This window comes from Peromyscus eremicus, chromosome 17 (genome assembly GCF_949786415.1).
Source record: "Peromyscus eremicus chromosome 17, PerEre_H2_v1, whole genome shotgun sequence".
Lineage (NCBI taxonomy): Eukaryota > Metazoa > Chordata > Mammalia > Rodentia > Cricetidae > Peromyscus > Peromyscus eremicus.
The window spans coordinates 16,144,429-16,579,797 of NC_081433.1; the positions used below are offsets into that span (position 1 = coordinate 16,144,429).

The following is a 435,369-nucleotide window of genomic DNA, read 5'->3' on the forward strand; positions in this document are numbered from 1 at the left end:
AGGAGTGATTTAATACTTACAATTGACTCAAATTTTCTCATTGTTGGCAATGTGTCTGTTATTGTCCTGGGCATGAAGGTCAGGAAAATAAAATTATTTTCCCTAGAAGGGCTTTGGGATTATCTGGTTTTATACATTTCTTATCTTATAGAGTAAAATTGAGATAATAATTAAGGAGTTTAATCAAATTCAGGAGCAGTAAGCGGCAAGTGGAGTTTTAGGTCCAGATCTGTTTGACTGCAAATCCCAGTATTATGTTCCTTTTTCACAGGTGAAATAGAACAAGCAGAACACCCTCTCAATCCCCTTAGGTCGAGGAAGAATGGACCTGGGTCAGTCATAAAGAGCATATTGGGGGAGCTTTTGGATGCTCTATCACCACAGTGCACAGTGCACATTGTTGTAGCCATTGAATTACTTGTAGAGTTTCCTAAGAACACTGTTCAATAGGAGAATGGAAGATGGGATGACTCTCCTTGGAATCTTGTCCCCAGCGCTTGCTGCTCCACTGTAGATGGGGAAGACAGACGTTGGTGAAAGGAAACAATGCCAAATAGAGGAGACCATAAAAGAAAATTCCCCAAGACATATCATATTTAAAACACTAAACATACATAACAAAGAAAGTGTACTGGAAACTGCAAGAGAAAAAAATTGCAAGTTACATACAAAGGAAAACCCATCAGAATAACATCTGGTTTCCCAATGGAAACTTTGACAGCCAGGAGAGCCTGGAGCAGGGCAGTCTAAGTCCTAAAAGACGTGACAGCCAATGTGGAATAATATACCAGGCAGAGCTGTCTGCCATAATTGAAAGATAAAGAAAGAATTTCTGTAACATAAACAGCCTAAAAATATTGTATCCAACAATCTAAACCTAAAAAGCAAACACAAGGAACATTACTTTGGGCTGAAGGGGATGAGCAAAGCAGAGAGCCTGTGGGAAGAAAGAAGAAGCCATAGTTATGAAAATACAAAATGCCACTAAGGCTACAAACAACAACACAAAAAATCAATAACACAGTGACCACATTTCAATGATAACTTTAGTTATCAATGGCCTCAGTTCTCCAAAACACTCAGGCCAACTGATAGATCAAGAAACAAAATCCATCTATCTGTTGTCTACAAGAAACATATCTTAGTTTTAAAGATAGGCACTGTCTTAGACTAAAAGAACAGAGTAAAGTACCCCAAAGAAATGGGACCAGGAAACAGGGAGGCATTCCCATCCTAATATCTGACAAAATAGAATTCAAACTAAAACTAAAGAAGAGATAAATTTAATTTTAATTAAGGGAACAGTTAATTAAGAAGACAATACTACTATCTTAAACATGCATGTACCAAAGTCTAGGAAGCCCAATTACATAAAAAGTCTACTACTGGAATTGAAGACGCATATTAACATCAACTCTCTCATAGTAGGTGATTTCAGTACCCCACTTTCTTCAATAGACAGATCATCTGGACAAAAATTAAAGAAACATCAAGATTGACATAGTATATCAAATGGACTTACCAGATATCTACAGAATATTCCACACAAATACCAAAATATACACATTCTAGCCCAGATCAGATGTAAGCCTTTCCAAAATAGACCATATCATGGGACACACAACAAATCTTTACAAATTTAAAAAGATTTCAGTCACTCCTTGTGTCCTATTTGACAAGAATACAATAAAACTTAAAGTTGACAGCAAAAACATCTCTAGTAAATACACAAACTCATGGAGATAAAACAACTTCTTAGTAATTGATGAATGGGTCAAAGAAGAAATCAAGAAAAGAATAAATTTCCTGGATTTAAATGAAAATGAGAACATAAAACAAAACCAAAAAACAAATGTCTGGGATACATTGAAAGTAATCATATGAGGAAAATTTATAGCTCTAAATGCATACATTAAAACATCAAAAAGAGAACAACCAAATAGCTTAATAATGCAACTCAAAATTTTCTAAAAACAAGAACCAAATCTAAACCTTGCAGCTGGCAATAAATAATAAAAATCAGAGCAGAAATCAGCAAAGTAGAAACAAAGTATACACACACACACACACACACACACACACACACACACACACACAGTGACCACAGTCACCCTAGGTACTAGTTCTTTGAGAAGATAAACAAGAATGACAGACCCTTGGCTCAACTAACAAAAAGAGAGAGAACAGAATAAGAAGTGAACAGAGGAACATTACAACAGATACCAAAGAAATTCAGAATATTATAAGGGAATGTTTTTAAAGCCTGTACTCCATTACACTGAACAACCTACAAGAAGTGGATGAAATGATAGATTCGGCCAAACCACCAGGAAGAGATCAACAACCTAAATAGAGTTAAAACAAAGAGGAGATTGAAATAGTAATAAAAAGCTACCAGTTAAAAAGGAAGTCCAGGGTAAAATGGAGTCACAGCAGAATTCTGCCAGACATTCAAAGAAGATCTGCAGCCAGTCCTTCAACTATTCTAAAAAATAGAAACAGAAAGAACACTCCCAAACCCCTCCTATGAAGCCAATGTCACTCTAACACCCAAACCAGGTAAAGAAATAACAATAAAAGAAAACTGCAGGCCAGTATCTCTAACGCACACAAACCCAAAACCCTGAATAAAATACTTGCAAACAGAAAATATATATATATCAACAAGATTATCCACCATGACCAAGTTGACTTTAATCCCTGAAATTCAGGGATGGTTCAACATATATGAGGGAATAAATGTAATAAACCACATAAATGAATTTAGAGTCAGGTCATATGATCACCTCCAAAAAAGCTTTAGACAAACAATACGGCTTTATGACAATAGTCCCAGAGACTGGATGGTTAGAAGAAACATACCTTAACACCAAAAAGCCATGAGTTATATAAAGAAGTTATGTTATAAGAAACTGGCAGGCAACATCATCCTAAATGGAGAAAAACTTGATGTAATCTCACTAAAACAGGGCACAAAACAGGGATGCCCACTGTTCCCAGTCCTTGTCAATATTGTACTCAAAGAACTAGCTAGAGCAATAAGGCAAGAGAATGGAATTAGAGGGCTACAAATAGGAAAAGAAGAAGCCAAACTATCCCTATTTACAGATGATATGATAATATACATTACAGATCCCCAAAATTCCACCAGAGAACTTCTAGCAATGATAAACAAAGTCAGCATGTGGTAGCATGCAGAATCAAACTGCACAAATCAATGCCTATTCTATGCACCACCAATAGACATACAGAGAAAGCATCATGGATACACTCTCATTCACAACAGACTCAAGAAAAGATGAGCAAACCTAAGCAGAGAAGTGAAGGACCAGACAATGAAAACTCTGAAGAAAGAGAGGAAGACACTAGAATATGGAAACACATCCTTTGCTTATGGATTGATAGAATTAATATCATGAAAATAACCATTTTTCTGAAACTATAGATTCAGTGTAATCCTAATCAAAATCCCCTACTTATTCTTCAAAGAAATAGAAAACACTGCTCTAAAACTCATATGGAACCACAAAAGACTTCCGAGAGCCAAACAATCCTGAGCAAATGAACAGTGCTGGAGGGATCACCATTTCTGATCATAAGATCACATTACAGAGCCATCATAATAAAAACAACATGGTACTGGCAAAAAAAAGACATGTAGACCAACGGAACAAAATTAAAGACTCAAACAAGAGTAAATGTACCTCCAGCCATTTGATAAAGATACCAAACATATAGTGATGAAAAGAAAGTATCTTCAACAAATGGTGCTTGGAAAATGGGTTAATGTCCATATGCAGAAGACTGAATTAGACCTGTGTCTATCACCTTACACAAAAACTAACTCCAATGGATCAAAGACATAAATGTGAAACCTGAAACACTGAATCTACTAGAAGAAAACCTAGGCATTACCCTACATGATAGAGGTGTAGAAAAAGTCTTCTTGAATATTACTCTATTTGTTCAAGAATTAAGGTCCACAACTAACAAATGGGACTTCGTGAAACTAAAAAGCTTCTGCACAGCCAAAGAAACAAATCAACCAGTTGAAGACAAAGTTCACAGAATTGTTGATAGTCTTTGCCAGATATATATGCGTAGAGGATTAACAATCTAGCTTTATAAAAAACTCAAAAAAAACAAAGAGCCCAAAATACAATGATCAACCAACAAAAGGAAAAATGGGCCCTGGATCTCAAGAGAGAGTTGTCAAATGAAGAAAAAAATTGGCTAGGAAATATATCAAAAATGTTCATTGTCCCTAGCAATTAGGGAAATGCAGATCAAAACAATTTTGAGATTTTATCTTACCCCAGTCAGAATGGCAAAGATCAATATAACAACCAAATGCTGTAATATAACAACGTAAATGCTGTAGGGAGTGATGGGAGAGCGAACCCTCATCCACTACTGGTGGGATTGAAAACTGGTCCAGCTACTATGGAAATCACTGTGGTGAATTCTTAAAAAAGCTAAAAAGAAATCTATCATATGACCCAGCTATACCACTTCTTGGCATATGCCCAAAGACTTGACATCCTATTCCACAGACACTTGCTCGGCCATGTTCATTGCTGCTCTATTCACAATAGCTAGGAAATGGAAACAACATAAATGTCCTTCAATGGAAGAATTAATAAAGAAAATGTGGTAATATTTCAGATGTAAAGGAAAATGAAGTCATGAACTTTGCAGGTAAATGGATAGAACTAGAAAAGATCATATAGAGTGCTATAACCCAGACCTAGAAAGACAAATGTTGCATGTTCTCTCTCAGAGGCTCCTAGCTTCAAATCTTTAGATATGAGTTTACATCCTGGAGTAACTTCAGAAACCAGGAAAGAAAAAGGGACCATTTCTGGGGAAGGGGAGTAATAGAGAGGGAACAGCGGGGTTCAAGTGATCTGGTTGTAAAATGGGGAAATGGAGGGTCTTTGATGGGGGAGATATATATAAAGGAAGGGTAAAATAATAGTAAGGATGTCTGTAAAAATCATAAAGAACCATACTATTAACTATTTATCTGAAAATTAAATAATACACACATTTCTGTGTGTAAATATACATATATAGTTCAAGTGGACTTTTATTATCTGGGCTAACCATGCTCCTCCCTAGAGCCCCAAACCTAACAAAATCTCCAGTATCAAACACAAGAATCCTTTGGAGTTGTTGTCCAGGGCTGCCCAAGAGCCTTCCCAAACATACAGCCTAGTGCTATAGTCCTTGGTCTCTCCCCAGAGGTGGAAGTTAAGTCCCTATAGCTGAAGACACTGTGCATGTCAGACATGGGGCCCCAAATCTCCCGAATGCCTCTTCTTGAGGACTAGCTTTGATGTTATCAGAAGGCACCATGCACATTTCCAAAGGAGGGAAGCAACCAACTATCTCATACCTACGAACCACAATGATGCCCAGCATGGCATGATAACCCCAACACACAGTAGTGGCAAACATATCTTGGTGGTAACCAACAGCTGTCTAATTGAACTTATGAGGGAAACTACACCTGGTGTTGGAAGCCTAGCTAACTACTCATGGATCTTGAAGAAGAACCTACAGCCACCGCTTTACTAAACCATCTAATCCCTTACTACACTCTAGACATTTGTCCTTATATTTATAGATCAACTTAGTTGTCAGCCCTCACCAAGAAAATTTGCTTTTGCAACAGACAGAGACTATTACAGAAAACCACAACCAACCAAAACGCAGAGTTGTGGAGCCCAGTCCCATTGGACACATCTACAAAACACTCTCATACCTAAGGCTCGGGGATCACTGGAGAAGAGGGGCCAGGAAGACTGTAAGGGACAGAAGATCAGGGAGTTTGCTGTGAGACCACATCTCATGGTAATGTCAGACACTACATCAATAAAGTCTCACCAACATGACTGTCCTAACATGAGCTGAACCAGGACAATAGCAATAGACACGCTAAAGTGAATGGGGTGAGACCTCAACCCTATACAAAGTGCTACAGGCAGCAAAAGAAGGCTGAAAATGGGAGAAACAGTCCTCACCGGAGGGATGAGCACACCAACCCAATACTGAACAGTCAGCCCTGTAAACATACATTATAGCAAAGGAAGAACAAGTAAGAGTATACAGACTGAGCAGGTTATATTCAGGGATATATATAATCTATACATCTATACATATATGAATGTACCCAAAATTAATTTAAAACAGCAATGAATTTGTAAGAGAACATAGAGGGGTATATGGGAGGATTTAGAGAGAAGAAAGGGAAGAGAAAACTCGTGTAAATATATTATCATCTAAAAAAATAAAATAAAAATTTAGAAAGGGTAGAGGTTTATCAGGAGGAAATGTTCTTTGGGGCCATGACCTTGGGACATGAGGACCACCCCTCCCTGCTCCATCCAGTCTGCTGCTTTGAAGGGATTCATCTGGTCCACCAGCCTCCAGGGCTGTGGTGGCTCCCTGCTCTGTGTCCATCCCAAGGCACACAGGCAGTCGATAGCAGGCCACCTGGAAGCAGAGGTATCTTTCCATGTCTAAGCTAAACAGAGCTCAGGTATTTTGTCAGGAGAACAAAGCCAACTGCCTTTGGGGGGTCAGGGGAGCTGCTTGCAGTCACTGGATGACTGAAACTTTAGGGTCAGAGGTGAGAAGCTATGTCTGCTGCGTTGAGAGGAGAGCTGAGGAATGGTACCCAAGACAGAGGCTCTCCTGTTGGCAGTGTTGGGAAAGTAGGGTTCTGGGACCTGCCCATTACCCTTCTGCTTGGTTAAATGGGAAACTGGTGCTTTTCCAACAGGGAGGCTGTAAGGGTGACATGTGGTGGCCATTTGGTGGCAGAGCAGGAAGGCAGGGAGGCTTTGCGTCTCAGAGGGAGAATGGACAGGCGTTTCTCCAAAGCTTGTTAGCCACTCTGTGTGCTGGTACCCATCTGTAACCCAGGGCTACTGGAGACTGAGACACACCCAGAGCTTTCCTTGGGTAAACAAACCCCTACTGCAATCTTGTTAAAGCAAGAATTTAGCTTAGAGAATGGATCAGAGGAATTTGGGATTTTTTTTGGCTTGAAGATGGGGCAAGTGCTGGAAAGATCGTGGACTCTTTATTTTACCTACATAATTCTCACACATTCTTTTCATTCTGCCTTCTCAAGTCTGTTGAGCTCTCAGTGGTACCCCAGTGCTGTCTGTGATGAATGGGCTTTCTTGACTCTGGTCCACGAACAGGGAGATGCAGCCTACAGAAAAACCAGCGTAACGCTCACAAAGCATGGACAAAGGAGGTGGGCCAGGCTTAGTTCCTGTCCTGTGGTATGGCAAAGACTGGTCACCACAAAGGCAGAGTCCTGGGACTTCCAGAGACCATAGGTCCTGAGAAGAGAGATGACTTCTCTTGTATGGCAGGAACTTCTAAGTTGCAGCACTCCATGTTCATTCTGCCAACTGGTTTCTGAATACCCCAGTCCTCTTGATTCTGATATCTTTTCATGTAGATTTCTGCATGAAAACCCTGGTGTTATTATTTTCCACATAAATGTATTTGCAAATCAAAACAGGTCATTTGTTCAGTCTTTATTAAACAAATAGATTACTAACATATTAATGTATTTGTGCTGAACATCGTTTTAATCTCTGTTCTAGTCTGTATCTGAAGATAGTAATCTCTGTCCTGTGAGGGTTTAGGGTTATCCAGGTGGAAACAGGCAACATGGAGAAATAACAGGCAAATCCTGTAGCATGTCACAGGCTGGTAGGTCCAGAGGGAAGATAAAACCCCAGATGAGGGATTGGGAATGCTGGGGAGGGGGCTATAATTAGTGCATCGGATCCTGCATAAGGTGACATTTCAACTAGGTTCAAAGGCAGTATTTGAGAGAATTGTGTTGATACTTCAAGGAAGAGCCTTTCAGGAAGAGGAAAGAGAAAGTGCAAAGGTCCTGTGGCAGAGTACCTGGCAAGTTGGAGAAGGAAAGGCCAGGATGGCTAGAAGAGAAGATCCAGGGTAGACTATGAGGTAGAGAAGATGGAGGGAGTAGATCACGCAGGGCCCCGTAGCTTCTGTATAGACTCTGGCTTTTACTCGGAGAGAAATGAGGAGCATGGGCTCATATACATTTGTTAGGCTCACTTCATTCGAGACTGAGCTGAAGAAGAAGAAAGAGTACTTGGGGGCCCCAAAGTATCTCCATGATCGTGCCAGGAGAGGCAGCAGTGCCTTCTGATGGTGGTGGCTGCAGAGGGGCAAAAAACGAGGAGGTGATCTGAAGTTATGCTAGAAAAGAAGAGTTAGGCTCAGACTGTGGGGCCCCATGTTCTGGTCTAGCAGTCGCAAACTGTAATGGTGCACGCTGAGGGTGCTCTTGGGGTTTACAATCAGGTCTACGTGCAGACTAGGACAAAATGTAATGCTGTTTTCCCATCTGGGTACCGTTTGTATGTCTACCTCTATCATCTGTCTTATCCATCCATCATCTATTATCTCTCTCTCTCTCTCTCTCTCTCTCTCTCTCTCTCTCTCTCTCTCTCTCTGTCTGTCTCTGTCTGTCTGTCTGTCTATATCATCTCTCTCTCTCTCTCTCTCTCTCTCTCTCTCTCTCTCTCTCTCTCTCTCTCTCTCTCTCTCTCCATACATGTATATACACGTGCGAGTGTGTGCATGGGCACATGTGTGCACACAGGTTTTTCCTGTCGGGTATCCACAGCCACAGCCTCAAATCCATTAAACGGAGCTATTGTCTGAGGATTCCCCAGGTGCTTGCTGGCTATCTGAACACCCGAGAGAAGGAAAAAAAAGCCCCCTCTGCATTTCGGTTACACATCTTGCAGGTGTTGCCTCCTCTTAATTATTCATCAACTTCCTTTTCTAACCCCCTTCATTTTGGAACTTGTTTAAAAAAAAAAAAAAGAAGAAACAGGCAGATGTGAGCCCAGTCTCATCAGTAATCTATAAGACACGAAGCACACCCCACTCATCTCTCACGCTTTATGAAAAGTTAAAATTAAATCAGGGCGGCATGATTAAGCTAAGTGATTTTTGCTGGGTTCGGATGAATTCCTATGTGTGCCACATTGTTGGTTGGTAATGTGCCTGGGGTGCAGCGGGCTCAGAATGCACATTCACAAGCCATTAACAGAAATGGATCTGCTTACAGATGATCACTGGAGTTTCCAGTCTGGGACGCTGCACTGTCTGCAGAGATGCGAGACCATTGTCACTGGGCTATGGTGCCCACTAGTCCTTAAAGTCCAGGAAGACCAGGCAAAGGGCAGAAGCGCAGCCGGGGAAGAGGCATCCCACTAGGCAGACGCGTTGACTTGAACAGAGCTGGAGGGAATCACTTTTTTGGGGGGGAAGCCCTCAACAGCGGGGGTGGTATTTGGGGATGCTATGGAGTTGCTGAACTGTGCTTGCAGCCAGGAGGCATGGAGAGGCTGCAAGCCTGTCTGGAGCTTAGTGCGTCCATGGTGGTTTCTAGAGCTCAGCTTTTCTTCTTGCCAGTACTTGCTCCCTGGCTGCTGCTTTAGAACAGCTGGACAGTTAGGTGGTTTAGTGCTGTAAAATTTGCAGAGTTGCTGGGAAGATCTGATGTAGTTAGTGAATCGGGGAGAAGAAGGAAGGATGTGTCCCAGGGACAAGATGCTCTGTCGCCTGGTACCATGAAAAGCCACATTCAGTGCAGTACCAATGAGTTGGCATCCTGGCCTAAACCAAGAGTATAGGTGACAACGTTCTATTTATTTATTTTATTATCGCAGTTGTTTATTCTCTCTCTCTCTCTCTCTCTCTCTCTCTCTCTCTCTCTCTCTCTCTCTCTCTCTCTCTTGTTCTGTGTGTGTGTGGATAGGTCAGAGGACAATTTGAAGGATTCAGTTCTTCCACCGTGTGAGTCTTGTTGACCACACTCAGGTGTTCAGTCTCAGTGGTGGGCACCTTTATCTGCTGAGCCTCCTCACCAGCCTGTGACAGCATTCTGAGATCCATTTTCTTTCTGAGCCCCAGGAAGACATTAGAGGTATAGTCCCTGCAAGAGCTGCAGTTGGAGAGAATATAGCCATGCTTTCCAGTCATACATGTAGCATGGAAAGATGCCAGACCCATGTGCACTGTTTGTCCTGGGAGGGGACCTGGCAAGGGAGAGGCCTGGAATTCCTCACAGGGTTGCCCCCTAGAGGATAAAATTCATGACACCTCCAGACTCATGACTTCCCTTTGTCATTGACTTTGATTCTCAAAACACTATCAGGGTCAGCAGGGCAGAAAGTGGTATCTGCCGCTCTTGCTGGGAGTTTTTGAGAGCCTTTGATTTCAATAAAAGTCTGTGGGCTTCCCACTCTTTTTCTGTTTGTTTTTGTTTTTTTGGCAACCCTCCCTTACTTTTACTGAAAGACGAGATGTCCATACTCAAAAGATGTCTTTCAAGGAAATACCACATCAGAATTTTTCATTGTGTTTGAGTTTCACATTTGTGTCTGACCCTGCTCAGAATTCATTCAGCAAAACTTTGCATTTTCTGTTAATGTCACTCTTTTATTTAAAGAACTAACTTCCCAAATAGAGGGAGAATTTCCGTAAGCACTTCAATAAAAGTGTGCGGGATGTTACATTTTAGGAGCCCTATACCTCACAAATGCTGGAGCTTCCTCCCATACGAGTCAGTTTCGGTACATTTCAATTTTCATTATGTTGTGACATATAGTTCAGTTTTTAAGGAATGTAACTTGGCAGGCATTTCACAGCCGTCTCCTAAATGCTGTGGCTGTCTCTATATCTTTGCTCAAATTCGGCTTCTACCTCTGCAGTACAGTATCACTTCCTTGGATAAGTCGTGAGCCCTGCTGTAACCAGAGACAAGGAGTTCAAAATTGAGATGCCTCTTGACTAGCTGTCACGAGCTGGTTAAATGTGACATAGAAAACCTCCTTTCTTCCCGCTTGCAGGATGCCTGGGTCTGCAGAGCTGCTCCTGCCCACATATGTGCCCGCCCAGCTGTGCCAGCATGGCTGTCTTCCCATGGCCACCTCGCCTGACATACTGGCCTTAAATCTCCGTTTCCCTCAGTTTGTCCACAAGTTCTTCTGAAATGTAAACTTCCGTTTCTGTGGAGTTTGGTGACATATTAGCTCTGTAGGTGTGTGCCCAAAACCTGAGAGGGAAATAAGCCTAACATGGATTGTTTGTAGCTGTTTCCATTTTCATCTCTCTCTCTCTCTCTCTCTCTCTCTCTCTCTCTCTCTCTCTCTCTCCTTTTCTTTCTAATGTAGGATCCTCTGTTTGTTTATTTAGGTGTTTGTTTTTTTTTTTTTTTTGGTGGGGAAGGGGAAGACAGGGTTTCTCTATGTAGCCCTGGCTGTCCTGGAACTCATTTTATAGACCAGGCTGGCCTTGAACTCACAGAGCTCCTCCTGCCTCTGCCTCCTGAGTGCCACCACTTATGGCTTCATAGCACTTCTTGCTCCAGCAAAGGGACAGACCGATTTCCTGAGCTTAGGAAAACAGAACCCCGATTTCTGTCATCTGCAGGAAGACCCAACGGATCCATCAGTTGAGAAAGGAACCAAGAAACCTATTTAGTCAATAAATTCCAAGCACTACGCAAATACTGGTTAAGTGCCTTCTATATTTTAATTATACAAGACATATGTTAAAAAGATGGATAAGGTACAGACAGAAATATCCCTGTTTCTTTGGACTTTGATGATTGAGTTGCTTCCCAGTGAAAACAATGTAGTGATTATTTACCTAGGCAAGTCTTCCAATGCAAGTGTGAGTGTGGCTGTGTAATCATGACACAGATACTACTTTGGAGGGTTGTGATAACTTGCTCTGGTTTCAGAATTGACAACTTTTTATAAGACCTACCCTAAGTGGTATATAAAGTTTACTCTTAATTATTTGAGGAGGGGATTTTATGTACTTGGACATCAATAACTGTCTTACAGATTATACCGAAATCTACATTTTCAGTTCGAATCTTTGTCTAAGCTGTTTTTTCTGGAGTATGTAGTTGCCTCTCCTAGGTGTTGATAGTGGGGCATTGTATGGGGCCTCTACTCCCTCAACAGTCATGAGTCAAAGCCATCCTGTACATTTCCTCTGCAGTAAAAACTTCCCATTCTTCCATGGTGTCAAAGGCACCACCAGTAAAGACAAGCCACAGGCTGTGGGCCTTGACTCTTCCTTTTTCTGTAGTCACCTCCTTCAGAGCATGCCCAGAAGATGAAATTCCACTTTGTGCTGAGTTCCTTGGTACCTCCACTTCCTGCAAACTCTTGTCCAGTTCTAGAACATACTACCATAATCTTTTACATGGTTTTGTGATACATTCCTGGCCAGGTTTCTCCTTAATGGTTGTTTTCTTAGTCCTTCTTTGACAAATTTGTATGGATTGCACATATCCAGTGTGGTAATACATGTGTAGAGTATGCACCGATCAAGTCTAAATACCCTTTCTACTTTCTCCAACCCCCACAACCGTTCCAATCTCCAGTAACCATTATTGTACTTTCAATTAGACTTTTTAGCTTTTACATATAAGATAGATAGATAGATAGATAGATAGATGATAGATAGATAGATAGATAGATAGATAGACTAATAGATAGATAGATAGATAGATAGATAGATAGATGATAGATAGATAGATGATAGATAGATAGATAGATAGATAGATAGATAGACAGATAGATAGAGTGTGTTGAACTCATTCCTCTGTGCCTCTGTGTCTGGCTTATTTTACTTCACACGGCAGCTTCCAGTTCCACCCTTTTTCCTTCAGATGACAAGATTTCATTATTTTTATGGCTGAATAGTCCTTCGTTGTGGGTATATACCACATTTTCTTCATATAGTCACCCACTGGCTGACATCCAAGCTTGGCTATCGTGGACAGTGCCACCATAAACACTGGCATGCTGGTGTTGTTGGCATGCTGTTTTCATTTGCTTTGGCTAGATCCCCAGAAGTGCCATTTCCTGTCTGGATTCTACGTTTTCTACACCGTAGTGTGTGACAGAAGTCTGTTTCCTTCTTCCATCGTCATGCATGTCCTATAGAGAGCCATCTTGTCCTTGGCAGAACACCCACAGTCTTTTGTAGAGCTTACCCAGCACTGGCTGGCCCCTTTACTTTCTCGATCAGACTTAAGCTCTTGTACTGGTCGTCAACAAACCAGGTGATCTCCGGCTCACTATTTGTTGACCTCACCGTCTGCTTCTGATGCCCAGTCCCCCTTTTCCCAGGCTGTTCTTCCAATCTAGGAGGGTCTTCTTAGTCAGATTCATCCAACACATGTGTCAGAGCCTGTAGCATGTGCAGTCCTTGACTGAACACCAGCAGGAAAAAATGGACGTGTCCTTCCCATCACAGTCTTTGGAACTAGTCAAGGGGAAGCATTAACCACGACTGTATAAATGCTGTTGATAATAACTCAGGGAAAGAATAGGGCAAGAGAATGTCAGAGTGGCCTAGTTTATAAAGGCAGGAGTGGTCGAGGAGGGCTTGCTTCCTTGAGAAAGGGACGTTGAACCTGAGACTGCTCTGTTTGGGGATCTTTTCCACACAGCTGTCTCTAGGAGTCTACTCTTTGCATTCTTGACTGGACCACATGGCTTTTGCAGGGCTTTGCTGAGCATCAGGTACTTCTCTTACTGGAGTATTTATCTTGTTATATTGCAACTGCCCTCCATCACTCATCTTCAGAAGCCTGGCTGGAGGCTCGTCTTTTAAGCGCACAAGTAGTTGCACATAAGTATCTGTTGATAGTTTTGAGTAAAGTGAGAAGATCTTCCCAACAAAAGGAGAAACAATGTATCATGTGATCTGTACTCTCTGCCAAAATTCTCAGCGAACCAAACTGCAAAGGTATGCAAGCCATTGTCCTAAAGAACGGCGAGGCAACCCCAGAGCTCCAGTGTGGTCCCAGGCTCTAGATCTCCAGTGGTCCTGGAAGCAAGTTGTAAGAGTTGCCAACCCTGGGCAGTGTAAGAGTTTATGACTGCAGAGGGCTTGTGTGGCCTCTGAGAACCTAAAACCATACTGGATATTGCCACAAAGTAAAAATCTGTCTGTTCTAATTGATATATTAATTGCACAAAGAAATTCTTGGGGCATAATATGGCAATACCCAGGTAGCTGTCTCAGACCCAACCTCTGCCTGCCTAGTGGAGTCCCTTTCTATGTCAGTCAGACTACATTAACAGTTGGTTACTTCTATATAAATATTTTTTTGTTTTGTTTTTACTTTTAGGGGCAAGTCTCATTTATTCCAGGCTAGCTCTAAACTCCTGAGAATGACCTTGAACTTCTGAATTCTTTGCCTCTACCTCCCAAATGCTGGGGTTGAAAGTGTTTGCCACCTTCCAGTTTTGTGTGGAGCTGCAGATCAAACTTCTGGCTGTGTGCATCCTAGGCAAGCAATGGAAGAACTGGAGGCATAGCCCTGGCTCGCTCTTTGTCTTTTCTTTTCTTTTCTTTTTTTTTTTTTTATTTTTCGAGACAGGGTTTCTCCGTGTTGTTTTGGTGCCTTTCCTAGAACTCACTCTGTAGCCCAGGCTGGCCTCGAACTCACAGAGATCCGCCTGCCTCTGTCTCCCGAGTGCTGGGATTAAAGGCGTGCGCCACCGCCGCCGGGCTTCTTTGTCTTTTCTTATTGTTTTACTCTTGGCCGCTAGGAGTAGCTAAGGCTTTTGCACATTCTAGAGCAGGTGCTCTGCCACGTGAGCTACACACGCGGCCCATCTGCACTTTAAAGGGGTTTGAGTTACAGGATTGGAAAGTGGGTCTGCAAGGTGTTGCAGACACAGACACTGTGTTTGACCCTTCCTCCTGCTTTACTTACCCTGTGATTTGTACGGACCCTCTGATTTGGCTCATGCTTGTAAAGCGCTCTTCTAGATGCTTGCTTACATACACTCAGGGTAATTTATATTCCTTGCCCCGTTCAGTTGCAATGGGTACATCCCTCTTACACACGTGGCTTTTGCTTCATTTTATATGAATCGTGTGGACTGATAGCAGAAACTGAAATCCTTAAGGTGTGAACTTTTGCCTGTGTGCTTGTATACTGCTTGATCTGACTACTGCCCCTGGCAGATATGTTGAAGGACTAAGGATTTGGGTTTCTGTGCACATCAGGCATGTGATTTCATGGATATTTTGCATAAATCTAATTTGCCTGGGAAAAACAATCCTTTTGAAGTTGTTGAGGTCAGGATTGGCAAAGCAGCCACAGCCTAGCCGGAGAGGAACTGACATTTTACATAGATTCTTCCTCCAGGACTGTTACAAAGGCTTCCTGGGGGGACATTTGGTGTCTTCCCAGTTGAGTTAGGTGGAGTAAAAGAGCATATTGATGGGATGACCTTGTAGCCTCACAACTGGTTGATTGTAAGCCTGAATGTCCAGCGGACCTCCTTCACTTCCCAGGACAAGGAATGGCTGAGACCTGTGTATGGTGGATGTGGGTAGATTTCCCATGTCCAATCATCTTAACAAAGAAACCAAGGGCAGGAAGAGGAAGACAGTAGAGAAGGGCAGTGAGCAGGAAACGCCAACAGAAGGAGTATTAGTGTCTAATGACAAAGGTAAGTCTTCACCGTTGGCCCGCAAGGTGAGGGCTGTCGGACAGAAACCCTCCTCCTTCTACTGCCGGTGTTGCTGGCCTCCTGGTGAGCCTCAACTTCCAGCCTGGCTTCTCCCCAGCAAAGCTCTGAATCTAAGACCCACAGGAGGGAGGCCATGATTTTGGCTAAAGGCATCTCTGTCACATGCCCCCTTTCACTAATATTTTCCAAGACTTGCTTACTTAATCTGTCAATCTCAAGAGGCAGAAGGGAGAAGAGATAATGCCTTTGGCCTGGGGCCCAAGGCAGCATCCACTTACTGAGCTACTGCTCAGTAGATAGCCAAGGGACCCCAGGGGGTATCTAGTCCACTAGGAATCCCAAGACGAAATCAAGTGTTCTCAAATACGAAGACTCGGCTTTGCACGAGCTGAAAGGGAACACCCCACTGTTTATTCCCTGTGCTGTTAGTGATTGATTGACTTTCTGAATGCCCAGGCACACTCTCGAGTTACCTGGAGTTTTGGAGTTATCAAAACCCCTGAAATATAGTTTGAAAAATGCAGTGAAATACATGGGTCTGAAGTCCAGTGAGCTCTGCTGTATTTTCACTGGGTAACACCACTAGGCTGAAAGCGCATGCCCCCTGCACCACCTCCAGAATGCTTGCCTATGCTCCCTGATGTCCTTCATGCCTCTCCCCAACTTTCACATCTCCACCTTCATCAATGAACTGCATAGTATGCATCCTTTTATGGCTTCCTTTTCTTCCTTTAAATATTCTTTTAGACTACCCCTTGTCTTAGTGGCTTATTTTTTATTTTTATGCTTTTTGATTGAATGTGTTTTGTTTTATGTTTTGATTTATGCGTTTTGTGTGAATGTATCACAATGTCTCTGTCCATTTCCCTATTTATGAGCATATGCAATATTCCTAGATTTTTGTGCATATTACTACATATATTATTATGAGTTCTTTGGGGGGATATGCTTTTACATCACTTAGGTAAATATGTAGGTGTGAAATAACTGAGTCAAAAGGAATTGTACATTGACTACCAACAAATATCCCTAGTTTTCCAAAGTGGATGCTCTGTTCTCCCTCGCTCCCACAATGCCCTGGCGTTGAGGAACCCCTGCCTCCCCCTAACCATTGGCATTGCCAGCCTTTTGAACTGAAGCCCTGCTAGTGATGTGTGGTAGAATCTCATGTGGTTCCTCATATAAAATGAGACACCAAGTCCTAGGAAGTGGCTTTTCGTTCCACCCCATGCTACGTTTTATTGTTGTCTAGTCAGAATGCCGCTTTGTCCATGTGTCTGTGCCAGGCCATGGCCTGTGTACTCATCTGGCTCCCTCAGCCCTTTTCTCCTGGAAACCATCAACTAGCACAACATGAGGGTTTCTTCCAACTTTTGTCTGTGATTAAGCCCGCCTCACATTTGCTCTGTCTTGAGAGCAGAGCCTGACTGTTGAGGGAGTGTGGGAAGTCCTGAGTCCAGTCCCCCAGCTTGTCTTCACTTCCCAGTGTTAGCCTGAGGTAATTGTGAAACTCCCGGGGCTCCTCAGAACCTGTACTGGCGATCACTCAGCATCCCTTCCTGACCTGGCTTGTCTACATCTAGAACCTTAGCTCTCCAGTCTGTTTCCATTCCAGACGAGTGTTGGTGCTTTATTAGTCTGAACATAAAGTGCCCTTTCATAAAGGCCTCAATGCACGCTGGTCCCTGTCCTTTGCCCATTTCCTATATGGCTTCCCATAGGCTATCATAGGCAGTGTCTGCCTGTTTGAGGTGGTCAGGGTTGGCATTCCCCTGTTCTGTACATCTCCTTCCCAGTGTATCCCTCTGCCGGGATGGCGGTGGCAGTTATGTTGATTGGCTTATGTAGTGTCCAGCAGCTCCGTGTTCAGTTTCCTGTCATAGCCGCTTTCTTTACAGGGACTGAAGTCTCCACATGTTAGTGTGTCCTGTTGTGGGATGATAAAGCCTTTGTGCACGTCTTCACTCTCACTCAGAGGCTCCCCTTTGCCCTTCATCTTCTTTGCTCAGTCCTTCCTAACTTGCATTGGACCCTGGGTCTCACTTCCACCATGAAACTTTTTCTACCTTGAATTACATACGCTATGTCCATATTCCTTTGCCATTCAAGCCTTTCCTGAAGCCCATCATGAAGGAGCACACCATTCCATTAGAGTTAAAACAAATAAAAATGAAGAGGTTAGTAACATGATTTGGGCTCCATGTATGTCTCTTCTCCCGGACCGATCTAGCCTGTGCAGGCAATGATTCACCAGGACACATATGCATAAGGGTCTTGGGGAGGATACTAGCTGGGTAAATCCCATTTACAAAGCTTTGGCAAACAGTATGCCATTCTTGAATACTGCGGGCATGGCACTGCTTGTGTGTGTGGTGGGCAGGCCTGTCCTGCTGTCACTGAACTCGTCACTAGCCCCTTCTGTTGGGGAAATTGCATCAGCAGTCCTGAGAACTGGTTCTGATTTCTCCAAGGGTTATGCACTGGAGGTCACTGCCTCCCTCCAACTTGTAGATATTTTTGAGAAGGGCAGGTTTTACCTCTGTGAAAGTTAAGTTGAGCCCTCTGCTTGGAATCACGTGAGCATAGCAATAGAGCCTGAGGGGTTTTGTGTCATCTGGCACCAAGGCTAAAGCAGCCAGCAGAGAAAGCACATACCATCTCTGATGAGCTCCAGTGGGTGCCATTAGGATTCCGGGCATCCTGGCTCTGCTGGGTAAAACACAGCTTGTCAGAAAAATATTACAGGCTGTAATGGCTTCTGGTCCGGGCAAGCCATTTACAAAGAGCCTAAGTTAAGTGGGCAGGTAGCCAAGTTTTGAAGGCTAGTGTCATTTGAAATGCACACAAACAACGGGGGATGGCAGAAAACCGTGAATGTCAATGTGTTTCAAGGAGCTGTTGGGAGTTCCAGGCAGTACAGGTGCCACAGGACCCCTTACAAACTTCATTTCCCAAGTGTCCTGCCTGCCCTTGGACTGCATCTTTTCATGGAACTGACTTTATAAATTTGTAGTGTGTGTGTGTGTGTGTGTGTGTGTGTGTGTGTGTAATTAAAAAAATAAGCCCCTTTGAAAGGAAATTAGCCTTTTAAAATTAACCTTTTATGACTAACAGATCTTCAAAGAAATTAGTCCCTTAAAAGTAGTTACTTGCTAATAGCCTTTCAGAGTCCCCCACACTGTCCTCTTAGTTCTTTCTCTTGTCCACATGACCGCCATGGGTATGGGGCAGAGACTTCTGTCTGTCTCTTCGTTCTCCTTTAAGTTCCAGAAGCATTCTGACAGCTGGGGCAATACAGCAGCCTGGCAGCCCTGAGGGAGTGCTGAGATCCCTCCTCCCTGCCTACCAGCTCCACCTGCAGGCTTAAGGTGTAGGCTCTGGATGGAGCATCCTCTCCAGGAAGAAGCACCTTTGCTGGGCGAAACATCCAGATGCGTGGACCAACTCTGCCAAAGGTTGTGGCTTACAGAATCCTAGTCTTTCCAACTCACCTGGCTTGAGGCCTCATTCAGCATCCTCTTGCTACCTTGAGTTCCTGCTGTGGTACCGGACTGGCTGTCCTTGTAGGTGCCCTTACGTTACTCAGGCTGATTTATGTCTCCAATGTTTGCGTAGCTATTTTCATGAACTGTTAAGGAAGGGCCTTGGTCTCTGGTTTATGCTGTTCTGGCTTTACTACCTGTAGGAATTTAAAAACTGGGCTCACAGAATTGGTGCTGGGTCCATGTTTGCATTTTGAAGTATGTTACTGCAAGTAATTCTGAGTGGTCGTTCACGATCATTGGTCTGTAGACTACTGAGGTTTCCCAGCATCCTTTATTGCATCTATGAGGTCACAATTATTTTCATTATAATATTAAGATGTGTGTTCCTTCGATTGAAGAAACAACCAAACAACCAGACAAGGGATGGGTAAAATTGTTGGTGTCAGATCCAATCAAGTCAACATATTAGAATGTGTTGGTTTGAAATCAAAAGCTAACCTTCTCCAGAAGGTCACTTGCCAGTGTCACTGTAGAAGGGCTTGGCTGATGGAGAAATCACTGTTTTGGATGACAATCTTTGACATTTTTAATATTCTGAGTGTTAAAATGAGATGCATACCTTAAACACTTTTGTCTCCTATCAACATACAACATTTTTTTTAAAAGAAAAAGTTATTTGTGCATTTATGTTGTGAATGGAAATAGAATTTTTTCACGGACCATTTAATTTTACTTGAAAAAAAATGAGTGACAGACAAACTATTGCTATTCTGACTTAAATATTTATGGGAAATTTAGAAAAGTTGAATGAAAATGAGCCTCTCATTTAAAAGGGGGCACAAGTGACTATATTTTTTATTTTTCCAGTGATAAAATTCTAACATTTAAACAAAAATTAGAACCTTGGAAAATCTGTATCCATCATTATATGTTTGACAACTTCCCAAACCTTAAAGGCATTTCCGATGAGAAGGTTAATGTTATTGGTTTTTTTAAATCTTATAGAATAAAATGTGTCAACATTTAGAAGATTTGTATAACTCAGTGAATGTAATTTTAAATGACCAAAGCATAATAGCACAAAACTGTGGACAGGTAAAGAGGTGCACCATGGGCCAGCAGACACTAACCTGTATTAGTGGACACACAGTTGACTGGTGTGGCTACAGGCAGAGAATTGTAACTAACCTTGAGGATACTAACCCTTGGTATTGGAAAGATTGCTCAGGGGCTAAAAGTATATGCTGCTCTTGCCAAAGACTAAATTCAGTTCCTAGCACCCACATTGGGTGGCACATAACTGCCTGTAACTCCAGCTCCAGGGGATCTGGCCTATCTAGGCACCTGCACACACATGGCATATGCTCTCTCTCTCTGTCTCTCTGTCTTTGTCTCTCTCTGTCTCTGTGTCTGTCTGTCTGTCTGTCTGTCTCTCTCTCTCTCTCTCTCTCTCTTACACACACACACACACACAAGCAAAAATAAATATAAATCTTTTGTAAAAAAAAAAAAAAAAAAAAAAAAAAAAAGAAGCTCAGCCTGTCAAGCCTTTGTTTAGTAGCAAGGAAAAGTGCCAGATAATGCTGTTGAGTTCTTTACTTTGCAAACCATTTTTTCTCTGTGGAGCTGGGTTTTCTTTATTTATTTCAACTAAAATAGCATATCACAACAGATTGATGGAAGACATGGTTACGAAAACACAACCATTGTTTACTAAGCCACTCACAGAAGAGATAGGGAAGAATATGAAACACATTATTATTCTCATACTTTTCTTAAGGAGACAGTGTAAAATAAGCCTTTTGTTTTAAAATAAAATTTCATTTAGAGGAAAATTGCGAATGCAGGAGAGTGTCTATGAACCTCCTTAGTGTCCCCTAATGTTCATGCTTCATGTGTCATCCTCAAACTTCCCAAAGAGACTCCACTTTGCTCAGGTCTTCACCGAGGGGCTCCCCAGCCCCAGTTAAGCACATTCTGCCGAGTAGAACATTCTCATACAGTCCCACCTGCAGCCTTGGGAGCCTCACTGGTTTAGGACAAAACAAACTGTTTTAATCAACTGACCTGAAACACTTGAAACTTTTGCCCCTGCCTGCCCCTGGTGTGATGTAATTGTGGCTTTGGCTTTATAAAACCCTCCTCTACCTCTCTCCCTGGTCAAGAGTTCTTTGGGGCACGATCCTGCTCTTGACCACCAGCCAATAAAGGGCTTTTAATCTGATCTTCGTTGAGTGGCATTCTCCTGAGTCTCAAGTGGGTACAACAATCACGGTACAATTTTGAAAAGCACAAAATTAGCTTACATTACAACTGTTGAGAAAACTGAGGATATTACTCTTACTTATTTCACGTTGTACCTAGAATGTGCTTCATTTTGTATAAACGCACATGTTGTTAGCACATGGGGGTTTGTTATGTTCAATAATGGCTCTTTAAATTTTTGGTTTTAACTTAAGATAGTAAACACCAGTAGAGGTGACACACATGCGCGGAAGTTCATTGGACATCTCAACAATTTTAGGTATGTGAAGGAGGCCCTGAGTAGTCGGAGAACTACTGACCTAGAATGTTCTGTCAGAGGAAGGCATTAGTTTTTGGTGAACTGGGAAGCCGTAAGACGGCTAGAAGGTGGAGGTTTACATGATGACGCTGGAGAGTTTATCCTCTCTTCTCAGTCAGTGAGATCTATAAATATTCATGAGCATGCAAGACTAAATCCAGTGATGTTGGAGACACATTAGAATAAGCCAGTTAGTTTAGTCAGCCCACTGATGTTTACTGTGTGTCAGCTATGTACCTGTGGCAGTTGAGGCCCCAGACTATGTCTTCCACAGCATCTCTGGGTTTCTTCACTTAAAGACCTTAGGTTCTTCGGATGAGAAGTTAAGGGAGCAGACAAACACACATGATATCACTATATGTACTAGAAAGTGTTCTAAGGCAGAAGAAGTAGGCCAGAGAGCCAGGTGGGCAGTGCCTACGTGGGGCTCAGCCATGGAGCATTTCAGATATGGTCCCGGCAATTGGGAGGTGGTCATGGCTGGGCTAGTGCAAACGGGGAAGAGGAACATGAGGAGGTGTGTCAGGGCAGACATACTCAGAGAACCGGGCAGGGCAAGCTGGGATAGGGCTTCTGAGCCAGAGGGTTTCCGGTTGTATTTCTCATTGCCTGAGAAATCTTGCCAGGATTCCGGCTGAAGGCTGACAGGATCCCGTTTGACAGCTGAGATCATCCTGAGGAGATGAGGGTGGCAAGATGGAGGCGGGGCGCGAGGGGGGGGGGGGGCGCGGGGGGGCGGGGCTAGTCTGCAGCTCCTAGTCTCCTTGAGAAGTGATGGCAGCTTGTGATCCTGGCCTTCTGCTAAAGCTAGGGAGAGGATCTATATGAGAAGGAAATCATTTTTTTTTTCTTGCTAATAGATTAGTGGTGGGTGAGAAGAAAAGAACAGAGTGGGCCACAAGGAATCTCAGCAATTAAAAGGAATTCAAAGGAATCTTGAGCAAGTTAGTGAATGAGTAGATCCTGTATTGAGTGTGAAAGCCACAGGATAATGAACTTGTAGATAGACTGAGTGTTCCCATCTGGTGCCAAGTCAGATTTGAGCCCTGCTGAATGTCCAGGAATGTGAACTACACCTTAATTCATCAGATGTTGTTCAAGACCTGCTCTGTGGGAGACCCTGAGCTGGATGCTAACGGAGACTCTCAGAAATGTGACTCACACAAGACAAAGCTCTATTTATCTCTCTCCTGTGGTAGTACTGTAGGAGCATAGAATATACAGTGAGTAATTCCTCCTGGGTGAGTTACCTTCTTTTTCCACCCTTTGAGGGGCATATTGGGGACGATCAAGGTCCAAGAAAATACTTGATAATCAGTGAAATGTGTAAGGTTTTCAGGGCACAACATTGCATGATTCAGCAACAATTTTCTAAGATCCAGGAGCCCAAAAGATGTGAACATTGCTTTTTCATCTCTTTCTCTTGGGAGGCTAATAGCATTTTATCTTACTCCTCCTTCTTGTGTCTGTGGGAGAGAGGTGGGTGGAGAAATGTCATTACTTATAAATATATTACAAGTAAATAATGAAAGTGCTCAGAGAGGCAGAGGGATGAGCGTTCCTTGTGCAGTGCTGGCCCATGTCTGTATGCTTTTTGGTTTATGGATGATGAACATTGGGCTGGGAGTATAGCTCATTGGTGGAGCTCTTGTCTAGCATAATTGGGGTTCTGGGTCACATCTCTATTACTGAAAAACAAAGATAACGAAACCAGGGTAGCTGCTCATTGAGAGTGGCCCAGCGCCCCTGCAGATTGAGGAAGAAGTTGCCAGGCTGTGCTTTTTCCTCTCACATCGTCTTTTAGCTCCTCCCTGTATCTAGATTTGTGGGCTGGGATCCCTCCAGGCAGCTGTGCAGGCTGACCTTGTCATGTGCGATGCCAGCGTGGGGTGGGACTGTCAACCTGATGGCAGCTTGTCCTCCCGGCATGACTTGCCATCTGTCAAGAACAGAGCTCGGCGACCTGCAGAAGACCTCTGAGGTCTTCTTGGCACTGGAGTCTGGAGGTGTTTCTCAGGCAGGTTCTTTGGGAGCCTCAAGAGTGTTGTAGGTGTTGACTCCATGTTTACGGGATCAGGGACCAAAGCAAAGAGATTTTTCGAATGGAAGACAGAAGAGATGAGAATTATATAGCTGTAGCCATGGGCAATGACAAAGATAACTATATTTTATTTAGTCTTTACTGAGGGCAACTTTGTATTCTCATAACTATGTTTCCACCTGGCTTTCATGGACAGTTTTATAGGCAAGTTGATTGAGGTTCAGGGATCAAATGACTTCTTTAGAGCTATGTAATCCAGCACAGGTCAAAGTCAATATTCATACCTACTTGTGTGTCCCCAAAGACTCTCTCACGCTGGCTTACCACATTTTATTTTAAAGAAGATTCAAATAACACAAAGGAATCATTTTTGCTTGTGGTGGTGTTGGTAAGGCACAATGAACATTTTCTGGTCAGATTCAGGACATCTGACATGTGACATCATACTCAGGTGTAGACTGTGGGCCAGAGTGGGAAATATGTGAGAGTAGATGACATATTACTTTGAGGGACCCCCTCCCCCATCTTAGTTAGGGTTACTATTGCTGTGATGAAACACCATGACCAAAAGTAACTTGGGGAGGAAAGGGTTTATTTGGCTTAGACTTCAACATTGTAGTTCATCATTGAAGGAAGTCAGGGCAGGAACTCAAGCAGGGCAGGATCCTGGAGGCAGGAGCTGATGCAGAGACCATGGAGCGGTGCTGCTTACCGGCTTGCTCTCTGTAATTTCATCAGTCTGCTTTCTTATAAAACCCAGGACCACCAGCCTAGCGATGGCACTATCCACAATGGACTGCCCCCATCATTAATTAAGAAAATGACCTACACCTGGATCTTATGCAGGCATCTTATCAATTGAGGTTCCCTCCTTTCAGATGACTCTAGTTTGTGTCAAGTTGACATAAAACTAGTCAGGGCACTCCTTCCCCAACCTGCTCCTTTCCTGATCCGTGGCTGTGAACCCCAGGGACTTGGCCACATTAGCATAGTTCTGCATCATGGAGCTACACTCTCAGCCTCAGGATTGTGTTCTTGTGGTCCAGGGTGGCTTTGGGGCAGAATCATTTACTTTCAGGAGTTCCCTGTGTTACCTGAAACCTATCTTACTTGTTATTGTAGTCATAAAGATTTCATTTTCCTCTATTAGGGCAACATCATTTCCCTGGACAGTGAACGGCAGGAGGAAATAGAAAGGCTCACCGAATCGAGAGTTCACACGGAGTTCCTCTTGCCCTTTGAACATTTTTTTTCACTCTTATATTGTTGAAAAACAGTCCTTCGCTTAAAATTAGAGGTTACATCATTTGTGCTTCGGAAATGATCTCCCATGATCCACAGGTCGGTCAGCACTTTGGGGAGACCTAATAGGCTGACTTTCAGTTTTCTTGTCAGAACCCTGTAGACACTAACTGGATGGAAGCAGGTTCAGCCGCGCATCCTGGATGCAACTTAGGAGCCACCTGGACGTGATGCCAGGCAAAACTCCCAGGGCAGAGGTAACTTCTGCAGGTGTCTTCAATGTCTCACAACTGAATTCCAGGGAGGACGCAAGTTATTAGGGAAGGACACTCTGCCTGCATGGAGCTGAACTCCTTGGGAAAGCAGCCCTATATGCAAAGACCTATGGACTGACTGCCTGAGGCCCATAGGAGACCTTGTTTGGTTGGAGAAGGACTAGAAAGTTCCCTAGAACATCTTTGTCTTCCCATGTTTCCCCTTCCAGGCTTTCTTCAGTGCCCCTTGCTTTAAGTTCAGGGTCAAGTTGCTTTGGGAACAAGCTGACTTGCTCTATCTCTATCTCTGTCTCTGTCTCCATCTCCGTCGCCATCTCCATCTCCATCTCTATCTCCATCTCTATCTCTATCTCTATCTGTCATGGACAAATCGAGACTCTACGGCCATTGCAGATAGGAGAGCTTTTTCCTAGACATGAGGCTGTTTAATCCTCCTAACGCCTCAGTGTGATGAGTGGACCAAGTATGAGTCACTCTACCCATGTTACAGATGGAGATACTGAAACTTTGCAATGCTGTATTTTCTAGGGTGACTGGATTGTTTGCTCTTTAAGGGCAGAGAATAGCATGAACTTACACTTGTGGATTTCCTTGTAAAATCCCCTCTGGGCCTTCTGCCCCAAATAGTGAATGGGAAACTGCCAGAGCCCTGCATGGCGCTCATCCCCCAATGCTGCCCAGAGTCTGTGGGTGTGTCCCGCCTGCCTACTCTATCCTGTGTACAGTGCTGTCCCTACCGCCACCTTTCCACAGAGGAAGGCAGCTCAGGCACAGGATGCCACGGAACAGTGCAGTGGAAACTCACTGTGTCTGCTTGCTGTAGGGTTTCACCATTTATCAGAAGAAATGCAAAAACAAGCAGAGCAGGGGTTTTAATCACTCTGCACAGAGCAGGCTATCCAACACCCAGAGCGTTAATTACATATGCCACAGCCAGCACGGTCGGTCAGCAGTGCCACGGCCATTCCTGGTGTTCTCACCCTCAGGAAAGCCATCTCCGCTGGCCCCAGGCAGTCTCTCCAGGGCATCCACAGCAAAGTGTGGAGACAATGACACCAGTCTTCCTCCAAGCTGAGGGTGGATTGTGTGGAAAGCAGGGCACAGGGGTGGGACAGATGGGGTGGAAGGGAGACATTATAAAGATGGCGAAGGAAGAAAAACGAGCATTATTTGGGGAGCCCATTTAGAGCAAGGTTCACACGTAGTTGCTCTATGAGGTTGGCTGCTCTGCAGACTGTTTAGGGAAACATTGACAGATCTGGCTGCTCATTCTCCTCATGCCTCAGGACAGCTCTTGTGGAGTTGGCCTCTGTGAGTTTGCAAAAGGCTGGAGTCCAAATCCAGGAATTTCAGGGTTCTTCGGCAAAGAGACTTGCTTCCTGCTCAGAGCCCATCTGTCCACTGGCTGGTTCTTCTCTGGACATCTTGCCATCATTTGGGGCAGGTCCTAATTGATGCTTGGCATTGTCTGTTAAATACATTTACGCTCTCGCTGCCTCCTCCAACCTTCGTTAGTTTATTTTTAAACTAGCCAATGCACTTAGCTTGTGAGTTTGAGCCATTTCCTGACAGGCTTCTGTAGTTCCTGGGGACAGTGAATACAGGTTTTGCCATGTTCTCTCAGCTGTCTCTTGGGGATCTCACTATGTGGAAACTCAAGCAAGTATCTTGCCTCTGCTGAAATTATAAGATACTGCTATGTTTTCAGAAGGCTGCCACAATCTCCTGGCTCACGGACCATTTTAGCAATTGCACTGAAGGCTGCATTATCTTTCAGAAGCAGAAAAGCCATCAACTGGCCTGCAGCATCTGAAGAGACTGGGGACCTGAGGGAGACATTTTTTTTTCCTAATTGCCTAGAGATGCCCATTAATAATTTTAAACTTTTTGTCCTCTTCCTTGGGTAATCTACAGAGTGTCAAGTCTCAAAATGAGAGTGTTTTTTCTCTGGAGGCAACAAAGCTTTTGAAAATAATAATGAAGATGCTTAGAATTTCCTTTTTGGAGCCGTTTGGCCTCATTGATCTGACCGGAGGTATCCACACATTTCTCTTTGAGAGCTAAGTCACATGGAAGTGGAGGCGGGGTGAGCTAATTGGAAGGCGAGGCTGGATAGGCTTTGGAGTGGGAATTATTGCTGATTAGTATTTAGCACAGAGGCCCACTCAGCCCCTGCAGTCATATTCAGTGGGACCGAGCCTCCCAACAGTCAAAGAGCTCAGTCAGTGTCGTACCTTTAGGGTTGAAGGAGACCTTCCATCCTGGAGGAGCCTTGTCATTTCTACTCATACCATTGCATGGGTGCCTGAGCTCTTGCCTTGACTCTGCCTCAGACCACATGGCATTAGGGAAGTCGTTTCCCCTAGTGTTTGAGTTCGGACCCAGGCCTCATGCATGCTGTGGTTATTGCTGTTGCACTGCTGTGATAAAATGCCTCCTCCAACCTTTGCTAGTTTATTGGCCAAGGAAACTTACAGAAGAGTTTATTTTCAGCTCCCAGTTACAGAAAGATTTGAGTCTACCATGATCGTAGCAGGGAAGTGGGGCAATGGGCAGGCATGGTGGCAGGAACAACAGCAAGCAGGAAACAGAGAGGGTGAACTTGAAATGATGAAAGCCTTTGAACTCTCAAAGCTCTCCCCTGCGAGATACTTCCTCCAGTAAGGCTATACCCACTAAGCCTCCCAAACAACACAGCCAACTGGGGACCAAGTATACAAGTGGTGTTCGAGACTATTTGAGACATCTCAGTCAAACCACCATACACACTAAGCACACTCCCTACAGACGAGCTATATCCCTAGAAGTCACTTCGTTCTTTTTAGGCCTCAGCTTCTTCAGCTGCTTGACGTCAGAGAACAGAAAAAGCTTGTAAATCCCGGTCCCCACACACGCTCAATATAGGTACGTGCAGGCAAGTTCCCAGGGCAGGGAAAGATGAATGTCTCAGCTCAAGGATGGAAAGACCAACTTTGCAAATTGGTTCTGTCTTCAGCAGGTTGGATGAAGCCCGCCTCTGTGGGTTGATGAAGGCTGGTTTTACTCAGTCTACAAATGCAAATTCTAACTCCTTCTAGAACCATCTGGAATATTGTTTGACCAGCTTCCTTGGCATCCTTTATTGCAGTTAACACATAGCATTGGTCATCATGCATGGTGAGCTATTGTTTCATTTAGCTCTTTTCAGAGAGCACACGAAACAGTCTCCTGTCCTCCGGCTCTTGAGCTGCAGTGGAATATTTGAGCCTTTTAAAAAAGAGTTCCTGGACTGGGCTAATAAAAATGCCCAGAATCCTTTGCTGGGCTTTTCCTGAATGGCTGCATTTATGGTTATATGAGTTCAGATTTTTTTGGATGTTCTGTATGCTTACCTTGTAAAGCAGAGGTTACAAGATGTTATAAATAGTTCCTAAAAGTGTGTGTGTCCTCCAGTTGGCTTTATTTTTCCATCACCTTGCTGGCTTTATTTTTCCATGCTCCCAGCTGGTCCAACTAGCTAAAACTCAAAATTAACCCAACACTCATTCAACTACGCATGATTTCACCAATATCTCTTGAGGTGAGCCCCGTTTGAGCCATTCATATTGACAGAACACACTGATGACTTGAGGTACAAATTCTTCAGGTGGTGGAGAAGGCACAGTCTTAGTTGTGATGCTTGGGAACTTACATTCAGTGGTGTTTAATAAATAGTAGCCACCTACAGAATCACTACTGTGTGTGCAGAAGTTTGGGGGAGCACATGGAGATAAAAGGCTGAAATAGTTGGGACTTGGTGCTGCTGTTGGGGAAAAAACATCACAGGAGAGACTATTTCAACAGAGAGTGGAAGGACAATATTCTTCCTCCACTCTCTGGTCCTAGAGGAAACAAGATTTCATATGTCTTTTTCTCAGCTTCCTCCTCATTTCTTCTTATTCCCAGTATACAAATGATACTTTGTACTGCTGAACACAGGGAGCAGAGGCTGAGTCTCTGACCCACCTAGTGCTGAGTTGTGTGTCCGGGACCTTGGATATGGTGCTTGGTGCCACATGGTCACTCGCTTAGCTCTGCTTTGGAGCTTTGATCCAGGTCACAGCATTGGGTGGCACTGGGACACCATGCATAAGGGAGAAGAAGAAAATCCAAGTTGCTTCCTGGCCTTGCCTCTCTGCAAAGAACTTGAGATTCAGAAATACCATCATGAGGAGACTGTTTAAAAAGTGTTTTTATAATACCTTGAAGAAATGTGGTTGATTGAAGACCAGCCAAGGACCAGTCAGATCAGAGATCTGTAATTATTGCTTTCTTCTTGAAGAGATTTAAAGTGGAATTCAGTGATTAGAAAGGCCTAATTGCTTCTGGGCTCCCTTTATGACATTGGCAGGTAAAGGGGGTTCTTGAGAACTGCTTTTGTGGAAGCCCCAGAGCAGGTGTGGTAACCCAGGCAGGGTGTGGGACAGGCTGGTGGTTGCAGCTGCGGCTGGCTTTGCCTTTCCTGGCCCTTAGATTTGAATGCAGCCAGAGCTGCCAGTTTGTCTTCTGGTAAGTGGGAAGAAAGAAAGACAATTGGAAGATTTTAATAAGTGCTAGGAGAACCTCAAGACAAATGACCCCAATAACAATTCAGTATCAAAGGGGCAGAGAGATTTTGGATTTGAAGATAGGAGACATGGATGTGAATCCTTGAGTCATTTGTGATAATTCCGTGGGTTCACACTGAGCTCTCCTTGGACATGTTAGGTGGATTTTCCGGCCTCCGCAACCACCTTCCAGGACTGTAAGGAGGATGAAATACATTCGTTTTGTGGAATTAGAGAATGCAGCATCAAATGAATTTTCAGTATATTTTTTCCTAGAGTGGTTGTGATAAAAGTATCATGCAAAGAGTGGCTTAGGAGAAACATAAATTCATTCTCTGGAAGCTTATGAAGACCTGCAGTCTAAAACCAGGGTCTTAGGACGAGGGCCTTTCTGAGGGCGCTAGAGGAACATCCTTTTCATTTTTACTGGCGGTGGCAAACAATCCCTGGACTTTTTTAGCTTCTCAACACAACTTCCTGTCTGCCTCTGTTATCTCGACTCTCACATGGCTCCCACCCTCACATGCTAGTAGTGTCCAGGTATCTGTTTTCTCATAGTTATTGGATCAGGGCTCAGCCTGTTCCGGCAGGAGCTTGTCTTCCACATATCCCCAGGACTGTTGTCTTAGTTACTTTTCAATTGCTGTGATAAAACACTGTGAGCGACTCATAAAAGAAAGCGTTTAGCCGGGGTTACCGTTCCTGAGAGGCAGGAGTCCATCATGGTGGGAAGGCAGGGCAGAAGGCAGGCAGGCTTGCTGCTGGAGCAGCAGCTCAAAGCTCACATCCCGATCCACGAACAGGAAGCTGAGGGCATACTGGTTAGTGAGAGAAGTCTTTCGAAACCTCAGAGCCCACCCCAATGACACACCTCCTCCAATAAGGGCACACCGACCAATCCTTCTGAACAGTTTCACCAACGGGGAGTATTCCTACATCTGGGTCTATGGGGACCGTTCCCATATACTTCCAAAGCAGTTCTCAGTCACAAGTTCTGGGAGATAAAATCCATACCACTCAACCTCAGCTAGCCAGTAAATGATGACTGTGGAGAGATGAGCATTCAGGAACATCTTTTTTTATTTATATTTTTTAAACTTTTCTTATAGTATACGCAGACTACGGTTTCCTTTCCTTCCCCTCCTTCCAGTCCACCCTACCTCCCCTCTCCCCCAGATCTACTCCTCTTCTGTTTCCCTTGAGAAAAGAGCAGACCTCCCAGGGGTAGAAACCAGACACATCACAAGTTCCAATAAGGATAGGCGCACACCCTTTTGTCAAGGCTGGACCGGGCAACCCAGTAGGAGGAAAAGGGTCCCAAGAGCCGTCAAAAGAGCCAGAGCCAGCCCCACTCCCACTGTTAGGGGTCCCGCAAGAACACCAAGCTCCACAACCATAGCATACATGCAGAGGACCTAGTGCAGACACACACAGGCTCCCTGGTTGTCACTGCAGTCTCTGTGAGCTCCTGTGAGCCAAGGTTAGTTCATTCTGTGGGTTTCCTTCTGGCTCCTAAAATCCTTCCTTCCCCTCTTCTGTGGGATGTCCTGAGTTCCACCTGATGATTGGCTGTGGGTTTGCACTGGCATATTTTAAGCAAAGATGCTGCTGATCCAAGGCCATGAAGGGAGATGGGTCAGCAGAGGAACACTGGGAAGAGAGTGTTGGTGAGCCCATCCAGGTTGTTGCTACTTCCGTTCCATCAATAGCCAGATCCACTTCTTCCTTTGCTCTCACCTCTGTCTCCAAAGAGACCCAGGAGGCAGGAACGCTGCAGTAGCGGAGGGAAGACCTCGATAGCCAGATCTACTTCTTCCTTTGCTCTCACCCCTGTCTCCAAAGAGACCCAGGAGGGCAGGAACGCTGCAGTAGCAGAGGGAAGACCTCGTGTTGACCCCTCTCAGTCTTACACTCAGCTGCAGAGGCATCCTTTTCTAGTTACAGCCAGATCCTTCCTGTTGTCCCCGGAATGGGCATGGGCAGACAAGTTGGTGGGTGCTGCAGGCTGTTCCTGAAGCCTACTGCTGTGCTGACGTGCTCTCGAGTTGGTTTCTAGAAGATCACCCTTTGGGCTGTTAGCATTGATTTTCAAGGATGAGACTTTGTCAACAAACAGAAACAGAACGTTCTGTTCACGCAAGGCTGACTATACCAAGTGCATTTTCCTTTCATTATCTCATCACTACTGCCCTTAGTTTGATCATTTCCCAGCTGGTTACTGAGAACAAAGATGAACATCAGTTCCTACCTCTTCAGAGGCTCACCGTACTTGGGCAAGTCAACATACCCTTCCAAGAATGGATTGGGACTTTTGGACAGAAGTGTAGGGTGGTAGAGGCACCTGGGAAGGAGCCTTAACCCAGCATTGGGGAGATTAGGGAGAGCATCATGGGGAAGTGCTGCCTGGCCCCAGGATCTGCTGAGTGGTGAGAAGGACGTGTACCATTTACAAGCTCTGGAGGTGACTGAGGGCAAGAGCAGGTGCTGGCTGGAGATGATCTGAGCTCATTTCTACATCAGTAGCTAGCAGTTGCTCAGGCTTCAGGCTGCTTCTTAAAGAATCCTAGGAGCAGCCAGTGTCCTAGGGCAAAGCCAAACGGCAACCTGGAGCAGGCTCCTCTTTGGGTATATTTATTGCCCAAACACATCACGAACTGTACTGAGTTTGACCCTGCTGTGGTCATATGACACCTCAAGGGACAGAATAAACTGTAGGGCTGATACTCTTCTTGCCCTCTGGCACCCGCTTCCAGCAGGGTTCTGTTGTGTACAATTTTCTTTTGCATGGGACTCCTGGGTAAATTAGTCAAGGAACTCCCTTGGGTGCCAGGTGTCTTGAAATATCTCATTAGGAATAGCTGTGTGGGAAGAAAAAAATATTTTTAGCAGTGGGTAGGAAGTGTTACTGAAATATGACTTATTTGACATTATGGAACTCCGAGGCATCAGTCCAAGTCAGATGGCAGATAGTATCTGTAACTACATTACAGAACGAGATCAAAAGAATGGGAATTGGGACTCAGTGCTAGCATATTATTAAGCGGTATTGAACGCATTCCAGGATACAGCTTCACCAGAAACAGTTCATTGCCTCCAATTGCATGAATGTTACTTTGTGAATAGCTTTAGGAACTTCTGGAGTTCTTGGGCTCTGGGAACTGACCTAGTCTCTGGCTATAGGATTCAGTCCCTTGCCAGTCTCCAAAGAGGCAGAGAGCTCAGTGTGGCCCTACTGTGTGATGCCTGTGTCATGAAGGAGCAGCAGGAAGGCATGTCACAAGGGCTGGCTAGAAAGAGACTCTTAAGAGCTTGGTGCCCAGGGGACTCACTAGTGGTGCTCCTGTGGCGGGGGACCTATGTGGAGGGCACAGGCAGAGTGAGGTGAGGCAGGGAGAAGCTGGACTTTAGTGTAGGTACAGTGACCTCAGTTGGCTCTCCTAGGAGTTAGTAACTGGGGTGGCCTCTTGGTGTCACCCCTGCTGTGAGTTCCAGCAATGACTGGAATTCTTTGCTTTTGTGACCCCAGCTGGTGGCTGTGGCCCTAAGGGAGGAGCGACAGTGAGTAAATAATCATCTCTCAGCAGCAGAAGCCAGTGCTAAAGGACTGATTGCTGAGACTGCATGCCACCCACATTAAGGCCACTCCACGTAGTTAAAAGGGAGGTTTATTTTGTGGGGTAACTCACAAATGAAGGGATAGACGACAGGGTCTGGGAAAGACGTAGCACAGTCCGGCGGTGTTCTCTGGAGAACTCTGTTCAGTCTACCTCTAGCATCCAGAGTCCGGGACCCAAGAGCGCGCAGCCCATCTGGATCTCTCGGGTCTTCAGGGCCCTCTCCTGGCCCCACCTTGTAGGCGTGATAGTTACCGAAGCCTCAATGGGGGTTGGAACTTCCAGACCAAAGCTGGAATGGCTACCCACTACATAGTGATTGGGGCAAGATCTTCCTTAAGGTGGTACCTGGACTGTGCATCCCCATGTTCCCAGTCCTCCTTACACATCTGGTCCTGTCCACTCAGTTAGCAAGTCAGAGCCTGTTGACCTGGGGTCATGACATTCTATTTTTGGTCAGTGAGAAATAGGAATAACTGCAGCTAGTTATTTTGAATAATAGTAATAATAATAATAATAATAATAATAATAATAATAATAATTTTAAATGCAATCAGTCCTTAGATTAGCCTCATGATATTGCAGACATGGTCACGTGTCACAGATACCTGCACTTGACCTTTGGAAGTCACATGTTGCCCATGAACTGAGATGCCTGCTCCCTGCTTGCATCTGCTTGCCAGGAACCTTTGGATCTGGCCTGGAGGAGGGTTCTTGTTGGTTGCACCGGGGTCGTTGGCCGGTCACACAGGTTTTATTTTCCAGGAATTGAAAGTGGTGGGTGTGTTCCTTCTTGCCCAAATGGATCCTTAGAGAAGACATCTAAGAGTTGGAAATGAGTTGTAGGAAAAGAATGCTGTTTGCGGGGTGGGTGGGTGGGTAGTCTCTCCACTTTCCTTTTTATCTACAAGGGGGGACATGGGTCCATCCTACTACCTGCTTGGGTATCATTTTGTATTCTTTTTTTAATCTGAAGGGATTAGATGAGATGCTCTCCCAGGCCCTATGTAGTGACGTGATGTTTATAATTTGTCTACATCATGGGATGGCCTCATTCTATCTCCAATGTCACACTCCTCTTCTTTTGTCTCGGCAACTTTCCACTTGACCGTCACCTGCCAGCCACATCCTTTTCCTTCTCTTTGCTGGCTCTCTATCAGAGCAGGCCCATCCTCCTTTTCAAAAGTGGGAACTGGGCAAGAGGGAGCATAGAAGTGGCCTTAGCTTGAAGGTCAGTCTGTTGGTAGGTGGGCAGCCTGGGAGGAAGCACTGGCACTTCTCTGCCAGGCTTGAGGTCAGAGTGATGGTGAGTAAGCAGAGGCAGCAGAGGGCATTGCCAGCCCATATGGGCATGCTTGCTCTGTCCCAAATTCTGGGACAGAGCAACCCAGCCAGGTGATAAATATGCCCCAACTCAGTCTCCTTTCCAGGAAACTGCCTAGTCACCATTCATCTTGGCTGATAAGGAGAGAAGAATGAGTGGGGATGGAGTGGGGGGCAGGGTGGGGATGGATTAGAAAGTGTAAATAAATTAAGAACTGAGTGGAGAGATGTGTATTTCCTTCCCAACATCAGGGCTGTTGCCAGACAGGCAAGCTGTCATTTCTGGCAAGGTGACAGGACCCGGATACTCTGATGTGAGGCCCTTGGTCATTACCTGGCATCCCAGTGGTCATGACCATCTGCTCGGTTTGCCCCCTCATACGATATCAAAGTAGATTTCAGAAGACAGAAACATGGCTCTGCCAGAAGTAGTGAGACAGATTTGTTCAAAGGCAGACAGAAAGAGCAGCCTTGCTGAAGGGCCTCCAGGACCCGATCCGCATTTCTGGTCAGTGCACCAGTGACAGGCTTCTGGCCCTTAAACAATGCCTTGTGTTCCTATAAATTTATTTTAGACTCTAGAACTTAGTGGAGCGCATTGCTGCTGCTGCTGCTATGTGTGAATGAGCAGTCACACTGAGGTCAGGGCTGGCTAGTCCATTGCCCTGAGCACAGTGGCAAGTCTAACAGTCTCATTTCTGGAATGGAAACCCTCAATGGTCTCTATTTTTTTCCTTTCTAGCTCCTCACAAGGCATAAAAGATGCTAACTTAGGTAAAATGTGCATGTCTGTACTTTTTTGCTTTCAATCACTTGAAGCTACTCATTGAAATGGAGTTAGTTAAGGTAATGCTAGATAAATCCTGGAATTGGAGTAGCTGAGTACATCAAAAGTTTATTTCAGGGATTGGGGACCAGAGGTTCTACTCTCTTTGAGAAATGAGGTCTTCAGTGCTCCTGTGTTCTTGAACCCAGGCTTCCAGGTTGACCAAGGTGACAGTATCTAACTTGTAGAAGAGGAAGAGGCCAGATTGCAGCATGCACTGGGTCTTCAATTCCAGGCCTAGAAGTATGTACATCATTTACACAAGATTACCCATATGGTACACTGGATACAGGAGAGGCAGGAGACTCTAGTCTAGTCTGTCTTAACTGGACATGGTACCAAGGAAAAAAACTACCTGTGACACAGAATGTAGAAGATTTATTTCCAGACAGTTCTATCATCATTGGTATATACACAATGTCTACCTGTCATTTATCATCTATCTTCTCCTCTTTATGCTATCATCCATCCATCCATCCATCCATCCATCCATCCATCCATCCACCCACCCACCCACCCATCCACCCACCCATCAATCCATCCATCCATCTATCCATCCATCCATCCATCCATCCATCCATCTATCTGCATGTCTGTCTGTCATCTCTGTCATCAAATTATGACTGTCATTCTTTACCATCTGCAATAGCAGAATGAGCACCCATGCGACATCTTCTAAGGAAAGCTAAGATCTGGCAACATTCTCTCAGCAGCTCTATGGGTCTTCCTTGTCCTGCCCTTCTTTCTCTCCCACTTGAGGTACCATCATCTTGTATCCTATGCTTACTTATTTCCAAACATTTTTAGAGTTGTATCTTACCTGGACGCATGACTACAGTCTTAAAAGAGTCTCATGTGTACCCTCTTTGTATTTCCCTCTCATGTGAATATTAGGCATCCACAATTCACCCATAATCTCCTGTCTTGCTGTGTTTTATTCCTGCAGTGGTTCTGCCTCAGTTTACTTATCTGCTCTCCATGCACATGTGGGGGATACAAACTTTGCTATTTGAAAATGTACCATCATTATACTTTACTTGCCCTATATTGCACATAAGCAAGATTTTTTTCCTGTAAAGTGTGAGTAGGGCTATTGGGCTTGTAGGACAAGGCTTAGCTTTCAAGGCTTAGCTACCCTGTTAAAATTGTGTGAAAGATCCTGTGTCCACACCTTCCACAACACTTTAGATAGCCTGGAACTCCTGCTGTCGCCAATCTCCTTATTGACTATGCGTGAGCACAACAGGTACGCAGCAACCTTTCTATGTCCAACTCCCATGGTGGCTGAAGTCCCTAAGCCATCAGCGTCTTCACCACGTGCTTCACGCCAAAGCAGGATTTGTCACAAGATTTCAAAGCAGCTCTCAGATTTGAACAGATGTTCTAGTTAATGGATGTCATGGAAGGCGACAGGAAAGTAGCCCGTCCTTTCCTCTGCCACTGGAATATTTCAGCTACTAGATGGAATCGATTATTTTAATAATTAAAAATTAATGATTAATTAAATTTTAAATTCAAGAGGCCTCTTGGTGTTTCTAGATGTCCTACAGTTTGTTGACTTTAGAAAGGTGAAGAGAGAAAAGACGACCCGGCAGTTTGGGTTCCTTGAAGAAGTCAAGTTAAGTTAGCATGCAGTCATGAAGGACAGACAGAGCTGGATATGTCTGGCTGACTGGCTACCCATGCAGTAGCCATGCAGCTTGGCTTCAAAGACAAGGGACGGTCGGCCATGCCTGCCTTACTTCACGTTTGGGTGCAGGTGCTGCCCTCCACGTGACTGCTGCGTTGAAACTGCTCTCAGTCAGCCTGGTTCAGTAGGGGCATCCGTGTCTTCAGAAATCATGCAAATAAGTTACAATAACGGAGTGGTTGCTCATTTATAAACTGTAGGGTTGACGATTGGTAGGCAATGTTGAAAAGAAGTGCTGTGATTTTTTGTTGTTGTTGTTTTTAGCTAATTAAGGAAATGCGCTGTTCTTGAACATTCACCTGCTTCATTTAGAGTTTGAGGGCTCCACACTGAATTTCTGCCTTGTTTTAAGGTTTATTATTATTATTTTTTAATGTTAAAGCCTGTGTGTGAGTATGTGTCTCTGTGTGTGTGTGTGTACATGTGCATGTGCATGTGTGCACACACAGTCACATGAGTACAGGTGACCATGGACACCAGAAAAGTGTGACAGATCCTCTAGGACTGCAGTTATAGATAGTTGAGAGCTGACCAACGTGAGTGCTGGAAAACCAGCCCTGACCGTCTTCGGGAGCGGTGTGTGTGCTCTTCACCACTGAGTCTTCTCTCTAGCCCCAGCTCTCTTCTTTTGAATGGGGCTGGGTGGGGTCTGAGTTTCCAGGACGAGAGTGGCTTTGGTTTGATGGAATAAGTGACACGTAGGAGCATGCTTCACTCCCTCGCTTTTTCCTCTCCCTACCTTTGCTGTCAACCCGGGCTAATGAGGGGTTTTTATTGTTCTTGTTCTTGTTTTGTATTTTGCTGTTTTTGTCTGTCCTTACCCATGTGATGCTGGCTCTGGTTTTACTCTGATTTTAGTAAAGGAACTAAAAGTCCAAGTTCTCCACCTTCTCCTCACCCAACTGACGGAGCTGCAAAGGTGTTGGAGTTTACTGGGCAGTGTCTTGAAGAAGCGAACATCGTTTTCCCTGACAATGATTTTCCTCAGCTTATTAGGCTCCTTACCTGGTCATAGACAGGCTTGTTACTACTGGACCATCCATGCTGTCCCCAGAACTGATGTTAAGGATCTTCTGGAAGCCTAGGCAGAATGCTTTTTATTTTTTAATCTCCGCTAGACCTGCTTGCCTCTGGCACTGGCAGCCCAGTCTTACTGTTCGGTGGAGGAAGACTTCTAGTTTTGATATCTTTGCTGTTGCCTTTAGGGCAAGAAGAGCTCCTAGAATGGCAGAGATGGTGCTGTGAGTGCAGGAGGCTTTTTTGCCTTAGCTGGTATATGTATCTTTAATTTATGTGGAGAGATGATGGCCTGTCTGTTTGGGTAGCATGGTATATGTTTGATCCCACTACATGGATCTCCTCCATGAGATCAGAACCTTAGAGGTTCACCAGCTGCTACAAACCTCAGAATCCGAGCAGTGCCAGGCACATAGACAATGCCCAATAAAAGTTTGAGTCATGACCAGAGGGGCAATCTGAGTGAGGCTGTGATATGTCTGAGACTTTGGTAGATGACATTTGGTAAATGGCATGGGATTCCTGAGAGATTTACAAAGAACTTCATAGAAAGGCTGAAACTGTGGCCTCACTGCTCAGCACCAATCCCAGGGGTACCCTGTGGGATCTGTGGTTCAGACTCGTCCATTCAAAGGAAAAGGAACCAGAGAGAAGAAGTGGCTGGGAGCCAGGCACCTGCTGTGAGCACTGTGGCTTGCCACAGGGTTTGGCCAGAGTGCCATCCTGCAAGCTGGCACTATGATGCTGCCTTGCCTCCCAGATGCCACTGGGCCAGAAGAAAGAGGCTGACAGATGTGGTTCCATTGCTCGGGTCAAGTGTGTACCCAGCAGTGACACATGCCTGAGTCAGGAACCACAGAGCCTGGTCTTACAAGGGAAGAGAGTGCTGCCCTTAATCGGCAATTACTCAGTTGGTGTGAGTCAGTGTTGCCCCTCCTGCTGGCATGGAGCAAGGGAAGGGTATGTGTGTAGGGATAGGGGTGCTCTCAGCTCAGGGTAGGAAATAGCTTGTGGGTACATCTGGATGCTGTATAGTGAGGGGTGTGAACTACCAGATTCCTTTATTTGAAAAAAACGTTAGATCTTCTAGCTGGAAAGATGGCTGCAGTTCTGGGAAACACAGAATCCCAAAGTTTTGTCAAGATGGTCATGTCTTTGACCTTCACCCTGCACACAGACACTGTGGGAGATTTCCATGTTTGGTCACCCACATGCATGCTAAATTATAAGGAAATGTGGGCAGGAGGACGCCACCCAAAACAACCCCAGTACAGACACCCTTACCTGTTGTGCTCCATGCCATTGGACCAATCCCAGTGGTAAACCAGAGCAGAATATACGCCTGGAACTGCTTGGATTCTGAGGTTTGTAGCAGTTGGTGAACCTCTAAGGTTCTGATCTCATGGAGGAGATCCATGTAGTGGGACCAAACATATACCATGCTACCCAAACACACAGGCTACCATTGTCTGCTTGCTGCCCTGTTCTCTGGCTGCATTTCACAACCTGCTTTCATTTCTGGAGTAATTTTTTGGCTTTTTTTTTCTGCCTAGTCTGCTGCCACGGCAACCAGCCCTGCATCACCCACTTGGCTTGGATGGAGATGTGATGGAGACAGGACAGACCCATCGTCAGAGGCGTTTGGGTGCCTGTGGGGGTTACAGAGGAGCCCTGTTGACTTGTATTCTGCCTCCTTCCCAATTCTTTTTCTCTTTGCTGCTAGGCAGGCTAGTAAAGTAGGGTAGTGACGGAGACCTGAAAGGGGAAGGGGGTGAAAAGCAGGCCGTAGTCACAAAGCATTAGAGGTAGCATCAGGGTGTGGGGAACAGAAGCCTAAAAGGACCACATAGGAGCAAGCCGAGGCTTATTTGTTTTGAAGATGGGCCAGCTCTAATTTCTACACCCCCTTCCTCTTTCTAAGTATAGTTTTAATACTAATAAACCAGAGCAGAAAAAAAAAAAAACTTGTAAGTGCTTTTTGGGTATGAGTAACTGTTAAATGTGGAAGGAATGCTTTAATTGAGAACATTCTTAGTAGACCATTGCAGGAGATAAAAAGCTTAGGCAGCCTGTGTTGAATACAGGGGAGCAGGGGCCAGAGCTGCTGAGAGCTACTTAGCTATTTCATGGTGGGTAGGAAGGGCATGTGGCATAGAGAGGAAGGTTCCAGACTGGAGCAAAAGGCCCAGTTGTATTGGGCATGGAGTACAGTGGCTCCTCAAGGTGTCAGGCTAAACTGAACATAGTAGTGGGTACCTAATCTGAAGGCAGTCACGGTGCCCATGCCTGAAACTATCTGGATATAAACATGGACGCAAAATGTCTGCAAGATGGTAGTGAGCCATAGTTCTGTTCAGGCTAAGAAAGGGAAGTCTAGACACTGAGGTAAAAAAAAGGGGGGGGCCTCAGGCATCTATCTGGGCTTTGAAGCACTTTTCATGGTCCTAGACAGAGGGACTGTGGTGTAGGCTACATAGTATACGTACAATAGGGAAAGGCAGCCCAGCCAGGGCATGACCTGTGGACAGGGGATTCATCCCTGGCCTAGAAAACTGACTGCTATGCTGGAGACTCAGGGACCTTCAGGCAAAATAATCAGCCCCAAGTCTTAGTGTCTTCACAGAGAAAATGAGGCTTTTACAGAGCCGGTGTAGGGGGAAGCCTGAGGCAAAATCTTTACTCCCAGATTTGGAACTTTCCCAAGGGTCAGGTGCTGTTAGGACTATGCTTAGAGAGTCTGCAGTCCTGGATCTGGAGAGTTCACAGTGTCACACTGAGCAGCTCTCTGTGCTACCCACAGAGCTTAGATTGGGAATGCCACAAGTCTTAATTCCTGTCCATGACGGGCCACTGGAAAGGAGAGAGTGGGCGGAGGTGGACTATTAACCTCCTGGATGAGCTTTAGAATGATGTCCACCATAGCCAAAGGTGAAGTGATGACCACACAGTGCACAGCATCACGCTCAAGGCTTCTCCCCTCAAAGACCTGGGGTGGAATAGATGGTCCCTGAGGGGGCATGGTTGCTCAGACTCCTTGGAACAGCGAGCAGCTGTGGGCTAATGTTGCTGGTGTATGGCTCGATGCCAAACGTTAGATTATGAATGCTTCCTTCTATGGCCCCGGGGGAACAGGCCACAGGGAGGACAGCAGGAATGGGAGAGAGAGCGGAATAAATTCTCATCAAGCTTCCTCAGTGAAGGTTGGCACTTCCAATGATAAAAATAGATTGTAAGGATTTTTTGAAGTGTGGGGTCTTCATAGGCCCCAAGCCTGGCCATTGGCTGCATTTTATCACCCAAGGAAGGCGCAGGTAATAGAATGTCTAGATGAGCAATAAGAACTATGATCTCAGCACTCTGGGTCTGTCATCTTCCTGCTCACCCTCCAACGTGGTTCTGTTTACTTCTCTTCTTAAATATTTATGATATTGCTCCCCAAACACTACAGCAGAATTGGTAATATTGCTAACAATGGTCTGAATATTGGCTTCTTAAGTGTCTGCCATATGCCACTTTGTGTCTGCAGCTTTATCCATTTTATTTTTGGACCCTCACAACAGCTTGGTGAGATTCATCCTCTTCCCATTTCACAGATGTAGAGACCAGAACACAGACAGCGTATTGAACTGGCTGGGCACCCTGGCTGGTGAATAACCCAACCAGAATGGGGGCTAGTGACTTTCTCCTCTAGGAACCTCACAAGGCTTTCAAGGTCTCTGCGTCAACTTGATTTTCACACAGTCAGTCATGGAGAGGAGTGAACAGTACTTCTCCTTCTCATGGAGCCCATAGTGATTTTATCCTGTGTTTCTGCAGTCTGCTCTTAAGAAAGCCAGAGGAAAGCTCCTTCTGAGGACCCTGGAAAAGGCCTCTCTGTGCCCCATGAGGGACATTTAGGACTCGGTTGTTGTCGTCAGTTTCTCTTTCCACCTGGGTCTTGGGCTCCTCCATCCACTTCTGACCATGGTTTGCTTTCGCTTGACTTTGTGGTATTCACGGTTAGCCCTCTACTCCTACCCTCGTGCATATTCTTATCCTGTTGGTAATCAGAACTCTCTTGGTGCCAGAGGAGAGGACTGACTTAGAGTTTGACCTGTTTTCCTCTCTCCTTATCTTATCCATCCTCCCATCTGCAAGTCTAATACAACCTTCTCGGAGAGTTCCCTGATAATCTATCTTGTCATCTCAAGCTGGCTAGTCTAGCCCTTTCCAACAATGTGTATAGCAGTTTGTTCTTTGTCTTAGGGACTCTCTCTCTGGTGTTTTCTTGTTAATTGCCCTTGAGGACTTGGACCCAAGGACTATGCCTATTGTCATTGTTCTGCCCCGTACACAATCGTGTCCCAGTGACTATTATGTAGTGCTACCTGCCTTTAATTCCAGCACCTGGGAGGTAGAGTTAGGTCCATCTCTGTGCATTTAAGGACAGCCTGTTCTGGGCCAACCAGAGCTTCATAGTGAGATGCTGGGAGACAAAAAGAGCTCTCGCTTTTCAAATTTTCTATATTTTGCCCAGTTGTGCATCTGACTGATAATGCTATATACCCCACTCTCCTAGAATAGACACCGAGGACAGCAAAGTCATCTGACCAGATTCATACATGGCCTGCTCCTCTGCTCTGGGTCTCCTGGGGATGGCACCATCCCTGGTGAATGTTGAAGAACATCTAGGTCACTCAAGTCCCTGGTGATGGCTTTGTGATGTGCCTTTGAAGTGTGCTGCTGGCTGAGTAGCAAAGATGAAACATTTTTGCAGATAAAGTAAGGGGATTAGATGCCTCCATTCTACTACGCTTGTCTTTTACCCAGAATTCCCAGGGACCTTATGGCATTACACAGTGAGCAGTTTCCAGATGAGAGGTCCTCCCATGCTCTGTCTCTGATTAGTGAGGGTTTGTGGGTTCCAATGCTGTTCCGGCTTCTATAGGAGGCATGGGCTGGTTAGCACGGTGGGCAAGGCTAAGAAGGGAAGTACGCTCCACTGTCCTCTCTCTTTCCACCTTCCATGTTCTGAGGAACAATGAAACTGAAGGCTTTTCCAAGCAGCCGGAGGAGGAGAGCAGATGGCAGCTTTCTTCTTGAGAATTCCAGTCTTTGAGTCACACACAGGATCTTCTCCCCGTCTAAACCGACCTGCACAGAAAGAGTTCTCTGCACAAGCCAGACTGGCACTTGTCCACTAATTGCCTCCCACTAGCACGTAATGTATCCAGGCATTTCACTCATGTCCCAGACCCACAAGGGTCTTCGTTGACGGGTCCATTGCACTAAGACTTTCTCAAACCAATATTCTTACATAAGAGGATGGGAAAAGCCATGATATTTTTCCTCTTCTTTTGAATATTTTTTTTGTAGTATACACATTTTATAGTCTGCCTTTAAAGCTATTTCTGCTGCACAGCTGCTTGACTGAGGCAGACTCCCACGAGTTCTGCTCAGTCCAGCGAGTACCTGAATATCCCTTCATGGTGTTTGCTGCCTGCAGTTGGTCCTATGATGAGGGAGGAGTGTGCAGGGAGTTTGGAGGTTCTTATTAAGCAGGTCACCCATGAATCTATCTTCGTGCACTTCTTTATTAAAAATAGCAAAGAACATGATAATGCTTAAGCACAACCACTTATAGGAACTTGGCTTAAAGATGTACGTTTTCACTTACCGTTTGGCATTTCTAATGTTCTGCTGCGTTTTTTTTTTTTCTCCATACTCAAAAGTTATCTCCTCCATTTTCATTCTGGGATGTGAATAGAGATTACAACTGATGCTGTATTGTTGGTGGGGACTGCTTTGGTCCTCATGGGACCATGTCTGGTGACTCCTTGTGTCCCTGGCACTGGTCTTGAAGATGGACTACACTCAGACAGACACAGGCTATAGGGTAGGGCAGGACTCAGAAACAGTAAGAAGATTTTTCTTCAGAATTTCAAGTGTGGGTGTCTTGTGAAAAAGGAGTAATCTGTGTTGGACCTACGGCAGAATTAATGAATGAACACTGCAACAGGATGGACTTGTGTTTATCCCAAGAGAAATAGAGAAAAGCTTTCACCCTCCCTGGGACAGATTGCATTGTGTATGGTGGGGAGTAAGCCTTATGGAAGTGATGGACTTCACACCGCTTCACTAGGAATGACATTTCCAGAAAAAAACCAGGTCCACACCAGCTGTTAAGACTCAGTGGTCTACAGTATTTGGAATAATTATTGGTTGTTCCGGGTGTTTGAAAATATGATGAGAGTTTTATATTCAGTATTTTCAATATATTGTGTTCTTTGGTTCACTACAGTTTTTAACAAGTAACATCTAGTATAATCTTCTTAGCTATGAGATAAACTGAGACACAGAGAGTTGAGTGATTCACACAAACCGCGTGGCAGCATTAGCTCTGAGGTGGAGCTGGCGTGTTCGGAAAAGGGAATCATTTGGGCCGTGCCCCTGAACAGTAATGCAGTTTTGGGCCAGTCCAGTAGGTAAGATGAGAGCGTTAGAGTAGGATGGACCCATGGTGCAGTAGGATGGACCCATGGTGCAGTAGGATGGATCCGTGGTGCAGAAGGACGGACCCATGGTGCTGCTGGTGGAGATTCTCTTGCCTCTCTGTCCGGTGCAGTCTGGTACAGGCTTTATCTGTTGCCTATAGGTAGGAAGGACAATGAAGTGGAGTTTGTGTCTGTTTATAGGTGACAGGACCCCTATCAGCTAGAGTGTTCTCACGGGCGTGAGGATTTGGGCTGCATTCTGACAGCAGGTTGGATCTACAGGATGTATTTATTTACTGTTTATTCAGCTCTGGTGTGGGGTGGTAAAGATGATTTAATAGACTCTGAAATCCCTGAATATAGAAGGCAGTATACAGGGCAAGGTCTCCTTGTCTTCCAAGATGTGAGGTTAGAAGGGAGGTTGCATTCTGAATTTTTTCAGAAGTGTAGCCATTGAACTCAGATCGTATTTTATGCTGCATACAAAGCTCCTATGACAACTTGTTCCTTAAAAAAAAAAATAGGTTCATTGTAGAAACATTTCAAAACAAAATGATTATGAAACAGTGACCTATCATTTCTGAAAGTGCACTTTACATATTTAGACACAAGTTCCATGCACTACTGTGCATACATGCCTGTAAGCTTCTGAATGTGTGAGGATGTATCAGAACGCTTTTGACCTATTTCCTGTTGTTGCATGAATTGGGTACTTTGCAATTCTTTGTTAATATCTGTCACATGCGTAATTATTTTGTCACATTAATCCCCAGAAAAAAACAATAGCTCCAAATCTGGTTTGTTTTAGCAGAAAAAAAAAAAGCTAAAGATGGATTATTATCTTTTAAGGCTCTAGCACCCCTGTTAGATTTTTATAGGCAAATGATCAAGTATTCATTATTGTGGTTAGTTGGTATGGTAACACCGGGGTTTGGAGAGACCCACCCTGTTGCTACCATCAGCAGACTGGCTGCTTTTCACACACGTATGCTCAGTGTTCTGCATTATCATCAGAGTAACAGACTCCCCCCTCCCCCTTTTTTCCCTGTTGATTTTTCTCTAGCCTGATGAAGTCCTCCGATATCGATCAGGAGTTGTTTACAGACAGTTACTGCAAGGTGTGCAGCGCACAGCTGATATCCGAATCCCAGCGGGTGGCCCATTATGAGGTAAGGATAGCCCGGCTCACTCAGCCACGCCATGGCTCATGGGACTGGAGGATACTCACTTTTGGACTTGGGGAGTTTTCAGAAGTGTAAGTCGTGAGCCTGTATGGTGTGAGTCAGGTCATGATGTGTTTGTTGGGAACACAGAGTAAAAGTTGGGGACATTATTCTGAGGCCCTGGCTACTTCCCAGTTTATTTAATCTTGTTTACTAATATTTTAATGTATGCCTTGGCCCCTAGAAACTCACTGGGCTCCCTTTCTTTGCTCTTTCTGTGAGAGATACATGTCAGTCTTTTGCTCTCTCTTCAAGGCATACATGTCACTCTACACTCTCTCTGTGAGGGATACATGTCACTCTTCACTCTCTCTGTGAGGGATACATGTCGCTCTTCACTCTCTCTGTGAGGGATACATGTCAAATACACTAGTTCCGCTGCCTCCTTCCACCTAGGATGTGAAAATAGGCTCAAAGACCCTTGCTGGTCACCCAGGGAAACATGGGTCTCAGAGGGAGAAACCTTCCCTGTTGGTCAGCACCCTAAATGTTCACCAGAATGTTGAAGTCCCCTGCCATCACAACCAAGGTTTAGAGCTCCCATACTCTGGAAGGGCATGGTGATCTTTTGCATGGGAGGGCTGGTGGATGCTCTTTGATCCTGTATTAGATGCAGAGGTTGAGAAGAAGAGGGATTGTCTTTTATCCCAGGGAGGAATGAGGTGCCAGGAGTGGGAGGCAGGGAGCTGGGGATCCCAAGATGGTGAGCCCTGCATCATGTACTCCAGTTTCCAAAGAGCAGGCAGCCCTGGGAATAGGGGCTTTCAGGTGTAATGACTTGTAAGGAAGCTTGGATTACAGGGCTTAGCCAGCAACTTTTGCTTTTCATCTGATGAGTCTAATAAATGCCAGTTGTCGCTCTCGCTCACGGAGCTCCTTTGGGCCCCAGGAAATAATAATGTGCACCGTGGAAATAATAATGACAACACACTCATACACACCCAGAAACACAACACACTAACCCCGCCTTTCCCACAGGGTTTTGTGTTGGTGGAAATGATTTGGAAGCTAAGTGTGTCAAGCATGCGAAATTCTTTCCTTGCTGTTACCTCCTTCGCAGCGATGCTTTGATGATGGCAAACAAACACGCTCTTTGAAGCATCTGTGAAATTAACATCTGTGAAAAGAAGGCAGTAGGGTTGCCCACCCCGGCCATTCCACGGGTTTCTGCCATTCTAGAAACCCCAGCGGCGACTACTCAAGTCCTCCGCATGCAGTGGTGTGATATTTACAGAGAACCTATGCACGTCCTCTGGTGTCTTTCAAATAATCTCCAGATCACTTATGACACCTACCCAGTTCCCATACCCCACCTCATTTGCATAGATTCTGCATAGTATTTGCATTTGGCAAATTTAAACTTTGCTTTTTGTAACTTTCTGATTTATGTGGAAATCATGGACCTGGAGGCTGGCACGTTATTCTTCTGTCAAGAGGGAAGTGAGTGCTGGAAGCAGCTAAAAGTAAACATGTTTACAAGGAATAAATCCATTGTTTTAGGATTGATAAACTCTAATTTCTATCTATATTGTTTATGAGCATATATGTAACTATAAAATACCGTTAAAGAGCAGGGGAATTTTTCCTGCTCTGAAATTTTATGCTCTCTACAATAAGCCCATTTGCTTTAATTTTTAATCGTTGTTCTTAATATTTGAGGATAGAAACGCTTTTGTTTATTTGATTCCCAATTCCTGAACAGTAGCTGCACATTATAGGTCTTTTTAGCATTTGTGAGGGGGATGGGTCTCTTACCTGATACTGACCAGTACTGTCCTTTAGCTGAACCAGAAAGCTAATGCCAGAATGTTTTAAACAAAACTTTTAAATAAACAAATAACAACAAAACCCCACCTTAGCTGCTCAACTCAAAGTGTGCTTATTTTGATCTCAGGTTCTCTTATTGATGTCCTGGACTCTTGCTGTGGTATAATCTAATTGTTTACGGTACGTGTTAATTGAACGTAGCATTTGTGCGTTAGGAAAAATAAAGCAATCAATAGCTCCTCCATGAGCAGTGTCATACATCATTTAGGGACATTAAGTGCCTTCCTGCCGAATGTGGATGGATGCCGAGAGTGATGTCTTCTGCCTGTCTGTCCCTCACCCTTCTTCTATCAGAAATAGCCTGTGTATTCTCGCCGCAGAGATGTTGAGGCTGTGAAGTGACAAAGGCAGGGCCTAGGATCCCTTATGTGGGACTCTTGACCTCCGTTTCTTGTCTTCCTGTCTCTTTGTTTGGGACACTTATGCTGGAGCGTGGCTCAGATCACCCAGGACTATTTGAAAACGGGTATTCTATTGATCTGTTCTTGAACTCCACACACAACCTCTGCTGACATCACCTGTAGAGTGGGTTTCTCAATGAGCTAGATATTTCATTCAACTCATTGAGAACTCTGTTCCTGTGATGTTTCAGTTGCTTTGATGTTTCAATCTGACATACTTCTTCAGTTCCGGCTGACAATAGTCTCTGCTATCCCATGGGGACACACCAGTGAGCATCCACTGTGTATTCCTGTGTGACCAGCAGTACCAGCGTTAGATATTGGAGTAGAGTATGAACTGGTAAGAGAAATGGTCTTTGTGCCCAAGAAGCTCAGGAACTCCATGGAGAAGAAAGGCCATGGAGTCCCACATGACTCAGGCATCCACATTATTATTCATCATGAAGACCAACTGTGGTCAAAAACTTGCTGGAGAATGTCATGATTTATCCAGGCTTCAAGCATGGGTCAATTTTAGGAAGTAATAAATGATACTTGTCTCTGAAAAATATTGAAGAGGCTGGTCTTGTTGACTGGAGGATGCAGACTGGGTAGGGTACTGAGGACAGCACATAGTGGAAGGATTGGATTGGTGGTGGTGGTGGTGGTGGTGGTGGTGGTGGTGGTGTGTGTGTGTGCATGTGTGCACGTGTATGTATGTGTGTAAAGAGAACCTTGGATCCATCAGGCTCTTAAGCATCTGGGACTGTAGACTATAATTGAGCATCTCTAGATGACAGTGAGTTGGTATTGGGAAAAAGAAAAGCTTTTGTTATGATTTGTGCCCTGAAACTAGTATGTTAGTCTCTTGAAGTACAAAAGCAAACACACAAATGGGTTAATTGCTAATATCTGCATGGCCCCTTAGCAGATGAGCCTCACAGGAAGGGGGGTAAGAGCTTGGTATGTTTTTAATTGACCAGACTGTTCAGGGATATACGTTAACATTTTCCTCTTTGCATATGAAGTCCTGATGTAAACGGAAATGGAAGGACACACAGACATTTTTTTTTTTTTTACTTGCTAAGCAGTGGAGAATATAATTAGTTGTTGTCTCTGCCCATGGGTGAATAGCCAGAACCAAAACACCAAGTGCATGTGGAAGGGAACACTTTATAATGAGGTGCCTAATGTTACAAAGATCAGAAATCATGTCTTGCAGGGGGTGGGGCACTGGAATGATCTGCTGTAGTTTAAAGAGGATAAAGGATAATTTCTTGCAAAGGGAAGAGTTGCACGCCTGAGTGATGGGCGGCTCTCTGATGCACAAGAGGAAGGAAAATTGTCCCCAGTACATGATGAGAAGCGAAACCCAAAGCACAGAAAATCTTGCTTTCTCTTTCTCCATACATACACCGTATGTAGTATATATAATGTTCAGTATTGCTATATACAATAATTATTTTATAAATATGCAATATGTTTATTTATATTTTAGTAAATCCAAGGGAAGAAATAGTTCAGATCTAGAAAGAAAGTAAGAATCATTGGGCAGGCCTCATATAGCCAGTAATAAACATCAACCCAACTTGTTGCCTCTTTTTATAAACCTTTGGGTGCTGCTGTGGGATGGGTCTCAGCAATAACTTTGCAAAATCATTGGCTGTGTGTGATGGCTAATCTTGACTGCCTACTTGACTTCCATGATTGAACATGGAAGCACACTCCTTGCTGTGTCTATGAGGGTAATTTCAGAAAGGTTAGCTAAGGAAGATCCACCTGAATGTGGGTATAGCCTATGGGTCTGGACTGAACAAAAAGGAAAGGGCAATCAAGCTGGGACATCAGTGGCTCTTTGCTTTTTGACTGGGGATGCAGTGTGACCACATGTCTCTCCCACTACCATGCCATCCTTTTGTCTATGATGGGCTGTATTCCCTCACCCTGGGAGCTAACATAAACACATTCATCTCTTCTCTGCAAGATCAGCCTTGAATTCTTTCTGATTGGTAGCCAGGGCTCTAAGAGTGGATAAAACCACCAGAGGCATCTGCAATTCTTATCCTCTGGCCTGTGAATAAAACAGGTGTTAACACTACCCACTTCCCTCTAGGGTAGTGTGACAGTAATATTTCCCATCCAGGAAAAGGACAGAAGACGAAGGATAGTCAGTAGCTTAGGGCCACCAGAAGGCCAGGGACAGCTTCCTCCCTCTTAGGGGAACAAGGGAAACTCCTGCAACAGCATTTCACTTCTTCAGGAGGAACTTCATTCTTTTCGGTGGTACTCACCTCCTGAACTGTTCCCTGTTGAACATCCTCCTGGACTTGTCTCAGGTCCTGACCTCTCTTCGCTTCCTTCCCAAGGGTGCTTTCAGGCTTGCACAGTATTCTACAATTTTTTAAAAGTCAGAATCATAATTTCCTTAGTAATGTGATTCTCACAGCAATACAGAAGGCTTTCATTATACCTACTTTCAGAGAGCTATGTGTGTTAGTAACTACACAATTTCTTGTAGACAAAATCTCCAGGCTGTTCCTTTTATTTTTCTTCACCCACTTGCCTATTTCCCTTTGAGTTCAGTTGTGGAAAGTTTATTTAAAAGTTAGTAGGTGGAAATGCTTCGTTCTTAATCTCATTTTTGCCAAAAAAGTCTGGATCACAAGGCTGAGAAATCTTACTGGATCTGCAACAATCAAAGCTTTCTTCCTCTCATTCCCCTTCTCTCTCTTCTCCCTTAGCCCTCTCCTCCTCTTCCTCCTCCCACCCACGCTCACATCACTCTCTGCCTGCCAGGAATATCATACTGATCCATCAGACAGTTGGAAAGGATGAGGGCTGTGGATGACTTCGCAGGACCTTTTAGGAGCTAGCCCTTGTCATGCTACTGCCCAGAACTCAATCCCATGGTTCTCTCTAAAATGCTTTCAAACTTTTAATGGAAATATAATCACACCATTTCCTCCCTATCCTTCCTCCAGCCATTACCATCCTCTTCTGATTGGGTAGCTAGTTGGAGATACTTAACTTCATCCTTCTGCTTTCTGCTTTGCTTTAAAAAATGATTTCTTTTATTTCGATATTATAGTATAATTATATCATTACCCCTTCCCTTTCCTCCCTTCAAACCCTCCCATATAACCCCACTTGCTCTTTCAAACTCTTGCCCCTTTTTTCTTTAATTGTTTATATATATATATATATATATATATATATATATATATATATATATATATATATATATTCCAAAATGCAACCTGTGAAGTTTGTATAATGTTAATTGTACGTATATTTTCAAGACTGACTATTTGGCAGAAGACAAAAAAAAAAAAGGTTATGTTCTTCCCTGGGACACTATTTCATGAGCGGGCAGCATCTTTGCATTTTTGAGTGTCTATTTCTTTCTTCAGAAATGTAGAGTTTTCAGTGTAGAAACCCGTCATTTCCTACGTTAGTCTTTTTTTCTACGTAGTTTATTTTCTTTGAGGCTATTATGAATGGGAGTCTGTCCATTATCTTTCTCTGTGTGGTTTTCTTAGTGTATGGACTTATTTGAGTTCATTCTCTGTCCCATCATATTGCTGAATTTATTTATAGTTTCTAGAAGTTTTCTGGTAGAATTTTTGGTATCACTAATGTATAGTAATATCATTATATACTACACATAGACACAGGCACAGACATAGACACAGATACAGACACAGACACACACACACACACACACACACACACACACACACATACACAGAGGGTAGTTTGACTCCTTTGTTCCTGTATATCTCTTTAATTTGCTTTTCTTGCCTTATTGCTCCAGCTAGTACTTGAGCACAGTATTGAACAGGGGTAGGGACAGTTGACATCCCTATCTCATTCCTGACGCCAGTGGAATTGCTTCCAAGATTTTCTCTATTCCGGATGATGTTGGCTGAGAGTTTCTCATATTTAGCTTTTATTACGTTGAAGTATGTTTCTTCTAGCTCTGCATTTGCTAGGACTTTTTTTTTAAATTATAAACGTATGTTGGATTTTGTCAAAGATTTTTTTTTCATTTATTGTGATGATCATGTGATTTTTGTCTTTATGTCCATTTATATGGTTTATTATATTTATTTATTTGTGTGTTTGAATCATGCTTGCATTCCAGAGAAGAAACAACTTTGGTCATGGTAGATAATCTTTTTATTTATGTCTATGTTCTTTTTGCAAGTATTTTATTCATCACTTTTGAGTCTATGTTCATCAGAGATATTGGCTTGTATTTTTCTGTTTTTTGTTGTGTTTTTACCCCGTTTTGGTAGTTAGGGTGACACTGTTTTCATAGGAGTTTGGGAATACTCCTTCTCTCTCTATTTCTTTCTTTTTGAACAGTTCAGGAAGGTGTGGTTGTAGACATTTTTGAAAGTCTGGTAGAAATGCAGAGTCCATTTGATCCTGGACATTTAATCTGGAAGCTTATATTACTATTTCATCTCCTCATTTGTCATGAATCTGTTCAGGTTGTTGATTTCTTGGTTTAATCTTGGTGGTTTGGCTGAATATAGAAATTAACTCAGTTCCTTTAGGTTTTCCAGACTCATGGAGTACATTAAAAATTGTATTTCCTTGTAATATTCTGAATTCCCTTGGTGTCTGTTAAGTTTCTCATTTCATTTCTGACTCTGCTAATGTGGGTCTTCTCTTTCTTTCTGTTCCTTAGTTAGGCCAAGTACCTGTCAATCAGGTTTATCTTCTTAGAGAACCAACTCTTAAGAGTATTGATTCTTCTGTATTGTTTTCTGGGTTTCTAGTTCATTCATTTCTGCTGAGTTTTATTATTTCTTATTGTTAACTGGGTTTAGCATTGGTGTGTCCTTTCTTTTTCCCGCTTTCTGAGTTGTATCACTGAGAGTCATTTATTGGTTTCTTTCCGATCTTTTTAACGTAGGCATTTCAAGCTGTAAATTTCACTTGTAATACCCTTTTCCATGTGACCAGGATAAATTTGAGGAGTTGGGGAGAGTGCATGGGGGAAGGGGAGGATCATCAATCTCACGGGGCTGGCACTGGAGAAAGATGCAGTGTTGGCTAGTTTTACGTCAACTTGATGTGAGCTAGAGTCACCTGAGATGAGGAAACCTCGATTGCGAAAATGCCTCCGTGATATCAGGCTGTAGACAAGTCTGTAGAGCATTTTCTAAATTAGTGATTGGTGGGGAAATGCCCATCTCATTGTGGGTGGAGCCATCCCTGAGCAGGCGATCCTGGGTTCTATAAAAAAGCAGCCTGAGCAAGCTATGAGGAGCAAGCCAGTCAGCAGCTTCCCTCCATGACCTCTGCGTCAGCTCCTGCCTCCGGGTTCCTGTCCTGCTTGAGTTCCTGTCCTGGCTTCCTTTGATGATGAACAGTGATGTAAGTCAAATAAACTGTTTTCTCCCAAGTTGTGTTTGGTCATGGTGTTTCATCACAGCAATGATGACCCTGACTAAGACAGATGCATGTGATCTGTCCGGGCACAGAGACCGGATGCTTCTGGTTTGTTTCGGCACTAGATTTATGGTGACATGCAGAAACTGGAAAAGAATTTTCACTCTGAGCATATTGACTGTATTTGCTGTAGATGTGGACACTACTCTTTTTTTTCCCATATCTTGTTTTGTATATATATCACTCAATTATTTTTCCTTTTATATTAAAATCAGATACATTTTGATATAAGTACTTCAGAAAAATGATGAAATATAAATACAAAATATTCTTTTTTATATTAATGTTTTATTCATTTCTGAAGAAGCACTGAATTTCCATAATTCAAAAATCAGTAAATGAAGTAGTATATAATGTCAAAACTCTCCCACTTCTTTCTTAGTCACCCAGATGCACCCAGTTTTCTTTGAAACGTTTTACACATAAGAATACAGTTTAATTCTTACACACACACACACACACACACACACACACACACACACACACACACCAAATGGAAAAAAGGTCTACCCTTATTTATGTTGTGACATGAATGTCTTTTATATGTTTGTAGAGAATAGATGAATTCCAGAGTGAATTTGTATTATTTGACATGGGAATAAAAATATCAAGGACCCCAATGGCTCAGACCAATGGGAGTAGAAAAGCCTTCTCTGGATGAGGCTCAGAGATAGCCATACCTTCCTCTGGTCCAAGTACGAGTGTTTACAAATGATTGACAGTGTATAGAAATATATATCAACCATAGCTTCCTCCTCCTGGGTGAGAGCAGCCTGAGACTGCTTCCCCAAAGACACTTCCTATTAAGATTAGCTAACCTGCCTCCTTGTTCAGCTGTATACAATAAACTCATCTTCTTAATTCAGATGTATAAAATAGACACAATGTGATTCTGGGTACAGCTGATGGCCTCCATCAGAAAATACAGCCCACCTGATCCCAGTTTTTCTATATATGTGTCTGTGCATCTGTCCTTTCTTCGTCACCTTGTCCAAGTCTCCCAGACCAAGCCATGTGGGACACACTCGTGGTTATATCATAATTTATAGAGAAACATTCATTGAGTTGTCTTGTAACTCCTTGGTATCCTGGATGAAATTTGGTGGAGCTACTTAGCACTCAGAACCCTTTTAATGATCTGTATGTTTCTTGGTTCTCAGATCCCCACCTGTACAGGTTGGCAATGTTCTCTGATGACTTTTCTTCCAGACTTCCTTTCTTAGCATTTGCCGGAGGATATATCTGTTCCTGATCTCTTTGTAATAAGGCATCTGGGTTCTTTAATTCTTCTGTATGGTTAGCCAATGAGGCGATCCCAGAGGCTCTTGGCCTGAGCTATGGGCTTGAGTATTGATCTACAGTGTGTGATTAGCCTCCCTTTCTTCTCATGTGCTGAGGTGTTGAAAGCTGCTCATCCCCATTCTCTATGACTTGAGAATTTAATTAGCTTCCTTAGGCTTTTACTAAGATGATTTAATTTGGAGTAGAGTTTTTCTACATTTGATTGTATCAAGTATTAATTACTCTCCTCATGGCTGCAACTAAATAACCAACCAAAGCCACTGAAGGATGGGGAAAGTGCATTGTTGCTTGCAGTTTGAGGGAGGTGCATCATGGTGGAGAAGGCATTGCAGCGGGAGTGTGAGGTTTCTGGCCACATTGTATCCACAGTCAGGGAAAGAGAGCAATGGATACTAGCATTCAGCTTGCTTTATCCCTTTTATTTCCTCTTGGCCAGCAGTCCATGGAATGCCGCTGCCCACAGTTAAGATGGTTTACACCTAAAATGAACCTAGTCTAGACAACCCCTCTCCAGAGTGACCACAAACCAACCTGATATAGATAAATCTCTCACAGACATACCCAGAGGCTTGCTTCTTAGGTGACTCTAGATTACTTAAGTTGGTAGTCAATATTCACTATCACAATCATTTCCTCTGAGTAGCACATAAATGCACAAATGCCCTTGGACAGGAAATTCTTTGTAAGGCCCCCTCTGCTCCCCCTCCTCAGCTTGCTTTGGTCCCTACTAGGACAGTCTTGTTTTTAATCCTTATGCCAGCTGCTAAAAGCTCTTCTATCCTTTTGAAAGAGTTCAGATTTTACTAATAAAGAGAAAAATGGACCAGAACTCTCTTCTCTGCTATGAGCATTTGTATTGAGTAGTTTTATGTTAACACGACAGAAGCTAAAATCATCTGAGAGGAAGGAAACTCAAGAAAATGTCTTCATAAGATCAGGCTGTAAGCAAGCCTGTAGGGTATTTTCTTAATTAGTGATTGATGGGGGAGGGCCCAGCCCATTGTGGGTGGGGCCATCCCTGGGCCGGCAGTCCTGGGTTCTGTAATAAAGCAGGCTGAGCAAGCCATGATGAGCAAGCCAGTAAGCAGCACCCCTCCATGGCCTCTGCGTCAGCTCCTGCTTCCAGGTCCCTGCCCTGTTTGAGTTCTTGTCTTAATTTCCTTCATGATGAACGGTGCTGTGGATATGTAACCCAAACAAACACTTTCCTCCCCAAGTTGCCTTTGGTCATGGTGTTTCATCACAATTGTAACCCTGACTTGGACAAATTGGTACCACTCGTGAGATACTGCTGTGACAGAACTGACCATGTTGTTTTTGGGAGGATTGTGGATGGACTTTGGAACTTTGGGCTAGAAAAACTCTTGAGTGTTCAAAACTTGGTGAGCTGCTACTTGGTAGCTTGAGTGTGGAGAGCAATGCAGATGATGGGTCTGCCTTGTGAAGTTCCAGTGAGAGGTTTGAGAGTCACTTAAAGACTATCAGAGCACTGCATATTTTGATTTGAGAATCTGTTGTGTCTGGTCATCTAGGGCTGAATTAACTTTAATTAATTAGCCATGATTAACAAGAGACTAGAAACACTGACATAAAAGCTTTGCTTTGCTCGGACAATTGATGCTGGAGCTGGGAAATTAGTGGTGAGTAATAAGAGACCAGCATCGTTGAGGTGAAGTCTTCTGGGAAGTGTTTCCTCAGGGTCAGCACGCAGAAGCTGTGTTCCAGAGGTGTCCAAGGTTGTACCTCCTACTGCAGCTAGACTTGGTGGTATAAGAATTCCCAGGTGGTGCTGGTTTTGAAGGCATGAAGGGATCATAGAGAGCATCTTAGCTTGGCACTGTGTGGCAGGGCTAGAGTGCCCGAAGAGAGCTCAGGAGAGGCTATTGGTGAAAGTGCAGCCCAGTTTCAGTAGAAAACCTAGAATTTTGGAGATGTTAGTAACATGAGACAAATGCCAAGAACAGCAGTAGCCATGGAGTGGAACTGGCCTGAGCCTATGAGACAAGCTGTGTGTACTGCAGAGGTTGGAGTCAGAGAAGTGACCCAAGCTCTTTGGAGGAGCCCAGATGATTGTGACTGGATCCCAGACACTGGATATTCAGTTATTTACACTGTTGGTGTTTGGCTTTTACTTTGTTTGGATTGTAACTATGCCCTGGTTCTTCTCTTTGAAGTAAGAAAGGTACTTAATTTATTTTGGGTTTTTTTTTAGAAGCCCACAGTTGAGGGACTTTGGATTTTAAAAGAAACTTTGGATTGTTTTTTTTTTTTTTAAAGAGACTGAATTTTTAGTGTTTGAATGTTTAAGACTGGGGGTTTTTAAAGTTTTAAAATACTTTATATTGTGATGTTGATGTCAGTGTGTGATCCTGAGGATGAGGAAGAAATGCTGCCTTGTTTGTGTGTCAGGTCGAGAAGAGGTGAATTGTGCTGGATAGTTTTGTGTCAACTTGACACAAGCTAAAGCCACTTGAGACGAAGGAACCTCAATGAAGAAAATGCCTCCATAAAATGGGGCTCTAAGCAAGCCTATAGGGCATTTTCTTAGTGATTTATGGGGGAGGGCCCAGCCCATGGTGGGTGGTGCCACCCCTGGGCTGGTGGTCCTGGGTTCTATAAGAAAGCAGGCTGAGCAAGCCATGGGGAGCAAGCCCGTAAGCAGCACCCCTCCATGGTCTCTGCATCAGCTCGTGCCTCCAGGTTCCTGCCCTGTTTGGGTTCTTGTTCTGACTCCTTCAGAGATGAACAGTGCTTTTGGTTATGGTGTTTCATCACAGCAATAATAACCCTGACTAGGACAGTGTTCTTCCTTTGAGCCTCTGCAAGATCCCACTCTGTTTTGATAGCAAGACCTTTACTGGACTAGGCAAGTGTCCCCATGAGACATCCTAGTCATTCATGTTGCGTTTTATTGCCAGTAAGTCTTTGTAATTCCCCCTGAACAGCGCCTCTACCTTGTTCCCCTCCTCATCAGAGCCAATCCAGATGCTGTCACTTGTTCTCTTTTCTACTTCCGGGGAAGGTGAGCATTGCCCACATGGAGCTCACTTGGGAATTTTCCGTTTCTGCCCATTCCCTGGACTTACTGTTAGCTTTTCCTCAGATGTTCTCAGTTGGGAACTCCCTATCTCGAGTCAGAAGGCTGGACGTAGTACTAGCTCCGGGCCCTGACACTCTGATTGTGGTTTCTGTAACACAGGAGGCCAGGCACATCCTCTCCTTCAGTCTTTTCTTGTCCTGCCCGTGGCTTTCATGTGTCCCATCAGCTAATGGTTTTATCAGATTATCATTTTTTGTTTTCTTTTGACCAAGGCTTTATTATAACACATGTATCCTAAAACATTTAAGAATAGAAATTAGGCCTAGTTTCATTATTTTTTTTAAAAGTCACATATGAATCACTTCTTGGCCTTTTAGCTAAGATTGAGTGTAAATAGTCACATGTGAGTAAGTTCCCCCCTCCTATTGACTTAACTTCACCCCACGCCCTCAAAAAAACTAAATTAGGTTATTAGTGCTTTACTGAAGTGGTGGTTATATCTTTACGTGCTTGTTCTCAGTCAATAATAGAGTTTTTTTACTTGCCTATGAGACAGAGAGTTGTATCTGTTATGAGAATATCTGGGCCTTTTTTGGTTATGCAGCAGTAGTGACGTGTGGCTTTGTCTTACTGAGGGCTATAGGATTGTTCAGGGGCTTATTATTGGGTTAGGTACTGTAAGTGGCTCCTTTAAGAATTTTTTTTTCATTTATCTCTTCTCTCTCTGTGTATACACACATGGGCACATATGCACTCTGGGGGGAGGTCACAGGACAGCCTGAGAGAGTTAGTTCTCTTCACCATGTGGGATAAAACTCATTTCATTATGCTTGGTAGGAAGCCTTTGCTCACTGAGCCATCCCGTAGGCTTGGCTCATTTTTTTATATAGCCAAGTTGCATAATATCCTATTGGTCCATAGTGCCACATAAAATGCGCTCCATTGGAAAAAGTTTCAAAGGCAGAAACTTTAGGGCAAAATTGCACTGCATAGCATAGCCAGCCTTGTGACTATCTTCCCAGACAGCCTTATGGTAATGCTCACAGACATTTTTTGCATTTCCTAGTGTTGAAGTCATCCTACTGGATTTTAGTGTTTGAGCCTGAGATGGCTGAAAAGAGGGAGGACAACCAGATATTTTCTCCCAGTGTCGTGCAGCTGGGCACAGCTGTGGTTTCAGCCATGAGTTGTATTTATACTGACAATATGTTGCCTACATGCTTTTGTACTTTAGGCTGGTGCAAGCTACTATGACAGAGGAGAGGCAGGAGCAGAAACTGCAGGGGTAGCCAACATTGAGGTAGAAAGACTGGAAGTGTGCGTGTGTGCGTGTGTGCGTGTGTGCGTGTGTGCGTGTGTGCGTGTGTGAGAGAGAGAGAGAGTGAATGTGAGGATGTATGCATGTGTGTGTATGTGTAAATGTGAGGATGTATGCATGTGTGTGTGTGAGTGTATATGTGTGCTTGACTGTGAGTATGAGTGTGTATGTGTGTATGCATGTGTGTGAATATAGATGCCAAGGTGCGTGTGTATGTAGGGCAGAAAATAACCTCTGGTCTTGGTCCTCCCCTTCTACCATTTTTAAAAAATGTCTTTTGTTCCACGCTGCAAATGCAAGGCTAGCTGACCCGTGAGTTTCCAGGGATTTCACTGTCTCCACCTCCCATATCACCATAGGAACAAGATTACAACATGAGCTGCCACATCTGGTGTTTTATGTAGGTTCTAGCAATTTAAACTCAGGTCCTTATGCCCTTAGCCCAATCTTCCTTCCTCCCTTCCTCCCTTCCTCCCTTCCTCCCTTCCTCCCTTCCTCCCTTCCTCCCTTCCTCCCTTCCTCCCTTCTTCCCTCCCTTCTCCCTTCCTTTCTTTTGTATTAATGTAGCTCAGGTTGTTTTCAAACTTACCTTGAACTCCTGATCCCCCTTTGATTGTCCACCTCCCAAGAAAATGTGCTACTCCTCCACTCAGTTTATGTGGTGCTACCATTTGAACTACATCCCTAAAATCATTTTATTACATCCGATATGTCTTTTATTTATTTATGTTCTTTAAAACCTGTATAGCTCTGTGGGTGTGGACATTTTTACATAATTTTAAAAGTCTGGAATATCATTCCATTTAAGGAAAAGTTGCAAACTGATTCTGGAATATTTCTGTATGTATTTGACCCAGTTTCTCCCACTGTTAACATCTTCCCATACTGTAGTAAATTTGTCAGCCAGTGGAGCCGCACTGACGGATCGTGCTTATGTAACACACCAGCAAGTAGCCAGGCTGGACTGGATTCAGATCTTCCCCTTCTCCTTCATGTACTTTTCCTTCCCAGGAGCCCATGCAGCATCTCACCTTACATTTGAGCATCACATCTCCTAGGGCTCTTCATACTGTGACTCTTTTTCAGGCCTCCCTCATATTTGGAAACCTCGTCGGTTTAGAGGGTTACCAGCCAGGTGTGCTCAGTAGACTGACACTCAGGATGTGTTGGTGGTTCTCTCCTGCCAAGCCTCTGCTGTGGGTTGGTAGAGTGAAGAGCACAGAGACAAAGCGAGCCACGTGCCGGCACATTCATTCCTGCTGACGTTACTCTGGACCTCTTGCTGAGGGAGTGTCTGTCCAATTCTTCACTTCCGTGTTGCTCTCTTCCTCCATCTCCCTGGGTAGTCTCTGGCAGGGTAGCACCATGAGAGTGCAAGGACATGCTTTTACTGCGTGTAAATGGTTTTCTGACATGGAATCCATCCAGCTGTTTTGTTCAGCAGTGCTTTTACGTGTGCATATGACCTCTTGCTTCTGACTCTTTCCCAACATTCCACATGAGTATTGGTTAAATTTTAGTTTTCCTATTCTTTTAGGTTCAGATATCCATCTTGTTTCCAATATCCCACAAACACACGCCCTGCTTTGATGACTATCCCTAAAAGATTTCCTAGAAAGCCTCTCTGAGAATTGACCTTGACTGGATGGACAAGTCAATGTGGACTTTCTTCATCATACGGCATCTTGGTTGGCTGGATTATTTTGTCTTGAGATAGGATCTTAGTGGAGGCTGGCTTGAACTTGCTATGCAGTTGGAAATGACTTTGAACTTCTTATTTTCTTGTCTCTGTCTTCCCTGAGTACTGAGATTACAGGCATGTGCCACCATGTACGACCTATGCACTACTAGGGATTTGATTCCTTGCATGTTAGGCAGGCACTCTACCAATTGAGCTACGCCCCCGCCGGGGGCCATAACGTTCTCAATTCGACTGCGCCTTAGTTTCCTACCCACAGTACAATGAAGGTTCTCATATCACTGCATGCAATAACGCATGCCAATAATTTAGCATTCTCATTTCCCTTAGTCTATTTAGCGTTTTATATATTCTTGTCTCAAACTGTACTCTGTAATGATAAACTTCACAGTAACATTTTGATACTTCTCAGCCATTTAGTTTTCCTTTTTGTTTTTCTGATTTCTACTTATATCCTTGGTATATCTTTTTCATTGGTTTCCTTTATTTGTTTTCACATATTATTATTGGCTTTAGATACTGTAACTATCCCTGCCCGGTCTATTATGGGCACATTGTTGAGTTTTGATCATTTTGAACTTGTTAAGTTTTGTGGGGATTTTCCTAAGTTTTCTTCCCTAGAAGAAGTCTTCCTCAACAGATCATAATACTGAATTGCTCACTGTGTCTCCGTGCTGAGAAGGCTTTCCTAAATACCAGATGTTGCTGCTGTTTGACTGGACATCTCACTGGAGGTTATTATTTTGTGACCTCTTTTATTTCTGTCCCTTCCCATTCCTGTTCCTTCTCCTCTTTCATTGGTCCCTCTGCCACCTTGCCTTGCTCTTCCTGAAGGATGAGGCTGTGTCACACTAGTGCACACCCACCTCCGTTATTGACTGCAGCTAAGTATGGTTTTTGCTTTGCCGTTCCTCTGGCGATGAGCAATGTAACTGAAAACCTATCTGTGTCAATGAGTCAAGGTGAGTTTCTGGCTCTAGACAAATGGCACTTCCAACCATTGGAAATACGTTAACATTTCTCTTCAAGCTCTCTCTTAAATTATCTCGTACTAAAAAGTCAAAATATGTTCTCTTTTATTTTTCTGCTTCACCCATAAGCTGTGTTTTCATTAGCATATTTTACTGGCAAAGTGCAATCATGTTCAGTGTTCTGTTTGGAAACCTTTATTCTTTCAGGTGTTCCGATGTAGTCTCCTCTGTTCTAAGGGTAAAAAACGTTTTATTTTCTTACACGCATTATAGTGTAGGCTTTCATGTTGTTGATGACGCATCTACCTCCTGCCCTGCTGGCTATCATTGCCTCCTGTCTGCTCTTCATCTGGGTAATTGTGATGATCCAGAGATGCGATTTTACCTGCACAGATCCAGATCTGCATAACGGTATGCTGTCTCATTATGAGCCTTCCCTGCTTTAAGAGATGTTTGATTGTGTCCCTGTGTCACTGTGAACAAATTAAGTCAATTTTCTCTGATACAGTGTATAGTGGTAAGACCAATGCAAATAACTGTAAAAATCGAGTGCAGAATAAGCCAAAGACACTGAGGTGCCAGCAGTAGGCATTGGCCCTTTAAGAACCCAAATATCCTTGGACTGCCTAGCAGACCCAAGCGATACTGATAGTGTACTGTTATTTATGTACCAATCAATAGTCTGATTCTGCTAATCTGATGTCACTGAGGCACACGACATTTAGACTTTATCGTGAAATATTTTCTGAGACGAGGAGTCTGCAATCAGGTCATGGCACCAGCACTGGATAGACCACACAGGACAGAATTGGGATGAGTTTTCTTTTTGTTTCCTGTTTCCATCAGCCAAATAGTATCAAATCCTACGGGAAGAGTGACTTGCAACTGTGTATGGACATCTGAATCAGGAGCCTGGCAGTGAACACTGCTGATGTGTGCCTGCATTTACTCCCCCAATGCATTTATTAAAAACTTCTACACTGTGTAAAAGTACTACGATGGAACCCATTTTCCTATTTTATAGAAACTTCTAGAAGAAAAAGACAAGAATGATCCATTCATTTCAGGTCAAGAGTTAAGACTTCAGGGCTTTGAGAGGTGACTTAGTGATTAAGAATGTTTGCTACTCTTGTAGGACCGAGTTCAGGTCCTAGCACCCGCATAAGGTGACTCACAGTCGTGTGAGTCACCATCCCCAAGAGACCTGATGTCCCCTTCTGACCTCTGACAGCATCTGCATGCAGGTGTGTAATATATGTACTCATAAACACGCAGTCATACACATAAATTTTAAAAAGAAAGAAATAACGAAATAAGGAAGAACTCAAATTGTGCAAACAGGTAAGTTAGGACTTCAGTAGGGACTCCGCCTGCACACACGATGACAGGAATGCTTGTGGAGCAGGCAAGGCGTGGGTGTGTGAGCCATCACAGAGACTGGGTGGCCTGCTTACAAGGCAGATGAGATCGACTTGTTCTCCACTGACACAAATATGAAAATAAGGGGAAGAGTTGCCCTTGTCTTTTCATTAGCCCAAATTTGTATATATGATAGAGCTAGTAATGTAAAGACGGAAGGTACTTGTTCCTTATACAGAACAAAAGCAGCCTTGGGCAGTGTACATCTGAGTAGTAATGCTACGTAAGTTTAAGAAAGCTTGCTCTTTTGTGCTGAGATTTCTGTCATGTGTAGGATCATGAAGAACTCCTTGTCTGTCATCTATTGCACTGAGGGTAAATGAAACAAAGTGAACCTCTGATGATGAGGAGTGACGTCTGTCTCAACACAGGCTTAGACACTTAAACAGTAAGTGCCCGAGTGAGAGTTCCGAAAGTGGACAGTGGTGCATCCCTGACCTGGTTAGGAGGACATCTTGAGGATCTACAGGTTCTTGTAGACTTTCAAACATTTGTTTTTAATGACAATCCTTACTACATGTATTTTTACAAGATTTGCTGTGATATAAGTCAAAAAGTATTGTTTTTAGAAAAAAATGGAGATTAAACTATTTTGTCTTGACAAGAGTTATTTCATTCTTGAGAATTTTGTTCATATGAACACTTGAATTTCTTTTTTTCTAGTTTTAAGAAATATTGGTTCAAACTATATGTGTCATAAAATATTCATTTTTATTTTTATTTAAAATTTTATTTTATTTTTTATTATTTGAAATAATCATTAATTTTCCATGTCAATCATGTTCAGTATGATAGTTCTATACATACACACAGCACACACCCATCAGTACTTCCTTCCCATTCCCTGACTCCCATCTCAACCCAGTTTCTAATCATCACTAATCTACTTTAGGTGGACGTTTTATAGCTTTCATATAAGAGAATGGTCATAGCATGCTTGACACTCTGGCATATTTGTCCAACATGGTCTGTAGTTCCAATTATTTTGTTACAAACAAGAGGCTTTTGTTTTTAATTTTTTTAAAAATTGTATTTATTTATTTGTGTGTGTGTGTGTGTGTGTGTGTGTGTGTGTGTGTGTGCAATACACATGCTCATGCACACAAATGCATGCCACAGTGTGCTAGTAGAGCAGAGTTCACAGACTCACACTCAGGTTACCAGCATGGTGGCAAATGCCTTTCCCCACTAAGCTATCTTGCCAACTCCAAGGCTTTCCTTATGGTTGAGGAATAATTGTTCTTGGGTGAGATGCACATTCATAGGCACCTAAAGTGAGTCCATCCTTTAACCATTGCAGGTAACCTCAGTAACTATGGGTACACAGGTCTCTTTGGTATGCTGATTTGATTTTCTTGGACACATACCTAGAAATGAATGGGGAAAGTGAATCATACAAATCATAGGATAGCATTCTTTTTAGGGTTTTTTTTTTTTTTTGGAGGGGGGAACCTCTACACTTCATATTGACTGTACTAATATTCTTACTAATAATGTATAAATTACCATCTTTCTGCATCATCACTAGTATGTGGTGTGTGTGTGTATTTTTCTGTGTGTGTATGTATGCATTTGTGTGTACACACTTTTTATTTCTGTATTTTGAGACAGGGTGTCACTATGTAGCACAGGATGACCTTGAACTTGGGTAGAACCTCCTCTTTCAGCACATATACTGAGATTACAGGCTTGCAACACCATGCCTGTTTTTCTTTCTCATTTTAATAGTCATTCTAGCAGGAATGACATGATGTATTGTTATTGTTTAAATTTGCATTTTCTTGATGGTTAATGACATTAAGCCTTCTTATTTTTTCCTTTAAATTAATTAAGAGCATTCATTGTGGCACTATATATATATATATATATAGTGGCAGAATATATATATATATATATATATACATATATATGTATATATGTGTGTGTGTGTGTGTGTGTGTGTGTATTCTGAATACTTTGTTTTCATTTTCCCTCCCCACTGTCTTTTCCCATAACCCCCCTCTCCCCCTCTAACTAGTTCCCCTTCCTTCTCTCAAATAGTCTTTTACTTTTGTGTCACAGGTTTTTATAACTCTGTCTTGCTTCCTGCTTTCTTTAGACCCCATCCTCCCCTCTCATAGTCCTCTCTCTTTCTCCACACATGTGCATGCGTGCGCACACACACACACACACACACAAATCTGTGAGTTGCATGTTAGAGAAAATGTGGTATTTTTCTGAGTCTGGCTCATTTCACCTCATGTAACTATTTCCATTCCTTCCACTCTCTTTCAAATGTTATAATTTCATTCTTGACAGCCGAACACAATTCTATTGTGTATGTATAGCACAATTTTCTTTATCATTCCTATGCTAATGGATATCTAGGCTGGTTCCATTCTGGTTACTATTAATAGCACCGTAATAAACATGTTCCTGTAAGGGTTGCTGTGGTATGTTGATTTAGACTCTTTTTGTTATATATCCAGGAGTGACAGACTACAGCGTGCAGTAGTTCTGTTTTTAGTTTCTGATGGGCTGGTTTCCATAGCAGTCACACCAGGTACCCCTTTCTCGACATTCTCACCAGTAAACATTGTTTCCTCCATCAAAGTCATCCTGATGGGGTGAGGAATAAGCTGAAAGCAGTTTTGATTTCGGCTTTAAGGATGTTGAACATGTTTCACATCGTTGTTGGCCATCTGTCTTTCTGCCTTTGATAACTGTTAATTCAATTCATCGGTCTATTTATTGGTTGTGTAATTTGATTTGTTGCTGTTTAATTTTTAGAGTTCTTTATAGTTTCTAAATATTAATCCCCTCTCTGATGGCAAAATAGTCTCCATCCTATAGTCTGTGCTCTCGCTCTGCTGACAGTTTTTTTTTTTTCTGGGCAGAGACCTTTACATGCCATGCCACTCCATTTCTTAATTCTTGGGGTTGTTTCCTATGCTTTCCAAGTCCTTTGCAGAGTGTCCTTGCTTGTGCCTAGGCCTTGAAGTGTTTTTCTGGTTTTTCTCCAGTAGTTTCAGTGTTTCCTGTTTTACACTAAGGTCTTTGATCCATTTTGAACAGGCTTTTCTGCAGAGTGAGAGATATGGATACCACTTCATTCTCTTACACACAAATATCCGATGTCCTCATCACAGTTTGTTGAAGAGCTCTTGTTCTGTGAGTGTTTTGACACCTTTGATGGGAATTAAGTGACTTGGATTGTGTGGGTTTGCTTGTGGGTCCTCTGTTGTGTTCCTTTGGTTCCCATGTCCTGTCCTATGCAGCACCATTCCTCGTTTGTTGCTATGACTGTGTGGTGTGTAACCAGATCGGGCTTTGTGATGCCTCCAACATTGTGCCCCCTGCTTAAGCTGCTTGGACATTTTGGATCTCTTGTGCTTCCATCCTCACAGGAGCATGTTTTTGTTTTTGTTTTTTTAAATTTCTAATTCTGTGAAGAATGTTATTGGCATTTTGGAGGCATTGCACCCACTCTGTAGATAATTATTGGTGATGGAGCTATTTTCATAACATGAATTCTACTGATCTGTAAGCATGGGAGATCTGTCTTTCATGTAGTGACTTCTTGATTTTCATACAGGTTTTCCTTGTGGAGGTTGTTCACCACCTGCCTTAGGTTTGCTCTTAAGTGTTTCGTGTCTTGAAGCTATAATGACTAACACCCCCCCCCCATTTCTTTATCAGTAAGTTTGTTATTAGGATGTAGAAAAGCTAATGACTCTCATATACTGGTGTAGTCTGCTCATTTGCCAAAAGTGTTTAGCAGGTTGCAGAGGTTTTAGGCGGAGCCTGTAGAGTCATAGAAAGTGGAGACAATCTGACTTCTTCATTTCCTGTTGTAGCCCTTTTATTTCTTTGTCTCATTTATGGCTCTGGATAAGTCATTGAACACTGTATTGAAAAAGAACAGAGACCCAAGCCTGGTCCAGTTGTTAGCGGAAATGCTACCAGTTTCCTTCACTTGTATTATTGTCTACAGGTCTGTTACATTTGGGTTTTGTTATGTCGAGCTGTGTTTCTTTTCTGTTCCGAGTTTTCTTTATTATAAAGCGATGTTGAACCTCGTTGCCAGTCTTTCCTCTCTGTTAAAACAATCAGGTGATTGTTGTTGGGGAATCTTTTATGTCCTGTTCTATGGTCATTGAATTGTCTGTAGGGAATCATCCTTGCATCCCTGGAATGAAACCCAGTTTGGTTTGTAGCGTATGGTTTTCTTGTCTTCTTGAATCCAACTTGCAAGAATTTCATTGAGAATTTTTGTGTCTATGTTCACCAGAGTAAGTAGTATACAATTTTTGTTCTCTGCCATGTTCTGTTGGTTTTGTTAATGCTCTAACTCCCCTGCCATTGGGATACAGTGAGTTCCTCCCGAGCTTTCCTTTGTCATCTATTCTTAAGAACTGTATTCTTATTTGTGCTCTTGTGATTGTGACTTCTTTTCTTTTTTGAGTATAGCATTTCTTTAGCTCTTCTGCTGTGCTGGCTTGGTGGTCATCTGCCTTAGTTTGTGCTAGTCTTGATTTGTGGAACTCATTTTTCCACCAAGTTTAAAAGATAGCATTGCTGGGTATAATATTCTTGGTTAGCAGATATTTACTTTCAGAGCTTGATATGCATCATTCTCTGCCATCCTGGCTTTTAGGATTCCTTGTGTTACTTGTGTTATTCTAAGTGTTTGCCTTTATAGGTGAATTTGTATTTTTTGATATATTGATTATAGTATTTCAGTTATTTCCTGGCAATGTGTGTTTAGATTCTAACTTCCCCTTATGTTTAGATGCCTGTTTTTTTTTTTTTTTTGGTCTATAATTTGGCAATTTTCTGCTCCAGTTTCATTCAATAGATTCTTTACACATTTAGTTTTTAATCTAAGTATCTTCTATACTGTGATTGTGTAGGTTTGGTTTCTTGATCATATCTCAGGGTTCTAGGACATCATAGTCAGACTTATCTGTTTTTAATTTATTGATGTCTCTGTGTGTGTGTACATGCACCCATGTGTGGTTTGTGTGTAATGTGTATGGTTTGTGTGTAATGTAGTTTGTGTGTGTTGTATGTATGTTTGTATTTGTGTGCATGAGCATATACATTTATACATGTGTGTTTGCATGCATGTGGAGGCCAGAGGCAGGTGTTGGATGTCTTCCTCTTTGTGTCTACTTTGTTTTGAGTCAAGGTGTCTCACTGAACCTGGAGCTTACTGATCCTGCTGCCTCTGCCTTCCCAGTGATAGGATTACAGGCACCTGCTGCTGTGTCTTGCTTTGTGGTGGGTCCTAGAATCCTGCTCACAGTCACTTCACCAGCGGAGAATCTCTCTAGCCCTTTATTGGTATATGGATGTAGTGTTTCCTCAACCTTATTCTCCATCCATGTGGTATTTTGGCAAAGAACATGGATGCTCTGCCCTTGTCCTAAAAACTTAGGGTAAATTTTGAAGTAATGGGCTAATTTAGTGGAGATTTCAAGACAACCTAATATTGACTTTGTCACGTGGCTGTTCATAATCATTCTAATGAAGGTCTACAGTTAAATAGAGCAAGTGGTGCAGAAAGAAATAAAAAAAATGGTACAGTTTTAGAGATAACAGTGACACAAGCGAAGTTAGTGTTCTATCCAAGGCTTTTGCTGGAAAAAGTAGCTATTACCTTAAGGAGATTAACACCATTAAGGAGATTAACACCATTAAGGAGGAGCGGAATCTGAGCTGAAATAAAAAGGAAAGATGCCCTCATGCCCTGAGGGCAAGATCCCACACAGCTAAACTTCCAACTTGTGTAAGGAAAAATGCCTAGGGAATTCTGCTCTTAATGTAACAGCACACACAACCTGTTGCAAATGTGATTCAAGGGGCTGCATTCCAAGTGGGTAACCAAACTTGGCAGTATTGTCCAGTGCCTTTAGAGTCATGAAGGATACACTAGGAAAGGGGTTTCAGAACCTTCCTCTTGGGTTAACAAAAGCTGCTGAGGCCAGGGCATGTGTGGTAGAGCAGTCCTCGAGTACAGATCCTGAGAGGCATTGTACAAAGCTGTGGAAGTAAAACCTGAGTTGTGTTGGAAATGCTATGATGTCAGAGGTGTTAGGGCTGTGTCTACCAAGGAGAGTTGCACACAGGGAGTAAAACCAGCGTACAAGAGATGCATCTTCCAGGTGGCAAAGCCACGATGGCAGAGCCATCTAAGCCTCTTGACATCAGGCATGAAGTTACAGGCTTTGGAGTTTGCCTGCTGGGTTTCAGCTTTGCTTTGGTCCCGTATGTGGTAATATATTTTGTACCCCAATAAAGCTTGCCTGAGGAACAGAGGACAGAGCCAGCCACTAGATTAGACATAGAAGCCAGGCAGTGGTGGCACACACCTATAATCCTAACACTCAGGAGACAGAGATCCATCTAGATCTCTGTGAGTTCAAGGCCACCTTGGACTACATGAGATTGACTCAGTCTAGGAGAGAAAACAGAACCAGGCAGTGGTGTCACACACGTTTAATCCCAGTACTGGGAAGCACACTTTTCTTTAATCCCAGGAAGTGATGGCAGGGTAGAGAAAGGTATATAAGGCGTGAGGAGACAAGAACAAAAGGCTCTTTCTGGTAGAGGCCTTTCAGATGAGGACTCGGAGGCTTTCAGTCTGAGGATTTGTGGAAACAGGATCGGCTGAAGAGTTGGTGAGTTGAGGTTGGCTGTGGCTTGCTCTGCTTTTCTGGTCTTTCAGCTTTCACCCCAATATCTGGTACTGGGTTTTTTATTATAAGACCATTTAAGATTCGTATAACACCCATATTTCTTCACTGTGCTCCAACTCTTCCTTTGGAATGGTAATGTACATTCTGTGCCAGTTTATGTTGGAAATATATAATTTCTTTTTGATTTTACAGGGTGTTACAATTGAGAGATTGACTTGAGTCTCAGACAAGACTTTGGACTATGTTTAGACAGTGCTATGGCAGTGAAAGGCTATGGGAACTTTAGAAGTTGAGCTGAATGCATTTTATACTATGATATAGGCATGGGAATTACAGGGTCAGGGAACAGAATGTAGTGATTTGGGCATTTGAATACTCTGTCCCCCGGTTGGTGGCTGTTTGGGGAAGGATTAGGAGGTGTGATCTTGCTGTAGGGAGTATGTCACTGGGGGTGGGGTTTGAGGTTTCAAAATATTGGCACCCTTTTCAGTTTGTGAATAAAGGTGCAAACTCTCAGCTGTTGCTGCAACACCATGTCTGCCTGCCTCCTGCCCTGCTCCCTGCCATGGTGGCGATGGTCTCTTATCCCTCTGGGACCATAAAACCAACCTTCCGTAGGTTGCCTTGGTCATGGTACTTTATCGCAGCAATAGAAAAGTAACTAAGACAGACATTATCTGATCCAATTTTTATGTTTTGCTTATGATTTTCACATCTATATTAATGAGAAGTATTTGGCTAGAGTTTTCTCCTCATTTCTTTGTTGTGTTTTGGAATTGGGATATTGCTCTCCTCATAAAATGAATTCAGCATCTTTCAAAGATGTCTTAGAGAACTGATTAAATCCTTCTTAAATGTTGGGAAGAAATCGTCAGTGGATCCATGTGAGCTTTCTCTTTTGAGAGAGAGTTCAATAATCTCAAGCCCAGCCACTTCCCTGATAGATATAAGTAATCTTCTTCGTGATGCCCCCTTTTGTTGGATCCTGTCCTTCAGAATTTCTCTGTTCCAGCTAGCCCATCGAAGTTGACAGAACCGTGCACCCATCCTTTACTGTCCCTTTAGTGTCCATGGGCCCACACTGATACTTTCCTTTCTACTTCTGATATTAATGGTTCCTGTCATTCTTCTTTTGTTCTTTGCCTAGCTAGAGGCTTTATAATTTTATTGATCTTTTCAAAAGACAAGCTTTTGGTTTTGATGATTTTCTCTGTTAATTTTCTGTTTTTCATTTCATTGATTTTTTTATTTATGTATTTTTTTGCCCTGATTTTTACATTGCCCTGTTTGGATTTTATTCTCCCTACTTCCCTGGGGCTGAATCTTTGGGGATGGATTTGAGAGCCACCTTCCTCTTCTTTGGCCTCCTTCATCGTTCCCCTTCATCTTCCTCCTCCTCTCTCCTCTTTCCTCCCATCCTTTCCCTCCCTCCCTCCTTGTCTTCCCCATCCCTCCTTGAACTAAGGGCTTTTCACACACTGATCACTCTAGCAGTAACCCCTTCAGATATGATCTTGGTAGATAGCTCAGGTTGGTTTTGAACTCACAATCCATTGGCCTGTCTCCCAAGTGATGACATTACAGGCACACATTTCTTCATTTTTCAAAATGTATATTCAAAATCATATTTTTCTCTAAGAACTGTTTTTTTTTGCTGTATCTCACACATTTGACAAGTTTTCTTTTTGTTCAAAATGGCGTGCTTTTTATAATTTTTTATAAATTCTTTGATAATTTCATAAAATGTATTTTGGCCATATTCACCACCCTTTCAAATTCTGCCTGTTCCTTTCCTACATCTCCACCCATCTTAACTCCCTTCATTATCCGCCCTCCTCTCTCTCTCTCTCTCTCTCTCTCTCTCTCTCTCTCTCTCTCTCTCTCTCTCTTTCTCTCTCTTTCTCTCCCTCCCATGAAATCCAGTTTGTGTGTTCCCTGGGTGTGGATTGACTCTGTGCATTCATACCTGCAGTTCATCTCCAGACTGCAGGCTTGGACTCCATGCGGTTCCAGGTTGATGCAGTGTGTCAGGTGACTGACACATTGGCAGGTAGGGAGGGGAATGGCCCTGGGTGTCTCTAGCGAAGGTTTCAGGTTTGGGTCTATGCAGTCCCTGAGCCCCGTGGTGGTGGGTAAGGTGGCTGACAGTTGGTGGATGGGCCCCAAATGGCACTTCACTTTTATTTGAGATTTCTTTTTTGACCAGTATGTTATTTAGGCTTGCGTTCTCCAACCCCTTACAGTTTGGAGGGATTTAAAAACTATTTTTCCATTATGACATGCTAGTTTGGTTTTCACTGTGGTCTGAGAAGAGATATTTCTGGTTGTCAATTATGTAAAACCAGTTAAGGTATGTTTTATGGTCAAAATTCCTTGTGCTTTGGTGAATATACTCTGTGTCTTGGAGAAGAATGTGCTCTGTGCTGCTAGTGGCTGGAGTAGTCTATATATAGATGTCCACGATGTCCAAATGACTGATGCTTCTCTCTTCACCTCTGTCCCCACTGATCTTCTGACTGCTGGATTTGTCCATTTTTGGTAGAGGCATGTTGAAGTATTCAGCTACAATAGTGGATTTGCTGTTTCTTCTTCCAGTCTGTCTGTTTTAATACTCTTTCTAGATATCTGTTTGAACGCTCTTTCTAGATGCGCACACGTTCTCAGATGCTTAGCTTTTATTAGGTGTCTACATTCTGAGTGTTCCGAGAGATGATTCCCTGTGTTGCTGGCTATGTCTGGTATCTCCGGTAACTTTGCTTGCTCTCACGTCGGTTCTTTATGAATTAGTATCACTCCCTCTTTTCTAGTTTTAGCCTATTCTTTCTTTCTCCATAGTTTGTTTTTAGGTTATAGGTGTCTTTCTGTGTATGGTGGACTTCTTCAATAAAACATATAGCTCTTATCTCTTGATCTATTCCAACCATCTCCATCTTTCAGTTTGTTCATTTAGGCCACCGATGTACAAAGTTACTGATAAATAGATAGGTAACATATTTGCATCTGCACTTTGTGTTCTTGCACTATTTTTGGATCTTTGCTCTCATTTTCTTTCATTAATGCATTATTAATAAAATAATAAAAATACCACTTTTTTAACTTTGGAGTTAGAAATTTATACCAAGATCTAAGCCAGGTAATGTCCCTAGATACCATGAATACCTGATGACATGCGAATAATCTTCATGTCTCCCAGTTCTCCTGTGTGCCTTCTTGTCATTTGTTTTATTTATGTGAGCATGTCTAAAATTGAGCACACAGTTGCTATTACTAATTTTCATAAGCTGCTAACTGTTGGAATAATTAGAAACATTAAAGTTTTAAATTCATTTTCTTCAGTGTCTTTCCAGACTTCACATAGATCTGAGACTCTGGTCTTTATTACTTTTCTTTAATTTTTTTTAAACTGTTCATTGGTGATTATGTACGTGGCAGGAGGGGTGTGAATGGACATGTGTGTTTTCTTTAATTTTTTGTGTCTGTTGATTTACTATGTGTATAGCTGTGTGTGTGTGGACATGTGTGTGCCACAGAATTCTGGGGCAGTCAGATGGTAATCGATAATCTATTCTCCCCTCTTACCAAGTGGGTTCCAGGGATCAAGCTCAGGTTGTTAGTCTTTGTGGCAAGCAAGCACCTTTACCTTCTCAGCCGTTTTGCTGCTCTTTCTATTTTTTTTCTTAAATTATGAATGTTTGAGCAGTTGTTTCCACTTTTACATTTCAATTTAAAAACATTCCTGGATCCCTGAGAGCCCCCAGGAAGATGCTTCATTGGTGAAAGGGGAAATATGGTAAGTTGGGATTAGAAAAAAAATGCGTTTCTCTCCATCTCTCTCATGCCTGCTGACTCGGTCTCTCTGCCTAGATTAGAGGGTAGAGAGATAGAAGCATTGCATCTATATCTAAATAGCACTTGGTATTTAAATATCCTATCCATCTATCTATCTATCTATCTATCTATCTATCTATCTATCTATCATCTATCTATCTATCATCTATCTATCTATCACCTATCATCTATTTGTCTATTGTCCATCCATCCATCCATCCATCCATCCATCCATCCATCCATCCATCCATCAATCTATCTATCTATACACCCCATGTGTCTGTCCATCCATCTGTTTAATTATGGACGAATGAAAAGAGAACCTTAAGCTGAACGACAAAGGTAAGGCGAGCTGGGAACGTGTTCTATTCCCAGCCCATGGAGGAGGCTGACTTGAAAAGTCCTTTGAGCAGAAGCAGAGTGCAGAACCCTGGACTGAAGTCTGGTGGGGAGCAGGAAAGAGGATCTGTGTGCTGCTGAAAGCACCTAGAATTTGAGCTTTATTTCACTGACGATAAACCCCCTGTTGACATGTGTTGAAGCTAGAGAAATGAATACTGAGAAAAAGCCACAGTATTAGGAAAGGTAGAAGAAATTAATCTTGACTCAGTGCAGCTTTAGGAGGGCATGTAAGAATTACCTGCTTGTCGATGAAGATTTTGTCTAGCAGAGCCACCCTGAGTTGGAAGTGCTGGGGACCATCAGAAGCACAGGCTGGGGTGGCTGGAGCTCTAAAGCCAGTGGATTTATGTAGCATATGGAACAAGGCAACCCTTCAGGGTTGACTCAGTCAGTGGGGAGAGCTGTTTATTGGTTTCTAAGTGCTTTCTCTGCTCTTTGCTAGCGTCTTTCTTCATAAGGCTTGCAAGCAGGGCTTGAGAAATAAGATGCCCTGCTTACTGAGTCTTGTCGTACATTAACAGCCTAGCATTAGGGCTTTGGAGCAGAGCCATGCATATTGCAAGAATAGAGCCTCCATGGGGCTTGGAAGATCTTTGCCAGGGGAGGGGACATGAACATTGGGAAGTCCTTCCTGAGATGTGTCATTAAGTTGCAGATCATGTCTCTGAGCTGATCTGCATACATTCCAAGTTCTTGGAAATGCTCACAGACCAAGAGGAGGTGTAGGGTAAGGTGGTAAGCAACATGGCTGTCAGCCAGCAGCAGAGATCGTCTGTGGGCTATTGGGGCATATTGCTCCCTTTCTTCATCTGCTGCTAGGCTGGGCTGTGCCTCAGGAAGCAGGCAAGGCCCTACAGCTTGCCAAAAGCCTTGGGCATCTGACTCTTCCCCTTCGTCATCTGTCAGCACCCTTGGCACCTGGACCTGTGTTTTAGCTGCCCTTTGAATGCCTGGAACTCAGGGTCCTTCCCTGTGTCCAGTAGCCATGTGTTCTAGTGCAGGTACCAGCAATGCAGAACGTGTGAACATGGAGACACACAGAGGAGAGCAGTCACTATACAGGGCTTTCCCGCTGTATAGACTTCTCACCCAGCTCTTAGCGGTGGCAGCAATGCCATTGTAGAGCATGGGCACCATCGCCTCATTTTGTTAATTTGAAAAAAATAATTGTTTCTGGTGCTGATGGTGGAGCTTAGAGCCTCACTGATCTGGGCAAGTGCTTTGCCACTGAGCTGTTCTCTCAGCCAACATCTGTTTCCTTCCTTCCTTCCTTCCTTCCTTCCTTCCTTCCTTCCTTCCTTCCTTCTTTCTCTTTCTTTCTCTTTCTTTCTTTCTTTCTTTCTTTCTTTCTTTCTTTCTTTCTTTCTTTCTTTCTTTCTTTCTTTTTTCTTTCTTGATAGCCTTGAAAACAGGGAACTTCATAGTTTTACACCTTTCTTTGAGTAACTTGGAGTGCAGAGAAATTAAGCCATTTGCCCAGCTGTTGTACATGAGCTGCTTACTGGAGGACTCCTCGGACGTGCTCTCCCTGGTCCCTTCACTGGCTCTCCTCCCACTTTCTTTCTGAGGAGAAACGATAGGTGATGATACAGTTCAGTTCAGTTCAAGGAGTTCCCTAGTCACTGAACAGTGTTTTATTGTGCTTCCAGAATGCTCTAGCCATCGACCTAAGGTTCAGAACTACAGAGAGACTGATCCTATTGGATGACTGCTCCCTGGCTCCTCAAGGGCAGGTGCTGGTTGTAAATCACTGTACAAACCAGCATACATACCCACAGTGCTGGACCAGAGGTGCACTCGCTGCCTAGCTATGGTCTGGCACACCTTGTGGTGGAAGTGGTGGTGGTGGTGGCAGCGGTAATGAGATGTGTGGCTATCCTGGGAGAGGTGAGTAGGGTTCTACAGAGTGAATGGAGTTTCCACACCTGGGGGATGGCTGTGAGGCTTGGCAGTGACAGTCCAGACTGTAATTTGTAGCACAGATGCCACCGGCACCCACAGAGGGGAAAGACAATTTGGAAACCCAGCTGGACAAAGACGAGGACCTGAGGATCTTCGGGATGGAGACCAGGCCATGGGCTAACTCCAAGGCACAAAGCAGGGTTCTGTGGCTGCATTAAGCAGATCCTGTCTGGGGCTTGGTTAGTTTCCCAAGCATGGCTGAGATACAATACAGAGCCCCTGGTACCCGAAAGGAAAGGGGAAACACAATGCCCTATGCTGGGCATGGAAGGGATTCCAGACTGGATGTGATGAAGAAACACCAGGGAAGGCTGTGAGAAAAGCTGCAGCCTTGCAAATCCAGGTCCTTCGACCCCACCTGCCTGGGCAACAGCTGCACGTGGCAGGATGGGAGGGAAGGAGCCGCCTGGCTAATTAGTACTGTACAGTAGAACTTAGGTCTGCACTTCTGAAAGTTTTCCTTTGCTGCTGCTGCTGCTTCTTTAAATGCCGCTCAGACAATGATAAAAGGCTGGGTGGAATTCCACGGTCCGGGGGAACGGAGAGTCACTCGGAGAGATGCTGACTTAAGCACTTCCTCCCTCCCTCCTCAAGGGGTTCTCTCCTCCCGTGCTAAATAGTACCCAAATAAGCATCTCAAAATGGCATCTTCAAGCTCTTTGTTCATTTTTCATCATGGATTTGAGTAAATCCTACAGGGACCGTTTATCCAGAGGGGGTGGTAGCAGGTGAGGGTGAGGAGGGGATGAGCAGAAGTGGGGGTAGCATTTGTATGATGGACAGCAGAGGGGTCCAGCACCTATGATTTCCCTCATACATCTTAGAGCCTGCTGGGTTTTTTTTTTGTACATCTCATGTAGATGAGAGCAGTCTTCCTATGCATTGGCTTTTAGGGCAGGATCAATAACAGTGGGAGCTTCCAGATCTCTTTAACCACTGCTGCCCCTGATGGCCAGGCAAGGTGGGGGAAGCTGATCGTTGTGATGCAACAGAATCATAGTGTAAACTTCTTAGTCCCTCAGGCATCAATTCCTATTGAAGATGTAGAGTAAAGTGATGGGGTTAAAACATGAAGAAAATGCAAAACTCCAAAGTGTTATTTATGTTTTTAGTTGTGTCTTCTGGTTTTCAGATTCATTTTTTTTTTTTGTATTAAGAAGAGGCCCAAACCCACTCAGAATCTTGAGTGAGCCCTCCAATGCTTGGAATAGTGATTGGAATATAAACTCCCGTTTTGGGTGCTCAAGATGTTATTGGTTTTGCAATTTGCAGAACAGCAGGTGTTATTATAAAGTGTGGAGAAGTTTTATATGCAACATGAAAGCAGTGGATTGTATGGAATAAATCTGAGGAGAAAGTTCATATCCTGAGTCTCAGAACTTTAAATTCCTGCTGTATTCTACTGATGAGGACACTTTTCCAATTGCCAGGTCAGTGCGGCCAGCCAAAAAACACGTGACAAGCCCACAGGGAGGAAGCAGGTGAGACACTAAATTCTCATCTCAGTCTAGAGACAACCTAGGCTCCAACACGGAATTTCTGTAACTGTAAATTCGAGAGTTAACTATTTCAGCCAGAAATTTCTCTAACATGTAGTTCCATGGGTTAATGGCCATGGTACTTCGTAAGGACACCCTGTCGCTTTCAATATTTTTTACCTTTTGGGGTTCATAGTCATGCCTTCTGGAATTGGCTGGCCAAGGGCCTCTTTGTAGAAGTGTCTATAGATTTCAAATCATGGTCAGCGACTGCTCACAGAGACCTGTACCCAGGTCAACTGGAAGGATGGCTACATGGTCATAAATGTGGATCGGGGCTTTCAAGGCAAGTGTGGAGGAGAAAATGAGACTAGTCAAGGGACTAGGAAGTGATCCTTTTCACAGGACCACAGAATAAAAGCATGGGAGTCATAACTGAGTAGACAAGGAGCCCAGAGAGGAGTGCTGGGATCTCTGGAGTTTCTAACAGAGGCGGCATTTTTCTGCATCTGGTATACTCTCTCTCTGCTAGCTCCTGAGGACATCTGTTCTTCCGCTGTCACAAGAGTGGGGCTCCTTTTGCTACTGTCTGCCAGTGTCCCTACTTTATTGCTTGGTTCTTGTTCTTGCACTAGCTCAGCCAGTATCAGTGATGGAACTGATTGGACAGCCATCCGAATGCCAGTCCACATACAGACCTGTAGAGGAGAAATCTGCATTTAAGAGGAAAGTCATGCCTGAGTTGTGAGCCACTATGTCCATCAAGGAATTCAGAGTTGAAAGGACAAAGGTACTATTGCCTTTCAAAGGTACACTAGTAGGTGCCACAGAGTTGTCGTGCCATTGGTAGGTTGTCATAGAACAAAGGTACTATTGCCATATCATTGGTAGGTGTCACAGAGTTGAAAAAACAAAGGTACTATGTCACACCAAAGATATGTGTCATAACATTGGGAAAAGGCCTGTATCATTGTCACCACTTGATTTCTGTTCCAAAAAGCATCCTTGTGGGTGGGCTATGTACTTTTTAGTTGTCTTTCTCCCAATATTTTCAAGCTAATGCTGTAGGAAGAAGCCTGATACAGATGTTCAACTTTTGTCTTAGTTAGGTTTCCATAGCTGTGAAGAGACACCATAGCCACAGCAACTCTTAGGGAAAACATTTAATTGGGGCCGACTTACAATTTCATAGGTTTAGTCCATTATCGTCACGGCCAGACATGGTGCTGGAGAAGGAGCTGAGAGTCCTACATCTTGATTGGCAGTTAGCAGAAGGAGACTGAGCCATGCTGGGTGTAGCTTGAGCATATAAGATCTCAAAGCCCATCTCCATCATGTCATACCTCCTTCAACAAGGCCACACCTCCTAATATTGCCACTTCTTATGGAACAAGCTTTCCCACACATGAGTTTATGGGGGGCATTCCTATTCAAACCACCACAGCTACCAACCACCTGATGGTAGAACCTGGGATATTTTGATTAGAAAAACACTCCATAAATTGAAAATACAGTGTGTTTGCTCTTTCTAGGTACCCCACATTACAATTAGTAGATTCAATAGAGAAATGTGCTCTATAGTGTGTTGCTCTATAGGGCATTGAGTTTCATTTCTGAAACATTTTAGGCATGAATTGGGGCATATCCTAATACCCCTAATGCCAGAGGAGCCTCCAGCTGTCTCCATTCATGAGAATGTACCTGGTCTACAGATCACACTAGTGAGACTTTGGCCCACTGCTGAGCCAAATTACAGACCAGCTGCGATGGATCAATGGGTTTTATTAAATGATTTGAGTCTGAAATTTTCCATTAAAGGTTTTATTTATTTAAAGCATTTTGATTTCTGATAAGTTGGCTAGCAGTTTTCTAAGGAAAACTCTTCAATAGAAACAGACATTTTGCTTTAGTGAATAATAATAAGGCAAAGGGAGAAAGAAATGTATTTTGTTTTTCACGGATGGTCACTTAAAGTTGTCCTTGAGGAATGTATAAATCTGGGGCAGACAACACAAATACGTTTCTACCAAGACAGCAAAGGAGGGACCAGTTTGTCACACTTCTACAGAAGGTGACAAGAAGCAGCTGGGTGGATTGTAATTATAGATGTCAAGTCTTGGGAAGACCTTCTAACCTCGAGAAGCCTTGGGGCTAGAAAGGTGACAGATAAAGTACATGGCTCCCATCCTCACAGTCTGGTAGCTTTCGGCGTGCTGGGGACATTTTGTGTCCCGAGCAGCTCATTGCCTTTGGGAATATTTGCAAGTGTTGGGCTTCTCAGCCTGACTTGGAGAGGAGATGAATGGTTAGCAGAGCTTGAAGCACCTCAGATGGAAAATTCATAGTGCCTGAGAGGGAGAAGCGCACTCTTGGAAGCGTGTTAAGGCTGTTGTCACTCACACTGCTGGGGAGGAGGTCAGCTTTAGGCCATTGGAAAGGTGATGTAGCATGTCTGGGTCTCTGGGTCTCTTGGCTTCCTTGAGGTCCCTCCTGGTGGAAAACCAGAGACTGCAGCCCCTCCTGATTCATGCACTAGACTTGTGTTCTCTCTCCTATGTCTGGCCTATTCTTTTATCTGACACTGAAGGAGAAGCAAGGTTTGTGTCTTGCCTTTGTATTGTCAAGTTAATTGACTCGTTTTTTTTTTTTTTTTCAGAGCAGTTTTAGTTTTACAAAAGAACTGAATGGACAGCAGAGCTCCCGTAGGCACCTTTCACCTCATCCTTTTCTCTCTGGTGTTAGCATTTTGCATGATGAGGGAGGCACGTTTGCCATGACCAGATGTAGGAGGCCACATAAATCTCATTGCTGACACAAGAGCTCACTTTGTGTGAGGGCACATTCTGTGGGTGTTACAGCATCAGAAGAAGTGTCCCCACCCTAATTTCCCCTTAGGGTCTGTATACTCATTTCTCTCTCTGTCTTTCTCTCTCTCATCTTACGCCCTTGCAACCACTGGTCATTTTACCAGCTCCCTTGTTTTGTTTTTTCTAGAATGTTATACGGTTGGACTATTTAAGTTTATGGCTGTGCTTTCTCTTTGTACTTAGTAACATACCTTTGTCTTAGTTACTTTTCTGTTGCTGTGATGAAATACCATGAACAAGACAACTTATAGAACAAAGAGTTTATTTGGGGCTTACAATTCTAGATGGTCCATAATAGCAGAGGGAAGGTAGCAGGCTGCCTGCCCACTGGCTGAAAGCTCACATCTTTGACCACAAAGAGGAAGCAGAGAGAGCTAGCTTGAAATGGCTTTGAAACCTCAAACACAACCCCAGTGACATAGTTACTCTAGCAAGGCCACACCCTCCTAATCCTCCCCAAACAGACGTCATCTGGAGACTGAGTACTCAAACACATAAGGATTGTGGCCCATTCTCATTTAAACCACCACATTCTACCACCTGTCCCCTCTAGGCTCACAGCCATATCCTAATGCAAATACATTCAGTTGAATTCCCAAAGTCCCGATAGTCGATAGTCGTTTGATCTCAACACTTTCCTGAGTCCAAAGTCTCTCCTGAGACCCAAGACAATCTCTTAATTGTAACTCCTTGTAAAATCAAAAAGCAAATTATATACTTCAACGTACAGTGACATAGAATATATATTACTGTTCCAAAAGTGAGGAGTGAGAGCTTGAGTTGTCCTCAGCACTACTGTTACGACTTCCCACTAGGATGGCCCATTAAGCTCTGTTTGCAGTGTTCAATCACTTTTCTATCCAAAATCCTATGGGCTTCCACATTCCTCCCCTTTAGAAGGAAAGTTTGGTTGTTGGGCTACAAGCAGCTAGATTTGAATAGAGTAGTGAGGAAACACTGGACCAAGGCAAGACTAAAACTCAGCAGGGAAAACTCTAAGTCAAAAAACTTAGATGGATCTGCCATTCCAGCTTTGCTGCCTATAAGGCGCTCTCTCTCTCTCTCTCTCTCTCTCTCTCTCTCTCTCTCTCTCTCTCTCTCTCTCTCTCTCTCTCTCTCCCTCCCTATCCCTATCCCTCTCTCTCTCTCCTCTCTCCCCCTCCCTCCCTCCCTCTCTCCCCCTCTCTCCCTCTTCCCCTCCCTCTCTCTCCCTCTCTCATTCCATTTCCTGTGTACTACACTCCTTGGCAGGAACTCCATGTCATGGCCAACATCTTTGGCTCTCCAGCACAATCCATTTCCACAGCTTCACACAGTGGCCTCTCCGGGCTCCTTACCTCCTCAGGACCCTCATGCAGGGGCCGCCCTGTCACACATTTTTCTGGCCTCAGCTCTCCTTCACCACAGAGGAAGATTTCCCAACCCCTTTACCCATGGATTCTTCTGGGTTCCAAAGCCAGTGGGTGGTACTGCCAAGCCTGACTGCCTGCTTGGTACCCTCCTAAAGAGCATGTGCAGCAACTTTGGCTTATGTTGCTTTGGGAACAAAACTTCTTTAGGGCTTTTCTTTCACAAGTTGGAAGCTTAGCTGGTGGAGTCTTGCCCTTGAGGTCCCCCCTAGGTTCACCCCAGTGCTGTTCAGGGCTCTTGGCAATCTCCTCATCTCTTTGAGCACAAGCCTTGGCTCCAACATGAAATTTCCCTGTGCTCTTTTTTCTCCTCAACCTGTAAAGTTTTTCTTTCCTTGTGCCTCATTTGTTTTTTCTCGTTGTAGATCTGAATAAGAGTGAGTTCCAAAAACGACACGGCAGAATCAGTAGCAAGCTGTCTTGAAACCTCTTCCACCAAAGAAATTAGTTCATCGCTTTAAAATTTAGCCTCAGAGAAGTTCTTAAGGGGAAAAACAAAACAAAAATCTTCCTTCCTTACTTCCTTCCTCTTCCCGCCTCCTTCCTCCCCCCACCTCCCAAATATAATGGGAACAGTCTCTAACCCGGTTGCTAATATTGCTTCCCTTGAAGCCTCTTGAGCAGAGGCCACAGTCCTCCTTGTCCTCACACTACTGTCTCACAGGATCCCACTGGAGCCCTTTAAACTCTGCTTATGGGAACCTCTTTTCTGTAAGACCCCAGGGTCTTCTACATTCCTCCCACAAACCACGTGGTCAGCCGCCGCCTCAGAGCAACACCCCAGGATCCTGGTACCAACCTCTGTCTTGGTTATTTTTCTATTGTTTTGGTAAAATGCTGTGGCCGTGGCAACTTTTTTCAAAGGGGAGTTTGGTGGGTTTGCTTCTGTTTGTTTGGAATATGTTTCCTGATGGTGAGAGTCCATGGTGGCGGGTGGTGGTAGTGAGCGGCAGGCAGCTGGAGTAGCAGTTGACAGCTGACATCTTGGATCACAAACAGGAAGCAGGGAGAGTGAGCTCAAACATGGCATGACTCCTTTCAAACCTGGAAATCCAGCAAGGCCGCATACCCAAAGCTTTTCCCCAAAGTGCCACCAACTGGGGACTAAAGATTCAAATGTCTGAGAATGTATGGGTGGAATTCACTCAAATTATTACCACAATGTTTAAGGTTTCTTTTGTTTTTTTTCACAGCTTGGTAGCTCATTTCCATTTTTTTCCTGATTAATACTTTATACATCCATCTATTGTGGCTGCTAATAGCATGTTTTTAAATCTGTAGAATATATAAGACTTATAGAAACTGAGAAAGAAAAATGACTGATTCAGGAGTGATAAATGTTTACAATCTGCTTCCTTTTTAAAATAAAAATATCTGTCTTTCCTTTTTTTGTATTAAGAGATTTTCCTATTCATTTTACATATCAACCACAGACTCCCCTGTCTTCCCTCCTCCCACCCCCTAGCACTCCCTCCCCAACCCACCCCCCACTCCCACCCCCTCCAAGGCAAGGTCTCCCAGGGGTAGCCAGCAGAGCCTGGCACACCCAGTTGAGGCAGGTCCAAGCCCCTCCTAATCTTTAAAAATTTTTTGAAGATAAATTATTTTCATATTCTGATCTCCTCTTTCATCTCTTTTGAGATCACCCCACCACCACCACCTCCCTACCCATCTGAAAATGTATATTTTTCTCATTAGGACAGAAATATAAAGCTAGACTATTTGAAATGGCCACTGTTTAGTCACTTTTAACTTTCAGAATAACAGTTTCATATAGTTCAGCACAACTTAGGCTCCCAGCCTATAGCTAAAGTGCAGAAATATAGAAGGCTGAAAGGAAAGTATAAGATGCTTATTATTGGTAAAGTAATATAGCATTAATTTGAGATTATTTTATGTCCCAGGGTCCATCTAGACTTGTTGTCCCCATACCCAGTCCAATCCTATCTTTTATTCCCAAGGAGGTAAGGTCATGGTGCACCTTGAGTGTGTTCAGCGCTAGAGGTCCACCTTGACTCTAGGTGTGGCCACTGAGCTATTGAGGGACCTGTCCAAGGAAGCTCACCAGCAGAGTTTTCCAATCTGCAGGACATGGAGGAACCTTGGAGTTCTCAGGCTCAGACCAGAAGCTGTGGGATGTGCTACCCAGTGTGATGAAATACGCTGTTCTCTGCTGTGGGATGTTCTGTATGGCAAATGTGTTGCTGATTGGTCAATAAAACACTGATTGGCCGTTGGCCAGGCAGGAAGTATAGGCGGGACTAACAGAGAGGAGAATTGAGAGAACAGGAAGCTGGGTAGGAGAGACACTGCCAACCGCCACCATGACAAGCCGCATGTGAAGATCCCGGTAAGCCACGAGCCATGTGGCAAGGTATAGATGAATGGAAATGGATTAATTTAAGCTGTAAGAACAGTTAGCAAGAAGCCTGCCACGGCCATACAGTTTGTAACCAATATAAGTCTCTGTGTTTACTTGGTCGGGTCTGAGAGGCTGTGGGACTGGCGGGTGTCAGAGATTTGTCCTGACTGTGGGCCAGGAAGGAAAACTTTAGCTACAGTTCTCAGCATCAGGAATACTCAAATCTCCAGGCATTTGGTTTGGGTTCTGGAGGTCAGCAGTGAACAGGTCAGACTATTGTCTGTCTCCAAGGTGCTTACTCTGCACTGTTTGGTTTCATGTCTGTCTTCATTTCCTGCTGCCTCAGCCTGGGGATACAGCCAATGTTGCTCTGCGACTTCCCAGGTAGCTTCCCTGTTGACTTCTACTCTCTTGTGGTTTTGGACCCTGGCCAGTTCTGTGCTTTACCCTCCAAGGTCTTGGGGCTTATCCTTATCCATCAACCTGGGGTGGCCCTTCTTGGATCCTCACAGCAAGAGGCTAATTCCTCTCAGGAATGAGGAGGAACTCAAGGTGTCCTGGAACAACTGCCCCAGCTACGGAGGGTCACCTGGTAAGGCTGTGGCTTTTGACAGACACGTGAAGAAAGTCATTGGTAACCCATGAGCTGAAGGAGGAGTGAGGCCCCTGCATTGTCTCTCCATTCTACCTGGAAGAATCAGCTGTGTAGTGCTTAGGGCTTTGCCAAAAAATAAGGAATTGCAATACATTGACAGAAGAGTAGTAAATCAAGTGTAGGACTGAGCTGTGCTGTGTGACCATGCAGGGGCCGTCAACCCTGCTTCTAACTCCTATATGGCTCATGCTTTTTCTGTCTTATGCTCTTGTGCTGGACACATGGCTTCTGGACAACCCCAGCTGTCTCATTTTTGTCCCCTTCTCTTTAGTCACCTCTCCCGTTTTTCCAGTACAAAGCAACAACCCAAAGTGTATACCCAGTCATCTTCTTTGAGACTGTCATGGTGTGAGCTCAGTCTAGCTGTCCTAAGTACCCCAGAGTCATGTTCTAGATGGCCATGGACTGCTCCTGTGCCTTAGGGCCCACTGAAATTGATGCAGCTCGCCAAGTACTAACTCTGTCCATCCTGCTTAGCCCTTTCTCTCTTGTGGCAAAGTGAAGAAATGTTCTAGCCACAGACTGTCCTGCTCCTGTGGTGTGACTACCCCAGGTCCCTCCCTGTGTATGTGTGTGCTGCCTCTCAGACACCATGGTTATAAACGCTCTGTTTCTGGGGAGTTGGGAGTAATGAAGCATCTTTTCAGTGGTAATCATTCCCTGATACTGGACTTCCTATAATGAAATTTTCCGTGCATGCACCATGGAGCCAGGCCTGCCCCACATGATTCTCATGGATTGAATCCAACAAAACTCCAGAGGGCAAGAGATTTGATGGAGAAAGTTCATAAAGGCCACTAAATTGGAGATGAGAATTTGGGGATATGACAGTTGTGAAACCAGATTTTGTTGGATAAATTCATCATTTCCTACATCTTTCATAAGGTGTCAGAAATTGAGATTTGTTCCTTACAGGAGCTATATATTTTGCCATGCTATTTTTACTAGTAATCACACAACTCTAGTAAAGGTGTTTTACTTCTTGCCTGAAATGGGAATCATTTTTTCCTATGGCTTTATTTAAGTATATTGACATACAAGAATCTGCTTATTTAAAATGTTGACCTTGGTCAACTTTGGTTTGCTGTACATATGAAACCATGGCTATGGATAAGAAAGGAAGCTTGCCCATCTATGACCAATCTCACTTGTCCCCTCTATAGTCTCTGGTACCCAGCTCTCCCCTGTCTCCACTGCCTGAGCTACAGGTGACATGCCCTCTTACTATAGATTACATGCTATAGAGCCTATCATGGGCATAGTCAAAAAGTATGTTGCCTCTGTATACAGCTTCATTGACTTCAGAGTCCTATATGGTCAGCTGTTCATCACTATAATGAAATAAGGAGAGAATCAATTAATAAAGAGGAAAAGGTTTATTTGGACTATGGTTTTGTAGATTCCACTTCATAACTGAGTGGCATCATTGGCTTTGGGTCTGGAAAACATAACATATCATCATGAGAACATGCAGGGGACCTTCATGGCTAGGATGTAAAAATGAAGAGCTTGGGGTCTGTTATCTTTTTAATGAAACACATCTAGTAGCCTAAAAACTGATTCATGTCCCACCAAGTTTCATCATCTTCCAATGACACTAGCCTGGATACCATGCCTTTAACACATGCTCCTTTGGGGTATGTTATGGATCCAAACTATATTAATACTGTTGTGTATATCAGTAGTTCATTCCTTATAATTTCTCCTGTTTTTTTCCAAAGGTAATATTTTCTAGCTTTTATAGTTCTATGATTGTTCACTACAAATTATCTTTGCATCTTTGTCAAAAAATCAATTGATGATATATGTGAATCCATTTCCGGCCATTCTGTTGCACTTATCTATTTTTCTATATTGATATCATTCTTCAGTCTCTTGATTACTATAGCATCAACAGAGAATCTTTTAGTGGGTAGAATTAAGTCCTTGTTTTTTGCTTACAATAGTTTGGGCTTTTCTAAATACTTTTCATACTCATATTCATTTTAAAATCAGCTTTTCAATTGTTTGCAAATAGAAGATGACAGATTTTGATCAGAATTACACCAGATCTGTAAGTAATTCGTAGATGAATTGATATCTGAATAATATTGAGACTTATCATCTGTGCATATGGCATACCTTTCCGTTTACTTCGGTCTTCTTTAATTCCTTTTGGACACGTTTTGTCAGGTTACTCCTTCATTTTTCCTATTGCTGATGCTATCACGAATGACCTTGCTTTAAGTGAATTCCTTATTGTTGCCACATAATTGATTTTACAGCATCATTCTTGTATCCTGCAATATAACTAACTCACCAAGGTACAGAAGCTTTTCAAAGTATTCTATGGTAGTTTCTACTCACATAGCTTGTTGTTTGTGAGATGTTTTTTTCTTTTGAATTTATAAATTTGAAGATTACTAGTGAATAAGAACAAGCAAAACCTATTGATTTGGAGCTTCTACAGTGGGAGAGTTATCCACCATCATCTGCTAATGGCAGGCAGAGAAGTGAGGAGGTCTCCAGTGTGTGTGGGGGATGGGTTGGGGGGGAGAGAATGAGAAATTTAGGTGTGTCTGTTCAGGATTCTGTGGGTGTGGGGAGGTCTTGAGTGGCATTCCCTGGAAGTGAAGAAGTCTATGATTAGTTTTAGATTTTTTTCAGTTGATATTCAGTTGGAAATGGACATAAAGTTAGACAAGCTATCAATAATTAATCATATTCTGGCTGTTTGAAGCTGATTGCTACATTTTTGGCTTCTTTTTGCTACTGACAGTAGCTTGCCTTTCTGGACTGATTATTGTGAATCATAGGTTGGTTTCTAGGGCCACTTGCTGCAGGTCTGACATCTGCTTTCATATGTGGTCCAACCATGGTCTGTCTTGTGTATATTCTTTCAGTTTGCGGTCTGAATGTTTTTCTTTTTCTCAATTGCTAGCATAACATCACACACACAAGAAGTTACACCATCCGGGGGAACACTAAACCTTTAACCATAAAGTTTAATGTGAACTCAAGGCTTTTTGTAGTTGCATTTATTCAGATTGAGGAGATTTGCTTCTATTTCCACGTCTTAGTTTTGTTATTGTTGTAATTTCTCTGTGTATGTAGGATGATTGTGTGTTTCTAAGGATTCTCCTGACTCTCCCTCTCTTTTATCTTGCTGTGGGAGTGCTAGGGTTGTGCAGACATACACTACTATACCCATCTTTACATGCTTGGATTCTGGGGACCTGGACTCAGATTTTCATGTCTTTGCAGCTGTACTTACTCATTGGACCATCTCCAACCCCCTATTTCTACTTTGATCAAAGTGTCCCCGCCCCCGCCCTGCCCTCAGCCAGGAATTTATGCTGGATTTCCTTTTGACTCCATTGCAGTGTTTATGAGGACTTCCCATCTTTATTCTGTGTATGTGTATTTGGGATTCCAATGATTGATTTTTTTTTTTTTTTTTTTTGGTTTTTCGAGACAGGGTTTCTCTGTGTAGCTTTGCCCCTTTCCTGGAACTCACTTGGTAGCCCAGGCTGGCCTCGAACTCAGAGATCCGCCTGGCTCTGCCTCCTGAGTGCTGGGATTAAAGGTGTGCACCACCACCGCCCAGCCCAATGATTGATTTTTAAATGCTAATTCTACCCTGTGTTCTTGAGATCTCATGTGGCCATGATGTATTATCTTTTTCATACATTGTTAGAGTTGATTTGCTAAAACTCATTAAGAATTTTTCTCCATCTGTACTAATGAAGAAAGTCAGCTCTTTATTTTCTTCTGCTGTGATGTCTGTTTGGATATGAAAAACATGCTTACATCACAGTGAGTTAAAATGTATCCTTTTCTCATTTTTTTTTTTCTGGAGAATTTTTGTGCAATGGTTCTCTTCCTTAATCTTTTGTGGAATTTCCTGGTGAATCTAGAGAAACTGTGATTTTCCTTTGTAGAAAAGCTTTTTAACCACCGGTTAGACCTCTTCAATCCACTGCCCTCTGGCTTACTTGTTTATTCTTGAGTAAGCTTTGGTAGTTTATTTTTAAACAATTTGGTCATCTTATCCTACATCATGTCATTGATTGGCAGGAAGTTTTCCATGACAGTTTGATAAGTATAGACTCTTGAGGTGGTGTTTGCTCCTGAGACTGGTGTTGCTATGGAGATGGATGCCTTCCTATCTCTCATCAGTCAGTCCAGGGGTTTATCAGTTTCGCTGATCTGCTTTCATTGATTATCTTCTCTGTTTTTCTTTTCTACTTTGTTGGTTCCTGGTCTGATACTCACTTTTGTGTGCCCCCAACACACTTTTGAGATGTTTGAGGAAGAAGTTGAGGCCATTATTTTGAGTCTGTTCTTCTTTCTTACTATCAGTAGCTAGTACTATAGATTTGGATGTATTTTCAAAATCTCCATGTCATGAACATGCTAAAGTTGATTGAGATTTTCAAATTCTGGGTATTGTGATTGCGAAGTTATTATCATTGGGACGGGATGTTAGCGATGGTTATGTTCCACCTTTATAGTTAAGGAGCCAAATTAGCATCTTGAATTTAATTTATGTACATCCAATGATGCTTCACTAAACTGTTCTTATGAAATTAGTTTTGTGAGGCTATATATATTTATACTTAAAAAATAAACTATCTGTTACAGCTTTTGTAGCTGATTTTAGGAAAGTACTCTGCCTAGCTTTACTATTGGATCTAGAATAGCCTTCGATGCAAAGCAATCCAGTCTCCTTTTGCTTGAGCAGTCTGTTTGCACCTGTCTGAGTCCCAGATCCTTTCAGGGTCATGCTACTAGGCACACTGAAGCCTAAAGAGGCTAAGGCCAGTGACTGTGGGAGTTCTGGCTAGTAAGAGATGCACAAGGACTGAGTGAGAATGGCAAATGAATGGGCGCTTGTGAATGGGGATGCCGAGATTTCACATGAAAATAATGTGTGTGTGTGTGTGTGTGTGTGTGGTGGGGGAGCTGCTCTCTGACACTCTAGTAGCTCAACCTAAAGAGTTCACATTCCAGATGACTTATCCTGGCATTGTGGATCTACAAATGTTCATGAATGGTTTCGAGAACTAAAGCTGGGTATTTATTGGTTGGCTATACTTTAATCTAACCAAAGAAATGTAAAAATATTAATAGGCTTCAGTATTAATTAACTCCCTCCCTTCTTGGTGTATAACTTCACTCTTACCTGAGAGGAATAACATTACAAACACTAGGAGCTGGATGAATGTGGCTTGGAGTCAATATATATCCCTTGATGGAATCCAGAAGAAGGACTGGGTGGAGAATGGATGGTGGTGTTTGAGGCACTCATCTTTACTGGACCCTGAGTTCAGTAAAGAAGAAAGGCACCAGTGACCGTGGCCTCCCTTAGTTGCTGTGTTACTAATAAACAAGTGCAGTGGCCAGAGGAGGTGCTGAAGACAACCAAACCCTCTGTCTTTTTTGAAAAAAAAAAAAAAGTCATAATTTTGTAGCCTTACCTCACCACTCCTCAAAAGTTGAGTAATTTGTATGAAACAGTAAATCAGTGAGCAGGTGAAAAGAAGTGGGCAGCCCTCCCAGAATTCAGGTCCAGAGCAGGTAGTGAGAGAGGGGCTGCGTGGTGCTGTAGCATCATGTGACGCCCGGTGATGTTCGGATGAAGATGTTAGTATTTCCCTTGGAAGAGAAAAATATCTACCCTGCGTCCATGATAACACTGCTTGAACACTTCTCAGGAGTCTTGGTTAGCTTTAATGTATGCCCATTTATCTGGCTGTCTTTAGAGAAGAACTCTGAACGAAAATCAGATTGTCAAAAATGATGAGGGCAAAGGAGAAACCATAGAATACAGGCCATGTGCTTGAGAGAGACGGGCAAAACCGAGGTTGATGGACAGGTCTGTTTCCTTTTGCTCTAACGTCACTCTCGACAGCGAGACTTGTTCATGTCTCAGTTAAAAGCAAGCAGCCTTTTTGCTTATCTACAGTATATTCTGCTTTTTAGGTATAGATGATTCATCGGAACACCGCCTTTCACTAAAGGGGTTGCGGTGCAGAATTACATGATATAAGCTGGGGAGACAAGAAACTATAGCACTGCATTTGATAAACTAATCAAATGAAAACGATGAAAAGCAAAGACAGCATGACCTGCAATGTGTTAGAATGCGATGAGCTGCAGAAGGTCTGACTGAGGAGTGAGCCTTGGGTAGACCTGAGAAGTTGTGGTCAAGCATCATATCGGCTGTGTTGGCTCTTTTCATGTTTTTGATGATGTCCTTGAAGCACAGTTTTTGCAAACGTTTTAGCTAAGTCAAGCTGTCTACTTGTCAAACGTCCTTTAAGTGCCACATCTCTCATGTGATTGCCTCGTCCCAGGTCACAGATATTTACTCACATTTTTTTCCCCCAAGAGTTTCACAGTTTTAGCATATGCAAGGCTGAGCATACTCTTGAAGTCAAGTTTTCTGTATGGCCTGAGGTAAAAGGGAAGCTTTATTCTTTATATGTGACTATTTAGTTACCTCAATACCACTTCTGCTGAATTATCTTGGTGTTCATCAAAATCAATCAGCCCCAAATGTAAGGGTTTATTTATGGATTCTCAATTCTATTTCCCTGACCCATAGCTAGCCTTATACCACCCTGATACGGTTACTTTAACTTAATAGTTGAACTAGGAATCATCACCTCCTCAGCTTTGTTCTTTTTGGCATGGTTTGGGCTAATCTGAATTCCTCTCATTTCAGGATCTGTTTATATTTAAATGTCATTTTTGATGCTACAATAAATTAATTCCTTTTTATAATTAGCCTTCTGGATTGTTCACTATTAGTACTTAGCAAAATGGTTGGATTTTAGATATTAATCATGTATCTTGCAACTTGACTAAATTAGTTCTGAATTATTCATTCTAACACCTTTCCCCCCAATAGATGTATCAGGGTCTTGTCACCTACAAATAAATTACAGTTTTTAAGAATCTGATTTAATTAATTTACAAAGCAGCTGGTTTCCTTATGGGTTTTTCATCCATCTTTAGCTCTGGTTGGCCCTCCTGCTATCCCTTCTCCTACCCACCTCCCTGCCCCTCGCTCCTCCTTGCTCACCTTCCCACCCCATTATCCCTTCTTCCCATTGCACATCACGCATGCTGCTTTTTAATTTAATTTTATTTTTTTTTGTTTGTGAGTATGCATGTATGTGTGGGTACATACACCCTTGTGTGCACATGTGGAGGTCAGAGGTTGGCACTGAATATCTTCCTTTGTCAACTCACCTTATTTTTGAGAACCTGGAGCTTGCCATCTTGGTTAGACTAACTTGCCGGCAATTCCAAGAGCCCTATACCTCCACTTCCCTACAGCCACCATGCTCAGACTTTTACACGGGTACTGTGGGTCTAGACTCAATCTTCTTGCATGCACAGCAAGCGCTTTACATACATGGAACATCTTCCCCAGCCCCTCACACTGCCCGTGTTTTACTAAGATTGCAATGTTGCAATGTTGTTTACAAGACTCGTTAAAGGCCTGTCATCTGGAAATAGAAATAGATTTGCTTTTCTTTTTTCTAGTACAGATGATTTTTTTTAAAAAACCAATTGTGTTGTCTGAACCTCCTACACAGTGCAGAGTGGAAGTGGCGTGGGGACACCCTTGTCTGGCACTTCATCCTTGGAGTGCTTCTGTTCTCTCCCTGTCAATGATGCTGTCAGGGTTTTCTGAGATGGCCTTTGTGACTTGGACCCCTTCATTTCCCTTCCTAGTTGTTGAGCGTCAAGACATTTTTGACGCTATTGAGATGGACATGGGGTTTCTGCTTTCCCTTCTGTTAACACCACACATTGCATGAATGAATTCTCATCCATTAAAGTAATAAAGATTCCTTGTCTGCTTTTTTTTTTATATTTTATGAGGTCACAGTTTTGTTTCATACTGGTGCTATCATCACACTTGTTAGACATATTAATCTCCCTTAGTTAAGATGATTGGTTTGTCTCCTTGATGTTTTTGCTTCATCCTGTTTTGTGTCTGTTGCCTGTTGGTGTTCTGGATGAAGACAGAAATACTGCAAAGGGGGGTACAATTACGAGGGAGGATGGAGTTGGAGTGGGCTAGTGTCATAGCTAAGGGGGACTTCCTGAGGCCGCGAGGAAGAGCAGCTAGGTCTAAGGAGTCCAAACTGACAGTTGAGAAGTTAGAAAGCTCAGAGACATTCAAGTGATGCCCCTGCCAACAGGCTTCCTCCAAGCCCCGCCCTTCCCCGCCCGCCCCTCCTTGTAGGTCCTGGGAGCCGGCTGGAGCAGGATTCTCCATGCTGTCTCTTACTGAGGTGCCGTCTCTGGCTGAATCCAGAAGATAGCTCCCAGGTGTCGTTTTCCTGACAGTCTGGGCTGGGCCCCTGCGAAAGCAAGGGGATGGAAAGGTCAGGAAGGAGGGGAACCATGCTGTGGTTTGTCAAAATCCACATTCCTAGAGACCATCCAGAAGCTAGCGATAAGTTGAATTCCCAGCTCTATTGGTGAAATGATTAAGGCCACTCCATGTAGTTAAAAGATTTATTTAATGGCGTAACTTACAAATTAAGGGATAGGTAGGTCGCGGGGTCTGGGGAAGGTGTATCTCAGTCCAGCGGTGTTCTCTGGAGCTCTGCTTGGCCCATCTCCACCATCCAGGGTCCCGGAACCCAGAGAGTGCTCGCCAATCCAGATCTCCGGTCTCTAGGCGCCTCCCTTGGCCCCGCCTTGTAGGCGTGACAGTTGCCGAGGTCTCAATGGGGGTTGGAACTTCCAGATCAAAGCTGGAATGGCTACCCACTACACAGCTCTCCACCTACCATCATTTTCGTGATTGGGTCTGAAAGCCTTTTAATGACTTTATGAATCAGAGACTGTGTTCCAGGGACTAACAGCTTTTGAGAGAGAATGGAAAAGAAAGGGTGACTCTAGATGTGTTCTGTCTGCATAAAGGCAGGTGATGAAGTGGGACTCAGGAATCAGCGCCCAATTCAGCCCTCCTCAAGAGAGCAGGTTTGTTAACTGAAGGATGTAGTGGTTCTGGGCACATCTGGGGAGAAGGGCTTACATAAAACCACCGCTTACTGAACCACCTGTCTGGGGAAAAGGAATTGTTTCAGAAGTTCCCCATTTTCCTTTAATCATGGGATAATTCAAAGCCACCTGCAAACGGACCAAAGGCAAGGACTGGGGTAGGCAAATGGGGTAGGCAAATGGATACTTTGAAAAGCAGGTGGCCCTCGGCTGTCAGCTCTGGAGTTGCAGCTGGTAGCATATGTAGGTTCCCTCTGAAGGGTCTAAAAAGCAGTGTTAACCCAAACAAGGATTTCTGGAAAAATACAAGATGCTTCTGAATGCTTAACTCTGTTTGGGGACTCAGCAGCATGAGATTCAAAGGGGGGAAAATGCCTGTTTCCCCATTGTTAAGTGAAACAGTGCCAAGGAAACTAATTTTCTCTTAGTATCAGAGCTGGACTGTAGTGGGTAGTCATTTCCAGCTTTGGTCTGGAAGTTCCAACCCCCATTGAGGCTTCGGTATCTATCACGCCTACAAGGCGGGGCCAAGGGAGGGCCCTGAAGACCCAAGATCACACGTGCTACGCTCTCTGTTCCTGGACCCTGGACGGTGGAGGTTGACCGAGCAGAGCTCCAGAGAACACCGCTGGACTGCAATACACCTTCCCCAGACCCTGCGACCTACCTATCCCTTCATTTGTAAGTTGCGCCACTAATAAACTTTCCTTTTAACTACGTGGAGTGGCCTTAATAATTTCACCAATACGGGACCCTAGAACTTAAACACTGATGGCAGGCAGGCTCTCTGCCCTGAAACGCTTTGGTGAGGTCGTGTTTAGGTGTATAAGACTAGCTCAAATCCAACTGTATGTGGTAGTGGTGGGTACCAGGGAAAGAGGTGAGGAGGCCACATTATTCTTCTAACACACTGATAAGTGCCCTCCATAAAATTTGCCAGCTACTCTTTGTGCATTATAAATGTTATCTATATGTATAAATTGTTTTAATAATAACACGAATGTAATTTTCTTTATTGTTTTAATTTAAAATATAATTACATTCATCTTTGCTGTTTTCTTTCCTTCCTCCAACCCCTCCCAAACTCCCAAAATCATGGCTTCCTTTCCTTTAGATTTTTATTTTATCTTTTAGTTTATATATTTAGTGCCTAAAAACATAAAAACATTAACCTGCTGAGTCCATTTAGTTTTATTTATATGAACATGATATCAGGGCTGAACACTTGGTATTAGATAGCCAATTAAGGCGCTCATCCCCAGAGAGAACTGTTTCTCCCTCTCTGGGTAAAAAATTTAAATGTAGTTACATTTCAAGTGTAGCCAAATAACTTATCTGTTAGCATACAATTTTCTGAAGGATGAATACTCAGGCAAGCAGCTACTGTGTTTTAACAATTTACATATATATATATATATATATATATATATATATATTACACACACACACACACACACACATATATATATATAGAATTTTTTTTAACTGTTGAGAGTGGAATCTCATTAAGTTTTACCCTGTCATCTGATTCATCTGGTTACTTAAACTGATAGTGGGCGTTTGTAGAAAACTGGTCTGTGAAGAATATTTAAAAGTGCATTATGGGAACGGATCAGGACTATTCAAATGATGAGAGACCAAAGATTTAGTCCTAGGAACAGAGTTCAGTTTGGGAGTAATTATAATAGTAGATTGCAGAGTGCAAAATAATAGGGTAAAAGGAGACTCTGATGTGAAAATGTTACATGGAATAATGAAACCATCAGACAGGTTGAGCAGCGTGTGTGATCCCACTGCTTCTGGAGACTTCTTTGTGGGTATCGGGGTAACTGCTCTGCCTTATATCTCGCTGCTTTAGAGGGCAAATTCTCTGTTACAGAGAATTTTCCATAGACGGGACGTTGCTCAAACAAACAGGTCTTCTGCCTCTGGCCACGACAGGGCTTACGGGAGGAGGTGATATTTTTATGCAGTATTAAGTTTTCCCATCACTCAGCCATGAACTTTCTGAAGGAGACCAAGGGTGCCGGAAAGGTTGCAGCGCAGGCTTGGCTGGCACCAGAACTTTCAGATTTCAGATGATCTGGCAGCTTGTTCCTTCAAGCCAACTAGGCCTTTCTGACTTTAATCACGGATCACTCTAGCATTAACTGCTCTGCAGGGGGCTTAGCAGGGGATATAATTTTCATGTCTCCTCGCTACCCCCACATACACACACACAAAAAAAAAAAAAATAGCAAAAAAAAAAAAAAAAGATAGGCCTAGATGGGCCTGCTCTTCTGTTTCTCCTGTGACTACTCAAAATGCACAGACATCATAGAGACACATTTAGCTCCAGACATACAACAGAAAAAACTCTTTCTCCGTGTCTTAGTGTAATTTGATTTTTTAAATTGCAAGACTTTGATTTAAAATTGTTATGCACTGATGTAGTCATTTGTGCTTACAGACAGCAGTGTGGATTTTGTACAAATATGTTTATACAGTTATGGTACATCTCACCACACGCGACTCTCTCCAACCCAAATGTATGTGCCCTAATACATTACTTATTAAGGACAAGCAGTTCTTATTTCAAATGGTTTAAAAAACAGTATTTCAAAAACCAAAGTGACCTAATTCTAGGAATTTTGGTACCACTTTTAAAAGGATGGATTGATTTCTGAGTTTATAAAAAGAGACTAAGAGAACATGTAGTGTAGATAGACGACACATGCATTGCTCTGCTGGTCTCTCACAACCTAAGACAGACCAGAGGGCTGGGGAGACACATGTCCTTGCAACTCGGAAGCCAGAAGTTCACCGTCAAGGTCCCAGTGAGGTTGTTTTCTGTTCTGTTGAAGGGGCTGACTGGCCTGCAGACCAGAAGGGAATGAGATAGAGGAGGGGGTAGAGGGAAGAGGGAGATGGAGAAGGACAGGCCTACAGTGCACCTGATCCCAGAGACAGTGGTCACATGAACTCTGTCCTGTACGTGCTGTGGTGCCTGCAGTGGACGACTCTTTCCCTCTGCACCCTCCAGAGCAGTTCCCACTTTATCCAGAGCTCATGCTTCAAGCACAGTCTCCAATAAGGGCACCTCCCCAAACTTCCCGCTCCTGCATGCTATGGGTGTTGCTCTTTGAGCCACGCTGCAGTATTTGGCTTTGGAGGTAGCAATGGAGGGCTGGTCCTTCCTTAACTATGGGAATAATTTTTGTCTAAAAAATTTGGAAAAATCAAAGACATAAGAAAGTTCAAATCACTTGCAATTAGACCAGAGGTTCTCAACCTGTAGATTGAGGCCCCTTTGTGGGGGTGGGGGTGGGTGGGTCACATATCAGATATCCTGCATATCAGACTTACCTCATGATCCATAGCATAGCAAAATTACAGTTATGAAGTAGCAACAAAATAATTGTATGGTTGGGGGTCACCATAAAGTGAGGAACTGTATTAAAGGGTCGCAGCATTAGAAAGGTTGAGAACCACTGAAGTGGACAATATAAAGCCCTTACTGTGTTTTCCCTACACATACACACGTGTTCAAGTTTTTTTTTTTTGTTATGAATGTTATATCCTTCATGTTCTGGCTTAAAACTGCCATTTTCTTTATATTGCCATATATACATTTTTTTCATATCATTGACCAGTGTTCTGTCTGCTAATGACTGTGATGTCATCTGTCATGAAATGTTTTATAATATTTACCTTTCTTGTTTTAGGGTATTCACTAATTTTTGATAGTCACCTTCATAAATCAGAGACTGTATGTGTCTTTAATCGATCCTTGAAATAAATTCATAAAAGTAAGATTGTTAGCTGCATTAAGCCTTGCCTTTTTGATGTGTTTTGTCAAACTTCCATAGCAAGATTCTGTGGCATTGCTTACCTCCTAGCTGAACACAGAAATTAAAGTTTTACTGCAAAAATGGATTATGTGTAGTTGAGGAATCTGTACCACTTTGATGGGAGAAAAATAAACCTTAATTTAATTTAAATTTAATTAAATTTTAAAATTGTCAGGTTGCATTTGGATGAATTTCTTAAGTGCCTTTGGTTATTCTTGTTTCTAAAGTTTTATTTATTTCTTTTGTCTAGTTTCAATATTGCCTTTTCTGTATGAATTAGTGTGGTGGTGTTTTGTGTATGATCTCACAAATAAAGCTTTCCTGAGTATCAGAGGGCAAAGCCAGCCACTAGTTAACTGTGACACTAACAGTGGTGGCACACAACTTTAATCCCAGCACTTGGCATCTCATGCCTTTGCTCCCAGCACTTGGGAGGCACACACACCTTTAATTTCAGCACTAAGAAGATTGAAACAAGCAGTGATATGGCTGGGTGGAAAGGATTATAAGGTGGGAGGAGACAGGAGCTCAGTCCTTTCGGCTGAGGAGTTGGTGAGGTGAGAGGTGGCTATGGCTTGTTCCTTTGTCTCTCTGATCTTCCAGCATTTACCCTGATATCTGACTCTGGGTTTTTATTAAGGCCAATTAGGATTCCTGGTACAAATTACTGGTGTCATGTATTCTGTCAAAGGCCTGTTACAAATACTGCTGTACACTGGCTGCTTTTATGTCTACTTGACACAAGCTAGACTCATTTTGGAAGAGGGAACCTCAATTCAAAATCATGTCCCCACTTGACTGGCCTGTGACAAAGCGTGTAGGGTAGGAGAGCCCAGCTCACTATGGTCAGTGCCACCCCTTGGCAGGTGCCCTTAGGTGCTACAGGCAAATAGGCTGAACAAGCCATGGAGAGCAAGCAAGGAGCAGCATTCGCCCATGGCTGCTGTATGGGCTGTTGCCTCCCACTTCCTGCCTTGGGTCTCTGCCCTGACTTCCCTGGATGATGAACTACAAGCTGTAAGATGAAATAAACCCTTTCCTCCCCAAACTGTTGGGCCATGGTGTTCACTGCAGCCATAGAAACCCTGAATGAGGCCCCTGCTTTATCTTGGGCTTCTTGAGGGCACTTTTTTCACCCATGTCACTGTGTGTTTATTGCTCTTGATTTCTTTTGCTGATTAAAAATTTCCAGACTCAGGGTTAGGTATGTCCAGCTAGTTTCCTTAGATTTGAGGGCTTTTAATTTTACTTTGTTTGTTTATATTTCATATCAGTGTAGCCATAAAGATGTGTTCTGGTCTTGCGGGTATGAGTTCTTCAGTTTCAATCCTTCCCTTCCTCCTCACCTCTGCTTTTCAGACAGGGTCTCACTTCATTCCAGCACACCTTGTACTGACTTTGTAACTTCAAATTCACGATCCTCTTGTTACCTCCCGAGTGCTGGAATTACATGCGTGATGTCACATCTAGTCCCCCCTTTACTTCTTTATCCGATTTCTCTTCAGCACAATTTGTTTTATCTTAACTTCTGCAAAGATCTGCAGTGCAACTCCGTTCTTGAATGCTATAAAAGACTTTCAAATTATGTGGTGGCATTTTTAATTTCCTTCCTTTATTAACTCAGACGGTATCATCTCAATCAGTTGTCTGGTTTCATTTTTCAGGTTGTACCCTCGGTTCATTTTTTTTTCCTCCTCTCATTAAATGACACAGCATGTATGCCATCGACAACTTCTATTTGTCCTTGCACGTGCTTTGAAAATAATTGTTTGATCTTACCTCTGATGATCTGCTAAAAGCTGTCCTTGGGCTGTGGGTGGAGCTCAATCAAGTGATTGACTGCTTGGCGTGGGCAAACCCCTGATTTCCATCACCAACACCACCAGAAGTTTCCTCTACATCACATAGTGTTTTACGTGTGTTGCTCACCCCTGGCGCGCCAAGGGCTAGAAAGGTTTACTTACTACATCCTTCTGTGTGTGCATTGGCCGTGCATTGGCCAGGATACTGGGATCCTTTCAGCATCCTCCCATCCAATTCCAGCACTGGAAGTGTCTGCAAGCCCTCTTGGTAGCCCATCACCTGTGAAGGAGGCCTGGAACCTGGTGGGCTTGGGCAGTTCTGACCTTTTCTGTGGTAGTAAAACTTTCCTTTGGGGTTTTCCCTTCCTGCCTTTCTCTATGGCCCAACATGCACACTCACTCAGTGTGGGAAGATGCTGGACCCAGCTTACTTCTGCGGCAAGGACAGAAGATATGGAAATCTAGAAGGAGGCCATTCCATAAGCATCTGTAACTCATATGGTTTCCCTGCCTTTAACCAGCTTGACTGCTAGTGTGGGCCAGGACAGTCTTGCTAGTGCTCATGCCTAGGGTCCTCAGTCATGAACTCCTAAGTGGGGTCCTACCAGCTTTCCTTCCATGCCTTGAGAGGGAATCCCTATTTCCCACTGGACAGTTCTCGAAGCCCCAGTGAGTTAGTCTGGTGTTTGTTGTCTTGAAATACCTCAGAAATGGCTGCCTGTGAAAAATCACAGTTCTATAATTATCGGTCCGTTCTGGGCTCTCTCTGTCTCCTTGCTGCTCTTGGCTTTCTTTAGCTGGTTTCTGGAGGAGGTATAGTTAGATGGCTATGATGAAATGGGATGGTGAAAGGCTTATCTAGGAAATCAAGAACGAATCATGAGGATTATTTAAGATCACACCTCTCCTGCCAGCCTCACAACTGAGATCCGAGGACGAAATGGGATGATGAATGTGGAAATTCTCTGAAGACTGCTTGAAGAATTATGCAAATACAAACTTGCTTTGTTATTTCCATGTTTTGTATGAAGAGAAGCCTCATCGGAAGCAAACTCAAGTTAGACTTTTAAAAAAAGGAATGTGCAATCGTGGAAAATGGCTATTTTGGTGGAGCACAAATCAATTCCAGTTCCCGTGCTCTCCCCCCCACCCCCTTCTGCTCAGCAATCTAAAATAGAGTCTGGCAACACTTCCTGCTCGCAAAGTACTTCCGCTTTTACATAGTTTCTCGGAGGGTCAAGAGGTTGTTCCAGCGGCAGAAGAAACGGATCTTCAGACAGGTCTGACCCAGGTCAATGCCTAGGGTGGGGCAAAGGTTTTGGTTAAAGTGGAAGAGTTGGGAGTTCCCCAGGCCATCTGGGAAGCTCTAATGCCTGTGGTTTCTGTGAAGAAGGAAAAGGCTTTGGCTTCAAATGTGAATGCAAGACCCAGGATGACTCTTCCCGCTGGAATAGCCTGCTAGTTCCTGTTCACCTTTTCTCTCTTCAAGTAATTGTCCCTTCTCTCTCCCCTAGCTTCACTACACCCTGGAGTATTGTTTTCTACTGGAAGTTACTGTCACTTGGTAGTCTGTCCTTTTTTTTTTTTTTAATTTTTTTGCTTCTTTGTGGATTTCACATCATGTATCCTGATCTTAGATCCCATTCATCTCCCTGTCTCCCTTGCTTCCTCCCTCTGCCCTTGCAACCTCCCCAGCTAAACAAAATTTAAAAGTAAGTAAAAAAAAACAAAAACAAACAAACAAACAAAAAACTAAAAAAAAAAACCTCCCCAAAGCCAAACAAACACACAAACTCTCAGCATGGAAGCTGTCGTGTGGTCCAGTGAGTCACACAGTATGTATACCCTTTAGTCCGTACATCTTTGCTTGTAAGTGTGCGTTGCAGTGAGCTTATATTGGGTGCCTAGCTGGGGCTGGGGCAGTACTGGAGAGTTTGCTTGCGTGGTGACTATGAGAGAAAGGAGATGGGCTGACTAACCCAGCTACCACCCGGGCCCAGAACCAGGAGTACGAGGTAGACCACCCCAATATCTACCTCATCTGCAAACTGCTTAAGTATGTGATGAAGGGACTTGACCTGCAAATCCAAAAGATCTCCATGACACAAGACAGTGATAGGGTGTCCAAGAGGAGTCCCAGTGAGGGCCCAGTGTAGCATGAATTGTTAGAAGGTCTTATTAATAAAAACGAACCTAGGAGCCAGATATTGGGGTGAACACTGAAAGATCAGAGAGACAGAACAGGCCACAGCTACCTCCCCTTGCCAATTTCTCAGCCATTTTATTTCCTCAAACTGGAAGCCTCTGAGTCCTCATCTGGAATGGATCTCAGCTGAACTGCTGCTAAAAGCCTAAAAGCTTAACCAGGCTCTAGTTCCTGGTCCTCACACCTTACCTTCCTGCTTTCTGCCATCACTTTCTGGGATTAAAGGTGTGAGTCACCATGCCTGGCTATTTCCAGTGTGGCTTTGGACTCACAGAGATCCAGATGGATCTCTGCCTTTGAAATGCTAGGATTAAAAGTGTGTGTGCCACCATTTTCTGGCCTCTTTATCTAGTGGCTATTCTGTTCTCTGACCCCAGATAAGTTTAGTAGTGTGCAAAATGTATTGGGGAACACAATATCACCACAGCCCAGTATTGATAGTGTAGCAGAAGGCAGAGGCCTCGAACCAGACCAATGACTCTTTGCAATGAACACTTACTCTGTCCTTTTATAATTTTGAAAGACAGTACACACTGTCAGTAATGGCACATCTTGACAATGTGGTAAGAGTCTGTTGTCATTATTGTGTCTATGTCAAAGGACACAGTTTGGGTGATGTAGACACAATGACCACCCTCCTCAGTGCCTGTCAGCACACAGAAGCTGAAAATTTACGATACATTCGACCCACACATGCTTACTATTGCGTCCTATGTACCAAAACAAAGTTTAACATGTGAAGTAGGTTTTGTTGCTCTTGGCTTAAGAAGGCTCGGGGAAAATCAAGTATCCCAATGAAAAAAAAAAAACATGCATTTGGAGCGTTGATCAGGGCCAATTCTATCAGTCCACACTCCGAACACTTTAGATCAGTGGCAGCTTTTACTAGATGTAATCATGTGATAAAAAGTGAACTTAGTGCAGCATTGCCATGGTGTGAGTATTGCCACACTATTGCTACATATTGCAGGCAAGTTTGTTAAAGAGATAAAAATAAAAAAAAAAAACATCATCTTCCACTTTGCCTAACAAATGTTTTTCTTGTTGGCCTCTTCTTGATATACTTATGGCCATTGTGTAATCCAGCTTGGTGTTTGGCTTTCCTATTCTGTATTCCTCATACAGCCAATGTGCTCCCCGCTCCTCCCTTTTCCATAAGGCCAGTTCACTGCAGCTTTAACAAGCCTTCTGCTGTTGACCCAGCTGCTCTCTCCCATGTTGGTGTTCAAAGCAGGCAATGTTAAAGTGAACATCTTTGCTACAGTTTAATTTTAACTTTCTGTGGGAAGTTTGTTTGTTAGAATAAACGGAGTGGCATTCCTGTGCCAAATTTCAAGGAATTTCTGGAAGGTGCTGGGTTAGAGAAGTCAGTTGGAGGCACCCAGTGAAGTGGTTCAGAGTCTCCTGATGAGGATGTGGCGAGAGCCAGGACACATGGGGATGTCTGTTACAGCATGCTGAAGTCTTAGAAACAAACTTGGGGGACTCTTTCCTACCGTCAATTGGTCAATTCAAAATTCAGTATTCTAATGAAATGGACCCCTTCTATGGAGCAGGCTGGCTGCCACTTTCCTTCTGGGTCAGCTGTGGGTAGAAATGTAGGATCTGACTCTGGCGGTGGGAGAAAGTGATGGGGTGGAACCAAGAAGCCCAAGTAGAGGGTGTGGGGGCACTCACAACAGAGGAACCAAGGTAACTTCCCTTCTACCCCAGAGCCTGTAGTGGTTTCCAAGTCTTTAGCCATAGCCCCAGGCAAAACCATGCCTGCTCTGTGCAAATAGGGCCTGGGAAGCCGAAGGGAAATATCAAAAGTGCAGTCATCAAAATTACTGAAAAGCCTCAAATCCCAACCTCTCTCCTCACTAATGGATTCAGAGAAAGGCCCGTCATTTATTCGCCTTTTCCATTTCAGATAATGGGTTTTCACTAGTTTTGTCAAACTGCAATTAAATAACTTGGTGAACTTTGCCTTTGGCAGGGAGTCTTTTCTAGAGAAACAACAAACTTCAGGAAAGGGAGAGAAGAGTCTACAAGGAGGGCCACACCGGGAGAGGTCCCACTCTGCCATCACCCTGTGCCATCACCCTGCCCTCTCGGTGTGTCGGTAATGCAGGAACTGCCGAGTTGGGAATTGGTTTCAGTCCGTGTGAATGCGAACAGTTACCACTCTGTTTACCTTATTACCGTGTACATCTGCTTTGCCATCCATCCAGGCTCTGTGTCCTGAAGACTTTTAAGGATCCTTTTTAATTCTCCTGCCTGGGGCTGTATTTTGAATAATACAATTATCTTTTGTCTCCTCCCCATTGTAAAAACATGTATGTAGGTTTTTGTAATCAGCATTACACACACACACACACACACACACACACACACAGAAAGAGAGAGAGAGAGAGAGAGAGAGAGAGAGAGAGAGAGAGAGAATACTAATTTGTACCACATCATTCTTAAACATATTGTAGAAGTTGAGCAATGTTGTTGGGTCATGCCATATCCTCACAGGTCTCTAGTTCTCCATCCTATCATTTTTCCAGATGTCAAGAAAACACTCCAGCCAACCTTAATTAGAACTTGCTCTGGAACCTAGAGATGACCACAGTGTGTTTCCAGCCACACTGGAATTTGTAAAAAATTATATCCATTTGTAAAATTTCTCATGCTCTCTTACTGCTTTTAAACCCCCTTGAAGGCCTTGAATAGCGTCCAGGGACCATTTGGAAGTGTCATCTTCTTGTTCTAGGCAGAATAATGGAATTAAGAAGTGATGAATGAGGAAGGCAGGGAGAAAAGATTTATAGTGAACGCCGCAAACAAAATGCAACTCCCTGTGTTTGCCTCGGTGGCTAATCCATAAAAGTAAGCCATCATCCTGGAGGCTGGCGAGCACTCAGCTGGGAATGAAGACAGCGTGGAGAAGAAAGAGACCTCCAGAAGGAGGTAATCTCCAAGAAAGGGAAGAGAAAGGGGATTGAAATGAGAATGCAGTGGGTCCCAACCCACTGTTGTAGTCAATGGGAAGAAAAGTGGGGTTGTGGAAATCACAGTGTTTCATGTGAAATCGTCTCATTCAGCTCTCACAACAGCCATGATAGCATTGTGTTCATTGTGCATGTGGAGAAAAAAATTAGACCCATTTAGACTAAGGGTACATGCCAGTTGATGATGTCATGCAGCAAGCAGGTGGTAGAGCTGGGACCGGGACTCTGAAGTTCAGGGATGCTTTCTGATCTCTTCTTTCCTGCTTCAGGGAGAACATGAAAGTTAGAATTCCAGTAGTCTTCAGAGTGATGGAGGTGAGGCCCGGGGTCCTTTGTTCACAGGACTAGGAGAAATTGAACCAAGACGGGATGAATTTCGCCTTGCTGGTCTTGGCCCAGTCAATGGCCCACAGACCTTCGCCATTTACCTGAAGCTGTTTGCTTGTGTTGCTTCTAGGACACTTGAACTCTGACTAGTTGCCAGGCTTGCTGTCATGCCCCAAGTCTGAGCTCAGGGGAGACATGAGAGCAGACATCCAGGTGCTCTCTTCACCACAGTGGACCTGACCACAGTTTCCTCTGCTTACCTGTCTTTTGACGACAATTAAATACATGGCATAAAGTGAACCAATTCGTAACTCTCGGTTACTAGTTTTATTTATCCTGAAATGATACTGGCTTGGGAACTTAGATTAATTCAGTCTACCTCCAGCTGAATCCCGTGGAATCCGCAGGAGCACAAGCAAGTATTTTCTACTGAAAATACCTTGCATCTGCGGTCACTGTCTGCATTTCCAAGTCACTCCTCACAAGTGGCTACTATTTCACAGTAATCTCCTTTTGTTTTTTTCTCCCCAGAGTCGAAAACATGCAAGCAAAGTCCGACTATATTACATGCTTCACCCCAGGGATGGTGGGTGTCCTGCCAAGAGGCTCCGGGCAGAAAATGTGAGTATATGGTACCACATGATGCCCTGGGGGCTTTGCTATGAATTGTGCAGGTGTAAGAATTGTAGGTGTGTGCAGCTGAGTGCCAAAGCTAAAAGAATAGAGGTAATGCTCATTCATGGGCTGAAGGACAGAGGGGAAGTGATTCCTGTTGTTGACTTGCTTTTTCTTTTCTACCACACTTTGCTAAGACCCTCAAGCTTTTGGTGATGTTTCACTGGAGCCCTTCAGAGAAAGAAGGTGCTGGGACAGAGCCAGGGTGGGTGACAGGGAGACAGGGCCACCAAAGACCAAGTGTGGGAAGACAAGACCTAAAAGGCAAAACTGTCAGAAATACCAAATGCTTTGTTCTTTACATATTTGATTTCTCTGCTGTGCAGAATGGAATGCCAGCTTGTTAATTTATAATGGAGACTGTACATGCCTTCTGCAAAGAGACATACTCGGGCTTTTTGATCAGTGACCTCCTCTCCCTGAGGGAGAATTTACTTGGGAAGACAATGAAAATTGGGAAGTTGTTTGAGGTATATTATCAGAGCCCTGGGTTCCTTCCAGCCAGGCTTTTCTCTTGGCAGGGACTGCTATGTGGGACATCCTCGTCCTCTAGCTACAAAGGTCCTGCATGCTAACACTGAACATTAAACACATTAAAATTTGGGTTCTGAGAGACTGTGCTATAAAATTGGTACCACATGCCATCAGTGTGTAGGTCTTGATCCTTTTGTTAAAAAGTATGGGATCATTGAAGAAATATTGCATAGCATGGACTTGGAGGGTTTTCTGGGAAGAAAATAAAGGATCAAGAAACTGTGTGTGGCTGAAGGCGGAGAGTCCTTGGATGATCCCCTCACACCAATGTCATGTATGCCGCTTAGCAGTGCAGCACGATCTGATGGCAGGTAGACTGAGCTGGGCAGGGGACTTGTCATCACTGCCAGGAAAGGCAGCATTCAGAGCTTGTTGGAGGGAAAAAAAATGGCTTGGAAAATTTGCAAACTGTTGAGGCCCAGGACTCAGTCTGCTCTTCACTTTGGCATCTGACACAAGTAATTGATCTTGTGTCACCACTATGGAACATTAAATAATTATACTTTCCTCACTGGATCTTGTGACTGTTACATGAAATGGCAAATATGATGTACACAGGTGAAGTTGGCATAACAAAACAAGTAGGCAAGGCAGACATGTTGGCAAGAAAGCAGGAGAGCAGTGAGGGCTTAATGATGTATATGGATTAGCTTTGATAACACGATGCGTTTATTAACAGTGTTCAAAAAGAACCACAGAGGCACAACTTAGGGACATCCTGCAAAAAGGTCCCAGTCAGGGAAACTTGCTGCAGAAGGGCTAGCGTTTGTTGGGGTCTGGGATATGCGTGGAGTTTATCAGATGGAAGAGGGATGTGGGAGGGAGGGAAATGATGCTAATGTCTTAGCTGCGTGCCTGTCAAAACCACTTGCTAAGCCATAGATGAGTTAGCCTTACTCAGCTTTTGTGGGACCTCAGAATCCTGTTCCTACACTGAAATCATGCCTTCTGCCGATGAACAGGTTGAGCAGAACTGTTTTTATTTCCCAAAATAACACAGTAGTGGTACCTGGATCCTTCCTCGGGAGTTATGAGTGCTTTACGCTCACAGTCAGGAGATGGTGTGAATTTCAGGCCTACTGGATAAACAGCTATTTGGACATGTATTTATTGATTACTTATATATAATATGAATGTTGCATTTATTTGTGAGCTTCTTGGCCACTGAGGGCTGGGAACTGAAAAGGAATGGGCTTCAGACTGGTTTTGTATTTGTAGACTGTATTTGTGGATCTAGTGAGGACACAACTTCTGCCTCTTTGAGCAGATCTACAATTTGCTTCACTCAGGCGCTGTTCAGGCCAATGATCTTGGACGCACTTCATAGAAGGGGAGCTATTTGGATTTTAGAACAAGGAGAATTTTCAAGTCTTCTTTACTTAATACCCCTTTGAAAACTTCCCCTCTCATGTATCCTGGGTTTTGGAAAATTTTATCTACCAACAATTTATTATTTATAAAATCATTTCCCATAACTTATTAATCATACTATGAAAGTAAATCATAAACAGAAAAGCAACAATCTAATCCTGCTTTAGGTGAAGACACAGTTGGTGATTTTGTTACCCCATGTGTACAGTTCACAGGTAAACATGACATTTCCACTGGTGGGGAAATATTCCAGTCTGATGTGCTGGGTAGAGTTCAGAAACCATTTCAGCTCCAGCCTGGGGCTCTGAGGATATGTGCTGTATTTGGAGTAACTTGTCCTGTACAGACTCACACTGAGAAACCAAAAGAATGAATAGACAGTGTTCAATGCCAACCCAGATAGAAAAGGAGAAGGCTGACTCCCAACCTGTAGTATTTAGTCCAGCCAAGGAGAACAATCTGCTGTAAATCATACTCAGACAGTGGCAGATTGCTCTTTCTGAAAACAGTCCAAGAAGCCATGCATTAACTCTACAGCAGGAGGCACCCAGCTGGACTATTGATCAGTGACAGCATCCCTCAGCTTCATCCCTGGCTGCCAGTTTAGGACCAAGCAGAGAATGGCAGGCATGAACCCCTAACAGCAGCATGGGGTGCTTTGCTTCTAGCTGGCCCTCCCTCAGCTTCACCCACAGCAACCTACGGTCAGGGGACGCATGCCTGAAGGCTTCCTTGTTTTCTATGAGGAAGCTTCTTTCTCTTCCCGTCTTTGAGTCTCCCTTAAACCTGTGTGGTGGCGCTTGGCTCAGTGGTATATCAAGTTCCATATTACTAGCTTTTGCATATAGAGGGTCTCCACTCATTTTCACAGGGCTGTAAAACGAGTCTAAGAGCAGTGTCAAACTCACAGCTTCATCTGGGGTGTCACTCATGTTCCCTTAGCACCCTGTTTTCACATTTTGCAGCTGGCCATCTCTCTGCCAGCACCCTGGTTCCCCGGGGGATCCACAGCTCTTCTACTGACATCTGTGTTCCTTCTACTCTTGCCATTCTGGGTGCTGTGGTACATGCGTAACCAGAGTCCGGGACTGAGAAGCGCTTCCACATCTTTCCCTCAATTCCAGGGAAGGGGATGGCTTCTGAAGACAGAGACAACTTGTTCCTGGATTTCCCCAGGCTCCTTGTACTGCCCACTTACCCTACTCACAGCCCTAAGAAGATATGGGGCACCCCAACACATAGAACAGCCTGTGTTTAAAAACCCTCCATTCGTTTCTGTCTCGTTTTAGCATTTCTGGCTTCCCCAAACCCCCTTCATATACCTATCCTTAGGACTCTGCAGTTGGAGTTTCTATCCCCTGCCCCTTGCCTGACACTTTAGAGCAAGGCATTTCCCTTTGAGGCCAAAGAGTAAAATCAAATATGAAATAAATTTTTATAGTTGATTGTCTTAAAGACATTTTCAGTAATTCCCGACACGCTAGAGTCAAATGGACTTCAGAGATGCACTAACCCACAGCGACTCGGCCTTACACCACTGGCCACCTCATTATCTTCTCCCCATGGATCACATGCTTTGCAAACATCTATTTAGGAAACAGTACTTTAAGGAAAACTGGGATTTAGATTTTGTTGCTTTTGATTCTCAAAAAGCATAAGTAGCTGCCAATCCAAGTTGCCAATCACTGCTAAGTAAACAACACATTTTTATGTAGTTGCTGTATAATTTCCCGTAAAGGGTGAAGCTTGCATTTGGTTAGTGCAATGAGGATGCATGGATATACTTTCTTTGAGGTCTGAAACACTCAGCATGGCTTGAGGACCTCCAGATCCCAGCCATCTTGGAATCCAGGTGGGAGTTGAGGGTGGGATGTCAGTCTCATCTAGACTTTCCTTATTACTGAGGTGAAAATAAGGCTGAAGGTATATGAGCTATGATACACATGCCATGGCATGTCACAACCGAGCTTGCTACCCTACCTCCTTCACTCCTGTCCCCAATGTGTCTCAAAGCTGCCTCTGACCTTTGACATCAATGCTGAGTCCTGATCCAGAACAACGTTGCTGTGGGAACACGTATAATAGTGGCTGGCACTTCCCACATTCTCCCCACGTGTGCTCTAAGTAGGTGACACACTTTAGGAGCATTCACCCTCAACCTGTGTGTGAGGTAGAGACAGACATTATCCGCACTCGAAGAGACTGAATGACTTGACTCCAGTCAGACAGCTGGTAAATGACAGAGACGTGTCTGGGAAAACAGAAAACACAATCAAAGAAAGCTCCTTTTCTTCCGTGTGTTCTCTGGCTTTCCCATGCTACTTCATGAGACAGCTTGCGTGCATCCCTACGTGCCGGAAGGCACTAGACAGCCCCTCATTCTAAAACGGTAGGGAAGTTCTATTTGCAATCTGTGTGTCTTAACACAGTGTGCTCTGTGCTTCTAGAGAATGCCTGAGCACGGGGAAGGTGTTCCCATAGCCCCTGGTAGATTAGTTCAGGCTACGCTTTCTAAGCAGGGTGACACCTAGCTAATTCTTGAAAGAGGATGCTAGTGAACCAATGAGAAAAGTGGAGATGGCATCTGTAAGAATGGGAACGGTGTGAGCCATAGCTTTAGGGAGACAGAACAGAAGCCCAAGGCATTTCTACCATGGATAACACTCTGGGCAACGGCCAGTTTCAGCCCAGAGTTCCAGGAGAGAAGCTAAAATGACTTGAAGTCCTCCCTCTGATGATACATAGATAGATGATAGATAGATAGATAGATAGATAGATAGATAGATAGACAGACAGATAGACAGAATGATTATGAATGTCTGAACTGGTAGACACAGATAGCAATCTCTCACCTGTAGCCCTAACACATAGTGTACCTGCACTCTGCTTTCCTAGGTGGTATGAGCTGGGTTCATAGTAAATTTTTAAGGCAGGTGCATTTCCACTCCTGCTGAGTGTTTGGACTCCTAGACTTCAGAGCTAGAAGATGGGGTTCTGTTCCTGGCTCTGCTACATTTTAGTTTGATAACATTGTTTGGGCCATGGTCTGAAGACTAGGAGAGCCTGCTACTTGCCCCGCTCCCATCTGCGGTAGCTTCTGCAATCCCTGCTTCATAGCCTGGTACTTTCTCTGTCCTCTCATATTCTAGAAGGATCTCAGGAGAGGGCATGTAATAGTTCTGTACAGACTCCATTTCCAAGTAAGGTCTCATGTCTAAAAGGTCATGAATATGGAAGTGAGATTATTCATCAAATACACTGTTAGAAACAAGAGTCTGCATTAGAAACTGAATATGGTGGTGTGTGCCTTTGACCATAGCACTTGGAAGCCGGAGGCAGGAGGATTGGGAGGGAGTTCAGGCTTGTCCTTGATTACATAGGGAGATGGAAGACAATGAGAGAGGAGAGGGGAGAGAGGGGGGAGAGATAGATAGATGATAGATAATAGATGATAGATAGATAGGTAGATAGATAGATAATAGATGATAGATAGATGATAGATAGATGATAGATAGATGATAGATAGATAGATGATAGATAGATAGATGATAGACAGATAGATGATAGATAGATAGATGATAGATAGATAGATAGATAGATAGATAGATAGATAGATAGATAGAATGATTATGAATGTCTGAATGGTAGACACAGATAGCAATCTCTCACCTGTAGCTCTAACATGTATTGTGCCTGCACTCTGCTTTCCTAGGTGGTATGAGCTGGTTCATAGTAAATTTTTAAGGCAGATGCATTTCCACACCCACTGAGTGTTTGGACTCCTAGACTTCAGAGCTAGAAGATGGGGTTCTGTTCCTGGCTCTGCTACATTTTAGTTTGATAACATTGTTTGGGACTGCTAAACCTTAATTACTATGATTATAACTGGGGCTGTAATTACTACTCTGGCCTGTCTTTCAGAAGTGTGAAGGGGCTCAAATAAAATCTTCCCGTTTGTGAAAGAGCGTGATAGAGTCTGAAGGGTATGGGAAGTATTAATGCAGGGAGACTTTCTTTCTTTGTTTTTGGATTATTTCCCAATCTCTGGCGCCTCCCACAATTAATCTATCAGCCCATTTCTATGGAGCTTCTACTGTGTGTACATGCGGGATACATTGCAGAGGACACATGAATGTGGGGTTTGTTGCACACCTGGAGAGGAAAGGAATACATAAAGAAATGCAACAATTAAGTGCGCATTTGTGTCATCCTGCTGTTAGTGAAGCAGGTGACCAGAGAAGTTATTGCTTCCCTAGGACTTAGAAAGTTCTAGAGGACTGCATACGGTTGATATAAGTATGGGGCTTGTTCCAGGTGGGCCCTGTCCAAAGCCTTGTTCAAAATCTCAGAGGCAAGTAACATCTTGTGGAGGTCTAGTGAGGCAGACTTCCAAAGACCCTTCATACTGACTTAAAAGTAATGAATTGATTAATTTTATATGTATGGATTTTCTACATGTATGTCTCTGTACCATGTGCCTGTCTGTTACACATAGAGGCTGGAAAAGGGCGTTGGACTCCCTGAGCCTGGAGTTATAGATGGTAGTGAGCCACCAATCTGGATGCTGAGAATCAAACCTGAGTCCTCTGGAAGAGTAGCCAGTGGTCTCAATTCCTACGCCATCTCTCCAGCCCCACATTGACTTTTATTCAACATTTATTTAGAAAGATCCTTTGAAAAAATTTCCAATGAAATGTTTCTTCTATAGATAAGAAGGGGAAAGAGAGAGGGTTTAGGAGGAAGAAGAGAATTAGTGGGGATGGGAGGGGCAAATAATATCTAGATACATTACATATGTGTATGAAGATGTTATCGCTAAACACATTATATGTAATTAGATATGCTACTAAAACACTATTTTTTATATTCAAAGTAAAGAACAAAATCTATATACCAGGTATAACTTTCAAATTTGTTTGCAAACTTATAGCTTATGAATAGTTGAAGTTGCTCACCTTTGGTCATGATAGAATGGCTTCCATGAACACGCATAGGTTGTATTGTTTGAAGTATGTTTCTTGCTTCTCTATTTTTATTATGATAAACCACACCCCTCCTCTTTTGTATCTTCCTTTCTCCCTCCTCCTTCTTGCTTCACCTCCCCTTCATTCAGCTTTTTGTTATTGTTACTAATTTCTGAACACATAACTTTTTGGGAGCTGAGTGGAAGGTTTGTAAAGTAGGTGATGGCAAACTGTTGCGTTTTCTTTTGGTAAAGAAAATCATAAGCCAGAGTCTCACACATGCTAAACATATGCTCTACCACTGAGCTACACTGTCCACTCCTAGGTCTCCTACCTTTAGGAAATCACAGTTGTTATTGTATTCATGCTCATTGCTGGTTGAAATACCACATTGCGGGTTGGCCTGGCCCCGAGGTTGGGGCTAAATTCTGTAGGAAATTGGTGCAGTTTGCATGTTCAATATGTGAGGGGGATGAAGTGTGGGTGGATGTCTTGTCTTCTTGTGTAGAGAATTTCTTGGCTATATCAAGTTAGCTTTGCTCACAGCAATAATCAGGTAGATTTAGCCAATGGAAGTTTAGCTTAATGGGCACTTTTGTTTTATTTTGTCTTCTTTCTTCCAGTACAGGTTCTGTCCCCTTCCAGTTAAGTGACCCAAGCTAAACTCTTAGCACACTTCCTCCTCTGCCTGATCCTCATGAAGATCTGGGAAAGCTGGGCTGGAATGTTGGGTGCTGTTAGAGAGCCGGTTGGTCGGTAGGGTGAGGCATGTATTTGGAGGTGGACAAAAAAGTGTGTGTAGAAGCAAGGGCAAACCATTACGGACCTGGTAAAAGTATGTGCCAACTAAAAGCTTGGACCTGAGTGAGGAGGGCTTTGACATGGTAGTCTGCTGCAACTGCTAAATATAATCATCAGAATGAAGGCAGGTGCTTTCTTTTGCAGGTGGAAGCAGAACAAAGCTAGGAAGTCCTGGGCTTGTGGAGAAAAGGTGCTATGATGTGGACTCACTGGAATCATGCTTATTTGTAGTTAGTGCTCATTGGTAGTGGTACTGGAGGAAGAGTTCTGCATGTGTGCACATGCGCACATGCTCGTGTAAGGTCTCAGTGCTTGTTTAGCTTCAGATCAGGACACAGTTCAGGGAAAGGAGAACAAATTGGCAACCATTTAATCACTTAAGTAAGGTCACTGAACATTTTGCCATAGTGATCTGATTTGTGACCTGTTGACCTTAGCTAGTTTTATTGTGGGTACAAATAATCGTGCTAATTATTTATGAGACAGAGAACAGGAGCGTAGAGGGCTGTATCTGGCCTCATCATGGGTGAGCTAGGCAGTCATGCTCAGTCTTCACCCAAAGTCCATGTGAAAGCATAGATTTAGATTGAACTCTTTCCAGGATATGGCAGGAAGAGAGACTTGCTGTCTCCCATGAGTGTGGGGTACAGGTGGAGTTCCACCTTGTCATATGGGCAGAGCATGACCAGGGCTGAGGACCTTCCTCAGTGGGCTTCAACTGATGGAGAAAAATCACACTGCCTGAGGGCTTATGTAACAGAATTTTTTTTTTTTTTTTTTTTTTTTTTTTGTCAGAGACAGTTTGGTTTCCAGTGAGGGCTGCAGTCTCACATGGCTGGGGCTAGAGGTGAAGAAAGTGTAGAAAGTCAACACCACTGTATTTCTTCTAATTAGGACATTAATCTCTTTCATGTGGACTCCACCCTAATGACTGAATTACTTCACAGATTACTTCTCCAAATACCATCACGTTGGAGATCACAATTATGGCTTCAATATATGGTTTTTGAAGGGGCACAGACAATCTGTTGACAGCAACTTTGACTGTTGGCTAATTGAGAAATATTTTTATTTATTATTAGTGTGTATGTTCTCATGTTCATGCATAAGCATGGTGTGTGTGTGTGTGTGTGTGTGTGTGTGTGTGTGTGTGTGTATGGATATGTGTATATATTGCATGTGTGTGCAGATCAGAGGGCAGCTTATGGGGTTGATTCTCTCTGTCCACCGTTTTGTGGATTTGGTCATCAAGTGGTTGTGATTAATGGTTTATTGGTTGACTCACTTGGTTGCCCACACCATATGTCTCTCAAATGCCCAGATCCCACTTGTTACTAAACTCTGATTTCCTTTACTTTCTTTTAGAGGGTTTCATGGGTTTATTCTTTCATCTTCTCACTCCCGAGTATGTAAAATATGTATATATTTTAACCAGTATCCATCTTTTACTTTTACCCAAACCAAAAATAAGACATCATAGAGAATTTTAAAACTCCTTGTCAATTTCCTGAAAACTTACATTCATGAAAATAATTGAGGGAAGGCTGTATTGAAAATCTGGTCACCATCACACCTCAGTTACATACCTCTTCACAAATTCATTGTGTTTCATACATGTCACATGATGTGCATACCATTTTACTTTTGATTTTTTGATCTAGTGTTGTTATCTTATGAAGGTGATTCTATATGGTGTAAAGGTGTGTGTGTGTGTGTGTGTGTGTGTGTGTGTGTGTGTGTGTATGCTTTAGAACATTATTTGTGGATTCCCATTTTGCAGGCTTGTCCACTGTTATGATGTAGCTCTAAAATGATCCCCCAAAGCCATGTTCTAAAGGCCTGATTGCCAATTCAGATTCTTAAATTGATTTGACCTTTGACTCTAGCCTCATCAGTGAATTATCCCATTAATGAGGTCCAAATTTGATCTCTTTGGGAGGTGGTGGAGACTTCAGGAGGTGGGGCCTCTCTGGAGGAAGTTAGTCATATCCTAATGAGCCCGTTCCTCTCACTTGCATTTGCTTCCGGGTCTATGCAGTGAGCAGCTGCCTTCCTACATTCATTTCTGACATCATAGTGTTTTACCTTAGTTAGGCTCAAAGTAATGGTGCCTGCTAGCCTTGGTCTTGACCCTGGAAGCTAGGGAACATTTGAATCATCTCATGTGTGTGTTCCCAAGTGGGGTGATGCTCTCTTTATATCAGCCTATACCATAGATATCCTTTTCAAAGTCAACATAGTAACATCTTTTTCAATTTTTATGCATTTGGGTTGACTTTCTATTTGATTTTTTTTTGTGCATTTTAAATGGCCTCCGAGCACAGACTTGAAATACTGTCTGGTATGAGATGCCTTAGGGAGAAAACTCATGTCTTGACTAACCCACAATGTATACTAAATAATGTGTCTTTAGATCAGAAACATGTATAAAACAAATTACATATTGATCAGTGCATAAAAATGTAAGCAGAGCTTGTGGGAAATGAATATCCCTGGAGGAGTGATGATTCAGTGTTTGCTAATTCAGTGTCTGTAATGACTCAATCAACCATAACATTACAAATCATGAGAACCAGTCATGTGTGTTCACACATGTACCTACACATGTACAGTTGTGTAGCATTCCATGATGCGTGTGAATGCCCCATAATGTATGTGGTTATCTTCTGCTATTTAGGTTTTTAATCTTACATGCTATCACACAGAGTGTCCATATCCTGTTGATAGATATATATGCCCCTCTTGTACATATAAACTGCACACACACACACACACACACACACACACACACACAGAGACAGAGAGAGAGAGAGAGAGAGAGAGAGACAGAGAGACAGAGAGAGAGAGAGAGACAGACAGACAGACAGACAAACAGAGGGAGAGAGAATTTGCTAGATGTGGGTTTGCTCAATCAAAACATGTATTTGTAATTTTGAGAAGTATTGCTGAATTTCCAATGTCTTCATAGACACTGTATTCATTAGTCATACAGCCAGCACCCCTTAGCTCTCAGGGTGCCTCTGCTCATAGCCCAGTGGCAGAATGGTACATGGGTTTCTCTGTATTTTCTATGTGTATTCTAAGAAGAACACATGAACTTTATTTTTGAAGGAATGCTGTTTATACTAGGGACATTGCGGTGACATTAATTGCGCAGATGTGTTTTCACTTGTATCCTGATTTACCCTCTAGAGAGGAGCGAAATGGTGCTGTGCAAAGGTCCCAGTCAGAAGCTGTGACATGAGGAATGGCACCATTTCCTGGGTCTTTTCAGTGTTATTTGCAACTTCTATGGTTCTATTAGGGATGGGCCTGCTGCTCTTCTCTGGAAGATCTGAAGAGCAATTAGGAAATCAATGGGCATGAAAGAGCAGTTATTTCTGCACCATATTAAATCAGGAGTTAGAAATCAACTCCTGGCCAAGTTCAGGCACTTCCTGTTTATGCAAAATCTGCAAGCTAAGAATGGTTTTTACGTTTTCAAATGTTAGAATAAAGTTAAAGGAAGGATAACAATGGTGGTGTATAAAATTAGATTAAGTTCAAATTTTAATGTCCACGAATAACGTGTTTTGGGAACAGAGCCACTTTTATATAATGAAACTGACTGCTCACATGCTCTGGACACAAAATCTCGAAGCTGGGACAGTGAGCATATGCCCCAGAAAACTAAAATATGCACTCTTTGGTCCGTCACAGAATGTGTTAGCCTGCCCCCATGTGAAGAAGAGGATTTTTAGGATTGGTCTGTGGGGTGTGTGTGTGTGGGGGCAGCGGAGGGTTGACACTCCTTCAGGCTTGTGTCTCCTCACTCAGAGCAAAGCTCTCTGCAGGTGATGCAGGGGACAGTACCAGTCACTCCCCAATCAGAGAGTTTTAGTTTATTGTCCAGTAAGCTGAAGGTTTTGCCCCTTTGGAAGACCTTGTGTGGAGGTTTGGATCAGAAATGTTTCCCAAAGTTTCCTGTGTTTGAGGGCTTGGACCTCAGGGCAGCAGGCTTTGGAGACGAAGTCATCAGAGATGTCTGGGTCATGAAGGACCGAAGGACCTGATCTCACCAAGGAAATAATCCACTGAATTCATAACCGAGTGGGCCAGTAGGAATTCAGGCCTACCTGGAGAAAACATATCACTGTGTGTCTTTGCAGGGACGATCTTGTCTGTTCTCCCACTCTTCCGTGATGTCACAAATGCCGATTTCCCTTTCGGATCACTAGTGTCCTGATATTTCCCTGGCTGTTGCCCCTGGCCCCACCTTGCAACGGTACCTTTTTCCTCTCTTGTGTTCTGCAGTCACTCTAGAATCAGTACTCAACATCTGAAGATTTGGAGCCAGGAAACCTCAGAAAAGAGAGAGCATGTGACATCTGTCTTTCTGAAACTGGATTACCTCCCTCGATATGCTCTGTTCTCATTCTATCCATTTACCTGAACAATGTCATTATATCATTTGTACTTTTAAAGCTAAGGAGTGTTCCATCATGTATATATACTGAGCTTGCATCATCCATTCATCAGTTGAAGGACATTTAGTGTGTTCCTATTTCCTAGCTCTTGTGAATAAGAAGAGGAGCATGGTTGTGGAATAGAATGTCACGTCCTTTAGGCATGTGACAAGCAGTGGTACGGCTGGGTCATGTGGCAGATTTGTTCCACTGTGGCTGCAGCAGTTTACAGTCCCACCAAGGGTGAGTGAGGGTGCCCTGCTCCTCACATCCCCTTCAGCATTTGTCCTTAGTTGTCTTGTTCAGCTTGGCCATTCTGACTAGGCTAAAGGGAATCCAAAAGCTGTTTTGATCTGAGTTCCCCTAATTGCTAAGGATGATGGATATTTTTGAGATATTTCTTGCCCCTTTTCTCCCTTTACTTGAAAACTCTCTATTTAGATCCCTGGCCCAGTTTTTGAATGGGATGTTTGCTGTTGATTTTATTTTTTGTTTTACTCTGTTTTTTTTCTTTTCCTTTAAGTTCCTTACATATTCTGGATATTAATCATTCTCATCAGATGTATAGCTGGCAAAAGATTCTCCCACCTCTTTTGGACTGCTTCTTCACCTGGTGGATTGTTTCGCTAGCTGTGCAGAAGCATTTTAGTTCTATGAAGTCCCATTTATCAACCGTTGGTCTGAATTCTTGAGTAAACTGAGTCCTATCCAGAAAGTCCTTTCTTACACATATAGCATGTAGACTACTACTTATTGTAGCAGGAATCTTAAAAGTTCTTATTAATAAAATCAAACCTGAGGCCAGTTATTGGGGTGAAAGCTGGAAGATTAGAGAAGCAGAACAAGCCACAGCCACCTCACCTTGCCAATTCCTCAGCTGATTCTGTTTCCTCAGACTGGAAGCCTCTGTGTCCTCATCTGAATGGATCTCAGCTGAACTGCTGCTCTAAAAACTTAACCAGCCAAATGCTTAACCACCCAAACGCTTCTAGTTTCTGGTCTCCACGCCTTATATATCTTTCTGTTTTTGCCATCACTTCCTTGGATTAAAGGCTCACTTCTTGGGATTAAAGGCGTGTGTCACCATGCCTGGCTGTTTCCAGTGTGGCCTTGAACTCACAGAGATCCAGAGGGATTTCTTCCTCTGGAATGCTAGGATTAAAGGTGTGAGTGCCACCATTTTCTAGCCTTTGTATCTAGTGGCTGTTCTGTCTCTGACCTCAGATAACTTTATTAGGGTGCACAATATTTTGGGGAACACAATACCACCACAACTTATGTTCTAGAAGTTTTAGGTTTCACATTTAGGTATTTGATCCATTTGGAATTAGCAATGTGATTGACACAAGTCTAATTCTGTTCTTCTGCATGTGGACATGCAGTTTTCCTAGCACCATTTGTTCAAGATACTTTCTTTTCTTCAATATGTTTTGTTATGTTTATTAAATATCAAATGGCTGAAGTTACACTTACTCATGCTTGGGTCTTCATTTTTGTCCCATTGAGCTACATGTCTGTGTTTGTCCAATATCAGATATCTGTAATGGTAATCTTTCCAGCATTGTTCTTTTTGCTCAAAACTGTTTCTACTGTCTGGTGTCTTTTTCTGGCTCCATACGATAGTTCTGTTTTTGTGAAGAATGAGATGGGGATTTTGATTCTTATTGCATTGAATTTTTAAATAGCTTTTAATGATAAAATGGTCATTTTACTACTAGTAAATGGCCATTTTCACAATATTAATTCTATCAACCCATGAGCATGGAATGTGTTTCCATTTTCTAGTGCCTTTCTCTATCTCTTTCTTCAGAGGTTGAAAGTTTTCATTGTAGAGGTCCTCCGCTTCCTTGGTTAGGTTTATTCCTAGACGTTTTATTTTCTATGGGGCTATTGTAAAGGGAGTGTGACAGTGACCTCTTTCTCTGTGTATCTGTTGGTGGTGTGTAGACATGCTATTGATTTTTGCAAGTTGTTTCCGTATCCTGTCACAGAGTCTTTACCATTTCTAGAAGGTTTCTTTTTGTAGATTTTTGGGGACCTCTAATGTATAATATATCATCTAAAAATGGGGACAGTCTAACTTCTTCTTTCTCTATTTGTACCCTTTTAATTTTCTGCTCTTGCCTTATTGTTCTGGAGAGTTCTTTGAGCACAATATTGAAAAGAAGTAGGGATAGTGATGTCCCTGTCTTGTTCTGATTTCAGTGGAGTTGCTTCAAGTTTTTCTTCTATTTAAGATGACGTTGGGTGTGGATTTCTCATAAATAATTTACTCAGTACACACACACACACACACACACACACACACACACACACACACACACATACTTCAGTATCTTTCCTCTTTTTATCATGAAGTCATATTGGATTTTGTTAAAGTCTTTTCCTGTATCTATTGAGAAGAAAATCACACAGAACACCAAATAGACAAGACCAGAAATGAAAATCCCCATGGTATATCATAGATGAAACACTAAGTATACAGAACAAAGAAAGTGTATTGAAAGTTGCAAGCAAAAAACCACATGTCATATATAAGGGAGAATCCATCAGAATAACAGCCGATTTCTCACTGAAAACAAGGAGAGCCTGGAACAATGTATCCCGAGTCCTAAAAGACCGTGAAGGCCAACCTAGACTAATGATGCAGCAAAACTATCCACCATAGTTGAAGGAAAAAGAAAAAAAAATTCCATGATATAAACAGCCTAAAAAATTCTAACAAACAAAACCTAAAGAAAATACAAGAAAGAGTATTTTGGGCCAAAGAGAGGAATGAAGAGATGAGCCAGGAGACTATAGAAAGAAATGTCAAGCCCAAATTGCTAAAACACAAAGTACCACTGAGAATAGAACAACCACAACACAATGACTGTGATCAACACACACATTTAAATAATAATCTTAGACATCGGTAGCCTCAATTCTTCAATCATAAGACACAGGCTGGATATATGTACAAAGTGATTTAATCCATCTGCTGTCTCCAAGAAACACATCCTAGCTTTAAAGATAGGGACTGCCTTAGAGAAGATAATGGACTCCAAAAGAGACCAGAGAGTAAGCAGGCATTTATATTCTAACATATGACAAAATAGACTTCATAATAAAGCTATTCTGAAGAGATAAAGAAACTTCATTCCCATAAAAGGAACAGTGAACTAAGCAGACATTACTATTGTAATATGATATGGGGCACCTAATTTCATAGAAATATCTGCTACTGGATTAAAAGACATAGATTAACATCAACTCATTAATAGGACGTGACTTCAATATCCTACTTTCTCCAATAGACAGGCCATCTGGACAAAGAAATAAAATAAACAGGAACATCAAAATTAAATGACACCATACATCAAATGTACTTAAAAGATACCTACAGATTATTCCACTCAATCTCTGAAGAACAAGCGTTCTACTCATCAGATCAGCAAAACTTCTCTAAAAAAAAGACCACATCCTGGGACATAAAATGAATCTCTAAAAATTCAGAAAGATTGAAATGAATCCATGTATCCCATCTGCCCATAATGCAATAAAACTTAGACTTGACAGAAAACAAATCTCCAGTAAATACATACAAAATTATGGAGATTAAACAAGTCATTACTGCATGTTGAATGGGCCAGAAGAAAAAAAAATCAAGAAAGTAATAAAACATTTCCTAGAACTAAATGAAAATAAAAACAAAACACAACAAAACTTCTGGTACACATTGAGAGTGCTTCCTACAAGGAGAATTTATAGTTCTAAGTGCCTACCTTAAAAAATCAGAAAACTGGGCAGTGATGGTACACACCCTTAATCCCAACACTCAGGGAAGCAGAGGCAGAGGGATCTCTGGTCTACAGAGCAAGTTGCAGGATAGCCAGAGCTACACAGAAAAACCATCTTGCAAAAAACAGAAAAACAAACAAACAAAAACTCGAAAAATCAGAAAGAGCACACAGCTAAATGACTTAATGAAGCAACTCAAAAATTTGGAAAAACCAGAACCAACCAAATATAAACGTAGTGGATGACAGGAACGAATAACCAGAACAGAGATTAATGACATAGGAACAAAGAAAACAATATGAAGAATGGAAGAATCAAAGAACAGGTTCTTTGAGAAGATAAAGAAGGTTGCCTTCCTTTGAAAAGATACAAAGAGTGAAACAAAATTATCCTAAGTCATTGCCTTCTAAACAGTACAGCTGAGATTCGAAATTAATATAGCTTGGCTTTAGAACTGAAGGCCAACAAAGTTATGAATCATTTACACACTTATCCTTTCATTTAGGAAATGTCAATTGATTATAAACCAAGTCAGATACCTTGCTGACTTGGTAAACTCTTTATTGAATTTACTGGCCTAGTGCAGAAATTGGCATTTTTTAAAGGATTCTTGTAACTGTATAAATGTAGGAAAATCCGTGAGATCTTAGGGATCAGGGAAGGCTTTTCTCAAGAGATGATTACTTGAACTGAGTTTAGAAGGTGACTAATAAATAAGTGAAGAATTGAGGGGGCCACGTGACAGAGTGCTCTTTGCTGATGAGAGAGGTGGCCGATGGTTGCAGTGGGAAACATGGAAGAAACAGACTGGGGTATAATTAAGTACGTAGAAATTATTGGATTGGATGCCTATGAAGGAGGAGGTTTCTGAATGACTTCCATAGGTTTACACAACAAAGAGGGTGGACTGATATCCCACAGCATGGTGGCTCTGATATTCACAGTTATTGCTGCAAAGGACAGAGAGAACCAAGGAGTTGGCAGATGGCAAAGGCACCTTTCTCTGGCCTGTTCCAGGTTGATGCAGACTGAGGAGGAGATACTTGTGTAAAGGTTCAGTTTGTTTCTAGCCAGAGGGACAGAAAATGGGTGATATTTTGTCCTCAGAGACATGTCTTCACAGTGTCTGCTTTTCTCATGGTGGAGGAGCCCTTATGCCAAGCCCAGTCAACCAGAAGAACGGGGCAAAGGTACCCTATAGATGCACTGAGAACTTAGTGCCTGCCACAGATTCACTTTCATTGCTGTGATAAAACATCCTGACACAAAGCAACTAAGCAGAGAGAGGGCTTAGTTTAGTGCACAGTCTCTGTTTATATAGTATGTCATTGTGTGACAGTCACAGTGGTTAGCGCCTGAAGCAGCTCATCAATTCCAAGTCTACAGACAAGAGCAGAGAGGATGCATGAATGCTCACTTGCTTGTGCTGACCCTTATTTCTACACACTCATTCAGGTCAGGATCCCCTTTTGAGGGAATGGTGCCTCCCATGGTGGCCCAAGTCTCCTCCGATCAACTAAAGCAATCAAGACAATATCTTGCAGACATGTTCACCGGCCGACCTGATGTAGACCATCCCTCATTGATGCCCTCTTCCAGGTGATTCCAGGTTGTGTCAAGTTGTCAATTCACACCATGCCTCATAATGTCAAAGCTGTTGTCTCACATTAGGCCAGTAGAAGTGGTCTGGAGTTTTCCTGAGAAGGATACAGGTATTGACATAATTTTGGCATGAGCCTCCACCAGAACTAGGGGTATTTAAAGGTCCAGCTCAGGTGTGGCCATGGAAATTCAGCAGTGATGGGACCTGGAGAGCTCAGTGTTAGACCCCATGAAGTGGGGACTAGTCTTGTTCATCTTTGAATGCTGAGCCCTTCCCATAGAGGGCTTCCTTGTGTGATTGTTCATATTGCTTTTCCTTGAAAACAATTACAATTAAACGCAGTAATTTAAATTGGACATTTGTCATTTGTACAGAAAGTATTAGCAATACTTTTATTAAGTATCTTTGGATTCAGATTTGAGTTATAAACCATCAAACTACCTTTGTTAAAATGAGTATTTTGTGAATTGGATTTGTTTGGGAAAGCTTGTTTGCTGAGGACACTGTATATGTAAGAATTTGCCATGTTCTTGGTATGTCTTAGGATTACTATTGCTGTGATGAACTACCATGTCCCAAAACAACTTGGGAGAAAAAGTTTATTTCACTCACAGTTCCATATTAATAGTTCATCACCAAAAGCAGTGAGGGCAGGAACTCAAACAGGGCAGGAACCTGGAGGCAGGAGCTGATGCAGAGGCCGTGGAGGGGTGTTGCCGACTGGCTTTTTCCTCTTGCCTTTCTCATCCTGTTTTCTTATAGAACCCAGGACCACCAACCCAGGGGATAGCACCACCCACAATGGGGTCCATCCTTTCCCATCAATCACTAAGAAAATGACCTATAGGCTTGCCTGAAGCCACATCTTACGGAGGCATTTTCTCAGTTGAGGCTCTGTTTTCCTCTGATGACTCTAGCTTATATTAAATTGACATAAAACTAGCACATGGTCCCTTTAATAACTTGACCACAAAATGCACTCTGGGAACTCAGATGTCTCTTGAGTAATTGTTTGGGGTCTAAGAATGCCTATAATGCCTCATCAGCCCCTTGTGGGTTTGCTGGCTATCTCTAGGACTCAGAACTGTTCTCTTCTGCCCTGCTTTTCCTCTACAAACCAGGGCCCTTCACAGGAAGTGTGACTATCAGAGATAGTCAGAGAGCTATCCATCTTTCCAGACCCACACCATGCCATTCCAGAAGTATTCTGCAGAAGTTTATGATCCTGCCTGGTGGGGGTGGGGAGATCTCCGTGCCTGATGGTCTTACATCATGCAGGCCACAGTTCCTACCATGTGTCTGCCTTTGTGTGTGAGTGTACCCTTGAAAATGAATCGAAGTATATATTTGTTCGGGGCTTTTTGAATAAAAGAATTCTGGTGACAACAAATTGAGAAATCGCTTTTGTTATGTGGTAATTATTCTCTCACTTCTCTTCAGAAATGTTAGTTTTATTTGCTCGCTTTGCTTTGGAGGCGCGGCTCGCTGTCATATGCAGGATTTTGGATCCGTAGCTACAACCTGATGAGTCCCTTGCCCGTGTGCCTGGCCTCTTCAGCTTGCCTCTCCTTGCTGCCCTCCTTCCCAGATGAACTGTTTCCTGAGAGATTTCTTGGGTTCCTAAATAGTGAGTCTGTTTTCTTTTCAGTAGCATTTGATTCTATGTTGGCTTTTTGTCATGATGCTTTTGTATGTGTCTAGGTCTGTCTGTCTTTTATTGGAGTACAGGGAGGAGTCCAAGTGGGCACTGTTTGCTTCTCTTTCTTTGCCCTACATAGCACAAGGAGTCTTTGCTCCCACGAAAACATGTCATTAATCAGGCTTGCTGTCTTCCCATTAGGTGACCCAATGTGACCATTTCACTTCTCCTTAGTAACCTCTGGGCATTCCTTGTGTTCTGAATTGTTATTCTTGCAGAAGGAAGAAGTCTTTACTCTATTTTAGCTTGTGGCTGTTCAGCTTTTTTTAGGATCACACACACACACACACACACACACACACACACACACACCACTAACACATGCACACATATACAGAAAAACATGCACATACACACACAGAAACACACATGCACATGTGTACACATACATACCCTTACACGTACACACAGAGAGAAAAACATGCATGCACACACAAATACCCTGAAACACACATGTATGTGTGCACACACACGCACACATACACACATACTCACAAATACAAACACACAGGCACACACCCCTTACATCTTCCCCTTGACTTAAAGCCAGTCAAGGATTGTGACATTAGAATACAAGATACATTTATAACGCATGTGGTTTGGGTTTGGTGCAGGGAATGCTGAGGCAATGGTGGATGCCTCCTGACATCCAAAACAACGGGAAGGGTGATGTATTGAGTTCTACTGATTTGCAGTGCAGAGTCTTTTTGGACTTGGATCCAGCAAACGTTTCCTGTGCACCTGCCCTCAATCACAGACGGCCCTGAGAACGGTGCATATGGAGTCTTATGTAAGCCTTAGAAGAATGTCATGTGAGCCTTATTGCATCAGCTCCACAGACGAGGCAAGAAGTTCAGGGGGCGGTGGAAGCTGAGATTGGACCAAAACTGAGGTCAGGAATACGGAGAAAGCTCAGCGGAGAAAAATGCTTGTGTATATAAGCCTGGTGACCTGAGTTCTGTCTCCGGGACTCGTGTAAAGGTGGAAGGGGAGAGCCAACCCTATAGAACTGTCTCTCATCTCCACGTAATAATAATTCAATAAACAGTAACACTGAGGCCACCAGTCTAGCACTTTTGTGTCTTGCCACTTCCTGTGGCTGCCTCTGATGCTCAGTTCCTTTATTTTAAAGTGGACCCTTTTTCTCCTTCCTGGCACAGCCCCTTTATCTAGAGGTGCCGTGAACATGCATACAGCTCACACCCATATGAGGCTAGTGTACTTGGCAAGGGGTTGTCCCTGTGCTTCCCTGGATGTCTGGTAAGAGCTGACAGCTTTGCAGACCTGTTAGACTATGAGTGTCCCAGTCCATCAGCTCAGTGTCACAGAGGGAAGCGACAGACTTGGGGAACTACCTTGGGATCAAATCTTCTAATGCCTGCTAGATGAATGACTTTAATCAAATTCCTCCATTTTTCTTAGAATAGATTTCCTCTTCTGAAATTATAGCAATAAATCCAATCGTGAAAACACATAGTAGGAAATATATTCATGTAGGCAAGAAAGATGCTTGGCATTTGTCACCTGTCCACTTTTCCCATGGGCCCAGTGGTGCGTGACCTCTTTCCGATGACTTCTATACTTGACAGAGCAGAAAGTCCACTTAGTGTGGGATAGGTTACAGGTACAAGACTAAATGTTTCTGAGATACACTTTGGTTGTGTTCTGTCTCTTTATTTCTTAGTAGAAGCCTTAAGTAATTGGCAAGAAAAGCCGAGAGGAAACATTACAGTACTCAATACCATCACCTTTTGAAGAACCTAACTAATTCAGAGTGAAGAATATAGTGTTGGCAATTGTACAGCCAAGCTTTGCTTAGAGGCACAAGTACACCTTGTCAGTACTTAACGGATACCCAGTCCAAATTCTTCAGCCTGGCCAGAAGAGAGGGGAGACTTCTAGAACAGCTCCAGATGATGGTGTACGGCTCTCAGCTGTGTGTGCCCAGCCCTTGGTTGTGTTCCTGTCTTTTCTGCTCCCAGGCAGCGCTGTTCAGCCTTGGCACAGTGACTTTAATAGATATTAAACATGTGACTGTTTAAGCGTGTCGTTCTTGAAGCCCTGCTGATGCTCGGCGGAAGCATATGTGAGCGAGCATTGTGTAGGGCTATTACCTGCTCACAACAGGAGCCATTCCTTTTGATCTGTGGTGCTGTAGAGCAAAATGGGCTTGTGATCATGTGTAATTCGTCTATTAGCTTTGTCTTGGTGCCAAGCACACTTAAAAGAAAAGTCACATGGAGCAGGAGATTATTTTTATTGTGAATTCATGGTGGAAGATGCATTTTCCTTCGAACTTGTTATTTGGTTTTACAGCTGACCTTTAAAGGCATGTCTATGACTTCAGCTACATAAGACCTTGGCAAATATTACCCTCTATATAATTTGAACAGCCATTAGAATTTTGGTGATAAGCATTAACTATGTATCATAAGACATAGGGTTGGTTTGTAGATTTTTTTTTCTACTTAACTGTAAAAGAAAAAAATTGTCACATTTTGTTGGTGCATTGAGTGATAGTTAACCTTTCCTTATTAAATTTCCTCTTCACATTTCAGCAGTGTGTAATCCTAGAAGGTCACTGGTTGACATTAGCAACCTCAGAAATAAATGGTCACGATGTCACATCCTAGAATTGACAAATTAGTTTGTTTGATGTTTCATTATCTCTTATATTCTTTCTTGTAACAGAAGACGGAAAAATTCAAGAAGAGCTAATGCCCTGAAATGCCTTGGGCTCCTAGTAGCCATTCATATGTCTTTCTCTCCACCCTCTTGCCACACAATTTGGTGTCATTTTATGGTGTGTGTGTGTGTGTGTGTGTGTGTGTGTGTGTGTGTGTGTGTTTTCATTCCTTTCCTGGGTGTGAATTCTCTATACCCAGTGAGGCAGAGGGAAAGAAGAGAAGAGAAGGAGGGGTGTAAGTGTAGGCTTCTATACAGGGAGAAGTGAAGTTACATTTTTTATCAGAGAATCCCTGCACCTGAGGGATGTGTAGGTTTCTTGCTGGAGTCTTGTCATCCAGAAGGAAAATGAAGCCTGTAGTCTGACTGCACTTCCTGTGGACTTTCAAAAATGACAAGAGGTCTGTGGCAAATCACTGAGCCTAGATTGTTGCCTTCTCTGGTCTGTGTTATCACCTGTTCCTTTCTATTTCAGTAACATGTAATTTAAATGTTCTCTGGAAACTGATACTGTGATTCTAAGTAAAGGGTATTTACAGATTGTTTATAGTCTTAAGTATTTATTTTCATTTCTGTTTTTCTTTCTTTCTTTCTTCTTTCTTTCCTTCCTTCCTTCCTCTTCTTTTTTGTTTTCTTTTTTTCTTTTCCTATTTGCAGTTCTGAGGATTGAACCTTGAGCCTGGGACATTTTAGGCACGCTCCCTATCTCTGAGCTACATCCTCAGCCATATTTTCTGTTATAATGATTTTCCATACACATGATCCATGAATCCATCCAGACATAGGGTTAAACGTACTCAAGCCTAGCAGGGTCCCTGTCTTTGTTGGAGGTAACAACTCTGATAAGCACTATGGACTCAATGAGCTCATGAGAAGAGGCACTTGGTCTGAGAATTGTGAGTGATTTCCCTGGGCAGTGATTCCTACAGCATTTTAAGGGTTCTTAGGCATTAACTAGAAAAAAAGAGCTGAGAGAATGGCATCCCAGGCAATGCAATAGTGTAATGGAAGTTCAATAAGGGATAGACTGAAGAGACGCATGGTTGACCCATCAGGGCACACAGGTACAAGAGCCTAGGAAGGAGGAGTCACACCACATGAGGACTTCAGAGGAAGGATGGTGTTACAATTTACCTCTGGACTCTATTGTGAAAAAGCATCATTGACTGTAGTAACAAAACTATAGTAGTAGGTGACTTGATATACATGATTTTAGGCCCTGTTAACAGTTCATTTTAAGGTAATTTTATCTTTAAGGGCAATGAAAAGTCATGGGGAAAGTTTAATTAGTGGGCCAAATTCCAATTTAGATTTTTAATAGCACTCTATCACAGTGTGCAGACAAGATTGGGGAAGTCCTAAAGGAAGAGTTAATGAGTCTGTTCTAGCACTCTGGCCAGACGCAACTATTGTGTGGAGTAGAACAGAAGAGGTGAAGGTTATAAGAAGGGAATGTGTGGACAGAACTCAGAGCTGACAGCTTTGGTGATGGACATTCCATTTTTCTGATGGCCTTTATTTGTTTCTGCTTTCTTTTTACAATGAGATGGATTTATTTTTTATCTTACATGTATGAATGCTTGCCTGTATGTATGTAGTGCTATGTATGTATGTAGTATGTATGTACTGTCTTTCCTCTAAAAATCCTCAAATGGCCTCATTCCTACTTACTAGTCTCTTCATGCTGGTCAGGGGTTTACGTCTGCTTTGCTGGTTTGCTGGTAGGGTTTGTCAGCTTGATGCAAGTATATATACAATTGAGGAATTACTCCCATTATTTCAGCCTGCAGGCAAGTTTTCAGGGGTGTTTTCAATGTAATAATGATGGATGTAGAGGGTCCAGCCCACTTTGTGTGGTGGGGCCACTCCTGGACTGGGGTATTGAGTTTTAGAAGAAATCAGGCTGAGCAGGTCAGAGAGCAAGCCAGTAAGAAGCGCTCCTTCATGGCTTCCACATCAGCCCCTGTTTCCAAGGCCTCACTTGAGCTTCTGTGTGGATTTCTCAAAGATGGACTGTGACCTGAGTGTTATAGGATAAAAATAAACCTCTTTTTCCTCTTCAAGTTGCCTTTGGTCATGATGTTTATCTCCACAATAGAAACCAAAGTAAGATAATAGTCTACCATTATGCCTTGATATTTTAGCCATATTTACCTTCTTTCTATCCCTTACCAAACTTCTGTAATGTTGCTGTCTTTGTCTAGAATGTCATCTTTTCCCAGTTAACATCTGTGGACCCTTCAAATGGTATGTGTATTCCAGGTGTCTGTGGAATCCAGAAGAGAGCATTGGATCTCCCTGAAACTTGGGTTATAGATGATTATGAGCCACCACGTGGCTGCTGGGAACCAAACCCAGGTCTTCTGCAAGGACAGCAGATGCCATTAACCCCCAAGCCATCTCTCCATCACTAGTTTCTGCTTTTCTATGTTCAGATCCCATGGTATTGTCCTTCTATCCTCACTCACATCATAGCCACGTGAGGTGTTTCACCAGTGGGATACTGGATTGCAGAACACAGCAGAGATGTGAAAGAGGTATACATTGTCTTTGCTCTTGAACTACAACCATCCTGAGTCAGTCTACTGGAAGATGAGAGAACATGGGAAGAAGCCCAGGTACCCCATGTAGTAGCCACTATAGACCCCCAAATGATCTATTAACCAACCAGCTAGTCAAGTGCAGACCCAGACCATCTACATTAGTCAACTCTTATGGTAGCTTTGGCAATAGGCCGTGTAAGGGACGAAGGGTTTACTTTGTAGTTCAAGGGGATATAGCCCAGCATTGGTAGTGGATGTGGCAGAGGAGACTGGTCATATTGTGTCTAAAATCAGGAAGCAGAGAAAGCACTGGAAGTAGGCCAGGACATCAAACTTCAAGGCCAGCCCCCTTGAATCATGTCCTGTAGCCGAGATCCACCTCGTAAAGGCTCCAAGGCCTTCTAAAACAGCCCTATTGGCAGGGGACCAAGTAGCCCAACATAAGAGCCTATGGGAGATATTTCACATTCTATGATAGCAACTGAGCTTTCTTCAGACCTGTAAGACCACCTCACTGAGCTCTGGATGAACTGCCTATTTATTGAATGAATACCTCTGCTTGGGATGATGGGGAGAAGGCAGTTGGGACATGGAATGAGAGACAGAGGGTCGAAGGGCATAGAAATGTTTCATGTGAGGACTGCTAAGGGAATGTTAGCTGATTCAAATCAAATTAATGGTAGAGGATAAAGCAGACATTTTTACTGTATATTCAATAAAGTGTAGATTGAGCGGTCCACGCTAATTTACCCATGAGGCACATTGAGTCATGAGCAGTGTGAAATGCCTAGTGTTTCTTTGTTTTAATTTCTAGCATTGGACTTGGTGACCACAGAGACTAGTATGGGATGAATGTGTCCCTTGCTGGGAAATGGGGAGCTTGGCAGCTCTGCCTCTGGGCCAGAGGGGATGTGTTGCAGTCTGCCCAGAGCCACTGTGTTTGACTGACAAGGCCTCGTCATTTTAGCTGTCAGATCTCAGAGTCATTCGGGATGAGATGCACATGACTAATGAGCCGAAATCTTTTGCTTTGTGTAAAAAACAAAGAAATCTCTTCTAGTCTGTGAAGTGTAATTCTGAGTGTGGGTTTTTGTTTTGTTTTGTTTCTGTTTTAGACACAGTCTTACCAGCTCTCTCAGGCTGTCCTTGAAATCATCATTTCCCTACCTCTGCTTTCCAAGCACTGGAATTACAGGCATACGCCAATGGGACTAGTGCTTTATATTAAAAAATAATTGTTATTTATTTTAGTTATTTATGCCTATATTTTTGTGAGTGCATGGGATGTGGATGTGGGTATGCCCATGTTGTGGTCTGGGTATGGAGGTCAGAGGATAACTCCATGGAGTTGAGTTTTCTTTTCTACTTAAGTAAGTCTGGGAATGCAACTCCAGAATTATGTGGCAAATGCCTTTACCCATCAAGCGATCTTACTAGCCTGGAAATGAAGTTTTCTTTAACTATAGTCAGAGGAGAACCTGATGGCCACAGAATCACAGAGTTTTGGTGTTCTCTGTCTAGAAAATCTGTCTCTCAGTGTACTTTTTCTCCTCCCAAACCTGCTTTTCTTTGTTTCCTTTTTGACTTGATTAATAACTTCTTCCATTCCCCATGGCGAAAACGATTGAATTGCATTTGACCTCCTCAGCTGCCGTGGACCCAGATCCTGTGTGTGATTCCAGCCCATCTGACCCTGCTCACCTCCCTTGTGCCCCTTCCCTGCGGCCTCCCAGTGAGGTCAAGCCTTGGCTAACTCCAACCTGGCAGGAAGCCTCTGCCTCTTGACCTTCATTTTGAAGTTTGGGTTTTCTTCTAACCTGCCAAAAAAAATTTGCTGCCAGAATTGCCTTTCTTATGTAAGGGTTGATCTTGGCCTCATCATTAGTAGACATTTCTGTAGTTTAAGTCTTGAATGTCCTCAGAGGTCAGTGCTTGGTACCTGGGCTGGCTTTAGTGGGTGATGGTGAAACCTTTAAAATATAGAGAATAACAGGAAAGCCTGAGAAAACTGATGTCCTAGAAGGGGGCCAAGGGGTCCCAGGTCATTTCTTTTTTGTTGCTTCCTAACTGATGGAGTGAAATGGCTTTCTTCTCCAGTGACCTTGCTAAGGCCATGAGGGCACCTCATGGGTCCACAGCACGGGGTTAACATTTGTGGACCAGAACCTCCAAAGCCGTGAAGCTTCCCAGTCTCTTTTCTTTATAAATGTATTATCTCATGAATTTCTGCATGGTAACATAAAACCAGTGGATACTTATGCCTTGAATGGTGTGTTTTCTTGTGAGGTGAAATTTCAGTTTCTTGATGGGGCTGCCGCAGTCCCTACTTGAAGATTATTATTTTTGTAGACATTAGATGGAAATTTCAGGATTACAAAAGGCAGAGATTTGCTCAAGGTTTTCATTTTCTGTTCCTTCCCAGGAAAATGTAGTAATAACAGTACCATGGCCACTGTGATGATGGGAACCTGAATCTGGAGTGGGGAAGGACATTATTTCATCATTCTTGAGTTAGAGCTGAGTGTGGCTTGGGGACCATATGAAGGACAGTGGAGGATCTGACTCTGTGTCCTATATTTATTAGGTCAAATATGGTGGGCCATGGGGCATATCACATTTCTCCTGCTCCGTTTAGGATGTTGAAGGTCAGGGTAGTATTTATAGAATCATGAGAAAAAGTGGGCTTGACAATACACTGCCTGGGATCTGCAGATGGTTCATGTCTTAGGTCCCTCTCCATCTCTCACCTACATCCTCAGCCTTAAGCTGGATGTCTTCTCTGGCTGTGGACAGATCCCTTGGAAGAGTCTGGATAAAACCCCAAGACAGTAGTAGCCTGTTGGTGAATCAGTCTGTTGTGCTTCCAGGATAAGGGAGCCTCTTCCTCAGTTAGAAAATCTCAGATCCCACCTGGGGATATCTCTCCGCGGCATCTCTTGCCAGCCATAGCAACCTCGGCTCACTCCATCCTATACCAAGCTCCCAGAATTCATTCTGGTGATGCAAAATCTGCCAAACCAGACAGTCCTCCCTCTTGGACATGCTTAATGTGAGCTTTCTTATTATCTTTAAAATGTTCACTTTTATAGAAAGGAAAGCCTGCTTGACATTTAGTTTAATTAATACATTATTTTCCAGAAAATAACCTTATTTATGTGTGGCCCAGCTCTGCCAGAGCCTGCCCCAGGAAACTGCTGTGATCTGCAGCCTCATAGCTAGAAATGGGTGGTCCTTCCCTGGGTCCCTCTCGGTAGTGCTGAGGTTCTGGAGGTTGGGATCGAATTAGCCAGATGTGGGCATGCTACTGCACTCACAATTGAAGCCTGGTAGTGTTGGTGTCTGACAGATAACGAATGAACAAGTGAGAGGCTGACCCTGGGGTCTGAGCCAGACCCATCAGTGTGCATCATCAGACAGCCTGCGTGGCCTTTGGAGATGCTCAGTGTGTACCCATAGAGCCAGGACAGCTTCAAAGCAGCTCTGGCTCTCTCCCTGACATTGCACAACCATTAGGCCACAATCAGGCCGGACGCTCTGTGTTTAGCTGTCGTCCCAGATTACGGTTTTCAGGTGTAAACTCAAAAGACCTAATTAAGTGTGTTTTGAAGCCCTAGATTCTTACTAAGGAGAAAACCTCAATTATTTAAAAATTTCCCCCAAAGAAGTTGGCCTTTGACTGAAACAGAAAGCAAGTCACTATTATTCTAATATAAATATCTTTAGTTCCTTTTCTAACTTTTCTGTATTGTTTTATTTATGATATCTAAATCTCAAAATCCAATCTGTGTGAGATTGTTAGCAGTATGGTAGGTTGATGAGGAAATTTCTGTCTATGTAAGCAGTAAATAGTTCTGCTATATGAGTTTATACAGAGTGTATATATAAAATCACATGTTGTCTTATTCAGTAGACACAGGATGACACTGTCAATTATGTTCACATAAAGAAGAGGCAGGCTGGAGAAATGACTCAGCAGCTAAGGACACTTACTGTTACATTCTTTCCAACTTGTCTTTTGTGATGTTTCCAGAGGCCTGGGAGGATTGAGCCGGATGACTTTTATTCTACTTTTTAAGAAAAATTCACTAAAGTAGTTTGGTGAAATTCCTATTTCAGCACTTGTTGAACGTCTGTTCCATGTTTTTCTTTACTTGTGTACTTGTACAGAGAGATGTTGGTGTGTTAGAGTGGCATGCATACTTGGTGGACTTTGGTCTTTTATCTATCATCAATCTCTGTCTACCCACTTATCTATCTATCATGTATGTTCTATCTTCTATTCTCTATCATCTATCTATTATCTATCATGTATATTCTATCTTCTATTCTCTATCATCTATCTATTATCTATCATGTATATTCTATCTTCTATTCTCTATTATCTATCATGTATATTCTCTTCTATCATCTACTCTCCATCTATCATCTATATGTCTATTTTTCTATCATTTATATATCTATGTATCTATCTACCATCTATTACCATGTTGCTATCCAGGAAGGCAATATTGATTCATATTCCCACGAAGAATGAATAAAAGCCTATATTTTACCTCATGCACACAAAAATTTAATGTAATTAATCTTTTTACTTAATGCCAGTTTGATGGGCAGAAGTGTGATTTCCTTATTTAGTTAGCATAGATTTGGTGAGAAGCAAAAATTAACATTGTTTCCTGTGTCTCTTTCTATGTTTTCTAAGTCTTCATGGCCTTTTCCAGAATTGTGTCATATATCTCTACTGATTTTTATATTTTGCTCTTTGTGGTTCATCCTCAGTCCATGAAACTGTCTTGACTTTGGAATCATGTTTTATGTTTGTGTGTGCATGTAACTTTGTATTTACCAAAGATTAGTGTTCTTCAAATGAAGTTCTGCTAAAAGGGATAAAGGTAAACTGAAATTGTCCTAGATGTGTGTGATGATTGTATTAGAGAGAAAGAATAAGAATTACGGGGTTGCTTTTGAATCCATTGTCCCTGTAAAACCAGTAAAGATTTCTGTCCTGTCCTTTTCAACATGTGTACCTCAGCTATTACTTGTGTTTACAGAGGAGCCAGAGTATGGCCTTTAAAGCAGAAGTCTTGGTAGAATTCTAGTCTGTAAACACAGACTGGAAACAAAACTACATCTTCATGTGCACCAAACTCTGGAGACTATTCACTAAATTTTAAATGTAAACAACAAACCACAGGAGTAGTTGTCAACTATAACAAAAAAAATTTCAAAATCACATTCCTGCTGTTAAAGATAGCTTAAAAATATCAGTACTCTCCAGCTAGATTCTGTTATTTTATAAAGTTGGATATATGTTCCTTTTTATTGCAAAGCATTAAATATTGGGATAGTTTCACTGCCATGTCATTGTTCTTTTCTATTTTTGTTATCCTGTGCATTTTTTTCCTATAGCATTGAAGGTGGAGCCCAGGGCTTATGCATGCTAAGTGTCTTAGATGCTTTCTATTGCTGGAAAGAGATACCATGACCCAGGCAACTTGTGAAAGAAAGCATTGAATTGGGGGATTGTTTATAATTTCAGAGGATGGGTCTATGGCCATCATGGTAGGAAACCCAGCCTATCTCTGAAGCAGCAGCTGAGAGCTTATTTGCAAAGTTGGAGGCTGTGGAGGCTGAGAGAGAAGAGAGAGAGAGAGACAGGCAGGCAGACAGACAGACAGACACAGGAAGAAAAAGGGAGCATGGAGGGAGGCTGGACCTGGAGTAGGCTTTTGAACCCTCAAAGCATTATCCCCAACAAGACCACACCCCCATCCTTCCCCAAACAGTTCCACCCACTAGGAACCAAGCACTCAAGTAGATTAGCCTGTGGGGAGCCCTTCTTTTTCATACTACCACACCAGGCAAGTAATTTACCATCACGCCTCTCTGTTGTTCTCTGTTTTAGGGATTCAAAGACACTGTTTTGAAAAGGGGCCTTGAGTTTTCATTCAATGCTGATAGCTCCTATGGTGTCTGCTGGTCAATTCCTTTCCTAGAGAAGGTGCTAATATCTCTACAAGAGTCTATGTTCCTTGCTGAGATGCTGGGGTTCTTTCTTGGACTCACCTCCTTTTATGGTGTCTTTCCTCTACAGTCCTATCTCTTCTACTGTCTAGGACCCCCCTGTTCCACAGGACTGAAAGCCTTGCCTAGAAGGTTCCTGGAATCTTTTCAAATGTTGTATCAAGAATATTAGCATCCACCACGTTCCACATTAAATAAAATTTTATTATAACTATTGCAAAGAATTATTATGATTGTATTTTCAAATCCTTGGTTATGGGAAACTAATATAATTTACAACTGGCTGCAACTTCCTGACAGCCATAGAGCTTACTCAGGGATTTTTGCAAAGTGGAGGAATTTAACATACAAATTGTTTTCTAGATGTAATGAAAGTTTTATGAGCACTAAATTTAACAATTAATGAAGTTGACGTAATGATACGTTTTGCGTACATTTAATTAAGCATTTAGAAATAGCAGTTTTTGCGGTTTCCATATTTTGGAGATTCTTTAAAAAGTCCATTTTGTATATTCTGATACCTGGACCTGTAGCAACGCCTGTGTTACTACCCATTCACCATGTCCGAGCGAGGGGCTGAGGATTAAAAAGAGAGACAAGACAGCGGGTCATTCGTCTCAGTAGGATGCCCTTTATTGAAGGAGGGAGGAGGCCTTAAATACAGACTTACAGTACAGTGGAAGAACCTAGGAGGCCAAAAGTAAGCTACAGATGTTTTACATTCTAGCATTACACCAATACGCAGGATACACAAACAAGGAACCTCCGGTAAGCTGTTCAGGAGGAATGAAATCGGCAAGGAATTAGCATAAGGAGGACATCTGATCAAGGTCAGCAAGCAAGGCAACAGCTCCCCCAAAACGGGGGCCAGGGCCCAACATGGACCTTTTTAGGCACTGTGTTTTTGCTGCCTGGTGGAATAAATGCTCCCAGGGGCAAATTAATGGCCTTCACTTGTAGTTTTTGCTGAGAAATAGTATTTGCATGTGCTTGTGGAGAATGATGTAATCATTCAGTGCATATCACATGCATAGTGATCAGATCAGAGGAATGAAGGCTTTCCTCCCAAAGAAGCCACTCCCACGTGGGGATGTTGGACTCTTCTGCTCATTTTGAGGTATGTCATAGGACATTGCAGGAAATAGTGAGGTCACTCTGTTGTAGAAACCTAGAGCTGATTCCTCCTGTCAGCTGTGTATTGATGGCTCTGTACCCATTCCCTTGCCTTGTTCTGAGACTGGCTTTTTGTTTTTCACACACAAGTGGGAGCTTACACAATTTGTCTTTCTATGCCTGGCTTCTTTCACTTAACAGCATTCCCAGTTCCATCAGCATTGCTGAAAATGACAGGATTTCACTTTTTGTTTTTAGATAAACATCATCCCACTACATATACAGAGATATGTGCATACATGTCCAAATGCAGGAATATGCATGCACACAAGTCTCACATTGTCCTTGTGTTGATGAGCACCTTGGTTGAGGGAATAATTCGACTTTTGTGGAGTGCTGCATGGATGTGAGATGCAGATATCTGTCTGATAGAGTACTTTTTTTTCTCTTTGATTCTATGCCCAGTGGTAAGATTGCTGGATCATAAAATAATTCTATTTACAGGTTAAAAACAGGTCTTACATTTTCCGTAATGGCTATATTGACACATATTCTTGCCGGCAGTTTGTAAGAATACCCCTTTCTCCACAAACTCCCCATTATCTGTCATTCCTCATTTTTGGTAATAGCTATTCTGATTGGGATGAGATGGTACTTCAGTTTACACGTCAGTTTACATTTCCCTGATATTCTTCTCCTTGGCCATTTGTGTGTTTTCTTTTGAGGGGTGTCTTTTAAAGGTTTAACTCTAGTTTATATCACCAAGTTTTTTCATATTTGTTTTCTTTAAGACACGTCTCACTATGAAGCAGGCTGGCTTTGCTCTCTTCCCGTCTTGTGACTCCTGCCTCAGTCTTCTGCATACTTAGATTACAGGTCTGTGGCATGCTGCTCAGCCTCGAACAGTATTCTATATCTATCTTTCTTCCAGCTCACACCCTCCAGCTGTTTTTTTTTTGTTTTTGTTTTTGTTTTTGTTTTTTTTTACAAGTCCAGCCTTGGTTTCCTCTGCCCATGAGGAAGTACTTCCGCCTGTGCCTGGAACTTTGGGTCCATGCCAGTGGAACCCATTGCCCTTGCCACCTTGCTGCTTCCTTTGCTACCCTCGTGTTAACACTGCTCCTTCATGTCAGAGTCTCTAACCACAAAGGCCATCTGACCGTCCATTGGCTGTACTCTGCCGTCTCACATTTTTATGCTCTGCAGTTACCTGGGCGCTGTCTGGCCACCACCTTGAAGAACTTTCACACCCAAGGGACAGGCATCCCACCTCCTAGGTCAAGGCTAGAGTATGAACGTTTGCTAAGTGTGTTTCTGTTTCTCAGAAAAGCACAGTCATCCCTCAGATGCTAGCTTCTTGAGAATGAGGGAGTGATCTTTAAACCCATTCCAATCCAGTGCCCATTTCCCATCACCATTCTCCTCCGTCATGATCCACCACTAAACCTCTTCTGTAGCATTAGACCTATGTTCGTAACGTCCTTCTCATTTAGCACTCCAGCTCCTAATTCCAGGGATGCTTTTTCTTTACCTCATCCCTGTTTTCTATCCTTAGATGTGTCCTTATTCCCCTCACTCCATGCTCACTTCTTTGCTTCGCTTTTGCCTCCCCTTCTCTGGACTGGTCTTTGCTGGTTGCTCCCGATGTCCTAGCTGTGGCAGCACTAGTGATAGACATCTTAATAACTGGCATTATCAAGGGATAATGTCACCTGTAATTCTAGCATCTATGTTAAAACATTTTACATCCATTGTCGCAGGTAATTCTCTGCTGCGGATACTAGTATTCTCTCCATTAAAAAAAAAAAAAAGAACAGAGAGAAGATAGATAGATGGTGCAGACAAAAGCAGTTTTTTATTGATCATAAACTATACTTACAATTTATTCGTGGTGGTGATGATTAAACTAGAATTTAAATTTTTCTCCTTCCGAGGCTAGTGGTAAAACAGAGTGCTGCTCTCCTGCAGTGCTGGGCTGCAGTAGTGAACGGCTCGTATTAAAGGCTTAACACCTACACTGTGCCTGTGGTGTGCTCTGAAGTATAATGCGCAGTGGGTAGGGCTATTAAGTGCATTTTGAACTCAGCACATTTAAAGCATGGTGAGTATATAGGGAGATTAGCCCACATGAAGGTGAGTAGCCTGTGTGTCTATGAGAAGACCTTCCCTCAACCTCACTTCCCTTACTGGATACTCATGTCATTCATTTCCAAACAGAGGCACCCGGGAAAGTGGCCAGGGTTGAGGCTGACCCGCTGGTGACTAGAACTAGTGGCCAGGGTTGGGGCTGACCTGCTGGTGACTAGAACTAGTGGCCAGGGTTGGGGCTGACCTGCTGGTGACTAGAACTAGTGGCCAGGGTTGGGGCTGACCTGCTGGTGACTAGAACTAGTGGCCAGGGTTGGGGCTGACCTGCTGGTGACTAGAACTAGTGGCCAGGGTTGGGGCTGACCTGCTGGTGACTAGAACCAGTGAGGATTCTTTGTTTTTTACCTTCTGCACTAGACATCTGGCACCAGTGTTTACCTCTGCATTGATAAAACATCAATAATTTTCTGCCATTTGGAATTCTAGAAATTGTTTTTTCTCCTCCTTCGATTTCTAGCTACTTCTTTCCTTTTGCTCTAGTGTCTTGCCACCAGTTACCCACATACTCATTTCTGAAGTATTCATAACCTGTACCCTCGCTCTTATCCCTTCTCTCTTGACGTTCCTGGGTCTCCACACTGATTCCTGTCACCACCTTGTCTACATACTTTCAGATGTCCTTCCTGCTTCCAGGCCTGTGTCCCCAAATACTTCATGATCTCTCCACCTAGAAGTTCCAGAGTATGTATGACATGCCTCCAACCAAAGCTGAATCTGCACTCTACACTTCCAGTCTTAAACAAGTGCCCTAGCAAAGTTCACTCGTTTTCACTCCACGCGTTAGTCCTCTCTGTTTTATCCGATTGCGTCTCTGAACCATTTTTTAAATATTATTTGAGTATTTTTTTTTCACATTTACCTCCATTCCTCCCCTTAACTACTCCCAGATCCACCTCTGTCTCCCAATATATCCCCAAACTTCATGTACTTTTTTTTTGTAACCCAGCAACTAATTTGTGCTGCCCATTTGCTCCACGAGCCTTGTCAACCTACCAGGGACCACATCCTTAGAGGAAACTGACTTTTCCTCCCCACAGCCATCAACTTAACAGTTGGTCACTTTTTCTTAGGGGTTGGAGCATATGAATGAATACCTCCCGTCTCCAGGAAGATGCTGGATGGTGGTTGAACCATTTCCTTTGATTGCATCCTTCCTCTTTGTGATGAATAATTTTGACTGTCAACTGAACTGGATTAAGAATGTCAGAAAGATGAGTGGAGCATACCTTTGGATGTGCCTGTGAGGGAGTTTCCATATATTTGGAAACTATAGGGATTTCCATACTTTAATCATGAGGGCTCTGATCTAATGAACAGATTCATCCATGATCAAGCTGTCACGTGAAGAGGTGAAGAGCGAAGGATGAGATCTGATTGGAGGAAGTGTGCCACTGGGGCCGTGTCCTTGGAGGGCTGTGTCTTGCCACCAGCCCTTTAAATATATTTCTTGTCCTCCAAGAAGCAAAGAACTCCCCTTGTCACCTACTCCTACCAGCTCCTGATGCTCTGCCCAAGTACATCGGGCAAAGGGACGATGGACTTAACTCCGAAATCCTCAGTTCAGATCAATAATTCCTCATGTTAAGTTTTTTTTTTTTTTTCTGTTAGGTATTTTGTCAAGAAAAAGAATTTGTTTTCATGGTTTGTTTCTCTTCATTCCCACCCACCTCACAGAGGAGCTGTCTAAATTGCAAAAGCCATCACTCCAGAGGCTTCATCTTGCTCAAGCCATTTATCTGCATCCCTGCCCCATTCTCCTTTGGCTGTCTGCTTCTGCCTCTCTATAGCTTGTTATGTACCTAGGCGATACTTTCGCCGATGTTGGCAACTGTGTTTGGTTTTTTTTCCTCTGACTCTCAATGCCTCAGGAGGAGCCATCCCACCTTTCATATTTGTATTGCCTTCCTCATAGTGGGTGCTGACAAATATTCAGTGAGTAAACGTTGTTCTCTATAATCTACTGCTGACTGGTGTAGAATGAGCAATCCTAGGAATACAGAGGTTCTGGGTCATAGCCACATTGAGAGGAAGGGCCTGACCTCAGCAGGTAGAAGCTGCTCCTTCATCATAGTGGTTGGCATACTGCACTCAGCAGCCACCCCGCCTGTCTCCCTCCTGTGTTTTCTCATGGTGGGCTGTTCGGATCAGTCTAGCCGAAGTCAGAGAGTCACAGTCATTTTTAAACCATATATATATATATAGATATAGATATAGATATATTTGGACTCAGCCGAGCTCAGTGCTTTGTGAGGACCGTGGCATGAACCAAGCACCAAGCTTTTGTGACTTGTGTGATTCCGAGCTGTGGGAAGGTCTCTCCTTTGTGAATAGAGATACAAAAGCGGGTACAACAAAAACCGGACTTTCCAGTGAGATGACTTCCTGAAGCCACCTTGAAAGCATTTTAGTCTGTTTTCTAACTCATGTCCTATATTTAAATAATTGTTTTAAGGAAATAATCCGACATCTGAAAAATGCCCTATTCTGGGCTAGTATATTTTCCAGCTAACTGGCTATTACGTTTATGAACAGCAAAAAATATTAAGCTATTCAATGCAAGTCTTTATGAAATGTGTAAGGATGGTGTCTTGTCCTCTCTCATCAGAAGATGCTGGTTTTCTGCCCTGTTTTACTAAGGTTATGTCTTTTATTTCTGGTAGATAAGAAGCATTTATTAAACTCCAGTTATGTGCCAAATGCAGTGTGTATTTGGAATCTTAATTTGTAACGTCATCACCACCTAGACCATCTATACAGCTTCATTGTTTTGCTGTTATCTTTTAAATTTGTAGTTTTGAGTGATGGTAAGTTAGAGTTTCTGCCTAGGGCATCAGATTTGATGAGAAATTCAGGTTGTCACCAGCTGGGTCAGATAAAAGCTGAGTCACCATGTCTCAGAGTGTCCTATTTAGTCATCTAAATATGGGAGTCCTTCCAAGAAAGAGAAACAATTCGTGTTCTTCAAAAGCCAAACTCTACAGACTCCATAATCTTTAGGTTACAATGGCTACTGATTTTGTTGTATTGTCTGCAATAAAATTTGTGTACTGTACTTGGTTTGTGGATGCATATGCATGTGTGTATACAAGTGTATGGAGGCCAGACATTGATGCTGGGTATCTTTGTCAATCATTCTCCACATCATCATTATTACTATCACTACTATTACTATTACTATTATTGAATCATGGTCTCTTGCTAGATGACTCTGGCCAGGCTGGCCAGTGAACCTATGGCTCCTCCTGCCTCTGCCTCCTGAGTGCTGGGATTGCAATGCATGCTAACTCCGCTTTCACACTGAGGCTCCAGTGCCATTTGGTAAGAGGAGGCTGAGATCATAACTCTGTCTTACAGCATGCAGTGCAGTATTTCACAAATAAAAAATAATCACATCAAAAATGCCCTAAGTGTATCTGCTGAAAAATAAAAATTTACTCCAGTGCTCATTGGCTGATTTTTTTTTCAAACACTGACTTCCTGCTGGGTGCTTGCTAGGCTGTGTTCTAGGCATTGACACTCTACAGGCAGGATTCCTTTCCTCTGTAAACTTCATATGTGAGTGATTCTGATGCATTGGGGGCTTGATTGGGGCATCTGTTGCTGTTGGTTTTGAATAAGGTGTTGATGGCATGAGTGATCTGGGGGGCTGCCTTCTGGGTGAACTCACCTTAACATGTAAATTCTGTGTCTGAGGGTTGCTCATACCTATAGCATCCCACCATCTGCACATCTGAGAAACAAAAGTGAGAAAACCCACAGGACCAGATGCTGCAGGTACCAACTCCTGGATTTATAATTTGGTGTTATGTTCCTAACATGATAAACAGCAGTAATATTTTGTAAAGTTGGCTCTTAATTTATTATTTAAATACACCTGAGGCTTACAATGTTTGAAATATGAACATCTGGGACACTTATTAAAGATTAAATTAGTAATTGTGATGTTATAAATTTTTGAACATAGTATTATTTAAGTGCATTGAACAACTAGAAACAAGGGAATGTCAGAATTTTATACTGTAGTTTCTTAATAAGAATACTGTTTTTATTACTCCAAAATATCGCCCTAAAATTTATAAAAAAAAATCAGCCTCTATTTATTGCTAAATATATTATAGCAATTAAATGTGTATCTCACTTAAATTTTTTATGGTAGTTCCAGCAAATTGCATACACACTGATACTTGCTTTAAAGGATAATTTTATTAGTCTGTATTAGTAATAAAAGATAATAGATTTCATTGCAGCATTTTCATATGTGTATAATATACTTTGGTCACAGTCAGTCTTGTAAAATCTTTGTCTTGAGAAATGTCTGGTCTTGTGCTCTGGCCTTTCTCTTCACCCACCATTCTTTTCCTGACATTAAGCATCTTGCTCTAGACTTCTCCCCTCAACATAGCCTGTTCCCCACTGAACTCGTCGTATATAGATCATTCCCCTCTTTGCCTCCAGTGTTATCTACAGAGTATCACAAGGTTCAGCTGAAAGAATTCTGGCATTCTTGTTCCCCCCTCCCCCGCTTAGATATGCAAGCCTAGAGCCATAATTTACCATTGTTAGCTGCTGCAAAGTGTTCTGTGTCCGAACCCAATGAGACCTTTATAACAGCTCTATAACAATCAATCATTTTACTTGCCCTACTGAATGCTTCTGTAGTCACAGGCTCCTGCCTGGAACTTGCAAAGAGTCCTCTCAATGATGGTAATCAGTATACACTTCTACCCAGATTATTCTCTTGTTACTTTATGGAATTCGTAAGATGTGCATTGCGTGTGATCATGTCTGTCCTCCAACAGAAGCAATATTTGGTTTCCTTGACAACCAAACACAAGAATAGACCATGAGTTTTCATAGCAGTCTGCAGTCCCTCTTTACCAAAGACTTGACAAGAACTCTTTACCAGGAAGCCTGGAGAATTTGCTTCTGAACTGATCTCATCTACAACTGCACTGTATTCTCCATTGCTCCTTAAAAATGTAAACCACTTTCATATATCCATTACATAATATCCATTACATACTCTAGATTTTGTCAGTAATTTGATTTGGGTTTGGTCTTGTACAAAGTATGTTTCAACATCACCTCTGTGTTTTGTATTTTAGTATCTCCCTTAAGGTTGGTGACGATGGTACCATTGAAAAGCTTTTCTGAAAGGAAGAGCTTCATCCTCTTTGGGACCCAAATGTGAAATAATTGTCATTTCCTGTGCAGTACAAGGAAGCCTTCTCCAGGTCGCAGCAGCTTGGGGCGTGGCAGCTTAAGTGAACTTCCTGTGTCCACACACAACGCTCCCATCATTACCCTACCAAACCCTGGTGGTGGTTTTTTATGTCATACTTCTGCTCTCAATATTGTCCTGCTGGAAGATGCTCAGTGTTTCAAAGGGTAGTGCTGCTCTGATTCTGTAAACATCAAATAGATTATTTTTACTCTTGGCAGAAAACCTAGCTGCCCCATAGCAAGTCCATTACACATTTCTTCGCCTGGCATCTACTGCACTTCTTGACTTGGTGCAGCTCACCTTGACTTTGTTTTCCAGATACTTCTTAGGCAAAAACCTGTGTCTAGATCCTTTGGCTTTCTTCTCCATTCCTGCCCATGCCTTGTTTCTTCTGTCCTTGTCTTTGATTACTGTGTGTGCCTGTCTAGCTACTTCCTGTCTTCCCTGCTTACAGTCCTTGGTTATAGGAGTCCTGTTGCCTTTGAGTTTCACTAATCAGCTGTGTTCTTTGTGAAACTTTCCTTGAATTTCCTCCTAGACATAGAGTCTCTGTCATTTTCGTGTTCATAACATCTTCTTTTTTGCCAGTTTCTTCCTGGATATGCCTAATTGCCAGCATGTACCTCCCAGGGTGTCATTTTCTTCAGAGACCCCTTGTGTCTCTCTTGGTAATTCATGGAATTCCATGTAAATTTATGAGAAGACTCAAACACTTGTTAGAGGAACGACAGTCATTGAGTTAACAAAAAAAATCTTTATTAAAGCAAATGATTCTGCTAACTTAGACATTTTCTAAGCTTCCTTTTCCCAAGTAATATTTCTTCAGCAGGAGCCCACCTATTGTAGTTATCTGGGATCCATGTATATGTCATTCTTAATGCTATCTGATAGTGCCTAGGGCTTTACCAAGAGCAGAGCATCTCTTTCGTCCATCTCTGAAATTGCCTTGACACAGCCTGTAATAGGTTGTGACTGCCCAGTGAATCTGAATGCTTCTGTATTCAGCTACTTGCTAAGAGACCTGTGGAAACTCTGGTTAATTCTGTAGCATATACAGGATTCACTTTGAAGTGTAGATTATTAACACAAGTCATCTGAATTAGCATTATGACTAGGCATTCATTGAAAATTAGATGTACTTACACTCTCTCTGGCAATGTTTTTAAAATGTAAGACAGGCTGGGAATTTCAAGATCTTTTAAGCTGGAGATAAAATTCACTAGAGTTTTAATTTTTGTAAAGACAACATAAAACTTAATGAGAAACTAAGAGCGGGTCTCTTCTCACCCCTTACCACAGACTCTCTGTCATGATTTTCTCTCTAAAAAGATTACTTCGAAGATCTAAAGGGATGAGAGGTAGCTCCACAGCTAAGAGATGTACTAGTGCCCACACTGCCTGCAACTCTGGCTCCAGGGGGATTTGAGCTCTCTAGCCTCCTTAGTTTTCTAGGTACCTATAATCAAACACACACACACACACACACACACACACACACACACACACACACACAAATAAATCTTAAAATCCAGCAAATAGAGATATTCTCAGACTTATTATGAAAGAATATTAGATTACTTCAACTGTATGGAGGGTTTTTTTTTCTTTTTTCTTTTTCTTTTTTTTTTTTAAGGTTAAAAGCAAGGAGGATATGCTTAGCCTGTGTCTGCTGGGTATCCCTGGGTCCAACACCTGAGTTCTTCCTCCTATAGCTGAGGTCACTGAGGCTCGTGGTCCATGACACATCCTACAGGCATGAATCTCTACTCAGCTAGCATCTCATCTGTCCCCCTCTCATTGCACTTTGTGACATCACAGTTCCATCATTTTCAGGCCTGGACTCTGAGTACCAAGTACCTGGTGCCATTGGAGTGGTCCAGTGTCTGTCTTTTCTGTGAATGGTTTGCTGCATTTTGCTGAGTGACTCAGTATGCTTAAGGTCCACTCATGTTGTAGTGTATGTCACAAACTCCTTTTTTGAGGCTAAACATATCATTATATATATCCATTCTTCTAACTATGTGCCCATGGGATGTCTTTCCGCATTTCAGTTCCTATGAACAAAACTGTTACAACAGGCCTTTATCTATCTGCTCAAAGCTTGCTCCAAGTCCTTTAGATTACACATGTACAGAGTGGCATTTCTGGGTGACAGGGTCTTTCTGTTTAGAAAGTTTTGATGAGTTTTTCTGCAGTAGCTGCACCGTTTCATATTCTCAGCAAAGCACAGGAGTTCAACTATTCCTACATCTTTGAAAATACAATTTTTGATTATTTAAAAAAATAGTAGCTATGCTAATGTGTTTGTAGTTCTGATTTGCATGTTCCTGATGATTAGTGTATAGGCTAATTATATATCTTCTTTACAGAACAGCTCTCGTATCTCTTTGCTGCCCTTTCCCCATTGTTTCCTTTGTTTAGGACAGTCTCCTGCATATACACAATCTGCTGTGATTATATTCACCCTGTTACCTCCTGGGGGCTCTCTTTCTTTCCCTCTGAACCCCTTTTGCTGACCTGTGACTTCATCATTTCCCAATGATTACATCATTAGCAAAAATGACTACTTCCAGCAACCATGAACAGTTCATCGTTCCTCAGGAAAGGATGGGCCCCATGGACACCTCCTCTCTCTGTGGTGGGAACTTGGGCACAATCTTATGCAGATATTCATAGTTGCTGTGTTCATGTTTCAGTGGTAATATCATGTTTGGAGGGCAGTCTTTCACAATGCTCTTCCCCATCCTCTGGCTCTCCCATTCCTTCTGTTTTGTCTTCTGCAACGTGCCCTGGAGCTTACGGGCTGGAAGCGTGATATAGATGTCATGTTGAAGTCTGAGTGTTCATCACTTATTCTCAGTGCTTTGTCCAGATATGAGTCTCTGCATCAGTAGTTCTTAACCCTTCTAATGCTGCCACCCTTTAATACAGTTCTTCATGTCGTGGTAACCCCGAGTCATAAAGTTATTTTTGTTGCTACTTCATAGCTATAATTATGCTGTTGTTTTGAATCTTATTGTAAGTATCTTGTGTGCAGGATATCTGCTATGTGACCCCCATGAAAGAGTCAGTAAACATTCAAAGGTGTCGTGACCCACAGGTTGAGAACAGCTCTTCTATGTTAACTATTGACCTCTCCAAAAGGGAACTCCTCGCCTTAGGTTGAGACTTGCATTGGCTTATTGTTATAAACATTAATATTTAGAAGACAGCTGGAAACATGTTTGTTTAGGGAAACAACAGCAGTATGTTTCCCATTTGGGCCCAGGCCCTCCAGCCATATGCTTTAAAAAATTGTGTTTCTTTATTATGGGTGCACACACAGCACTCATGTGGAGCTTAGGGGGCAGTTGTGGGAGTCTCTTCTCTACTTTCACCATACGTGTCCTGGAGGTCACACTCAGGTCCTCAGGCTTGGCATCCAGCATTGAGCCGTATTGCTGGCCCCAACCATGGCTTTTGATCTATAGTACTGGATGTGAGTTCCCTCCTGTGGAGTGAATCTCAAAACAAATCATACATCAGTCTGCTATCCCTCAAATAGTCGTGTTACTATTGCACCAGAAAGCAGATCTTGTCCACAGTTGGGTGAGTGTCGATGAGTTTTTCTCCCTCCCACAGAGGTCTTCATATCCCCTTCCAACACTAGGGGAGGAGCCAGTGGCAGGCAGTTTCCAGCTCAGTACTATCCTGATTCCTCTTTTCTTGTAATCCAAGTGTGTATTGTCTTCAGCAATAAAATATTGCCACGTAGCTTTAGCAGGCAACCAAGAGAAATGGCAAGAGCTGTGTCCTTTGGGGAACCTCTGAGACCCCTCTGTCCAACAACTCTTAAGGGACTGTCATACAAGCTACTGGATTCTTGCATAAATGCCCATGACTTCTGATATCTACAGTATCTACCTATTAAAGGTCTGGTCCATGCACTGTTTTACTCTTACATTTTAAATTGTGGTTTTTTTAGTTTATAAAGCAGTGATTTGTGTATGCCTTTTTCATACATCCCGAGTTTTTGTTAGCCTTATTATATTGCCCCATCCCTGTATCCAACTCTGTTCAAGCCCTTTTATGTCTCGCTTTCATATTCCCTGTGTTTCTCTCTTTTCTTCAATGCCTCCCATGGCCCCTGCCCTGCTTTTTGATCTCTAGAGACACACACATTTAAATACAGGAATTTAGATATTCAAAGCCAGGTTTCACACAAGGGAGAGCATATGGGATTTGTCTCTCTGGGTCTGTGTTACGTCACTCAGTGTATTTTCTGCTTCTGTCCATATTCCTGAAAATTAAATTTAATTTTATGGCTGAAGAGAATTCCATTGTGTATGTGCATTGGATTTTCACTATCCATCCATCAGTTTGTGGACATTTAGGGTGATTTCATTTCTTAGCTGTTGTAAGTAGTTCATCCTCAGTGAGCATGGATGTTGTTCAGATAGCCTATTTTTAAAAATCAGATTGTTTGCATTTTTGCTCAAGTTTTTAAAAAAGTTTTTATATTTCTGATGCAGGGAGTTGAATTCAGAGCCTTCTCCAGGTTGGGCAAGTGCTCTGTACCTAAGAACACCCCAGCACCTGACCTGTTGTTGAGTCCTAGGGTTGTAGTTGAATAGTTTTGAAAGCAGGAAGAAGCCTTTCAGTTTGCTCTCACTCAAGATTGCTTGGTTCTTTAGAGACTCGTGAGCTTCAGGACTGATTTTTCTACTTATGCAAAAATATCACTGACTTTGGATGGAAGAGGCGGCACCGACTGTAGATCACAGCGTGAGATGAGATCTTGGTATTACTAAATCTTCTAATGTGTGAACTGCGCTATGCATTCCCTTTTATTTATGTCTTTAACTTCTTTCATTTGTGTTTCATGGAGTTCATTGTACAAGGGCCTTTTCTTATTCATTATATGTGCCTCCTCACTGTATTTTGAAGCTGCCATAAATGGAATTAATTCATAATGTTCATTGTTAGTGTCTAGAAATGTAGCTAAGTTTTATTATTGATTTTATGTCTTGCAAATTTGGTGAGCTCAGTAAGTCTAAGGGTTTTTATGGTTGTTTGATAAAGTATCATCTGTAAGCAGACATAATTTGACTTCTTTTTCAATTGTGTGATTTGATTTTTTTTCTTGTCTAATTTCTCAAGTTATAATTTCTAGAGCCATCTTGAGTCAAAGTGGCAGGAATGGGCATTTGTACCCCGTTCCTGACCCCAGCTAAATGTTTTTCTCATTTTCACCATTAAGAGCATTTGTTTTTTGCATGTGGCTTTTGTTCTATGGTAATTAGTTACTTTAGTTCCTACATTACTAAATCTTTGTCATGAAAAAATGCCAGATTTTGTTAACTACCCATTCATGTGCAAAATGTGTATTTCATTGGTTGTTTTTCATATGCTGAATGATCTTTATATTCTAAGAATAAATCATCCTTGATCATGACATATGGTCATTTCGATTTGCTAATGAATTCACTGTTTTGTTCACGATGTTTGCATTGTCTTCTTTTGGAGTGTGTTTGCCCGACTCTACTTACATCCCACAGTAATGCTGGCCCCAGCATCCTTCCAGTTGGAAGTGTCTCTTTCATTTTCAGATTTTTTTATTTTTATTTTTTGTGTAATATTTGAGAAAGTGGTGTTGGATTTTGTTGTTATGTTTTGTTTTTGTCATAATTCACAAGTGAAGGCCTCGGTTCCAGAACTTTTTTTCTGCCAAGAGGTATAGATTGTTGAATGTCTCTGATTTAGTTTTTCATTTCTTCATCTGTTGGTTCGGTTGCTCCATTTGCGCTCTGCCTTCTTCCTGGGGGCTCTTACTTGCTGCTGCCTGTGTCCACCATGTACTCTCCTACATTTTGTCTCACAGAAATCATCAGTGTCTTCATTGTTCACTTAGCTCTCTGTAATTTGAGACAGAAGACTTTCGTTGGTCTATCTGACTAAAATTTTGTCAAGATACCTTTGAAAAAAAATTAACATTTGGTTTTATTGATTTTTCACCTGTTTTTAAATCTCTTATGTTTCTCTGCTCTAAGCTTTATTATTTCCTGTCTTCTGCTAGCCTTGGATTGAATTTGTTCTTCCTCTAGTTCATTAAGTTGTAAATTTAGGTTGTTTATCTGAGATCATTTTTAATGCAAACATTTATAAGAAGTATGCATTTCTTCCTACTGTATTTGAGGCATCTCATAAGTTTTGACACATTGTGATTCATCTATCTTCAAATATTTTTTTCTGAATCATTTTTGATCTATTGGTTGTTCAATTTCCCCAGAGTTTTAAAATATAATATATTAATTAATTCTTGGGGGAATTTAACATATATACAATGTATTTGACCATATTCACCCTTATTCATTCCCTCCAAGTCCTCTCACTCTTCTCAAATCTATCAACCACCTACCTCCCATCTCCCTCTGAATTTTGTGTCTTGGAAAAAACAAACAAACAAACAAACAAACAAACAAAAACAAACAAACAAACAAACAAAACCTACTAAGTCCAGTTTGGGCTGCCTATAAACTCATGAGTATGGGATGTCCACTGGAGCATAGTTGTAGTAGTTTGAATGGAAATGTCCTCTATAGGATTGTATGTTTGAATACTTGGTCACTAGTTGCTGGAACTGTTTGGGAAGGATTAAGTGGTATGTCCTTGTTGGAGGTGTGCCACTGGGGATAGGCTTTGAGGTTTCAAAAGCCCACTCCATTTCCAGTAAGCTCTCTCAATCTCTTGTTTCTCTCTCAAGATGTGACCTTCAGATGCTGCTCCAACACCTTGTCTGTCTGCCTGCTGTCATGCTTCTTATCATAAAGGTCATGAACTCTAACCCTCTGAACCTGTAAGCTCCAAATAAACTTCTATAAGTTGCCTTGGTTATACTATAGAAGTATGAAATAGGAATATATATATATAGTATGAAAACTCCAACAATGTTGAAACCAAGCTCCTCCTCTCTCCATGCTGGAATGCCAGTTGGCCTGATCTTGTGTAGGTCTTATGTGGGCAACCATCCTTTGCCTTTGAATCTAGACAAAGATTAGGATGTTCAAGCAGACACATACCTAGACTCACACAGTTCGCTACATACACACAGAGTGATAGGCAGGCAGGCTCAGAAAACACCTGGCAATGCCTTAAATTCACAATATAGGCTGGTCCTTGACACAGGGGTAGCTTATAAAACAAAAAAACAAGCAAAAATGAAAACAAAGAAGAAATAAACAAAAAAAGACACATTCTAGAAAAGAAGGCAGAATTGTAATAGTACCAACATGGCAAGATAGGAACATAGTGCAGTAGGGGTACAGATGTTATGGGAGTAACCAAATGCTTTCTGATTGGATTTGAGGCCTGTTGTACTAGAATGCGTGCATGATACTGTAAACCAAATCTGGCTAAGAATTTCCACAATTTTGAGAGATTTAGGGCCTTTCTTTTGTTGTGGATTTATAGCTTTATTTTTTTGTGGACAGAAAAGATACCTTGTAATCTGTTGAAACTTAATTTATGTTCTAAAAGGTACTCTATCCTGCTTCTTAGAAGAATATATATGATATCAGTGTTGAAGGGATATTATATATGTATCTTGAGGATCTATTACTTTATTTTGTTTTTCTATATCCTTGCCTTCTCTTTTGTTGACCCATATTATACAAATAGTTCTCTCTTCAGTTCTACAAGTGTTTGCTTTATATATCTTGAAAGTGTGATATTAGATGCATAAATATTTATGATTGTTGTCTTATTGTATTGAAACTTTTTATTAATATTTAGTATCTTTCTTTGTCTCTTGTAACTGTTTCAGATTTGAACCATTCCATCTAATGTTAGCATGACCAATATTGCCATCTTGGTTATTATTTCTGTGGAATATCTTTTCTCATTCTTTCACTATATATATATATATATATATATATATATATATATATATATAAAATCTTTAGATTTATACTAAATTTCTTACAGATAGCATATAGTTGCATTATGCTTTAATATAGTTTTCTAAGCTATGTCTTTTGATTAAAGTGTTTAACCCATTTACATATAAAGTAATCACTGATTAAGGAGGAAGTTACTTCTGACTTTTGCTAGTTTTTTTGTATTCCGTAAATCCTTAAGGATTTTGTTTTTATTGTTGTTCACAGTTGGACATTTGAATGTAACATCTTGCAACCCTAAAAATTCTGCCTTCTTCTCTAGAACATGTCTTTTTTGTTTGTTTCTTCATTTGTCCACCTTTCTTTGCATTGTTATCTTTTAAGTTTTCATAGTAAAGTATTTCAACTACTATCTCATTTCCTTCTGTGTATATTCTACTAAAACACTCTAATGTGAACCTGTACCACCCTCACAGATAAAAACTTCCTTTTACAGCCTTGGCCTTCCTTTTCAATTGTTATAAATACCTTTTCATATACTGCATGAATAGAATATAACAATAATCTTTTGTAATACATTAGTCATCTGTCATGTACATAACCTACAGTGGGGTTACAAACAGTTACTATACTAATAAAAGTTTTATTATGCTGCACTTGTTGAAGTTTACTGAGATTTTTAGTTCTTCATACAGGCGGGTTTTTTGTTTTTTGTTTTTTTTTGGGTTTTTTTTAGCAGAAAATTTCCATTGATTTGTTTTTATTGTTCACAATTGGACATTTGAATTAATATCTTGCAACCTTAAAAATTCTGCCTTCTTCTCTAGAATGTGTCTTTTTTGTTTATTTCTTCTTTGTTTTCATTTTTGCTTGTTTTTTGTTTTTTTTATAAGCTACCCCTCTATCAAGGACCAGCCTATATTGTGAATTTAAAGCATTGCCAGGTGTTTTCTGAGCCTATCACTCTGTGTGTATGTAGCGAACTGTGTAGGTCTAGGTATGTGTCTGTTTGAATATCCTAATCTTTGTCTAGATTCAAAGGCGAAGGATGGGCTGAAGAGAAAGTGAGGGTACCATAAACCCTGTAGAAGACACTTAGCCAAGGGTGAGTATTTTTGCAACAATGAGGCCCATTTCAATAGATGCCTAACTTTTGTGACTCCTCCCAGGATTAAAAGCAGCAGGCAGATTAAAGCATAGATTGCTTACATAGGAGGAACCCAATTCTCTTTACTCTCTGTCTTTTGCAAATTTTGTGCAGGATGCTAATGGATATAATTGCCTATCATGGAACTGTCAATGAAGGAGGAGCACCTGTTACTAGGCTAAATGCTGCTATTGACTAAAATGAACCTTTGTATACAGTTCCAGTCCTATCCTGGAGGTTGTAAGCCTTCTCTAGACCCAGAGTTCCAAACTAGCTAGCATAGATTATTCCAGAGCAGTTGTGAGGTTGGGGTGTAAGTGTGTGGTGCTTCTCATCCCACTGTCTTCCTAGAACCTTCCTTGTATTTTTTTTTCATTCTGAACCAGTTTATTTCGCCCTTTCTTCAGAAGATGTTTGCATGGGATTCCTTAGATCTTTATGAGATCTGTCCTCCAGTCAGAGTCCTGTATATACACTTAGGCCTAAATTCTTTCAAATTGTATGTTGTGATCCTACTACTCATGTCTACCTTTCCAAATAAGTGATATGTTTATATTAATTTATCTTTAACAAAGCATTTACTGTGTTTTGGTTACATTTAAAAATGCCTTGATTAAGATGTAACTATATAATCCTCGCCTTCCAACTCCTTCCGTGACCTGCCCCCTCCCATGCTTTTCAAATTTATGGCCTCTTTTCTCTAAATTTTATTGATTGCTTGATTGAATAATTGTGTGTGTGTGTGTGTGTGTGTGTGTGTGTGTGTGTGTGTGTGTGTTTGTGTGTGTGTATGTGTAAATAAATCTAGAACTATACTCTGCTAAAACTGCTTTTAGGACTAACCACTTGGTAATGGATAACCAGTTTGGGGGCTGATCCCTGAGGAAGACTAATTCCTCATCTCTCTGCAGTCATGAATTGCCTGCAGATCTTCATCTGGGTGCAGTGAGATTTCCCCATCCACACTGGTATGTGAAATTGTGTTGTCATTGCTCAGGTCTTTTTTAGGCAACCATATTACTGGACTTTCATTGGTGTAACTTCCTTGTGATGTCTAGAGGATGCAACACCTCAGCAGTCTTCCTGGTCCTCTGGCTCTTACAATCACTTTGTTTCCTCTTCTATGACATTCCCTCATGCTCAGGAATTGCATTGTGCATGTTATCTTTTCTTGCATTTTGACCAGCTGTAACTTTCTGTGGCGGTCTCTTTGGCTGCAAAAAGACTATTCTTTGATGAGAGGTGAGAGCTCTACTTAATATATGAAATGCAGTTAGAAATGATACTGGTTTAGTAAAATGACAGTAGCAGTTCTCCTCTAAGACCCATAATCTCACTCACCATGGCTACTTGGATAAGTTTACAGTAACTGGTATGCGTGGCTTCCTGTTGAGCAGTCAGTAAGTCCAGTCACACAGTTTTGGTTCCTGCTAGGACATGTGTCGCTGTTGTCTCTTTAGGCATCTCTTGCCATGCTTGGCATTGTTGTGACTTGTCAGTACCACCGACGGGTGAGGACTATTGATTACTTTCCTCCTTGGGTGGCGTGCATGGCACCTTCCAGGAGTATGAAAGCCAGTCCGCAGGGAGAGGGATGTAATGTGAGATTCCACTTACTCCTATATCTGAAGAAGGAAGTGTCTTCAGCAATAGGAACTGACCTTCAACCTCTGGGAGGCAACCAAAGGCAAAGGCCCACGTTATTTGGGGAGTCTTTTGGACTTATTGGACCAAATTCCAAAGGAACTTTCTCTGAGCTGGCACTGGGGTTTTTGTTAGTTTGTGGATCTTAGAGGAGCACTATCGTCACACACTGCATAACTTCATTTAAAATACTTATGTGTATGTCTATGCATATATATAGATATATTATATAGGTTATTTTAGATAAATATAAAATATGATTCCTCTGGCTCTTTCAAACAGCATTAATATTATTTGTCCTTCTTCCCTCCCTCTCTGTCTGTATTGCCTTCCCTCCCTAACTAATGATTCCTCCTGTTTTTCCCACTTTCCCCTTCATGTCATTTGTACGTATACCCTTCTCTAGAACATCTCCCCATCCACCCACAAGCAAACTCCCTTTTGTCTTTCCTGGTTTCTGAAGTTACTCTATATTATATACTCACAAGTGAGGATTTGGAGCTAAGACTCACAGGTATTAGAAAACATGCAACAATTGTCCTTCTGAGTCTGGGTTATCTCAGTCAATAAAATCCTTTCCAGTTCCATCTCTTTTCCATATTTTTAATATTCATTCATCAGTTGAAGCCGTTGAAGATTGCTTCCGTTTCCTGGCTATTGTGAATAGAGCAGCAATGAACATGGCTGAGGAAGTATCTGTGGAGGAGGATATTGAGTTTGGGGCATATGCCAAGGAGTAGTGTATCTGGCTCATAGGGTAGATTTATTTTTGAGAATTCTCCATACTAATTTCCATAGTGGCTGCTCCAGTTTTCAAAACCACCAACAGTGAAAGAGGGTTGATTTTTGTTCAAGGTAATAGATGCAGGTCTAATTTCACTCTTCTACATGTGGACACCCAGTTTTCCTAGCACCATTTATTGAAGCTGTTATCTTTTCTCCAGTGAATGTTTTGGCATCTTTGTTAAATAGCAAATGGCTGAAATTATGTGTACACATGTTTGGGTCTTCTATTTCCTTCTGTTGGCTCACATGTCTGTTTTTCTTACAGTACCATAGTTTTTATTACTATAGCTCTTTAACATATTTTCAATGGCAATCTCTCCAGCATTCTTCTTTTTACCCAGGATTACTGTGTCTACCTGTAGTCTTATGGTAGAATTGTCATTTTTCATAATATTAGTTCTACCATCTTTAGTAAAAATGAAAGGCAACAGAAGGTAGTTGGTTTTACCTTTTAGCTTTATTCAAATAGAAAGACCACTTTTAGGTAGTGGGCTGCTGAAGATCAAATCCAGGGCTTTATACATATGAAGCATACATTGTACTATTGAACAATATTCCTGCCCCAAACAGCTGTATTTTTGCAATATGTTTTTAACATGCCAACCCTTTTGTCTGGAAAAGATTTACTGGGAAAATATTCATGAATTCATGGTTATGGGCTTTTATTCATGGTAATTGTGATAACTGTTCAGTTTGCATATCTATTATACGGATTATCTCTTTTGAGTTCATGTTAAAATATAATATATTCACATCACGTGAAATTAAAGTTGAACCTTCTGTGAATTGCAGGTCAGCATATTTTAAACATAATTATGGTCATTCAAATACATTACACTTTATACATGGTCAATCACATTCTAACCAATGCCAAATACTTTAATTTAAAATATTGAACCTTCAAGAAAGCAATGCACAAAAAAGAAACATTAAAGGAAGTATTTCTTATTGTTGTTGCTTTGGACACTTTTAGAATTTAATCAAAACACGTGGCTAATGAATTATGTTTGTTTTATAATTTAACATGGTTAACAGCAAATCTTTCCATGAATAGCAAAATTGTAATACTTTTCTAAAAACCCTACTAATGTAAAATACAAATCCTTCCAACAACATTTACTTATCCTTGCCTAAAGGTCTGAAGTAAAACACAGAGTGCCTGCATAAAAGGAGATAATTTACTGCCTTGCAAAAGATTTATGCCCCACTACTTAGAATACAGAATTTTCTCTGCCTAGCTAAGTACCTCATTTCTCAGCTCTTCTTACATTTATATGGGTTAAGATACTAGTCTATAAGCTCTTAAAACTGCAGCATGCAACAGCTGAAACAGCGAACAGCTGTCTGGTGTCTTCATACAATGGAATTTAAACATTGTACATTATACATTCTATGCTACATTATACTTCGTATAAATTCCAACTATACAATGGAATACTATTCAGCAGTGCCAAGGAAAGAACTACTGATTCATGTGGTAATATGGGTAAACTTCAAAATACTGTGTTGAGAAAAGAAGCAGAATATGAAAAAGTGTGTATTATAGAATTCCATACAGGCAAAGTCCAAGATACAAAAACTAATCTATGCCGGTAGAAATCAGAATGTAGTTACCCAGAATGCCATGATGAATTAACTAGGCAAAAGCTCTAAGAACTGTCTGAGTGAGAGAAATGTTTAGTCTCTTTTAAGTGGTGATTTAAACAGATGCAATAATCACCAAAAGTTGCTGAGTTCAAGGCTCAAGATGGAACTGTGGGTGCTGATGTGAGTGTGTGTGTGTATTGAATTAGACATCAAGTAAAAGGGTATAGGGGTGTTGAGTTTTTCTTCTGTCATCTTTAATCCACTCTCCCTCAGCCAGAAGCAAATTTGTTCTCTAAGAGTCATTTGGTGCTACATGGAGACATTTTTGTTATAGTCTGGGCACTAAGTGAGGCAGTATTGCTTCCAAATATCCTACAATGCAGAAGAGATCCACAGACAAACAAGACTATCTGTTCTAGAGTGTCCATGGTCCTCGGGTTGAGAAGTCCTGTTTTAGCTGGCTGCAAAGCGTCTTGACCCTAGAGAAGGATGGACTCGCAGGATGGATGGATCATAGCCGTCAGTGTTGAGTGTTGTCAATGCTTAGGAATACATTTCTGTTGTGGAAAGACACTGAGATTTAAGGCTTTGTCTCAGTGGTTAGTATTATTATAAGTAACACATTTGATTTTAAACTGGTGAAGGTAAGAAGAATATTTACTAGAGTGTTCTCTTCCCTGGGAGATACAAGTGGAATTTATCTTAAGTGTTGATATAAAGCAAAACTGTGCTTTGTCTGAACCATTACTCTTAGTCCTCTATTATGGACACCATCTGTTTCATGATTTCGTGTATTCCCTCATGATTTAAATTATATGTAACTTAAGACTCCATTTTGTGGGTGGCGCTTAAGAGCAACTCATCAAGGATGTCTGGTTAGCATTGGACCCAAGCTGCTTACCTTTGTCTCAATGCTTTCCCTTGCCACCAACTCCATGACTATTTATTTCCCTTTTGCTGTGTAACTTTTTAAGGCTAGCTCACCTTCTTTGTGTAAAAAAAAAAATGTAGCTTATAAATAAAAAAGTATAAATGAAATATTTATTCAAATACCCAGTGTTCTTTTATTCAGGCTTTTGAATTAGTAATGATTTTTGTATCATAGACCTTGAAGGGATTTTTGTCTTAACCTCTTAAGTTTGAGAGAGATAAAATGCTGTATTCAAGTTCATAGTGATAATTCGTGGAATAGTTTTATCTCTGAAACATAATGTGTTTGCTTTTATACATATGTATATGCATGTACGTATAAAACATTTTAATAGGGAATCAAACTGGCTCACCACTAATGCAATGTCTGGCGACAATAAAAGGGGATCATCCCAGTCTATAGAAGGCATTGCTGATTGCCAGTCTGTGGCCATCCTTCTTACAGAGCTCAAAATTTATTCAACTATTCATCATTTTCTGATAAATTATAGGCTTCAGGAGAGAGAGAGACAGAGACAGAGAGAGAGAGACAGAGAGAGAGAGAGACAGAGAGAGAGGAGAGAGAGAGTACATGCAAGAGATCTCAGCACCAGCTTCCACATCCAGCTGGTTTGGAAAAACCAGTGGCCCTTGTCTTGGTGGAAACTGCAATAGTGCATGGGTCTATGGTGTTGTCCATGTAGTGGGACAGAGGAACAGTAAACCAAAGGCATGTTTGGGAATTCCGGGAATGGTTTTGCTTAATCTTCAGACTAGAAAGAGGGAAGGTGACTGTTCTGTTGTTTGTGTGTAGATAAAGCCACTGTAAGGCCATAGCAGTGGCTTGCAGCACAAACCACTGTGGCTCCGGCCCACAGGCAATGGAGTTGGAAACCACCAGGGTGCTTGTTAACGTGCCAAGCTGCCGCCACCACTAACCCTTTACCCAGAGTATCTTTCCACATACTGTATACGCCAATGAAGTCCTGAAGCTAGCTAACGTGGTGTCTTTACTGTAACCGAAAGTCTCCTCAAGTGTTTGCTTCCACACCTCGGTTGAGGAGGTGGGCTTCAGGGCTCTCTCTTGTGACTGTGTGTGTCCGGTGTGAAATGTGGACTCTGGAAATGGAGAGCAGGCCTTCAGCTTAGTCAGGACACTCCAAGACTGCACACTAACTAGCCCAATACCCAAGACAAGGCTGGCGAAGTTTTTCTGTAAGAAGCCAGGGAATTAGTAATTTAGATGTTGCCAGCCATGTCATTCCTTTTACCACCCCCTCCCCCGCTCCGTTTTTACACTGCCTGAGCAGCTGCACATCGTCTGGATGTGGACCAGCACGATTCTGGTCCAATAAAGCTTTGTTTCCAAAAAGCAGACGTGGGCCAGAGGAGGGCTGTCCCTAGTTTGATGGCCTACCTCTCTTATATAAAATGTGCTCACAGCTGGTGGCAGAAAAGACTCAGAACACAGAGCAGGTGGTTGGGAGACCATTTACCTGCCTTCTTTTCCCTCCCACTTAGATGGCCTGTCCTTTGGTGAAAGGGCCTCTTCTGTTGTGAGATAATGGAAAAGCCAAAGGTCTGGAGAATGAAAATTGAAGATCAAGGGTGCTATACAGTTGGTGTTATACTTAATCAGCCACTGGATGATAGATGCTTGGCTACAGCTTTTTGACGTCATTTGTCTATAAATGACAGCAATGCCGAATGTGGAAAACACATCTGGACCAGGCTTGCTTCAGTACATCTGCCTTTCTTTGATCAAGCAAGAAGCCATGTCGTTACACTCGGCCAGGTGAAGTCTGTACAAAGATGCTCTAATTGGGAAAGACTTTACTTCTGGTGTGTTTATTCAGGCTTCTACTTGCAGTATTAATGAACTGTGTCGAACATTATGGGAGACATAAGTCAGCTAATAAAGTGATCTGAGGAGTAACAGTGAGTGTTTCTGCTGTAGACTATATAATATAGTACCAGCAGAGTGGAAATTAGAGGATCTTGGGTTAGATGGTGCCATGATGAATACTGTAGGGTGGCTCATGAGCAGCAGGATATTCATCACGATTCCCAAGTCCTTTCCTATCTCACTTTCCCTGTGTTTTAAAATTCAGTAGTCTCTGTGAAAGTGGGTTGCAATGAAATCGTGTTTCAAGGAGCCCCTTAGCGAAGATGAGTCCCCAGGAGAACACCTATAGTATTGCTTGTGTCCTCTGTGACAGCTGCTGAGGGTCAGCCTCCTGTGCACATCTTTGCCTGAGCATTTTCCTTCTTATACTGCTCTTTGAAGCCCATTTTGAAAACAAGCATGCAAATAGATGCTGCTGTGAGACACTTCCATCCAGTATCATAGAGTCTCTGGATTAATATAGAAACAAAAACCTGCAAGAGAGCAAAAGAAACCCCGGGAAGAGGGCGACTCGGCTACGTTTCTCGTTTTGTCTCGTGTCTTTTGTGGGAATGAGTGAACACGGCATCTATGGAGACACAGATCCCTCTATCTCTTCCTAGCCATCGCTGCTCCCTACTTAACAGAAAGACCTGGGCTTTGAAGTTGATGCCAGGTGGCTTAGTGGGAAGAAATAGTTACAGGCGTCTGAGGGCACGCCACGAGAGTGCCTGGCAATTTTAAATTGACTTCCTTCTTGACGGTGCTTCCTATGGTTTGGCTCCTAACTAAGGAGGCATTGCGTAGCAAAGAAGTTCTATTGGAAATTGATGCTGGGAAGTGGCTCATTATTTCAGCACTAGTGAAAAATGCAGCAAGTGAGTGTGTGTATATGAGGGCGGGGGCACACGTGCACTAGTGTGGACACTCGTGGAAGAGATGCGTGGACGCACCTGTCCCAGCAGGTCATGTCCTCCACTCCTGTTTCTTCTGTCTTCTGCCTCATAAATTTTCCTCATGATTCTGGGCAGGGAGGATTGATTGCCGGAGGTGCAAATTTGCCTTTTTCTCTGGGGACTACATCAGATAGTTTCATTATTACATTCTGAGAGTAGTTTGGATGTGAATTTATCATATTTGATAGCAGTTTAATTAAGGCCGTAGTTATGGCTCCTTAGAAAGATTTGCAGAATCTACAAAAATCTCAAGGGCTTGAAGCATGACAAAGCAAGAGGTAAAGATGTGGCTGAGGTGAGAGCTAGTTGTGACTTATTTTGTACTTACTGTGTTAGAAATACAAGCCCCCCATTGACAAATGTACACTGAAAGATCTAAAATATGGTTGTGTGATTTGTCTATAAGCTAAAGCTTTGTGATGTATGGAATCTCTGCCCTTAAGGCTGAAAAAATAGCTTCGTAAGACATTTTTCTGCTCTGCCTCTGTGCCCAGCTTTCCAATATGTGCCCCCCCCCTTTATGTGGATTATTCTGGCTATGAAGAGAGAGGTATTTGTAAAAAAAAAAAAAAAAAAGTCTATAAAGTCTCTATCTGGCCTATGACCTTGCTGGCCTTGGCTGCCTCCATTTTCCTATAACTCAAGTGAGTACAGCCATGGGTAGGAAATAAAAAGACATTTCTGGCTTGAGGCAGTCCTTGCATGTACCCTAGTTGTTACTAATCTTGACAGAAAATTCTAAGTGTGTTTTATTAGGGAACTGAAGAGGAACTTTGAGTGGACTTTGGCTGCCCATCCTGTTCACACCCAGTAACACTGCCAATTACCACAAACACTAGTAACAACCTCTGGGGTGAAACTGCTTTTCTTTGGGTCATGAAATAACCTAATTAGGCTTAGATTTTTCAGACAAATGTGAGGTTAACTAATGTGCTCAAAGTGGACATGGTGGTACATTCCTATCACCCTAAACTTAGGGGTAAGGGGACCTAGGCAGGATGATTGCAAATTCCAGGTCAGCATGAACTATGTAGAGAATTCTAGACCAGCCCACAGTTCTCAGCTAGACTGAGGACATATTTTAAGAGTCAATAATAAAAAATAAATTATAAAATAAAAATAATAAGTAAATAACATGCCCAAGAATTAGGAAAATATGCTTCTATGTACACATTCATGACTGCTTTGCAAGGGGATAGAGCATGGACCCATTGTTGGAAAGTATGCTACTATGTATACATTCATGACTGCTTTGCAAGGGGATAGAGCACAGACCCATGTTGGAAAGTATGTTTTTATGTACACATTCATAACTGCTTTGCAAGGGGATAGAGCACAGACCCATTGTTGGAAAGTATGCTTCTATGTACACACTCATAACTGCTTTGCAAGGGGATAGAGCACAGACCCATGTTGGAAAATATGCTACTATGTATACATTCATGACTGCTTTGCAAGGGGATAGAGCACGGACCCATTGTTGGAAAGTATGCTTCTATGTACACACTCATAACTGCTTTGCAAGGGGATAGAGCACGGACCCATTTTTGGAAAGTATGCTTCTATGTACACATACATGACTGCTTTGCAAGTACATAGAGCACGAACCCATTATTGTCCTGAGCTTCTACAAAGCAGACCTGGCGCCAAGTCCTTGGCTGGCTGTTCATGAACTCAGCTTTTTGCCGGAAGCCTTTGTTTTCCTATGCACGTGTCTCTCTTCTCTCACTCTCATGGAGGTGAATTGGGATAAGAAAAGATGGGAAGGAAAGGGTTTGCAAGACCCACAGGGCAGGAAATCTCCTAATAGCTGCTGTCAAGATCTCCTTGTGAAATCAGCGGACCTTTTTTTTTTAATTTTTATTTTATGTGCATTGGTGTTCTGTCTGCATGTAGGCCTATGAGGGTGTTAGGTCCATGGAACTGGAGTTACAGACAGCTGTCATGTGGGTGCTGGGATTTGTGAACCAGAGTCCTCTGGCAGAGCAGCCAATGCTCTTAACTGCTGAGCCATCTCTCCAGCCCTGTCAATGGACCTTTCTTTTCCCTTTTCCCTTTGCCCACACATCCTTCTTACTGTTGCCTTTGAGTAACCTTGGGAGATTTTGGAATTAAGAGGCTTTACATTTTATTTGATTGACATATAGTGTTATGTGTATTTAAGAGGCACGGTATGGTGTTTTTATGAATATATACAATAGATAGTGATCAACACAGCTAGTTAGCATAGAACCATCTATCATTTCTTTGCAGTGAGTACATTCCCATTCCTGTCTCTTGTCCCTGCGCTCCATATCTATTGCATCCCTTCATCATAGCCAGAGGATAAAGAGTCAACATTAATATCCATCACTGGACAAACTGATAAGGAAAATGCTTCCTATAAAAATGAATAGGTGCAGTTACATAAACCATTTGTTGCTCTAGCTGTCTTGAGAACATTGTTATAAAGAGTTTCCTTCAGAACATTGTTTTTATCTTCAGGACCAGGGATCTGTAGGGTGTCGTTAACACCAGTTCATTTGTGGCTCCAGTAGATTTTTTCCCTCCAGCTCTCTTCACCTATGAGGATGTCAGTGTCGGGATGGGGCCTGCCTCAGCCCCAAGGCCACCTGGCGACATTGTGACTTAGCTAGCCTCTGCACCATGGAGCGCTCTGTATTTGGAGCAGAATTGCCAACAGTTAGGGAATGTGGGATGCTGTGTTAGTTAATTAGCAGCTATTTATAAGTGCTTGTTCTATATGAAGTTCTAATCCAGAAGTTGGCAAGCAGAAGGAAAGAGCTAAAAAACAAAATGCTGCCGGGCGGTGGTGGCGCACGCCTTTAATCCCAGCACTCGGGAGGCAGAGCCAGGCGGATCTCTGTGAGTTCGAGGCCAGCCTGGACTACCAAGTGAGTCCCAGAAAAGGCGCAAAGCTACACAGAGAAACCCTGTCTCGAAAAACCAAAAAAAAAAAAAAAAAAAACAAAAAAAACCAAAATGCTAAATGCAACGCCGTGTCTTGGATTAGCTCCTGGAGTAGAGGGAAAGCATCAGTGAAGAACTGTTTGTGTCTGACTGAAGACAAGAGCTACGATAGTCCTGCCCTGGTGCCGGGTTCTCAGTTTTGACAAGTGCATCACAGTCCTGCAGGGTGTTTACATTAGGGAGAGCGGAGTGTAGGGTCTGTGGGACCACTGTGTGATGTTATTACCCCTTCTTTCTTAAAATTATTCTAACACAAAAATTACATCAAAACAATACCGGAAATGTTCATAGCCACGTACTTTAGGAAAATAATTTCCTGTTAAGAGAATGCTTTGAGGGTTTAGCCCTATGTAGTTTTTGAGGTAAAAAAGGATTCTTACTGATTTTGCAGATGTAATAATGTAAGGTGTTATTTTGTTGGAGTGATCCAGAAAGAGTAGTAACTATGCAATTCTCTGAGACCTTTTTATACCATCCATCTCAGAGGTCAAATACCAATTAAATGGTAAGTGGAATTCCTCAGCAACCTTCCATCTAGTCCCTCCTGGTGGGGACTTATGAGCCTTCAGTGTGTGCAAAGTTTAATAGTGAATTGCTATTCTATCCTGTTGGGAAAAGATGGTGTTACAGAGCAATCACAGATAAAATTACAGGATTATAAAAGAGAGAGAACATGTCTCAGCTCTTCCCTTTGTTGAAAAGGAATGCTCAGGACTTTTCATAGGATAGCACTAATGCGCGGAGATTAGCTTACCCATGAAACAATTTCACAGTGTCAGGTGCATTGGCAATGAAGGGATTAAGAGTCCAAAGACGAGCACATGTGGTCTCTCTTCAGACTGCACTGGGGACATTTTCAGGGACAGGGCTGCATCTTAGGCTGACCAGGAAGGTCAATGGTAAATAAGCCCAGGTAGATGTTAACTTCTGAAGGACAGCCCCGATCTAGAAATCCCACAGAGCAAAGAGCAGGTGAGCTCAGTGTCTTGTTTTTTCCTTAGCAGAGTGAGGAGGAGTCAGAGGAAGAGATCCCAACCCCCACTTCTGGCTTTCCAGGCAAGGTGCAAAAATCATCTGGAGGTCTTATTCATGCTCAGTGTTCCTGATGCAGCGGGTCTGATAGGAGGCCCAGGACATTTGCATTTCTATCAGTTCTCTGATGCTCCTGGGGCTGCATATCTGGGTACCACATTTTGAGAACCTAGACGTTTTTTTTTTTTTCAGTGTGCATAGAGAATCTAGTTGAGATTTTAATTTTATCTTAAATCTTTGGTTTTGTTTTTAAAAACTCTTTATTAATTCTCCATCTTTTCCTTACATATGAGCCATATGTATACATAAACATGTATATTTATACATAATACATATATATATATATATACACATATAAATAATGTTCTATAAGAATAGCTGTGGGAGGTGAGACATGGATTCTCATAACTGATTGGCTACCCTGTGGACAGTAGGGGACCTATAACTTACTATAGCAATGATAAAGACAGAAAGCCACAGGCAGGCAGAAAACCACAGGTTGAGGTAGAAAATGTTTATGTTGATGTTTTGATGGTTCCTCTTTATGGTGTGCAGGGTCTGAGTATTTTGAACCTGCAGTGCATTTGGAGTCTTGAGGGCATGTAAATGAATGCACACAGGACTGACCGTGCCTACCAGAGATCCAGCTCAGACAGTGAGCTGGGTCACCCTGCAGCTCCATGCAGCAGAGATAGCTCTATATCTGCTGTATGAGTTACTGGACTTACTCCCAAAGAACTGAACGGGAATAGCATTGAAAAAGCCATAATTTCTCGCTGTCTACAAACTTCACAAGACAAAGAAAAAGAGACTTATTCACTTTAAAAACCATAAATGTTGAAAAAAACTTGCTTCTCCTTTTGTATGTATACACAGTACAAAATGTTTAAACTATTTAGGACAAAAGTAGTTTTTCATAATGGTATGTGCATATATATTGCCGTGTTGATATTTAAGGGCCTGTCTTCCATTTTTGTTTCTGTCCCACCCCTCCACCTTCTCATGCATGCATAAATAAAATGCATGCATTTGTGCTAATGCTGTTTTTGTACGTGACACTACTTGGCTCCCACACACTGCCTGCATCTTCGCGTCTTTCAGAGGAAAAGTTGGTAGTGTTGCAGTTTCCTACAGGATCCTGCTTGAGATGCACCCCACCCCCATCTTCCACCCCTGCCCCTCATCTTCTTCTTCCCCCACCTTCCATTCCCCAGTCTTCCAAGCTACCTAAGGTCCACCTGCCACCCCACCTATTCCCCAACTTCCACGTCCCCCATTCTCTACCCCCTCTGCCCACCACCTTCCACATCTCCCACCTTCCATCCCCAACTTACCCCACCTTCCTCCCCACCTACCCCCACCCCCAATCTTCCACCCTACCTACCCCAACCTCCCACCTGACCTGTTCCCCACCTTCCACTTCTCCACCTTCCATCCCCAACTACCCCCATTTTCCACTTCCTCCACATTTCACCTCACCTACCCCCCACTTTCCACCCTACCTACCCCCACTTTCCACTTCCCTCATCTTCCACCCAACTACCCCCACTTTCTACCCCATGCCCCTACCTTCTGCTTCGTCCATCTTCCACCCCAGCTACCCCCACCTTCCACCCCACATTCCATCCCCTCTTGCCCCCCTCCCTGACCTCCCACTTCCCCCACCTTCCATGCCCCACTCCTGTGGCCTCTGTACCTGTTGCCTCGTCCTCAACTCAGCTCTAGCATCACTAGCCTTGAGGTGGGTCTTGACCAGTCCTGGTGCCACTATGCTCAAGACCTCTCGACTCGCTGGGTCTTCTGTTGAAGCTGCTTGTCACTTCATTTCTCCTAGGCTTTTGTTCAAAAGTCCCTTCCACAGTGACGCCATCTGGAGTCCTTTAAAAACTCACACACATTCTCCTGCTTATGGTCACAACCAAAGAACATGACAGGCATTTTATCACCTTAACACTGTCACCTTCCTTGCTAGAATATGAACATTCTGACTGCCCTTCCATGACATTCCTCAAAGATCTGTTTTAAAAGACTGAATAAATATTTGCTGTCTGTCCTGAACCATATTCAATATACAGTAATTTTTCTCTATCACGATTTTAATAGCTTTGTTAGCAACATTGCATTCTAGTTCATCTATATATATATAATGATGACATGGTTTATTAAACACAAATTCATGTCACTTTAATAACTAATTCACTAAGTTTGTTCAGATAGCCTTCATTAACTTTGTATATACATTTTCCCATTATTATTATTGCTATTATTATTATTTTACCAGAACCCCAACAAACAGCCTCCACATAGTTTCTCAAATATCTGAGAAGTTCCTTTTTTGTAAATTCTGGAAGTGACTTACTGGATCAAGAAGGCTGTCTTTCAGGGTTTTGATACACAGTTTCAGATCAAGCTCCAAAGTGCTCTTGTTTTTCCAAACTCTGTCTTCCGATTGCTCATTCCTCCTCACTTTGGGGAAACACCACGTAGCAGTTTTCAAGAAGATTCCAAGTTTTAAGAGTGCAGCATCCGAAGCCATTAAAATACTTTGTTTCTTTTGTTCATTTCCCAATCTTTGTACTGTATATTTCTTGGTGTGATGTGTGTGTGTGTGTGTGTGTGTGTGTGTGCGCGCGCGTTTGGTATATATGTATGTGTATATATTCCTGTGTTTATATGCATGTGTACACATCTAGAAGGCAATGTGAGTGTCTTCCTCTATCATTCTCCATTTTCCTTTTTGAACAGAGTCTTTCAGTGAACAATTTGGCTAGAAATGGCTAGCCAGGAGTTCCAGGAGCTGCCAGTCTTTGCTTCACCATGCTGGGATTAGATGTATGCTCTGCTACACTTGGCTTTCCTTTTTTCTTTTCTTTTCTTTCCTTTTCTTTTCTCTTCTCTTCTTTCTTTCTTTCTTTCTTTCTTTCTTTCTTTCTTTCTTTCTTTCTTTCTTTCTTTCTTTCTTTCTTCCTTTTGGTTTTGGAGACAGGGTTTCTCTCTGTAGCTTTGGAGTCTGTCCTGGAACTCACAGTGATCCGCCTGCCTCTGCCACCTGAGTGCTGGGATTAAAGGCATGAACCACCACCACCCGGTTTACACTTGACTTTCTTAATATGGGTACTGGGATCCAGACTAAGGCCCCCATGCCTCTCTAAGCAGCATGTTACTGACTGAGCCATCTCCCCAACACCTATAAATTTGCTTTATCCATTCTTTAGTGTACGTTTTCTGCTTAGTTTGGGTAGTAGGATGACTATTTTATTTTAGTGCTTTACGAGTGCTCTTTATATAGGGAAGCATTTAAAAAGGATACTTGGTCAGCATTAACAGGTTTTGTGCTTCAAATAAGTGATTTTTTTATGTTTGCAGGCTGCAATAATACATATGTTCTATGTATTGATACATTTGTAGTATATATTTTAGTATAATGCATACAAAGTTTGACTTAGCCTAAGATTGTACAATTATTTCTGTGTATGTATTCTAGTTATTTTATGGTTTTATTTTCTTCAGATTGTTTTTGTTTCTTTCCATTCTGTTTACTGAGTATGCCATTTTCCTCATTGACTTGGAATTTCCTTTCATTACAAATGAATTTGCATGTGGATTTTTCCTAACCTGTGTTTTTCTGTAGAGACTCATTTTAAAAGTTAATGATTTGAAAATAGGCTTTTTGTATTTGATACTACAACAGTTCTTATGTTTAATTTTCCAAATTATCCTAGCTGTTTAGTGTCTGCTGGTTTCCTGTTTTTTTTTTTTCTTTTTAGAAAGGATATCATACATCCCATCATGCTTTCAAACTCACTTTGTAGCCAAGGATGACCTTGATTACCCAGTCTTCCTGCTTCCAACTCCTAAGTATTAGAATTACAGCTGTGTGCCTCCACAGCCAGTTCATGTGGTACTGGGATCAGACCCAGAGCTTTGTGTGTGCTTGGTAAGCACTCTTCTGACTGAGCTGTATACTAGCCCTTTGTTGTTTCCTAAAAAAGAAATTCAGAATGCCTTTCTTTCAATACCCAGTGATTAAATTTGCAGCAAGCTTATGCATACATTTGGGAAGACATTACTGAGTAAGCTTATGAGTACATTTGGGAAGACATTGCTCTCTTGATGTTCACTTGGCTAGTTTGTTAATGTCTTTCTTATAGCCATCATTAAATGTGGCTTGCAATGCAAGACACCTGGGCCCATTCCCAGATCTGGAAGATTCTCAACGAGGAAGGTGCTGTCCCTGTGAGTGGTATCTTTTCCTACCCTTGTTGGCTGAGTTTCTAACATTAGGAGACACTTAGGATTTTCAGGATGCACAGTATCTGGAACTTTCCTCATGTAGGCTCCCATGGCACTCTTTTGTTGATGATGCGAACAGCTCCATTGATTACAGTATGGAGCATTAGGTCTCTGTGGCTGAGAGTTAAGAATTTGTTGAGCAATGTGATGTTATCAGCTCAAGAAGGCTTACCTCGGAGGGCAGCTCTTCACTTGGTAGGTTGGTTCAAATACAAGTCTACAGGAAGGCTTGTGAGGGATCTTCACAGGTCCCCACAACTGTTTCTAGGGGCTCTTTTATATGAGATTCAACACAGATAAGTTTATAAAAAAATTTTAATGTAAGCATATAAGTGTATCTGTGTGTTCACATGTGTGTGTGTGTGTGTGTGCGTGCACATGTAGTGTATGCATATATATACCTATGTGCCATGTGAGTGTACCTGCCCATACATTTGAGACAAGAGGCTGACACTAAGATGTCTTTAATTGCTTCTTTTCCTGTGTCTTTTGAGACAGGATCTTTCATGGAAGCTAGAGACCCTGTTTCAGCTGGAGCAGCTGTCGCTGAGCCTCTGGGATCTGTCTATCTCCACCCTGAGTGCTGTGTTACAGGCACACACTGGCACACCCAGCTTTGTGGAGGTTCCAGAGATCAGAACCCAGACCCTCCTGAGCTGTCTCCCCAGATATTGCACTTGCTCTCCAGATCCCTTCTCTATAGCCTTCTGTCTTAGTTTTCTGTTGCTGTGATAAAATATCCTGACCAAGGCAACTTGTAAAAGAAATCACTGAATTTGGGGCTCATGGTTCCAGAGGGTTAGAATCCATGATCATCATGGTGGGGAGCATGGAAACAGGCAGGCATGGCACTGGAGCAGTAGCTAAGAGCTTACATGTTGAAACAACAACCATGAGGCAGAGAAAGAGAAAAGGGGAGTGGTGTGGGCTTTTGAAACCTCAATGTGCACTCCCAGTGGCATGCCTCCTCCTCCAAGAAGGCCACACCTCCTAATCCTTCCCAAACAGTTCCACCAACTGGAGCTCAAACATTCAAATATATGAGACTATGGGGGCCATTCTCACTCAAACACCACACCTTCCTTCCCATAATTTACTTGTAAAGAAACCCAGGCTTTTTCCATGTCTAGTTTTCTGAAGTGTAGATTTTGCTGACTGTGTCTTTGTGGTCTCCCATTCATCATTTTCCTGTGTTCCCTGAAAACTGGCAGATGGATCCAGAGAGTTGATTGGATTTTGGGTTGATGCATTTGCAAGCCTATAAATGGTGTAGAATTCTTTCATCTTTAGGCACATGGTATCTGATTGTCTCTTCATGTGATGTTAGCAGCTGCTGGTGCTCAATGCCTAGATACATTAATTCGTTGGACTTTGCAAAACTGTTTTATTCTATCATTTCACCATTGATTAATTGGGATAATTTTAGAACAAGCAGTTTGCCTCATTTGCTACTTGGCACTCTGTGCTACAGTTCTTTTAGGAAAGGGAGGGAAAAAATTAAATTCTATCTTTTCCTTTGATCAGTTTTCCAAGGAAGGAGTCAGTTCCTTATCATCCCACAAAAGTGAACAACAGTGTCTTTAGGGTGGGTTTTTATGAACCCATGGGCTCAGACATGTTTTGTGAGTGTGTTTATCTGCAATTGCTTCTCTTTTGAGATGGCGTGGTCTCAGTTCACCTCTGAGGAGTCCTTGCTTCACTATGATAACTGTCATTCACAGGAAGGTCCCTGTGATCTAGGCTGGTAGGGTGTCATAGGTTTATAGCTTCATCATAGATCCATGATGACATCTGTTTATGTCCACGTTAGAATTTCTATTCCATGCCTCCTAAAGAGAAACAGCATTTCTTTTCGTTGTAATTGTAGTTCCAGTTTGCTCGGATTTCTTTTTCTCTTCTCTTTTTCTTTTCATGTGTTTGTAGGTATAGTGTGTGTGTGCACATGCATGCGTGTATTGGTGTGTGTGTATGGAGGTGTGTAAGAGGTTGGAGTCAAACCTTCCCCAATCACTCTTCCACCTTATTCTTTTGAAGCAGGGTCCCTTAATGAAGCACAGAACTTCTGCTAGCCCCCTTGCTATAGATCCTCTGTCTTCCTAGAGTGAATTATGATGACCTTTCATGTCAACCTGGCATTAACCTGGGTTCTGAGGATCTGAAGTCTGCTCTTCTTGTTGGCTTGGCAAATGCTTTAACCATGAGCCGTCTCCTCAGGCCAGGTTTGGTGAAATTTCCGAGTGTTAGGATGAAAGGAAGAGTCTCCAATGACTGTTCACTCATTCTGTCCAAAATAATGTAGACATTTTGTGAGTGACAATCCTAATACTGCACCGCTAATGTAATCAGTGGAGAAACTGTCATCTTTTAATGCATGTTCCTTCTATTCTCTCCTTGTTTCTCAAATGAAGAAATTATTAGTAATCTGAGCATATAATCACTGTATAGCAAACTTCTCCCTTCCAGTTCCCATACCACACATATGAATGTGCATGCACACACAGACACACACACACACATGCATGAACACACTCATGACACACTCCACCATACACACATACATGCATGTTCCCCTGCCTCTCTGGTTCTCCTACTGGAGTCTCTTGCACTTGTTGTTTGATTTGATGTGTATTCTAGTGGGCACATGTGGGTCAGCTTGTTGGAACAAGACCACAAGAGCTTCCTGTCTATCATTTTTGACCCTTTTGTATTCCATTTAGTTTTGTCCAACTTTTGTGGTTTTAAGAGTAAAACGTATGTTATTCTGTTAGCATTTGGAATAACACATTGCAGGTGAAATAAATTTCTGTCACTAATTTAGTTCTCATAGCTAAGTCCTTTTCTTCTACAGAGGCCTATGCTTTATCTTTATTCTGCTCAATGATTTTACTAGACTATGTTTACTTTTGTTCTTTTGTTCTGGACTGACATTTAGGTACCAACGGTTTGCACTCTCAGGATACACTGTCTTTAATGTTAATGTTAGATTTGTGGTGTTTAGAGTTTACTTTGTCCCCATGCTCCGCTTTGCTTCATGAGCTCACAACTTCCATATATCACACCTCCTCGGGGGTGTCTCCTTTCATCATCGCACTGAATCTCTTAGCAACTCTTTATTTTTTTTCAACAAGTTCAATGATTTCCTCCATTTTACCTTGTATTTTTCTGACACAATTCTTCATCGCGTTTAATCACTTTGTGTTTGTTCTAGATTAATCTTCATCTCTGAAGCGAATTGTTCCTCTGTCTATTTTGTAGCTCATACACCTAAATTGTGAATTTTATGGTCTTGTTTTTGTTGTTTGTAAGTATTATGTACTATTTCTTAAAGACTCTCATTGTGTCCACAAAGGAAGGTTGTAGCTCTGCTTTTTCCCCATAAGCATACACATATAATTTACTTTCACAGTGCATGGTATAGTTTGTTTCTGTCAACTTGACACAAGCCTAGACATACCTGTGAAGGAAGAATCTCAACTGATGAATTACTTCCATGGGATTGGCCTGTGTGCATGTCTGTGGGGCATTTCTGGATTAATGATTGATATGGGAGGGCCCAGGCCAAGCTAGATGGTGATACCTCTCTGTGGGTGATCCTGGGTTGTATAAGAAAGTAGACTGAGCAAACTATGGGGAGCAAGCCAGTAACCAGCTCTCCTCCATAGCCTCTGCTTCAGTTCCTGCCTCCAGGTTTCCTGCCTCGAGATCCTTGACTTCTGTCAGTGATGGAGTCTAAGCTGTAAGCCAAATAAACCCCTCCTGCTGGAGGTGCTTTTGGTTGGTGTTTTGTCTCAGCAACCGAGAAACCAACATGGACAGTGTCTGAGCTCTCTTGAAAACTTTCTGTGGAGTTTGATGTTGGTATTTTTCTCTGGCTGCTATCCAGTGTGGCATCTTAAATGTGTTATCAAGATGGTTCAAGGGCATTTTTTTTTTAAAACTTACCAGGGCTGCTAATCTTGGCACGTGGGATAGTGTTTTAAAACATAGTGGTTTGTTTACTTAAACTCATAGCCTTTTTCCTTCCCATGTTGTGGGAACTTCTTTCTTCTTGTGGTTCTTACCCTCATCCACTTAATTTTGTTTTCAGGAGCTTCTCCATAGATGGAAGGATGCTGTAATAGGATGATCCACACTCTCCTTGCCCCTCATACTTTACCTGTACCTGTATCAGTACGCTGTTGGGGATAACTTCCGGCCTTGTTTATATAGGTCAGACTCTCTCTTACTGAGGACTGCCTAGCTCCTGGAATTCTTTATTCTACTGCTCTGCAAATGCTGGTATCACACAGGATTTATGGGCTACTATTGGTTTGCTCACATTCAGCTGTGTTCTGAGGTTTGTAGGAATACCTTGTTACCTAAGTTGGTTATAAATGCTGTCTGCGGGTTCTTGTTCAAATTTTGTTGTTGTGTAAGAACTTAGAAATTTGGAAGCTGTCAGCATTGCTAATAACATCTTTCAGAATCTTCATTTTATTTTATATATCTGTAGTTTTCATCAGTTCTTAGGTATACATCTCAATAGGTGGAGGCAGGGGGACCAGGAGTTCAAGATCATCCTCAGGTACACAGCAAGTTCAAGGGCAGCTTGGAATATATGAAACCTTGCCTCAAAAACAAGAACAGCAACAAACCAATAGCAACCCCTAAGCCCAACAAAGTGAAGAAGGAAGCAAATGACATGTAGAATACGATAAAGGGTTAAAAAGAAAACACTTTAAAATAGAGACCGAGATGAAAGTTATTGGGTTAAAAGTAGAGAAACAGTTTCTAGATTCTGATCTGGCCTGGATGGGAAGAATGCAGGGTAGCCGTGAGTCACATCAGGCTTCAGTAAGCAACTTTTTGATTGTTTCCATGGCATTTCTTAAAGACTGAAGCTCACCCAGGCCAAATGTCCCAAGTAGAAAGGCAGGATTCAGCAGCCATCTTCCCATTGTGCTTGCTCTATCTCTGCCTGCAACACAGGGTTGCCTGAGGTAGGGCTGGGAGGATGAGGCAGGAGAGGAGTGCCGTCTCCCAGCTCCAGAGAGAGGTGCTTCAGCATTCTCAGCAGCATGAGGCTGGTAACTGCAGTGGTCTTGGCCTTGGGTGGCCTTGGGTGTCGTCCCCCCCCCCCCCCCCCCGCCAAACCCCCCAGCTTCTTGTTATTCTCTTGCCATCATAGGATGCAATGACTTGAGTGGAACCATATCCAGGAAGAAGGCAAGCAAGTCATTTCCTGTCTTGGAGATTCATAGTGTGGGGCATCTGTTGCTGTGAGTCTGACAGGTACATGTATGTGATATTGCAACCTGGGATTCAGAAGCTTCACTGTTCTCTTCTGGACTTGGCTCAGCCAGCCTGAGGAGATGTGGTGTGGAACTTACACTCTTTTGTCACTGTGCGAGACAGTAGCTCTCTAAACCTGGCTTTGGGATGATGCTTTAAATCTGGTGTTCCTCAGACAGCCCAATCTACTTAAAACTGTACCCTCTACTGCAGTCCTTTGGGCTAACAGAGGCCAACAGCCCATGTGGTGATATTTTGTTTGTGATCTAACAAATAAAGTTTGCCTGCAGATCAGAGTGGGGAGCTAAGCCACTAGTTAGCCATAGAGGCCGGGCGGTGGTGGCACACACCTTTAATCCCAGCACTCAGGAGGCAGAGGCAGACAGATCTCTGTGAGTTCAAGGCCACCCTGGGCTACACAAGATTGATCCAGTCTAAAAGAGAAACAGAGCCAGGCAGTGGTGGCACACACCTTTGATCCCAGCACTAGGGTGGTGGAGGCAGGAAGTAATACAGCTGGGTGGAGAAAGGAATGTAAGGTGGAGGAGACAGGATTCAGCTCTTTTTGGGCTGAGGATTTCATATACATAAAAACTAGCGGCTGGCTGCTCTGCTTCTCTGATCTTTCAGCTTTCACCCTGATACCTGACTCCAGGTTTTTATTAATAAGACCAATTAGGATTCATGCTACAGCCCACACTGCCTGCATATTCTTACCATCAAGGAGCACTTTCAGGGTAAAGAATTGGAGTTGGTGTGACATTTTTTTACTCACCTGGGAAGGGGTGGGTTCTGATAGGGTCAGTGTTTTATCAGGGCTAAGCCTGCCTCACAAATGCTGGCACACACAAAGTAAAGCCTCCATATCTCTCCCTCCTGGGAATTTCTAGATGGGATACATGCTTTGCCGATCTAAGTATTTGCTGCTCTGACTTGCCCTGAAAGGTAGGGGAAGAGTAGTCTAGTGGGCAAATTGGTCTCCAATTAAAAATAAAATAAGCATAAAAGAAATTGTGACGGGACTGGGTAGCTGATGGATCTTGACTGAGAGCAAGGAGGAAGAGCCAGTGAGAGTCAGTCAGCTGTGTGAACAGCCCTCTGGGGAGCTCAGGGAGGGGTGGAGAGGGAAGCCAGAAAGTCCATCGGGGTCAGTCTTCAGGCCAGAACAAGCCTGAGTGAGGAATTCCCATTCAACAACAGAAATATAAATAGTGGATGTGGTGGATTGAATAAAAATGGCCCCCACAGGTCCATAGGGAGTGGCACTATTAGGAGGTGTGGCCTTCTTGGAGGAAGTGTGTCACTGTGAGAGCGGGCTTTGAGTTCTCAGGTGCTCAAGCCATGAACAGTATAGCAGTCTCTGCTGTCAGTAGATCAAGAAGTAGAACCCTCAGCTCCTTCTCTAGCCCCATGTCTGTCTGCATGCAACCATGCTTCCTGCCATGATGGTAACGGACTAAACCTCTAACTGTAAGCTAGTCCCAATTAAATGTTTTCCTTTGTAAGAGTTGCCACAGTCATGATGTCTCTTCACAGCAATAAAACCCTAACTAAGACATTGGGGTACAGGACTATACACAGAACCCCTTCAGCAAGAGCAAGCCACCTGGCCCAGGACAGACTGGGCTTGTGTGTGTGTGTGTGTGTGTGGGGGGTTGTGCTAACTTCATTACTCTGCCCTGACCCAGAATAGCTTGTGAAACAGCAACTTCTTTCTCCACTGCTGGCTATCAGTGTCTTGACTCCACCAGACTGTTTTTTGAGGTTCTTGTCGTCTGCCACAATGAGGGTGGTGCAGAATGTGGGTGAGACGATTTCAGTATTCATGAGACCCCAAGGGTCATTTTCTGCTGCTGTGTATTTCCAGGTCAGGAGGATGGAGCTCTTACCTCTAACTCTCACAGACATGATAAAAAAAAAAAACGCCCAGACAACATTGTTTGGAATATAAGTCAGCAGTGGAGCTGTATCGTCCATGAGCCTTCGGGGTCTGTCTGATCGTGTCCTTAGTTTGGCTAAAGGCAGCAAGCTTTTATTTTTCTCTTTGTTCCTGAGCTCTTAGTAGTAACCCAACTCACACCTGCTGTCCATTATGGGGTCCTGGGGGATTACATCAGTAGGTGAGAGGATGCTCTAGGCCTCTAGGGAGACTGAGGCTCTAGGCACCGATGATTTGACTACGTTATTTTGACTTCAGTCAGATGCAGTTTTCTGAATGAGCTCATAAGCGGTGATGTAGTGCTGGTTGCTTGGAACCTTTAGTCGACAATCTAGACGAAGGTGTGAACATCGCATTGTAGAGGCTCTTGCTTTTCTGAACCTGCAGCTGAGTGTGGATGAGAGTGAACAGGTATGCATCCACGCTATCACTGTTGTGGTGACAGCAAACCCCAAGAACTTCTTGGCCAGGTGTGTCTGCTCCATCTGGATGCTGCACCTGCTCTGCCTCATTCTTAGACTCTGGTCTCTCAATGCCCACATCCGAGGACAATGCAGATCCCTAGATTTCTAGGCCACAGCCCCTGCTCTACCCTCTGTTCCTAGCAATAGCTGGACTCCAGTTGTATCTTCCTCTGTCTTGACTAGACAGGTAGATAATACTCTCGTGTTAAAAACAAGGATTTCAAGTTTAATGATTGCATGTCTCTTCTATTTACAGCCCAAACTTAAACAGCATGTTTCTAATGCAAATATGCTCCTCTTTAATTTAATGTTTGATATTTTTTTTCAATCACATCACACAAAACATGTATAGGGCAATATATTTATTTTCTCAAAGAACTGCCATTCAATTCTTTGTGGTATGCTATATGCTTAATGGTGTTACATATTCAAGGGAGGTCTCAGGGAAGCTCTGTGCTCTGAGGGAACGATGAAATCTCTGTGATGAGAAGTTCCTGAAAGCCTTGGTGAAGGATATAGCAAATAAACAGACTGAGGGCTTCCTCATTGGGATGGGCTATGTGAACCAGGCCCTTAGAGAGATGCACTTACCTAGTGATAAAGCAAGCTCAAATGTCCGTTCCAGTTTGTACTCAATATAAGCTGCCATGTGCCATGCATAATGTGGAAACAGATGAACACATGAGGGAGGGACCTTTGCCTGGTTGAGGGAAGCTTCTGATCTTCATCCTGATGGAAAACTGGGATTTGAAGGACTGAATCTTCCCTCACCCACAGCATCCAGTAAGGCGAGGCTGCAGGCAGACGTGAGCTGGGGGAAGGGAAAGCTACTTCTAGTCAAGATCCTTAGTGTTCCTAACCTGGAATAATCAGTTTGTTTGCAGATGTCAAGTGTGGAAAATAATGGAGGGACAGAGACTACAAAAGGATACTGAGAGTTAACTTTACTCATTTTAAATGCCATGATAAAGAATTTATTTTTAGGTAGCACAGAGCCTTTGGCAGTGCTGTGAAAGTAGCATGCCTTACACTGGTCAGACAAGAACCAGACAGCATTTTCCTCACATTTGAAAGTAGGGCATGATGCAGGATTTATGTATAATCTCTGCGCTTCATTTCTGTAACCTGTAAGGAGAGAGCTTTATTCCTTTATTTATACCCTGGCTCCTTTATTCATTCACTTATCCATTGTATGTTTGGTGCAGTGAAATGAATGTAAGCCTTACATGTGGCAGTGACAACTTTCCACCAGTCAATGACATCCCGACTCATTCATTCATCTCTGCACTCACTTGATATTCATGTGATGATTACTCAGTGTCGTCTGTGGTTCCGGGTTCAGTGTAATAGCCACCCATCACATGGATCCAGTGAACAGTGGAAATACAGGTGGTATAAATTTAGATGTGTTTTAAATGGGAACTGTATATTTGGTTTGAAGCATTAGCATGAGAAAAACAAATATAAATAATAATTTTATGTCAACTGCATGTTCAAAGGAAGATGCTCTGGATGCACTGGGTTAAATAAAAAATATTTTTAAATTAACTTCAGATTCTTTTAAAATTGTGGCTATAGGAAAATTTAAATATGGCCTCATTTAAATTTAAATTATGGTCTCAATATGGCTTGCATTGTAATTCTCTAGATCGGCTACTCTAGGTACTATATAGTCAAACTGAATATTGTAGTAATAGAGTGATACTTCAGAAAGTTTTAATCATATTAATTAATATGATACATGTTAATCATATTACATATTATCTAATCTGCTGGTGATTCCACTCTGGGTCTCATACATGATAGGTAATCAGTCTATTACTCTGCGATACTCTAAAGATAGATGAGATGTGTGTGTGTGTGTGTGTGTGTGCACATCTGTGTGTCTGTCTCTCTGTGTGTTGCTTTCTTTCTCACTCCTGTTCCTCTTGTACAATTGCTTCTTGGTTCTCACACTTAATAGATTTTTGTCATTTGGACACAACAGCTGAATGGAATCAGTTAATATATGGCCTTTGTGATTTCTTCTCCATTTGACATACTGTTCTCAGGGCTCATCCCTGTTGGAACATGGATCAGAACTTCATCCCTTCATCACTGATAGTGTAATTCAGTGTGAGCAAATCATATATTACTCATTCTCTAGCTGATAGACATTGGGGCTGTTTCCACATTTCTGTTCTTACGAATGATGTTGCTATGAGCATTTATGCATAAATTTTTATATGTATATATGCTCTTATTACTTTTAATGAAATATACATTTGACTTTCCTTCTCTTGGTAATTATGTCCTGCAATGTCCCCAGCAGTGATAGAATAGCTTCTTGGTAAAGTAGAGGCTGGGTTCTTTGGATCCCCCTGTCACAGCATGTTCAGCTATTAGTCAACACACAACCTTATTTTATGGAAGTTTCTCTTTGAAGATGCATTAGTATGTATTTCTTATGAATAAATATGCATAGTATATAGTATTTCTTTATAATAAAATACTATCTAAAGGGACTTAACATTCTTCTTATCTGGGGTAACACTGATATACATTTCTTTGGTTTTTAGCCTTACAATGTATTCTCTTCTGTACTCTTTCATCAGTTGCTAACTCAGATATTCACAAATTAGACAATTTTCTGTCTTTCTGTGTGTCTATCATACTATGTAAATCATTCTCTACAGTGTTCTTATGGTAGATCAGTGAATTTCCTTCTTTTAGGTATCCAGGGTGTTGACTGATTAACACTGAACTCATTACCAGAAGCATTGTCAGTTGTGGCTGAGTGAAGCTCCTCTACCTCATTTATTTGTTCTTCATAAAGAGTATGGAAGCTCCTTGTACTTAGAACTACTAGAGAGCCCTTCAGCATTACCCTTGGGGCCAAGCAGTGGGATGGATCACCCACTAAACTATAATTGCAAGATACAGGGTGCCAAAGATGCACAAATTCACAGTATGAGAGCTGAAAGAGGGAAATGGAACAAAGGTTTTGGCCCTGACTGTGCACAACAGAGGACTCGAGGATTTTGGTCCTGTGCGTGTGTCCATGATTCATAAACACAGGTGCGATATTGACTCTAAATCCAAATGGAATTGTTTGGTCTTATGGTAACAAGTCCATCTCTTACTTTTTTTAATGCCTGTATTGTAGCCTGTTACGTTAAATTAGGGCTGTCTGCATGAGTATGGGCAACTTACTCATGGGTATATGACTGAGAGATACGTCTTCCTTCCCTTAGCAACCATTAACTGCTGGTAGCCTCTTAGGGAGAGGTAGGGCCTGACTGAGATGCTCCTTCATCATGGAATGATAGTGGGCCCACTCTAGTTCAGGTCTTATTTGGGTAGCTACTGCTGTTGTGAGTTCACAGATGAACCAGTCATGCCATGTTAAGACACTTCCACAGAGCTCCTTCTGGTTCTTACATTCACTCTTCCCTCTCTTTTACAATATTCCCTGAGCCACTGGAGGGAATGAAATAGACATCTCAGATAGGACTTAGCACCCAACAGTCACTGGTTCTGGACATCCCAGATGGGACTTAGCACCCAACTGTCACTTAGTCACTTGTTCTTGACATCCCAGACAGGACTTAGCACCCAACGGTCACTTATTCTCAGCGTTCCAGATAGGACTTTGTACCCAACAGTCACTTGTTCTGGACATCTCAGATAGGACTTTGTACCCAACAGTTACTTGCTCTAGACATCTCAGATAGGACTTAGCACCCAAGGTCACTTGTTCTCAACATCCCAGATGGGACTTAGCACACAACAGTCCCTTGTTCTCAGTACTGCTGCCCACTGCAGGAAGAAGGTTGTCTGGCCAAGGCTAAGTTAAGGAGCACAACTAACCAATGGATGTAAACATAAATATTTAGAAGGTAATTTGACAACATGTCATTTATCAAAGCAATAGTAATAGATTTCTCCCTTTGTAGGGCCTAGGACCTCCCTAACTATGGGCTTTTGGCCAAATTTAGAACACTGAGTATTTCTTCCTCTTGTGGAACAGCCTAAAATCCAATCAGGAAAGTGGTTTGTTGCCTCCATAATAGTCAAGCCACTATTGTACTAGTATATATATCTTGTCTGAAAGGTTGTTACCGTAGTTTGCTGGATTCCCAGATGTGTACAAAGGTTGATATGTTTTCATCTCCCAGAAACCTATGTAGGACCTTCGGTCCCTTTGAAAGCTGACGGTGAGGAAACTTCCAATTCTGTTCTAACTGTTTGTTCCTACGCCGCACAGTCAAAGTACCTACAGCAATAGAGTCCTATCATCTAGTTCTTGTGGGCAGCCAAGAGCAATGCCAATAACCTATACTGTTTGGGAACCTCTGTGGCATTTCTGACCAGTTCATAAAGACATAACCTGTGTTTGGCTCTGAGATTTTTGTTGAGTAGCCTATGGCTTCTGGGATCAGCATTATCCATCCATGGAAGTACTTCCATTAATATTTTAAATTTTATTAGAAAATAATACATTTCCATGTTTTATTTACACAGCTTTGGTGTTTTTAACCACTTCTCTCACTATTTCAACTCCCCTGTCCATCCACCTCAGTGGTTCCCACCCTTCCTAATGCTGCGACCCTTTAATATACTTTCTTAAGCCCCAACCATAAAATAATTTCATTGCACTACTTTGTAATTGTAATTTTGCTATAGTTATGAATTGTAATATAAATATCTGATATGCAAGATATCTGATATGAACCCCCAAAGGTGTTGTGACCCACAGGTTGAGGACTGATGGTCTACCTCAATCTCCACTTAAACATTTCTTTTCCTACCTCTACTTTCTTATCAATGAGTTTACTATTTCCCCCCTCCATTAAGCAACCCACTCCTTTCTTGCTTATCATCCATTACAAGCCCTAGAAGTTAAACATAGAAATCTAAGAATTTGAAGCTAGAATCTACATATCAGACAGATTATGTGGCATTTGTCTGGGCCTGACTCAACCACACTCAGTAGAATATTTTTCCAGTTCTAGCCATTTCCATGCAAATTTCACAATTTTAATTTTCTTAGAGTTAAATAAAAATTTAACCATATATATATATATATATATATATCACATTTTTGTTATCCATTCTTCAGCTAATGGACACATGGCCTGATCCATTTCCTAGCTATCGTAAACAGCAGTAGTGAACAAGGATGTGAAAGTATCTCTGTAGTAGGATATACGGGAGTCCTTTAGGAATGTGTGCAGGATGATAAATCTGGATCATATATAGTTTTAATTTTAGATTTTTTGAGAAATCTCCACAAAGATTTGCAGAGTGGCTGCACACTTTACACTCCCACTAGTCCATGGATGGAAGTTCCCCCTTTTCAGTGTTTAAACTTGAGGAACCGTTTGATTATTTTGCAAAGTGGCCAAACTGTTTTACATTCTCAGTTTCTCCACATCCTTGCCAAGGCTTGTTATCACCCACCTCTTTGATTTTAGCCATCTGAGGGATTATACTGTGGTATTTGATTATGGTTTTATTTACAACTTATGTAAAAGTTTATGTCAATGATGCATATATATACAATTAATATATCCATGCATGTATTTATTGTAGTTCCTAGGGATACTTTGAAGACACCTAGTAGATTTCTAAAATCCTGGATCTTAAAACCTCTGTATTTGCTCTGGTATACCTCTTTATAATTATGGTTGAGTTTGATTTATAAATCAGTCATAATATAGTGAAAATGATAGTAATAAAATAAAAGTTATAAAATATAATAATCAACATTCTACAAGATGGTCTCAAAAGCTCTTGTTGTGTTTTGACTCTTTACTTGGAGGAAAACCCATGTGGCTGTCCCATGCATATCTAAAGTGCCAGCACTATGGCTGAAGCAGTTTGCAAGGACTGTGTTGAAAAAAAAGGAGCATGAGAAAGTGCTGTGATACAATGACAGTTGGTAACTGAGAAGATGATTCAGTGAGTAATGATTGATTAACATATAAAGAGCCAACGTACATGCTTGAGGGAGGGATGACTCACTCCCAGACATCATGTACTGGGCCACTGTGAAGTGTCACACACTACTCAGAATGGTATTTAATTTAAAATTGATGATTTGTTTCTTTTTCATTCATTTAAGATTACAGGAGATTGTGGCAATTACAACTTTGGAAAATTAAATGCATGTAAATGGACCATGGTTTTGGCTGCTATTATATCTTCTATATAGGTCCTTTGCCTGATTTTTTGTGTTTTGAGTAATTTTCAACAATAGTTGGAGACTTCCATACTATATATACAATGAGGGTCTGAGCAACTAGGCAGATTAACAAGAGAAAAGATAGAGAAAACCAACCAACCAGACTCAGCAGATGTCTATAGAATTATCCATTTCTCCCCCAACTCTGTCAATTCTTACATCTTCCTAATGGTTCAGTACTTTATAATAAAGGGGTCCATGATGAACAATACTTTTCATCTTGAATTTTTAGTTTTCTGACATTGTACAATCAGCACAGCTTTCTTGTGCCATTTGCATGACATACATCTTCCTGTCTTTTTGCTTTTATCTGTTTGCATTTTTATTCTATTATATGTTTCTTTTCAGCTAGCCCAACAGTCTTCATATTTGGGTTATTTTAGTTAGTTGTTTTTGTCAACTTGGCACAGACTAGAGTCGTCTGAGATAAGGAAACCTCAATTGAGAAAATGTCACCATAAGATTGGCCTGTAGGCGAGTCTGGGGGGAAGTTTCTTGATTAGTGATTAATACAGGAGGGCTCAGCCCACTTGGGTAGTGCCACCCTGGGCAGGTGGTTCTGAGTTCTATAAGAAAGCAGATTGAGCAAGCCATGGGGAGCAAGCCAGTAAGCAACATTCCTCCATGGCCTCTGCATCAGTTCTTGCTGCCTGGTTTAGACCTTGAGCTCCTGTTCCAACCCCCTCAATGATGGAGTGTTATCTGAAGTGGAAAATGAAACACACCCTTTCCTCCTCTCACTGCTTCTGGTCAGTGTTCCATCTCATCAAGAGAAGGCACATATGGCAGTAACAACCACACAGTAACGGACTACGCAGCGGGCTGTGTAGTCTGTTCCTATTCACCAACACTACTGCTCTGGCTGTATTTTGTTTTCCCTGTACTCCTCTGTTCTACTGATGTCCTAGACTATAACATTTTCATTTCTTGGCTGTTAAATTGAGTTATTTCTTTATTGGTTGCACTATCCAGAGCCAACCGTATGTAGCTCAATTCACTAAAACCAGGTTTATGCAACTTTGATTTTAGGCAGATACATACATCTTACCACCCCATGTGTTATTTCTTCTCCTCCCCTGACTACTAGTGTTAGACAACCTACATCTTCACATTACAAATTCAACAATACAGTTATAATTATTAATTAATCATATAACTTCATTTATGTTAATCTAAAAAAATAAATGAACAATGGTTGTATATTTTGGTATTTGCTTTATTACCCTTCTTAGTCACCCTGTTTCTCTCTCCCCATTTGTGCTTATGGATTATGGATTAGGTGTGGTGTCATTTTCAGAACAGTACAGCTTTGCCCCTGCCTGACTCCTTGAGTTGTTGTTGTCCAACAAATATGTGTATGTTATGGGGGTAATTATTCACATATAATTTATATATCTCTATTTTATCTATTTGTCTATCTATCTATCTATCTATCTATCTATCTATCTATCTATCTATCTGTCTATCTCTACCTATATATCAATCTATTATCTATATATCTATCATCTATCTAGTTATTTACACACATATATATTAGTTAAGTGTGCATTGAACTGTCTTTTATGATCTCATAACTAACCTTTCCAGTGCTCTTGCTTACTTGTGGGGATTTGGAGTGCTGTTTTTGGTCCCTGGCCTTCCCTCTGAACATTTTCCATTCATATTTCTTGTGAAGTGGGTGCTCTTAACAGATGTCCTGTCTCTGAACTTGCAACGTTTTCCCCCTGACTTCTGAACTTGATTGTTTTTGAGCAATCTGTTAACTTTACTGTGGTTTCCTTGTGCATGAAAGGTTGTCCTCTGCATTTTCCAAACACTTCTTTTGGTGTCTGTTTCCAACAGTTCTACAGTGATCTGCTTGGTGTGGGTTTGCTGAGGCTTTTGCAGGCCCTGGGTCCTCTCAACTGTGTTTCTTTGTGTTTAGGACACTCTCAGTGACTGTCCACATGCTTTGCTGCCCCTTTCTTCCTTCTGACACTCTCATACCGAATCAAATCTACCGCTGAGCCCCTTTGTGACCTTTTAATGTTGGTTTTCGTACTTTCTATATTCAGGACATTTTTTGGTTCTTTTCAGTTTATACTTCTGAATTAAGACATTGCCTCACACTTCCCTCATCTAAGCGTGGCCCTTTACTTCTTTGAGGAGCATCGTCAACTTACCCGGACCACATCCTTCAAGAAAACTCTCTCCTTTCAGTTGATGCTGAGGCCATCAACTGTCAATAAGCTCTTTGTTAGAGGTCAGGCCTAGTGATTCCTTTCCTTATGTCCACTAGAATTCTGACTGACTTGCTGGAATCAAGAAAGCCACAGCTACTGTAAATTCATGAGAATATTAGTCCTGCCATGTGCAGAGGACACTGTTTCATCCCACTCATGGATGTAATACAATATATATATAATCTCCCATGTATGGCTGAGCACTCTGCAGACACTTATTTCTGTATTAAGTCCAGATGTGAGACTCTAAGTTAAGTTTTGTCCAGTCTACACAGACGTTTCTATGATACACCAATCGATGGGTAGAGAGCTGTGAAATTAGAATGCAGTTTGATATTGTATCTGTTTAGAACAGTAGTTCTCAACCTGTAGGTTGCGACTCTTTTCAAGGTGGCATGCCCCTTTCACAGGGGTCACATATCAGATATCCACATATCAGATATTTACATTATAATTTATAACAGTGGAAAAATTAGTTATGAAGTAGCAATGGCTGGGGGTCACCACAACATGAGGAACTGTATTAAAGGGTCACAGCATTAGGAAGGTTGAGAACCACTGGTTTAGAGACTAGTAGTATTAGCACCATGAGCTCCTCAATGATGGTTTCTTAGCCAAATTAGCAGTATCAGGCATGCATTTCTTCCCATGGAATGGACTTCAAATCCAATCAGAAATGGCCAGTGATTTCTATTGCATCCATTCCCCTGCTGCACCCATGAGCATATCTTGCCATGGTTTTTATTGATGTAGTTCACAGGGTTATTAGCTGGGTAAATCATTGATAACTTTTTCTCCCAGAAGGCTACATAGAACCTTCTCTTGCTATGAAGGCTAGTCATCAAGGAGATTCCTGATCCTTATCAACTTGATTTCTATGTGTCCTGTGACCAATGGGTATGGTGCATGGTGTCTTCAGCAATAGGGTCTTAATGTTACGTTCTGCTGAGTAACCAAGAGCATTGGTGATGGTTTGGGGTCTTAGGGACACCCTTGGCTAACAACTCTAGTGGGAAGATATCATATACATACATACATACATACACACACACACACACACACATATATATATACACACACACACACACACACATGTATAACCTCACACTGGGCCTCTTATTGATAGCATATGGCTTCTGGGAGGAGTATTATCACCTGTGTCGGGTAATGCCCATTAAACTGTATTATATGAGTAAATAAGTGAAAAAATATCCAAGAAGCTTATGCAATAGTAGTAGGTTTCCATATGACTTTTCAAACATCCTTAGTGCTGTTTGCTGTTAAGATGATTTCGAGGAGCTCTAAAGGATTTTTCAAAGACATCTTTTTCAGCAGTTAATGATTGTTTTGCTTAGAAACAATTTTGTAGAACACCTCATTTTGCCGTTTTTGTAGTGATCATCTCTCCAGGACTTTTTGTATTCACCTAAAGCTAAATTGAGTGAAGACAGTCTTATCAATTGGGTTTTAAAAAAGAACTCTGGAAAAGAGAAAAGACCTTTCAGGATGAGATGCCAGCCAGAGGCATCCTGGTATTTTCTTTCTCTTGACTGAATTCTATTGAGAATGTCTCAACTTTGCAAACTACTTTGGTATAAGAAGTTTTCACATACTCCACTAACTCATTTCTTCTTCCTCTTCGTCACACAGACATTGCGTTTGAATTTTCTCTCCAGCATAAAGCCCTTGCTTTGAGATAATCATAGGTCCTCCCTTCATTTACATGATCGCTTTAGGCCCATTCTTCAATTCTTTAAGCAAGATATTTAAATGCATTCCTTGAGGTCACCTCATCAAAATTTATGAAGTTTCACCCTGGGCGACAAGTGAACCTTGCTCTGTGCGGAGTGGGAAACTTTCAGAAAGAAACCATGATCTGTAGCCTCAAGAAACTACTAATTTTGGGTTTAGATAGCTAAGAATCCCCAGTTAAATCTTGGCACTAGACAGGCCTGGATAAGACCTGTGTTGCTAGCTAGTGCGTTTCTGCCAGCAGCACTGGCATGGATACAATATAGACCATGTGATAGTGATCTATACCCAAAGCACATGCTACTGACCTCAAAGGCTGCTTAACTTTTCGGGACATCTCACCCTCCTTATTGTCATGTATAGGTACCCTCCTCCCTCTTCTGCGTTGATATCATGACTCCGTTGCAGGATATTTTGATGCATAGTGCTTGGCTCTCCATTTCTAATTATCTTTCCTCCTTTGCATGAGAACTGACTGACCTTGCCTAGGGAATAGAATTGTAGGATGCTAGTGAAAATTGTGATCATAAAACTGACATAAATATTGGGAACAGCTTCCTCTACTTGAACTCTGAAGTTGCTGTATAAATTATAGATACTTCTAGTTTCTTTCTCTAACCACCTTGTCAATCTGAAAACAGTTTGGCTTATGATAAGATCCCTCTGCATAACCTTCTTCTGTTTTGACTTTTATGTCATTCAGATTCTTGGCCCCATAGATAGCCATTCAGAAACAACTAACTCATTCAGAAAACAGTAGACAGTCCCCCTGTGTAGTGAGCATGGTGCTGGGTTCTGGGTCTTCACTATCAATGAGATAATTTTTTTGCCTTTAGAGGAGTTTTATTGTAGGAGACAAATCTGAAAAAGGTGAATGGAAGGATTTAGTATTCTCCAATGACAGAAAGATGCCCAGGCCACCCAAAGATCCTAGAGGGTAGTCCCTCAACTCTGTAGAGTTGCAGGTGTCAGGGATTCCATCTCAAGGAGATGAAGTTGAATTGAGCCGTGAATGCACATTGTGGTCAGTATGTATTAGATAAGGAGTGGGGAGAAAGGGCTTCCATGGGGAAGTGAGAGATGCTCTTACACAGATCCTTCTTCATTCTGCATGACTGGGAGAGTTCAAAAAGAGACTGTAATCCCTTGATTGTTGTAGCCTGTCCTATTTTCTTTCTTCCTTCCCTAATCCTCCTGGTTCCAGGCTCTTCTATAGCAATGGATTGACTAGCATTCATGTGGCATAGCACCCAGCATACTTATTAGGTCCTTGTAAATGCATTAAATAAGTATTAGAAATCTCTTGGCCATTCTCAGGTGTAGAGAAGATTTTGTCATGCTTTTAACACTGAATGCTCCATTTAGTGTCACTGGCCTTGTGGCTGGGATTCTGGTCTTTTCTAGAAAAGTCTTCATGATGAAACTCCAGGGACTAGGACTTTTACTAAAATCGTACAAAGTCGTGTGAAGAGTCTAGAAAGGTAGATTTTGAGTTAAATCGAAGAGTACAGCCTTACTGTGCTTAATTTAAAAGTATACATACATACATATGTAATAAAAGATATTTCAAACCACAATGTTATCACATTGACCATCTTCCTTAAAAAAACCCATAGGACTGTCACTTCGTCCACAACCCATCCAGTACCCAGACTTCCCACACCCTTTTCCAGGATCTAGCCTTGTGAGTACCCTAGCCCTCCCCATCCATACTAGTCAAAGTTTCAGAACCAATGGCCCAGCCTACTGTGGCTACTCCTACCTCCACCTTAGCCAAGCTCTAGGCTTCTGCCAAAATCCACACTATGTGCAACTCCCCCTTTCCCCATTCCCTCTGTGTACCACCCACCCTGCTCTGTAATAAACTTCCCAACTCTTCCTCCAAGGTCTAGTCCAGTGAGTTGCCCTGAATTCCTCATTCATGCCTTTTATGCAAACCCCACAAGCAGTACATCAGCCTAGTCTGGTCTCTTCTGCCTATATCCTAAAGGAACTTTAGGCTCCAGACAGTGTCTGACCCTACTTTGCCTCCAACCAACAGGATCCATTCATGCCATATCCAGGCTTTTTACTCAGCCAGATCTACCCCCACATGCCAGCTTTGGGACACCACATACACCAGGGCAGTCCCCTCTGTCCATGTGAATTCATTCCAGACAAGCCATTTCCCACCTCTAGACCCAGTCCTCCCACACATCCTCTCCTCTTTCCAAAACTACTCTGTCTGTAAAAAACTCAGAATGACCAAAAAGAGTTCACATGCCCAGAGCTCATCGCAAAAATACCAACAGTATGAAAGATTGAGCCAGTATCTTCTCTCCAAAGCCTACCAGTCCTGTGGAAATGTCTGCCAATGAGAATATCTGTCAAGATAAACTCCAGGATATAGAATTTTAAAAGACCAATCATAAACTTCATCAAATAAGCCAAAGAGTTTAAGGAAAACACAAAGAAACAGATCAGTGGAATTAAGTAGAAAGAGCTTAAGGAGAATAAAGGCTTGAAAGATGCCCAAGAAAACACAAATATAAGGTGACTGGAGATCATGATGACAACCTGAGACTTTGGAACAGAATTCAATCAGGAGATAGAAGCACTGAAGAGGACTCACGCTGAAATGAAGACAGAACCTCAAAACTCAGCAATTCAACAAGACAACTCAAAGCCTTTGAAGCAAGCAGAAGATAGACAGATTATCAGGACTTGAAGATAAAGTAGAGGATAGATATGAAATAAAGGAATATGAAAAATTAAAAAAAACAGGAAAGAAACACACAGGAAATGTTGGACACCATGAAAAAATCCAAATCTGCTAATTATAGGCATAGATGAGGGAGAAGAATCAAGTCAATGGCATAGACTAGCTCTTCCAGAAGATTGTAGAGGAAAACTCCCAAACAAAGGAAAGACACACCCATGTAACTACAACAAGCACACAGAACATCAAATAGACAAGAACTGAAAAGAAAATCCCCATGGCATATCATAGTTAAAACATTAAGTATACAGAAGAAAGTGTATTGAAAGCAGCAAGAGAAAAACAAACAAACCAACAAAACACAAGTCACATATGAAGTAAAACCCATCAGAATAACAGCTGATTTCTCAATGGAAACTTTGGAAGCCAGAAGAGCCCGGAACAATGCATTCCAAGTCCTAAAAGACTATGAGAGGAAATACAGAATAATATAACAAGTGAAATTATCTGCCATGTTTGAAGGCAAAACAAAAGCTTTCAATGGCATCAACACCATAAAAAAATTTATATCAAACAAACCAAACCTAAGGAAAAATACAGGAAATGTGATTTCAGGCTGAAGAGAGGAGTGAGTATAACAAAGAGCCTGTATGAAGAAATATGAAGCCATAATTATTTTTTCCTTTATTAAGAAATTTTTTATTCATTTTACAAACCAACCACAGATCCCGCTCTCTTTTCTCCTCCCACTGCCCCCAACATTTCCCCCCAACCCACCCCCCATTCCTTCCTCCAACAAGGTAAGGCCTCCCATGGGGAGTCAGCAGAGCCTGGTACATTCAGTTGAGGCAGGTCTAAGCCCCTCCTCCCGTATGAAGGCTGTGCAAGGTGTCCCACCATAGGTAACGGGGTCCAAAAAGCCAGCTCCTTTACCAGGGATAAATCCTGATCCTACTGCCAGGGGGCCCTTAAACAGACCAAACTACACAAATGTCTCACTTATGCAGAGGGCCTAGTTCAGTCCCATGGAAGTTCTAAATTGGTCTAAATTTCATGAGTTCCCACTAGCTTGGGTTGGTTGTTTCTGTAGGTTTCTCCATCGTGATATTGATGCCCTTTGCTTATAGAATCCCTCTTCCCTCTCTTTGACTGGACTCCTGGAGCTCAGCCTGGTACTTGGCTATGGATCTCTGCATCTGCTTCCATCAGTTACTGAATGAAGGCTCTATGATGACAGTTAGGGTATTCACCAATGTGATTACTGGGCTAAGCCAGCTCAGGCACCCTCTCCAGTATTGCTAGTAGTCTAAGTTGGGGTCATCCTTGTGGATTCTTGGGAACTTCCCTAGCACCAGGTTTCTCCCTATCTCCACGATGTCTCCCTCTATCAAGGTATCTCTTTCATTGTTCTCCCACTCCATCTGTGTTCTAGCTCCACCATCCTGTTCCCTCATGTTCTCATCCCCCACCCCCTTCCCTCTATAGCCCTTCCTCACCACCAATTTACTCCTGGAGGGCTCTTCTATTTCCCTTTCCCAGAGCAATCCATGTGTCCCTCTTAGGGTCCTTCTTGTTAGCTAGCTTCTCTGGAGCTGTGGGTTGTAGTCTGGTTATCCTTTGTGAAGCCATAATTATTAAAACAAAGTGCTACTGAGAACACAGCACCACCAAATACCAACAACACAATGGCAGCAATTAACATGCATTTTTAAATATCAATAGCCTCAATTCTCCAGTAAATAAACACAGGCTGACTGAGTGGATCAAGAAGCAAAATTCCTTAATCTGTTGTCTATAAGAAACACATTAAAGATAGGCACCACCTTAGTGTAAAAGGATGGACAAAAGTAACCCAGTCAAATGTGACCAGGAAGCAGGGAGGCATCGATATCCAAATGACTGACAAAATAGACTTCAAACTACTGCTAATCAGAGGAAATAAAGAGGGACTTCATTCTAATTAAGGGTACAGTTAACCAAGAAGTTTTAACTATCCTAAACATGTATTCACCAAACTCTGGGGCATCCAATATCATAAAAAAGGTCTACTACTGGAATTAAAGACACAGATGAACATCAACTCACTAACAGTAGGTAATTTCAAGACCTCATTTTCTCCAATCAAAGAAAATCATGATTAAATGACATAATATATCAAAAGGATTTAACAGGTATCTACAGAATATTCTACACAAGCACCAAAGAATACACATTCTAGCCAGGATCACATAAAAGGCTTTCTAAAACAGACCATATCCTGGGACACAAAATAAATCTTTACAAATTCAAAAAGATTGCTTTCACTTCTTGTGTCCTATCTGAAAGGAATGCAATAAAACTTAAAATTGACAGCACAATCATCCTCAGTAAATACACAAACTCATCGAGATGAAACAACTCATTACTAAGTGATGGATGTTTCAGAGAAGAGACAAAAAAGAAATATAAAACTTCCTGGAATTAAATAAAAATGAAAACACAAAACAAGACCTTCTGGAACATATTGAAATTTATCCTACAAGGATAATTTATAGTTCTAAGTGCATACATAAAAAAAACAGAAATAACACAAATAAATGACTTAATGATACAACTCAAAAAGTGGGAAAATTAAGGACAAATCAAATCCAAACCCAGTTAACTGCAAGAAATAATAAAACTCAGGGCAGAAATAATAAAACAGAAACAAAATAATACAAAGAACAAAGGAATGCAAAAGCTGGGTCTTTGAGAATATGAACAAGATTGACAGACTCTTGGTCCAACTAACTATAAGAAAGAGAGAGCCCAAATTAAGAGAATTAGAAAGGAACAGACAAACATCACAGCAGACAGAATACAATTCAGAATATTATAAGGGCATATTTTAAAAATATGTACCTCCTCTAAGTTGAAAAACCTGAAAGGAATGGATGAATTTCTGGATTCAACCAAACCACCAAAGTTGAACCAAGAAGTCAACAACGTAAACAGACCCATAACAAAGGATGAGATTGAAATAGTAGCAAAAAGCTTTTGAATTAAAAAAATCCCAAACCGACTAGGGCCAATGGATTCACAGCAGAATTCTACCAGACTTTCCAAGAAGAAAGCCAGTCCTTCTTTATTCTAAAAATTAGAAACAGAATGAACACTCCCAATCTCGTCCTACAAAGCCAGGACCACTCTAATACCCAAACCAGGTGTGGACACAGGAAGAAAAAGAGAATACAGCAGGCCAATATCCCTAGTGAACATTGACTCAAAAATGCCCAGTAAAACACTTGCAAAAAAATATAGATATACACAGAGATTATCTTCTATGATTATTTTGGCTTTATCCTTGAAATGCAGGAAGGGTTCAGAATACACAAGTCAATAAATATAATAATACATATAAATGACTTAAAGATAAAAATTGCATGACCATTGCCCTAGATTCAGAAACAGCCTTAACCAAAAACTAACATGACTTTATAATAAAAGTCTTAACAGATGTAGAGCCAGAGGGAGCATGCCCCAACATACCTCAGTATAAGGTATATATGAGAAAACCACAGCCAGCATCATCCTAAATGGAGAAAAACTTGAAATCCCTGTGAAGTCAGGAACAAGACTGGGAGGTCCACTACCCCCACTCCTCTGCAATACTGTGTGTAGATCACTGGCTGGAGAAATAAAGCAAGAGAAGGAAATAGAAGGCACACAAATAGGGAAAAAAGAAATCAAACAATCCCTATTGCCAAAGGTTATTAACTGTACCTTAGAAATCCGAAAAATTCTACCAGAAAACTTCTAGAAAAATTAGCAATGTGTCAGGATCCAGAGTCAGTTTGCACAAATCAACAACACACATACAGAGAAGATCATGGACAGACTCCCATTCACAATGGCCTCAAAGCAAATAAAATATCTAGGAATAAGCCTAACCAAGGAAGTGAAGGACCTCTGCAATGACAACTTTAAACTTCTGAAGGAAGAGATAAAGACACTAGGAAATGGTAAGACAGCCCATACTTATGTATTAGTAAAATTGAAATTGTGAAAATGATCATTTTATCAAAAGCTATTTGCAGATTCAGTACAATCCTAATCAAAATCCTCATCTCATTCTTTAGAGAGATAAAAGAGTGAACTAAAATTGATATGAAGCTTCAAAAGGCCTCAGATATAAAAACAACCCTGAGTAAAATCCCAGATCATATGATATACTACAGAGACATATTAATAAAAACAATACTATACTAACACAAAAACAGACATGTAGATCAGCAAAACAAAAAAGACCTAGGGTAAATCTAACTTCAGCCACTTAATATTTGACAAAGATACCAAGAACATATATTGAAGAAAAGAAAGCATCTTCAAGAAATGGTTCTGGGAAGACTGATGCCCACATGCAGAAGGATGAAATTAGACCTGTAATGATCACCTTGCACCAAAACCAACTTCAAAGACCTAAACAGGAAACACTGAAACTGTTGAAGAAAACACAGGCAGTACCCACATGTTACCTGTGTAGGAAAGGACTTCCTGAATACAATTCCATTGCTCAACAATTAAGACCAACAGCTGACAAGTGGGACCTTGTCATGAAACTAAAAATCTGCACAGCTAAAGAAACAATCAACCAGAGGAAGAGAAAGTCCACAGAATGGAAGAGAGTCTTTTCCAGTTACACATCTGACAGAGGATTCATATCCCTAATACACATAAAGAACTCGACAAAGACTCAAAAAACTAAATGGTCCACCCCAAAATTGGGCTGGGACCTGAACAGAGAGTTCTCAGAAGAAGAGGAAGAAAATATTGGCTAAGAAATACCTAAAAAAAAAATGTCCATTGTGTTCAGTAATTAGGAAATGTAAATCAATACATACTTGAGTTTTCATCTTACTCAAGTCAGGATGGCAAACATCACCAAACAATTTACAATAAATGCTGAAGCGGGAGTGGGGAAGCTCATCCAGGTTTATTGCTGCTGTACTCATAACTGCTAGAAAATGGAAACAATCTAAATAACCTTCAACTAACAAATGGATAGTGAAAATGTGCAAATACACTCTGGAATACTCTTCGGCTATAAAGAAAAATGAAATCATGAAATTTTCCAATCAATGGATGGAACTGAAAAAGATCATGTTGAGTCAGGTAACCCAGACCTAGAAAGATAAATGCCAAAGGTACTCTTTTATCGGTAGTTCTTCGCTCTGAATCTTTAGATGTGGAGACATAGCCTGGAGTAACCACAGAACCAAGAAAGTACAATGGAATAGTTGCTGGGATAGGGGCATTGGAGAGCAATAGAGAAGGGAAGAGCAGAGTCTTAGTGATCTGATCGGAGAACTGGGAAGCAGGGGGCTCTATAAGAAGGGAGACAGAGGTAAATAGAGAAGGAGGGAGCAGGGTAAAAATGGACTAGCGGGGTACAAGTGATTTGATTGGGGCAATGAAAATGGGGAGCTCCTTATGGTGGAGTTGGGAGGTAAATACAGAAGAAAGGAGGAGGGTAAAATAACAAGAGTTTCTGGTAAAGCCACAAGGAATCATATGATGAACTATTTACTTAAAAACATACATTTAATAATGTATATTAATATGCATAGATGGTTTTAATGAACCTTTTTATCTCCTGTAACATTGCTCTCTCTAAGAGCCAAAGACCACCTAAAAAATTTCTCAGTACCAGGCATGAGAAGCCTTCTTTTGCATTGTTGGCCAAAACTTTCAGCCTAATGCTACTGTCCTTGGTTATCACCAAGAGGTGAAAGCCAATCCCTATTGCTGAAAATACCATTCATTTCAGAAACAGGGCCCAGAGATCCCTGAACTAGAACTGACTTGAATGCCTCTTCCCTAAGGACTAGCTTTCATGGTACCAGAAGATGCCATTCAAGCTTCCAGAAGAGGGAGACAACAAACAATCCTAACCAGCTTTGATGCATATAAACCACATCAATGACCTGCATGGCATGACCCTAAGGGTACAGTAGTGGCATGCATTCCTTGGCTGTAACCAACAGCTCTCTGATTGGACTTAAGTTTTGCTCAATAGAAGGAAATTCATGCCTGGTACTAGAAACCTACCCAACTATCAGTGCTGGTGAAGTTGTGGATATTGAAGGAGAACCTACAAGCACTACTTTACTAAACCAGCATAATCTCTAACAACAATCTGAACATTTGTCCTATACCCACAGGTAAGTGTAGTCTTTACTCCGCATCGACGAAACTTCCCTTTGAAAGTCAGGGGGAGACCATTATTGAAAGCTATAACCAAACAAAATGTAGTTGTGGAGCCCAGTGGATACATCTAAAGAATACGCCTGCACCTAGGGCTCAGGGAACATTGAGAAGAGGAGGTGGAAAGAGTGTAAGAGCCAGAGGATCAGAGAGTTTGCTGTGAGATTGTGTTTCCTAGTAATGTCAGAAGCAACACCCATAAAGTCTTCCTAAAACATGACTTCCTAAATATGGGTCGAGCAAGGAAATAAACAACTGACATGACAAAGTAGACTTTGGAAAGACCACATGGCCTCAACTCCATACAAATGCTAATGCTAATGCTAACTACATATAGGCAACCAAGGAATGCTGAGAGTGGAAAAAAATAGAAGCACACACCAACTGGATACTTAGTACCCTAAAAATACACACATAAGTAACATACAAACTGAGCAGGTTGTATTTAGGAATATGTTATGTATTTACATGTACATGTATGCATGTACTTACAATAATAAAAGATACCATACATTTGAAAGAGAGCAAGGAGGGGTGCGTGGGAGGTTCTGGAATTATGGAAGGGTAGAGAGAAACGTTTAACTATATTACAACCTAAAAACTTTTAAACAATTGAAAAAACAGCATAGGACTAATATGCCTACCAAACAGTGGGAAGGTTGCCATTTTTGTTTTCTATGCCCCCAAACACCCCGGCTGCTCACTCTTCAGTGAGTGCATTGTGCTTCTTCACTTGCTCTGAGATTTGACATTTCTTGGTGCTTATGGACTTGTTCCTTGTGAGAGCCCACAGAGGCTCCCTAGTAAGGCCTTACTCAAGGTCATAAAGTCTGAGCTTGCTTTGCCCAGCATAATATGATGATTTGGCCAAGGGCATGGTTACAGGTGTTTTGAAGAGTCTATGGGGTTGGGGATTTAGCTCAGTGGCAGAGCGCTTGCCTAGCAAGTGCAAGACCCTCGGTTCGGTCCTCAGCTCTGAAAAAACAAAAAAAACAAAATAACAAAAAAGAAGAGTCTATACTTGGCTGTACATTGTGCTTTGATCTTGAAAGGGGGAGGTCTTTTGCCTCTCCTCTTGGTAGTGTATAAAAAGCCCATTAGAATAAATCTCAAGGCAACTGCGTAATGACCCAGGGCCCTCCCGAAGCTGTCCTGTGTCTTTGTCTTTTCTCTCCATCTCTGTTTATATTTATATCTAATACTTCCTCATTCCCCTCTCCTCCACTCCCGCCCCCCCCCCAGAACCCTTCAACAGGTTGGAGCTAGATTCCGACAGTCCCTCTCCAAGGGACTCTGTACCCCCATTAGGCTTGGTTGGAGAGATGAGTGAGAGCTAATGCTTCTGCTCTACTGCCTGATCCATTTTATCTCATAGTAAACCACTGGGGGATTGTAAACATCCTTGTGCCTTTATTTTCACCTGGAAGCAAAACTCAAAGTGCCATAGCTTACCTTCGGCAAGGGCAGGATGCACCCCCAGAGGAGAGAGGCTTGCAGATTTGTGCCCCTTTCTTGGTGGCTCCAACTTCCTGACACTGACTATTGTCCCCAATCCCAGCATCTCAGGATTTCAGTTTGTTGTGTCTACCTTTTAAATATAGGCCAGCCTCCTGGGAGATACACACACACACACACACACACACACACACACACACACACACACACTTTCAAGTACTGAAAACTAATTATCAGTGATCTCACATAGTGATGCCTTATGAAAGGAGTTACTTTCCTAACTACCACATAATATGTGTGAGGCTACACTCTCTCCAGCAGTATGGGCATTTTGTTATTATGTAAAAATTATATAATTCTCTGCTCCCCTCCATCCTGTCCCCACCCTCCTCCCTGTTCTGTCCAATTTTAAATTTCATTTCTGGCTTTTCTGGGTCTCCAAGAAGGGACTATTGTGCACTAGAGACTCCTCTGAGTCTGTTCTTTAACAATGAGGTGCCTTGCTATTGCGGTTCCACTAAGGAACAGATTTGAGCCCTTATCTTAGAGCCCGCTGTACCCTCAATTTCCAGCAAGGCAGGAGGGGAGGCAGAGGATTAATCTTCTAGGAGAGTAGAGGTAATTGATGACCTGCACACATAATGGCCATGTCACACACTCCGACAAAGGAGTTGCTTTTTTTCTGATTCACGATTCACTTTCATTAAATCTTACAAAAGCCTAAAAATTAAGCTGGACTAAGCATTTGGCCAATCACTTTTCTGAAGAAAAGGGGGAAAATATTACACAAATTCTTGCCAGAAAATTCAGGCAGTGTGGTCATCAGAGTTCTAGGATAGATATGCAAATTAAGTATGAAAAATGTTCAAGTCCTCAGAGAAACTTTTTTGATAAAAGCAGCTTGAACATTGGAGCCATGTATCCTGGTGAGGCTAAAATTGGTAAAGGCAGAGCTGAATGCCAAATGATAATTTCTGCTAAATAATTCAGGCCATGTGAACTCTGATATTTTCCTTACTTTAATGAGTATAATGTGTGCAATTACCAACTGCTTTCCTCACAGAGCCAGACATTGTGCTTTTTCCTAATTGTAGGTTCCATTTTTCTTAAGGTAACTCATATCTGCAGTTTCCTATAAGCCCAGTCAGTGTCTTGCACATGTAACCATTGCACAATGTACATTACTGAGTTGATGGCAATTATCACAAAGAAGAAAAGGACTTCAGAACAAAAGCTAAGCATGTCTACAAGCTGGTCAGCAATAGACAAATCTCACAGAAATGATGAATCTCATGACACGGGACTAGAATTCCTCTGTGACACTGTCTTTCTCCTTTTCCCCATGCAGGGAAGTGACGCTGACATGGTGGATAAGAATAAGTGCTGTACACTCTGTAACATGTCCTTTACCTCAGCCGTGGTGGCCGACTCACATTACCAAGGCAAAATCCACGCCAAAAGGTTAAAACTGTTGCTAGGAGAGAAACCGCCATTGAAAACCACAGGTATGTGCGGGAACAAATGATCCAGGCTGGCACAGAGAGCCATACACTGCATCTGTCACATGAGTCACCCTCCCTTCAGAAGCTGCAAGTTTTGTGGGGCCTCGTGACAGGTGCCATTTCAAACCCACAGGGATGGATGGGGAGCTGCGGCACACCAGACCACTGAGTGTGATTTCAGCGGCTTATTCAGCCTCTTTCATCTACTGTTTACATCCTCTAGGGTATTTGTCACACCTATTATATACCATGTAAGATAGAATCTGTAGTGCTTTCCCAGGTTCAGCCTGTACTCTGCATGAGTATGGATGTGCACACTGCATGGGAGGTAGGTTCCTGCCGGTGTCTTGGTAAAGCCAGTACCATCCTTTACATTTGTGTTTTGCATACAGCAGGGAGTTATTACATTGTAGGTTCTTAGTCTGGCATAGGGAAGGCAATGATGGCAGCTGTAGTCTTTGGAGCCACTTGAGTTTGGAGATGAGTGTGTGTTTATGATAGTCCTGCCATCATTACTGGGGAAGCCGTGATTCAAACCTATTAACTTTCATCAGTAACAAATATTGATAGCAGATTACTTGACCTTGTAAATACTTAACTAAGGAATGTCTTTGGTTTATCAAATCATGAAGCTAAAACATTTTTTTTTTTTTTTATAATTTAGTAACTCTAAAACTATTTGGACAAGATTTATGTCGTGATGAAGATGTTACTGCACTGGGTTATAAGCCCAAGAAGTTAGGGGATATTTCTCATTCTGTCTACTCTTGCGGTGCAATTAAAATTTAGTAATGCATTTTATCTTGCTGTCTAATGAATCGTGCATAAATCGTGGGTGTAATTATTTTTAAATGGTATTTTGGAAACGAGAGAGTGTCTGAAACAATGCTTGGCTTTTACTTCCCTGGAGTTTTTCTTAAGCGACTGTCTTCTTTTGCTTAGCAAATGGCAAGGAAGCCTTTCACTTCATTTTCCAGCTTAGTTTGAGTAAAGCATATTGTTTTCTTGGAGGTGGAGGTGACATTCATGTGTAGAATGGTTTTGTCTGGGAACGAGTGCAGCTTATTTTGGAGCCTCTACGTGATGTGGCATTGATCAAGCCGTGTTCTATTGAGATGCTTGTTCTCTGAAATGTTAGGGCACTAACCTTGTGACCTACACATCGTCAAATCTCTTAAAATAGACACCACAAAGAAACAGTCACTGGAAAAATTTCCTCTGTTCTTTCTGTGAATGAGTAACTAGCTGATGTGTTCTCTTTACCTAAGCAGAATAGTGATGTTAAGTAAGTAGTAATGGGAGGAGAGGGGCTATATATTTGTTTATTGCATTGGTTAGCAATTGGGAAAATGATTATTTTTGTATCAAAACTATCATATGCCAAACATAGTTCTTTGTTATTTTGTATCCATCTTCAGGAAAATGAAGGACTGGGTCATTTTTCTGAACTCAAAGAATCCCAGAACTAGGACATAGAACTCAAGGGTTTCCTATTAACTCTCAATATATTCCAAAGACAAGGGCTGGCATGACAGCTTAGGGGGTGAACTCACTCCCAAGTCTGAGAACCCGAGTTTGATTCCTGGACCTCTGTGGTGGGAGGAGAGAACTTAAACTTTGACCTCTACACATACACTATGGCAGGCATGCCTCCCCATAAACAAATATACTAAAACATTAAAAGAATAAGCAGAGAGAGAGAGAGAGAGAGAGAGAGAGAGAGAGAGAGAGAGAGAGAGAGAGAGAGAGAGATATTCCAAAGACAAAATTCAGATCATTTAAAGTATACCCTTATTCAGTGAGCTGGCTCTTGCTATGTCTATGGTGCTAACTTAGCCAGTGATGATGCAGAAATCAAGGAACCTGTTAGGCCAGAACAGAATGGGAATGGGAAAGGAGAAGTTACACTATCGGCTTGAAGCTTCCATCGGGAGTCAGGGGACCTAATTGTCATATCTTAGACTCTTTCTTACCAGTTCACATTTTCCTTCTTCAGCATTCCCTCTCATCCATCTGCGTTGAGCAGAAAGGATCTTGGAAGGTAGCAACCACAGACAAAATTGGAGTCCTGAGAAGCTCAACTGATTCTCATGCTTGGAATGATACACAGAACGAAGCACAGGGAGGTGTGGCCAAGGCTAAAGGTTACAACATGGACGGGACAAAGGGTAGCATGCTAGTGTGGCTGCAGAGGACTTGTGTGATCAAGCAGGACACATGTAGTGCTTGACAGCAGGGCTTTGGATTTCAGTTCTGGGTTTTAGGGAAAATAAGAAGGGATGCCCATTGTATTAGTTAGGGTTTCTATTGCTGTGACGAAACACCATGACCAAAGAGCAAGTTGGGGAGGAAAGGATTTAGCTGGCTTACACTTCAGCATTGCTGTTCATCACTGAAGGAAGTCAGGACAGGAACTCAAGCAGGACAGGAACCTGGAGGCAGGAGCTGATGCAGAGGCCATGGAGAAGAGCTGCTTACTGACTTGTTTTCTCTGGCTTGCTCAGCCTGCTTTCTTACAGAACCCAGGACCACCTGCCCAGGGATGGCACCACCCTTCATGGGCTGGGCCCTCCCCCATTGATTGCTAAATAAGAAAATGTCTTACTGCTGGATCTCAAGGAGACATTTCCTCATCTGAGGCTCCTTCCTCTGATGATTCTAGCTTGTGTCAAGTTGACACACAGAAACACCGAGTACATCCATTGTGGTATATGCACATTTGTCAGTGGTTATTAGCTGTAAGGTAAAAGACAATCATGCTATAATCCACAGACCCAGAGAAGCTAAGTAACAAGAAGGGCTTAAGGTGAGTTGCAAAGATCTCCCTGGTAAGGGGAAATAGAATAGATTTTGTTGATGGATTGGGGGTGAGTGGGGGTGGAAACAGGAGGAGTCAACTGGGTTGTGGGGGCAAAAATACTGGGAGAAACAATTGGAATTAGGTATTTCAGGGGTGAGACGGAAACCTAGTGCAATGGAAACTCCATGGAACCTACTAGAGTAACCCTAGTAAAGACTCCTAGTAATGGGGGACAAAGAGCCTGAACAAGCCATCCTCTGTAACCAGGCAGGGCCTCAGCTGGAGGGCTTAGGACACCAACCCGGCCACAAAACCTTCGACCCACAAGACCTATAGCTTGTCCTGCCTGCAGCGTGTTCTGGGACCAGAGCCTAGCCGTATCTTCATCAAAGAGACCAGAGAGACTTCATCTAGCAACTGATGGCAGCAAATGCAGAATCCCACAGCCAAACATTAGGCAGAGCTTGAGGAGTCCTGCAAAGGAAGGGGAGGAAGGACTGGAGGAACCAGAGGAGTCAGGGACACCACGAGAACATGACCTACAGAATCAATTGACCAGAGCTCATGAGGGCTTGCTGAGATCAAGGAGACTGTAGGGGTCTGCCCTAGGTCACCTGAATATGTGTAATGGTTGAGTAGCTTGGTGTTCTTGTGGGATTCCTAACAGTGGAAGAGGGGGCAGTTACTGACTCTTTTGCCTACTTATGGGACACTTTTCCTCTTACTAGGTTGCCTCATCCAGCCTTGATGTGATGGGATATACCTGGGCTTATTGTAGCCTATTATGCTGTGTTTGGTTGATGTTCCTGAGAGGTCTGCTCTTTTCTGAGGGAAAACAGAGGAGGTTTGGATCTGGGGCAGAGGAGAGATGAGAGGGAGAGACTTGGGGGGGTGGAAATTACAGTCAGGATATAATATAGGAGAGAAGAATAAAAAGAAAAGAAAAAGAGGATCACAGGTGGCCAGCAGTTAAGGAGCAGGTGTCAGGCTGGAGAAGGACTTCGTTGAGGTTTGGCCAAAAGCACAAACCCAGTTATTGTGACAGCAAGAACTTAGAAGCTGGAGAAGACCAAAGCCAGGGCGTCTGGAGTTGCTGTGTATTCCTCATCTGCCACAGCATTGCCTTCCTTTGCAGGCCACAGTCTTTCCCAGCAGCAAGTTAGAGAGGGCTCAGTCCCGAGGTTTCCCTGTGCACATGTACTGCCTAATCAGCTTGGCTGGCTTGAAATATCTGTGATGAAAACAAAAGAGAAAAAGTGACGTGTAAAACCCAGTCAACTGAATCACGGTGCCAAAGAGAAGCAATTCCCTGCTCAGGTATGCCTCTGATGCCGCCATGTCATGAATAATAGCCTCTCAAACCCCAGGGATCTCCGGAGGCATAATTGGAGGAAGGCTCTTTGCTTCTTTATGCTGCTCCATCTGATGGAGATGGGCAGTCAGGACCCATGAGTCACTGTTTCTTCCACCTACGTCTGTACTTGGACCGCACGTCAGCTGAGCATTCTGTAGCACCCATTGCCCTTTTGAGTTGCCTTCTTCAGATGAGAACATCTTTACCAGGATTTCTGAAATGCCTGGCCAGCCCACTGGATCACTGGACCACAAACCAGTTCCACGTCTTCTTGGTTTGTGTCTCAGAGTCTCTGGTCTGGACACAGCTGTGCAGACAGGAACACAAGGAGAGATGCTTGACCACCATGTGATCACAGGGCCAAAGAACTTGGGGTGCAGATCATGCCCAGATGGGAAGGGAGATGTATGCTGCTGTATCCTGTCACTTGTGGTGACACCAGAGAAACTGGGTTGTGCAAAGAGAGGCCAAAGAGCAGAAGAAGGCTGTGTCAGCTGTCACCATAGCAACAGGACAATGACATTCTAATTTGTGATTGGGGGGAAAAGACATATAGACCAATTTTAAGTAAAAACAATGAAGATGATTTTAAAAGTTTTTTTTTTAATGATTTTTTTTTTGAACCCTTCCCTGACTCTCCCTCATCTCCTACAGAAAAAAGAATCTTAGGGGGAAATGCAAGATTTGAATGAACAGGTAATTCGCAAATCACAATTTACCCTTTGGGCTTCCTTTTCTCCAGCCAATTCTTGCTGAAGGCTGCTTGGTGCTGTGAAGTCACTGCAGGGCAAGATGGAGAAGTTCACTGATTTGATTGATGGGTTGTGGCAGGGCCCTGGGAGCCTGGGCCTGGGAAGGAGATAGGCTGTGTTCACAGTGTAACTGGCATCCTGTGATTTGTCTTAGAGCAGGGTCCCAAAGGACTGGGACAGTCATGAGTGGCTGTTATTGAATTCCAAATCCAGGGTGAATTTAGTCTCTTAAAGCTCTAACAGCGGTATCTGTGGGTCCATGACTTGAACAGTGTTGTCAGGGGTGGGGAGGGGGGCTCCCAGTGTTTGAGCTCCCCAGATTTAAGCTTTCAGCCTCTACAAGGGAGGTAAGAAATCACTGTGGAAGTGTGTGGTGGGACAGAAGTGCCCCTCTCTTGGTATAGAAGAGAAAGGAATCTAAACCCTACCTGTTCATTTAAAGGTACATACCTGATAACCTGAAGATTTCTCATTAGCTTCTACCACTTCTCATAAGAGCCAGGGACACAAGCCTTTGGAGGAATTTAGGATCCAAGCTAGAAGAAAAGAATACCATGAAAATCCTCTTCTTAGAGGGTGAATAAAGGAATTGGGACTGTTAAGTATGTAAAATACATCACTTTGAGGGAAGTATTTTAAAAAGCTTTCATAGGAAAGAGCTATAATTGTGGAGCATGTGTTCTGTGTGCATATGTGTGTTTGTGCATGTGCCTGAGAGCAACAGATATAACCAGTGAGTGGGCAGAAAACCGGAGAGTTTGGTGGGAGCTAAAGACAAGGAGGAGTCTGTTGATATCCAGAGAGGCTCACAGGCAGAGTGCGAATGTGGGAGCTCTTGATGCAGAGTCTGTAGGCTGCTTCTCAGGGCTTTTCCAGCTGGGGTTCCAGCAACAGTTAGTGCTTAGCTTAGATGACTTTTCAAAGCCCTCCAAACCTGGGACTTTCTGCCTACCACTACCTGCAGATATGGCTGCACCCACTGACGGGATGGCTGAAGAGAACACCCATGTAGGGGCCATGGACGGGAGCTGGGCTCAGTGCTCCCGGAGTCAGTTTTATATATTCTGGTTGGCACAGTCTCGTCTCCACCCCAGCTCCAGTCTTCTCGTCTGTTATTTCTTCTCCTGCTGTGCATACATTTGCATATATCTCACTGTTCTTGCAGGGTTCTTGTCGAGGGAAGAGCTTGGTTCCCTTCCACTTGCAGAGGCCCCGATTTGTTTATCTGCTGCCTTGTCTAGAACACAAGAAGCCATTGCATTAAATCTCTTAGGACATGACTTTCTGAGCTGTGTTTTGTGGGCTGAGGTGTGGGGCCTGGCACTTGAATCTACTGGGAAGGGGGAGGCATTTCTGGTGGGCATGAAAGGGAGGATCTGGGGACTTAAGGATGGGGAGGGCCTTGGAGCCCATAAAGGCAATCAAGATCTGGGAAGTAAGTAAGGCTTTAAGGAGGAGGGATGCCGAACAGGAGTTAAAACCCTAGACCAGCAAGTAGAAGCAATAGGGAGTAGTCTTCAAGACAGAAATTCAGGATGAAATAGGGAATCAGATACCAGTATCAGGGCTTCAAAGAGGGTCTATGTCTCAGACATATAGAATGATCTCTGTCCTTACCACAGTAAGGACAGTGATTAAAAAGCTGGACGCTTGATACCAAAGTCCACGGGTTACATAGGAACCACTCCTCCCCTGCCTGCACTACAGGATAAGTACCAAACAGGCCAGAGACATCCTCCAGGCTGTGAGGTGCATGATGGCTTCCTCCTGGGCTCCTGTACAGACAGTCTCCCCTGCTGCATTGATCCCATAGCTGTGCAATCATATTCCCACATGGCAAGTTAGATGGCATCAGGTCTGACATGGGTGGGGCCCCAGAAACATGATCGCAGACTGCTGAGGGTGAAATAATGTTCTCCAGGGATGTTCCTCAGGACCTGCACAGATAGGTTATATGGCAGGGAATCAACGTTTCAGGTGGAATTACAATGGCTAGTTCATCAACTTTGAAATGAGGAGATTATTCTGCAGTAGCCTGGTGGACCCAATGTAATCACCGGTGTATTCCAAAGTGAAACAGGGAGGCCAGGTCAGTCAGAGTGCTGTGGTGGGAGGGCTCTACCCTTATGCAGGTGCTGGTGGAGCTGGAGAAGGCAAGGGTTCTCTTCTAGAGTTTCCTGACAACATAGGTTTTAGCTACTAAGGTCCATTTCATGGTCCTGACTGGCAGAATGGTAAAATTACAGATCTGTGTTATTGAAGCCACAAAATATGTGATAGGTACAATGGAGAACCAGTAATTGGACTGACAAGTAGCTGAACTGTTGCCCTTATGTGTAATTCACATTGTTGTTTCCTTGGGACCCACAGATACAACCTAAGGGCAGCCATGACTGTGTGCAGGGAATGCTGGAGAAGCTGGAGGTGTATCTTCATCTGGGTCTTCCTCCTCAGGTTTAGTTACTCCCCCCTGCCCCCGTGTATAACCATTGGCCACTGCTTTTCTGACAGTATACATGCTGATCTCCCATTAAGTCCTCCACATTCACTGCCCTGTTCTTTGTTACCATGTCTTCTCAAATGTTATAGACAGCTTCTGAATCCTCACTCCTGAATGTGCCTTCCCTGTAGCGAGTCCACATCTGAGATGTGCTTCACACTTCCTGTTGTGTGTCTAATGACCTCCCACCCTCTAAATCCTGTAGAGGACTCCACTAGTCTTTGGGATCCCTCGTGGCTTCTAGAAATCTCAGAGACTACCTTGTGGGCTTTGCATAAGCCATAGCTTAGTCCCAGGGTTTATTAGTGGAGGACTTGGCTTTCTTGGACTCCCATGATGATTATGAGCTGATAATCATAACCAGAGAACACTGCTATCACATTATTAGAACACCATAAATGGCTCTGTCCATTCCACAGATGTAGCCGAGTTTTACTTCCTCTGTTCTGAACTTTTCTCTAGGACATACAATTTTGCACAGGAGTTGTTCTATTGCTTGCCGTCCAAGGCGAATCTACTGGGTTAATTTACTTTGCCAGTTGGTCTATAAACTCACATCATCAAGCAGCCATATCTCCACAGTTATTCTCTATTCTGGCACATTCCCAGACACCAACTTGACTGCCATGATTTTCATGATAGAGAATGATAGAAAAATAGAACTTGGCGTTTAGTTCCTACATGATGACAAGTCTGAGTGTAAAAGTCCAGACTGGTGTGCAGTGTCACAAAAACCTGGCAGAGAAGATGAATCAAAATAGCCAAGCATGGTGTGAAGATGCAGCTCATTGGGAGCAGGTATGTGTGTATATATACATATATACATATACATGTATATGCACATATAATCTATATATAATACACATGTACATATGTGTGTACATATGAATATATACACACATATATACATACACACACATACACACACATATATATCTCAACAATTGAAGAAAAATAGTCCACGAATTTTAGAGATCAACAGGGTTACTCGGGAAGGGTTAGAAAGAGGAAAGGGATAGTGGTGAATGGTGTAATTATATTATAAATTCAATAATTAAAGATATCATTAAAATACTTTTGGAAAACGAGATGGGGTGGCTCATGCCTTTAATCCCAGTAATCAGGGAGGCAGAGGCAGGCAGATATCTGAGTTTGAGGCTAGCCTGATATTCCAGGACATCCAGGGCTACACAGAGAAACTCTGTCTTGAAAAACCAAGACAACAACAACAAACAAAAATATAACAAACAAAACTTTTGGGAGAAATAAGAATGAAAGGGAAATCTGAAACCTAGAAAGGCGTCTTTACAGGCATCTTCCATGTTCTGCCATAAATTGAAGTAGGAAGTTTAGCTTTTGCATACATAATCTGAATGATTGGGTGGAGTTATGTCTTGTATTAGAGGGTTTGTAAGTGCTTATGGCAACCACATTGCTTCTGTGAAACCTATTCACCTCCTACCCTAGACATGAAGTTGATTGTGAATAGGTATAATATAGGTATCCTTTTAAGGCTGGGCTACAGAATGGAAGAGAGGACATGCAACTCTGCAAGAACCAGAAGTAAACCTTTAGTGTGCTACTTTGGAGTTGAGCGTGCTATTACCAGAGAGCTTAATCTATCCTGCTGATGCATTGTCCCTTCAGGGTCCTGTTTCACCTGGAAGCTTTTTATGAATACATCTATCACAGAAAAAGTAGATCTTGAGCCCAGGGTTTTCTGTAATTCCCAAACATCATTAGCCTGGCAGTAATGACACTAAAGCTTGCAATAACCATTCTTTCATTTTTGAAGCTGCTATAGTACCTGTTTTAACATACTGGAAAACACCAGCAGAGCATTCCGGAGACACGCTCCCTAGCAGGAAGTGTGGCGCTGTCGCTCCAGGCCTGCTGCAGTGCTTCCACAGTTTTTGGAACATTGAATAAATATCTGTTGGAGATGCAAAGTTGGGAGCAAGCATTAGAATACCGATAGGCCTTTCACTATTGATGGCTTCATTTTCAGTTGTGGAGCGTTGGTTAAAGTTCGAAGACAGCGGTGGGCTTACCTGCTTGCTTTCTTGAGTTTACAAACGGCCTTCCCTTAAAAATAGATGGCAGAGATTGCAATCCAAGACACAAACACAGCCTCTGAAGGCAGACCCAGTTTTAATTTCTGTGTTACCTATGCGTGCTTTCATAAGTTTTGTTTGCACACCAGCCCTCAAATGAATTGTAGAAGGAGTACAATAAGGCAGATGATACATTGAGAAAAGCCTGGTGTGGTGTCCGTCTCCTATTACATTTAGAGTGAATAGCTTGTCCTGTATAAATACACATAGTGTATCTCAGCATGCAAGTCGACCCTTATCACTGGTGAATAAGGATTCACTGAAATGCATCAGCTCCCAGAGCACCTTGTAGTTATTCCCACACAAAAAAAGAACTGTAAGGAATCTGAGTCACCCCCATGAAAAAGATCCAGACTGAGGCTGGACAAGGCAAGACTCTAGCCTTCTCGGTCAGCTCCCACACTCTTAGCATTGTCCTATTTTTACTTTCTATTGAGAATAAAGTCTTTGACTATGATTTTTCATGGTGATTCTGCCATTTATAATTGCCCCAAGGGTTGTACTGAGGTGCTATTTAGTGTTCCTGAGGCAAGCAGGTGGAGATGACCTTGTAGAGAAAATACAAGCAATAGTTCTGGTTCTTTTGGGCTTTAGTTAGAGCACAGCTGGCCATGGATTCACTGTACGCATTAAGTAATGTGTCATAAACAAATGCACAGCAAGATTATGTGTTGTATCAAAATGTGACCACAAGCTCATAGGAGCCAGGTCATGAGCTTCCTCTATAGCAGTGGCTCATCATTCATTGTTCAATGTTTCTGGTTACAATTGAAAACCTACCATGAATAATGAGAAATGACTATGTATATACCCAGCAAAAATTACCCTTTATTCATTTCCAAATATTAACCTTCAAAAAGTCTACTCATTACTCTGCAATGAAATAAAAACTAACATTTGAAAACATTCTAAATACGGTTAAACTATGTGAAGCTGAGTAGACAGACTCTAGCTTAATAATAATAAAATCAGTAACCAAAGCTGGTAATTGTAAAGCTATTATATCAAAGGATCAGACTCATTGTTTCATTTAATCTTTTGTGTTTTGTCATGCATAGAGCATAGTAATGTATTATTATTAGGACCATCTAACTGAAGAAGAAGCAGCAGAGACCTGCAAGTGAGAAACTTGCATTGTACACAGTCAGAATTGAAAAGCAAAAGCTAGGAAGGGTGTAGGTACCAGGACTTTGCTCTGCTCTCTGATGGTAAGTAATGCTTCATGAAGTGACTTGCTGGTTTTAGCTCACTTCCTGAGGACAGCAGTTCAAACTCTAGGGCTCACACTAGGTAGATCTAGGTAGATCAGAAGCACCACAGCCACAAGGAGAGATATTTATCCTCTTGAAATGGATCATTTTTCATTTGTAGGGTCAATGAGCAATACAGGAATGGGAACAAATCAGCTATGGCCTTGACCACTCAGCTTCAGTGTGTGTATTGACTGTACATTCCTCTTTGTCTTTGTTCCCTGGGGGAAAGGCAACAGAGCTTCACGAATCTTCCATGAATTTCCATGCGAGACACAGACTTGCTTATTTGAGTTCTCTGTGGAATGAATAAAGATCAGGGTATTCTAGGTCTGTTTGAAAGTTACATAAATTCAAATGTTGAATAATGTATGCACTCCAGGTTCTATCCACACCTCCTATTTGCATATAAGATTTTATATACCATTGCAGTTCTAGCCTCTGATTCAGGTTACTTGGATTGCTTGGCATAATCTGTCTCGATACTTGTTTTCATACCTACGCACAAATATAAGAAATAGCTTTGTAGAATTGCAAATCATCTCATTTTCCTTTTCTGGGACCTGAAACTTAGAGGGTAGAATCGTCCATCCAGGAGATGCAGGTGGTTGGCAGCAGAAATATTCTTTTCTTGTAATTATCCCTTTAGGACATTGTTTGGAGATCATACCACTCAGTTCCTGGACCACTTTCTGGTCCCTGGGGCTTAATTGCATCAGCCCTGTGCATGAGATGAGTTGAGGATTTTTGGACATGACTTGTCCTCTGGATCACAGTAGGTTTGGAACAATGATTAGATCAAGTTTGCTGGATTTTTGCATTTTGACTGAGATACAAGATCAATGATTGGCCTGAGTTAAGGGTTTTAACACTGCAACTACTGTCCTTCCCCCGTCCCTGCAAAGCCAAACTCTGGAATTTAATCATCTTCTATACAAATAATCCCTTTTTTGAAAGTTACTCACTTTGCCACTGGTTCAGAGTGGAAATGGGACACCAAGAAGCAAACACCATCAAGTTCTGTGAGAATGAGAAGGGAAGGCTGTCCATCTCAGCACTGACACTGATAATCAATTATTCTGTGTTTGTGTTCGAGAAAAGTTTGCTCTGGAAGATTGCTCCAGTGATGTCAGTGAGAGGTGATGCTAGGGGCATGTGATCCCTAGGCCCATTGTCACATAAGCAGGTAACTGGACTTCCAGCCCTGATGTTGCTACTGTGAAATATAGTTGTAAACAGAGAGGAGATTGAAGCTTTGCCTGCCTTCAGACTCAGCTATCATGTTCCCTGAAGGCTCAGAAGTTTAACTGACAGTCATTTAAGACTCACTGAATAGTGAGGATCTTGTTGTGAATGAGAGGTGCCACATGAATGTTGACTACCATACAACTACTATCTTAAGTGATAATTCACAGATCCTTTTAACTGCCATGAACTCAACATTTCTCTTTTGGGTGATCAAGAGACCTTCAAGACAGTAGAGGACTTAAGCAGCCTTTTGGCTGTGGCTGGGCCTCTATTGCAGAAAGAGTTCCCTAATCATGTCTATGGTGACGCACAGCAGAACAGTAAAGATGATCAAGTTACTGTCAGCAGGAAATGTGGCTGGTCTTAGGATGCCCACACAGAATGAGTACATTGCTATTCAGGTGAAACTGTCATTCACCTAGCGATGGTAGGAGCCCAGACCATGTCTAGTCTGTGAAACTGAGAAGGCGCTCATAAAGTAGGCATGATAACTGAAATAATGAGCAGTGAACATTCAGAACATCCTTATTCCTTGAAACACTCACAGATCTTGAACGCCACAGCCTTAAGACATTGTGTTTACCCCTTGGTTTTATAAGCATACCTAACAGGAGCTATGCTCGAATGAAGTAAGCATTGTATTGTTTTATATTTAGAAAATAGACTTAAATTTTCTCTGACCTTGAAGGTTGGTGAAAAGGCCAGCTCCAGCCAGTGCCTGGGGTTCCTCCTCTCTCTTTAGAGCCACAGAAGCAGGCTGTGAATATGCTCAGTGATATCTCTGCCTCTAAGCTTGGGCCACTTTGTAATGACATCACTGGCCACCAGGTGAGTGAAGTTGGGTACTTCACCTCAACAGACTGTCCACTTGGCCCCAGGACTTTTCTAGAAGTGGGTCTCTCTCACCTGTCTTCCTCAGCAGACCTTGCACTGAGGAAGCAAGAGGCTCTCATTGAGGGTGTCAGCTTCCCCATTCCGAGCTCTGGAAGACAAGACCAAGGCTTCCCCACAGGCATTTCTGAAGAGCCCATCATACCTGCTCTGAACTGTTCTTGGGCTGCTCAGAACTCTGTTGATACTTAGGACCCTGCCTTTCCTCTCTTGTCCTTATAGAGCCCATTTGTTTCCTGACAGCGACAGTGGGCATACCCCACTTTCACATTCAGATCCCTTTCTTTCTCACACTACTCATCATAAATACAACGGTTCACTGGGTCCTAGGGTAGGAAAGCCAGACCTCTGGTTTTAGCTTTGTGTTTAGAATACAGTAGAAAACATGTTCATTTTTATCAAGTGAGTCAACAGCAAGTTGGCTCAAGAAAACTGAAGTATACAATTTCTTTCTTTCTTTTTTTTCCCTTTTAACTCAGATAGGCTTTAAAGAAACTGCTTCTCTGGTGGATTTCCTGCTAAGTGATTTCCACTTGTCCATGGAGTGCCTGGGAATTCGCGGCTTTCAAGACTTTCAAGAGCATTTTGTTGTATTATGAGTCACAAAGGGGAGATTAGGGTACCCCAGTAAGTCTTTCAGTCCCTCTGCAGGCCTACCTAACAACAGATTCTTGTTGTTAGGTAGGGGTGGCCACAGGCAGGATCCAGGAATTCTGAGCAAAGGCCTCAAGAGTGGGAAGTTGGGGAGGACACTGAGGCTGGCAGTCCCCAGTCATCTGTAGGGTTGATTGCCACCAGATTGCTACCTGTTGAGATACTTGCTGAAAAGTGGACACATGTTGAAGCCCATTTATCTTCCCACGATTCTACCTTGACTACTATGAACTGCTAATCATTAGCCTCATCATTTTGCTTTCAGCCAGTACAGTAGCTGAGATCTGAATGTCTGGACTTCCCACTTTCCGTTAGTAAATCTAATACATACAGAGTATTGGGGCGGGGGGTGGGGGTAGGGAACTAACTCTGGGTGTAAAAGCATTTTACTATATACTTTTTTTTTAACATAAAGGGGGAAGTTAATTCACACATTTCATGAATCCTGGTGTTCAGTGTTTTAAGAATCTTGCTTTTCAAAGTGTTTATACCCCATCCAGAGATGGAACAAGTTCACAAAATCCCATCTTATCCACTTGTTTCCGGAGAGATTCCATTGCATTTGAGTCCCACGGCCTGTTTGTTTTGACAGCCTTCCCCTGTTCTGCTGGAAACAACGGTGCTGAAGTCTCTCCCCTCCTTCAGTTACCAACTGCAGTCAACATGCCTTAGCATCCTCCGGGGTCATTAAGTACCTCTCTTCTAAAGGCCTGCTCTTCCTGGCCCACTCTGCTTCCCTCTTTCTAGCTGCTTTGGAAAATAGATGGCCAATAGGCCAAATTCCCTCATCTCCAGTGTGTCTCAAGTATTATTAAGTCATACTTCAGCCTCTCTTCTTCCGGTTTTAAGTAGCTTTAAATCTTCAGCCCGTGAAGCCTGCCTTTGTAAACCATCTCTCTGGCTCTTACACACCCTCCCTATTATTCTATCAGGCGTCTTGTTCGGCTTTGGAAGAGTCTTGGGTCTCTAGATCGACAACAGAACTACGGGCAGCTACATGGACACTCATCTTCACGCTGGCCTGACCTTTGCTAGCTCAGCCCGTTTCAGGATAGACAGCAATGTGAAAGGAAGGGAAGATCATGAACAGTGAGGAGGTTTGGGTTCCAGCCTGGCTACAGACACATCTTCACACAGATGCAGAAGCCACACGAGGAGGGCCTCAGTGGAATGAAAACCCATATAAAAATCACCTTACCCAGAGCTGTGCATTTGAATTGAGTGTGATTGCAATTTCAAAATTTACATTGTTTTTTATTAGTTGACTTCATGATTTTCTTCTTAGAAAACATATAGACATTTCGTAAAAATAGTTCTGGGAAACCGGGTCAAAATATGTCCATTCTGGCACTGAAGTTCATGAGGTGTGCTACCCGCCTGGTGCAGAACACGGTGCCGGCTGTGATGAAAATGAGTTAATGGGACCTGCTGGGGAAGGTTGCCATGAAAGTGAGCCCATGCCATAGACTGTCCCCCACTGTGACTGTTGCCACCTGAGAGGCACCTGCAAAGCTCTAAAGCCTGTTGTTAGCTCCTCTCACCCAAGGGCAGTTTGAGCCAGTTAGTGAGGCCAGAGAACAGTGATAGCTGGACCTCCCTCAGCTGAGAGCCACTGAGTCCTTAATCCCAATTTCCCAAGTTTATTTCGTGTATGAGACTTTTACAGAATACAGACTTCCATCTGTTGGTCGGGGAACCAACAACCTGAGATTAACCCACTGACAGAAGATGTGTATTCTTGGTGGGGGCACACCCTGGGGAGCAGGCTTGAACTAGCTGTTCTCTCACTGGCTGTCCTTGGCACACATCGCTATGGTGATATTTTATTTGTATTGAAATGTGATTTTATTTGTATGTTAATAAATAAAGTTGCCTGGGGGTCAGAGCTACTAGAGCCATAGCAAAAGCTGGACGGTGGTGGTGCCTTTAATCCCAACACTTGGTAGGCAGAGCTAGGTAGATCTCTGTGTGTTCAGGGATACAGCCAGCATTGGAGACATACACCTTTAATCTGAATACCAACCATAGAAGACCTGGAGGTCTGTACAGACAGGGAGTGATGAGGCAGTCATGTGGTTGGGTTTACAACCAATGAGAAGGCAGAACAGAAAGTCTTTATAAAGACAGGCACACAGGAAGTAGGTCTCTTTCGGAGAGGTCTCTTGGCTGAAGAGGCTAGCTGTAGCAGGTGGGTAAGGCTCTTAGCTCTGACTTCTTGGCTTTCTTCTTTGCATTGGTTCTGTGTTTCTTATTTAATAAGACGGTTGGTTACATCTACACATAGCCTCATCAAAAGAAATTATTCTTGTTCTTCATGTACACAGCCTCTGTCGTTACTATGATGTAGCAGTAATGATGTGCGTTGATGAAACCATTGTGAAATTAATGACAATGGGTGAATGCGCTTAATAATGTATGCTTTGTGTAGGTCCTCTGGGGGAATGAACTAACTGAATGATTTTTTTCCAACATTTATCTGGAGAGACTTGCCGAGCCTAAAAACTCCTTCCTTATTGACACTTGTCCTCTGTTCACCAACCTTGCTGCTCAATTTGAACAGCAGTGACAGAAACCTGGGGCTTACATTCTTAGAGACCAGGGGATCTTAGCATCTAGCACTCTGGCTGCTCTAGGTGTAAATGTTGGGAGAGACCTGCCCTGTCTTGGAGTGCAGCAGCTCATCTGCATCCATGTGTGATCACATGACGTTCCAGAGTTGCTTTGAAGTTTTACAGAGCTGAGTCAGGAGAGCGTCAACTCTCAAGTTTGTTTCTATCTAAGTAGCAGTGAAGGAATGCTTCACCCTCTGATCATCTGAGAATAGATGCAAACACTATGCACACATAGCTAGTATTGTACAAAGTAGAGTCAATTTTCATAGCTTGAAAACCATAGAATATTGAGGTCAATGCTAACTTCAGAGTATGTGCATGAGGAACCTCAGTATTGCAGTTAAGCAGAGAAGCCAGGAACCCCCTTCTGTGGAGGGAGGTGGTGTGGGTGGAGAGAAGCAGGTGTGGCTGTGGGAGTTCTGCTCAAAGAACAAGTCCAGGCTCCCTTCCCATCAGGACTTCCAAATGTTCTGCTTTTCCCAGCCCCGGGCTGCAAGGCTGCTTCTCTCTTTCTCCAGATTGAGCTGTGGTGCTACATCTTGGCCACGCTTCTGGCCCTGATCACTATTCTCATCTCTGATTCCTCTATAAATATTCATGGGCAATAAGAAATGATCCAGAAAGCGGCTTCTCCAGTTGAATAGCTGATGCTGTAGGATAAGTAAATTATTCCCTACTCCTGAGTGTAGGGTAAGGGTTGGGTGGCGTGGGGGTGTTGACAGAAGAAGAGCCCCAGCTGGTGCCAGTGCCAGGTGTCAGCTGCTCAGGCCTCCTGCTGCTCTGACCTCAGCTTCTGTGATCGAGGTAACGTGTCTGGCTCGGACACTTTCCGGGAGCAGATGTTGGGAGGTGGTGAAGCAACCAGTTCCTGGCAGCAAGACTGTCGTGCTTGTCTTGAATGTTGCCTCTTCCTCATGCCAAAGAAGGGATCTAAAGCTAGGAGCTGTCATCCTGTCTACAGGTATCTGCTTAACAGGTGGTTAGTTGATTCCGACCCAAGCAATAAGCAAGATAGTTCAACCTTGAATATGATTGCACTTTTTCTTATGGATCCAAAAATATTCAAGAAGAATTCCAGACTTAGACAACTCATGAATTTTACATTGTGCGCCACTCTGAATAGAGTCATGAAATCTCTTGTCTTGCTCTGTCTTGCTCAGGTTGTCAATCGCCCATGGGTGCAGGGTATCAAAGCTGCCTAGGCTCCGTCCATGTCCGCTACTGAGTAGCCATCATGGACATCATATAGACTACCATGGAACCACAGTGCTGATATTCAAATGACCCTATGTTTAGTCAAGAATGGCCCCAAAGTGCAAGAGTAATGGGATGGTAAACAATCTCAATTATATATATATATATATATATATATATATATATATATATATATATATATATATTTCTAAATGTGCTAAGAGCTATAGCAGTAATGAGACATTGAACATTGAGAGACCTGGGGTCTCAGAACCATATCTCACACCACTGCCATAGAGGCACCATGTTAGAATTCTTTTTTTTTTTTTTTTTTTTTGGTTTTTCAAGACAGGGTTTCTCTGTGTAGCTTTGGTGCCTGTCCTGGATCTCACTCTGTAGACCAGGCTGACCTCAAACTCACAGAGATCCACCTGACTCTGCCTCCCAAGAGCTGGGATTAAAGACGTGCGCCACCACTGTCCAAGAATTCTTGATGTATCTGAAAACGTGCTGCAGTAGGCATCTTTATAATTTTTCTTCTATGCCCTCCAGTCAAAGGAAATACCTCTCAGATACATTTACCAAATAGTTAGATCTAAACAATTTAATAACTCTTTTAATAACTTGGACATTTGAAAATATAATACAAATCAAATGAGAGAAAATCTTTTCACTTTATTTTTAAATAACCTTTCTGACCAATGAAGATCTTTGTCTGCTGGACACTGTATGTAGCATCACAAAGTTTGGTAACAAACATGGTTACCTCCTCATTGGTCATTTAGATTAGTTCTGGATAACATCCACAAGTCCAGCTTCCCAGAAACAGGGAATGACTGAAAGGGACGTGGTATCTAATGGTGAAAATGTAGGTTACCCTGAGCGAGTGATTCCTGTGGGATCCAAAAGACTTTACTGTCTTCAGATTTTAAAACCCCTTCCAGATTTTGTATGAGTTCCATGCATTATCTCAGACCAGCTCCACCAAGGGATTGGGAACTGTGAGCACAACCAAAGCTTTTGCCACTCCTAGGGATCGGAGCCTCTTCCCTGTGCAGAGTCTGCAGACTGACTGTCACGATGCCTTCTCTGAGAGAAACACGTTTTCCCCGAGTCATCTGCACAGAGCCATGTTCAGTGATTCAGTGGCAGCCATTATACCAAGTCAGGGGATACCCTAAGCAAGGCTTCATTCTTTCTTGGATGCAAATGAAGTTGTAGAGACTGAATTGCTTTCATTCCTTAACAAGAACATGCCATGTTCAGGTCCAGTTCCTGGCACCTGAGACGGATCAGTGAGCAAGCAGATAATAACCCCTTGTCCTGTGGAACTTACATTGTAAACTCTTGTTGGTATGAGAAAGTAATAAAAGGCTTTTCATCCCCTCTAAAGTTCTATGTGATAGCCTATTTTCCATACACAAAGATCCTGCAGAAAATAGATGCACTTAAGATATTTAGAGCCCAATCAGGGATTGAAACTGGAGGGAATTATTCTGTACTAATGAAAGCCAGTGATCTATGACTATTGTCTTAATGAAGACTGATAACATATGCAGGAGGATGGGTGAGGAAGCAAGCCATGTTAGCAGACTGATTATGCTAAGAATGTTGACACACAACTGTATTAGAGTGACAGTTCCGTGAAACCATCATCCTCTTTGTTTATTCTTGGGAAATACACAACGGTATACAGGCTTTAAACATCAAATACTATAGTGTTTAATTTATAGTGTGGCATGTTATTTTTTTCTCTCATGACACAGGGAACAGAATTTGTTTCAGGGTCTCTCCTATGAGAAGAGGAGGGGTACTTTATCTAAATAATTAGAACCCCTTTCGGTCTTTTAAAATACTGTGAAAACTGCTTTTCTCCTCTGGGTCTTCTCGGAAAGGAGAAGACACAGGTACTCTTGCATTATATTCTGGCCATGCTACCTTTCTTCCACCTTATTTCCAGGAAAATCAACAACAAATTAATAAATAAGTCATTGCAAATGCAATCTTCAGAGATTTAAGACCTGGTATGGTGCCGCAAGTCTCCAGAGTCGTGTTTTCCAGGCTATACCAAAGCATGGTAGTATGAAATGTAGCCTACAAATAATTTATAAAATAAAAATGTTTGCTTCTGCACTGATGAGCATATATACATGAATATTAAAAAATTCATAATCCACAGTAGAAACAAGCATTGCTAAGATATTTTGATTTGTACCCTTACAGTATTTATACATAGGTAGATGTTGTATGTGTATGTGGACACATCATTTCCTGAATGATTTGGTTTTATACCTTATGCAGAATCCTTTAGTTTATGTTCTATCCTGAGAATTTCTCTAGGTCACATAATATATTCTTAAAACATGGTCATATTGGTTTTTTTTTCCTATTGCAATATATTTCAAAATATGGATGTCCACATCACCTATGATGAATATAGCTTCTTTGTTACCTCTGTAAGGTTGTTTTGTTGACATTCTCAAAGCTTTCAAATTTAGCTTTCAGAAGATATTTATTAAAACATAAAATAGACTTGAAGTAAATGTGAGCAAAAAGCCCATAGTGCTCTCCTTTCCTCCCTACTTCCTCCCTCCCTCCCTCCCTTCCTTTCTTTCTCTTCCTTCCTTTCTTTCTTTCTTTCTTTCTTTCTTTCTTTCTTTCTTTCTTTCTTTCTTTCTTTCTTTCTTTCTTTCCTCCCTCTCTCCTTCCCTCCCTCCCTCCTTCCCTTCTTTCCTTCATCATCTGTGTATAAAACACACCCCAGGTAGTGTGCAAGGGATCTGAGTATAAATGGCTCCTCCCATGGGGCAGGGAGTTGAGTCAGGTACCTGCAGGAAGGATCAGGATAGCTTAGCAATGAAGCTGCAGATTTGCACTGAGAGATGTGTCTTCAGTCAGCACTTAATGATCCAGTCAGATGTACTAGCTACAGTATTTGGGAGTGTGTGACAATTGCTGAAGAGTTACTGCAGTTATGAATTTGAATTAAGATAAGAAAGAAGAAAGATGATCCATCATAAGCATTGGAAATCAATTTCTTTTAAGGGAAAAAATGTACAATCTCAAATAATGCCCACTAAGAACAGATGCTGATGCCTGGGAAGTGCTTTTGGACTTGATGCGTTGGCTCATTTGGCCTCTTGGTCCCCAGGCACCACTGGAAATCAGATGGCGCAATTGTGCTGGTCACAGAGCAGATCTGGTCTTTGCTGTTTCCTGTGCTACTTCTTACTAGAGTGTTCTACGCTAAATAGTTCATCCCCTGAACTCCAAAGTGCACCAATGGCTAATTAAGAATTTGGGGCAGTTAAACTAAGAAAGTAGAAAACTGTTTAATACACAAGTGGGAAGGATTAGCATCATGAAGAAGAATGCCATGGTGAGACCACCACATACTTTAAGTGAAGCGGGTCCCTGGCTATGTCTCCATGGGATGAGATCCTTGTCAGAGCAGGCGGTACTTTGTTACTTCAACATTTAGAAAGCATTGAGAATAAGTGTGACTGAGAAGAGGAGAATGAGGGCAGTGTAAATGATTGGGATTCAGAGAGAGAGAGAGCAAGAGTGACAGAGAGAGAGAGAGAGAGAGAGAGAGAGAGAGAGAGAGAGAGAGAGAGAGAGAGAGAGAGGAGAGAGGATGTGGGAGATGAGAAAAAGGCGTAATGAAGGCAGAGAGAGGAAGACAGAGAGAACAAGGAAGCTTAGCAGAGAGAAAATGAAGACAAACGAGAGAGGACTTGGCAGATGTGAGGAGGACCTGAGGGGGCAGAGAGAAAGGGAGAGGAGGTGTAGTCATCAATGTGGTTGGTGTTGAAGAGCTGGGGATAGAAGTAGCTAGCGACTCATTGCCAGCTCAGCCTCCATGTTCGATGCCCCCTTGATGTTCTGGTGGCAGATTCTGTTTGCTTCATTGAAACACCCATCCCAAACTTCTCACAGATTTTTTTTTTCTAGTGTGACATTAAGCCTGCTTTTTCCTCAGAAGTAGGGATAGACCGACCTGGTTTTCCTGTTTTGGCCCTGAAAGTTCATATCTGGGAAACCTCCAAGTATCAGCCATTTTATAATAATTGCTACCTTCTCAGCAACTTTTTAACTAAAATGCCTGACTTCAGAAGAGGAATTATTCAACTCACAGTTTCAGAGGGTCTGGTCTGTGGTTGCTTGTCCCCATGCCAGGATAGAAAGGGCATCATGGTAAGTAGGGGAGGGCTGTACTTAAGACTGCTTCCTGGCAGACAAGAGGCAGGAGAGGAAATACAACAAGGGACCATGCTGACATGTAGCACCCAAAAGACCACCAACCCCCTCCAACTAGGCCCACCTCCTCCTCTTCTTGACCTCCTCAAGATGCTGTCAGATAAACCTACCAAGAGATGAATCCATTCACTACTTCAGAGCCCTCAGAATCTAATAGCCTCTGGAGATGCCATCACAGACAAAACTTTCCCTAATGTCTGAGTCAGTCCTTAATCCAATCAAGTGTCTCATCATAAGTGAAGATCACAGTACCATAACAGAAACCAGAGAGAGGGAGAGTTCAGACGCCAGGATAGACACAACTTCCTGCTTGAAAGTCAAGTTTTTAGAATGGTGTGCACAATGTGCAGTCTCTGAAATGTACATAGGCCACTCCACAAAAATGGATGGAAATTAGAGAATAGTGGATTTCAACTTACCTAATTTAGTTTGAAAGAAAAAGGAAGCCTGGGGTGTGCATCCATACTTTGGCAAGCTGCTTAGCTGTCAAGCCCTCCCCTCCAACAGTTGTCACACCCTTGCTTATATTGACACTGACTATCATAACACCAAGTTCCTCAAGCCCTTCATGACACAATTTAGAAGCAAAAGGACAATTTTTGCTTCCATCTAAATGTACTTGGTTATAATGATGACCATTTATTTACTCATTGATTAATGAGTTGCTTCAATCATTCAGTGAAAGACATGGATTGCACTCTACTAGCTGCTTACCACTCATGCAGAGGTGGGTTGCAAGCAATACCTTGCTGCAGAGTAAAGCATTATTTTGTCAGCAGTGCAGATACTGAAAACATTTTTTGTCCTCGAATCAGCTTGTAGTTTGTCAAAGGTGCACATTATTCCAGGTTATTATTGGAGACAGCTCATCTAAAAAATTTCTGTTGAGATACTGTTCCCTGGCAAACTTGGTTTAAGGTATGCAGAAGGGATAGGAAATGTGTGTAGGGCCCTGACTCTTCTAAGTCAAGTTTTGAGGGATGCTGTGTCCCAGCTGTTGGAATTCTTAGAGAAACTGGGGTCTCTGTGGATTACTTTTCACTGGTTACAAATCCATGACCTTCTGGTCAAAACATTGAGGCTGCAAGTGTTTTGAAACTGAGAAAATTCAGGATTTTGAACATGGACTGCCCCAGTTTACTGTCTATTGTGGTGATAAATGCCATAACCAAAAGCAACCTGGGGAAGAAAGGGTTTATTTCAGCTTACAGATGACTGTTCTTCATTGAGGAAATCCAAGGTAGGAGCTTGAAGTAGAAACCAAGGAGGAACAATGTGTACTGACTTACTCTCCATAGCTTGCTCAGCTAGCTTTTTTACACAACGCTGGCCCACCTGCCTAGAGGTGGCATTGCCCTCTGTGGACTGAGCCCTCCAACAACAATTAACAATGAAGGAAATTTCCCACAGACATGCCCACAGGCCAGACTGATGGAGGCAATTCCTCAGCTTAGGTTCCCTCTCTAAGTGACTCTAGTTTGTGTCAAGTTGTCAATAAAAACTAACCAATGCTGGGTGGCGGTGGCGCATGCCTTTAATCCTAGCACTCGGGAGGCAGAGCCAGGTGGATCTCTGTGAGTTCAAGGCCAGCCTGGTCTACAAAGCGAGTTCCAGGAAAGGCGCAAAGCTACACAGAGAAACCTTGTCTTGAAAAAACAAAAACAAAAAAAACTAACCAACACATATACTGATACAGGCACCACATGGCATGCATATATGAACCTGGGGAAACAATTGATTAATAATTCCATCCAGTATGCTTCAAACTAAGTGGTATATAGCCTATAAATACCATTGCATGACTTCAGGCCAAGTTCTTGTAATAAATGAACCACAGAGAAACTTGAGTTTTTATAGGTTTATTTTTTTTTAAATTTTTGAATTGCAACAAGGAATTTTGGGTATAAACTAGATAAGACAACGAAAACAAATGTATCTGTAAAAGTTTATCATCTCATTTCCCTTCCACACATCCACAAACACACATTTATATGATTACCAAGATTAAAAGTGGTTTTAAGAAATGCCGAGTGAATGGCATGGTGAAGGAATGCTTGTAAGTTTAGAGGAAGGAATGGGAGCTCACTCTTAGGTTGTCAGGGCCTCATTGAGTAGATGAATTGAGGAGCATCCCATAGGTCAGTGCAGCAATAGGAAGAATACAGCCAGGTGCCACACGCCGACTGGTCAGAGTGTCACTTGACAGCGGGTGATCACAACAACTTCCCACTATCAAAGTGTCTCCTTGGGAAAGCAATCAAAATTGCTATTTAACTTTAGCAATATTAATGTATAATATTAGCTACTATTTTCTGAGAGCTATGTTTTCATAAAATGGAAACAGATATGGCGGGGTTTTTTTTTTTTTTTTCCTCCTCTGCTGCTGGTGCATATGTTATGAGGTTGTCTTTTTCATGGCGATCCAAAACAGATTGATGGTAGTTTGGGGAGGGGCTGTTTGTTCAAGACAGGGTTTCTCTGTGTAGCTCTGGCTGTCCTGGAACTCACTCTGTAGACCAGGCTGGCCTCGAACTCAGAGATCCACCGGCCTTTGCCACCTGAGTGCTGGGATTAAAGGCATGTGCCACCACCACCTCCTGCTATTTTATGGTAATTTTTAAGGAAAATATGGCAGTACTTAGGGATATGGTTCTCAGCACTGAATGAATATTGGGAACATGAACCAGTGTTAGAATGGGGGTGTATATGACTTGGTTCATATCCCCACCTATTCTGATGTGTTTGGTTGGAGGTTCAATCTGGGCATAGAGATATTAAGATTTAGATGAATCTAATGCTTAAATAATAAAAAAAATCTACTGGTTTTAAGTAGCTAATGTTTCCAGATTTAAATTTTAAAAGGATAGGTGAAATCTGTATTGGATATTTTCTTACAATTAGAAAGAATACAAAAAGTGTGAAATTAAAATCAAATTACATATTAACTAAAGGGGTTTTTTTTTCAATCAAAGATAATCCGTATTCCTTTTTGTATTCATTTGGTTAGGATAGCACACTTTGGCTAAGCACTGTGTTATGATCCATGCACACACACATTTTATTAAAACCGAGAGACTGCGCTCCTCCTATATAATTTCTATATTTGGCATTGGGTCAAAGCTGTAAAAAAGAAAGTAATTCTGCAGCCTGTCCCATTCCCACCTGGTGAGCCTGTAAGCACAAATGTGCTAGCTTACACCCTGGCGTGTAGCTTTGTAGAACTCAGAGACATCAGGAATCGGGAGTCACACAGCCCAGTGGTGCTGAAGCCCTGACGGGGATATGACTTTGATTCAAGGCTGTTTCCATGCTGTGGCCTTTACTTGCCTTCCTAGGCCTTACAGGAATGGGAACTGGCTGGAGATGAGGAGAGGGATGGAAAATGAGACCAAAGAGAAAGTTAAACTTTTGGAATTTGGGGGAGTACAAGCTATAACACAAATAGAAGAGCAATGGCTTTCCTATGTGCCAGAGGGGCTATCTATTTGATAGATTCTTTCTTGTGTGCCGTTCCTGTCCAGATGTGGACTAGCAGGTATCAAGAATGACCGTGAAAGCCCTTCTAGAGTTCAAAGAAAAACAATTGTGCTTCAGGAGTCAGCGTTCATTCTGACTGCAGATGTTTGATGAGCTTCCCATTGCTGGTAGCTGTGTATCTTCAGAAACCGATAAGGATGCAGGAAACTTTGGAAGCAAGGTGCAATTTCCTTGCGATAGGAGACAGATATCTTTTCATAGACAGGTCGACTGCATATTTGTGGCTTTCATTAGTGTTGCTAAGTCATGATGGAATGATACCAGATGGCAACCGAGACATATGGCCCACATTTGAGCTTCATTTCTGTATGGTTCCAGCTGACCAAATTCAGCAGGGAGGCTTTTAAAAAACATTAAATGTATCAGAGTTCCTCCACACGTCGGCCCATTTAGTTTAATCTTAGCTACAACTATGATGAGCACTCAGAATAAAAAGGAAGTCTGACTGAGACACTGTCACGATGCTGTACTGCATGGATGAAAATGTCATATAGCAAGTATGTTGTTGCTCATCAGTCACTTAACTCAAACATTAAAGGTCCCCCATAAAAACTTGGAAGCTTGAGGAGTTGATTAATTGGTTCTTTAACTTGTCTTTGATGTCCCAAGCTGTTGCTTTTCCTTGGAAGAATACCCTGATTGTCACAATTTTGTCAACTACAAATCCTTCTCATGGAGATTAGGGACACGTGGAAGAAGCTGTTAAATTGCTTATGGCTAATAAGCCAATGAGACTGAATACCAATTTCTTCCTCCAAAATATTTGGATTGAAATCTTTTTTTTTCTACAATGCAGTGCAATCCTTTATAAAAACAAGGAGGTGGCCTCCTGGTTTACTAAGCATGAAAGGGGTTCTTGGGGGGCCTGAGAAGGAGCTTTGGCCTTCTAGCTTAAGTATTTGATTCTGTGCCGTGCATTATAACTACATCCCTTACCTTTATAGCATTCCCCTTGCTGTCTTTGAAGTCAATCATCTGAGAAATAGGGCAGTAACTCCAGGCGCACTCAATGTTAGGAGAGAAGCAATTTGTATGTTGAAAGCGTACAGAAGTTATTTTTACTTTCCATTAGTAAACTCCTTCAAGTTCAATTCTATTCTTTCCCTGGGCCAGAAATAACTAAACTCACAATGGGATGTGTTAAATTAATAGCTGGGAGTACAATCTCAAAATAGTGATATGTGCCCTTTCAGCTTAGATAAGCAACTTCTGCTCAGGAGAGTGTCTCATCTGGTCTTCTGGGAGAGAAATTGTACTTTGAACGTCAGTGTTAGCAGATACGGTCTGAAATAGCCCATTCCAATAAAAATCTCACATTTGTAGCATGGTTTCCTTAGTTGGTACCATGCAAGTCAGTTAGCCAATGCCTCTGTTTATTGTGTTTCAATGTTAGCACCAGTTGAATCATTCTGAGCCTTTCAGTCTTGATTGTACATCAAGTTGACTGGCAGAACATTCCTTCAAGACTTTAATTTTAAACTATTTTTCCCACCAAAGACCATCTCTTTAGCTTTTTTTTTAAAAAAGAACAAAACCATACAAACTTTGATCTCAGTGCTTTAGAGACTCTCGTTTGTACCCTACTCAAAATGATGCTTGGCAAAGGCGATTTCCTAGTCTTGACAAAGCCCCCGCTATCATGAGCATGGGATGCTCATTCATCAATACTTACAGGAAGTGTGCCAGGCATGCACTGACATAATGTTGCTTTCTCCCACAGCAACACCCCTGAATTCACTTAAGGCCCCTCGGGTGGATGCGGCTCCTGTGGTCTCATCTCCCTATCAAAGGAGAGACTCAGACAGATACTGTGGCCTCTGTGCAGCCTGGTTTAATAATCCTTTGATGGCCCAGCAGCATTATGAAGGCAAGAAACACAAAAAGAATGCAGCACGGGTTGCCTTGCTAGAGCAGCTTGGAACGTCGCTGGATCTGGGGGAACTGAGAGGTAAGAGCAGTGGCTTTAGCTTGACTTTTAAGACCATCTTTGTTTCACAGTACTTATTTCCATAATTTCATTGACTGCCTTTCAGATCAAAGATGCAGATCTAGGAGCCATTGTCTTTTCTTTCTGTTTACTGTTAAGCTCCTTCTCTAGTGAATGCTTTTGAGGATGAGTAGTGTAAGAGAAGCTGAAGATCAATAATGCTGTCTTATGTAAACTCGTGTGCTATCCGTTCAGCCAAATGAAGCAATGATGTGCCCTGCGGCTCACGGCAGCCGCAGCCTACCTCCTGCCACTGTGCCTCTCTAGGCTGCTGGAGTTCCTGTGAGTTTTCACTGAGGCTGTAGCGGAGGCTTGGAGAGCGTGCTGCAGTGGGTGTAGTAGGGGCCATGGACCAATTTATGGGACTTGGTGAGATAATTTATCCTCAGTAATCATTTAAGCATTTTTGATCACATAAACATTTTGTTATCAGATTGATATTGGGAATGTAGAAACAGAACAAAATTTCAAGCTACATATTACGGTACTATTTCCTCAGAAAATGATGCCCTGAAAGGTCCTGTTGATCCTGTGTCCTCAGCCTGGTATATTATGTCTTAGATGTGGTTTTATGAACTGGCCAGAAGACCATTGATAATAACACTTGTCAGTTATAGAATGCAAAAATTTACAAACCAGTTTTGAGAAGACCACCTGGTTTCAACTGGGTTCTGCAAGAAGAACCTATGCTTTCAATCCTCCAGTCTGGTGTTGGATCCTGAAGAGGGATGCTTCTGACAGTTAATAACCTTAGGTGACTCTTAATCATGAAAGTGCGATCAAAGGTCATGCGGTGAGAAGTTCATTGAGAAAGACTTTGTTTAATGAGAAAGACTTTGCCAAGGAAAAGGATTTGAGTTGGAGCTAGACGTGTGAGCAGTCGAGAAGGCTATGTGAGCAAAATCATGAGCTTGCCAGGAGGCAGGACACATAAGCCGGAAACAGGTTTCTAATGCATGGTTTTGGAAGATTCCTAGCTGACAGCATGGGTCTGAGTTTCAGGGCCCAGGATGCAACTGCGAAGCTGTTTCTTCCTTAATGTTTGAACAGTATCTAAGAACAAATGTCCAAGTGCTTTGCTCAATTTCTTGTGTGGTTTTTTAGTTACAGAACACCACAGCGTCCTTACTATTTCAGTACGTCAGCTAACTTCACACTGTAGAAGGTCTTGAGTCACTGGCATGGCTGTTCTTTGTTGGGGGGATCTCTGGTGGTAAAAAGTCTTTGTCTTGTATACAGAGGACAAGTCTTTCTATAGCCAAGAGCCACCCCACAAAGTTGCTATTAATGGCAGGTAACAAGTCGGCTCTGTGGCTCCTTCATGGCAGGGCACTGGAAGATAAAAATGAGGATTTATTTATTGTCTGTGCCAGATACTATGACATGAAGAAGAATTATTTCTCCAGCACATTCTTCTTGTCTAGTTTGAATTATCTGCACTGCATCTTTTATGTGCAAGCACATCTTAATGGCTTGGGCGTCAGATTCTCTCACACTAGAGTGGCTTGTCTTTGATATGAAGACAAAAGGATGCTCTTCGTCTTGGTACCTCTACTTAGTTGTGACTTAGTAGCAAAAGGAACACTGTCCTTGAATCCACCTTTTCACTCACACCAGCCGATGCTTTGATGTATATTTATGCAAATGTTCAATACTACAGACTGTTGAGGAATAAAGCAACCTTGGGAAATTGGCATGTTTTAAAAGATTCACGTGCACATGCTATTTCCTGACATAACCCTAAAGCATGATAAACTAATAAGGCAAAAGTGCATCCTAAGTACAGGCATATCATAACTTTAAAAAATAGCACCAGGAAGATGTTGGATGATGGCAGTGGTGCTCTGGGCTAGCCTTTCCCTCTCTCACAGCACGCTCATGGTTTTCAATACTATATTAGTTATTGCTTACCATGGTATTCCCTTTTTCTTTTAAGTGTTTCTCCCTATTCTCCACACAGATTGTTAGCAGCTTGAAATCTGACTCTTCTGTTGGTTTTTCTTGTTGATACAACAATTCAGAGCATCTAGAATAGTGGAAGACATATAATAGTTACTCAATAATTGCTAAATGAATAACAAGAAAAGGCCAACCAAGACAAAAAGCAAACCCCAAAACCTGGCCTACAGTTATGTATGCCTCATTTCTACAATGTCCCTGATTGAATAGTTTTCATAAGACATTCTTTACAATATTTCCAATTTAAAAAATGATATATATTTTACATACACTTAAATGAATAGATACTCTTACACTTTTATGAGTTTTAACAATGCAAGTACTGGTATAATTCGTACTCCTGTGATCATATGTGACCTTTTTTTCTTTTTCTTTTTCTTTTTTTCAAGACAGGGTTTCTCTGTGTAGCTTTGCACCTTCCCTGAAACTCACTTTAGCCCAGGCTGGCCTCGAACTTACAGAGATCCACCTGCCTCTTCCTCCCGAGTGCTGGGTTAAAGGCGTGTGCCACTACCGCCCGGGTTATGTGACCTTTTTTATATCATGAGAAATTTCTGTGGATGTTCCTGGTCAGCCCCAGTCCTCTGACCCCCACATGTACCCCACACATGAACAAGAACATGCACACACTCATCCATAGTCATTGTTTATACCTGTGACCAAGATACTCTTGACTTCTACAACTTCATAGTTTTAGCTATCATGTTTCATATTATGATATATCTCAAATTAACTTTTTGTTTAGTTTGAGGTAGGGGGTTGAAATTCATTTTGTTTCCATTCATTTACACAGCAATTACAAAAATTTTGTTAAATAATTCATTTCCATTCCTGAATTGCCTTGAATTATTTTGTTGAAAATCTGTTGTTTATGGAGCTGGAGAGATGGCTTCATGGTTTAAGAGCACTCAGTGATCTTCCAGAGGACCTGGGTTTGGTTCTAGAATTGACATGGTAGCTCATGACCTCTGGAACCCCAGTTCCAAGGGTTCCAATACCCTCTTTTAGCCTCTGAAAGTATTGTGCACAATGGTACTGGCAGAACACTTGGACATACAAATAAAAATAAATAAAGTCTTTGTTAAAGAGGAACATCTGTTGGTTTTTTTTTTTTTTTTTTTTTTTTTGGTTTTTCGAGACAGGGTTTCTCTGTGTAGCTTTGCGCCTTTCCTGGAACTCACTTGGTAGCCCAGGCTGGCCTCGAACTCACAGAGATCTGCCTGGCTCTGCCTCCCAAGTGCTGGGATTAAAGGCATGCACCACCACCGCCTGGCTTTTTTGTTTTTTTTTTTTTTTTTGGGGGGGGGAAATCTGTTGTTTGTGTTTGCATTTATTTCTGGACAACTGTTGTCTCCAGGGAGCCTCATGGTCTGGCATACTATACTGATTGTTTAGCATTGGAGAAATCCTGAACTTAGAGACTTCATGGTCTCTAGCTTGAAGGTAGCATGGCTATTCAAACTCCTTTGCACGCTGGATGAATTTTAGAATCAGCTTTTCAGTCTGTAACTAGAAAGCTATCTGGACTGTTGAGTGAGATCCAATTATCTGCAGATCAGTGTGGGGGAATTAAATTATTCAAAGCATAGAGTCATGTGATCTGTGAACACCTTCTCTGCACTTGTGACTTTGAGGTCTGCCAATGATGTTTTAGAGCCAGGGCAAATGCTTTGTGCATCATTTGTTGAATTCATGTTGAATATTTGGTGTTGTTTAACCTATTACAAAGTACATATATATTAATGTCATTTAATGTATTTGCTGATAATATTTAAAGATTTTTCTACATTGGCTTCAATCCCTGTGACTTACACATAATTTTATACCTATTATTTTCATATAATTTAATAATACAAATAGTGTACACATTCTGCTGTGTTTGGGTTCATGGTTTGTTGTCAGTGGAAACTGTAGAACCACATTGTTCTGGCTTTTGGTGGCCTCAAGTAACAGGTAAAAAATTTAAAAGACAATTTGACAATTTCCTACAAACTAACAAAGCATTAGAAGTAGGCTTGGCCTAAGTATTAATTAGTGTGTACAGTCAAGTATCAACTCTGGTGTTATTTGTTTCAAGGAAACAAATGCTAGCTTCTCTATATCTGAATTGTGATTTAACAAGGAAAGCTTGTCTCTCTTCCTGAACATGAATTCTACTATAAAAACATCTATCAGAGTATGGAATTATGAAATTTAATGGTTGGAAAGTACCCTAGAGTTTTTCTTTATGGTTTAATTTCTTTGTGTTAGCATAAAACATCTATAGAAAGCACTTTCTTATTTAGAAATTGTGGCAACGTAAATTCTGAAACTATGACTACTTGCATATAGAATATTCATTTTATACATTTTAATAATTCCTTTAAAAGCTTCAGAATGAGACTAAGCCCAGGTTTATTTGTTGTTTTAGAGGACTCTAGATTCTTCTGCTGTAATTCTGTCTGCAGACACAGCTTTCAAGTGCATTTGAAAATTTAATAATGCTTCCAAGAATCAAAAGAGTAATAGCCCTGTAAGACACATTAAATATCATTGAATTATACATGCTCTTTCTTTTTACAGAGTGAGGCTCAGAGGTCTAGAGTTGTGAATGGGTTTTTCTTTTCTGAGTTGTTACTAGAGTCATAGGTCTGAACCTCTGATAGCAGATGCTCCCATCTCCATGACTCAGCACCTCCTGCTTGCAGGTGCACCCCTCTCCATGGTTCAGCACCTCCTGCTTGCAGGTGCACTCATCTCCATGACTCAGCACCTCCTGCTTGCAGGTGCACCCCTCTCCATGGTTCAGCACCTCCTGCTTGCAGGTGCACTCATCTCCATGACTCAGCACCTCCTGCTTGCAGGTGCACCCCTCTCCATGAGTCAGCACCTCCTGCTTGCAGGTGTACCCATCTCTGTGACTCAGCACCTCCTGCTTGCAGGTGCACCCCTCTCCATGACTCAGCACCTCCTGCTTGCAGGTGCACCCCTCTCCATGACTCAGCACTAGAACCATGAACAATTTACTCTTTGGTTTAGAAGGTTGAGGTTGAGTGACTTAGATATTCTTAAATACATTTTTAAACCTTGTTTAGACCTCAGTTATATAATAAGCATAATTAACTCAGTTTCAAGAAATGAGTTCTTGACAAAATGTATGGTATACTTTTACTAAGTAAATTTTCCTATGGAGTTTATGACTCTGTGTGAACTGGAATGAATATTGAAATGCAAAGAAAGCATATTCACTCTTAATGGAAGTGAGGGCTTGAGAGGTACAGGTCTGTGAGGGGCTGTTGTATTCTACCTCTCTCTGTAATTGCAGCTACTGCTTGGATTGGCTGTAATGGGGATGGATTTCAAGGGGAGAAAGCAAATCAAGTAGGACTTCACATTGCAAAAATGGGATGTGAGTCAGGAAGAATTGATTTACTTCTAAATAAGTAGAACATGGCAATGAGAGATTTTCATTTTTTGAAATTATTTCTGCTGTGAAGTAGTATAGTGACTTGACTCCATGTACTTTTGTTATGCTTAATCTTGGCCTTTGCCAGAATCCCAGGAAGTGGGTAGCTTAACATAATTAGAACTTGCTGCTTCTTTGCCTTTTGTTACCTATAGTAACTGTATTCAAGCATTTGGACAATAGATCTTCTCTAAGACCAAGGAAAGAAAGGATACACTTGGGGAATGAATCAATGTTCAGGAAAAGAAGGTAAATCAGACATTATCTAGAAGCTCAGTGGAGATGTTTATTTTCTTCCACATTTACCGTTGTCTTAGTCAGGGCTTCTATCAATGTGAAGAGACACCATGACCACATCAACTCTTATAAAGAAAAGCATTTAATTGGGGCTGGCTTACAGTTCAGAGGTTCAGTCCATTATCATGGTGGGACGTGGTGACGTGGCAGACAAGGGGCAGGAGAGGTAGCTGAGAGTTCTACATCTTGCGCAGACAACAGGAAGTGGTCTGTGTCACTGGTTGTAGCTTGAGTACAGAAGACCTCAAAGCCCACCCCCAAAGTGACATACTTCCTCCAGCAAGATCATACCTAATCTAACAAGGCCACACCTCCCATTAGTATAGAATTTTGGATATGACTTTGCTCTGTGGTTCTGAATTGTGGTTTCTCCTGATTCTGTAGCAGAATTGGGGTCCAGGTTGCTGTCAACTGCAGCTAGGATGGGCTGGAGGATGGAAATAGTTCATTTGACCCTGGGAAACAGATTAGAAGTAGTGAGTCAGAGTCATTTGGGTTAGAAAGCCAGTGGTAACTGCAGTACAGCAGCAAGTAGAAGTTGAGGGGTAATGGAAATTGGTCTTTGATCATGGTGTTCAAAGAGAGGTCATTGTTAAATATACATGACTATATACTAAAGATAGAGTAACATTTAAATGTATAAAACTGAGTAAATGAAGAAAAGGTTCTCTCCTGTCATGGCTGGCAGTGACAGGTCTTTTCTTGTCCCTTGAATCTCTCCCAGAGGTTTGAAGAATCTCACTGTGTGAATAAATCTAGTTGTATCCAAGTGGTGTGGGGACCAAAATTCCCCTTTCAAAGACCAGCAGAAAGCTTCAGCACACTTTACACCTATCACAGTGAGTCAGAGAAGATGGACAGCTAACTTCTGCAAGAAGAATTCCAGTGCTTTGGAGACCACATAGTCTGGTCATGGGCCCCCTGTCCCCACATGATTCACTAGGAATGGAAGATCTGATTAGGTGGCTGGGGATAACATTTCATAAGCAAGATCATATTGTATGTTACTTCTATGTTTCATCTCTGATGCACTGATATTCTCATCCATTCATTACCCTGTTCATCCCTGTAGCATTTCCCAAGCTTCTATCACAGGCCAGGCACCAGAGGCTGAAGATACTGCAGTGAACCAGAGAATACTGATTTACCAAATAACAGGAAATAAACATGTTTAGCCTGTGATAAGTGCCAAAGGGACAGTAGGATGGCGAGAGAATAATGCGATGGGGCGTGGGTTTCCTGTAACAGGTTAGTGACAGCCTCGCAGAACTGCTGAAGTTCTTGAACTCTAACCTCAAGGCCAGAGAAACGGTGGGATGTGAGCCCATGGCTTGTCTCAAACAGAGAGCCCAGTTAGATCACAGGGTCGTCAGTGGAGAAAGAAGGAGACACGCTCGAGTACATTTAGCATCAGTAAGACAAAGGCTGATGATGGTGGAAAGTGAGCTCGGGGACAAGTGTGGCCACATTTAGTATGTTTTCATAGGTCATGATAAAGGGTCTCACGGTAGGCGTTTGTGTGACATGGCATGTGAATCCAAGCACTGCACCTCCCCTCTACTTCAGGGATGAGCTCCTCTCAGTTCTGGTCTACTTGTTCATTCTGTCCAACAGTGGTTCTGCTCTTCACACCCCCATGAATGCAACCCTTACCTGCTTCCTTTGTTCAAAGCTAGGTTGCCAAGAAGCAGATTTTTAGGAGAGCCAACATTTCGTTTAGAGATCCGTCACTGGTCTGTGATTGACAAGATTAAAGCAAAGACCCTGGAGTTCATATAGTACTGAAAGGCAACACCAACTGGCTTGGATTTCTTTCTTAGTGCTGACCGTTGCTAGTGGGTCTGAGATTAGAATTCCCTCAAAACTGAGCTCAGGAACATCATGGTGGAGCAGCAACAGTGTTAAGCAGGCATGCACTATTGCTGTCGGGGACAGTTTATTCCCGCAAAATTCCACCTGATAGTTATCTCATAGCTTTCATCTCAGAACAGGGGATTTGGGTGACTGACCCAAAAGTGTCATCTGGCTGAGTCAGTAAAAGAGCCAAATTGCTAAAGAAGTGAGGCAAGAGCGTCAGTGGGGATAGAGTTGTGAAAGTTTGAGGCTTTGAGAGACAGTGCATCAAGCAAGCTTGGAAGGATGACTGAGCAGCACTCAGGTGACTGAGTACAGGGATGGGGCCACAGCAGAGGACCTGCATTGTAGAAGTCCGATGTGGGGCTTGTGGAATGGCGGAGGCTTACACCTGTCTTTGACAGTGCTAGGAGCAGAGGGTGGAGCAAAAACGACTCAGACAACAGTGACAGGAGAATGCCCCTATTTATATCTACAGAAAAATGAAGCCCCAGCTCAAGATTCTCAGCAGGAAATCACATGTTGATAGTTACATCTTTGCAATGTGTCTACAGAAAATAGCCTGAGGCTGTTACAAAGGAGAAAAATTACAGGCAGGGATATATGTTAGAAGGTTTTTAGCCTAATTAGAATTTTCAGTGAGAAATTACACCAATCTGAGCCACATGAAGAAAGTTTGGGGGTGCTAGGGGTTAACAGTAAAGAAAACAAATTAGAAAAACCTTGAATGTTTTTGTATTCAAAATTCCCCCCTAAAGGCCCATGTGTTGGAGACTGTTCCCAACATGATGCTCTTGGGAAGTAGCAGAATTCAGTAAGTGATAGAGCCTAGCAGGTGGTCTCCGGGTCACTGAAATGTATCTTCAGTGGGTTGTTTCTTCCCCCTCCTCTTTCTTTTGCTTCCTAGTCATGACACAGTTTTACTCAGCTACTATATGCTACGACATGGGTCCTTTGGGTCACTAACAAATCCAAAGCCTTTCCTCTTGTAAGTGGATTAAGTCAGATATTTGTTACAGTAATGGGAAGCTGACTAACATGGAATTTCAACAGGATTTGTTGGGTGAGTTGGGTCATGATTTACTTTGATGTTTTTCCATGGCTGAGGACATAACCCAGGGTCTTGATCATGGTAGCCAAGTCATAGGCAAGCAGTCAACCACTGACCTATACAGCCCTAGCCCTAGGGCGCTGGTTCTCAACCTTCCTAATGCTGTGACCCTTTAATATAATCCCTCATGTTGTGGTGTCCCCAATCATAAATTTATTTTCATTGCTACTTCATAACTGTAATTTTGCCACTTTATGTAATGTAAATATCTGATATGCAGAATGGTCTTAGGTGACCCCTGTGAAAGGGTCATTCAGGCCCAAATGGGGTTGAGGCCCATAGGGTTGAGAAACACTGTCCTAGAGCCTTAACCTTCCCTGCCACATTGCTGCTCTCAGGGTCTTCTGAAGCATGAGTATCCCATACTGGGCCTCAGGGACTAGCACTTTGGCTCCTTTTAGCCCAACCTTGGCGTTGTGGCAATGAATGTCACATCTTCCTCTTTGTGTTATCCAGTGTCTGGATCCATATATTGCTGATAGAAGTCCTACATGCTTGTCCTTGTCCATGTTCTCTAACAGAAAAACAATGATGCTCTACATCCTCCATTCCCCCACATAGTCACAACCGTGGCTCTCGAGTGGATAATTTAAAGGTTTCCAGCACCACATACTTGACAAAATTACTGTGTCAATGAAGGTACATTTTTATTATGTTTAATCAATTAAAACAAATACAACAGTTTCTCCCTTACACTAGTATTTTCAATCTGTGAAAGCAGCGTGTAGTTTAACTAGTTAAGCATCAGCAGAAAATAGGACCTTTAAGCAGATATGATAATTATAGAACACAATTCTAAATTGAATGGTAGAAGTGCTGAAGAAAATACTTAGCTTAGATTACACCTGGTTATTTTTGCGTTATTATTTTTAATGTGTTTTGACACCTTAGCTGCTGCATGTAGGCTTGCTCTGATCTTCAGAGCCCACATTCTGGGTTAGACAATTTAGCTATTTAAATGTCTCATATCCTGTCATAATTGTTGGTGGAAACGAGGTAGGAAAATATTATGATGTAGAAGAGATTATTTCATTCATTCAACCTCTCACTCATTTATTCAAACTTACTAAGTCCCCACTATGGGAAAGAAGTTGTTCCTAAAGTTATAAGGGAATACTAAATTTGTTTATGACTCGTTCTTTAATCAGAAATGATTTAAAGTGTAGAACAAAGGGGAAGAGAAACATGACATCTTTATTGAAATAAAACACAAGATAAAGGGAGAAGAGTTTAAAAGCCCTTTAATCATAATGATTTTAGAATTTAAAAAAGAGAAAATAATTACTCCCAACTTGAGATGTGTACCAAGAAATACGGACATCAGTGACAAGGGTGTGGAGAGCAGAGATGAACATGAGTGAAGATATGGGAAGATGGGGAGAGTAGAGTATCATTAGAAATTTAGACAGGTTGGCTGTCTGGATGAAATCAGGCTGGAAAGACAGCTGAGAACCATGACAAGCTGTTTTGTAGGCCAGGCAAAGCTGGACTCTGTCTGCCCACTACTGCCCACTAAGTCACATGATGACTGGAGTCATTTATACATTAGTACTGCCTGGGAGCAGAGAGTTTGCTGGATTGGAGTGAGGGGACCCCAAAAGCCAGGAAACCGAGATGGAGTGACTCTGTAAATCTGGTGAGGGCCTGAAGGGTACCGAGGTGGAGCAGCAGGAGAGACAAGATGTGTTGCTCTGTGCACAACCTGTGTGCCCCACCCCAGCTACGTGAAAATGAGCAGGAGAGCTGGATTCTCCAAGACCTGGACAAGGAAACTCTAGGCCTTGGGAACTCTAACAGAAAAAAAAAAAAAACAACCCAGATATAATGAGGAGTATGAGTAATAACCTAGATTTCTGTTAAACCTCAAATCCAACAAGAAATCTGCTTGATGAACATTTGCAGTGGCCTATTTACACCCTGTGGGCCAATGCCTTCCTCATCTGGGGCAGGTTTTGACCATTATTTTTCCTAATGACCCTAATAAATGAATTGCTGTCTAAAAAAGCGTGGTTAAGTCTTCATCTTCATTGACTAGATCCCTGAAAAAGATGAGTGTGAATTTTAAAATGGAATCAGTTTTGTACATCTGCTACCATGTATGTGCTGTACACACACTAATTAAACACGAACTGGAAACTGCTAGATCCTTAATTTCAGACGTGGCTGTTGCGTTGGAAACAGCCATGAACTGATCTGCAAACCATCATCTTTACTCTGTGATATTGACTAAGAAAAAGCAAAAAGCAAAAATAACCCCCCCCCCCATGTACCGCCACCCAAGCGGCTTCTCTTAGGGGTCACCTGGGGCTACGTGGAGGAAGCTGAAAATATGATGTAAGACTATTGTTTTTGTACCAGAGCTCCAAGGCCTTTACTGGCGCTGCCCGAGGTCCCCATTGTTTGTTTTAAGGTTAAGAGCTAGGCTGGCATTTCACAGAAGCTCAGTATAATATTTTCCCAAGGTTATGGGAATATATATCTGCCATGTTGGCTTTTAAGTTGTGGCTGGTAGTGGCACAATTTTTTTGACAAAATAAGAGACACAGCAATATTAAAACCAAGATAAACCTGTCCTTTAACAAATGAGAAACTATTTGTTTATAAAATTATAACTTTATGTTAATACAAAAGAGTAATCTTAAGTATCTTTCATGTTAAATTTTCTGCAGATGAACCCAGTAGATGAGATTCAATAGCACTGATTGTGGTGTAAGATAAAGCATAAGATTTGCTTGAAGTACCACATATCCATTGAGATGCTTGTTGACTATGTTATTTTGGCTAATGTTTAATGAGCACTTACCATGTGATAGACACCATGACAAACTCCAGAACATACAGATGTTCTCTCAACAATTCCACAATACTGTGGCTTCTGTGACAAGTGAAATTATGTGATAAATGCTCTTAAAACTCACATCCCTGAAGATGGTACCCAAAGACCTCTAGTCTGTTTGCTCACATCAAGGAACAGAGGCAAAAGGAAGGAAAGAAAAAAGAAAGAAAAGAAGAGAAAGAAAGACAGACAGACAGAAAGAAGGAAAGGAAGAAAGAGAGAATGAAATGTATACTCAATTGATCATTTCACAATCTCCATCTATTTTGTCAAATCTATTCTGCTACTGGTAATTATCATTCCATGAAGTTTCCCCCTCAAAGCAGTGATTTTGTAGCTGAGAGAGAAATATAATGATAGATTTTTTTTTTTTTTTGGAACTTTTGTGTGGCTCTGTGCCCAGGACTAAAAATACTGCCCCAAACACGGAGAAATCCAACACCATATTTTCTTTGTTATGAGTCACCTGAAAGAATGGTGTTCATTATTCATTTACCACTTGCTTTTTAAGTGGCTGTTGTGCTGTTGACCCTGCTCAGCGATGAGGATGTGCTAGTGTTCTAGGCGTGGTCCTTGAGCTCAGTCAACTTCTAAGCAGCCAATGTACACGTTAATATGATTTAAATAATGTTTCGGAACCCCTATGACTTGTATGTGTAAGAAATGGAAAAACCTTCTCCAGGGAGCCTAGAAAATCTGGTTCAACTTGAACATTTACAGTAGAACCACTAGATTTTTCTCTAGAAATGTGAAAACTTCTGGTGTCGTGACAATAGAAATGATATTTGCCACAACAGATCTTTGTTTGGAAGGTGTCTGCGATGCTTACATTATCTAAGTGAATCTGTAGACCTCAATGATGAACAGAGATTTGCAGTAACTCAGATTTGGAGTCTATTTTTATAAATGATGACAAATAATGATAATTTACTGAAATAGCTAATGAGCCAGTGAGGAGGTAACACAGTCCTTTACAGACCCCAGCTGGCAAGCTGCTCAGTGAGTTGGAATGAGTTGGTGAGCACTGAAGTTGTGTAAATAAGAATCTTGATTCCTTGTGCAGTTCTACATGGAAGAAAGGCATTTCTGTCCTGGGAGGCTTTGATTTCATAAAGTGATGGTGAATGAATGACGTGCAATGGGGTACACTCAGAGCCTGGCCCAGGTTTCAGTCCTATCTCTGTGACCAAGCATTAGTAACAGAGGATACAGTTCGCCTCTCTGGGCCTTGGTTTTATGTCTGTAATGAAAGCATTGAGGACTTGATCAGCCGAAATCACCTTCCAGCATTTTTCCCATTGAGGTTGGTCTAGATAATTCATTCTGAGTTCATGTGCTTGGTAATTGCCCTTCCAAAATAGGATTTTGACTCTTAGGGCTTCGTTTTAATAAATTGGCCCTACCTCGGGCCCATGAAATAGATTTTATTTGTCTTCTCTCTCTGGTTTCTACCAATCCAGGGGCAACCCAAGCATGGGAACATGGACAATGACCTCGAGTCTCGACAATGTGTCTCGAGTCTGTGCAAACTGTATCTCAACATGTAGCCCCATACAAGCCAACATGCAAGCAATGCTTTACTATGTTCCCACCACCCCCAGGTCTTCCTTCAATCCTTACGACTCAACACACACACACTCCCTTCCTCTTGCCTTTCTATTCTGCTCCTGTCCTTCAGTATTAGGCACACATTCTGTACCTTATCTGTCTTTAGGTCCCAGGTGTAAACATTCTTCAGTAAGGCTGATAATAATTGGTCTTTGCAGCCCACTGTCCATACACATGTACCCATGTGCAAATATTGGTTACATAATATTCCTGTCTCTCATTTTCTTTGAGTGTGGTCACCATGTGAGTGGAGTTCACTGTCGTTGTTGCTCAATCATGGGGATCATGTCTACTAACAGTGGAAGAATGTCTACCAAGTGCTCCCTCCCACTGACAGAGTCTGCAGACTTTGGACAAAGGGAAAGATCATCTACTTGAAGGCAATGAAGAGTAATCCCAAAGCGGGCAGAACTGGAGGGAAATGAACAATTGAGAATCAACGTTGAGTATTTCATAATTTCTATGCTTTTTTTTTTCCTCTCAGGATTAATCCATTAGCACCAAGCAGTCAGCCTGAAACTCTGATAAGAACCGAGAGGTGCTACATGAGGCAGTCTATTATTCATTAAGATAAAAGCTGAATTGCTATTTAAAAAATGAAAAGAAAAATAAGAAAAAGAAAGAAAACCCAAGAGGAATAATTGGTATAAAGAGATCTGCGAGACACACAGCATTGAAATGTGAAAGGAACATTCATGACAGAAAAAACTCAAGATTTAGAGGGGAACCCCCAATTTATTATATGTCCTCTGTCTGTACTTGAACCCGACAATTGAATGACATGTTAAAAGGCCATCATCAAGCAGGCCAACTAAGCCTCATTGTACTGAGCGAAATTTCAGCTACTGTCTCTTCCTCATACACTCCACCCTCATCACAGGACAGAGAGATTAAGTTTGGGTTCATTTAAGTTCACTGCCTGCTTTAAAAGAAATTCTCCAGAGGAATATATAGAAGCAGAGTTTACACAATGTTTTATTCACTATACCCAGATATAATTCTAAATTAATAAAAATGACCAAGAAGAAAATTGAAAATGTGATTAGTACTCAAGAGAAAGGAGACAAATATTGAGATGGTCTAGAAAAGTAGCTAATTTGCTTATGCTCAAGGTTATATAAAATAAAATGTACTTATGAGTTAGAAAATAGAATATTAATCAGGAAAGCTGGGAGTGTTGCTCAGTGGTAGAGTGCTTATTACCTTAAGCTTAGACTTCAATTTAAAGACCCAAATATATACAGAGAGAGAGAGAGAGAGAGAGAGAGAGAGAGAGAGAGAGAGAGAGAGAGAGGCCGGGGGGGGGGGGGGAGAAATCATGAGTGGGTGTGTGTTGTTGGCATGAGCACAGCCATGTCAAGGACCCCAGTGGATCAGGTGTGAGTGGGGTGGAGATGGCAAGGCCTTTCCCTGGTCTGAGTACTAATGTCTACAAAGTGTCCACCACAACCACCTCCTCCTGGATGACTGGAGCTGCTCCTCTGTAGGGACCACTCTACAGAGTTTAGCTGGCATGTCTCCTCCTTCAACTGTGTGTAAGAACTGTGTGGAGAGCCTATCCAATCTCAGATATTCTTTATATGGGTCTGTCTTGTGATATATTGTGTACCCTAATAAACTCTGCCTGAAGATCAGAGGACAGAACAACCCACTAGATTAAACATAGTGGCCAGGCAGTGGTGGCACACACCTTTAATCCTAGCACTGGGGAGGCAGGGATCTATCTGGATCTCTATGAGTTCAAAGCCACCCTGGACTATATGAGATTGATTCAGTCTAGGAGAGAAATAGAACCAGGCAGTGGTGGCACACACCTTTATTCCCAGTATTTGAGATCTCATGCCTTTGCTTGGAAAGTACACAAGCCTTTAATCCCAGCACTAAAAAGGTTGAGACAGGAAGTGATATGGGTGGGCAGAGAAGAGTATATAAGGTGTGAGGAAACAAGAACTAAAGGAGAGGGTTCTGTGGAATTTTTATATGTAGCAAAATACCAGAATACACTATGTGCAGAAAGAGAATTTTACCAATATAAGATTTCTTAATTTTCTTTGTAATGACCTTGGCTAGAAACTTCAGTACTATATTAAAGAGAACTGGCAAGAATAGACATGTTTTCTTTCTGGACCTTAGGGGGAAATCTCTGGTGTACCCATTAATATTAACTGTACAGCTTTTATCTCTTTGTAGTTTATTGAATGTTAAAGCATAAAATATTTTGGAGGCTTTTCATATTCCTTTCCTTCTTTCAGTCATGTGGGTTTTTCTTGTTCATTTGTTACAGAAATTATGTTAATTAATTATATATGTTAAATCAAATGTGCATTCTTGATATTACTTTGAGTTAGTCATAGTGTATATTCTTTGTGGGTCCACTTTACTGATACTTTGCTAACATTTTATTTCTACAGTTATAAGAAAGATTCTTTTCATGTCTTGTCAGTTTTTTGCTGTGATTTAGTATTGAGCTAATATGGATGTATGGTGAGTATGAGCAATGCCAAGCCCTTCAAGGCATAAAGACAGAACCGCCGATGGTGCTCACACAGGTAAGACTTAGTGAGAGGATGCTTTCATAATACTGTATGCCAGTGAAGTCCTTCACAGCATGAGACCCTCCAGCACCTACACTGTAGGAAGCACCACCCTAAACAGGAGGTCAAGGGAACTCATGAGATCAGGGACATAGCTTGAGAATAATAGGTTACATAGTTGGAAGTCAGTTTCAGCATCTTCTGAAGGCATCAGTGGCTTCATGGTTTTACAACCAGAGGTCTTACTTTTGCCTATAGCCATGGATATCGGGTACAGTTCTACTCAACATTTCAAGCATTTTTTTCCACTCAGAAATAATTATTCTTACTTAAAACAACCATGTAGGTAAAAATGTAAGAATAATAATTGTGTTTGTTTCTGATTGACTTTGAAATAACAGATCTCAGCCTGCGATAGAGGCAACTTTGTCTCTCTTATGTGACCCAACTTTGAGTGAACTGGGCAGTGTCCGTTATTCTGGCTTTAGGAAAGGTTTGTAGTGGATTGATGTCAATTCGTAAAGTGTAGCATTCACCAGTGAAGTCGTATGGAAACAGGCATTTCTTGGTGTAGTACACTACAACTTACTAGTTCTTTGTTTTGTTTATGGTAAGTCTATTCTGAAGTTCTATTTTGACTGTCAGTTCTGGCTTTGATTTCTTTCTGTTTAACTGGGTTGGATTGTGGACATGCCCTCAAAGTACTCCTTTCTAATCCTTACATCTTTATACGGTCCTTCCGGAAGCTCCTCTGTCATATGTGACTTTAGTAATCTGCAACTTACCAGTTCTTCCTTGACCATCTGGATAAAAGTTTATCAGAATTTAAAAAGAAAACCAGGATCAACGCTTGGTTTTGTTTTTTCTTTTTGTACTCCTTATTGTTTTCTATCATCTATTTGATTTATTTACATTAAGATATTGGTTATTTTCAACTTTCTTTTGGATTGAGTTTCTTTTCTTCCTGTTCTAGCTTCTTAACATGAAATTTTGATTTTAGGAATTTGTGTTTTTAAATATTTGTATTTTCAGCTACATTTTTTTCTTTCAGCATTGTGTTGCTGTTCCTTGTGTGTGTTGAGATCTTGTGATTTCATTTTCATTCACATCACTATGTTTGTTATCCTTTTAAGTTTCTTATTTGTCCCATTGACTACTTAAGGGTGTGTGAGTTTCTCTGATTTCTTTTGGCTATTGATTTCTAATTTTTCCTCTGTATGATTAGAGAAAATATTTATATGGCTTTCTTTAAACATTTTAAAGTTATTATGGCATGCTCTATGGCTAAATATGTGGTCTATCTCCAGAATCAGTTCAGATGCACCTAAGAATGTGTTCTACTGCCATTGAGTGCGGGCTTCTGCACCTGTCTTTGGGGTTCCTTAGATTACGGTGTCATTTGAGTCCTTGATTTCCGTGTTGATCCTTTGTTTAGTTTCTCTATCCATATGAAGATGCAGTGTTTAAGCATTTAATCATCTACTCCTTTCAAGCTTTGGTTCTGTTGTTACATGAACGTATGCTTACACTTATAAGAATTTATTGATAGATTGGGTGAAGTTGTCATTACAAAAATGCCCCTCTTTGCCTTAAACAATTTCAGTGAAATTGACAACTATAAATAAATGCATTAAGTGAATATCTTTCATTGATATCAATTGTATTAGCAACTACATGTGAAATCAAATGAAATCTATTTCATAATGAAATATGATAAATATGAGAATAAAGGGTCCTTACGTTTTATGCGAAGTGATACAATATTAATTCTAAAGTGAATAAAAAGTTAAAATGTATTGTTGAAATTATTAAGGCCACTCCACATAGTTAAAAGGAAGATTTATTTAGTGGGTAACTTACAAATGAAGGAATAGGTAGGTCGCGGGGTCTGGGGAAGGTGTATCGCAGTCCAGCAGTGTTCTCTGGAGCTCTGCTCAGCCCACCTCCACTGTCCACGGTCCTGGAACAGAGAGAGAGCGCTGGCCCATCCCGATCTCGGGTCTCCAGGGTCCTCCCTTGGCCCCGCCTTGTAGACGTGACAGTTGCTGAAGCCTCAATGGGGACTGGAACTTCCAGATCAAAGCTGGAATGGCTACCCACTACAAAAATATGTATACAATAAACCTTAGAAAAATTACTCAAAACACAGAGGAAGAGTTTAAAAGAGAATGCACAAATATGAATGTTCTGAGAAATTTGGTTTAAATAAATATAACATGGAAGTAGTAGAGAAATGAAAAATAGATGAGAAGAATAGAAAATGGGTGTAAACTGGAAGCCCTACCTGTGATCATCTTAAATAGTTACATTAATGAAAAATGGGTAAACACTCCATTTAAATGCAGTGCTTTTCAGAATGAATGAGAAAAAACTAATCCAGTGAGGACCTTAAACACTATTTTCAGTATAAACAACTCTGTACGAGAGCTTGTTAGAGAGAGGATGCCCATGTGCTTTCGGTGTCACTATGTCACTACAAGATTATGACTCAAAAGTCTATTAAAGTCCATTATATTTCAGCATTGTTTTATATGTGTGTGTGTGTGCATTATTGTGTGTCTGTATATGTGATACTGATTATAGACTACTTTATGGAAGATGTATATTTTTCTCATAAAATGTGCCTGTCAGTTCAACTCATTCAAATATACTGAACTCACCTCTGATGTATGGAATCTGTACCTAGCTTGGGGAGTCTTATGGTCAAAGCTGATGCAGTCCAGCTGTGTATAAGTCAGATATTAGTTCAGAAATTATGTTTCTTTATCCCCAAGTGGTCCATGCTCCACTCATAGATCTAAAGAGATTTGTCTTCCTTAAGAAGTAATCTAACTAGACCCAACACTTCTCCCCTAATGATACTTTCTTCTCTATTTATACAGAGATTCATCCAAATAAAAATCCTTACTCAGTGAACACTAATCTCCTGAGTTGTTTCACTCTGAACCTTCTCTCCAGTCCACCAACAGGGTCCATCCTGTAGTTCAGTTACTTCAATCACTACCTGCTCAGTGAACTACAGTTCTTCCCTTGGGGACTCATGGTTTCCATCCCCAGCACAGGTTCTTACTTATTTTTCAACATGTGTCTGTCTTCTAGAATAATTATATATGACAGAAATTTGTGATGCTAATACTTCTTACACCATTTACAACTAATGAACCAATATTGATACGATGTTATTAGTTGAACTTTTATTTTGTTCAGATGTCACTGGGTTTTATCAAATGCTTTTTTTAATGCCCCAGAATCCCATCCAGAATATTGAATGGCTTTTTTAATTTGTCGCATTAAGTCTTCTTCACTGTGATTTTTCTTATCTTTAACAACCTTAGTAGGTGTATTTGTTAGTTTTAGTATTTCTTTTGTCTATATTTATAATCCTAACAATCTTCATGATGCTTCTCAGATATTTTGGAGAGCTCTCCTCAGTTATAGTTAATGTTTTCCAAATGATTAGGCTGGATCAATGTTCTTCTGGTCATGTAAGTGTATGGCCTATCAATATGACTATCACTATTAAGTCAGCCTTGCTTGTCTCCCTGTCATTTTTGTCAGTCTTGGTCATTCTGTACTTTTGGGAATAAGTCATAGCACAGCATACATGTAAGGAGTAGGGATTTGTCTTCCACCCCTTTGAGGGCAAAGCCTCTGAATAAATCATTTGGAAATTTTACATAGGAGATTGTTCCTAATCCCTTATTACAACACTATGAAGTCATATGTCTGTCTGTATAATTCATATTTAGGATTGCAACCCAATTCTATTCCTTTTACAGTGGGTCACATTATGCTAGGGTGTGCTACCAGGAACTATTCCTCCTGTTCCCCTGTACATTCTTCTGTCATTCTATGAGGAGCCGAGGGCATTTTGTTTGGTTTTGTACCTTCCTTCTGACATAAAGTGTGCTTACTCTGGGCTCAGCATGTGAATTTCTTGGCTCAGTCCATAAAATGTGATATTTCTTGGAGGAATCCCCCCATCCCTCAGTGGTCTTAGCAATGAAGATTTGGTCAGTAGGTACTTGCTTGCTTTGGATGATTTTTTTCCCCTTTTTCTTTCATCTAATAAGGGTTTATTACTTCAAGCTTTTTTTTTCTTTCAAATTCAATCTATTCTTTTAAGCTCATCATTCCTCTACATAAGAGTCTCCTAAGTGCTCCCCCCTCCTTAATCTAATTCCTGCTTGGCAACTGGAGAGAATCATAAAATATAAACTTCGTTATGTTGTTACCATGGTTTAAAAATCCTTCATAAGTGCAGGACTGCTCTAGAGACATGGCTTAAATATAATGTTGTTGGAAGATTTTTCAGGACTGGGTTCCTATTTTCCTTTCTGATTTCCCATCTAGAAGTTCTCAATTGTGCCTTATACCATCCTTACTGAAACACTGGAGTCCTCAGGAGCCTTTTTTAGTTATAGCTTTATGACTGGAACTGTGGTTCATTCACCCTTTGACAGGATCCTCTTTTGCTTTTAATTCTGTCTTTGTATGAACAGCTATTGTCCTTTAAGGAACTTTCAGCTCGGCATCATTCATATCTCCCCACAGTTGTATGTTGTGTATCCTGTGGTAGCATCCACTGTGGAGGACAATCACCTTTGCTTCCCACTGGCCTGAGTTCTGAACTCACTTCCTGTCTATACTCTCAACACTTAACAACATCTGACACTTGCTATGTACTGAAGAAGTGTCTCATAGTGATCTGCGAGAGACCATTGGGTAGTCCCCACCATACCAGCCCAGGACACTGTGCTCACTGACTGTTTACAAAGAGTCATGGTTTTTCAAATGTTGCCTGTATTAATTTGCAGGTGTAGAATGTTAGACAGGGATTGATGGAGGTGACTTGGTAGGGAAGAAGGGAAGCATCTCCAGAAGCAGAATTGTCCCCTCATCAGAGCAGCACAAGGCGTCAGTCTGTGGAGGTAAGACTGTGCACATGGTGTGGGACACTTAGGCTTTTACAGAATTGTAAAGGAGGAACTTTGGGAATGGAAGATTCCATCAGCAGGTCAGTCCCCCTGCAGTCTGGAATTGTGTAGACACCAGCAGAGTTGGTACGTGTGTCTCCAGATCAGCGGCTTCCACCGGGGTTATCAGTCAAGTCAGCTTGCTTGTCCAGAGTGTTTCAGTTACCTGAGGCCTTTAGGTCATTAATCCTTCACTCCAGACCCTGAAGTCAGATAAAAAAGAGGGGGGCAACATATTCTCTCATTGGCTACTTCCTGCAGAGGGGACATGATGGAGGAGGGCTAGACTCTGCCCTCGGGATCTAAGTCAGGTTACTTTTATGTAGCAGGAGAAGAGTTAAATTGGATCAGGTGTGATGGATCATGCAGCTGCCATCATGCACTCCTGGAGAAACTTTTGAAGAATCATTGCTTGAGTGCTGCAAACATGATTTGATGATGGAGTGAGACTGAGAGATTGCCCAGGTGGAGGGAGGAGGAGGATTAGAAGAGAGAGAGTCAGCGTGGAGCAACTGAGAAGAGGTTGGGAGTCTATAGACAGGGGCCTGTGTATATGGTGGGGGAAGGATTTTTGTCGTGTCTCAGTGGGCTCTGGGTATTGGCAGGGCTGAACTGGGTAAGAATGGGAAGGAATGCCAGTAGAGGAGAGCGATAGCTTGATGTTCAGGACTTTGGAAAAGTTAGAGGAAAGTTAGAGCCGGAGAAAACAGCGCTATCTTGGGAGGTCTGTTTTAGGGATAGGACCTGGGAAGGCTCAGTTCTGTAAAGATACTGCTTAAGTGGGTTGTGCATCTATAGTGATGAGGGGACAGAGGCAGCCCAGGAGCACTGGTCCTTAGTGACAGAGCTATCCAGTGGATGAGTAAGTGGAGCTGGCTGCTTTCAATAGCTAATACATTCTGTTAAAGAGGGGTCCCCAGCTCTTGGGCGGAGATTAACGGGGGAGGTAAGAGCAGGGTCCAGAGAAGTTCCCTTTTGAAAAGTTAGAGGTGGAGAGGCACCCTGACAGGGGAGACATAGGATGTCAGTGACTGAGACCTAGGACTGTGGCACAGTTGAGATCACAGAATGCTAGGTCAAGTCATTTGGGTGACGGTGACGGGTTCCGCTGCCAGGGGTGCTGCAGCAAAGTAAGGCAGGAGGAGCACCAGGGGCATTGAGGAAGAGAGCAGGAGAAAACAGAGGGCTAACATAAAGAACTGTGTCTAGTCTGGAGTGAAAGGGATGCAAGTTACCTGAAGCCATAACTCTTCCACAGTGTCCCCCAATTCTTCTTGTACTGGGTTAGAGGCTGTTATAGGGTGAGGGCCCCTAGAAGAACTACGTGGAAACATTCCTGTTTGGGTGTCGGGGGAAGTCTGGCTATTTTATGGGAGGTGTGTCCAGTAAGGAAACCAGGTAAAGGTGAGTGTAAAAACATGTCTGAGGATAATAGTGATGAAATGAGTGGTCCAGGGGAAGAGCCAGAGCGGAAGAGAACCAAAAGCCAAGCTTGGCATTGAGTATTTGTCTGGTCACTGCGTCTTTGGGTCCCATCCCAAGCCAGTTTGGATTTGGTGGTGTGGACTATCACTATTCCTGGAGGAGGGAGGGCACAGATGCATCCTCGGCAGGAGTCGGGAGATCTAGGCCTCTTTAATTTTAGAGCACCGAGCAACCGAAGAATCGAGTTGCTCCAAAGAATGTTAAGCTGAGAGAGAGGGAGAGAGGTTAGTTAGTGCAAAGAGGCCCTCAGTCCAGCTGTTTCTGTTCTGAATCCTGAAAAAAATGCCCAGATTGGCAAGAAAAGGGACAAGTTAGATGGCCCATTCACCCCCCTTTCAGAGGTCATCTGAACTGCTTTTAGGGACTTAGGGGGCAGATCTCTCTCAGCTGCTTCAAGCTGACCAAGGAGGGGATTGGAAAGGACAATAGTGAGACAGACTCAGAGAAGGGTCCATCTAAGGGGCCATGATAAAATTTAACAGAGAAGATTCCAGAACATCAGACAGCTTTCCAGTATCTTACGGTGATGACATATATTTTTGGATTGCACTATGTAAAGGAGGTACTAATTGTCCAACACAGTGGGGAACCTTAAGAGGTGAAGTCAATAAGGAAAATTTAAAAATTAGGATTAACATAAATCTTGTTTAGTAAGGTGACTGTGCTCATACAACTGGCTGGACCATGTACTGGAGCCCAGTATAAGGATAAGGTAATTGTAATCAGCTGCTTATTCCATCATATTCCTGCATAAGGAAGAAGAACTTGGAAGCTTTGTGAAAGATGTCAGCTAACGTTGGCATCTCAATTGGCAATTTAAGAGAAACAGAATCTTATTGGGTCCTTTATAGGATTCTTTAACAAAAGTCCAAATTATCCTGAATAATTTCCCAAACCTGTGAGTTTAATGGCAGCATGTCTGGCAGCCTCTTTTACTCAGAGAACATAGGTGGGTAGGGTATGGAAGGACACACTATATCTGTGGGAAGTACCCTTCTGGAAAGAGATAGTGCTCCACAGTTGGGAAGTAGTGTCTTATTAGTTAGGGTTCTATTGCTGTGAAGAGACACCATGACCACAGCAACTCTTATAAAAAAAAAAATGAAACAAAACATTTTTATTGCAGTGGTTCACTCACAGTTTCAGAGGTTCCTCACATTTTATTGGTCCAAAGACTCTAGAAACTTCCCAGAAGGCCCTCTTATCTTTTGACTTTCTTGGAGTCTATGAGACAGGGGACATCTCCTCCTTGATACCAGGCAAGTTTTCAGTCAATCCAGAGGGATATCTTAGGCAATGAATCTGACATTTATTCTTGCCATGATTCCAAACCCTCCATGGAATACAAATTGTCCCTTCCAAAAGACACACCTTTAGCCTGTTTCTGGGCTATTTTAAAAGAGCTCCGTTTGGGAGATCTTAGACTGACAACACTTGTTTAGCTCTTGGTTCAAATCTGGCCTAAGTATACATTGGACAATGGCCACTGCTGGCCCAAATTCAAAACGTTTAATTTCAATGTCTTAAATGATTTAAACAACTTCATCAAACAAAATGGAGATAGCCTGAATGTTCTTCTATATAACTCCCCTCTACACCCTATACTACTCCCAACTTCAAGCCTCTTTTCTATCTCCACACCTGTCCTTCAGTTCATTTCTGCGCTTCAGGTTTTACCAGCTCAAACTTATCAACCTAATCCCCAACCCTCTTAGATATTAATCTGGCTATAAGCCCCCTCCCTGTCAAAGCAGGGCGCGTAGAGTTATGTTAGCAAATTCCCCTGTGTGGTCTAAGCCAATATGCTGGCTCTGGGTGGGATTTGGCCTTCCTACTCCAGGATCACATGTTTGCCCTCTGGTCCCTGGTACTGGGTCAGGCAGCACCCCTGATTCTACAGCTGGGCAAAGGAGAGCAAAGCAACTCAGTTCTTTCCCATCCTAGAATTGGGCTGGTTACATTCCTGGGAGGTTACTTCAGCAACTCTGAAACTTGATGTTGTGATGTGAGCTTCTCCCTCATCTGATTATGGACTCAGATTCATGAGCCTAGACCCTGGAATTTCTTCTCCTCTTCCTTTATTTTGCTATGTTGAGCCTACATGTCTAGACCATAGGGTACCATCTCCTTCTATACCCACACTAACCTACCTAAAGAGTCTTTTAAAATGTACCAATTCACATTTGATCTTCAAAAATAAAGGAGTCCACAGGGATTTGTAATGCCCTGATGGGAGATGGGATCACTTTACCATGGGGCTGAATTGACCTTTAAAAGGAAACTGGGGGACCTCATCAAGATGGAAGCAACCACGTGACTTGACTATCCTATTTGTTAATGATTAGCGTAAAGAAGGCAAATGCCATGTGACTTCACCGTTATTGGTTAATGGCACAAGCCAAAATTCCAGCATTCATAAAACTTCATGGTCCCATTGAGTTCTCTGGGGATCACCTTTTATATTAGACTAGGTAAGTAAGGTCAAAGCTCTTAGCTTTTTTATTTTCATTTTATTATTTGTTTTATCTTATTTTGATAGTTTTTATGTGATACATTTACTTTATCCCTGGATATGGCAGTGTGTCCCTGTAATCCCTGAACTATCTGTGGTGGGAGGTCTCTAAGCTTTGAGTCAGCTTGGGCTACACATGGAGGCACTGACTTAAAAATCACTGTATACTAACTCAGTTTTCACTTTATGCCTTGTTTCTGTGTGCTGGTGTAGAAAATAGAATAGGATGTTCAGAATAAGGAACTGTTAGAGACTACAGATGCCTCTACTTGGAACTGTGGAGAGCTAAACTGAGCTCAGAACCTGCCTGAAACACCTGCCTCCTCCACTTACTGGAGAACTGCGTGGACTTTTTCTTTGTGATGTCCTGCTCAGCCACATGGATTAAAATGAACCAATGTCTGAACATTTTGTCTTTTATGGCTCATCATTATTTTTTTAGTAACTTTTGAGTTTCTTTGTTGAGTTTTAGTCTGGATGACCCATGTAAAAATGAGACTAAGATATTACATCTATTATTAAATCTAAACTTATCTGACTTTTGATGCCATTTGTGTTTACTTCATCAATTTGGGAGCCCCAACATTCAGTTCATAAACATTTACAGTGGTTACATCTTCTCGATAAGTTACAGAGGCCTTCTTTATCTCTTCTGTTTAAGTTGAAGTTAGCCTGTTTTCAGCTTCCAATTGCTTGGTTCATTGATTTCTGTTCTGTACTGTGCCTGAGGCACGTTTCTTGGAGACCACAGACAACTGAATATTGCATCTCTGTCTAGTCAGTTAGTCTGTGCCTTGTAATTGATAAGTTGAGTCCATTTACATTTAATGTTATTAGCAAGAGATGCTTTGTATTCCATGTGCTTTTGTTTATTGTTTTTATTATTGGTCAGATTTTTGATAGTTTTCTCCTGTTGATATTAAGGGTTTTCTGGGATACTGTGTTAGCTTTCTTCTAGTCAAATATCTTCATGAAATATATTCTTTCCTGTCCTCTTGTGGATGAGACTACTTTTCTTCTTTCTCTGTGTATAATGTTTCTTTAAGTATTTCTGCAGTACTAGCTTGGTTGTCATTAATTACCCTCATATGAATTTATCTAGAAATGTTCATATTCTTAGTTGATTTAAGAGATAACTTGGTTAGTTTTAGCAATTTTGGTGAATAGTTTACTTTCAGAGATTCAAAGATACTATTCTATACTTTAGCACTGTTGACAAGAGACCTGATGTAATTCTCCAGTATTTGTATATAAATTGACATTTAATTACAGCTTTTAATATTACCTCCTTGATAATTTTGATAACTTTAATATTAATTGTTTCAGAGAGCATCACTGCCATGTCTGCGTGGGGTTAGAAATGTTTCTTATGTTGGAATGTCCATTTCTTTCTCTAGATTTAGGACATCTGCTATAATTTCAGTGAACGCATTGCTCATGGCTTTAGACAATTTCAGCCCCTTCTCTGATCCTGTGGACTCTTAGATTTGGTTTCTTTAATGTATGCCTGATACCTTGAAAAGAAAGGTCATATTTGCTAACTTTTTCTTTGGATATATCTAAATCTGTTTATCTTTATTTCAACCTTGTCCCCAGTTCCTAAAATCCAGTCTCCTGCTTGGTTCTCTCTGCTGCTGCCTTCCTCTGTGTCTCTTCTTTGAGTGGTGTTTCATTCCAGTTCTTTTCTTCCATGTTTTAAATTTCTTCCAAGTAAATGAACATTCATTATCTTTCCACTTTACTTTCTTGTGTAGATCCTTCATTAATTTCTATAGTACATTCATCTGCTTCTGTGAGACATTTTGTGGCCATTGACACTTTTTAGGAGTAGAAATTTGAAATCTTTTTTCCCCTATTTCATCTGTTTTATTATCTTTGTTTCAGGTATTGAAATGCTATAGCTTTTGATGTTGTCAGAGTGGGAGAGTTGTTGTCTCATTTTCTCTCTCTCTCTCTCTCTCTCTCTCTCTCTCTCTCTCTCTGTGTGTGTGTGTGTGTGTGTGTGTGTGTGTGTGTGTGTGTGTGGCTTTTACCCATCTTTTGGGAGAGATGTAGCCTCCAAATTTTATTTACTCACCTTTCATCCCCTTTTAACTCATTTTGTTTATTTGGTTTATTTTACTCAAGTCTTCCTGGTGAGTTGTTTTCACTCAGGTCTGTTCTCAGTGCTGTTTAGGGGAGAAATTGATTGCAGCAACAGATAAAAAATGCCTTGAAACAGTCCCAATAATAACTTACAATAGATGACAGCTGTGTTCTCCATGTGTGTCCCTGATAAGGTTCTGGGACAGTAGCACTATGGCACAGATTGTGATAAAAACTAGTTTATAGTTTTTTAGAGCAAAAGGCATCAATAATTAAACAGTAAAATGAGAAAGGGATGGTAAAGAGTGGAAGGATGTGGCAAAGTGTGGGAAGGAAAGTAGATGGTTAAAGGTGTGAGGAGTAGTGCTTTAGTTACTTTTCTACTGCTGTGACAAAACACCGTGACCAAAGTAACTTATAGAAGGGCGTGGATTTATTTTGGATTTAGAGTTCCAGAGAGATGAGAGTCCATCACTGTCACAGCAGGGAAGCATGGCAGCAGGCACCAGGCGTAGTGGCAGGAACAGCTCGAGCTCTTGTCTGGAACAGCAGACAGGAAGCAGAGAGCACACACTGAAAACGGTATATGGCTCTGCCTGCCCTCAGTGCCATACTTCCCCCAGCAAGGCCACACCCCTGACCAACCCACCAAACAATGTTACTAACTGCTTACCAAACACTCCGATGCTTGTGACTGTCAGGCGACATCTCACTGAAACCACCAAACATTGTAATGAAAATATTGTCAGTGCTGTAGAGTAAGTCATAGATGACTTTTCTAGTGACACGAAGTCAAACACAATGATATGACACATAACAAGAAAAATGTGAATAATAAAACATGGAAAGGAAAATAATAAAAATACAAAAGATAAGGAAATGGCTAAGTCAGAATTTCACGGCACTCCTCCACATTCAGCGTCTCTTACATTCATTCTTTCCAACCCCTCTTTCATGACAGTCCCTGAGCCTGGATGGTGGGAGGTTGATCCATCTGTAGTGGAGCATTCCAGAGTTATTTACGAAGGACACTTTGGCCAGTTCTGTTCTGTGCATTAATCATGACCCACCGCAGAAAGAAGCTTCTCTGGTCAAAGTTGAGAGCAATGCAAATCTTTGGAATTACATGTAAATATGTAGAAGGCAGGTTGACAATATAACCATTTAGCAAAGTGATGACAGCAGGTTCTCCACCTGGAGCCCCAGTCATGGGGCTTAAGGTTTACAGGCACCAAGCATGAAATTGCTCCAAAATGAAGGGCACATTAAAAAGACTATGTACAAACCTATGATCTTCCAATCGAAGAAAGAATCAGAGGGGGTGATGGAACACAGATAACATGAAAGGAGAGAGGGGAAATACTTGAGGTCAAATTAGTCGTTTTTTTCCCCTTCACTGATCCCAAATTCATTTATTCACATCTGCTGTAACAGTACCATGAACCCAGGATTACAGGTAGTATGACCAATTTAATTTAGAAATCTTTCATTGTGTTTGTGGTTTCTCCTTTATTTTAAAAACATTTTTATTAATTCTTTGAGAATTTTATTCACTGTGTTCTGATCATATTCACCCCTCCCCAAATCCTCCTAGATACATCCTTATTTCCCTGCTTATCAAATTCCTTCTCTGTTTTTCTTTGTAAACCCGTTGAGTGTTTTAAATAGTCTTGGGGGTGGGACCTGTCCTGCATCATAGTTGACCTACTGAGAATTAAACTCTTAAATCGGAATCTCCCTTTCTAGGCAGCTATCAAGGGCCAATATCTTTTCAGCGGGGGTGTGGGGGGGTGGGGGGGGTGGGGGGTGGGACTTCAAATCCACTTCCCCTCCTCCATGCTAGGATTTTGGTGGCTTGTGCTTGGCCTCTCTTGTGCATGCTGGCACAATCACTATGAGTTCATGTGTGCATTCCCCCCTGGTGTCTGGACAATACTGTTGCCTTGTAGTCATCTGCCACCGCTGGTTTTAGCATTTCTCCACACCACCCTATTCTTTGAAGAGCCCTGAGCCTTGTGAGGAGAGGTGCCATGTCTTATTTTGGGCTAGATACTCCTCACTCTCTTAATTTCTGCATGTTGAATCGTTGGGGGTCACTGTGTTAATTGCCATCTGCTGCAAGGAGAAGCTTCTCTGATGAGGCTTAAGAGACATTAATCTGTGGGCATAGCAATTAGAAGTCATTTTGATACTATACCTATCCAGTAGAATAATAGTAGTAGGTTCTACTTGGGGACCTATGACCTATCTAGCTGCAGGTTCTTACCAAGTATGGGTTTGATCTTATGGAGTGGGACTTAAATCCAATCAGAAAGTGGTTGGTGACCCTCATAACCTTTGTGCCCCAATTGCACCAGTGGGAATATGTTTCTAGGACAGTCATTACTGTAACTCACAGTGTTCATGGCTCAGCGAGATTGATGATCACTCTTCTCTTCTGGTAGCCTGCATAGCACTTTCCAGCATATTAAGAGCTAGCCAGTAAGACTGAAGCTTCCAGGTCCATGTCCACTTGATTTCTCCATGGTCTAGGACTCAAATCCATGGTGTCTTCTGCAAGAGGGTTTTACTATCAAGTTCTGCAGGTAACCAAGAACAAAGGTAATGGTTTGTAATGTTTGGTTTTTTTTAATAGGGCTCTGTTTATCCAGCAACTCAGGAAGAGGTAACCTGTTCATACTGGGGTTTTTATTTGCTAGCATGTGGCATCTAGTTGGGGTATTGTCCCCTGTAGCTAAAGTTTTCCTGCCTGGCTCACAGTCAGGACAAATCTCTCTCACCTGCCAGTCCCACAGCCACTCAGACCCGACCAAGTAAACACAGAGACTTATATTGGTTACAAACTGTATGGCCATGGCAGGCTTCTTGCTAACTGTTCTTACAGCTTAAATTAATCCATTTCTATGAATCTATACCTTGCCACGTGGCTCGTGGCTTACCGGCATCTTCACATGCTGTTTGTCATCATGGCGGCTGGCAGTGTCTCTCTGACTCAGCCTTCCACTTCCCAGCTTTATTCTCCTCCTTGTCCCGCCTACACTTCCTGCCTAGCCAATGGCCAATCAGTGATTTATTTACTGACCAATCAGCAACACACTTGACATACAGACCATCCCACAGCAGTCCCCCTTGTTGTAGGATAACTCTATTTAAACTTTTTTCATGTATATATTCATATGTATTTTAGGAAGCTTCTACAATCGTAGGTTTCTACATAGGTTTTTTCCAAAGGCCTTTATCCTTCCTCATGACCTCTCCTCTACCCTCTCCTCTCACCTCCCATCCATTGACTACTTCCTGTTACATTATTTCTCCATCCTACTTTATATGGCTGCACTGCATCTACTCTCCCTTAAGAGTTTGTGCTTGGCCTCTCTTATGCACGGCACTGCATCCTCCCTTACTATTTCCTGATCCTATGGAAATTACAAATGAAACCCATCTATCTAAAAATTCAAAGCTAACATCCACATAAGACAGAGAACATGAAGATGACTGTCTTTCTGGGTCTGGATTATGTCACTTAGTATGATTGTTTCCAGTTGAACATATTTTCCTGTGAATTTACATTATCCTTGACCAAATAAGCTTTATTTTTTGGAAAAGAAATTAAAGATAAGAAGAAAATAAGTTTGTTATTCTCTTAAATGATAATTTCTTTTTCTGTATTACAATCATTATTAATGTATGTTGATCAAACTAATTATGATTGATTTTTTTTTGGATGGAATGGAGACTAAGGAAATAATTGAGAAATATATCCTGACTTCCAAAAGTGTGTCCCATATTAAGAACATGTATGCACTGTTATAGCACCCAGGACTACCAGCTCAGGAGTGGTGCCTCCCCGCAGTAGGCTTGGATTTCCCACATCAATCATCAACAGAGAAAATGCCCCACAGGCTTCCCCACAGCCCAGTTTGGTAGGACATTCTCACTGAGATTCCCTCTTCCAAAATTGAATCTAGCTTGTGTCAAGTTGACACAAAACTTGCCAGCACAACGTGAGAGAAAATCAAAGGCACACAAAAGGCCTTTTAACGTTCCATGTGACAAGCTTGAAAGAGAAGCAGGGCAGTCTTTGTTAACTATCTCTGTCTGTGCTGTACACTTGCTAGGATCCTATTTAGCCCATGCAGGCTGTGGCTATGGGGGCTTGTCTCTTCTAGCAAACATCTGAACCCTTGGCTTTAGGCTCATGAACCAGGCTTCTGCTTGTCTGCAGAGCTAACTCTGCTGTGTCCTTACATCATCCCTCTCGTATCCAGCTTCTGCTTGCCTGTCTGGAGCATACTGGTTCTCTCGCAGGGTCTCCTGGCCTACCACCACAGTAGCACCCATTCTGGGATGGATATGCAGATCATTGTCCATTGTGATCTTAATGTCCTTTATCCTTAGGATAAGAGAATTTAGGATATATAATTATTGGCCATTTGTATATCTTTTCTGGAGAAAAGTCTATTCAGGTCCTTTGCTCAACTCATTTTTTAATTAGAAATTTTTTATTGCTTTCTTGCTATTATCTGTGCTCTTTATATATTTTAGATAATCCTTTACAAATGTGTGGTTTACAAACATTTTCTCATAATGCATAGGTTATTTCTTCACCCTAATTTTAGTAAGAAGTTATATATTAATAAGTATGAAATTTTTGACTTACTTTGATTAAAAATGATTTGTTACTTTTACCCAATTTAAATCTAATTGTTTCCTTGAAATCTTTAGCTACAAATTGGCAACTGGAATGTCCTCCTTATTTCTTCAGGCTTATATTATCTTCTATAGTTTAAATTTCAGTCAAAATACAGATTCTAGGACCATCTTGAAGAAGATAAAGTGAGTTCCCATCCCTTCTACAGTAGTGGCTGTCCTCCAGACGATCCACACAGCACAGTGCCTGCAGCCACAGGACGGCATTGCTCTCAAATGCTGGCTAAGAACACAGGTCTTATGTACTTTACTCATCACAATCAAAGTAATACCAATAGCTGGGCTAGCAAGAGGGCTCAGCAGGTAAAGTCACTTGATGCCAAGCTCTATTCCCATGACCCACCTGGTGGAAAGAGGGAAATGACTCCTGTGAGTACACACACACACACACACACACACACACACACTCACACACACACATCAAAAGGTCATTGTTATCTTGAGCCATACAGATATACACATGTACTTGTGTTCTGTCTTAAACTCACTTTCTCTCCCCTAATTATTTTCTTAAGTTGTTCGAGAAAAGTGCATTTTCACCTTGGTTGACTCCATTCTACCTCTCTGAAGAATTCTTAGGTCAACCCTCATGACAAATAATGGTAGTAGTGTTGAAGTTCAAGAATCATTGTTCCTGGATTGCTTCCCTTGGTGTCATGTGCCCTAGACTCATACATGTTCATACATGCACATTCATGCACAAAATAGAAAGTGTGACTAATGTCCCATTGTACTTGTTGACATGGGTACCTTCCTGATATTTCTCAAATAGCCATACCATTGTATTTTCTACTTCATTCATTGACTCCTTATAACTTGGTATAAAGCATCATGGTCAGTTCAGAAAGGACTCCTCCATCTAAAAGCCACATGAGGACTTTTACCATGTTTGTTGGGCTTTTATACATGTAACAAAATACTTGAGAGAAATCAACTTTTAGGTCTAACTATTGATGTTGACTCTTGGTTTTAGAGCTTCCAGGCCCTGCTTGCCCGGCTGTTAAAGACCTATATCAAGGCAAGGCATCATGGTGGAAAAACAAAGCAATGTAGAGCTGTATTCATGGATGTCAAGAAGCAGAGAAGGAAAGGCTAGGTCAAGATACATCCACATGAACATACCTTCAGTGAACCACTTCCTCTCACTAGGCCCCAAGCCCCAGTGATAACCAGTTCAGCTATGAACTCATAAATGGATAAACCCACTTACACGGGTCTTCATAACCCAGTGACCTCTCAAGGCTCTAACTGGATACAGCTGCTGGGGGACTGATTCTCAATACAGAAGTCTTTAGAGTCTACTTCACATCCAAACCATGAAACAGGTATTTTTAAACTCAGATACTTGCCAAGATTGTCATCCTGTCTGAATCGTCTCGGTTACTATTTCTAATTCTCCACCTTCTAATGTAGCAAATGACCTACATAATAATAATGACTTATGTTTAGCACATTTTTGAAACTTTTGTAATTAAATGTAGTCTTACCAGATACATAATAAGAGCTAATTGCATACATCAATAGAGTATCATGTTATGTTTCTATACCTGGTTACACTGTGCAATGATTAAATTAATTTAAACAGACCTATTTCCCAGAGAGTAGTCGTTTCTTTCTAGGGAAAACATTAAACGTCCTATCTTTTAGTTTTTTGGAATGTACACTATATGCAACCCAAACTCTTACACTTGCCTCACTGTATCTTTCTCTCCCGTGGAAATGGTGGCCTTGTGGGCACACTGGGTTACTGTAGCATGACAGCGGAAGGACTTGTTTCCCAAAACTGAGTCTGGTGGTATCGTGTTGACCTCTCCGATGAGGCAAGGAAAGGAAGATGCAGGAGCTTAAAGAGTGGCTTGTTCTCTCCTTGCTCTCAGTGGCTTCCGGGGGCTGAGACTAGCCTGGAGAAATTGCCCACTTTTCATCAATTCTGGATTGGTGCTCAGTGGTTTGCACAATAACAGTCGACTTGTGTTGTCTTTTTAAAATTGGTTTCATTCTGAGAATATCTCAAGATAATGCCATGTTAGTTTATTTGGGCCAAAACCTTGTAGCATTCTCTCTGACTCCTTTGCCAACACTTGACATTTGCTATGAATTATTATTTCAAGACAGGAAAGGCCTCTGAGGAGTCCTGTACTCTTTCATGGGACTTGCAGGTTTTTACAATTTTTAATATTTTTTAAATTTAAGATCCACTCTCTTTTTCTTTTTGGACCTGAAGTTTACTTTTCCCAAGAATCCTGCATGTGCAGATAGATCAGCTGGAGAAGCCATTCTTTTTGATATTATAATGTAATTACATAATTTCTGCCTTCCTCCCCCTCCCTTCAACCCATCCTACATACCCCTCCTTTCTTTTTCATGTTCATAGACTCTTTTTCCTTAGTGGTTGTTAGATGCATACATGTAATATTTATATATCTATATATTCCTAAATATAACCTGCTGGTTCTGTATATTACTTATATGTACATTTTTAGGGAAGCCATTTCTTTTTAAGGTTACTTAGGTCTGTATTCAGCATCTCTCAGATCTGATAAAGATTCTGTGACTCTCCCTGCAGGGTTGGTTCCTTAAAAAGATGAAAAGTTGTCCTCTAAAATCTTGGTGATTGGTCTTATGGATTTGGTGAGATTAAAATTGATCCTAAGGCCCTAATTCCTCATAAAAGCTTCCTTAGTGTCCAGATGTTCCCCATTAGACTGTCACTTGGCTGTCTCAGACACAAATTCTCCCTTGCCTGACCCAGTCAGTGTCTGCACGAGCCGCTTGAAGCTTGTCTATTTAATTAAAGGCCCTCTGGGCTATGTCGCTTGAGAACATTCCCTTGTTTTTCCTGTCTTAGAGCCCCCGAGCTTCAGCAGGCACAGCAAATTATCCTGATTTTCTAAGTTGTTATTCATTTTCTTCAAAGAGCGATAGGAGTTAGCCGAAGTAATGGGAAGGCATTTGAAGCTGGCTTCTGAGCACCCCAAATCTTCCATGGTAAGGTGATTTTGATTGTGTTAGTCAAAATGAATTGAGCACTGGCTTGGTAAATGATTAATGGATGCAGGGCTTGAGTCAACTGTTTTGTGTCATGTCAGAGATACTGGTTTTTGCAAATTAAAGACATTCATGAATCATACTGCAACCTCTACCTTTCAGGGTGGTGAGATTTCCAACCACAATCAGTTGTGTGCGCACAACCTGTCCTCAAGGAGAAAGGCCATGCAAAATGTGCATACATACACACATGTGTTTGCATGCTTTTGGTTTTTTACTGAAAAATTTTGTCAGCTCCCCTAATTCCAAAGCAATTCAGTCTTAAAAGGTGCATTAAAATGCTGGCAGGTTCTTTGGGACAGTTCCTTTGTTCTGTGACTGGAGTAGGTCACAGCTCTACACAGCACATCTTATAGCAGTTGGCACCCAGCTTCCTCAGAGGCCTGTGACCTTTAGAGATGTGCCCGAGCCTCCCACACCTTTCCCGCTGGGTGGTCCTGGAAGCTCTCAGAATGTTCCAGAACTCAAACTTACTTCCTCTTCTTCAGCTTTGACTGGTTTCTATTAGATGACTTTCTCTCACTAGCTCCCCCTGAAATGTGGCCTTTCAGATTTCATCCACAAAGGCCATGTCTGCTTGTCATTTGTCCCACAATAGTGAAATTTGGGAGCCTTTTCAAAACCGTGTCAAGGGAGGTAAAGATGCAGAGTGTGGCCCTTCCTTCCTTTTTCTTTTTCTTTTTTCCCTATGAGGTCACGGCAATAGTAAATGATGAGGCAAGACTTCAAGCCTAGGACTTCCAAGTTTCAGTCACCTGCTGTGTCTGCGACATGGCAGACATTGCAACCACTCCTACATATGATTTATTTTAAATAAAATATTAGTGTACCCGAAGACTAGAGAATGGGAGCTTTTTTGATTGCTTGAGTCAAAAGATGGAATATCTTAGGATGTGAGTGTGTGGGGGTGAAGCGCGATGCTCTTGTGAGTGTTAGGATAAAGCATATACACTCCCGTGGGTGCTGGACTGAAGTACGGATGCTCTCCTGGGTGCTGGGATAAAGCATGTATACTCCTGTGGGTGCTGGGCTGAACCACGTGTGCTCCTGTGGGTTCTGAGATGAAGCGTGGGTGCTCACATGGGTATGTTGAGATTGAGTATTCTTTAAAGGAAATGCAGTATCAGAAACACAGGTTTCCCATAGACAGCAGCAGAGGTTGTTGAGGAGGAAGAAAGACAGCAGAGAACTATCTAGAAGGAGACAGTGAGCATCATCCTCACTGCTTGTACTAGGGCCCTTGTGGAAGCAATGGCCAAGATTTATTGAAAATCCCTCCCCACACCAACTTTTATCTGTTGGTTCTTAATTCAGTGGACCTTTTAGAAATCTCCCAAATGTGTACAGATTTGTGGGAGGAAACCTAAGGAAACTAAGGAAACCTGTTCATTTGCATTTGTGGCTGAGCAGTTTACCCATGAGCCTCAGGGAGACTGCTGCCTTGCCGTTGACATGATCCCCACCATCCAATAGGGAGATAGAACAGACGTAAGACTGATCCCTGGGACTACCACCATGAACTCCTTGTATATACATAGGAATTAATGTCTTGCAAATGAGGTACAAGGTGTTGAAGGGCTGTGGGTAATAGATTCATGAATGTGCAGGAGGCTGCACTGTAGAATAAATCACTCTTCAGTAACCGCTGTAATTACACGGACAGCGCAGTCCCCTGCAAGCTTTCGCACACACAGTTAGTGTGAGATGATTGATGTCTGTCTGTGTCGTTTTGAGGGATGGTTCAAAGAAGGTAATTGGACTTAAGATTGCCATGCTAAAAGAATGAAACCCTTTCCCATGCCCACCTCCTGCATAGAGTTTGTGATAATAGAGAAGTCGAGGAGGTCTCCTCTTGGGTTTCGTAATCCCATTAATAGCAGAATTTAAGAACCAACTCAAACTGAAGCTCAAGGACAATTTCATTAGAGTTTACAAGATAAACCTCCAGGGCAGTGCAAGCAAGTTGTAAACTTCAGCAGATGCCCGGAAGAGAACAGAGGAGAGAGGGAAAGGCCATACCATTTGAACTAAGCAGGCTGAGGGTCAAACACATGGCATCCAGTGGCCACACAGCAGGAGAGGTCTTTGGTCAAAGAGTAAACCTGAAGTGTTAGGGGAAAAAAGGAAAAGCTGTGCTTTCCCGAGTGACTGAGCAAATGGGGCAGACTCAGAAGCATCGTGGATGGGCTCTCAAATGACCCCACTAGGGGAGAGATTCTGGAATGGAACAGGACGGTGTCTCATTAAAGGGATGGTGGTTCACCTTTCTCTTTAGCATGGTGTGAGGCGAGTCTGCCTTCCTAGGGGCAATGCCTCTTCCCTGAGGGGTGGGCTCTTGACTGGGTGATTGGCCCACTCCATTGGGGTGTTAGATTTCCAAGCACAAAGGTTCTATTCTCTTAACCAGAATGACTTGCCCCTTAATTATCCCTTATTGTTACTTGAACAACAGGATGCTTGAAAGTTCTCTTAAGACTCAAACTTCCTAGTGCTGAGACCTTGTGGGTCCTCATGTGGTGACCCCCAACCATAAAATCATTTCATTGCTACTTCATAGCTGTAATTTTTCTACTGTTATGAATTATAGTGTAAATATCTGATATACAGAATAACCGATATGTGACCCAGTGGGGGTTGAGACCCACAGGTTGAGAACCACTGCTTTAAGTGATGATTTGGACTCAGTGACATTCTAGTTTTGACCACCTATTTATCTATGCTGGGGTGAACTGTCCAGTGGCTGTATCTATAAAACCATACAACATCTTTAGGTACCATCTGAGAGGCTCCCAACCTGATTCTTGGGCATTTCTGGGTTCTCCAGAGGGACTATGGGAGGACACACCTTGGGGGCCTCTTACTAGGCTGCTCATGGGATGACTCACATGACTTTGACATTGCTCTACTCAGTTTTGATAAGGAGTGGCTCATGAAATGACAGAGGAGACAGGAACAATGAGTTTCACCTTTACAGCACTTCTGTGGAATTATCTCTGCATCCTCCAGTGCCCCTTCCTTTCCCTGCCTGCTCCCTACACCCCACTGTGTCAGAATATTTATGTTCTTTACAGCATCTCCTCATCGCATCTCTGTGTCCATATAGCATGTTTCACAGGAGCGTTTGCTACCTGAGGAGAACTGAGTTGAGTCGGCCAGGCTTGGGTTTTTGGAATGCGCAGAAATAGATCTGGAGGGTGCACTTTGGCACAACAAAGGAAAAATAAAGGGATTCTGAAAAATTCTCATTCTAGACAGCTGTTCCCATGGCCATGTCATTACTGGGCGATCATGTTAATGTCCAAAGAACAATGATAATTTCTTTTCTGTGTTTCTTTGGCAATGAATTATAATCTCCCTACTCCAACACCGTTTTTTCAGTCTCAGTATGCATTTGGGATGAAGAGGAGGAGAAGGCAGCATATTCAAAAAGTGAAAGTGAAATGCTCCATGACAAGTTCCTGCTGTGTCTGGTACATCGAGCAAACTCAAGCTCTCCTTCCCCTTTAACTGAAATACAAACAGAACCCACACCACAACCCTGCATGTCAAATACATGCACACATGAGGATTTCACACAGTGGCCTGAGTTACGGAGGTAAATTTGTTCCCCAAACAAACCATTATAAATTCCATAGCTAAGAGCAACAGACCTGTGCTTGTTGCTAGGAAGGGGTCCAGATGTTGGCACCCAAGTCTGGAAAGGCCTTGGTTCCCTTCGAGGTCTCTGAGGCAAACTAGGTTTTACATGGGGCCATTTCTTCACATGCTCCTTTGCCTCCCTTTTGCCCATTTGTGCCTCTCTCAAGGACACTTGACACTGGATAGGACCCATCCTACTCCAGAATGACTCCATATGCCTGAGTCACAGTTCCAAAAACCCTATTTACTTCTGAAGTTACATGTTGGAGTTCACAAAGACATATCTCTGAGGAGTTGCTACATCTCTCACTGAATTTGACATAGTAAACTTTTATTACTTTCTTATGCTTGTGATTGTTTTGTTCATACATTATTAATTAGTTACTAATAGGTGATAAAATAGCATAATTTCCAGATGTCTATAAGACTGTTTTGTTATGTACTTCTTTTCTTCCATAAATGTTTCTAATCCCCATCCTTCTCATCAATTTCTATGTGTTTGATGTGGATTTCTAGGGAAATTCTTGTATCCCACCCAAACTTCATAATGCTGGTGTCGCAGACATTAGCAGCCAAACATTCTACCCCAAGAATGATCCACCGGTTGGTTCAACCACTAAATTGCCCTGCAGTGAGATATATAGGCATCATAATTCTACACAGAAGTTGTTCTGTGCAGGGGCAGAGCTGGATGTGGGCAGAAATCGAGGTCTAGAACTTGCCACAGCACAAAATGCAGGAAAATGGTCTCAATTTCATGGTTTCATTTTAGTTTTGAGTATTTAATATTGGAGGATGTATCTTGTACTGAGAAGCCATTTGCCATGTTGTTGCTACACTCCCTCCCACTTCCTCCTCATTCCCTCCTTTTCTTCCCCTCTCTCTCTCTCTCCCTATCCTCCTCTCTACCACCACCCCCATGTTTGCGTATGTGCGTGTGCGTGTGCGTGTGTGTGTGTGCGTGCGTGCGTGCGTGCGTGCGTGCTTGTGTGTGTGTGTGTGTGTGTGTGTGTGTGTGTGTGCATGTGTGTCTGTGCCAACTGACTTTGTCTTGGGTCAAGGAACTGTATAAGGGACAGCTTTCTAGCCAGGTCCCATTTCCCACCCCATGAAACCTTTTCTAAATGCCTAACCCTCGTCCTCAGGTCCCTTATCTGAGGATGAGGCTTGGACTCTGCAGTCCCTCAAGCTGCTTTTCTAAGGAAATATAAGGCTGTACTCACCTCTACTGCAACTTCTCCATACTCATACTCCACCCAATCAAGGAGCAGTGCAGGAGGGGGCAGAAAGAGCTTGAAAAGTCTTGAGTGAGAACTGAGTGGAATTGAGCCACACACTTAATTCCTCTGTGCATCCCCATCTAATTCTATGAACTAATGGCATCACTTCTGTGAGCCTTTCCGTTCTAGCATTCTGTCACCACACTGTTCAGCATGGTAGTCAACAGCCACAGACAGTTCCTAGGTTCCTAAAATGTGGGAGATGTAAATGTAAAATGTTCTCCAGATTTTTAATTAGCATGAGAAAGTAATATGTAGAAAAATTAGTATCTTGTATTGTTTGCATGTAGACATTCTCATGCTCTGGATAAGTTAGGTGGAATACAACGTTTCTGACACTAACTTCAACTACTTAGGCTTGCTTTTCTACTGTGGCTTCCATAAAACTTAAAGTGTCATATGTGGCTCACATTATATTTCTCTTGCTGGTAAGATGCTTGGTGTTTGTAAAAGATACTGTTGAGATGAAAGAACAGATTCCTAGAGTTGTCTACAGTGGGCGTGTGCCATGTGTGCTTTTAATCTGTGTGTGCACACATGTGAAGATTTGCATGCATACATATGCATAAGACATCTTTAAAAAAGAAAGATTATTAGAGAGTCATGGTTGCCCATCTCTGCTCTCCACTCATCAGTGCCATCTTGCTTATAATCTTTGACCTACAGAAATACAGGCTTTGGCTAGCACAAATTATGTATCAATGTAGATTACCCATTTCAGCCTTACATCTGTTTGGAAAATATGGAATATATGATTTGTACATTTGTATTGGTAAAGTCATAAGTAAATAATATGAAAAAATAAAGTTATTCAGGTTAAGAAATGGCTTCATGAACCTATGTATGAAGACATCCACATAAAGTACATGTATTTAGGGTGCCTGGGGTAAGGGATGCTGCCGTGGTCCTATTTATTCAGGTGTCTTTAGTGTACTGTGATACATGTGATAAGTCATGTGATCTCCCCGTATTCCTTTGAATCTGAGTTCCAGTTGGTCTTTTTTTGTTGTTGTTGTTTGTTTTTCGAGGCAGGGTTTCTCTGTGTAGCTTTGCGCCTTTCCTGGATCTTGCTCTGTAGACCAGGCTGGCCTCAAACTCACAAAGATCTGCCTGCCTCTGCCTCCCGAGTGCTGGGATTAAAGGCATGCGCCACCACTGCCCGGCTAGTCTTTTTTATTTTTAAATTCTTCTTCTACAGGTATTTGTTTGATCACAGAGTTTTTCTCTGTTGAATATGATAATCCAGCTTAGTATGGGCAAATACTAGCATGAGCATAGACTAAAATATAAATAAATTGGACACAGTTCTTAGCCCAGACCTTACTAATGCATACAAGTGTAACCGAGGTGCTTTATATGCACACTCCAGCGGCTGAGTGAAAAATTAATAGCAGGCATCACACTGCTTGTGTTTGAACCCCGAGTTTCCTACTATGTAGTTGTGAGGTGAGGTAAATGAATTAACCTTTCTGAACCCGTTTCCTCCTCTCTGAAGTGGAACTGACGGTAGTTTTATCTTCCCCAAAGGATATATATGAGGCTTATTGAGGCTAATTCACTTAATGGCATTAATTCTCAGTCTGGCAAGGAGAATGTTCCCCAATAATGCGAGCTCTTGTTTTCTAATTATGGATGTACCTATGAAAGGCAGAATAGGCATTTTAAGTGCAAATAAAGTCCCATGGACTCTCTGTAACAGGTGGCATATGCTTCTATTTGAAGACACAAGGAAAGCTTCAGTGGAGAGTAAAATTTGTTTAAAACAGAAGAGAATTTGACAAATACACATAAAGGTTGGACAAGTGTTGACAGCAAGCTTTCTCAGAGGAGACGGAGAAAACCAAGGCTGAGATAAAAGTCAGAGAGTCACTCAAGTGAGCATCACATGTGTCTGCGCATGCTCACATCTAGACACAATCTTTATTCCATTGTGTGTTACATGTCTGTCCATTTAGGATGTAGGTGGAGTCATTGTGTGTAGTATTGAGTTATGATGGCAATTTTAAGTGGTTCTCCTTAGTATGAGTCAACAGTCAGCTTTGAAGGATCAAAGCACTGTTGGTGTCCTCTTCATTTATGACAACCCACACTTTACTTCTGCTCTCCAACTCAATAGTAATGTTTTTTTTTTTTTTGAGACTCTTGTAATCTCTTTCCAACTCTTGTATCTGCTTCTTGTCCCCTCCAGAAATTTCTCCTTTCTTCCCTTCTTTCCAAAACTTGTATCTGGACCACAGCTTTCTATATTTGAAATAGTTTCTCAATTCCAAAAGTCACCATTCTCCATGAGTTTTTAAAAAGCATGTTTTATGTATTATTATTGTGCTCATATGGTATATGTATGCACGCAGGCCCGTGTGTCCCACAGTGGAGGTCCGATGGCAGCTTTGGGAGTCTGTTCTCTCTCTTTCTGTGTCTTCTGGGAATTGAAGTCAGCTCACCAGGCTTATACAGCAAGAGCATCTACCTCCCGAGCAGTCTCACTGGCCTTCTGTGAGGTCTTCTCATAGATGAGAGACTGGAAGCTTCTAATGCCTGCCATTGATTTACAGTGAAACCTTGCTTCATGTGTGCTCCTTAGATTGTCCCAAAGCCTGAGTGAAATAATGCAGAGTAAAGTCACACCACGAGTCTCCTGAGATGTCAGTCGGAGCTAATGACCTCAGTCTTTGATCTGCACTAACCCAACCTTTGCTTGTCTTCATCTGGCTCTTTTGTTTAGCACAGATCTCAACGTGTCCCTTGTTCTCAGGACCATTCTCATTAGTACCCTTGGAGTCACACCTTCCTGATTATGTCCTGTCAGACTACCTTGGAGCTATTTTTGGTTTGGGTTTTCTCTTTTCCTTCACTCCTGATGACCCCATTCCTCTTCCCAGCTAACCCTCTTCTGTGTTCATGTCTCTTACCCTGTGTCTCTGTGTGACCTAACAAGTTTTCTTAGGGTTGCTTACTTGAAGAAGGCCACACCACTGAAGAAAAATGCCCTACTCCCCCAAGCCACCATTAACTGGGGCTAAATCCTAAGGTATTTTTTGGGGAGCCACCCCCTCCTCCTCAACAAGTTGCTGACAGTTCCCACCTTGTGCATATCATGTCGTGTGCCAGGAATTGCAGCGGCTATGAGTTCCTGACTACAGCATTGTGTCTTGCCCAGTCTTCATACCACTCCATTTATTACTCCACTCTTACGTTTTTTCTTCCCCTTCTTGTGTGATGTTTCCTGAACTTTACAGAGTTATATATGCCCCGTTTATGCTGAGATTCGAGCTGTCACTTACTCTCATCACTTTGAGCAGTGATGTGCCTCTGCAGTCACCACACCATGGCTGGCACTCCTGTAATCACAATGTTCCACTCCAATGGTGAGTGTCAACTCAGCCTGGGACTGGGACATTTAGCAGACTCCTCCCTTAGCTCATAACCGTGTACCTCTGTGTATTGTTTTGCCCATTTCCTGTGAAGGAGAGTCTAAAGATCCTGTGCAGCCTCGTCCTAACCTGCCCTACAGGTTACTGTCTTTCAGTAGATGGCTTCGACTCCTTCCACAGACCCCCAGCTTCCTGCCTCTCTGGGTTCTGTAAGAAATGGGGTCATATCAATCACAAAGCCCTGTTAGCACACCTATTTGTTGAACAAAGGCAGGGTATACTGCTCTATGAGGGAAAAACATATTTCTCTTTCCTGTGATTAATGTCTCAATAAGCAAGAGAAAAGAATTCAAATAGGAAAATCATCCAGAAAGTATTTAATCACGTAGGTATAAGATGTTTTAATTATGTTCCTGCTTACACAAAATTGAAGATGTTATGAAATGATAGGAAAATGCTATGTTGAGAAAGTTGATTTATAATATTCTTAGTTATTGCTGATATTACTAATGAATTTTGGAAAGATGTTTTTCTTACTTCTGAGCTTAGGGATATTTCTGTGTACCTATATAAACACATGCATGTGTATGCATACATTTTTGTAATTGGCTGGTGTGTTGCCTGTTTATCCAAGCATTCAATTCTACAGCCTAACTGTGCTGTAGATACATCTGATTCTGAGATGTTCTGATTATGTAATGTGGTGACACATCCCGAGCGTGCTTAACGCCCTTGAAAATTGCAGCATCTCTAATAGAACCTTCCTCAGCAGCGTTCTTCCAGCGAAGGCAAATCTCATATTCTCAAGGATAAACCAGATTGCATGTATCCTGACCATTAGTTGTTTGAATATTGATTGGCGCAATCATCATTTGTTGGATCTCTGCTGGACCAGGCACAGCTAAGTGAAGGAAGGGAAGCGATGAGCAGTCGCTCACTAAGCCCTGTTATAAATAGTGACTTGAAGGGAGCAGAGAAGGAGCAGGCCTCTGGGGTTGGGGCATCAGAGCAGTGCAATCCGAAGCTCACCATCCTACCCTGTAACATACATCGCCAGGTTGGTAAATCATGGTGTTCCCGTGCTAGAGCTGTAAAGGGCTGCATCATGCCAGCTGCCCTGCACCATCCATGTGCCTCCCTTTTGACTCTTAACTGACTCTCATCCATCCCAACTCACATGACATTTGGTTCTCTATGTGCTCTGAACACCGACAGGTTCCTTTAGTTACAGAGCCTGACCTCCCACCAGTGGATGAAGAAATAATGGGCTCTTAAATGATGTTCTGGGTGCAAAAATGAATTTCAGGTTAACTCCTTCATCAGCTGGCTTGACTGAGTCCCAGACATGCCCTATGTGGTCTATGGTGTCCTTGCTAGTTCCCTCTGATCCCCCATCACTGCTCATGGCATGGCAGTAGCTGGAACACAGCCTTGCAGGTATTGAATCCTCTCAGAGACTGTTGTGGTCACGTGTGTACCTGAATTGCTTTTTCCTTTCTGCATGGCATGTGAGGGTGAGCTGTAAATTCTCTGGTGCTGCCCTTTCTGGATAGCAGCTGGGGCTTTCAAATGCTATCATGTTTATTTTCTCCTGGCTTCTGGGATCCCTCACCTGCCTTCTCCCCCTCCCCACCTATACCATCCAAGCTTCTTAGCTGGGTTCTTCTCTTCAGCTGATTCTAGATATTGATGTGCCCCAGGGCTTTATCCTGAGTCACCTAAGGATAAATGTTGCGTAGTGGCTGGAGAGAGCCTTTTACAGCTTCAGCATTGGAGTGCTATGATTTACTGAGCCTGGAATGTGGGTTAAGAAGGATGGAATGGGGAGCTTTGGGATTACACACCGTGCAGATATCGGACTCCAAAGACCTGATGGACTTTGATGCCTTTACCCACCCTCATGGCTCCCATGCCTTCATGCTAATCACTGTCAGATTTACCCCTCACCTCTAAGTTCCAGGCCAGGGTACCTCTCTACTTGCTTTTGTATCTGCACTTAGTGTCTAACAAATATTCCAGCCTTCACATCTCTCAAGCAGAACCAAGGATTTATTCACCCTTTTCCCATATCAGTATTTGTAACATACAAGGACAAAGGACCACCAATGGTGGAGAGTGTCTCTTGGTGGGATCCAACATGCCTGCACTGTGGTTGCTCGGAGGGGCAGGTGAAGACTATTTCTGTGAAGGAACAAGGGCAGTTCTTCCATTGTAGGACCCATATCACGGCAGGGATCTCTGGGTTTTAGGATGCTCTTGTGTGTTGGTTGTACTAGAATGTCTGGTACAATCCCTGTGTCCGTGTAATCTCTAACAGTCACAGAATTCCTTCTAACAAGCCTAAGCAAGTCTCCATTCTTATTTTTATTTGTTTTGCATAATTTTGATATTAATGACAACGGATGTACCTACAACATTAGACCAGACTGCATTAGACTACCCCAGCTACCATTTGTTTTTTGCATGTTTCCAATTTTAATCCCCACTTAGCCATGCAGGGAAAATAACATAGTTGTGTTTTTGTACACTGAATGAATGTTTGGGCAGTGACTGTATTTGCATAGAGTGATCCTGGAAGCCATCCTCCTTTACTCTGCCTCTCTGCTCCAGTGTGCTTACAAAACCAAGCATCTAGAGGATGGTGAGACGTCAGAGTCCTCCTGTGCCACTGTGGCCCTTCCTCTGTCCTCACAACATCTGTCCTCACAGTGTCTTTGGCAGACATGCTCAGTTTGCATGCTACTCAGTGGTGTGCAGGGTCCTCAGCAGGCAATCCCTCAGTTAGGCAGACATCTCCTGCTGGAGTTGGGATGCCAAAAGCCCTCTGAGTCTCCATGGGAGGCAGTGGAAATCTTGAGAAGTCTTTAGGCCATTGAGAGGTTTCCCTTGAAGTGTGTTGGAGGATCCTGGCTCTCTCTCTGCACTCTCTTTGCTGTCCTGGCTGAAGGGGTGAGCAGTTTGTTCTCCCATCCTACCCTCCATCCATCCCACCAGAGAGGCAGAACTACAGGGGTATCTGATTATAGATGAAGCACTCCCAAACTGTGAGCCAAGGCAATCCCCTTCCTTCTCCTTTTTCTTTTGCTGAGTGCATGTGCTGGGGATTGAATGTGGGCTCATGCATGTCAAACAACTACCATTCTACTGCTGAGTTACAATTCCCGCTCCAAACTGTCTCTGCATAGGTTGGTTTCTTTGATCATTGTGTTATAGTGATGTGAAGCTAACTAACCTAATTTCCTAGAACTTTGGATTCTGTGTTTTCATTGTTTGCTTGTCATGATGTCATCAACCCCATCATCGTGTCTTAAATGTAGTCAGGAGGCAATGGAAGTTTCGTAGGAGGAAGTGTTGATTCTCTCCAGTTTTCTACAGTCACAGTGTTCAAACTGGCTTTGCCTCTGCTTTGGAAGGGAAGCACACAATCCAGAGAAGAGAAAGGTTCTGTGTAACTTCTCCAGGTTTGTTGGCACTGTTCAGAATAGGGTTCATTCTCTACAATCCTAGCTCACTCATGCCAGTTTCTTGGAAATGTAATTCCTCACCCTGAAGGGTGAAGGTGTTGGTTACTTTTAGTGTTGAGAAGTCAGTGTTTGGGCAAGGGTCTGTCCCAACATCAGTGTTTGGGCAAGAGTCGGTCCCAACATCAGTGTTTGGGCAAAGGTCTGTCCCAACATCAGTGTTTGGGTAAGGGTCTGTCCCAACATCAGTGTTTGGGCAAGGGTCAGTCCCAACATCAGTGTTTGGGCAAGGGTCTGTCCCAACATCAGTGTTTGGGCAAGGGTCAGTCCCAACATCAGTGTTTGGGCAAGGGTCTGTCCCAACATCAGTGTTTGGGCAAGGGTCTGTCCCAACATCAGTGTTTGGGCAAGGGTCCATCCCAATATCCTTAGAACATGAGTCATACATACCACTTCACCTTGAATGTCTGAAATAACCTAGTTTGTTTCCTTTGTGTTTTATGTGTTTAAACTATAAACCATAGCAATTAGTGGGTAAGAAAGAATTAATCAGGCCATTTAGTAATTACAAACACCCTTGAATTTTCTGCTGTTTCATACATTGGTGATGAGCAGTTTAAGCCTATTAAACAATTGAGACAATTGCAGTGGAGCTTATCATAATGGTTCTTTTAGTAATTTTATTAAAACTGTACAAAAGATTCAATATTTGCAGTACTTTTAAAATAAATTCCTAAACCCGGTTAGTGATGCTAGCCTGTGACATTGCCAAAATAGGAATCCCCTGAGGAAGCTTTATCAAAATATGATTTAATTTGCCTTGAACAATTCATAGATTGTATCAAGGAACCATTACAATAATTCCATTGTAGACCTTGGGTGACTCTAAAAGACCAGTTCATGGTACTCATTTTACAGAAAAGAAAACCGAAAGGAGGAGCAAAGTAAAGTCTTTTCATTTTCCTTGTCCAGGTCCGGCACTAAGTGGCACCACCGCTGAGGTCTCAGGACTTCCACTTATGAACAGTGGTACTTGGCGTGCACAGAGCGTGGTTGAGGAGCCTGTGCTGGCGGGTTAATGATGTCAAGTTGTAGTAGTATTGGTCTTGTGCCGTTGCCTCTTATCTCGGATCTTTAAGTTCACAACCCTGCTTGCTGCCATGATTCTACTCTCTCCCCCTCTTTTGTTCTTTTTCTGCCCTGCTTCTGAGTCCCCATTTCTTTGCAGAATGCCAGCAGCTCAGACCTGATCCTTTAGACTAATGGAAGCACAGGTGAAATCAAATCTGGTTCCTAGTTATTTCTTTCCACGTGGGAGTGCTAGATTGGGACCACCTCAGTCCCTTTTCTCTGTATTCATCCTTTAATGAGCCAAGCTCTGCTTCGCCAAGTAGATCAAATATTCTCCTCTACCTATATATTTGATTTTCCTGGGCAGGTCCTGAGAGGTACTTGGCTGCCCTATGCACACAAGATCTGTGTTTAGTGCTGATGACATCTCTGAAGTCCCCAGTCCCTCACTGGTATTACTGAGGCTGTAAGGACACAGCCCAAACCCATACTTCTTAGGCTAAAAGGACAGAGATGAGAAATGAATGTTGTCACTTCTCTAACAACTCAGGCTTCAGCTGTGTGGAAGAGAGCATCTCTAATGATGCTGCAAATGGCCCAAGATGCATTGGAGATGAAGGCACAGCTGGGCAGGATGCTGATGGTGAAATGTGCACACAACACAGGCTTCTCCAGATGGAGAACTACCAAGCTTGCCTGCAAACACTACTGAAGGACAAAGATCTTTGGCAGAATTTCTGTCCCAGTTCCGGCAGAACTGGGTACACAGTTACAACCTACCAGGGCTGTGTGTTGTAGGACACTCAAACAGAAGTGATAGGAAACCAAGTGACCTGATTTAAAAAAAGCGAATAAAATCTATAAAGCAGGACATGCAAATGAGGAATAATATGGGGTGGATTTTACAGGGAAAGCATTTCAGACTGTGGAAGTAATCTATGTCACCCAGACAAAACTCTTCACTTGCTTACTGCTAAGTGGGTTTTCTGTATTTTATGGGAAGTTCACTAAGAGTTTGACTTTGGGGCTCAGGTGTCCTCAAACGCCTATGTTGGGGAGACTTGGCACTCAGGCTGGTAATCTTGTGGGGCAATTCAGCTTTTAGGAGGTGCGAGGTCTGTAAGCTGTTAGAAGAGTATCCATAGGGAACTTGGAATCTCTCTCTCTCTCTCTCTCTCTCTCTCTCTCTCTGCCTTCCTCCTTCCCCCCTCCATCTTCTGTCTCCTTCCCTCCTTCTCTCTTTCCCTCCCTCACTGAACCCCTCCTTCCCTCCCCCTCTCTCCTTCCCTCCCCCTCCATCCCCTCTCTCCCTCCCTCTCCTCCCACCTCCCCTCAATATTGCGTGAGAACTTTCGCTACCACACACTTCGACCATATTCTTCCTTGACCCAGGCACAGAGAATGGGATCATCTGACCCCAGAATGAAGTCTCTGAAACGATAAGCCAAACAAACGTTTATATTTGACAATGTGACTGTCTCTGGCTTTGTATTATAGGGACAGAGAACTAATTAACATGCTGAGTTACAAGAATTTTCTTTCACAGTTTGGAAAGAGGTTCTGGCTGGGTCATTCAGACTGGCGAAGGGTTTGCTGCACAGCCCACACTGGCCTTGAACTTGAGACTTTCTGCTTCAACATCTCAGCCTCTGGGATTATAGGCTCATGGCTCTATGTCCAATATCAAAATACACCTTTTACAGAATTTTTTTTTAAAAAAAGGCTTTTCACTAAAAAGCACATTCCTAGCTCTTGGGAAACTATATCTCATTGTGTCCCAGCTTACTGGCCAGATGTGTCATAGCCACGTTCTGGGAAACGATGGAGAGGGGGCCAACCCCTCCATGGGATCCCACAGCCATCTGCTCCAGGTCTGTCTGACTTCTTCTTGCTTTAAAGAGCCAAACTTCTATTTTTCACTTTGCAGCTTGTCTATGTCATGATTCTCAAGACGCGGGAATGACAGATCAAATTTTGGAATGTGGGTCAGAAGTTATGTCCTGTAACAACAATTCTTAGACCGCACATTCTTAATTAAGCCAAGCTATTCCTACATCTCAGGCTCTCCCTAAGCTCCAGAATAGCACCGCTGGGTTTGTGTTCTTGTTGGATATCGCAAACACAGACTGTGGCTGTCTGATGGCCAATACCAATTGAACAGAACATCTCTACTGTGTAAGCTCATTGTAAGTGGGCGGCTCATTCAAAGAAGCCAGACTAAAAGGTCTTGGGCCACTGGTGATGTAATAGGCTGTGTGTCGAGTCTAAAGGTAAGTGCTTTGTTGTTTTGAGGGAAAGTCACACACACAAAGTCTCTTCCCTTGCTTCCTAGGTCTTGGTTATTTCTTCAAGGGAGGGCAGAAATGCCCTTCATCTTTGGTGCCTGCATTAGCTTTCTATTTATAACAAAACCGCTTACATAACCAGCTTTAAAAGAGGCACATTTATCTTGGCTCACAATTGTGGAGGTTTTGGCCATGGTCATGTGGACTCACAGCCTCGGAGCCTGAACAAGTACGATATGAGGGAGCAAAGCTATTTACTTCATGGCCAGGGGGAAGTAGAGGAAGAGAAAGAGTGTGCTCCAGTGACCCGAAGACCTCCCAATAGGCTCCACTATGGTGATATTTTATTTGTGCTGAAATGTGATTTTATTTGTATGCTAATAAAGTTGCCTGGGGATCAGAGCTAAGAGCAGAAGTCCAGCGGTGGTGGCACACGCCCTTAATCCAATCACATGGCAGGCAGAATCTCTGTGTGTTCAAGGACACAGCTGAACCTTTAATCTCAGTATGAACCATAGAGACCTGGAGGTCTGTATAGACAGGCAGTGACAAGGAAGTCATGTGGTTGGCTTTAGAACCAATGAGAAGGCAGAACAGAAAGGCAATAAAAAGACAGGACACAGGAAGAAGGTCTCTCTCTTAGGGGAAGGACAGCAGTGAGTGGTATGATAAGGTGGTCTTAGCTCTTGGCTACTGCTCGATCTCTGGGCTTTTAACTCTTTATTTGGCTCTGTGTTTTTTATTTAATAAGACCGTTTAGAATTACATCTACACTCCACCCCTAAAGGGGCATGGCCACCTACCTATCTGTAGTACCAAGCTGAAGACCAAGTTTCTGGCACATGGGTCTGTGGGGGCATTTCTGATCTGAACTATATGGCATTGTCTCTGAGTTAACTGTCATCAATATGTCAGAAATGAGATGGATGAAATATAGTTGATGACGCTCAGAGACTCATGAGATGCTGCTAGGCGTTTCCTAGGGCCTTGTCTAGTTCTTTGTCCCGTTCTGTTTCCCAGAGTCTAAGGAAAAGCTTCTACCACTGCTTTTCTCTGTTTGCCAATGTGCAATGAGAGCCCTTTCTTGTCCTCATCACAGATGTAACATCATTGCCATCAAAAGTGCCTGAAAGGTGCACTCATGGTCTCCCACCTGAGTCCAGCCTGAATCCCACCAGCAGCATGTCCTATTTGTTGAGAGTGATAAGCACACTCAACCTGTGCACAGAAATGCAAGTTTGGCTCTAGTATTTTTTTTAAACTTTTCCCCCCAAGGCATCAGTCATGAGTTAGAACAAGTGCAGAGTCTGGAGGACATACATTAAAAAAGCAAAAACCATGAGAAGATGGCTCCACTGATGTACTGCCCATGACCCCCACCCACAAATTGTAGACACACATCAACTTGATGTCACACAGTCACCACTAACCTTTGTTTGTCTATGGATTTTTCTGGTCACTAGAGCACGTTTTTGCTATTCTTTCAGCATCCAGAAGCGTCAGAGAATGAGGGGCTTTTTCCTCTCCTCACCATCCTTCCATCAATGATTAATAGAGATCATATAGGAAACCCCAGCTCCTCCCCTCCTTTGTGGGGTCACTGGGAGACCCCAGTAAGAGGACTTAACCTTACTCACAGAGCTAACTTCCTGAACACAAACCCTTTCATGGCCACTTATCCCTAACTGTCTTATCCTGTTCCCTCATTGGTGTTTCCTGGACTTGCCTCTAGAATCAGCCTGCATCAATTCCTTGAGTGAGTTTGTAGTGGGAATTTTTTCCCACTAATTAGCTTTGTGGTATAAGCACTTAAAAGGTATGGGCGTGTCGAGTCCCTTCTTCTTGGAGTGGATTCAGACAGCTGGATCCATTTGCTCCTGGGTAGAACTGACGTTGGCTGTTCACGTGGCTCTGCATTTGTGAGTGTATTTTCCCCTTTATTACTGTAATAAAGCCTTGTTACCTTCTTAAGCAGACTCATGTGGATTTCTCATAACATGAGTCAATTCTGGTGAAACCGAGACACCACCATGGTACCACATTGGGGCTTGCGGCAAGACTGCCTGAGCAGGCCAGACCCTAACATCTCTTGTGCTTCCACTCTGACTCAAACCCTAGGCATCTTCTTTCTTCTATATATGCTGAGATCACATATAGATGCACAATTAAAAGTGATAGCGTAGTTTCAAATGTCAGGAAACTAAAGGAGTTGGAATTAGAAGCATCAAAACATGCTCCAGAGCTCTGCACTGAGTAGTTCAGGATTTCTGTCAACACAAACTATAGTCTCTTAAGTGACATGTAAGCCACCATTCCCTCCTGGCCACCTGGAGCAGCAGACTGGTGTCAAGTGGGATTATTTACACTTGCTTTCTTCATCTTCTGGCGGAGTTGTCTGTAAGCGAGCGTTCAGTCTCCCAGAGCGCCTCTGGGGCTCCCGTTGGCACTGGGAACCTCACCTCCCACTGGCTTTGTTCTGCACATCCCGGACATAATGTTTCCTTTTCATTGTAATCAGGCAGATATTCTCAAATATGTAAATGTTGAACATGGAAAGTCCTATTAAGAAGATCTGTTCTGAGTATATATTTGGCTTGCCTCAGCACAGGTGCCAGCGGCAGAAGCTGAGCACCAATAGTGTATGGAAAGCAGTGGTGAGTTTGTTTCTGAGCATCCAGCCCGTTGCAGTCACCCCTACTAGTGCAGGGAGAGCGGTCAGAGTTGAGGAAGTATCCCAGTGCTTGACCCAGGCCATGACTCGTATTGTTCGCTTTCCCGTTTCGCACCCCTTGTCTGTAACGAAGCAATGCTTGGAAGAACAAGTTCTGTTTAGAAATGCAGAACGTGGGGTTAGAGATGCAGCCCAGCTGATAGTGTGCTTGCCAGACATGCACAAGGCCCTGAGTTTGATTCTCACCATCACATAAACTAGGCGTGGTAGTAATCCTGTAATCCCAGCACTTGGGTGGTGGAGGCAGGAGGATTACAGGTTCAAGATAATCCTCTGCTACAATAGCAAGTTTCCAATAGACTGGGCTGCATAAGACCCTGTCTAAAAAGTAAATGCATTAAATTAAATTATTTTTTAAAAGCAAAAAGAAAGCATTTTATTGATCTTAGGCCTCTTCAGGGGATGCATATTCAACAATCAGTTTGTATCTGTGAGTAGAGTCTGGTGGTCCATCCTTTCAGTGGGTGGCTTTTCCTCTGAAGTGTGCCCCGGGTTTTGTTGCACGGGATCAATGCTTCCACGCCTAAGTATCTTACATCCACATGCAGCCCTCTTCCCTTAAGAAAGCCATTGCAACCCTAGAGTGTACAAACAGATAAGTGCGGAAAGAATGTTCAACTCCTCCGTAGCTTTCTGCTTTATTTTATTTTAGATTTATATATATCTTCTAAGCCCTGAAATAGAAGGTACAATGTTCTTATAAAGTGACCCAGCATTCTGTGGTAACATTTAGAATCTTCCTTTAGAACCAATGTTTGCTATTAAAATTGTAACAACTCTGAAGATAACCTTTAGGTTGAAGTATTATAAATGGCCCATATTCAAACTTGGGTGGCCGTATATTTGCAACATTTCAAAAGCCCTACCTGTACCCCAGCTTCAGGGCTCAGTTACGTGAGTCTAAGGAGCACTTGGATTTCTAGGAAATTTTTGTGTAATCAGCATTGTACAGCCTGTGCTATAATGCCTGGCTATGGTCGTTACCTAACTTGGTATTAAAAAAAAAAAGTCACAAGGGAACACGGTGTGTATGTGTGGGGTAAACTTTTTGTGAAAAAAAAAAAATGTACATGATGCAATTGATGTGATGCTGTGTGTTGCTCTAAGAATTTGAATAGAGAGCAGGATAAATTTTTCTCAATGCAGGGCCTGGGGTACAGCTTATGATAAAGCACTTGCCTAGCATGTAGGAGGCAATTCCCTTACTACAAAAAAAAGAAAAAAAAAGAAAACTATTAAAAAAATTGAGCTAAAGCTCAGGATCTAGTAACAGTTCAGACTTTTTTCCCTGATAAATTTACTACTAGTCTGTACTTGTTTGTGAGTCTGGCGTTTTCTTTTCCTACACCAGCTGCTAGAAAAGCCAAAGTTTGTAAAAGCTGCAGCTTTCCTCAAATGTGCTTTTAACTACAAATACTTTATTTTTTCTTTTGTACTTAATCCAGAAAAAAGGTCGTGAGCCAAGGGCTCTTAGCTTATTGTAAAGAGGCTTCGATTTAAAGCTGCATCAAGTCCTTCTTAGACGCATGCTTATTCCTAGATTCCCTTGAAAATAGAGCTGGAGGCGAGAGTTAAAAAGCTGCTATTTGGTTTGCAAAGTCCAAACCCTGGGCTGGAGAAGTGAAGGGGAAGATGGGACACGTCGGAAGGATGTGAAACTGTAAGAAGTGATGCATACAGCCTACTGCTGCTGTTACTGGTGCTGCTGCTGCTCCTGAGCAGGAAGAAGACATAAGGGATGCCTCTCAGTTTGTGCATCACTTGTGTCTGTCTGCTCAGGAAGCCTCCTTCCAGTGGTCCATGACCGAGGGAAAAGCAGGAATCCCTTTGCTGGATCTATTCCGTCTGATGTTGGGGGCAAATCAGCCTCATGGATGTTAGGTGTGTTCATACTTCTAGGTCATATCCTCCAGGCCCTTTGGTGGCTGGTTGGAATGCTGGATTTCCTAACCTCAGCCAAGTTTATTTAGCTGTAGCATAAGGTACATGAAATTCTGTGCCTGTAGTCCTAAGGCAAGCATCTTAATGACTCACGGTGTGTGGATATCAAGTCCAGAAAACTGTCTAGGTTAGGAAGTCCAAGAGGATTTGCATAAGGTGCACACATGGATAGAAGGCAGAAAAAAGCTGTGGGATGGAAAGATGGTGGGAGGGAAAGGGCCAAAGCCTAGATAGACCACTTAAATTGGCAGGTGAAGAGCTGAGTTAGAGAATGATGGGGTGGAAATATCATTAACTAGAGCATGGGAATGGGAGAGTACATACAGGAGGGCAGTGATGGGGATGAGGCAGAAAGGACACTTTTAGAGATGTTGGGGTGGAGGTTCCCTCCAACAAGGATGACATTTATACACTGAATATGCTACTATGGAGCTTGGAGCAGGTTGTTTGGACATCAGATCACATACACGAAGGTATAGCTCAGGTCCACAAATTGATCAGACTAGGGATAAGGTCATGAGAAAAGAAAGGCTAGCCAGTGACTAGAAGAATGCCAGCCTATGAGGAAGGCCTATTGCTTATCCATGTTGAGGAATGACCTAAAAGGAAACAGAAAGACCTGCTAATGCCACAGAGCAGAGATTTTTCAGTTGTTGTCGTGAGTAACTAATTTAGCACAGGACCTGCTTCCCTGCCCATAATTGGTGTTGACACATTACTGTTTTTGGCTTCTGTAATGCGGCCCCAGAGCAATTGTGCTGCCACTCAGCATACACGTGAATAACAACAGGAGCAAGGATAGTGAGTGGGTGTGGTCTATCATAACTGTGCTTGGCATGGCGCACCAGCTGCATCACGCAGTCCTCCATAATAACCCCATGAGGCCAACAGCACCAACTTCATGCTTGCAAAAATGCAGGACAATGGGCCTCAGTGGAGGCCAGGTATGCACCTCTCCCCTGTTGGACCACACTGCCTTGCCCTTGATTGTGGGTCAGCTCGTACAAGTTCTTGCTGAGAAATCATCTTTCTCACACACAGGTTCATTTCAGGCCCTGCTTCTTCTGGTTCAGGGCTACAGTTAAGTTGATTGTCTGTAAATGGTGGCGGTAAGTTTTATTGTTAACGTCTCTTGAGAAACAATTTTTTTGAATACTCCAGACTTTTATTTTGCATCTTTACCAGTCTCTCTTACTAATCCTCAGAATAAGAAGACAACACAAATATTCTCCTTTGAAGGGAATCCTACATCGATACTGTGTAGGACAGAATGATGTTTTTCTAAATGTCAGTACACACATTGAAATGTACATTTCAGAGATGAGATGCAGCCCACAGATAATGCGCACATTTCTCAGGTGGACACAGTTAATGGTGACACACTGATGCAGTGTAAATGGACCACAACCTAAATAATGCTATAGCTGACACGCTGGGCCTCTATTTTTGCCTTGAATAGATTTCTAACAGTTGAGTGGAATATTTATGTGCTTATGCTGAAATGAAAGAGCACAGTCACGTAAGCTATTACATGGTCCATTAAAACCACTTTCAAGTGACTCGACAACAGAATTTTCTACATCTTTTGCATTTGCAAAAGGAACCTTTTAATTAAGCCCCGACCCCTATTCCCAGAACTCAGGACTGAAAAGTGCAGGTGTCACTTTGAGTCTTTCTGAAATGCTAAGTGTGTTTGTCATATAGTGATGAAAAGAAGTCTGTTCATAGGCACCATGTACGTACCTTGAGCAAAACTTGGAGAAAGCCCTTAGGCCTGAGTGTCACAAAGCTGGATTTTTTTTCTAGTGTCCATCTCTTGTCACTTCCTTTTTTTCTGTTTATAGAGCCTGTGAATTTGCATCAAAGGTCTGTCCAAAGATTCAGAACACCCCGTAGCAGCATCAGATCTTATATCCGGGTGAGAGTCAGGCATTTCCGAGGGACAAAACCTGAGTCAAATTGTACTTGTGCGTTGATGAATGACATCACTCCGTTGACTCCAAATGAAGCAGGTCACATATCCCTACTTCAGTTGGGGATTTTGTCATCCAGAGTCCCTGATAGATGCATTGAAAGCATGTATGTGGCTTGGTGGCTCACCCACTTGATGAGGACATATGTGTGTAACTGTCTTACTCTTACGGAGGAAATGCAACCATGCACAGCTCCCTCCTAGAACCCATGTTGGCTTTGTAACTGTGTGTCTACCTAAAGCATGATGCACTCGCAAGGGTTTATTAGTTTGATCTAATAAAAGATAAATTAACTCTGAAGTGCCCTTTATGTAGAAATGGAAGACTTTGTTCTGGTGGCCTTTACATTTACTCATATGCTTGTTGGTGAGTCATTTCTCGGTTTTCTGAAATTATTATATAAAATGGAAGTTTTCTGAATTCTAGACTCAATATTGTGGTGGGCATTTACTTTTAGATTCCTTGTAATTTCATTTGTAAAGATAGAAAGGCCATTGGAACCTGTTACAATGACTTGGGTATTGTGTTCCCCAAAATATTGTGTACCTTAATAAACTTATCTGGGGTCAGAGATCAGAAAAGCCACAAGATACTTAGGCTAGAAAATGTTAGCACATGTCTTTAATCCTAGCATTCCAGAGACAGAAATCCCTCTGGATCTCTGTGAGTTCAAGGCCACATTGGAAACAGCCAGGCATGGTGACTCACACCTTTAATCCCAGAAAGCAGCCTTTAATCCCAGGGAGTGGTGGTAGAAAGCAGAAAGGTTTATAAGGTGTGAGGACCAGAAACTAGAAGCATTTGGCTGGTTAAGTGTTCAGGATTTCGAGCAGCAGTTCAGCTGAGAGACATTGGGATGAGGACACAGAAGCTTCCAGTCTGAGGAAACAGGACCAGCTGAGGAGTTGGCCAGGTGAGGTTAGCTGTGGCTTGTTCTGTCTCTCTGATCTTCCAGTGTACACCTCAATAACTGGCCCCGGGTTTGATTTTATTAATAAGACTCTTTAACATTCATGCTACATGAATCTGTAGTCGCATGTGCCTAGTTGTATGGGAAATCGCATGACCTTTGTCCCCCCTGAATCTGGGCACTGTGGGCTCAGTGCACACAGTGGGTATTTGTTAAACCTTCTCACACATGATCTGATGAACAGTAAGGATGAGAAACTTGCAGGAAGCCAGGTTCCAAACTTGCAAATTTAGAGGAGTGAGGACAGGTAGACCCCAAGTCTGTTCTCCTTCAACTGAACTGGAAAGGAAGGGCAGGAAAGAAAGAGTTGGTTGAGCCCAGAAAAGAAATCTCAGCTGTGATGTCATCATCTTCACCTGCATTTGCATGTGTTTTGGTCAGGCACAGAGGGCTGATGGGAGATCAGGCTGATGAAGATTGGAGAACATGGGTAGTATCCATTGCTCTGGGGTCCAGGGAAGCCTGGGTGAAAAGCCAGTACATGATGAGCAGATGAGCAGGTTAAATGATGTCATCCATCTGCAGGGAAGCTCAGGGGAGGAACCAGTGCACCGGTGGGCAGGTGAGCAGGGGAGATAACATCATTCATCGGCACACCTGCGCAAACTGAGGGTGAGCATTTAGAAATATCAAATTTGTCGTTCCAAGTCTCTGGATTTTATGAGAAAACTTTCAGCTTGGATTTTATGCATTTGCTTTCTTTTTATTGTTGTAATAGTTAAATTTTTTGTTGAGTTTTGTAAAAGTATGGTCTGCAGCATCGTAAAAATTAAGTCATTAAGTTCTTCACTACAAGATACCTTGAGAAAAATTCTGGAATCACTTCTCAGAAAAGGACCCTTCTGGGGCTTGTTGGTGCCCTTGATGAAGGTTTTAGTTAAAGGTTTTTTTTTTTTGTATTTTTTTTTAAAGCTGCTGAAGTGAAAGTTGCAAAGCTTCAACTGTAACTTAAGTTTTCCTGCCTGGCCCACAGTCAGGATATATCTCTTTCACCTGCCAGTCCCACAGCCTCTCAGACCCTACCAAGTAAACACAGAGACTTATGTTGCTTTCAAACTGTATGGCCGTGGCAGGCTTCTTGCTAACTGTTCTTATAGCTTAAATTAATCCATTTCCTTTAATCTATACCTTGCCACATGGCTCGTGGCTTACCGGCATCTTCACAAGCTGTTTCTCATCATGGCGGCTGGCAGTGTCTCTCTGACTCAGCCTTCCACTTCCCAGCTTTATTCTCCTCCTTGCCCCACCTATACTTCCTGCCTAGCCAACGGCCAATCAGTGTTTTATTGATTAATCAGCAACACATTTGCCATACATCCCACAGCATTCAACTTTTCTCTATCTTGTAAAATTTCAGCCCTGCAACCACTGTGAGTTGGAGTCTCCAGTATTCCTTAGCACACACAGCAGCCCCAGGAGGCCTTTTCCTATTTGATCCATTTCATTGTTTCTCTGGAACTCAAAGTACCTAACCAATAATTCACACTGACAATGAGATCCATTTTCAGGTTTGTCTTTCCTGGAACTCAGTAGAGCTCTGTGGACCCTTCATGTAGTCTACAGTGGAATAGTATAGAGATGGATATGAGGAATAAGCACACTCCAGAACATGGACTCAAGCAGAGGACCATGTCAAGGAGCATTCTCTGAACTTGGAGAGGAACTGGGGACTGATATACTTAACCTTTGACGCCTACAGAGGCCCAGCAGTCCAGCATGAGCCAACAGCAGGGTGAGGTCATGGCAGCAGTTATTTCTGCAGTGAGATTGGAGCTCATTAGTCTCTTCTAGAGATCAGCATGGGCTGGAGGATGCCAAGGACATACTGGACCCACCACAGTGAGCAGACAACTCACCAGAGAAATGTAGGAACTCCATACTAGCCAGCACAAAGACGGGACCTTATTTACATTCTGCACCATGGTATGATGCTATCGTTGGTCTGTATTTTCTTGCAGAAGCTAGCACAGGTCAAGCGAGAGTGGAAGTCAGAACAACAGAATGCCTGAACACGAGACACATGACCTTCCTCATCTGCTGACTTTTGTCCTAAGGGGAATGATAGACATTGGGAAAGTTGCAGAATAGGCTATACAGCTTTATTTATAATGGCAAAAAGCAGTTTTCTCTGTCATCTGCATGCTCAGCATTCCTCCATGCATGTATATACACACACATTTAGCAGCTGTGGGTAATTGCATAGAGATGGTACCATTCCCATGGGGCAGTATGCAGTTTAAGTGTGGAGAAGTAAGGTAGGAAAAGTGAAATTGTGTTGTTGGTTGTTTTTACTCTTTACTCTTTTGGGGGCCCCATCACTCAGCTCCCAAATAAAACACATGGAGGCTTATATGTCTTACGAATGCCTGGTCTTAGCTTGGCTTGTTTCTAGCCAGCTTTTTTAAACTTAAATTATCCTGTCTAGCTTATGTCTCTGGGTTTTTATCTTTCTCTTTCTGTGTGTCTTTCTTTACTTCTTATTCTGTGGCTTGCTGTATACCTGGATGGCTGGCCTCTGATGTCCTCCACCTTATCTTGCTCAAGGAACATTGTAGAAGAGAGGGCAGAAAGATTGTAAGAGCCAGAAGATCAGGGAGTTTGTTGTGAGATTGTGTCTCCTAGGAATATTAGAAATCATACCCATAAAGTCTCAACAATATGACTGCCCAAACATTAGCTGAGCAAGGATGGCACCAATGAACATGCCAAACTGGGTGGGGAATGCCCAGGAAGCTGTAACTCTACACAAAGAACTATAGGTAACTTAGGAGAGCTGGGAGTGGGAGAGGTGGTCTTCCCCAGGGAAGAGCACATCGATTGGTTGTCTGTTGCTGGAGAGCTTCTCTCCAGGTCCCACCAAGCCCCCGCAGTCCCACAACCCACGTATAAAATAATCACTCAGACGCTTATGTTACTTAAACTGCTTGGCCATTAGCTCAGGCCTACCATTGTCTAGCTCTTACTCTTATACTAAGTCCATTTTTGTTAATCTATATGTTGCCACATGTTCCATGGCTTTACCTGTTGTCTCTACATGCTGTTCCCTGAAGGGCAGCTGGAGTCTCCTTCCTCTGCCTTCCTCTCCTTTTTCTCTCTCCTCTCTGCTAGTCCCACCTATACTTCCTGCCTAGATACTGGCCAATCAGTGTTTTATTTATACAGAGCGATATCCACAGCAGTTGTCCAGTGTCAAGTAGTCCTGACAATATACATAAAAGTAATATCATACAGGCTGAACAGGAATATTTAGGAATACCCCCTCAAACACATGCACACATATGCCTGTGTGTGTGTGTGTGTGTGTGTGTGTGTGTGTGTGTGTATGCAATAACAATTAGTGGAAAAAGAGGCCACGAGTTTGAAGGAGAGAGGAGAGATACATGAGCAGATCTGGAGGGAGGAAAGGGAAGGGAGAAATGTTGTAATTAAATTACAATCTCAAAACAAAAACAAAAAACAAAACCAAAAGAATATTTCAAACTGAAGGTTAATGTCAAATATTTGTAATTCAGGAAACCTCGTATTCAAAACTTCTGATTGATTTGAGTATACCTACTTAGTAAATTATTTTGGTCAACTCCTTTCAATAGAAAATTGTGACTTTTCACTAAATACCAATCACTTTTATTGGCTGATCAGGACAAATAGTATGACAATACAGATGCTTGATGAAAGCTTTCTGTTGGTTGGAACATCAGGAAAGAGTTTCTGGGGTCAGAGAAAAGCTTCAAGAGTCAGGGTGGGGTGGGGAGGGGGGCTTCCAGAGTCAAGGAAAAACTTCTCGATCTTCAAATGCTATAACTGATACTTTATTTATTGTTCTATGCATGTTTACACAGGATCCAAAACTAGTCCATTGTGTCCTTTAAATATACATTCTATGCTACTTGACTCTAATGTTAAGCATATCACTCACATATTAACATGTAAAAATAAAAAATGAATGGGTTATATTTTTAAATAGAACAATGCTATAATATAGTATGAATAATAAGTTTGTTAAGATTCAGGAAGGTTTAAAATTGTACACAGTCTTCCTTTTTTAAACTAATTTTGAGAAGGCAGATTAGAATTGGGATGGGGAAACATTATAATCGCTGCAGAAAACCCCTGCTTGTTCTGGGAGCATGGTTTTAAACCAACATAAACTTCAAATACTAGCTCACTGAACTTTCCTACCAAAACAAAACAAGAAAATAAAGCAGAGGAGTATGTCAGTTGTCCTTTAAAGACTAATATTTCTGGGTTTAGCTCATCTGTTACCTTTCGATGGCTAGTCACTCTTTTGTGCTTCTAGGTGAACATTTACTTTGTATTTGTATGTGTCAGACACTCCTAGCTGTGGAACCATAAGAATTAACAGAAGACAAAACTAATCTACTCTTCTAAATATTGGAATTTAGTTTAGAATTTCAGAATCTTTTTTTAAAGAAAAATATGTAACATCTAATACACTGCTGTGTGCTTTGGAGAATAAGATAAAAAGGGGAGTTGGGGGAGAAGGTCACCAGTATAGCTGGAGTTTTGGAGACAGATCTCATTGAACAAGTACCATCTAAAGAAAGGCTAAAGGAGCTGGGACCCATGCCATGCCCACATATGGGAGATGAGCAGGCATGGGGCAAGTATGAGATGCTGCAGATTGATGGAATTTGTGGGTGATGAAGGGAAGAGGGAAGAGTCGCTGGGATGTCTGATAGAATGCTACAATGATGACTTTCATGCTCAGGAAGGCATGAGGCTGAAACATAGAAACTTGCAGAAATTCCCTGCAAACTAAGTAGATTGCCTCACTCTTTGCCTTGAGGAAAAAAATGGTTACCTGCCCACTTTGCATGGAACAATCTTCCTGCATCTGTAATTTTCCCTCTTGGGGGATTCAGTTTTCTTTAGAGATATTATAGAAGCCACACTAGGATTAAACACATAATAATAGACAAGAGAGTATATTTTTTAAATATGAGAATTAATAGGAAACTAGAAAACAAGGTTTGGACCCTTCTACATCTCAGCTATGATGCAAAAGGAAGCAGGTGTGAAATGTAAGACATGGCAGTGGTGCTTGGGGTGTGACTATAGAAGTACCCCTAAAAATAAAATTCGAGTATGTATCGGTCTTCTAAATAGCCTCAACTACTTTCATTTTCAATGGAAGTCTAAGCATTATTGATAATTATGGTTTCACTTGCCTACTCACTATGAAAACATGTAATGATGACATTTGATTGTGCTTGGAATATGACACCTTGGAAGCCATACTCCAGCCACACATATGTACACATCCAACATGAATATGCTTAGTTTCTGTAGCATTGTGACCATGTTGCCATCTACAAAATTTACATTTGAGAACGACACAAAAAAACTGTCATACTGTTCTAACTTTATGGCTTTGTGTTGGGACACATTCATAGCTATCATGGCTCCATGTGGCCTTAAAGTAACCTGTTTCTGTCTCATCCCAATTGCTTTCTCTCAAACACATAGCTGAAAAGACAAAGGTCTACATTGCACTGTTTCATGTTGGCCCACTGTGCGCATGTGTACAGTCAGTTCTAGGTTGGGATGGTTCCCTTCCATAAAGTAACCCCCTTCTCTATCATTTTTTAAGACTGTAATTTGCAAAGTTCTTACATGCAAAAGCATGCTGCCAAATTTGGTGTATGTTAATGAGTTAGTTAATACTGGACCATTGCTTTACAGGAAATGTGCCCATCCTTCCATTTATCAGACATATTCATCCACTTGTGTCTACAATGATAGTAGTCTTAAATCCTAAAATAACTATTTTATACTTATATTTTCCTTAACACACACACACACACACACACAGACAGAGAGAGAGAGAGAGAGAGAGAGAGAGAGAGAGAGAGAGAGAGAGAGAGAGAGAGAGAGCTGTGCTAAGTATTAAATGACCTTGCTCAAAGATGCCGCAGATGAACAAATGAAATTTCTGTCTCAGTTAATGGGTCCCACTGCTGGTTTCACACCATTCTTCTGCCTCCTGTCATTCATCTCTCCCATTTCTCTATGGGAAGGCTGAGTGAGGAGGCAAGGTTGCCTTCCTTAGTTGCAGACATTGGATGTAAGCTGACCTGCAAACATATGTGCTTAAGTTGAAAGGTCCCTGAGTGTTGACAGTGGGGGTTACGAACCCTTCCCTCCCATTTGGACACATCAGAGTCTGTCAGGGAGTCAGGATTTACAAGGACCCAAGAGAGCAAATGGTACGGTCAGCAGAGGCTATTGATAAAAGGAATAAACACCTAAGTATACAAAAAAAAAAAAAACCCCCAATTCCTCAGATAAACCTCTGTGTGTGCTCTTAAGAATAAAAGAAGATTCAGTTATACTGATTTCAACATACTCTTCTGCTTTGTGGGTATATTTGGTTTATGAACTTAGCTATTAATCTACTCAGTAGCCTCAGACACTCAATTTAAAATAAAAAAACGCCAAGCACATTGAGATCCTTGGTGTCAGTAGTGTTGTCAAAAGCAGCTCATGTCATTTTTGTCTCATGGTGTTTTCAAAACACAGTTTTGAATGAAGACTAGGGATCATTTTCCATTCAACTCTAAGCTAAGCCAATGTATGGGCTGATGAGTAAATTAGGAAGCATGTGACCTGTCAAAAGATGGAATAAAGAGTATCTGTAGAGAAGGCAGCCTGCCAGGATGCCATGTATGTGTCTGTTACCAAGTGAGCATTCTTTCTAGACCGTTAAATTATTCCATTCATGAGTGGAATCTTCATTTTGTTCAAGCCATCATCCATTTGCATGTATGTACATAAGGGATTGGGAGAATGGGTGTAGACTTTGAACTAGGCCGGAGATTAAGGGAGAGGAACAGTAGTGCTCAGAAATGCAGGAAAGGCAAAGGGTCGTCTGTAACATGAATATAGAAAGTAGCCTGTTGGGGGGTGGGAAGGCACAAAGAAGAGAGGAGGGTGGGGAGAAGTGTAGTGGAGAAAAACAGCAAAAACAAATTTGATGAACGCCATAATGAAACTTAATTCTTTGGAAGCTAAGAGAAATAATTAATTAATTGAAATAAAATGCAACTATTCATTGTCACTTAAATTCATTGAGCTGTTTGTGTTTCCTATGTTACATTCTCATACTAATTCATTTAATTCTAATATGAGCTCTGAATGGTTTTAATTTCCCCCTCTGTTTTATAGATTAGGAAACAAAGATGCATCATGGTTAAATAGTAAGCATAGAATGGCAAAAATATAGATTTCTTCCTTTAAAAATGATCAGTAGGGCTCTTATCATTTCTTCCTTTCTTCCAAGTCTGAGGCCCCAGTGTACCTAGGGATTACTGAGGAGTGTCATTTCCTAGTCTTTATACAAGGTCTTTGGTTTCTAAAAGCAACGAGTTCCCTCACCAGCCTGTGAATTCTGCTTCTTTGTGCTGGATTGTATGTGAGGTAATTGGGTGTGAAACTATAAATAGGTGACACTATTGGGATAGATGTTTTAAATCATGAGGCTCCTATCATGAGGAAAGTCACCTATAGAAGTCACAGTGGGGCCATCAGCTGTCAGATGTCAGTATGAAGCTTCCAGGAGTATAGGTGTGCATATGGTCATGATGATTTGAAGTCCACAATCGCAACAGCCTTTCTCTAAATCAAATAGTCAGAGGTGCATCACCACCTTTAAAGGTGATTCTCTTTTCTGTTGTTGAAGACTTTCAGTTTGTAACAGCTCTATTAGGAGGTCAGCTCTGCAGGGAGGCAGCGTATAGCCAGGTCTTGACATAGAACACTGGCTGGCTACTTGGGAGATCATGACAACTATGGCCCAAACAAAGCTCAGCAAATGAGCTATAAGAACAGCAAAGATACATGGGACCCCTAGCCAGTCTGTGTGAGTCACAGGGGACAAGAGGCAGAAAGGACAGCATTGTGTGAAATCTGAGTAGTTATAAGGAATTATTGACAAGTAGGACATTTTGGCTGTTGTCTTTTCTGCTCTGGCTCTTACTGCAAGCCTCTCTCAATGCAGCCCAGAGCCTTTGGACTCATACAACTGAAGAGAGAGAGGTGGAAGTATGTTAGGACTCTTCACTGGGACCTCAGGCGATGCAGCTAAAGGCATATATCCCAGTTTGTCGACAACTGTGGGGGTGTCACGACTATTGATGCATTTTGAGGAAGTCATAGGAGCCGCCAGGAAGAGATGAGTTGCCTTGAAGAGCAATAGCAAAGATCAGGAGGAGAAGGGACATGGCATGCGTGTTGACTTTGTTGTAGATGCCATAGAACAGAAGAGAAGAGACGAACATGACAACTTGGTCATAGATGCCATAGAGGGGGAGGAAAAGGGACATGCATGATGACTTGGGTATAGACGCCATAGAGGAGAAGAGAAGGGACATGATGGCTAAGTTGGTCATAGCATCCTATGTAGTGCTCCGTTTTCCCACTGATCCCAGATCACAAGAACACAGTTGAAGTTTACTTTAATGCGTTGTTAACTTGATGCCATAATCCACAACTCCCTATTAAGAGCATGGTCCAGTTCATGACTGAGGTAATATGAAGCCAAAAATTGTGTCCTAGAGAAAGTAAATTTCATGAAAATGTTACACCCAATGTTGATGTTATCACTTGCTCTATGCACTGACATCACTGGCCGTGCTACAAGATACACAGAAAAAAAAAAAGCACATCCCACCTCTTATCTATCTGTTTCCATTTATACCACATCAACATCAGAACAAAAGAGAAAGCATTTTTCACATTTGTTGTTATTTAACATATGGCTAAAAAATCACTTGAGTACAGTTCAAATGGGCAGATTCAGACAGACTATCTATGTTTGCCTTGCCTTTGATTCAGATCCCCCAAAACAAAATCAAAACTGTTCAATTCTCTGGCTTTCTAGTAAGTTGCAAAGAATAACATGAGAGCAATGATTGATCATCTTTACAACTAAATTAAGGCTATATTGAGGTGGATTTGTTCAAACCATCAGAGCTTATGACCCACCTTTGCCTAGTGAAATAGATCTACATCGTCCTCTAGTGTGCTAGTATTTAGGTTGAACTACTCTGTCCCTTCTGAATGTTCACTGATGACAACTTACTTCCCAGCCCCTAAGAGGGCTGGGCATCCAACATAGATAGAATTGCCTTTTAATTGCTGAGAACATATTCCCTCTCTTTAGGGTTTGTTTGTTTGGAAATGGCTTTTGAGGATGATAAGCCTTTGCTTCACAGATTCAGCTTTCAAAGCTTTGCATATTCACTATTCAAACAGAGAAAGGACTGTTTTAGAAAGTGTGTGTTCTCTGTTTAATTAGCTGTTTGGTACCCTGTAGTCTATGCCTGTAGGCGATGGGTTGAATTCAGAAGGCATTTAGATACTCTCTGTGGTGCTTAGAGTATCTCAAATGTGGAGGAGCAGCCTACTACCTGCTAGTCTGGGTTGTGGCAAAGCGAGGTTTTTGTAGATTCAACCCGTAGAGAGGAGCCATTTCCATCATGCAAGCCTAAGACTGGGTGTGTGAGCCACACTCATTGTTTCCATGCATGGCTTCCCAATTCCTCCATGGAAACTGAGCTCCAGTCCCAGAGTACTTACCAAGTACTTGGAATTTTGATGGAGAACTGACAGTTGTTCTAGACCCAAAATTTTCACCACAGTCAGACATTACATTTCATCTACCTCACAAAGCCATCTCAAACCAAGGTATTTTTATATACTTTCAATTCAGTCTTTGAAAATTTTATATATGTTTATAATGTATTTTGCACATTCACCAGCTCCCCCCAACTCCCCCAGGCCTCCCTAATTTCATGTCCTTTGTGTTTTCTCTCTCTTTTTAAAAAAATAACCCACCGAGGAGTGTCATTAGCACCACTCATATACAAATGGGTGCAGTGGGGTGGGAAACCTACCAGTGACCACACACACCCCAAGACTGACTCTCTCTCCCCCAGTACCCTTCAACTGCCCATAGCTCCTCACTAAAGGCGGGGCCTCACCAGCCTCTTCGTCATCTGTGCTGGAATTTTGACAGCATGATATGACAGGTTCCATATTGTGCACGTCTTGTATAGGCAGCCACAGCTTGTGTGAGTTCATGGCTCAGGACTGGGATAGCCCTGCCATGTCTAGAAGACCCCATCTCACAGAGCCCCTCCTCTCCATCTTCCTGCTCACATTCTTTCTTTGTTGATATGCTTGAGGCTTTGCGGGAAGAAGGGTGTGTTGATGTTGATGTCCCATTTAAGGATGAACACTCACAATTGCTTATTCCCAGCACTTTGAGCAAGTATGGGTTATATTTATTATGTATGTGTATATATATATATATATATGTGTGTGTATGAATACATACAAATACATATATGTATATAAACATACATATGTTTATTGCTGTTATTTTCTTTTTTGTGTCACTGGCTTTGAAATAAGAAGTATGTAGATTCAGATCTAGATTTTTCTGCTCATTGGCTCTATGAATTTAATGTCTTTGAACCATTGTTTACGCATCTGTAAAATGAGCTAATATTCATAAGGGGTTTTGAAGATGAAATCTAACAAGAGCTCCTTCATCCCTTTAAAAAAGATTTCCTTTGATCGTTCGGGCTTTGTGGCAGTTGTCGCCTTCCAGTGGGAGAGGCAGCCGCTGGGCTTGTTGTAAAGTATTTGTTATGGGGCTCGGATCTCGGGCGGTCTTGGGGCTGCCTAGGCCATCTGTAGGAGGCTGGGTTTCTGGGTTTGGGATTGCTGTCAGCTGGGAAGAAGAACGGCGTTAGGGGAGAGCGACAGCAAGCTAAACTAGGAGTGGAAAGTGGCAATCATAGGGATGGCCTGGGGACTGCCTCTTTCCTAGTGCCTCTGGCCTCGGTGGTACCGTGAACGGAAGGAGGGGCCATCTCCTCACACCCCTGTGTGTGTGAGACCCAGCACCACTGCCCCATGGAGACAGAAGTACCAGCCAGCCCAGATGCTCCTAGGGCTGAAGCTGCTGAAGCCGCAGACCCATGGAGAGGGAGCTGATTCCAGCAGAGCTAATGGGGCCTTTGTTCTCCTGGCCCCTTCTTTCTTCCCTTTGTTTACTCCTGATCCACTGAGCTAGCTGGGCCTGGGACCTTAAATCCGTGCATTTGCTCAGGGCTCTAGTCTAGCTACATAGGCCCTGCCCTGCCCTTTGAGGAGTTTGTTCCAACACATTGGAGCGAGAAGGACATAGTCACAAACGGCCCAACACTTGGTCCCTACCCCTCACTGGGAGTCAATCTGGATTCAGAAAATGGCCATGTATTATCTGGGGGGAGGCTCAGAATCCCTCCAGAGGTCACCAGGCAGCCACTAACAACCTGTTATGGTGGACCCAGAACTTGGAGTGTGTAGCTGTCCCTAAGAAGAATAGACAGAATTCATGGGGATAGAGCTTAACAGGGATATCCAGTGACAGTTATGTAATCAAGTGCAAATATAGAGGGGATGAAGGTTTGTCTTGAAAGAAATCATTGTGGAAGAGATTTGGGAGAATTGATGGATAGCAGGTTCGATGTCAGTATGGATTACAGCGTGTCAGGACTGGCACACACACACACACACACACACACACACACACACCCTTCTGAAAGCTTCAAATATTGACAAGCACAAGGACTTTGTCTGTCCTTGACACTGATGAGGCCACAGAAGAGTCATTATTTCATAAGGTAATCGGAGCATAGGAAATGTGCCCAAGGGTAGTGGAGAAGACAGGGGGAGCCTGAGGATACCTTGTACTGTAGAGCACGGTACAAGTATAGTGAGCAGCCTCAGTTTGGAGTAAGGGTCTTCGAGCATTTGGTATATTTGAGGCACCTGGAATAAACTTGTATCAGGTAACTGTACAAAGCTTACTCAGGCTCGAATTGAATTCAGCTGAGCTTAAGAATGTGCCCCCTATGGGCGGGTATTCCTGTCCACTGGTGGGCTTAGAAAAGATACAAAGAGCAATTCTGCTCGTCAAAGACACAGCAACTGAGCACAGCCCATTAGGTTGAGACAAGAAAAAAGTGTTTTGCTCCCCAATTTGTGGATTTATAATAATAGTGATCTCAAGGTTCCAGTATAGATTCACTGCAGCTCAGCAATCTGTGGGATATAGGCTCCTGTTCTGAGAACACCCACTTGATTCTCAAGTTTCCAGGGGCTGTGTATAACTGCAGAGATCCTGGCAGGAGAAAAAGAATTCTTTTTTAGATAACACTTTTATCTTGGGGATTATAATATAATTATACCATGTCTACCTTCCATTTCTTTCCTTCAAACCCTTCCATACATCCTTCCTTGCTTTTTTTCAAATTTATAGCCTCCTTTTTGTTAATTATTATTGCATAAATGTGTGTATATATATTCATATATATTCCTAAATATAGCCTGCTCATTCTACATAATGTTACTAATGTATGTGTGTTCAGGGATGACCATTTTTTGGTATTGAATAACCATTTGGTGTGCTCTTCACTGGGGAAGACTTCCTCCCAGTCTCAGCATTAGTTAGTTGCCTGTAGTTCTTTGTGCAGGCTTGAAGTCTTGTAGTCCTCCCCCATCTACGTTGGCATATCCATTGATGTCATCCTTGTTCAGCTCATGCTTAGAAAGGGACACTTCCTTCCCTCCTTTCTGCTATTAGACAACTGAACCCCACAATGGACCATACAGAATTAAATCCTCTCCAGGAATCCCAGGCTGGTGTGTGTGTGTGTGTGTGTGTGTGTGTGTGTGTGTGTGTGTGTGTGTGTGTAAGCCTTGGCACCAGCTGGAGGAGAAACCTGTCTAGAAGGAAGAGAGTTCACACAGTAGGGCAGCTTGTCTTATGGCTAACCTAATGTGCACCATTTACAGTCTTTTGTTTAGTATTTTCTATGGATTTGTAACCTTACTACAGGATAAGAAACTTAAGTTTTCCCTCCCTGAGTTTTCCAAACTGTAAATAAATCTACTTTCTTTCACTAATTTCAGCTACTCAATCTTTATAAATTAGGGGAAACTATCTGTGGCTTTATGAATCTAAGTGCTTGGGTACTGTATGAGGATGTGGACCTGATGACCCCAAAGAGACTCTTCCTAGTCACCTATCATGGAGGCAGTCTGCACTGTGCAGGGACCACAGATTCTGAACCACAGTGTGTGGAGGCACTCTGCACTGTGCAGGGACCACAGATTCTGAACCACAGTGTGTGGAGGCAGTGTGCACAGTACAGGGACCACAGATCCTGAACCACAGTGTGTGGAGGCAGTATGCACAGTACAGGGACCACAGAGTCTGAACCACAGTGTGTGGAGGCAGTGTGCACAGTGCAGGAACCACAGTGTGTGGAGGCAGTGTGCACAGTGCAGGAACCACAGTGTGTGGAGGCAGTGTGCACAGTGCAGGGACCACAGATTCTGAACCACAGTGTGTGGAGGCAGTGTGCACAGTGCAGGGACCACAGATTCTGAACCACAGTGTGTGGAGGCAGTGTGCACAGTGCAGGGACCACAGATTCTGAACCACAGTGTGTGGAGGCAGTGTGCACAGTACAGGGACCACAGATTCTGAACCACAGTGTGTGGAGGCAGTGTGCACAGTGCAGGGACCACAGAGTCTGAACCACAGTATGTGGAGTCAGTGTGCACAGTGCAGGGACCAGGGACTCTGAACCAGTGTGTGGCTTCAAAGCCAGCTCTGTCTGCACTCTCATTTCCACAGGAATCTGCCCTCCAGTCTCCTCATCTGCTCATAGTGACAATGGAATCTGCTTCTAGAGTCCTGAAATGAGTGGGTGGATGAGCCAAGTGGCAGAGAAAGCCCAGCTGTGCTTAGCTAAGACACATGTTGTAGAACTTTAAAATACAAAATTATTGTGTGTTGGAGGAAGACAAAGTCACTTATAGGACAGTTTGATTGATGGATATTTAAGATCAAGAACTGGAAGAAATAATTAAAAGTCAAAAGCTGTTTTTCTGTTTGTATTAGGGTTCTCTAGCATAACAGAATTTGTAGAATCTCTCTATTTCTCTCTCTCTCTCTCTCTCTCTCTATCTCTCTCTCTCTCTCTCTCACACACACACACACACACACACACACACACACACACACACACACACACACAAACAATTAATTAGAATGACTTATAGGCTGTGGTCCAGCTAATCCAACAAAGGACGCCTGTGAATGGAAGTTCCAAGAACAGTCATTTTTCAGTTCAGGATACAGGATGTTTCAGCCAGTCTGTAGTAAATGTCAGAATACCAGAGAAGTAGACTCTAACACCAGGAAAGGAATGGACTTGCTAATGAGGCTGGAGCAAGCAGGCAAAGAGCAAAAGCTTCCTTCTTCCATTTCCTTATACAGGCTTCTAGCAGAAGGCATGGTGCAGATTATAGGTGTGTCTTCCCACCTCAAAGATTCAGATAAGAACCAGACCTTCCCACTTCAAATTAAGCAAAAATACCCTATAGGTGTCCCACTCCATTTTGGGGATTTTGTTAATTCCAGATATAGTCAAGTTGAGAACCAAGAATAGCCAGCACATGGTTCTTACCTTTATATTCTGAGTCATCTTCAACAGAGGATCCCAATTCATGGAGCACTGTAATTAGAACATGTGTGCACATTTCCCTGTGTGGGGCAAGGCTGTCATAGCATCAACATGGAGAATGTATCTAGGTAATTCAATACAATAAAAACAACAGAGGGAAAAGGACAAAATTCAAGTTTCTGGTTAGCTGCAGTTTTCGTGTAAACTGTAGCCATGCATTTTAAAAACTTAAGTGGAAAGTGCAGGTCTTAGGTATTCAATATAATAAAGTTTGATAAGTGAACATACCTTGTAATTGCCATCCTACATTAAAATAGAAGACATTATTTCTTCACATTTTCCCATTTTTCACTTGTTAGTTCCCGTTGCCAAAGGGAGCATTGTTCTGAACCCTGCTTTTCCAGGAACACTTCGGTGTCTCCATTATCCCATCAGTGGGATCACACAGGATTTGCCTTTCTGTATCCAGTGCTTTACCAAAATATAATGTTTTTGAGATTCAGCTATTTTGATATATTAATTAGTACATTGAATTTTTTCTCATTTTTATGCCATTATTTAAGTATACCTTAATTTATCAATTCTTGTGTTGATGGACACTTTCATTGTTTGAGAAATACAATTACAGCTGCTATAAACATCTATATACAGGCTTTGCACACACACACACACACTCATACATTCACACACATGCATACACACACATACTCTCAGACATGTACACACACTCTCAGACAGACAGACGCCCCCCCCACACACACACACAGACCCCCACACAGCTTTTTATTTTTCTAGAGTAAACCCCTAAACAGTTAGGTGTGTGATTAAAACTTCAGAAGAAACCACCAGATGGCTTCTCCAAGGAGTGCGATTTCCAGTTGCCCCGGGAATGTGTGAATTCTGGTTGTTCACATGGTTAGTTACACTTGGCATTGTTTTATTTGATGGCAGTGTTTGCATTAGATGTGAGATGGTGACTAATCATTCATTTAATTTGCATCTCTCCAGAGACCACTGAAGCTGAATAGTTTTTCACATACTTATTGATCATATTTATATCTTTCTTTATGACACATCTGATCAAGTAGTGTGCTGTTTGAAAAACTTGGTTGTCTTTTAGTGATAAATTGGAGGGAGTTAATTCTGCATTCTAGACACAGCCCTGCACTGGATGTATCTCTCCCCAGGTAGTACTGCTCTATGTCTAAATGGCATCTTTCATAAGTAAAATCTTCTTTATAAAATGTGTTTTATCCTTTTTCATGTATTTGCAGTTACCTCCATAGTATGTTCTTCTTACATATTCATGAAGATATTTTATAGCCTTTATGTTTTATAGAAGTTCTATAGTTTTAGCTCTTATATTTAAATGTAAGATGTTTTGTATTAACATAACATTAAGTGTAAATGTTAATGTATTAACAGCCTTAATTTTACTTTTTATTCTATTTATTATTGTGGTGTATGATGTTTGTGTGTGTGTGTGTGTGTGTGTGTGTGTGTGTGTGTGCACATGTAAATGGTCAGAGGACAATTTTGTAAAGCTGGTTCTCTCTTTGTACTTTTATATGGGTTCTAGAGATTGAATCAGGTCAGTGGGTTTGTAGTCTCTTTACTGAGCCTTATTCCCACTTCAACCCTGTTATGTTCATGTGTGTTGGTAGCTCGAGCCAACCCTAATTGTTTTGTTAGTGTCATACATTTATCCACTCATAGAAAAGCTTTCCTCCCAGTTGAACTGCCTTGAAATCTTTATTGATGTTCACCTTACCTCTAATGAGCACAATCCTTGATTCCATCCTTCCCTATGGGTCCCCTGTGTCCACCCAGTGCTGACTGAGCATCACCAGCTCCTCAATATGGTCCCTTAAACTATTTTTCTTTTTCCAAATTGTCTTGGCCATTCTAGGTCTCTTCATTTCCCTCTCTCTCTCAGTTTACATGTCTCAGTGTACAAAAAGCCCATTAACATTTTAATGCATTTATAATGAATTGGTGATGTATCTGGTGCTACAGTGTGGATTCAGTCCATGAACCTGTTTCTAGATTTCTGTATCTTCATCAGTTCCTATTGATTTCTCTCAAAAACTGTTTGTTGGTTTTGATCTTTTACACTACTGTTAAACTTACTCGCATTTTAAAAGTGGTTTGGGGTTGGATTATAATGACATTAGACAAAGGCATTTCCAAATGGATGAAGTAATGAAAACAATACAAATTCTCTTATTGATCTTGTGTGTGGTTGCTTTCCTGAATTCCTGTGTTCTAGCTGTAGTCATTTGCTTGGCCTTTTAGGATTTTCTATTTAATAACATCTTCTATGAATAAAGACTATTTTACTTCCTCCTTTCCCATCTGGATGCTTTTTATTTCCTTTTCTTCTCTAGTGGTGTAGCCTAACACTGCCAGCATGAAGTTCACACCTTGCTGTAATAGAGCTCAGCACAGGTTTGATACTAGCAGCCCTTTTCCAAGTGACATTCTTGGTTTTTGTTTGTGTTTTTTCTTAATTGGAGGAAACTGTCCATTATTCTAGCATTGGATGATTTTTTTTAGCTGTAGAACTTACATAGGCATTCTCTACCAAATAAAACTTGCTTCTAGTTTGCTGGGAATTTTGGTCCTGGATGCAGAAAATTCTGAAACATCCTCCTCAGCACATGTTGGTATTTTTTCCTCCTCCATCTTCCAAGAGTGTGTTGTTGTAAAGTTACAAAATTCCTCAGTATTTGATAAGATTTTCCAGACCAACCATCTGGGTTTCCATCTTTCTATGTAGGAAACTCTTGACAACCAATATGTATCTCTTGGTGAATGGCTGTCCTCTTAGTTCTGGTACTTACGCCCAACTCATGCATATTCTAAGATATGCATTTAGTTGAATATTAATTGCTCATAATATCCTTTTATTGTTATTCTAAATTGGTCTACATTGTATGAATTGATGTCTACTATTATTTGGGTGGTATGTGTTTGCTTGTTTGTTTTTAATCTCTGTTCAATGTGCTTGGGGGTGATACTTGAAATCATCTTTACAAAGACCAGAATTTGGTTTTATTAATTTTTATGTGGATGTTTCCCTGTCCTTTGTTCCTGTTACTTACAGTTTTCCCCTCTTTCTTCAGTTTTGCCATTGTCTACTGTCATAGGGTTGAAACTATAAATACCTCTAAAGCCTTCACAATAGCATCTGGAATGTTTTCTTTATTTGGTTCAAGCTGTCTTCTGCTTTTCTTTATCAGGAGTGATTCAGAAATATTTTAGATACTTTGCAAATCTTACTGTGATTTCTTTCTAATTGAATTGAATTGTCATCAAAACTCCCTTTAAGTTTATGGGGTTTGCAGGAGCTCGGCACACACTACACATGGGCATCTCCCAGTGAGCAACTATGGAGTTGTGCTTACAGATATAAATTAGTACAAGATGGCTGGCACTTTGCTCACATTTTCTAGACACTGTTGATTTTTATCCTGTTTTTCTAACAATTACCAAGAGCTTCATGTGAATATTCCCCATCATGTGGTCTTGACTCTTTTTTCCTTTGGTTTTATAGGGTTTTATATTACCTGTTCTTAAGCTCATGTTAGCTCGATGACATTTCGAGTTATGTTCTCCTGATGAAACCCTCCCCTTATCATTATAAAGTGCCCTCTTCATGTCTGGGAAATGCCTTGCCATGAAGTCTGTTCAGACATAGACAGAAGCATTGACATTTCCTTAACTTCCTATTCTAATAAATCAATTCCAGCCCCTCTGGTTCTTAACTTACTGTTCTAATGAAGCAATTTCAACCCCTTTAGTTCTCACCTTATTGTTCTACTGAGTCAATTTTAACCCCTTTAGTTATAGCCTTTAAGTATACGAATCCACCTTTAACTGAAGCATGTGTTTGATATATTTGGGTCTTGGTTTTCACCCACTCTGAGATTTTTTTAACCTATTTCCATTTAATGTGATTATTAATGTTATTGAATTTAGTTATATCACTTTGCTGTCTTTTTAAATTTGTTCCATTTGTTTTCTATTTTTATTTTTCCATGTATATGTGAGGGCTGTGTTTGGGGGGGTATGTGTGTGGTGCATATGTATGTTATATGTGTATGTGGTATATGTGCATGGGGTATGTGTGTGGCATATATGTGTGTGTGTGTGTGTGTGTGTGTGTGTGTGTGTGTATGAGTGAGGGGGGATGTATATGCTTCTGTGTGTCTTGTATCTATCTGATCTGGAGCTCACTGATTTGGTAGAATTGGTAGCCAGAAATCTCCAGGAATTCTCCTATCTCCACTTCCACAGTGCTAGGGCCATGATCACCTGGTGCTGCATGCAGATATTAACATAGGTGCCTGGGAACCAAATCCAGGTCCTCATGCTGGGAGAGCAAACACTGTACTGAGGGTCCCTTTCCCACAGTTCCATTTTTCCCCAACTCTTACCCCACCTCATTTTGGGCTAATAGAAACACTCACTATTCTTCATTATGTCCTCTGTCCTTAGCTCTTTATATTTGTTTACTAATTGCTGTAAGAGAGCATGTGGAATTATCCCTTCCTTAAATTCCCACTGTCATCTTAGAGTTAAAACTGCACTACTTCATATAAATAAAATGATCCTTCGGTAGTGTTTTTCTACTCCTACTCACTCTTTGCTTGAACTTGATGCATGCTATGAACACTAAATACCATAGCTGAGTTGTTGGTGGCCTTTGGGTGAACTAAGAGCAATTTTAAAAGGTAGATACCTATATCTTCATTATTTTCCTTTTTTTACATTTTGAAATTTATTTGTGTGTGCAAGTGTGCATGTGTGTGCGTTGTGTATGTGGGTATGCACACATGCATGTCACAATGCCCATTGGGGTCTGAGGACAGTGTTCAGGACATTCTCTTCTTTCCCCATGTGAGACCTGGGCATCTAATGGTGATAGTCCAGCCTTGTGCCATCTGGCTAGTACCATATTCATCTTTTCTGGTGTTCGTGCTGGGTTTTGACTGTACATCTCAATTTCAACGTGGTGTGGGTTTTGTTGTTGTTGTTGTTTTGCTTTTGCCTTCCCTCAAATTAAAAACTTTATACAGCAGTAGAAGTTCAAGTTTGCAGGCATAGTGGGTGGCTAGGTTTTGCTCATGGGCGTATATTTGCTCTCCCTTGGGTTTCAAGTGGTGTGCTAATGGGTGTTGAATTCTGGGTTGACAAGGGTGTTTTGCTTCTCTAATTCATCCTTTCTTTTCCTTTTTTTATTATCTTTCACTCAGGCTCATTTCCTCCTCTGCCTTGCACATGCTGACTCCTCTCCCTGGACTGTTCCTTACCCAGCATCAGCTTGCAGACACGTTGCTGTCCTGTTTTTATCAGACTTCTCATAGAGCCCACTGAGTCTAATTAGTGATGCCCTCATGGGGAAGAGTGTGGGGCCATACACTGGACCAAGGCCAACCTACCAGGGGCCGTATCCCCAAATACAACTGATTCTTCCTTCCCCAGCAGGCATTAAGTGCCAATTGCTCCCCATCTAGGGATGGGGCCTGGAGAACCCCGCCCCCCATTCCTTGCTGGATCCCATTCAGGTCTTATTCAGGTGACCATAGCTGCTGTGAGTTCAGGAGCACTACCCCTGCCATGTCCGGTAGACACTGTTTCACCGAAGTCCTCCTCAACCTCTGACACTTACATTCTTTCTCTGCCCATTCTTCCATGATGTTCCCTAAGCCTTGGAAGGAGGTAGGTGCATCATATTTTGGGTGTGTTCTCAGTACTTTTGACCAGTTGTGAGTCTGTTTACTGCTGTCTGTAGATGAATTTCTAAGCAGTCTTATTAAATAAAAAACATGGAGCCAAATATGGGGGTGAAAGCCTTAAAGATCAGGGAAATAGGACGAGCCACCAGCCAACCTTAAATCACCAGCTCTGCAGCTTCCAAATGTGCGAGCTACTTCCTGTCTTACCTGCACCTTTATTGCCTTGCTTTTCTGCCCTCTCATTGGCTCTTAACCCAGATACCTCACTTCCTTGTTACTGCCTTGACTGTGTAGACCTCCAGGTCTCTATGGTTGGTACTGGGAATAAAGGCGTGTGTCACCATGCTTGGCTCTGTTCCCTAGAGTGTCCTTGAACACACACAGGGACCCTGCCTGCCAAGTGATCAGATTAAGGGTGTGTGCTACAACTGCCTGACTTTTGTGTTTACTTGAATGGCTTGCTATTTCCTCTGATCTCCAGGCAAACTTTATTTGTTAGCATACAAATAAAATGTCACCACATTTCAGCACAAATAAAATATCACCACAGCTGTCCAGTGCAAGAGTAGCTTCCCTATGGAGGACCAGGAGTGCCCTCTCTGTGCCCAGAGCTCAGGGGTCCTTAACTCATTCTTTGCCTTTCTCCCCAATAGCTCTATAAGAAAACATATGGTGTGTTATTATTTCCAATATCCTGGGCATTCAGCAAAATACCTGGCACCATAATATAGGCTGGGTACTGTTTCTCTAATGTACAGTGAATGCAGCTGAAGCCATGTGGACTCTAGTTTTACTAGACTTGAAAAGACACATTGAGGCGTCACATTCTGCTAAATTCTCCAAACCCATCTGTTTTTATAAACACAGTGCTGAGAAATATAAATACAAAGTCACGTGTCTTCAAGAAGATCCTTCTGGATCGTCCAAGTCAGAAACTCTCTGTCTTCTTCCCACACCGTTCTACTAGACTCCAGGGCTTTAGGATGCTATTAATGTGTTATTGTGCTGAAATGGATTCAGTAAGGAAGTTGACATTTTTGATTTAATAATTAGATTCTCTAGTTCCCTGAGGGAAAGGAGCCATATAATTCCAAAGCAGTTAGCATTTCAACTAAGTATTAAAGAAGCCCCAAGTTCCCACTGAGAGTGCCACGTCTTGTGTGGGGGAGGTTCCCTCTACCTTTGTTCTTATGTATGCCCACGGCCTTGCAGTCCATTGCCCCTGCAGTTTGCATTGCGATAAAGTACCAGCCATCCCCAGCCCATGCCTCGGTGTGGCTGCCGAGCACAAGACTACTTCTGGAAAGCAGCAGATCAGAATATTTTTTAGATGTGTTGATGTTCTTAAAAGTTCCCAGTTTTAAACATAAATATTTATGCCTATTGCCAAACTGAACCTTCGTATTTTCACGAGGAGCCCTTTGATTAGTGTGAACTCTAAGGAGAACTCACACACAGCAGTTACTGTGTATTATGAAAAGATTGATAGAGACCTCTTGAGGGAGTTACTGCCTGAAGCCGGATTTCATATTTTGATTCTATGCATAAAAGAGCAGCATGGACCAGGCCTGGATAAGCATCCTGACAACTTCTATACTGGCTGTGATAACTTATAGCCTCTGGGTTTGGGGAGCAGGATAATCCTTCTGAAGTGGAAAGGCTGTGCAAGCTCAGCTCTTTTTAATGGAGCAACTTAGTTTTCACTCCTAAGACCCACCTTAGCTGGTCCTAAGTCACGCTTCAAGGAGTGTGAAAAGTCTGATCTGATGGGCAAAGTTGTGGGGTTTTGTTGTTGTTTGTCCATTTTTTGTTTGTTTGTTTTGTTTTGTTTTGGGAGGCGGGGCACGTATTTCCAGACAAGCTTTCTCTGTGTTGCCCTGGCTGTCCTGGAACTCTCTCTGTAAACCAGGCTAGCCTCAAACTGACAGAAAATCCACCTGTCTCTGCTTCCTGAGTGCTGGAATTAAAGGTATGTGCTACCATCTTCGGCTGTTGTTTGAGTATAAGGTAGGATGGGGTTCTGGTTTGAAACACATTCTGACTCAATGCATAGCTTACTGAACAGAACCTATAGAACAGTGGTTCTCAACCTGTAGATCGCAACCCTTTTGGGAGTCACACAACCCTTGCATGGGGGTATCAGCTATCCTGCATATCAGATATTTGCATTATGATTCGTAACAGTAGCAAAATTACAGTTGTGGTCGGGGGTCACCGCAAGGTAAGGAACTGTTTTGAATGGCACAGTTGGGAAGGTTGAGGACCCCTGCCACAGAGGTTTTTCCTGGGCAGCTGCTTGAGGTCAGACTCATACTCTAAGGCACTGTGCTTTGAATTTGACTCTTTGCTCACATTGCCGATGTTCAGAGCAGGAAAGCTACCCCACTCCATCAGCAGAACTGCTGGCCTCTGAAGTCAGACTTGGAAGCAATTCTCCTTTTCCCACACTCCCCATTCCCATTGCCCCTGTGGGGCTCATTCTCTCATGGCCTGAATTTTCAATGTCAGGATATCCTTTGCTCATCCACAGACACGGGGCATTCCCACCAACATATCCAGGGCAGAGCAGATGTTCCCACTGTTTATCACGAAGACATGTGTGGTGGAGTTCTTCCTTCTCCTTCCTGGAGCTTGGGGTTGTTCTCTGGGACTTCATTCTTTCTTCTCCTCACCGTGTTTTCCCTGGTCCCTCTGAGGCTGAGGATGCAGCGTGGACATTTAAGAAGCAATGGAGAATGACAAGTTGAGTCACAGAGACTGTACAAACTGGCATAGGCTCGTCTTTCCTTGCAAGGGTCTCAAACTGACTAAGATGTACTGCTGGCTTGTAGGATTCAGCATTAGCTTCAGCTTTTCTCCCTTTTAGGGGTACAGCAGGAGGAGGAATGTGCGCCATTGTGGATCTCTACCGCACTGGAGGGTTAATGTGGTGTAGATAATGCTGCTTGGTAACATAAAATTTTCCTTTGACTAAACCAGTGCTCTGAAACACTCAAGATTTTGCTAAATTCCTTGAAAGCAAAGGGCATCTTTTCTATTTGGGAATTCCTAGTGCCAAGCCCAAAGCTGATGCTGTCTTAATGAGGCAAATGAATAAAGAGGAGAATACATAGATGGTCTTAACTCTGATGGGAAGTCAGACCCCAAGGATGGATTGGTTCATTTTATTTCTATTGGTTACTTGCATTTTATAAGACAATCATAATATCACGCGTAGGTTAATAACATCTAATGTTACACTTCAGTTCTGGTTTGTAAAGGAGATGGCAAAGGAATGGGAGAGGGTTTTTGTTTGTTTGGTTGGTTGGTTGGTTGGGTTTTTTTTTTTTTTGCTTGTTTGTTTTGTTTTTAATTTTACTATAGAGATAGAAAACATATCTATATGACTTAGGTGGGGGGAAGCAGCATACTTCTTGGTTTGAGTTAGAAAATTCCCAAAATATTTATCTTGAGTTCGGAGTTGTTTGTTTTACACTTCAGCCATCTATAAACAGGACAGGCTGCTTCTAACACCTGCACAGTCCCACTTCTGCTGAGTCTGGTGGCTGGGCTCTAGAAGGATTGACAGGAGTGGCCCCTGGTCCAGGGGACCCAGTGTCTTCTCTGACACTCAGAACCTGCCTCTGTGGCTATTCTAACATTCATCCGTCATCAGGACTGATGGCAGGACGCAGCTAACCATGTCTGTCTGTCACCCACAGGTCTGAGGCGGACTTACAGATGCACCATCTGCAGTGTGTCACTCAACTCAATAGAACAGTACCATGCACACCTGCAAGGATCAAAACATCAGACCAAGTAGGTACTGTTTCCACTCTACCCCGTTCCCATCTTTCTGTGTCCACTCTTTCTGTTCCCGCTTATTCTCTGTCCCCACTTTCTGTTCCATTCTTTCCCAGTTCCTCCTCTTTCCCTATCCCCACTCTTTCCCTATCCCCACTTTCTCTGCCCCCATTCTTTCCTAGTTCCTCCTCTTTCCCTGTTCCCACTCTTTCCCTGTCCCCACTCTTTCCCTGTCCCCACTCTTTCCCTGTCCCCACCCCTTCCTTCTCTGTTCCCACTCTTTCTCTTTCTACTCCTTGGTCCTTCCTGTGGACTTGTTTTTGCAAGATCATTAAAACCAGACATGTTATTTATCTTGAAAAAGCAGACTGATATAGATTTTATCTTCTTATCTCCAAAGTCTCCTTGACATTTCTGTTCCTTGAGCTAGCCATCAAAATGTGCCGAGCGTTACTGAAAGAACAGCTGCTTCTCCCACTTCAGCACAAATAATGGGATTTTTTTTTCAAAAGTAATTCAGCCTGCTTTATGGTCTTGAAGAAACTTTCAGAACTATATTGTGTTTTTTAGTAACCAACATGATCCCTATTTGTAGGCTGTATTAAACTTCTGTGTTATATGGTCAAATTCTGTGACTGTCTTCTAGTGTATTCTCAGTCTGGGTGTATGTTGTCAACTATTATGAAAATGTAACAGATCCCATGGTATATTTAATTCATCATATATAAGCACACACACACACACACACACACACACACACACACACACACACACACACATTGTCAATTAAATAACAGCTTGCTCTGATTTGTTTGCGCCCAGAAGAGCCTCAGCTTTTTAAACTGGAACAGGCTGCAGGCTCCCTGCATCATCTTACCTCCCTTCCTGCATGCTTCCAGAGTCACCACCACCATGGCTAGCAGTGTGAAGGCAGCGCTGAGGCTGTTAAGAAAACACTCATACAATAGGGTATAAGGAATAAAGAATGTCTCAAAAGGTTGGAATCTAACTAGATGCAGTTGTTTTCATTTCTAAATAATTTATCAAGAGAATCATTGAACAGAGCTGACTATATTAAGGCCCCATGAATAATTAATGTCATCCAACAAATATTTATTGAGTGCCACTGTGTGTCAGACCTCCCTGTAGCCTGGGGACAGGTGAGTAGGTGTCTGCCTTTCTCTTAGCGAACCCCAGCACAGTGTGTGCATATCAGAGCAATGAGAAGGTACTGAAAGAGGCATGAATGAGGCCAGTTTTCCTAGGATGTTGGTACAGGCAATACACAATGAGGAATAGTTCATTTTTGGTGCTCAGCATGGATCTCCATGTTGAGAGGTGTCCTTGTTAGTTTTTGTTTGTTTGTTTGTTTGTTAACATTACACAAGATAGTTATCTGAGTCAAGGGAAACTCAATTGAGAAAATGCCTCCATAAGATTGGCCTGTAGGTAAGTTTGTGGGGGCATTTTCTTAATTAATGATTGATGTGGGTGGGCCCAGCTCAATGTGGGTGGTTTCAGCCCTGGGTAAGTGATCCTAGATGGCATAAGAAAGCAGGCTGAGCAAGCCATGAGGAGCAAGCCAATCAGCAGCATCCATCCATGGCTTCTGCTTCAGTTCCTGTCGCCAGGTTCCTGCCTTGCTTGAATTACTATCCTAACTTCCCTCAGTGATGGACTGTTTCCTGGAAGTGTAAATGAAATAAATCCTTTTCTTCCAAGTTGCTTTTGGTCATGGTGTTTTGTCAGAGCAATAGTAACCCTGACTAAGACAGGAAAGTTTGATGGAATGAGTATGCAATGTCAAAACACGAGTCACAATTTCCCAGGCTATATTGTGAGTAGGGACATTCTAGGCAGACATTAGACAAGTAAGTCATAGGATGTCAGCCTGAGATAAGGAAGTTTAGACCTAGAAATTGCTTGAAATAATTAGGAGAATTGCTTTCTTCTCCTCATTCTGCTTTCTTGAGAGTCCAGGTTTATTTTGCTGTGATCTACCCAAGAGAGGATCTACAACAAAGGAAGTCTTAAAAATTAACAACAGTGGGCTGGAGAGCTGGCTCAGTGGTTAAGAGCACTGACTGCTCTTCCAGAGGTCCTGAGTTCAATTCCCAGCAACCACATGGTGGCTCACAACCACTTGTAATGAGATCTAATGCCCTCTTCTGGCCTGCAGGGACACATGCAAGCAGAGTACTGTATACATAATAAATAAATCTTAAAAAAAAAAAGAAATTCATCTACAAATAATTTAAAAAAAATAACAACAGTGAAAATTCACGACTCTTTGTGGAATACCTACAGCTTCTGCATTCATTGATGGTATTGATTGTTTCATTGTGTTCCCCAAGTAATCTCTTTTCATCATCTCTCTAATTATGTATGAGAGGCACTGTATGCATCTTAGTTAATCTGTGTCCAGTGTGCAGGGTGACACAAAAGTATCTGTGTAAATTTATAATCTTTTAGGAGTATGCATTAATTCTTCTTAATAAATAAAAATGGCACAATAGTGACCTTTAAGTGGTATGTAACATACATATCACAATGCAGATGTTGTCTACAGCTCCAGGAATCTATCTGTCTATCTATCTATCTATCTATCTATCTATCTATCTATCTATCTATCTATCTATCTCCCCATCTATACCTATAAAACTCTGTGGTATTTTTACACTTATTATCTCATTTCATTCATGTATTTACTCTAAAAAAGCATCAGTGTATCATTATCCTAGAGGGGAAGCTGAGACTCACAGGTTAAGTACCTCTCCCAGCACTAAGTTGCCAAGAAGTAGCAGAGAAAGGACTGATCCCAGCAGGGTCTGACTTTACCTCTACTAACTCCATGTCACTCAGTTCCACAAACATGGGCCTTCAACAAAGGAGTGCCAGTAAAGAGCTTCCTGATGCATTTTTTTGCAAAGGAGGTACCACTTTACACATATGATTCAGTAGATACGTGTGACATCAGAAGAACACATCCCACTTGCTTACACATCTGTCTTCTGTGTGGTAAGCAGAACTCTGTTCCTCTGTGCAGAGTGAAATGGGGTGGGGGGAATGAACAAAGTAATTTCATGGTCTGTCCTAGATGTTTGTTCTGGTTCCTCTTATGCTTAATTTGGGTATCCTTTGTATGTATGCCTGTGCATTCGTGTGTGTATGTGTATGTTCTTCGCATGTATGCTTATGAGTGTGTGTCCTTTGCATACATGTTTATTATAAGTATGTATGTGTGAGTTTCTTTATCTGTTTATAAAAAAATTTGGTTCTATTTTTTAAGACTTATTTTTATTATTTTTGTGTGTGTGTATGTATGTATGTACATGCATGCCACAAGCATACAGGTGTCCACAGAAGTCAGGGGAGAATGTCAGTTCCCCTGGAGCTGGAGTTACAGTCAGTAATGAGTTGTCAGATGTAGGTGTTGGGGATTAACTCAAGTCCTGTATAAAGAAGCAAGTGCTCTTAACTGCTGAGTCATCTCTCCAACCCCCAATTTTCATCTTAATATCATCATCTGCTGCTATTCCTTTCTCCTTTCTTGCCTGTGTTGTTCTGGATATCAAACTCAGGACCTCTGGCATACAACAAAGCACTTTAGCCAACCTACACTCCTACACCCTTATTTTCTTAACAAACTAGAATTTTCTAATTTTTAGTAAAGTCCCATGTTATTGGATGATTCTCTCCTGACTTCCAGTTCCCAAATAACCACTCAGAAGCTTAATTATTATTTATAAATGATTGCCTGATATCTCAGGCTTGTTACTAGCTAACTCTTACACTTAAATTAACCCATAATTCTTATCTATGTTTAGCCACGTGGCTTGGGACCTTTTCTGAGTACAACATTCTCATCTTGCTTCTCTATGTTTGCCAGTGACTCCTGACTCCACCCTTCTCCTTCCTGTCATTCTTAGTTTGGCTGCCCTGCCTATGCTTCCTGCCTGGCTACTGGCCAATCATCATTTTATTAAACCAGTTTAAGTGACAAATCTTTACAGTGTGCTAGAGGATTATTCCACAGCAAAGTCCAGCTCATTTAATCTGTTCTTTATAGCTTAAGTTATTTGAGTATGAGTTGAGATTGTCTACTCATCCCAAGGTTACCAAGATAAATTTCCATGTTACTATGTTGATCTTACATTGTCTTCCTTTATGGATATAGGCTTTTGGTGTCAATTTTTTGCATAGTGTGATAGAGAGGACAATTTTGAGATTTTGCCTATATGAATACTAGTTGATCCCATATCATTTATTTAAAAGAGAATTTCAATAATCCTGTTCATAAATCAGGTGGTTTCCAGGCATGTCTTTATGTTCCTGTCTGGATTCTACACTCTTTATCCTAATGCATCTCTTTCCTTACTCCATTGTACATGGTCTCATACAGCTTTAGGGTAGGTCTTGGTATCTACTAGTGTAAATTTTCTACTTTTGCATTTTTGTTCAAGACTGTTTTCATTATTCTTGACTCTTTTTGTTCTTACATAAATTTTAGAATCCAATTGTCAGTTTCCCTGAAACCAGTAATACCAGTGAGTCTTTGCATCTGCCCTCATCCATGGTGCACCCCATTCTTTGGTTGTGCCTCTGATTCTTTCAGGAAGACTGGTCTTTCTGCAGGAATCTCAGACATGTTTGTTTAAATTTATTCCTAAAGGACCTGTGTTTTGGAGGGTGTTAGGTCATCGTAAAAGGCAAATCAGACCAGAATATAAACAAGAACATTTAAAAATTTCAGTTATAAACAGTAATGATCCAAGCCTGTATCAAATTGCTTTGTTAAATTTACTTAATAGTCTAATTCCATGAGCAAATAATTGGGGGTTTTCTATGTGAAAGCCCCATCATTGGCAAACAGTGAGAGATCCTTTCGTCCTCTCACCTCCTGTCTATGTGTCTCATTACAGTGGAGAACCTTCGCGGCACTGCAGATTCAAGCGGAACCATAGTCATGACATTCTCATCCCCCAAACCTTCAGATAACATTAGAAATCAAAGTAGTACACTTGTTTGTCTCTCACAACCTACTGATATTTTTCTTGTGATTGGATGATGAAATTCATCAAACGTTTTTACTTTCCTGGTGGGATTATAGTATCTCAATTTTCATTTGTAGACTGTTAAACTGTAGTCAGTAATTTTCAAATATCAATACATTTCACTGAAACTCCATTTTCCTTGAAATGTTTTATTTTTATGTATTTCTAGAATGAACACTCTAAAATATTTTGACTCTCTCTGTGTCTCTCTGTCTCTCTGTCTCTGTCTCTGTCTCTCTCTGTATGTGTGTGTGTGTGTGTGTGTGTGTGTGTGTGTGTGTGTGCGTGTGTGTTTATGTATCTTTTTAATGAAGCAGTTTGGGGCCTTCATTTTTCTTGTAATGCTCTTAGTTTCATTATAAGGATTTTGCTGGTATATTTAATTATGTTAAAAGATTTTTCCCTCTATTTTTGATCCTTGAATATGTGAGTGGTAGGCTTCTCTTACTTAGCAATAATTCATTGGTAAAAACCACCTAGTCTTGGAGCTTCATACTTTTAGAAGGTTTAAGTTATTTTTCCTTATCTATCTTACCTATTTTATAAAAATGCACTGCCATAAAGTGGCTTAGGAGACTATCTGACTTTATGCACCATACTGTAACACATTTCTTACTCTTTTAAATGTCTTTATTAGCATACATTAATTATATATAATAATAGGTGTATGATCTGAATGAGCAATAACCTCAGTGGTCTCAGAATTTGAATACTTGGTGCCCTATTAATGGAAATGTTTGGGGAGGTTAGGTGATGTGGTCTTGCTGGGTAAAGAGCATCAATCCCAGGGGATCAGCTTTGACAGTAAAGAGCCTCGCCTGCTTACAATTCACTCTCTGCTTCATTCTTGCTGTTGAATCCATGAGAACTCTCAGCTTTCTGCTTCCATTGCCACTCAAGGTCATACATGCTGTCACAAGCATTATAGACTCTAACCCTCTGTAACCATGTGCCAAAACAAACTCTTTTTTTCTCTAAGTCCTAGTCATGGTGCTTTATCACAGTCACAGAAGAGCACCTAACCGATTAGGTTCCACTATGATATTTTCATGCATGTTTTTGAATCCTGGAGTTGATTTTTGTGCATGGTGAGAGATACGTATCAATATTCTTCTATATGTAGGTATCCTGTTTTTCCAACATCCTTTAGTAAAGATGTGTAGATGGAGGAAGGACACACATTCCCTACCTCTTTTGACAGTTGATGGCTACTGGAGGAGGAAGAGTAAGTTCTCTGGAAGCACAGTAGACAGACCTTCTGCAGTGGATAACCCACACCCGTGCATAGTGAGCAGTACTAATTGATCTTAGTTGATTATAGAAGAAGAAGAAGAAGAGGAGGAGGAGGAGGAGGAGGAGGAGGAGGAAAAGGAGGAGGAGAAAGAGAGAGAGAAAGAGAAAGAGGAGGAGATGAATTAGGGGAAGAACATAGAGGGCAGATATCCAGAAGACTTGTGGGGGATGGACAGTGAATATGGCCAAGCTACATTTGTACGTGTAAGAGATTTTAAAAAAATAAATGAAATATAGTGTAGTTAGAATACCATCTTGTCCTCCATGTGTAATTTTGGATCTTTGTCAAAAATAAGGTATGTGGGCTTATGTCCTGGTCCTCTGTTCTGTTCTGCTGGTCTGAATGTGTCAGTACCATGCTGTTCTATTGCTGTGATAGTGTAACTTGAAATCAGGTACAGTGATGCCTCCAGCATTCTTCCTATGGCAGGATTGCTTTGACTGTCTAGGGGCTTTTAATAATTTTATCATTTTTCCTGTATTTCTGTGAAGTTTGGTGTTGGATTTTTGGGGGGGACTGCATTGAGTCTCTAGATTGATTTTTGACAGGATGGCCACTTTCCCAGTATTAAGCTTCCAATCCATGAGCATCAGAGGGCCTTCCATATTCAAGTGTCTTCCTCATGGCCCTTTCCAGTGTTTTAAACTGTTCTTTGTAGAGACCTTTCACTTTTTTGGTTAAGTTTATTCCAATGATTTTATGTGTTTGTGTTTTGTTGTTGTTGAGGCAATAGTGAATGGAATTGTTTCTCTGATTTCTTTTTCAGTATGTCCGTTATTGCTATTGAGGGGACAACTGACTTCCATGAGTTGACTTTGTATCCTGCAATTTTTGCTGAAATCGTGTATCAGCTCCAGGAGTTTCCTGGTGGAGCATTTACGGTCTCTTGTAAAGGAAGTACATCATCTGCTTCTTGTTTGAATCTGTTTTATTACCTTCTCTTGTCCTATTGCTCTAGCTATGATTTCAAGCATTATATACTGAACAGGAGTCGAGGGAGCAGATTCCCTTGTCTTCTTCCTGCGCTTAATGAAAATGCTTTGAGATTTTTTTCATTTACCATTATGTTGCTTTGATTTGTCATTTATAGTCTACTGTGTTGAGATATGTTTTCTTCATCCCTAGTCTCTTCAGAGTTTTAATCATGAAGAGACGTTGGACTTTTGCCAAAGGCTTTTTCTGTGTTATGTTGTCATGATTAAGTGATTTCTGTTCTTGAGTTGATTGATGAAATATATTAGTTATTGGTTCACTTACGCTGAGTCATTCCTACATCTCTGCAATGAAGCCAGCATGATCATGATGAATGAACTTTTCTATATTCTTTAATTCTTTTCAGACTTGTTGCAGTGGTAGTTCTTGCAGAGATGTTGTGGTTAGAAAGAAAATGCCCCCTAAAAGGAAATGGTACTAGGAGAAGGTGTGACCTTGTTGGAGTAGGTGTGGTCCTGTTGGAGGAATATGCCACTGTGGAGGCATGCTTTGAGGTTGCATATATGCTCACGATACTGCCCAGGGTCTGAGACCACTTTCCTGTTGCCTGTGAGTCAAGATATAGGACTCTCAGCTCCTTCTGCAGCACCGTGTCTGCCTGCACTCCACCATGTCACACCATGATAATAGATTGAACCTCTGAAGCTGTAAGCCATCCCAATTAAATATTTTCCTTTATAAGAGTTGCTGTAGTCACGGTGTCTCTTCACAGCGATAGAAACCCTAACTAAGACAGAAGTTTATCATGGAGATTTGTCTATAATTTTCTGTTTTTTGTTGTGTCTGTCTGGTTTGAGTATCAGAGTAACAATGGCTTTCAAATGAACTTCTTTTCTGTTTTATACAATAGTTTGAGAAGGATTCAAGTTAGTTTTTCTTTAAGACCTGGCTAAGTGAATCCTTCCAGGCCAAAACATTTTTTTTATGGTTATGCAATTTTAATTACTGTGTTAACCTCATTGCTTTCTGTCTATATTATCTCATCTTGGTTTATCTTCAGTAAGTCACATGGGTCTAGGTATCAGTAATCACTTTTACATTTTCCAATTTAACAGAATACATATTTTTAAACGTATATCCTTATGCTTTTCCTAATTTCATTTATATCTGTTGTAAATACTCGCTTTCCATCTCTACAATTATTAACCTGTGTTTTTTCTCCTTCTTTTGGTTTATTTTGCTGAAAATACCAATCCTGATTATCTTTTCAAAGAACCAGCTTTTCATTGCACTGATTTTTGTAATTTTTGTTTCAGTTTCATTAATTTCTTCCTAATCATGAGCACTTTCTTAGGTTTACTGCTTTGAGGTTTGGTTTGTTCTTATTTTTCCAAGGCACTAGGGTGCATCATTTAGTTATTTATTTGGGAGTTTTTTGGTATTTAATGTAGGCACTTGCAGCTATGAACTTGGGGTTTCTTTTATTATGTCCCATAAGTTTTGGTACATTGTGTCTTCATTTTTAAAGGTTATCCCTTGCATATTTTTTGAGATTATAGTATAATTCCATAAATCTCCCCTTCCTTTGCCTTCCTCCAAACCTTCCCATACACCCCTTCTTATTCTCTTTCAAATTTATGGCCTCTGTTTCCATTAACTGTTGTCACATATATACAGGTGTATATGCAAACATATATGTTTCTAAGTACATAAGCATAACCAGCTCAGTCCGTATGATATTACTTGCATGTATGTTTTCAGTGCTGACTATTTGGTATTGGATAACCAGTTGGTGTGATCTTCCCTGGAGAAGAGCATTTATTCTGTTCTTAGCATTATTTAGTTGCCTGAATTTCTTTGTGTGGGCTTGGGTCTTGTGGGCTTTTTTCTGTCCACACTGGCATGTCTATTGATGTTATTCTTGATCAGCTCATGTTAGGCAGTCATGCTGGTGAGACTTTATGGATGTAGCTTCTGACATTCCTAGGAGACACAATCTCACACAGCAAACTCCCTGACCTTATGGCTCTTACAATATTTCTACCCACCCCTCTTCTGAAATGTTCCCTGAGCCTTAGATGTGAGATTTGTGTTGTGTGTCTTCATTTGTAATCAGTTCCAGAATTATTTTTATTTAGTTCTTCAATAGTATATCCATTACTTGGTCATGTGTTGTTTAATCTTCATGATTTTGAGAGATTTCTGTGATTTCTTGCTGTTGACTTATAGCTTTATTCCATTATGACCAGGTAGAATATAAGCAATTATTTGAATTTTTCTGTATTCATCAAGACTTGCTTTGTGTGCTTGATATACGATTTCTTTTAGAGGAGTTCCATGGTCTGTTGAGCAGAATGTATATTCTGTAGCATTTGGATGGAATATTGTGTAGATGCCTATTAAGTCATTTTGATTTATGAAGTAATTTAGCTCGTATGCTTCTCTTTTTTTGTTAATATGATCTTTTTATTGGTGAGAGCAAGGTGTTAAAATCACCCATTATTATCAGATTAGAGTTCATCTGTGACTACGTTGAGTAGCCTTAGCCTTATGAAATTGAGTATAACTGCATTTGATGCCTATACATTCAAAAGTATAATATACTCTTGATGAATTATTTCTTTAAACAGTATGATACGACCCAGTTTTGAGGTGTAATTTGTCCAATATTAAAGTAATGAAGACTGCTTATTTCCTGGTTTGATTTGTAAGAGATAACCTTGGCAGGCAGGGTTACCTCCTGACACTGTGATTCCAGCCAGATATCCATTCAACATCTGTGTTGTTCTCGTGGTGAGTGTCTTAGCTACATTTATATTGCTGTGAAAAGACACCATGACCAAGACAACTTATAGAAGGAAGAGTTTATTGGGGCTTACGATTTTAGAGGATGGTTCCATGATCATCATGTTGGGGAACAGAGTGGCAGGCAGGCAGGCATAGCACTAGAGCAGTAGCTGAGAGCTCACTTCTGATCCACAAGTAGGATAAAGAGAGAAAAGGTTAACTGGGCATGGTGTAGGCTTGTAAAACCTCAAATCCCATTGCCAGTGACACACATCCTCCAACAAGTCCACACTCCCTAATTCTTTCCCAAAGAGTTCCACCAGCTGGGAACCAAGTATTCAAATATATTAGCCTATGGGGGGGCGTTTTTATCCAAAGCACCTCATTGAGAGTCCATTTTCGATGTTTTAACCACTCAGCTTGTGATAGTATTTAATGATGACCTTCATACTAATGCAGTACACAAAATCCTCTACCCTCATTCTACACATAACCCTCAGGTTGCCTTTTACTAGTCAAACACCCACTTTACTTCTGCTGTCAAGGACTGTGATGATGTGATGATACCATGATTGACAGCTGAGTGGAGCTTGAGTGTAGAGTGGAATGACAAATGTAAATGTTTTAAAGACATCGCACAGGAAATGCACAGTATCCAAGTATCCTGTCACCAACCAGGTGGCAGCATCTCTATTTCATAGGTTAGGAAACTGAATCTCAGAGAAGTTAGATAACATATTCATGGCCTTAAAAATAATTGCTCAGCAGAGATGAGTAGCAGAAGTCAAGCTGTCTGTCCATCATTTCAATGAGTGTCTTTCCTAGTGAAACTACTGTCTACATTTGCTAGTATTAATAACATAGATGTAGTCTTTTCCATTTTTGGAAAATACCATAAATAGCTCAAAATCAGTCAATTCTCTCTCCATTGTTAAACAGCCAGAGAAATATTAGCCATCTAATGAGACTAAAGACTCAGAAATGCAAATGCCCACACTGACATATAAAGCAATTGCCTGTTAGTCGATTCTTCATTGCTTCCAGGGGATCTAGTCTGTCAATTAGTGCAAATGAGTAAAATGAAATTTAGAAGCTTTAAGTATATACCATACACTAATGAATAATTCCCCCTTAATGTACTTAAATTTGAGCTCAGGGAACACTCTAGCCCTCAGAACATTATATTACCTAGAAGTAAAGGACATAAAAGTTGTCATTACTTTGATACTTCAGTTGATTAAAAATGAGGTGCAGGTATCACCCCAACCCAAAATGTGTAGTTTCTGAATTCATTTGTTCTTTGAAGATGTCTTCAGTGGTGATATCCATTGTTCTTTCTCTAGTCTTCCACAACTAGTATGAATTCTCAGGACAAAGGTTTATGCTACTAGCTACTCATTTCTGTTATATCTATCTATTTCTCAAGTGCTTGAATGCTTGTTCAGACTAATTTTCAAGCATGGAATATATTTTCTTTAAGCACGTTAGAATTAAGAATAGCAGTGAGTTGTTTAAAAAGCACATGACAGTAAGTAAAAATATTTTTGAAGGTAATGCCAACCATAAAGAATTTTTTTATACTTAGTGAAAACGAAAGCAGCTTAGAAACCTAAGAATTGGTTCCCTTTGGAAAAACCGCAAACAAGCAACAACTATGCATATCCTTCTTTGAAAATTGAAATATAAATACTCGCTATGGACTTTTCAGTGTATTTTACCATTCTTAACCAAGGATTCCACTGTTGGAGGAGATGAGGACTTTAGTACCTTGCTTTATTTAAAAAGTTCTCTGATACATGGTAAACTTTGGCAGCCAATTTCCTGTTACATTTGCATGATTTTAATATATATTTTTACTGTATATTTACTATATATACTAAGTCTATATTATAACTACTGTGTGCTTAGGTCTTCTGTAGGCTTGAAGAAAACCATATGGGATGTATGTTCATCTTTGCGTGTAGCTTCTAGAATTACAAATGACACCTGGTGGTCTTCAGCCCATTCATCTCTTTCCTACTTCCTTCCTTGTGGGACATATAGTCATTTTGTCTTCCTTGAAATCAGTATGAATCATGGCTGCCTTCAGGTGGCTCTGAGTGATGATGTAATATTTTAGATTAACTTCTGAGCCCCACCAAATCTTAGGTTCTTCGTAATATGGCCTCATATAGGCATTCAGTGTCAGTTACGGGGGTGAAGGGCCACTCATTCTAAGACTTGGTTCGGAGAAGTGGATTCCCAACACAAGTAAAAAGAACCAGGCTTGTTTTCAGAGCCAGATAGACTTTTCTTGATTGGCCTGAGACCTAGTGCCAGATTTTCTTCTCACTTATTATGTGTTCTTGAACAAATTTAAATATTATTATTAAGCAAGCCGATGAAGACACAAGTTAACAGAAATAAAAACCAATAGATTTTATGTGCACAGTTTGATGGGTTTGATATGCCTGGATATGCTGGGACCATCAGCTCAGTCAAGAGCCAAAACACATTCAGAATCACCAGTGGCTTTTTCCCCACCAATATCTTCAACCATAGCCCAGCCATCATTGCTTAGTTTGTTGTTCTGGAATTTAATGAAATGATACAGTATGTGTTCTTTTCTGCCTGGCTTAGTTTGCCCAACATAATGCTTTTGACAGTCATTCACATTGCTGCATGTGTTGGTAGCTCCTTCTTTGCCTGGGTGGTTTTGAACAAAGCATGCCACTGTTGAGCATCCCTGTTCCTCCTGAAAATGTGCTGTGCTGTAGCATACACGCCAAACTTCCCATCAGCTCCAATACTCTTCACTTGTATGACTTGAAGGTTTCATTAATTAACTTTTATTTTTTTTAATCTAGCAGGAAAATGGCTATAAAATATTTCTTTTAGTGTTTATTTCTGTACTGCTCGATAGTCCAGGAGCTGATCAAACCCCTCACTGAATCCAGTTGACTATCAGAATATGAGGTGGGGACTTCCTGTTGGTTTTAACTGAGGACAGAGGCGTAGTTTGTGGTCAGGTTGAAAATAAAGGATGGAGCTCATTATATCTCCATTCTACATCATGATATTGCAACCAGATTCTCTGGCTACTCAGGAAAATGGGTTGAGTAAGATCAACTCGGGAGTGCTCTTAAGGAGACTCTAACTGCTTGCTTAAACATTAAGCTACTAGATTCTCATGTATTCTATGCATTCTGAAAAATATTATATCCATCCTGATCTATTTTCTATAAATATGTATGATTATTATATTAATCAATTTTTAGTGTTTAAAGACATTGAAAATTTAACTACCCCAATGTGACCAGTACATGGGTATCAAAATATCTCTTATACTCTAAAAGTCTGTGTGATTAAAATAAATAGCAATTTTGAAAAGAAATAGAATGTGTGTACTTGTAAATGATTAGCTGCAATTGGCATTTACAAAACTTTTTTAGGGAATTGAAGGGATGAATCCCATTCTCTTCTGCCTTTGGGATATGGAGGAGACAGTATTTTGTCCCTTTGGACTGATATTTTCATGGTGTGGATAGGGTGATGGTATCAGTTCTGTCCCATAATCTGTAAGACAAATTGCTAAATGGTCTTATTAATAAAAAAAAAAAAAAACAGAGCCAGATATTGGGGTAAAATCTGAGCGATCAGAGAACCAGAAAGAAGCCAGCCACGTTCTTACCACTAGGAAATCCTCAGCTAAAAAGAGAGATACTTCCTGTATACCCATGCCTATATCCTTCCTGTTTCTGACATCTCACTTCCTTCTCTACCCAGCTACATCACTTCCTCTTTCTGCCCAGCTCTATCACTTTCTGTCTGTACAGACCTCCAGACCTCTATGGTTAACTAGTGCTGGGAATTAAAGGCATGTGCCACCACACCTGGCTCTGTTCCCAGTGTGGCCTTGAACTCACAGAGATATGGATGAATCTCTGTCTCCTGAATGCTAGGATTAAAGGCGTGTGCTACCATTGCCTGACTTCTGTGTTTAATATAGTGGCTGGCTTTTTCCTCTGATCTCCAGATAAGCTTTATTGGGGCACACAGATAAAAATATCACCACAATAACCAAAGCCTACTGAGCACTGACCAAGTATATTAGACAGTAGAATTGGTGCCGAGGAAACCACAAGGCCATGAAGATGTCTGTGCCGCACACCTACCTCGTCTATCATCAAGCTAAGGAGGTTCAACAAGAATCCAAGTCATAACAGAAGTGAGCATAAGATCACACAAGCACAGGGCGTGTATAGTGCAAGAATGGCTGCCTGGGTTGGAACTATCAGCTGAGGTTGTAATGGATGACACCATGCAGAAGTGTGGGAGAGAGAGCAGCTCTGGCGGCCCTGACTCTGCCATCCACCCACTGTGTGTCTCTGCGTGTGTGCCTGAGCACCTCCCTCGGGTTTAGTTTGCACATCTGTGGAAAGCAAGAGGTTAGAGAAATGTTTATCAATACTGACCTGAAGGATGAGGTTGGAGGGAAGATCGGGAGCTCAAAGTCATTAGCCTCAGCTACATAGTGAATTTGAGTAGTGCCTAAGGCCTATCCCTGTTTTAAAACACACACACAAAACACACACACACACACACACACACTCATCTTGACTATGGTAAGGATTAAGATCACAACCAACAATAATAAATATTGTGACGGTAATTGTCGTGGAATATTTTTCCCTCAAGAAAGAATTAATTATTAATACTGTAATCTAAACTTCATCCAAATGAGCCTTGAGGAATGGGTGGATGAGTCCTCAGTTGGTCTGAGGTACAGATTTGTGGCTCCTACAGTCTCCAGTCCTTCCACATATGGGTTGTCCTCAAGGGGAGGGCTCTGGGTCCTCATAAAGTAGATCCAGCCCACTCACAGTGAAACATATCAACTGACTTGACCAGGTAGTAGGACAGCAGGACTGACCTGAACCCACCACCAAAGTGGCCCATTCTGAACTTCTTGTGGTCTCGGACTTCATTTTATACAACAGTTTCCAATTTGGAATTTTATACTGCACCATTCATAAAGAATGTTTCCTGTGGCCAATGGTGAGGCCCCGTGCCAGAGTGCTTGCCTACAATACGTGATGACCTAAAGATGATCCTCCAAACTGCCATGGGGGGGGGATGTTTTTGTAATGCTCTCACTGTGGTCTTCGTTACCTGAATTCTTCCTCTGTTCACCTTCTACCTCACTAACAATTTGATGATCAGTCTCACAGGCCTGTGAGATGGTTCAGTGAGTAAGGGCTGGCAACACAAGCCTGACCTGGGTGTGATCCCTGGACTCCATCTAAAGGTGATAGAAAAGAACCAAATCCACAAAGTTGTCTCTGACTTCTACCCAGGTGCTGTGGCATGGACATACACGTACACAAAGATAAGAAATAAAATTAAAGATACATTCTTGAATATTTTTTTCAGTTTCATTTAGTCAGTCATCCTCAGTTTACACATTATCCTGCAGACACTGTGGATTATAGCCTTGAAACTAAAGAAAATAGAGTTGAACATGTTCTTTGCTGAATAGCATTCTTTCATTAGTCTGGGAGACCCTTGGTGGTGTTCCTTTACCTTTCTAATTCTGTATAGCTCATTCCTCCCATTTTAAATCTTTATTTCACCATTAAAATATATCTTCACTCTATTTGGGGATTTTTAAGGCAAAATTCCTATTACTGACTGGTTACATTTGGAAATGTGTCTTGTTCAGAATTGGAAGAGGTTTTTTTTTGTTTGTTTGTTTGTTTGTTTCTTGTTAAAACAACAAAACCAAACCAGATATCCTGAATGAGGGAGCTGTGTCTAACATTAGCTGCGGCCATTCATTTAGCTTAGTAATAGGCATTGTGAAGGGTTTCTTCTTCTTGCAGCTAATCTAGTCCATTCTATGTTATGATCAGGAAAGTCAGATGGAGTTAGAATCTGACCTTCTGTCAGTATCAACTTATTAAGTGTCGCTGTATACCTATCTGACCCTCAGTTGTCTTTAATAGGAAGGAGAAAACATGTGGATTTTTTTTCTACAGCTTTCTGAGTTACAGAAAAATCTCAGTCCACTTCATGCTGAGTAGTCAAATCAAAATCAGAATCTATAATGTTAGCTTGCAGAAATGTCGGTCCTTTTTCAAGCCCCAGGACACAATTAGTTCAGCGTTGTCTCCACAGCCTCTGGTGCTATTGTATTCTTTGAGAGCTCCTGTCTTTCACCCTCCTCGTGTAAGAGTCCTTTCTTCAAAAGCTGCCCAGTGCGATGGCATGTGACTTTACTCTTTTATTTCTAAAACTGTCACCATTGAACTTATTTCTGTCCTAACAGGAAGATCTTAGGAATGCCTTAAATAGATAACTTTAAAAACTCGGATTTTATTTCCTTGATAATGGATAAAGTTCAAATAATAGATCCAATTTTCAAAATTTCTTGCCATAGTTAAAAGAGATAAGCCCAGTGGAGGGCTCAGATTTTTATAATCAGCCGCCTTACTAAATTAGGACCCAGTTGTCTTTGTGTCTCTATGTCAGAACGGACACTTTAAGCCTCTGTAGAGATGGTTCTCATTTAAAATCCAGTTGTTGGTCAGCATAGCTTCTATTCCAGGAAGATGAGTAGGGGAGTTTGAGATTTTCCAGAAGCTACCATAACAGATTTCAAAAGCAATCACACAGCTTTCTATTTCTTAATCTTGGAACTAGTATCCCATGCCATATAGGAATCCAGGGAGTAGAGATGAGCTTCTCTGGAAGGGAGCTGAGAGAGAGTGTGGTCTAAGGAAGAAAGCCAGCTCAGCCACTAGAGTCCCCTCTAAGGCGACAGGAAGTAGGTAAAGTCATCCACCAGCCAGAGGAAAACATCAACACAAGTTTCTCAAGTTTTGTTTCCACTTTCCCTCATATGCACATGTGGGGAAAAGCAGATACCACAGCCAATTTAATCCAGTAGTGAGGAGCTAACTGGTCATCCTTCTGGGCACAAAGTACTATTTCCACAGTGAGTTAAGAGGCTTGTTAATGTGGGTGAGCGATCTTGAGATTGTCAGTGAGACAGCATCTATGTAAAGAACCCCAGAACATCCATTGGTTGGGTGTACTCTGTGCATTAATTGACCACCGACACACTGTATTCTAAATCACCTCAAAGAATCACAGATCAGTAAGCCTCATTCGCTGCTCTAGGGCTCTGCATTGGGGCCTCTGTTTAAATTTCCAAACACTCAAGTGTTACAATGCCAAAAGGAAACCTTCCAGTGCTTGGGAACATTAGAACCGCAGCTGAGTGTGCTGGTGGCCTTGCTGGGATAGCAATTGGTGGCTGAACTGTCTGAGCCATTGCCATGGAAAAGTCCCTGAACTGACTGAGAGTCATCATGTACCTACTGTGTACGAAAATATGACATTATCTCTACAGAGATAGATACTAGATGGTGGAGCTCTTGGAGCCTGTCAGAGATGAGAAGGGGTTGGGAAGCAGGCTCTGGGTAGAAAGGGGTATTAGCTGTTGGCACCAAGACAGTGCTGTGGTTGTTCCTAGGAAATCACTGATGTCTGACTTCAAAGCCTTCTCCAAAAGACATTACCTCTTTCACTCGTAAATTCCTATTTTCTGGATAGTCTTTGAAAACCTCTCATTGATTATGCATGAGGACTTAAATTGTAACACCTGATAGGATACTTCACTGGTAAGAAACCTGCCTGAGCGATTCCATTAAAGATAGGTGACATTTGTGATCAAAGAATGATGATTAGAGACATTTATCTGTCGAATTTCTGTTGAAAAATCACTTTAATTATTCGTTCTTCTTTATGCTAATAACACTTTATCTCATGTCATTTAAGGAGCCAGTAAATGATCATGTAAGGAGGTATACAGATGAAAGCATAAGACTGGGCATCAGACATTCTAACAAGAGCTATTTTATGATTCTAAATTGGAGCCTTTGCTCCTGGAGTGGGTGTTTTTTTTAACCTTGAAGTACAATTATTCTTGATCTTTTCATTAAAATATCGCATCCTGTGCCCATCATAGATGTTCTATAATCAACAGTCTTCTTTTATTTAACTGTTTAATTAAGGTGGAGGTCAACAGTCTATTTGATTACTAAAGTCAATGAATATCATGGATAGCATTCCAGAATGGTATTGTAATTTTGACATTATTATTGGTGGATTTTACGCACTGTAGCTCCCAGTTTGGCTTTGATGCAATTTCAGAGGATTGCTTTCTTCTTTCAAAGTGATAGCCTCGTCCTTATATATACCTGCTGGGTAATTGTCAAAATTATATCCACAGAGGGAAAAATGTGCTTTTGTCTGCTTTGCCATAGAAATCTCAGCCAGGGATAATTGCACTGTGAGGTGTGCAAATGCCAAATACCAGAAGGCTGTAAGTGGTGAAGATGGGAGGGGCCAAGACAAATTTAAAAACTATCATTGAATTTTGTAGAGATGCAGGAAAGAGGAGGCTGAGATGGCTGGGACTGGCTTGACTTTCCCATGTTCAGGCTAGGCAAGTTATAAGCTACAGCACCTGCTTCAGTAAACTCTGAATCTGCAGAGCAGTGAGAAGCACACAGCTCAGACGTCATCTTCTATGCACATGTATTTCTAGACCCTCTTACCATCATAGTTGTATGTGTTAGACTTTTTCAAGTTTGATGTTCATAAAAATTTCAAGAAGTCAGTAGATGAACTGAACTCATGGCCCACCCATGTGGCAATTTCAGAGAAGCGAAAGAGAAGTGGTGTGTGATAGTGTTTTTTGACAACTTTTGTTAGGGTTTCCAAATCACCCCGCCGAAGACCACCACTCACATAAACAAAGGCAAGAGCATTTATTTCTCAAGAGAAGAATTCCTGCGTGCAGGAGTCAGCCACACAACAAAATGGCGATGACCAGAAAAGCTCACAACTTCCTTTTATAGACAGCTAGAAAGGGATTATGTCATCCTAAACATGACTAGCCAAGCAAGCAGAAGCCACACTAATGTATTTCTGATTGGCTGGGGCTGTAAGTGCTGAGTCAAGCCTGGTGTGCAATATCTCCCTCACCTGCTTTACCAGAAACTGAAACTGAAACAGAAACTGAGACCTAAACAGAAACTGAAACTTAACTGAAACTCGGGCCTCCTAGAGACTGGGGCTGGGAGAAGTCCACCAGGGTGCTACTGTGGCCTCTTGCTTTGATACAGGCTGGACTCATCAGGAAAGAAGAATGTCAGTTGAGAAAATGAAAGCCTATGGGGCATTTTCTTGCTGAATGATTGTCTTGTGAGGGTCCAGCTCACTGTGGATTATGTTGTGCCTGTCTTCATTAGGTTTCTATTGCTGTGAAGAGACATCATGATTATAGCAACTCTTATAAAGCAAAAACATTTAATTGGGCTGGCCTAAATTTTGGGAAGTTTAGTCGATTATTCTCATGACAGAACATGGCAATGTGCAGGCAGACATGGTGCTGGAGAAGGAGCTGAGAGTCCTATATCTTGACTCACAGGCAAAAGGAAGTGGTCTGTTACACTGGGTGTGGCTTGTATATATGAGATTTCAAACCCCACCCCCAACACTTACACACTTCCTCCAATGAGACCACTCGTACTTCAACAAGGCCACACCTCCTAATTGTTCCACTCCCTTTGAAAGACATTTTCTTTCAAGCCCCCATAGGCTTGTAACCATATCATAATGCAAAAATGCATTCAGTCCAACTTCAAAAGTCCCCATAGTCTTTAACAGTCTCAAACTTACTTATCTAAAATTCCAAGTCCCTTCTGAGATTCATGCAGTCTCTTAACTGTAATCCCCTATAAAATTAAAGTAATAAAGCAGATTACATACTTCCAAAATATAATGGCACAGGATATACATTACCATTCTGAAACACAAGGAAGGGAGCATAGTGAAGAAATACTGGGCCAAAGCAAGACGAACAACCATCTGAGCAAACTCAAAACTCTACATCCCTATGCTGGATGTTAAAGTGCTCTTCAGATCTCCAACTCCTTTTAGCTTTGTTAACTGAAGCACACTTCTTTCTCTTGGGCTGATTTCACTTCCTATTATCAGCTTTCCTAGGCAGGTATCCCATGGCTCTAGCATTTCCTAACATCTTGGGGTCTCCAAGGCAATCCAGGCTTCCACTTCACAGCTTCATGCAATGGACTCTCTAGACTTCCATGCAGGGACACCCCTGCCACATTTCTGGCCTCAGTGACTTTCCTTAGTAGCAGAGGCAAATTCCATAGCCCCTTTCTCCTATCCTTAACTCCAGAACCACGTGACCAAATCTGCTAAGTTCTGCTGCTTGCTAGATTTGGAACATGGCCTTCTTGTTCAGTTATATCTTCACCAGCTTTCTGTTTTCCATGCTTTCCTTCTTGCCTAAACTTGGCTGTTCTAGAACTTTCTCTATAGACCAGACTGACCTCAAACTCAGAGATCCACCCGCCTCTACCTCTGGAGTGCTAGGATTAAAGATGCATACTACCACACCTGGCTCTAAGCTTTTCTTTCATTTCTTTTCACAAGTTGGAAACTTAGCTGGATGGTATCTTATCCTGAGGTCACCACTTCCTTTATTCCATTTTTTAATCTGTTTGTCTCCTTATGCAGTTTGCTCCTTTTCATTATATATGTTCATTACAGTTACCACTGATAACCATATAGCAGAGTCTATACTAGGCTGTTTTGAGATTTCCTCTGCCAGTGGAATTAACCCAAAACTCTTCACTTTAGCCTCAGGCAGACTCTTCAGATAAGGGCAAAAGGCAGCCACTTTCTTCACCAAAATATCACAAGAATGATCTCTAGGCCACATATTAATATTCTTCCCTTCTGAAACCTCTTCAGCCAGGCATCCACAATTCAAATCACACTCAGCACCACTGTGCTCCATATTCCTACTATTATGGCCCATTAAGCAGCACTTAAAGTGTTCAACTGCTTTTTCTAATCCACAGTCCCAAGGGCCCATATTCCTTCAAGCAAAAGTATGGTCAGGCCTATCACAACACCCCAGTTCCTGGTACCAACTTCTGCTTTAGTTAAGGTTTCTATTTCTGGGAAGAGACACCATGACCATGGCAACTCTTATACAGGAAAAACATTTGATTGGGGTAACTTATATTTTCTGAGGTTTATTCATTATCATCATTGTGGGACGTGGTCCCAAGCAGGCAGACGTGGTGCTGTAGAAGTAGCTGAGATTCCTATATCTTGACTCACAGGTAACAGGAAGTGGTCTGTCACACTGGACATGGCTTAAACATATATGAGACCTCAAAGCCCAATGCACAGTAATACACTTCCTCCAACAAGCCAACACCTACTTCAACAAGGCCATATCTCTTATAGTGCCACTCCCTTTGGAGGACATTTTCTTTCAAACCACCATAGTGCCATATCTTGGCTGTCATCCTGAGTTGTATAAAAAAGTGGACTGAGCAAGCCATGTGTAGCAAATTAGTAAGCAGTCTTCCTCCATGGCCTCTGCATCAGTTCCTGCCTCCAGGTTCCTGCCATTTCTGCACTGACTTCCTTCAGGTTAGTGGACTAAGTCCATTAGGACTAAGATGTGGAACTGTAAGCTAAAATACACCCTTTCCTCCCAAGTTATTTTTGGTCATTTTCTTTCTTCTTCTTTTTTTTTTTTTACACAGCAACATAAACCTAAGATGAACTAGTTTTATTATCATATCTGTCTGAGAACTGTAGATGGTTGGGGTGTGGCCTCTGAGTTTGAGTATACCTGAGAAAAACAAGTAGAAAGGACCTGTGCACAGGCCACATAGTTGAAGGTAGATGGCTACCCGTTAGGGCACTTGAATATTGAAGCCAGAGCAAGAAATGTTCTCCTACTTCCCAGACTCCTTTACACTCCAATGCCCTGGATTCTAGACTACTTCTCAGTGTCATGGAACAGCTCCTATAAAGAAAGAGCCAACATAGTATAATAAATCATGTCCTTATTCTCTGTCCTCAAATGGACTGTTCTAAAAAGAGAATTAGAGGAGACAGAAATAAGTCACCTCATGCAGAATCATGCATGAGGAATAGGATCCTGAGCCATAGTTCCAACTCAGATTCAAAAGTCCAATTTAGACTATTTCCTTTTTATTTTATGTTATTTTATTTTTCTACTATTTCTTTTTTTTTGAGATTACAATGTAGTTATGTCATCCTTCCTTCCATTTCTTTCCTCCAAACCTTCTTGTATACCCCTCCTTGCTTTCTGTCAAATTCGCGGCTTCCTTTTTATTGTCATTGCATACATATATACATATATATGTATACACACATACACATATATGCAGTCATGTGAGAACTTATGGGTGTAGTTTCTGAAACTGCTAGAAGTCAAAGTCACAGCAAACTCCCTGATCCTCTGGCTCTTAGAATCCTTCCCCCTCCTTATGCAATGCTCCCTCAGCAACAGGAGTAATATTGTAGATGTATCAATTGGGACTGGGCTCTACACCTATGCATTGTCTTACTGATAGTACTCAAAGGTGAGGTGAGTTGTCCCATTGTCTCTGGATTTGGACCACATGTATAAGGTTTCCCAGTGTGTTACTCCTCTGCCAGAGACTCAGTGCTTGATAACGAATTAACTCAAGTGTGCTCATTTATTCTAAGTCCATATATATATATATATATATATATATATATATATATATATATATAAAATTTTTGCAAGAATATAGCACCATTAAAGAGTGATTCTTGTCTTCAATAAAAGAAAACTTATAGCTAACTGAGGAGAACAAATTAATAGATATAACAGCTGAAGAGCCTTTAGTTGCTGATATACAAAAGTGATTTATATAAGAACTGAGGTATTATGAGAAGGGAGGAAGTACAGGTGGGGATAGTGAGAAAGATGCTGAGACAAGATTAACCTAAGCTAGAAACTGTTGTTGGATTTTTTTTTACTCTTTTTTGGGGGGCCCACCACCCAGCTCCCAAATAAATCACACACAGAGGCTTATTCTTAATTATAAATGCTCGGCCTTAGCTTGGCTTGTTGCTAGCCAGCTTTTCTTAACTTTAAATTAGCCCCATCTGTCTTTATGCCCTGGGCTTTTACCTTTGTCTACTTTTGTATACCTTTCTTTCTTACTCCATTGCTGGTTGTGTAGCTGGGTGGCTGGCCCCTGATGTCCTCCTCCTTCTCTCATTACTAGATCTCCCTCTCCTTCCAGATTTCTCCTTCTATTTATTCTCTCTGCCTGCCAGCCCTACCTATCCTTTCTCCTGCCTTGCTATTGGCCATTCAGTTCTTTATTAGACCAATCACGTGTTTTAGACAGGCACAATAACACACCTTCACAGAGTGAAACAATTGCAACATAAACAAAGGTAACACACATTAAAATAATATTCTACAACAGGAACCAAGTAGGAAATGGGTTCGGGAAGAGTGCACTTAAGAAGTCTAGGAACATGCAGAGGAGATGCTGGGGAAGTTTGGGTTCTTGGTTTGGACTTCAGAGGAAATGGGTGGCAGCAATGCAGATTTGGAAGTTACCATGTCCTAGAAGCTGCTGTGGTGGATGCCAAGGGAGCAGATGGAATGACATAGGGAGAGTATAAAGTGAAGACCTGAGGGATACACATGCTTGTTCAACAGCACCTGGGCCTACACACGCAGGGTGACAAAGGAAGGAGTGAGTGTAGTGACTATTTTGAGGTTCTCTTCTAAGTAAGAAAACATACTAAGGCTTCAGAAATCAAAGACTAAAGACCATTTCTGGAAGGTGCAAAAGAGAGAAATAAAATCCCCAAAGAGTCAAGTGGGAAGAACACTGTCCATTAAGGGGGACCATCCATTTTGGCCAGGGAAGCAGTGTGACATTTGAGACCATATGGGTCATGTTGTGATGATCACAACAGCTTGGATGGAGAAGGAGGCGAAGTGATGATTAGCAGTGATACCGTTTGTGCCCCACAGATAGTGATAAGGCCAGCGAGGAGGCAGAGGTGATGTGCAGGATGTCATGCACAGGCAGAGACTGTGTGGGAGCACACTCTATAAAACAGTGGTGTGTGGGTTTCATAGAAGTAGAATTCTTTCTTCTGGAAGTGAACATAGTGTATTGCTACCCAGTGTACTTCTTCCCTGGCCCATGCCAATCTCTCCATTTTGAGGAACCACTGAGAATCGTGATTGGTAAGGTGACCAAGAGGAGACTCACAGGGCCTGCCTGCCTAGTCTGAGATGTAGGAGGAATACTGATGGAGACTGGTCAGCATGGGAGTCAGTTATACCCTATGTCAAGTTTAGACATTCTACAGTAGTTAGAAAAGAAACCTGCTATGCAGATACTGACTAGAGCTTAAAGATGGCATGATGGAGTCCTCTGTTGGAAAAAGAGTCGGTGTGTATTCTACAGTAGAGAGGGAAAGGAGAGAGAAGGAAGACAGAGAGGAAGAGGAGAGGACAGGAGAAGGGACGAAGGAAGGGAGACAGAGACAGAGGCAAAGAGAAGGGAATATTTTATCTGTGAGCATCCAATCAGAAGAAAAGCCAAGTAGGAGGTGCCTGTTAGTCAGTCCATCTCTCTCTCTCTCTCTCTCTCTCTCTCTCTCTCTCTCTCTCTCTCTCTCATATATATATATATATATATATATATATATATATATATATATATATATATATTAGGGATTAGACCTTAAGCAATTATAGTTGCTGGTTGAGGATGTCTTTCATCCAAGGCAATTGAAATTTAGAGTCAGGAGGAGTAAGGATAAACCAGAGCCCCTGAATAGAAGCTGAACCTGACATCAGCTCTTACCAGCTTCAGCCTCAGCGGTGTGGCCTCAGGGGTATCTGGTGTTCGTGTGTTTGAGCCACAAGTGCTGGCCCAAGGACAGACAGGTTCACCAATTTAAAGGAAGAGAATTACAGAAACGTGGCCCAGCCTCGCTGTGTGAATATAACAATAGTGCTAGGTAGCAAGATAAGGCAGAATGGTTACACGCCCCAGCAAAGATAGAAGCACAGATCTTCTTGCCCCTCTTCTGAAACAGTGAAGTGTGAGCATGCCTGCAGTCCCAGCCACTTACTTTAATATTCACAGAGGTGATGGGGGAAAAGATGAGCTAAACTGAGCCATATGCCTTCAGCGAGCACATCTGAGCATTGCATGGGAAGCTAATTGATATGCACCAAGAGTGAATTGTACCCAGGATGCTAAGGAATTAAAATATGACCTGAAGAGATCAAGATTATATTTTCATAAATAAAATGGTGTGTTTTCTCCAGCAAAAGAAAACCAGTTCTGATGAGTAAAGAAAGAAGCTCTTCTCTGCTGTTGCTGAGACGCAGGGAAGCATGGCAGGGCTTTCCTGGAAGCTAGCCTATGACTGGAAGTAGGAGTATTTATATAAATTGTTCAGGATAAGGAGTTATGACAAAATACCCCATTTGTCCTGTGTGAAATTGTCTATTTCACTCTCAATATGTATATTTGAAATTTGACAGGATTACGAAAGATCATTAAAAAAAAGATAAAGAAAATTGCTTAGACACTTGGTGAATGTGTGGGACTGGAGACTGAAAGGGGAAGGGCTAGCTTGGTGGCAGTGGCTAGGAGTCCTCTGCTGTAGCTGCGTGAGGACTGGTGTTAGCTAGAGAACATGACAGACTTCTGAGAATAAGAATGTGCTAAAGTAATAGCTGACTTCAAGTGTGCCCAGGCTCAGTAGCCCTTCTACCATGATTGTCTGCAGAAAGAGGGTTGCTTCACTGGATACAAAGGAATCATAGGGCCCCTTCCTTGGTTGCCTGTTCTTTTGTTGTTATTATATTCTTTAAAAAACATTTAATCCAAATCTCTCTCTCTCTCTCTCTCTCTCTCTCTCTCTCTCTCTCTCTCTGTACATATGTATACATACACCTGCAAATCTTTATCTCAAATCCTGACCTGAAGTCCAGATACTCAGTGTTGTTATTCCACAGGCCTCCCACATAGTTAAAAGAGAATATTGATTTTCCCCTAGCCAGACTGTATACCTCTTCCTCCAACTCCTGTCTCTAGACAGCACTACCATCCATCCAGCTGCTCAACACAGAAGTCTGGTTGTTAACATTGCTTCCTTTCTTGCATTGGCACATCCTCTTGTGAACAATTCTTGCGATAACCTCCACAAACTTCAGCTCTGGCCCATATTCTCTATCTCCACTCCAGGGTCCTCTGTCCCAGCCTGTAGTTCCTTTCCTTCTGTTCTCCTAACAACACCTCCCTGGCTGGTTTTTATGCCCCATCTTCTTGTCTTTATGTGCTGTTTCCTATCTAGCAACTGGAGCAAGCATTTAAACATGACCCAGGTCATAGGCTACCCCACATAAATCTGAAGCCTTCTCACCCTACTTGGAAATAACACCAATATTTTTCTGGTAGCTCATAGCAATCCTTGCAACCTAAGATATGTCCCTGCCTGTCTGTCTGTTTTCTGTCTCTATCATATCTCCTTTAGGAAATAGAACAAAATTTCCATAGGTGCCAAGATTCCGTGGGTCTTGTTCTCTGTTCTCACTCTAGTACTTAGAAGGGGCTGGCATCCAAGACATATACTGTGTACCAGTATTACCTGCAGTCAGAAATGGACAATGCAAAAACCACGTGGGCAATGTCATATTGGAGAAGCTTCAGGACACAGCATGGGGTGCCAGTCTGTTCTGTGGGAAGCTTTACCTAAGAGGTGGTGTTTGAGTTTTTGAGGATCTATGCCATCAGTTAAAGCTGATTCCTATTTATTGAAAGTAACTCTGGATGTTCTGAATGACACATTTAGGTAAGCTACAAGTATTTAAAGCAATCTAGAAAATCTCAGCATGGGTTGCAGGCAGAAGAGAGCGATAGACTTAAGTTATGAGCAAGAGTTGGGATTTAGTGTAGTGAGCACTCTGTGTCATCCATGTCTCCAGAGGTGAGGAGGTAACACGGAAGTCATCCCAGTGAAGGAGGCTGAAAGCTGGTTTTTAATAAAGGAAAAATCTGGGCTATAGATGTAGCTAAATTGTAGTGCACTTGCCTAGCATGCTCAAGGACCCAGGTTCCATAACCTGCAGCACCCCAAATACATACATCTCTCTATAGGACAAGAAACAGAAATAATTAGGAGAGTACTGCCAAGTCCAGGCAGGGATGTCCTGCTTCCAAGTTGGATGGGTTGTAGACCTGGGTGCAGGAAGGGAAAGGCATTATCTAAAGACGTTGACAACACTGTGGATAGAAGAAGGGAAAGAGTGAATAGTAATCACACTGCAGGACAACTGCATAGTTCCAGGATAGTGATACTACTTGATGAAAGAAGAAAGATAAAGTTTGAAAAGTCTGTGTATCATAAAGGAAGAGGGTTTTTTTTTTCAAAGAAAGCACAGGAATTGGAAGGGAATACAGATGAAAGTGGAAATGTGGGTTTTGAGAGTCTGTATGCAGCAGTAATTAATGCTAGCCTGGGTGATGGTGAGTCACAGAGATACACTGTGGGAAGAGAAGCAATTAAGGATGACATCCTAGAAAAAAAAACCCACAAAATTCAGGTGTGGAATGAAGAAGATGGAACAGGAACGTTAAGATGGTGGGAGTCCTGCAACTGTGTTGTCAGAGTCCTGGACAGATTGAAAAGAAGGAGGGGACCATAGGCTGTGTCGAGGATACAAGAGAAACCCGATGAGATGAGGTCTCAGTGGCGCCTTCGGAATATGGATGTGGGCTCCACGGTTCAGCAAATGCAGTTTGTGGAACAGTCAGAAGAGCAGGCGTGTGGGGACAGGCTGGGGAGAAATGAATGGGACATGGTGAGGAGAGGCAAGGCAGGAGGGCCAGAGCCCATGCGGAGTGTTTCACACTGAGACGAGGGAGGCAGAGGATGCACACACAGGTTTATGTCATCAGTGAAGGAAGGAGGAGATGCAGAAGATGCAGTGTAGCTTTTGATGACAGACATGGATGTTGATGTTGTGCCACTTCACAGCGTCAGCCCCTTAGCTATATGGCATGGGAAAACAAATTAGCCTCTATTCATCAGTATCTTCATCTGTGAAACGGGGATGTTGTTAGGATTCTGCCACTCCTCCAGCTGCATGACCGCACATGCGCAGTTCAGTAGCCAAGCAAGGGGCTTTATGTCTTATATCATCAGTGTGCAGCGTGGTCACACATCGCCACATGTGTGGCGTAGCTCCATAAGCCCACATGCGCATGTGCAGGGAAATCCTTAAAAAGCCGGTCACAGACTCCTCCCCTCTCTTCTGCTCTCTCCTCCTCCCTCCTATCTCCCTTCTCCGCACATGTCTCTCCAACAGGCCTGGCCATGCTCTCTTCTGTCCTCCCCCTCCTCCTAATAAAGCTCTGATACTGGGTTTTGTTCTGCCTGGTGACCTTTCCTCACAGAGTGAAAGCACCGCATTTAAAACCAACAGATGTCAGTACCTGTGACATGGTGTGATGAAAAGGGTCCTGTCAATTTGAGGACACAGAACTATCCTTTTGATCTAAGGACAGTGCTCATCACAGAAAGCTCCTAACTGCTTCTTGGTGCTGTTGCCACTGTGGATCCTGAAGATGGAAGAGGAGATCTGATTGGATTAAGAACCATCTGAGAAGAGGCCAAAGGAAAACAAACAGGATGCACAACCCGAGCAAATGGACAAAGGGAGGCATGAAGACAGTAACAGCTGTGCCAGAGTGTCTGATGTGATGGTGTTAATGATTTTCAACATTTCAGGAAAGCCCCTGAAGACAGTGTTTATCTGTCCCAGCACTGGCCGAGGCTCAGTACAGAAGGCTGCCTTCTTCAGTCCACATTTGCTTCTCAAAAGAGGAGCCCTGGTAGAATTTTGGAGACACTGATAGGTTGCTTGTTACCAAAAGCAGAGGCAGACGTTGGTGGTGACCTTGAAGGTGATGCTTTGGTCGAAAGCAGAGGTGAAGCCTTCTCCACCCCTGCCTTTTGCATGTATTGTAGTGAAAGTGATAGCCTGTGTTGGTTTCTGTATTAGTTAACAGTGTTCGCTATAACAAAGCACCTGATGAGAGCAACTTAAGGGAGGAGGGATGACTTTGGCTCACAGTTCAAGAGTGCAGCCCACCATGGCGGAGAAGCCAGAGCTTGCAGCAGCTGGCCACATTGTTTCTGCTGTCAGGAAACAGAGAGTGCTGAATGCCAGTTGTCAATTTATCTTGTCCTTTTGAATTCCATCTGGGCTCCTAGCCCATGTGGAATGGCTCAACCCATCGTTAAGGGGGGTCTTTCCACCTCAAGTAACCTAGCTAATCCCTCAGAGGCATCCCCTGAAGCTTCTCTCCTTGGTGATTGTAGAGCCGGTCAAATTCACAGCTCCCATGATCTCTTCAACCCCTCTCAACTTCATGGGCAAAATGCATCAGTTTTATGCCACAACCTTCCTCCTCTTATGCCCATAGGATCAAGGCCTGCATTCCATGGAAGACCTGCCTTCCATGTTTCTCTTGACAGTCTAGTCTCCCAAGATCCTTCCAGAATGGAACATTAAGCTCTGCTTTATGTCTGCCACATCAGTTCCCAGAGCTTACAAACCACATGATCAGGTTTATGACGGCAATGACCCCACCCTTGGTATCACTTTTCTGTGTTAATTACATTTCTGGTTGCTATGGTAAAGTACCTGGCTCACAGTTTGAGGGCACAAGTCATGCTAGTGGACAAGTGATGGCAGCAGGCACCTGAGACACCTGGTCATGATGCAAAAAAGGTATTGATGAAGCCCAGTGCTCAGCTTGCTAGCTCCTTTCTATTTAATCCTGGATGCCAGCCTGTGGAACAGTGCCAACCATAGTCAGGGCAAATCTGTTCGCTTCAGTTAATCTAATCTAGATAAGCCCTCCCAGGCGTGCCCAGAGACATGTCTCCTAGGTGATCCTAGATGCTGTCCAGTTGATACTTTTAGCCATCACAGAAGGGATTCATGTACAGACAACAACATAGAGGTTATCATATAGATCGTGACGTTCAGAAGCTGTTAACTGCCCCGACAGCCGCATCTCTCATTGTCTATGAAACATTAGGTGAGTCACTTATTATGGGCTGTGACGAGGACAGTAGTGACCTTCCTACTTCTCCAGTGGAACTCTCATGAGGATAAGGTGACCTAGGTATGGAATCCCACATGAATGCACTCACCATTATTTTGGTGCTAGAAACATCTGTGGCCAGTACAAATACCGCTGTGTCCAAGGAGAGACAGACACGACTTTATTTTCTTTTCCAAATCACTTTCAAGTCCCAAAGCTGTCAGCTCAAGAGTGCCAGAGGCTACCTTAAAGCACAAGATATCACCTTTTATGTCTTAAAATCTCCAAAACATTGGAATATTAAAGCATGGTCTTAATTAGCTATCTAGGGCCATGTAACAAATTACCCCAAATGTGAGCAACTCAAAGCAGCAGACACTTGTTACTGAATCAGGATGAGTATCATGATGTGATCTAGGGCTATATTAATATTCTGCCATGACAGCAGCCCACTTCTTTCAGACTATGAAGCCCAAGACCAAGAACAAAAGACAGATATAACTCCTTTTGTGGCCAAATCTCCCACATCACATACCACCACTTCAGTCCTCTATTGGTCAGAGTGACTTTAAGTCTTGCAGCTGGAAAGCAGTATAGACCCTCCTCTTGAAGAGAGGCGTGTGAACAAATGGAAGGCCATGTTTTTAAAGTCACCGCACTTCTCTACAAGTCAGAGAGGAATCACCCGCAGTTTTCTCTTGGACATCAAGAGAGTGAGGCTGCCAGTGTTGTAGGTACAACTAGCAAAGGAAGCCTCATCTAATTTGCAGGGTCCATGAAGTGCCAGGCTATTTCCTGTAAGGCAGCCACAGCAGATTGATCCATGGCAGGATTACCAGAGAGTGGGCAGCGCCTTGGGAAAGTTTCCCAGACCCTGCTGTAGCAGAGTTGGGAATACCAACAAAGAGTAAATGAAGTCAGCAGCAGTAAGAGGGTTATTGTGAGGACCTCTGCAGACAGTCAGTTCATCCCAGACATCGGAAATGACCCAGTACCATTTTGTCCCTGGCTACCAACTCAGCCAGTGTTGACTGAACGTTGATCAAGTGCCAGACACCATTTGTTTAATATCTGTGTATATGTTCCTCAGTCCCCCACCACACACACACACACACACACACACACACACACACACACACACACACACTGAGGAAGTTAATATTCTCCTTCTTGGATAGGAAATGAATGTTCTGGAAAGCTCTGGTCATTGTCCAAAGTCACACAGCTAAGAGAAGACACCAGCTTTGACTCCCAGATTGTAAATATGACATCACAGCCCCTGCTTTGGAAGTAGGAAAACTGTAACTGCAGATCGCATCATGGGTTACATTGTGTTTCTTAAAATATAGCATGCACCTAATACGGCCCATGCAGGGTGGGCTGTAAGATCACCCCTTCCTCTTGACAGCCTGGTTTGTACTATAATGACATTTAAAGTGGGAGTGGGTGCGTGGTTGTTGTTTTTGTTTCTGTTTTTTGAGTCTCTTTTACAAATTCAAATCTGTCCCACATTCAGGTATGGTTGTAAATTCCTTACCACATCTTTCTTCTAATGCATAAAAGCCCATAATCATACAATTAGTGCAATAGACAACAAAATTACCAAACTTTGAATACGTGTTTATAATTACACTTTCAATGCAAATCTCAACAGACCCCACTTGGAATCTTTCTTAGTCTTTGCTGGTTAGTATTTCCTTTTTTTTTTTTTTACCCTTCCTATGCCATGTTTGTGATAGGCTTTGATTTCTTTCTCTACCCTCCAGCTTGTATAAATCATTCATGTGTGTATTCATTCAGTCAATCAAGAAACATTTGTTTGTTGATCTCAACATATATTTATTGAGCATTTACTATGTAGTAAGCATTTTCGTACTTGGTAGTGAACCACTGCTGTGGACCCAGACAAGTAGCAGACACCATTACTGTAATAAACACATGCAGGTCATTGTACTAGTCTGTGACTGGGTCCTTTGAGAGGCAAATTCCCGAAGAAGATTAGCTGTGTAAGGGTTTTATTAGAGGAAGTACATATGGAAACAAATGAGAGACCTAGTGGGAACAGGGAGAGCTGTCAGATCTCAAGGCTAATACAGAGTGAGGAAGAGGGAGAGAGCACGTATGACTAGACCTTTGTGCTGTGTTAGAAAGGAGGACTGCTCGGGAAAGAGCCACAGCTTCTCCAAAACAGCCAGTCTTCCAGGAAAGGGCCCGCCTGTCATCCCTGTTGGCCTGGGTTATGGTCTGGAAAACAAGTTGGGAAAAGCAGGCAGGGTCAGCACTGGGATGCTTCCTTTACTGTTCTCAGGTAGGGGCAGGCCTGCACTCTCAGGGCCACCACTGACTCAAGAAGCCACACTCTTCCAGGCTGAGTGGGAGAACTGACAAAGGATATCCTCAATCCCTTTCCACTGGAGGAGAGCTGAGAGCGCTATGTGGCTGGACCATTCAGCTAGAAGAATGGGATGTTCCGTAGCCAATTGAAGGAGCATGTAAATCTAAACCCTGAAAGCCAGAGAGGGAAATTGAAAAGCCCCAAGCAGGGAAGAGACCTGGTGAGAGCCGATCTCCTCCCAACCAATCAGTGGTTGACACAATGAAGGAAGTTAGACTGCGGGTAAGTGCCCTTCTGGAGGATAGCATCAACAGCGAATGTGCAGAAGCTGGGAGAGGGCTTGAAATGCAAGAATGGTGTTACATGATCCCCAGTGTCCTGGACAGTCTCTAATTCCCGGAATCCTGGCTCAGGTCCTAGAGAGGAGCCATTCTCAAAGGGAAGTATTACATAAAGAAACAGATTTAGGGGAAAATTCAGGTGAATAGTATGGTATTTATGGTCTCTCTGGCACAGTTCTGTATAGCTCTCAACAGACAACTCAATGCTGGAGTTACAAGCTTATCTTTCTTCCTCCTGAGTCCTCCTAATTACCCCAGAAGTCAGTCAACAACCTTATAGAGCAATGTTCATGTGCCATCTGTGTATCTCTTGACATTTGTCTACTTGGGAAAAGCCATAAATGAAAAAAAGAAGAAAAAAAAAGAAAACCATACAATCATAGAATGGCTATAAACAAGTTTGTTGTCAAGTGGTCAACCTCATCCCTGCCTTGGTCTTTCTGTTTTTTTCTGGGAGAATTCTCTTTTATACTCTCTATAAAAGTCTATGTGGAATACACATGTAGAACACATGGCAGTTAAAAGCACCCTTATGCTGGTACATAATACAAAGAATTATAGCATCATCTGAAGTCCTTGAACCATCCATGCAGAACTTACCCACAAAAAACATGTAGCACAGCAACATGCATTGGTAATAAACTTCATTTCTGATGGTTTAAACATTCAGACAAGACAAAAATTTCCCATCAGAATTTTACAAGTCAATCACAAAGTCTCATGAGAAGGAAGAGCAGACTGTGCAAAGGTTTGAAACACCATATTGTAAAATCCCTTTCCCAGGAAGACACACTCTTGGGGCTGTCTATCATTCCTCCTCTTCACCCCTCCCATCCTTTTCATTCCCTTCTTTTAATTCACTGCATCCTTCATGACCAGGCTACCACTTGGTTCCAAACACTGGGACCGTTTTCTGTTCCATTCACATAAAAACTGAACATGTAGGACAGCCTCCGGGGCTACATGCACCGAACAGTCCTTCCTTCAGGCATGTCTTTGTCCCACTGCCCGCTGCTCGCCTCTTTCTCTCAGCTCCAGCTGCAGAGACTTCTTTGTTTTCTCTGAAGAGCTCATTAGCAAAGTCTTGTCCCTTGCCTTATCTCTTGCTGGTCCAGCTTCGATGCTTCCCCGGCAACCACAACAACCACATGGCAAGTGGCTGCATGAGGCTGGGCCCCTCCTTCCCATGTCCCTGTCCTTGGCCCTCTGCCCTTCATTGTTTTTATTCGTGTCTCCAGAGTGATAACAAATTTACTTATTCCACTCATCCATAGTCTACATCCCAACTACAAGCTACTGGCTTCTGCCACTTTGGTTTCCTGCTACATCTCCATCACATTAAAACAGTGTGTGACTCTAAGTTTATACAAAGGACAAATATCGGGATTGCCATATTTGAGTGTTGTCAGATGAGAGGACAGGGCTGAGAAAGCAAAAGTGGCTTGCCCCAGTCACAGGACTGGGAATGGTAAGGCCTATGTTCCAGTTCTAGTTTGCCTGCCCAGCCCCCAGGTCCATGTCCTTTCCGACAGTCTATGATTCCCTTTATTTCCCATAGTCAGTAAAGAGCTTTCATGGCACCAGCAGGAAGCCGCTGTTTGATGGATCTCAGAAGTTTAGGTCAGGGAGCCAGGCTGTGAGAGAGTAGGAGAAGAAAACAAAAACAAAAACAAAAACAAAAACAGGGAGGAAACACCAACAAAGGAGAAAGTGAAGGAGTGTGCATCCTCTGTGGTTTATGAGATCACCCAGGCTGGATGGCACACACAGATGGGGAAGCAGGGACACGCGTGAGCCAGCCAAGTGTTCCATTTAGATGTCACACACACAGCTGTCTAATTGGCGCTTGCTGTTTATTAACAGAAGCAGCTTCGCCGTCTAGAAATGAGAGTTCATCAAAACAGTGCCAAGGATGCACCTCAAGAAATGTCACCCCCTCCTCATCGCCGTTGCGGCTGCGGTTTTTCTCCCCAGTAGCCTGTCTTGTGCTTTGGGAATGATGGAAGACAGTATCCTCTGCGGGACCAGCCACGGCAGGCAGGATGTGTCTATGATCCCAGGATCTGTGGAAACGGCAGGGAGCTAGAGTCCAAGCCACTCCTGTCTGCTGCACATAACCCAGTTCCTGTAGCAACTGGTGAGATGCCGACCATCGCCTGACAATTGCAGCCCTCACAGGGCCTCTCTGAACCCTTCAGCTTCCCACACACCAGTCACCAGCCAAGAAAGGTCATGGGCTAGAAGCAGATAATTATGCTGTCTCAGGAACTGAGGGTTTCCTCTGAGGACCACAGGAACGCAATTCATGTCTTCAGGCTTTCTTCTTCAGCATTAACAAAGTCAACCAAAAAAAAATTTTTTTTCTTTTTCTTCTTCCCCACCAGTGCCAGATGAGAGCAGTCAGCATGAATTTTAATCAGGATATCTTGTTTTTTCAGCCCTGAGTTTTCCATAATCAATTTCTTTTTGTCTATTAACTAAAAGCAAATAGTTATAGGGTGTGAGACTCAATCGATCCTAACCCCAAGAATCCAATTGCTTACACTTAGAGTGGTGAATGTTTCTATAGAAGCCAAATTTACACGAGGGGGAAACCCAAGAGCTTTATTTTTCCTTGTGAAATGATTTGCTCTCAGGCACCTTTAAAAAGGTGAGCTGGCACTGTTAATGAGTTTCCACCAAATGCCCCCCCCCACAGTTTTTCTTTTCCTTTCCTTTCTTTCCCTGAGATGTATCTGTGGTGAGGATGAGGTCTGCATGGATCCTCCTTGTCTTGACTTTTCTTTTTCCCATACTTAGCAGTTTTACTTTGCTGCAAGTTTTCCTTCCAGGGTCTTGTTCCTCTGGCCTATGGGAGGTGTGGGGAGGAGGCTGTCATGTAAAATGGAATGCTCTGGGGTCAGTCAGAGCATTGTTCTGTGGCTAGAGCAGGCTGTAGAGATGGAGTTTGAAGACGAACAGACACGTTGACTGATTCTGCCAGACTTAATGAGGAGATGGCAGCGTCTCAGGGGACTACAGAGCCCAAGAGCAGTGTTTCTGGCCTCATCTGCCATGCTAGGTCCTCTTTCTCTTGACCTTAATGACTGTGACCAAGCCAGGGGCGTTCGCCACAGAAAGATACTATTTAAGCACTCAGAGGGCAGGGAAGCCACCAGGTGTGAGCAGGCAATGTCCTGCATTCCGGGCCTTTCTTAGCTTCTGGAAAGCCCTTAGTTTGTAGCAGCAGAATTCAAATTTTGATGTGGCCATTTTGTTTTTCTGTCCTATCCGTATGAGCCAAACATTTTCAAAATAGTCAACACTTAATTCCTATGCAGGTTTCCTTGGCGTCACTGTGACTAAATACCCAAGAGAAACAGCTAAGAGGAGGAAAGATTATTTTTTTCTGCCTCAAGATTTCAGGGTATTCATTCCATGATTGGAGGGAAAGCAGGGCAGGGCAGTTCTCTCCATGACAGCGTACATGTGATGGAGTCACTGTTGACAGCATGGCAGACCAAACAGCGGTGAGTACCCAGAACCAATGCTAGGGGCTAACCTTCAACAGCTCAGACCTCGGGACCCACTGCCATCGGCCAGCCACCTCCTATAGGTTCCATGTCTCCAAGTTATCACAAGCCCAAGAACAAGGCTCCCAACATCTCCTGCTGGGAGGTTTCAGACTCAATCCATCGTGGTTCCCTTCTGTGGAACAGTTTGTCCGTCTTGTAGTTTACTATGAATGTGGAAGTCAGATGGGACATTCCAGACTTGGCTTGGGAATGGCTTGCACTGCATCTCCACATCTGTTATTGCTGGTCAGGAAAGAGTCATGAGGTAGCAGACGTGTTTGAGCGCCTTCCCTTACTGCCATCCTTGCTTTTCCTTGTTTCCCATCCCACCTCTGACTCCACTGCCCTTTGTAATCCCAGGCTACACCCCCCAAAAGGCCCCGGCAATGCCATGTTGATGAAAATCTTCCTTTCTGTACCTTAAACGTCTGAGGCAGGACTCCTTAGATGTTTGAAAGTCTGTTGAGACAGAATGATCACGTAAGGAAAAAAAATTACTGATGGTACTTTACTTAATGTGTGGGTCCTGTTGTGCGATCTTAATTAAAATGAGGAAGATCTTATTTAGTGAATTGTAAGCTCATCTGATACCATGAAGTTAAGAGTGTGATGATTCCCTCATCAGTAGCTACATTCACCGTGAATTAACCACTCATAAAGGGCTCTCATTAATCTGCTTATTCCTCACTAATGTCCTCCACATGTGTCTTACTTATACCCATTTTCGAGACTGTAGAACTGAGACTCAGGTGAAATAATTTGCTGTTGGTTCCTGGCGTAGAAGGTGTCACATGACCTCCCACAGCCATGTCTCTGGTGTCCTCCTGAGACTCTTGGGAGGATAGCTTTGAAAAGTTAAGTTTGCCAACCAGAGACAGTATAGACCTCTCCTCTGCAGGATGTACTTTCTTTTGTTTTGGTCCAGATCTGGATGACCTAGAGAATGCCACCGTAGACCACAGGCTTTCACATCCCCTTTGTGATCTCACTCTGTCCTCCTCTAGCTTCTCCATACATTTATAAGAGAGAGTTTGACTCTTTTTACTGAACACACTGGCAGCTATGGGTGGTAGATAGATGGATATGCATGTTGGCTGGAGGTTTCTGTGTTGTAGCGGGTGCTGGTTGTCATGTGAACCCTGACACGGGAGAGGAAGTTGGTGTAGGAATTCTCTCTGTGGATTTGCCATTCGGGGGTCTAGTCAATTCTGAGGAGACACACAGAAAATGGCTGAACTTGGAACCAAATGGCAGACAGGGTTGGGTGTGTCTCTACGGTGCTGCCTTTGGGCAAGCCACAGGACATCAGCATATGCAGAGAAAGGGCAGCTGGAGCATGGGTTCATCTTCTTAGTCCATGAGCAGATGATGAATCTGAGGCAGGAGAGGATGCCACGCCACTGTGGGGCAGCCATTTTGTGGGAGATTCTTGCAGGGTCAGCATTCTCCTCTCTGAATCACAGTAAGTGAACTTATATCAGATTTGAGGGATTTGATCTAATTATTGCTAAAAATGTGTCCTAAAAAAAATCTACATTAGCATGCTGCTGCTATGGCTAGCACTAGCCAGGCAGCTGGGGTGCCAGAGTCCATTCCAGGGTCCACTACATGGGTATAGATTTTCACCTTCCCTTTCATCCCTGTGATACCTTACTCTGCATCTCAGCTTGGCACCATGTCCCTGCCAGCAAGATGGCTCATGTTCCTGTGTTCTCTGAGATACAGCTCACCCATGGGTTTTTTTCTAAAGCCTTTATCACTGTTCCTCCTTCAGACCTTCCCTCCCATCCTACCCAAACTCACTCCTACCAGCTCTGTCCTGGGCTTCTGTGGCTGGGCCTCTACACCTTCAGCCCATTCTGCCCCAGGCCAGTGTTGGGCATAGCCTTCCTCAGCCTGTTGCTGACCGTTGCTGCCCTGAACACATCAGGGAGCAGCAGGTGTGGTTATTGCCCTAGGTTTTCAGAAGCCATGCTCTGCGGGAAGTTTTACTGTGAGCTGAACATGGGGGCGTGTTATTTCAGATGGTGTGCCGGCTTCTCTCCAGCTACTGAAGACTAAAAGGCGAGAGAGAGAGAGAGAGAGAGAGAGAGAGAGAGAGAGAGAGAGAAGTGGAGGTCAGTTGAACAGAACAGTGGTTCACCTATACAAAAAATACCTGCTGTACCACGAATCTTAAATAGTCTTATTAATAAAAACAAACCAAGGAGCCAGATATTGGGGTGAGAAACAGAACCAGCCACAGCTAACCTCACCTCGCCAATTCCTCAGCTGATCTCATTTCCTCAAACTGGAAGCCTCTGAGTCCTCATCCAAATGGATCTCAGCTGAACAACTGCTCAAAAGCCTAAAAGCTTAACAAGACTCTAGTTCCTGGTATTCACGCCTTATATACCTTTCTGCTTTCTGCCATCACTTCCTGGGATTAAAGGTGTGTGTCACCACGCCTGGCTATTTCTAGTGTGACATTGAACTCACAAAGATCCAAACAGATCTTTCTGCCTTCAGAATGTTAGGATTAAAGGGGTGTGTGTGTGTGTGTGTGTGTGTGTGTGTGTGTGTGTGTGTGTGTGTGCCACCATTTTCTGGCCTCCATATCCAGTGGCTGTTCTGTTCTCTGACCCCAGATAAGTTTATTAGGGTGCACAATATATTGAGGGACACAATATCACCACAACCCACTGTTTCTTCACTTTTTTCTATCTGTGGAAAAAAAATGAATGTGTTTCACATAGCTGTAGAAATGAAGGAAGACAGCACCGTGGGTTATGTTTCCAAGCATATCCAACTAAAGAAACGTTTGGTTGTTCCAGACTAGCACCATACTTACAAAGTTCTGTGGTGATGTAAAGGTTCTGTGTCCACTCATAGTATGGTACCAGAGCCACATGTGGCTGTGGACACTCGAAATGCAGCTAATGTGAAGGATCAACTGACTTTTGATAGTATTTAACTTCAATTATTTTATACTTCAATAGCCACACATAACTGTGGCTACCATGGTAGCCTTGTTCAACTTGCAGCCTTCTTCAACTTGAGTACTATTATGGACCCATCAGATATCAGCATCCTACCCATCTGTCATCTTTATGCGCTTTCGTCATGCCCCATAGGGCAGGTGGAACACAACTGCCTTTGGTCTCCAGAAGTTAGATCTGCTTCAAGACCCCACCTCTGTGCCTGCCAGTCACATCAGACTTAGCAGTTGACTTAGCCTAACGCTGAGCCCCACACAGAAGAAGAATAAAAAGATTAGTGATTGCAAGGGACCATTTGCTATTTCTCATGTACTATCTCCGTAATACTTTCATTTAGTAACTCAGTCTTCACTGAATCCCAATGAGGTCTACGCATCACTATAGTATACCCATTTTATGTGCCAGGAAACTGAGGCATGGCCACAGAGGTGGCATGTGCTAAGATTTCAGTTCAGACATTTGAAAGTGAAGTCTTCTCTCTGACAACTACTGTAGTGTTTCTGTCATGATACCTTACAGAAAAATCCTGACCTAGCACTTTGAACCTTCTCAATATTTACTCTATATGACTATGAACTCTGAACTTTTTAAAAAGTAATTCCATGGCTGACCTAAGCTTGTGCCAGTTAATTCTGACACTGCCGAGGTTTAGTGCACACTTTACAACCAAAAGACACAGTGTTCAGCAGACCTGCATTTCAGACATCAGCTGTAAGCCCGGGGGCTCCTCTGCCCAGCTGTACTTCCCATTAGCAATGCATCTCTGTGTTCCCCAGGTTATCTCAAGTTCATCAATTCACTTGAAGGAGTCTCAGGATCCAAGAAAGAGCTAGACTTTTGGTTAGTTATCCTTGGATACAAATAGGAACCAGTCAAATGAGAAGGCATTGAAGACAAGATCTGGGGGAGGTAGCATTCCTGGAGCTCCTGCACCCCATCCTTGTGAAATGGGGACACACTGTCCTCCCAGAATATTGAGGCACTGGCTCAGGAAGCTAGGTGGAGCCCTGGGGCCAGCAGTTGTGACCATTGCGTAGGTGAACTTGGCTGAATCAGTGGCTGTGACTGCACTCTGGGCTCCAGCACTCTATGCTCCCTGAGGCTGGGCAAGCATGCTTTTGCCTCTGCCCTCTCATCCTGTAGATGATATTTTTAAGTGTGACTAACTTCTGTTCTGGAACTGCCTCAGAACTCAGCAGGGACATCACTTTCCTACAGCAAACTATCGTACCCCATGGCCAATAGGAAAGATTCCTCTAAGTGTTGAAAAGGCCAAACTCTTCTGTAAGAATCTTTTATAATTAGCATATAGTAAATAAATAAGATAATAGCTTTGTTATGATATCTTCCCACATGCACATAATGAACTCTGCAGACTGTAGATTCTGCAGCTACCACACCTACCCCAGCCACTTTTCTGGTGACTAGAGATAAGGTAGGAACACAAACATCTTTGCATTTTCAGTCAGTCCTGGGCACATGCATTTTCTCCTTTCCTCTTCATGAAGCTCCCGTGAGAAGGATGCTATCGATGTCTTTGTTTTAGAGATTAATGAGGCTAAAAAAGTTAACAGTATTGTCCATAAACATCCCTGCTAACTACTGTTGTGAGGCTGGGTGTTTGTCTGTTGATTTGTTGAGAAAGAGGGAGACCATGGTGGTCAGAAGAGGGTATCAGATCCCCCAGAGTGGGAGTTATCCCAGTGGCTGTGAAAGACCAGACATAGTTTCTGGGAACTGATCTCAGGTCCTCTGGAACACTAGTACTCACTCATAGCCACAGAACCACTTCTCCAGCCCCTGGTGTGATATTAACTGTCAATATATAACTGTGACATTTCCTAACTATCAATCACAAGTTCTTTGAATATACAAGGATAACAAGTGGAATATACAAGGATAATAAATGGATGAGGAATAGGAGAATGAAGCTCTGAGTCTCCCTGAAAATATGGGCTGGAAATGGACTTGTTCAGAACACAGAGTGGGTGAGCCATGTGCACAGCTGGAGTTGTTTCTTCCAGATGTTGTTTCTTCCAGATGTTTCTTCCAAAGCTGATCCCTTTTTCTGATTTCTCTTACGTGGTTGGTGAGGAAAGGTTATGCACTACACTGTTCCTGTGCCAGGTCTTAAAACAGCATAGACAATATGGAGTTAGAAAGCTATAGCCCCAGACTTCGCGTGGGGCTTTGATGGCCAACAAATGGTTACAAAATGAAATCAGGGGGTCAGTGGGATAATCAAGGAGAGCAGCTAGGACCCGGGTCCGAGTCTGGAGGAATGGTGAGGCAAGAGGAGCATCATGGAGGTCGGAGGACAGAACAAAATTGCCAAGGCTTTTAAGTGAGAGGTAACAGCAAATTCTTGCTCTGTACAGGAGTAGAAAGGTGTACAAGTCCCTATCCAAGCTGCTGCCCAGCTGGTGTGGCTCAATGGTGCTTGAAATCTTAGGGTTTTGTGAGCTTCTTGCTCTGTTTACATTTGCCTTTGAGGCTAAAACCCCAAAGAAGGAGTGTCACCCCCAGGGAGGAGCTCAGATGTGAGGGCATAGATCTCAGGAATGACAAGTATGGATGTACCTGTGTGTTAGGGGCTCTGTCAGGCTTTTGCATTTGTGAAGCAGTGATGTCGGGTTTCCTTTGATAATCCCAGGGGTCCCTGTGGCTCTAACATTTCATTATTTTGAGATTTTGTGGAAAAAAAATGTTTTGCAAAGCAAATGAATAGTGTAAACAAGATTATAAAGAGAATGTTTGCCTTCTTAAGGGAATAAACTGTTCTAAAATGCACCAGGAGCATTCATTTGCATATAAACAATGCAAATTTTATATAAGCAAAAGAGACTTTTTTTAGGGTCTTTGGTAAGTTAATTACAAATACTTTTTTTTGGTCAATTTTGCAAGTCTGTGTGTATTAGGAAGCGGCATATCTGAATTCTTTGTAAATAGCCTGTACTTTGGACTCTTCATGATTTCTGTTCATGATAGCTGAATTTTCTCAAATTACTTCTCTGTCCCATGGGCTATACATGTATGGGATTTGTTTTCCAGGATAGATTTGAATACATTCATTCTGTGCTTATCTGATGCCAACTGAACCCCTTTGGGCATTTTGAGTCAGCACAGTCCTGCCCTGCAGCATCCAAAGGCCTGGCTGTACTCGTAACTCACACTGTCTGTGGTTTTCTGCATCTTTCTCATCCCTCCTCGTACATCTGAGCACTTCCTGCCTTCCCTCCCTCTACTCACCAGACGACACAGAATTCCACTAAAATGGAACACTGCAAATATTTCATTCATTTAGACAATCACATTTAAGATTTGAGTGTTATTCAGAGGTGGTGGTGTAACAACAGGGTACAATCACCTTCCTGCCCCCATCTCTCCACATTCTCTTTCTCTCCTCCCCACTGTTTCCTGTGCCCTTCATTCTCCAGACAGCTACTCTTCTCAGAAACAGTGTGTCTGACCTGACCCCCTGTCATCTGACCCCCTTTCATAAGCATATAAATTGCCTATCACTTCCTGAAGCTTGGCCATTTTCTTAAGGCTTTCTTCTCTATTCCCAAGTGGCTGTTGAAAATAGCCAGTTACATTTGGTTGTGTCAGGGTGAATTCAGGCAAGGATTATCTGGGGGAATGCATGCTTTCTTTAAGGATCCTTAGAGATCTGGGCAAGTAAAAAGGCTGGGCCAATTTCCAAGCAGAATGAACAATCTGTGCAAATGGACATTGCAGAGGACATGACGAGGTCAGGAACCTTAAGTGACCTCCAGAATCATGATGGGGAGAAGTTATCCCAAGAGCAGAAACCTCAAGTGGTCTCCAGAATCATGATGGGGAGGAGTTATCCCGAGGGCACCATTGACCAAAAGGTGGCCCAGCATCAGAAGGCTACTGTAGGTTACAGTCTCCTTCTGTTCTATGGGAATATACTTCTCCATTCTGGAGTAGGATGTGGTTCCATGATGCTGAGACAATAGTAGACGTGAAGTGAAGCAGGAGGACAGCATATTGGTAGTTGATTGCTTGCAACATGATGGGAAAAAGGAACCACAGGGAGAAAGCCCTGAATCCTGACTTTAAATGAGGGAGTGAAGGAAGGGAGGAATAGAAACGGCAGGTGTTCCCTTGAGGGATACACTTGAACTTGGATTTCATTGTACTATCTGAGAAAGTTGAGCAAAGGTGCTAAGCCTTTGGCTACCATCTGCTTTTGGGAATATAGAACGAATAGTTTTTGGTGCTGGGGGTGAAGCTTAGGCATAGCACATGTTACATGTTAGGTAGGTACTGTAGTGTTGAGTTCCATACCTAACCCTGTTTGTTTTCTTACTTTTTTTTTTTTTTTTTTTTGAGATATCACCTTACTAAGTTGCTCTGACTGGCCTTGAACTCACACTGTCCCAGACCTTAAATTTGTGATTCTCTTGCCTCAGCCTCCTGGACAGCTTGGATAATCAAATCAGTTAAAATCATGACTGTGTATAAAAAAAAAAAAAATAAGACCACAGCTCCTCTTCGTCCGATACTTCTGCCTGTGTCATTTCATAGGAACCGTGGCCTGTGGTGATATTTTTGTCACTGTTTAGTTGTGGTCTGACTGTCAGAAATGCAGCTTTATGAAACCAGACAGTATTATTCTGCTTTGGTTTTTAGCTTATTTATGGAATGGTATAAATTTCATGTGGGACAAACGGGTCATTCCATTTCCCTTTCAAACACGCATGCTTATTTAATAACAGGAAGACAACCTGTGTACATTTCTGGTCATTTTCAAAGGCGCCATCATTTTTCAGTGGTTCTTATGATGCTACACAGAGTGTCTGTCTGGTATCCAGGTGGGAGCAAAACCCACTCTTTTGAATCTTTTGGAGCTACAATGCAGCAAAGTGAAAGGGCTGGAAAGATCTGAAGTGCTTGTGTTTGCCTGATCCTGAAGCATGGTGCTCATCTGGCTTGTCCTAAGACAATTACATCCCATAGGAGCTACAGTTCACAGAAGTTATATGTAGCCCCATGGTTCTCTGACATGGAAACTTCTTTTGGAAGATGCCTGCAACCTTTATAAATGATTCCCATTCTTTCTAATGGTGTTCCAAGATCCCAAGTAAGGCTAACATCTAGTGTTCTCAGAAATGTTGGAAATGTGTAAAAAAAAAAAAAAAAAAAAAAGGCCCCTAGGCTTATCCTGTTTATTGTTGTGTATGTTGACAGTAAAGTGAGCTGTGTGACTGACATGTGCCCGATGCGCCTGAAATTCTCTCTTTGATTTGATCCAATTGAAGACAGACTATGAGACTATCTGTGACGATCAATCATGGTTGCTAACCTGACACACAGTTGAAGAACTGCCTCTATCAGACTGGCCTGTGGTCATGTCTGTAGTGGGTTTTCTTGATTAGTATTTGATGGAGGAGGCCAGATAGTGCAGGCAGTACCATAGCTAAACAGGCAGGCCTAGGTTGTCCAAGAAAGATAGCTTAATACGAGCCTGGGAGCAAGCCAGTCAACTGCCATTCCTCCATGGTTGCTACATTAGTATCTGCTCCAGATTCCTGCTGTAACCTCCCTTGATGACAGATTATAACCTATACGATAAAATAAACCCTTTCTTCCCCAGCTTGCTTTTCATCATGGTGTTTATCACAGCGACAGACAGCAAACTGGAATACCAACCTTCCACCTAAATAGAGACCATGTCATGAATTCTCCTTCCTCCGCTTTTCTTCAGTTTTCTATTTTAAGAACTTTCTGAAAATATATGAATTATGCAGCTTATCTCTCAGATGAAAAGGAATTTTCTGCTTGCATTGAATAGCTCCATATTTATTAATAGCAGTAAAAATTTCCACGTTCTTCATCTCTGATGGGATGCTACGTAAACTATGAAGGAGCCATTCCAGCAAGGATAACAGCTATAGGAGAATAATTATCAAAGTTATATGGAATTGAAAGATTCTTTAATTTGTCATTACTTCTCTGCATTCAGAAAGGATATGAATAACTATGCTGACTATAAAGGGAACTGAGTGATATTTTTCCTCATTATGAGATTAAATCCTTAATATGCCACTTTCACTACAAGTTAAAACAAAATCCCCCTAGCTGAATTCCAAGAACGATGCAATCAGGATTGATGACTGCTTGCTGCAGATGTGCTTGGACTCCTCACTGGTACCCACGAATGTGTGATCCAGGCTCATTTTCATTTGAAAACTGTTCATTGCCACAGTTTATGGAAATGGAATTATACTTATTTGCTCAGTATGAACTTTTGGCCTTTATAGCACATTAATTCATGAAGTTGACAGGGACAGTAGAATTTCCTTAGGTCATGAACTATTGGCAGAAACCAAATGCAAGGTTTTTTTAAATAGGGTTTTTCTTTGTAGAAGAACTATTTTTAAAAATGGCTGTGGTTTCCAAGGTCATGTCAAGGCAAAATTTCAAAGCCATTAAAAAGAAAAAAATTGCAGAGTCTCCTTTTCTGTGTGGTTTGCATTATACTAACAGCACTCAAATCCTTACTTAGATCCTAAGAATATTCTATGACAACATTTTTCTTGGACAATGAGGTTTCAGATCTGAGTGATAGTATTTCATTTTGCAAATGTTGAAAATGTATTCATTAGATTGCCATCAAGACTTCTGGTTCTCTGTACTGGAAGATGCTATCCAAGCTGCTGTGGGGGTATCCTAAATAGTATTACTTATCTATAAACCCTGTTTACTGCAACAATAACCAGTATAACAAGATATGCCCCTAGGTGCAGTAGTGGCACAGATGTTAGAGGGTAACCAACTGCTTTCTAATAGGATTTAAAGTGCATTCCACAGGAGGAAACTCATGCCTGCTACTGCATATTTGGTCAAGAATCCATGGCTGAAGAGCTCACAGGCCCTAGGGGTAAAACCCACTAGTGTTATTTTGCTAAATGGACATTGTATCAAACTGCCCTCCAAATTCATGGATCTCTATCTGTAGTTTAGTGCAGTTCTCATATCCTATCAGAGACATTTCTTGGTGCAGTTGATGTTGGTTGATGCAGAAGCTCACAACTGGGCAAAGTGCAAAGAGTAAATGACTGTGGAGTGCTCAGCCCCCAATAGGACATTTATATCACACTTCATCCACAAGTCTCAAAGACCATCATGGAAGATAGGGCCCAGAGATTGTAAGAGCTGAAGGCCAGCGAAGACCAGAGTGAAATGGCTTGTGTCAACTGCATATAATTTTTTACACAGAGGTGAGATCCTCTATCTATTTCCACTTTTCAGTGCTGGGACACCCCCTGCCCTGTCTTGAACCTGTGTAGACCTTGCATATGCTGCCACAGTCTCTCTGAGTGTCTGGAAGATACTGTTTCCTTGGAGTCATCTGCCAGCTCTGGCTCTTATAATCTTTCTGCCTTCTCTTCCACTTTGATCCCTGAGCCTTAAAGGGAGGGGTTTGAAAAAGACATCCCATTTAGAACCAAGTGCTTCAAAATCTCTGCACATAATTCATTTGTGGGTATCTTTGTTTATTCTCACCCACTGCCAGAAGCTTCTCTGATGTAGGTTGAACAAGATACTGATCTGTGTGGATAGCAGTATGTCATTAGGATTCATTTTATTGCTGCGTTCCTTTGACAGAATAATAATATTGGGTTTTCCTGTAAGCCCGTGATCTATTGAGTCTCCAGTTTGGGGCCATTTTAGCAGTGTCAGATCATGGGTTACATCTTATGTAGTGAGACTTAAATCCAGAAGGCGAGCCAGTGCCCCAATCAGACACATTTCACCACCAAGTTACAACTCCAATATGAATCACCTCTTGCCGAGTGTTTGGCCAAAGGAGTCCCCTGGTACTCCCTAAACATTACAGACTGCTGTCAAGGTTATTGGTTGCTCTCCACAACCTGATGGTAAAGACCTATTGCTGAAGACAACACTTCATTATGGAACCATGCATGGTAGAATCATGCTAGTGCCTAACTAGGAGCTTTACCCCTGCTAACTAGTGTTCCTGGTGCTGGAAGGTCCTATGCAAGCTATCACAGGAGAAGGGTAATCATTATCACCCAGCTACAAACCCTTTGACCTACAGCAGCAACCTGTCTGCAAGATACACCAGTGCAACGGTGTCACAAAGGTTATGGGAGGAGCTAACCACCTTTAGACCTCTCTTGCTTTTCTGTTAAGATTATTTGGAAAGGAGCAAGTATCTGGATTGAGTGTAGAAGTGCAGATTTTTCACAATACGGAGATGGCATTGATAATTCAGCCATTATATAATTCCTAAAAGAATCACCATAGAAGGCCTGTGTGAGACAGTTAAGAGGGTAAAGTGTTTGGTGTACAAGCCCAAGGACCTGTGTTCTAATCCCCAGCACCCACATAAATGTCAGGCATGGCTGTGTATGCCTATCATCTCAACACTGGGAAGGTGGAGACAGGCGAATCCTAGGGCCTGCCAGCCAGTCAATCTAGCCAAAATGGTGAGTTCCTGGTTGAGTGAGATACCCAGTTTCAAAAATATAAGGTGAAAAGAAATAAGGGTAGAAGCTTGAAGTTGATCCTGACTGCCATACAGATGCTCACAAGTGACCACAACTCCACATATGTGTACACACACACTCATGATACACACACACACACAGAGAGAGAGAGAGAGAGAGAGAGAGAGAGAGAGAGAGAGAGAGAGAGAGAGAGAGAGAGAGAGAAATGATTCACCATCTAAATTCAGCCTAGTTTAAGTTTGATGGGGTTGGGTGGAAGGGAGGGAGAAAGAGGTGAATGTCAATGTACATAATTATGGAAGAAAGTACTACTGTCCTCCTTTCTGTCTTACAGCCTGAAGAATAAGTAGTGAAAGCATCAGTCAAGAGCTAAGAAGAGATTGCAGCATGTCTCTGTGGCAGAGATCTGCTCACCAACCGCAAGAGGATCCTTTCTTGAGCAATGAACACTTCTTACAAGGATTCACAGATTAACACACGACCAGTCTTGATTTTTGGAAGTAGATAAGATTTCTTTTTCTTCGTTTCATTTAGTGGCAAATTATACTCGGATGAGTTTTAAAGAATCCTTTCCTGGTAACACGTTTAGCACAAGTTCTAAGCTGCAATCACACAGCAGCTAGTCGGAGCATTATTCAAACTTACAAAGAGTGGAAATTTTAATTTCCAATTTATTCTAGATTTCCTTAGAGTTACAGTGATTCTGTGAGACCCTTCATGATTATCATGTAAGTCTCCTAGATCCATTAATGAATATACTTTTGTCATCATGGGGAACATAGTTGGTGACAACATCCACAGGAACAGAACAAATTGTGGTTTGTGGGAGTTATATAATGGATAGAACATTGGTCCTTCCTGCTTCACATCGATGAGACAGCCTTGCCTCTAAATGCCAGGATCATGAAATTAGATGGAAACAGAGAGGAAGGACCTTCCCTTTGGATCACCTTGATGGAAAGCTTCCCAAGATTAAGCCATGTTCTCCTTGCAAGCTGCCAGATCATAGCTTAGAAAAAGAATTAGTTTGATTGCATGATGATCCTACTATGTCAAAATGTCATCACAGCAGTTGACCTTGGTGTAATGCTTTACTAAAGGCATCTGAAGGAGAATTTTCAATCCCAGAGTGAGATGGAAGTAGGTCTTAGGAAGTTGGCCTGAATTGTGGGTTTTAATTTGGGGTACTGATGATTTTGGGAGAAGAAGTGACTAAATCCTGAAGAAGCTTCATTCTTCTGTTTCTCTTCCATCATGTTGCTGAGCTGGGATTCAGTGACTTTGAAAAAGATTGGATCTGGGTAGAGGATGGACCAGAGAACTAATAATTTTTGAAGGGATCGAGTCTGAGTACAGCTATAAAATTCCTTCTCCAGGGTTAATTGCTCTGCATCGTGATGGGAAGTGGTATCATGTAGACACTACAAGGTAGATAGATGCAGAACTTCTGTTCCTGGGCTCTCAGCTGGCTGGAGCAGCCCTTGACACCTTGTGACCACCACTCTGATGAAGTCAGAATTTCCCGGACATCATTGCTTTCCACGGAGATCTGAAGTGGTTACAGCCAGTGAGCAATAAATGAAACGACACGGAAATGCACAGTGTTGTTCTTAAGGTGCCTGTTTTGTTGTGTGAGGAGGAGGTCACAGTCCAGAGGGACCAGACTGTGGCTGCGAAGAGGAAGGTCACACACCATGTACAGTCATGCTGCAGGTGTGGAGGAAGATGGGTGTGGTGACAGCAAGTTTATTTGCTATCTTGGAAGGAAGAACACAGCAGAGCTACAATCCTCCAATGATGGCTCTTCTTCGAATGTGTGGAATAAAGCTTTATTTGTCAATTCTGCTGTAAAATAAGCACAGTCTGAGTATTTTTGTTTTTTACTTTTAAATCTTTTTTTCTGTTTATGTTTAGTGCCTGAGCTCTTTCCCTGAAGTGTTGTGTTTATTTTTTTTTTAATGACCTAAGATAGAAAAACCTAGGAACATAGATTCCCTTTGTGTTACAGTGAAGCTTTGCCAAGTCCTTTATAGATAAACCTCCAGCTACAATAATCTGATTATTTCAGAGTGCCTCATCTAAATACCATTGCTCTTTGGCAAGCTGACACAAACACCCTACCAGAAATGTTCTTGGTTTGATCGTTCTCACTTTTACTCATGCCCATGCAGAGGAGGAGAGTTTCATTCCAGCACACCATGAAGACTACTTGGCCAGACTACTTAATGCAGGAAGGCTCAGAAATGCCACCATGTCCTGGGGACTGTAGAATAGAAACACCTCTACTCAGAAAACTGTGCTGTTCACTGTTCCTTTGGTGTGGCTGTATGTTTCATTGAGTCTTATGTTACTTTCCAATTTTGTTATGGGTAGATGGGAGTTGGATTTAAGGCAAATGTTTTCAAATGGCCAGTTAATTCTGCTGGAAAGGAAAGAGACACATGCTGCCATCACTCTGAGCACTCTGGAACAACCATGAGGAACACACATACCTACTGACCTTGTATTAAATCAAGATGTCTGTGTTCAATAGAATAGTCACTGATGGTTGATATAGTCAAACATCTTTCTCTAGCTTCTGTTTTTATCCCATGACAGCATCTTGGGAATTTGACATGCATTACCCATGTGCTCTCCCACCAAACCCCATGCTTAGCCCTGATTTTTCAGAGAACTCAATCACTCCTTAGTCCTGGCAACACAATGCAAATTTGCTTTACAAAATGTTCTTCCCTTTTAGTGCAGAAATAAGCTTGAGGCTAGCACATGGGCCAGTGGTCACAAATGCCGTGGCAGTGAGACCCAAATTAATGAGCTCTCCTTACATACAGTCTCCACAGCCCAGTGAACTAATAAATATGCTCATAAAGCAATTCACTAAGCAGCAAATGCTGCCGTGATTCCTTCTGCTGATAGAGTAGCCATAAAACTCACCCACTGCAGCTGGACTTGCAAGACCGATAGGATCTGAACTCTCTTGGCCTCTTCGATGACATAGAAACATAAATTGGAACTGTGAGGATTGTTGGTGTAAGTTTATTAGGCCAACCATATCAAAAGGCAAGAATGATGGGACACATGAGCAACACCAACACTTTTGCAGAACCCTTCCTCGTTCTGTCAAGGCTGAGTGAGACATTTTTTGACAAGGCAGTGGGAATACAGAACACCAAACCCCAATAAGAGACTACCAGGTCATAACTACACTCCCCACTGAATATCTGTCGTTCACTTGATCAGCTTGTCCAATGAATTATTTTTCTTTTGTAAGAATAAAAGTAAGAAGGGTCTGTCTGTTCAACATATTATTGTAGGGATGGATTCCCCCTCCCCTTTTCTGGTTTTGAATTTGTTCATATTCAAGGCATGTTAAACTACCTCATAGGTTTGTTGTGTGGATTAGCTAATTAATAAATAACAACTGCTTAAACTAATGAATCTGTACGTAAATGCTGCCTTAATATTTTTCCTCGCTAAAGACTTATGAGTCAGATCAATGGTGTGATATTTAAATTTGATGTGTAAAGGCCAGATGTGGTGGCCACACCTGCCATCTCAGCATGCGGGAAGTTGGCATCCTGACAGTGCCAGAATAGACTGAGGGCACAATCCAAAGCTGAATTGGTTGTACCACCAAACACCACCAAATAACCAACAGACAAAATCACAACTTTAGTATTTATTTTAAGTTTTACTTTTATTTGTTCCTTTATGTATCTATTTTGTTTTTTGAGACAAGGTCTCTCTGTGTATCTCAGGCCTGCCTAGAATTGTCAGTCTCCTGCCTCAGCTTCCCAAAAGGCTTTTAATTTTTTTTTTTTTAGATTTATTTAGTGTACTTTGGGACTTTGCCTACATGTATGTCTGTATGAGGGTCAGATCCCCTGGAACTGGAATTACAGACAGTTGTGAACTGCCATGTGGGTGCTGGGAATTGAACCTGGTCCTCTGGAAGAGCAGCCAGTGCTCTTAACCTCTGAGCCATCTCTCCAGCTCTGACTTTTAAATTCTTAAAAGGAGGAGTCAACACTGGTCTTCAGAGTATCTGAGATGATATTATGGTAGTTGAAAAGTCTGCATTTATAGTAAAATAAAAGTGGTTTTGACATTGCGTCTTTGATACCGTTGTAGGTTCCTTCGCATCTGGAATAACAGGTAAATCAGTCCCAGCTGCTCTGTATGCTCATTAGCACACATGAGGTTGGCAGCACTGGTGAACATCTGCCTTGATTGTACTGTCCCAAAAACCTGTTAAATGCTATTTGCTTTAAGTGTGTGTGTGTGTGTGTGTGTGTGTGTGTGTGTGTATACATAAAAGCAGTGTGTGTGGGAGGGGATACATGTTCCTGTGCTTGGAAACCAGAGGACCTTGGACGTTGTTCCTCCTCGGGCACCATCCACTTTGTTTTTGAGACAGTATCTCTCACAGCCTGGCTCTGATTGGCCAGTGAACCCATGGGCCTTCCTGTTTCTACCTCTACAGTGCTGGGATTTCAAGGATGTGCCACCACACCCAGACTTTATCTGGGTTCTAGGTAGGGACTGAACATGGGTCTCCATTGCTTGTACAGGAAGCACTTGGGTTAACATTTTACAGACTGGGCTATCTTCATATCTCGTAGTTCAACAACAACAACAACAACCTCAACAGCCTAAAGAGAAAGACATGGAGCTAAGACTATCCAGTTTCCCGGTAACGGCATCTGGAAAATCTGTAGTAACTAGTTAAAAAGTAATTTTACTGCTGCCTCTACTTGGCAGCCATTTTCCTCCACATGATTAATTATTCCTTAATCGCTATTATGAGTAGAGGTTGTACATGCTAATTTCAAATGCTTCAACTTAATTAGTAATTCACTCTGACCTTTAAAACCCATACTCTGTAATCTTCAAATTATATGAGTAAGGGAAAAAAAAAATCTAATTTCACTTCTCCCTTTCTGCCCTTCCGACCGCCATTAGGAAGTGATCTGCAACCTGCTGTCACTTGGAGTCAGCTGGGGTTGTCCCAAGTCCAAGCTCAAGTTCTCTTGTGGTCACCAGAGTCAGGGAGGGCGAAGGGTGACTCAGCTTCTGAGACTGAGGTAATGCAAACACAGCACCGTTTTTACTTAAAGAAAATGAAGATCGCTGCACACAATAATGGATTCCCTTATAATTCTCTTTTGAGAATTCTTGACGAGCTCCCCATGGGGGTCGCTGCTCTTCCAATAGTAGAATGTCCAGCAGGAAGACCACCAGCAATGCAAGCCTTCCTCACAGCGGCCAAGGAAGGATCTGCTTTGAGATCATTTGGGTTCTGCCTGTGGATGCATGGATGCTCAACAGTCTCAAAACTGTCTTCTTGTTGATTGAAACTGACTTCATTGTTAATTGTGGCTGTCAAGTTAGTACTGGTGACTCTGCCACTGGCATTTCAAGAGTTGTTATTTTCTCTGCCTTGGTCCACTCCTCCTGTAGAAGTCTCTGAGAAGCTAATAATCAGAGGTATGATCAGCTTCCCTAATGTTACTAACACCATGTGTGTGTAGGCAAGGACACAGGAGTAGTCCCCTATTTTTATCAATAATATAATCTCTTTGGCTGGGTTGAAAATAATGTAATGGAGGATGGCTGGAGTGCAGGAAAGATAACTTCCACTCATCACCTAGACAGAACTCATCGGGTTCTGGGAGAGAGCACAATGTGGGAAGAAGGATACCATGCCCTCGATTCCCAACCTGCAGCTCTCAGTACATCGGGGCCCTCGTATGTCTTGATTCTATATGTGAATGCTGCCGGTTCCCTCCTCATTTCCTGCTGTGGATTTGTGGCCACAGGCCTTCAGCATCACCTTGTCAGAAGTTTGGGGTGCCTCATCTACCTTTTTTTTTTTCTTTTTACCACTCTTATCTAGAGAATGATGGTTTTCAAAATGTGACCGATAACAAGGAGTTAAAAGCAGCATGTTGAGAGTCCATGTCACTTGGGAGGCATGTCGGTAAACCATGAAGTTCCCATTTGCTCCCTGGAAGTAATGTTTTAAATATTTATTCTTCATTTATCATTTTATAACCATTTAATTTGAGGCCAATCATATGCCTCTGCCCACTTTCTTTATACAACTTCTCTCATTGCTCTTGAGTTTAGAGAGTTTAACCCTGAAAGCTAGCCAAGTGTCCTCTGTGAAATCTCGTGGAGTCCTCTGGTGAAAGGGAGTCTCCTGGGACTCAGGGTTCAACCAGACATTGGCACTTGACAGTACTAGGAGAGAAAGAGTCAAATATTGGGATTTCATCTTTGTTTTTTGCTCCTCACCACACTCACTGGCTCCCAAACAGCCCTGCCCCGTGTTCTTCTCCTCCCCAACTTCATAGTCAGGTGTTTTTATCAAGGCTCCTCTCCACTGCTGTAGCGCACAAAAGAGACCCTTCCTCTTTTAGATAAGTGCTATTATCTCAGTTATTGCTAGTATTTAAAAAGTACTAATGATTTTCCTTTGAAGTTATCTTCTTTAGCTAAACATCTGAGAAGGGAAATGGGAACCCCTGGAAGGGAAAGAAATTTAAAAATTTTAAGAAACCATATACTCTTTGGTCAATGATGATCCAAATTAAAATAAGTAGTAAAAGGTGTGAGAGGAGTGAGTGTGTGTGTGTGTGTGTGTGTGTGTGTGTGTGTCCAACTCTGGGTGACATCAAATCTCTGCTGTCAGCTTGACACACCTGGGAAGAAGGGACCTCAACTGAAGAATGGCCTCTAGCAGACTGGCCTGTGGGCATGTCTGTGTGCCATTTTCTTGATAGCTAATTGGAAGGAGGCCTAGCCCACTGTGCATGGTGCTACCCCTAGGCAGGTAGGCCTGCACTGTATAAGGAAGGTAGCAGCACAAGGCAGAGCAAGCGAGGCAGAAAGCAGCATTACTCTGTTGTCTCTGCTTCAGTTCTTGCCTCTGTGTTCTTGCCTTGACTTCCCTCAGTGATGGACTGTGAGCTGTTAGCCAAATAAACTCTTTTTCCTCAAGTTGCTTTTGGTTAGAATGCTTAATCACAGCAACAGAAACCGAACAAGGATAAACAGATATACTAATTTAACAACTAGTTGTTAAACACAAGCAAAGGTATGCTATCGGGAAATGATAGTTAGATAAGTGTGTGTGTGTGTGTGTGTGTGTGTGTGTGTGTGTGTGTGTGTGTGTGTGTGTGTCGGGGGGGGGGTTAGTGCATCATTATGCCAATGCTTTATTTTGATCTTGGGATACATTGTGTATTTTTTTTTCTGCACTACAGTGACTCAGTATTTAGAGTGAGGCTCAGAGAGAGTCTTCATTGTCAGTATTTAATGTTCATCTGGGGTTTGTAGCTGAGGTTGGCCATAAACTCAGGATGCTCCTGCCTCAGCTTCCTCAGTGCTAAACATGCTATTTAAATAGTGAGCCCTTCATCCTAAAGGGAAGAGATTTCTATGGTGATGGTGGTGGTGGTGATGATGATGGTGATGTGCTGGAGAGGTAGCCTGGGTGGGCAGCTGAACAAGACTCTACAACCCAGCTACACTCTTACTTTGAGTTTTCTTCTGATAGATTTGAAAAGTTCTACGAACTGACTGTCTTCTCTCTTTGTGACCATCCAACTAAGAGTTATTCAGTGTGATGGAGAGCTGAAACTGATCTTCAAAACCATCTTGTCCATCATGTTTAAAAATGAACATGCTCATTTTTAAAACGTGATGGAATTAAAACGTATGTTGGAAAGGGTTGCTGCTAGAACAATTCCAATAGAGAAGAGCTTCCCCAAGAGCAGAAACCAATGTGTCCCAGAAGTTGTCACTGTGAATTCCAGAGGCACCATTATCTGTCTCCTGTCTTCTGGACACCACTACAACTACCCCACCCCACCCCCAGGCTGTTGCTCCCCTGCCAGCTCCCCTTCATCCCACAAGCCACAGGCATCTGTGCCTACAGCTCTGCCTGCCAGCTGGGCTCATAACTAGTACAGGAGCATCACACAGGTAGCTGAGGCCAGCCGTTCTGATCTCAGAGCAGCTACTCAGGAGACCTTGTTGCACCAGCCCAGAACGGACATGTAGCCACTCTGTACCTCCACAGCACGTGTCTCTTCTGTCTGTATGGAGTATGCACACATATTTGCTTATTAAGATGATCCTACTACAACACGACCTTTTGTTATTTTTTATTACATTTTTGGTGCGCTAGAAGACAAGTAGCACAGCTGTGGACTCTTCTCCTTTATCCCTTTGTTTCAGGACAGGAGGCATTTACCAGCAAAAGTGCAGCTGAATTTATGGCTGCCAGTCTGCTTGAGTGTAATAAATGTCAGGCAGACATTGCTGAGTCACAAACTTTGTGAGTTGAGACTAACCCACTCCATAAATCTGCTTGCCGCCCAGGAGCCCCACTCTATAAAGTTGGCTGATGACACAAATACATGTGAAAATCTGAAAGCCTGGCTCTCCAAATAAGTCAGAGCACCTTAGGTTTGCTCTACTGTTCCTGGTTGGAAATCTCTGCCTGCAGAGATTTATTCATAGAGTTCTCTACATCATGGATGTCAGAAAGGAGGGCATGGGATCGGGACATGACTAGGTCCTCATTACAGTTGGGAGGTAAGTGAATTCCTGTAGAGTTGGAACCTGGTTCCTCCTCTTCAGTCTCCTTGAGGGCACAATACATTTCAGAGATCTATGAGCCAATTAGAAACTAGCTTGGCCTTGGTCAGGAATGGGGGTAGATTTCTGCCCTCCTACCCAGAGCCTGTTGTGCCACACCACCCACAGTAACACATGATGTACATGGTCAGCTCTCAGGGGCCTTCAGTATAGCTCCTGCTTAGGCCAGGCCCCCAATTCTTGGTGGTTCTTCCTGAAGCCGGGCCCATGAGCTCAGTCCTGAGGCTGTATCCTACTGATGCCTCTCTGGAAGGCATGGTCTTTGCTCCCCTGGGTAGCTCTTCTGGGCCAGCTGTCCTTTGCTTACACTGTGCTTCCAGCTGAGAGTGTTCTTGGCATGTACGGGTGGGACCTTGAGTTCCAGCTAGTGGCAGGAACAAAGGGGGCATGTGTGTATGTGTGACACTTGCTCATGGTTTTAAAAGTCAATTCCAAAGCAGAGCACCTCCTTAGCAAGTCTGAGACCATGGGGTTGATTCTCAGAACCACAGAAAGTCAGTTTCTCTGGCTCAGGATCTGGAGAGGTTAATCATCCCCAGTCATAATCACGAACACACTTTAAAATCCTGCTGTGCATGGGGCAATCAAGGTGTGGACACAAAAAGAGAACCGGAAGTTAGGGGTGCTGTGGGATGGTCTGTATGTCAAATGTGTTGCTGATTGGTCAATAAATAAATCACTGATTGGCCAGTGACCAGGCAGGAAGTATAGGCGGGACTAACAGAGAGGAGAATTGAGAGAACAGGAAGCTGGGTGGGGGAGACACTGCCAGCCACTGCCATGACAAGCCGCATGTGAAGATCCCAGTAAGCCACGAGCCATGTAGCAAGGTATAGATTAATGGAAATGGATTAATTTAAGCTGTAAGAACAGTTAGCAAGAAGCCTGCCACGGCCATACAGTTTGTAACCAATATAAGTCTCTGTGTTTATTTGGTTGGGTCTGAGTGGCTGTGGGACTGGCGGGTGTCAGAGATTTGTCCTGACTGTGGGCCAGGCAGGAAAACTCTAGCTACATAGGGGGCTAAAGTTTTAGCAATGCTCTGGCAGTAGATAAAAACGGGCTTCTAGAAAATAGGCTATTTCCTCCAGGTTTGACTTTTGTGGGTAAAATGGTAGGGAGGGAATAGAGAGAGCCATTATACAAACGCGAAGCCAGTAGAATATGAAAGTGACTGCGCTTTTGTTACAACACCGTAATGAAGCAGTCATTCTGTATTCAGAGATGTGAGTTAAGCAAATCCAGGAGTCCAGCTGGAACTCGTGAGGGGAACGCCAGTGTCATCTGCACCCATTAAGTGTTTGCCATGACTGCCCAGAATGGCGAGCAGTCGCAAACTCCAAAGACTCCCAAGATGCCTTGCATTCCACACTCTCAGCAGCGAAAGGGTGGTGCTCGCATGCCATCGCCACTCATGTGCACTTTCTGTGGTCTCTGACTTCATCTGTCCTTTCCTTTTGTGGCTCTAGAATTGTTGAAGGTGCCCCTAGCTTAAGTTGGCGGTGACAGAGACAACTTAATGTTGTAACCAAATATGTTAAAACAGTTTTCACAAAGAGAGAGTCCAGAATGCAGGGTGAATCCTGTGTTGCCCAAGGGCAACAGAGAAAAGATTTTTTTCTGGAAGCTTTTTAACAGACCACATCCTGCAGCCTAGGTGTCAGCTGCAGCACGGGCATGTATCTGTCATCAGTCACTGACAAGAACGATCTCATTATCTCCTGCCTCTGAGTGTGCAGCCCTAACACCCTAACCAAACACTCTGGTAAGCCCCATGGGCCCCAAAGTCATAAGGGAACAGCACATGTCAGCCCTAGGAGGAGAAATGAGGAGCTTTCTTCAGCCTGGGCTTAGGAATGCTAGGAAACGTTTTTATAAGAAAGAGTAGATGCTGGCAGGTCTCATATTAGAAGCTACAGTTGAGAACAGGGCAAGGCAAAGGCAGCCTTTGATGTCCTTGGGCACAGCATCTGGGTGGTTGCACTCCTCCAAGGATCCATCCACATCAAATTTGCCACTGAGAGGAATCAGGGCCAAGCGCCCACTTGGTGTTGGACTGCCCAAAGGGAACAATGCCCTCAAGGCCCATCACTGAAAAGAACAGTGGGGTAAGGTAAGGGCAGCCTACTCTGATGCATGATCGCTGTAGGAATAAACTCCCTTGTAATAATGGTTGTTAAGATGAGGGGTGTAAATAATGAGAGTATAAACCGAATATTTGGCAACACTGAAGTCCTGTGAGCAGGCACTGAGTTTTATGTTTAAAAGACCTTTACGTGGCCAAGGGGCACTGGATTCTGGAAACGCTTGGGCTGGCTATCATGTGCCATTGAGTGGGAGACTGCAGAGCAGACCTGGCAAAGGAGAATCTGGCCAAATTGGGCTCTTGGAGAAAGAATGAAACATTAAGTCTTCAGGTGTTTGTTTAGCAGCTTGATGATGGTCTATAGCAGTGAAACTGAGGATGACTTGGTCAGGACTCCCAGTCTGGAGACAGACTGCAGTTTGCATGATGCTTCCAAGTCCTTTGAGGCGTGGGAAAGACTCAGGCATGACAGAGTTCCAGCTGCAGATCACCCACCCATCCGGTGGCATCTGGAGAGGCACTTTCCTGTCTATACTATATACGATGGCATGAGCACTCCCTAAAGTCCCTACTCTGGTCCGTTCCTTCCAACCCATCCTTCTGCCTATTCTAATATATCAGAAAGGCCAACACAATGGGCCTCCCCTCTCAAGGGACCAACTTCTCCACATCCTACCTCATGCGTACATACCCTATCAGAACAGGACCTTGTAGGGCAGAAAAGGTAGAGGGAACCAACTGCCCATTGGCCTTTGTTGACCTTTAATGGAAATTCATTGCCTTGAAGCCTTGGGATGCTGATGCCTGTCCCAGCTTAAAGACCCTCCAGATGAGATACCCAGGGGCCCACATATCAGATGTCAAAAAAAAAAAAAAAAAAAAAAAAAAAAGATGTGGAAGTAGCTCAATCTAGGCCAAGGCTAAGGATCCTGGCCCAAAGGAGAGGGCTCAGCACACGTGGATGGCTTGAATGGCTGTTGATCAGTTTCCAGATGATTCTGCAAACATGAGTGAGTGACACAGGGGGTCTACCCTGTGAGCAGGGCCTTAATGTTGTAGTATTAAAAAGATGAAGGGGCAGGTCTGAAGTTGACAGGAAGATGTCTGTTAGAGAAGTGGAATCCAGAGAGTGAAACCAAAGGAGCCACCTTCAATAGGGAGTGCTCGCTCCTACCTCCTTTTCATTTCCACCAGAGGAAGGCATCCATCTAGGAATCTGGAACCGGCACCAGGAACTGGGTAGCTGCAAATTACTGGCCCCAGACTGGCAGGTGCTGAGCAAGGCCAAGAGCCCCAATGTATCCAGATACCACAAGGCACAGCCAAACAGACAAGCACCCTCAGAGAAGATGCCCAAAGACTGGAGCCAGCTCTCCTGAACACCCCCAAATCCAAGTCCTGGCACAGACTTGGGGGCTGTCCTGACTCTGCTTCAAGTTTTTCCATATGATTCAGAATTTGGCCCTGGACCTTAAACTCCACCCATGGGTTTGTCTCACAGCAGGTTTCTGTCCTGTCTGATAGCACAGGAGCAGCTCAGTCACAGCCCTGAGAAGTCAGGGAGAGGCATCCAGCAAGACATGATGCTCAGGTCATGCACTACTGTACTGGAGCAGGGTTCATCGGCTGCCATCACAATACGAAAGGAGTAGAGGGTCATCTTTGTAATGAGTTTCAGGAACTTCCCGTGGAGGGCAGTTTTAACTGAGGATGTTTTTAGGGTTGAGAAAGTCACAGCTCCAGGAAGACTGCACTGTTTTCCTCAGTGGAGCCGATTGTTGACAAAGACCCTGCAAAGAACTGCTGTAGAGAATTGAGGAACTGAGCAGCAGTTGAGAGGATGGGTGGGTAAAGGTGCCAGTCAGCATGAGCTTGGGTTACCCTGTCATCCCCCAACACCTAAAGGCAAAGCCAGTCTGGTGGACACAAGCCACTGCCACTGGTCTTTCTGGAAGCTAAGAAACACACTCTAGAAAGGATCTCGGGGTGAGGAGAAAGCTGTGCTTGTCACAAACTTAAAGCACTCATTAGAAATGCATTTGATAATCACATAATTGGTAATTGAATTTGTGTAAATAAAAAAAAATGTAGCTGCTTACTGTGCCCAGGGACAAATGGAATTGTACTGCAGTATGAAGGTCTTAAGCACACAGATGAAGTGCTGTCTGTTTGATTAAGGGCCTGCTTTTCACCGAAAACAACTTGTCATGTCAATTTCTTCTGGTAGTTGGTGAAATATCCCAGGCCAGTTCAAGCCATCAACATGAGTCAGTATCTCAAGGTTTTAACCAGTTCCACAATATATTTTATTTTCCTTCTGAATCCCACCCCCCAAAAATATGAGGAAAGAGATGAAATCAAGTCACTCTGTGGGGTGCAACAAAGAGCATGTCACACATTTTTAGAAAGCTATATGTCATGCATGCAGTCTGTCCACAGGGAAAGTCAGGTAAATATGGGAACTTTGACCAAAGAAAATCAGTTAGAACTCCTCAGTCCTCCTGTAAAAGCAAACCAAAATAGCTTCTATGAGTGACTGAAAGCACTGGTTATTGCTGTAATTGTTCTGGAAATAAAGCCATAAGACAGGCAATGCAGGTGAGCGTAAGAAAAATCATCAGTAGCATGTGCCCTCAATTTGATAAATTCAAGTGAATGGAGAGAGAAGAAAAGATTTGCAGACCTGGGTCTAGTCTAACATGCTTCAACATCCTTCTCTGAGGACAGATCTCAGGACAACTTCCTTCACTGGTGTTCTCGACATGCACCATTCTACAGGTGGGCCACACAAAGGCCAAAAAGGACAAAGCAACTGGCCTGAACTTTTAGCTAAATAGCCCAGAATCTGGGCCATGAGGCTACTCTCTACGGGTGGTGCTTCCCAAAGATTCAATTTGCAGTCCCCCACCCCCACCCACCTCCTGCTCTCTCCAGACCCTGAGAATGCTTTTTGTGTCTTTGGGGGTTCAGACTTAGAAAAAAATCCCCCAAAGAAGCCATAAGAACCATGGAAACCAGGAGACGAATCTGCAGTGATTCCCCTTGGTACCCAAGCCAAGGGCTATAGTTCAGATTCCCAGAAACTGATGCAAAGGCTGAGGGGATGTGGCAGCCCGCTTGTAACTTCAGCTTTCAGAAGATGGCAACAGAGGATCCCTAGATCAAGTTGGTTAGCAATACTAGCTGTATTGGTGAGCTCCGGGGTTCGGTTGATAGCCCCTCCCTCAGTGAATAAGATGGAAGTACCATTGAGGGTGAATCCCAACACTAACCTTGAGCCTCCACAGGGCACATGCACACACATTATTCCCCTACATATGCAAAACCAGGCATGTACACATGAACAACTGGCACAAACATGACAATGCCAGTTACTCAACTAGGCTCTAAAAGGGTTGTTTGTAGTCCCCATCCAATGACGACTTTGTATATGTCTCTAATGAAGACACCGGGGTCACCTGCCTCATATGTCCTATCAGTAGATACTTCCCTTTGCTCACCTGCACATGTACCAGGCATGTGCTCATAGACTGGAGAAGTTAGTGCACCTGTAACTATATTGAAGGGTCTAACGTTTGACAAGTGGACCGTGCACTTCATACTGACTTTATGCCTTGCCCCGAGGTAAGCACTATCGGTACTCTTTCTGATGCACACTAGCCAGCTTGAGCCAGCCAAGGACATCTAGTCCTCTTGAGCTGTGTGAAGACAACCTGCTTCATCTGGCCCATTGCTTCCTCATATCCTTTCCCAACTTTTGCTACAGTTCTACAGGTCTCATCATTTGCTCAGTCCTACCAAATCACTGCAGTTCTCCAGTAGCTCATTTCCAGAATCACCTACAGTACTTGTTCTGTAAAAATACCTACTTTGAACTTCCTATGTCTTAGCTTTACTTTTTCCCAATCCCAACATCTTTCTCAGACCCAACATAATCACGTTGCCCATTGAGCAAACAAGAATGACGAGTAGGCCAATGGGATGAAAATAACCCCATCATTTGGTGGCAGCCATAACTGATGCTTCTGTTTTGGTATGGAGCCTTACTCAATCCTTTGAGGCAGGAATCACAGTGCAGCTGATGCCTGTATAGGAAAGCTTTGGTCCTCCAGCTATTTCTCAGTATGCAACACTGACTCTAATGCCCTATTTGTAGCTAGGGTACTATGAAATGCTGGTAGGGTGTGTCCAGAGTGCTTTCAGCCATCTACTTAAACTCCCTCAGCTGTTCTTCCAAAGTGGAGTGTTGAGCTCTGTCCTGGACCAGTAACAACACAGGAGGTTGGTTCCCTTTCCTTTCAGCTTTCCCATCACCAAGCACACAGAGCTGGGTAGTGCTGAACCATCCCTTCCTACTGTCTGCCCTCCAGCTAGAGCCCAGGCCTTCGGAGCATTGCCAACATCATCTGTCCCTCTCTTCGCCACAGAATCCGGAACAAGGGAGGGAATCCTCCCCAGTGGTCCTCTGAAAGAAGGCAGCTCTGGGCTTCACCCCTGAAACTCTGGGCTTCACCCCTACAACTCTGAGCTTCACCCCTGCAACTCCAGGCTTCACTCCTGCCACTGGCTTTCTTCTGGACAGAATTCAGAAGTTGACAGCAGCTTTCTCAATGTCTTTTCTCAGCTGTCGTTCACACTTCCAAAGAGTCACCTCTGCATTGTTCGTGCTTGCCTGCCCTCTTCACCTGGAATTTTGGAATAATAATGCCCATTTAAAAATACAGTTGTGGGGATTCTGTAAGATCTCTCTGTGATAAGTCCTTGTTATTTATTCATTCCAAAAGTATTTCAGACTCATGTCACCGCTATGATGTATTTATAATGGCTGATTCTTTTCACATTGTGAGCAGACTCTATGTAGTGGGGGGAAGGGGCTCACAGGTGGAATTTTACTTGTTCTTCTTCAAAGCAATGAAACAAGTAAATACATTTTTTTTCCTTCTCATTTTTCCTTTCTGTTTTTGACAATATCGTACATCTATGATATGTGCTGTGGCCACATTTACCTCATTGCCCTCTTTCATCCCCTGCTACTCCTGCTGACCTTTTTCTTTATCCCAGCTGGTCTCCATTCTGCATGCGTGTGTGTTGTCCCTTGCCACCGCCTCCGCCACGTGTGGAGTCTTGTACAGCTAGCCACAGTTGCTGTGTTCACAATTGCAGCAGTCATGCCTTGTTCAGAAGACATTTCATCCTTCTGAGTGTGTGTGTGTGTGTGTGTGTGTGTGTGTGTGTGTGTGTGTGTGTATGTGTGTGATATGCAGATGTCCTGTCTAGGGCTCAGGACTCAGTTCTAGATTAGTTTCTGTTTTCTGTATCAGAAGTGTCCTCAACAGTAGGGTTTTACCATCTACTCCTAGCAGACATTCCAAGAACAAAGGTGATAGTCTGGGCTAATGTGCAAGCCCCTGGGGCTTCCTAGCCAATAATTCACGGGGAGTCAGTCCACAGCTGGCACTGGGATTTTCGTTGCAAAACCCATGACTTCTGGGAGGAGCCTTATCCAACCATGCAGAAAGCCTCTGTGGAAACCGATTTTTATATTATTTGCAAGTTACCATGTAAGTCAGCAGTTTCTGTGTACCTTCCTCACACACTCTTGGTTTTGGTTAACTCTGCCCTATACCCTAACCCTTCCTCCAGTACCTACCCCTTTCCCATTAAAATCTCGCCAGGCCCAGCATTCCCCACATCTACTTTCATATCACATGTGGTGTATTCTCCTCCCCCTGCATCCGTGAGGTCTCCTATCCCCCCTTTGCCTGAGTCTTTTCTTACTTTTTGGCCTCTGCAAACACTTGGAAGTTAGGATCCACATATGAGAAAAAACAGTTTGTCTTTCTGGGCCTGGGTCACCTCACTCCGCATAATGTTTTCCAATTCCATCCATTTTCCTTCCAAGTTCTTTTTTTTTTTTTTTTTTTTTTTTTTTTACAGCTGAATAAAAGTCCACTGTGTATGGGGACTACATTTTCATTATCTGCCCATCACGTAGTCTAGGTGAGTCTACTCTCTCTATTGTAAACAGAACAGCAATGGACATGGATGTGCAGTTGTATGTGTCCTGTGATGTAGTCTTCTGGGTGTATGCCTAGGAGTGATAGTGCATTTTTAGTTTTTTTTAAAACTTTCACACTGGTTTGTGCAGGGGCTGCACTAATTTACACTCACACCAACAGTGAGTAGTATGTCCCCCCCATTTGCTGTCACTTGTTTTCTTCATGATAGGCATGTGACAGGATGAGATAGAGTTTCAAAGTAATTTTAATTTGGATTTCCTTGGTAGCTAATGATGTTAAAGAGTTTTAAAAGCATTTATTGGCTATCTGTATTGCTTCTTCTGAGTTCCATTTGTTCAGTCCCATAGTTCATTTTTGATTGGGTTGTTTTCTCTATGTTAAGTTTTCTGAGGTCTCTGTATATTCTAGATATTAGTCCTCTGTCAACTGTATAGACTTTCTCTCATTGTGTAAGCTGCTGCTTCACTCAATCAACTTCAACCAATCCTTCGCTGTACAGAAAAATAAATTCATAAGCTCCCATATGTCAATCGTTGGTCTTATTTCCTGAGTAACACAAGACCTTTCCCAAATGCCCTTATCTAATTCCCATAACTTGAAACATAGGCCACGCTTTTCCCCTCTAACTCTTTCAACATTCTGAGTTTTACATTGAGATCTTTGATCCATTTGGAGTTGACTGGGGGGCTGAGTGACCAATATAATTCTAGTCCATTCTTCCATGTCTGGGTCTAGTTTGCAACACTACTTGCTTATCTATCCTCCACTACATATTTTTGGTATTATTGACCAAAAATCAGGTGGCTCTAGCTCTGCAGATTTATATCTGGGTCATATTTTAATGCCTTGACATGCATGTTTGTTTCTGTACCGGCGCCATGATATTTTGTTATAGTAGCCTTTACCATGGAGACTAAGACGTGTGCCTGGCTCATCCTTGCACACCCAGGTCAAACGTCAAGGCAGAAATACAAGTAATAAGACATAGCAGAGCCATCAGAAACTGCTCCTGAAAATGCCCTTGGGCAAAGACATTGCCCAGTGCTTGCCTACATCTTTTCCTCTTACAACATAAAAGAACAAAAAAGTGAAAACTAAGGAATAAAGAATTCTCTTACCCTGAATGTGCTGTGTTACACTGGAGTTGACCTGATGGAGATGCTCTTCTGTAGCCATAGATGGTTCATATTATTCCAAGTGTGTGGGGTCTGTGTCCTCTCCTTTTGAATTGGGGTAGGCTTTAACCACCAGAATATGTTTTAATGACAGTTCTGGGTCTTACAAATTGGCAGCAATTGCCAATTCTTTTTTTTTTTTTTTTTAAGGTTCAGAGTCCTAGACTATAAATAAAAAGTCTGGCCACTCTGATGAAAAGACCACAGAGAATGTATACTGGCCTAGATGGATGAGAGACCAGTGAGTCCAGCCTTCCAGACACTCTGACTAAATACAGCCATGTGAATGCAACTGTCCAGATCTGCCAAAAGAGTCCGTCTAGATACTCAGTGTCCTCAGGAGCTGAGAGACAGAAGAATAGGTTCCCCCACCTGTCTTTATTGGTGTTCTTCTCTGCTGCCTCCACTCAGCAGCAAGCTTCAAGCGACTGGGCACAGCCCCAACCAAAGGAGATCTTTCCTACTCCATGTTTTTCTAAATAATCTTGTGTTGGGGGATATTCGATCACACTGTGAATCCCAAATTTGAATTTGCATTAATTAAGTAAAATTAACCTTGGGTCAGGAGGCTGGGTTAGCAACTAGTTGTCAGAAAGTAATCATAGAGCATCAGAGGGCATCTGGAAGAGTTGGAGAGATGCATGGGAAGACCCTGCAAGGAGAGAGGGTCAGCTAGTTGCTGCTCCGCCTCTCTGAACTCACAGGTTTTCACCCCAGCCTTTGAATCTCGAGTCTCATTTATAAACAGAACAACAGAGATTTAGTTAAAGCTAACTTTAGCAGCAACAACAGGGGGGCCAGTGCCTGCAGGAAACAGAATTCCTGTCAGGTTGTGGCCTGAGTGGCCAGGCCTGTAACTGCAATAGATTAAGAGGCAGCCACTGTGCTGAAGTTAAAACAACAGTCATGTAGAACAATAGACCATCCCTGTAGATGGAGTGAAGCAGAGTGAGGCAGATCATGGGGAAGCTGAACCATAGCTTAGAGGTTAACATTACCACCAGGAGTTGCAATACACAAATTCAGAAAAATCGGCAGAAACAAGATGTCTAAAAACATAGAAATTCAATCTATTGCTATACATTGTTACATGGAAAATGGAGGGTTTGGGGGACATTGGAATTATGATTAGGTTCTTATGAAGTGCAAAGCCCAGAATGGACTCTCAGCAAGATTAAAATGAAACATTTGACCTTAGGAGTTTCCAGATCCAGCTTTATCATGATGCATAAAAGTTTAACAGTTCCAGCAGTCATAAAAGATATAAATGTGAAAGATGATAGGCTATTTTGGACCAATTTCTGAATATTGTTAAAAATGTAGTTTTATGGAGGGCTCAAAATGTAATTACTGGGAGTGATCTGTGAAAGAAATGCTGGAGAGGCAATACTGTCCATATTTTAACCAGTATAAAACGGATCTTATTGATAGCAAGAAAAAGAAAAAAAAAAACACACAGCTAACAGCTCTTTCAAAAATGAGTGTCTTAGCTACAATAATTAAATTATCACTTCCACAGCATTATCATTTTAAAGCTGCTTCTGTTCTCTGTGCCCAAGAAAAGGTTGGGAATGATAAAGCCCATGGCTGCCATGTTCTGTTATACACTGGCTATCCAGCATGGTGTTGGAAGTGCTCACATATGAGGTTACAGATCACCTATTTTTCCTTTGGGTTTATATAATAACATTCAGAAACTTGGCCTAATACTTGAAATGCAAAATGTCCCTTAAAATATATCTTGCTGCTCCTCCTGTCCCTCATTTGGTGATCTTGCCATGGTCTTTTTCAATTTGCGCGTTGGGTCTAGCTTTATACTTAGGAATGTTTTCTCTAATTATTGATCATTATATTGCATTATTATCTCTATCATACTCTTCTTAGCTTTAGCTGTTTGCTGTTCATTGCCTTTTGATGCCCAGTCAAGGAGAGCTTTGCGAATGCCCTCCAGCTGGCTCCTCCAGCTGGCTCTTTTTACTGTTTAGTATTAATTCTGTTTGAGGAGTTTGTGAGGCAGATTGCCGTCCATGGTTGCATTCCAATGGTCTCTCATCTTTACTTCTCCCATCTCCCACCTTTCATACCCCTTTCTGCTTCTCAGCTGCCCATTTTTCCATCTCCAATTGTTGCAATACCTAATCTTATTGACTCTCCTTTTGATGTAGCATTCTCATTTTTGAGTATTATTAAGGATTTAAGAAATAGCTTCCCAAATATATTTTTGTTTCTTGTGCTAGCAGATGAAAAACGGGTGTTTGCTGTCTTACGTTTCAAAACAAATTCTTGGCTCTACTGCCCGTTTCTTTTTATTGTTGCCAATCCTTACAAGAGACAAGAGCTACCAAGGTCTATCATTTGTCCTCAAAAAGAGCGGAATCTTATGACTTCCTTGTTATTAGCAGTTTGAAATTGCCTGTTAGAGCACATCAAGAAGGATGCGGAGAACTTAAAAAAAAAATTGTTTTTTTATCTTGCTTTGCTTTACATATATTGCAGGATCTTGTGACTGTTTGTCTGCTGTTTATCCAATAGGTCTGAACTGTCCAACTGCCACAGCCAATGGCCACATAAAGCCAATTAGAATTAAATCAATCTGAATCTTTCTGCACCTTCATTAGCATCAGCCACCTTCTGAGTGCTCGCTGAACACAGGGAACATCGAAGTCATTTCTAAATCTCTACCAGTCGGCACTGTTGTAGAGTGAGATTCATCTGTTCATCCTCTAAGGTGACCTATAAAAAAAAAGTTAATTTCTGTAAAATTAAAATGTTCAATGATTATTTTTCCTTGTAAGATCTGGAAAATGAAGAAGAAATGCAGCCTCTGCTGTGTCTCTATCACACTTCCTCCTTCCCACTCCCCCCCCACACACTTTTTTTTTTATTACATTCTTAATATTGCAAGTTATAAAACAGTCCCATCGATCTGCTCCCCATATTGGCCATTGCAGGAAGTTCAGTCCCCAGAAAGGTCCTGCTCAGACCTGGCCCCAGAAATGGAAGCAAAGTCAGATTGTCTGCATGGGTGGAGGGCTGAGATGTGAGGACCAGGGCGGCCATTGGAGGAACCAAGGTTAGCCGCTGACTCACAAAGGACCCTTGCCCCTTAAGCAGGCACACAGTGGTCAGGACTGGTGCGAGTCTCCCTCCTGGCTGTAGGTCCAGGTTGCTTCATGTGAAAGTTTCTTCTGTGTCTCTCAGAATAAGGCCATGCACCAGCTGCCCCGTCTATGCTTGCCCAATATCTATGACACACACAGTGTCATGAGTGTCTCCAGGATGAGGACATTCACTGGCTGCCGCATCTTCAGCAGAACTGTGAGTTAACACACACCTAGTGTTTCAAAGTTTGCTCCTATGGAAGATCAGGGAAGAGGGACACCAGTACTGGGATGGGCATTCTCTTCACCTGAAGGTACCTCTACATGCTTGGCTTCACGGTCATTCTCCTCTCTGGTTCATGTTCCTGCTTCTCATACTTTCCTCACCCTCCTCGACTCCAGCCTGTCTTGCTCCCACAAAACAGACCCTTTGTCTGGAATAAAAACTAATTGGAAACTCAAGAACCAGCACACTGGTGGCTGTATGTGTATGAATAGTATGGGTGTGCAAGTATATGCATAGTGTGTGGGTATGTGTGCATGTAGTGCATGTACATGTATACATGTATATATGTGGTACAAGTACTATATAATGTGTGTATGTGTATGTGTGTGTGTGTGTGTTAGTTTGAGTGTTATTACCCCCATAACCTCATTGGTAGTGGCACTATTAGGAGGTGTGGCTTTGTTGGAGGAAGCATGTCACTATGGGGTGGGCTTTGAAGTTTCCTATGCTCAGGATACTGCCCAGTGTCTCAGTTCATTTCCTGTTGCCTGAAAGATGTAGGACTCTCAACTCCAGCACCATGTCTGCCAACACACCACCATGCTTCCTGCCATGATGATAATGGACTGAACCTCTGGAACTATAAATATGCCACCACCTCAATTGAATATTTTCCTTTATAAAAGTTGCCGTGGTCTTGGTGTCTCTTCACAGCAATAAAAACCCTAACTAAGACAGTGTGTGTGTGTGTATGTAGTAAGTATGTGTATGTGTGGTATGTGATATGCTTATGTGTGATATGTGTATGTGAGTGATATATATATGTGTGTGTGTGTGTGTGTGTGTTGTATGTATGTGTATCTTTGATGGGTATGTGGTATGTGTAATGTATATGTAGGTGTATAACATGTGTACGTGTGTGGTGGGTATATGTGGGTATGTATATACTTGTGTGGTATGTATATACTTGTGTGGTATGTATATACATGTGGTATATGTGTGAATGTGCATATATGTATATGTGTGCTATGTGTATCTGTGATGTATATGAGTATGTATAATGTATATATGTGTATGTGTGTGTTATTTGTGTATATAGGGTGTATATATGTATATGCTGTATATATGTGTGGTAAGTGTATATGTGTCTGATGTGTGTTTGGACATGTGGTATATTTATATGTGTATGTGGTATATATGTTGTGTGTATGTGTGGTGTATATGTGTGTGAGGTATGTATGTGTGTGTATGTGTGTAATGTATGTGTGAATATGTGTAATTGTGTTTATGTATGTATGTGTTTGGTGTGTATATATGTGTGGAGTGTATGCATGTGTAGTATATCTATGTTGTATGTGGTGTGTATGGTGTGTTTGTAGTGTGTATATGTGTATATGCATGTATGTTTGGTGTGTGTGTATGTGTATGTGTATATGTGTGTGTGGTGTATGTGTAGTATGTGTATGTGTGGTATATATATGCATGTGTATATGCATGTATGGTATATATGGTATGTGTGTAGTGTGTATGATGTGTGTGTGTGAGTATGTGTATGTGCATTTGAATATGTGTATATATGTTGTGCATGGGTGTTTGCATGTGTGTGTTTGTATTGTATATAGGTGTTTACACATGTAGTGTGTATATGTGTATGGTGTATGTGGTGTGTGTAGGAGTATTCATGTATGTGTGTGCACCAGGTTTATTCTTTTGGACCACCACTCAGCTCCCAAATGAAGAAATGGAGACTTATGCTTAGTTCTGAATGCTTGGCCTTAGTTTAGGCTCATTTCTGGCTAGCTCTTATAACTTAAATTAACCTATTTCTCTTTATCTACATTTTGCCTCAGGCTATTTACCTTTCTTTCTTTCTCTATATCTTACATTCCTGCTGTCCCCATGTCTGTCTGGTGGCTGCCTGGCTTTTGGCCCCAAGCATGTCCCTTTCTTTTTCCCTCCTTCTCTCCTCCTTTGTCTTCTTGAGCCTAGATTTCTCCTCCTACTTACTCTCTGCTCACCAGCCCTGCCTATCCCTCTACTGTCTAGCTATTGGCCATTCAGCTTTTTATTAGACCAATCAGGTGCCTTAGGCAGGCAAGGTGAAACAGCAACACATCTTTACATAATTAAACAAATGTAGCAGAAACAAATGTAACACAACTTTGTCCAGTTAAAATAATATTCCACAACATGTATGTTTGTGCGTGTGTGTGTGTGTGTGTGTGTGTGTGTGTGTGTGTACAGCCCTTCATGTGGGAGGGCACTGTGGGACACTCTTCAGCACAGTAACAACCAACAGAAACAATTTGAGGAGGAAGGACTTACCTGGCCTGTGGTTCAGGGGATGCAGTCCATCACAGTAGGGACACAGGGTGATGAAGTAGGTCAGAGGAATCAGCAGGGGCTTCCTCACATCCCATGACCAGGAGGCAAAGGGCTCTGGTAGGAAGTGGGAACAGGTTTTATCTCCAAGGCCCACCCCTAGTGACCTGGGACTGGCTCCTAGGCCCTGTCCAAGGGTTGCACAACACACCCTCAAAAACAGCAGCCCCAACCTGAAACACATGTTCAAACACATGAGCCCCATAAGAGACATTTCACATTCAAACTGTAACATGGCTGAAGGTTCATATTGGGTGTAAAAAAGAAAATAAGTGAGTTTGAACATGCAGGTTCTGCCAGGGAAACCTGTGGTATCCCACCAACCTCAAAGGACTGGGAAGAAATTCTCCATCATGATGACCTTTCTCATTTCCTCTTTCTCTTAGGCCCAGCAAACTCTTTTCTGTGAAAGGCTGGAGGATAGTCCTATGAGGCCTCATGAGCCAGGCAATTACTTTATATCTATTAACTTCTATGAGTCACAGGAGTGATATTCAACACATAAACACATATGGCTGTACTTGATAAAGTTTTATTTATAAAGGCTGAAATTTGAGCTTTATACAATTTTCAAATATCTTGAACATTATTCTTCTATTTATACATTTGAGCCTTTTAAACATGTGATAATCTTATGTAGCTTGGAGGCTGTAGAAAAAAATACCAGTGGGGACAGATTTGCCCACAGTCTGTAGATTAGTGACCAGTTCTGTCTCCAACTAAGACCAGAACAGGACTGTTAAGACACTGTCACTTAGATCGAAGGACTCTTAGGCAAGTGATGCAAAGTAGGTACAGCTTCCTGTTACTACAATAAAATACTCCAGGCACATGTGTTATATAGTAAAAAGGTTGATTTTGGCTCAGTTCTGGAGATTACAGAGCTCCATGCTTTGGGCTTCTGGTGAGAGCAGCTGGTGCCAACAGCCTACATACAAGCTGGGCACCAGAACTACACCAGAATCCTATGAATTCCTTGGAGGTTAGGCCTTTGAGGACTCCAGAGGTGCTACCCACATTCAAATCAGAGCACCAGATGAAATCTTGCCTCACCCCTTCCACTTTGCATACTCAGTTCATCTCCTTCTTCCCTCTGGCTTTCGACCTCACTTTGGGTATTCAGAAAGTTCCCATGGGCCTGTTAGTTACTGTTAGGAACCTCACAGTGACATGTCACATACATCTGCCTTTCCTGACTCCAGTGCCCCCCCTTCCTATGGCTGTGGGTTTGCTGATTGGCTGATGGCACCTAAAAACATTAGCATGAAATCAACCTCCTTTGAATAATTCACACCATCACAATGAAGACTTCATTTGGAAAAAAAAATTATCTTCCTTTAAAACACAAAGGCATAGCTTCTGAATTGAAAGGCTGAGTGAAAAATAATGGAAGTATTCCCAAGTACTTTGTGCCTGCACCTGACCCTTCTGCAATTTCTTTCCATTTTCTCATCCAGCGGCCCTTGACAAAAGGACTCAATCATTGACATGTTTCAGATCAGCTCTCGTCCCACCCCTGGGAGCTCCCACTCACACTCTGATGGCCTTTCTGCAAGATCTGGCAATGTGTCTGACAGATTTGCTCATGTCACCAGAACTCAAGGGCTCAGGGGGCTTGTTCTGTCCCCATCAGATGATTCTAGAGGGGCCATCCCTTCCCTGTTTAGTCCATTTGGAGTTACAAACCGCTCTATGTTTGATTTAGAGATAGGAACTCCTCTGTGTTGGTGGCTGTGACTAGGAATTCATCCTGGTGGGGCAAGAGACAGAAACATCATATGCCCTACATGCTGCATGTTCTAGCAGAGCTGCCTGGAGCAGTGAGCCTCATCAGGACCAGCTATGGCTAAGAGCCTTGCTTCTGGGATGAAGCCTCCAGACTCCCAGCACCACCCACTAATCCTGCTGCCCTCACAGCTAGACCTGCCTTCATCACCCAAAGCATGGACAACTCATAAAAATATTACGATCTTCTTTCCTGGTTCTAAGGTCTCCAAATTAATGTGCAATGTTATCATGTATGCTCTCTAAGTCTAGGAAATCTATAAAATAAGGAACTGGGTTAGGAGGTTAGGGGGCTAGGTTCATGGTTGTCTGTGGACAGGAGAGCAAAGAGAGGAAACTATATAAAAACCTATCAGAATTTATCATGTATCTAATACACCAGATGACACACCAGCCTCCTTCCCGTCCCTCAACTGAAATGTATCACAGCTGGGGTAGAGCATCGGCAGAGTGTGAACTATGAACCATTGGCCATACACTCTGCTAGGGAAATCCATCCCAAGGTGGAAACTACTTAGCTAAATCTTCAGGGACAGCTGTCTTCTGTTTCTTCACAGCTTGGCTCATCTGAAAATGACTCCCAGCAGTTTTTACTGTTTACTCTGTGAGGGAGGGGCCTAGTGAATCTAGTCAGTTCCCGGGACTTCCTGAACCTATTTTGAGTTGCTTACTTCCCGTCTTAAGGAGCTTCCCTGCAGGACCGGAATACTTTAATCTTTGAGAAAGCTGCTATGCAGCATATAGGGATGTGAAAATCTGATAGGACTTAGAGATGGTGAGTGATTGAGGGGAAGGTACCTCCAGGGCTGAGTCCTCAAACCCCGAACCGTGGCATAAGAAATTGTAAACCAACAAAGTAGATGAGTTAGGACTTCACCTAGAAAGATGAAACTTTCAAACCAGACGTGCTGAAACAGCGCTGTTGTGGGTATCCACAAGAGAAAACCGCTCAGACACAGAGGCGCAAGCCAATGGGAAGGCTTTATTAGCCAACTGGTGATGACTGCACTGGATGTTTGGAGCTTTCTGGGGTGAACATATAGGTACAAAAGCCATACCCTGTATTAACACACCCCAGTTAGCAAGACCAGTTAGCCAGGAGCATACAGAAGGCAAAAAGCAATGATAATACATGTAGGGACTTTCCCAGAACTACGGACTTTAATAGATAAGGTCTTCATTCTCATTTTGGCAGGTGTCGCTGCCCACATGCTAGGTTCCAAGACCCGAATATTATTTCCATCATGGCATCAGTTGCCCTAAGGTCTGTGGTCCTGTAACAGAGCAGAAATGTCCAGCCAGCTCAACGCTGGAGTAACGACAGTGGATCTGCAATTCTTCATCAGTCCAGTTTTCTTCCTTTTTTTTCCCTCACACTAAGCAATAGCTCCAGATTCTGGAGCAGGCAGAGAAAGGCAATGCGTGTATGCATGCGTGCGTGCATGCGTGCGTGCGTGCGGAGGGGGCTCTGGAGTGAGACTGCCCACTTCTGGGGCTTGCTGCCTCAGTTGTCACTTTCAGGAGCTGAAGGGTGGTGGCCTGCACCAGCACTCAGGACGTCTTTTTTTTTTTTTTTTTTGGATTTTCGAGACAGGGTTTCTCTGTGTAGCTTTGCGCCTTTCCTGGATTTCGCTCTGTAGTCCAGGCTGGCCTCGAACTCACAGAGATCTGCCTGCCTCTGCCTCCCGAGTGCTGGGATTAAAGGCGTGCGCCACCACCGCCCAGCCACTCAGGACTTCTTTTTAGTGGGATTGCGAAGGTCATGCTTTGGGATAAAAGAAGGAACACTAGTGCTCTGTAAGAACATGTGACCAGGCAGGGAATTCAACACAGCGAGACAAAGAGCATCTTCAACTATGTGACTTCTCTTTATCTGTAGTTATGTAAGTTCGCAGGGTTCTTAGTGGGCTGCAAATGAACACTTCAGGGCAGATTCCAAGTAAGCCACAGGGGACCCATAGGAACCTACATGCCTGGACAAGAGGCCTAATGGAGGAGTGGCTGTCACTTGCTCTGGGTGGGTGGCAGTTAGATCTGTCAAACCCTTCCTCACGGTACGAAAGTCATGGTGTATTTCACAGACTTCACTAACACCCTGGCTTGGCAGGGCTGATGGCTGCCCCCGGCTCTACCACAACACCATCTCTTCACTGGTAATAGGTTGAAGTCCCGAGTTACGACTCCGGTCTAAGAGGAATGTAAGGGGAGCGGACGGAAATGCCTTTGGATGTCAGTGGGGAGAGCTGAATTACAGATTTCAGGAACTGGGAAAGAATTCTGAGCAGGAGGAGACAGTGGAAGGGGTCCCCAGAGCCTCCCAGTTTGGTGTGGCATAAGCAGGTGTCTGCAAAGAACAGAAAAATCGATAAAAGAGCCTCCAGTTTGCTTTTTATTACCTATGCACCAGTAATGCTAAAGGCCAGTGATGAAATTTTCCTCAAGCTGGGGAGGCCTCTCCTCTCTCTCTCTCTCTCTCTCTCTCTCTCTCTCTCTCTCTCTCTCTCTCTCTCTCTTTTTTTTTCTCTCTCCCCCTCCCTCCCTCCCTCCCTCCCTTGGCCCTCCATATGCGGTTGCTTGAAAGTGAATTAATTTAACACTCTCCCTTGTTGTTGAGGGAAATGAGCCTCAGTATCTGGCCAGAGCCCTGCAGCTAGAAGTGCTGCTAAAAGCTTGCTCTTCCCTCTTCCTCTCAGAGGCCTTTCCAGCCCATTTACCTGCCTGACTCTGGGGTTGGAAACACTGGTGGGCCCAGCAACCGCACAAAATTTGATCACGCTAAACAAATTAAGAAATCTAAAAATGCTGAAAAAGAAACAAAGCCCAGCTGGCTGTCCCCTGTGACTGTCTTGCTTACAACCCATACTGGAGAATTTTCAGCCTTAAAGCTGTTTGTTTCTATCCGATCCTTCATTTGTAGTAAAATAGCTTTTTCCATACCGGGAAATCCATATCTCTTCATAGAAGTTGATTTCTCTCTTAAGAAATTCTTAAGATTTTCTACTTGTACAATGAGGAGGGATCTCAGGCCTCAAACACAGGTGTGCAAGGACTATATCCTAACCAGTGTACGATGATCAAAATATAATTTTTAAATCTGTCTAGTTTATACTCACAGCTTTCATCCTTCTTTCGGGGCAGGAGAGACAAGCTCAGATATTTAAGGCTTTTACTATATCAAGTTTTTCAATCATAGCTTTATTTTTGAAATTGAGTCCCCCTCTGAGGTGTCCCTGCCCATCAGCCTGTTCCTTGTTCATATCCAGTGCCTTACCCTTCTCAAGGGGAGTCTCCAGTCTCCTGGATGGCATTTCCCCCATGCTATTTAGCAGGTGTTTTGTTGTGGAACTTTCTGGCATCTTGTATTTATTACTGTTTGTGATTTGCTTTCTTTTTTAAATAAATCATTTCTTTCCTGAGCTTTTAAGACCAGAAACATATTATTTAAGGCCCACCTGGAAACAGAATTAATCCAAGGAAATGCATCAACACACCAAGAGACGGGCGGGCGTGAGATTACCTGACCAACCCATGTCAAGAGCGAGCTTCCATTTGATTTATCCTCCTGAGGAGAATGGATTCATTACCTGGGTGACATGTCTGCCTGAATTATTTCTCCTGCTGACTTCCCTCTGCCCACATCCCCTACTCTCTATGGACACATGGAAATCATTTGTTTATACTGACTCTTGGCCGCTGCTCATGACGGGGCATCATGACTTCTGTGCATCATGTGTATACTAAAACTCCCTTTCCCCTTGCCTTGATTGCAGGGGGAAAGGGATAAAAGTAAAGAGCATGGTAGGATGCGGAAATCCAGAATGAACCGACAACAAATGGGAGTGGATGGTATTACCCTGCAGGCTGCAGTGTCGGGGTGGAATAAATCTACCCTTCCAAGACCGAGAGCAGGGAGTGAAGATTACTGGGTCTGTTCAGCCCTCTGCGATTCACAGCTCTTACTCATGACACGTGACTGTTCATTTTCACTCCTCACATCCCAGAGCAACACAACACTGTGCACAGCACTTTAAACCAAGTTAACTTGAGATTGTCTATGTGCACAGGGTACTTAGGAGTCTGCAAGCCGGTTCTTAAAGTCGATTCTGATGAAGCCACAGGGAACCAACAAGAACCTATGGCTAGGGAGCTGGCCTGGTATTGGCAGTGAATGTGACTGGTCTGGGTCATTCTCTGGGTTGACAGCAGGGCAGAGTTTGGATGGTTAAACCGGGGTGCTATACTTTATAACCTAGAGTCTGGCATGATGGGGAAAATGGACTTTATATCCAGCAAGATCTTGACTCTAGTCTCAACCCCAACTCAACACACTAAATTTCAGGAAACATCTTCATGTGGCTGTCTTAGTTACTGTCATGTTCCTGCAACCAGTTTTCAAACAAATCTCTTGTGAGAATTGAATTGGTTAAACTATATAGGTATCCCCTAATTAGGGTTTCTATGGCTGTGGTGAAACACCATGACCAAAAGCAACTTGGGGAGGAAAGGGTTGATTTGGCTTACACTTACACATTGTAGTCCATCATTGAAGGAATTCAGGACAAGAACTCCGAACAGGGAAGGAACCTGGAGGCAGGAGCTGATGAAGGATGCATAAAATCCCTGGCTACTTTTTACTCCTTTATGTCTTCTGCCATGGGGGAAGTGGGGAGACTAACTTGACTGGGTACATTTGAAACGAATGGACTTATTTATGTACATCATCTCCTATCATATTCCGGGACTCACTTTCAGAAGGGTTTCCGCAGGTTCAGAGTGCTGAGGCCTTCACTGGCACAGCATGGCCTTGAGTAGCAGTTTAAGTCTAATTCATTCAGCCTTCAGGATTAGGAAGACTATGAATCTGCATGTGTAAACCATTTCTTTCCTTATGAACTTCATGAATAAGAAGGTTGTATTTGACTTTGTCTCACTGCTTAATTTGCTCAGAACTAAGCATAAAGAAGTATCATTGCCTTCTTTCATAGACTTTATTATCTCAAAGAGTTCATGGCCCAGCCTTAGCCTTGTTCCTTAAACATTCAGATGATGTACAGAAACCTTAAATTGGTGAGTGCCATACAATATGTACACATAGCAGTGTGTAGAAGAGACACGGTGCCTCCCATTTTGAGTAACTGTGGGAAGATCTTAAATTGGATTCACTTACTGAAAATAACTGAACCAAACTGAAGTAGATCAAGATGTGTATCTGATGGTGTACTGGCTGGTTTTGTGTCAACTTGACCCAAGCTAGACTCATCAGAGAGGAAGGAGCCTCAGCTGAGGAAATGCCTCCATGAGATCCAGCTGTAAGGCATTTTCTCAATTAGTGAGGAATGGGGGAGGGCCCAGCCCATGGTGGGTGGTTCCATCTCTGAGCTGGTGGTCCTGGGTACTCTAAGAAAGCAGGCCAGGGGAGCAAGACAGTAAGCAGTACCCCTTAATGGCCTCTGTACCGGCTTCTGCCTCTAGGTTCCTGCCCTGTTTGAGTTCCTGTCCTGACGTCCTTTGGTGATGAACAGCCATATATATGGAAGAGTAAGTCAAATAAACCCAACTTGCATTTTGGTCATGGTATTTCATTACAGGAACAGAAACCCTAACTAAGACAGATGGCTAAAGGGTTCTCTTAAAGAAGCTAAGGTTATGAATTTAAAGTCCATTGTGTTTAGTTAGTGCTGAAGAAGTTAAATACAAACCTCCTTTCCAAGTTATGTTATGACCTTGGGATGTGACCTTGAAAAATCTACTTTATTAGGGGTTAGGATACAGTGTAAATGGATTACACAAACCCATTCCTCTCAGAGGGAATAAACTAAAGGTGTTGCCCTGTTCATTTGAAAAGCAGAATTCATCACCATTGTTAATGCATTAAATAAGACAGCATCCCGGGGTTTGCAGACATAAAGGAGAACATCTCCTTCACGAAGGAGAAGAATTACTTATTAAGAAAATATTTATTGCACCCCTGCCAAGGAGCTAGGTGCTCTGGTAGAAATCAATGAACACAGAGTACAATCCCCAGTGATACTTAGCGGCCAGTATGTAGTATGGAAAACATGAAAAATTAACTAACTAGAGAAGTGGATATAAAAAGCACCAAAATAATAGATTGGGCAGTAAATGCTAGGAAAATTCCTTGAGGGCTTAGAGTCAGGAGAGCTGAGAGAAGAGGTGAGCAGAATTTTAGTAAGTGAGATCTGGCTAGGGGGAAGGGCACTTGGAGAAGCTCTTGGTGGGATGTTATGAGGATCATATAATAACATCCCACCCAGTGCCCCATGAGTTCTACAAGATGAAGAACCAGGATCCTGTACAATGGGTCAGCAAGCTCCCACGGCTAGTAGAACCACATGGGAGCTGAGGGAAGAGCAAAGGAGCAGGAACCTTTAAATGCAACCAGTGCCAGGTGTAAAGGCTTGTCACACAAATCATGACTTGAGGAGTGTAAGAAGGGAATGAAGTCAGTAGCAGTTTGGCAGCACACCTGGATGCCCACAGTCAACACATGGCAGGCCACGAGCCATCTATCTACTGCACAGTTCTTATCAAGGTGTGATTTGGCATTCAATTGTATGAGTTATTAATTAATGTCTTTGTAACCCCCAACACTGTAAGCTCATTAAGGTTTCTATAGGCCTAAACACCCTAATTGTCGTGCTAGAAACCTCATCCAACTACTGAGGGATCTGGATGCAGAGATCCGTGACTAGGCCCCAGGTGGATCTCTGGGAGTCCAGTTAGCGAGAAGGGTTTATATGAGAGAGAATTGTTGAGACCAAGGTCGGATAAAGCACAGAGACAAATAGCCAAACAAACGGAAACACATGAAATATGAACCAATGGCTGAGGGGTCACCAACTGGATCAGGCCTTCTGAGTGGGTGAGACAGTTGATTGACCTGATCTGTTTGGGAGGCATCCAGGCAGTGGCACCGGGTCCTGTGCTCATTGCATGAGTCGGCTGTTTGAAACCTGGGGCCTATGCAGGGTCCCTTGGCTCGGCCTGGGAGGAGGGGACTGGACCTACCTGGACTGAGTCCACCAGGTTGATCTCAGTCTGTGGGGAAGGCTTTGCCCTGGAGGAGATTGGAATGGGGGGCGGGCTGGGGGGAAGGTGAGGGGGGCGGGAGGGGGGAGAACAAGGGAATCTGTGGCTGATATGTAGAACTTAATTGTATTGCAAAATAAAAATTAAAAAAAAAAGATTTCTATAGGCCTACCTCTGGACAAAGTGCTACAGGCAGTTAAGATAATAAACATTTGTTGAATGGGGGAAAATATATTTTAGATTGTATGGTTATCTGGTGTGGGATAGATTGATGGAAAGTGAGAGAGAAAACTATTAAGCAGATGTAATGGATGGTGGGTTAGTTGAAACAGAAAGATGTCAACTTCTGAAGGTTATGGAAAAGTTGCTAATGGTGAAGTGAAGGCATTCTGTTAAGATGTGGTGATGGCTCAGATATTTCCAGGTATACCAGGGGAAAGCTAACTCTAATAGAAGCTTTGAGAGCACATGTCTAAGAAACAGCCTTAGCAATTTAGGACCAAGAGAAGTTTGGTGAGAAAACTTTTTAGTTCACACAGGTTGAACTTAGGCAGTCATTATTCACGTGGTCCTCTGCCCCTTCCTTGGACAGCCAAAGCCATACAAAGGCTTCTTGTGGCTCAGCCATGTCTAGCTTTTGTATGGCAAGAAACCAACCCTAAAGCACTTTGGGAGCTGTTTCCTTTCCATATGGAGGCCATACTAGTCCTGGAACCTCATGAGTCATCTCAGGGCAGCAGTCATCTTTCCTGGGACAGTGTGTTTAATGGCATGCTACTGTTCCAGATCTGCACAGGGATCTAGAAATCATTGCTAGGAGCAGATTCCCTTTATTGGACCCATTGCCACCTTATTCCAGCCTTTTACCTCAGAACTCCAGCTTAGCTTTGGGTTTATTGTGCTTCAACCAGATGTTCTATCTTCATTTATCATTTTACGGCATCTTCCTAATATAAGAGAACCTGCTGACTAGACCATTGGGTCCAACTAACTCAAATGCTGTAACTGTTTGGGATGGATGTGAGATTACCAGCCTTTAGAGTAGGAACAAGATCTTGATCCTCCTACAGAGATGCCTAGCTGCTTTTTCTGGACTAGATGTCATCAGTTTTTGTTGGCCATCTCTTGAGGTAATCACTGGTTTAATGAAATTCCTTCAAGACGTATGCCTACAGTTGCTCCCTTAATGATTAATGAGGAAAGCATAGAGAATAATTCAAATGTGAGGGAAACAGTTTAAAAGTAGATGTTAAAGCTGACACACACAGTCAGGGTTCAGCCTCTGGATTTCTGAGACACCTCCATAGGTAAATACCTAAGTGAAGTCATTCCTGAAGTTACATGATACATGTGAGTCAGCAAGAAGCTTTGATAGCCAGCCCTCACACCACAAAGAATAGCTCAGTTCTCACTACTATTTGGGAAAAGGGACACCGAGGAAAGCAGCTATATCTAGGACAGAGCAGAGCAATCTCTGTATCTCACTGGTTATGAGAAGACATTTCAAAGAGCAGAGGTTAAAAGATTGAAGGTTGAGATTAGCTGACATCATGAAACCTCAAGGAGAGAGAGGAAAAGTAGCTCCAACCACAACTGGAGGAGCATTCAAAGATGGGGAGGACCACACAAGAGAGGCTGAGAGGGGGCAGCATGCGGAGTATGGTCAGGTACTCAGCACTGTTGCCTGTAGAGGTTCTGAGCTCTATTTCTCTGTCTCTGTCTATCTATCTATCTATCTATCTATCTATCTATCTATCTATCTATCTATCTATCTATCTCTATCTCTCTTTTGATACTTTTTCAGCCAAGAGTTGGTGATAGAAAATGGTATCAGAAGCAGCCTTCGGCCATGTGTGCTAACCCTCATATGGAGCATCAGAACTTTCAGTCCAACAGTGATAATGAGGGATGGGAGCCCACAATGTCCTCCTTGCAGAGCTCTGCTTATGTGTCTATAGGACCTAATTTCAAAAGGCAAGAATAGAGCAGGTGAGAAAATGTTTCCAAATCAGTATCAAACAAAAGTACTCCCTGGCTCTTGGCCTGAAGATATTCTGGTCCAGCCTTCTCCCAGCCCCTCAAATGTAACCAGTTGGAAGTCTTTTTAAGTACTGCACTATTCAACCTTTGAGATGAAGGATTTGCCATTTAACAAGGAAGCTGCTTTTTTTTTTTCTAATGCAGAAATGGGACACCAAATCTGTAGCTTAGGATTCTGGTTCCTTCCTGATAAAATAGACTAAATATATAATGACATACAAAGTCGTAAATATGCACAGATATGCAGGTCAGCGTATGAGACCATGTTCTGTGTCCCTTCAGATGCAAACTCAGACATAAGTCACTGATTTCATGATGAACTGTTACAGGGAAAAATAGCGTTCTCTAATTTGGTCTGAGCAATTGAAGGCTCAGGCAAGAACATGGTGAACATGGGGATGGAGCACAGCACAGACTCTCACTGTGACAGGTTGGCTCTATTTCATTTTCTTCTTGGGGAACATGATTTGGCAGTTCAGAGAATGGCATGGCCACATAGCAATAACCCCTAAAGTGTGGAACAGCCTAAGGTACTTGACAGAAGTTGGAAGAGGGGACCAGAGTGAAGACTGGGAACATGAGCTCCTCTTGTTTCTGGTCCAGTGGTTCTCAACCTTCCTAATGCTGTGACCTTCTAATACAGTTCCTCATGTTGTGGTGACCTCCAACTATAAAATTATTTTCCTTGCTACTTCATAACTGTAATTTTGCTGCTGTTATGAATCATAATGTAAATATCTGGTATGCAGGATATTTGATATACAACCCTCATGAAAAGGTCATTCAACTCTCAAAGGGGTCACAACCCACAAGTTAAGAACAGCTGCTCTGGTCCTTACTCACTTTGTGTGGCTCTATAAAAACTTCTAAAATTCTCAGGATCTCAGTTAATCTGAAGATGAAAATTCTGGTCTATGTCTATGTAGTTACAAGTGTTGAATGAGCTAATTTATAGGAAAAATTCAGTCACGTGTCCAAGCTTCAGGAAAGGGGTATTTTTAAAGTTTGTTTTGCTAAAAAGAGGTCTGAGAAGACATTATCAAACTTACAGAGGTGAAAATGGCCAAAATATCTGGAGGAAGAAGCAACCAAATGGGTGTCAGTTTTAGAATGGAATCTTCATTTTTTACTTTATCGGCAGGTTAATTAAGAGCACAGCACGGTGGTGCTGAGGATGCTGGGGTATCCTTACTGCCCAGGGTCGTTGCTGGAGCCTTGATGCTGATGTTCCATAAAAGACCAATGTTGCCATTGTAAAAGACATCTCCTACATTGAAGACTCACTTGGCTTCTTCAGGAGAAATTTTCCTTCCTCTTAGGGTGTCATTGCTGCCCCCAAGTGAAGGGAAACTACATGGGAAACTACACGTGATTGTAGTTTGCTTCAAAATATCTTGTTCATTTAAAGGCTGGGTGATGTTGTATAAGATTTTCTGCCTTTTAGTGTTTGTTTTTCATCTTAAAACAACAACAACAAATGACCCAACTAAGTATATCACGTATATTATGTTGAAGATTCAGTGAAACAACAACATGAAGACCAAAGCTCAACACTGAGACTGTAATATGGAGGACCAAGGCTCAGTACTAAGACCACAACATGGGAGACCAAGGCTCAGTACTGAGACCACAACATGGTAGACCAAGGCTCAGTACTGAGACCACAACATGGGAGACCAAGGCTCAGTACTGAGACCACAACATGGGGGACCAAGGCTCAGCACTGACTTCATAATATGGGGAGGCCAAGGCTCAGCACTGAGACCACACCATGGGGAGACCAAAGCTATCAGCCCTACCACCTCGACATGGGAGAATTTCACTAGCTTAGCTTCCCACCCCTCTCTCCCTCCCTTCAGAAGCAAACAACAGAGGAGACACTCAGAACAAGTTCATACTCTGCTAGATCTGGAATGCTTTGTGCCATTTTTTTAAGGCTTCATCTCTAAATGCATTTCACCTCCAGAAATTTGACCAGCAGTGTTTTAAAATCAGATTCACAGGAGGTTTCAGATTGGGCCCAATTTCAAACACTGTGGAAAATCAATATTGTCTTTTCCAAGAAGGATTTCTTTTGGAATGGCAAATATCAACGTAGTTAGGACATTTCATTTTACATTGTTTTTAATTGGCCCAGGATAATAGCAGTAACAAAGTCATAGGTGGGCCCAGTATCTCAAGTAATTGGTGATTTCTTCCTGTTCAACAATAAAGCTTTGCGTAAGTCTGAATAAACAAATTTGAGACAGCTTTTAAAAGGAGGTAGGGAATGGAGAGATGGCTGAGAAGTTAAGAGCACTAGTTGCTCTTCCAGAGGACCTGGGTTCAATTCCCAGCACCCACATGGCAGCTCACAACTATCCATAACTCCAGTCCTAGGGTATCTGATACTCTTCTTGGCCTCCATGGGTACTAGGCACGCATGTGCTGCACAGATATCCATGTCAACCAAACACCCATACACATAAAATAAAGACATTTTTAAACATTTAACGTGGGAATAATCTAAACACCAGAATTAACTCTAAAATCCTCTTAAAGAGTCTGAAAGCTTAGGCTAACCTCAGATCCCCTATATTTATATTTTCCCAGGTATAAAATCAAAATGAGAGCAAAGATATTTCTACCATCTTTCCTGGGCAGTTCTGAGACTGTAAAAATAACATAAAGAACTTCATATGTGTTGAATGCTGCATAAATGTAGTTCCCATAATCCCTTGGGTCACATGAGATTAAGAGAAACTCTTCCCAGAGCCATGGAACAATATGAGTGTCCATGTAGTAGCCTTTACTGCCTCCCACACTAGTTCAAATGTCCAGGGCTCATTTCCTTCCCTTTGCTGTCTCCGGCCCTCCAGTAGGACCTCTGAGTCCTAATGATGGTCTCACCATTCTCTGGCAACCAGTTTTGGCCTGTGGCTCTCTCTGAGGGCTTGACACTGGCCAGTGCATCATACTCATGCTATTTATATAAGGGGATAGAAAGTATCTTCCTCTGGCTTAAGTTGCTTGTCTGGCTCCCTTAAAATAAACCTGTGTCAGCTTCCTAATAAGGAACCACAGGAAGCACACTCGGGAAGTGGGTGAGAGACATTAGGAGGGTGGACAAGGTGTGACATTGCAGGAAGCATACCTGGGAGGTGGATGGGAGGAGACATTAGGAGACTCAGAGGTATCACACTCAGAGTTCCTAGGTCATGCCTAATTTTCTAGGGCTTTCATAAACAAATGTTAAGAAGCCTGGTGATTTGAAGGAGAATTATGCTGTCTGACAGCTGTAGAGGCCAGCATCCGGAATCAAGGAACCATCTGGACGGTACTTCCTCTGCAGATACTAAGCAGCATCCTTTCCTTTCCTTTCCTTTCCTTTCCTTTCCTTTCCTTTCCTTTCCTTTCCTTTCCTTTCCTTTCCTTTCCTTTCCTTTCCTTTCCTTTCCTTTCCTTTCCTTTCCTTTCCTGCTGGCTACTGACTTTCATGTGGCTGAACAGATATAGTCCCTGCCTCTCTTCACATCACTCCTTCCATGTATGTCCTCGGGGAACAAGAATGTCCCCCAACAACCTATGTAGTAAAGGCTTGCCTCTCAGGAGGTAGAGGAACCCTTTAAGAGGTGGAACATAGTGAAGGTTTCAGATCTTTGGGCCTTGAAGGGCCTAGTGGGACCCCGGTCTCTTCTCATCTTATGAGGTAAGGGGCTTAGCTCCTCCATCATGTATTAGCTTCATGATGTGAAGCCACAGGCCCAGACCACAAAGGTCAACCATTCAAAGAGTGACCCCTCTAAAATGTTAACCTGAACCAAATCTTTTGTCTTCAAGTTGATTTATCTCTGGCTTTGGTTCTACTGATAGACACTCAACAAAAAATCTCTCTTTAAAAAATGAATGAATGAATGGATGGATGAATGAATGAATGATACATAAACAAATGTGTCATTAGTTTGAAGCTTTACCTTGATAATCTAAGCTTACCTCATCTTACGATTCTTCTTATCTTGATTTTATCACAAAAGGCTCCCTTTCTAAATCAAATTACATAAATATGTCCTGGGGATTGGAACGCCTGGATGCTTTTTCCATCACTTAAGCCTCTATATCAGTGGTTGCCAACCTTCCTAATGCTGTGACCCTTCAATACGTTCATGTTGTGTTGATCCCCCAACCATGAAATTGTTTTCATTGCTACTTCATAACTGTATTTTTTGCTACTATTATGAGTCGTAATGTAAAGATCTGCGTTTTCTAATGGTCTTCAGTAACCCCCGTGAAAAGGCCATTTGACCGCCCGCCGGCCCGCCACCCCCCCACCCCCCCACCCCCCTCCCCCCAAAGAGGTTGTGATCCACAGGTTGAGAAAGCACTGCTCTATATCCTCCTGGGTAGGTAGACTATGAAGGGATCCACCTTAATATGTTGGTAAATATTCAGTCTAGGGCCTGCTTCTCCCCTAAGTCCCTGACTCCTGCTGCTAGTCACTTGTTGGCTATTTCCACAAGCGTATATGCTAACCCTTTTATTAAATGTACATTTTTAAATGAGCCACCATTTAGCTCATGCTGCTCCCATACATCAACACTCAATCCAGTGTGGCCTCTTAGCTTCGCCCATCTTCCAGGGCACCAATTCTGTCCTTCCTCTGCTAAAAGGCCTTTGGTGAATCCTGGCCTACAGGTAGGGAGATGAAACTCCAAGCTTTTCTAGAGACACAGTGTTAACCCTTTAGTTTCTGAATCACCAGGCAGCCCAAGGTCCTACAGGAATGGGGGAACACTTTAAATTTTCCAGCAACCTTATCTGGAGGTAAAGCTTCCAAATCAGTGGTCCTTCACTACTGGGTCCCATTGAACATTCCCGTGGGCTCAGACAGTTCCCTATACTGTTCCCCGTACCACTCCAAAGTACTACTTGGAAGGATTTGCTGGCCTTTGAACATACCTATGTTAAAAATTCCCATGTGTATTTTTCTTTCCTTGTGTTCAGATCAACCTAAATACTCTTCCCATCTTTACTAACAACTAAAAAAGATGTTGTCCTGTAAGACTTCGTTGGTAGAGACCACCTATTCTTAGGTTGCATTCTTTATTTCAAACTTGTAAATGCCACTGTATGGGCAGCTGATTCTGAATAGCCTATGGTATTTCCATTGTCATTACAAACTGTTACTCTGACCTGAGTAACCTGAACCCATTTCCTCTCCTCTGTGTGTTAGCTCCTGAGGGGCTGAGCATCACTGTGTCACCCACAGAACTGGCAACACTCTAAAGCATTTATTGATCAGGTTGGAGATGGGAACCCAGGGATATAGGTGATCCCTGACCTCCCTTTGCACAGGTACCTACCCCAAATCCTTCCCTCACCCAAGACCTGACCCCCACTCCCGCTCAGTGTCCTCATGAAAAACACCCCCATATTATCACCCAAGATTTGTTATTTCCTTGAACCTTCTCTGACCTTAAACCTTCTTGTCCAGTTTCTTTCCTACTCAGTGTGTTAAACTAGCTACCTGGTTAACTAACCCATGTTGGTAGAGTTACAGGAGAGGCTAGAGGAACACTAGGAGACAAGTTTACTTTAACCAGAGTAGGGCAGCAAGAGCATGCCTGCTTTTTTGGTGGTCTAGGGGAGTCAGGATTCAAGTGATAAGCGACGCCTCCTCCTGGCTCCCGTTGTACTCTGTATATACCTCTCGCTGTAGCCGCGGCACATTGCAGTTCTTTCATTGTGTGTATGTTTGTTTCCCCCACTGAAGACTGGAAACTCCTTCAGGATTGGGGCTATTCGTTAGCCAGAGATGTATCACCCTCACCTTGTGCACCAGCACACAGTAGGTGCTCAAGAAATGTTTGTTAAAAGGATGAAAAAAATTAATACAGCCAGAAAATGGCGGTGGCTTGGCCTAGGTGGTTGTAGTGCGGGCAGTGAGACGTAGTCTAATCCTTCATTTCTAAGGTTGAGCAAACAGTATTTGTTGCCGAACCAGAGGTGGACTATGAGAAGAAAGAGCAGAGATGGCCCCAGAAAGTTTGATCTGAGAAGACATAAAACAGAGTTTTCATTTTCTGGACTAAGCAACCACTGTCAGGAGAGAATAGGTTTAAGTTAAAAACAGGCACTACATTTTGTACATAGGAAATTTGAGAGGTAAGCAAGGTGCCCCTGTAGAAGTGTGAGGTAGCTGGTTGGCGGGGTAACCGGTCAGGCAGTACTGAAAAGCTCAGCAGCAGGAACATAACCTTGAGGGAAGCAGGAGTGGGAGGAGGCATCGGAGCAGAGCAAAGGGACGGTGCTGATGCAGATGGTACCACTGCAGCACTCCGTACTTCCAGGCAGCTCCGCTTTACAGGCTTGTCAGCCTCGGGGCACCCACACAGCCTCCGCATTACCGGGGCAGTTCCCGTTGAGAGCAGGGGGCACTGCTACTGTGAACCCAGGCATCCATGAAGGACTTGCGGAAGCAGGGGAAGGGAGATGGGGTCATCAAAGCATGGGGGACAGAAAGGATACTGTGCCTGGGAGAAGCCACGTGGCTTCTGTAGAGCCAGGGGGACACATTTGCACTAATCGCTACATCACTTCCCAACGAGATACAGAATTCCTGTTCTCTTGCTGTCTGAGTACTCATTTGTTCCACAAACCTCCACAGCCTGGGGTACAGGTAGTCCAACACTGAAAAGTACCCAGAGGCAGGAAATGTGCCAGGTACGGGTACTGTCTTAGCCAATTCAAAGTCAAGATCTTTTACACAGACAAAGGAATTCAACTTTTAACTCACTTATCCGAGTGAATGAGCAGGTATTAAAGTGGCCATATGTACCCTTTAGCTGATAGCTTTTCATCTGTGTTTGTAGGCACATGTTCTTATATGCATATATTTCAATATATGTGCCTGTGAAATGAACAGAGTGGAGAGGAGGGAACGGATAGATATTTTGGCTTGTCACACCCACATTAGCTTTCTTTGTGGTGCTCTTAACTTCACACGTCCAGAGAGGGGATGGCAGGCACAGCTTCGGGGGACTTCAGTAGCCATGGGATTGTCGCCCACCGCCAATGCTGAAGTGACTATGTCTCCAATGTTAAATCATTTTGGGATGCACTCAGGTCATGCTGCCTAGCGCTTCCTATGTTGCCAGAGGTTTGGAGTGTTGAAGGTGTGTATAGCTAAGATATTTTGGGGAGCAGAAAGAACTACGGGCAGAGAAAGATCAGAGACAGGGCCATGGTATTGTTAGAGTTGTGCCAAATGCTGCCTTCATCTGGCTCGCTGCCAGCAATTTTACCTTCGGCACTTTTCCAGGTGTGGCTAGCAGTCCAAGCCTCAGGCCTAACATGGCAAGAAACAAAGGGTCTCTAGGACAAAGATTAGGTGTCTCAGACTTGCATGCTGGCATCACAGCTGTCAGGTACAACTTCAGAGCATGTCAGTCCACTTCATAGCATAGATGATTTTAATTTTATCCAATGCCACATGCACCAAAGTATCAGGCCAAAGAAATAAGCAAGAGAGGTCGTAAAATTGCCAGATCTTTATATGGACTGTCTCAGAACTCTCAGAATCCCACTGTGGCGTTATACTCTTTATTGCATTAAGCGATGTCTAGCTTGCTGATAAAAATACTAGTTCGGAATGGGGACCTTATATACGCACTCGTGTGCAAAGGTGTTTCTGAAACCTGACAGCACTTGTGTAAGAAGACTGAGTTAAGGTCGACCTTCACCAGTGTGGGTGGGAGTCAACCTGCAGAAGACTCAGAGGGAACAAAAAGGCGGACAAGGCAAATTCACTGTCTCCTGAGCTGGGATATGGCTATTTTGCCCTCAGATGGAGTTCCATGTTCTCAGGCCTTTGAGCTCTGAGGCTTACATTAGGTTTTCTGCTTTGACAAATGCCAGCCACACACTGTAGGACTTTCAGATTCCATGATCTCTGGAGTTGATTTCCACAATCAGAAAAAAAAAAAAATCCCATCTGCCCTCGCCCCCACTTTCTCTCTTGTATTGGTTCTGTTCCTCTGGAAAACATGTATACCTACACAGAGAACATTATGTTGTTCATTGAGGTGTGAAAATGACAACCTTTTTTTTTTGAATAATACATCATCAGATGCCTTGCGTTTTTCTTCATTATTTGGCTGCTTCTGCCCTGCCCTATTTTTCTGCCATTGCTCTCTCTTGCACTGGAAAGCTATGCCAAATCTAAAGTATTGACTAATTCTATTTTATATTGTAAAGGAAAGAAAGGGGGTGTGGCCCATGAGCCCATGCAAGCCTCCTCCTGCTTTGGTGGAACAGCCAGAGCTACACATTGCTGTATTGATCCCACCCACGCTCTGCCAAGTCGAAATGCTGATTTATGAGTAGCAAAGTAGCAAAATCACTCACAGAAAGAAAAGTAGGTTTATTGACAAAAAATATGTTGTCCCTTGTAATCAGAAGAAAACCCCACAGGCGCTGTCCTATTTTTTTTTTTTTAAGAAAATAATTGTAGCTTGTCAGAGCCGAGTGTAGGCCGTAATCCTGGAAGGCACAGATTGAACAGCATAGTTCTAATGATAAAACCTTGAAAAAATATAAATCCCCAAGTCAAAAGTACTGAAAATATGATTCCGGGAAAAATAAATACTCTGTAAAGATTTTTATTTATATTATTGAAGGGATATTTATGTAAGAAATACATAAAACTTCAATACTTTGTAGATTACCAGATCCAGAGGTAAATAAGAAGACATATTTTTTGCAAGCATAAACATTGAGCTCTGCAGTCACATGAGCAGAACAGTTATGAGCAAGTAAGCCATATTTATAAAGAAGTGGGTAAAAAAGTACAAGTGCATATCACCATGGTTAATTGTGTACACATAGCTTTTTAATTGTGGCTGTGAACATGACCACAATAGCAATCTAAGTCTTCAGACAAGACTGGTCAAACCTTAACACATAGGCAGACACTCACAGAGCCCAGAGCTTGAGTCATTCCACTTTTCATGAATGCAGACACATAAGAGAGACATCTATTCATCAGTTTAGGATGTTTCAGCACTAGGATGTACTTGTATAATGCTTCTATGCACCGCATGCACTTAACGTTAGGATAATACACTTTCATGAAATCTAATTTGCAAAAAATGATGTGTTAGAATAAATGAGTAGGTGTGCTGGCATAAGTCCTAGAGTCCATAGCCAGTGGGCTTGACATCCTGATATCCCCAGAAGCAGAAGCAAACCGTGCCAGCTCTCAGAGAGACCAAGTCACTGTCTGTATTTATTCTTTCCAAGTGTCTGCGGGGTGAATGGTGCCACCTACCCTGATGGAGGATTTTCCCCTAACTGTTCCTCTCTCCACAAACTCCTTCACAACACCTCAAATAGTGCTTTAGTGAATTGCTAGGTGTGTGTTCTGTCTAGCCTGATGCAACTCTCTTGCATGCCACCAACAACACATCACTCCTTACCCGGAATTCAGACTGCTATGCCCCCTCTTGCTAAGAGTATTTCATTTTTTTTTATTTTCTCAGGTTTTATTAATTCGTTGAAAATTTTGTGCCATGTGCCTTGGTCACGTTTACCATCTTCTCCAAGTCCTCCTAGCCCCACTCCCTCAGCTACCCACTCGAATTGAGTCCTCCTTTTCTCTTAAATCTATCAAGTATGGTTTGTGCTGCCCATATATCCTTGACCTTCCCCTGGGGCCTGGTGAACCTACCAGGAATTACACTCTTAAAGAAAACCGACCTTCTCTCTTCTAACAGACATTTACTGCCAATAGTTTCTTAGCTAGTGGTAGGCCTTCAAGGCTACTTCCCATCTCCACAATGAGCTTGTCGGGGCCTGGTGCATGATCTCATGACCACTGAGTTCATATGTGCGACTGGCTTGTTTGTACCCTAAAACACTGCTTCTTTGTAGTCACCCACCACCTCTGGCTCTTAATATGTTTTACTCCCTCTTTCACAGTGATCCTCAACTCTTGGGAGGAGGACTGTTATTATATAGATGTTCCATTTAGGGCTGAGCTCTCTGCAATCTATTATGTAATTCTTGCTGATCATTTGTGGGACTCTGTGTTCAATTTCCACCTATTGTAAATAGAAACTTCTCTGATAAAGGTTGAGAGATACATTAAACTGTAGGTATAACAATAAGTCATTTGGAGTCATTTAGCAAAGTGACTGCAGTGTGCTCTCCACTGGTGAGGATGACGTGTCTAGCCACAGGTTCTCAATTCCAATATTGGTGTCAGGGATGGGTTTCAACCTGTGGCTCTTAAATCCAATCAGAGAGTGGTTGGTTACTCCTAGGATGTTCATGCTGTGAATGCACTAATGGGCATGTCGGCCATGTTGGGTGTTATTGTAACTCACAGCATTCACAGATGCAAATGATAGGTGATTATTACACTCCTCTGGTAGTGTGCATGGCACCTTCCAGCACAGTGAAAGCTAGTCAGGAGGGATGAAGCTTTTAGGGGAGAGCTAACTTGATTTCTCCACATTCAAAGACTCAACTATGTGTTGTCTTTGGCAATAGGGTCTTACCATCAAGTTATGGAGTGTGACCAAGAGCACTGGCAATAGCCTGCAGCATTTGGAGATCTATGGAACCTCACAGGCCAAAAACGCCAAATAAATTCCTGGCACTGGGCTTTTTTTTTGGGGGGGGGTAGCCTAGGTTTCCATGGGACTGCTTTGAAATGTCTTTTATAATAGTTAACCCTCCCTCTATTGCTCTCCTCTCCCCTGCCCTCCTCTCCCCCACTTTCCTGTTCCATTATTTCCTTTTAACGCTTTATATCACAGCATTCTATCTCCCCTCTCTTGAAATTCCCAAATTGCCCTTTACTAACTCCCTAACTTCTAAGGGTATTCCCACAACATAATAAAAGCAATATACAGTAAACCCATAGCAACATCTTTCTAAATGGAGAAAAAAAATCAAAGCATTTCTAATAAAATCAGTAACAAGACAAGAATTCCTACTCTCCCTCCTCATGTTCAATACAGCAATCAAAGTCTTAGCTAAAGCAATAAGACAAATACAGGAGATAAAGGGCTACAAACAGGAAAGGAAGAAGTCAGAGTATCCTCATTTGTAGATGGTACGATTCTGGACACAAGAGGCCCCAAAGGCTCCACCAGAAATCTCCTACATCTGATAAACACTTTCTGAGAAGTATCAGGGTATGAAATTAATACACAAAAACCAGTAGCCTTCCTGTATACAAATGACAAGCATACTGAAAAAGAGATCGGGAAACACTACCATTGACAATAGCCTCAAAAATATCTGGAATAAATCTAGCCAAGGAAGTGAAAGGTTTGTACAGTTCAAAGTTTCAGAAAATGGAAAAAGGAATTAAAAAAGAAACCAGAAGGTAGAAGGACTTTTTATGCTTGTGGAGTGGTAGGATTAATATTATGAAACTGGCTACATTACCAAAGGCAATTAACATATTCAGTGCAATCCTCATCAAAATTCCAATGCAATTCTTCACAGAAGTTGCAAAAATAATCTTAAATTTCATGTGGTAATAAAACGATCCAGGATAGCCAAAGCAATCTTGAACAATTAAAATAAAACAAATGACAAGCTGGCGGTATCGCCATCCCAGATTTCATGTGGTACTGCACTCACGGTAATAAAAGCGTCAGGACACTGGCATCAAAACAGACTTGCTAATCAATGGAATAGAATTGAAGACCCACATATATTTCTACACTACCATAGTGATCTGATATTTTACGAAGTGGCCAGCAATACATCTGAGAGATAAGACAAGATCTTCAGCAAATGGTGCCGGTCAAACTGAATAATTATGTGTAGAAGAATGAAACCAGAATTTTATCTCTCACCTTGCACAAAACCAAACTCCAAATGGATTTAGGACCTCAGCCTAAGACTCAATAACCTGAATCCTATAGAAAGAAAGTCAGGAACATACTTAAGCTTGTTGGTAAAGGAAAGGATTTTCTGAACAGAATCCCGACAGTGCAGTCATAATTGCATTATGACCAACAATATAATAAATGTGACCTCATAAAACTAAAAAGCTATACAGCCAAGTATACCATAATTCAACTGAAGAGGCAGGGTATAGAATGGGGAAAAAAATCTTTATATATGGGAGTTAGTTTCTAGGCTAAATAAAAAACTCAAAAACTAAACATCAAGAAAACAGACAACCCAACTAACACACAGGGCACAATAGGAAACATTGGGCATAATACATGAGCACAACAGGAAGCTCTCAAAAGATGAAGCACAAATGGCTGAGAAATGTTAAAAATGTTTAACATCTTTTACTATCAGAGAAATTAAAACTATGTTGAGATTTCATCTTATCCCAGTCAGAATGGCTAAGATAGAGCAGAAGGCCAAACCAAAAACAAATGATAATAAATGCTGGTGTGGATTTAGGGAATGGGAACACTAATTCACTGCAGGTAGAAGTACAACCAGAATGGCCAATATGGAAATCAGTGTGGAGTTTCATCACAAAGCTATAAATAGACCCACCACATGATCTTGCTGTAACACTCTTGGGCATATACCCAACGGACTCTATAGCCCTCTATAGATATACTCTGTCATTCATATTCATTGCTGCCCTATTCACAATAGCCAGGAAATAGAAGCAGCCAAGATGTCCATTAACTTATGAATGGATAATAAAAATGTGGTACATATACACAATGGAATTATATTCAGCTGTTAAGAAAAAAAATTATGAAATTCACGGGTAAATGGATGGAGCTAGAAACAATCATTTTGAGTGAAGTAACCTGGACCCAGAGAGACAAAGGTTGAATGTAAATGTTTCCACTCATTTGGGGATGGTAGCTTTGAATCTTCAGGTACATGATGCCTTTCTCATATGGCTTCTTTCTTTCTTTTTTTTCCAGTTGATTTGCTTGTAGCTTAAGAAACTTTAGCTTTCAGAATTTCAACTTTGGGATTGTCATTATAGTGACAGTGATATTCAGGACTTTGGACTTTGGGTCTTTCAGGCCATTAGCATTCAGGATCCGGAATTGGCACTGAGAATATTAAGAGTCATCCATATGTAGGGCAGCCTTCTGAAGGGCATCCAGTCAGTCAAAGAAGAGAGCTGGTGGGTGAGAGTCAGTGCTTTGCTACATCATGTGGTTTTGACATTTTGAGGTTCTGGTAGGTAATGCAGGCCCTTTATAACCAGCTTGAGCCCCAAAGCAAAATGGTGGCATCCATTGTGTGTGTAAGAGAGGGGGTGGGGTTCATGGTGATTTATGTGACTAGTCCATGCATTGTCCCAGGAGTAGAGTCAAAGACTTCCTGACAGGAAGCATGGGGCTCCAGGAGGAATTTGGGGTCTAAAATTTGATTCTTTATAGCTTCTGCTCCTTCTTAAATCCAATCTTTTCATATTTGGGGCATGTTAAAACTATTACTGAAGAAATTAAATGATGGATGATGACAACATATGAATGTGATGAGAGAAAGCAAGATATACAACAATTAGCCAAAATAGTCAAGTATTCTGTTAGTGGGTTTGCATTGTGAAATTTGAATCCTATAGAAGAGATTACATATATTGCTGTCTAATACATTTGTGGGATGAAATATTGAGGGGATGTCTTTGGCTTTTTCTCGACCTCTACTTGTATCCTTCCTGTCCTATGACCTCCCCGAGTCCCCTGTGTGATGCCCAGCCCATCTCAGTACCAATGAAATCCTTCCCAGGTCCTGCCCTGCCCTTGCTTCCTCCAAGTTCAGATCCTGCATCTTTCTGACGATCCTTGATACTACACTAAGCTTCTCTAACGAAGCTATAGTTCCTCTTACAAACTGGATAGCCACATTATCCCTGTGGTCATCCTGCACTGGCTTAAGAAATGACTTCCCAACATGTGAGGTAGACAGGAACACGCTATAATCAATACAGTGATACCCTGGGCTTCCCACAACTAATTCTAAACAGTGCTCTGAATATAAACGTGGTTACACAAGAACTTAATTTCTCCTACTTTGATTTCCAAATCCATAGTCGTATGCAGTCCCTAATGCTCAATTTGGAGAGATTCAGTGAACCTGTACATTACAATGAATAACGCCACAATCAGCTCCTGAGCCCCCTGAAGCTGTTAAGCCTCAATATATGTTTTTAATATTAGTTGATATGGATTTAATATAAACCAAGTATCCCAGTTAATTAAATGTGTTGCTAGGAAAAATTTCAAAGCTTAATTCAAAGTCATATTCAAAGGCCTTGGGTGTCATTGTAATATCACTGGAGTATTGTTGGTTCATCTTGGATGAATAATAAGCACCAGGACAGTGGATGGTTGCATTTCCTGCATTTCCCAAAACCAGCTATTTACAAAACGTCTTCACATCTTTAAAGTATCTTCCTTGTAACCCCCGTCCCCCTCCCCACTTCAGAATCTAAACAAAACCACAAGTACACTATTACATAGCACAGGAGGGTGGCAGCAGTTTACAACAGTTTAGTATATACTTTATAAAGAGCTAGGGGAGACCAGTTTGAAGGCTCTTAATGCAAAGGAATGATCTATGATGGAGGACATGGAAGGGCTGGTTGTTCTGATTTGATTGTCATACATTGCTTACATGCATTACATAGCACATGTGCAATTATTCTGTCAATTAAAAAGTTAAAAGGGGGTTGAGTGTGGTGTAGTATGCCTTTAGCAGGAGGGCATAAGCCATTTAGCACTGGACATAAAGCTAAACAATTTGATAATTGCCTTGCTGGGTTTTGGTCTGGCTTCTGTCCACTATTTCCCCACTGTGTCCCAATTCCTTCATCTTAAAATTCTGTGCCATTAAATGTTGGAAGTATGCAGTTTTCACTTTGATTTTTACAGGGGATTACAGTGAAGAGACTCCCTTGAGTCTCAGGATAGATAAACTTTGAACTTCAGAATTTAAATGGTGTTGAGACTACAATACTATGGGGACATGAGAAATTGGACTAAATGCGTTTTGCATTATGCAGTTACCACAAGACTATGAGACCCGGGGATTGCAATGGGGTGATTTGAATGAGATGACCTCCACATTTTCAGACATTTTAATACTTGGTCCCCATCTGATGATGCTGTTTGAGAAGACTTAGGGGGTGTAGCCTTGCTGGAGAACATGTGTTACTAGGGAGTAGGCTTTGAGGTTTCAAGAACTATACTCCATTCCTGGATTGCTCTATTACTGTTTGCTGTTTGAGACACACTCTCAAGCATTTCTGCTATCATGCTTCCTTGTTACTATGGTGATGGGACTCATCATTCTCCAACCATAAGCCCCAAATAAGCCCTTCTTTCTGTAAGTTGCCTTGGTCATGGTGTTTTGTTCCTGTAGAAAATAACAACTACAACATGCTTGTTGATGGAATGCCTGTCCTTACACTTATTTATTTACTAACACTTAAAAATATTTGTTCCAATTGAGTAAAGTAGAGAAATATACAAAATAACAATCAACCACAGTAAAAGATAGATCTCATCCATGACTAAGCTGGACTGTTGTGTTCTTTACTCTCACAAGTCTATGAGTTAGTGCCTAATAGAAATAAGGGAGGACCGATTCATGTTGGCACATAGTTTCAGAGGGTCTTAGTCTGTCATGTGGGGAGGCATGATAGCAGGAGTACATGGTGGAGAGTCCTTACAAGGTGCCGTACCAGCTACAGAGAGCAGAGGCCTGAAAGAGGTACAGTAAAAAAATCTGCTCATAACCTATAACAGACATCTACAATTATAACAGGTCCCTGAACTTAGCATCAGAAATCCTGGCAGGAGAAATCATTTATATAGTCCCCAGACATTTGTTTTTTAATTAAAAAAAGTTTTCATACAACCTATTTACCTTTCTCCAATTTCTCCCAGACCCTTCCTACCTCCCTACCCACCCACTTTATGCTCTCTCTTTTTCTTTTTAAAAAACAAATAAAAACAATCAACCCCCCACAAAACCACAAAATATGGAAATCAAAATAAACAAGAAAAAGGCCAGTAAGACAAAAAATGTCCAAACCAAACAAAAGTAGACGAAAAAAAGTGTACAGAAATACCACTGAGCTCATTTTATGTTGATCAACTACTCCTGGGCATGTAGTTAACATACCCAGTGAGACTCTATTGGAGAAAACTGATTTTTCCTTTGCTAGTAGGAAAACTTCTCCAGTTTTGATGACATAAGTATTGTCTTCTGCAGTAGGGTGTTACTATTGAAAGTGGAGAATACCCAACAACCTTGGCAATAGCTTGTGATGATTGGGTATTTCGATGAGGCCTCTTTGGCTAAGATTCAACAAGATATAACCCATTACTGACACTGGAGGCTTTACTACTTGGCATAAGATGTCTAGTTGTGGCCCTTTCCCCCTCCTGTTTGATTGTTGTGTGTAGAACCCTTTCATATATATACATATGTTAGGAAGCCTCTACAGTAGTAAGTTTCCATGTTTTTTCAAATGGCATTTAGTGTTAGAGGTGGTGTGTCCTGCCACATTGCTGAAAGTGTTTATCAGCTGTAGGAGTTTTTTCATGGGATTTTTAGGGTCCTTTATCTATAAAATCTTATTATCTGCAAATGCATTGACTCTTCCTTTTCCATAGCCCCTTGATCCCCTTCAGTTGTCTTATTGATCTAGCTAAGACTTCAAGTACGGAGAGAGTGGACATCCTTGTCTTGTTCCTGATTTTGGTGGAAGTCTTTTCATTTCTCTCCATTTAGATCAGTGGTTCTCAGCCTGTGGGTCATGACCCTTTGGGGGTCAAATGACTCATTTTATAAAGTCTAAGACTATCAGAAAACACAGATATTTATATTACAGCTCATAACAGTTAAAAAATTACAGGTATGAAATAGCAACAAAAATAATTTTATGGGTGGGAGTCACTACAACATGAGGAACTGTATTAAAGGGTCAAAGCATTAGGAAGGCTAAGAACCACTGATTTAGGATGATGTTGTCTATGGGCTTCCAATAAATTGCCTTTATTTTGTTGAAGTATATCTCCTGTATCCCTAGTCTCTCCAGGACTTTTATCCTGAAGGGATTTTGGATTTTGTCAACAGCCTTTTCTGCATCCAATGAGATGATCAAGTGATTTTTGTCTTTCAGTCTGTTTCTGTGGTGGATTATGTTTATTGATTTATGCATATTGAACCATTCTTGCATCTTTGGGACAAAGCTAACTTGATCATGGTGAATAATCTTTTTGATGTATTCTTGGTTTGGTTTATAAGCATTTTATTGAAAGTTTTGGACTTACGTTCACAAAGGAAATTTGTCTATAATTTTATCTTTTTATTTAATCATTGTGTGGTTTTGGTATAGGTAGTACTGGCCTATTAAAAAGAGTTAGGAACTGTTGCTTTATTTTCTATTTTGCAGAATAACTTGAGGAGTATTAGTATTAATTCTTCTTTGAAGGTCTGGTAGAATTCTAAACTGTGTTCTTATGGTCCTGATTTTTTGGTTTTTGTTTCTTGTTTGTTTGTTTGTTTTTGCTTGGGAAACTTAATTGCTGTTTCTATTTCACTAGGATGTGGGTCTGTTCAAATTGCTTATTTTTTGATCTAGATTTCATTTTAGTGTTCATATATATAAAAAATTTCACCCAATTCTTATATGTTTTCCAGTTTGGTGAAGTACAAATTTTTAAAGTATGTCCTTACTTTTCTTACTTTTCCCATATATGCCGCAATGCCCCCTTTTCATCTCTAACTTTATTAATTTGTATATTTTTCCTTTTATCTTTTAGTTCATTGGCTAAGGACTTGTTAATCCTGTTTTCACAAAGAACTAACTCTTTGTTACTGATTCTCTATATTTGTTAGTTTCTATTTCATTGAGTTTAGCCCTGAGTTGGTTATTTTTTGCTATCTAATCTTTGAGGGGACATAATTTCTTATATTTTGTTTTAGAGCTTAAAAGTATGTTGCTAAGTTACTAACATGAAATCTCTCCATTTTTTTTAATGTAGGTACTTAGTGTTATGAATTTGCCTCTTAGAACCAACTTCATTGTGTCCCATGTGTTTGAATATGTGTGTTTTCATTTTCATTCAATTCTAAAAAGTTTTAAATTTACTTAACTTCTGTCTTGACTGATTTTTTCATTCAATAGTGAGTTGTTCAGTTTCTATGAGTTTGTGAGCTTTCTATTGTTTCTGTTGTTGCTGATATTCAGCTTTAATCCATGGTAGTCAGATAAGATGCAGGGTGTTGTTTCAATGCTTTGTGTCCAAGTATGTAGTCAGTTTTGGAGAAAGTCCCAAGAGCTGCTGAGAAGAAACTATATTTTTTTCTGTTTGGGTGAAATATTCTGCTAAGTCTATTGATTTATGATGTTATTTAACTCCAGCATTTCTCTTTTTAGTTCTTGTCTGAATGATCTGTCTATTGGCAATAGTGGGGTATTGAAGTCCCCAACTGTCACTGTGTGAGTGTCACTATATGAGTTTTGGTTGTAATAGTATTTCTTTACACCGTCAAGTTTGGTGCATAAATATGTAGAATTTCAATATTGTCTTCATAGACTTTTTTCCTTTAAAGAGTATGTAATGTCCTTCCTTATCTCCTCTGATTATTTTTGGTTTAAAGTTTATCTTGTCAGATATTAAAAATGACCACACCTATTAGCAACTTGGGTCCATTTGCTTGAATACCTTTTTTCATTATTTTACCTTGATGTGATGTCTGTACTTGATGGTGAGATGTGTTTCTTTGATGCAGTGGAACAATATATTATGTTTTCTAATCCAATTTTTTATTCTATGTCTTTTAATTTGGGAATTGAGACCATTAATATTGAGAGCTAACAATGAACAACCTTTATTGATTCCTGTTATATTGTTGTTATGGTGTTGATTTTTCTTCCTTTTGATTTATTGTTCTGGGATTAATTATTTATTCCTTGTGTCTTTTTAAATGTGGTTAACATCTTCAGATTGAAATTTTCCTCCTAGTTCCTTCTGTAGAGCTATATAGGTAGATAGGAAGCACTTTAATTTGGTTTTATCATGGAATGTTTTTCTTTCTCCATCTATTGTGATTGATAGTTTTGCTGGGTATAGTAGTCTGGGTTGACATATGCGGTCTCTGAGTCTGTAGAACATCCATCCAGCCCCTTCTGGGTTTTAGAGTCTCCATTGAGAAGTCAGGTATTATTCTTATGGGCCTGCTTTTATATTTTATTTGATCTTTTTCCTTGCAGTTATCAATACCCTTTCTTTGTTTCTACATTTAATGTTTTGATCATTGTATATTATGGGGAATTATATTTTTGCTATTTGGTGTTCTGTATGCTTCTTGTACTTTGGCAAGCACCTCCTTCTTTAGGATAGGGAAATTTTCTTCTATGACTGTGTTAAAATTATTTTTGTGCCTTTGACCTGGATTTCTTCTGCTCCTTTTATTCCTATTATTTGTATATTTGGTCTTTATGTAGAGTCTCAGATTTTCTGGATGTTTTGTGTTTGGAATTTTTTAGATTTAATATTTTTTTTTACTGAGGTATTCATTTCTTGTACCTTGTCTTTAAAACCTGAGATTCTCACTTTCATATCTTGTCATCTGTTGGTGAGTTTTAACTTTGAGGGGTTTTTTTTTGACATCATAATTTTTTGTTTGTAGTTTATTTCAGCTTGGATTTTCTTTAGATACTATGGTTTGTAGGGGCAAGTTTATCAGCCCCACCTAGCTCCACGGTCTGGACGAGTTTCTCCCACTCAAGCTCTCACAGATGCTTATAAAATAATCACTCAGAGGTTTTTATTAATTACCAACTGTATGGCCTATGGCTCAGGCTCATTATTAACTAGCTCTTATAACTTAATTCAACCCATTTCTATTAATCTGTGTTTTGCCAAGTGGCTTCATGGTATTACCTGTTCTCTCACATCTTGCTTCTCCTGCTGGTGGCTCACAGCTTTTCCCTGACTCCACCCTTCTTCCTCCCCATCTTCAGTTTGTACCACCTAACCTCATTCTGCCTTGCCATTGGCCAAACAGCTTTATTTATCAACCAACCATTATGAGAGCAACATATGTTCACAGCATACACAAAGACATCCCACAGCAATGGTTCTTTATTAAATTCTACTTCCATGTCTTGAATTGTTTATGTTATTTCATCAACTGTCAATTGTTTTTTCATGGACTTAATTATGGGATTTATTCATATCCTTTTAAGGCCCTAGAATATACTCATAATTGTTATTTTGAAGTCCTTATCATGTGCTTCAGTGATATTGCATTTCTCAGTGTCTACTGTAAAATTACTGCTTCTGATGGAGACATTTTTTTTGGCTTTTCATATTTGTGTTTTTGCATTGGTATTTAGGCATCTGTAGATATTTGAAGTATTCCTTGTTGATATCTGGCTTGTCTTTTTTGGGTGGGTGTTCTGTTCTTTGGTTGTTGTTTCCCCTCTCTGAATCCCAGGCAAGTGTTGTGGCTGTGGGGTCCATTGTAGAGAGTGTTTCTATGGGTCAGTGGGTAGCAGAAAGGAATGGCAGTGGGCTAGGATAAAAGGCTGAGGGGGCCACAGGAAAGTGCTCGGGGGACCAGGCTCTGCATCATGAGACAGAGTCCCCAGGAAGTAGGGTGGATGGAGGGGCTCCTGCAATCAGGCTCCTATAGGACTAAAAGCAAATCTGGGGATAGTTTAGTGGAGGACAGGAAGGAGAGTGAAAATTGCCTACTCGAGTCCCAGCTACCACAGCCCTTAGGGGTTCCTGTAGATAGTATCTCTGCATAGCAGCAGCTGACACAAAGGGATAGAGATGGGCTAGAAGGAAAGGCTGAGAGCATCAGTGAGGAGGAGATAAGCTGGTCTGCACCCTCATTTTTCAAACATCTAGAGAACAGCTACTCTGTTTATAGCTGCTGGGTGCACAGTGGTGAATGAGCTGTGTGTGTGTATGTGTGTGCACATATCTAGTTGAACAATCAACTAGATGGAAATATGATAGCCTGATACATTACTGACAGCTGGGAAAGACCCAAATGTGGAGAGATTGCTCTCTGAACTGGGAAGAGATTAGGGAATGTATGGTAGAGACAACTGAGTAGAAAATGTCCAAATCACTAACAAATAGATGGAGGGGCAGGAGTCAAAGACAGGTTAAAGAAAACATGCATTGAATCAGGAGGCTTTTGGTAATTTGGTAAACTTGAATACTATTCACATGGTGTCACACAAAAGCTAGCTTTTCTTTTGGCTTTTCAAGACAAGGTTTCTTTTTGTGGCCCTGGTTGGCTATACTGGAACTTGCTATGTAGCCAAGGCTGGCCTCAACCCCATGGAGATCTGCCTGCCTCTGCCTCCTGAGTGCTAGGATAAAAGGTTTGTGCCACCACTGCCTGGCAAAAGCTGGTATTCTTAAATGAAAGTGGATAACTGAAGGGCCTTGAAATCAATGCATAAGGCATCATGTTTCACCTATAGTCAGCAGATATACAGGGCACTCTCTTCCTTCAGGCACCAAACACTGTGGATGATAGCAGGAGAATTTGTGCCTGGAGAATGCTCTACAGGCAGAAGAGTCTGTTGGATGACCTGGTTAAAATTTAATCAAGAAACCATTGCTTGCTGAAACAGGTAAGACCCATGCGGCTTGGGTATCCTCTGTGCCATGGGAAAGTGGTGGAGACATTAGTGCTGTGTCATAGGCAAGTACTTCCTGTGGTGTGGGCTCATCCTTCAAGAAGTGTCCATCTGTCCCTATATCAGGAATGCCTGGGATCTATCTGTGTCATGACAGGCCACAGGGATAGGCAGGCTCTTCCAGGGTTCACTCTCTGTTTGATGTCCTATACTCCATGCTTTCTGTCTGTCGTTGTCATCACAGATGAAGGAATGCAGCTAATCCTGCCCTGACAGAGATGCAAGGAGGTACAGGACGGAGAGAACAGGAGTGGCTGGCAAGGTGACCTCAGACCGGGACCATTGCTCTTGGATTGTTAAGCTTCTTTCCAACAGCTACTCACGTCTTACTACCTTTTCTCTTCGCTGGGATGATGCTCCTCACTCTCCTCTTCACTTCCCACCCTACTCCTTAAAACAAATAGTTTTCTTTAAATGATATGCAAAGGGCTGGAGAGATGGATCAGTGGTTAGGGACATTTGTTGCTCTTACAGAAGACTTGGGTTCTATTCCCAGCCCCCACCTGGTGGCTCACAGCTCCAGTTCCAGGGGATCTGATACCCTCTTCTGGCCTTATGGGCACCTGACATGCATGTGGCACACATACATTACATGTACACAAAACCCTCATGAAATAATTAAATCTAAAAACTTAAAAATAAAATATATCTTTAAAATTATAAAACAGTATGTAGCTATTATTAAGAAATTTTGGACATACAGAAAATTTTAAAAACAGAACCACAGTGGCATGGAGGGTAGAGGTGGTGCCCACCTTGAATCACAGCAAATTGAATAGGCAGAGTCAGGCAGATCTTTGAGTTCAAGGTCAGCCTGATCTACAGAGAGAGTTCCAGGACAGCCAGGGCTACACAGAGAAACTCTGTCTTGAAAAATTAAAACAAACCCACACAGGTGAGTACATTCTCAGCTTCCAGAGATCATGATCGGTAATGAGGTAGTGTGATTGGATGAGGGTTCTATATGCAATTCTGCATAATGTTGAAGGGTAATTAGATTTTTTTCCATTTTGCTGCAAGCCTGTCAAGAATTGAAAGGAAGGAGAAATAGCTACTGTGATTATACACATTTATCTATCTTACTTCAGGTAATCCAAGCAATGAGAATGCATAGAAGCTCAGCATGCTGGCCTTTGGATAGTTTCAGATGTGTCTTCCAGCCTGGGAGTGGCCTTCTGTGAAGGGCATGAGTAGTCATCCTTAGATTAGATGTCAGGCTGTTTTATTAAAGGTAACTGTCTGGCCGCTATTCTGCATGGTCATTGGCCAGTAAGGTCAAAATCACAGGCCAGTGTTATTTGATATAGATTGTTTCTCCACTGTTTTGCAGCTAGAATAGCAGGCATGTGATGGATTGAACGTCAGTTGTCACATACATCTCCTTGCACTCAGTGGCTGATGGATTGTAGAGACCATTCGCTCTGCCGCTCCAGGTGACACATAGAGCCAAATCCTCATTTATGAAGTTTCGCTTATTCCCCTTGTTAGACATAGATCTGCTGCTAGGAGACCCTGTGATTCAATCACTTCCCAGTGGCTGAGGAACTGGGAACAGCTGCTGGGCAGAGTCCACTGCAGGCATGTAGCGAGCCTTCTGCTCCCACCCACCTTCTGAATTGGATTTGCCTAAATGTTTGGCTTTCATGGCAGTAACTCAAATTCAGAGCCAATGGTGGAGAACAAAAGGAGCGATGGAGAGAAGAAGAAGTAGTACTTCTGGGTGCACACTGTGCCCATCATCTCTCCCTACATTTCCCTTCAAAATCCCCACACTGAACTGCATATGGTATTTGGATGTTGTGAACAGCAGCCTGAAATACTATGTGCTTTGCCTGGATGCCTTTGAGTGTTTCTGGGATCAGCTTTCTCTTAAGCTGTAGGTGACTCTGGCCACATTTATCCAATTGCTCTGTCTCCAGCTGCTTCCAGCTAACAGCTTCTGATAGAGTATCTGTTGAAATCTCACCATAATAACAGCCTTCAGAGTTCACATTTTATCATCATTCTGGTCCCTGAACTCCTACCAGAAGGGTCCATTATGCTCTCCTTGTGGTGATCTGTGGCATCTTTGGCTTTTATAGCTACAAACTCTTCCACATTCCTTCCACAAATAAGCTCTGAAAACCGGAAACCACTCGATCGGGTTTAGTGGAGCAATGCCCCACTTCTTGGCACCAGCTTCCTTCACATCACTGGGACCAAATACTTGACAAGCATCATCTACTCCATGGAGAAAGGGTTATCTGGGCTCACGGTTTTATCAAGGTGGAGAAGGTATGGTGGAGGGTGGCTCTGTGGAGTCAGGATTCTGTCCTCTCTCACTTCCTCATGCAAAATCTGTTCAAGAAAAAAAATCTATGTGGAAGACTTGAAACACAACCTTGCCTAAACACACACACACACACACACACACACACACACACATGAACACTCACGCACACTCACATCCACATGTTCACACATACTCACATAGACACACACATACACACACACACCCATACACACACTCACATACATACACACTCACATACATACTCATACATACACATACACACACACACACACACACACACACACACACACACCCCACAAATGCAGTTTGGAGATAAGGTCTCTCCTCTCTTCTTCTGACTCTTTGAAGCTTTTATTATAAACCAGGAATTATGAACATAATTTGGTGAGCCTCTGCATTAGGAATCCCATGGATCTACGGGTGCCTGCTGAGAACAGTGCCCAGGGATCTGTGTAAATGGCTTTATGTAGACAGTCTTAGGATGCTATGGGCTCTCTGGGTCCCATAAGTCTTTCTGGGACTCAGTAAGGGACCTCTGTTTGTGGGAACAATAACGACAACTCAAGCCACTTTCTGAACACTTACCAGGCAGTCTGCTAAAGCCATCAGATTCTCTACATCATCTAACCCCCATGGAACCACATCGAGAAGCTATTGTTCTCCTGCTACCTTGATGAGTTGAGGAAAGCAAGGTCATGGACTCATAACAGCAGGCCCAATGTGACTCCCTGAATCCCAGCCACCACCTACCTACCTTTGCTTTGCCAACTTTTCATTTCAGAGTATTTGGGGATTTTCAAGAGAGTGAAAGGACAGTACAAAGACGTCCTGCAGTCAATCAGCTTCCTTGGGTTCTAAATCAAGTGACCAACCTCATGTATCAAGACAACAAAAAATTCAGCAGACAGATTAATTAAAGGAAAGCAACAAATAAATCAATAAATAAAAAACAAGTCTCCAGTATAAGCGGGCTTAAGAATGGCAATTCAAGGTAGAATTGGGGGAAAAGTGAGGTAGATAGACTCAAAATCCATTCTATGTTTGTGTGAAAATCTCAAAGAATTAACAACAACCTTGTATTTGTTTTTCTTTTAAATGGTATGTACTATAGGTGGATCCTGTGGTGTACAGGCCTTAAAATCATCTCAAAGGGGATAACTATAATGTGGAGATCAGGCCAGTCCCTTCTCTAAGTTACTCCATGTTGTGTTGAACAGTGATTATTCATACTATGCCCTGCCCTGAGAGACACCATTTTACAAGCAACTTTGATTCCATTTTGAATCAAAATTAGTTTTCTGTTAAAAGGGTCACAGGGTTGAACTACCAGAGAAGTGTGGCTCAATAGCACCAGAACACTTGAGATTCAGTCAACACTGTCTGAATGAATGTTCGTATTCTGACATCAACTCTAGGTTGAGGACAGGAGTCCCAGGAATGTCCAGAGCGACAGATAAGAATGTTGGAGAGAAACTAGGGAGTCACAATAGCCAGGATTGTGAGCTCAGGACCTACATACTTAACTCTGTCTGTGAGCATGCTACTGATTTTGTCTTTCTGACTATTTTCTTCAACACCAAAATGGCAAGGACAGAGGCCATACCTCAGTGAGTTATTGAGAAAGGTAGGTTACTGTATAGTTGGGACACTATATATACTATACTTGTGCCTAGGATGTACTGCCTCCTCATAATCATTAGTTAACATTAGAATATTAATGTTACATATAGTTCATACTAAAGAAATAATATGTAATGTACAATGAGTATGCTCAAAGCCCATCACGGATTACCATTTGATTCCATCACTTGATTCCTACCTAGTAAGTCCATCAGCATAAACTTTGGATGGGTGCCCAAGGGTCCACGGGTCCCTTCTACATTGGTCTCCTCTCTCCTTTCTTTCCTTTCATGTCCCCTGTTTTGTATAGCCTGGAGAATGGTCTATAATAGCCATGCTTTGGGTTTTGAAAAATGAGTTAAGTCTGTAGTGAACAAAAGTATAAGAAGAAAAGGAAGTAGCAGATGGGTAGACAGAAGCAGGAGAGAGAGACAGAGAGACAGAGAGAGAGAGAGACAGAGAGAGAGAGAGAGACAAATAGACAGAGACAGAGAGAGACAAAGAGAATCAGGAGTTCACAACATTCAGCCGAGATGAATGGAGTAGCCTGGCTGGGAGAGCATGCAAAAACAGCGTCCTCGTCCTGGGGGCTTACAAACATCCAGCAGAAATGGACCAGGGAAGCTGGAGCACCAGCTGGAGTTCTCAATTAAGATTCCTGTCCATGGCTGAGCTTCCCATGGTTGAACCTGTGGTTCCCGTTCCCAATGCTGGCACTTTCAGATCACAGAATAAACAGTAGTCGTCTCTGTTGGAAATGGTTCCCCTTCTTCCTGTTTTCAAGGACAGTGCGTTTGCTCTTGGGCAGGCTTGCTGTTCTCTTTTCTCTTTGAATTAGTGGGGCCAGCTTATCCTCGGACAAGGGGTCTTGGAGAACATGTTGAGACAAACATAACTCGGGGCTGAAATGGGGGACAGGGAGCAGCTCAAACCCCTGCTTCGAGAGCTAGCTTCTAACAGCACATAGCAATTGACCAACATAATGTACATTACACCTTCATCTCCTACTGAAGCCACACTCCCAGATCGAAGGCACACGTACTCATTCTTCTAAATGGAACACCTAAAAGACAGAAGGAATTTGCTTTTGTTTATTGTTCTATTTCTCTTGGTCTAAATTTAACTTGTTACTGAACTCAAAGGTCCCACTTCACTCACATGAAGCTGTGACACCACACAGAGCTGGAGCTGACCTTCCCATTCTGCCCTCTCTACGGTTACCTGTGTTCCACTTCTCTCTCCAACGGTTCTGCAAAACTGACTGGAAAGGGCTTCTGTGTCAGCCACGGTCCCGCCACATGGCAAGTTTGACTGAGACAAAGCTGTCACTTCTCCATGTCCTCATTTTAAATGCAGACCTGTGGGGCATGGCTTACTCTTCTCTGATATGAGGGGAAAATGTGTACCAAAGAGTTTCCTCCACTGTCTTCATTAATTTACTGCCTCCTTGAAAAAAAAAAAAAAAAAAAAAAAAAAAAGGACACATTGTTTTCTTTTTTGTTCCAGACCACAAAGAATGGGAGATTGTGGCAACAATTTTGCCTTCCTGCATCTCACAGGCATTAGTGGGAGACAATATACAGTGGCACAGTAGAAAACGTGAGCACCAGCTTCATGCTGGGTCCTTCTCTGTGACTCACGTGGAATACGGGGAGATGGGACCATGGGCGTAGCCACGTGGTATGCATTGAGTCAATTTATACTAGCCAAGGAATATCAAGGATAGGGAAACCCCAATCTTACAAAGAAGCTTCTAGCCAACATGACCCACTTTTGCCCTGGAAAAGACATTATCTTCACTACCCTGGTCAAGAAACAAGAATCTGCCCTTCCTCCAAGACAGACACTGTTTTTATCTAAAACGGCTGTCACTCTACAAAGAGTCTGCTGAGGTTATCTACAAGCAATCTTGTCAGTGCTTCATCACGAAATGCTCAGAGATACAAGAAGCCTACAGAGAACTGTCTGCCAACTAGTTTTCAACAGAGACCCAGTGGCCTCTCACTGAGTAACTAAATGCCCTGCATTTGGGGCAGCGCATGTGTATTCAGCTTAGTTTATCTATACAGAGTCCTTTGACTCACACCCGACAGAGGCGGCATATGAACTACGAGGCTAAACCCTGCAGCTCACAAGCTGTCCTGGACATGGCCTCTGGAATCAGGTGTTCTGGTAGGACGCTTTACCTTTAACAGTTTCTCCATATTTAGGAAATTGTGAGTCTATACGAAGTTTAAAAAACATTTTCCTAAAATCCCCCTTACCCTATCCTGTGAAATTTTCATAGCATAGCCTCAGTACATCTATTTATGTATGCTGGCTCATTGCAAGGGCACAAAACACTGTGATATCAAGGTTTTCTTATATACTCAAGAATCAATTTTCACCTCCTTAGGAGTGGTGGTATCTCACTGGGAATATATGATCTAGAGTATTCCTGAAGGTCTTTGAAGAAGCAAAGTAAGTTAAATATGCAGGGATTTTTTAAGTAGAATATTTGTATGAAAATGTATGGAGGGGGAGGGAATGTAGTAATAGCCCAGGGTGGAACACTTGCCTGTCATTCATGAGGCTCTCAGTTCTATCCCCAGCATTGCCAAATCCATAACAGCATCAGCAGCAAAAACAACAAAAAAATCTGTGTGTAGAGGAAGGTGGCACATAAGATTCTTTTTTAGTTCAGTATATAGAGGAGAGGTCTCATTGATATGGTCTCTAAATGGGGAACAAACGCCAGTCACAGATGATGGGCACCTGTACATCACTACTTGGCATACCTCTTCCTCTGTCCGTATGTGGACATGAAATCCCTCCTGGTGGAGCTTACCTGGGGCCGACACGTAGCCTAGAACCAAGGACTTCCCCAGGCTTCCCCATTCTCATGCAGTTTGGCCGGCTGCATTTGTATTTCTAAATTTTTCTGCAAGGAGTTGAAGTAGGAGTCTTCCTGACCCCCAAACATCCCAGGAATATGTTTGGATGTTTCCTCCTTAGTCTTTGTGCCTAGAAGTTTGTTGCTGTTAAAGAAGAAACATCCATTTGTTCCTTCCGGTTCCTTTAACTCTCTTCTGCCTCCTCTCTCCCCCAACCCAGGCTCCCTTGCTGTGTGCTTGCCCGAGTGTGAGCAATACCGCACTATTCTCTCCTTCTGAAACAATTGGAATAATTGGCTGAATCTCTTGGGCCTCTCGGAATGCGGTTAGCAGAGCTGGGGTTTGGAAGATTCCCGCCAGTACTTGCTTAATCCTCCCCAGATTTATTTCACCTCATGATACCCTCCCTCTCTTCAATGTCATATGTAAAAATACTTCCAACCTCATCAGAAACTGGGGCTCCTCACGTCCTTTCCCTGCCAGGTGGTCAATAATTTAGCACATGCTTCCTCAGCAATTTCTAATCCGCAAAAAAAAAAAAAAAAAAAAAAAAAAAAATTGCTCCCCGAGCAAGTAGCTACTCAGCTGGGATGATGGTACACCATGGACAATTTCTAATGTCTCCACGGTCCTCTGCCGTTTTTAACTTCAGAGAAATTTTATTCCTGTAACAGTTTCCTGACACTGTTATAGTTCAAACCCCTTATCCATGGGGACCTGCTGACTATCCATGCCCTGTTCTCCTCCACTCCAAGGCCATGTGCTAACATTCCATAGTGAGAGCACAGTGGTGGAGTTTATCACATCTCTTTTGATCAAGTTTCCTGAAAATGGTCATCAATTGGATATATTGTCTTTCAGCATTATTTCCAGCATATGAAAGACTGAGGCAGGGGGATTGTCACTAGTTCAAAGGCAGACTCATCTACACAGAAAGTACTGCTAACCCAGGATACACAGTTACACACTTACACACACACACACACACACACACACACACACACTCACACCTCACACAGGGGGAGGGGGACAGGGAACTATGTTGTGTTCTGCCATCTTTGACTTTGGCTGAGCTTGGCAATTATTCATGTAAATAAAGAGGAAATGTTTTACAAGGCATGAAATAACTATGCTGCTAGGGTATGCCCATGCTGGAAAATGGGGCCGAGTGCCTCAATTCCTAGATGGGATAAGGGGGTCCTCTTGGGCTGACTGTTTCCCTTCAAGTTCAAACTTCTTCTTCTTCTTCTTCTTCTTCTTCTTCTTCTTCTTCTTCTTCTTCTTCTTCTTCTTCTTCTTCTCCTCCTCCTCCTCCTCCTCCTCCTCCTCCTCCTCCTCCTCCTCCTCCTCCTCCTCCTCCTTCTTCTTCTTTTGAGACAGTGTGTCTCAAAAAAACAACATAAAACAAACAAACCCTTCTTAACTGTAGTCTAGCGGACCTCAGAGACGGACCTCTCTGAACAATAGTTCCAGAGTTCACTAGATGTGATCTTTTCTTGCTCATATATATAAAGTGTAGTACTGCAAAAATATTTTTGATGAGCTACAAATGCATTTAGCTCAAGTAAAAATAACTTGGCTAAGAGGAGCTTCAACCATATGGTTTTATCTTCTACCAATGACTACGGAAGTTTCTGGACTATTTCAGCAGCTATAGCCTTGAGCTTATAGATGTATCTAGAACTTTCCTGTCCTCTCTTAATGATTCCAGATGGTTACTTTAGCACCAAACATGCACTCTTCATGGGACTGTGCCTGGGGCAGGGGTCAGAAGAATGGCCAGACAATAAAACAGAGGAAGAAGTGAGCGAAAGAAAAGAAAGGGTTATTCTTGTGACCTTTTAATTCCATTAGGGAGGAATTCTTTTCTAGAATTTTCCAGAACCGTCTTACTGGGCTGAATGAAACCCATATCCCATTCCTAGACCAATAACTCTCAGGAAGGTGGTGTCTTGGGGATTGACTAAGAACCTACCTGGCATATTGCCACCTGAACCAAACTGTGCATTAGTCTCTGTGATGGTTACTACTGATTCACTTGACAGGATCTAGAATCATCTATGAAATAAGTGTCTGAGCATGCCTGTGAGGAATTTCCTTAATGAATCAAAGTAGGAAGACCTACACTCAATGTGAGATACCTTCTGGCAGCAGCCCAAACAAAAGGGCTCCTCATCCTCATCCTCATCCTTCCTCTCCCTCACCCCTCCTCTTCCCCACTCTTCCCCACTTCTCTTCTTCCTCACCCCTCCTCTTCCTCACCCTCCCCTTCCTCACTCCACCTCTTCCTCACCACTCCTCTTCCTCACCCCTCCTCTTCCTCACCCTCCTCTTCCTCACTCCTCCTCTTCCTCACCCCTCCTCTTCCTCATCCTCCTCTTCCCCACTCCTCCTCTTCCTCATCCCTTCTCTTCTTCACTCTTCCTCACCCTCCTCTTCCTCACCCTCCTCTTCCTCACTCTTCCTCTTCCTCACCCCTCCTCTTCTTCACTCTTCCTCACCCTCCTCTTCCCCACTCTTCCTCTTTCCCACTCCTCCTCTCCCACTCCTTCTTTCATCCTCTGCTAACACGGGAACACAAATTGTTTTGTTCCTTCCAGGGTGACTGGAGGTCACTGGCTCCCGGGAGTCCTCCAAGCCTTCAGCTCCCGATTGAGAAGGCTGCTGAGTTCACAGTCTCTTCCTCATGGAGAAGGCTATTGTTGGGGTACACAGACCATCACATGGAAGCCGATCTAACTTCTCTGCTAAGATACATCCCTTTTATGGGTTCTGTTCCTCTAGAGAGCCCTGACTGATGAACTAGCCAAAGGGAAACGAACAAAGAGCAGCATTCAGTGTAGCTGTAGAGTTGGAGCTGGTATCTAGCAGGTGCACCACATCATGAGGGTGTATTTTTTAGACTAAGCAGTGCAATTCCTTAGCCTTTGTTGAAGACTTTCAAAATCAATTTTAGTGTAATAAGGACTGTCAGGTTTTTCATTCTGGGTTCCTGAGTGGCTCCACCCAAAGCATTCACTGCACAGCTGTGAATCACCGTAGTTATTCCATCCATCACACTGTAGAGACAGGGCAGTGAATTCCACGGGGCTCGGAGTTCTTCACCCGACAACGTTCTTTATTATACTTGTTGTGTAAAAGACACTCCAGCAATAACTTCTGCTCAAACTAATGGGATAAATTTCATGTTCTAGATGAGCCAATTTAGGCCCATGAGGAGAAATGGAAATTTCAATGTCATTTGTTTCCAGAAAAAGAACTACAATTTGGGCCTTCTTGCCTGTGACTTGACTTTCACCTTCCTATTTTCACACCCCACTGATCCAAAAGAAATATATACAGAGAAAATTATGTGGGGACACAGCAGGCCAGGCTCTCACTGGAGCAGCACAGGCCAGCTGCCTCCTTAAGGTCTGATCCAAGGTTCTTCTTTAATACTTTTTAATGACTTGTACCATGAAGCCTTAAATCCCCCAGAGCCCTAGGACAGTGATAAAGGGTGAGAAAGGCCTTGGCGTTTCCGTGTTGTTTCCTGCTGGCAGAATACCTGTCTTATGAGACCACAGCTGATTCACACTTTTAACTCGCCATTGTAACAGCCACAAAGTCAATAAAACACAGGAGTTTTGTCATAGGATGATGTCTAGAGCCACACTGCCAGGCTGAAATCTCAGCTCCATCTGCAAAAATATCTGCTGTCCTTGGGAGGTTGTTAACACCTCTCTCTGCCTCAATTCTCCCCACTTCTTTCTTCTCTTCTCCTTCCTCCTCCTCTTTCTTCTTCTTCTATCTCTACAAAGATAAATAATAGCTAACTCATGATACTGTGAGGATTACTCTACCTGTGTATGAAAACCATTAGAACAGTATATGACATGTAAGAAGACAATGCCGAAGCAATGTTAACTAAGGAATGAGATATTCCATTTAATTTATCTTGAAATTTTATTAATAGTTTCAATATTTAATTGATGTGAGTAGAGTCACAGTATACGATACTAACAGGGCACCATCTGATAATGCTTCTGCCTGTATACATTTGGTATGTGTAAATACCATGTAATGTTTAAACTAGGTTAAATGTACACGCACATAATCTGAAGCATCTCTTGCTTATGCTGCAATTATTGGTGCCCTTCCTTCCAGGCTTCCGAATAATCCCTGCCTCGTTGCCACCCTACTCTGTGATGCAAAATGAAACCTCTCTCTCTCTCTCTCTCTCTCTCTCTCTCTCTCTCTCTCTCTCTCTCTCTCTGTGTCTCTCTCTCCCTCCCTCCCCCCCCCCCTCTCTCTCTCTCTCTCATTTTGTTTTTCGAGACAAGGTTTCTCTGTGTAGCTTTGGAGCCTGTCCTAGAACTTTCTCTGTAGTCCAGGCTGGCCTCGAACTCACAGAGATCCTCCTGCCTCTGCCTCCCAAGTGCTGGGATCAAAGGCGTGCGCCACCACCGCCCGGCAAAACCTCTTTCTCTTGTCTGACTCCAGTTTAGTTCCCATTGATCAGGTGAAATGAGTTTCAGAATGAAAAAAGAAGAAGAAAAAAACCCAGAAATATAAAAATGGCATATTTTCCAAAATATCATATTTACCAAGATGAATGAACATTCTTTTTCAATTTTATCACATTCAAGAAACAGTTCGGGCCTCGATAATACACACACAGATGGTCGTTTTACACCATTTCATGGCTGTTCTTTCAGTTCTGTGGCTCCAGCCGTCCAACCGCTCCAAGGGCTGAGGTGGTCCTTCTGTGGGCAGAGGGGAACTGAGTGCTTGGGAATTTCTAATAGGCTGGCATCTGTGCATCTGTAGGCACGTCTGGAAACAGGACCTTCTCCTTCACCCAGAAATGAGGAATGGGCAGTTCTCAGGTGAGATTCAGCTTGGCTTTCCCTCCTAGAGAATCCTATCTGGCTTATACGCAAGAAGCTTCGCCCTGCCCAGCTGATTTTGCGTCAGACAAGTGTCCTATTAGAGAGTGACAAGATTCAAGCCAGCCCACCAGAGCCACTTGTAGTCACAGAAGAGGCTAGGGCCTGTGTGGCTGAGGTGTTAACTAGCACAGGACAAAGAGAAAAAGAGAGCATCTCAGCACTCCTCTGAAGCACAAAGTTCCTCAGAAACCCTTGTCTTGGTACTCACCTTGGCCACAGTAGAGGTAAGGGTCAGTGAGCCAGGGCAGAAGTTTTGAAGAGCCCTCCTGAGATTTTGACACATTGCCTGATTGAATATTCATCCACGTTCACATTCAAGACCAAAAAAATTCATGCTCATAGCTTTTTCAGCTACAACCCACATAATTAGTCACATATACATGACCATTTCAGATCTGAGTCCTGTTGCCTCAAACCTCCAATCCCAGCTACAGAGAGACATCAGCTTCATCGTGCCTCTTTCACATTCAGGAGATATTATGTACAGCTAGTATTCCTTTGATCTAAGCTTCCTTTTGCTAAAATCATAGAATTTGACCTATACATGCTTTTCTTATTTCACTCATTATCAAGCCACATGCACAGAAGATTTTTATCCATCAATTACATGGAAAACTGTCAACAAGCAGGTCTGTTTTTCCTGGGCTTCTGAAGAACATGGAACCCAATGGACTCAGATTAAATATTGAATCCACTTATTTCTCAAGGTGACTGTGTTTCCTCTCTTCCTGCACTCCACTCAGCTCCTCAGTTATTTGATTAGCCTCTTTTTCCCTGCTTTGCTCCGATTCCCAATATAGCATGTATTTTTAAGACTCCATTTTACTAGGTATTTTACGCAAAGCCAACCGCTTCACTCAAAGTGCAGTTGGATGCGTTTTGACAAATGCACATACAGTTAAGGTCACTGCCATATCGAGCTGAAGGACATTTATATAACTCGCAAAAAAATAAAAATGTTTTCAGGCCTTCTTGCAGCCCAACTCACTCTGATTCCCAGCAACACCCAGTCCCTGCACCAAATGGTGGTCAGCAAAAATTAGTTTTGCATTTCCTAAAATTTTATGGGAACAGACAAATAGTGTTTACAATTTCCCATTTTCTTTCTATGCCTGTCTTCTTTTATTAGCTCAGTGCTTTTGACATTCATCACACTCTGTACATAGGAGCCTTCCCATGTATGAATAAATTACCTTCTGTCCATTTATTCACTGTCAATGAACATTTAGGTGGCTTCTACCTTAATGTTGTAGGGAAAAAAAAACACTGAAGTATTTGAGGGAACATACATTTTCATTTATCTTGGGGGAAATCCCAAGAGTAGAATGGGTAGGTCATGTGATTGTATGTTTCATGTCTCAGGAAACCATTGAACAAAAGGATCATGTGTTTGATAACATCACTCATAGTATAATAAAGTACTGCTTATACTAATCTTTGCCAATAATTAAAGATACGTGTTTATAAGATTTCAATGGTTATAAAATAGAATAATGTTATGACTTACAAGTATAGAATTCTCATTTGGTTCTCTTTCATATTTTCTATATCTCTACTATGGCTCCTTGTTTTAATATATTATAAAAGAATTTTTCTCTACCTCATTGGACACATGTTCAACAATGACTTTCTTAAAGAGTGTTTTTTTTAATTGTATGTACTTATGTGTGCCTGTGTATAGGCATGTTCACGTGCGTGCAGGTGCCCGTGGAGAACCGAAGAGGGCATCGTATGCCCTGGAGCTGCTAGAGGAGGTTGTGAGCAGCCTCATGTTAGGAACCAAACTCAGATCCCCTGCAAGAGCAGCACACTGTCTTAACCACTGTGCCAACTTGCTGCTCTTGTATCTGCTATTTCCTATGCCTGGATTTATCTCAGAATTATCTTGTCCTTGAGAGTGGGCTCACTTTCTTGGTTTGTTTAGGTAAGGTAATTGTGAAGTATATTAAACATGACTATTAAGAGGTGGTAACTCTGGGCTGTTTTCTTTTTTCATGGAGATTATTTGTGCTTTGTTTCATCAAAATGCTAACGTAATTAGATTCAGACTTCCACTCTCTCATTCCCACGGGCAGATGTGCATGCCACAGGAATCCAATTTTTGGCCTTTTGTGGGGATGCTCCAATTAGTCTCGCACGTGTGTCTGTCAGGAACTCTCCAGAGTACAGAACAGGTTTGGAATCAGGATTAGAGGTTCTCCCCTTAGCATTCTTATTTTCAGGGTTCCCTCTTGGCATTTGTGGCTGGGGCTATTTTATGTTCTTTTCTTTGTTCTTTATCATGGAAAGAGAGAGCTGCTTTTTCTCAGTGTTTGGTGCCCTCAGGTAGCTGCTGTTTTTGTTTTGTGTGATGTGATGTTCTTGGCTGTTAAAGGGGAGGGCCACTCTAGTGGAAGACATACGTCATACCTGAACACAGTGCCCTTACTCATATTTATTCTGTGAAAACGCACATCTCTTTAAAGCCTCTCCTCTTCATTTTTTTCTCAGTTTTATCTGCCACTTTCAACTGACTTACAGTGTTTTCAAAAATAAAAATAGTCCTACTTGGACTATACATGCTTTTAAGATAATCTCATGTTTTCCCTTCGGTAAGCTAGCCACGAAGCCACCACTTCAAGATGAATACATAGATAACTGAGCCCGTGGCTACAAAAAAACAAGGAAAGCAGAGCATGCAACCCTGCAAAAACATTGCTGTATTTCAGTAGAAAATGATAACCTTGAAGGGGTTCATGTTCTCATGACTGTCTCGGGGCCTTGGTCATGCTAAGCAGGCACTCTACCACTGGGCTCCATCCTCTGACTCCCATATGATAGGTTCTAAATAATAGGGATTGGGACAAATGAGGTCAAGGCAATGACATTAACAATGATTTTACTTATTAATGAGAAGTAACCAAAATTATAACATAGTTATTCTGCAACTGTGGTAGGAAAAGTCTTGATAATATGATGGCAAGTTCCTCAGCCCTCTCTTCTGCCACGTCACCAATACAGCCACATGAGCAACTTACCAGGAACACAACTGAGCATATCACTTCCTAACTTGGGATGTGTCTTGCATCGAGTGACAAGTACTGGGATACATGAGCTCAAAAGCATGAGAGCTAGGCAGTACCGTCATTGCTCATCCTGGCTACAGCCCCTCCCACTCCTGGTTCTCTGCACATGACATATGTTTTCCTTTCATCCATGCCTGTGGTTTCCCCTACCCATGTCTCCCTTCAGCTGGTTACTGCCACTGTGGTAGCAGGCTTTCTTGGACTAGCAGCCCCCAAATCATGACACTGAGACTTATTGTCAATTATGAATGCTCAGCCTTATCTTAAGCTTGTCCTACTAGCTCTTATAACTTAATTTAACCTGTTTCTCTTCATCTATGCTTTTACCTTGGGACTTGTTACCTTTCTTTCATTCTGTATGTCCTACTTTTCCCACTTCTTCGGTGTCTGGTTGGCTGGCAGCTGCCTGGTTGGCTGGCCCCTGGCATCTCCCTTTCTTTCTCTTTTGTTCTCTTCTCTCCCCTCTCAAGCCTAGATTCCTCCTCCTACTTATTCTCTCTGCCTGCCTGCCCCACCTTTCCCTCTACTGCCTGGCTATTGGCCATTCAGCTTTTTATTAGACCAATCAGGGGCCTTAGGCAAGCAAGGCAACACATCTTTACACAGTTAAACAAATGCAGCATAAACAAATGTAACACTTCTTTACATAAACAAATGCAGCATAAACAAATGTAACACTTCTTTACAAGTTAAAGTACTATTCCACAACACACTGTTCTCAAGAGTCCATGGACTTGTCACCTCGTTGTATCTTCTTCCTGTCTCTTGCATAGACTTTAATATATTGTGTTGACAGGGTTAGTTTATATGTCTGCACTCTCTAGTAGATATCATCTAGCTGGTGGAAATCGTTTTTTTTTTTTTTTTTTATTTGACACTAGTACAGTGCCTGGTTCCTGATGCTTTCTTCAAAGATGAAAACATGACAGCTCTGTCGTAGGAGGGTCACTTCAGGTATTTCATGAGACCCTGAGGAGTATCTCAAAAAGTAACTTTCATGTTCTCATCCCCTATCCTTTCTTTCCACTAGCAGTCAAGTCTCTTTGAATTAGAGAAATAGCTAAAACCCTAGGGCACGAGAGACTTTCCATAAACGTGAGTATTATCCAAAATTCTGAACATACTATAGCCTGGAATGGATTCCTTTCCTTGTTAGTGGCAAAGGTTCCCTAAAGTTCAGGAGCTGTCCCTGTCCCTCAGCCCTCTCTGCCCCCATAGGACTGGCTTTTTCATCCATGGTCCCAGTCAGTTTTGCATGATCCTGTCTGCAGAGCTGGAACTGAATGCACTTGCATGGCAGAGGTGTCTTCCCTCTGGACAAGGGCCATACATCGTTTCAGGCCATGTGAGGCTGATGGGGACAGCTGGAAGTTTTCACCATCTCAGAAATGCTTGTGGTATGCTAGAGTTCCCCCAGAATCCCTTTCTTCTGCACTGCCCTGAGGTATCTGAGCACCTTTTCTAGGTGGTTTCTTGATCCTTGGCTTAACATCCAGCTTCTGTGCTAGGTCGTGAGAATGGCTGCCATATCCAGGCAGGGTGAAGCTGCTCACCCCTTCCCAGCATCCCTCTGTCCCCAGTGATTCATTTAAGGTTTTCCCATCTCCTTGTGCTAAGATTAATTAAATAAATCCAAGGGAAAGTTTAAGTTCTCAAAGCCTGGGGGTGGGGGATTAGCAGAAAGAGAAAGGGAAAGGCTTATTTATGAAGTTTAAATACTACTGTACCAGGAGGTCAATGTTCTAGAACCAAAGGAAAGAAGCTACTCTGTTACAGAGAAGTTTGAGTTGGGTTTGGCTGCACAAGGTTTTGCTGGCAAGTTCCACCATGCAGATGTTTTCCTACTTTGTAGCAAGCAAGGGTGCTATTTACTAAGTTGTTCTGGAAGGGTGGTGGGAATGACAAAGGATTTGACTAGCAGATTCCATGTCCCAAAGGGAATCCCATGACAACCACATCCTGTGCATGGCATTACCTGGGACTGCAGGACTCCTAGTGCCATGCTTCACCTTTCAAATGGGGTGGCAAAGCTGCCACCTTCGTTAGAAGCTTTCAATGCACCCCATACAGACAAGTGAGCTGCAGCTCACACCATATGGGTGACTGATAATGCAACTTCCCCAACTGAGCAGTAGGCCCAGATGGAAGGACAGAGGGATGCTGAGTACATGGCACCTGCCTTGGAGAGCAACACACCAGTCTGTGTGTTGTTCCTCGGGGCTCAAGTGCACACTTACAAAAATGAAAAAGCATGCCAGAGAGTTTGCCCATTGAGGGCAGAAGACAGTTTGACAGCCAGCTTCTTGCTTCCTTGCTGGGGAGAGGGCAATTTGGCTGTTTGGAGAGGAAGTCACAAAGGCTGACTGTGAAGTAACTCAGGGTTCCAGTGCCCTTGCCACGTGCAGCATGAGCTCGGCTTGCACAAGGTGATGAAATTTCCAGAGCAAAACTGCAAGTTGAAGTTACCAATATCGGTCTTAGAGGGTTGCCATTTTAAGTAGATAAGAAAAAAAAATACACAAACACCTGATAAGAATCTGGATTTGCAAGCACAGAAACCTGCTGTGGAACAATTTTTGTACACCGTAAATATGTTTTATTCTCATTGGTTAATAGAGAGCTGACTGGCCTATAGCTGGCTAGGAAGAGATTGTGCAGGAGAGCCAGACTAGGAGGATGCTGGGAAGAAGAAGGGCAGAGTCTGAGGAGTTGGTAGATGCAGAGGAAGCAGGATGGGCAGAAAATTAGGTAACAAGCCATGAGCCACGTGGTAAAACTTAGATAAGAAATATGGGTTAATTTAAGTTGTAAGAACCAGTTAGTAACAAGCCTGAGCTATCAACTGAGCATTTATAATTAATAATGTCTTTGTGTGGTTATTTGGGAGTGGGCTGGCAGGACAGAGCTGACCAGCAGTTTGATGAAAAACTCTGCCGTCAGAAACCTTGGTAGAAATCCTAGGTCTACCATGAAGGATAGCCAGTGACCTTGTCTGACTCATCTGCTTAATGGCTTAGCAATTGTGGTCTGATCATTTGCTTTTAAAATTAAATGACAATTTGTAAACACAGGGAAAGTGCACACAGAAGAGGCAGCCATAGAGGGAAACCTTGCTCACTGTCCATTGTCTTCCATGGTTATACTATCCATTCACCTGAACCTGTGCAAGAACTGAGTTCATTTGCTCCCACCCCAGATTTATCATGACCTACCAGGACCCTGCTGGGCTCCTCACACAGCCCATGAACACTCCAGGCAGGAATGGATTATTGCCTGTGCAGCTAGAACAGAAGTGTTAATGTGGAGGTGCTACCTATCCATTTCACAAAGGCCCCGGCTGCAAGGCACAGCCAGGATTTACAGCTGGTTAAGCCACAGATTTACCTCACTTCGTCCTGACCACTGTGACAAGCTTAAAATAAAGAGTGTAAGAAAGCGCTCTCTTTGTTTAAAACTGAAGAGTCTGTGCTGGAGAATATGGAGTAGCCTGTCAGCTTTTCTTGGGGTGAAGAAGCATTTGATAAAAGAAGAGAAAGGAAAGGAATCAGAAAAAGAAAAAAGAAAGGAAGGATGGAAGGAAGGAAGGAAGGAAGGAAGGGAAGGAGGGAGGGAAGGAGGAAGGGAGGGAGGAAAAAAGGAAGGATGGGGGCTTATGTCAGGGTAATACACAATGTACTCCAATGAAGAAGTGCCTTGAATTGATGGCAGAGGAGAGAAAGAGCGAGCCAGCCTCGTGTCATGATGATCTGCTCTAGAATGAACAGGCCACCTGTTAACGGGCTGGTAATGTATCTGCTGGGCCTCTTACTGGGACTGAATGAACTTGAAGAACCACAGTCTCAGGTATTCTAGAAGTCTTCATGCCCTGATGTAGGAGCTGAGCGTGAGAAAGACACATGAGAAATTAATTCTGTGCTTTACCTTGGGGAAGGGCGTCAGAGTTGGGCTGTGTGCTTGGAGACAAGGAGGGCGGGTGGCGGAGAAAAGTGGGACACTTAAGTATTCCGGGGTTGTCACAGTCTAGAGCAGAGCTCTGAGAACACAAGGCAGCAGGGAGCTTCCACGGCTATTATTTACATCTGATATTCCAAATACCCAAGACTCAGCAGCTGGAGAAGGAGAGACGCAAGAATTATTGCTTCTATTTTTCAGATGGCAAAAACAAGTGCAGGCATTATGAAAATCACAGAGTATTAAAAATGGAAGGGATCTTGGTTACCTATGCTTAGCAAGGGAGGTTGCCACAGCTCACCATACACATGGAGACCCGCACATATCCAAGTTCTAAATGCAGACAGAAATGGGGAGCGAACAGAGAGAAAAAAAATATATAAAACAGCAGAGAGATGTAAACAAACCCAAAACCCCGAGCCTCTTAAAAATCTGCAGCAAGGGAGTTTTAAGACGCCTGAAATCAAAACAAAGGGAGACAAATGACCTTCAAGGTCGCCTGACCCAGACCTCTCATTTTATAGATTAGGAAATGGGACTCTCTATTATATTTAAAAGCTTTTCATCAATGAAATGCATTTCGTACTTTCTGTAGCTGAGCGTGGAATTATTTCCACTTTAATGTTTCGGATTGATTTTTTTTTTTTTCAAATGGGCTTTTATCACAGCCCTGCTGACCTCCCAGAAACCAATTCTACATTAGAGTGGTACAGAAAGCCTCTCGAAAAAAACTTAACCTTCGGGGAGCCATAACTTCACACAGTCACAGAGCAGTCCCTGGGCTGGGAGCACCATTCTAACTAACACCCTTCCTTACCCCTTTCATCTCTTTATCTTTAACCCTTTCATCTCTTCATCAAGCTGCCTGGAGTTTTCCTAGTCCTTATTTTTGCTCAGCGGCTGGTCCGGGTACCAAGTGGGAGGAGTCACGAAAGCAGGCAGACTTGATGCTGACTGGTCCTGAGACCTGCCCCAGAAATAAGACATCCTGTCAGCGGGTCACATGACACCTCAGAGCCTCTCAGCCTGAAGAAGACTCCTCCTACCTGGCCCTTGATGGTTGCTGCCTCCAGTCAACTTTCTGTGGGCGTTAACTGCATCTGAAGCCCCTGAGGCAAAAAAAGAAGGAAATCCGCACTGGGCAGGGACCCTGCTCCAAGTAGCCTTCCTCCAGAAAGCACAGGCCCAGAGTTCCTTCCAACAGTTGTGCCGAAACACCGCCAGCCTGGGACATCCGCATTCTCTCCCATTTCATGACATTTTTAAGTCAGCTTTCTCTATGTGACCGGCGCCACCCACCTTGATCAGAAGACAGGTAGTTTATAGAACTTGGAAGATGTTCCTGAAGGGCAGAGAAACGTGCCACATTTAATGGCCGCTGTCTCATCCCTGTACTTTGGATGCTCTACCCCTCCCCCACTGTCCTCTTAGTTTTCTTTGTCCCTCGGTCCTTAGGGCTCCCCTAGTGAGTTAAAAGCTCAGAAGCCTAGGATTCTGGCCCAGACCCCTAGGGAAAGCAGGTAAACACAAACACTCAGTGACCAGGCCACTGGTCTTCTTTGGCTTGTGCTCATCAGGCTCACTAAGAATAACCCAGACTCTGTGATGCTTTGGATTGTTTAAATTTTGCCACCAGAACTTCATTTGATTCTTTTGGAAAAGAACATCCGGGTATTGGTGTCTCTTTTCACCCTTGGTTATGCAGGTTGAGTGGATCCAGTTCCCGCTAGAGCCCAGAGGGCATGTGTGATTTGTTCTAGCCAATCAAAACACTGTACTCCTGAGCAATGGTTGGCCAAGAGCATTCACATGTTTCAAAGTGAACCAACGGGGGAACAATAAAAACTCACACCGGGACCTCCTGGTGAACAGCGGCTTCCTCACTGCACCAAGAGCCCCAGCCTAGACAATGTAGCAAAAGAACCTACATGTTGGACTTACCATCCTAAGGGAAAGAGATCGTGTAAGCGGGGAAGCAGGGTCCAGGATTCTGATGTGACCAGTCTTCCCCACCTTCCCTTGCTGAGCTGAGGCAGAGACCCTAGCCTTGACCTTCTCTTGTACTAAGCCTATTTTATACATAGTTCATTTGTAACCTGTAGCATCTTGGCTGACATACAGAATTCTTCTTGCCTTGCATGTTTTAATTTTTATAGTCCATCCTTTAGTTCACAGCCAGGCTCTATCACAAGACTTGTTTTTTGTTGTTGTTGTTTGAGTTTTTTGTTTGTTTCACTAAATGTTGAGTGTTTTCAAAACAGTGTTTATAAGGTTTAAGCAACAGCTTAACCTTATTATTTGTCAACACAACTTAGGGGAAAAAAGACCTGACTATTCCTTTTACATTTCTCTCTAGGCTTTTCCTAGATTCTGAATCTTTCCTTGTACCCTACCTAGAGGTAGCTATGAGCTTGACTTTTGTCTTAGAGTTACATGATTGTTTGTTTGTTTTGTCTGTCTGTTTTTTTGAGACAGGGTTTCTCTGTGTAGTTTTGGTGCCTGTCCTGGAGCTCACTCTTCAGAGCACGCTGGCCTCGAACTCACAGAGATCCGCCTGGCTCTGCCTCCTGAGTGCTGGGATTAAAGGCATGCACCACCACCGCCCGGCAAGTTACATGTTTTTAATTTGTAGTATTATCATGTACTCAAAACCTAATGTATTGTAGTCTGTTTGATTTGACTTTGTTTACATGAAGTCACAGTGTTTGTGTTCTTTCTTGACTTGAATTTTAAACCTGATTGTCCATTCTTAGATTCTTCAATTTGGATCTTGTGGCTGTGGAACACTTGCTTTACATATCTGATGCGGGCAGTATTGTTTATCTCCAGGTTTGTTTGCTTGATGCTACAAACATTTCTGCTATAAACATTCTGGGATGGGTGTCCTCACGCATGTGTGTAGGCTTCTGGAAGAGCCTGTCTGCCCTAGCTTACTAGTAATTTCAAATTTACTGAACGAATAAAGACTCTTCTTCAGGCTGGCTCCACTGAGATGCATATCTATAAAAGGAGTGTATTTTCCCCATAGTTTTTTTTGAAACTAGATATTACCAATCTTTACTGTTTGTCAGTAATGGTGGCTGTGCATTTATCTATCTCATCAAAGAGTTTCAACTTACATTTTCCTGATTTATGACATCAAAATCATAACTGTATCACAAGAATTTGATCAATGCTACCTCTGAAGGTAAAAATTGAACTGCATATTAATCATCTTTTAATTTTTAAGTGAATACACAGCAGATTTATTGAAGTAATTAATCAATGAGAAATCAACAATGAAGCTGGATAAAGCGATGTATGTAGTGAACAAAGGAGAAAATGCCGAACTGAGAAGGTTCGTTCCCCTAGCGAACTTGGTAGGCATCCCACAGCACAGTAAACACAGTGCTCGGGCGTTTCTCCACTCCCCTACAGAAGTCCTCGAATGTCTACAAAAAGAAAAGAAAAGAAAAGGCTCTGCATTCCTGTCTGACAGAAATCTTTCTACAAGTTGTAATTACCCATACAGAATTGAGAATCATCCTGCTCACTAGCAAGTCAATGAAAAAACACCTCAAGAGCAATGGTTGGAAAGGGTTTTTTGTTTTGTTGTTGTTTTGTGTGTTTTTTTCCCAGGGGTCACGTCATAACCAGTGTAGGTTTGGTCTCTATTGAAGCCACCAATCTTGCCTCTGAAGCAGCCCACAGAGGCCTGGATGAAAGCCAGCAGCTGCTGGCACAAGGCTTGACGAAAGAAGGTCCCTGTTGATAAAGGTCACTTGCTGTGTTCTGACAACACTCCATCAACTTACAAAATTTTAAAGAATTTCTGCTTTGATTATGAAACGCTCCAAAAATTAGTTTGGATCACAAAAAAAGCTGGTTTCATGAGGGAATAGACATGGTTCATTTACATAGTTGCACAAAAACTGCTAATATTAAAAAGTCACAGTTGATACTGTTAGCAAAATGAGAGGGCACTGTGGCTCTAAGCAAACTGTGTGTGTGTGTATGTGTGTGTGTGTGTGTGTGTGTGTGTGTGTGTGTATGTGTGTGTGTATGTGTCTGTCCATATATTTGTGTATACATGTTTATATGTGCGCACGCATGTGGGGGCAGAAGTCAACCTCAAGTGTTGTTTCTCAGTAGCCATCCACTTTGACTTTTAAGACAGAGTCTCTCACTAGCTTGGATCTCACTGGCTGTCTCATGAGCCTCAGAGATCCACCTGTCTCTGGGACTCTGAGTGGATATCCCTACATCCAGCTTTTTATGTGGGTTCTTAGTATCAAACACAGGTCCTTATGCTTACAAAGCAAGCACATTGCCTCCTACGCCTCGATCTCCAAAATCCAGAAAATTAACTTTTCCTTGTTTTCTACCTTTTCAGAAAGGGGCTTTATTTTGGTTTATTTTTTCATGTAAGCTAGGGCTTGAAAAACAAACTCAAGATATTTATGCCTACTATTTGTGCCACAAGGTCTGGACATGTGGACCAACTACTGTCTTCTCTGTCAAGACTCCTGGAACCTGCAGACAGCCTTCCTCTCCATCTGTAAAGGTCAGCACCTTCAAGTCGAGGTGCCATGCCCTTGAACAGCTTGGGGCTAAGAACCCTGACTAGGGATGATGATGGATGGA

General features: G+C 42.3%; 1 protein-coding gene across 1 annotated transcript; it reads left to right on the forward strand.

The window, feature by feature from the left end:
• Positions 1–45,771: 45,771 nt before the first annotated feature.
• Positions 45,772–308,011, forward strand: Zmat4 (zinc finger matrin-type 4). Its single transcript, XM_059245004.1, has 5 exons — positions 45,772–45,873; positions 105,676–105,765; positions 199,434–199,590; positions 226,474–226,701; positions 307,911–308,011. Exons 1-5 carry the CDS (start codon positions 45,772–45,774, stop codon positions 308,009–308,011), a joined length of 678 nt encoding a protein of 225 aa, XP_059100987.1.
• The last annotated feature ends 127,358 nt before the right edge of the window (positions 308,012–435,369 follow it).

Coding starts and splice junctions, on each gene's coding strand:
- Zmat4 (XM_059245004.1), top strand. CDS start 45,772: ATGAAGTCCTCCGATATCGATCAGGAGTTGTTTACAGACAGTTACTGC. Junction 105,766..199,433: donor AGAGGCTCCGGGCAGAAAAT/GTGAGTATATGG, acceptor TTCCCCATGCAG/GGAAGTGACGCTGACATGGT. Junction 226,702..307,910: donor GGATCTGGGGGAACTGAGAG/GTAAGAGCAGTG, acceptor TGTCACCCACAG/GTCTGAGGCGGACTTACAGA.